General features: G+C 51.8%; 186 protein-coding genes across 186 annotated transcripts; 92 read left to right on the top strand and 94 right to left on the bottom strand.

The window, feature by feature from the left end:
• Positions 1 to 469: 469 nt before the first annotated feature.
• PG986_014471 (uncharacterized protein) lies at positions 470 to 715 on the top strand (the record flags this gene model as incomplete). Its single annotated transcript, XM_066850693.1, has 1 exon — positions 470 to 715. The coding sequence occupies one exon, from the start codon at positions 470 to 472 to the stop codon at positions 713 to 715; it is 246 nt and encodes an 81-aa protein (XP_066692931.1).
• Positions 716 to 969: 254 nt separating this feature from the next.
• PG986_014470 (uncharacterized protein) lies at positions 970 to 1233 on the top strand (the record flags this gene model as incomplete). The annotated part of the gene is made up of 1 exon (XM_066850692.1): positions 970 to 1233. One exon carries the CDS (start codon positions 970 to 972, stop codon positions 1231 to 1233), a length of 264 nt encoding a protein of 87 aa, XP_066692930.1.
• Positions 1234 to 1439: 206 nt separating this feature from the next.
• PG986_014469 (uncharacterized protein) lies at positions 1440 to 1878 on the top strand (the record flags this gene model as incomplete). The annotated part of the gene is made up of 2 exons (XM_066850691.1): positions 1440 to 1522; positions 1572 to 1878. The coding sequence occupies 2 exons, from the start codon at positions 1440 to 1442 to the stop codon at positions 1876 to 1878; spliced, it is 390 nt and encodes a 129-aa protein (XP_066692929.1).
• Positions 1879 to 2887: 1009 nt separating this feature from the next.
• PG986_014468 (uncharacterized protein) lies at positions 2888 to 3622 on the bottom strand (the record flags this gene model as incomplete). Its single annotated transcript, XM_066850690.1, has 2 exons — positions 2888 to 3479; positions 3534 to 3622. The coding sequence occupies 2 exons, from the start codon at positions 3620 to 3622 to the stop codon at positions 2888 to 2890; spliced, it is 681 nt and encodes a 226-aa protein (XP_066692928.1).
• Positions 3623 to 5364: 1742 nt separating this feature from the next.
• On the top strand, positions 5365 to 5691 carry PG986_014467 (uncharacterized protein; the record flags this gene model as incomplete). The annotated part of the gene is made up of 1 exon (XM_066850689.1): positions 5365 to 5691. One exon carries the CDS (start codon positions 5365 to 5367, stop codon positions 5689 to 5691), a length of 327 nt encoding a protein of 108 aa, XP_066692927.1.
• Positions 5692 to 6125: 434 nt separating this feature from the next.
• Positions 6126 to 6687, bottom strand: PG986_014466 (uncharacterized protein; the record flags this gene model as incomplete). Its single annotated transcript, XM_066850688.1, has 3 exons — positions 6126 to 6209; positions 6306 to 6540; positions 6647 to 6687. 3 exons carry the CDS (start codon positions 6685 to 6687, stop codon positions 6126 to 6128), a joined length of 360 nt encoding a protein of 119 aa, XP_066692926.1.
• Positions 6688 to 11301: 4614 nt separating this feature from the next.
• On the top strand, positions 11302 to 11995 carry PG986_014465 (uncharacterized protein; the record flags this gene model as incomplete). Its single annotated transcript, XM_066850687.1, has 2 exons — positions 11302 to 11683; positions 11736 to 11995. 2 exons carry the CDS (start codon positions 11302 to 11304, stop codon positions 11993 to 11995), a joined length of 642 nt encoding a protein of 213 aa, XP_066692925.1.
• A 4713-nt stretch (positions 11996 to 16708) lies between these two features.
• On the top strand, positions 16709 to 17587 carry PG986_014464 (Ras GTPase; the record flags this gene model as incomplete). Its single annotated transcript, XM_066850686.1, has 3 exons — positions 16709 to 16795; positions 16839 to 17118; positions 17166 to 17587. 3 exons carry the CDS (start codon positions 16709 to 16711, stop codon positions 17585 to 17587), a joined length of 789 nt encoding a protein of 262 aa, XP_066692924.1.
• A 737-nt stretch (positions 17588 to 18324) lies between these two features.
• PG986_014463 (uncharacterized protein) lies at positions 18325 to 19260 on the top strand (the record flags this gene model as incomplete). The annotated part of the gene is made up of 1 exon (XM_066850685.1): positions 18325 to 19260. One exon carries the CDS (start codon positions 18325 to 18327, stop codon positions 19258 to 19260), a length of 936 nt encoding a protein of 311 aa, XP_066692923.1.
• A 710-nt stretch (positions 19261 to 19970) lies between these two features.
• PG986_014462 (nitrate assimilation regulatory protein nirA) lies at positions 19971 to 22248 on the top strand (the record flags this gene model as incomplete). The annotated part of the gene is made up of 8 exons (XM_066850684.1): positions 19971 to 19996; positions 20197 to 20370; positions 20431 to 20452; positions 20561 to 21043; positions 21096 to 21217; positions 21267 to 21388; positions 21439 to 21611; positions 21943 to 22248. 8 exons carry the CDS (start codon positions 19971 to 19973, stop codon positions 22246 to 22248), a joined length of 1428 nt encoding a protein of 475 aa, XP_066692922.1.
• Positions 22249 to 22423: 175 nt separating this feature from the next.
• PG986_014461 (uncharacterized protein) lies at positions 22424 to 23900 on the bottom strand (the record flags this gene model as incomplete). The annotated part of the gene is made up of 2 exons (XM_066850683.1): positions 22424 to 23635; positions 23751 to 23900. 2 exons carry the CDS (start codon positions 23898 to 23900, stop codon positions 22424 to 22426), a joined length of 1362 nt encoding a protein of 453 aa, XP_066692921.1.
• A 479-nt stretch (positions 23901 to 24379) lies between these two features.
• PG986_014460 (zinc protease) lies at positions 24380 to 28052 on the top strand (the record flags this gene model as incomplete). Its single annotated transcript, XM_066850682.1, has 8 exons — positions 24380 to 24469; positions 24622 to 24688; positions 24815 to 25077; positions 25145 to 25378; positions 25423 to 25989; positions 26049 to 26909; positions 26958 to 27684; positions 27745 to 28052. The coding sequence occupies 8 exons, from the start codon at positions 24380 to 24382 to the stop codon at positions 28050 to 28052; spliced, it is 3117 nt and encodes a 1038-aa protein (XP_066692920.1).
• Positions 28053 to 29860: 1808 nt separating this feature from the next.
• On the bottom strand, positions 29861 to 32011 carry PG986_014459 (uncharacterized protein; the record flags this gene model as incomplete). Its single annotated transcript, XM_066850681.1, has 2 exons — positions 29861 to 31741; positions 31793 to 32011. 2 exons carry the CDS (start codon positions 32009 to 32011, stop codon positions 29861 to 29863), a joined length of 2100 nt encoding a protein of 699 aa, XP_066692919.1.
• Positions 32012 to 34200: 2189 nt separating this feature from the next.
• PG986_014458 (SET and WW domain protein) lies at positions 34201 to 37129 on the top strand (the record flags this gene model as incomplete). Its single annotated transcript, XM_066850680.1, has 4 exons — positions 34201 to 35873; positions 35925 to 36129; positions 36180 to 36508; positions 36832 to 37129. The coding sequence occupies 4 exons, from the start codon at positions 34201 to 34203 to the stop codon at positions 37127 to 37129; spliced, it is 2505 nt and encodes an 834-aa protein (XP_066692918.1).
• An 867-nt stretch (positions 37130 to 37996) lies between these two features.
• PG986_014457 (uncharacterized protein) lies at positions 37997 to 39804 on the top strand (the record flags this gene model as incomplete). The annotated part of the gene is made up of 4 exons (XM_066850679.1): positions 37997 to 38368; positions 38422 to 38531; positions 38594 to 38966; positions 39073 to 39804. 4 exons carry the CDS (start codon positions 37997 to 37999, stop codon positions 39802 to 39804), a joined length of 1587 nt encoding a protein of 528 aa, XP_066692917.1.
• A 1184-nt stretch (positions 39805 to 40988) lies between these two features.
• PG986_014456 (uncharacterized protein) lies at positions 40989 to 42832 on the bottom strand (the record flags this gene model as incomplete). Its single annotated transcript, XM_066850678.1, has 5 exons — positions 40989 to 41135; positions 41194 to 41628; positions 41672 to 41819; positions 41983 to 42129; positions 42192 to 42832. 5 exons carry the CDS (start codon positions 42830 to 42832, stop codon positions 40989 to 40991), a joined length of 1518 nt encoding a protein of 505 aa, XP_066692916.1.
• A 1439-nt stretch (positions 42833 to 44271) lies between these two features.
• On the bottom strand, positions 44272 to 44745 carry PG986_014455 (PLP-dependent transferase; the record flags this gene model as incomplete). Its single annotated transcript, XM_066850677.1, has 1 exon — positions 44272 to 44745. One exon carries the CDS (start codon positions 44743 to 44745, stop codon positions 44272 to 44274), a length of 474 nt encoding a protein of 157 aa, XP_066692915.1.
• Positions 44746 to 44886: 141 nt separating this feature from the next.
• Positions 44887 to 45449, bottom strand: PG986_014454 (dihydroxyacetone kinase; the record flags this gene model as incomplete). Its single annotated transcript, XM_066850676.1, has 3 exons — positions 44887 to 45162; positions 45232 to 45377; positions 45419 to 45449. The coding sequence occupies 3 exons, from the start codon at positions 45447 to 45449 to the stop codon at positions 44887 to 44889; spliced, it is 453 nt and encodes a 150-aa protein (XP_066692914.1).
• A 1181-nt stretch (positions 45450 to 46630) lies between these two features.
• On the bottom strand, positions 46631 to 48026 carry PG986_014453 (uncharacterized protein; the record flags this gene model as incomplete). Its single annotated transcript, XM_066850675.1, has 5 exons — positions 46631 to 47075; positions 47129 to 47298; positions 47359 to 47426; positions 47481 to 47711; positions 47774 to 48026. 5 exons carry the CDS (start codon positions 48024 to 48026, stop codon positions 46631 to 46633), a joined length of 1167 nt encoding a protein of 388 aa, XP_066692913.1.
• Positions 48027 to 50824: 2798 nt separating this feature from the next.
• Positions 50825 to 53252, bottom strand: PG986_014452 (uncharacterized protein; the record flags this gene model as incomplete). Its single annotated transcript, XM_066850674.1, has 4 exons — positions 50825 to 50917; positions 50972 to 51680; positions 51731 to 52692; positions 53214 to 53252. 4 exons carry the CDS (start codon positions 53250 to 53252, stop codon positions 50825 to 50827), a joined length of 1803 nt encoding a protein of 600 aa, XP_066692912.1.
• Positions 53253 to 57770: 4518 nt separating this feature from the next.
• Positions 57771 to 60703, top strand: PG986_014451 (uncharacterized protein; the record flags this gene model as incomplete). Its single annotated transcript, XM_066850673.1, has 6 exons — positions 57771 to 58110; positions 58346 to 58502; positions 58570 to 58773; positions 59185 to 59306; positions 59360 to 59616; positions 59921 to 60703. 6 exons carry the CDS (start codon positions 57771 to 57773, stop codon positions 60701 to 60703), a joined length of 1863 nt encoding a protein of 620 aa, XP_066692911.1.
• A 3844-nt stretch (positions 60704 to 64547) lies between these two features.
• PG986_014450 (uncharacterized protein) lies at positions 64548 to 66646 on the top strand (the record flags this gene model as incomplete). Its single annotated transcript, XM_066850672.1, has 4 exons — positions 64548 to 64868; positions 65813 to 66001; positions 66085 to 66328; positions 66501 to 66646. The coding sequence occupies 4 exons, from the start codon at positions 64548 to 64550 to the stop codon at positions 66644 to 66646; spliced, it is 900 nt and encodes a 299-aa protein (XP_066692910.1).
• On the bottom strand, positions 66641 to 67359 carry PG986_014449 (uncharacterized protein; the record flags this gene model as incomplete). Its single annotated transcript, XM_066850671.1, has 2 exons — positions 66641 to 66859; positions 66922 to 67359. The coding sequence occupies 2 exons, from the start codon at positions 67357 to 67359 to the stop codon at positions 66641 to 66643; spliced, it is 657 nt and encodes a 218-aa protein (XP_066692909.1).
• Positions 67360 to 67646: 287 nt separating this feature from the next.
• On the top strand, positions 67647 to 69060 carry PG986_014448 (uncharacterized protein; the record flags this gene model as incomplete). Its single annotated transcript, XM_066850670.1, has 3 exons — positions 67647 to 67720; positions 67775 to 68493; positions 68894 to 69060. The coding sequence occupies 3 exons, from the start codon at positions 67647 to 67649 to the stop codon at positions 69058 to 69060; spliced, it is 960 nt and encodes a 319-aa protein (XP_066692908.1).
• A 2243-nt stretch (positions 69061 to 71303) lies between these two features.
• Positions 71304 to 72668, top strand: PG986_014447 (uncharacterized protein; the record flags this gene model as incomplete). The annotated part of the gene is made up of 2 exons (XM_066850669.1): positions 71304 to 71785; positions 71843 to 72668. 2 exons carry the CDS (start codon positions 71304 to 71306, stop codon positions 72666 to 72668), a joined length of 1308 nt encoding a protein of 435 aa, XP_066692907.1.
• Positions 72669 to 78248: 5580 nt separating this feature from the next.
• PG986_014446 (uncharacterized protein) lies at positions 78249 to 80814 on the bottom strand (the record flags this gene model as incomplete). The annotated part of the gene is made up of 6 exons (XM_066850668.1): positions 78249 to 78428; positions 78589 to 78938; positions 79081 to 79607; positions 80194 to 80305; positions 80386 to 80646; positions 80748 to 80814. The coding sequence occupies 6 exons, from the start codon at positions 80812 to 80814 to the stop codon at positions 78249 to 78251; spliced, it is 1497 nt and encodes a 498-aa protein (XP_066692906.1).
• A 1254-nt stretch (positions 80815 to 82068) lies between these two features.
• Positions 82069 to 83365, top strand: PG986_014445 (uncharacterized protein; the record flags this gene model as incomplete). The annotated part of the gene is made up of 2 exons (XM_066850667.1): positions 82069 to 83025; positions 83186 to 83365. The coding sequence occupies 2 exons, from the start codon at positions 82069 to 82071 to the stop codon at positions 83363 to 83365; spliced, it is 1137 nt and encodes a 378-aa protein (XP_066692905.1).
• A 5609-nt stretch (positions 83366 to 88974) lies between these two features.
• On the top strand, positions 88975 to 89550 carry PG986_014444 (uncharacterized protein; the record flags this gene model as incomplete). Its single annotated transcript, XM_066850666.1, has 1 exon — positions 88975 to 89550. The coding sequence occupies one exon, from the start codon at positions 88975 to 88977 to the stop codon at positions 89548 to 89550; it is 576 nt and encodes a 191-aa protein (XP_066692904.1).
• A 2108-nt stretch (positions 89551 to 91658) lies between these two features.
• On the bottom strand, positions 91659 to 93689 carry PG986_014443 (uncharacterized protein; the record flags this gene model as incomplete). Its single annotated transcript, XM_066850665.1, has 1 exon — positions 91659 to 93689. The coding sequence occupies one exon, from the start codon at positions 93687 to 93689 to the stop codon at positions 91659 to 91661; it is 2031 nt and encodes a 676-aa protein (XP_066692903.1).
• Positions 93690 to 94322: 633 nt separating this feature from the next.
• PG986_014442 (uncharacterized protein) lies at positions 94323 to 94970 on the top strand (the record flags this gene model as incomplete). Its single annotated transcript, XM_066850664.1, has 3 exons — positions 94323 to 94595; positions 94718 to 94796; positions 94873 to 94970. The coding sequence occupies 3 exons, from the start codon at positions 94323 to 94325 to the stop codon at positions 94968 to 94970; spliced, it is 450 nt and encodes a 149-aa protein (XP_066692902.1).
• Positions 94971 to 96651: 1681 nt separating this feature from the next.
• On the top strand, positions 96652 to 96831 carry PG986_014441 (uncharacterized protein; the record flags this gene model as incomplete). Its single annotated transcript, XM_066850663.1, has 1 exon — positions 96652 to 96831. One exon carries the CDS (start codon positions 96652 to 96654, stop codon positions 96829 to 96831), a length of 180 nt encoding a protein of 59 aa, XP_066692901.1.
• A 989-nt stretch (positions 96832 to 97820) lies between these two features.
• On the top strand, positions 97821 to 98532 carry PG986_014440 (uncharacterized protein; the record flags this gene model as incomplete). Its single annotated transcript, XM_066850662.1, has 3 exons — positions 97821 to 98062; positions 98108 to 98203; positions 98412 to 98532. 3 exons carry the CDS (start codon positions 97821 to 97823, stop codon positions 98530 to 98532), a joined length of 459 nt encoding a protein of 152 aa, XP_066692900.1.
• Positions 98533 to 100575: 2043 nt separating this feature from the next.
• PG986_014439 (uncharacterized protein) lies at positions 100576 to 100980 on the top strand (the record flags this gene model as incomplete). Its single annotated transcript, XM_066850661.1, has 1 exon — positions 100576 to 100980. The coding sequence occupies one exon, from the start codon at positions 100576 to 100578 to the stop codon at positions 100978 to 100980; it is 405 nt and encodes a 134-aa protein (XP_066692899.1).
• A 438-nt stretch (positions 100981 to 101418) lies between these two features.
• On the bottom strand, positions 101419 to 102230 carry PG986_014438 (uncharacterized protein; the record flags this gene model as incomplete). Its single annotated transcript, XM_066850660.1, has 4 exons — positions 101419 to 101499; positions 101551 to 101685; positions 101742 to 101891; positions 101940 to 102230. The coding sequence occupies 4 exons, from the start codon at positions 102228 to 102230 to the stop codon at positions 101419 to 101421; spliced, it is 657 nt and encodes a 218-aa protein (XP_066692898.1).
• Positions 102231 to 103475: 1245 nt separating this feature from the next.
• Positions 103476 to 104468, top strand: PG986_014437 (uncharacterized protein; the record flags this gene model as incomplete). Its single annotated transcript, XM_066850659.1, has 1 exon — positions 103476 to 104468. One exon carries the CDS (start codon positions 103476 to 103478, stop codon positions 104466 to 104468), a length of 993 nt encoding a protein of 330 aa, XP_066692897.1.
• A 1889-nt stretch (positions 104469 to 106357) lies between these two features.
• Positions 106358 to 108009, top strand: PG986_014436 (uncharacterized protein; the record flags this gene model as incomplete). The annotated part of the gene is made up of 3 exons (XM_066850658.1): positions 106358 to 107355; positions 107764 to 107781; positions 107850 to 108009. 3 exons carry the CDS (start codon positions 106358 to 106360, stop codon positions 108007 to 108009), a joined length of 1176 nt encoding a protein of 391 aa, XP_066692896.1.
• A 1484-nt stretch (positions 108010 to 109493) lies between these two features.
• On the bottom strand, positions 109494 to 109986 carry PG986_014435 (uncharacterized protein; the record flags this gene model as incomplete). The annotated part of the gene is made up of 2 exons (XM_066850657.1): positions 109494 to 109758; positions 109871 to 109986. The coding sequence occupies 2 exons, from the start codon at positions 109984 to 109986 to the stop codon at positions 109494 to 109496; spliced, it is 381 nt and encodes a 126-aa protein (XP_066692895.1).
• Positions 109987 to 111252: 1266 nt separating this feature from the next.
• On the bottom strand, positions 111253 to 111681 carry PG986_014434 (uncharacterized protein; the record flags this gene model as incomplete). Its single annotated transcript, XM_066850656.1, has 1 exon — positions 111253 to 111681. The coding sequence occupies one exon, from the start codon at positions 111679 to 111681 to the stop codon at positions 111253 to 111255; it is 429 nt and encodes a 142-aa protein (XP_066692894.1).
• A 2216-nt stretch (positions 111682 to 113897) lies between these two features.
• Positions 113898 to 114954, top strand: PG986_014433 (uncharacterized protein; the record flags this gene model as incomplete). The annotated part of the gene is made up of 4 exons (XM_066850655.1): positions 113898 to 114004; positions 114181 to 114467; positions 114528 to 114688; positions 114838 to 114954. 4 exons carry the CDS (start codon positions 113898 to 113900, stop codon positions 114952 to 114954), a joined length of 672 nt encoding a protein of 223 aa, XP_066692893.1.
• A 348-nt stretch (positions 114955 to 115302) lies between these two features.
• On the bottom strand, positions 115303 to 116301 carry PG986_014432 (uncharacterized protein; the record flags this gene model as incomplete). Its single annotated transcript, XM_066850654.1, has 2 exons — positions 115303 to 116163; positions 116218 to 116301. The coding sequence occupies 2 exons, from the start codon at positions 116299 to 116301 to the stop codon at positions 115303 to 115305; spliced, it is 945 nt and encodes a 314-aa protein (XP_066692892.1).
• A 2728-nt stretch (positions 116302 to 119029) lies between these two features.
• Positions 119030 to 121332, top strand: PG986_014431 (uncharacterized protein; the record flags this gene model as incomplete). The annotated part of the gene is made up of 2 exons (XM_066850653.1): positions 119030 to 120083; positions 120140 to 121332. The coding sequence occupies 2 exons, from the start codon at positions 119030 to 119032 to the stop codon at positions 121330 to 121332; spliced, it is 2247 nt and encodes a 748-aa protein (XP_066692891.1).
• A 372-nt stretch (positions 121333 to 121704) lies between these two features.
• PG986_014430 (uncharacterized protein) lies at positions 121705 to 121893 on the bottom strand (the record flags this gene model as incomplete). The annotated part of the gene is made up of 1 exon (XM_066850652.1): positions 121705 to 121893. The coding sequence occupies one exon, from the start codon at positions 121891 to 121893 to the stop codon at positions 121705 to 121707; it is 189 nt and encodes a 62-aa protein (XP_066692890.1).
• Positions 121894 to 122085: 192 nt separating this feature from the next.
• On the bottom strand, positions 122086 to 122494 carry PG986_014429 (uncharacterized protein; the record flags this gene model as incomplete). The annotated part of the gene is made up of 3 exons (XM_066850651.1): positions 122086 to 122126; positions 122200 to 122448; positions 122488 to 122494. 3 exons carry the CDS (start codon positions 122492 to 122494, stop codon positions 122086 to 122088), a joined length of 297 nt encoding a protein of 98 aa, XP_066692889.1.
• Positions 122495 to 123274: 780 nt separating this feature from the next.
• Positions 123275 to 123690, top strand: PG986_014428 (uncharacterized protein; the record flags this gene model as incomplete). Its single annotated transcript, XM_066850650.1, has 3 exons — positions 123275 to 123332; positions 123384 to 123515; positions 123623 to 123690. The coding sequence occupies 3 exons, from the start codon at positions 123275 to 123277 to the stop codon at positions 123688 to 123690; spliced, it is 258 nt and encodes an 85-aa protein (XP_066692888.1).
• Positions 123691 to 124222: 532 nt separating this feature from the next.
• PG986_014427 (fungal cellulose binding domain-containing protein) lies at positions 124223 to 125142 on the bottom strand (the record flags this gene model as incomplete). Its single annotated transcript, XM_066850649.1, has 3 exons — positions 124223 to 124499; positions 124550 to 124633; positions 124687 to 125142. 3 exons carry the CDS (start codon positions 125140 to 125142, stop codon positions 124413 to 124415), a joined length of 627 nt encoding a protein of 208 aa, XP_066692887.1. The 3' UTR covers positions 124223 to 124412.
• A 2089-nt stretch (positions 125143 to 127231) lies between these two features.
• On the bottom strand, positions 127232 to 127862 carry PG986_014426 (uncharacterized protein; the record flags this gene model as incomplete). Its single annotated transcript, XM_066850648.1, has 2 exons — positions 127232 to 127665; positions 127727 to 127862. The coding sequence occupies 2 exons, from the start codon at positions 127860 to 127862 to the stop codon at positions 127232 to 127234; spliced, it is 570 nt and encodes a 189-aa protein (XP_066692886.1).
• A 4130-nt stretch (positions 127863 to 131992) lies between these two features.
• PG986_014425 (uncharacterized protein) lies at positions 131993 to 132568 on the bottom strand (the record flags this gene model as incomplete). Its single annotated transcript, XM_066850647.1, has 2 exons — positions 131993 to 132102; positions 132202 to 132568. The coding sequence occupies 2 exons, from the start codon at positions 132566 to 132568 to the stop codon at positions 131993 to 131995; spliced, it is 477 nt and encodes a 158-aa protein (XP_066692885.1).
• A 285-nt stretch (positions 132569 to 132853) lies between these two features.
• PG986_014424 (uncharacterized protein) lies at positions 132854 to 133282 on the bottom strand (the record flags this gene model as incomplete). Its single annotated transcript, XM_066850646.1, has 1 exon — positions 132854 to 133282. One exon carries the CDS (start codon positions 133280 to 133282, stop codon positions 132854 to 132856), a length of 429 nt encoding a protein of 142 aa, XP_066692884.1.
• Positions 133283 to 135293: 2011 nt separating this feature from the next.
• Positions 135294 to 135548, top strand: PG986_014423 (uncharacterized protein; the record flags this gene model as incomplete). The annotated part of the gene is made up of 1 exon (XM_066850645.1): positions 135294 to 135548. The coding sequence occupies one exon, from the start codon at positions 135294 to 135296 to the stop codon at positions 135546 to 135548; it is 255 nt and encodes an 84-aa protein (XP_066692883.1).
• Positions 135549 to 136782: 1234 nt separating this feature from the next.
• Positions 136783 to 137041, top strand: PG986_014422 (uncharacterized protein; the record flags this gene model as incomplete). Its single annotated transcript, XM_066850644.1, has 2 exons — positions 136783 to 136795; positions 136845 to 137041. The coding sequence occupies 2 exons, from the start codon at positions 136783 to 136785 to the stop codon at positions 137039 to 137041; spliced, it is 210 nt and encodes a 69-aa protein (XP_066692882.1).
• Positions 137042 to 139160: 2119 nt separating this feature from the next.
• Positions 139161 to 140132, bottom strand: PG986_014421 (uncharacterized protein; the record flags this gene model as incomplete). The annotated part of the gene is made up of 1 exon (XM_066850643.1): positions 139161 to 140132. The coding sequence occupies one exon, from the start codon at positions 140130 to 140132 to the stop codon at positions 139161 to 139163; it is 972 nt and encodes a 323-aa protein (XP_066692881.1).
• A 1666-nt stretch (positions 140133 to 141798) lies between these two features.
• Positions 141799 to 142161, top strand: PG986_014420 (uncharacterized protein; the record flags this gene model as incomplete). The annotated part of the gene is made up of 2 exons (XM_066850642.1): positions 141799 to 141818; positions 141867 to 142161. 2 exons carry the CDS (start codon positions 141799 to 141801, stop codon positions 142159 to 142161), a joined length of 315 nt encoding a protein of 104 aa, XP_066692880.1.
• A 3962-nt stretch (positions 142162 to 146123) lies between these two features.
• On the top strand, positions 146124 to 147416 carry PG986_014419 (uncharacterized protein; the record flags this gene model as incomplete). Its single annotated transcript, XM_066850641.1, has 1 exon — positions 146124 to 147416. One exon carries the CDS (start codon positions 146124 to 146126, stop codon positions 147414 to 147416), a length of 1293 nt encoding a protein of 430 aa, XP_066692879.1.
• A 1362-nt stretch (positions 147417 to 148778) lies between these two features.
• On the bottom strand, positions 148779 to 150123 carry PG986_014418 (uncharacterized protein; the record flags this gene model as incomplete). Its single annotated transcript, XM_066850640.1, has 3 exons — positions 148779 to 149531; positions 149738 to 149833; positions 149879 to 150123. 3 exons carry the CDS (start codon positions 150121 to 150123, stop codon positions 149411 to 149413), a joined length of 462 nt encoding a protein of 153 aa, XP_066692878.1. The 3' UTR covers positions 148779 to 149410.
• A 2172-nt stretch (positions 150124 to 152295) lies between these two features.
• PG986_014417 (uncharacterized protein) lies at positions 152296 to 152779 on the bottom strand (the record flags this gene model as incomplete). The annotated part of the gene is made up of 2 exons (XM_066850639.1): positions 152296 to 152603; positions 152761 to 152779. The coding sequence occupies 2 exons, from the start codon at positions 152777 to 152779 to the stop codon at positions 152296 to 152298; spliced, it is 327 nt and encodes a 108-aa protein (XP_066692877.1).
• A 4324-nt stretch (positions 152780 to 157103) lies between these two features.
• On the top strand, positions 157104 to 157592 carry PG986_014416 (uncharacterized protein; the record flags this gene model as incomplete). The annotated part of the gene is made up of 1 exon (XM_066850638.1): positions 157104 to 157592. The coding sequence occupies one exon, from the start codon at positions 157104 to 157106 to the stop codon at positions 157590 to 157592; it is 489 nt and encodes a 162-aa protein (XP_066692876.1).
• A 2064-nt stretch (positions 157593 to 159656) lies between these two features.
• Positions 159657 to 162127, bottom strand: PG986_014415 (uncharacterized protein; the record flags this gene model as incomplete). Its single annotated transcript, XM_066850637.1, has 6 exons — positions 159657 to 160239; positions 160310 to 160671; positions 160727 to 161044; positions 161108 to 161442; positions 161521 to 161926; positions 161981 to 162127. 6 exons carry the CDS (start codon positions 162125 to 162127, stop codon positions 159657 to 159659), a joined length of 2151 nt encoding a protein of 716 aa, XP_066692875.1.
• Positions 162128 to 163979: 1852 nt separating this feature from the next.
• On the bottom strand, positions 163980 to 164884 carry PG986_014414 (uncharacterized protein; the record flags this gene model as incomplete). The annotated part of the gene is made up of 2 exons (XM_066850636.1): positions 163980 to 164385; positions 164448 to 164884. 2 exons carry the CDS (start codon positions 164882 to 164884, stop codon positions 163980 to 163982), a joined length of 843 nt encoding a protein of 280 aa, XP_066692874.1.
• A 324-nt stretch (positions 164885 to 165208) lies between these two features.
• PG986_014413 (tpr domain protein) lies at positions 165209 to 166719 on the top strand (the record flags this gene model as incomplete). The annotated part of the gene is made up of 2 exons (XM_066850635.1): positions 165209 to 165323; positions 165413 to 166719. The coding sequence occupies 2 exons, from the start codon at positions 165209 to 165211 to the stop codon at positions 166717 to 166719; spliced, it is 1422 nt and encodes a 473-aa protein (XP_066692873.1).
• A 5-nt stretch (positions 166720 to 166724) lies between these two features.
• On the top strand, positions 166725 to 167439 carry PG986_014412 (uncharacterized protein; the record flags this gene model as incomplete). The annotated part of the gene is given in 2 exon segments (XM_066850634.1): positions 166725 to 166749; positions 166763 to 167439. The coding sequence occupies 2 exon segments, from the start codon at positions 166725 to 166727 to the stop codon at positions 167437 to 167439; spliced, it is 702 nt and encodes a 233-aa protein (XP_066692872.1).
• Positions 167440 to 175977: 8538 nt separating this feature from the next.
• PG986_014411 (uncharacterized protein) lies at positions 175978 to 176787 on the bottom strand (the record flags this gene model as incomplete). Its single annotated transcript, XM_066850633.1, has 3 exons — positions 175978 to 176303; positions 176367 to 176544; positions 176593 to 176787. 3 exons carry the CDS (start codon positions 176785 to 176787, stop codon positions 175978 to 175980), a joined length of 699 nt encoding a protein of 232 aa, XP_066692871.1.
• Positions 176788 to 177405: 618 nt separating this feature from the next.
• On the top strand, positions 177406 to 178416 carry PG986_014410 (FAD-binding domain-containing protein; the record flags this gene model as incomplete). Its single annotated transcript, XM_066850632.1, has 2 exons — positions 177406 to 177678; positions 177727 to 178416. 2 exons carry the CDS (start codon positions 177406 to 177408, stop codon positions 178414 to 178416), a joined length of 963 nt encoding a protein of 320 aa, XP_066692870.1.
• A 1185-nt stretch (positions 178417 to 179601) lies between these two features.
• Positions 179602 to 180135, bottom strand: PG986_014409 (uncharacterized protein; the record flags this gene model as incomplete). Its single annotated transcript, XM_066850631.1, has 1 exon — positions 179602 to 180135. One exon carries the CDS (start codon positions 180133 to 180135, stop codon positions 179602 to 179604), a length of 534 nt encoding a protein of 177 aa, XP_066692869.1.
• A 3700-nt stretch (positions 180136 to 183835) lies between these two features.
• On the bottom strand, positions 183836 to 184549 carry PG986_014408 (Protein ras-2; the record flags this gene model as incomplete). Its single annotated transcript, XM_066850630.1, has 2 exons — positions 183836 to 184384; positions 184445 to 184549. 2 exons carry the CDS (start codon positions 184547 to 184549, stop codon positions 183836 to 183838), a joined length of 654 nt encoding a protein of 217 aa, XP_066692868.1.
• Positions 184550 to 185544: 995 nt separating this feature from the next.
• On the top strand, positions 185545 to 186116 carry PG986_014407 (uncharacterized protein; the record flags this gene model as incomplete). The annotated part of the gene is made up of 2 exons (XM_066850629.1): positions 185545 to 185933; positions 185984 to 186116. The coding sequence occupies 2 exons, from the start codon at positions 185545 to 185547 to the stop codon at positions 186114 to 186116; spliced, it is 522 nt and encodes a 173-aa protein (XP_066692867.1).
• A 407-nt stretch (positions 186117 to 186523) lies between these two features.
• On the bottom strand, positions 186524 to 188353 carry PG986_014406 (uncharacterized protein; the record flags this gene model as incomplete). The annotated part of the gene is made up of 2 exons (XM_066850628.1): positions 186524 to 188059; positions 188105 to 188353. The coding sequence occupies 2 exons, from the start codon at positions 188351 to 188353 to the stop codon at positions 186524 to 186526; spliced, it is 1785 nt and encodes a 594-aa protein (XP_066692866.1).
• Positions 188354 to 191974: 3621 nt separating this feature from the next.
• Positions 191975 to 192427, top strand: PG986_014405 (uncharacterized protein; the record flags this gene model as incomplete). The annotated part of the gene is made up of 1 exon (XM_066850627.1): positions 191975 to 192427. The coding sequence occupies one exon, from the start codon at positions 191975 to 191977 to the stop codon at positions 192425 to 192427; it is 453 nt and encodes a 150-aa protein (XP_066692865.1).
• A 1817-nt stretch (positions 192428 to 194244) lies between these two features.
• On the bottom strand, positions 194245 to 194883 carry PG986_014404 (C2H2 type zinc finger domain protein; the record flags this gene model as incomplete). Its single annotated transcript, XM_066850626.1, has 2 exons — positions 194245 to 194581; positions 194636 to 194883. 2 exons carry the CDS (start codon positions 194881 to 194883, stop codon positions 194245 to 194247), a joined length of 585 nt encoding a protein of 194 aa, XP_066692864.1.
• Positions 194884 to 196375: 1492 nt separating this feature from the next.
• PG986_014403 (uncharacterized protein) lies at positions 196376 to 196870 on the top strand (the record flags this gene model as incomplete). The annotated part of the gene is made up of 1 exon (XM_066850625.1): positions 196376 to 196870. One exon carries the CDS (start codon positions 196376 to 196378, stop codon positions 196868 to 196870), a length of 495 nt encoding a protein of 164 aa, XP_066692863.1.
• Positions 196871 to 198069: 1199 nt separating this feature from the next.
• Positions 198070 to 198652, bottom strand: PG986_014402 (uncharacterized protein; the record flags this gene model as incomplete). Its single annotated transcript, XM_066850624.1, has 2 exons — positions 198070 to 198229; positions 198312 to 198652. 2 exons carry the CDS (start codon positions 198650 to 198652, stop codon positions 198070 to 198072), a joined length of 501 nt encoding a protein of 166 aa, XP_066692862.1.
• A 601-nt stretch (positions 198653 to 199253) lies between these two features.
• On the top strand, positions 199254 to 199690 carry PG986_014401 (uncharacterized protein; the record flags this gene model as incomplete). Its single annotated transcript, XM_066850623.1, has 2 exons — positions 199254 to 199306; positions 199354 to 199690. 2 exons carry the CDS (start codon positions 199254 to 199256, stop codon positions 199688 to 199690), a joined length of 390 nt encoding a protein of 129 aa, XP_066692861.1.
• An 854-nt stretch (positions 199691 to 200544) lies between these two features.
• Positions 200545 to 201455, bottom strand: PG986_014400 (uncharacterized protein; the record flags this gene model as incomplete). The annotated part of the gene is made up of 2 exons (XM_066850622.1): positions 200545 to 201058; positions 201397 to 201455. The coding sequence occupies 2 exons, from the start codon at positions 201453 to 201455 to the stop codon at positions 200545 to 200547; spliced, it is 573 nt and encodes a 190-aa protein (XP_066692860.1).
• A 1555-nt stretch (positions 201456 to 203010) lies between these two features.
• PG986_014399 (uncharacterized protein) lies at positions 203011 to 203694 on the bottom strand (the record flags this gene model as incomplete). The annotated part of the gene is made up of 1 exon (XM_066850621.1): positions 203011 to 203694. One exon carries the CDS (start codon positions 203692 to 203694, stop codon positions 203011 to 203013), a length of 684 nt encoding a protein of 227 aa, XP_066692859.1.
• A 668-nt stretch (positions 203695 to 204362) lies between these two features.
• On the bottom strand, positions 204363 to 204812 carry PG986_014398 (uncharacterized protein; the record flags this gene model as incomplete). The annotated part of the gene is made up of 1 exon (XM_066850620.1): positions 204363 to 204812. One exon carries the CDS (start codon positions 204810 to 204812, stop codon positions 204363 to 204365), a length of 450 nt encoding a protein of 149 aa, XP_066692858.1.
• A 3319-nt stretch (positions 204813 to 208131) lies between these two features.
• On the bottom strand, positions 208132 to 208835 carry PG986_014397 (uncharacterized protein; the record flags this gene model as incomplete). The annotated part of the gene is made up of 3 exons (XM_066850619.1): positions 208132 to 208518; positions 208584 to 208610; positions 208764 to 208835. The coding sequence occupies 3 exons, from the start codon at positions 208833 to 208835 to the stop codon at positions 208132 to 208134; spliced, it is 486 nt and encodes a 161-aa protein (XP_066692857.1).
• A 1310-nt stretch (positions 208836 to 210145) lies between these two features.
• Positions 210146 to 211573, bottom strand: PG986_014396 (uncharacterized protein; the record flags this gene model as incomplete). The annotated part of the gene is made up of 1 exon (XM_066850618.1): positions 210146 to 211573. One exon carries the CDS (start codon positions 211571 to 211573, stop codon positions 210146 to 210148), a length of 1428 nt encoding a protein of 475 aa, XP_066692856.1.
• A 535-nt stretch (positions 211574 to 212108) lies between these two features.
• Positions 212109 to 213932, top strand: PG986_014395 (uncharacterized protein; the record flags this gene model as incomplete). The annotated part of the gene is made up of 3 exons (XM_066850617.1): positions 212109 to 212195; positions 212253 to 212270; positions 212316 to 213932. The coding sequence occupies 3 exons, from the start codon at positions 212109 to 212111 to the stop codon at positions 213930 to 213932; spliced, it is 1722 nt and encodes a 573-aa protein (XP_066692855.1).
• A 4394-nt stretch (positions 213933 to 218326) lies between these two features.
• PG986_014394 (transcription factor) lies at positions 218327 to 220189 on the bottom strand (the record flags this gene model as incomplete). The annotated part of the gene is made up of 3 exons (XM_066850616.1): positions 218327 to 219579; positions 219704 to 219961; positions 220030 to 220189. 3 exons carry the CDS (start codon positions 220187 to 220189, stop codon positions 218327 to 218329), a joined length of 1671 nt encoding a protein of 556 aa, XP_066692854.1.
• Positions 220190 to 223696: 3507 nt separating this feature from the next.
• PG986_014393 (C2H2 type zinc finger domain protein) lies at positions 223697 to 224447 on the top strand (the record flags this gene model as incomplete). The annotated part of the gene is made up of 3 exons (XM_066850615.1): positions 223697 to 223840; positions 223877 to 224253; positions 224318 to 224447. 3 exons carry the CDS (start codon positions 223697 to 223699, stop codon positions 224445 to 224447), a joined length of 651 nt encoding a protein of 216 aa, XP_066692853.1.
• A 2225-nt stretch (positions 224448 to 226672) lies between these two features.
• PG986_014392 (uncharacterized protein) lies at positions 226673 to 227754 on the bottom strand (the record flags this gene model as incomplete). The annotated part of the gene is made up of 2 exons (XM_066850614.1): positions 226673 to 227494; positions 227695 to 227754. 2 exons carry the CDS (start codon positions 227752 to 227754, stop codon positions 226673 to 226675), a joined length of 882 nt encoding a protein of 293 aa, XP_066692852.1.
• A 1914-nt stretch (positions 227755 to 229668) lies between these two features.
• PG986_014391 (uncharacterized protein) lies at positions 229669 to 229992 on the top strand (the record flags this gene model as incomplete). Its single annotated transcript, XM_066850613.1, has 1 exon — positions 229669 to 229992. One exon carries the CDS (start codon positions 229669 to 229671, stop codon positions 229990 to 229992), a length of 324 nt encoding a protein of 107 aa, XP_066692851.1.
• Positions 229993 to 230724: 732 nt separating this feature from the next.
• On the top strand, positions 230725 to 231375 carry PG986_014390 (uncharacterized protein; the record flags this gene model as incomplete). Its single annotated transcript, XM_066850612.1, has 1 exon — positions 230725 to 231375. The coding sequence occupies one exon, from the start codon at positions 230725 to 230727 to the stop codon at positions 231373 to 231375; it is 651 nt and encodes a 216-aa protein (XP_066692850.1).
• Positions 231376 to 232242: 867 nt separating this feature from the next.
• On the top strand, positions 232243 to 233260 carry PG986_014389 (uncharacterized protein; the record flags this gene model as incomplete). The annotated part of the gene is made up of 2 exons (XM_066850611.1): positions 232243 to 232926; positions 232976 to 233260. 2 exons carry the CDS (start codon positions 232243 to 232245, stop codon positions 233258 to 233260), a joined length of 969 nt encoding a protein of 322 aa, XP_066692849.1.
• A 2667-nt stretch (positions 233261 to 235927) lies between these two features.
• On the bottom strand, positions 235928 to 237034 carry PG986_014388 (uncharacterized protein; the record flags this gene model as incomplete). The annotated part of the gene is made up of 1 exon (XM_066850610.1): positions 235928 to 237034. The coding sequence occupies one exon, from the start codon at positions 237032 to 237034 to the stop codon at positions 235928 to 235930; it is 1107 nt and encodes a 368-aa protein (XP_066692848.1).
• A 6027-nt stretch (positions 237035 to 243061) lies between these two features.
• PG986_014387 (uncharacterized protein) lies at positions 243062 to 244317 on the top strand (the record flags this gene model as incomplete). Its single annotated transcript, XM_066850609.1, has 2 exons — positions 243062 to 243992; positions 244046 to 244317. The coding sequence occupies 2 exons, from the start codon at positions 243062 to 243064 to the stop codon at positions 244315 to 244317; spliced, it is 1203 nt and encodes a 400-aa protein (XP_066692847.1).
• Positions 244225 to 248645, bottom strand: PG986_014386 (uncharacterized protein; the record flags this gene model as incomplete). Its single annotated transcript, XM_066850608.1, has 10 exons — positions 244225 to 244422; positions 245635 to 246045; positions 246115 to 246239; positions 246398 to 246665; positions 246713 to 247237; positions 247300 to 247466; positions 247716 to 248374; positions 248433 to 248455; positions 248512 to 248535; positions 248598 to 248645. 10 exons carry the CDS (start codon positions 248643 to 248645, stop codon positions 244225 to 244227), a joined length of 2448 nt encoding a protein of 815 aa, XP_066692846.1.
• A 578-nt stretch (positions 248646 to 249223) lies between these two features.
• On the bottom strand, positions 249224 to 250000 carry PG986_014385 (uncharacterized protein; the record flags this gene model as incomplete). The annotated part of the gene is made up of 1 exon (XM_066850607.1): positions 249224 to 250000. The coding sequence occupies one exon, from the start codon at positions 249998 to 250000 to the stop codon at positions 249224 to 249226; it is 777 nt and encodes a 258-aa protein (XP_066692845.1).
• Positions 250001 to 252309: 2309 nt separating this feature from the next.
• Positions 252310 to 253370, bottom strand: PG986_014384 (uncharacterized protein; the record flags this gene model as incomplete). The annotated part of the gene is made up of 3 exons (XM_066850606.1): positions 252310 to 252492; positions 252545 to 252787; positions 253071 to 253370. The coding sequence occupies 3 exons, from the start codon at positions 253368 to 253370 to the stop codon at positions 252310 to 252312; spliced, it is 726 nt and encodes a 241-aa protein (XP_066692844.1).
• A 1537-nt stretch (positions 253371 to 254907) lies between these two features.
• Positions 254908 to 255546, bottom strand: PG986_014383 (uncharacterized protein; the record flags this gene model as incomplete). Its single annotated transcript, XM_066850605.1, has 1 exon — positions 254908 to 255546. The coding sequence occupies one exon, from the start codon at positions 255544 to 255546 to the stop codon at positions 254908 to 254910; it is 639 nt and encodes a 212-aa protein (XP_066692843.1).
• Positions 255547 to 256718: 1172 nt separating this feature from the next.
• PG986_014382 (uncharacterized protein) lies at positions 256719 to 259278 on the bottom strand (the record flags this gene model as incomplete). Its single annotated transcript, XM_066850604.1, has 5 exons — positions 256719 to 256819; positions 257385 to 257738; positions 257792 to 258233; positions 258528 to 258537; positions 258809 to 259278. 5 exons carry the CDS (start codon positions 259276 to 259278, stop codon positions 256719 to 256721), a joined length of 1377 nt encoding a protein of 458 aa, XP_066692842.1.
• Positions 259279 to 260943: 1665 nt separating this feature from the next.
• Positions 260944 to 262064, bottom strand: PG986_014381 (uncharacterized protein; the record flags this gene model as incomplete). The annotated part of the gene is made up of 2 exons (XM_066850603.1): positions 260944 to 261625; positions 261703 to 262064. 2 exons carry the CDS (start codon positions 262062 to 262064, stop codon positions 260944 to 260946), a joined length of 1044 nt encoding a protein of 347 aa, XP_066692841.1.
• A 1094-nt stretch (positions 262065 to 263158) lies between these two features.
• PG986_014380 (uncharacterized protein) lies at positions 263159 to 263533 on the top strand (the record flags this gene model as incomplete). Its single annotated transcript, XM_066850602.1, has 1 exon — positions 263159 to 263533. One exon carries the CDS (start codon positions 263159 to 263161, stop codon positions 263531 to 263533), a length of 375 nt encoding a protein of 124 aa, XP_066692840.1.
• A 552-nt stretch (positions 263534 to 264085) lies between these two features.
• PG986_014379 (uncharacterized protein) lies at positions 264086 to 264475 on the top strand (the record flags this gene model as incomplete). Its single annotated transcript, XM_066850601.1, has 1 exon — positions 264086 to 264475. One exon carries the CDS (start codon positions 264086 to 264088, stop codon positions 264473 to 264475), a length of 390 nt encoding a protein of 129 aa, XP_066692839.1.
• Positions 264476 to 266189: 1714 nt separating this feature from the next.
• On the bottom strand, positions 266190 to 267672 carry PG986_014378 (uncharacterized protein; the record flags this gene model as incomplete). Its single annotated transcript, XM_066850600.1, has 6 exons — positions 266190 to 266310; positions 266365 to 266397; positions 266519 to 266614; positions 266660 to 267043; positions 267274 to 267521; positions 267586 to 267672. 6 exons carry the CDS (start codon positions 267670 to 267672, stop codon positions 266190 to 266192), a joined length of 969 nt encoding a protein of 322 aa, XP_066692838.1.
• An 87-nt stretch (positions 267673 to 267759) lies between these two features.
• PG986_014377 (uncharacterized protein) lies at positions 267760 to 269321 on the top strand (the record flags this gene model as incomplete). Its single annotated transcript, XM_066850599.1, has 2 exons — positions 267760 to 267979; positions 268315 to 269321. The coding sequence occupies 2 exons, from the start codon at positions 267760 to 267762 to the stop codon at positions 269319 to 269321; spliced, it is 1227 nt and encodes a 408-aa protein (XP_066692837.1).
• Positions 269322 to 270801: 1480 nt separating this feature from the next.
• PG986_014376 (uncharacterized protein) lies at positions 270802 to 271470 on the bottom strand (the record flags this gene model as incomplete). Its single annotated transcript, XM_066850598.1, has 5 exons — positions 270802 to 270910; positions 270963 to 270983; positions 271042 to 271053; positions 271115 to 271210; positions 271265 to 271470. 5 exons carry the CDS (start codon positions 271468 to 271470, stop codon positions 270802 to 270804), a joined length of 444 nt encoding a protein of 147 aa, XP_066692836.1.
• Positions 271471 to 276107: 4637 nt separating this feature from the next.
• PG986_014375 (uncharacterized protein) lies at positions 276108 to 276422 on the bottom strand (the record flags this gene model as incomplete). Its single annotated transcript, XM_066850597.1, has 1 exon — positions 276108 to 276422. One exon carries the CDS (start codon positions 276420 to 276422, stop codon positions 276108 to 276110), a length of 315 nt encoding a protein of 104 aa, XP_066692835.1.
• Positions 276423 to 277342: 920 nt separating this feature from the next.
• PG986_014374 (uncharacterized protein) lies at positions 277343 to 278905 on the bottom strand (the record flags this gene model as incomplete). Its single annotated transcript, XM_066850596.1, has 2 exons — positions 277343 to 278140; positions 278195 to 278905. 2 exons carry the CDS (start codon positions 278903 to 278905, stop codon positions 277343 to 277345), a joined length of 1509 nt encoding a protein of 502 aa, XP_066692834.1.
• Positions 278906 to 279914: 1009 nt separating this feature from the next.
• PG986_014373 (uncharacterized protein) lies at positions 279915 to 280193 on the top strand (the record flags this gene model as incomplete). The annotated part of the gene is made up of 1 exon (XM_066850595.1): positions 279915 to 280193. The coding sequence occupies one exon, from the start codon at positions 279915 to 279917 to the stop codon at positions 280191 to 280193; it is 279 nt and encodes a 92-aa protein (XP_066692833.1).
• A 903-nt stretch (positions 280194 to 281096) lies between these two features.
• PG986_014372 (uncharacterized protein) lies at positions 281097 to 281598 on the bottom strand (the record flags this gene model as incomplete). Its single annotated transcript, XM_066850594.1, has 2 exons — positions 281097 to 281373; positions 281414 to 281598. The coding sequence occupies 2 exons, from the start codon at positions 281596 to 281598 to the stop codon at positions 281097 to 281099; spliced, it is 462 nt and encodes a 153-aa protein (XP_066692832.1).
• Positions 281599 to 282279: 681 nt separating this feature from the next.
• PG986_014371 (uncharacterized protein) lies at positions 282280 to 282875 on the bottom strand (the record flags this gene model as incomplete). Its single annotated transcript, XM_066850593.1, has 2 exons — positions 282280 to 282758; positions 282848 to 282875. 2 exons carry the CDS (start codon positions 282873 to 282875, stop codon positions 282280 to 282282), a joined length of 507 nt encoding a protein of 168 aa, XP_066692831.1.
• A 2459-nt stretch (positions 282876 to 285334) lies between these two features.
• On the top strand, positions 285335 to 285867 carry PG986_014370 (uncharacterized protein; the record flags this gene model as incomplete). Its single annotated transcript, XM_066850592.1, has 2 exons — positions 285335 to 285783; positions 285843 to 285867. 2 exons carry the CDS (start codon positions 285335 to 285337, stop codon positions 285865 to 285867), a joined length of 474 nt encoding a protein of 157 aa, XP_066692830.1.
• Positions 285868 to 288634: 2767 nt separating this feature from the next.
• PG986_014369 (uncharacterized protein) lies at positions 288635 to 289272 on the top strand (the record flags this gene model as incomplete). The annotated part of the gene is made up of 2 exons (XM_066850591.1): positions 288635 to 288907; positions 288964 to 289272. 2 exons carry the CDS (start codon positions 288635 to 288637, stop codon positions 289270 to 289272), a joined length of 582 nt encoding a protein of 193 aa, XP_066692829.1.
• Positions 289273 to 291620: 2348 nt separating this feature from the next.
• Positions 291621 to 292259, bottom strand: PG986_014368 (uncharacterized protein; the record flags this gene model as incomplete). Its single annotated transcript, XM_066850590.1, has 2 exons — positions 291621 to 292195; positions 292247 to 292259. 2 exons carry the CDS (start codon positions 292257 to 292259, stop codon positions 291621 to 291623), a joined length of 588 nt encoding a protein of 195 aa, XP_066692828.1.
• Positions 292260 to 293885: 1626 nt separating this feature from the next.
• PG986_014367 (uncharacterized protein) lies at positions 293886 to 294065 on the bottom strand (the record flags this gene model as incomplete). Its single annotated transcript, XM_066850589.1, has 1 exon — positions 293886 to 294065. One exon carries the CDS (start codon positions 294063 to 294065, stop codon positions 293886 to 293888), a length of 180 nt encoding a protein of 59 aa, XP_066692827.1.
• An 875-nt stretch (positions 294066 to 294940) lies between these two features.
• On the bottom strand, positions 294941 to 295915 carry PG986_014366 (uncharacterized protein; the record flags this gene model as incomplete). Its single annotated transcript, XM_066850588.1, has 1 exon — positions 294941 to 295915. The coding sequence occupies one exon, from the start codon at positions 295913 to 295915 to the stop codon at positions 294941 to 294943; it is 975 nt and encodes a 324-aa protein (XP_066692826.1).
• A 4961-nt stretch (positions 295916 to 300876) lies between these two features.
• Positions 300877 to 303207, top strand: PG986_014365 (uncharacterized protein; the record flags this gene model as incomplete). Its single annotated transcript, XM_066850587.1, has 3 exons — positions 300877 to 301070; positions 301126 to 302190; positions 302241 to 303207. The coding sequence occupies 3 exons, from the start codon at positions 300877 to 300879 to the stop codon at positions 303205 to 303207; spliced, it is 2226 nt and encodes a 741-aa protein (XP_066692825.1).
• A 1984-nt stretch (positions 303208 to 305191) lies between these two features.
• PG986_014364 (uncharacterized protein) lies at positions 305192 to 305551 on the top strand (the record flags this gene model as incomplete). The annotated part of the gene is made up of 1 exon (XM_066850586.1): positions 305192 to 305551. One exon carries the CDS (start codon positions 305192 to 305194, stop codon positions 305549 to 305551), a length of 360 nt encoding a protein of 119 aa, XP_066692824.1.
• A 2826-nt stretch (positions 305552 to 308377) lies between these two features.
• Positions 308378 to 308632, bottom strand: PG986_014363 (uncharacterized protein; the record flags this gene model as incomplete). Its single annotated transcript, XM_066850585.1, has 1 exon — positions 308378 to 308632. The coding sequence occupies one exon, from the start codon at positions 308630 to 308632 to the stop codon at positions 308378 to 308380; it is 255 nt and encodes an 84-aa protein (XP_066692823.1).
• Positions 308633 to 310648: 2016 nt separating this feature from the next.
• On the top strand, positions 310649 to 311077 carry PG986_014362 (uncharacterized protein; the record flags this gene model as incomplete). The annotated part of the gene is made up of 1 exon (XM_066850584.1): positions 310649 to 311077. The coding sequence occupies one exon, from the start codon at positions 310649 to 310651 to the stop codon at positions 311075 to 311077; it is 429 nt and encodes a 142-aa protein (XP_066692822.1).
• Positions 311078 to 311305: 228 nt separating this feature from the next.
• PG986_014361 (uncharacterized protein) lies at positions 311306 to 311722 on the top strand (the record flags this gene model as incomplete). Its single annotated transcript, XM_066850583.1, has 1 exon — positions 311306 to 311722. The coding sequence occupies one exon, from the start codon at positions 311306 to 311308 to the stop codon at positions 311720 to 311722; it is 417 nt and encodes a 138-aa protein (XP_066692821.1).
• Positions 311723 to 311895: 173 nt separating this feature from the next.
• On the bottom strand, positions 311896 to 312705 carry PG986_014360 (uncharacterized protein; the record flags this gene model as incomplete). Its single annotated transcript, XM_066850582.1, has 4 exons — positions 311896 to 311976; positions 312025 to 312160; positions 312198 to 312366; positions 312420 to 312705. The coding sequence occupies 4 exons, from the start codon at positions 312703 to 312705 to the stop codon at positions 311896 to 311898; spliced, it is 672 nt and encodes a 223-aa protein (XP_066692820.1).
• A 3002-nt stretch (positions 312706 to 315707) lies between these two features.
• Positions 315708 to 316329, top strand: PG986_014359 (Transcription factor; the record flags this gene model as incomplete). The annotated part of the gene is made up of 2 exons (XM_066850581.1): positions 315708 to 315846; positions 315908 to 316329. The coding sequence occupies 2 exons, from the start codon at positions 315708 to 315710 to the stop codon at positions 316327 to 316329; spliced, it is 561 nt and encodes a 186-aa protein (XP_066692819.1).
• A 2580-nt stretch (positions 316330 to 318909) lies between these two features.
• PG986_014358 (uncharacterized protein) lies at positions 318910 to 319654 on the bottom strand (the record flags this gene model as incomplete). The annotated part of the gene is made up of 3 exons (XM_066850580.1): positions 318910 to 318936; positions 319192 to 319600; positions 319650 to 319654. 3 exons carry the CDS (start codon positions 319652 to 319654, stop codon positions 318910 to 318912), a joined length of 441 nt encoding a protein of 146 aa, XP_066692818.1.
• A 1398-nt stretch (positions 319655 to 321052) lies between these two features.
• PG986_014357 (uncharacterized protein) lies at positions 321053 to 322743 on the top strand (the record flags this gene model as incomplete). The annotated part of the gene is made up of 3 exons (XM_066850579.1): positions 321053 to 321145; positions 321196 to 321290; positions 321924 to 322743. The coding sequence occupies 3 exons, from the start codon at positions 321053 to 321055 to the stop codon at positions 322741 to 322743; spliced, it is 1008 nt and encodes a 335-aa protein (XP_066692817.1).
• Positions 322744 to 325044: 2301 nt separating this feature from the next.
• PG986_014356 (uncharacterized protein) lies at positions 325045 to 325317 on the top strand (the record flags this gene model as incomplete). Its single annotated transcript, XM_066850578.1, has 1 exon — positions 325045 to 325317. The coding sequence occupies one exon, from the start codon at positions 325045 to 325047 to the stop codon at positions 325315 to 325317; it is 273 nt and encodes a 90-aa protein (XP_066692816.1).
• Positions 325318 to 326959: 1642 nt separating this feature from the next.
• Positions 326960 to 328303, top strand: PG986_014355 (uncharacterized protein; the record flags this gene model as incomplete). The annotated part of the gene is made up of 1 exon (XM_066850577.1): positions 326960 to 328303. One exon carries the CDS (start codon positions 326960 to 326962, stop codon positions 328301 to 328303), a length of 1344 nt encoding a protein of 447 aa, XP_066692815.1.
• Positions 328304 to 330629: 2326 nt separating this feature from the next.
• On the top strand, positions 330630 to 333814 carry PG986_014354 (uncharacterized protein; the record flags this gene model as incomplete). Its single annotated transcript, XM_066850576.1, has 3 exons — positions 330630 to 331906; positions 331954 to 333654; positions 333679 to 333814. The coding sequence occupies 3 exons, from the start codon at positions 330630 to 330632 to the stop codon at positions 333812 to 333814; spliced, it is 3114 nt and encodes a 1037-aa protein (XP_066692814.1).
• Positions 333815 to 341877: 8063 nt separating this feature from the next.
• Positions 341878 to 342525, top strand: PG986_014353 (uncharacterized protein; the record flags this gene model as incomplete). The annotated part of the gene is made up of 5 exons (XM_066850575.1): positions 341878 to 342047; positions 342113 to 342208; positions 342268 to 342279; positions 342332 to 342352; positions 342402 to 342525. 5 exons carry the CDS (start codon positions 341878 to 341880, stop codon positions 342523 to 342525), a joined length of 423 nt encoding a protein of 140 aa, XP_066692813.1.
• A 2322-nt stretch (positions 342526 to 344847) lies between these two features.
• Positions 344848 to 347371, bottom strand: PG986_014352 (uncharacterized protein; the record flags this gene model as incomplete). The annotated part of the gene is made up of 4 exons (XM_066850574.1): positions 347289 to 347371; positions 346678 to 347232; positions 345329 to 346587; positions 344848 to 345274 (listed from the first exon to the last, which is right to left on the bottom strand). The coding sequence occupies exons 1-4, from the start codon at positions 347361 to 347363 to the stop codon at positions 344848 to 344850; spliced, it is 2316 nt and encodes a 771-aa protein (XP_066692812.1). The 5' UTR covers positions 347364 to 347371.
• A 2975-nt stretch (positions 347372 to 350346) lies between these two features.
• PG986_014351 (patatin family protein) lies at positions 350347 to 353160 on the top strand (the record flags this gene model as incomplete). The annotated part of the gene is made up of 7 exons (XM_066850573.1): positions 350347 to 351025; positions 351072 to 351524; positions 351594 to 351632; positions 351687 to 352037; positions 352084 to 352138; positions 352184 to 352210; positions 352260 to 353160. The coding sequence occupies 7 exons, from the start codon at positions 350347 to 350349 to the stop codon at positions 353158 to 353160; spliced, it is 2505 nt and encodes an 834-aa protein (XP_066692811.1).
• Positions 353161 to 357011: 3851 nt separating this feature from the next.
• On the top strand, positions 357012 to 357558 carry PG986_014350 (uncharacterized protein; the record flags this gene model as incomplete). Its single annotated transcript, XM_066850572.1, has 2 exons — positions 357012 to 357103; positions 357156 to 357558. The coding sequence occupies 2 exons, from the start codon at positions 357012 to 357014 to the stop codon at positions 357556 to 357558; spliced, it is 495 nt and encodes a 164-aa protein (XP_066692810.1).
• A 154-nt stretch (positions 357559 to 357712) lies between these two features.
• Positions 357713 to 359119, bottom strand: PG986_014349 (glycoside hydrolase family 18 protein; the record flags this gene model as incomplete). Its single annotated transcript, XM_066850571.1, has 4 exons — positions 357713 to 358701; positions 358755 to 358804; positions 358849 to 358947; positions 359001 to 359119. The coding sequence occupies 4 exons, from the start codon at positions 359117 to 359119 to the stop codon at positions 357713 to 357715; spliced, it is 1257 nt and encodes a 418-aa protein (XP_066692809.1).
• Positions 359120 to 362872: 3753 nt separating this feature from the next.
• Positions 362873 to 363412, top strand: PG986_014348 (uncharacterized protein; the record flags this gene model as incomplete). The annotated part of the gene is made up of 1 exon (XM_066850570.1): positions 362873 to 363412. One exon carries the CDS (start codon positions 362873 to 362875, stop codon positions 363410 to 363412), a length of 540 nt encoding a protein of 179 aa, XP_066692808.1.
• A 968-nt stretch (positions 363413 to 364380) lies between these two features.
• PG986_014347 (uncharacterized protein) lies at positions 364381 to 365763 on the bottom strand (the record flags this gene model as incomplete). Its single annotated transcript, XM_066850569.1, has 4 exons — positions 364381 to 364604; positions 364670 to 364727; positions 365083 to 365424; positions 365491 to 365763. 4 exons carry the CDS (start codon positions 365761 to 365763, stop codon positions 364381 to 364383), a joined length of 897 nt encoding a protein of 298 aa, XP_066692807.1.
• A 713-nt stretch (positions 365764 to 366476) lies between these two features.
• Positions 366477 to 367640, top strand: PG986_014346 (uncharacterized protein; the record flags this gene model as incomplete). Its single annotated transcript, XM_066850568.1, has 1 exon — positions 366477 to 367640. The coding sequence occupies one exon, from the start codon at positions 366477 to 366479 to the stop codon at positions 367638 to 367640; it is 1164 nt and encodes a 387-aa protein (XP_066692806.1).
• Positions 367641 to 368639: 999 nt separating this feature from the next.
• Positions 368640 to 369241, bottom strand: PG986_014345 (uncharacterized protein; the record flags this gene model as incomplete). The annotated part of the gene is made up of 2 exons (XM_066850567.1): positions 368640 to 368848; positions 368908 to 369241. The coding sequence occupies 2 exons, from the start codon at positions 369239 to 369241 to the stop codon at positions 368640 to 368642; spliced, it is 543 nt and encodes a 180-aa protein (XP_066692805.1).
• Positions 369242 to 371092: 1851 nt separating this feature from the next.
• Positions 371093 to 372256, top strand: PG986_014344 (uncharacterized protein; the record flags this gene model as incomplete). The annotated part of the gene is made up of 1 exon (XM_066850566.1): positions 371093 to 372256. The coding sequence occupies one exon, from the start codon at positions 371093 to 371095 to the stop codon at positions 372254 to 372256; it is 1164 nt and encodes a 387-aa protein (XP_066692804.1).
• Positions 372257 to 372285: 29 nt separating this feature from the next.
• On the bottom strand, positions 372286 to 373413 carry PG986_014343 (uncharacterized protein; the record flags this gene model as incomplete). Its single annotated transcript, XM_066850565.1, has 1 exon — positions 372286 to 373413. The coding sequence occupies one exon, from the start codon at positions 373411 to 373413 to the stop codon at positions 372286 to 372288; it is 1128 nt and encodes a 375-aa protein (XP_066692803.1).
• A 1002-nt stretch (positions 373414 to 374415) lies between these two features.
• Positions 374416 to 374814, bottom strand: PG986_014342 (uncharacterized protein; the record flags this gene model as incomplete). The annotated part of the gene is made up of 1 exon (XM_066850564.1): positions 374416 to 374814. One exon carries the CDS (start codon positions 374812 to 374814, stop codon positions 374416 to 374418), a length of 399 nt encoding a protein of 132 aa, XP_066692802.1.
• Positions 374815 to 375510: 696 nt separating this feature from the next.
• Positions 375511 to 376445, top strand: PG986_014341 (C2H2 finger domain-containing protein; the record flags this gene model as incomplete). The annotated part of the gene is made up of 2 exons (XM_066850563.1): positions 375511 to 376230; positions 376290 to 376445. 2 exons carry the CDS (start codon positions 375511 to 375513, stop codon positions 376443 to 376445), a joined length of 876 nt encoding a protein of 291 aa, XP_066692801.1.
• A 1351-nt stretch (positions 376446 to 377796) lies between these two features.
• On the top strand, positions 377797 to 378378 carry PG986_014340 (uncharacterized protein; the record flags this gene model as incomplete). Its single annotated transcript, XM_066850562.1, has 2 exons — positions 377797 to 378003; positions 378055 to 378378. The coding sequence occupies 2 exons, from the start codon at positions 377797 to 377799 to the stop codon at positions 378376 to 378378; spliced, it is 531 nt and encodes a 176-aa protein (XP_066692800.1).
• An 8294-nt stretch (positions 378379 to 386672) lies between these two features.
• On the bottom strand, positions 386673 to 387865 carry PG986_014339 (uncharacterized protein; the record flags this gene model as incomplete). The annotated part of the gene is made up of 5 exons (XM_066850561.1): positions 386673 to 386697; positions 386902 to 387275; positions 387332 to 387485; positions 387560 to 387741; positions 387839 to 387865. 5 exons carry the CDS (start codon positions 387863 to 387865, stop codon positions 386673 to 386675), a joined length of 762 nt encoding a protein of 253 aa, XP_066692799.1.
• A 1314-nt stretch (positions 387866 to 389179) lies between these two features.
• On the bottom strand, positions 389180 to 389719 carry PG986_014338 (uncharacterized protein; the record flags this gene model as incomplete). The annotated part of the gene is made up of 2 exons (XM_066850560.1): positions 389180 to 389411; positions 389589 to 389719. 2 exons carry the CDS (start codon positions 389717 to 389719, stop codon positions 389180 to 389182), a joined length of 363 nt encoding a protein of 120 aa, XP_066692798.1.
• A 2064-nt stretch (positions 389720 to 391783) lies between these two features.
• PG986_014337 (uncharacterized protein) lies at positions 391784 to 401560 on the bottom strand (the record flags this gene model as incomplete). Its single annotated transcript, XM_066850559.1, has 5 exons — positions 391784 to 392276; positions 392335 to 393019; positions 393155 to 398860; positions 398917 to 401040; positions 401278 to 401560. The coding sequence occupies 5 exons, from the start codon at positions 401558 to 401560 to the stop codon at positions 391784 to 391786; spliced, it is 9291 nt and encodes a 3096-aa protein (XP_066692797.1).
• Positions 401561 to 403202: 1642 nt separating this feature from the next.
• On the top strand, positions 403203 to 405193 carry PG986_014336 (uncharacterized protein; the record flags this gene model as incomplete). Its single annotated transcript, XM_066850558.1, has 2 exons — positions 403203 to 403234; positions 403663 to 405193. 2 exons carry the CDS (start codon positions 403203 to 403205, stop codon positions 405191 to 405193), a joined length of 1563 nt encoding a protein of 520 aa, XP_066692796.1.
• Positions 405194 to 407851: 2658 nt separating this feature from the next.
• Positions 407852 to 408495, top strand: PG986_014335 (uncharacterized protein; the record flags this gene model as incomplete). The annotated part of the gene is made up of 3 exons (XM_066850557.1): positions 407852 to 407873; positions 407928 to 408257; positions 408328 to 408495. The coding sequence occupies 3 exons, from the start codon at positions 407852 to 407854 to the stop codon at positions 408456 to 408458; spliced, it is 483 nt and encodes a 160-aa protein (XP_066692795.1). The 3' UTR covers positions 408459 to 408495.
• Positions 408496 to 412382: 3887 nt separating this feature from the next.
• Positions 412383 to 413311, bottom strand: PG986_014334 (uncharacterized protein; the record flags this gene model as incomplete). Its single annotated transcript, XM_066850556.1, has 2 exons — positions 412383 to 412988; positions 413069 to 413311. 2 exons carry the CDS (start codon positions 413309 to 413311, stop codon positions 412383 to 412385), a joined length of 849 nt encoding a protein of 282 aa, XP_066692794.1.
• A 1866-nt stretch (positions 413312 to 415177) lies between these two features.
• Positions 415178 to 415603, top strand: PG986_014333 (uncharacterized protein; the record flags this gene model as incomplete). Its single annotated transcript, XM_066850555.1, has 1 exon — positions 415178 to 415603. The coding sequence occupies one exon, from the start codon at positions 415178 to 415180 to the stop codon at positions 415601 to 415603; it is 426 nt and encodes a 141-aa protein (XP_066692793.1).
• Positions 415604 to 416191: 588 nt separating this feature from the next.
• PG986_014332 (phosphatidic acid phosphatase type 2/haloperoxidase) lies at positions 416192 to 416470 on the bottom strand (the record flags this gene model as incomplete). The annotated part of the gene is made up of 1 exon (XM_066850554.1): positions 416192 to 416470. The coding sequence occupies one exon, from the start codon at positions 416468 to 416470 to the stop codon at positions 416192 to 416194; it is 279 nt and encodes a 92-aa protein (XP_066692792.1).
• A 165-nt stretch (positions 416471 to 416635) lies between these two features.
• PG986_014331 (uncharacterized protein) lies at positions 416636 to 417503 on the top strand (the record flags this gene model as incomplete). Its single annotated transcript, XM_066850553.1, has 3 exons — positions 416636 to 416666; positions 416743 to 416967; positions 417187 to 417503. 3 exons carry the CDS (start codon positions 416636 to 416638, stop codon positions 417501 to 417503), a joined length of 573 nt encoding a protein of 190 aa, XP_066692791.1.
• A 3268-nt stretch (positions 417504 to 420771) lies between these two features.
• PG986_014330 (uncharacterized protein) lies at positions 420772 to 423185 on the bottom strand (the record flags this gene model as incomplete). The annotated part of the gene is made up of 5 exons (XM_066850552.1): positions 420772 to 421351; positions 421423 to 421773; positions 421838 to 422160; positions 422224 to 422461; positions 422566 to 423185. 5 exons carry the CDS (start codon positions 423183 to 423185, stop codon positions 420772 to 420774), a joined length of 2112 nt encoding a protein of 703 aa, XP_066692790.1.
• A 1620-nt stretch (positions 423186 to 424805) lies between these two features.
• PG986_014329 (uncharacterized protein) lies at positions 424806 to 427074 on the top strand (the record flags this gene model as incomplete). Its single annotated transcript, XM_066850551.1, is given in 6 exon segments — positions 424806 to 424851; positions 424881 to 425202; positions 425280 to 425616; positions 425670 to 425992; positions 426046 to 426414; positions 426426 to 427074. The coding sequence occupies 6 exon segments, from the start codon at positions 424806 to 424808 to the stop codon at positions 427072 to 427074; spliced, it is 2046 nt and encodes a 681-aa protein (XP_066692789.1).
• A 101-nt stretch (positions 427075 to 427175) lies between these two features.
• On the top strand, positions 427176 to 428581 carry PG986_014328 (uncharacterized protein; the record flags this gene model as incomplete). Its single annotated transcript, XM_066850550.1, is given in 4 exon segments — positions 427176 to 427184; positions 427318 to 427640; positions 427652 to 428444; positions 428492 to 428581. The coding sequence occupies 4 exon segments, from the start codon at positions 427176 to 427178 to the stop codon at positions 428579 to 428581; spliced, it is 1215 nt and encodes a 404-aa protein (XP_066692788.1).
• Positions 428582 to 428798: 217 nt separating this feature from the next.
• PG986_014327 (uncharacterized protein) lies at positions 428799 to 430657 on the top strand (the record flags this gene model as incomplete). The annotated part of the gene is made up of 4 exons (XM_066850549.1): positions 428799 to 429073; positions 429998 to 430405; positions 430463 to 430483; positions 430537 to 430657. The coding sequence occupies 4 exons, from the start codon at positions 428799 to 428801 to the stop codon at positions 430655 to 430657; spliced, it is 825 nt and encodes a 274-aa protein (XP_066692787.1).
• An 880-nt stretch (positions 430658 to 431537) lies between these two features.
• PG986_014326 (uncharacterized protein) lies at positions 431538 to 432032 on the bottom strand (the record flags this gene model as incomplete). Its single annotated transcript, XM_066850548.1, has 1 exon — positions 431538 to 432032. One exon carries the CDS (start codon positions 432030 to 432032, stop codon positions 431538 to 431540), a length of 495 nt encoding a protein of 164 aa, XP_066692786.1.
• A 1175-nt stretch (positions 432033 to 433207) lies between these two features.
• PG986_014325 (uncharacterized protein) lies at positions 433208 to 433798 on the top strand (the record flags this gene model as incomplete). Its single annotated transcript, XM_066850547.1, has 1 exon — positions 433208 to 433798. One exon carries the CDS (start codon positions 433208 to 433210, stop codon positions 433796 to 433798), a length of 591 nt encoding a protein of 196 aa, XP_066692785.1.
• Positions 433799 to 435404: 1606 nt separating this feature from the next.
• PG986_014324 (uncharacterized protein) lies at positions 435405 to 435779 on the bottom strand (the record flags this gene model as incomplete). The annotated part of the gene is made up of 1 exon (XM_066850546.1): positions 435405 to 435779. The coding sequence occupies one exon, from the start codon at positions 435777 to 435779 to the stop codon at positions 435405 to 435407; it is 375 nt and encodes a 124-aa protein (XP_066692784.1).
• A 7759-nt stretch (positions 435780 to 443538) lies between these two features.
• PG986_014323 (uncharacterized protein) lies at positions 443539 to 444589 on the top strand (the record flags this gene model as incomplete). The annotated part of the gene is made up of 4 exons (XM_066850545.1): positions 443539 to 443727; positions 443796 to 444111; positions 444162 to 444319; positions 444431 to 444589. 4 exons carry the CDS (start codon positions 443539 to 443541, stop codon positions 444587 to 444589), a joined length of 822 nt encoding a protein of 273 aa, XP_066692783.1.
• A 1165-nt stretch (positions 444590 to 445754) lies between these two features.
• On the bottom strand, positions 445755 to 446485 carry PG986_014322 (uncharacterized protein; the record flags this gene model as incomplete). The annotated part of the gene is made up of 3 exons (XM_066850544.1): positions 445755 to 445918; positions 446077 to 446349; positions 446401 to 446485. 3 exons carry the CDS (start codon positions 446483 to 446485, stop codon positions 445755 to 445757), a joined length of 522 nt encoding a protein of 173 aa, XP_066692782.1.
• A 2763-nt stretch (positions 446486 to 449248) lies between these two features.
• PG986_014321 (uncharacterized protein) lies at positions 449249 to 449759 on the top strand (the record flags this gene model as incomplete). The annotated part of the gene is made up of 2 exons (XM_066850543.1): positions 449249 to 449253; positions 449303 to 449759. 2 exons carry the CDS (start codon positions 449249 to 449251, stop codon positions 449757 to 449759), a joined length of 462 nt encoding a protein of 153 aa, XP_066692781.1.
• Positions 449760 to 450213: 454 nt separating this feature from the next.
• Positions 450214 to 450660, bottom strand: PG986_014320 (uncharacterized protein; the record flags this gene model as incomplete). The annotated part of the gene is made up of 1 exon (XM_066850542.1): positions 450214 to 450660. One exon carries the CDS (start codon positions 450658 to 450660, stop codon positions 450214 to 450216), a length of 447 nt encoding a protein of 148 aa, XP_066692780.1.
• A 96-nt stretch (positions 450661 to 450756) lies between these two features.
• On the top strand, positions 450757 to 452177 carry PG986_014319 (uncharacterized protein; the record flags this gene model as incomplete). The annotated part of the gene is made up of 6 exons (XM_066850541.1): positions 450757 to 450880; positions 450938 to 451092; positions 451166 to 451264; positions 451344 to 451700; positions 451820 to 451936; positions 452001 to 452177. The coding sequence occupies 6 exons, from the start codon at positions 450757 to 450759 to the stop codon at positions 452175 to 452177; spliced, it is 1029 nt and encodes a 342-aa protein (XP_066692779.1).
• A 651-nt stretch (positions 452178 to 452828) lies between these two features.
• On the top strand, positions 452829 to 453520 carry PG986_014318 (uncharacterized protein; the record flags this gene model as incomplete). The annotated part of the gene is made up of 2 exons (XM_066850540.1): positions 452829 to 453152; positions 453203 to 453520. 2 exons carry the CDS (start codon positions 452829 to 452831, stop codon positions 453518 to 453520), a joined length of 642 nt encoding a protein of 213 aa, XP_066692778.1.
• Positions 453521 to 453842: 322 nt separating this feature from the next.
• Positions 453843 to 454549, top strand: PG986_014317 (uncharacterized protein; the record flags this gene model as incomplete). Its single annotated transcript, XM_066850539.1, has 2 exons — positions 453843 to 454034; positions 454097 to 454549. 2 exons carry the CDS (start codon positions 453843 to 453845, stop codon positions 454547 to 454549), a joined length of 645 nt encoding a protein of 214 aa, XP_066692777.1.
• Positions 454550 to 455611: 1062 nt separating this feature from the next.
• On the bottom strand, positions 455612 to 456836 carry PG986_014316 (Telomerase-binding protein EST1A; the record flags this gene model as incomplete). The annotated part of the gene is made up of 4 exons (XM_066850538.1): positions 455612 to 455785; positions 456153 to 456238; positions 456445 to 456590; positions 456646 to 456836. The coding sequence occupies 4 exons, from the start codon at positions 456834 to 456836 to the stop codon at positions 455612 to 455614; spliced, it is 597 nt and encodes a 198-aa protein (XP_066692776.1).
• Positions 456837 to 460862: 4026 nt separating this feature from the next.
• PG986_014315 (uncharacterized protein) lies at positions 460863 to 462836 on the top strand (the record flags this gene model as incomplete). The annotated part of the gene is made up of 2 exons (XM_066850537.1): positions 460863 to 462431; positions 462468 to 462836. The coding sequence occupies 2 exons, from the start codon at positions 460863 to 460865 to the stop codon at positions 462834 to 462836; spliced, it is 1938 nt and encodes a 645-aa protein (XP_066692775.1).
• A 59-nt stretch (positions 462837 to 462895) lies between these two features.
• PG986_014314 (uncharacterized protein) lies at positions 462896 to 463776 on the top strand (the record flags this gene model as incomplete). The annotated part of the gene is made up of 2 exons (XM_066850536.1): positions 462896 to 463231; positions 463354 to 463776. 2 exons carry the CDS (start codon positions 462896 to 462898, stop codon positions 463774 to 463776), a joined length of 759 nt encoding a protein of 252 aa, XP_066692774.1.
• A 1012-nt stretch (positions 463777 to 464788) lies between these two features.
• On the bottom strand, positions 464789 to 465013 carry PG986_014313 (uncharacterized protein; the record flags this gene model as incomplete). Its single annotated transcript, XM_066850535.1, has 1 exon — positions 464789 to 465013. One exon carries the CDS (start codon positions 465011 to 465013, stop codon positions 464789 to 464791), a length of 225 nt encoding a protein of 74 aa, XP_066692773.1.
• A 1488-nt stretch (positions 465014 to 466501) lies between these two features.
• PG986_014312 (uncharacterized protein) lies at positions 466502 to 467080 on the bottom strand (the record flags this gene model as incomplete). Its single annotated transcript, XM_066850534.1, has 1 exon — positions 466502 to 467080. One exon carries the CDS (start codon positions 467078 to 467080, stop codon positions 466502 to 466504), a length of 579 nt encoding a protein of 192 aa, XP_066692772.1.
• Positions 467081 to 469700: 2620 nt separating this feature from the next.
• PG986_014311 (uncharacterized protein) lies at positions 469701 to 470225 on the bottom strand (the record flags this gene model as incomplete). Its single annotated transcript, XM_066850533.1, has 1 exon — positions 469701 to 470225. The coding sequence occupies one exon, from the start codon at positions 470223 to 470225 to the stop codon at positions 469701 to 469703; it is 525 nt and encodes a 174-aa protein (XP_066692771.1).
• A 102-nt stretch (positions 470226 to 470327) lies between these two features.
• PG986_014310 (aspartic peptidase domain-containing protein) lies at positions 470328 to 470837 on the top strand (the record flags this gene model as incomplete). Its single annotated transcript, XM_066850532.1, has 1 exon — positions 470328 to 470837. The coding sequence occupies one exon, from the start codon at positions 470328 to 470330 to the stop codon at positions 470835 to 470837; it is 510 nt and encodes a 169-aa protein (XP_066692770.1).
• Positions 470838 to 472010: 1173 nt separating this feature from the next.
• On the bottom strand, positions 472011 to 473078 carry PG986_014309 (uncharacterized protein; the record flags this gene model as incomplete). Its single annotated transcript, XM_066850531.1, has 1 exon — positions 472011 to 473078. The coding sequence occupies one exon, from the start codon at positions 473076 to 473078 to the stop codon at positions 472011 to 472013; it is 1068 nt and encodes a 355-aa protein (XP_066692769.1).
• A 4049-nt stretch (positions 473079 to 477127) lies between these two features.
• On the top strand, positions 477128 to 478153 carry PG986_014308 (uncharacterized protein; the record flags this gene model as incomplete). The annotated part of the gene is made up of 4 exons (XM_066850530.1): positions 477128 to 477157; positions 477185 to 477316; positions 477477 to 477818; positions 477965 to 478153. 4 exons carry the CDS (start codon positions 477128 to 477130, stop codon positions 478151 to 478153), a joined length of 693 nt encoding a protein of 230 aa, XP_066692768.1.
• A 360-nt stretch (positions 478154 to 478513) lies between these two features.
• On the bottom strand, positions 478514 to 479593 carry PG986_014307 (BTB/POZ domain protein; the record flags this gene model as incomplete). The annotated part of the gene is made up of 4 exons (XM_066850529.1): positions 478514 to 479088; positions 479140 to 479292; positions 479353 to 479463; positions 479539 to 479593. 4 exons carry the CDS (start codon positions 479591 to 479593, stop codon positions 478514 to 478516), a joined length of 894 nt encoding a protein of 297 aa, XP_066692767.1.
• Positions 479594 to 480116: 523 nt separating this feature from the next.
• Positions 480117 to 480488, top strand: PG986_014306 (uncharacterized protein; the record flags this gene model as incomplete). The annotated part of the gene is made up of 1 exon (XM_066850528.1): positions 480117 to 480488. One exon carries the CDS (start codon positions 480117 to 480119, stop codon positions 480486 to 480488), a length of 372 nt encoding a protein of 123 aa, XP_066692766.1.
• A 331-nt stretch (positions 480489 to 480819) lies between these two features.
• PG986_014305 (F-box domain-containing protein) lies at positions 480820 to 481493 on the top strand (the record flags this gene model as incomplete). The annotated part of the gene is made up of 3 exons (XM_066850527.1): positions 480820 to 480910; positions 480997 to 481279; positions 481318 to 481493. The coding sequence occupies exons 1-3, from the start codon at positions 480866 to 480868 to the stop codon at positions 481491 to 481493; spliced, it is 504 nt and encodes a 167-aa protein (XP_066692765.1). The 5' UTR covers positions 480820 to 480865.
• A 328-nt stretch (positions 481494 to 481821) lies between these two features.
• On the bottom strand, positions 481822 to 482292 carry PG986_014304 (uncharacterized protein; the record flags this gene model as incomplete). The annotated part of the gene is made up of 1 exon (XM_066850526.1): positions 481822 to 482292. The coding sequence occupies one exon, from the start codon at positions 482290 to 482292 to the stop codon at positions 481822 to 481824; it is 471 nt and encodes a 156-aa protein (XP_066692764.1).
• A 778-nt stretch (positions 482293 to 483070) lies between these two features.
• Positions 483071 to 483349, bottom strand: PG986_014303 (uncharacterized protein; the record flags this gene model as incomplete). The annotated part of the gene is made up of 1 exon (XM_066850525.1): positions 483071 to 483349. One exon carries the CDS (start codon positions 483347 to 483349, stop codon positions 483071 to 483073), a length of 279 nt encoding a protein of 92 aa, XP_066692763.1.
• Positions 483350 to 484991: 1642 nt separating this feature from the next.
• Positions 484992 to 485969, top strand: PG986_014302 (uncharacterized protein; the record flags this gene model as incomplete). Its single annotated transcript, XM_066850524.1, has 1 exon — positions 484992 to 485969. The coding sequence occupies one exon, from the start codon at positions 484992 to 484994 to the stop codon at positions 485967 to 485969; it is 978 nt and encodes a 325-aa protein (XP_066692762.1).
• Positions 485970 to 487880: 1911 nt separating this feature from the next.
• On the top strand, positions 487881 to 490041 carry PG986_014301 (uncharacterized protein; the record flags this gene model as incomplete). Its single annotated transcript, XM_066850523.1, has 7 exons — positions 487881 to 488026; positions 488146 to 488245; positions 488298 to 488388; positions 488442 to 488620; positions 488671 to 488765; positions 489409 to 489893; positions 489938 to 490041. 7 exons carry the CDS (start codon positions 487881 to 487883, stop codon positions 490039 to 490041), a joined length of 1200 nt encoding a protein of 399 aa, XP_066692761.1.
• A 2315-nt stretch (positions 490042 to 492356) lies between these two features.
• Positions 492357 to 493023, bottom strand: PG986_014300 (uncharacterized protein; the record flags this gene model as incomplete). The annotated part of the gene is made up of 4 exons (XM_066850522.1): positions 492357 to 492465; positions 492597 to 492608; positions 492668 to 492763; positions 492818 to 493023. The coding sequence occupies 4 exons, from the start codon at positions 493021 to 493023 to the stop codon at positions 492357 to 492359; spliced, it is 423 nt and encodes a 140-aa protein (XP_066692760.1).
• A 4570-nt stretch (positions 493024 to 497593) lies between these two features.
• Positions 497594 to 497848, bottom strand: PG986_014299 (uncharacterized protein; the record flags this gene model as incomplete). The annotated part of the gene is made up of 1 exon (XM_066850521.1): positions 497594 to 497848. One exon carries the CDS (start codon positions 497846 to 497848, stop codon positions 497594 to 497596), a length of 255 nt encoding a protein of 84 aa, XP_066692759.1.
• A 122-nt stretch (positions 497849 to 497970) lies between these two features.
• PG986_014298 (uncharacterized protein) lies at positions 497971 to 498345 on the bottom strand (the record flags this gene model as incomplete). Its single annotated transcript, XM_066850520.1, has 1 exon — positions 497971 to 498345. One exon carries the CDS (start codon positions 498343 to 498345, stop codon positions 497971 to 497973), a length of 375 nt encoding a protein of 124 aa, XP_066692758.1.
• A 947-nt stretch (positions 498346 to 499292) lies between these two features.
• On the bottom strand, positions 499293 to 499739 carry PG986_014297 (uncharacterized protein; the record flags this gene model as incomplete). The annotated part of the gene is made up of 1 exon (XM_066850519.1): positions 499293 to 499739. The coding sequence occupies one exon, from the start codon at positions 499737 to 499739 to the stop codon at positions 499293 to 499295; it is 447 nt and encodes a 148-aa protein (XP_066692757.1).
• Positions 499740 to 502201: 2462 nt separating this feature from the next.
• Positions 502202 to 503488, bottom strand: PG986_014296 (uncharacterized protein; the record flags this gene model as incomplete). The annotated part of the gene is made up of 2 exons (XM_066850518.1): positions 502202 to 503053; positions 503099 to 503488. 2 exons carry the CDS (start codon positions 503486 to 503488, stop codon positions 502202 to 502204), a joined length of 1242 nt encoding a protein of 413 aa, XP_066692756.1.
• Positions 503489 to 506301: 2813 nt separating this feature from the next.
• PG986_014295 (uncharacterized protein) lies at positions 506302 to 507278 on the top strand (the record flags this gene model as incomplete). Its single annotated transcript, XM_066850517.1, has 2 exons — positions 506302 to 506319; positions 506406 to 507278. 2 exons carry the CDS (start codon positions 506302 to 506304, stop codon positions 507276 to 507278), a joined length of 891 nt encoding a protein of 296 aa, XP_066692755.1.
• Positions 507279 to 507451: 173 nt separating this feature from the next.
• PG986_014294 (uncharacterized protein) lies at positions 507452 to 508024 on the bottom strand (the record flags this gene model as incomplete). The annotated part of the gene is made up of 3 exons (XM_066850516.1): positions 507452 to 507562; positions 507675 to 507850; positions 507901 to 508024. 3 exons carry the CDS (start codon positions 508022 to 508024, stop codon positions 507452 to 507454), a joined length of 411 nt encoding a protein of 136 aa, XP_066692754.1.
• Positions 508025 to 510288: 2264 nt separating this feature from the next.
• On the bottom strand, positions 510289 to 511251 carry PG986_014293 (uncharacterized protein; the record flags this gene model as incomplete). The annotated part of the gene is made up of 3 exons (XM_066850515.1): positions 510289 to 510902; positions 510967 to 510996; positions 511056 to 511251. The coding sequence occupies 3 exons, from the start codon at positions 511249 to 511251 to the stop codon at positions 510289 to 510291; spliced, it is 840 nt and encodes a 279-aa protein (XP_066692753.1).
• A 3116-nt stretch (positions 511252 to 514367) lies between these two features.
• On the top strand, positions 514368 to 515914 carry PG986_014292 (uncharacterized protein; the record flags this gene model as incomplete). The annotated part of the gene is made up of 5 exons (XM_066850514.1): positions 514368 to 514754; positions 514827 to 514974; positions 515155 to 515519; positions 515560 to 515728; positions 515797 to 515914. 5 exons carry the CDS (start codon positions 514368 to 514370, stop codon positions 515844 to 515846), a joined length of 1119 nt encoding a protein of 372 aa, XP_066692752.1. The 3' UTR covers positions 515847 to 515914.
• A 294-nt stretch (positions 515915 to 516208) lies between these two features.
• Positions 516209 to 518455, bottom strand: PG986_014291 (uncharacterized protein; the record flags this gene model as incomplete). The annotated part of the gene is made up of 3 exons (XM_066850513.1): positions 516209 to 517100; positions 517966 to 518389; positions 518452 to 518455. 3 exons carry the CDS (start codon positions 518453 to 518455, stop codon positions 516209 to 516211), a joined length of 1320 nt encoding a protein of 439 aa, XP_066692751.1.
• Positions 518456 to 523723: 5268 nt separating this feature from the next.
• On the bottom strand, positions 523724 to 524116 carry PG986_014290 (uncharacterized protein; the record flags this gene model as incomplete). Its single annotated transcript, XM_066850512.1, has 1 exon — positions 523724 to 524116. One exon carries the CDS (start codon positions 524114 to 524116, stop codon positions 523724 to 523726), a length of 393 nt encoding a protein of 130 aa, XP_066692750.1.
• Positions 524117 to 524144: 28 nt separating this feature from the next.
• PG986_014289 (uncharacterized protein) lies at positions 524145 to 524945 on the top strand (the record flags this gene model as incomplete). Its single annotated transcript, XM_066850511.1, has 1 exon — positions 524145 to 524945. One exon carries the CDS (start codon positions 524145 to 524147, stop codon positions 524943 to 524945), a length of 801 nt encoding a protein of 266 aa, XP_066692749.1.
• A 20-nt stretch (positions 524946 to 524965) lies between these two features.
• On the bottom strand, positions 524966 to 525631 carry PG986_014288 (uncharacterized protein; the record flags this gene model as incomplete). Its single annotated transcript, XM_066850510.1, has 2 exons — positions 524966 to 525273; positions 525337 to 525631. The coding sequence occupies 2 exons, from the start codon at positions 525629 to 525631 to the stop codon at positions 524966 to 524968; spliced, it is 603 nt and encodes a 200-aa protein (XP_066692748.1).
• A 4441-nt stretch (positions 525632 to 530072) lies between these two features.
• On the bottom strand, positions 530073 to 530996 carry PG986_014287 (uncharacterized protein; the record flags this gene model as incomplete). The annotated part of the gene is made up of 1 exon (XM_066850509.1): positions 530073 to 530996. The coding sequence occupies one exon, from the start codon at positions 530994 to 530996 to the stop codon at positions 530073 to 530075; it is 924 nt and encodes a 307-aa protein (XP_066692747.1).
• A 1331-nt stretch (positions 530997 to 532327) lies between these two features.
• On the top strand, positions 532328 to 532695 carry PG986_014286 (acyl-CoA thioesterase II; the record flags this gene model as incomplete). The annotated part of the gene is made up of 2 exons (XM_066850508.1): positions 532328 to 532461; positions 532503 to 532695. The coding sequence occupies 2 exons, from the start codon at positions 532328 to 532330 to the stop codon at positions 532693 to 532695; spliced, it is 327 nt and encodes a 108-aa protein (XP_066692746.1).
• Between the last annotated feature and the right edge of the window lie 4506 nt (positions 532696 to 537201).

The following is a 537201-nucleotide window of genomic DNA, read 5'->3' as shown; positions in this document are numbered from 1 at the left end:
GCGACACGGTATTCCACACCCCAGGGGTATCCTGTGCATCCAGGTTATGTTTACGGTGTCAGGAACATTTGGCCACAATTTTTCGCTAGGTTTGGAGCAGACCCCATTGGCAACCCGGGTACTTCGATTCAAGGTATCCCTAGGCATGATCCGACTGCAGGCGGCTTGATAAGTCGGGGCGGTTATGAAGATATGGGTGACTACTATTTACCTATAAATTAGTCTTTTGGTTTCAACATCTCTCAAATACGGATACAAAATCGGTTATACTTGGGCCGCTCGGCCTTGATAAAGGCGCGTTATTCCTAAAACGGGGTGTGGTTAAATAAATCCAGCGCGGCGTTAGATTTATACGACATCGACGCAAACGCAATAGTTATCTTCTTGGCGTAGGAGTTAATCCATAGAGCCTTGAGCTGAATACTATCGCTGCTGGGCCACGCTTGTGTTCCAGTCTTGCGTTGTAATGATGGCGGATGTGGTCAAGAGCGCCTTTGAGGATCCCCTCAACACCAAGCGCACGCTTTCCCTCATATCGACCGACGGCAGCCCCGACAAGAATGGCCCGACCATGGAAAGTACGACCGAGAACGCCATCATGGCGCTCCACAACGCGGGTCTGGATCCGCGCCGCTACATTGGCGTCTCGTACATCATCATTACCAATGAGTTACGCACGATGTGCGATTACCTCAAGATCGAGGGCCGCACATAACAGATCAGAATACGCCTGCTTCCCCGGACTACCGAAGCGATGCAGTGTCGCCGCAGCCGCAGCTCTACTACCAAGCGCCAAACGTTATGTTCGGTCAACTCAATGCGATCCCCGACAACGCGCATTACGCTCAGCTGATCAGCAAGGTCAAAGAAAACGCAAAGTGTGCGATCTCACGTCAATCAGCGACGATTATTGACCCAATGGAGCAAAGCACAGTACAGAATATCTTAACTAGTCCTACGAGGGTAAACATGGAAAGTCTGCACGCCACGCTGGCGTCGCCAGAATTCCGCCCAGAGCGGATTGTGAACTTGCTGGGCTACCAAGCGGCCCTCTACGGTGCCCTTGCCTACTTCGCGCACACGAGACAGAACTACGATGGGGCAGGTGGCATGGAAGTCGAAGGGGAGCGTCTTATCGACCTTCTCTTGTTCGCCACGCTCGTCTACCCCCGCTTGACGCATCTCGCCGACCTCTTGGACCATCCAGCTGATCACAATCCAGCTGATCCTTGAGTTCGCATGGTGGGTGGATGGGTGGGGCAGGGCTGCCGGTTGCACGCCCCGCGTGTATCCCTGCAGCCTCTGATCAGGTCTTTGCGCCGCAGGTTCGGCCGCATAGAGCTGGCATCCCGTGAATTGGGGCCCTGTTTCCGTTGGTCGGTTTGGCGCGTTGGTTCTTCTTTTTGCCGTTAGGCGAGCATCAAGGGATGGATGCCGGTATGGATCCGGACGGTGGGCCTCATGACACACTGGTCAAGTTTATGCTGGCCTTTACCAAGTCCTACCTCGGCGAAAAGGTTGCGTTCGTCACTTCCTACCCCTTTCGATGGTGTTTGCTAACACTCGACTAGAAATACCTACCCACTCCCTGAGACTTTAGGGGCCGCCTCGTTATTCTTGAACACCCATGTCTTCCTCCTGGGCATCGTGTTCCGCCATCGTGCGTTTCGAGCCCCGAGCCTCACCTCACCACACGACTTGAAAGCGCTGAACATCCATCCCGGCGAGACGGAGTTGCTGCTGCCGCTCAGGGAGGAGCTGGATGATGTCTACCTTTTCCGTCGAGTTGTGCAGACGTTGATTGGGCACGTCATATCCGACAACGAACACATCACCTATGGCATGATAGCAGTACATCGATATGAGGGGCGGCACTAATGGATGAGTACCCAGGCCATTGCTGCTAACCACAACGACGAGGCCGGTGGAATGACCTCAGCGTTGTGTGAAGTGCACTTTTTGATGTTGGCGTCTGCTGGTGGTCGCTTGTCCCTGCGTTGTCCGTGATCTACCAATCATTCTACGTCGACTCCCTTCTCAATCAATTGTAACACAAAAGCTTGCCGCAGTGGGTTTGCATAGAAATTGATCCTTCGGCACCTCTTGCAACCAATCTGCCTAGCTATCCCGTTGCCCTGGATCGGCGCCCTTAACATTCTATTTCCTTGGCCAACGAACGCACGTAATTGCAGCACTGAACACACGAATTCCAAGTCCCCGATACCCTGTGATCCTTGAACATTTCACAGCACGCGTCAAGAGCCTGTGCTGATTTCTTATTCTTCTTCTTCTTCCTCCTATCCTCAGAGCTAGGCGACGGAATCCCATCGAACCACTGTTCACCAGACGTCTTATCGCACGGCGGAGAGCGTTCGGATGGTATATTGAGTGCTAAAGTGCTGTCTAAAGGAAAGAAAGAAAGGACAAAAGAGAAAGGTGCTACCGTGCTAATAAATACACAAATGAAATGTCTTGCGTAGCGCGCTAGGCGCGTCAAGGGGCGACCCCCTGTCTCCATCCTCCTGCGACACGTCTGAACCTCACACTCGAGACAGACATCCGGTTGAACTTCAGAAAAAGTTTCAGATGTGGGCGTGTCGCTTGTTGTTTTTGAATCTTGATCCGAGATATCAACCCATGCTGGCTCCGCACATGGCTCAGGGGGACACTCTGTCTCCGCCCATGGCTTAGGGGGATATACTACCTCAGCAGCAAATGATTCTTCGAGAACAGGCGAGGATGCTGGTTCCTCCAAGTTTCCGCCCAACTCCTCATCGTGCGGGTGCTCTATGGTATTACACGCCTCAGAGCCTGCCATCCCCTCGGACTCGTCTGTTGTGATAGAATCAGCCTCAAAAATGCCAATACCTCCCTTCATGCCTGTGAACTACACACCTTGCTCGTCGCATTCCTCCCTACCGTCTTCGAGTTGCAGCTTCACCATGGTCTCGAAGAGGATTTCGACGATTGACTTTGGCTGCCCATTATCGTCTAGAGTGTTGGTTAAGGCTTCCATGGCTACGCGGTCTGCGAACAGAGCCTTCATCCGCGATCTCAAGTAGCCACTTAGAAACATGTCGGTGATCCCATTTGGGTATGCCGTGTTCAATACAGCCAGGACCTTTGACATGGTTATGCTATCACCAAGTCGCCGGATCTCTTTCTCCGCCTGCTCGGCGAGAGAAGGCAAGTTGTACATCTGAGCAACGGAATAGGCTTGGACACAATGTGTAAACTCTGCGATCTGCATTTCGTGCATAGTGGATCCTTGCGGCTTTAGGCATTGGTACACGTCCGTGAAGAGAAAGTGGATGAGAATATGGCCAACGTCCACAGATATATGTTCGAAACGGCGCTCACTGACGTAAAGCCCCGAAGTAGGGGGGAGATTGGGGCACTTGTTCAATAGTGCCTTCGGCACCTTGAATGCTTCACAGGTTTTACCGAAGTACACGTTAACATGATGAGTCGCATATGGCCTTCGTTCTCTTTAGTATTATGGAATGAAAATGGACGTCACGGATAGGACTTACGAGAATGTTGGTCGAGAATCAGCGTCGACTGCTGGAAGAGATTCGGGTGGAGCTGTTCCTTTGGCGGCCTTTTTGTATCTTCTGGCCATGTTTGTCGATCTAATTCCAGAATTGATTGAGATGGAAAGAGGAGATGAAGACTTTTGCAACACAACAGCTCACGTTCGGGGGCCCAAGGTATTTATTCTTACTCTGCTCAACCCACCGAAGGCTGGTATCCTGGCAGCATGTAGGGGTGTACTGTGACGGTCGTTGTGAGTATCACCCAAGGCGCTAGCATGAGCTTCTGCATAAGCACACAGATTCGCCAGGTTGTGTCGGTCAGTTCCAATGACAAAAGACTTCGTTTTCTCGGCCGTCTTGACACAATTATGCCAGGTTTCCTCCATTCACGTTTGCGGTCCCTTATCTAAGATTCAGCATTAAGATTGCGGGAAGTCGCGATCCACTCGAGCAGGTACGTCTGAAAGGGTGCACCATAGTATCCTCAACGAAAGTCGCCCAACAGAACTCAAAGAGGTATCGAATTGAGACAACTGTGAACAGCAAAAGGAGATTGCATGGGTTTGGACATGCTACATGCTGGCCAAGAAAAAACCAATATACTTCGGAATGAATCATAGCGCTGTAACTGTGCCTTGAGGAACGAAAGGCACTTCTTTTGACGGCCTCAGCCCAGAAATGGTCTAAAGAGGAAGGTAAGCTACCCCGCCATTGAATCGTTTCAAAAGGGAAAAGAAGCTTGGATGGATGGATGGATGGATAGTCAATTTATCGTCCGACCCGAGGCCCTGGCCTCATGCAGACGTTGTTTTCTATGCTAGCTCGATACAGTGTCATGGCGCGAGAGACGCACGGCGTACGTATATCGTACGTCTCCAGTTTGATGACTCCCGATCCCGAGTCCGGCGTCCTCGTCCGTCGTATTCGTCATAGACTCGACCCTCGTCGCTTGGTCGCTTGGCTGTGTGTAAAAATGAGTGTATGGCTCGTGAAATTCTATAGCGCTGATATGCGAACATCCATCTTGATCCTTCCTGCCTTCGGTCGAGTCCGGAGATGGTGATGTAGCTGTAGTGTGTGCTCGGTAAAACTTCGGAAAATTCGCCATGTAGTGTGAAGTGAAAATTTTGCTTCGAACGGCGGTAGACGCGACGTCCACCGCGAGCGAGTGTTGACGTCGCGTCTCTTTCGATGATGATGAAGCTGGTGGTGATGGTGTGGTTCGTGTCGTGATGTGATGTGATGTGATGTGATGTGAGTTCTGGCTCTTGTTCTAGATTTAAAGGCGTCGGGAGGTTCGTCGGCGAGCCCTCCCGCTGGCTCGTTGCCGTTCGGTAGGTAGGTTGGTTGGTTGGTACGTGTGTCTCAAGAGACGGGCTGTATGTAGTGATACGCTTGGTCGTTGTCGGAACGGTCGTCGACGTCGGCGGAGGGTATCGGAAAGGATGAGGGGACCGCCGGCGCTGTCGGTGAGGGCTTACCCAAGGCTCTCGTCGATACTAACGCGCGCTGTACCAAAACGCCGCCGGTCGGCCGGAAAAGTCATGAACCCCTCGGACCATTGCCTGCTCCTAGCCGCCTGCCGACAAGGCGTTTCTAGGCCACACCGACGTAGAGGTGGCAGGTTGGATTTGCGTGGCCCCCACTCAGGGCCATCGAGCAGGCTCTAGGTGACACTATAGAAGACACCGTGCCCACAGCAGGCGCCACTATACGACACCTACCAGGTTTTACAGGGGAGTGTAAAGCTAAATGTATAGAGACCAGGAGGCTCCGGGGGATCTGGCAACGCACTCTAGCCCCGAAAGACTGGGAAGCATACCGAAAGATGCAGAACCAGAAGAGTGCAGCAGTACAGAAAGCACTGACGGAAGCCTGGCAGGAGAAGGTGACCAAGGCCTGCACCGAAGGGCCTAAGGGCCTATGGAACCTAGTTAAGATGACGAGGGCTAGGGGCCAAGGGGCAGCAAAACAGAACGTCACACCCACGATCAACGAGCACAGCACCTTCGACGGGAAGGTGGCAGCTCTCAGCAAATCCTTCTTTCCAGCACCACCAGAAACACCTAACGCCCCTAGCCCGAAGTTAACTTTCAGCACTAAAATCCCCTGCCCCCCGCTCACTAAAGACGAAGTACGGGAGGCAGGTGGGTGACAAAAAAAAAGCACTGCCAAACTAAGTGCGAGGTTCAGAGTAATACACTGCCCCTTAAATATTTTATATAAAATAAAAGAAAAATAGAATAATAGTATTTACGGATTAAAGAGTAGTATACATATTTTTTACTAGTTCTTTTCTCGATATATAGCGCTGTAAAGGGGCCGTGAAAATAGGACTATATAATACTTAAAAAGTACATACTACAGTAAGCTGCGTTCGCAGTGCTCTTTTTTTGTCACCCACCTGACAGGATATACCCTTCCAGCAGTAAGGAGCTCTGCTGAGATCGCGTCAACAGGGTCCTGCTCGTAGAAAAACCCCGTTGTTAACTCGCCCAACCTTACCCCTTTCTTATAGAGTATGTGGAAAGGTTGTCGGTAGCCAGGGCTGGAGCGGCTGTCGTCGGGTTGCCTAATACGAGAATGCTCTTAGAAGCAGGGCTGGCCGCCTCGCAATGCCATCTGTGATGGTGGTTGGTGTGCCGCCGAGACGGGGCTCGCCATCGAGTTATCCTATATATACGCACATGATAATGAATATCCGCTGCGTCGCCACGCCAATACCGTCCTGGACCCCTCTATGTTTAGGAAGAGCTTTGGGAGCCTCACGTAGCCTGGAGCCAAATAAAGATCTTCAGACCCTGTCAACTCGCCAAGCAGCTCGGGTGCGTGAGAAACAGTCGGTAGGACGAGCCATGCCTTTTCCAATTGCTTTTGCAGCATGTCGAGGTCGCTGCGCTTCTGAGCAAGCCAAGCTTGAAACTCGTCCGGGTCCCGGGGGATCTCCAGGGCCAGTATGTCGACCAACTTGTCCCGAATCACTGCGAAAGGCGGGCTGGTCAGTCTGTAGGATAAATAGAAGGGACACCTTGGAAATAACACTTTCGTCGGTACAAGCTCACGAGGGAACGAAAAGGTTGCCTTACGATTTGTTGTAGAAGACATAGTACCTTCCGCGGTTGCAATACGACCATAAGCCACTGGTGCCCATGGTGAAGAGCGATTAGGTTTCGAGTGCACTGTTGGGATTTATTTGCTCGGCGACGTCAACACAGCATCAAATATCAACACCTAGGTGCGTGATGTTACGTTATGGCGTGCTTATTAGGCTGCGCTACTCGCGTGGTTTCGCGTCTTCATATGAGGGACTTAGCGCTATCGCAACCTCGCTTGGGCTCTCCCTGAACTATCAATCCGAATCCTTGTATTATGCGGTGTGATATGTCCTAGTTGCCTGAGAGGATGATCTGCCTTGTTAGTTGGCTCGTCTCTTTTCCAGTAGTCTAACAAAATATCAGCCGGGCTGTGTCTTGCTTTCCCAACTTCATGTGGAGTACCAGTCATAAACCTCATTATCGAGCGTCCTTCCTGTAGCTGCCCTGTAGAAGAACACCAATACTTTTGAATACAGCAGGGGTCATGGACCGGTGAAGCCGTATCTGTGCAGGGCGTGATTGATGTGGCCTCTTTGATTCATGAGCTTTCACCGAACAAGCCCAAACCACAGGGGTTGTTTAGTTTCTCGTGGCCTGACAGTTGCATATTTTTCTTTTGACGCCTGCTTTGTACGCCGTGCCGCCAAAACGTCGTGGATGGTCAGTATCGGTGAGTTTCCTCCATGCGTGTATGCTAATGGATTTTCTCATGCAGTGGCACTTTTTAGGGCACCAGACGACCTACAAAAACTTTCTTAATCTTGCATGGACCTAGAACAAGGTTAACATTTCGACGTGCTGTTCTTTCATAACAATTACCTGACATGATAGTAACAGAGTGCAGAAGCCATGACCGGGTGAATGTCTTACTCAGTACCCTCTACTTCCAACGTTCATTATTGATCACCATGCGCCGCAGTACCTCGATCAACCTTGGTCGTTTAAAAAGGCCCTTTATACAACCACACGACTAACTCTGTCTCAGGTATCAACTTTTGTGACATGTCTTGCAGAGAAGTTGGTCATTGGCAGTGCTAGACCGCCCAATCGTTCAGAGTCCAGGGTGAAGGGACGAGCACATGCAAGGAGCAAGCTATCAAGCAACTGGGCTACATTCGAATTCCCTTGCTCATAGCCATGAAATGCGATTGCTTTAGCGCTAGACCTGCATGCCCGACCTGTACTTCTTTTCCGGTCGGCAATGGAGGATTCCAAACAACCTACACCTTCACTATTTAGCATTTGTGGAATTCCTGTCTGCTGTTTGAAGAACAATTCTCAATACTTCGCGCTTCGTCAAAATGAGAGACATTTTAGAACATTGTCGGTTGTATCCTTTTTTAATCTATGGGCTTTTTACTTGCATTATTCAAACTACTGCTCTCGTCCTCATCGATCGGGGCCAGCTCATTCAGGATGGCCATTCCAAGCGGCACGGGTTCTTGGTTTTCACCTTCTGCTTTAGCATAGTGGTTACTACACTAGGATCGCTGGACACAGTCTACTTTATAGTCCGGAAAAAGTCCATACTCTACGACGGCCTAGAAGAAAAATTCCCGTTCCTACGATTTAGCCTTCTTGGTATCCGTCTTTCTCTTCTGATCCCTCAATCTTTCCAACTCCTTTGTTTTATTCTTCTAGGCGGAGCAGCCTACGTTATAGGGACAGATGCAAAGGGCTACTGGTTAGCACGACTAATTCAAATATGGGACTCTGTGTCTGTTTGCGCGTATTTTGCAATCTTTTGGTGGAATGGGCTGCGCTCCTTTGATAGATTCGACTCCACAAACGACTCTGAGTCCGAATCGGATGCGAACGACCGCGGAAGCAACTAGGTAGCCCCTAAGCCGTGGCTTCATTGTGCTGGTTGCCCAAGGAGGCTGGCTTAGTATGTGGTCTCAGCGGAGAGCTGGTCGAAATCGCCCATGGGTGCCTGTCCCTTGAACATCTGGTGCAGACATCCACTGTCTCGCTTATACCAACCTGCGCACCATTCAGGATCTCAACCACCACCTATGGGAAACTCATCAGCAGACCTCAAGAAGGGCTGGGAACTGGATTATAGCTGCCCCAATGTGCTCTCGCATCGTGGCGCGGACAGAGACGGCCTGTGGCACCCTGTCACCGGTCAGCTCACACACCTCATCAGTGACCAGCTGCGCGACAACCTATACCGGGATTGCTTAGCACACTGGATGGGTGGAATGAGAAGTCAGAGATAGGCGTCTTGTTTAAACTCGAACTTACACCATATGGTTACACCTTCGTCGGCAAGGGAACACTGTCAGATGGTTTCGAGCGCCTACAGCACGAGTGTCACATATACACAAGGCTGGCGACGCTCGAGGGCCGGGTGGTGCTTATGCACCTGGATAGGGGCTATCCTGCTGCGCGGGATGAGAGTGGTTCACATGATGCTCAGAGGGTCTGAATGCATACCTGCTAGTTTATCTATAACTAGTTCATCTATATCCGTCACCAACATCGCCATATGAAAATTTATACAGTATATGTTGGGAGATATCTCTCGGCACTTCTCTGCAACTCTACTAGATTCCAGTTGTATTTATATTCTTCTATAGCTACGCTACCAACTTCTGACTAAATCTATAAGGACCTAATCTGCAACGAGGCTTCGGGTGTAGAAGGCCAAGGAACTGAGACGATACACTCCTTCACCACACTCAACACAAGGCTATTCCCAAAACTCCGTTAGGGCTTGATTTCGCAACACTAACTTTCGATCGTCAGACTTGTGCTGTTCCTATCTGTACTTCGTTGCGGAAGAGCCCTAGGGAGCCAGCGAAGGACAAGGAACCTCTACTGAGCTCGGCATCACACCCTCGAATCAGAAAGATCAGAAGAAACCTCCGACCATCTACTGGTAGGGAATATGGGGCTGTTTTATCCTCAATGCAATGCGGATTGGATATGGAGCGACTAAAGACACTGACCGACGGACTATTAGGTAAGGTGGGCGGTCCGACGGTATTTACCAAGAACATCGTAGTCCCCTCGAAACGACGGCGCGCAGCTTCGTTACCGCCAGACGTGCCGCAGTCCAACGCGTCCAAACGGCACCAGCCCGCCCATGTAGTCGGGCGCACTAAAAGCCAACTTATCGCATGGCTACAGCCATGGCGAGCGTCCTGTGTGCGACCGGAAATGTGCCAAAACGCATCTTGCTCAGGCCATACTCGAGGCACGCCAAAGAGCTCGCGAAAATCCCTACAGCCGCGGTTCTCATACTGCTAAAGTCCTACTTCCGATTCTGCAAAGCTGCAAGCAGCCAAATACGGACGAGAAGGACGGGGCAGTTGAACTTCGTCCCTTGACTGGCACTGAAGCAAAGGCTCTCCTCGACGTTTTGGGCAGAAACCTCTGGCACGCAACAAGTTTATACGGTTGGGTACCGACATGGAGCTTGCGTGTCTCGGTCTTCGTGAAAGGGAACAAGCTAGCAACAAGACGCTGCGCGGCGCAAGCGATCTGCGTTTGGGTCGAGACGCTGTCAAACAACGTATTGAGGTCAGCGAAGTTTGGCTGCTCGTCCGGTGTCGGGGTCGTGGGCAGGTTCGCGGAGGCCTTAGTTGCGTCGACTTGCGTCGACGTACATTTTGCAAAGCGGCAATGCAGTGACCGTAGATGTTGCTGGGTCCAGAAGGAAGGTCGAACGAACAGCCTTGTGTCTCGCCGTAGAATAGTCTGGAGGGATGCGGCTGCTGGTTCTGCGGCAGTTGCTGTGGACATGGCTAATGCACTCGTCCAGACAGGCATCAGCATTGGCCGCTCGGCAGCATTTCCGAAGCGCGCAACAGGCAGCTAGGGCGAGACAACCGGTCTTCGAACCGCAGGCCCGAAGAAACGGAGCGTGCACTTGTGCTCGATGAGTTCCAAGAGGGGATGGTGCAGGTGGGTTAACCAGTTGATGCGTCGGCGACTTTGGCAGACGGAGGGGGCGGGAACAAGCGCTGTAGCTGGCTCGTGCGTTGCAGCACGTGACGCTCACCACAGGGCTGTGTAGTGCACCAGAGGGCAACGCCCGCACCTGCCTCTGTCTGATTGCACCTCGCTGCGGCGTCGTATCTTCCGTGTACCAGGCCCAGCGCGCATCGAGACGCGCATCATGAGACGCGCGCACGTGCTGTCGACGCCACCTAGCCGCGCTTCCGATCACGAAGACACCCAGCCAACGCCCGCGACAGACGCCGAGGCGATGCGACACGAGGAAGGACGTGGCTCCGCGGCGCAGACGACGCTACCCCGAAGGATGGGTTAACGGAAACAAACGGTTCTTGTCCCGCGGCAATAAAGCGGGGTTTCCTTGCTTCCTTGCTTCCTTGCTTCCTTGCTTCCTTGCTTCCTTGCTTCCTTCCTGCCTTGCTTCCTTCCTGCCTTGCTTCCTTCCTGCCTTGCTTCCTTCCTGCCTTGCTTCCTTCCTGCCTTGCTTCCTTCCTGCCTTGCTTCCTTCCTGCCTTGCTTCCTTCCTGCCTTGCTTCCTTCCTGCCTTGCTTCCTTCCTGCCTTGCTTCCTTCCTGCCTTGCTTCCTTCCTGCCTTCCTGCCTTCCTGCCTTCCTGCCTTCCTAGCTATTTACCTTCCTCTATTTCGTCCCCCTTCATCTCCCATTGTACACCGTTTGTCTCCCAACTATTCTCTCTTTATTGGACACATGGCAGCTTCTTCTGATTCCCATTTGGTGTCCAAGTCCATCAACGACATAGCGGAAGAACTAAACAACCTTGGAGGTGAGCTCACCGCCTCTCAACAAGCTTCATTTGATAATATCATTGCACTTTTTAAGGAGGAAGAGAACGGCTTCTTGCGATACTCGGGTTCCGTCAAGAGCAGGCGCAAGGCAGCATGCAACCTGGTTCGGATGATTCTGGATCAATTCGGCGTGGAGATTTCCTCTCTTTGCATCGTCGCTCTATCAGTGACCCGCCTGGCGAGCATCAATGCAACATCTTTTCAAGTCGAACTGCAGAAATCGTATAGGAACAACCAACTTCCCGAGGACTTCTGCACTCTTGTAAAGGAAAAGCTTGAAGCACGTAAGGTTTTGATCCACCCTTGTGCGGAGAGCAAAACTCATTTCTACTCCAGGCATACTAAGTGCGGTCGGCAAACGAAAGAACAGCGCCGTGGAACAAGGGAGGCCTAATAAGCGACGAGCAATCGGTGGGCTTATTAGAAACGACGAACATCGGAGTAATGAACAGGGACAAGGTACGTTTCCTTACATTGGATCGGTGCCTATTGGTATTCACATCTCCAACTTAGATACGGCCGCCACTACTGATGACGATAGCGACGATGGTGGATTTGTTCAAGCAGATGGTAACACCCCATTCCAGGATAAGTAGTCTGCGCTAACCAAACCCAGGTTCATTCCAAGGCCAGGTGTACTCATTGATGCCGCTAGATGTCATTCGTACGGTGGTCTTGAGCAAGAAGTTCGAATTCCTTTTAACCATGCCCAACCATCAGGGAACACAGCCGTTTATCATGGTACCGTGTCCCCAGGAATTGGCCAGGACATTTCTAGCCAAGCGAGATAAAATCATGTAGTGTCAGGTTTACGGACCGCCCCAACCCGATGTTTTCCAAAGCACATGAACCGCCACCCTTTCTGCCACATTATGATAATGAAACCCTTTGATTCTAACCCAATCATGCCCATCTCTTGATCGTTGTGGTCGTATATCCGTAGATGGCCGCATGGTTTACGTCTGTCGAAGACGACTGCAACGACGGTGCTCGACGTTTGCACATTGTCAAGATCGTCGTAATCGTTCCATTCAATACGGCAATCCTTGCGCTTTTTTCAGTTTATGATGTTGCATTCCGTGCGTCAGCCCTTACCGTGTTCTGGCATTTCTCAAGTAGTTGTTGGTCTGACGTATCGTCGGCGACGATTTTGTTCATTTTCTGCGATCGCGAATCTAAAGTCTTGGCTGTGTGGTTGTCGCAATTCAATGGATGAAAATTTAAGTTGTCGGCCTGAAATCGATGTTGATGTTAGTCGGACATCCTTTTAGCCCTCAAAACTTCGACATGAGTACCACTATATGAGACTTCTGTTCGCGCCTGACTGGTATGGATGCCTAAGACTGATGGTTGTTGAGGATCGAAATTGTGTGAAGTTGGTGGATTGAGGGGTATACAGTGGGGGGTTGAGAAAGCTTAAGCAAGGAAGCAAGGAAGGAAGCAAGGAAGGAAGCAAGGAAGGAAGGAAGGAAGGAAGGAAGGAAGGAAGGAAGGAAGGAAGGAAGGCAGGAAGGCAGGAAGGAAGGCAGGAAGGAAGGAAGGAAGGAAGGAAGGAAGGAAGGAAGGAAGGGAGGTAAATCTGATTATCCCGATGTAGTATGAGCGCCAATTGCACAAATAAAAGCGGGGTAGCTTTTTCAACCAATTATGCAGCGTGTACACCACTTGGGACACTAGCACGTAGCTAGTGCTGTGGCCGACCCGTATGCGAACACTTAGACCTGTGATGCCGAGTACCGACCTGGTCGCCGCAGGGGTTGCAGTAGTCTAATGTATTTCCGTATTTGGTGTGTACTCTATGCCTAATCCACGGTTACGTCAAACCCCCGACCGACAGAGGCCCCTGGACTCAATCAGTGGTTGAGATAGTGATTTCCAGCCGAGTTTCCTCTCTGATGAGCATTCACACCGGTCCGACTTGACCCCAGATCGTAGCACTTCCACTTCGCCTATACGCAAGGCATTGTGTTATCGTTAGCCTGTGTCGACAAGGATCATTGATCCAGAGGCATCTTTAAATCGACGTTGAGTGGCTGGAACGAAGCAATAAACGAGGCTTAAAGATTATATAGAGTATCTGAGACTAATGACCAGGTCGGTCGACCTTGAAAGCAACCTTCTTGATATAGGCAGCACAGAATAGACCGGACAAGCTCCCTGGATAATTCCCCGGTCAAGGCATCTCTGGCTAGGTGGCAATAAGAATTCTTACCTTACCGGAAAATAAACAGAACACATGGAGTATAGCCTACCGTCATCGTGGTTGCTCGAGGATACTCCGACTGCGAGCCCAGCTGTGTGCTCCCCGAGCATCCTCGCATACGGCTGGTTCTAATTCTGTGCAGTATGCTATCAAGCTAGGTTCCGGCTAATGCACAGACCTATCGACTGGCCCCTGACTGTGATGCTGACCCTGCCTCCTATTCCTGGCCTGTCTCTGCCAGCTCCAGCTAGGGGGACGGCATGTAACAACCGTCAGTGGATGACCTTGTTGACCGAAGCCATCCAGTGATACCCAGCCGAATTCTCTCTGAGCCGTGTTCAACCCGTCCAGCATGACCCCTGATCGTAGCGCTGCCACTTCACGCGTCTACATGCTATCATGGCATTGTTAGTCTGCGTCGACAGTGATCTCTGATCCAAAGACACCGTCAGATCGTCACTGCGTGCTGGACCGGTCTAAGACACAAGTATCGTGGGTCGTGTAGTGTTGTGTGCCAGTGACCGAACTTGGAGCCAACCGCAAGATATGAGTATGTATCCACAATCCACTCAAGTGTTACCTATCCGACCTATCCTGCAGGAGGTCGTTTCCAGAACAGACCGGACAAGGTGCTCTGGCAAGTCTCTTGGTCAAGACGTCTCCGGCCAGGTTGTAATGTGAATACCCACCTTGCCATGTCAAGAAAGCAAAAGGCACCCGGGTTCTGGCAACCCTTAGCTTGGATAACCACCCAGTGAGAATCCAAACCTGACCCCTCACCTGGGGAAGTCGAGGCCCCTGACCATGACAGGCCCCTTTATGCGGCCTCTGCTCGAGGCATCCATTATAGGGGTACTTGCTCCGAGCCGTACCACGACCGGCCATTTTTTGCCATTGTGTTTGTTCGAGGATGTTCTGGCCACGATCCCAAACACATATAGCAAGCTCCCCAGGGGTCCTCGGATGCATTTAGATCTAACTCTCCACAGGAGGCTAAAGATCTGCTCGTTCTGGTTCCAGCTCCTCCAAGACAGACCTATTAACTGGCCCTGACCGTGACGTTGCTCCCGCCACTGTTACTGGTCTGTCTTTGCCAGCTCTCGGGGTACAGTATGCAGGAGCAGGTATTAGCTGACCTTTTCTTTTACCGAGGCTATGCCAGTGATATCCAGTTGAGGTGTGCTGAACCGCATTATGACCCCTGATTGTAGTGCTGCTACTTTCCTATATGCAAGCCATTTGGCATCGTTAGCCGTATGTCCTTTCCGTCTATCGGAATTGTTCGAGGATGCTCCAGTCACGATCCGGATGTGTACCTCGTGTTCCCCGAGGATCCTCGCATACAGTTGATCCCAACTACTGGCTCACGCAGGTCGAATAAACAAATCAGTACTGTGCTCTTCACGATATGCTGTCGGGCTGCTCGCTTGCCATCCTGGGTTCCCTGAGATATAGCAACTGAGTTCAATTACATTAGACCGTATATAGATCAAACATTTCCAACCTCTTGACAAGTGTGAGAATGCTGCTCTACCTATCAGTATCAGGGGAACATCTGAATCTATACCCGAAGTGTAACAGCCCTCAGCTTGCATGACCATGCAATTGAAATCCAAACCCTCATGCTCTCAGCCGTAACCTGACCACGTCCTCTTCGGCTATCGTGGGTGGGAGAGGATACTTCAACTGTAATCCTGAATGGGTATATTATGCTCCCCGATGATCCTCGGATGCAGTTGACTCCGATTCTCCGCAATATACTGTTGAGTTGCTCGATCCTGATTCTAATGTAAGACAGACCTGTAGCCCTGACCGTGTTGTTTGCTCCCGTTACTGTGACTGGTTTGGCTCTCGGGGGATAGTATACAGGAGCAGGTATTGACTGGCTTTTCTTTTTACTAAGGCCACCCCAGTGATATCTAGTCGAGATATGCTGAACCGAATTATGACCCTTGACTGTAGCGCTGCCCCTTTCCAATAATATCGTGCAAGAAACGTAGTACGCATGGAGGCGAGCGATACTTAGAAGTGACTTGCAAATACATATGCAGGTCGGTCGAGTTGGTCATGGTCTCCAATACATGCGACCTTAGAGTACTTCTTTCCAGCCATGCCGCGTCGATCGAGTATATTTTGGCTGGATATCGCGGGAACGGCTTCAGATCAGCCACTGATTGTTGTTGTACATGCCCCCGAGCCGAGCTGATAAAGACGGTCCAGTTACAGCGGATAGGGGTCGTAGGACCTTTAAGGAGGTATATTGCCAGCGCATATAGCCATTGGAAAGACTCACCAACCGCCAACATGTGTATCTCAACAATTTTGGACTGGCCTTACAAAAACCAGCCCTTTGGATCAATCCAGTCGGTTGGATCTACTCGGGATCAGCTCGTACGTGGCCTACCCACTTGGTCATTATGATCTAACCGCGCCAGGTCTCGATTCGGTATCTATATTGGACACTCTTGCATAATGTAGAGTGGGAGGCCAAGCTCGGGTGAACAACCCAGATGGGGAAAGGAGAGCGTAATGGCAGCTGGATGATCATTTGGGACCCCTGTACTTGGACATACACTTGGAACACCCTCAGGACGATAGCGGCAAGCCCTCTCATTTGTGATATTTATTTAGGTACCTCTATGTAGCTTGTAAGGGCTAAAATGGAACCATGCTGCCGTCCCAGTCCTCGCTTCTGGCTCTGTCACATTCGTTTAGTGATATCCGTCGTGGTGATCCTATATCCACACTTCCCCCTTGACCCCCCAGCCTAGCGGCGCATAATGTCCTTGTCCCGGATGGCCCGCGGTGGTGTTGACACCATTGTGTTGATGTGTAGGCCGGATCTCCACCTCAAACTTGCCCTCGTATTATGCACTACCGGGGTTGATTGGAGTTCAGATACCTGATCAATGCCACTCACGGTGGGGTTCCTGAGCAATCTTGTTCGGTCTCGGCGGGCCACTCAGTCGATATCATCTCCGAGGGATGGGTAGGAAGACTGGGCCCCAGATCACGACTGCTTTGCGACACGCGTGTAGCCTCGATATAAGTCCCGGGTCTTCCTGCACAGCTATGTGTTCTGCAGACTCATGCCACCCTATCAGCCATGGATTCGCATTCTGTTGACCGCCTGATCTTCTGGGTGACTTACCACACCTTTCGCGGTCCTGCTGCCTCGGCTATTTTGTTCTTCGTAAGTGATCCAACTGTTCTCTTGACATTACTTACTATTGCAGATCTGCGCCCTCTCTTTTGCTGTCCTGCTCCATGTTGGGAGACGCCGTATCCGGTATAGCTTCCCTCAAGTCGATCTTGAGAAGGGATATATCATCTGCAGCTCAGCAGAATACTTGCCGAGGAGCGAGCCCGTCTTATCTGAGAAGACTGCCCTCCCCTGCTGCCGGAACGAAGGCAGACATAACACCCCCCTGATATCTCTTTGGTTCTGCTGGGCGATTCATGCGTCGGAAAGTCGACACTCTTGGCGTGGTATGAGAACCGCGAACCGGAGTGGACGTACGATCCAACTATTGAGGACATATATCACTTCACACTGGCCGGAGACGTCACTCTCGAAATCAAGGACACAGCTGGCATCGACTCGTACCATACCTTACGAGATGAAGCTATTCGGAATGGAAATTGCTTCATGTTGGTATTCGACGTGAGGAAAAAAGCCAGCTTCGACTACCTGGAGCCAATAGCAGCGAACATAAGAAGCCGACACGGGGACAAGTGGCCAATATTGTTTGTGGGCAACTGGGCCAGCGAGAATGATTATAGAACAGTCACGAAGGAGAAAGGAAAGGAACTGGCGCAAAAGTTTGGTGGCGAGTACATGGAATTGTCTGAGTCTGACGACGTGGGTGTCGTCTTCTCCGCTGCCCTCCCCCAACGAAACAAAGGCCTAAGAGCCCTCTTTAGAATGTGTATTGCTAGTATCGCGTCGCTCTGGTTCGGGCAGGTGCCCCGCCGCAGTTCATAATTATCAAATCTGAGGATTATTCTCTTTTGTCAAGGAGCCTATCTTGTACTATCGTCAGGAGCCTCTCGTGACCCCTGTTCTTGCGCAGTGGGCCCCTGTCGACCTACCGATTCCCCGGTCGTGCGTGCCCCACACAGTTCCCTCTTGGATCTGGCAGGTACCTGTCCTCTTAGGGGCCGAGTGGGTCGATGCACCCCACGCTACGTCCCGGGTGTGTGCGGAGTGCCGCATTAGCGTCGATTCTCGACCTCCTACCTTGGCGAATCAGCCAGGGGACGACTGCGATATCCGACCGCTCCTAGGAGAGCTCGGCCGCGCCCCCTGGTTCGTTCTTCCCGGCGACAGATGACCAATGGCCGAAGTCGCTTGCTGCGTGGCTACTTATACAAGCCGGCCGCTCTTCAGGCAACCACGGCCTCTTCCCCATGCAGCACCCTCTGGTTGCCTGACTCTCACATCTCGCGTATCAGATCGATCTCGTCCCTGCCCGTCATGTGCGACTACACTCAGGTAGGACAGAAGCCTTGCTGGATGATCTGGAGCTGATCATTTGCAGGTCGAGTATTCATGTGGCCATTTCCGCTTTCGCGTGCAGCGTTGGTGCTCTCACTATGAGCGCACTCACCGCGTGTGCCCACCCAACATCACCACCGGAGAGCTGAGGTGAGTGGCTGATCCGCGGCTTCTCGCCTTCCCAGGTCTCCATCACCACCCTCCATCTTCGTAGCCAGGAATCAATGAAGCAACTCGCTCTCGGCGCGATCCCCGAACCCCAAGCTGCTCCAGCATATCGCCCGGTCCAGCTTAAGAAACAACCCGCCAAGTTTGCCCTCGGTGGCTCTTCGGGTGACGATTCTTCTCCGCAGAGCTTGATGCAACACAAGCCTCTCGCTCCCCAAGGAAAGCCCAAGATGTTCCAGCCCGGTGCATCATCTGGATCTGCTGAGGATCCGAGTTCATCTTTGAAGAGCGCCATGCACTTTTCTCGTCCCAACACTCTGCTTAATGCTCAGAAGAAACAGGCCTCGTTCAGCAACCAGGTCAGCATGCGCACTATTCAAACTCATTCTAGCAACGAGCAGTCGGACAGCAACATCGACGAGAGCGCAATCGACGACGACGAAGACGATTCGGAATGGGAGGACTCTGTCGAGGAGGGTGGCAAGGAGAGCATGGATGACCCGGTCATTTTCGAGCGCGTCCCTACCAAACCCAACCTGACTTCTCATCGGTCCAACCTCAGCTTGATGTTTGCTGATGGTCAAGACCACCTCCGTGGCGGTTCGGGCGCCGCCATTGCCTCGCAATTAACTTCGGCTCTGAGGCCTATCAAGGAGATCTTCCGCAGCACTGCCCAGCCTATCATGACCAATGCCAATGCCACTCAACACCAACCGGCACTGTCGCCCCGAACTACGAGATGCAACATGTTGCATCATGAGTTGACAGAGTCGCTCCGTCGGCAGCTGCTCTGGGAGCGTCAGCAGAAGACATCTACTGCCGACGCTGTACTCAAGAGGCGGCACACATCGCATGATGTGGCCAATCTGAAGCAATATCCCGAGGAGCCCTTTGTGAAGGCCGGGGAGACCAAGGAAGAACCCAACGCGACCAGCTGGAACCAGTACTTGGAGCGCGATGCCGTTGGCGGGTACCACGCTCAGGGATGGTGATCGTCCTACACGCAGCCAGACTTGACGGCCCTGTATTTACTGCATTGCGAAGCGGGTGATTTCTAAGAGGCGGTTGACAGCATGACGCACGGCATTTTGTCAGTGCGGGTGTACGTTGCAGCGTTATATATCTCTGACTCATAGCGAAAGAACCCATATGTCCCTAAATAGAATAGGGCAAACAATGGCTTCCCTTTGCCGCGACTTCCCCATAACGTACGCCATGAATGAGTGCTTCAAATGGCGCCCAATCTCTGTAACCACTAGTGATACAAAGACGTGAATAGGGGCTTCTCTTTCCTTATTTTGCAGCTTCCACGACGATCGGGGCTTTAGAGGAGTGTGGCAAAGCGGCCAGCATTCAACCTAGAATACTCATAGGTACCGGATCAAGTGATGTGTAACGATGCATTATTACGCAGGAATGGTCATAATTTACATAAAAGCTGCAAAATAAGTAAACAAGGGCGACTTCCTCCTGCTATGCAATTGTTCCACATCAATACTAAACACAGCCCGCACCCTGTTCTCCATTTCCTTTTTTACAGTCGGGTTACGGCTCCACAAACCCACTGGCAATCTCTGATCTGCTGAACCGGCTACTGATTAGCAGTAGGTAGCACGAGATACGCGAGACTCCCTAGCTGACAACTCTTACATATACACCGGTAAGTCGCCTAGGATCTTCGGTAGTGGCGAATACAAGGACCATGTGTCTTACACAAAGCTCAGCCCTGTAAGACATGTAGTACACAAAACAGTACTCGTCTTCACCTCCTTCGATTTCAGATGATACTCCAGTGCTTTTACCTCCCCAAACCTCTAGAATCCAACACATGTCGTCTGGGATGGCAATTGTACTTTTCATTTTTCTTTCCTCTTCCTCCTTACCACGACATATCGGGAAGGTTCTGCCCTCGCTACGCAATTCACAAGACAATACTCTAGCGGCCTACGTATCTTTGACCCTGTCTCTTCTGACTATACCATTCGATGGAATTCACTCCGATACGACCGGCCCTCAAAGGGGTCTCTCGAGACAAGAAACAAGGCCCCAAGGAGTGCCCCGTTCTCCAAGCCTGTTCCGCTTGCCAGACGAGTAAAACCAAGGTCAGAAAACCCATTACAACCGTCATACTTATATTACTGCATAAACTGAGTTACTTCTAGTGTTCTAGAGACCGACCGAGTTGTAAGCGGTGCCAAAAAAAAGGAACAGGAGTGTACATACGAAGCCGATAAGAAAAAGGAAAAAGCGGGGCGTCTTAAAATATTAACGGCATTTACAAACCAATTAAAGGATCTACCCCTAGAGCAGGCAGATCAACTTCTACAAAGGTGGCGAAGTAGCGACGGCCGGATCGGATCGCTCCCCAATCTACTCCACGTTCAGACAGAATCGGAGAGCATTCCTGCATCTGTTTCTCGACCTCAGTTCTTGCCTCCGCTTGAACTTACAGCCAGCCTCGTGAATGCGTTCTTCAGTGGCAGCGACAAGCTATTCCACGTTTTCAGCGAGGAACAAATTGCACAATATAGCCGCATTTGCTACGATGGAGACAGCCCGAAGGACGAGGGTGACGTCTGCTGCTTGTTGGCCGTAGCTGCTGTTGGCGCTCATTACGGACACGAGGTTATCGACACGCTCTCGCAACCCTGGCGGACATTCTACGATCTCGCCCGTGGTCATTTCAAAGCGGTCCAAGGCACTCGGCCCGTAGATGCCATCAAAGTCTCTGCGATGCTCTGCCTGGTAACACAGAGGAAGCTGTTGGATATGCTGGTAAGTCGGCATCTTTCAAGGGGATGATCCAAGTTAGTTAACTAACTGCAAGTTGCGTCCTGAACATCCCACAGAAAAGGGACTTGAATTATACGGGAAGACACCACTAGACCCTGGAAGGCCCGAGTGGGTTGAACTTCGCAGGACAAAGCGTGCATTGGTATCTATGTTGAGGTAATGAGCAGCTGGTTCGACATTGGGACCACGAGCTAACAGCATGTAGTTGGTTATCTACATGGTTTAGCGACGAATGGGGAACAACACTATGGAAGCGGCTTAGTGGATGGATGATCGACACACAGAACACGGAACTCGAGTATAACACGTCCACAAATGTCGAAGAAAGTAAGTTGCGCTCCAAGACTGGTGAATTGGCTAATATAAACACCTCACAGGCGTTCAGAATGAAATGCTCCAGGTTTCCCTGCTTAATGCGCAAACAGGGCAAAAACTTAGATCATCAGAAGAGCTCACAGCACACTCTCTGCAAAGCAGCAAGAATAAGCTACAGACGTGGTATGATGCACTGCCTTTGGGGATGGGTCTTGGTGCTATCTTCACACACGATGTAAGCACTGGGCGTTCTATATGGCGCGCTCACCTGTTACATCTCGGTAGCATGATGTTGTGCTACCGTCACATAGCTGCACAGACCACTCAAAGCTCTCCGGAGCAAGAGAGTTCGTTACACAACCTTAGACAGGATGCTGTAGATGCCGCAGTGGCTTCTGCCAGAATATTCCGTCTGCTTCTGGATAGAGAAGAAGTGCCTAAGCGCTGTTGGTTAAGCAGGTACAAGTCACCCCTTTTCATGTTTGATCCAGTTGGCGCTACTAATAAATTATTGAAGCTCTCACGCCGCAGTGTCATGCGCAATCCTATTACACCATTGTACTCAGGAACTTGCCAATGGAACCGATGCACCGGAAGACGCGAAGATGGGTGCCACACACTGCCTCGGAGTTCTCGAGTCCTGCAGTCAGCTCGACCCGGTAGCGGCCCAAGCATACACCCAACTGTTTTCGGCCTCGCGCATCCTTGACATATTACGAACGAAAAGCAACCTGACGGGGTTTCCAGCGGCGGAGGCGCTGCGCAAATCGATCAGTGCTGCTATGCTCAATATGCTGGAGAGTCCCAATGCGCCCGCCCCAGATTATTCTAGAGATTTGATTGATTTTCTCTGCTCGGTATACGAGGTGTAAGTCAAAACACCGCTTGCAGAAAATAGACAAAGCGAAAGAACCCATGGGCCGCGTCTGCCACAAACAATAGTATTCAGAATCCATGTCGTCAAGCTCTTCGTCGTCATCTTCGTCCTTGCCGCCGTTGCCCTCCTCGGTGCCACTAGCAAGGCCGAGAAGCTCCTTGTCCATGTCGTCAAGATCGTCGGCATCTTCCCGCTCTCTCGCTCCCTTCGGCGTACTCGCTATTCATATTCGGCGTGTCGCCATTGTGTGCGCGCTGAACTCTGAAAGGGCGCACGGCACCAGGGGCCTTCCAACGTGAAAGGAGTCGGCCTAAGCGTCGGAAGACAGAGACGTGAGACACGAACACCTCACCGAAGTCATCCGCCTCCGATTTCAACTGACAAAGGCCACCGAAACCCCGGCCGCGGTAGGGTACGTCTTCGTCCGTAGCGTATTTGAACTCCTCATCGCTGTCGACAAAGGGATCCGCCATGGCATTGAGGCAGTGTATGGCGCGGATGATGGCGCCCTCCTGTCGCCGGGCTTTGCGAGCCTTGTATTGGGCCTTGCGTAATCCTCGATCCAGGATATACTCGACACGTCGGTTTCGGTTGTGCTCCACGGTAAGCTGAAGGGCGGTAGGCGGCCGCGGCTTACGTCGCATTACCTTATCGAGTGCTGTAGATCCGGGACCGGCAGGAGAGGAAGCATCCAGACGACTTAGTGCCCCAGGCCGCGAAGTTGAGGGTCTGATGCGCGGCAGTATCGCAGCGGAAGGACCGTCGTCACCCAGTAGCTTGCCTCTGGATACAGCGTGTTTGCTTGGCTGGTGGTCCTGGGCATACTGAGCATCGGCGGCAATGATCTTAGCTCGATGAGCCTGTTTCTCGCGGCCAAAGTCGATCTCGGTTTGGGGGTCGATGTTTTCCTGGTATTCCTCCTCGGGCGTCATATGGACCAACTGAGGTACCCATTGATTTGACAGACCCGAGTTGTACACAACGCCAGCTCCAAACGGGTTCTCGTCGCATCCTTCTTCTGTGAAATCCGATTCGAGGTAGAATTCCATGAGCCACAGAAAAGCGTTGGCGCGAGAGGCACTGGCGAAATTGGTCTTCATAATCAAGTCATGGAATTCGCCGTCATTCGGAAAGTGTAGTTCAGCAATACGTCGTGCCTGTCGACAGATGAGAAAGACCAACTTGACAGGGTTTGTTCGTGGGATATTGAGTTTCTGGAAGTCTTCCAGATCCTGAGTCTCGGTTTTATCTTCGATAGCATTTTGGAGGATGGCTTTTAGGACACGAGAATCTTTCACTTGCTTGTGTGCCCTGGCGTCCAAGTAGGCTTGGAGAGGGAACAGCATGGTAGGTACGAGACTGCGCTTGCATCTCAGGGAAGACTAGTTGTAGCAAGGGGTTAGTATGAAATGCCGACAGTAGGGGAAAGGTAGACAACGAGGGTAGCTTACAGTTCAACATGGTATCCATACGACCAATATTGACCAACAGACAGACCATAGCCGTGCTCTTCGCGACCTCCCGATCATTTAGCTGGTCACGAAGGACTTTGCTCATACTACTGCTCCTGGCTATGGTGTCGATATACAAGTCGGCAAAGGTCTGCTTCCCTGTCTGGGCGTGGTCATAGCTGTTGGTGAAGACCATTTGTTTGTTGTCGAGGATGGCGCGGAGGAAATTGTATTGGATGTCTTTGCGCTAAAGCGGCTCGCCATCCTCCTTCTTCAGGGATCGGATCTTGCCAATTGAGCCGGCAGAACAATGATGAATGGATTTCATGGTGGTTGAACATCGGGAAAACTGCCGCTCTTCAGTGGTTTTTGAAATTATGCCAGTGATCCAGTTGAACGAGGCCGATAATGAAATGGCACAACGGGTCGCAAGCTGCTGTGGTAGAACGTATTTATGTAAAGCGGAAACGATGACGAAAAGAGGTGATCGAAGAAGAGTGGTGACAGATCATCGAGGGATACTCGCAAGTACGAAAAGGCTTTTCCTTGGGTACCCTTCTTGTGTGTTGTCAAATTGAAATCAGCAGCCAACCAACCAACGCAGACAACTAAAAGCTGATGGCGGGTTCGGTTTCGAGGCCCCTGAAATCCAACTCAGGGCGAGGGTAGCAGGGCATGTACCCCCGCCGTGGCATAAGAGAGTTTGGGGCCCGCAAGGCCTTAGCGAGGTTGCTAGACCCATGGGTCCAGACCGGTGTGCTACCTGTACGCCCTAGGAACCACATTCCCAACCGTCCTAGGGTAAAGAGGGGGCGGCCGCATGAACATAACCTGCATCGGAAGTGTTATTTCCTAGCAAGCAAGGAAGTCCTACTTTCCAGTCCTGCTAGCAACTGTTCCTCCTTATTTGATTGCAGGCCACACCCATTATCAGGCTTCGTTCATCTTTCGATTTCGAGAACCTTTCCAGATTAAAGACCTCCGGTGAGTTGTCACAACCACTCCCGTAACCTCTTCCTACCTTCCCATTTCCCCGTTACATCGTTGAGGGTTTTACTTGTGTATCGGTAACCTTGGTTCAGCATTATGGCGCCCTCTATACCTTCCCAGGCCTCTATACCTTCCCAGGATGCGGTTGTGCAGGATGTTCCGATCCGGGACAGGAACAGCAACCTGTAGACCGGATTACAGACCAGCTGGAGAAACCGTCGCTCGATGATCGCAGTTATCGCGTGGTTCGTCTGGCTAATCAGCTGGAATGCCTCTTGGTTCATGACCCGGAGACGGACAAGGCAAGCGCAGCCTTGGACGTTAATGTGGGCAATTTCAGCGATGAGGAGGACATGCCAGGCATGGCTCACGCCGTGGAACACGTAAGTCTCATTTTTCTTTCTTTCTGTCAAGATGTCATCATCAACGATTGCTAACTGAGTTGCTTAGCTCTTGTTCATGGGAACGAAGAAGTACCCCGTAGAAAATGCATACAACCAGTATCTCTCGGCGCATTCAGGCCACTCCAACGCCTATACTGGTGCAACTTCCACAAACTACTTTTTCGAGGTAGGCGCGAAGCCTAGTGAGGGTGATGAAGCATCCGAGTCTCCTTTGTACGGTGCTCTGGACCGGTTTGCCCAATTTTCATTGAGCCACTGTTCCTCTCATCCACTTTGGACCGTGAGCTGCAAGCCGTTGATTCGGAGAACAAGAAGAACCTGCAGAGTGACCAATGGCGGTTGCATCAACTCGAGAAGAGTCTGTCAAACCCGAAGCACCCGTATTGCCACTTCTCCACTGGAAACTTCGAGGTCCTCAAGACAGAGCCCGAGGCACGCGATATCGACGTGCGCGCCAAGTTTATGGAGTTCCATGGAAAGCATTACTCGGCAAACAGAATGAAGTTGTGTGTGCTCGGCCGTGAACCTCTTGACGTTCTGGAACGCTGGTCAGCCGAACTTTTCTCCGATGTGCCCAACAAGAACCTACCCCAAAACCGGTGGGAAGACGACGTGCCATTCGGGAAGGACCAGCTGAAGTGGCAATGCTTTGCCAAACCTGTTATGGACTTACGGGAGCTTAACCTATTCTTCCCATTCATGGACGAGGAGAAGCTTTACAAATCACAGCCAAGTCGGTACATCAGTCACTTGATTGGACACGAGGGACCTGGCAGCGTTTTCTCCTACATCAAATCGAAAGGTTGGGCCAGCTCATTGAGCGCTTATCTGGTTCCTATCTGCCCCGGCACGCCAGGTGTGTTTGAATGCCAGGTCGGACTCACTAAAGATGTAAGTGCCCCTCCCCCTGACATCATTCAATTGGCCCCTAAGCTGACTCTGAAATACAGGGCTTAATGAACTACAAGGAGATTGTCAAGGTTTTCTTCCAGTACGTTGCTCTGCTTCGAGAAACGCCACCGCAGGAATGGATTTTCGAGGAGCAGAAGGGTATGGCCGACGTGGACTTCAAGTTCAAGCAGAAGACACCAGCCAGCCGTTTCACGAGCAAGATTGCCGCCGTCATGCAGAAGCCATTGCCGAGAGAGTGGTTGCTCAGTGGGCAGAGCCGACTCCGGATGTTTAACGCGGACCTCATTGCAAAGGGGCTGGACTGTCTTCGGCCGGACAATTTCAGAATGACTTTGGTCTCCAGGGACTACCCCGGCGATTGGGATCAGAAGGAGAAGTGGTACGGAACCGAGTACAAGGCCGAAAAGATCCCCAAAGAGTTCCTCGTGGAGATTGCAGAGGCCGCCGGTGCTGATGCCCAAGCGCGTCTGCCTCAACTCCACCTGCCGCACAAGAACCAGTTTATCCCGACCAAACTGGAAGTTGAGAAGAAGGAAGTCAAAGAACCGACTTTGATACCGCGCTTACTACGGAACGACAATGTGGCTAGAACATGGTTTAAGAAAGACGACACTTTCTGGGTACCGAAGGCAAACCTCGTAGTTAGCTGCAAGAACCCCATCATCTTTGCCACCGCGGAAAACTCGGTCAAGGCGGAACTGTACACCGAGCTCGTACGGGATGCCCTGGAAGAGTATTCCTATGACGCGGACCTGGCAGGCTTGCAATACAATGTCACTCTGGACTCTCGGGGCATGTTTGTTGAGGTGTCAGGCTACAATGATAAACTCCCAGTCTTGCTAGAGCAGGTCCTGATTACTATGCGCGATCTGGAGATCCGTGATGAGCGCTTCGATATCGTGAAGGAACGTCTGTCCCGCGGGTACAAGAACTAGGAGCTTCAGCAGCCATTCACGCAGATTGGGGATTACGTTTCATGGCTCACCTCCGAGCACGACTACGTTGTTGACCAACTCGAGGCGGAGCTTCCCGGCATCACCGTTGAAGCGACCAGGGCTTTCCACAAACAACTCATCTCCCAAATGCACATTGAAGCCTACGTGCACGGCAACTTGTATAAGGAGGATGCCTTGAAGCTGACCACGATGATCGAGAACACGCTGAAGCCCCGTGTGCTACCCAAGGACCAGCTACCGATTCTGCGATCTCTGCTGTTTCCCGCCGGTGCCAACTACCTTTACAAGAAGACGCTCAAGGATCCCGCGAACGTCAACCACTGCATTGAATACTACCTCCACATCGGCAATAGGGGTGACCGCATGGTGCGAGCGAAGACGCAGCTGCTTGACCAGATTATTCGCGAACCTGCTTTCGACCAGCTGCGCACCAAGGAGCAGCTTGGCTATGTTGTTTTTAGCGGTCTGCGAGGCTGCTCAACAAAATATGGTTTCCGGTTCATTATCCAGAGCGAGAGAACTTCTGAGTACTTGGAGTCGCGTATCGATTCATTCCTGAATGCCCAAGCTACCGCGTTGAACGACATGAGCGATTCCGAGTTTGAGAGCCACAAGAGAGCCGTGGTAGTCAAGCGGCTCGAGAAAGTGAAGAATCTCGACCAGGAGACTGGGCGACACTGGGCCCAAATCGCCAACGAGTACTATGATTTTGAGGCCGGTATGTATCTCATTCCCTGATACCAATAGTGTGGACTTGATAACTGATACCCCAGTCTAGCGCAAGAAGATGCAACTCATGTGAAGCGGCTTACGAAACCCGACATGATCGATTTCTACTCAAGCCATATTCTCCCGTCTGCGCCTACTAGGGCCAAGTTGGTGGTGTATCTGGTGGCCCAAGCGAAAAGCACCAAGACTCAGGAGGCCGCCACTCCCGATAAGGAACCCGAGGTCGTACCCAACAACGGGACCGTTCTCTATCTGATTGAAGACGTCAGAGAGTACAAGTCTCAACTTGTTGCCAGCTCCGGGGCACGTCCGATACGGGAGCTTTGCGAGTTTGAGGATTCTGATCCCAAACTGTAAGCTCTGTCTCGGGGAACTATAGTTATGGCCATTCGTACCGGCCGCAGATTGGCGATTTTGAGGTTTAGGGACCGTTTTGTGTAGTGGGTTCGCCACAGTATACGAATTGTGAAATTGATATTACACTTAATTTGCTTTATGACGGACACTATGAGTAGTCTTCCTTTTGTGTATATTATTTTCGCTCGTTGGTTAGGCTAGCATTGGAACAACTGCACGGTAACTACGAGGTCTGCGTAACTATGGAGGGCCTTTTGATATTCTCGCCTCTCTTTGACCATAGTCACATCGTATTTAAGACGTCCGCATGAATGTCGCATCGCGAACAGTAGCCATTTCATTGTACATGTTCGGAGGTTTGTTGGGACCGACCAACTACAGACGCCAACCTGCTGGCCATGGTAATTAGTATGTGGCTGATGGGCGTGTCTGCGGAAGCAAGAGACACAGTTCCGGGCTAACCCCTTGCAAGCTCGCATTTCTCAGCAAGCACTGTAACCATAGGCAACCCTCCCCCTTCTTTTCGCCGTTCAGCTGCCTACGGCACAACACCCGGTGCCCGTCGACGAATCCCTCCCACGTCACGCTCGCTACTACGACTGTCGTTATCCGAGCCCGAATCGACAGGTCGCACGCCATCTAGCGAGTCCACATCACTCCTGAATCCCTGGTCCATACGCAAAAGCACGAAGAGAATTTCCGTCCAAGCCGGCCATGCTTGACGACTCGCTGGATGTTTCCTTCGGCAGTTTCTGTAATGCTCGATTTTCAGGCCTCCCTGGTCTAGACCCGATGCCATGACGTATCCGAACCACACCATCGACGCCCATTGCTTTTGCTTGGCTTCCATCTCCGACTAGAAGAGGCAATGGGCAGGAGACAAGTCACCCAATCCACCTAGCAGAGGGTTACTTTAAAGTAAAATCAGCCGTTCGTCGTCAGCGGGACAAGGATCTCGCACCAAACGTTGGGAGTCGTCACATAAAGCTTGGATACACGTACATACGGAGCTGCGATGATAGCACACGGCCCACCAGATAACATCGCCGTTTCACTCCAAATGGAGACCTGACCCGTACCAGAGGCTCTATAAAGGCGTGCAGACCTCCTAGGCGTCCATTCCACTCTCTTCTGGCACGCCATCCCCACCTTCCCCGATCAAACGCAGTTCTCGAGCTTCAAACACCATGGCGGTCGCCAACAATTGCGCCCACTCTTTCAAGATGATCAAGTCCGACAGCACGCTGATCCAATGGACCTGCAACCTGTGTCATTCAGGTCCCTCTTGGTGGATTTTCGAGTGCCGGTATTGCAAGGTTCACGCCTGCCGGGCCTGCGTCCACAATATCTAGCCAACGGAGCTCTGGTAAGTGACGAAAAACTATGTGGACGCTCAACGGATAGCTGACCGCGGCCCAGACACCTACCTCCAAGATAGTCAAGGCATATGGAGAGGCTGGGTTCATGAGCGAAAGGTGGCGATCCGAAGTTTATTTCCAATGCTATGTGCCGATTATTATCTCGTGTATGCAGTCCCGTAATATATTGTCTTTGGGTGATATTCTTTGCAGACTTCCTTTGCTCGTCAGCGTCGCGCTTCCATGATGAGATGCATAACCCCCCTCACCACCCATACTTCACCATACCATATCCCCACGTCGTGATAAAACTGATCCTCCTAGACATACTTCCCACTGGCCCCTGCTTCGAGAATAGACGTATCAGCCAGTGATGCTTCGCTTGAAGCTCCACTCCGCCAAAACACGGGAGTGTCTCCAACTCCCGATCCTAACACCACACGAGTCGACTTAGACATACTGCCCGATGAGGTACGGGTACATGGCTCCTTCAATCCTGGCCCATGCGCTGGGCCCTTCAGTGCAATAAAACGTATCAGGCAGTGAAGCTTCGCTTGGGGCTCCGGCATGTAAGGAGTACATGTCGACGGCTCCTGATGGATTTCCTCGACTGCTACTACATCCGCATGTCCCAATGTAATCCTGGCTGCGTATAGCTTTCCCATGGTATCCAGAAGCGAATAGAGCTTGGCCATATGCTGCCTCCCGCATTCCTGCACATTCATTTGCACTGCCCCCTGAATTTTCGTGTGCTTCGGATAAAGCCACCAGAGAGAGGCCCCCGCTCCATGTACTCGGTAGCTTCGCTGCTGGATCGAACGACATCCAAACAAGGACCTTAAGGGAGTTGCTGGCTCCCCCAGTGGCGTAGATAATCGATCGCTCGTCATTAACCGCCTCGATATTCCCTTGATGATCCTTGGGGTTCATAATGCGAGATATCCGTTCCAAGGCTGGATCAGAACAGGGGTTCTCAGGCTCTTCTGGCCACATGATGACACGGTTGTACACCTTCTCTTCCTCTCCATTTCCCTTAGCCTCCTGGGCGCTCGAGCTTGTCGACATTGCCGGAAGCTCTAGACATTTCATTGCCATCTTTTTGCCAGCCCGTATACGTAGTCGCTGCGTGCATGCCACTGATGGCAAAGGGTCGTCCACCAGATCAAGGAATGTCCCACAAGAATAGAAGTAAGAACGGAGGTGAGTTTTACTTAGGCCGAATATTGTACCATCATCCCCAACGTGGACACCGCGTGGCGGGCGTAGAGTCGGGCGCATGTAGTTCGGGTTGCTGCTCGACTCGAGCAGTCTTGTCAAGGGGTCGTCAGGAAGATTGTTTTCAACGTTGTTTTCTACTTCCTCCTCGGCTGGCCCTTCGCATTCGTCTCGAAAAACAACGTTGGTTGTATAGTAACTTCGTCGATTTCCAAACTGTCCGGTCAGCCATTCCTTGCGGGACTCTACGATTCTCACTTGTCCTGTGGTTTCGTCCTTCTCGAGCTTCATAAAGCCCCATCGATCGTCTATAGGGCCCTCGTCATGTTGCCTTCGCCAGCTATCCCGTTGCTTCATAATTTGTGTTTTTTCAGGGTCCGGCTCGTCGAGGCGAAAACGAAAGCAGTAGTAGCAAGAGGTCCAGTCAATCTCCTCTACTTCAAAGGCTGTTTGGTTCGACAGTCCATATAGATATCCGTCGATAATTTCAAAACAGACTGTGGAATCGATCTCGTAACCGACAACATTGGCTAGATGAATCTTTCTTCTCGACAGATGGCGCTCGGTGAGGTCGAAGAAACGAAGGACCCATTTTCGAAAACCATCAGGCCCATATTCGGAATGGGTACCATAGCAGAGATAAGATTTGCTGTTTCGGACGAACAATCTTACTGTAGACTCGAGAAGAATTGCACCGACTAGTTCTTGTGTTTCTGTGTTGAGAATCAAGAGCCAGTTTTCCGGATCCGGGAGGGCGAAGGAGAAGAGGCAGCTTGTGAATCCTTCGGCACTATGGATGACGTGAAATGTGTATTCGTGGCAATTTTTGGACTGTGGGACAGCTTCGGTTGTCAGTCTGGGGATGTCGACTACAGTTTCTCGGCCGGACGGGTTGCGTAGATCCAAAATTCTAAGCCATCTTTGTGCCCCATCCTCGTACACGTAACACAACTTGCCGCTTGAGTACAGATATGAGTCGGCAAGCCCGACCATAGCCACGATATAGGGGCGAGCTTCTGCTATCGCCCGTCGTCTTTTAACCAATCGTCTCAGCGCTCTTGCGTAGCGGCCGTCACGCACTGCTTGCTGCGCCTCCAAAGAGCAAGGTGCTTTTTCCTAGATAAGATCAGTAAGCTGCACCCGATTGTTCCGACCGAACGAGCTTACACAAACGACGACCTTACAGAAGCTGTTTTCCGTGATGAGGTACTGGAAATGCCGGCAGCAGAGGGACAAGTCGAAAACCTCTTCAATGGTGAGGCTCATGGCGATGTTGGCCATCATCTCGTAGGGCAGCTTTTTCAGCCCTGAAGAAGGTGGCCAGACCATCAAGACATTGCTTCTCGACGAATCTGCGTCCGCACCCGAAGTGGCAAGCCGCTTCATCGTGCTGGAAGAGACCAAACCCACGCACCGATCCAAGCTTTTATCGTGGATTCATATAGCTACAGTGAGCTAAACGCGGTCCACGGCCAAGTAGTCGGGGCGATCGTGAGCCGCAAGGAGCAGATTGGACCGAGGCGCACTCCACGCCTGCCTCCTAGGAAGTCGCCGAGATGTCGCCAACCAAACTCGACTGTGCAACTGCTGTTTGCGCCCCGAAGGTGATGTTTCGAGTTGCCAGGTGGATGGAGGAGGAAGCCGAGAGGACAGGAACAAAAAAGGTTGCCGGCCCAAACTCCCCGGCAAGTTACAGCCTTGTCGTGGCGTCGACCCTTTCAGTGGAGCCGGTCATGCTATTCTCTGGGGTTCTCCGCGGACTGATAACAGTCGGTACAGGCGCTGTGGGTCGGGTACACCACACCCACAGGGGTTGCGAGTAGCGTCAGAACTTGGGCAGGGATAGGCCTAGGGCACTCTGCTGTTAGCGGCTAGGCGAAAGTAGCCAATCCGCTTACATCGTTTGCTCTTGCACCCCACATTGCACACGGGGTTTTATGCGCAGTCTCGCTAGCATAGCACGAAATGCAATGAGCCAAGTTTGGATTCACTGGTGCTGGAGCGTCCTCTCGTCCGGCTTGCAGAGAAGACACGGTCGCCGCGAGAGCTGGGCATGCCTCACGAGTGCACTGGGACGAAATACAGTCAGCGCCAGGCTGGCGCCAGGGATGTGTGCGGGGCTGCTCAACGCAGGACAACCCAACCCATGCAGCCAACAGTCAGGGCAGAGGCCCCTCGCGAACACTGCCCACCGCTCTCGGGCGACTGTCACGCAGTGCCATCGCCATAATCTGCCTCCAGAACCAATCGCTTCCAGGCAGGCTCAGCGGAGAGGCCTTGACACCCAGGAATCGCGCCTTGTCAGGATGGCGCCACGGTGACTAGGGTAAGGGGCAATCGCTATCTGCGCAAATGGAATGAATACCTGATGCGGCTGCCGAGAAGGATCGCAAAGTGGATCGCAAAATATCTTTATTAGTCCGGCTAACGAGGCATCTGTCGCTCAGTTGTCCAGTCCTGGCAGGCTTCCGGTCCAAGTCGCACATAGTTGCTCATTGGAGGGAAGTCGGTGAGCGCCTGGCGCCCCTGTTCGTCTACTTGAGGTCTCCCAAGCCTATACCATGAACGTCTCCGTCACTGCGTATCTTTTGATCATGCTCATTCTATTCGTCTTGCTCACAAGTTAATATCTAGCTTCTTAGCTGGAACCATCTCCTTCACCCTCTAGTCCGTGTTGTCCTCGCCTTCCACATTGTCTTTGCCTCCTCATTTGCCGTTTTCTATTTCCTTGCCCTATTCTGTGTCGGACATGAGCCCCCACAACACGATGCCTACTAGACTCAAAACGAAAAAGACCCCAAAGATGAGTTTAAGAGTCAACCACAATGCATCCCAAATCTCTCGGATGTCGCCTTTGGTCTCCGCAGAAGCCCATACGTACAGGGCGAGAAGCACTAAAAGCGCAAACAAGCCACAGAAACGACGCAGACCTGGTAGCAGATTGCGAATTAGAGCCAATTTACCAGAGGGTAATACCCCATTGTCAACCGGGATCTCACTTTGGGGTTCCATCGATTCCTTTAGTTTACGGTAAGAGACGTACTTGCTAGTGAAAAGTCAGGGGGGACTTACTAGAGTAATACCTATCGTAACGGGATGGTGGTGGTTTAGGGAATTTAGGTAAGGAATTTCAGTTTTAGATGGGATAGAAGGAATGAAAGAAGGACTATGAACGACAAGAGAGGAGCTTTATTTATTGAATTTCATTCCATTGGACTTACGCGCCCGGCAACAGCAGTGGCCGTTATTGGCTGGTTGGTGCCATCGCCATCCTGTACCTTGCTCTGCATATCGATGTCTGGCGTATCCACTCCCTCGCGGTGGCCACCCAGGCTTCGTGCCGTCGATGACCAAGAGTCGGGCAACCAGTATCGTCCATGCCTGCTATCCGCAGCCTAGGGCTGATGCGGCTAAATTGAGCTAGCACTGTCTCTAGTCCCTGTTCCTGCGCCCAGCACCGTCCCTTTCGTCAACAAAGTGTTTTTCATTTTCTCACAATAGCACCGCATTGCTACTGAACAGGACGCCAGGACACTCGCTAATGTATTGCAATTACATTACCATTGCCAGAAATCATGAGGGAGAAGTTCATGGATTGGTGCGAGGGCGTCCCTAAAAAAGCCAGGTTTCGATGGATGGAGCCAAAGAAGCCCCTCAGCACGTCTTCTGAGGAGGCATGTACCTGCAAGGCACCAGATGATGAGCTTTGCAGCGAGGGCTCGGGTTGCCTCAATCGCGCCATGGAGACGTATTGCACCCACCACGCCTGCAAGAACCAAAAGCCCAACGATTGTTCCGACATTTCGATACACGATTTTGGTCCCAAAGGCTGGGGGCTCGAGTCAACACGAACGCTCCCGTGCGGCACTTTCGTATGCGAATACCTTGGTGAAACCCTGAACGAGGCCACCGTTCAGCAACAAGGCGAAAACAACTATGTCTTGCGAGTCGACGACACTTTTATTGACGCACACCGGAAGGGCAATCAGGCCCGGTTCTTGAACCACTCCTGCGATCCCAATTGTGATTTGCTGAAAAGGAACAATGGGGGTCGACCTTGTGCTGTCATCATCACAAATAGAGAAATACTTCCAAATCATGAACTCACTATCAACTACGGCTGGACTTCAGGCGTCGAATGCCTCTGCGGAGCTCCAAACTGTACAAAAGTCATCGGAAGATCGCAAAAGGAGCGAAACCAGGACAGACAAACCCGAAACAACGACCCCCCGCTCCGATATGGCCGTAAACGGCATATTTTGCCATCGCCCGATGAAAATTCCAGCAAAAGGCCAAGGCAGGCTCAATGGAATGCGACTCCCCTAGAGCCCGCGGCAGCCGCTTCTTTAACTGACGGTGACAATGGAGGCAGCAGACACTACCATCAGTCAGGGACGCGACGGCCTGAATCAAGATGTGAAGATCAGACCACTCTGCACGAATTGCCATCATCGTCTGGCTCAAATAGACCAGATGGTGGCTTGCCCTCAACAGACGTGTTTCGCGACCAATGTTCCGAGATACTGAATCTATTGGATTTCAACTTGTCGGAACTCCAGAAGCGCTGTGATAAGCGACAAGGGTTTCATGAAAGTGGCATGACTTCAAAGACTACCAATGAACCTGCCCCAATCCCCCAGCTTAAAGAGCTTCCCGCCAATCTCGATGACCTCATCCTCATGACTTCACGCACCACCGCACTCAACCTTGGTCCAGTTTCCTTCACCAGCGAGAAAACTCCTTCTCCTCCCTTGCGCGAGGTATCTGGGGTCGAAGGGCCTGAGTTGGTCCCTGATAACCGGGAGAGCGATGCTCGAAGCTCAGTCTCGTCCGGTGAATTGATAAACGAACCGGCCGGTGTACTAGCAGCAGAGACTATGATCCGCCTAGTTATCAACCTTCTCAAAGAGATAAATCAGGAGAGGTCCTCGCTGGGCGATATTGGAGCCGAGTATGATGAAATCCTAGTTTCCCTCAAGCGGGAGGCCCTCGATTGGCCTGTGGCCAGGTGGGCTTTGTTACTTCAGACAGGTCACGCGTCCTTTAGATTACAGTCAATTCTGCGGATGATCGCATGGGTGGGCGCCTCAAAATCGAACGTTTCCAAGGAGATGAAGGAGAAGAGTAAACCCAATATGAGCAACGTAGCGGATCGAACTATAGTAAAATGGTTGCGCAAAGGGAAGGTTTGGCTTGGTCACGTCAATAAACTAGGCGTTGGCTTCCTGCTATTAATGGAGGCGGCGAGGTATGACCACCAACATGGCCAGCATCATATACATGCTAACGGATTACACAGGAAATGCAATCAACCCATAAAGGAATATGCACTGGGCATCGCGAAACGAAAGTCCAAGATTCTGGTGTGCCTCGAGGCACAGATCCACCGCATTGTGGAAAATCATGGGCCTGATGTTCTGATGTTTCTACGGTCGCTAGAGGAACATTCGGTTCTAGAAAAGAAACGCCTAGACAATTTGAAGAGGGAGTACGAAGAAGGAGAGGTGAGTGAGCTCTCTTGAGCTGCAATACGACAAGGCTAACTCTTTGATAGAATATGACGTCGCCGAGTCAGAATGGCTCTAAACCTCAAAAACGACTGCCTCAAGCGCGACTGTTTCTATGCAACTCCGATGGTTGCACCAAAAGTTTCAACCGTAACACTGACCTACAACGACACATACAGAATGCTCATTACAAAGTGGAAACTCCCATACTTTGCGACTATCCGAAATGCAAGTATCCCATATCTCGAAAGGACCATTATAGAGAACATTTGCGCGAGTACCATAGAGAAGATCTAGTTCCTAAGAAGAAGAAGGCAGACAAAATATGGTGGGATGAATGGTGGAGAGAACGAAAGTACGGAAATGAGTGGTTTAGGTGCGACTATTGCCTTAAATGTCAAAAAGTGGCCAATGGTTGGATCTGCCTTGAATGCGAGCGCCAGTGTGACAAGGAGAGACAGGAACATCGAGCGAGGGCCATCAAATACTCGACTCATGCGACATCAATAAGCTTATTTGGAGGGAGCTGAGAGGTTTGCACTAGTTTCGGTATTGGGAACTGGCGTCTGGAACTGGCGTCACTAAGGTTTACTTCATTCTTTCGATGACTAGTCACGACGCATTGCGGGGACGTCAAGCAAACAAAAGAATGATACGAAACATCGATAAACTATTGTCTTTGACGTTTTATTATAACAGGGCCGCTCAAGGAGCCCTACAAGGCTTCGGCATGTACAAGCTGCTGCTGGCTGTTGGGGCGAGAGACAGAAACGGCCAGACAGGCTCAGCGATGGATGGGGGTCTGCTCAACCGATGCAACCAGCAGCCATGGCGGAGGCTCCTTGCAAGCGCTCCTTTCTGCTATCGGGCAACTATTATGCACTGTTATCCCCGTGAGTTCCCTACACTTTCTGGGCCCTGGTATGCATGGCCACAAGGCCGTGCACCGCGACCGGCTCCCCGAACTAAGCGCTTCCAAGTAGCCCGAATGCATTAGAAGCTAGGTTCCACGCTTTGGTGACGGAGAAACATAAAGAAACAATCAGGCTGGCTCCAGAAATGCGCACGGGGCTGCTCGATGCAGGACAGCTCAATCCATGTACCCAACGGCCAGGACATGACGACAGCAAAATCTACTACTGGCGGTGAGAAAACAACAAATAACCTAGGCTTTAGTACCAGCGCGCGTGGAGGGCGGCGAGCCTCAAGATAGTAAGGTTTCGCGAGTCTCCTGATGTCTCATTAAGCTTCGTTGTTGAGGACTCAATGGGAGGTCCTTTCTCACAGTCAATAGTGGTGTGGTTCTACCCCCTTTCATGGCCGTTGAGGGATCCGGATGCATATTGCCGGTCGTGTAGCACTGCCATGTCCCGCTCACCTCGTGAGGTGCAACATGGCCACTACAGGTATCAGCATACACAAGACGCGACTGGGACGGGTCGGCACAATAATCAGGCTGACAGGGTCGCCTGCAGGCAGGGGCAGGGCACTCTGTATACCATGCAAAGTGTCAAAGCCCATGCTCGTTGAGATCATTACCCACTGCTGTCGGGCGGTTTTCCTCATTGTATGGGCGTATGTTATCTATGCCGTCAACCAATCGCTTGCGGAATGTCTCAATGAGGTCACCGGTGCCAGGACCCGCGCTTCAGTTCTCATTGGCCCGGGGCCGTGATAGCAACAGCTCCCAGCAGTCGAAATGCACACCGAAGGAAGCACACCGCGAAATCCACGATGAACTACATAATAACATGCGAGCCTTCCTCCAAGGCTCGCCGGATGAAGTCAGGAAAGTCAACTTACATACTTTCCTTAAAGACCTGACTGACTTCAAGCGACCTACTTCACATATGTTGATTCGAATATGGACTCTGGACCGCCTGAGGCCAAGCGGCCTCGTCTTACAGCTGTAGATTCGGCAAATTGGCAGACACTTCCTCCTTTGCCAGCGCCAATCCTGACACCATATCACCAGTGCGCCAGAGACCCGCTCGTGAAACATCACCGAAGCCCCCCGAGCTTCAACAACCGCACGAAAGCCCCGCAATATCCTCCGTTGCCTGCCATATGTCAACCTAAAAATTACCTGACTGCTCCCCCAACGCCTGTCCAGCTTTCTGGCCGCTATGCTCCTCAGCCCCACATGTATGGGCCACATGCCCCGAGTCCTGAGGTGCCATATCCTGCCCCGGTTGCCATCGCGACAGCCAAGAGAAAGGCACCACGCGCTTCACAAGTAGGTATCACGCCGGACCTCCTTATGCACCCCACTGCTGACTCCCGGTGTAGGCTTGTGACAGTTGCCGACAGCTAAAAGCTAAATGCGACGAGTTGAAGCCGTGCAAAAACTGCAAGGAGAAGGGCATTCAATGCAATTACCGAGAGACTCCTGCCAAACAGTAAGTACCCGGCCCGGCGCGTGCTGTCATCGTTGTTGTTGTTGTTATTAACAGCAAGATAGGCCTGATAAAGTGAGCGCGGACATATTGGAGATAATACAAAGTCTCAAGACGCAAATGACTTCACTCGATGATCGCATGATACGAATGGACAAACGGGTGGAGAGCAATTTGAAGCGAATGGACAACAAACTCGACAGGGCTTTGACCAATGCAGGCTCACTCGAGAACGTCAAGATGGAATCGGTCGAGGACAACGACGACTTGGCGCAATCTCCTGCAGATCTCGACACATCTCAAGACGAGCATGATGGCGAGGAGGAGATTCAATCTGACAGAGAAACGAACGGAGAGCCAGCAATGACCAAGGAAGCCGCCGATCAGGTCTTCCAGCAAGCTAACGAGATCGAAATAGAACAGGAACCAGAACCACCTGTTGGTCCGGGAAAGCCATCGATGCCTGCCAATCACACGACCCTTGCCGGCCTGCTTTTAGAATGGCCGTCGATTGCTAGATTGGTAGAATCCACCCAACAAACAGAAAAGATCCAACACGTCAACGAGTTCCCGATACGACAAGAGCAAAAGCGAGGAACCTCACTATAACGACCTTATGACCGATGTGAACGACATGGACGGACAAGGCTCTGATGCCCCCACGCCACCGCCAGGCGAGAATTGGGGACAGTTTGCACCCTTGAACGACCCGAGCCTCAGCTTATACAAGGGTGGCCCTTTGAACGTTGATGGCACTCCAGACTTTGACCATTCAAAGCTTAGAAAGTATGTTCAGAGCTTCAAGGACAACATCCTCTGCATGCACCCAACCATTGTCCCGAAGGAGCTAGATGTCCTCGTCGCAATGTTTCTGTATAGTCTACCCCGGGACAAGGAGAAGCAAGCTACCAGCGCACCACCTTCGGCGGAATTCGTAGGAGCCAGCAGCGCACCCAGCGCCACCATGCCAGAGTCGGGTACAAAACGGAAACGCTCCCCTGCAGTTGAGGATGCAAATCAACCGGTGTCACTTCAGAAAGCGAATCTCCCTTTCCGGGGTATTCACAGCGCTCTTGTGCTCTCTGTACTTGCACTCGAAAAGATCTGCCTTCACAAGGGCAAGCTTCCGGACTTGGTTAACGAGCACGACAATGCCAACAAGCAGTCCCCATCTGTACGGAATGGAGTCCCCGTCTCGCCCTTGCAAAGATCCCAGGGTTCGCCACCTGGAGCACCGCCTCATCCTCCTCAGCTATCCGGTCGTCCATCTCCATAAGAAAACGAGAGGGTTCTTGGCAGTCGCCGTTCGTCCCTTCAGGGTGGTACCTCAATGCCAAAGGGCACACATACCCTGAAGCGCAACCTTGACGTTTTCCTGGACTCGAATACTTCGCGTTGGTCACTGATATTGTAGGAAGCCATATCGGAGGAGCTTAGTCTTACGAAGAAAGAGTTAGATCCCGATCCGAACTCGAGCTTCTTGGGCATGGCATGCACCGGGCCACAATAGATGCCGCCACCCCATCCGGTTCAATGAGCCTGGTCCGAACCAGATGGTATTACCTGTTACCCGACCGCCCGGCGTAAGTTGGAAACTGCAGGCTATGGGGCAAGTTTGACAGCAAGCCTTCCATGAGCCTTCAGAGTTTGGAAAGTTGCTACTACCCTACCTCAAGCTCCCCGCTAGCTGGAGGCGGCTGAGTTCACCGGCCCCTGGTCTACCAGGCTTTTCACTTCCCCCCCACACAAACACAAACTGTTGAATGGGCTTTCGTACGTACGTACAGTTGGTTCACTCGGTGCTTTCGCTGGGGTTTTCAGTTGTTCATGTCTATCTCTCCTGCTAGCTACGAGGGGCATCGTATGCCCCTCTTCATGAAACAGAAAGGTGGTTCGTGCGCGTAGGCACGTGGCACCCCTTTTGGAGCAACATGGACAGCCTCAGTTCCGGCTGTTCCAACACAAACATCACACCAGCTGCAGCCTACCACCTTGAATGGATCATTTGGGGCACTGGGGACGTGCCTTCACAGCGGGTCCTTTCGTCGCTATATAAAGCTCGTTGTCTTAATTTTAATTTGAGCTAACGACCTTGCCTGCCTAGGGAGATGTGTGTGCATCACGAAGTGCTTGAATGATTTTCTTGACTAGGTATCCTGTCGTCAGGTTGGATATGAGTGGATTACCAGAGCCAGAAGCTGCAACTATGTATGGTGTGGGTTCATCAGATTGATTACTGGTCCAATAATAGAATGGGTCGTCCTTTGCACTGTTTCGTGCGGCGCTCTGTAGGCGAACCGGGATCACACCTCGTAACCCAACAGGAGGTGAGGGAGGCAGCAACATAAGGAGGGAGTCTGTGGTGAAATGAGGGAAAAGGCAACAGGGTTGGAAAAGAAAAAGGGGAGAAAGAAAGCTACTTTAAGTAAACGAGCTACAAACATTCACCGATTCCAGCAACTACCAGTGCGCCGCGCGTGCAATGAACTTTACCCCAACGCGGCGCAGGTCGTGCAGCAGGACGTACTTTTCGCCGACGGAATCGTGCACCTGGTCGACAACGTGCTGAACCCGCTGGCCTAGGCGCAAGCGACGTCCGACCCCAGCCTGGACATGCAGGCACAAGCATTCCGAACCGACAAGTTGACGCTATTTCCCGATTTACTGCTACCGCCGCTGCTGTGATGATATTTTGAAGACGCCAGTCTTCCCTTGAGAGCCCACAGCGAGTCCGCCTTCCGGAGCAGCGGGCGAGAACTCGCTGGACTGGTAGTGGTAGTGGTTGGCCCCGACTATCCGGCGAGAACGACAACGTGGAACGGGAAAAGATGGCGAAGCCGCCGGAGGGAAAGGAGTGGCGCTTGTTTCTGGCGGGGATGGCAGTGGCGGTGGCGGCGGCAGGGGGTGCGTTGTCCTGAAACTGGTTGCGTTCCTGCAGCTTCTCGCGCGTGTTCTGGGCCCGACGAGGCAAGGGTTGTCGTGTCTTCGACGCCATAATTGTACGTTGCATGCACGTCCGCAAGACACCGCTGTCGACAGGCAGTTGGACGGCGTAGCAGCCGTTGCACTGGTGGACCTTGGTGGGGGACGCGGCGCTGGTCTGTGTTGATGGAGTGGGTGGCGGTGTGTATGTGGGCTAGCACAAAGGACGTCGCAGGCTCGGCGTCGCAGTTCATGGCGATGGTGAACATGGCGCCGAGCTTGGCGGCCGCGACGAGCAGACCCGAAATCTCGGGGCGGGCCGCCGCAATGCCGTCGGGATTGAACAGGTACGGCGGCGAGATGATCTGGCTGTCGGTGTGGTTGACAAGATGCTCCTGGAAGAGCTACTCTCTTCCCTTTCTTCTTCTCTTCGTCTGTCTCTTTTGGTGGATTTCAGATACCGCTCGACGCTGTTTTCTCCCTCTTCACCGGGTGTCTCCGACGATTGATATTATTCCTTTCCTCCTCGTACTTTTCGATCGCCTTCTCGTGGTAGTGTGTCCGCGTCATAGGGCGGTTAGGTTCCGTATGTAACCTCAGATGCTGCCGCCAGTTGTCCTGTCGGTTGAACGTCTTGCGACAGAACTCGCACGTCACTTCAACCCTCAAGCCGTGCTTCCTATAGGATACATTGCTAGTGAGAAGGAGGTGAATAGCGTTTTGGATAGAAGAGATGCCTACGTATTCTGATGGCGCCGCAGGTGCTCGCGTCGCTTGAACCCCGTTTGCTTCTCGCATCCGGGGAAGTCGCACACGTGCATCGCCTTAGGGAACTTAGACACGGGGATCTGCTGTACGTTGCTACGCAAGAGGGATGAGGGTGCGTTGGCCTGGGAGGAGGCTATGCGGATATCCATAGCCGAGAGCGGAGGTATTCTGTAGAAGTTGCAGTCCAGAGTGTGGTTCTCTGTCATCTGTGGTGTCCACGGACGGTAATTGAACGTATATGAGGGTGTGAATTCCAAGGGAGACGACAGTGCCATAGGAGGCGATCCCGCGGTCATGGAGTCATGCAGTGGGTGGGGCTGTTGTAACGTATGAGGGCTGTAGGACTCGAATGCGGTGGCGGATGGCGGGATGGAGGTCCCCATGAAGTCGGAGTCGATCATCTGACATTGGAGGTGAAGCGTGCGCATTGGCGTTAAGAGCATGTTGTTTTCGGGGGACATTGAAGGGGCATATTCAGGCTTGACGTCGACGGGATATCCACCAAGTTCAGTGGTTGGAGGCAGTACCTCTTGAGGACTATGATACAGGTACTGTGTTAATGCCTGCGGATCGATAGACTCGAGCGGGAGGCTGGACGATGATAAGGATGACATTTCGCCAGGAGAATTGGTATAATATATTTTCGGCACCGACGGCGCGATGATCTCTGAGATCGAACGGGGGAGACCTGTGGAAAGATGGAAGGAAGCAGACGGGTTCGTGGCCTACTTATATACACCAGATCACCAGATGGGGCTATGCTACATAAGGGCAACGTCCCATTCGCTGCCGATTACATACATCGTCCGCTCCACTGATGAGGAACTTTTATGGACACCTTGTCTGAGCAATACCACGGCATTTTACAAGGAAGTGCTACAAGTAGGTTCGAGTTGGATCCTTGCTCGTTCATAGTAACCACACTTCAGTCCGTACCAAGTAGCTCGGCACTAGAACATCAGGCAAGGTAACGAAGCGCGAAAAGGGGCTGCGTGCCAATGCCGTTACCACCATCCTCTTTGGGCAGCAGCTGAGGAGTGTCTGCCTCGTAGACACCTGTAACCTAGTTCCACGAATAGCTGGTGCCTGTTGGTCATCCAAACTATCCCGCCTCCAGTGTTAGTATGCCCTGCCGCTCTTCATATCCCTGCCAGGTACCCAACGGCGCTTCCGCGTTGATCATTTCCAACCAAGACCCAACGGTAATTCTTGAAAATTTCCAATTCCCCACCTCACTCGTTTTTCAGCATACATAGATCCTATAAAAATGCCACTATGTGCTACCAATGGTCCCATCTTAAGAATCCCGCCATTTTATATTCTTCAAAATTAGCAACGTCGCCAGGAGTAGGCTTCAGATAAGAACTTCCACTCATACTCAGTTGTTTCAAAATTGCCAAAATACCCTTTACATCAGTAAATACCTCTCACCGGCGACTTTATTTTTGACTTCGATCGCTCAGTGGTGACATCCTACAGGACCTAAGCGGATGGTTGTACAAGTCGGGCTCTCTTTCGAACCTGCTTCAGTACTTCTCGTTACGCGTACTCCCGCTCTAGAGCCCGGCATATATTCACCACATTCATCACACTCAACCACCATGGATATAAGTACCGTTGCAGGTCAATACCACTCGAGGTCCCGCGCAGTTCCTACACTTGGCCTCATTCTATTTATCCTTCGGCTACTAATATGAACTCCAAATACATGGCGTAACTTAGGATGGGGAACTGTATCAGAGCTGCCGCCAAACACTTTCACCCTTCCTGCTACGGCCATGGAAAAAGGGGCTTCATTCCTAGGTGCCGGACAACTCCCATCCAGGCTAATAAACAAAGAGATTAAAGCCTATCCTCAACTACCTACCCATTTAATATTATATCGTATAAAATACGAAATGATTCAAGCTTTCTGGATGCCTCCGTTGAGTATTAGCAGGAAATACTGTGCTGCGCCCACTCCCTGTGATCGCCTGCAAAGATACTCCGTGGTGTCTAGGTAGCCGACGTGCCTTCCCTTTTGAGCTAATTAGAAATTACTTCCCTGCTTATATCATTGTGGTCGTAGACGAGCGACAACTAAACCCTCGAGTGTATGAAACCGAGGTGTCTCAACCGGGTCGCCATGACCTTGATTCTGCCTTCTTCGCCTGCTGGCGTTGTCGAAGAAGCCATCTGCCGCATATATCAGCTGACTGGCTTGGGCGGCCATGGCTTCGATCACCTCTTGATTGCCATGTCCAAGCTGAGGCATGTTACAGCCGCCCCACCACCAGGCGTCCAGGATCTGGCGGCGATCTGATAAGCGGATATAGTCCCCTTGGCCCCTAATAGCAAAGGGCTGGTAGTCTCCGCCGGCAGATGCGCGCGAGCTGGGGGCACAGTGCTCAAAATAATAAAAGGATGCGTACATGTCGCTGATCATGGACAAGGTGACGGAGCTGCTAGCGGTGGACAGATCGTTGAGGGTGCGGACGGCGATCAGAGTCGGGAAGTGTGTGTCTCCCGTTCTAGGTGGCTCATGCATATCCACCACTCGGCCCTTGAGCATCAACAACCCCCCAAGCACAGTGAGTAACTGGTTAGATTAGAAGAGCTCGCCGGGCACAATGGCGTGGAAACGTGATGCAAATTTTCTGAAGGCACATCCAGTTGGATAAGCTTGCACCTAAACAGCACGCTCTCTTTCGACTATTCCGCCATTATATTCATGGCCTCGGCGAAGAGCAGCAGTGTGTCCATGACGGTGCAGCCCCCAACCTTGACCGGCGTGTAGCGCGCGAGGTGATGCAGCGCGAATGCCGAGGCAGCGAGCCCACAGCTCGGGCACGCCCTCGGAGCCCAGGGCCAGGTCCGTAATCTGCTCGACAACGGTGCGCAGCGCCTGGAGGAAGACGCCCAGGATACCGCCAAACGTACCGCCCATCTTAACCTCAATGATTTCCTGGAGCTATTGCAGCACCTCGATGACGGATCCGGTCGCCGCGATGAGGCCACTGGTGTTGGTCCGCACGTCGAGGAAATCCTCGGTCTGGTCGACCGAGCAGGGGCATTTGCGCGCTGCGGCGGTAACGTTGATGTTTGGGAGGACTTTATGATCATCGGCCGCCTCGCCATGGCTTAGTTCATGCAGATCGCACTCACGACATCTGATCCAAACTAAATCAATCACTTAGTAAGTAAGCAAAACCGTGGTAGACATTTGAAAATTATCATTGGTGTTGACTTCATGGCTGATCGGGATCACAACTCCGTTTCCCATCCCCCCCCTACACACCTTTTCTCACTAGTTACTGTTCAATTCCAACTCCAACCCGGATAACTCCAAATCTCAAACCAACCGCGTCAGCTCAACCACCTAAGCCGGACAAAGAACCCGCCTCTCGATAGCGAATCGATGGGCAACACCATGCTCTTCTTGGACAAGCTGACGCTATTTCCCGATTTACTGCTCCCGCCGGTGCTGTGATGATGTTTCGAAGACACCGCTCTTCTCTCGAGAGCCCGCAGCGAGTCCGCCTTGCGCAGCAGCGGACGCCTCGGTAATTTACTGTCCCTGTTGTTATTTTTGGAATGCGACTCTTCTGCTGGGAATAATGCTTGTTGCTCTCTTCATCCTCCTGGGCACAGTCGTCGCGACGGTCCGCTCCGGTCGCATGTTTGCCAACCGCGCGTCTTCGACAGCCAATCGTGCGTCTTGCAAACGAAACCGGGCAGCTGGGGGGCTGAAAGCAGGAAGAGATGCTTGCCCGCAGAGCACATTACCTCTGTCAGGCCTTCCTGCGTGCCAATGGACAAAAACGTCATATCTGACTGCAGTATCTCCGGCAGTTAAACTGCACACGATCCTTCAAAAGTTGAGGATCTACACCTTTACCCTGGAACGTTTTGTCTAGCGCCAAATTCCCTTGTACGGTATTTTGCCCGTCTCCGATACCCAGCTGTCAACGTAAGAGATACCTGCGATACAAGCTGCTGTGGTACCTGTAAAAACTTGGTCTGAAGGCTAAAATAATCTCCAACCGAGAAACGGTCAAGGGTACGAGTGTGTGCCCATTTTTGTGGGTGGAGACAAAGCGAAGAATCAGGTGGATTTCGGCATCAATCAGGCACCACGGAGATAGTGGTGGACGAAACCATATTCTTTTATGTGCGTCGCGACTTGTTACTATCGCCCTCGAATCCATAACGCTATTAGGAAACGTCTCCAGTAGTAGCAAGGGTGGAGTACCGTATCAACAATCTCTCCTGATAACCCAGGTGGTTTTATTCCAGCTTAAGAATACCGAATACCCAGCCAACAAAACTGTAAACAAATGAATGTCAATGAGCCATTGACTTACGAAAAACAGTACGAACCTACCCGTCCACCTAGATACCTGCCCTAGGCTAGACATAGCCGAAATGAGCGACTAGTTGGTGTATTTGCGGAGTGGGAACGCATCGCCTGGCATCGGCTCGAGGTGCCATGCCTTGGCAGCGCTGCTCTCAAAAGCATCATGCCAATCGCTTCTTAGTTCCTCTGGGATTTCCCAACCGAGAGCTGAGCTGCGGAGTCTCATGCGAACCAAGTGTCGTTTCTCTCGTCCCGTTTGGCCGTTGACGAAGCTCTCGCGTCGATGCAACACTGCCATGTTGTTGATGAAGTGCATGTCGCCTGCTTGCGTGGTGATTTCAAGCTGCGTAGCTCGTGCAATAGCCTCGATGGCATCAAGTGCTCCACGCTGTCGGTCGTTCACTTGCGGCAAGCTAGAAGGCCGAGGGTGGGTGGCATTCCCAAGCAAGGGAGTGCGGCCAAAGTTCATAATAAGCTTGGAGTTTTGGTAGAATATGACCGGCCGGCATTGGAATCTGGGGCTATGAAGAAGTTAGTCGAGATCCAACAGTTTAGCGACTCGATCAGTCCATACATGGCAAAGGGCCAGTCTGATTTGGCCAGAGTCCGGATCATATCTGGGCGGTAAGCTGCAAGGACGTTGTAAACGTGGTATGCGGATGAAATGATGCATCTGCCACCCGAGGCCGGAGTGCTTCTCGTCAGCCAGCCAACGCAGTCACCGGCTTCTTCATTGTGGAAACTCTGTAGGGGGACATGTCAGCTTCGGCGCCTATAAAATTGGCACTTGTTCCGGTTGCTTACGATAGATGAGGTCGAATGGCGGTGATGCCCAAGCATTTCCGCCGAAGAGTTGTCGGCAATGATGTGAACTACTATCATGTCAGCAGCGTGTGGGTGATTTCCAGAATGTCAGGGGACTTCACCTAACATGTTGCCCTTGTGGTCTTGACGGCCGCGCTGATCGACAATATGCGCTTGTATTCCAAGCCACACCATGGTGAGTTCCTCGACCGAAAAGTCACCGGGCTTGATTCCCCTGATGACAGAGAATCCCTTGCCATGGTGCAGTTCCTGGCCAATCCCGGCAAGCTTGGGCGCCAGAGTGGGAAGGGGGAAGTTCTCAACGTTGACCAGGTCGCCGTCGAGTTCCAGGGCTAAGAAAGGTATTAGTATCTCGTCTCTATGATCTGTGGACGGGCATGCGATGCCGACTCACCCTTGAAGTGTTCCAGCGTGGACTTGATCTCGGCAACATCTCCTTCAGTCATATGGCAGACGTAGGATTCTTCGTCCTTGAAATCAGATCCCTTCCAAGCAAGTCTGCTGTCCAAGGTGGAAGGGTAACCAGAGGGCAAGCCCAGAGGCTCTTCAGACAAGGCACATCCACCATGTCCACACGCGGCGGGCAGCTGTGCGTCCCGAATTGGCTGAGGAACAGCGATAGGGCCGTTGGCGAGGTGGTACTCCATGGCTTCGTTCACGTCAAGAACGACAAGATAACGATTTGTTAAGGACCGTGTACCTCCGTTGCTTGGGGCTAAGACAAGGCCAAGTCGATGATGTCTCGAAGGGTTGAGAGGATGAAGTATCAAGCGACGCTGGATCTATGTCAAAAGTGTGAACTCAATGAAGACCAACGATGCTGGGTATCTGGTGATGGGAGAAACTTGCAAAACGTAGACGACCAAGAACGGACTAAGTCAGAGGGACGAAGCAGACTCTTTAAACATGGGAAAGAGAACGAGAAAATTATGCAGGTCACATAAACAAGCAAAGCAGCAAAAGGCAGAATAGCGGTATACTCGCTCGAATGCATGACGAGATTGTCTCCTCACCGGCGATCCGCCTGCCGTGACCGAAATAGCCAGGGCAACGACGTAGTGCTCTTGCCGTATGATTGTTCGGCTATGGGTCGCAAAAATGCAGAAACGTTGCAATCTTGAGATGGTATGAGCTATCATGCCCATGCTGATCGGTACATATTGCTAACCTTGCCACGACTGTTGTTCGTGCCAATATTATAAAAGTGCTGTCGTATTGCATATGTGGCGTCACTTTCTCAGCGCCTAGATCACAGTGTGACAATGACCGAGGCCAAATAGATCGTGAAGCCTCCGCAAGGACCTGCGTAAGCCCCAAGGTTGTGATTAGTGCAGTGTTGGTGTCGGAAACATAGTGCAGGCCCAACCCAGCTCGCATTTTTGTGCAACCCAGGGCATGGAGTCTAGTGGCTTCCTGACCTATCGGAATGCCCTCAGTCTCCCCGGAACACGACAACGGCATTATTTTGCTTCTTGCCCCCACATGGAAATACCCGTAAGAATATTTTCATGACGTTTAGCTAGCTGTAGCCGGCTTGGGTACATGGTGACAAACATGGATTGGCCAATCGGAACGGTATCTAGTTGCGTCGGAGCAAGCAAGAGACGATTTTCCGAGATACCGGCAAGTGGTAGGCCCTTTCAAGGTCGGACGCGTTTTATGCTTCCAATGGCATTAGCACAAGGCGGCTAGAGCTTCTAGATTGACGATTCCTTGGCTGGGGCGTGATGCTACGGCATCTGGCAATCGGCTAAGTTGGGAAGGCGTAGGCAGAATAATAGAATATTCTTCGTGGAAGAGACAACATTGTCCTGACGACGTTTCTTATGCTGCTTTCGTTGAGGCATCTAATAGGAAACATGCCGCTCCATCTTCTACTGCTACACCAGAGGCCTGTAATTAGAAAGCTGACCTTGCCGTGGGAGGTCTTTCGCTTGCCCAATTCTGCAGTCCCTTACCTTTCTACATGCATAGCGTCCTCAGTACGTCACACAAGGCCTGCGCAAAGGTTACGCTTCAGCACTCGCGTCTGGGCAAGCACTGCCCTGTCACATCATAGTTTACATCTGTGGGCATGTCCCTGTCCGCAAGACTGATGGTACCGCGGTCAACCCAGAGCATTCTCCCGACGCCCTGCCTTACTAGGTGATCATCTACTCCTAGACACTAACTTCTGGTGGACCATGAACCAGACGCGGTCGCTGTACACGCCGGCCTTCAGTATGGTGGACTAGGAGACCCAGGGGAAGCAGTTCCCAAAGCTCCTCCTAAACATAGAGGGGGCCCAGGACGGTATCGGCGTGGCGACACAGCGCATATTCATTATCATGTGCGTATATCTAGGATCATGGCGAGCCCCGTCTCGGCGCCACACCAACCACCATCACAGATGGCATTGCGAGGCGGCCAGCCCTGCTGCTAAGAGCATTCTCGTATTAGGCAACCCGACGACAGCCGCTCCAGCCCTGGCTACCGACAACCTTTCCACATACTCTACAAGAAAGGGGTAAGGCTGGGCGAGTTAACAACGGCGTTTTTCTACGAGCAGGACCCTGTTGACGCGATCTCGGCAGAGCTCCTTACTGCAGGAAGGGTATATCCTGTACTAGGCGCAAGGGGCCTCCGGGTGGCGGTCGACAGCGTGCCAACCAATGCAAAGTGTAGTAGGGACAGGGGTCTGAGCTTAGGGGCAGACGTCACGTCCGTACGAGGGGCTGGAAATCAGAAAATAAACCGCTCTTTCAGATAACTCTACATACTTTGTCAACAACAGAATGTATGAGTTTTCTAACATTATATGCATATGCTTTCGTCCATGACCTCAGGCATAGGCCTATGATCTGCCGAGGACGGACAATTGCGTGTCTAGGACAAGAATGTTCGGGAATTCTTGGTAGCAGAGCTTTTGGGTAGCTAAATAAATGATTGACAACACGATGTCTTCAGCCGCCTCATCCCTCGTCAGATCACCCAATGTCTTTGTAGCTACTTGATCCAACCTACCTGGATTGCATTGCTCGACAACTTCCCAGCTCCCCAATAACCACGTGCCAAGTTGTGTCTGATGAGTAGGGTACTATGCCGGTGCCTGACGCTGACGAAATGGCCGCCGAAAACATCCTCCGCCACTATTTCCGCAGCTTCTGACAGGCCGGCCGTTCGCGTTTTCGCGTCGAATGGACAACTTGGGGTTGCCTTCATGGCTGCTCCGGCCGATAGGCTGCGAGCCTACTAGCTCTGGTTGCCGTGTTGCTGCGCTTCGGTAGCGGGCGAGCTCTGCAGCAGTGCACTGCATGATAAGGGTGTGAATCATTAGCACAAGCTGAAAGCAGCTCGACATGGCGTCGTACTATACGCCTCGGGACTTTTGGTAGCCCAGAATACCGAATAGAGACGTGCCGTGTTGGTGCACGCACAGGCAAGGTGTGTCAGCGTAATCATTGGCTCAATGGCGGATAATAGGCTGCCTCGTCATAAACCGGCTGAATTCGTCAACATCCGGCATATTCTCATCGTCTTTCTCGGCCTCGCTCATGGCCTTGTTGCCAGCTGAAGACAGAGCAAGTGTGGAAGCTCAGGATAAGGTGTTAACCTCGGAAATGTTGGCCATTTCGGTGTCGACACTAATGATGTCAATCTCCTGTTCGAATCGAGGAGGGACGGAGAACCGGTGAAGGTTCTCGTCGTAGAGAAGCCATTCACCATGTCGCGCAATGGAGACGCCCAGCCATAGGACCCTTTCTTTTCGCTCATCAGTCATAGAGGCGACCTCGAAGTATTTCTCATCGTCGTCGATCTTGTCGTTCGAGAACCAATCCGACGGGAAGTACTTGTCAGCCCACAGTAGGCCTCTTAGTGCGAAATCCTCCGGTAGTGGTCTGGGTGATTGTTTGTTCGGTCGTGGGAAATCACTGCTCTGAATTCTTTCGTAGTCGCGGTACGAAAGGAGAAGCGAGTTCAGCAGCATCGATAACAGTTTCCAAGGAAACGTCGCCTCGAGGAGACTCGTCGCCTTGGGGTAGGAAATCAGGTAGCGGTGAAATACAAGTATGGTATGAAGGTAGGGCAAAATGTTGGGGTCGGAAAATCTGGAAAACACCTTGGTGTATGTCCCTTCGGCTAGATAGCGTGCTTTCTCCAGTGCCTTCGCATTATGGTCATCGTTCGGATCGGGGATTGCCCTGGCTTTGTAGTCCACTTCTTTCTCCTTCGGCTTCTTGGGGCGGATGGTCTGGTAGATAAAACTACCCTCCTTGCCCCAGGCCAACAAGGCACAGCAGTTGGAAATTCCAATGCAGTAGCTACTCAGTATCAGCCATTGTACTGTACTCAAAGTTTGTGTATCACCTACCCGCTTTCCATCCATCTCCGAGTCGTTCGGCTGATGTGTTTGTCCAGGTTGCTGAGAAAGTCTATCACCGCTGTCATATATTCGCTGTTGGTGTCCCCTTTGAATAGTAGACCATGAGCCTTGACAAAGGCAAAGTCGATAGGCAGCAGACGTGAGCGCTGACTATCAGAACCCAGTAACGGTTCGAAAAGAGTCATGATAGATTCCCAGGCCGATCCGAAGGGGTCTGGAGCGGAAAGAGACTTCGAATAGTAAAACAACTGTTGGAGCGCATTCGGGCGTGCGAGAATGGCGAGGTGGTGATATAATCGACCAGTCCCTGGAACAACATCGGAGGCTTTGAAGTACCAACGTCGTGACACGGAAATCCAGACTTCTCGGTCACGTAAATCATCGTCTTCGATCGCCATCCTGTACCGACCAAGATCGCCCAGGCATTCCATCCATGTCGCCTCGAAGGCAGGAACCGTCTCGTAGAGAAGGGCCGTCATAGAGTAGGCGAGGTAGATGAAGGTCAACATGTGTTCCAGGGAGACGGGTAAACGAAGCCTCAGTAGCTCAAGGAAAGCGTGAATCCCGTGCTTCCACATTCTGCCGGGCATGTAGTACTTGGCACCAAGTTGTCGTAACGAAAGGCTGGCAATTGGATGTTGAGAGGCCAGGAAGAAGTCGTGATGCTCATGGAGCAATGTTCGATGCAGAGCTATGAGCGCTTGCCACTGTTCGTCGTTCAGCTTGGCATCAGTCTGCTTTTTCTGTGCCTCGTCCACTTCGATACACTTCTTTTCCACCTCAAATAATCCAGCATAGATACCCTTCACTTCGGCCACCAGCTGGAGGTGGTCGATAGGACGGGTCTTGAGCTGTGGGACGTAAGCCTTCTCGTTAGAAACATCCGCCTTCTCGTCAGAAACATCCAAGTCGTTTGGGTAAGGCGCAGGCAGCGCTTGGGATTCACATAACTTCCCGACTTGCGTGGTTCAGTTCAAGTCCGCAGCGGGATCTGCGAGTTCTTCTTTGAGAAATTCCCTCGTCTCAGAGAGCTCATATTGATTCTCTTTGCTCCCAGGTAAGCTTCCGATCGAGCCTCGGATGGACTCGTGGTCGAACATTGGGTTTGATAGCTGATAGTGGCAAAAGAGCACTAAGTAAAGGCAGATAATGATGATAAGATGTCGAGTGATCAATGTCATTTGACGAGCGAGCTGGTGGACCGTCGTAATGTAGTGCTTTTCCGTGCGCTGTGAAGCTTCCCGGGGTTGGTGTATCGAAGATCAAGACAGGAGGACTAACTTTCTGGTGGAAGGGAGAAGGAAGATCTTTGAGGAGGTGGGATGCGGTTCTTGCAGTCGATGTGGTTCGCCTCCCCGAGGCGGCTGGGCTAAGTAGGCAACCACAAGGCAAATGCAAGGGCCAGAGATTGTTTGCAGGGCCGCCAAGAGCATTCCCTGCGGTTTGTGCTAGCGCTGATCCGCAGTCGCACTGCGATGACATTCTTCACGATGACCATCGAGCCGTACATGCTTGCACACTGACATGGCGCGCTATAACACCTGCGGACGTGTAATCTGGCTGGGTAGACAACCGAAAGCAAAACGAAATCGGGAGCGAGCCAGCAGCTTGCGACAGCATCGGGCCCCGCCACGATCCGTGCTTTGCTGTTGGCCCTTCTCCAGCCACAACGTGGCCGGAAATGCGCCCCAGAGACGTGCAATAGGCAAAACGGTCCATACCGTCTGGACAAGTCCCGCCCCTCGATTCGGTCAGGCCCCACGGCGGAGCGAAGTACCCAACACAGCATCGTGTTCGGTGTGCACGCGCAAATACCTGGACAGGGCTGACAGACCCAAGCTCGGCCCATGGAGCCGCTTTGGGCCGGCATCCTTGGCTGGATCCAGCCCCCATCGTCCCGTGTTCCTGCGCCAGATGCACGTCTATACCACGCAGTTGGGCGACCGAGGCGCTGATGTGAGGCATCAGGCTCCACACAGCCGTTCGTATGGCGAACAGGCAACTACACCCACGCAATTCCGCATATATCTCCACGCCTAGATTCTCTAGGTGCGCATTTTCACGTCGCTAGTCCGTGATTATAATCAAAAGCTTTCCCTCGCTCTCGGTGACAAATGCATAGGCTAGCCTTGCCTTAACGTCTATCGTCAGATGCGAAGCAGAGTGCACTATTTTAGTATGTAATTTGGAAGGCAGATTGGAGAGAGTGAGTAGGCTGTATAACATGCAGTACTAATTCGCCTAAAATAATTAGGATCACTAGATACATGCCTTTGCCGCCGCCATAATAAACCACCACGACTGTAGAAGCGCACGCCCCCCACACAATTCCCAATTGAACGGCTACCCAATAGGTGACCAATTCATACCAAGGGCGCACGTCAGCTTGTCGTGCCATGACATAGACATAGTCATCTGTATTATTCGAATTCCAAAGAGCAACATTCAGTCCAGCATTCTGTAGAAGATGATCAGGAATCTGGCTTATACTGTTCCTCTGGAGGTTGATGTCATTTGCACGCCAGGGATCCAGGTTATGCTCCTTAAAGCAAATACCGAGCCCTTGAGCAATCACTGTATCTAGTTAGTATATTTCTGCTTCCGAGAAGCGTTTATTTACCTTTGATTTCGTTCTCCCATTTTGCTTTTGGCCAAAGCATACAGACAAAGGTTGCTCCTAAGCTTGTAGTAGTGATCATGGAACCCACGGGGAACACCCTGTCAAAGTCCGCCTTTCACGCCATCTAGGGATGAAGGAAAGCTCTGTTAGGAAGTGTTGAGCTAAAAATCGAAGGGTGCTGTGTGAAGAGTGAGATTTGGAACAGGCAGAGAGCGTGTGAGTTTAGACAGTGGGTAGTGGTTTGTTTGTATGGTTATATCCATGTATGTAGCTGTAGGTCCAGTACACTGAGGTTCTCTACGGCAGGCCCTTGTGAAAGCTTCTGCACGTGTATTTGCCTTGTATCTATCTTGTACACCTCTGGACAATGGGTAGCCTCGAGGCCCTGGTCTTTGAAGATCCTCCGGCAGAGGAACAAGGCAAATCCCTTTTCCCTGCACTGTACGGTCGTACGCATGATGTTGGCCCCTTCGGCATGACAACGCATCCCTTGCTTACAAAGGGCCATGCGATCGGCCGCAAGAGTCGTCAGCATCCTTTGGAGGTGGAAACAAGTCCGCTGGGATTCCAAATGCACAGCACCAGACCGGGAAAGTCAACACCCTCCTCCCATACCGTTGGCCTGTGGCATGATGACTTGGCTAATGCCACCTTCCAGGCTGTAATTACATGGGATCTTATTCACTTGTACCCACATTCCATCTAAGGAAGAAAAGAAGATGGAATCACGATCGGCAGCCCCGAGACCGTAAGGGGTAGTGGTCCACCGACGCTGTGCCCCCTACAGCCATTCGTACGCCTCGCCTAGAGAGAATCGGTGGGTGAGGCCGCATCAAACAGGGTCGGATTTCAGCGCGGGCAAGCATCGCCAGTATCTTACTGGAACACATTGAAAAGGCCAAGTGCGTTAGCCAGGTTGGAAACCAAAAGCGTCCGGGTTGGATTTAGAGACGTTGGTCAACCCTACGGCGAATCGAATCCGGTCTCGTCACGCTCAGGGGTCTTGACAAAAGTTCCCGAGGAAGGATATGCTCAACTGCCTGCTCACTGATGTACCAAAGACCCTTTCCAGAATAATAGTCTCCAAGACGCATCACCATGCGCTACTGCAACCTCGCTAAGTCTCTCCGGTACGTTATTGGTTCAAGAAACAGGTCACACTGCATAGCAGCGTTTGTCTGGCGCTTGTAGAAAACATGTATATTTTTTTAATTAGTACGTGACACTGTCCTGAGACCGCTGGGAGGAAAAGGGAGACCCCCGGGTCTATTAAGCGGCACCGGAGGTAGATTGATTCTACATATGTCCCTTTGTTACCCCCGCTCACCGGGCAGCAGTTCTCCTTGTTATAACGTGTATCATATCATATGCACCTCCATCCATGTCTGGCTTAAATCGACAAAGGTTAGGTTGCCAGGTCGAGTCCAGGCTTGACAGGGACGTGCGGGTCTCATTCCCAAGAGGATCTGACCAAGGCCATATTAATCCGAAAATGTATAAGAAAGAGAATCCTATATATGACGTGGCATATTCGTAGCGGTCGTCTCTCCCCATCACATGCCCAGGGCTCCGTTCGAAGTCAGTTACGTAACGTGAAATAACCCCTAATGTCCTTCTAGAGAATTGGTGCCATCCGCCTCTGGCCCGACCCGTAGCTCGAACCATGATCTCCTTCCGGACGAATACCATCCATAATTACGTGATATCGAGGACGAACAAACTATAGATACAGAACTCGCAGCAGTAGCCTGTTAGTAATGAGAAGAGGTAGTTGGCCATTTTTGTCTCACTAGAGGACGAGATGCACATACCAGCGCTTATCATGGAGCGCCCAGGTGCGCAGGGCCTTCTGTGTCAGCCAAAAGGTGCCAAGGGAGTGCTCACTCGTCAACACCAATTGGACAGCGCAGATGGGGCCATTAAGGGAGCGTTTGCCGGTGGAATATTCATGCGTGGTGATATCATATTCAACTCTGTATTTGCGACGGCACTGGTATTCCAGCTGCGTGAAAGCCTCTTTCCACTTATCCTGCGAGCTGGACAAACAATAGACACACATGGTCCGTTTATGCTGCGGCGGCGATTCCATGAAGATTATTTGCTATGCAACAACTATCGTGCGTTGAAGAGGGGCAAGCTAACACTGCTTATGGGAAATTCTGCGTCGACCAGAGCATTATAATATACGTACTCAGGCCAGAGAAGCCACGGGTGCAGGGCCTACACTCATCTAGGTACTGCTGCTTGGGCTGAGCTTGCGCCATCCATGTCATGAAGGAAGCTGCTATGGACCGTCTGTAGGGCCTGCAGAAAGCCCGGGGAGATGACTATGGTCTAGCCGTAGTTAGGAAATTAGCAAGAGCACATTTGTTTCTTGATCACTAGCGACGCGAAGCTCTTCCTTGACGTTCCTGGAGCGCGGAGATCTCGCCTCCTGTCTGAGTCGCCTTTTCTCGAGTTCCCCAGGCGCGTACTCGGGCGATACATTGCTGCACAGCACTGACCGCGTGATCCGACCATCCACTGCCCCTGAAGAACGGTGCCTAGAGCTGGTGTGAACTAAAGCCACGGTGGGTTTCGAGCAGCATCGCTTAGGCAACAAGACGCAGCGCGGGAGGCTTTGCTCCTACCCTGAACCATATTAGTGCTCAAAATGTTCCCTCCTGGTGGTATGATACGGCCTAGACTACACATAACAGGGCCGATGCAGCAACGCTCATCCCATGCTGACGGTTGCTGGTACCACCCCTTAGACATGTAATCTCGTATTTTGATGAGGTGTTGGTTCATTCTACACATATGCTTGTTGTTATGAAAAGTTGCCTGTCCGCTTCACGTTTGGCCGACCGCGCGTGGAAAGAGAAGGTACTCCGGATTACCGATGGGCTACTTCCTGCAGCGAGCAGAGATGAGACTCGATCACTACTGAAGATGCGGAATCAGCTACAGCACACGACCGTGGCACGCTTGTACGAAAGTTCATGCGACACTAAATTGGCCATTGCAGCTACGCTGAACGAAGTACAGGGTGCTTCGCTAGCGAAGTGACCCTAAGTGTCTCGAGGCCGGGCTCCTGGCTTCTGCGCGTAACATGCTACCAAGGCACAACCCAGGCCCGTTTGGGAGGCTCTCGGCATTTGAGACGGCCGAGAAACAAGAAATCGTGCTTCTGGAGGGTAATATATGCCGTATAGAAGGCCGGTTCGCCGCTGCCTTACCACTCTTGACCAGCTGCATGCACCAACCTCTTCACCGCTTTGGCAGAGGAAGCAGAGGGCCAAACAAAGAGCAGGACGCTTAATTTTGATAGCATCGCGATCGCCATTCCTATCTTAGAGCACGTAGCCGGCGATCTAGACCCGGCCTCTGCTGCAGGGCAACGCGCCCTTGTGGTCTCCAAGCGCCATCATGCATCGCCAGGTTATACGACCACGGTTATTCGCATACTCTGCGGACGAATTGGAGACGTCCCGGCGTGATCCTGCACACGCCTCCTTGCTGAAGGCCAAGGCCAGACATTCTTTTGCGGCCGCAGGCCACCAATACTACTTCCCTTCCTTCCGAACCATCTGGCCTGACATTGTCGGTGATTGGCTTGAAGCGTCGGATAGCCAGCACAGCAGAGCAGAGCAGAGGGTACTGATGAAGCGACACTGGCGCGCACGTAGCAAAGACGACGTTCCAACCTCACCTCGCTTAGAAAGGTCTTCCAATACCAAATGGAATCCTTCGTTCGAAAGGGGTCAACGTATGTTCTAGTCCCTGCTCCGGTTGACCAACATCGGAAGGGTTGCCCGAGTGGCTCCCATGGTGGGGGATAGGGCATAAAACAGGTTCCAACGCCGCGTTGGTCTGTCCGCCATCATGGGGCTTGTCGGTCGTGTAGACCTCGTCGGGCTTTGAATGCAAGGGGCTGCTTTATGTGAGGGGTAGGGGGCTGAGCAAGTTCAGGCCCCTGTTCAAACTGACCACCATCACGAGAGTTGGGAATACCAGTCTCCTCTCCAACGATAACGAGGAAAACCAGAATGGCATGAAGTCGGTAAACGGCCTTCACGCACGGCCACTGCTGTGCAATGGACCACCGAGGATCCTCGATCTCGGTTGCGGCACGGGTATCTGGGGTATTGACATGGTTGAGTATGGGCATAACATCTCCCCCACCTTTCAACGATTGCGCGTTTAGCTAATACTATCCAGTCTATAGTTGCAAAGGTATGGAGCATCACTTTCCTGCTTTCATTGTGGCAATAGTATTATCGGCGCGTCGGTTTCTGCTTCGAACAGGCTGCGTCCACATCTCCGTTTCCAACGATCCGGGATCCTGGACAGACTGTGGGCCAACACTAATGCACCCCGATGGCTCTGAGTGGAGCGGCGGAACTAGAGCAGGCATCGACTGCTCCATAGAGTAACACAAGCTCCCCATTTTTTTGTTATCAAAGCCATATAATATACATCCGGTGTCAGTTCTAGTTTTACAGTATTTCCTTTCGCAAGGTGATGTAACTGGAAGAGCCAAGAGATCGTAGACCGAAGAGCAGTAGTAACGCCGATGGCGATCAGTGAACTACATGACTTCGGGCTCTGCGCTATGCGAGTCTAGAAAAATGGTACACCGCCTCTGTCGCTGCTCCCAGGAAGTCCTAGGTGGCGAGGCGAAACACCGATCCCAGAACAAGAAGCTACGGGTTCCTCCCAGGCCACTTTCCAGCTCACTGGCGATTCTAGTGTCCATCTAGCGGTTGAAGTGATGAGCCGCTATAGCAGTGTTGTATCTTGATGTCTGACCTCCTCCGCGGCCTTATCCTAAAATACCCAGTACTCCCGTTCCTGATCCACCTCTCCGCTGCACTTTTGGTCGCTTCCCAAATGGCGATGATGGCGCCCAAACACCTCCAACCATTCGTCACTCTTCTCCTGGTCCACCAGCTGTGCATCAGGGTCTGCGGGGGAAATAAAGGAGTAGACGACAGCGTCGAGGCTGTTCAATGTAGTCGAGCCGGCCCATTCCCAACTTTCCGAGCCCTGTGATCGGGTGAAAGAGCAGCAGTATCCTCCGAGGAAGATGCTGATATTTGTCATCCGTACTCAGCACGATTGTGGTCTGGAAATCAACCAGACACGCGGTGTCGCAGCCAAAGATCCTCATCACGTACTGTGTGGTCCGAATCGGACTCCGGCGGATCCCTTCTTGCCTGTCCCTCACGCACTTCATTACTGGATCGGCGTTTCCGTTGGCGCAAGACGTACGGTGAGCGGCGCGGTGAGCGATCGACCTTTTCGTAGGTCGTCGGGACATAGCAAGACGCGTTGTCTGACGATGCCGATCGCTCATTTTCTGGAATAGAACGTAGTGTTGTTTCGAAATCCTCAGCCCAGGTCCTAAGGCTATCCATAGCGCTCCGGCGCTCCTCTTGCCCGTGCTGCTGACGTTCGCCAGGCGCGCCGAGAGCCATCAGCGTAAACGCCAAGTATTGGCCGACAGCCGAGCAGGTGTTGGCATTGTTCGGATGAGCCAATACCTCTAGACCAGGTTCCGCCAAATGATAATACAGAGTCTGGGGCTCGGCCCAATCGACTTTGAGAAACACGATCGCCTCGCCAGTCGTAAGCAGGCCATACTCAAGACCACTTTCTACCATGTAGTGATATGTCTGTGTGACGGCCGCCGACACCAGCCGCCGCCTACTGGTCGCAATGCAAGTCTGGGGATTCTCCCGTCCGATCCGGTCTGCCGGGATACCCAGCAAGCACCTGGAATTCGCGACCCAATCCGCCTTCCTCTGAAGGCGTTGCCTAGCGACTTCATAGCTATCCAATACCAAGAAACTGGACATGTAACTCTTCCCCAGAATACTCCACACAAATCCAAAGATTCTACGGTGTGGATCTACGGCAATTCGTCGCCCTCGCAGGATGATCGCCTCCTCTCTATACACCGCGTCTGGAATGAAGCCGGGACGGGAGGGGACGGAAGGGGTGTGCTTTTAGCTTCGCGGCCCTTTGACGATGGTAGATGTTATCAGATTAACAACGGAGAGATCTCGGTGTCACGCCAGAAAGCCTATCCTAAGGCCCCCGTAGGCCCCCAGGGGGTGGATCTGTGGTGCCAGAATGATTTGCGACTTCCTACCAATATTCGAGAGACGTATACGCTCTACTGGGTTTGGGAATGGCCGACTATTCCCACGGACACGGTCCCACGGGGACGCACAGAGATCTACACGAGTTGCATGGATATTCAGATTCTCTCGGGACTGCAAGATGAGAGAGTCTCCTACATGAAAGGCCAGGACCTAAATTATGCCGGCGTGGAGGAGCAGATGCGTATCAGTTGAAGGCTACTTGTGAGCATTCCATAGTATCAGTAGTAGGGTTCTTTACAGGCTTGGAGCAGGCTCCTATTTCAAGATCGTTTGCCTGGGGTACTCCCCTGCACATATTGCCCAATTGCCCGATCTACCGATGCAATACCCCTTGACGGCCTTTGAACAGTAGGCAAACTCGCAAACATGTTGACAACCAATCTCTAAGTTCCCCTATGTCGGAAAAACCACCCCTGACTCATCCTTTCACCAGCGCCAATAAGAGCACTCCACCATAGCCATGAGCAGTGTCTCTCTATTTGTCCTCTCTTAGTTTGCACAAGAGATCCTGGAACTCCTGGTCATCCCAAAACCCGCAACGGTATTTTCCGTAGTCGAGAACACGCTGTCGCACCTCCCGGGTTTAGCCCCCCTTCCCGATTAGGCATCGCGCGGTCGGCCACCCCTGTCAGCTCGACCTCATACTTTCCGTAAAGTCCCCTAGATGTATTCTTGACTTTTTTCCTCTCTTTCTTTCTCGCAAGATTGACCACGAGAATTATCATGCCTGTCGATGGCTGCAGGAACCTCTGACTACATTGTTCATTATTACCTGCGTTTTGGTTCAATCGAGCCCTACTAGCAGCGGCAACCACCAGGCGCAAGTTTCTGCCAGTTCCAGACAAAACGAACCTAGCCTGTCTCTTCCGCCGACCCTTTTCGCCAGTGGCTCCCCTATGTCTAAGCCCCCGGGCTTGGAGAACATGTCTTTCACCAGTACACTCCCACCCAAGGCAGGCTACGCGATTACTCCCGAAGTACTGTCATCAGGGTCAGAATCGGAATCTCTTTCCGCTGTCAAGCCTCTTGACGCCCTGGCTCCCTTGCACCTGAAGGGCTCGAGAGAGTATTGGGCAAACCTACCTTGGATGAAGGCGGCTGCGGAGCGTCGGAAGGCGCGGGCGAGCATCCCTCATCTTTCTCAAGATGATATGGGTGGTCATCTAAACCATCCCACTGAAACTCTCTCCAATACCGCCAATCGTCCCCAGGCGACATCGGGAGGGATGTCGAGTTCGTCCAAAGTCTCTGATCAGAGCACGATCGACCCTCCCTCGAACCACCAGCCAGAGCTTAGTGGCAACACTATCCCTGGAAACATGGCGGTTACGAGCACGAAACGCAAGATCAGGGAGACAGACGAGTCACCTGAATCCAGCAACGGAAACCCTCTTATTGGCGCAAGTAATGACCATCCCCGTTCCCCAGACCAAACGGCGACGGCAGATAGACCGCCTGTTCCTAAACGTCAGCGCAGGGGCAACCAGTCTCGGCGACCAAGTCCACCAATGAGCCAGCCCCCTCATCGCGACAACCCCGTTAGAAGCCTAACAGTTGAGACGTTGCCAGTGTCTCATCGAGCTTCCTCAACCACCATCTCTCATCTTAGCCTTGCGTCCTATGAGGAAAGAGTGATCTCAGACGGTGTGATAAAATGTGTCATGGAGGGCGGGGAGCCAACATTTCAGGTACAGTTCACGCTAGACAAGCGCCAGGGCACAGCGTATTGTTCCCAACATGCTTCCAATGCCAAGCCCCAAGATCGGCTGCATGCTCAAACCAGGAGACTACGGGAGCTACACCACGTTTACCCGACAAGATCAATGAAGGTATGCATCACTCCCATCCTAGAATTGCTTGTGAGCGCTGACTGACTTCGAGAAGCTGAATCCGATGACACTGGTGAGGTTGATCATCTTATCGCAAGGTGGAGCTCCGGCCGTCGTACCGCCTTCCTCCTCAAGTGGACAGATGGGACCCGCGATTGGATCCCTCGAGGTGATATTGACAAAGAAATGGTTCGCGAGTTCGAAGAAGGTTATGATGGCATCTATGAGGGGGTGGAGATCTTGGGAATCCGTGGGAAAGGGGTAAAGAAGCAGTACAAGCTGCATAGGGAGGGTCGTCCATCCAAGGAAGATGGATGGGTCGCAGTGAAGTTGATCAGCGAACGGCTACTGCATGAATTTGAGGAGAAGCAGTCTGGAAAGGCGAAGGAGCTAATATCTGGACCTTGACTGCTTGGAACAGCATCTGGAGTTTTATTGTACTGTACACGGGGCATTCCATAAACGTCTCCTTATCTATTGATGCTCTGTTGGTATCTTGTATCGCAGTGGATTGCATGCTATTGTCCTTCTAATCCAGGACTAAATTTCTCCGTTTATAGATACGGGCGGCAAAGATTTGTGCTTATCCTTTTTATGCAAAATGTGTTATTCTTACAGGACAGGACAGCACAGCATAGTTACATACCGTGTCTTGGCGTTCTCTGCTTCTCGTTGAGAGTCGGGCTTGGCAAGAGGAGGGGATCTACTACCATTCCAAGTCTGTCGCCAGGAATCGTGATCCAGCAACCGTGATCCAGGATCCTTTTCAATGCTCCTCAGCTAACTTAATACAGTGGATACTACAGGTGAGCGCGCAAATCAATATACAGTATATACAGTACTTACAGTACTGTATGTATGTACATATGCTAAAGTTGCTATTTTTATATGGCAGTCACCGTATCTCGGTATTCTTTGCTATCCGTTGTTAAGAGCCGGGCTTTATAAGTGTGGTGTCGTTGTTACCTTTCCAAGGTGGCTACCGCGATTCAGGAACCGCGACCCCGGAACCATGTTCCAGGAACAGGTATCCAGGAGCCGTTATCCAGTGACCGTAATCCAGGAACCCTGATCTAGGAACCGTTTCAATGTTCCTCAGCTTCCTTGATACTGAAAGCTCCGTCACTACTGTCGGCTGAAACGCTGTTCATGCAGAAGCCCCGGTATAAGCTCGGCACTGGCCACAAAGCTTCTTGTTAGGTGTACTTCTGCCTAACGATACGCTTAAGGGGCCGCTGCCCTAGGGCGACGCCAGTTAAGTTCTCTATTACCAAATCCAGTCTTTTCGCACAGTTACTACCATCTGGTAAGCCAGGACGTCCACCAAGAAGGTGGAGCTTAAGAGTAGCTTACGAGGCGGGTGATGCAATTACTGCGCGGGCTGGTATTAAAGGCAGTTAAACGGCTGGTAGTAAGGCGTTCGAGGGGAGCGCGGAGCAGTGCTCCTTACCAACCTGGACTGTAGCGATTCGAGGAAGATAAAGATGAGCCTTGGTTTAACGGGAATAGAATCCTGGAATATAATAATTGATAGAGTGAGGGCCCATTTGTCCAGCTCAGGGTCGCTGAATCAAGACTAAACGATCCGGTCGCGAGGGTTGCTGGCGTATTAGTGAGTGCTGTCAGATGTGGTGTATTAAGTGATTATTGTTGTGTCTCTGCTCTCTCCTCCCGTCTGTCTTGATCAGAGATATGCCCTCCTTCTTTATGCCTGCCACGTCCATGTTCGGACATCCGGTTGTAAGGTTCCTCTGTTCCGGACACATGCTTCTGGATGGCTTAATCCATATGCTTAACCATCCTTTACATCTGACATGATGCGGTACAAGACCCCGCTTAAGGGGCTGGCTCGGAACATCCTTATTCAAAACCTCCGATGTACTCGCACCTTTCCATCTGACAATACGTAGCGGAGGTCGAGTCGTATGGAAAGTTCAGATGCAGCAACCGTCCTTGTAATACCAAGATGTACACCGCGGGGTAGAGTGGGGTATGTAAGCATTGTGAACAATAGCACAGGGAGTAACCTAACTAAGCAGGCAGGCGCTAAATTACCCGACTCGCCGACCCCGCTTATAGCATAGCTAAAATAATTATTATTCTTGGTGACCAAGTCGCCGACCCTGTGATTTCATCTTCATCCTCGCCGATACTCACAAAGCTCGTCGTCGCCCGTTCTGTGCACCACCAGCAAGGCTAATCACAGCATGGCACCGACAGGACCTTTCAAGCCGCAAGGCCAACTGCCAGATGCAGGTCACTATGAATCACTTCACGAACCGCATCAGCCGCACCACCCCCACCACCACGAGCCGCAGGTCAAGCCGCAACACCAGCAGCCCAAGGGCCAGTCCAAGCCCGGTGGGCTTCACGATGCCGACAATTCTGCCACTCCCGAATTGCACCTTACGTGTCAAGGTCTCCCACCGAACGCCTACCATGTTGCCCAGTTCCTCTCCGACTACCACGCGCAGTCCAGCCAAGAAGAGTTCAAGGTCTTTACCCTCCACCCGGCCGACTTCAACGCCGTGGAAGCCCACGATTAACACATTGACGGGAACGGAAACCTATACGTCACCCAAAATATCATGCTGCCTCGTGACTGATGATGATGATGATGGTCAATTTATCGTCCGACCCGAGGCCTGGGCCTCATGCAGACGTTGTGGCTATGCTAGCTCTGCCTCGTGACTATATCGACAAGGTAGACAGACATGTGGGCTCTTGGTCTCATCCGTAAGCAGCTGTGAGCAATCGCAGTTCTAGAGTTTTGTTGTCCGGTTTTTACTGCTTTCTTGCTCTCTTGCCTATTTTGTTGGAAGGCGAATCAATTGGGTAAGATTATTAGGAATCCGGTTGACGCGCCCATTAGTCGGCGCACACGGAAACCGACTCACCAACCCATCCAGGTGCCAAAACGAGCAAATAAGGCTACCCTTGTGGCTACCCTTATGGCTACCCGGATAGCTGTAAAAGATGGAATATTTATTGGGAGATTGAAACGATCACAGTAGACAGAGAGAATAGCTAAGCAAGTAATGAAGCATCGCAATTCCAAGGACCTAAACCGTGCGACTTCTTACATATTTAACTCATCTGGTACGGCTTATACATAAGCTTGAGAAATAGACGTCGATTCCATCGAATAAAATCACTGCAAGATTCTCTAATGGCCTCACTTAAAGGTAATATAAACCTTGTATATGTTTCTAGTTATTTCTGCGAACAACGAGACTCCAAGCCCACCATCTCCAACGACGCCGACGAACATCACAATCGACTTGCGAAACGCCGCCCACTCACTTCGGCTTTACCTCCTCCAACACCTATACCAATACTGCAAGTGGTTAGCGACGCCACCCTGCCACCCTGCCACCCACTCGCGAATTTGCACCCGACCGCGCCCAGAATATCCTACGTTACAACCGACTCTACGAAAGCATGCTCCATCATGGATAACCCGGCCCTATAGGACACCGACCGCGTCGTGCTGGAGCTCTGCTCGATTGAAGGATTGCCCGACGGCATCGATGAGAAGATTCACAAAGGAAAAATCACAGGAAGCTTCCTCGTCAATAACACCACGAACGAGGACACGAGAAGAATACTCTACGATACACTGGGCATCGGCGACGTCGAGGATTCCTTTACCAGAAGATTAGTGATCTGCAAGCCCGTAGCGCAAAGGCAGCCGAGCGCCCAAGTCCGAAGCGACAGGCGGACTTTGACCGTTCCGACAACAAGCGCTCGAAGATCGAGTTACCCATCTACTCCGCCAGTGCCTTCAGCCAGCCCACAGGCAGCTCCGAGGAGCCTTCCCGCGCAGAACCCCAAGTCGGCAACAATGGCGACGACGAAGACGGGGCCGACCACCGTGGTGCGCACAATAGCCAAACCGTCTCACCTCCTACGGCCACCACCGAGGTCGACTCTTATCGACGTATATTTGGGCCGACTCGACGCCATCGCTTAGATCGCTCCTCACTTGGTCAGTCAAGCGTGCGCGCCTCCTCCTACAACATGACTAACATTTCTTCAGCCTCCAGTGTTACCTCTGCCCTGTGCACTCCACAAATATGGCGGATGTCATTGACCTGACGCAAGATGGTGCCAATAGCCTCCATGTGCCCAGATATCTGCCTCTGCTGACCCCTTCCCAGACGACGAGAATTTCGAAGACTCCGCCGGAGACCCTGCTGAGGAACGCGAGGTCGAAGAAGAGGACACCCAAGACGCGGCCGACAAGGACCTCCCCAACTACACCGACTTCACCGTCGCCCGCAACGGCTGGTGCGAGAAGTTATAGGCTGGCACCTGTGAGCTCTTCGGCTGCGACAATCTCGCCACCAAGGTCAATATCGCCGGCATCCAGACGTCGCTGGACCACTACCAGACCATGGGCGCATTCATCCTGCTGACGCAACAGGCACGCGAAGGGATTGCCGGAGGGCTGTTGGCAGACGACATGGGAATGGGCAAGACTTTGCAGATGCTCGCCCTCATGGTGATCCGTGGACACCTGGTTCAGATGCGGGACCATGTACAACGAGACCGGGACCGTCACCCCCCGCGTTCAAGCACCAGAAGCCAGGCGACAAGTGTCCTCGGAAGGACATGCATGGCGGGTTGTAGTGCCCCTGTGAAAAGGACGACTGAGCGCGCAGAATCGCAGCGACGACACGCCGCTGGCCGACGATCGTCTTTATGCCACGCGACCTTATCAACAACTGGGTTGCCGAAATCAAGAAACACATCGATATCGGCCCTGCCAGTCCGGCCAATGACTTCAAATTGATAGTGAACCACGATAAGTGGTCTGGCCAGGCCAAAGATCCGGCGAACCAACGCTTCTTCTACGAGGAAGAAGATCTCGAAGGGGTCGACCGCAACGAGAAAGGCCTCCTCCCCGAGTATGTAGGCGGCGAACGAACATGCTTCCTCGCGAGCGCCAGCATCCAGGGCCATGGGCGCCTCCCCGAGAACCTGCCCGCGGGCCTGATTGTGATGGACGAGGCCCATCGATACTTAGGCTCCGGCAGCCCCACCGCGCCCTTCACATTCCTGGAGAACATGCGGAAGAAGTGTGACGGGCCGGTCTTCCTCTTCCTAGTTTCGGGATCGCTCCAGGCCACGGGCCCGGACGCCTGGTTCCGGGCTGCAGACCACTTCACCGCCAGGGAACACGATTAGGAACACTACAGCGAGACCGTGAGTGACTAGCAGGCATTCAGATCCGCCGAGAAGTCCCTCCTCCGCCGGCTGCACTGGACGGACAAGACCGAGATCCGAGAGCAGCTCGCTCCCAAATGGCAAGAACACTGCGCCCTACGAGACTGAGCCAATACAGATCGGACTGGAAGGGCGTGCTGCCTACTAGGGAGTCCGTGGAGATGGAGCTCCTCCACGGCTGAGCGCGGGCCAATGCTAAGGGCAGCGAGTGCTACTCGGTCATCGCACGCTCGGCGACGTTCCCGACCATCGCCAGGCTTTGGTTCACAGGGGGCCTCACCACCGACCAGCTGATGGCGCCCACCGTCAACGAGCTCGCCAGCAAGGTGACCATGGAACTCACTTTGGCCAACTACGACCGCCACGCCGCGCTCGAGCTGCTCGAGGACAGCCCGTTCTGGGAGCACCGCCGCCTCCTGCGCGCTGAATCGCCCAAGTACCACCGCCTGCACGGCCGCATTAAGGAGATGATGGCCCTCGAGGAACCAGAGCACCTGATCATTTTCGCCCTATACCCCGTGACTTGCCTAGTTACCCTGCTGATTCTCCTGCGAGACTTCCCCTGGCTCCGCATCACATTCATGCACGCGTACATGCCGTACCAGGGCAGACATGGCAAGGACGGCTACTCGCGTCAGGCCACGCTGGACGCGCTGGAGTCGCGCGAGCATCCGCAGGTGGTCCTCATGACGTACCATCTTGGCTCGGTCGGCTTTAACTTGCAGGAGGCCAACTGGCTCACCATGCTCGAGGAGCCGAACACACACGCCCACGCGGCACAGGCCCCGGCCAGAGTGCACCGCAAGGGCCAGCGCCGCGCGACACACATCGAGGCCTTCTGGGACGAGGTGAACTTGGCCAGAAATACCTGGTACGGAAGAACACCAACCGCGACGCCATGGATCAGGGACTGGATTGGTCCATGTACGAGACCGACGGCCAGCAGGAGGCCGATTGACGGCATAGGAGGATTTGGATGTTGGTCGACGACTTGATTATTGCTTGGACGAGGCCAATCTGTAAAGCGTGATATTTAGCTAGAACTATTCTGGAGGTGTCATTCCCGCCGTATATGCTGCTTGTCCGATTTGGTCTGAATAATATGTAAAGAGCGATTCGCCAGAATTATCTGGACACCGCGAGGTTGAGTGCTGACAGCCTCGTTCTCTCGAAGTCCTGGATGTAGCGATTCAAGAGGGTAATATCCTGGCCTACACAGCACTGAGCACAATATCAAGACTCGACGCCCATATTTTCTGCTATACTAGAAAACACCACCCGTGACCTTCCACACCGAATAGCTACTCTATCTAACTCCTCCCAGACCGGAATATAGCTAGCCCTGCACGTCCCGTACCTATATACCAAGTACTTTCTGAGCAGGACCGCCAGCTCGCCACAGCTCGGAATATGGGGATAACGAGCGAAAGACATCCCTGCGGAGGCGTCAGCTTCCAGGATTTCCACTTCGTGGTCGGTCTGATCGCCTAGGAAGGCCGTTAAGGTTTGCAGGCCCACGAATTGAGCTATGGAAAAGCGGTATAGGAGGCTGTACCATCCGGACTCCAGAACGCCTAGGTGCCGAACAAACTCGACGTGGAGACCCACTAAATGTGTGGCGTTGAGGCCATCGATCTGCGTCTGATAAGAGCCAACTGAGTGTATCATGACGATATCCCGGTTGTAGTCAATATAGACTGGCTGTGCTGTAGGCAATTTGTGGTATGTCCGTCGGCAAACAAGGCGGGACCGTGAACATACGTGCAGCAGGGAGGGGACCAGTTGGCTAGAGGTGCACCACCGCCACGCGTTGCCATTGGTTGCGACTGTCCATAAGATCCGCGTGGCTGGCAAGGCCAAACGCCAGATCTCATCCTCTAACTCAGGCGGCAAACCGCAGACGTTAAACATTATGCGGTTTCCCGCTACTACAGGGTCCCACGGCGTTTTGCAAATACGCTACCGTATGGATACGCCCTGCTGTTCTCACTCCTGCTATGTATAGCATTCAAGGGATACCGGCTGACCAGTCCTGTGTTTCGATCATGAGTACAGTACATCTTCCGTATGATACATACATACATACTGTACAATGAAGCACCTTGACAGGGCTGAAGCGTTCAAATCATCGTCGATGCACAGTAGCTGAACATGGTCGTCCACTTACAGCCGTTGTGGGAACCTCCAAGTCATCTTGGTACTTACCTAGTCGCAGTGGTACTTGTAAACGCCAGAAATGCATCCTTTCAGCGCTTTGGTGGGATGCTGACAGGTACCCATGACTCCCTAGGATGCACTGTGGGGCGCCTGCGCCGTGCGTAAGCAATGTGGGAGAAGTACCGGTCATCACTAAGCATGACTTTCGTAGGGCTGGCTGCATATTGAGCGCTGACATGTACCGCTATCGCTAAGCCCTGTACTCCAGCTGACTTGGAGAACAGTGGATCAGTGGATTAGAAGGGCAGCTTTTGATGCCGCTTACCCCTAATTGAAGACAGAGTGGATCCAGCGACGCAAATTTCCTACAGTACGTTTTGCTAGGAATCCATACTTAGCTCTGATTGTACGGGGCCAGTCCAATAGAGCGTCAGCGTGAATGCCAAAAGTACAATTTGGGAGTATCATGTACATATGTATGTAGACGAGATGGATACAGTATATATTTACAGTAAGCATACTACACTGTGATTCTAGGTCGATGAGTGCTATATAAAGTAGGCTTAAAAGGTGAAATGCAGTACACGGATAATACTGATATGTCTTACGACTATAAAAAGTGCATAGACTTTTAACCCTCTGTGTTCGACAGTATATTCCCAATTCACGATCCATCTTAAAAAATCCCCCAGCCAGCAATAAAGATGGACCGGCTTTCTAATATCCCAAAAGACCTCCATGGGTTAATCACGGATCATCCCAGCCCAATATCGCGAATGTCCCTATCGAAATTTTTTCGTGCAAATAGGCAAGAGCTTTCTATTACCTCTGTTCGCAAAGCAAACACTGTCCTCTGGGCAAAGTTATTCAAAGACGAATCTTGGATTCAGAGTGTAATGGATATGACCTATCCTGACGGCCCTTTCCAGCCAATCCCCATTCTGGTTGGCCCGAACTTGGACAAGGTGCTCTTTGGGACAGAGACCGACCACGAGTTACACCTCATTGTCAATGATTGGGGCGGTGATGTCCGGTCTGAGCGTAAGCATGCGCGACGAACGCTTGACAAGTCAACCCGCTTTCAGCGGCCGGTACACGTTTCCATTTGGGCAGTAGACGGACAACTAGTTGCCCAGTCCTTTCGTGGCATTCCGACGTACCAGTTTGGGACGCCACAGGGATGGGTGACAACTAGGTGTCCTAGAACAGATGACGAGGCTCGACTTCAGGCGGCTTCGCTGCCGCGCAGAGCTGTCGTGCTGTCTTCTGATTACCCATCTCGTTTGCGGGTGCCGTAGTTGATTCGCTTGAGTGGAGCACTCGAGGTGTCTCGTCTCGGCTTTCTTATCCCGGTATCCCCGTTGCCGTCCGCGGTAGGGAAGGGGAGGGAGGTACTCCTACTGGGATTGACAAGAGTGATAGGCGGAAAAAATGGTCCGAACAATTGGTTGCTAGGCTACAGGATAAAGATAAAAAGCACAGCAAGTTAAATTCAATGTCATCTTTTCCAATCCAACTTCCACCTCGTCCCTCGTCTTCCCAGAGTCCTACAATCGCTCGATAAAACGGTCGCCCAAATGGTCAGGACACGAAAACGCTCCCGCCTGCAGGAAACTGCACCCTCAACAGCTGCCAGAAAGGAATTCAGCCACCTTGCGTCCCTTCCACTTGAGATTTGGAAAATGGTCCTCGAAAACATCGACCACCAGCCGACCATCAATGCCCTTAGCCTGACCAACTCGGCTGTCAACGCTATTGTGATACCGCACTTGTATCGTCGCATTGTCATCACCCGATCACATGACCCAATCTCCAAGCGATTTGAGTGTCTTCTCACCACTGGCCAAAAGAAGCAGCTCAGGAAAAAGGAAAACGACGAGGGCCAGCAGGAGCGCTGTCCCAATGAGCTCAATCAGACAACCAAACCTATCGTCGCTACTCATGTACGACAGCTCATAATAAACGACGACCCGTATAAGGATACAGAGGTCCGGTGTATTGAGAAAATATTGAACAATCTGAATCAACTCAAGATCATCGACACATCCATCCTGACCGTGTGAGTATGGCGACGCTCTGAGCTTCAGCCGCCGTCTGCAGCTAATGTTCTCTGTAGAGATATGGCGAAATTTATTGCGTCTTTGAAACACCTTCAAGCTCTCCGCGTGACGACCGCCTGCGGCGAAGCAGTTCTGGAGCCAATTCGTCAGGTAAAAGGTATAAAGCACCTAAGATTCGCATGCGGCACGAACAGGCATCATCCAAATATCGATGTCGCCCAGTCCTTAATCGAAAATTCGGCGTCAACACTACGCAGCCTCACCGGCGTCATGTTCTTCCCTTTCAAAGTTGAGTCAGGATCAACGAAAGCTCAATATCCCCTGATCATGTTAAAAACCCTCCATATTTTGAAGCTTCCGTTGGACAGGGAGAATACTGAGCGCATGCTCAAATTCGTCGACTTCGTCAAGCTAGAAGACCTTCTTTGGGATGACAATCATAATGATCCCGTTCTTCTTTATGAACGGCTCGCTGTTCTGTTTGGGACAGCGTCTCCCCCAAGCCTACGCTCCCTCCGCCTTACCATAAGAATCAACTTTGAGGTCGGATATCGTTTCATCGCATCCTTCAATACCTTGAGAACGCTTTCAGTGGCGAACAACTGTATCGGCCCGAGTGACATTATGCTGGAATCCATATTGAAACACAAGGGGCTCCGGATTTTGGAATTGCGCAGTGAATGTTGCGTTCCACCATGTCTCTCAGCTCGGGAGATATGCGTCATTGTCGATGGACTACCCGAGCTACGCGAGTTGGCATTTGTGCCCAAGGAAGAAGAAATGGCGAGTGCCCCCACATTGATAGAAATGGAGAAACTGCTGACTCAAAGACGACTTCCCAGGCTGAGATCAGTCGGGAGCTGGTTCGGGCGAGACATCTGACGTCCGTCACTTGCTTTAGCGATAGGAAACGCTGGCTGCCATTCGGACGGCCAGTTCAAGTTCTCGAGAGGATTATATGTGCCTTTCTAGATGATACTTCTCGATCCGGCGGGAGGTTTACCTGGGAAGACTATTACCGCCTGAAAGAGGTTTCAGTGGCTTATAGAACCTGGGAAATTGCTTCCACATTTAATGAAACCACGAAGAAGCAGCAGCAGAAGTTGGAGGGCAGACTACCGGGTCGGGAAGTCCTGTTCAGAGAAGTTGCATGCTGTGCACCTCAAAGCGACCTCTCGTGGGCAAGTGAAGTAGCTAGGGACTTGGCCCGCAGCTAAAGATAGAGAAAGAGGTTGGCTGACGTTAGTAGCTCATCCAAATTATGCTGAATATCTGACGGTTTTCGACTGTCGACACGATTTGGTGGTATGACGCAAGGTTGGAGCTGAAACACACTGCTATAGTCTAGATCTAATTTCAGCTAGCACTAACAGTAGGTGCCAGAAAAGAAAAGGAGGTTACGCGCTGAGTGAGACTGGACTGGACTGGATGTATTATCGCCATATTGGGACAGCGTCCCGCCTCTTATGGGATATCTGGCGTGCGAGAGTCTATCTACATCTATACATACAGACATGTACGCGATATCCCGCATATCGAGCCTAGTGGCAGTCTTTGGCCAACCCGTCTCCGTGACTCCTCCGTGCGAGTTCGTCCCCGGTTCTTCCCTCTTCTTGCTGGTGATTACTTCATGGAAGGCGCCCTCTGCGGCCTTTAGGTGGTGGACATATATCCTCGTAGTATTTCGTCAGCCTTACGAAGAGCTAAAACTGTTCCGGGCTGTATTAGCCGTTGCCAATACTCTTGTGGGGTCCTCGGTTCAGGATCAAACTTGGGCTATATGGCCTGGAATCGTTTCGTCTTCCGGCAGTGTACTAGGTGTTCCGGCGTTCGCCGCATTCGGCAGGCGCATGGATCGTTCTGTGGGTGTTGAACCCTTCTGTGATACCAATCGAAGTCTCCATGCCCCGAACGGAGCGCGAGGTTATGAAGTGTAGTGTTTGCCTAGGCAGGTCCAGCTCCTCAGAGGCCCCCAGAGTTGCTTCTGTGAACTCGAGCTCCCGGTAGCGTTTGCACCCCTGAAGGGCGTCTTCCCACCACTGCGCGAACTGTCGTTGGATCATTCTCTTTCGCTGTAACCCTACTCCAGCGTAGGTAGCCGGGGCGGTAGGGCTTGCTGGGAGCGCTGCGCCTTGTTTGGCGAGCCTGTCGGCCTCCTCACTGGACTGGACTGGATGTATTATCGCCGTATTGGGACAGTGTCCCACCTCCCGAGGGGCATCTGGCGTGCGAGAGTCTACCTACATATACACGAGATATCCCGCATATCGAGCCTACTGGCAATCCCTTGGTCAAACCGTCTCCGTGACTCCTCCGTGCGAGTTCGTTCTCGGCGCTCGTCCCGTTTTAGTAGCTACTGCTTCATGTAAAGTGTCTCCTATTACTTATCGGGGGTGGGCATGCGTCTTCATAATATTTTGTTAATGTTACGAAGAGCTGAAACGCTTCCGGACTGTGTATTAGCCGCTGCCAGTATTCTTGTGGGGTTTTCGGGTCGGGGTCGAACTTCGGCCATCGAGCCTGGTGTCGTCTCGTTTTCCGACAGTGTACTAAGTGTTCTGGCGTTCGTAGCATTCGGCACGCGCATCGGTCGTTCTGTAGGTGCCGGAACTTCTTGTGATACCAGTCAAAGTCTCCATGTCCTGATCGGAGCGCGAGGAGGCTGTGGAGTGTCCGTCTAGGGAGGTCCAGCTCCTTTGGCGCCTTGAGCGTGGCTTCGGTGAATTCGAGTTCCCGGTAGCGCTTGCAGCCTTGGGAGGCCTCGTCCCACCACTTCGTAAACTGTTCCTGGATGGTCGTCCTTCGGTACCTCCCTACGCCCGCGTACGTGGCCTGGGCAGAGCGGCTTGGTGGAAGCGCCGCCCCTTCTTTCGCGAGCCTGTCGGCCTCCTCGTTCCCTTGGATCCCCTCGTGGCCCGGCACCCAGCGAACGCGGACGTCGGCTATGGTTGCTAGCTCCTGGAAGGCGAGGAAGGCCTCTTGCGAGCTCTCTGGCGCATTCCCCGTGAGACTCTGAATGACCGACGTATTATCGAGGCAGACGTGGATTGTCGTGCCTGGGTCCGTTCGATAGGCTCGGAGTAGACCCTGCCATGCCCCGACAGCCTCTCCGTCAAAGACCTCCGCCAGCCCTAGTCGGCCCTTTCCCTGAGCTACTTTCCGTCCTTTCCTGTACAGGGCGAAACCCCAGCCCACTGACTCATCAGGTCCTTTCGACCCATCCGAGAAAACGATGAGGTGGGTGTCGGGAAGCGTTGACTGCCACGCTGCGAACTCCTTCGCCGCTGTCTTCTTGTCTTTCTGCGGCTCCTGCTTCAGCGCATATCTTTTCGGAAGGTACTGCGGCCTCGGGAAGCTGGGCAGGAGTCTGGCCGCTCTCTGGAGCCTGGTCCGCGCGGGCTGTAGAGAGCCGTAGCCGCGGCCCGGTGGATAGGGCCGCAGCGCCGTCCGCGCGGTCAGCATGTGGTCCTTGTCCGTCGACTGGAGCCGCTGTCCGAAGCGATAATACGCTGTCTCTAGTGCAATTCGTGCCGTTGGGACACCCGCATCTCTGTATAGTGTGGCTATTGGTGTCGTCTTCCATACAGGCAACACAGCCCGGATCGCCTCCCGCAGGACCCTGTCTATTTCATCCATGTGCGCCTCTTGGCGGGTCGACACCTCCAAGCCCAGCTGCCGGCTCGCTGTTCGCCGGGCCTTCGTCCGCCCCTCGTACCACGCCTCAGCCCCGTACGTGAGGATGGGGAGGACGCAGGTGAATATGGTCTTCCGGAGAGCTCTTGGTGGGGGGCCTCGCTGGGTAGTTGCTAGGCTCCGAAGGTGCTGGACGACGATCCGTGCTTGTGCCGCCCTCTTCTTCACGTGTTCCGTAAACCGAAGCTTCGAGTCAAACCAGACGCCGAGCCATCGTACGGGCTGGTCCGCGGCGTGCACAGTAAGCCCATGACCCCGTGCCGTGACGCTAGGGAGATTCCCCGGGTTCTTTGCGCGTGTGAAGTGGAGGAGCTCGCTCTTCTCCGGGTCGATCGTGACTTTGTTTTCTTTGCCCCAGTCCAGGACGTCGTTCAGGTCGGTCTCTAGCTGTCGTGCGTTATCTCGGAGGGACTTGCTTGCTCGGTAGAAGCAGATATCGTCCGCGTATCCAAACCGGTGTCTTGTGTCCTCGAGCAGAATGTCGGCAATGTAGAGAAGAAAGAGAACGGGGGAGGCGGGGGATCCTTGCGGCAGGCCGCATTGGATCGTCTGTGGTGCTGTTGTGACGTCCTCGAGTCGGATTCGCGCTTGCCTTTCTTCCATAAAGGAGCCCACAAACTTCACCAGCTGGGTGGCCCAGCCCTGCTGTCTCATCCGGAGCATAAGCCGTTTCTTGAGGGTTGCGTCGAATGCGCCCTTCACGTCCACGGTAAGAATCGAGGCCGTGCCCCTGTTCTCTAGGGAATGCTCGATCTCATGTGTCAAGCAGGCGAGGAGGTCCGAGGCAGCTCGTGTTGGCAGGGCGCCCGCCTGTTGTGGGCTGACCACCTTGTATACGAGCGTGATGTTTGCTATCCTTCTCGCGACGAGCCTCTCGAGGCCTTTCCCGAGGCAGGAGAGAAGGGCGATCGGTCGCCAGGAGCGAGGGTTCGAGAGGTCTTTCTTGTTCGGCTTCCGCAGCATCACAACCTCGGCTGTGCGGAACGGACGTGGGTGGTGTCCTATCCTCAGGCAGGCCTGGAAGAGAGATCGTACCGGTTCTTCGATGGCATACCAGCACGCTTTCAGTAGCCGCACCGAGATGCCGTCGGCTCCTGGGGAGGTGCTCTTGACCGCGATCGTGGCAGCTGTGAGTTCTTCTCTGGAGATGTAGGTATCCCAGGGGAGGACGCGCCGTGGTACCGTTGGGATCTCTAGAGGGTCGTCCTCGAGGTCTTCGGCGTCCGTGAATCGCTCCAGCAGAGTCTTGCGCAGGGCGTGCGCCTTCTCTTCCGTGTCCTCAATCGTCCTGCCGTCGATGACAAGAGGAGGCGCTTGCAGGGCGGGCTGTAGCCTGTGCCATCGAACCACCTCGTACAGGTCTTTGTCAGACTGGATCGAGTCGATTCGCTGTCGCCAGTATTCCCGCTTCTCCTTCCGGACTACCGCGAGGAAGCGTTTTCGTTCTTCTAGGTGCCTCCAGTCCCCTTGGTGGTGTCGTCTTGCTCGTCGGAACGCATCCCGGGCTTCCCGGCAGGCGTCAGTCCACCACGGCGCGTCGTGACCATCTTTCGCTGGCTGTCTCCCGACCGCTTCCAGTGCTCTTCGTAAGAGGCTCAGGATCTCCGTTGTCTGTTGGTCTAACTGGTCCGTCGTCGGTATCGGCGGGAGTGGCGTGAGGCTTTGCACACCCAGTTCGACCGTGCCGGCAAAGGCTGTGAGTTTATGTTCTGGTACCGAGTACCGAAACTGCGTTCCTGATGTGTGGTCGGGCCGAGGGATCAAGATTCGGATTGTTTCGTGGTCTGCTCCTGTCTGAAGTCTCGGGTCCACTTCCGCCGCGGCGAAGGGAATGTTCGAGAAGGCTAAGTCGATGGTCCGTCCCGCTGCGTGTGTCGGGATCCCAATCTCCCCGATGTAGCTGAGTCCGTTATCACCAGCCCAGTCGTGGATCTCGATGCCCCCGTTTCGGGTTTGGGGCACGTCTGGGTCCCAGGCGCTGCACCAGGCGTTAAAGTCCCCTGCGACTACGCAGTGGGGTGGTGGTCGTAGGTCTAAAAGGAGTCGTGTCGCCCGGCTTAGCGGTTCATGTGGGGGTTTGTATACGTTTATGAAGGTCCAGTGGTCGACCTCGAGCCATAGGAGGTCTCTGGTCTTCCATGGTCGCTTTTGTCTCGTTTTGAGTCTGCTGTCTTTCCTAACATAAGTCATTACTCGGGGTTGGGAGGTGATGCCGTCCCAATTGTCCACCGGGACGTAAGCATTGTAGCCCGGGTGCGAGTTGAATCTGTTCCGGCCGTCGTTCGTGACGGATGGTTCCTGTACGAGGATCACGTCTATGTGGTCCTCCCAGCATTGTTGTAGTAAGGTCGTGTGTGCTGGCGGCGATTTGCCAACGTTGGCCTGCGCCACCTGCAAGACTTGCCGTCCTGGCCTGCTGCACGTCGAGGATCTCCGGTGGTTTGTTCTATTCATGGTCCATATCAGCTATGTGATCGTCCACGCTGTAGTTGATACGTGGGATGTTCCGTCGGCTGCGCTTTGGTCTGCTCTCGTGGGTGGGCTGAGGCAGTCTTTCTACGGCTTCCATGGGCGCGTGAGTCGGGTCCTCTGTGGCCATTTCGGCGTTGTTCCTGCCGGCAGTTGGCGTATCTGATCTCGGGCTGGTGTCCTTTTGTGTGGTGCCGCTCTGGTTTGTTCCTTGGGGTTGGGCTGCCTTGTAGAGCAGGCTTCCCGTCTGGCGGATCTTGGCCAGCTCACTTCGCGTTAGGCGTACTAGCTTGCCGTGTTTCACGACCGGCTTTGCTGGGCAGTTGTCGTGACTAGCTGGGGCCGGCCCATAGCAGTTCGCACACCGTGGGCGGTCCTGGCACGGTTGCGGGTGGTCATGGCCCGCTGGGAGCCGGGTGCTACAGTTTTCGCACCTATCTGTTCGCGTGCAGACTCGGCTCGGGTGGTATCCTTGGCATCCTGGGTTATGTCTGCTAGGTGGCGTCCGCTTCTCTATCAGCCGGGCGGGCCCGCTCGCGCCGAAGAGCCGAAACGGACGGACTTTCTGCAAGAACGAGACGATGCACGACCTCTTGTTCGTTCCCGGGGCCGGCTCCTGGCGTGCCCAGCGCACGCTTACTGGTTCGACACCGGTTTGCGCAATAACTTCATCTCGTAGGAGGGTGTCGGTCTCGAATGTCTCGCCGAAGATGTTCGAGAGCCGCGTCGGGCAACCCGGGACCACGTAGTTCACCCACGTGATTGGGACCTCGACCGCGTCCGCTCGTAGGCTTCGCGCCAGTTCCTCTTTCCCTCGGAGGAGTTTCTCCCTCGCTTCCTTGTCTCTCGGGCGGACTGCAACGCCCGTGGCCGTATGGTAGACATCTGGGATGTCCACAAGGGATAGGTTTAGAGTCTTGCATACGGCTTGTCGTAAGGCGAAGTTGTGCTGGCTGTGTGCCCAGCCTCGATGTTCCTCGGGGATCCTGGCTAGGACTCGGAGGTCCTCTCTTTGTTTCGTTTGTTGGGTTTGCTGGGTTTGTTTGTTTGTGTTGTCTTGAGGTGGGTGGCTCTGGTCTGCTCGGGCGACGTCAGCCCAGCTGCGCGTGGGGGGCCCTAAGAGGCTCCGCACGGGCTGGGCCGTTCTCCTGTAGGTGTTCGTTCGAGTGGGGGCTAATGCTGTCCCCGGTCTTGGCCTGTAAGAACGCCGTAAAGCCTTTCGTAATTTCTGCAGCTAGCTCCTTGTCTTCCTCGCGGCAGTCTTCAATAATGGTGTCCAAGGCGTGGGCGATCTTAGCAAGCACCGATCGTCGGGTGTTATGTCGTCTGTCCATATCGCTCAGGATCGGTGTCAGTGTGTCCGAGGCTGGGCGGTGTGCTTGAGCCATGGTTCGTAGCGCGGCTTCCTCCGTCGTCGAAGCTTCTCGAGCGTCGTCGACCTTCCTCCGGTTTCGCAGTGGGCCGTTCGCAGGGGCCTCGTTCTGTCCTGTTCGTTTCCTCTTATGCGTATAAGTAGGAGACGGTTCTTCGAGGTGGCCGGGAGGGTTGTTTCCCGTCATCACCTCATCGGCGGTGTCCTCACGGGAAGGTGAGGCCATCACGATGATGGTCCCAGAGTCCATTTGGCCTCTGGGCTGGCGTTGAGGCGCCGGTTGAGGGCTGTTAAGGAAATAGCAGTAGATAGCAGGCTGGCACTAACAGTAGATGCCAAGAAAGAAAGAAAAGAAAGGAAGGTGCGCTGAGGGAGACGGTGCTGGGCCGCGAGCATCCCGACACGCTCGGCAGCATGAACAACCTGACGAAGGTACTCAGAAACATGGGACGGCATAGTGGGGTAGACGAAGGCATTTCACAGACACCGGTTGAGGGGATTCAAACGCGATAGGCTGGCTGAGAATTGTATTATGCCTTCTTCTCTAGATTGAGCAGTATCTAGGGTCTGTCTAGTATCAGGCAATCTCGTCATAGCGAAATTGACATTACATCAAAGAACAAGCTAGATTTCCCATCAAAGCCATGCTAACACCTTAGGAGGGCTAGCCAGTGAATGGTCACTCTGAGCTCCATGGTTACAGCCTGGCCGTTTAATGATTGTTCGTGTTGCGTGCTATGCTTTCTCTACGGCGCCTCTCCATCTGCCAATGATACGCGTCCTGCAGCCGCGTGATGGCGTAGGCTCAAGCACGTGTGCCCTACATGCGTTCCGAATTGCATATGCCGGACAAGAAGGCCATGAGGTGCTTACTATATCCGAACGCTCGGTCGGATCACAGGTGTAGCCAGTACGCTGCCCTCAGCCATGCGACGGGCAACGATTCGGCGCACGTACCGTTGTCGACTGAAGTCGCCCGTAACCCCTACCTACCATGAAGCGTGGCGGACACCCGTCAGGTCCTTGTCTCTTGCCGCGGTGGAGTGTCCTAAGCGCATATTATACTGCCGGACCAGCTGCGAAGCGATTCGTAGTCGAGTATTATCTGCTGGTCGTATGCCATCGAGTGGCACAGGTCTAGTCGGGGGCGCTGCTCATCGCACACAGGCGACTCTAGATTCGGCGTCGTGCGACGGCCGTGACCAAGGCGACGGCGACGGCGACAGCGAGGAGCATCGTTGCTGCGTCGGTCATCGTACTGCGGAGGATTCGGACTAGGCTGGTGGAAGGCGGGAATCAAAGCATGAAAGCGGTGGGACTGAGGGTCTGTACGGATGAAGGCTTGCCAATAGCTACGGCAGCCGCTGTAGAGCCGAGGAGCGGGCGGAGCTGGGATCACGACGAGCGGCGACGGCAGAAGCACTTACCAGAGGTCAACGAAAAGGTACCCCACCCGGGAAGCCTTTCTAGCGCCACGCGAAAAGCGAAGGGCATGCTGGAGTAACAAAGGTACTTTCTGCACAGTGGGAACCGATACAACAGCTCGAGATCAGCTGTGTGTTGATCGAATGGATGCGCCACGGCTCACAGATAGAAGGCTGGGCGAGCTGAACGTCGCGACGGACGCGTCGCCTAGCGTGCTCAACAGGGGTGACGGCTTTGTCGGGTGGATGCTTTCCCTTCGCCTCGACCACCCTGCCTTTCACTGGGTCCGGTCGCCCTAATTCTTACCCCAGACCGCCTGAGCTGCTGGAAATCCAAGCAGCGGCACGCCTCGCCCCTTTGGCATATGTGTGGCCGATGGCACGCGCTGTCGCAACACAAACTAGCCACAGAAATCTGATTGCAAGACAGACCTGAGCCACGTATTCATTATAAAGTGTAGCTAAATGTAGAGTGAGTTAAGGCTTTTGTATTAAAGTAATTCATGTATCCGAGTTATTCGCGCTATCCAGGCTAGGCCTTCACAATCAGGTCTGCGGGAGGATCCATCCCGAAACAGTGGCTGTCGCTTCTGTGCTCACTATACAGCCTTACGAATTGTTTGATAGTATTCATGTCAGCGGAGACACGCGAATCTCGGTCCTATTTCTAGTAGATGACCCTCGTCATGCTCAGTTGTGACGGCCATACACGTTGCTTAGGGGCCTTACACCTGACCGCCAGCCGCCTACCGGCTGACTGGCACAACAGCCCCTAGGAAGAGCCCAAGGGAAGACTAAATGGAATACTGTAGACTACCTCTGCCTTTCCCTCCTCATCTTTGCTGTCCTCGCCAACAGAAGCACCTGCCATAGTTGAGGCCTTGTCCCAACTCGCATTGATGCTCGCCGTGAGAAGTGACACGGTTCGAATGAGAATTTGTTATGTTGCTCAATGTAGTGTTCATTTCGCTTTCGCGATCATTGCCAGCTCCTGTGCACGACTGGGAGTTGCGCAATATATTAGTTTCAATAACTAACACATATTTAGAATCCGTCGATAAGTGTGCTTGCTAATTGGGTTTATCTCCCTAGCTACGCATTTCCATGTCCCTGAGTACTGCTGCCAGGTTGTTCACACTCTTCAATGTCTCAGGATGCTCGCGGCCCAGCACCGTCTCCCTCAGCGCACCTTCCTTTCTTTTCTTTCTTTCTTGGCATCTACTGTTAGTGCCAGCCTGCTATCTACTGCTATTTCCTTAACAGCCCTCAACCGGCGCCTCAACGCCAGCCCAGAGGCCAAATGGACTCTGGGACCATCATCGTGATGGCCTCACCTTCCCGTGAGGACACCGCCGATGAGGTGATGACGGGAAACAACCCTCCCGGCCACCTCGAAGAACCGTCTCCTACTTATACGCATAAGAGGAAACGAACAGGACAGAACGAGGCCCCTGCGAACGGCCCACTGCGAAACCGGAGGAAGGTCGACGACGCTCGAGAAGCTTCGACGACGGAGGAAGCCGCGCTACGAACCATGGCTCAAGCACACCGCCCAGCCTCGGACACACTGACACCGATCCTGAGCGATATGGACAGACGACATAACACCCGACGATCGGTGCTTGCTAAGATCGCCCACGCCTTGGACACCATTATTGAAGACTGCCGCGAGGAAGACAAGGAGCTAGCTGCAGAAATTACGAAAGGCTTTACGGCGTTCTTACAGGCCAAGACCGGGGACAGCATTAGCCCCCACTCGAACGAACACCTACAGGAGAACGGCCCAGCCCGTGCGGAGCCTCTTAGGGCCCCCACGCGCAGCTGGGCTGACGTCGCCCGAGCAGACCAGAGCCACCCACCTCAAGACAACACAAACAAACAAACCCAGCAAACCCAACAAACGAAACAAAGAGAGGACCTCCGAGTCCTAGCCAGGATCCCCGAGGAACATCGAGGCTGGGCACACAGCCAGCACAACTTCGCCTTACGACAAGCCGTATGCAAGACTCTAAACCTATCCCTTGTGGACATCCCAGATGTCTACCATACGGCCACGGGCGTTGCAGTCCGCCCGAGAGACAAGGAAGCGAGGGAGAAACTCCTCCGAGGGAAAGAGGAACTGGCGCGAAGCCTACGAGCGGACGCGGTCGAGGTCCCAATCACGTGGGTGAACTACGTGGTCCCGGGTTGCCCGACGCGGCTCTCGAACATCTTCGGCGAGACATTCGAGACCGACACCCTCCTACGAGATGAAGTTATTGCGCAAACCGGTGTCGAACCAGTAAGCGTGCGCTGGGCACGCCAGGAGCCGGCCCCGGGAACGAACAAGAGGTCGTGCATCGTCTCGTTCTTGCAGAAAGTCCGTCCGTTTCGGCTCTTCGGCGCGAGCGGGCCCGCCCGGCTGATAGAGAAGCGGACGCCACCTAGCAGACATAACCCAGGATGCCAAGGATACCACCCGAGCCGAGTCTGCACGCGAACAGATAGGTGCGAAAACTGTAGCACCCGGCTCCCAGCGGGCCATGACCACCCGCAACCGTGCCAGGACCGCCCACGGTGTGCGAACTGCTATGGGCCGGCCCCAGCTAGTCACGACAACTGCCCAGCAAAGCCGGTCGTGAAACACGGCAAGCTAGTACGCCTAACGCGAAGTGAGCTGGCCAAGATCCGCCAGACGGGAAGCCTGCTCTACAAGGCAGCCCAACCCCAAGGAACAAACCAGAGCGGCACCACACAAAAGGACACCAGCCCGAGATCAGATACGCCAACTGCCGGCAGGAACAACGCCGAAATGGCCACAGAGGACCCGACTCACGCGCCCATGGAAGCCGTAGAAAGACTGCCTCAGCCCACCCACGAGAGCAGACCAAAGCGCAGCCGACGGAACATCCCACGTATCAACTACAGCGTGGACGATCACATAGCTGATATGGACCATGAATAGAACAAACCACCGGAGATCCTCGACGTGCAGCAGGCCAGGACGGCAAGTCTTGCAGGTGGCGCAGGCCAACGTTGGCAAATCGCCGCCAGCACACACGACCTTACTACAACAATGCTGGGAGGACCACATAGACGTGATCCTCGTACAGGAACCATCCGTCACGAACGACGGCCGGAACAGATTCAACTCGCACCCGGGCTACAATGCTTACGTCCCGGTGGACAATTGGGACGGCATCACCTCCCAACCCCGAGTAATGACTTATGTTAGGAAAGACAGCAGACTCAAAACGAGACAAAAGCGACCATGGAAGACCAGAGACCTCCTATGGCTCGAGGTCGACCACTGGACCTTCATAAACGTATACAAACCCCCCACATGAACCGCTAAGCCGGGCGACACGACTCCTTTTAGACCTACGACCACCACCCCACTGCGTAGTCGCAGGGGACTTTAACGCCTGGTGCAGCGCCTGGGACCCAGACGTGCCCCAAACCCGAAACGGGGGCATCGAGATCCACGACTGGGCTGGTGATAACGGACTCAGCTACATCGGGGAGATTGGGATCCCGACACACGCAGCGGGACGGACCATCGACTTAGCCTTCTCGAACATTCCCTTCGCCGCGGCGGAAGTGGACCCGAGACTTCAGACAGGAGCAGACCACGAAACAATCCGAATCTTGATCCCTCGGCCCGACCACACATCAGGAACGCAGTTTCGGTACTCGGTACCAGAACATAAACTCACAGCCTTTGCCGGCACGGTCGAACTGGGTGTGCAAAGCCTCACGCCACTCCCGCCGATACCGACGACGGACCAGTTAGACCAACAGACAACGGAGATCCTGAGCCTCTTACGAAGAGCACTGGAAGCGGTCGGGAGACAGCCAGCGAAAGATGGTCACGACGCGCCGTGGTGGACTGACGCCTGCCGGGAAGCCCGGGATGCGTTCCGACGAGCAAGACGACACCACCAAGGGGACTGGAGGCACCTAGAAGAACGAAAACGCTTCCTCGCGGTAGTCCGGAAGGAGAAGCGGGAATACTGGCGACAGCGAATCGACTCGATCCAGTCTGACAAAGACCTGTACGAGGTGGTTCGATGGCACAGGCTACAGCCCGCCCTGCAAGCGCCTCCTCTTGTCATCGACGGCAGGACGATTGAGGACACGGAAGAGAAGGCGCACGCCCTGCGCAAGACTCTGCTGGAGCGATTCACGGACGCCGAAGACCTCGAGGACGACCCTCTAGAGATCCCAACGGTACCACGGCGCGTCCTCCCCTGGGATACCTACATCTCCAGAGAAGAACTCACAGCTGCCACGATCGCGGTCAAGAGCACCTCCCCAGGAGCCGACGGCATCTCGGTGCGGCTACTGAAAGCGTGCTGGTATGCCATCGAAGAACCGGTACGATCTCTCTTCCAGGCCTGCCTGAGGATAGGACACCACCCACGTCCGTTCCGCACAGCCGAGGTTGTGATGCTGCGGAAGCCGAACAAGAAAGACCTCTCGAACCCTCGCTCCTGGCGACCGATCGCCCTTCTCTCCTGCCTCGGGAAAGGCCTCGAGAGGCTCGTCGCGAGAAGGATAGCAAACATCACGCTCGTATACAAGGTGGTCAGCCCACAACAGGCGGGCGCCCTGCCAACACGAGCTGCCTCGGACCTCCTCGCCTGCTTGACACATGAGATCGAGCATTCCCTAGAGAACAGGGGCACGGCCTCGATTCTTACCGTGGACGTGAAGGGCGCATTCGACGCAACCCTCAAGAAACGGCTTATGCTCCGGATGAGACAGCAGGGCTGGGCCACCCAGCTGGTGAAGTTTGTGGGCTCCTTTATGGAAGAAAGGCAAGCGCGAATCCGACTCGAGGACGTCACAACAGCACCACAGACGATCCAATGCGGCCTGCCGCAAGGATCCCCCGCCTCCCCCGTTCTCTTTCTTCTCTACATTGCCGACATTCTGCTCGAGGACACAAGACACCGGTTTGGATACGCGGACGATATCTGCTTCTACCGAGCAAGCAAGTCCCTCCGAGATAACGCACGACAGCTAGAGACCGACCTGAACGACGTCCTGGACTGGGGCAAAGAAAACAAAGTCACGATCGACCCGGAGAAGAGCGAGCTCCTCCACTTCACACGCGCAAAGAACCCGGGGAATCTCCCTAGCGTCACGGCACGGGGTCATGGGCTTACTGTGCACGCCGCGGACCAGCCCGTACGATGGCTCGGCGTCTGGTTTGACTCGAAGCTTCGGTTTACGGAACACGTGAAGAAGAGGGCGGCACAAGCACGGATCGTCGTCCAGCACCTTCGGAGCCTAGCAACTACCCAGCGAGGCCCCCCACCAAGAGCTCTCCGGAAGACCATATTCACCTGCGTCCTCCCCATCCTCACGTACGGGGCTGAGGCGTGGTACGAGGGGCGGACGAAGGCCCGGCGAACAGCGAGCCGGCAGCTGGGCTTGGAGGTGTCGACCCGCCAAGAGGCGCACATGGATGAAATAGACAGGGTCCTGCGGGAGGCGATCCGGGCTGTGTTGCCTGTATGGAAGACGACACCAATAGCCACACTATACAGAGATGCGGGTGTCCCAACGGCACGAATTGCACTAGAGACAGCGTATTATCGCTTCGGACAGCGGCTCCAGTCGACGGACAAGGACCACATGCTGACCGCGCGGACGGCGCTGCGGCCCTATCCACCGGGCCGCGGCTACGGCTCTCTACAGCCCGCGCGGACCAGGCTCCAGAGAGCGGCCAGACTCCTGCCCAGCTTCCCGAGGCCGCAGTACCTTCCGAAAAGATATGCGCTGAAGCAGGAGCCGCAGAAAGACAAGAAGACAGCGGCGAAGGAGTTCGCAGCGTGGCAGTCAACGCTTCCCGACACCCACCTCATCGTTTTCTCGGATGGGTCGAAAGGACCTGATGAGTCAGTGGGCTGGGGTTTCGCCCTGTACAGGAAAGGACGGAAAGTAGCTCAGGGAAAGGGCCGACTAGGGCTGGCGGAGGTCTTTGACGGAGAGGCTGTCGGGGCATGGCAGGGTCTACTCCGAGCCTATCGAACGGACCCAGGCACGACAATCCACGTCTGCCTCGATAATACGTCGGTCATTCAGAGTCTCACGGGGAATGCGCCAGAGAGCTCGCAAGAGGCCTTCCTCGCCTTCCAGGAGCTAGCAACCATAGCCGACGTCCGCGTTCGCTGGGTGCCGGGCCACGAGGGGATCCAAGGGAACGAGGAGGCCGACAGGCTCGCGAAAGAAGGGGCGGCGCTTCCACCAAGCCGCTCTGCCCAGGCCACGTACGCGGGCGTAGGGAGGTACCGAAGGACGACCATCCAGGAACAGTTTACGAAGTGGTGGGACGAGGCCTCCCAAGGCTGCAAGCGCTACCGGGAACTCGAATTCACCGAAGCCACGCTCAAGGCGCCAAAGGAGCTGGACCTCCCTAGACGGACACTCCACAGCCTCCTCGCGCTCCGATCAGGACATGGAGACTTTGACTGGTATCACAAGAAGTTCCGGCACCTACAGAACGACCGATGCGCGTGCCGAATGCTACGAACGCCAGAACACTTAGTACACTGTCGGAAAACGAGACGACACCAGGCTCGATGGCCGAAGTTCGACCCCGACCCGAAAACCCCACAAGAATACTGGCAGCGGCTAATACACAGTCCGGAAGCGTTTCAGCTCTTCGTAACATTAACAAAATATTATGAAGACGCATGCCCACCCCCGATAAGTAATAGGAGACACTTTACATGAAGCAGTAGCTACTAAAACGGGACGAGCGCCGAGAACGAACTCGCACGGAGGAGTCACGGAGACGGTTTGACCAAGGGATTGCCAGTAGGCTCGATATGCGGGATATCTCGTGTATATGTAGGTAGACTCTCGCACGCCAGATGCCCCTCGGGAGGTGGGACACTGTCCCAATACGGCGATAATACATCCAGTCCAGTCCAGTCTCCCTCAGCGCCAGTGTCTCCCGATGCATCTCCTCCGCCTCCGAGTATTTGCCCAGCAGATAATAGCCTTCCGCAACACTATGCTGTAGAGGTAGTAGATTCTTGTTCTCTGTACATTGGTCCTTGAACTCCAGAATCGCCTGCGCATGGGGCAAGTAAGTACTCCACAGCTTTCGATTCGCATGCGTCGGCCAAGGAAGCCTCCGTGCTAGTGTAGCCACCGTCTTAGTGATCCGTTCGCTTTCCTTCCCTTGTTCTCGGACCCAGTTGCGTACGACTAGGCGAACGAGGCGATGAATATCGAATCTGGCCGCCACGCCGTCCAAGACATCTTCTGTTGCGTCCTCCGGGGGAACGTCTGGCGCTTTCCGCTGCAAGAATGCGTATGCTTCGAGTGTCGTTGCCCAGACTGTTGGCGTGGCTTCCTCGGTGTGAGAGCCTCTGCTTTGTTCCTCGTCACGAGCAGGATCTTGCGGTACCGAAGCTTCGGCAACGAACGTAGGGTGTCGGCTATGGCGGCTAGCTCTCCCGTGTACGGGTTCTGCTCTGTTCTTTCACTGAGTGTAATGGCGCGGGCCAAGTGCAGGCAGTCCCCTCGAACCGAATTCCATATTTCGATGGCTGCTCCAAAGCCCACTAGCCCGTTCCTGGCTGAGCTGCTCACTGCAATGCGCACTGCCCAGTCTGTACGCTCGACGCTAGATTCCGCTTCCGACTCATCCGCGATCGTCATCCGGCTCTCCCACGGGGCTAGTGCAAACGGTTCGATGGCTTCCAGCTCTTCCATCGGTATGTCTTTGAGCAGATCCGCTACTTGATAGAATGGTGACCGGTGGTATCTCCGGAACTTCCGTATGCGCACCGTCCTGCTGCGAAGGGGGTTGGTCATTGGGAGGGTGTGGATGTCCGTCCACATTTTGATCGCCCTCCGCCAAAACCGGTCTTGGACCGCGGCAATGTGGGCCTCTGCTTCCGCTACGCTCGTAGCCACCGTCATGAATGTTCCCACGATCGCCTGAGCCCCTATCCTTTGGATGCGGTGGACGGGTCCCGCTGCCCTGTACCTGCATTCGTGCATCCAGACTTTCGACGCGTAGTCCACCACCGGCGCCACCGTAGACGTGAAAAGCCGTCGCGCCGTGGCAGGGGAGAGCCCCTTGAGCCGTCTCAGCTCCAGGACGGCCTCCAGCCCTTTTGCCTTGAAACACTATGAAGAGTTGGAGAGCAAAATACATCATATTGAGGTCAAAGACTTCAAATTTGGCCTGCACCTGTTTCCAGATCAAAGCGTTTCCCACTTCCACATGCATATCGTTGCAGTAACCAAGAGAATGCGCAAATACAGCACATCGCACCATGACCCAAAGACAAAGGATGCGCTGGAGGTACGGGATATGATAAGGAATGGCAAATTTCAAGTTCCGACGCACGATACGGCTATAACCGTGACAGAGGCCGCAGACTGTACGGCAGAAATCACCATCTGCGAGTGTAGTGACGGGTGTATGGTCATTACCCGCAATGGCAGATTTGAGAAGCCTGGCACTCTTGACCGTTGCAAGGAAGAATACAGCGAGCGTCGCCTGTGGTTCGTCAGATTGGCGAATACTACGGTCAAAATGGTCTCAGTCTTTGTACAAGATGTCATGGGCCAAGAGGTGCTCGAGATGCTGAAGGAAGATCACTCAGACAAGGCAAGACCCTACGATTACACCCAATTGGTGGCGTTCCAAGCTGCCGAGCTACTTGTCCGCATCAGGGCAGTAGCAGCCCAGCCAGGGCCAGAGTGTTGGAAGACAGACCTAGAATCGACGCTGCTTGAGTTTGCCCGCATACAGGTGACTGGGGCAATCTACGAGGCGGAGTGGCACATTATTTGAAGTTGTGTTGCATCCTGCTGTTGTATCAACATCTGTTCTGGCCGTGGTATTAGTCCTTATGCCGTGTTACGTTTTCGCCTGTGGTTTGGTGGAAGTCTTTGCTGGGACACATTTTTCAAGAGTCAAAGGTGGAATTCGAAGAATTCAGTCGTCATCGTTCTCCCCTCAGGCTCAAATCTAATCTTGAACCCTTACTAACACCTTCCTGTCGGAAATTGTGTTTGGTAATTGCTGTTGCTCCTTTCATTTAAGATTTGTGATAGTGGATACAACTCTGTTTCAATTTATGCTTCATATGCAGATAGCTATATATCGACAGTTCTGATTGCGCGGTCATAGAGCTTGGCATTCTCAGCATGGCGCTTGGCGTGAGTACCACTCCCAGAGCACATTCGCTCTGTTCTGCCCACGTCATCCCCTTCGTTGTGTATCCATGCTTCCCAATATAATTTGTGAGAGCTGGTTGTTTGCTTGCCATGGGCTCCACTAGCCATGGCCATGTCAAAGTTTCCTCCTGAAGTAATTGTATAGCTGTGTTCCCATTCTACTACAGTAAACTGCGCAGGCAACCAGTCATCTCTTGATCCTCCTACACCTTAAAACGCATGTATTGTTGTTCTATGGGGCACCCGGTTTGCATCTGAGCGCAGAAGAGGTCATCGTCCGTGTCGCGTAGCCGCCATTCGAGCAAAGACAATATCTCGACTTCTATCAAGTTAACACTACGAGCGAGGGCCTAGACAACGGCAATTGCCGACACGAGACACAACTGAAAGCCACACCGCCGTCTACACTGGAACGAATTAGTTCAACCAGCCCACGATAGCTTAATTTCTCCTTCTCTTCTCCTCCCTAGACTACAATCTTAGTCCATAGAGTCAATGCAACCGGCCTCCGCGCTCGGAACCTGATGACCCCCTCCTTCTTGGAAGTACACGTCTGCGTTGCATTCTTTAGTCCAAGTCGACGCCATACTCGTGGAAAAGACACAGCCATGCGTCCGGTGGATGGAGGACGGCGGAGATTCACATGAATCGGCAAATTTAGCAGTCTTTGGGTCTGTCAATACCACGGCAGTAACCGAACCTGTGTCGGATGACCCTCACTTAGCAAAGCGGTCTTTAATTCGTCGGCAGCTTCACGAAAGATCGATTGAATCACTCCCACAGCTGAGAGATGCGGATGATCTAAAATATAGGTCTCGTGGTACCCCAAGTGATACCAGCATCAAATACAATAACGTACCCGAAGTGGCCATTTTCGTAGCTGCTGCGGTAGACGTTCGCTGGGGCTGTTGCCGCTTGGAGCTCGGCCTGCAATGGAACGGGATGCCCCAACATGGCACAGCCGCTTTGCTCTGTGGCTGACGAAAGCAGCCACCCCTTAACCCGCTTCTTTTAACCTTACACATCCACACACTCATAGCACATGAGTTGAACATTAGCTTCATGCAGTGGTCACAGTCGCAATCAGTCGCCAATGTAGGTCGTGAACCTTCGTTTCGATATTCTACCAACCATTCTATGGCAGGTTTGCAGTAGATCATACGGTTCCACCACATACTATGTAAGCAGATCCCCAGCCTCCAATTATTCAGGCTCCTGTACGTAAAACATGCCTCGCTTTGGCTCGCGCTTCTTGGATGTTGGGGGATACCTCTCCGCATTTCTACGAGTCTATAAACTCCAGATGTATCTAGGCTCTTCTATGGCTACGTCCTCCACTCCTATCCGGTCTACAAAGACCTTGCCTGTTGTCGGGCTTCGGAGTGGAGGGCCAAGGCATTTGACAATACACTCTTTCACCCCCCACTAACAAGTAAGAGAACGAGTGATCGAGAAATGGCAGATGTGTATGATCAACGCGATGTCCTCGTACAGTGAGGCTAGAACTTAGACAGTAAACAAAGATCAAGCTGGAAAACCAGCTCCTATGAAGCCGTCGGTTTGTTAAAATATACGGCTAGTTTCGAAGCCTACTAGAGCGACATTCCTCCAGCTGCGAGATTGTATTTCCTCATCGGATCCCAAACGCGAAGGCCAGACCGTTCTGTATCGGTCGTAGCTTATGTCACATGGGGACAGGGATTAGATTGCGACTTCCACGTATCACCACCCTTCCATCTCATCCACTTCTACAAGCCTCCCCAGTATGATACTCTGTACGAGCGACTCGTTTGTGAGTGTCCTGATTCCCTGTAGTGGGTCGTTTTTTGTGCTCGGTCTGCTCTGTTCAGCACTGGTGACCTGGCCTGTGATGTAGACGAAGTCGAACGCCTGAGTGCTGCCTTCCATGATTGCCTTGGTCTCTTTAACACTGCTTGTGTCGACTATAGTAGCCCCTAACATCTGCAGTAGAACGAAATATGGCATATGCTCTCTCTCACTGCACTTTTCAAGAACAGCAAGGATGAGCATGTCCCGCAGAAACGCTGGCCTCTCTCCCAAGGTTTTCAGAAGCGTTTTGCTACTAGCTTCGTAGATAGGTACGTTACGAGAACGAATTGCGCCACCGAGTACTCTGCTGGAGCCAGCACAAAGCATGTATGAGGTCCAGTCTATGACCTTTCCTCTAGCAATGCATGTGGAGATCCACTTGGCAGATAGACAAGGCAGTCCTAATGCTAGGGCCTGCAAATACTTGGCCTTGCGAGAGTGGCTGTCGGCTATCAATGCCGTAAAGCCAGCAGCTTGAAAATCAGGCTTCAAGGCTAGGCTCCTTGCCCCAGTGGATGAAAATGGCTTCTGTGGGAAGCCAAGACAGGCAGGCTCAAACAATTCGTCGAAACCAGATACAAGTATCTTTCCACTCGCTCGTCGGATGAGGGACTCGGTGAACTCCTTCCTGGCTTCGTCCTGAGAGTTGAAGGATAGAGCAAAAACCATGCCTTTGAAGAGGTCCGAAGGGGCAGAGGCACCTCCGAGAGGTCTTTTGGTAGATTGGGCCGACCTCAAACTGCGCGTTCGCTCGTCGGTCAACTCACGGGAAGATGTAGAGCTACGCTGTGTCCTTATACCAGTAGTCTTTCCCGTACCGTCACCCGCAGGCAGCAGGTCGTTCCCCAAATTTGCCATCGGGTCTTGATCCTCTATTTGTTGTTGTTTCCTATGCCTTAATGAGGCTCTTATTGACCCGTCGGTCGGGCTTTGTCGTCTGGGTGCCGGCGACGCGCGAGTCGGAGCTGTCCCATAGATCCTCGCGTTGCTCCCGCTACTATCCTCCGTGCTAGGGAGTGCGATCGGAGTTGCTGTTGGTGGATCTGTATGCCTGGAAGGATTGTGGGCATCGGTTCGGAGCGTCTGATTCTCACCCGCTAATCCGTCATTGGTGTTCCCACTTTCGCTCTTGCTCAGGCTATCCTGAACAATTTCAGACGCCCATCTCCTCTTGTCATTGACCATAGAGTTGGCATAGGCTTGTTCTTGGAGCTTACTCGCATAATTTTGTATCTTGGCCTTTGCACGATTGGCCGGAGCCTTAGTAGACTCTTGGCCTCTGGCAGTGGGCCGAGGAAGAATGATGCGTCGCAATGATGCAGCGGCTTGTTGTTGTCTGCGCTTTGCTAGACGACGATACCGGAAGGTGTTTATCCAATCTGAGTCTGAATCCGAGTTCTGGGCTACATTCTCTACAACGCTTGCCCGGGGATCATGAGCAGCTTCGGCAGAGTGTATGCTTCGTGAGTGGCAACGCTTGGTAACTGGCTTTGGCGACAGTCGCAAACTTTCAGACCCGCAGTTTGATTGCATCCGTGTCATAGGAAGCATAGGATCTTCGTGGCTATTCTCCAAAGCAAGTCGTGTCTCGATAGCTTCGTCCACTTCGCCTGAGGAGGTACCAAACCCAACATGCAACTGGAATGGTTCTAGGTTGAAGCTAACAGCTCCTGTCTCGCCTTGACTGAAACTTCGCTCCTCGAGCTCGATACTGGTGTCAGAGGCTTGCGACTCGTATTGCTTAAGGATGTCTTTCGCTGGAGATCCTTTCGAAAGTTTCTCCAACTGCGCAATCAGTCGTTTAGTCTTTTCTTCATCAACCCCGTTAACCACACTCTTGGGGATGGGCAATACAAAGCTTACTCCATAGGTTTTGTGATATTGACGAAATATTGGTTGGCTGTCCTGTGTTTCTAGCTCCATATTGGCTGTGCTCAAGTTCATTATTACCGAACGCGCGTAGGAGTGTGACCAGTACACTCAGCCCGGAATGAGTGACAAAAGGTTCGAGCTGCCGTATTTATATTGGACCGGCTCTACGGACCACGCTGGCGGCTAGCTAGGAATAGGCCTGCATTGTGGACTGGGCATGGTGCTGGGGAAGCAAATTAATACATGGATACATTGATAGATAAGAAACTGTTTCTGCCTTGCTGCGGCCGTGGCGATTCCGGCAGATTCAACCGCATCAGGCCGGCATAACGAATGGTTGGTGCTTCCCTGCTGATCATCCTATACCTATTCCCGCCCTAAGGTGTATGCTTCCATATACGGTCCCTGGAACGTGAGTACATACGCTTTCTTTCTCTTCAGCGCCAAAACTCGTAGTTCAGTGTTCTCTATAACTCTTGGAAGTCTCCCATTTACCGCTTCTGGATGGCCTCGCCTTCGCCAATTTTGGAAGCCAATTTTGTACTGCATGTGCACTACGGACACCTGGCTAATCGTCATACACATACCCGCGCTATATCAGAGCCATTGGTAGGTAAGAAAGATGACTCGTAAGGGCCTCTCTTAGCTTAGTAAGAGGCTCAGCGCACTATAATACTCTCCATCATGCTGTTCTTTTCTCTATTAGTTCTCCAGCTTTCTCATTTCTTCCACCACCACTATGAGATACAATTCCCGACCCCAGCCTCGATCTTCGCGGAGCTCCGCGACAATGTCCTCTGGCTGAAGAAAGAGCTGGCCGTCGCGGACACTATACTAAGCACTCTGCAGGCCACTGGTCCGCGTGCGGTCAGATTGGAATGCGTCGCCTACATTTACCAATACGTTAGAGAATTGGCAGATACAGTCGAATGGTTGGCTAACAAAGTTAAGAGTCTGGTAAGAATATATGGGGATGGTGCATCGTTCGCTCTTGCACGCGCTTTCCTGCCTTCCTGTTGCATGTGGTTTTTATTACCAATTGATGTCTTTACTAACTGAATGTTTACATTCCTTAATAGCATAAAGCAGTACTCAAAGCCGGAATCGTCTACATTGGTCGTCTACTTATCACCGCACTCCACCTTGGACTAACTGGATGTTCTTGCTAAGTGGATACAGTACTGTATGATGAGGGTACTGGTCCACGAAGAGAGTATTACATACAAATGAACAGCTGCACGCAAGTCGCCCAACGGAAAGACTGAAACAGCCTTTTCGTTGCTGCTTCTGAGTCGCCCATTGGGAGGCGGAGCCCCGACTACCTTCGTCTAGACTGCGGGCTCGGTAGTATTGATGCTGGCCCAGAGCATTTGACGCTGGCGGCCCTGGAATATGCTGCAGCACAGACTACCGAAGATACGTAGCAGCCAGTCGGCTCTAGAGCTTCTCAGTGTTCTTTAGGTAAAATCACGATCCTGTCGCCGAGCACAAGCTGGCCGATGTGCTCAGGCAAGCCAGCCAAGCGATGGTAGTCGCCGGAGTTGGTGGGAAAGGCCGCGGCGAAACGTACAGGGAACTTTGTCTTGCTGTTCTCTTCGGTTACGCCCAAATGCTTACTAGTTTCCCATAGATGTTTCTTGGGATGATGCTGCGGGAGTAGCCCATGGCGGAAATAACACCCGTGTTATTGTAGGGTCTTTGTTGTCGTCTGCACACACATCCTTCTTCTTTGTGGCGTTGCAAGGGGCTGAGACATCCTGTGCTCGTGAGTGAAGACACAGGCCGTCGTACAAGTCTCGGAGGCGACTCGCTAGATAACGTTTTCGTAATCGAAGGAGCTATTTCCCTCTGGTTCAGAGTAAGCTTTTCAATCGCACCATCGCATAGCCGTTAATATGTGCCCGTGGTAAGCAGAGGGTGGAGAGTATATCAAGAGCTTCTGAAGATTAATTTCTACATAAATGAAAGATGCGAGCTTCCAAGGCCCCATATGTATTGTACTGTTCTATAGTACCATGGCCTAAAAAGACCTCACTTGCTCTCATGTTTCAGGAATAGAAGGCCAGGTCCCTTGGATTCTAAACTTTACGAACAATAACGTATTAAAGGCTGCCTGCCTTTCGCGCCAGCGATTTTGAAGCAAGTAAAATCCCGCACAAATCTTGGAGCGACTCGCTGATTAATGTCTTCGTCATCGAGGGAGCATTATTCCTTTGGTTATCAATGACCGGTTCGGATTCGCAATCGGACAATTGCACATCCTTTGATGTGTTTCCGTAGTAAGACGAGGGTTAAGAGAGTCCATCAAGAGCTTCTAAAGATCAAGTTTTACATATTGGAATGTTTAAGCTTGACGTAACTAGAGCAGTGGAGAGAAAGACTGGACCTTATGTATTAGGCGACTGTACTGATACTTTCGCCTTTCAGTCAGAAGTATTGTGGAAATTTTAAATTCCGTCACCACTGAACCCGTGGAATTACGACGAGTAGAAGGCGAGACACATCTCTTCTGTAAAATTTGGCGCCGGTAGCTGGTAGAGATATGGTTCACCACATTCCTCTGCAGCCAAGTAAAGCGGGCCAAGGGGGTGGCTATGCACTTGAGCCACAATGCAAAAGTATGGCTGTGTTGGTAGGAAATGCCTAGACCAGCCGTGTCTGACGGCACCCGACGACTGACTTTGGCGGTAGCTTATCGTATGCTTATTAAACACATTTCAATAACGCACAACTCACGCGTCCTACCACCGTACCGTACCAATGGTGCCTTTTGCGTCTTCATTTTGCTTTTCAACCAATTCATGATCCACTCCATAGAGCCAGTGACCTTTCGCCCTATACCACCTGCTGAACCAGATCGGTCGCACTGCGCCCCAATCCTATATGACTTCGCTTACGACGTACTCTACTTCTCGATTTCGGGATGAGGCCCTCCAGCGTCAATGAAACGCCTGTGCACGTTCGACTCTGTAGAAATTATGAGGCCCAAATAATGCATTCAGAGACGGGCTCGATGCCCGCACGACAGTCGAGCCCCACCGCTCCCCTGATCATTTGCCAGACGCGCTTCGCCACGGCACAAGTCGTACCCACCACGCCAAACCCGCCTCCCAAAGAAAGCGTCGGCGCCTCAACGCCTGGAAAGTCGGACGAGAAGACGATCCGTGTGGCTACTGATGATTCGGACGAGTGAAGCCCCCATGGGGATGGCGACAAGGCCAGTCCTGCTCTAGATCCTACAGAACAGGGGAGAACGACCGCGACGGCTAGCAGCGCCGGGGGAGACAAGATGGGTGTTGATTCTGACACGGAGAAGTAATGATTCGAGACGAGCAAGTGATGAGGTTATTTATGATGCAGCAATTAGCAAGGGACAGATGTGCCCCGTCAAGATCGGAAATGGACGGGACGCTCTATGTATGGAGGAAGGCGGGAATGAAGAAGGAAGACCTCCTTGGCATTATTCGTCTGCTTTATTGTTATCATCGTCGTTGCTGTTGATAGAATGAGAAGCGAGCGAGCGAGCGACCAAGGGGGAGAAGGCAGAAGATAGTAAGTTCACGCGTGAGGGCGGAAGCGGTGCTGGAGCAGTTCGGGGGTGGGGAGCAGCCAATCCAGAACTTGATCCTAGCCCCGGCCGACCTCGTTCTGTTGATCTGGCTCTCGAATGGAGGACCGTAGGACGCCGAATTGCCCTGAGCCAGAATCCACACCAAAACACGGTGGTACGTCCCACACGTAGAGTCCGGACTGACGGCAGCTGCAGATGAGCTGCTTGCTCACGAATAGGCCAAAGATCCGAAATCACATGCTGTCGGCCGCTTTCGGTGCAGGCTCACTTCGACCCTCCGCCACGTCTGCTCCGAGTCGGATGCTGCTAATCGGCTCTTGCCCTCACAAGTCGTACTTCGTCCAGAACTTAGCCTCTGCCCATAAGTGTGGCTATGGATCAGTACTTCCAACTGGAAAGCCTAACTCCGCGCCTGACAGCCTAGCCACCAAACTGTGCTGGGCTCGCATCCATGCTTGCTGCTTCATTACAGCACCGCACGAGTTGGGCCACAGAAATACCAGTTTTGGGGTCAAGGCTCAGTGAGTTGCATATTCCATTATCCTTCGTCCACCTTGCTCTCCTTCACTTGTAACTTCCTCTATTCATCCGTCACTTCCATCCACGCCGACATGCTCCCTTCGCAGCGATACGGTGCGCAGCGTCCGCGCCAGCCACGGCAGGGCCGACCATCAGCAGGCCACGCCACCACCGCGCACGCATCTGCACCCGCACCTGCGTCTGCGCCCAAGACTGTTGCTCCTTCTGCAACGCAGCTCCAGCTTCCGAGCCAACAACCACTGTCCTTTCCAGACGTTCCTAACTTCTTCGACCAAGAAGGCCTCGAGTCGAGCCCTTTCAGCTCTCCGCTACCGTAGGTCCCTCCACATCCAGTCCGCGCGTTGTACTGAAAACGAAGAACGTCGGGCGACACCCAAGAACTGCTGCACAAGGTGAATGAGCTGCTGGAAAAGTTCAACGCCGTTCAGTCCGAGCTGGCCCACCACAACGAAAAGTAAGTCTACCTTCGCCCTCGTACGGCATAGCTCTTCTACTCACGCACGCCCACATCTCGCCAGATTCACGACTTTGTAGGGCTTCACCGCCGTCGCAACGAGGTATACGTCTGACCACAGGTGCCCGAACAGCACACAGAAAGTCGAACAGCTGCAAGTCACCGTGTGTTCAGTCCGGCGCAGACCATCAACTGACATCGAGTACAGGTTCCTGCAACAGACTCAGCGGGTCACGGGTTGGTTGTCGCAGGTGAAAGCCCTGTTTGAGCGATTCGTCTCCGTGGCCGACGCCAATCCCTTGGGCGACACCTTTTTCGATGAGGTATAAGGCTTGAGACAGGGAGTATTGGGGCGAATTGGGCCATTCGCAAACACTACGACACCTTGGCGCAGAACCGTGTTGCCTCCTGGCATTGTATGTCGACTGCTGGTGCTCCACTCCTCTGCCAATGCGCTGGCCTTTTGTTGTCTCGTTGACTCGGGTCTCTATGAATCACGTAGTGGTGCTCGGCTGTCGGGTGGCACTCGTCGGTGGGATGCGTCTATCGCGCGATGCACGCAGGTCGGTCGTGGCAATGTCTATCACGCTGGTCTCGTAAGGACTGGGTAGCCCCGTTGGCCTCAAGGAGTCACTCTGTGCCGGCGTGCTTCGGGCTCGATGGTCATTCGAAGCAGTGAATAAGGACCGTGGCCGCTATGCTATCGTCTCTTAATTGTCGTCATGCTGCCTTGCTCAAGTCGCGAGCTTGTCCCCGCTCCTGTTGTGCTCGCCGCCATGCTGTGTCGGATTTCGACTCATGTTGTCGGTCGTCGGTCGTCGGCGTATGCGGCGCGTTGCCAGCGCGATAGAAGAATTGTCTTTTTCTTGCGTCCTAAATTACGTCGTTATGCCAGATGAGTTGATTATGGCATTTATTGCTGTTTCGAGCACTGACTGCAATTGAACTGGAAGCCCGCCCTACGTAGCATAGCCACCTTCTCCCGTGGCTGACACCAGCCACCCCCTTAACCCGCTTCTTCTATCGTCCAATATCCATGCTCTTTTGGCGCGTGAGCCGAATAGCTTCCATGCAATGGTCACAATCGCAACAATCCTTCAATCCAGTAGTAAACTTTCATTTTCGATCTTCTACCAACAATTCTACGGCAGGTCCTACGGTTTCTTCCCATACTATGTAGAGCGTCTCCGTACTAGGCTAGCACTGGTAGCTTGTCGAGATCTCCAAGTGCTGCAGTGGTCATGCATATCTCTGTCGTTTGTCCTCTCCATACAAGGCCTGGCTCGCCTCTCGCTTGCCAGGAATTCCCTCGCGGCTTTCCATCACGGCCGACTCCGCCAACACCATCAGTGGGCTGATCCGGGGAACAACGGGAATCGACTGCCATGCGTGCACCGACGAGCATCTGTGGGCTGAAATGGTACCGTCGTAGGGTGACAATTCATATGTTGCCGGCAGTGGCGCAACCCGGCCTGCAACAGTCGTCTTCTTTCCGAGGGCGTTGATGAGCTCTTGTTGCGTATGTATTGCATGGGATTGCAGTGCATACATGGCAACGCAAACGTCCGCTTGGAAAGTCTCGGAAGTACGATCACATTGGCCATTAGATCTAATCGTAGCGCGGGCGCTCTACACTCTACAAACGCCTAACGCTGTATTCCATGGCGTGGTAGCGGAAAATCGGAACCGCTGGTCGGTAGATGGGCCGGACGAGAGCTTGCTCTGGGTGTACGAACGAGACGGCTCTGTAGTCGTATGGCAGGAAGATCAGCAGCGGCCCACCATCAGCGAGGGCCGATCGGATCATGACATGGGTGCGGTGATAGGCCACTACGACAGCAGAAGTGGATCTCTCTACTACTCTATAAAGTAGGTCGGCTACGAATGTCCAACCTGGGAGTCGGAGCAGGATCTAGACCAATACTCTGTTTTCCTATACCAGTACTGGACTTCTTTCCCACATCAAAACTTGGTCAATTGAACGGCTTGTGTGTCTGGGCCAGGAATGACATCCAGAGGCGGAAGCACTACCGCACTAAACAAAAGTGAGACCAAGCTGCAGGCAGTTTGACCATAAGCTGTTCGTAGGACACCATAGAGAGTCAGCTAAGACATCTATATGGCCAAAGGCGCCATACCCTATTTTGCAAAGGAGCCTCTATTGTCTCCCTTGTGTCTCCCCACTCCGCCTTCGGTGGCTTGCCCCTCTCCGCCGAGGGCCGCAAGCCACGTTCTTATAGATTTGCCCAAGGAGGCTGGCAGGCCGGATCGTAATGGAACAGCTGCCTCAGCCTTCGACGACGTAGCTCGCAACGCGTGCTTCACCGTCGCGCACGTGCACTCAAGCTTTGTTTCACTGTCAATTGACCGCCATGCAGCACGTCATTGCCGCCTGGACTGCACTGTCGGCCGCTACTTCGCCCATGCGTAGCCAGGCGGATCGCAGCGGTCGCGAGGCCGCGGCCCTGGGCCACTTTGCTTGGGAAATCAAGCACTTCCAGTACCAAGCGATGTATCCCCTCTCGATGCCGTTGCACCAGGACACAAGGGGAAATGTCAGCTTCCACCTGTCGAATCCAGCCTTGGCCTACGAATCGCAGTGTAGTGCATCGAGTAGCCAGCCGTTCGGCCATTTCCATGGTGCCACGCCCCTTGCGTGCTCTGAGGAACCAGAGGCCACAACCACCCAGACTATTTTCGAGTTCAAGAGCCTCCGTGGTACGCTCAACATCGAGCAAACATGGGTCTGTAGCGACGAAGACCCCCAGTGGCCGTAAGTAACCCTCAGGGATCCCTGAAGCGTTATGCTCACTTTGGCGCAGTACTCGCTTTCATGCGTATGGCTCTATCAACTTGACCATGGACTGCACGGAAAAGGTAACCAAGCCCGATTGGACCTGGGTGAATTGTATTCGAGCTACGAAACTAGGTGCACGTCCGTGGCCGTACTCTGCCAGCCGTATAAAATGACGGCTGTAGCTTAGATAGCGCGATTCTTTTCGATATGAGAGTTCTGCGATAAACGCTCGGAATTAGAATTATGGCCCGGCGGCTGGAATATGAGAAACAGGGTAGATTGATGCACAGGCCCAAGGCCATGGTGCCCTGTCCTAAGCAGCGTCTCTCAACCCGTCACCGAGGACCAGATGGTCGCCAACACCTTGCTATAACCCATACGGATCAGGTCAATGTAATCGAGTCCCTAGCTTGCCAGGTCATTCATCGCTGTCATTCGGATACCAGATTGCCCAAATCGCAGCCAGAAGGTCTTCTACAGCATAGCCCACCGAGGTAACCTAGCCCGTCAGAGTAGTCCCCTAGAGATTCACAGAAGATGGGCCACTTACCAGTAACATGTAGAGCCTACGTACAGGAACCAGGCGCCATGAAGTGGCATACGTCATGCCCAGAGCACCGGCTGCAGCCATCAGCGACACAGCAAACAACTCCACGAGGACAAAGCCTTTCGCCCCATGCTTTTGCTGAGAACCATCGCCCATTCACATGCCATCCATACGCTCAACGCGGCGGCAGCTACCAGAAAGATGGTGCTTCCGCGACGGGGATGGGGGCCTGCGATGATGACGCCCCCCATGAAGGAGCCCAGAGTCATCGGCAAACCTACAGCGAGCCGAAGCAGATAGAAAGGTCCACAGGACGACGGCCAGACACTGCTCATCCAGAGGCACTAGAAGCGTCAGCATCGATGTTTCTCTCTACCATTCGGCTCAGGTACCTGACTCGTCATGCTGACTGCTACGATAGAACCAAGCAGATACACGGTCCAGATGGTGGTGTCGACGGCAACGGTAAGCGTAGCAAAAAGGAGCACGACCGTGAGGGACAGGACGATCTGGCCGACCGAAAGCAGCAACAGTTCGAGGCGGAACTTCACACGGAGCAGCTGGCAGGCCTTCAGCGGTTGCGTTGCTCGTCTCTGTGTGGACAGGACGCCGAACGCGCGGAGAAGCGTGGCCAGTACACTCAGGCCGGAGGGCACGAAGCGCAGGTCGTAGAGAAGGCTCATCGCGGCTGCGAGCTGTTTGCAGCTGGGTAGTGTTGGAGAGGTGGGGAGGCAGAAGGGTGTAGCAGAACCGATGAGAGCTTCGGGGTGTCGTACTTGTATTGGACCAGACTTCCGAAGATCCTGACCGCTCTAGGTCGAGGCACGCGCTGGGGGCGGGCGATGGTGCCTGGAAGCACACTGATAGATGGGAAATCGCATCTGCATTGCTGCAGTCGGCCGTGGCGATTCTGCCCAGTTCCATCCGACGAATCCGGCATGACGAACGACTGCTATTTTCCTGCCAGTGATCCTTTAAGCCGTCGGGAAGCCAACCTGGTACTGGGCGTGCACTGCGCCATACCTGCCCATGCGTCACACACCTACCACACTATGCCAGAATCATCTTAAGTGCTCTAAACATACACGACGTGTAAGGCTTCGATGTGTTTGGGATGTTTGGGATGTTCGGTTAGATCTTATTAGGAGTCACGCCACGTCTCGTCTGTTGCTTCCCGCATTGAGTACGTATCTTGGCTTCTCGACCGACAATCCCACAGCGAGACTCCTCGTGGGGAAAGAGATGATCCCGACTTCTTCCGTGTTGCTGGGCATGAAAGTGCTTTCTAGGTCCTGCTGCGGTAGTAGCGTAGAAGAGGAATGCTACCTACGCACCGCCAGTACGTCATAACTTCATACGACAGCGCTGGGAGTTGGCCGTGTCCGAGCACGGCGCCACCAACGCTGCCACATTCTCCGAGCCAACGCGTGTTCAAGACAGTCGTCTCCTCTTTCGGATGACCGAGGCATGAATGGTAGATAGCAGCCTCAGACGCTTTATATCGCCTTGTATTTCGGCCTCATAAGAGTTGAACGGCACTGATCTGGCCACCCACAGCAGTATTCATATAGATCAGAGGCTGACAATACCTAGTCATGCTACGCCATACATTGAACGACACAAGATATCGAGGGAGGCCTCCATGGGAGAAAGACGATGGATGGTTGCAACCAGAAGCAGGCTTCCAAGTCGACCAACAGGAAACTGCCTCACAGTCGGATGTGAATTCCCGCAATCCTCGGCAGCACTCGATGATCGACCTGCCCGGCATATCCAGACACCATATAAATCCGTCCACCCTTCATCAGATAGAATCCTTCTTTCCTTTCTTTCTTTCTTCACTTTCTCCACCACAAGACCCCACGACGATAAGCACCGCCGAGAACATCACCATTAACACTGCTGATGACGCACACGCCCTACCCACCATGACATTGCCTCAGACAAACGATCAAGCGTATCGGCTAGAGGCAGGCCAATATGCCTCCTGCTTCGACTTCTCCTATCCTGGTCTGTCACTCGAGCTTGAATGGCTAGACTGTGGGAGTATCAATTCTACTCTCCTCCCGTGGACAGAGGATCAGGCAGCGGACTTTTCCTACAGCGAGGCCGTTTCCCCTAAAACACCATTACCATCTGAATGCCTGGATGGAAGCAATTTTGGGGGCTCGATATTGGGCGAAATACTACACATCTTGGAACAACATCCCGCAGAATGTGGCGACAAGTGGCGGAAGGTTTGGGATGAGCTCGTGAAGGTTGGGTGTGAGCATGATGGAACGGCGAATGACGGTACAGCACAAGCTCGTTCCCTTAGCCCTGCATCACCATACAGCCCATCGGGCGGAGCCGGCCCGGTGAAAAGCCATCTCCCCGCGCAGGATGGCCCCGAGGATTCAGCCGCCCCCGAAGCATCCCTTCCGCGAGAGCAACGCGCATGGTCCCCCGCAGATCCTGCTGTACCAATGCCAATGGAGGAGGCCGCCTCAGAACTACCTGAAGCGGGACTTTCAAGAATCCCATGTCGAAAGCGGAAGACAAAGCAAACCGATAGCCTAAGGCCATGCAAACGTGCAAAAGGCTGTCCGGCTGGATCTAGACAACGTGTCCGCCTCGTCGAGGTCATCTCCAGGATTAAGCCGGAAGACCAACACGTCCACTGGGATCGACGACGTGTATTATGGTGTGAAAAGGATGGGCAGGAAACATGGAGCAGGGAGGATCTTTCGACCTATGTGCTGGCAGGCCTGCCTTTCCTGTCGGTGGTTGTGAGGCCAGGCGGCTATGGGTACCCCGTAACGCTTATGTGGAACGAAAAGTCGGAGAGGTTCAGCGGGTATAATGCCATGACCCGCAAATGGGTGCGTATAACATGTGAAGAAATGGCTGGGATGTTGGAGAACCCAGCGGTCGGGGTGTGATTTAGAATAAGGAGTGAGCTGAGTACTGGCCTGCGGGGTGTGCGCTGGCAGGAGATGGAACCCGTTGTCTAGACGAAGGCCAAAGTATGAAGCACAGAAAGTAACAGTAAGGTAAAATAAAATGTGTGACAAGTCCTCGAGGTTCTTCCACGATGACTTTTCAAATATCCGCCATTGGTGTATCCATTGTATCTCGCTTTCGTATCTCTTCAGTTGATCTGCTCCGCCGCCGAACTTGGCGACGCTGCCTGCTGTAACACTAGTGTTTCCAAAATCCCCACCGATTTCTGAACCTGGGAAAGTGCTTTATGTAGAGTGGCAAGTAGCTTGTAAAGATGTCCAATGTCGGAGGGCGACCGCTTCGAGAGTGGGGGGGGACCTCGACGTGCTGGACTGACCCTCTCCATCAGTTGAGGGACTGTGCTGCTCGGACAGAGCCAAATTACTCTCGTCCGAGGCCGAGTTAGAAATGATGAAGTCCTTGAGGCTGCCTGGGCTGTCTAGGAAATCACTAGAGCCACGGCTGCTGGTTTCTACATTTAGTCAGCTAGCGAAAGCCTTCGTACATGTGTAGCCTTAACTCGTGTGGGACTGTTACGATGCTGTCCTATGGGCTTACGAGAACAAAGGCGACGAGTTCGACAAGAGTAGGATGATCATCTACGGGGCGTCGGCAGGTGGCACCCTCGCCTTGTGTCTCGAGGTTCTCAACAGTGATCAACAAAGTGGGTTGACCCCAGCATCACTGTTCCTGGAGGCCCCCATGGTAGACCCGGCCTGTGACTCGCCTTCGATGCGAGAGCTTCCCGCGAATGGACCTTTCCTTGGAAGTGCCAGTCTTAAGCTTTCGTGGAAGGAATACGCCGAGCGTTGCATTCTAAGTTTGCGGCACAGCCCCACGTAGCACAGCCGCTGTAGCCTGTGGCTGAGAGCAGCCACCCCCTTAACCCGCTTCTTCCACCTCCCTCCAACATCCATACCTTTTTGGCACATGAGCCGAGGGACAAAGCATTCCATGCAGTCGTTGCTTCAGCCGTTGATTCCTTCGGTGCACCTATTGTGACAAGTGCCAATTTTCCTTCCAAGGGTTGGAGCTTCATTTTCTGTATGCTACCAATCAAGACCGTGCGGTTTCTGTCACGTACTCTGTATACTGTCTTCTTCTTCTTCCATGCTGGCTCTTCGAGATTTGTACGTGCTGCAGGTTTGCGATCTGCCCTGCCAGTTTGATATATCTTATTCTGTATCGCCTGGGCCCTTCTTTCTATCAGCTTGAGATTCGCGATTGGTAGGTCGAGGTATGTACTTCGAGGTCTTGGCTTATAGGTAGTACGATGCTTTTATTGTTTATTTATATCATGGCCCGCCTCGTATTTCAAATCTGCTCCAAATAGATGCCAACTCCCACTGTTCCCGTGAATCTGACCCACTGTCACCGTTCTCCCCCGACTACAACATTCAATCTTTTGTTCGACACAACCCGGAAAGTTGCTCTCGCGCGGTTGTGGTCCACTGCTGCTTCCCTTGCTGCCGTTTCATTCCGTTCTTGCTTCGTCCAATATTGAGCAGATACAATGCAAAGGGTAGCCCCTCTGATAGCAGAGAAAATCCGCAACCGACCCGCAAGCCGCCTGAGCGACGCCCCCGCCGTACATGATGGTGTAGTACGGAATGGCGTTACTAGCACCGAAGTTTTCGAAGGATGAATTAGGTTTTTCATTCAAAAGAGTGGCGGAATCTGGGTTAAAAGGCCCATAGCCCCTCGTGCTGGAAGCTTTTCTACCATCGTCTATTTCTTTTACATTCCCCGTGCTTGCCAAAACCAGAGGGCCCTCCGTCTATCCCCTCTATACTCTACTACCAGCCCCAATGCTTCTCAGCCCATCAATATGGCCGAAGCCAGCAAGCCACGGTTGCCACCGCACAACAATCTCGCTCACAAGATTGCGCATTGGCTCGACAAGCACCAGGTGAAGAAGACATGTATTGGCCGTTGCCAGTCGGGCGAGCCCTGCCGCAATCCTCTAAGCACGGAAAAGCTCATGTCGGCATCGACATCCCTTCAACGACTCTCCTTCATGGCACCCAGCAGCCCAGAGGCCAGTCCTGTTTTCAAAGAGGCTGTCCAAAATCTGCTGTGCTGGCGCCATGGATGCCAAGCTCAAAACTTCCTATCTGGATGGGAACCCCAACGACAGAAAACCACAGGATCTTTCCATGTCGGCATGATACCACTCCACAGCTCGAAGGGGCATGGCTCATCTCTCTCTCTCGCTCCGGCGAAACAAGTAGAGGGGATGTTGGCATATGGGACTGCAACATCCGCAAAGGTGAATCTAGCGGTGACCAAGTCGCGGCCACTTGTAGAGGCGAAGCCAAGGACGCTCACCGTAAATGCTGGTAAGGGCTCGCTGCTGGCGCGGCATGATCAGCCATCTGGGCCTCCTGTGGTAATGACGAGATCGGGTGCGACAGGACCAGAGACGCGTCATCAGAAACAGGTCGCCCGATCCCCTATCATACCTGGCCCCAGACCAGTGGATGCGACGTTGACTTGTGCGATTTGCGCCAATGACGTCCCAAGAGCCTCCATCCCATCCACCATCACTGGCAAGTGCCGCCACGTGAACCAGACTTGCCGTGCGTGTATCGCTTCTTGGATAGCATCACGGCTGGAGAACAGTGGCCACGACGGCCTTACGTGCCCGGAATGTAGAGAGGGATTGAGTGAAAGCGACATCAAGGCATTTGCGGCCCACGGGGTATACGAGAGATATGAAGACCAGGTTCTCCGTTCCGCTCTTTCCAAGGATCCCGAGTTCCATTGGTGCGTCGCGCCCGGATGCCGCTCTGGACAGCTGCATGCTGGTTCCGACCCAATATTCCGGTGCGTCCAATGTGGAACTCGATCCTGCCTTAAGCACAGCGTCTTGTGGCACGATGGTATGACATGTGCGGAATATGATAGTAGTGCACGCTCGAGCCGAAGAGCGATGGAGGAGGCGGCCAGTGTGGAGAAAGTCAAACAGACGAGCAGGCCGTGTCCTGGACGAGGATGCGGTTGGCGTATTGAGAAGACGGGCGGGGGCGATCATATGACGTGTCACAAATGCAAGACCGAGTTTTGCTGGCGGTGCTTTGCCGATTACAAATCGATCAGGAAAGACGGTAATATAGCACACCAGTCGAGTTGCGACTATTATCCAACCAATCTTTGATGGCGATAATAGTCTACTCACACGGCGAAGAAGAACGGCTTTTGAGCGGGTGCTTAGACTTAAACAGTTTCCTGTAGGAATACATCGAATAGCTGGTACGTCATCTATTTGCATAGAACAGCAAGACCATGCCACTTTACAAACCTCTGTGACCAATCATCAGCCATCGACGACTAGCCTTCACATCCTGGACAAGCCACTCGAACACTACAACACGATATCCCCTTGTGGGTCGTGATGCACCAGCGGCCTCCATATCAACGGTGGGCGACTCCGAGGACGGCTCGGCCCGTCCTCGGTATCCACTACCCGACTTTCCCTAAGGAAGAAGGGTCCAGAAACCATTGGCCGCGAACGAGAGGCATGGTGGTTTGGTGCGCCCAGGTGTGGACAAATCATCTGACCTCCGTGTCTTCTCGTATCTTTGCAGTGCCCGGAGTATCTTCTTTCGTCTCGTTCGTTTTGCTCTGGTTATAATACGTGGAGTCCAAATTATTGGCCGTGTCAAATATGGACATATGGCCGGAAACCCGAACCCGGCTTGGCGGAGAACCCCCCGATTGTGGAGCAACCGATCTGCAAAAGCCCCATCCATCTGACGTCTCTCCTTTCTCACTTGCTCATTGACTATGTAGGCGGGAACAGTAATATGTATCTGCTACTTACAATCGCTGCTTATGACAATTTCCGCTTGTACACCACACGACTACCTTTTACAGTCTCGTTGTATTTGTCGCCGCTATTGTGTATTGACGCTAGGTGGTCTACCAGGGTTACTCTCACTATGAAGTGATCGCGCCGGGTCAAGAAGCATAGCGATGTATTCAGTAGGTCCGCCACTCATGATGACGCCTTCAGCTATCAGAGCGTAATTTTAGTGCCGAGAGCCATGTTCGGGCAGATAACCCCTGGTTCTGGTGACTAGCCACTTCGGCTTGTCCGTATTGTTGTAACTAGGACCTGACAAAGCAAGAACTCCTCTCGAACATACCCATCAACTTCAGCTGGTGTGAATAATCGAGAGACCTGTAGTACTCCTGTGCCCTTAGGTACAAATGGCTGAACTCCATAGCCGTGTCCTCGTGATGTATGTCTTCGCCCTCAAACTGACAAAGTAGTGCTTCGAACTTTGTTAGACGTCGGAGATGCCTTGTAAAAGGTCAACCGGTATACAACCATGATCAGGCAAGTAACCCACTGTGGTGTGACATTCCGGATGATTGGTTTCTGCGCTGAAATGAAAGTAGAGCAGTCCTTTGATACTGCAGCAGGAGCGTTGCGAGGTGAGAAGCTGTTGGTGTTCAATTTATTGTACATGTGGGTAGAAAGTAGAAAGAACGAAAGAAAAAAAAAGAACCAAGCTTTGTCTAGGAGGGAAGCACTGGTTTATATATTCTCGCGAATTTGTCGGAATCTCTGGAATTGGAACTTGGCGTTATATACAAGCTCGCTTCTTCGTACTTGGCTTAACTACGATGGGGGTGGCATGGTATCACTCGCTAGTCCACAGCATTGAATTTGTGCGAGTCAGAGCGAGATGAACCACTGCGGTCTTAGTTGTCTTTGCCCGCGCCGAGGCTATGTCTTTACTAACGATGAGTATGCTTGGAGTGCGAAGGATGGCTCTGGTATATCGTATGTGTACCATGGCCGTGACGTAGCTTAATGTGGCGTGTTGTGCTGGACCCAGAAGACATCATTGTTTCATGTCCTTCGGACTAGTATAAATCAGCTGACGCCAAAGCAGCTTTGGATGTTCTGCCTTAGAAGCTCCCTTATTTCCATTGTCCTGCTAGGCCAACGGCACTCAGTCCCCCTGGGAGAAAGCTCGCATCGCCGCGCTGATCGAGCCCTCTTCGAGCAACATGGACAGCAACGAGCAGATCGCCATAACTGCGACCATTTTCTCATTTTTCATCGCCGTGAGCTTATACAGGCTCGTGTCATTCATCGTACTCGGGCAGTATCCCACAGTCTTGCGGTCCCAGGTTTCAAGGCGCGGAAAGTTCTTGGCCGTAGTGATCATGGTCCAATGTGTCCTGTCGATGGGTGTTCCGACACTCTTTCTTGTCCTCTACATGGTGTACAGTCGGCTCTGGGGGATCTACCTGCTGACTTCCATTGTTATTTGCACAATGTTACAAGAGGTAATACCCAGGCAGGAGTACATGAGCCATGACTGACCACTGCCAGGTGCTATACGCCATCAAATCTTCTGCTACGGGAATACCTGCCTTCTTCCCCAAGATCCTGCTGCCCTTGTTCTTGGCCACTTCACTGTGCCATATCGTAGGGGCCATCTTGGGCAGCTGGTATCCACTCGAGGGCCGTGTGCTGTCGACTTCAGGGGCACTCCTCTACCGATTCTGGTTGGTCCGGGAATGGGCCGGGCTTCTTCGTGGCACTATTCAGGAATCATTCCGACATCCGATCATGTGGCATCTCCTTATCCGCGTGGCCGCGTTTGGGGTTTGCGTATTGGGGTACCAGTCAAGTTCAAGATGGGCCCAGCTCCATGTACATTCTTCCAGCAATCCCCTTCACGAATCTACACACTGACGGATTAGATCCTCTCAGGCACGTACACCGCCACTGAACTCCTTGCTTGCATGAGCCCGTTGGTAGGCAAACTAGTCCGTATGGGGACGCAAGATCTTGAGTTCATAGAACTTCAGTGAAGGAGAGCCGCTCTCGGCCTTTAGACAACATCATGGCTTCATGATTTGCATGGCAATAAGAAGTCAGGCATGCAGAATGGGAGACGGTTTTGGGTGAGCGTAGTCCGAACGAGGATAAGAATCTACACTAGGACTAATTCCAACTACTTCTTCCAAAGAAGCTACTTCGATACGAAAAATGAAATTTATCCAGTAACGCCCAGTCTTTCTGATAAGTAGTGAATGGCGCATGGCACCAGAGCTAGTAAAGAGCCGATTGAATTATCCGAGAGGCGACGCTGATCGCGCTTCATCCTGTGTGCTGGACGGAGTGAACGGCTTGTTTTGTGCCGACTCCTAAGGTCAGCCTCCGCGAGCATGTCACCCCTGAAGTCTTCCATGTCTGAGCAGGCTTTTTCCTCTTTTCCACTTCCCCCCACCTCGCGCGCTTCTTTCCATTGCCTGCGGTATGCATCCGTGAAGAGTTTCCTTGTATATCTATCGTACGCTTGTGTTGCATTTTTGCAGTCCACTGGCTCACATGCGTCTTCGAAGACGCCTCAGGACGTCCGTGACCTGCTTAGAAGCCTTACGTAGACGGGCTTCCTCTCGTCGTTAGGCTGCGCCCTTCACTGACTGTTGCCTTTTCAAGGGCTGGCTGCGGCGCTTGATCTTCCCCTTCTCTTCGTTGTACCTCAAAACTGCCCCAAAGTGGAAGTTTGTCCGCGCCAAGGGGCGGTTAGGCTCCGTGTGAAGCCTCAGGTGCTCCCTCCAATTGTCTCTTCGGTTGAACTTCTTCTCGCAGAAGTCACACTTCACCTCTGGACCGAGACCGTGTTTCCTACAGTAGGCTGTTAGTAAGGGATATTTGGAAGGGACGAGAAGTGGGCTAGATAAAACACACGTTCTCTAGTGTCTCTGGAGGTGCTCGCGTCTCTTGAAAGCCGTCTTGTTCTTGCATCCGGCGAAGTCGCACATATGGGCTGCGTTCGGGATCTTGCACACGGGGATGGAAGCGCCATCCGTGTAGGCTACCTCCTTCGCATTACTTCGCGTTGACGCACCCGCCCCCATACTTCTGTAGCTATGCATGTTCGATGGCGAGGTTGTACCGGAAACGTCCAAGGAGTGGCCCTCTACCACTTCCGGCTGTGACGAGAGCTCACAGGCCCCATTGGCCACCGTGAATGATAGCACAGGAATAGGAGGCGATTGCGTCGCGGAATCAAGCGAAGGGTATGGATGCAAATGAATGGGATCTGTTACTTCGAAAAAGTCGACTGAGTGTATAGGGCCTCCAAATACGTGGGTAAAGTCGAGGTCCTGATCGCAAATCATTGAGGAAGTATGTCCAGAATTCGAACCAATAGGGCAATATCCACGGAGGTCTCCTGGACAGAAGACATCGCAGCTCATGGGTGTAAGCCCCGGGACGGCCTCCACCTCTTCCATGGCCCCGGAAAGTCAACTTGAATCAAGGGTCGATCTACTAGACAGGGGATGTTACGGGGCACGGGAAAGCGCATTCGAGGAATGTTTCGCGAAAGGAGCACACGAACGCCGCTGGTCTTGGTCGTTATGCCATCAGTAAGCCAGCAACAATGCTTTGGAGGTCGCTAAGTTGACTGCGTTAGACCGGGCTTGTCTAGTGATGCTCGAGGTCAGCCCTTCTGCCACAGGGCCTTCAAAGATGAAGTAGTGGCTTACGTCTGAGCAAGGTCCTTTTGATGAGCAGATGGATTGTGATTATAGGAAGCGCAGCTGACTCTGTCCAGTATCTGGGGTCGTAGCTAGGAGTGGCCGAGTGCTTCCGGTGCTGGTAGCGTTAGAAGTGCGTTTTCGCGGCCTTCATCACAGCCTCTGAAGGGTATAAGATGTCCTCCTATGTCCACTTATCTCGCCATAGCTAGCGCCATACTGCATATACGGCCCATATGGATGGTGACACTTGCCGTCGTCTTCGTAGCAGGTTTTGGTTGGCACCACTGGGACGAGTTCTGGTCCCATGACTGGGCTTCGCCGACGACACACATTCCACCGCTCTCATGTTTATGTAGGCCTTAGGACGCTGCTGAAGTGCTTCTGTAGCTCTGTGGTGTGGGCTAGTCGGGTGCTGACGACAGGCAGCCGAAACGCATCTGGCGGCTCCCTCAGGTACTCCAGTAGTAGCATGCGCTCATTGTACTCCAAATCTTCAATGCTGCTCTTATGGTTCGTATCGACCGGTATGATAAGGCGACAACAGCTCAGTTATTTGCATCTATTTCTGGCCACGCTACCTGAAGCGACTTCCGGTCCCATTGGCTTGGTACCGCAAGGTACAGTTGCCAGAAAGGGACGGTGCAGTACTGACGGTTGACTTCTATGCAGTTCATCTTACGGAGGTAGACTTTGGAGCAGGAAACGCTTCTTCGTAGCCGGTGCGACGGTATCCTGTTTGGTTTGCGGACATCATGCTGTGTGTACCCTTCGGACGTAGAGCACAGTAAACTTGTCAAGCTGCGATAGGGCAGATGTAGGCCTCAGGATGTGAAGCTGCTGATGGCGCCACTGGTCCAAACGAGCAAAACCAACGAACAGCAGCAAACTCGGAGCGAATGGGGACACAACAGGGCGCCGACCCTGCCGCGTCCTATTACTGGTCGTGGCGCACTGGCTGCTCACACAAGGCACTTTGGGGTCCCTCCAATTCCCACCATGTAAGTAGTATGCAGAAACGAAACTGGGAGGCCAAATAACCACTTTGGTCCCCGCGGTCGTAGCCTTCAATTGTATCCTTTTCGAAGTGCACCAATTCCAGATGAGACCAGAACCCTCCAGTGGCATAGTGTCCTCTCTTTCTAAAGCATCAACTCGAAGGTTCACGGGCTGTTTTCGGTCCGGAGTTCAGTTAGTCCTTACTGTCGCGCAAGTAATGCTGAGGGAATGGACGTCAGACAGCTTGTACTGCAGCACATACCTGTTCTGGTGCACAGCCAGAGCCGGATGTTCCCACCGCTTCGCTTGTACCATTCCTGCGTCACATCTAAGTCTGAATCATCCCGCAGGGTAATTTCTTTTGCTGCATCCACCCAGAGCTCTTGAGGGCTGTTTGTAGTCCTGGCTTCCATAGTTGCTTGCAGACTGTCGGCCCTACCGTTGAAGTGCAGAGTCGGAAGAGTAGCAATGGCGCACTAGCGCGGCTAGCGGGCCAGGTCTAGAACACACCATCATTAGCGCGGAGCCGATTTGGAACCCCGCGCCATTAGGGCCAACACCTAATCTCCCTGCTACGCGAGAACTTCTCTTCAAGACACCGAAGAGAAGCTCGGCCTGAAATCTGGTTGGAATCCTTTCCGCCAACATGGGTCCTCGAACCGGATCAGCAGCTGCCTGGTGAGGTTCACTCAACTCGAGCTCATCATGTCATCACCATTTCACACCCGTAAGTTGGCAGCTTGCTACAGTATATCTACCGTTCCGCGAGACGCTTTGGTAGCACCATGGCCACGCAGAAAGATGCTCCAAGAGGACCCAGCAAGCTGCCGAACCTTTTGGCTAGCTAGACCTCCCGCATGACCCACGCCAAGAGGCAGAAAGACAAGGTGCGCAAAAGCGGCTTGTCGCTGCAGAACAAGACGCGGGACCTCGGCCGCTACTGCAACGTCTTCAGCGCGCTTGCGTACTAGAACCCGACGCACGAGCGGTGGGACACGGCGATGCACGTCCCGCGCGGGCAGCGGGTGCCGGACTTGAACAGGATTGTCTGTCCCCATCTTCTTGTTACCGTTCCGTCGAGTGTATGCAGCCCCGTTGCTGACAGCCGCAGTTTCGTTAATCAGCCGCCGGCCGTGCGAGACCGAGCCACGGTCGAGCGACACGATCGCGCCGCTATGTCGAAGCAGTCGATTTCGAAGACCAGCCGGACGCTGGCGACGACGCGAATGCCGATGTCGAGGTGGATAGCGACGCGGATGCCGAGTACGAAAGGGACCCAGAGTATATGGCAGCAGCTCCTGTTGCCGCGGCGGGGCCTCTGTCTGTCTACGACGTCATCCCCGACGAGGATGGTGGGACTGTCATTCCCAACAGTCCCATGAGACAGAAGGGTCCAAGGCAGCTGCCTTCGCCGCGAAGGCCGCGTGGTAAGCATGATTCTCGTCTATTGGCTACATAGTCGACTGACCGTTGCGCTCATCATACAGCAGGTACTCCAGGTTCCCAACCGACAGTAGAGCGGCAGCCCGCCCGTACCGAGCCCAGCTCCACGACGAACACTGCACCAACCGCCGCGACGAATGCAGGCCGACCAGCACCTACAAGATACCTCGACCACGGCGCGATGGATACGTCGCTGCAGAGAGCTGTACGCTGGAATAGCCGGGTGGCGGCCAGGAGACCTTTGGCGCCGATCATGTCGAGTCCACCACCACAATATCCTCCCAGGCTGGGGGAATCGCTGCAAAGCCATCTCCAGCCCGTCAAGGGGGATCTATGCAAACTACGACGAGACAGGCGCCAGACTACTACAAGGACTACAGGCGCAAGTTGCAGCGGGGCACCCTGGCAAAAAAGATGGTGGGGCTGCTGGAGGACCTTCGGACGAGTCTCAGCGGTATGCCGTTCGGGTGAAGACGCGGATGTTGATGCGGAAGATATCACAAGCGGCAGCTTGTCTATGTTATGTTGAACCGGACTTCAGCTCCAGTCCATTAGCCAATACTCTACACCCTACTGTCGTACCTTCTGCTCCCGTGACTCTATGCTGCTAGCCTCTACGGCAATTCTATTGTGGGGAAATTATGCGTGAGAGGCATCCCCGAAGGCAGGCTCCGTCCAGATAGCGTCCTTAGTATCCACACTGACTCCAAGTTTACTAGTAGGTTCTCCATCATGGCCTTGAGATGGATCTAGACGCAGTGTGTGGGCTGGATTCATTCGATTGTTTCAGTCCTAATCTCCGCACCGACCCCAGCATTCTTACAGCAAGATGTAATCCAAGCTCCCCTTTGCCTGACGTTGTGTCCAGCATGCATCCATGGATGCCTCGTGCTGCCCCCGATCCTTGGCTGGATTCATGGCCGGCCCTTGGGAAAAGCATAGAGCAGGCGACGCGATCTGAGCAGGATATCTAGCGGCGGGGCTCCAACACCGAAGCTGAGAACACTGAGAGCCTTCTGCAGCGGCGCCTCTTGCATCCGTTTCCTGTGTCAGCATCACTGAGCGTATATTTGGCACCTCTGCTGAGGGATGACCAGCGTCCCCGTCTTGGTCATGCAGCATTTCCATTTCCTGCTGCCAGCCGACGTCCTCTCCATGACTCGAGCCAGACATCTCGAATTCAGCATTTGCGAAAAAGCCTGCATTGCTGTCGCATATATCTTGCTCCCCGTCAAGGGGCTGGTAGTGTCCGGGCTCCAGCGGCGTGGGCTGCGAGCTGCCTGGCGTTGCTACCGTGCCATTTCCTATCGCTGCGTCTGCGCCTTCCAAGTCACTGGCGACACCATCCAGCCCGCTACCAGCCCGCGTGCTACCAGCCAGCGCGTCGTACCTCGAAGGGTCATAAGCCACAGCAGACCCTGTCACCAATTCTCTCGGCGATCCTTGGCCAGCTTGATCGCCCGACGACAGGCAGCCCGTCAAACCTGACATCGGCTGTGGGCTTAGATGGCCTGTTCCAGCACTGTGCCGCCTCTGGGATCGCAGCGGTCGGCCTGTCGAGCCTTGCCCCGTATCTCTGGCACGGCTGAAATTGGAAGACCGCTTCTGCACTGGCCGCGACGTCCGAAAGACCCGGGCCCGTTGTGTTACGCGAGCCTGCCGGCCGCGCAGGCTCCGAATCTAGTATGCTCGTCAGTCGGGGGAGAACACACAGCAAGGAGCGGGCGCACTCACCACTTGGCCGAGATCAGGGATTTTCTGGCCTTCGGGAACGTACATGGCCACGTCCATCTGGCCATGGACAATGGTCCAGTACATTGTCAAGCTGAATACATTGCACATCTCCCCGAGCGCCAGCACCTCTAGGAAACAAATCGCAAGAAGTCGGCCATCATGGCGCATTCGTTAGGAAGTAGAAGGAGCCTACAAACATCGGAGCCAGAGCCAGTCTCCGCCATTCCGTCCAGCCAGCCATTTGTCACCTGCCGTAACTACGCCAGAACAGCCGAGCAACCTGTTAGGAGTTATGCGACGTCTTCGTCGGGCGCTGCCAGTAGGCCAAAGCCGACCGCCGGTTGGTATTGGGAGCAATTGCGTGGGTGGGCCCAAATGCTAAATTGGAACTCTTCTGTGGCTCGCAGAGTCTCCTGCGTTGGTCCTGTTGCATGAATAGCCGGAACTTGCAAGGAAAACGCACCCCTGACTTTATCGCGTGCTCGCATCGACAGCACCTTACATCGTGATCCCGCGACATGGGCTACTACGACTCGCAGCGTCGAGAAAGGTTAGCCACATGTGTTGTTGTATCCTCGCTGATGCATGACACTTGCGTTCCCTGGTTGGATGGGTGATCGATTGGCCATCCCGTCAGGGGCGCACCGAAAATGTATACGGTTGTGGTAGTCGGAATACGTCCGTGACGATGACAAGAATAACCTTGATGTGGAAGAGGAGACTTTGATCGGTATGTGATGAGAAATAGTCATAGACGCGTCTAATTCATGCAGCCAATTCGTGAATCAACTCGGCGGTCATCTCGATGGAGGGCGGCACAAGCACTGACATCCGTGCCTCCGTCATCTTACCTGTCTATCAACAAACAACACGTTGAAGTTTGCCAGGTCCAAGTGGATCATCTATGGTGGTGCCGGGAGGATCGTCTTCCTGTTTGTGCACACTCTCGACCGCCACCCGGAGGCCTCTCGCGTCTAGTACAGGATATACCTTCCCTGCAAGAAAGAGCCCTGATGAGATCTTGTCAACAGGGTTCTGCTCGCGGAGTGAACTGAATGACTTCAGGTTCGAGCACGTGGCATTGGTGCACCCTTAACGACCTGTTCCACAGAGCGAAGCGGCGGTGGGTAATTCTTGATTCAAATGGGTGCTAGGGAGTGGAGTTTCTGGGTGCCGGCTCTCGAGCCGGATTGCCCAAATCGCGACCAAGCTATCTTCTAGTCCATAGCCAACAGAGATGACCTAATTTGTCAGATCATTCATTTTCATATGGGATAGAGCACCACTCACCAGTGGCGTGTAGAGTCTAAGTACAGGAAGAAGACGCCAATCTTTGACACACGTAATACCCATAGCACCGGCTACGACCATCAACGAAAGAAGAAACGCCTCCATGAAGACGCAGCCCTTCGTTCGGTTTTTTTTTTCTGAGAATAAACCATCCATTCACACGCTACCCATAATTTAAATGCGGCCGCAGACACAAACATGACGGTGCTTCCGGGGTAGGCATAGACATCTGCGATGATGATGCCCCCCAAAAAAGGAACCCAGGGCTATCGGCTGCAGCAAAGCCAAGTTTGCGAAGTATCTGATTTGAAGGGAATAGCCTCCGACGCCCATCAGTCATTGTGTCAATGCTTGCGCGAGGGCGCGGCAGCTACCTCACAGGACCTTTGTCGGCAGTTAGAAGCGGCATTCGCGGCGCTTCAACATGCCTCTATAGGATAAGACTAGCAGTCCCCCCTCTATCTTCATACGGCTATTTGTGATGTGTTCCGAGCCGAGATCGAGCGAAGGTGCGAAAAGCAAGACCAGTTCGCTGCTAGGTGGAATGCCAGCCCTTTCCCCTCCCTGCTCCTGACGGCCAGCCGCGCACTTCTCCTTCTTCCTGGGAGCCTGCGAGACCAGGCTAACGATATCGTATACGCCATCGAACACCTCCTAGCTAGGCTGAGCGTCTTTGGATTAGGTCCGACCGCGCCTCAAGTAATGAGCTCTGGAAGGCGGATCTAAGAATTAGTCACCATATTCCTGGGCAGGCGTCGTCCAAAGGTGGACGGAGTGCGGAAACGCGATTATGGGAGCAAGAGGGAGGAGATGGCTCTTCGTTTGTGTAGTGGTTTGCCTAGACGGTACATGTCGGTCAATGCTTACTAGCGACGGAACGTGGTGAGGTTATTCAATTTAGTCCGCAATATCTACTCTGCCTTCCACTGCATCTCGTTTCGAACCTCATATTCTGCAGGGTCCAAGTGGAATATTCAACGGACTTGAGCCTACTACGAGAATCTTAAACCTAAGCAAAGAGCAGAAAAGGACCCCCGTTTCGGCTGTCATTGTGTTCATGTAGAAATAGGTTCGTATGGCCAGGGCTGTGCGTATCGATGGTTGGCAGAGGGACGAGACCTTCACCCGCGCTATATTCCGCGATAGAAGGAGAAGCAACTCCCTTGTATTGCCAGCGTTTGATGACAGGCACCGTCATTGGCGTAGAGCAGGTTCGCAGTCTCGCGCCAATGGCGTCGATGCATGATGGTCGAAATTATTGGTCTCCCGGGTAGATTATTGGTCTACCAGGTAAAGCGTGCCGGGGGGTGATGGTACTTTCACGCCACTGATCAACAGCTTGGGAAGAGAGATCGAACGACTAGAGCTGCGGGGCTAAGCTCCCGGGAACAACATAAAGTGGGCCACTCAGCCTTAAAACTGTATCAGCAAATGATCCAACACTGTCCCTTTTACATACTATCGCTGTTCAACCATGGTGACCATGGTGACCAAGGAAGCCTATGGATGAATGAATATCATTATGGAAAACGACACATTATTGAAACGTTTGAAGGAGCTAGAGCGTCGCGCCGAAGAAGCAGACCAACGCGCCGAAGAAGCAGAGCAGCAACGCCAGCTGGAGCGACAACGCGCCGAAGAAGCAGAAAAGGTTAACCGCCTAACGACCCTCTCCGAATATCTCGAAGCCTGCCACGAGTTTGTCTACGCAAAATTCCAGGTCGAGCCAGATAAAAGTCTTACATCGAAGGGTCCAACCACGAACCCCCAAAACAAATATTGCCCGACGCGCCTCATCCCTTGGTCAGACTTCATCGACCAGCAAAGGACGGTGTTCGGCGACCTTTATTCACTATGCCCGACCGAAACTAGAGCTTTCGAGAGTCTGGCGTTTTTGCACGGGCTTGGAGAAAGGATAGCACGAAAACGGATTGCCAACGAAAAAGATCTCGAATACTTTCAGCACATCAGTGTGGAGGATCCCGTACGATCGATTGTCGAGCATCTCGTATCTGTCGCCGAGGTCAGGGCGGCTTTTGCTCTGGGGGATGGTATCGTGTTTGAGAACCACCCGAATGCTATTAGCGACATCTCCGAAGAGGTCGTTGACCGCCTTGCCACACCACAACGGCCACGCACCCCCGACCAACCTCGATTCGAACGCCTTCGACTCCGGCCCGATCAAATTTGCATTTACAGGCAGGAGGGCGAGACTTCGACACAGCGCACAATGCTGTACATCAACGAGTACAAGGCGCCTCACAAGATCACTCCCCAGCATCTCCGCGTAGGGCTTCGCTCGATGGATATATACAAAGAGGTCGTAAATCGGGCCACGATCCCAACCGCAGCGGACCCCGAGGCTCTGTTCCAATACCATTCGGAACGGCTCGTCGCGGCTGCCATAACGCAGACGTTCCACTACATGATTGAAGGTGGATTGGAGTACGGCCTGGTCACCACGGAGGAGGCGATTGCTTTTTTGAAAGTGGACTGGTCCGACCCTACGACCCTACTGTACCATCTCGCCGAACCGCGGGCGGAGGTGGTCGCGCACCCGCGTGATGCGCGTTATTGTAGGCGGTCAGCCAGATGCTTGCTTTCAGTCTGCTAGCGCTGGACTACTCCCAAGGTAGACGATATCATCACCAGGACGAGCGCGAAGCGGTCATGTCCAGTCTAAACACCTGGTCAGAAGATGTCGAGACCCTACTCAAGTCGATACCAGTCGATCAGCGGAAGGCACCATCGAGCTCGCCCGCCTATGAGCCTGACCCATACAGCGATGTTGACCGATCGCCATGTATTTCGCGGAAGAGGAAACCAAGGAAACCGCTCGGGAATGTGACGAGGATTGGTGTGTCAGCGCATTCGCCGGAGTCATCCGACGATGAGAGCACGAGGCGAATGCAGGAGACACCCACGCCACTTGAGCCGACGCGCAGCGGACGGATTCAAGCGGCGCAGCGGGCCTTGCCCAATCACACGCGGAAAGACGGTCAAGACGCCTACCGCAGTCGCCAGCAAAACGATGGATACTGTACGGAGGAATGTCTGCGCGGTTTGACACTACAGACGAAGACGCGGCTTGATGAAAAGTGCCCCAATGTTGCTGCTCATCGACACGATGGGGATGGTCTCCACCACCGCATTAGCCATGCCAGATTTGTGACACTGCTCCGCGACCAACTCAAGCGCACTCTTGACGACGGGATCGAGAGCCTCAACAAGGGAGGTGCTCGTGGGGTCCTCTTCAAGGTGACTCTTCTTGCATATGGATACACCTTTATTGGCAAGGGCACGGTGCCGGCATTCATCGAGGATCTCGAACACGAAGCAAAGGTCTACCAAGCCCTGCAGCCATTGCAGGGTAGAGTTACGCCGATCTTTCTCGGGGCAATCGACCTACGTACAATATCACGCACTTACTACTACGACTTCCGCGTCCGAGTTCAATACATGATGTTTCTCTCTTGGGGTGGTAATAGCTTGGACTCGGTGCGCACTGCAGGCGACGATGGCGATCTAAGCCGTCAATTAATCCACGCAGTCCGTGCCCTGCACACTTGTGGGGTTGCACACAAGGATCTCCGGTCGCCTAATGTGCTGATCAATCAAGAGACTGGACAGATTAGGATATGCGATTTCGAGAGGGCCGTTTTGATGGAGCGTCCTCGGCTCCCTCTTGGGTCGGTGGTGCCAAATAAGAGAAGGCTCCCGACGAGAAACAGCGGGGTTGGAAAGATGGGTCGTGAGTTGCCTTATAAACGGCAGATGCGCGAGGATTTGAACGCAATCAACACGATATGCTTGCGACAGGTATAAGTACGAAGATATCACAAACGGCAGCTCTGTCTGGTTATCTTGCAGCATAATTTCAGGTTCAATTCATTGGCAAACGCTCTAAACGCTAACTGCTATCCCTTCTGCTCCCGTGACTCCCTGGTCCTAGTCTCCACGAGGGTTCTGGTGTGAAGAATCAGTGTGCGACGTACAGCCCATTTCCTATTCAAGTCGAGATGACTTGGAGAACATCGCTAGGATGGATAGTAAGGAATACATTCCCACGGATTCCTCCAGGTAGCTGTCCTCGGTATCTACAGACTCGAAGTTAATTAGTTCGCTTTCTGTACTTCAATACAAGCATAGACAGAGCTGCCGCTTGTGATACCTTCCGTATCAACATGTGCCACGTCTTCACCCGAACTGCATAGCGCTGAGACTCATTCGAAGATCCTCCAGCATGCCCACCATCTTCTTCGCCAAGGTGTCCCGCTGCCATTTGCGCCTGTAGTCCTTGTAGTAGTCTGGCACGCGCCCCAGCGAATTTTGCACAGATCCTCTTGGACGGCCTGCTTGGGACAGCTTTACGCCGTTTCCCACCATTTTGGGAGGGCACTGCCGTGGTTGAGTCGACATGATCGGCGCCAAGGATCTTCTGGCCGCCACCCGGCTATTCCAACGTACCGCTCTCTGCAGCGACGCATCCATTGCGCCGTGGTCGGGGTATCTTGTGGGTGCTGGCCTGGCGCCTGCATTCGTCGCCGCGGTTGGTGCAGTGTTCGTCGTGGAGCTAGGCTAGGTACGGGCGGGCTGCCGCTCCACCGTCGATTGGGAACCTGGAGTGCCTGCTGTATGATGAGCGTCAACGGTCAGTCGACTATGTAGTCAATAGACAAGAATCATGCTTACCTCGCGGCCTTCGCGGCAAAGGCAGCTGCCTCGGACCCTTCTGTCTCATGTGACTGTTGGGAATGACAGTCCCGCCATCTTCGTCGGGAATGACGTCGTAGACAGACAGAGGCTCCGCCGCGGCAGCGGGAACTGCTGCAACATACTCGGGATCGGTTTCGTACTCGGCATCCGCGTCGCTGTCTATGCCAGCAACGGCATTCGCGTCATCGCTGGCGTTGTACGACCGTGTGCATTGTACAATATATGCTGTAAGCACAGTGAATCAGCATCAAGAGAGCAAGTGACTTGTCATGTGAGTGTGCTGGTGCCTGTATGATTTCCACCCTCCACGGGTCTGCTGCTGTTCGCCAATATGGAGTGGCGGCGTCATCAACACCTCTATCCATTCTGGGGTCTATATCTAGCCTATTGTAACATATGGATCTTATCGTCCTGTACGCCATAAACGCGCGATCATACAGCCCGGTGTCCATAATCCGACTGCAGTTGTGAACATGATGCATGTGAATCGGCTACAAAAAAGCGCCTCCTCCTCGAGGAATCGCTAGCTTCGCAACATGGCCTACTAGCAGCTGATACCTCTGAAGAACCAGCGCCTGTGTAGTGTTATCGTCCGTCCCGGTTCTGCTGTTATGAACGACGGATCAGCAACTCTCCACATCTTGAGGTCTATATCTACGCTACTGTAGCTTATGCATCTTACAATCCTGTATCTATGCGAAGGGCACCCGGTGCAAATGTAGGATCCGCCTCTTCTGAAACAGGGTTACAGTCCCGAGTGAATCACCGCTTCATGTTCTTGATGCTTACAGTATCAATCTTTCTACAATGTAAGCGGCTAAAAAGCGAAAAGAGCAAGAAGCTGAACGATTGATGACACTGCGCTTTCATTTTGGCCGTACATACAGTTCGGCTTCAGTATATGTCTAGTAAAATAATGATTGTAGTATAGTAGAACTTCAAGGCTTCCATCACTCCACCTTTCCTTACTACCTGAGCTTTTTTTACTCATCCGAAACATCTTTGCAAACGAATATATATAGACAGCATATCGAGAAGGACAGCCACGGTAATGTCAGCTCACTGCAACACATTCCTTGATGATTCGGAAGCGGAAGACGACGACATAGGTAAGTCGATGGCTAAGCAAAATATGGCGTTTCATTAACTAATTGAAGTAGGAACCAACAGTGATTTATCTAGTGATGTGCCAGACAGCCCAGGCAGTCTCAAGGACTTCATCGATGACTCGGCCTCGAACGAGAGCAGTTTCGCTATATCAGAGCAGCCCAGCCCCTCAACTGATGACGAGGGTGAGTCCAGCACGCCGAGATCCCCTCCAGAGGAACGATCGTCCTCCGATGTTGGACATCTCTACAGGCTACTTGCAAATCTACATAAAGCACTTGTCCTGCTTCAGAAATCGATGGGGGTCGTGGAAGAGCTAGTATTACAGCAGACAGCGTCGCCAAGCTTGGCGGAGGATAAGAGCAGGTAAAGCATGCGAAGCGCATTTTGGGCCATGCAGATCTAGATATTCCCTTTACACAGACACATCCTGGGTTTTCGTTATTTCTAGGAGAGCGAGATACTATAGATTTATCAATGGAGCAGCTTAGCTTGTCGAGAGCAGTGGTCATGCGCATCTCTGTCTTTGTGCCTCGTAGAGATATGGAACCCCCTCCCCGCTGATTTCGTATGCATCTACCCACACTGGCTCCCAAGTGGCGTCAAACTTGATGGCATTCTCGAACACGGTGGGATTGGAAATGGTGGTAGGTAGGTGGCGTTCCTTGCTGCGAGCGCAACAGAGTCTATTGATTTTGTTGAATCCGGTATCGATAGACTGAGAAGTCGAAATAGTCGTATTGATGGTTGACATGGTGCGTAGTAGCTAGAGAAACTAGAGTAAAGGTATGATTTGAGGTTGTTTGTATGCAGGGAAGCTGTTGAATAGAATAGAGCAAACGGCAGTAAGAGATCACTGGGAGATAACAGGAGTAGAGTAGGTATTTATAGTGTGCTACTCCCCTAACACCCCTGTAATTGTTATGCTAACAAGACAGCGTCAAGACACAAAGCTTCCTTCCACGCCTTCCATTCGAGTTTAACGCCAAAACCTCACCCACGATGACCGGTATGCGAAACGAAAAGCTTCATTCCCCTGCCTTACGAGAAATTGCGTCGAATCTTTCTTGCTGAAGAACCTATCAACATTGTATGGGTAGAGGACCTGGATTCGTGTAGTTTGTAGGTACCGGCCACCACAAGTTCACATGGATACCGGGGTCATTCTCCTGCAAGCACGTTAGGTATCACGATATGCTACCAATTTTCTTCTGCTTACTGAATAGGCACCAGGAAGATGGACTCCAGGGAACTCCCTAGTGCCCGACCCAGACACAGACAGCTGAGCGCATGCTTGGAAGAACTGTCTCATTGTTATAAGCAGAGGCCACCGCAAGATAAAGACAATGTTCTTACTTGTGCACCGCCAATATTATAGGCGCCATGTAGACCGAGGTGCTCTACTCGAAGCAAGTAGTCTCCAGCGACTATACACTGGGGGATTCGGACAGACAGTTCGGTTCGTCCCTCCGACGGCCACGTCAGCTGTGAGATACCAAAGTCTGGCTGTTCCTGAGCAATCTTGAACCAGACGTCGCCGTCGCCGTCGAACGTCTTTGCCGTATGCGCTTTTGGAGCTTTGGCCATGTAGAATGCCACTGGGCCGGGGTGTTGAATGCTTGGGCTGACCCGAAACCCCACTGTCTCCCCAGATATGACCTGGCGAATTCCGGCGCTATAAGGGGGACTCCCCAGTTCGTCGCATCGGATCTGTGCTGCGGAGGCATTCATGACCGGGCTTTGGCTCTCGTAGTTCGAGGTTTGACGGACATAGCTGTGTACAAATGAGTCTTTGGTGGCAGGGGCACGCATAGGAAAGGGACTCACGCCCAGTCTTCCATCACTTCACCATCATGTATCAGGTTAGGGAATATGTCTTCCAACCATATCAGTCACCCATCGCCTGGCAGCCGTGCTCTCGATTACTTACAGTGGGCGTGTACCAGGCCAAGCAAATGCGTAATCAGAATAACATGCTTCATTCTGCTCTCTTCCTCGTTGAATCCACGGTAGTCTCCGGGTTTCTCCTTAGTGAGCAGCTAGTATGTCTAATATTTAAGTTAGTATGACAAGGTTCTGGGCAGAGCCACCGTAGAAGACATCGGCCGGCTGCCTTAGCAATCCTATATTGGCCAGTAGCGAGGCTGCGGCCACTTAGTTGAGGCGAAAGCGTGCCTGCGCAAGTCCTAATGCTGAGAGGAATCAAAACCCAATGCAGGACCCGATCCGTCCCCTAGTCAGGATCCTTTCTGCTGACCTGGCTCTCGTACAACCAGGATGTAAGGTTGGAGCCAGTTGCGGAACTGATGGCTGTCTCAGATGGGCTACGCTTTTGGTAGGAGGCCGCAAGCAGCGAATTGGTTGCCGCTGAGCGTGAAGGTAGTTAAGATGCGATATTTCCTAGTCAATGAGCCAGAAGCAATACTCGGAGCCCATGCTCAAACAGGTACCCGCAAAGACAAGCGTCAAGCGAAGCCAATAAGGTCTTCCGTACATGCAGTTCAGCGCTGGATTGTGATGAGCAAGGGTTTTCTCCAAATTGTGGTCACCAAAACGTACTCTTTAATAGATACTGACAGAGATATACGAAACTCGGCATTCGGTGGCTGTACTCACCAGTAATCGAGCTCTAGAATATAGCTGGAAGCGTTTCCCCTTGGTGTCCGCATGCGATACATCCAGTACACAAAGCTATGCAACCAGTCTTTTCAGCTATCGTCGGTCTCCGTGTACAACATCCAGATGGCGCGCGTCTCTAAATGCCTTCTTCAGGCCTCATACTTCCTTTATTGCCTAGGCTGCCTTACTGAGATGCTCATGCTTCTTGCCATTCTGTTGGTCATCCCGGGGGCAACCGCTTACTTTGCATGGTTTACACAGAACAGACTTCGGCCAGTTTTTGAGACAAACGACGCCTACCGTCATGTAGACGAATCCCTCGCACACCTTGCTTTTATCACAGTTTACTTTACCATCGTCATCTGGGGGATGGTTCCATTCCTGAGCCTCGAGTCACGGTTAACTGGACGAGCTAAAGAACGCATCTCACGTATCGTGAAACTGCTTACAGTGATTTGGGCAGCATCCTCTATTCGAACCATCTTTTTGGCCTGGAACTGGTCTCTTCAGCTGGATGCGGCCGGGTACACCCACCTCTCTGGTGCATGCCAAGTGATGGCAATTTGTCTAGGTATCGTCCTTTGTGCAGGCTTGGTATGTCTCGGCCATCCACCTCATCTAGTCGATTCCCAGAGCTCCCTAACCATAGAGCAGGTACTTGCTGATGCGATGGGAATGATAGATATCATGGGTGGTGTAGCTGGCATATGGGCTTAGATGGGCATCTAGTCTTTCAAAACAATGAGCAGGTACAGAATATGTTGTCCCTCGTCCGAAGAGCCGCCTTTGTACAAGCTAAGGCTGGGCCCTTTTAAGGGCCCTTGTCGATCTATGTCGTTCACATTGGTTGTAAGGTTGTTGAATGCCGTGGAGATGTAAATCAGGAAGCTGGGTTTCCCTAAGGAATTTACGTCGTTACTATATGAAACATGCTTCGTCCCAACAAACCTCCCATTCCACTCTATTCTTGTTGGGAGATACCTCTCCTCCCTTCTCTGCAAGTCTACCAGACTCCAGATGTATCTAGATTATTCTATAGACACTCTGTCCACTTCTGACTAGGTCTATAAAGACCTAGCCTGCAACCAGGCTTCAGTGGTGGAAGGCCAAGGCATTTAGACAATACACTCCTTCACCCCTCTCACAATTCTTAGTTCTGACACTAGACTTCATAGCCTCCATCCTTGCCCCTGAAAAGAACTAACGGGCTCCAGTAGGATAAGGGACTTCCATACCCTACATGTAGTCGTAGTTCACAGACGGATAAAAGGCTTCCTCCGGGTTAGCTCTCCTCATTGATAGCGTCGATGAAGTGCGTAATAGACGAAAGTGTGCACGGCACCGTTGTGGCCGTGTAGGCCTCGGCCGTGGTGGGGCGGGCGTAGAGTACGTTTATGCCGTGAGGCGACAGAGGCGACATCATCATCTCATCCGAGAGAGGATGAAGGTTAGAGTATGCCCTATACGGAGGTGTGTGTGACCCCTTAAGAATATCACGTGAAGGTGGAAACAGCCGCTCATGATCGATATACATAGCTGGTATACACTGCGATTCAGGCTGGGGTGCGTTGAAAGAGGCTACATTGGAATCTGATTTCATACTCAGTGTCTTGTTTTCCTTCCTGGGTGCCTCTGCTTGATTCTTGGCACCCACAGGGGTGCTATTAGTATCGGATCCCATCTCAAAGCCTTCTAAGCCTCTCTTGAGCTTCTTTCCTGTAGAAGTTAGTAGGCCCGGCTGAAGGGGGTACTCATACACATGATCAATGTTACGCACTGTAATTGCGCTGAGTAATACGATTTCTACCCGTCTGCGCTCGGCAAGGTCTGAAATCTTGGACCAATCCTCTACTGGTCTGCTCGAGGGAGAGAAAGCAATGCTTCTGTGGAGCTGAATACTGGTTGGGTGTCATGATAGTCCCATATTCTAGATATTAGGGTTGATATGAGGTCTGAGCCTCGGTATCGCAATGGCCTCTCTGTTCACTTCTGCGAGAAGCCCATGGCGGCAGCCTACCAGGACGGACGTAGGCGAATTTACGAAAGAAGATACAAGTAATGGAAGTGAATTATTTGAGGGTAATACTGGAGGCTACGAACGCTCATAATTTATATGATGTGGCACGTAGCTTGAAGCAACCTAAAGCGGAACAAATAAATTACCACGTAAAGGCCCAGCGTCTGTTCCTTCTGAGTTTGCCAGACGCGAGCTCACCTATATAAATGAATGGCTTCTCCGCTAGATGCCGCCCAACTCTACCTTGTTTGCAACATAAATAAAGAACTAGCACTCCAAAAGAATTGGTTCCAGGACATCTCAGGCGCGATAAGATATAATGGGTCAGGTTATTTTCACTCTGGATTGCACGGGCAGTAGAGTGAAGCGGACAGTTGTAGGCTGAGTGAACAAGATACAAGGTACGTTGATACTTCCTTTATGTCAGAGTTCGAGTACAAGGGTTGCCAAACACCTATATAAAGGACACAGACAGCAGATAATCCTTTTTGCTGAGAATGCTGAACTACACGAGAACCACCACATATACTATGGACCTTCCTACCTCGCAGCGTGTTGCCATGGGCATCACACTTGCTTTGAGTCTTATGACTGTCCCTTTTATGGTATGTCGCATCTGGAAGTTGAATTTCCGGCTTTCTACGGCCTCTGATTCCTACTGTTCTCGGTACAAGCTTCCGTTCTCATTTCTCGCTGGAATACAAATTATGGTGGCAGCATCATCGCAGGTTATCTTCACAATTCTCTCATGGTCGTCCGGAATTGGGTGGACCTTGCCGTTTGCCGGTTCAGTCGTACTATCAAGTATCTTAAAAGAGGTGAGTTACATATCACATTTTGTATCGCTTCGACTCACGAATGCAGAGTATCTGGGCCATTGGCTCGGCACAGCGAGGACTGCCCAATTTCAAACCATTTCTGTTAGGAGCTATACTGGCCTTTGTGATCCCACTGCTCATCATTGGAAGTGCACTTGTCGGAAAGATTCAGCCTTGGGACAGGGTAATGGTTGGGGCTTCTGTCCTTCTCTTTCGTTTCTGGATGATTTGGGAGTGGATTCGAATCAACTCGTTGACTGAAAGGAACAAGTTGATAATACGAATTAACCTGGCAATTCACATTTTGGCAGCCCTGGCGAGCATAATATGCATGATTCCATGGCCATTACTGAACGCACTTATAGTAAGTCAACTCTGAATTATCCTAAAAGCTACTCTGACAAGCAAAGGCGTTAGCTTTAACGCACGCTATTCGAGGCTTCCTAGAAACTATACTCAATAATGGAGGTCTTAAAATTATTATTAAACTTGGGGAGAGTTCAGGTTCGATACAAGTGAGACTCAGAAGCTGGAACTTATTGAGTTGACGGGCATGATTCGGCAGGCTACGTAGAACAAGTTGCTTATGTATACAAATCCTATACACATTTTACAGAATGTACTCGCCCGCTCATCGGATGGTTCACTGATCTCCAATGTCTCTACGTGGAAACGCAGTTTTACAACAACCATTTGCCGCCATCGCCTATCTACCAGCTATCAACATAGGCCGCCTAAATCAATGAGCAGGAGTGTCACCCAGTCAAGCCCCTGTATAGCTTTGAGCAGAATTTCGAGAATGACGAGCTTCAGAAGCATTAGCGGGATGTGGATGAGCTTGCAGAATCGATCCAGGGTCAGATCCAACACAATCTCTACGAATAACCGAATGAGAATCTGGGTGCAAGCTGCAAATTATTGGGAAACGCAACGCAGCCGCCGCAAACCTCGCCGGTCCGCATGAATCCATCAACGGGAACGCAAAACTGGGATATACTATCGTGTACGACGATCGAAACGAATGGAAAAGGGGAGAATGGAAACACACAAATAACTTGGTAGTCACCTCAAATACTATTGCTGTCCGAGGGTGCACACACTATATTAGATGCACTCTGGTTTGAATATCACGTTATTCGACCCCGGCTTCCGTCAATTGACCCCAATACTTGTAGGTGATTTGGCGTTGGTGCTCGGTTAGAGTTGAAGGGAACATTGTTGTGTGATTAGGTGGCGAGCGCAACACTTACACTTGCAGGCCTTGGGCATGGGCCGAAGTAATGGAAAAATTGTGTGATTGGATGCTGGATACGGAACACCGCACCTGCAACTTGATCATCTCCAAATGGACAAGTAGACTGTGACCCAAGGATGTGTGATAGACTGTCCCGGGACCGATGTGACCTGCTGGTCCGGATAATCAAGTTAACGGAAGCACTGAACGAAGACGTGGTGTTCGACGCGCTAGGATGCGCGGCAAAGGGTTTGCGCTCGTATCCATGGGCATGAATGTGACTCTCCTGAAGTATCGACGATTCCTCTCAACTTGGTAACGCTATCTGCTATAGCGCGCGTTCTTCCAACATCACCACTGATTCCAGTCCATTCCGCCCTACTATTAGTTCGACGCCAATGAGATTAGCGCCAATCGCGAATAGGTGACGATCGTGGAGTGTATCAGTACAGCCGGCCGATCTTTACCACTGTTAATCGTCTTCAAGGGGGCCTCAGCCCAGCACCAATTGTTTCCCGACGAAGAAGCTGAGGTAAACTACCCCTATAAGGTTTGGACTCTCCGTGAAAACACAGCCCTTCGCCCGGTGCTTTTTCTGGGAATATACCATCCATTCGCACGCCACCCATAACCGAAACGCGGCTGCGGACACGAGCATGAAGGTGCTTCCGTGGTAGGCATGGACTTGCCAGAAGCCTAGAGGGCCACTAGCAGAAAAGCGCCAGTCGTTCGTCATGGCGGCCTAGTCGGATCGAACTGGGTAGAGTCGCCATGACCGATTGCAGCAAGGCAGATGCGATTTCCCACCTATCAATGTGCTTCCAAGCACCATGGCTAATCCATAGCGCATGCATCAACCTAACTGGTCGTCAGGATCTTAAGTCTGGTCCAATATAAGTACGGCAGCCCGAATCTCTTATCCATTCTTTTACTTCCTTCCTGTACCGCCTCTTCAAGAACTGGCCAGCTATAAACAGCTGCCAGGCTACGATGAGCCTACTCTACGACCTGCGCTTTGTTCCTGCCGGACTGAGTGTGCTGGCCACGGTGCTCCATGCGTTCTGTGTACTTTATAACTATCGACGAGTAGCACAGCCGCTGAAGGCTTGCCAGCTGCTCCGTGTAAGGTTCCGCCTTGAGCTTTTATTACTTTCAGTCAGCCAGATCGTTCTGTCATTCGCGGTCGTGGTTGTGTTCGCTACGCTCACAGTCTTTGTCGAAACCAACATTTCGACGGTATATCTGCTTGGTTCCATCGTAGCAGTAAGCATGATAAGTCAGGTACATTGGCCGACGGGTAGAGAATACGATCGATGCTGACGTTTCTAGTGCCTCTGGATGAGCAGGATGTGGCCATCAGTACATGGGTCATTACACTTGCTCCGGCTCGCTGTGGGTTTGCCGATAGCCCTGGGTTCCTTTTTGGGGGGCATCATCATCGCAGATGTCTATGCCTACCACGGAAGCACCGTCATGCTTGTGTCCGCAGCCGCATTTCGGTTATGGGTAGCGTGTGAATGGATGATTTATTCTCAGAAAAAAAACCGGACGAAGGGCTGCGTCTTCATGGAGGCGTTTCTTCTTTCGTTGATGGTCGTAGCCGGTGCTATGGGTATCACGTGTGTCAAAGATTGGCGTCTTCTTCCTGTACTTAGACTCTACATGCTACTGGTGAGTGGTGCTCTATCCCATGTGAAAATGGATAATCTGACAAATTAGGTCGTCTCTGTTGGCTATGGACTAGAAGACCTCTTGGTCGCGACTTGGACAATCCGGTATCAGAATGGCAGTGATGAATAATCGGACAATCTGGGACCTAATTGATCCCTGGTCCCCGGTGACGGACTGAGATACTCTATTGGGAGAGCAGCCATGGAGCTTTGGAAGTTCATCAAGATACTCTGTTCCCATGACCCAGTTCTCGAGTCGTAGTTTCCGAGCCTCTACTGCTGCATTCTAAATATATAACGCTACTTAAGCAACAGCCGTCATTTGATATGGCCTGAGGAGCACGGCCACAGATGTACACTTGGTCTCCCGGCTAGAATCGAGCTCATCCATCTTCCAATCGTTGGTAACTTTATCTGTACAGTCCAATGTCAAGTTGGTAGCACCGTAAGCGTGGAATCGTACACTGTGCCAACGTAAGAATAGAGCTTCATCGATATTCGAAGGTCACTTACGGCCACTGGGGGTCTTCATCTCTGCAGACCCACGTTTGGTGAGCGTACGACTGAGACTGTTGAAGTCGAAGGTCGTCTGCGTGGTAGTACCCTCTGTTCCATCGGCGCACTTATAGGGAATGGTACCATAGAAGCCGCCAAACGGCTGGCTATCCGATGCGCTACATTGAGATGCGTGCAACAACACGGGATTCGACAGGTCGAAGCTGAGATGTCCCCGTGCATTCAACACCTGGTGGTAGAAGTTCCTGATCTCCCAAGAATAGTTGCCGAGGGTCGCAGCCTGGCAGCCTGTCGCATTCGTCCGGCTGCGCATTGGCGCAGCAGCTGCCGATAGTGTAGTCAAGACGGCGATGGCGTGCTGCATGGTGGTCAAGTGACCGGGTCAAGCAAAGTTTGGGCGAATGTCCACAGCTGAACACATCTTGAGAATCACGTCGCGGAGGGCTAAGGCTACCGCTCCCTAAATATCCAGCCAGCCAGCCGCGTTTACGCGAATCAATATCAGAAGATCATACATTTGATTGGCTAGATGTGCGGGTACATTGGTGTCCTTAGGACACCTTATGGACCAAAGCTGGTTGCAGCTAGAAGTGCTTCCGTCTCTGAGTACTCCATCCCCCTATCCTAGACAAAAATCTGCTCAATCGAATCAGTTTTGATGCTGCAAAGTAGTCCAGTACTGGTCCAGGAAAGCAGCATACTGGTCTAGATCCTGCTCCGACTCCCAAGTTGGGCATTCGTACCCGATCCACTTTACAGAGTAGTATAGGACTCCACTTCTGGTGTCATAGTGCCCTATCACCGCATCCATATTATGATCTGATTGGCCCTCCCTGATTGCGGGCCGCTGCTGGCCCTCCAGCCATACGGCCACAGAACCATCTCGTTCGCATACCCAGAGCAAGTCCACGTTCGGCCCGTCCTCCAGCAAACGCTCCTTGTTCTCGGCTACCACGCCATGGAATACAGCATTAGGCGTTTGTAGAGTGTAGAGAACCTGCACTACGACTAGATTCAATGACCAATGTGTTCGGATCCCCAAGCCTTTCAAAGCTGATGCAAGATCTTGCGTTGCCATGTTTTATGCTTCCTTTTGTCATATATAATCTATCCTGACGAAAAGCTGCGATGTGCGACCATAGTTCTGTACGGTACGTACTAGTGGAAAGCTTGCGTAGAACCGTGTCTGGAAGGCGCTTTTATGTGGATTCCGCTCCCCTATTCCGGTTATGGCGTAACAGCACCAGCTGGGTAGCGACATTATTGACGACGTAGGCCTGAATAGGCTTTTGCCGTGTACACTATAACTATCCGATTCGGGTCACAGTAGGCACATCTAGCACTAAAAGTCGACCTAGGTAAAAGTTGGCTCCTGTCTCAAAATTGCCAAAAAGCGCCATAGTATAGTTGCAGTTTCCCAACTCATATAGATGGGCATCTCGTCAGATCTGCGTCCTTAGGCTTAGGTGAGTGAGGAAAGTCGCAGTGTAAGAATCATGGCAACTGGGTTGGATCCCTTATGTCAATCAGGTACCAAACGAGCCATGAATACGACCGCGCTTGCACGACTAAGCCTAGACGCTATAACCGAAGACATGACGTCCATTTTAGCACGTACTACCCACGACCTCCTCTCCCACGTAACATCGCCGGATGCAGTTGGCATTCATCAAGCCTCCAGGTGTTGCCGAAGATGGACGGGAGGCGTCTCCGATAGTTCAGTGGATAGTGAGACATTATTGCTTCAACGTTTCATTTCCCATCTGGTGAAGACCTCTAACACCAATCCGCTAACATTGCTGGCTACCTTGGAGTATTTACACCGCTTGAAAGGCAAGCTCAGGTTGGCGACACGGAAATTCAAATGTACAACGTACCGTATCTTCCTAGCTGCGCTGATAGTAGCGAATAAGTATCTATACGATTGGTCGCCGAAGAACAAGAAGTGGGCCAGATACAGTCGTTGGTCTTGTGGAACGGTCCGCTTCCGGTTCACTCTCCCGGATGCCAACTTGATGGAGGCCGAGATGTTGTCCTTGCTCGAATGGCGGCTAGTCGTCACTGCAGATGACTTCTTCCGCGTTCAGATGACATCCTTGAGCCCAGGTGAGAACAAACTACCAGATTCGGTACATCAGTGTTCACAGCTGGGCTGATATTCATAGCTAGTGGCATAACTGAAACACGAGAAAGAATGATGGACCCAGTAGAACTGCGAGTACGCCGATACTCGGCTTGGAACAGAAGGAATCAAGACCAATATGAGGCTGAGGTGAGCGTGCCTCAAGAGCATAATCTAGCATCATCCTCTTTGACTGTGTTCAATAGAATGACTCTCTTCTATTTGACTAGCCTGGCTTGCACCCAGTCATGCCATTTCTCCTGTGTGTCTGTATAATTTATACGAAGCGGCCTCCCTCAGGTAGCCCACGCCCAAGTCCCTGCGCCCATGCATGTGGACTAAGGGGACACTATCTTCCATGGCTGACTTCTGTCCTGGAGAGCCGAATGAAGCCGCTATTGGGACCACAAACACACACACGTAGCGTGATCTGGCACGATCATATTGAGTTGGTGAGTTTTATCCGGCGCAAATGCCTGCTCGATTGATAGACAGCTCTTAAAGATCGATTCGACGAGCAATTATGGGTACACGACGGGAGATAAAGTTTAGCCGTAGAGCCCCAATGGGAGCGGCGAGGCTTGAGAAACAAAATAGGAGGCGATCCGGCTCGAGAAACCGAACGGCTACGGTACTGTAGCAACTCTTATTCAATGGTACCCCTTCGTAGTATCCTCGGTTCTGAGCTGGCTCTGGCGGCAGGCGTTCAAAACAGGCGCTTTTCAACTGTCTCCAACCTGACAGGACGAAGCTGCACCGTATATAGGATGCATTGCAGCTCTCATCGAAATCATGTATTTTACGGCTACAACTATTCGAGACTGTAGAGATTGACCCCATTTCGTTCACTGCCTCCAGAGAGATGGTAGAAAGACCCCATAAACATCAGTCACAGAAGCCTCCATACTCCCCGACCCTAGTCGACATTGAGATCCACAGACTTGGGGGCATGACAACGGCTTTCGACATGCACCCCGACCACCTGCAGAGCTTGAAGACACCTACGACCGAACGTGACCGCTTGGTGGAGCTATCGCGAGAAAACGGGAGACTACGGCAAGAGGCGTTGTACTTCCGAGGGCTGAGCAGAGAGGTCACTCCGCTGCTAGCCGTACTGCGGTATCATATCGACGGGCTGTCAACGACTGTGCGGAAATGCAATGAGAAGATCGAAAAGGCCAATGCGCAGTGGGAGGCAGAGGATAGTGGCAGAGTGCAATGACGAGTGGAGTACTACATGGACGTCGTACAACAACGTTAGGTAGGCTCGGGTTTGGCTTTCAGGGTCTAGTAGAATGGGTTCAACGATGTCTAGTGCAGTATTTTCTGAATAGACTGTGGCCATGGTTTGGGGCTTACCAAGAAATAAGGCGAGTTACGAAAGAGGAGTATCTCCTCAGGTCAATGGCCTTTTCTTGTAATATACTATCGCGGCAGTGGCGACGCATTCGTGGGCATCATTCGTCGCCTCACGTGATGGGTATTTTATCGATTCCTCTAGATCGACGTCACGGCCTTTATATCAGATCTTTCTTCCTCCAAAACTCCAAACGCACAACAAGTGTCTATGGCGAGCTGTCGTTCTCCTGATGGGGCGGAAGCGGCCATGTCCGCCACAGCAACCTCTTTTGAATAGCCTTCATCAAGGCTCGCCATCCATCCATCCATCCATCCATCCATCGGAAGGCTTCAATGGATGGGCGGATTAGTAATAAAGCTATACATAAGTGGATGTACATGCACTGAGCCATTTTGCCAGTGGATGTACACGTGGGTGGGTATAGCATGTAGGAAGTCAACAGTCATCCTCGAGTGGTGAGGATATCGTTCTTGCTATCCAAACCAACAAGCTAACGGATTACGGACCTCGCCATCGCTGATCTCTCGACAGATCGTGGGATATGATGAAAGCGAACCGCAAAGACGCAGCATCAGACACTGTTGATCATGTATTTTAGTCTAAAAAGTATGTAGGGGTTCAAGGTATATACCGAACGGTGTAACCCGATCCAAGCATAGTACGGAACAGCGAACGAAGTGGGAAGCGGTTTGGTGTCATGAAGAGAAGGCTCATCGTTGGTAAAACTATACGCTTGGCGCGGGTGAAGACATCTAATACTACAGTGGTTCGTCTCGCTCTGGCTCTCACAAATGGATGGCTGTGAACTAGCGAGTGATATCATGCCACGCCCCATCGTAGTCAAGCCAAGTACGAAGAAGCGAGCTCGTATATAACTCCAAGCTCCAACCCTAGGGATCCGAGAGTTCGCGAGAATATATAAGCCAGTGATTCCTTCCTGGACAAATCTTGATTCATTTTTTCCTTTCATTTTTTCATGTTTTTAGCCAGGCGCACAATAAATTGAACACGAACAGCTTTTCAACTCACAACGCCACTGCTGCAGTGTCAATGAACTGGTCTATTTTCGTGTCAGTCCAGAAACCAATCATCCGAAATGTCATCCCATAGTGCGTTACTTGCCTGACCATGGGTGCATAGTAGTTGACTTTTTACAAGGCATCTCCGACGTCCTAACAAAGTTCGAAGCACTACTATGCCAGTTTGAGGAGGAAGACATACAGCACGAGGACACGGCTATGGAGTTCAGCGATTTGTACCTAATGGCACAGGAGTACTACAGCTTTCTCGATTATCCACACCAGCTGAATTTGATGGATATGTTCGTGAGGAGTTCTTGCTTTATCAGGTTCTAGTTACAACGCCACGGGCAAGCCGAAGTGGCTAGTCACCAGAACCAGGGGTTGTCTGCTCGAACGTGGCTCTGGACACTGGGTTACACTCTGGATAGCTAAAGGCGCCACAGCGGGTGGCGGTTCTACTGAACACATCGCCATGCTTCTGGCCCCGGAGCGATCACTCCATCTTGGGAGTCACCATGAAAACCTACCTAGCACCAATACAAGCGGAAATTGTCATAAGCAGCGGTTGTAAGCAGCAGATACTTGTTACTGATCCCACAGCCCCTTTGAAAACAGAACTGGCCAACGGGTTGCTGGGTGCCATGGAGCAGAGTTGATTGAGGGATGTTGATGCCGACATCAGCTTTTCCTTGCTTAGAGGGTTGCGGCAGGGCTTGCCGGACTGGCAACAGCCGATGCATGTATTCTTGCCCTGGCGCTTGTCCAACCAAAGCGCCATCTTGTGAGCGAGGTTGTTGTGCGATGGGAACTGTGGCCTGCTGGTGTCGGTCATGTTGCTGTGACGGATAAGCATTAAGGATGGCATTGGAGTATAGACAGTACAAACAGGAGGGCCCTCTGGTTTTGGCAAGCACGTGGAATGCAGAAGAAACAGAATGGTAGAAGAGAAGCTTCCAGTACGAGGGGCTATGGGGCCTTTTAAACCAGATTTCGCCACCCCTCTGGATGAATCACCCAAGCCAGGCAGCCTGGGCCTCGGCAGCTGAGGTACTGCTTCATCGCCTTAGGGTGGTTCGGCCTTTATCGGCAGCATTGCAGATGAGTTCAAATACGTCATGAAGAAGTCGGCACCCTACCGCGTCCGTGGGCCGCGACAATAACGGCCACAGTCACAATACGTCAACCTTCAATACAGGCAGTAGATCTTCGTTTTAAATAGTCTACCAACAATTCTACGGCAGGTCGTACGGTTTCTCCCCATACTCCGTAACACGTCCCGTGCTAGCTTGTTGAGAGCAGTGGTCATGCGCATCTCTATCTTTCTCCTCTCCATACAGGGTCTGGCCCGCCTCTCGTTTGCCATTAATTCCCTATGGTTGTTATCACACCTTAGCGGTCATGACTTGGTGCTTCGCATAGTGGGTTGGTGAAGACTTGTGGTCGTGACTAAAGGCACACCGTCCTGTGGCTCAGCCCTCCCAGGCACGCCCCCTTATTTGAGGATACCGTAGGCCACGTTCTGATATGTATGCTCCGCTCGCCTCGATGTAGCTTCAGCTACTAGTAGTTCCCAGCGTATGCCACTATAAACCCCAGAAAAAACCCGAAGGCAAATGCCGAAAGAAGCCAGTCCACTGGATCGTTACCCTTGGTTTCTCCCGGCGCCGGTTCCTTGTTACCGATTTTGAATTCAAGCTCGTTGACAAACTCGCTGGCATCCTGGATTCTGTAAATCCATTCCTCCAAGTATTTGCAGTCGCAGTCGCAGTCGCAGTTGCAGTCAGGTAGGCTTCTGAGTATATATTGGAGGTTTTTGGCGCATCCCTTGAGACCATAGGCTAAATTGTAACATTGAGTGACTAGATCCATCAATTCTGGGTGCTCCGAGATGTTGAAGTGATGATTTTGTGTAGGCATAGCTAGAGTGAATGGTAAAAGAGTTCAGATAAAACCTTTTGTCACAATGGAAGGACACGGAGAAATTCAGGACTGGAGAGAACTAGCCAGATAGCTGGAATTTATACCCGCGAGGCTTTGTTTCCACGGGATGTGGAGGGCAAAGAGGCGAGCCCCTGTAAGTTCAGCTTCTAGGGCTCCTCGAACAATCTGTAAGGGAGGCCGCCGCCTGAAAACGTCTTATGGTAGGAACCATCGACCAACGGCAATGATCCTCCCGAGGCTGGCTGACGACGTGGCCATTAAACGGACTCCTGGTTACGTCATTGGCGACATCATCTATACACACCCCCTAAAGGCCTCCTACCACAATAAACAACCGAAATCTTGGAAACCAAACCAAACCTGGAACCCGACCAGCACTGCCTCTCGTCTCGTATGTACAGATTTGAGCCTCAACCTGTTCCACATATTATCCGCCATGTACCAGCCGCAGCTCTCCGTCACCATTGCCCAGTAATAGCGCATCTGATCGGCCATGATGGGGAATGATAACCTAATCATCGTCTAGCGTAATGATCTCGATAGGCGCTCTGCATGACACAATCTTGGTAACTGACTGAGGTCGTGCTGGCCGCGGCACCTGCACTGGCCTTATATCAACCCCACTTCCCTCGCCGGCTTCTTCCATATCTGAATCGATGATCGGTTTCCAAGAACCGTCAGCAGAGACAGTAATATCTTTGGCAGTAAGCTGCCTTTGCACGGCCAATATCGCTCTGACCCCCGAGAGGAAACCATCAATGCGAAGTACTTGAGGCCGAGCATCTTCGCCGCAGATGGGGCATTTCCATTTATCTGTTAACGAAGATTCTTTAGGGCAGGCACCACAATTCGCTCCTTTGGTCCCGCAAACACACCAATTCTTGATTGGGCGAATATTTAGCCACGTCTCGAGATCAAAACAGTCCAGGTGCTCGCAACTTATACCCCGAACAGGTACGTCAAATATACGAGAACTAAAGGGATCAGTGATTCTAATGACCAGATCACTAGAGAGCATAGTGATATCGCCGTCAAGTGCGCCGCAAGGTGCGCCCCCTAGACGCGTCTTGATGATGTTCAAAGTCTGCTCGGCTGGCGTCTTGTGTATGACGCTGAAGTTATTCAACGCGAGAACAGAACTATGGCTGAGTGTCTCCACCACCTCGATAGCAATGAACTTTTTGGTTAACGGGATCAACGTGTTCGGTGGGACCAACACTTTGAGTTCGTTGCGACCGGGAACGACATAGTGGTCGACTTCAACTGGCTGATCATGGCGGTAGTGTTGCTCGTCCCCGATCCTTAGGATATGGCCATTTAATTGTATGTAAGTATGATCAGGCCAGACGGTGTCCCACTTTACCCATTGCCCCTCGGGTATCGATTCCACATCGTGTCGGCAAAAAACGCATCGTAGCCGGACACGCACTGACCCGTTTGAGAATATATTGATAGGCAAGGACGGACGAGCGTTGCCATACATGACGGTATTCCTTGATAATTTCGCATACTCCTGGTCAGAAAGGCCAAAGTGGAAGGTGTACAAGTCGGGATGAGGCGGGACGGCTGAGGGGCTCAGCGCCAAGTATTTGACGTATTTGTAGTATCTCTCCTGACTCGGGGGGGCTTCAAAGTACCATTCAGCATGCGCTTGAGGCTTCTAATACCAGCCTGATGTAATGTATTTGCTAAACAATTTCGATCGTTAGGGTCGTGTGTCCAATTAGGCAAAGTGACCGGTGGGTCATGAGTAATCGTAAATGGTTCACTTCCTGCACTGGTACGGCTATCTCCATGGAGTTGTGAATCACCTAAAACGCTCGAAGGTCTGGTGGTGGGAGCCTGTTGGTTTAAAAGCTAATGGCAAGCGGTTGCTGCCCAGGTTGCTGCTGTTGTGGTGGAAGATACTGTTGGGGAGTTTGTCTTTGCACTTGCTGGTAGTGTTGCCGGTGATGCTGTTGCGGGGGACTTTGGTATTTCGTGTGTTGCTGTGCCACTTGTAGTAGTTCGTCATCTTTACAAGAATGGTTGCTAGCGCCTGGGGGCATGTTCCCAGCAACTGTGTTTGTTGGTATTGCCCTAGCTGGAATGCTCATCTGTGGAAGTTGTACAGAAATCCCCACACGGTTCTGAACGCTTGGTAATGCGCGGCGGCCAGATTGACCCTGCAAATTCTGATGAGACTGGCCTGTCGCGGTTTGGGGATTAACGGGGGAGACATGCTCATGCAATGCCTGGACTGACACAGAGGCAAGACTTCGACGCTGAGAAAGTTTTGCGTGGGTATCTTGGACATGATTATGGGACGAATGTCTCATCACTGGGGCTTGTTGATGACATAGAGGCAGCAAAAGCACATGTTGCTGCTGAAAGACTTGCACCTGTGACGCGTGACTGAAATGTCCTTGGGCCATATTAAGTGAGAGATTTGTGGGGGGTTGTTGACCATCTCCTAATACATTCTGGATGGGTGCCATATTCGACTGTACCCGAAATCGCGGTGAGGTGGTTGGTAGAGCCAGGTAAATTGGTTGTTCCGAAGTTGGAGTGTTACCGCCATGTATGCTCGACCCAGGTTGGGCCGTTGCCAGTATAGGCCATGGTACAGCCTGTAGAGTACTATGAACTGCGGCTGCGCGGTTGAAAGACTCATGGTATGTTGGAGGCCGTGCGTGCGATGGCCACAAATTGTTGAGCTGTTGCTGCTGCTGAAAGGCATGTGGCCGAAGATCAGGAGCAAAAGTGGGCGGCGATATGTATTCGCCATCATTGTTAGGCACCTGCGTTCCCGCAGCAAGTGCTTTGTATTTCTGGATTATAAGTTGAGACATTGGCTCTTTGTGAGATTCTCGGTTCGTTCTCGAATGGAAATAGCCATTGGCCTGAAGGTGCTGCGCCTGGTCCTCTTTGAACAACTCATCCATTTGCGTGCCAACCGGTCCATCGGCAATGCCACATGTTCGCCTGGAAGCTTTAAATGCGATAGGCTGGAGAACCGTTGAGTGCAGTTGGAATGTGCTAAGCATCTCATCAAACAGCAGCAGGTACCCTAGTTTCTTGTGTTCGTCGATGATGGCCATCCAGAATTGCCCGAGACGAACCAAGAAGTCCAATACAGCTCTTACGACGCGGCTGTACTCAGGGAAAGAATGGCGCAATACGTCGAGAGGTCCAGGGAACTGCACAAGCCAATTCAACTGTGCTGAACAGATTACAGAATTACTCCTGAGAATTGTGCTCAGTTGTCCGAACGCGCTATCGATCAAAGAAGGGTCGTGTGCGCCTGGAACGTAGAGCTTGTGGGTTTCGCGTGGTCTGGACGACCAAAGACAGAATATTTGATGGAGAACGACGAAGAAAACATCAGCATCTTCACACGCCTTCCTCAGAAGTTCGAATCGTGGTCTTTCTACACTCGGCTCCAGAGCTTCGACCCCGCCACTCTCCCGTATCCGCGCTTCGAGGACTGGGAGAGCCTGGTCTCGCAGAAGGGTCCACATTATAGTAGCTAACTATATCTTTGGTTTTGCAGGGGTGACGAGGATTCTCTCATCCATTGGAAAGACTGGAGGGTCGTAGTGAATCTGATATGCTTCCACAGGGCCAGAGTGGAGATACAATCTCCATCAGGCTTGAGCATATAATGTGCTTGAGTGGATTTCATGTCAGTGGGCTTGGACCTGCCAGCGACTCGTTGCTGCTTGTTGCACCGTGGTGGGAGGATGGCTCGCGAATGGTCCATTTGTCGCGGTTAGAGTCGACATGCGCAGCATGTTAGGTCTTCGCAGCAGCGGAGGAGCCGCAGCTATGTGGAAATGTAACGCGTCGTGCTCAACGTTCGGGCCCGGTACGCAGGGACGATCGAGGGTGCAACGTAGCGGCGGGATGGTATTAGGCCCACGAGAACAGAGGACGTCGGCGGATCACTGTGGTAGGGTACTGTATGGAACCTGAGCTTCTCTCACGGGTTAGTACACTAACGTAGCCAAAGAATCGTCCGCTAGCTCTCGAATATGATCCTGTGCAGAGCTGTTTTGGGTGCTAAGCCACAACAGTTGCTTACCGTTGGTCGTACATACGTGTAGAAAATGACTGCAGCAATTGACAGACTAACGGGAAAGCCGCAGGACAGTCAAGAGGAGCAGCAGCATCTCCTTCGTCCAGTTTCTGTCTTGCAGCTCTATAGTGTACCGCTGTGTATGTACGAGGGAAATGCAACTTGGCACATTCGACGCCTTAGAAGTTGGTCCTAGTTGGTGCGGGGTCGCGAACTGGCTCCTCGTTAATAATGGCGTGTTCAAGGGACGCTAGTCGCACTAGTGCGCCATTGCTACTTCCGACTCTGCACCCCAATAGTACGCCAACAGTGCTGGCAACGATGGAAGCCAGGACCGGAAACAGCCCAGGAGAGTATTCGAATCTCGACGGAAGGCAGCAGAAAGAGAGCAGCCGCTGGATGACACTGGCTCCGAGATGACCTGCCCCTCTGCGCCGGAACGGTACAAACGGAGCGGTGGGAGCATCAGGCTCTGGGTCCATTTGAAATCGGCGCACTTCGGGAAGGTTCAATAAGAGACTACGGTCCCGCGGGGCCAGAATGGTAGTTTTGGCCTCCAGTATCCTTTCTGCAACTACTCGGTGGGAATTGGAGAGACCCGAGGTGCCTCGTGTGAGCCAGCAAGTGCGCCACGACCAACAACGGGACGCGGCAGTATCCAGCACGGTTCTGTCCCCATTCGCTCTTCATCTGCTGCAGCGTTGGCTTTGCTCCTTTGGACCGGCGGCGCCATCAGCAGCTCTGCATCCTGAGGTCTACATCTGCCCTACCGCTGCTTAATCAGTCTAGACTGTACATTAGAAAAGATGCACAGCATACTGTCCTTGATCCGAATATAGAGCTTGGTGAGATGCCTACAACCGGCTACGACGAAGTACAGTACTTCCTGCTCACGCAATAGGCTGCTTCCTAAGTTGAGCTGCGTCTAAGTCACGTCCGTACTAGATCGGTCTCTGATTGACAACTGTACCTTGAGGTACGAGGCCACCAGAGCAGGAAGTCGCTTTAGGTAGCATGATCAGAAACAGATACAGAGGCCTGATGTACGATACTGGTAGGTACGAACCAGGAGAGCTGCATTGAGGCTTTCGGGTACAAGGAGCGCATGCTACTATTTGAGTACCTGGGAGAACAACCAGATGCGTTTCGGCTGCCTGTCGTGAACGGGACCGGGCTAGCCCAAAGCAACGAGCCACAGAAGCACATCGGCAGCTACGAGAGGCCCATACGCATTGGAAGCGGTGGAATTGGGTCGTCGGCGAAGTCCAGCCGTGGGGTCAGAAGTTGTGCTAGCCGTGCCAGCCAAAATCTACCACCCACATGGTGGATACTGTCTCTCGAGGAGGCCGTAGTAAAGAAATTAACGAGTGTGGACGACCAGGCAACACCGCGAAAGCGCACTTCTACCGCCCCCAGCACTGGAAGCATTCGGTACTCTGGCATGGGCCAGGCCCGTTTTCAGACGTCCGCTGGCAACCAGCATGTCAATGGTCGCCGGCAAGCGGTACAAGCGCTGCGAGAGCCGCTCCTTCAGCACATACTGCAATACGGTAGGCGTCCACGTTGCGTATGTACGGGACCACAACTACGCCGGCATGGAATGTGACGCAACACGGTTAGACCGGCTTCCAAGAAGCACTTCCTAGTCGAGAAATCGGTAGCTTCGCAAATGACCAACCCTTCAATGGCAGGTTGGGTACTGTACTGTATTGCGCTTGTCACTTCTGGAGACTGGGCCTCGAGGTACGAAGCCTGGAATATTGTGGTAGCTTTCGGTAGCACGGTCAGGAAAGGATGCAAAACGGGTGTGTTTTACCCAGAGATACAGGAAAGTACGAACCAGAATAGTAGCACGAGAAATTCGGCGTACAGTGACCCGTGCTACTTCAGGGCTACATACGACTACGGCCAGATGCATTTCGGCTGCCCTCGGACGCTGGCAGTATGTCGTAAGGACTAACTAGCCGAACGAGAAAAAAGAAATCGTTGCCAAATCATGCGACCTTCGGCTCCTGTTCAGCTTTGGTCCTGTTACATGAAGAACCGCGTACCATAGTAGTCACTGGCCTTGCGCCCTTAGATCGAATCCTCCGCGTAGTATTCCAGGTCATCCCCACTGTAGGCGTCTTGGAGGTCCAAACGCCGATAGAGCGCTGGCAATGCTATCGCTGATGCAGGTACGTTTACTCTGTGACGGACGTTCCGTTGTGGCCGAGAAATGGCGACCGTGCGCCTCGAGGTTGTAGGGATCGCGGCCGGATACTGTTGGGGGATTCGACGCAGTCGGCGTTGAGCGCATCATGCGACGGCGGTCATATTTCGTTGACTAGTAATGTGGCGGTGGAGTAGCCTAATGATGGAATACGAGTGAGGGGGTATCAGAGATGAGAAGATGGATGAGAAAAGGGGAAAGAGAGAGAGCGATAAGAACTTGGTGCGGAAACTAAACGCAGACGTCTTCTACACCTCACAAGGGGCAGTTGGTTGCAGCAAGAAAATACCCATCGCCAAACCCTCTTCATTATCATCCTTGTCTAATCAGATATTATATTAATTTTATAGGTGTTGTCGGAGTCCTGGTTATTCTCCTTCTCGTAGGTTTCGGGTTCCATAATTAGAAGTGAGCCTGACGTTGTCATTGATGAGATTCACGTTGTATGATTCACGTTGTACTAGTGACAGCTTGAAATTGCCATGGACAATGAAATCAGTATATATCTTTGCAAGAAAACTCGAAAGTAGTTGATGCAGGGCCAAAGACGATGGTGAGTCGGATGCTCTCATTCTCCATGCCCAGAGCGTGATGCTGGATGCTTCTGATAATATCGGCTGCTTGGGACTTCCAGTCACCACACAGCTGCTGTCTGACTCACGAGAAACAATGAGATTGTGGGGTTGATTTTTATTTGAACTGCAGGTGGGGCACCTGGCGTCCTTTAATTGAAGTCACCCAGTCACGTGGTCACGTGTATGGAGAAAAGGGCACAGACAGATAATCATCACACCCTTCCATAGTCAACCTTCCCGTCCATTCCACTTAACCACCCCAACCCCCACACGTTCTCGCATCATCGTTTGCATCAATATCAACATCTCAACTCCATTACTGGCGCGTCATATTGCTCTACGCCGCCCGCCGCACGCCGCACGCCACTCGCCTCTCTCCCGCCATCTCGAGAATAGACGGCCCGTCACCCGCGGCCCCGGTCATTCTACTGACCCATACCCCATTCGGGGCAGGCTCAGGATCGGGCAACCCGCGGAACTTATCTGTCTATTCTTGAGAACGGTCGCGAGAGACCGAGTGCCAGCGCGAGAACAACAACATTCGGTAAGTAACGTAATTCCACTACTACCCAACTACTCCCAGGTTTAGGTCGTTCGGTTGCCCTCGCTTGAAACAAGACGAAATCAATCATGGCGGCCAGCGACAGCACCCGCTTCACCTCTCAAGTCCTTGCCGTCATCTCCAGTCGCCCCCACCGCGACCGTTATGATATCCTCCAAAAGAACCCGGAGCAGACGATCCATCAGCTCGTCACCATGGACGCAAGCTACGATCCAGCCGCCTCGATTCTCTTTCGCTTCACCGCACCTGTTTCCGACGAGGTCCTCTACGTCCAGATCTTGCCCGATCACGTCGAGTCTTTGACACGTACCCCCTGCGACGATCCTCGCTCTACCCCAGAACTCGATGCCGTACGGAAGCAGCTCGGCACCCTTCGCCTTCTGAGCCTCCATTTCCAACTAGGAGAGCCCAGCCAATTCATCACGCCGATGAGCTTTGAGGCGGATCTATCCGATACCAATTCCGATACCGAGTCGCTCCATACCTACCGTTCCATGGCGGCGCTGGCCTCTGCCTTGGACTTCTCGGTATATATGCGCCATAACGCCTTGACCAAATTAAAATTCACCGTCTTCCACGATGCCATTCACGAGCCTCGAAATGCCACCCAGGTTGCTGCGCTGGAGTGGAGGGCAGACCCTTCTCGTCTGTACAATGGCCGGGGCGGTGTGATAAAGAGGCAAGGCGTCGAAGGCTCAGCTTCCAGCACGGCCTCGTATGCTTCGACCATTGCTACCGACAGTCCGCCCGGCTACGATCGCCTTCTGGACCATGACCATGGCCCTGACGATGACGAATCTGCTCGACTTCCGGCCTACCACCAAGTGCACCAGCCTATGGACTCTCGGGCCGAGGACTACGGCAAGCGAGCCCGTTCGAGCAGCGGAGGCACAGACTCTAGACCTTGGAAGAAAGATAAAATACCACGGCCATTCGGTCCGGACTCATCACCTTCCAGACCTCAAGATACGCTCCAACGACAAATCCAGGAGCTCGGGGTCATGGTCGAGAATCGCATCAGCTGCCTCCTCGCTCCTTACGAAACCCGCATAGGACAACTTGAAGCCGCCGTTCGAGATCTCCAAGAACAGAACAGCTCCTTGAGAGAACAGCTCGAGCAGCACAAGGTCGACTCGGGTCGCCGCCTCAAGCTCGTGCAGGAGGGTCAAGACAGGTTCGAGGAGCGCCAGGGGGTTTCGAAGACAAGCAGGCGGAGCTGGAAAATCGACAGGAAAGCGTGGAAGAGACGGCCGAGCTGGTCGACGTTCGCCTGGATCGGCTCGAGGGGGTGCTGGACGAAGAGGACTGGAAGGAGGCACTCGTGGAGGAGGTACGATACGAAGCGGTGGAGCAGGTTGTAAGTGAAAGCGTGGACCGAATACGAGAGTCCTTACGAAATGCCTGACTAGACCAACACCACCTCCACCGGAAATTGGGTTTTTATGTGTGATGACAGCGTGATTGTTTCCCTGATTTCTGCATTGTGTACGTGTGAGCTCGCCCATCTTATTCATCATCCGGGCGTGGTATCCTTTCGGATTATGGGCAACTTAGGTATGCTTCAAGAGAGGTAGATGTTCCCTCGGCGTCTCAGGCTAGGCCAGCCCGCAACATATCTATGCTAAAGAGGAACGTGGAAGTCTTGCGCAGTGACTCGTAGAAACAGGACTATGAAAGCAGCCGCGTTGATGGCGCATTATGTATGATTGATGAGGTTGGGGTTCGCCACCGCAGATGATTGCAACTCCTCGGTCACCCAAGTTCACCCCTGGGCAAAGAAGATGCAGTACACCAACATACACGAGTTTCAAAATCTTCTTGTTCCGGGAAAAGCTGCGCAAGCGCTATGCAACAGCGCGTAGGCGCCACAAACTTTCTACAACACCCGAGCCAACTCCTGATATGCCAAAGAGGTTCACGGAGACACTGGCAGGCAGGAACCCAGCAACTGAAGATACACAGGTCTCTACCATGATCCCGTTATGAAGAAACGGTTAGATAGGGGAGCCCATTCGCTCACGGGTCTTTAGCCCCTTCAAGGGCTTGACGCGCTGCGCTTGAAGATCGAGTCGGTTATCATCCTTCTTGGGCCGCCGACTACCTGAGGTATCCGTATCCAACGAAAAGAGGGCGGGTGAGTATACAGTAGGAAGGTCAGATCAGCATCAATTGTCCCCCCCAAACGTCTCTCCGAGCTAGTGCCCAAGGCCACCAGCACCTCTCGCAGCAAATGGAGCCCAGGAGGAGCCAGAGGTCGAGTAGCGACTGGAAGACGCTTGGTGTCTGACACTCGAGGGATGTGGCAGACGATCAATAGACGAAGAGTCTAAGTTACGGCTTTGCGGACCAATCCATCCATCGGCCATGCTCCTGGTAGCCCTAGCCGAATCGGTTAGGGACTCCAGTAGGTCCTGCGCGCTTTCATGGAAGCTCGACATACGTCCCCCCTGCAGCATTGGAACGTGGCGTCGAAGATAGCCCGGAATCTATAGAATATCGAAAAGGAAAGTGTACTACCTAGATTGAAAGATTGTTGTGATTGTGACCATTGCATGGAAACTATTCGGCTCACGTGCCAAAAGAGCATGAATATTGGACGGTGGAAGAAGCGGGTTAAGGGGGTGGCTGGTGTCAGCCACAGGAGAAGGCGGCTGTGCCACTGGGGCCAGGCTTCCAGTTCAATTGCAGTCACAGCTCGAAACAGCAACAAATGCCATGATCGACTTATCCGACATAACAACGTGATTGAAGGGCACGAAAAAGACGATTATCCGTATCACGCTGGCAATGCGCCGCATAACATACGCCGACGACCGACGACCGACAATATGAGTCGAAATCCGACACAGCATGGCGGCGAGCACAACAGGAGCCCGAACAAGCTGGCGACTTGAGCATGACAGCATGACGACAGTTACTACCAAGAATACCGGTTGAGGTGACCGTCACTTCTGTGTTGCAAGAGAGACGACAACATAGCGACACGGTTGTTATTCACTGTTTCGAATGCTCAAAGAACCCCGAAGCACGCCGGCACACAATGACTCCTTAGGCCAGCGAGACCCAGTCCCCACGGGACCAGCGTGATAGCATTGCCGGACCGACCTGCATGCATCGTGCGATAGACGCATCCCACCGACGATTCTCCAACCCACAGCCGAGCAGCGTTGCATGATCCATAGCGAAAAGAGTCGACGAGGCTACAAAAGGCCAGTGCATTGGCAGAGGCAGAGGAATGGAGCACCGGCGGTCAGCGCATACTATGCGGGAGGAGGCAACGCGATTCCGCGCCATGGGCCGTCGTGTCTGCGAATGGCCTAACCCACTCCGACATCCAATATCCTCTTGCGAAGCCTTACACCTGATCGAAAAAGGTATCGCCCAAGGGATCGGCGTCGGCCACGGGGACGAATCGCTCAAACAGGGCTTTCACCTGCGACAACCAGCCCGTGAGCCTTTGCGTTTGCTGCAAGAACCTGTACCCGATGTCAGTGGACGACCTGCGCCGGAATGAAACATGGCGACTTACAGCTGTTCGACCTTTTGTGTGCTGTCCGGGCACTGTGGTCAGATAAGCGCATCGTTGCGACGGCGGTGGAGACCTACAAAGTCGTGAACCTGGCGAGATGTGGGCGTGTGTGAGTAGGAGAGCCATGCCGTACGAGGGCGAAGGTAGACTTACTTTTCGTTGTGGTGGGCCAGCTGAGACTGAACGGCGTTGACCTTGTCCAGCAGCTCACCCACCTTGTCCAGCAGTTCTTGGGTGTCGCCCGACGTTCTTCCTTTTCAGTACAACGCGCGGACTGGATGTGGGGGGACCTACGGTGACGGGGAGCTGAAAGGGCCTGGGTCGAGGTCTTGTTGGTCATCAAAGAAGTTGGGAACGTCTGGAAAGGACAGTGGTTGTTGGTTTGGAGGCTCGAGCTGCGTTGCAGAAGGAGCGACGGTCTTGGGCGCAGACGCAGGTGCGGGTGCAGTCGCAGGCGCAGTGGCGGCGTGGCCTGCTGATGGTCGGCCCTGCCGTGGCTGGCGCGGACGCTGCATACCGTGTCGCTGTGAAGGGAACATGCCGGTAGATGGAAGCGCCGGTGAATACAGGAAGTTACAGGTGGATGAGAGCAAGGCGACGAAAGATAATGGAATCTGCAACTCACTGATGGAGCCTCGACCCCATAAGTGGTATTTATGTGGCCAAATTCGTGCGGTGCTGTAATGAAGCAGCAAGCATGGATGCGAGCCCAGCACAGTTTGGTGGCTAGGCATCACTTACACTTATGGACATAGGCGAAGTTCTGGACGAAGAACGACCTATGAAGCATGGCCATGCGAGGGTCGAGTTGGCAGCATCCGACTCAGCGCAGACATGGCGGGGACCAAAGTGAGCTTGCACCTATGAGATTTCGGATCTCTGACCTATTCGTGAGCAAGCGGCTCATCTGCAGCTGCCGTCAGTCCGGACTCTACGTGTGGGACGTACCACCGTTTTCTGACGTAGATTCTGGCTCAAAGCATTCTGCATCCTACGGCCCTCTAATCGAGAGCCAGATCAGCAGAACGAGATCGACCGGGGCTGGGATTCGGTTCTGGATTAGCACTGCTTTCCACTGAAAGGCTCCAGCACCGCTTCCGCCTCTGCGCGTGAACAGCCCTTTCGGTGCTGGTTCTGGCTCGCCCATCTAGACGCTGGATGGTTTCGGCGCACCACTGACTGCCCCGTCCCTGAGCCAGCCTAGATGCCTGCAGATTGGTCGACATTGTGACCAAGGACCGCGAGAGGATGTTCAAGACCTTGAAGGAGTGGAATACTACTTTGCTGGACTTCACTAGCCACCACAGCCTCATTTTGTTTTCACCTTGCGCCACCCCCTTACATCTGACCTACCCCTATCACCCCTCGGGATAGCTGGCGTACAGGCCTTTGCAACGACGTATTCATGTGGTCGGGGTATCTTATACGAATTCACCGGGTACTCATAAGAATCGTAGAGTTGGTGACTCTGCGGCTGGTGCTGTACTATCGGTTTCATATTCGGCATCCACGTCGCTACTAGGACACCTCACCAAGTATATATACCGCACCTCGGGAACGTCTTTGTGGCTTCAATTAGTCATTATTATTATGATCCATAGATGGCGATATTACACGGCTTAGCACAAAGTTCTTTTGCATCACACAAACTACATTAGATAGTAACCTTGAAAGAATACAAGACCATGTTGAATCCTTATTGATCGCCTCATTGCATAACCCAAGTTTATGCGGGGAGGGGGGCATAAACGTTCATATTTTCACAAAACCGTCTCGATAAGAACAATCTTGTTGGCGTCAAAGCCCCCCTTCGCGGCAACTCGGGCAACGAACTCATCCAGTGACCTCTTCGATAGATACACTGCTCGGTGAAGGTCCCTCTGGTTAGCAGACGATGCGTCATGCCAAGCCACGTAGAAGCAAGCAACATGCTTAACTTGTCGCTCGGGGGTGCCTTGTAAGTCAGCTCCACCCCTAAGGCCTCGATCCAACCGCTAAAATTTTCAGATTCGTCCACTTTGCCAACCTTGGTAGGCTGGTTGGTGCAGGACCACCGAGGGCAGAAGTCTGTGACTGGATCGACATGGAGCTAGGCGAGAGAGAGGGCCAAAGCCCAGTGTTCAATTGATGGTCATAATGTTATCGGCCGTGTCCGCGTGTCTTTCAAATCCCGGACCTCTTCGCCCGCTAGCCTTACCAGCGGCATGACAATGGTTGGCGATGACGACACCAATTGCCAACAAGTGTATATTTTTCGCTTTCCTGACCAGTTGAATGTCTTCATTTGATACCTCCGGAAAACGCTACTGTGCTATAGCCGACATAGCTGTTCTCTTTGATATCTCACCCACTCGAGTGGCAAAGAGGAAATTGCGTACGAGGCGGTCTCCGCATCATAATGTGCCTCCCTCGCCACTTCCTGCGCACTGCCCTTCGTATCGGCATGCTCAGTCCTCGTGACGTCCTCGTGTTAGACCACACCATGACCTGCACATGAGCTTCTAATATAGCTGTACATGTAGAATGTTATATGCTGTTAAACCAAAGAAAGTCAATCTCCTCATGTTTTACTACGTTCCAACCAAGAGCAAAGTTTTGTATCGCCTTACAATTCGACCCGGCAACAAGGTGGAAAATGAAGTTGCGGCAGAAGTAATACAGCATAAGTAGGAAGATGGATGGAAAGAAGAAAAAAGGCTTCGTTTTTGAACTCATCCTACTCTTGCGGCGGCAGTTGCGATATAAGAGTTGATCGGCTGGAAGTTGCACGTCCCATGGCGGAGGATCTCGTGTTTCAGCGATAGGGCTTCGGCGCGTAGTGACACCGCTGATTCCATGAGGATGGCGTTCTGGATGTGCAGTATGCGACGGCGCTCTCCGAGCACGTTCTCCTTGTCCTTCTTCTTCCTCCGGCACTTGCTGGCGGCGATGCGGTTCTTCTCACGGCTGATGTCGGTGGAGCCCCCCGAAGAGCCAGACCGACCTTTGTCCTGCTGAGTCTTCTTGCTGGCAGAGTGAGCTGTTGACGACGGTCTCCGTGTTGGTGAGGGTGCTACAGGCTCGAGTGTCTCACCGATCCTGGATTCTGAGGTCTATAGGGAAGGGAAGGTGAGGAGACAGCAGGTCAGCCACGGCATCCATATGCCTGGTTATCCAGCATAGGATAGAGAACTTACGGAAGAGAAGGACTTCCATGACTGGGAGTGCCCGATATCCTCCAATTTGATGACAGTGTCTTGTTTCTCCGTAGACAAGTTGAAGAATTGCTGGGATTTAGGTTGGCAGGAAGATGTGATGCAGGCGTTTAGTGAAAAGTCGCAACTAGTGCCCATTGGGCTTTGTGGAAGCTGGGAGGTCAGGTGGCCCGACGTTCGCTGACAAAAGTCCATGGTCATCAGCACTGTGTGGGTATGTTGGCGTGTGAGTCGGCCTCTCGTGTCGTAAATTATGGAAATTGGTATAAGTTAATGATTGGGATTCTGAGGGTTGAACGGGAATGACTGTACTAGTTAACGAAAATGTTCGGGACTGGGAAGAAGGATTGATGTCATGTAGGTTTTCAAGCATTTATGTATTAATGGATAAGTATCGAGCAGCATCTACTACTACAGAAGTTTGTACACAAAGTAGGTGGGCAAACTTGAAAGCAGGCCTGCCTGGCTTCTTGAGGCTTGCCTACCTACCCACCGTACCCGAATCCTTTGACAATAACAATACCTTCTGAGCTTCGAGCAAACCCCGAGGAAACAAGGCATGGGTGTAGATGCCGTTGGTGGGGTTTTCCAATATGCAGTACATCTTGTATGGAAGTATCGAGTTCTGCGCTAGTCCCACTTACCCCAATGGCACGTGCTAGAATCTGCTTGAGATACTTTCCACTTACTTGCAGCACCTTTTGCTAGCTTCTGATTGGTAGTTGTCTGGCGTCCGCCGGCCCTCTCCGCCCCTCTTAAACCTCTGAATGGACGGGAGCCAGCCTATACCATTAGGTCGCCTTTGGGAGATCCTAGTCTTACTGGCGGGAGTTATACTAAATCTGACCTAAGGCGTGATTGGCTCGGTATGGCAGATCGTTGATCTCCTCTACTAGGTGCAACTCGGAATAAGTGACACAGCAAGGATTCTACACGTCCATCACGGATTGCCTACAGCCAACCATCAGCCGAACACAGTCACATACACACATACACAGTCATGGGAAATCTATCTGGACCGCACCTGCATATTGTAAACTTGCTTGTACTGAAGTGCATGCTTTCAAACATCCCATGCATGGTCTCGCTGATCTGATGGTCTAACAATCATTAAAGATCTTGGCTGGAGATGGCATTATATGTGCCTCAGTGGATGCTGTTCACAAAGCAGGGTATTGAGACCATCGGCTCGAAGGTGTTCTAGACTCTACTCGGCTTATGATTGGTCGACATACACCGGAGATTGACCGGAAACGCACTAAGGAAGCTTCACACATGCCATACTGCCAGAAGTCACCACTTTCTAGGATGAGCCTCTGTACCCTTTGGCCGACTGAAAAAGGGACTCAATCATCTGACGTCACTACCGCTCAAATGTCGATTTGCACCCTACAGGGCCATCCTCATTGACCTACCTCCCTTGATGTACTTAGAGGTTGCCCCCTGGGAGTCCGTTGGTCGGTTGGTATCGTTTCAATCTGCAAAAAGGCCTCAAGCCTTATTTCTCTATGGATTCCATCGGACATTCCATTTGAAAAATACAAGACTCGGAATACCACGGTAAAATGCGCTGAAACTATACGCCTGTATGCGCACGTGGTGGTAGCAGAGACTCCGGTAGAGAGGCATTCGGACAGATATATTTCGCTATTCTCAACGGGGCGACCTGCAGATTGCTCCATGTCTGCTTTTTGACCTCTCATTGGCTAGGAAGCCAGGCGGCCATTTTTGTTCAAAAGGCAGCTGGGGAACCATAGAGGCCATATGGAGACGCTCCGGGATCAACAGGACTATAATTCGCCATACTAGCAAATCCACACCACGCGTCAAACATCGAAAGGCGTCTTTAATAAGCCATACGATGGTAATAAAAGGCCATAACGCCTTCAAATCTGCGAAAGAACCCCACATCTACACGTAATGTCCCTTCCTTACATGCGAGCAAATGCACCTCCATTATGGGTATTCAATAATCTACCATGCATATTGACACATTTCTTTCCGGGGATACGCAGTCATGCGCTTGTACGTACAGGGTGCAGAACGCGGAAGTGATGGCAACATTCCCCGGAGAAAAGAGGCGTGCCGCTGTTTCTGCAGGGTTTAGTAGTACCCTGTTGCCGTACTTTTTACCTCCCCCAGATTGTATATTGTTTCGCTATATTGGGTTCCGCGAGCTTGTTTGGCAGATTCAGGCAGCTCAACCGAGCCGCCAGCTTAGATCAGCTTGGGGTCGGCCCCGAGAGGATTTGGTCACAACTGCAGGGTCTTACATGCAATGACGAGACATCGTTTTTTCTTCGCCTCGGCATCTCCTTCAAGTCGGTTGGGTGGGCGGTACAGAGCGGTGATTATTTCTTTTAGAGTCAAATGGCATATGAGTAAGCAGGATTCAACAACCCAGGCCTGGACGTCCTTGACTCAAACGAAGAAAACAACACTGCATCGTATCATGTTCTATGCGGCTACGCGCTTCTCCCACAGGTTGACACTACAACAACGTGGAGAAGTCGGTTATTTACCAGTAGCTGGAAAATCCATTGGCCCATGAACTGGTTGATTTTTTTGTTTGAGCTTCCTAAGTTGTATCCGAACATAACAGTATGAACTTAATGTAATGACCCGATGCGCGACTAATCCGGAATCCTCTGGCGATTTTGCGCCTTTCCTGGACCCTCGCGAGTTGTTTCTGCCCCCCTATAGAGGGTTTTGAATCAAGGGAAAGCGCGACACAGTGTCATTCGCCGTAATTCAGGAGCCCTTCCATTGCGTATCTTTCTCGGGCCGCGCCTCTTGCGTTGAGCTTACCCCATGGCCCAGCGGTGGCATTAGCCCAGAATTATCAAGCGTGGCCGCATGATGCACCTACGGATATATTGGGGAACCCAGAGCCACGCAAGCGCGAGGTTCAACTATATATTATGATGTTAGGGTGCCATTAGGAATATTGTACAGTGATTAAGGGGTCAGCGCCAAGATTGGTGGTAGACCTGACTCTGGGGTGTCTATGTGTTGTCAAGTTTTGGTATCATCCCTTTCTCATTGCCTTTTATATTATATGGATAAAAATTATGAATTTCTGGTTGCCCCCCCCCCAGCTAAATATTCCTGTCGCCTAGGCATGGGACTCGGTAGTAGAAACGCAGCAGTTGATCGCTTAGTCATGAAGGGCTACGGTCAGCCTCATGCATTCCATACCCACCCAAATTCTCAAATGAGCCGCATAGCTTGGCTAGCAGAGCGGTGGATAGTCGGATGCGCTTAGACATAATGGCCAGGACCCGCCTTTGGAGCCCGTAGGAAGGCAGGGACGGCGGCGCATTGCATCCGAGATGGCAGAGGCGGGATCGACGGGTCGTCGATGTTAACCTCCCGGCGCGCAGCAACCATGCCTGCCGCCCATCCAATGGGTTCGGGATTCGAAGTGTACAAAGGAAAATTTCCTTCTTTTCCCAATCGACATGAGTGATTCTAGCAGAAAGACATGTCATTATCGGGACAGCTACCACTATCAGTGGTTGGTATCTAAGCTTAGCCCTGATGAGAGCTTAGTCCTCTAAGATCGCCTTAACGTGCGGGAGAGCCTCCGGGTAATTCTGTGGTGCATGAAAGAAACATACTTAAGAATCCCGAAACTGTAAGGACGATTTTGTGGCAAGTCGCAAATGATCAGACGAGAGGGCAATTCCTGGGGGTGTTCCAGGCCGAGGCAGCCGTTATTCATGTACTGTGCTGTGTACATCCGGTCGTATCTGTTCTATCTTCTTTCTTTCTATTGTTCCTCGTTCTCCTAGGGAAGCATGTTGCCGGGTGGGGAGCCTCTGTTTCGGGGCTAGCCCGTACGAGCACTAACCAAGGATCCGGAACTACTCCGGCACTATGGGTCGAATTGGGTTGCATCCTTTCACTGTGCCTGTCGTCAAATTAAATTGACCTATCGCATATGTTCCGGGATTCGTCCAAAGAAAAACAACATCGCAACCCAAGGCTGCTCAAAAGCCTGCAGCCCCTCCCATCCAATTACAATGACGGGGCCTGCCGTGATACTTGCCTCCTTGTATTGGGCCTACATTGTGTACTAACATACAACTGTACATATATATCCACATGTGCTGCACGCAGCAATCATATCCCAGCCGCAATGTCAACTCTAATCCTCAATGTTATAACCCCCAAAGAACACGAATTGGAGCACATCGCAAGTGGTTTGGTTGTCTGCCTGTCCCAAGTTAGCATCGCCCATCAATAAATACCTTGTCCTCTACCACAATCTACCACCGTCCACCACCAGTCGTACCGACTCCGTTTTTTCCTTCTTGTTTTGTATGGCTTCATCGAGTTTTCGTCGCCTCCTGCCCAGAGTCCAGGTTAGCATAGGCTCTAACGAGGCTGCCGAGCCTGCCGAACCTATCAAGAAGAGGAAACTTGTACCCCTCGCCTGTGCCCGCTGCCGCTCCCATAAGACAAAATGCGACGGTCACCGTCCCTCCTGCGGCTCGTGCCGGGGTCGTACCATTGAGTGCGTCTATGACGACGACCCAAACACCACCCCGATCACGAACCTCCGGGGACAGTATCACCACCTAGCCGAGCAGCATCAGAGATTCCACGAGCTGTTTGAGATGCTGCGCAGCCGACCTGAGGACGAAGCCTTGGTGATCTTGCATCGCCTACGGTCCAGCGGAAACGTCCAATCCACTCTCCACCACGTCAAGGAAGGCTACCTGCTGGCCGATACGCGCATGGTGGATGGCCAAGGCCCCGAGGCCAACGACGACGTCCCCTTGCCACCCTGTCCCAAGAACCGCGAGTAGGTCATGCTCGGCCTCGATCATTCGAACGCCTATTCCTTCCTGCCGCCCCTGGGGAGATCCAATCTGCCCTCGGCTACAAGATGAGGAATATAACCAACGCCAACTCGGACGAAGACGACTGGGCAACGGCCGAGGAGGTTGAAAACGCAAAGTCGAAAATCTAGGCACATGGATCGCACTCGTGCACTTCGCAGTCTGTATCATCTATATCATATGCCTCACAAGTTTCAATGAATTGAAAGAGCCAACGTACTTCTTATCTCTGTGCGACGAACAAATAGGTGAGAGACTTGACTTGACCAATGATGCCATGGAAGAGCGACGTAAATGACCAGCAAAGATAGTGGGAAACAGAGTCGCACATATCTTGCTCCCCGTCAAGTGGCTGGCAGTGTCCGGGTGCCAGCGGCGTGGCCTGCGAACTGCCTGGCATTGTTACCATACCATTCCTATCGCTACGCCTGTAGCTTCTAATCTATTGTGTCGCCGCCGGCAGGAACACAAGGAGTGATAGCTGTTTCCATTTTTCTGTCACCTTCTGGTGGATCTGGCTCTTCAGCCAGCTGAGGGAAACGAACTGGTCTTGCCGACTCTTGGCCACTAATGGCAGCAGTTCCTACATCTAACCCCATACCGGGTGTGCACTGCACCATGTTTGGCCCGGCGTCATACGCATACACACGCTACTAGACCAGATGCTGGGATCATCAGATAAACGCTAAGGGGCTAACGTGATGACGTCTACTACGCACACAGTCAAGCAAAAAGCCTACCCCGCACAAAGCTACTACTAGCCCACACGTCTCCATTTCTGTAGAGATCAACTACTTGAACCTGGATTCATTTGCAACATGAATCGAAAGATGTCCCCAAAGTCTACCGATTTTGATAGTTTGCGATGTTGGTTAGTCGAAATCCATTCCTTTATGTCATCTCCCTCTTCTCTATTTCTCGAGTCTAATGACGAGTTTCTGCGACAGTCCGGTCGACAAAAATCGATCAATAGGCTGTGATTATGTCTCGAGCAGCGATGGGAGAGTATGTGGTGTCTGGAGGGATGAAAGTGACTCCGCTGCTGAAATCATTGAGCTTCTGATCACGGAGTCGGAAACCCGAGCCTTACAAATTCTACGATTTATGAGGAAGGGTGGCAGCCCAACGACGATCTTACGGAGGGTGAAAAGACGACACAGGTACCAAATAGCGATGGAGTCCCGTTCTTTCAATGAAGCCTAGACGGGCCAGCGATCAGCAGAACCATCGCCAATTTGCTGAGAAAGTTGTATTCTAGTGCGCCCTAGCCTGCTGTTCCTTCGAGTACTAGGGTTTCCGGGATTAGTATCAGCCCAGCAGAGGCGTATGCTGCATTTGAGGGATTCGGATCACAAGATACGCAGCATAGAATGAAATTATGCTTGGAAGACAGTGAACCTCTATCATGGTGGAAATATCTAATCACTCCATTTCTTCGATAAGACACAATCTTCCGGATGATTTGTCTGGTTGCACATCGAGTTGATTAGAGCCTGCTTGCTACTCTTTGCTACGCTTGCGGGCTAGTAATGGAGAGCTATCACTACCAGCAACAGCTTAGGCTGGTAAAGGTATAACTGGAAGCCGAATCCTACTAAGTTCTTTTGAGACCAGCGCTAACGCGTCGCGGAAAGCTCCACCAGCGAAGACCTAGCAGATGTAAGCGTAGAATCCCCACCTGCTTCATCTGCGGGCAGAAAAGATTTAAAAATAGACAGCGTTATGCGTGGAGGTCTTAGCCTCTGGAAAGACTTGAGATAGGCCAGTATTATGAAACATGTCCGAGCTGCCAGTGATTCTTCGCCAGAAGTATAGAGTGCACCTATTCATAAGATGGAAATGCTCAGACCCAAAACTCTCGGCTGCTCAGCAATGAGTGTCTCATGGACAATGCGTGGCGGGTCTGCAGAAGACACTGACGCTGTTCTCTGTCGCTGGATTCAGTTCGTCGATTGCCCAGAAAAGTCGTCTATCGAGGTCCCAGAGGAAGTGGTGGTGGGCCTGGTTAGGCGTCTTAGATCCGGTGAGGCGTTACTCAATGCCCTCGCTACCGGAGTGGATGAATTCTTGGAAAAGTGCCGTATCCTCGAAGTCGCCGGCTAGCTTCTCCATCGCTGCCGCCTGCGGATCAGTTTGAGCCAGTTCAAGATCGCCCATGAAAGTGGCTCGGATATCTTCATGAACGTGCCCAAGCCCTCGCTCTTGAAGATGCCCAAGGATATTTCGTGCCTCTTCACTCTTGATGTTTTTCTTTCGCAGCGTCATCGTTAGCAACCCACGAGCAATGATTACCGCAACTCGGAAAGGTCGGCACAGCCTTTCGTAGCCGTAAATACACAAGAGGAGGTGCTCATGCCATTGCGGATCGTCCGTGTCTTGCAGTACCGCATTCGCCACATACATAAGTGCGGTATGCCAGAGCATAGTGCAGGTCGACGACTCATATTTGGAGCGGAAATGGATGATGAGTTGTTTCAGTTGATTGACTGATGCGGTATATGCGGCGCTAGCAGTGCTGTCGGGGGCAGAAAACGTTCTTAATCGCAATTTCTCGGGGCGTTGCCTGTCCACAAGGGGCCGGAAGATATCAAGAATGACTGAATGAATCCACATACTAGAGGTATCAATATCCATTGTACTTATGTGGAAGAATGAAGAACTGAACAAGGGACGTAGAGACCTACTAGAAGATGATCACATGATGCTGGTTATTGTCAGCCCAGATAAGTTGAGGGGGTAAGTTCTCCGCCCATGCAAGGATCTCTCGATATTTCTTCTCGGCGAAATCCAGCTTCAACTGCTTGCGAATGGTGGAGTCTCGGCTCTCGTGATATGCCAGTGGTACTTCATGTACAATAAGCCAGAATTCGCAAACTTTAGTGAATATGACCCCCATGAAGGAACGTAGCTTAACCTGTTCGTTACCTACTGCTCCACCAATCCTCAACTCTTGGTTTTCCTCAGTACCACCATCTCTAGGGATTGGCAGGATAGGGGGTGTTTTGGAATCACAATACCCGGCTTCTTGTAGAAAAGTGACATCAAACTAGATGGTCAGTTTCGCTTCCCGTTAGTGAGTAAGATTCTATTTGCTCTTACACTGTCCAATTGAAGACTCCCCAAGCTATGAAAGAGCTAGCATCTCGTAGACTCTCTGGGATGTTCTGAACAAGTCGGTTTGCGGTAGTGTCGTCGACACCAAACAGTCCTAGTCGAATTCCCATCTGGACTGCAGCAGCGAGGAAATGTAGAACTTTATGGCCTTTCCCCCGACCCATGAAAGCGAGGCTCAAGAGTTGTGCACTTACCACGTTGAGCGGTAAATCATGCTCTTTTTCTTCCTCCCATAGACGTTCTGCCTCATCGCCAAGTTTATCGGTATACCAATCGACATCTTCGTCAATCGCAGTATACATTTGCTGGTGTAGAAGTTAGCAGGTCAAATACTAATCGCCGCCAGATCGATTGTTCGTCGTGCTTACGCATCCCCAGTAGAGTAAAGCGTTGACCATTAAGGAGGAACAGAAAGTGTTTCGATAGCGGACCAAGTCAGAAATGAAGAGATCCGGGTCGAATGTACCCAGTAGCGGATGGTCAGTCTCAATGTATAGAGAGATTATCTTTGCAGCATGTTCGCTAGGGATTGGGACTTTGGTCCAAGATCCTATATCCAACGAACGTATGCGTTCATCGCAGAACTTTCCTCGTTTTGGAAGCTGTTGTATAGGCGCTTGGGCTCGAATGGATGCTGCAGCCGAGTCGAAATCAACATACATGGCTCCCATTGTACCTTCGTGGGAAAGTAGAGGCTTCCTAGCTGTCACTGTCCGTCTTGTTGGTCGAAATAGCGTTAAACAGAGCGTACACAGCGAAGGGAATTAGCAGATGCACCTACGGCTTTTCAGGAACTTGCGTAGGTGCAAGTGTAAAGGACGAAGTAGATTTCTTCCTTCCAATTCGTATACCGATACCCATAGCAGTGGAGGATACAATACCGCGTTTTTGGCCATTAACTCCAGCTCGAGTCTAGGTAGATCGGGCGTCGGCCTTGTATGCCTTGAGCCCTGCAAAGATCTATGCCGTTCGTCGTCGTCGATGCCGCTTTTCAAAATAGTTAAGACACTGGTCGAATCTCCGGTTGTTCGGAAAAGCCTCAAGATGTAGATCGCTCGTTCTTCGGGGACAGACTGAAGTAGCTCCAAAACTTCTGCATCGTCCTCCTGTATCCTTTTTCGTTCAACGTAGACGCAGTCTACCGATCGTTTAGAGCATGGCCCACACACAGGCCGAACTCCATCGCACTAGTAGAATACCAGTCAGCCGGGGACATAGAGTAAACAACATGACAATTTTACCCGAGTTTTCTTCGCCCTGCATCGATTACAAGCTGATTGGGTTCCGATGCGCTTCCTTTTAGGCAACTCTTCAATGGTCTCCGAGGGCGCGTCGATCTCCGCTGGGCGCTTGGTTGCCGGAAGGATTGGTGCATACCTTCTTTCCATCGTAACAATGACGATATGCTGTGGGCTCTATGGTAGAGTCAAATGCCTAGAATGTGTAGTGTCCTAGTAGCGTGGTGTACTAAGAAGACTGGTCGATGGAACTGGAACCCCGCATGACGTCATAGGTTTCGCATTTCTCCAATCTGGGGTTTGGTGCGACCACATGGCGGCGAGTCTTCGTGTGATCGGACTCCACCCTGATAATCTCTTAGATCTTTTCAAGTCTATATATCCTTTGCCCTTTTCATCTCCGCCGTGATTCATAATGGCCAAATCATAGTTCCTCGATCTCAATACCAGCATGCCGAAAATGACCTTGTGCACTACGCTCTCTACCGCCCACTGCCTGCACACACCAGTCTAGGAATGTCATGAAGTTGGGCTCCAGCGCATCCGCAAACTCTTGCCAGTGACGCTTAATGAATCGCTTCAGCTCGGCGAAGTACTCTTCAATTGGGTTGAGGTCGGGTGAGTACGGTGGGAGGTACAGTAAGACAACGCCGGCTTCGTCGCACATCTGCTCAATTCTGTCGGATCGGTGGAACCGAGCATTGTCCATGACCAGAACAGATTTGGGCTCGGGCCACCGGCCACAATGTAGCAATAGCTCCTCCAGGAAGCTCTCGAATACGTCGCCATCGGTGGAACCTTGGAATATACGGGAATACAGGATGCCGTCCTGCGCATACGCCGGCAGGATCTGGTAGCGACGGCCGCGATGAAACCTCGCTATCTGTACCGGCGTTACGCCTAGCGGCGACCAGCCGGTCCGGCGGAACCCTACGCGCTTATCGCAGCCCGACTCGTCTATAAACACTAACTGATAGGAACGGAAAGCCGACAGCTTATGGAGGTAGAGGTCCCGCAAGTCGGCGTTTCGCTCTTTTGCGATGCGCCGCGCCGTCTTATTCGACCACCGGATCGAGGCTAATGCTCTACTGATGCTATGTGTAGTGACCAGAACTTCGAACTCGTCCCAGAGAAAGACGACCATCTCGTCCTGGTACATGCACGGCTTCTCGAGGAGCCGATCACAAAGTGCAGTTAGAATGGGAGGGGTGATACTACGCGGTCGTCCAGCGCTGTTCGGTGGTGCTCTGGCCGACCCGAAACACCGCATGTTCGCACGAACCCGTCGGACCGCGCGGGTGCTGCACTCTGCGGCCTCGGCTCTCTGCTTGTCTCTTAGTGTTGTGTCAGGGAGCATGGCTTCAATCAGTTCGATTTGTGATTACGCGAGTCTTGGTGCCATGTTATTAGGTGCGACTTGCCGTTGTCGATACTATGGAAAACTCGTGGAACGGCCTGCACCAACTTGCACATGGGAGTCCATTAGACCCTGACAGAAACGCAGGCTCCATGCTAGCAAGAGTCACCTACAAAAGGCGCCAGAAACTGCGTCGAAGGCCATGGTGTCGATTGCTTTGTCCCTGGGCTTCGTCTCAAGGGATAGCAGCTTGTCTTCGATGCTGCAAGGCCCAGCCGATTTATTGCGCAATATCCCTGTACACGGTACTCTTGGTAGGACCCTTGACAGCGTCTTTTTCAGAGCCATCAGCTAAGAAAGCACTCACGCTATTGGACGACGGACGGGCTCGTCCTGTCAACCCCACCATTCCTTATGTTTGCTCTGGAATTCCAGAGAATGAGTCGACCTTGCGTTCAGTTGCTGCTGACGCTGCACCTTTATCCCTTGAACAGATGCTATAGTTCGGGGTCTACAGGATTCCCACATTGATCGTCCCTGAGTTCTCGTCATTTCTCCCAGATTGTTGTGCTACAATTGCTATCTACATTCTTCTGATGGCGGCTGTGCTCAGAGTTGGTGCGGCTCCCACACCCTGTCGTCCCGTTATCCAAACATGCGAGCAAAAGAAGCCGCATCCATTTGCCCTTGGAGTCCCCTGCTGTTGTTCTGCGCCGACAGCTTTCCGAAGGACTGGTCCACCCCTTTTTGAGCTTCGCCCACGATCCCTTGCATGGCAAGAGACTGATCTATCTGCATGTCCCCAAAGCTCTGGCCGGTCTCCGCTGCTTGAGCGGCTTTCAAACTGGCTTCGCAGGCTTTTTGCAGTATCGCGAACCGCTCGAGGCGGGCTTGTTCGTCACCACCTATGGCGTTTGGCACAGCGGTATCTCCTTCTGGAGCGGTGGACTTCTTCAATAGCTCTGTAGACAAGGTGGATAGAGCTTGTTCTTGGGCTTGGAAGCGTGCGCTCAATCGTTGGACGTCGTCCGAGGTGTTATGAGAAACGATCCTATAGGCAACGAACGTTGTTAGTATGTACGGTCTAGTTATACTTGAACATCTAAAGCATACAATATAATCGTCTCTATAACTAGAGAGATCGTCCTTTGACAACCACTTATTTGATTATTGAATTGGATGATCTGTGATTCGTGCAGGTTCACGAGGAGCCTATCACGGTTACTGAGCCTGGCATCGGTCGAGTGGCGCGTGTACTTCGTCATTGTCGTGTTGAATTTGTCGCATAGCTCTTGGGTAGAAGTTAACGTCTGATCAAGGTTAATCGACCGCAGAACAAAACCGAACCGGGCTTGCATGTCTGGGCTTGTTGTCAATGTTCCTGTCAGGGTATCCAATGAGTTTTGTGTCCCTGCGACAAGAGCCTTCGAGTTGGCGATAGTCTGCGGGGCTTCGACCAAGCTATCGATCAGCTTGTAAACGGCTTTGGCACTCTGCGTCGCAAGGCCAGCAACGGCAATCACACTCGCCGTGACGCTTAATGGATCCATGGCGTTCAACGATCGTACAGGATATAGTGGTAAGCGCGGACGTGGAGATTATTTTTGTATCCTGAGCGTAGAAACTAATATTCAGCCGCAAAATCTATTCACATTCTGATTCGCTGGTATAAGGGACACGTGATTCCTCCCGCGCAGGATCAGTGTCGGCAGAAGGCTGTCGAGAATCAACAATGGCAATTGAAACTATTCCAGCTTTAAAAGCGCTCCGCGGTGGACTTGAAATACTCTACAACAATCGCGACCGCTGGCGAAATTCCCACAGCTAAGCCTAGTTTATACTGGCCCACTCATTAGGCACCTACTTGGTTCACCATGTCGGAAGCCGTGCGGGCGCGACCGGCAGTAAGCCAGCAGTTCGGCAGCGCTATGGTGAGTGACGGCAGCCGCTTATTTCAGGGTATCGTTCAAAGGGACCTTCATCTGAACCGTAAGTCGGCAAATCCCACAGAAAACCCAGTAGGTTGCCGCTACGAGCGACCCTCATCCAGGCGACGCTAACGCTAGGTTCAAACCCAGAACACCCAGAACGCCCTGAAACCCCACCCAAGCCGACGGCCGTCATTCCTTTCAACCGCGACACAGACTTCATCCAACGCGACACAATCCTCGACCAGCTCCACCGCGTATGCAGCGAGCCGGCTTCGCGAACGGCACTCGTCGGCTTGGGCGGTGTCGGCAAGTCGCAGATCGCCATCGAGTACACCTACCGAGTCCGAGACCGATCGCCCGAGACGTGGGTTTTTTGGATCCACGCGAGCAGCGCAGCCCGTTACGAGCAGAGCTTCCGAGACATTGCAGACCACCTCAAGCTACCCGGACGAAGGAGCCCTCAAACGAACATCTTCCAACTTCTATACGTTTGGCTACGCGGCGAGAAGAGTGGGAAATGGGTGCTTATACTCGACAACGTCGATGAAGCCGGTTTTCTACTGCATAACCCCGCTAGTAATGGCGACGGGCAACAGCATCGTTCAGACGGCCGGAGTCAGCCGCTCGTCTCATATCTTCCTACTTGCCAACATGGATCCATTCTGATCACAACCAGAAGCAGAGATGTGGCGTCCAAACTGGCCGAATCACGTAATACCATCACGGTCGATCCCATGAATCAGGCGGAGGCAATAACGCTGGCGAAGGAAAAGCTAGGAAAGCCAGACAGGCAGGGAGACATTGAGGCTATTGAGTCCCTTGTGTATACGCTCGAATACATGCCGCTAGCAATCGTCCAAGCGACAGCCTACATTTCGCAGAGAGCTCCGCGTTGTTCAGTGCGGCAATACCTCGAGAAATTCACACAGAGCGACCGGAAGAGAGCGAGTCTTCTCGATTACGAAGCCGGGCAATTACGGCGAGATGGGGAAGCCAAAAATTCAATCATCATCACACGGCAAATCTCCTTCGACCACATCCGTCAAACTAGACCATCGGCAGCCAACCTACTTTCGCTTATGAGCTTTTGCGATCGTCAAGGTATCCCTGAGAGTCTCCTGCGGGCCTCAGATGAGAAGGAAGGCACTACTAATAGACCAGCCCAATACCGACGGAGCCCTGCTTTAGACGATTTGGGCAACGACCAAGAATCAAGCGATGAAGACGTCGAATCGGATTCCAGCATAGATGATGAGTTCGAAACGGATGTCTCGAGTTTGCGCGATTACTCGTTTATCTCTGCAGTGGAGGACGGAAAGACGTTTGAAATGCACAGCTTGGTTCAGCTCGCTACGAAACGATGGCTTGAAGCCGAGGGACAACAGGAAAAGTGGAAATCTGAGTTTATCCATCGTCTTGACGTCCAGCTCCCTACTGGAGCATATGAGAACTAGGCAACATGCCGGGCGCTTCTTCCACACACCGTATCGGCGGCAGCGCAGCGGCCAAAGGATGAAGCGTCTTCAAAAGGACTGGCTTCGATCCTTTATAAAGCTGCATGGTATCTTTGGCCCATGGGGCGAGGGCATGAAGCGCAGAAGATGGCCGAGGATGCGAAGAAGCTCAGAGTTAAGATATTTGGGCGGGCGCAAGAAGAAAGTCAGTACGCTATAGAGATGTTAGGCCTTGCACATAACCTACAGGGTCATTGGGAGGCAGCGGAGAAGCTGTTTGTGGAAGTGATGGAGACGAGCAAGCAGAAACTCGGGCCGGATCATCCAGACACGCTGACCAGCATGGCCAACCTGGCGTCGACGTACAGGAACCAAGGCCGATGGGAGGCAGCGGGGAAGCTGGAGGTGGAAGTGATGGAGACGAGCAAGCAGAAACTCGGGCCGGATCATCCTTCCACGCTGACCAGCATGAATAATCTGGCCTATACGTTGGTGGCTCAAGGTCGACAATCGGTCGCTCTCGAATTGATGCGGGAATGCGTCCGGATTAGACGAGATGTTTTAGGTGCTCGCCATCCGCACTATTTATCTTCCCTGGAAACATTACGAGCTTGGGAGCTGGAGCATACAGATACAGTTACTACTGCACAGCGCAACCCACGCTCTCGGGCTAGGTTTAAAGAGAAGATAAGGCGCATTACTGCTCGGCTGAAGATGTAGTGCTATGGCTCTGGGCCAGCAGCCACCTGTGACTGTCCTGCTGCTCTATATGAGATTAGCTAGCAAGCTAGAACAGCTGTAGATGGTGTGCAACATCACCAACGCATCTCTAGCATTTGGCCCGAACAGTAATTTATGTGACAATGTCGTTACATACGATGAGGGCTGGATCACGCGCTTCAAACATAGCGCTGCTTACATTAATGCATTGAGTAGTACGTACCAGCGCTGACGAGCGATTACAGTACGTACTGTAGAGCTAGGAAAGCGACTTATGGCTCCAGGCCTTAGCCGTCATAAGTTTATATATAGGATTATGCAGTAAGACATGATCCATGTACACATGTATAAAAAAGCATAAGTAGATTTGGAATAAGCTCAGTACTTATGAGGATGGGCGGGTACATCAAGTCAGCCTTACCCCCCCTGTCAAATGGGTCCAAAATGAAAACTATAAGAGAGTGGAAAGAGGACGCTGGTTTCGCTAGTGACTGTACCGTTCTGGGTACCGTTCTGACCGTTCTGTGAATTGGGGGAACCTTTATTTTATCTTTGTTCAATTATTTGTTATTCCATTACTGAGAGGGGAGTTGGATGAAAAGGCGGCGGGCGTCCAACGCGACAATGGAGGACCGTGCAGAGATGGAGATCGTGGTAGACGCGCCAAACTCTATCGCGACGTCGGTCAAAAGAGCGAAGCGGGCGAAGCCCAACGCCAAAGCACGAGAGGCGCTACTGTCGAATGAAGGCGACAATGGAGCAGAGACAAGCTCGAGCAACAATGGAGTCATCGGACCGGAGATGCTGCAGCGCATCTACGAGCTCGTGGCCAGCTCCCAGAACGAGATCCACGATTCCCGCACCGAGATCCGAGACCTGAAAGAGATCATCAACAACCAGCAGGCAATCATCCAGCAGCTTACCGCCGAGCTTCATAATGTCACCCAGCAATTGGAAGAACTCAAGAACGGCGCGCCCCTCGCCGGCAGCGCCCAGACGAGCCCTCAGGCCTCTTACGCGCAAGTCGCACGCACGCCTCCGACGAGCCAGCCGAGCAACGTACGCACGCTTACCTCGATGAACACGACACCCTCCACATTCACCGATACCTTGTACTGCACCGTCGACACATCCCGAATGGAGGACGACAAACGGGCGGCTGTGACCGCCGGAACGGTTCGAGCCGCCATCGAGAAGGAGATGCGAGCGACGGGAGAACAGAAGGACTGGCGATGCCGCGCCGTGACCATGGATCCCAGGAAGCCCCAACGCATCAAGATCGTCTGCCGAGATGAGACCGAGCACCGACTAGTCAAGCAAGCCGCCGAGAAGACGAACGCGCCAGGAGCTCGCGTCCTGCGAGACGAACTATACCCGATCAAGGTGGACAGCGTCAGGCGCACAGCAGTCCTCAACGAAAACGACGAGATCCGAGATGGAGCGGCCGAGGCATTCGGGCAAGAGAACGAGACGACAGTCGCCAAGGTGGCATGGCTGAGCCGGAAGGACAACGGGAAGGCATACGGATCCATGGTTGTCTACCTGGCGAAGGCGGCCGAGGCGCGGAAGTTCCTCGAGGAGGGTTTCTTTTACGCCGGGGGCGAGTCGGGCTACACGAGGGTATTCGAGCGACGAGAGCGGCCGGAACAGTGTTACAACTGCCAGCAGGTGGGACACAAGGCATTCCAGTGCAAAAATGCCAAGGCCTGCGGACGATGCGCAAAGCAGGGACACAGCCACCATGGCTGCGAAGCAACCGTTCTGAAGTGCGTCCCATGTGGAGGACCACACGAGTCGTTTAGCCGACACTGTCCGAAGCTGTACCCATCGAACCATGACTAAACCGTTCCGTATTGTTCAAAACAACGTGAGGAAACAAGGACCCGTACACGACAGTCTCCTCAACGATGAAGAAGCACAGCATGCGACAGTGATCTCGATCCAAGAGCCGCACGCGAGGATGGTTCAAGGGAAGCTTCTGATGACACCGATGGGACACCATAGGTGGGTCAAGATGGTTCCATCAGTTCGGAGAGAAGGGAGGTGGCCGATCCGGAGCATGCTCTGGGTCAGCAAGGAGGTGGAAGCGGGACAGGTCCCGGTTGAGTCCCCAGACATCACCGCGGCAGTCGTGCGGCTGCCGGAACATGCGGTCTTGGTGGCGTCCGTTTACGTCCCTGTGGAGGATCCCCCGGCGCTCCAAGAAGCGTGCAGAAAGCTGCGCACCGCTATCGAAGTAGTGAGAAGGAGGACGGGAACAGCAGTAGAGGTGGTTATCACAGGGGACTTCAACCGGCACGACCAGCTCTGGGGAGGAGAGGATGTGCGACTGGAAAAGCAAGGAGAGGCGGATCCGATTATTCATTTCATGGCCGAATTCGGCCTTAGCAGTCTGCTCCCGCGGGGCACGAAAACGTGGAGTGGCGGAGCCTATAGCACGACCATCGACCTTGTCCTAGCATCGGAAGAGATGAATGATTCTTTAGTCAAGTGCAGGGCGCTCGACACGGAACATGGGTCTGACCACCGGACCATCGAGACGGTCTTTGAGACGGCCACACCCGCCCCAAGGGGCCAAGAACGGCTTCTCTTCAAGAACGCCCCATGGAAGGACATCAACACCCGGATCGCAGCGGCACTGGCTACGACGCCCACGGGCGGTACGGTTCAAGAGCAGACGGACCGGCTCATGGACGTCGTCCTAGAAGCAGTGCACGCGCTGACTCCTAAAGCCAAGCCATCGCCGTACGCGAAACGGTGGTGGACGACAGACCTAACGCAACTCCGACGCATCTACACATACTGGAGAAACCGAGCCAGGACCGAGAGGAGGGCAGGTTGTGCCAGGAATGGCCTAGAATCGACGGCGAAGGCAGCTGCAAAGCAGTACCACGAGGCCATCCGACAGCAAAAGAAGAAGCACTGGAACGAGTTTCTCGCCGACAACGACAACATCTGGAAGGCGGCAAAGTATCTCAAAGCGGGCGACGACACGGCGTTCGGAAAAGTCCCCCAGCTCGTTCGTGCGGACGGGACGAGCACCTCCAACCATACGGAGCAGGCGGAAGAACTGCTTACCAAGTTCTTTCCCCCGCTTCCGAACGAGATTGCCGACGAAGGGGACCGCCCGCAGAGGGCGCCCATCGAGATGCGCGCGATCACGATGGAAGAGATAGAGCGGCAGCTGTTCGCAGCCAAGTCCTGGAAAGCACCCGGGGAGGACGGCCTGCCGGTAGCTGTCTGGAAGGAAGTGTGGCTGGTGGTCAAGCAACGGGTTCTCATGCTGTTCCGTACGTCGTTGGAGGAAGGGGAGCTACCAACCCAATGGCGCCATGCGAAGATCATACCGCTCAAAAAGCCGGGTAAAGAAGACTATACTATAGCGAAAGCCTGGCGGCCGATCTCGCTACTGTCCACACTCGGAAAGGTGATGGAGTCCGTCATTGCGGAAAGAATCTCCCATTTAGTCGAGACGTTCGGGCTCCTTCCAACCAACCATTTTGGGGCGCGGAAACGACGGTCGGCTGAGCAAGCACTTATGCTCCTGCAAGAACAAGTCTACGCTGCCTGGCGAGGTCGCAGGGTTCTCAGTCTCGTGAGCTTCGACGTCAAGGGGGCGTATAACGGGGTATTCGACGTCAGGCTGCTCCAGAGAATGAAAGCGCGAGGAATACCAGATCAGCTGCTCCGCTGGATCAAGGCTTTCTGCTCAGGTCGTACGGCGACGATTCTGGTGAACGGGCACACGTCCGAAAGCCGGAGCCTACCACAGGCGGGCCTGCCCCAAGGGTCGCCCCTGTCTCCGATCCTGTTCCTCTTCTTCAATGCGGATCTGGTACAGCGGCGGATCGACTGCTACGGGGGCGCCATCGCTTTTGTCGACGATTTCACCGCTTGGGTTACCGGCCCAACAGCGCAGAGCAACCGCGAAGGGATAGAATCCATTATTCAGGACGCCCTCGCATGGGAAAGGAGGAGCGGTGCGACGTTCGAAGCGGACAAGACAGCCATCATTCACTTTGCCCGTAAGCCGTACAAAGCCGATCCGACACCCTTCACCATCAAAGGACAGGAGGTGCGGCCCAGAGAGCACGTCAAGATCCTCGGGGTCATCATCGACACGAAGCTCAAGTACAAGGAACACATCGCCGAAGCCGCGGCCAAAGGACTGGAGGCCGTCCTCGAGCTGCGACGGCTCAAGGGGCTCACCCCGGCCACGGCGCGACAGCTTTTCACGTCGACCGTGGCGCCGGTGGTGGACTACGCGTCGAACGTCTGGATGCACGAGTGCAGGTACTGGACAGCGGGACCGGTCCAGCGCGTCCAAAGGATCGGGGCGCAGGCGATCGTGGGCACCTTCATGACGGTGGCGACAAGTGTAGCAGAAGCAGAAGCCCACATTGCCGCAGCCCAAGACCGGTTTTGGCGGAGAGCCATCAGAATGTGGACGGACATCCACACCCTCCCAGCGACCAACCCCCTTCGCAGCAGCACGGCGCGAATACGGAAGTTCCGGAGATACCATCGGTCGCCATTCTACCAAGTCGCGGAGCTGCTCAAAGACATACCGATGGAAGAGCTGGAAACCATCGAACCGTTCGCACTAGCCCCGTGGGAGAGGCGGACAAGGACGATCGCGGATGAGTCGGACGCGAAAGCTAAGATCGAACGTGCCGACTGGGCCGTGCGCATGGCGGTCAGCAGCTCGGCCAGGAACGGGCTGGTAGGCTTTGGAGCAGCCATCGAAATACGGAGATCGATTCGAGGGGACCGCCTGCACTTGACCCGCGCCGTGACACTCGGTGCAAGAACAGAGCAGAACCCGTACACGGGAGAGCTAGCCGCCCTAGCAGACACCCTACATTCATTGCCCAAGCTCCAGTACCGCAACATCCTGCTTGTGACGAGGAACAAAGCAGCGGCCCTCACACTGGGAAAGCCTCGTCAACAGTCTGGGCAACGACACATCCGTCAAGCCTATCAGGCTATTTCGAGCCTGCGTAGGGAAGGAAACCGCATCACCGTCGCCTGGCTACCGACGCGTGAAATGGACGAACTCATGGATCGGGCGAAGAAGGAAGCGAAGACCACAACACGGCCGGGTGCCGAACCAGGGACCAAGATGCCGGGGGCGAAGTCAACAACACTGAACATAGCGTGGGCCCAACGGAGCGCTCCAACCAACCTGCCGGAACGCGTCGGGCAACACTCCAAGCGCGTCGACACAGCTCTTCCAGGAAAACACACGAAGCAGTTGTACGACCGACTCTCGTGGAAAGAAGCCAGTGTACTTGCCCAGCTCCGAACAGGGAAAGCGAGGTTGAACGAATACCTGTATCAGATCAAAGCGACACCGACCGACCAGTGCGACTGTGGATGCGCGAGAGAGACGGTGGAGCACTTCATCTTCCGGTGCAGCAGATGGGCAGCATATCGAACAGAGATGCTACAGTGTACAGACACCCACAGAAGCAACTTGTCCTTTTACTTGGGCGGAAAGTCACCTTCAGACGGCAGGTTCTGGTCTCCCGACATGGAGGCCGTCCGAGCAACAATACGATTTGCGATGGCCACAGGCCGACTGGATGCATACCCATCAACCCATAGGGGTACACCCTAGGGCCATCTACTAACCTATTTTGCCACTGCTAACTGACCCGTGCCTCAGACTGCAGGCGCCGCTTCAGCTGCCGAGGATAGGATGCTGGACACTTGGAGAAGGGCCTTCAAGCTGGCCTGCCAGGAAATGCTACTAACACGGGATCCCGAACAGGAACGTGCTGACGGTAATGAAGTGACCAACTGAAAATGGAGCATGCATGGGCTTTGGGTGACAAGGAAGCGATTCAAGAATGTACCGTAAATCAGCGTTAGTTGCCCTTTTGGCTCCGCCGCCCGGGCGTTAATAAACTGTGTGTGTGTGTGTATCAAGGATCGGCACTGTTTCTCAATCTATCCTCAATATGTATATTCGTATCGCAGGAGTAATCCGTTCTGATATATAAGACTTATCACCGGAGCCGGGGCTCAGAGGTTACGTCCCCAATACAGGCACTGAGTTGTGTGCACCACTGTGATTCACACTATAATTCCAACTCCAACTATTGCGATGTTCCTTACTGATATGTTTCTTCGAATCATTGGCTCTTCAGCCGTGCTCTTCTTCCCACTCTTGGCATCCCGCCAGGCACTCCATACAGCAGATCCAGCGCAACTGTCTCGATGGCTTCAATACTGGTGTATGCTCTCATGCATACTTCTAATTGAGTCATGCCTCATTCCAGTCTTAGCTTGCATACCGTTCTACTCAGCCACACGATTCCTCTTCTTGTTGTATCTGGTCAGCACACAGTCTCGAGCTGGTCGACAGCTACACGAGACCATTATACGCCTTTTCACGGCGAACCAAGGACAAGTCGATAACCTGGCGGACGGTTTCAAGAGCGTACTGGAAGGCATAGGAATGAGCCTTCTTAGGAAGGTGATCAGCTGGCTGATCACTCTGCGTGGTGTGCGCCGCCCGAATGGGTCACGTTAGTGCCAAGACGGTGTTCGAGGTACTTTTGCGACAGACGCAAACGGGACCATTACAACATGAGAAAGGGTTTAAATCAGGTAGCCCCAGTTTTGCGACAGTGTATTTTGGAGTTGCCGCGGGACATTTCCAAATAGATTACCCCTTTGGGCAATCATGAAAATAGACGCACATTATTAACTCAAGACAAAGTGCTGACCACGCCTTGATCACAAACTCATGCAATCATAACGAGTTTCCCTGAAGCCACATCAAACTGATAAGTGATGGAATTAAGAAGCCAAACCATATAGAACGTTGTCACTGCAAAGAATCATGCAAACTGGTGGAAAAGATCGACCTCAAAATACTGTAACTAAAGCACGAGTCTGAAAACCCTGAGGGCCAAATGCCTCAACCGGATCTGTTGGCGGCAATCACCTTTTGCTGTTAATGGCAGATTGGATAGCCATAAGCCAACGTAATTAGTAGGATTAGAATTGGCTTCTCAAGTGCCGCGGTCTCCAAGATAGCTAAATCTGGTAATTGGGATGCCAGGGTCGCGCACTCTACAAAACGTAGAGGAAACCCCAGTGTGTCTAGCTGTACTGTACTGTACTAACGCCGCCAATAGGGCATTGTATTACGTCCGCAAACGGAAACTTGCACATACAGTACCGTAATAGGTATGAGAGATCAATAATAGGTGGGTCAGGGCCCAAAACAGAGCCTGCACTTGGATGCTCCCTATCGGGAAGATGTATTTACAGTACTAGCCGGGATTAGGACAGTGTTAGCGGGCCTATACCGGAGTTCTTTTATCATCCGTCGTTTTCGGAACCTCTCATGGCCAGTATAGGCAGAGAACGGGGCTGGGATCTTTGTTTCCGCTAAATCTGCATCTTGATGCATGGCCCACAGTGTATTCTCCATTATAGGAACGGAAGTGCATATGCACAGGATTATACATAAGTCCAAAAGGACATCTGAGCTTTGGCGTGGTCAAAAGTAGATGTGCCAACCTATACAGCTCTCCATAATTCCCTCGAGAACGGATAACGGAACTGGATTTAGAACAGAAATTGGGAAGGTGCGGTATGATATATAGAGGACGACTCCGCGCATAATGCTCGATTGTGCGTAATTTGGCAGGCTGCAAATAGATTCATTCGACACTATGGTGTTTGTTTCGTACAGAAGGTTGATGGACCTATGGAGAAGTACGGTAAACCCACACGCCTGTCCAACAATGGCTACCCTTACAGGAAATGCATCGTCCGCTTATGATGAGCATATTCGAGCCACTTCGTTTGAACATGGTAGGGTAAGCCGGAGCCGAACGTGCGAAGGCAGAATGGCTGATCCCACTGAGTAGAAACAGGCGGAAAACGACGGCTCGATAATAACACGCAACACCACGCTGCGAAACCTGCTCGGTGCCAGGCATCACATATATCCATACAACCTCTGTCTTGCGAGGCTCGTCGTGTCCTACCGCGTACAAGGGAGACAGTTAGTAAAAACCGCATGATACCAAGGAGACGTAGTGAGAGTAACAACACAAGTGGAGTGGTGTACACCAAGTCTGGAAGACGAGTACGTCCGACTTGGAAAGTGTTAGAAGGAAACGCTGGAAGGCCATCCAGGAGTTTGAGGCGCAACAGATAGGATGGATCTTCAGCCAAAGGATGCGTGATAGAAATGCAACAGCCAATAGTAACGTGACTAGAGGTAGTGAGGTCTTTGCGCCATCTAGAAACCCATAATACTGTCCCAAAACCACCCAGAACGTTATGGGAAGGCTTCGTTGGTCTATGTTGGGATTTATCACTCTGAACTTTCTGCAAGCCTATCTGGGTTAAGATGTATTTATAGCTATAATTTCACTTCTGGATTACTCTATAATACCCTCGACTGTTGTTAAGTAGGGCGACATCCCTTAGGTAGTATACCCCTTCACCTTCCGGTATTTCAGACATATATATATAGGTCGGGCGTCGCGTTAAGACAAGATACTACATTTGTCACTCTGTAAGCTCTTCAAGCATTCTGAAGACTTTGAGTGCCAGAGAGCTCCTCTCTTCCTTGAAGTGCTTAGGCCGTTTGGTAACTCTGAGAGCTGGGTAGACATATCTCTCTGCGCCACCCCAAAATGAATCTCCCGATACTGCTGTATCGTCACTGTTCAACAGTTGTGTGCCAAATGGATTGTTGCGAGAATCCGCCGCATCAGTCGAACAAGTCGGGATAGCAGTATCTGCTGAGCCCGGACTATAATGTGGCTCTGGCCGTCCCAGTAAAGCAGCTGTAGTTGCTTCGATTTCGGAATTGGTAATGGACTCTGCTATTTCTTTTGGAATTATCAATAATGTCTGTCCTTTCTGATATCTTTGTCTCTGACTGCATGACATACCAACATGATTGTCCAGTAATTCCTGGCTCTCCTGATCGACCAGTTGGGCAGGGATTGCTCTCATTTGATTTCTATCAGAGAGATTCCTATCAGCGCGTCGATGACGACGTGATTTATTTATGCGTGTTGAAAGGGTTCGTGCACTCGGGGCGTGCGCTGTGGTATCTAAATCGCGGAACTAGACCAGTCAATACAAAGCAACAGACGGTACAGGAGAGATACTTACAAGCTGATTGAGGTCCGGTACTACCTGACCGTCTGGCAAATACATAACGGCCTCTAAAGCTTTGTGTGTTGGGTTCCAATAAATAACCGCGCTCAAGATGTCGCAATGTTTGCCTAGTTCTATTACTTTGCTTCTGAGAGACGCGCCCCGCTTTCGGGCTTTGTCCTTTTGCTTCTTGTTGTGTGTTGCGTTCATTGTCGGCTTCTATGCATATTAGGATGTTTTCCGGTCTTTACGAGTTGGAGGAGCGACGGTTTCTGGAGGCGAGCACCGGTTAATGAAGGTTTCTCATTGTGCCTAGTTGCGAGAAGAACTTACCGTACTGGCTCCATTGTTGAATTGAACACATTTCATGGACATATTGGACGTAGCATGCCATAGTTGCCGAAAATAGCCTCAAAGGTCCAGTACCTCCCAATGGGAGCGTTGGAAGCGGCAATTTCAGCCTCTCCACTCCTTGCAGACCTTAACTGTCATATCCCATACTGCTGTGTATCCAGCACTCTACATACCGTACAATATGTCCAACCCTCTTCAGCTCGAGCAAAGCGTCTCGTTTTATTACTGCAGTTCCAACAGACGGGTTTCTAGCCTTGTTATTACAACACCGAGAATATGGTAGAACCTGTGTTAGTCTTTGCCATATTGTGGTGTAGTTCGCTTTCTATCTTACTCGTCTTCAGGACACTTGTTCGGTTCAAGCGGGCATTAAGACGTGGTCACCTGTGCATCACGAAGTGGTTAGCTTATAGCTATCTCTGGAAAAGCCATCAGTATATCGATTCCGCCACAGTAGCACGTGTGGCATTGACCATGACGTACATCGGCCTCAATATCTTCTGCTTGACCTTCCGGGTTGCCTCACTGCCAGCTGCGGCATTACGGGCTGGTGATTTGGCTCTGTTGAACCAATTTCCCCTAATACTCCATTTCGCGCCAATCCTTTTTGCTGATTACCGAATTCTGGTCTTACGCATTCACAGCGCAGCTGGATTCATGTGTTTGAGCCACATATTATTACACGTTGTATCATTTATCGCGGGGCGAGGTGATTTCAACTTTAACGAACACCTATATGCATATTCTGTAAGACGCACCTCCATTTTCTTTTGGTAAATACTGAAACTAGCATAGGCTGCTGTCTCAGCATGTTTCGTAGTCCTGCTTTCTTTACCTTCGCTGCGTAGGGTAGCTTACGAGCTTTTCCTCTGGATCCATCGGCTTTTGGCGACTGTCTTTATTGTCGGGGTTTGTTTCCATCTGCTCAACTCGGGAAAGTTGCGATTCAGATATTTCATTGCCTATCTAGGGCTACTGACTGCTTCGGTGCTGATCCGCCTTTCCATGGCTGTGTACCGGAACATGAAATGGTGCGAGCCATGCACCCGCGCTATCATTAGTGATGCTCATGGCTTCGTTCATATAACCCTCAGTCTGCCACGGCCGTGCGAGATTGATGCTGGTCAATACGTGCTTCTTTATGTTCCCCGCGTGAGCCTTCTATCCTTCGCTCAGTCGCATCCATTTGTTGTAGCCTCGTGGGCTGAGGTCGGCCAAAACTCGATAGAACTCATCATCCAGCCACGACGTGGTTTCACTGGAAAGCTTCTGCGCCACTGCAGGGGCCAAGGCGGTCAGAGCGTACAAAGGCGAGCATTTATCACCGGTCCTCATGGCACTAACGCTGCAGTCAATGACTATAGAACTGTTCTCCTGGTTGCAAGTGGTCCTGGCGTCATTGCCATGCTACCGTACCTGAAAAAGTCATCCACGGCTACTACTACAGGAAAGGATGTACTCGGCGAGTTCACCTCATATGGATGATCCAACAAATAGGTACGCTCAATTCGCTTGTGCGAAATCGCAGCACTGACTTTCCCAAGAGCTGGTAGCAGCAGCACAACCTTTCCTGAACGAGTTTCTGGACGACGACACCCTCGGGGAAAGTTACGTGAGTTTTGCCAGAACGCCTAGCTAAAGTCCAAAGACTGATTGGTAGATTCTATCCATATCGATATACCATGAGAATGGGATGATGGAGGTGCCTTGGGGTCACCGCGCCACTCTTTTCCGAGGGTCGCCAGATTTCGAACATCTCCTCAGACAAGAGTTTGAGGGGCATTTTACTCAATTCAGGGAAGGAAACAATCTTACACGATCCGAGAGGGTCTTGTCAGAATTCAAACAAGAAACGGGAAATGTGCTTATTTTAGGTAAGGATAACAATACGCTCATGCGTCTGATAGCTGATTTTGGGATAGTTTCGGGCATCCGAAAGCTCAGAGATGATTTAAGACATGCCACCAGGCCGTATGTCGAACATGGTATCAGGATACAAGAGTTAGAATATCAACCAGAGTGAACCATCATGGGGAGCTATGACGCCGTGGGATGTGAGCAACTGTCGGGTCTACTTTAAGGACGACTAGATATAAAGCAGTAGAAGGCACGTTGGTCTTCTGCTAAATTGAGCATTCTAAACTGGACAACTTGCTATCTGGTAATTGTATGGCACACTGACTTGCGCTAGGCGAATGAGATCTTTCAATGTTTCCTTCGGGCGTTGTCTGGCGAGGAATTGTTGCTACATCAGTTAGTTTTTGTAGATAGAATTTCGATGAACGCTATTACCTGCAGTAACTCCGTACTGGATTTCGCATCTTTCAAAGCTAAATAAAAGCCACTCGCCTCACAGTTCACTGACCAACGTGCATTGCTGGCATGGTGAGATTGACTGGTTGTGGTCTTATACATCAGTCTGCTCGTGATAGTTCTGGTCAGTTGCGCATTTCGCAAGGTTCCATCAGATACCGATATTCCTTGGGTAGGTTTATGAAGTCCTACGCGAAGTTAGGTACAAGTCAACAACTTAGAAGATCTTAGCGTACCGATCTTCAAGCCTCCGGCATTGCTCAACATAACCAAACTGCAATCAAGATTTATGAAGAAATGCTGCCGCTCCAGGAATGAAAGCCCGCCCAGGACCTGCCATCAGTCAGTTAAGCCCACTTAGACACACCAAACAAGGATCTGTACCATGCTTAGAATCACACTCAGTTGGTCAACATCAGGATACGCCGGACATCGAATTATACCTTCTAGAGTAACTGCCGTTTCTTCCAGTACAATGTAAAGGATCTCACCCGCAGAGAAAGCTTCTTGGGCCTCGGCTAGGCTTTTGTGGCGAAGGTTCCGATACCAGTGAAGCACTTCAACTATTCGAGAAGCTGGAAACTCCTGGATATGGGCGCTAGTAAATGGCGGCTGCTTTCTAACGCCATATGTGATGAGACCACCGAGCTCCATTTTGAATGACATCTTGTAGTGGTGCAGTGGGGATTCGTATTTCAAGATCAGAGATTCGTCTTGCTTTTTAGGTGTAGCCATTTTTACAGCTCGTAAGCGACGGCTCGGGCGAACCTTTCGCTTAATAACCCTTGCATTTTTGCCAGTGCCTTGCGGCGCTTTCGAAAGACCAAGTTCTTGTGGTGTCAAATCCGTAATTTGAGTATGGCGCTTGTACGAATCGTCCAGGGGTTCCATGGCAGCAGTGAACAAGCCGTAATATTGGTGTGCGTGATTCAGTCCTCTCACACAGTATTTATGACATCAACAATTCTGGCACTCGTCCTGATGCACGACGCAGAAGGGTTAGAGGCCACAGAAAACGGAGATTTCTTCGTGCCCCAGCCCAAAGATCTGTATTTAAGCAGGACAGTAGCAACTAGGTAGTGCGGGGTATCTGTACAGCGTGTAACGGTCGCTTTTGGAGTACAACCGGTGTTGCGACAGAATTTGGCCACTGTTTGCTGTACAGATACTCCGCACAACCTCATTGGCAAGAACCCTTAATTGAAATCCGGACACTGGACCTGGATTTGACAGTAATACAGACACACACACAACTTATCAACGCCCGGGCGGCGAAGCCAAAGGGCAACTGACGCTAATCTGAATTGCTTCCTTATCACTTAAAGCCCTGCGTGCCCCATTTTTAGTTGGTCACCATTACCGTCAGCACGTTCCTGTTCGGGATGCCGTGTTGGTAGTATTTCCTGGCAGGCCAGCTTGAAGGCCCTTCTTCAAGTGTCCAGCATCCTATCCTCGGCAGCTGAAGCGGCGCATGCAGTCTGAGGCACGGCCAACAACACAGTACTGTACAGTAACTCAATACAGTAGTAGTAGCTTCAGGTCGTTCGCTATGGGTATTGGAGAAAGAAAGTCAGCCATGACAAGTTTGAGCTGGGCGAGCGTCGTCAGGGGAGTTGCTGATCTGGTTCCAGAACCCATGTTGGCAAGATGGATCTCGGGCCCAGATTCTGCTCGGTGTGTCTTGAGAAGTCCTTGCGCAGTTCAGGAGGAGTGGGCAGTTGGTCCTAAAATGACGCGAGCTTGCGAACCGGTTCTACGCTAATAACGGTGGGTTCTAGACCTGGCCCGCTGGTTGTCATTGCTACTCTTCCAACTCTGCACTCAAACAGTAGGCCAACAGGTCTGCAGGCTGTGAGCGCGTGAGGATCTTCGAGCTCTCGGCGGATTCAGCGAAAGGAGAATACCCTGCTGGATGATTAGCTCTGAGGCCACCAGCGATCTAGTCGGAACGGTACAAGCGGAGCGGGGCAACATCAGGCTCTGGTCCTGCGCACCAGAACAGGTATGGGCTGCATCACAAGCTGTCCGTCTGGCATCCATTCCGTCTCTCAATGCCACTTGCGTGACCGTTCCCATTTTGCTTCACAGTAAGGGCTAACATTATTCAGGCTTGGAACAGCCTAAGCAGCAAAAAGGCAGTACCATGTAATATTACTGGATAATTCTGGTTTCGTTGCGAATAGGTCAAAAATGGTATAATTGGAGATTACGAACAAGGCCTCTTTTGTCATGGTTCTGAATCATCGCAACCCCTAGTGCTCTCGTTTGTCGCGCCTTAGCCAGTTGCATGCCAGTCCTGAACTGGGTTGCTAGCTTGGAATGATTCCATTGAAGGATACCATCATATCGTTTCAAGTCCTGTCCTAGGCGTGGTCTGATTTTATTGAAGTCTACCTTACGACAACAAGCATGAAAAACGAGTATTACCTAATTTGACTCAATTGCGCACAGAGTAACAAGCCATCTTACCACGGCCAACAACAGCAAAGGAATCGAGACGAGGGCATCATTCGGTTGGATGTCCGCACGCCACAACAGGGTCCATAACAACTGGACCGAACCCTCATATCGTTAACACATCATTCCCTAGGCCGGCCGCAGAAGAGAGGTAGCAGATCATGGCACCCAACGCTTCCACAGAGGCTCTGCATTTTGATTTTTCGGCAGCACGCGGTGCCACCGAAATAGTATGTATGCTTTCCGGGCATCGGGTTACTTCAAAGCTAACGGCTATCCTGCCAGATTGGTCCAGACAATGGTCCTAGAGAAGAGCACGGTGATGTACCTGATTTAGGCCCACTCCATCCCTCCCACCACTTCAACCTCCGCGGCGCTAGGTCAGATCATGATGAAGATGAAATTGGAGGGTATATGCAGTATGTATCAGGTGTTGGCTTCAGACACCGCTCAGTCTACCAGTCTCCAGACAGGCAAGGCCCCCGCGCTCCAGAAACTGCTAGGCCGGACAGCAGCAGGCATGCCATAAGAAGGTCTCCGGAGCTATTAGGCGCCATCAACAGGGTAGGCGTGATCCGTCGGAACGGTCCCCTGCCCATCCTTGGAGGGCCGGAGAGGGTGTAGCAGATCCGCAAGTCTGCACAGCCAGATGTCAGTCGGGACACTCCGGGGCGAGCAGCTTCACCATAATCAGTGGCAGCCGTCGAACATACCGACCTGGTGCCAATGCTGGCCCGTCAGATGACCCTTTTCAATCGTACGATACCTCCTCACGCTGCAATCCTGGGTATTAGGGTTACTTTGGTGTCTCACGTCAACCTGTGCTGATAGATGTCACAGGGCCTTTGGAGATATATTCAGACACGCGCCGTCTGTTCCCCCCGGTCCCCAACCTTCTAATCACATGCTTGCGTACCCAAGAAGGACTTGACGGTCTGGGCTTCCCGGGTGGTATTAGCTATTAGCAGTCCAGGCAATGTTGGAATGGAGCTCTCTGCTATTCTACACCATCTGCTTTTGACCAACCCGAATGCTGTCCATGGTGATGCAGTCCACTCCCTGGAGGCCTTGGTTCGTATCATCACAAGTCTTATGGAGGCTTATCCCCCGTCGAACGCCGCGCCTCCTGCGTCCCATGAGACGATATCCAGGCTACCCAGGAAAAAGCTGGAGGAGGGGATGCTGGGACCTGAAGCCAAAGGGGAGTGTATGGTCTGCATGGATGATGTAGGCCTGGGAGATCAAGTCGCCGTGTTACCGTGTAAGTATTGGTTCCATGACGGGTGTGTAGTGTTGTGGCTCAAGGAGCACAACACCTGCCCGATTTGCAGAGCCTCGATCGAGGGGGAACAGGCAGGCCAGTCTCAGAGAAACGAGGCAGCATCGGGTTTGGAGGCAGGGCGATCTTTGACGCCGCATTCAAGTGCGAGACCGCGTAGGCTGAACTTACGTCAAAGCCAGTGGGACCTACTGGAGTCCCTAGGCGACTTGCTTCGGATTGCCCGGGGCAGTTATGATGAACGAAGTGGTTCGCAATGGCATAGCTTTATCTTTTCGTCTATGGACCTGCCTTTGCCACGGCCCTCAAGAGCCAGAGACCCTTCGCTTCCAAGTCGCCCGGCTTCCGGACCCCTAAGGGCTCCATTCGCTGACAAAGATAGTGGTGGTCCTCTGTACTGGATCAGAAACACGTTTGGTAGGAGCAATCGTTCCTGATCCGACGTCACTACGGCATATCCGCCCTCTCTTAGCTGTGTAGATGCTTAGGAAAAGCGGACTTACGCAGCTACCCGCTAGTTGATGACGAGCGACGTGCGCCTTACTTCAGGTAGCGATGTCCTAGGCCAGGCGCATGAGTATGGGGCGGCGAGGGTGACACATCGAGCATGCGGCATGTGAGACCGGCCGGCGGCGGACCGGACATACACGTTCATCGTACAAGTTTTATACCGGATACATAAAAAGCTAGCCGTTTTAGCCGCCGAAAAAGGAAGAAGGATAGGAGACGCATCAGCCGTGGGGGTCGTGAAGATACTCGTAACAATTACCATGCATTTAGTTAACTTAAAATTTACGAGTCATTGAAGTGTACATGAACGGGCGCTAACAAAAAACAAGTCCCAAGCCACATCGATTAGTGGACGCAGCAGTAGCGGCAAAGGATGCTTCGAAATTGAACCCAAACACGCTGATCCTGGTCGTCCGCGAAGAGGTCATCAACCTCTTTGGCACATCTTTGCTGCTCTGCAAGAGCCACTGTACGCCCCCGCCGAAGTATTCTCACGGCATCATAAAATGCCGCCTCGACGTTTATATCGTATTTTGCCGAAGTCTCGACAAATCCGCAGCCCAGCTCGAGCGCAAGAGCATGGCCCTCTTGGGTCGAGACCACTCGCTCCGATTCGATATCACACTTGTTCCCAATAAGCAGTATGGGGCCGAGGTGATGTGAATCTAGTGATTCCTTCGTCTGTCGAATATTCGCGTAGAGATCTCGTACGTTCGAGAAAGACGATCTGGAAGTAATGCTATATACCAGAAAGAAGCTTTGGCCGTGTTGTATCCATTGGTCACGCAATACGCAATAGTCTTTCTGGCCAGCAGGGTCTAGGACTTGGACTGCGCATGCCCGTCCATCGACAACGACTTGTTTCTCGTATGAATCTTCGATAGTGGGATCATACTGCAGGGCAGTAAAATATTGGTTAGTATGGGATACAGGTGGGATTCGGGAGCAACTTACCGTTGGGACAAAGTGGTGTATGTAGAACTGGATTGCAAGCGCGGTTTTCCCGACACCTTCTTCTCCTAATAACACCAGCCTATGGAGTGGTACCGCGGAAGACATCGCGAAACCGTAGCTTAGCAAACGATGAGAGTCGGCAGCGACGAAATTGTTACGAATCACGGTATAGATAGGACACCGTACGTGCATCGGTCTTGACGTGTGCCATTGTTGGTCATCGTCCACTTGCAGATTGATACTCATCCGTCCACCGAGTCTAAATCCCAACCGCTCCCCTTGTACCATTTTCGACGGAGAGAGCCGATTCATACGGAGCCAGAATCATCCAGCATAACTTTATTACTGCAGCATCTATCCGGAGCTTGAAGATTCGCACGTCCTTGTCGGTCCCGGCTTCCGCCGCTTCTCGACTAGGAAGTGCTTCTTCTAGCCGGTAAATCATCAAGTTTAACTTCTACATCCTGGGCGAGGGGAGCAATTTGTTGAAAAAGTTCTGGTTCGCGCGATTATAAAGCCTAGAATCCCCTGCCATCCGTTTGTAATGTTTCCGACCTAGAATCTCTTTCTGCTGCATCCCTCCAGAGCTCGAATATTTTCACGCTCTGTTTCTGGTCCTGGCCCTGTCGACCTCCACTGTACGGATGCAGAGCTAGAAGAGTAGCTATGGCGACTAGCGCGACCGGTAGCCTGCCAGAACGCCCCAACAAGCGCGCAGAGCCGATTTGCGACCCCGCGCCATTAGGGCCAGCTCCCCAACTTTATCTGTACCGCACAAGACTTCGTCTCAGAAGGCTCTGAAGAAGCTGGGCCAAGAATCTTGCTTGCCAAAATGGATTCCAGAACCAGATCAGCAACTGACCTGACAAGGACCTCTTCACTCGACTCGAGCTCATATCATTCATGTTTCATCTCGTCATCGAAGCTATTGTAGCTTCATCAACGCCCTCAGGAAGACGCTCCGAAAAGTGTCAAGCAAATTACGCGAGTTGTTTAAATGGCTAAACCTCCGCCATGGCCCATAGCAAGAGGCAAGAGGCAAGGTTCGCAAGGGCGGCTGATTGCTGCCGATCAACACAGAGGGCGCGGCGGGTTCTGCGATGTCTTCAGCGCGCTTGCGTGCTGAAACCCGACGCACGAGCGAATGGAAACGGCGATGCACATCCCGCGCGGGCAGCAGGTGCCGGACCCTGAACAGAATTGTCTATGCCCAGTCTGAGTTACATACGTTCCGTCGAGTTTCCCAACTCCATTGCCGACAGGTTCCGTCAATCAGTCGCCTGCCACGCGAGACCGAGCCACGGCCAAGCAACACGATCGCGCCACCAAGACAAAGTCGTCGATTTCGAGCCCAGCCGAAAGTCAACGATGCCAATGCCGTTGAGGAAGTAGATGGCGACACGGAGGACGAGTACGATACCGGTCTAGAGTATATTGCAGCAGCTCTCACTGGGTCCGAGGCAGCTGCCTCCACCACAAACGCCGCAAGGTGAGTACAGCTTCTCGACTAGTGACCACGTGACGCTAATCATAACGCAGGCGCCCGAGCTCCCCGACAGAGAGTGGAGCGGCAGCCTGCACGCACCGAGCCCAGCTCTACGACGAACGCTGGAAGACCTTTAGGCACGTCTCAGCGGTATCCATTTCAGTTGAAGACGGAGGCACATGTTGATACGTGAAAACCCACAAGCGCTAGCTCTACTGGTATGTAGATCGCTTCTGGTGGACCATGTTTAAGGAACTGCATTAGACTCTGGCATATCAGAGGCGCATCAGCCAGGCAAGTCTGCAGCATCGAATATGTGTGGCGTCCAAGCTACTTTAGCACAACCTTTGTTGCGTCGCGTGCGTGCTGATATGCGAAGCGCTCAATGGTAGGTTAAAAGCATCCTTAAATGACAGTAGATATTGAGAGCCTCCTGGAGAGTTGGGCTGGCAGACGCATTGCCCTGAGGAAGTATTTCTGCAACGTATGCCACAAGACGGTGTCATGCATGGTTTACCGGACGAATGTTCGTTTAGTGAATCAGCAACTGAGCAGATTTGGTTCGCATTCTTTTATTCGGCTGGAGTTCCCGTCTAATTCTCGTCACTACGTAACAGCTCCGAGACCGCCCTCCTCAGCTCATCGTCAATCCTTACATTATGAATATCCATTAACAGTACGACGTTCCGGCCACTCGACCTGGCCGCATTGTAGCACTCTGCCGCCAATATCGGTACTAGTAAGATTGAATATGGGAGCGCGCCAGACTCTATGTAAGTCTTTGCTGTTTTTTCAACCTCGGATTGAGCGTTCGGCCCTAAAGGGACTTGAGATGCGACCCTCCACTGTGACTCGTAGTATGTTAGAAAGAGGACATGACGCCTGGCAAGGCCCAAGATCTCTCCTTTTGAAATGCGTTCCTCTCTGTATGCGATCTCTTGTTGCACCTCAGGAACCGGTACTTCTTGTGCTGGTGGTGGATCGCCTGTCATATCTGGTAATCCGGGCGTTAAAGTTGCCGACCTCGTGGGACTTATGGGCCGGATCAAGTCCATTGCTCCCTCAGACAAAGCCATGCTGTCCCAATCAGACCCCTCCTCGACGCTGGGATATAGTTCACCTCTGTCAGTGACCCAAAACGCGCGGAAAACGCATCTGCGTACGAAAAACGAAGTAATTTCGCCATTCTGAGTCATGTACTGAGCCGGGGCCTCTCCATACATGTTTTCGAGGTAAAGTAGTTTCCGATCAATCATGTGATGTTCCAGCTTTGGATATCCACATCGACGCTTAAAAGTCGTGGCCGTTGGGCATGCCAATCTTGAGGCAGACTGCCGCTTCTGGTGTGACGTAGTTGTAGCCTCTAGGATTTTGTCCGACTCCTTCAAGACGGAATTGATAAAATCCCAGCATCTATTACGATCCGGCTTTAGCACCTCAACCATAACAGCTCGCAGTCTCTGTGCGCCATTCGACTTTAGAAGTAGTGCTTCAATCTTCTTGTTCCTTACACCTAAACGGTGTGCTAATTTCGCGAACCTCAATAAGGTACCTTCTTTGGCTTTCTCACGGCCGGCCTTTGCCAGGAGGCCCTGCTTCTTCTGCAATGGCAGAGGCAAGCGTGAGTAGTCTCTCATGCAACAGAGCCAAAGCTGTTTTTCCACGAAACCAAACTGTTGCTCAGGCGGATATTCTTTCAAAGCGAAAATGCCTTGTCCTGTCTCGATCTCGCACTGCCAAGGTCTTCCATTAGGCTGCGGAAAATTAGCGCGTAGGGAAGCTTTGATGGGAAGACACTGTTTGGGCTCTTCGATGATGGAGCGCATGCTCTCTGCGCAGGACTCCAAGTACTTCAGGTCTTCGAACAGAGTTAAAAAAGATGGAATCAGATAATCGATCTCAAGTAGGTCGCCCCAGATACTTCCCCGTTCGCGAAGGTCAAATTTGGAAAAGGCTTCCCCAGACTCCATCTCATACCGCAACAAGTCTGCATCGGCCTTTGAGTATTTTGGGCACCTGAGCTGCAGCTTGCGAACGGTCGCTGTGTCGACTTTTTGTAGCTTAGTGGCATCGTGATGCAGAATCCGTGACCATGTATGGTAGATGTGATCGAGATAATTATTGATCTCCTAGACAGCTGTTAGAAATGATTTGTAATTCTTGGCGACACTTACCTCCGGGCATTTTGAAAACAGCGTTAGCAATTTATGTAGAGTGCTCAATCTCATGTCTATCCAAAGTCCGGTTATGATGAGGAGTCGGTCGAACTTTTCCCTCAAAGATTCGAAACGCTCGATCTGGCAAAATTTTGTCAAATACTTGCGCTTATGCGGTGATAATTTTGACATCCAGAGAATTTCAAGGTCGGCATTTGCGTCCATCTGAAATCGTCTGATATTCCGATAAAAGTCCCCATCGTTCATTGTGTTCCAAGGTGTGCTGTCCATGATCACTAACGTCAATGTAAAACGAGACGTAGGGGTCTACTTTGAATTATATACGCATTCGCTGATTAGGGCTGTATTGCTTCTGTATCCTTAGTTGCTCCTAGGGTGGTAGTTGCTCCTGGGATATGTTAGTTGCTCCTAGGACTGTAGTTGCTCCTAGGACTGTAGTTGCTCCTAGGGTGGTATTTGCTCCTAGGACTGTAGTTGCTCCTAGGACTGTAGTTGCTCCTAGGACTGTAGTTGCTCCTAGGACTGTAGTTGCTCCTAGGACTGTAGTTGCTCCTAGGGTGGTATTTGCTCCTAGGACTGTAGTTGCTCCTGGGATATGTGTTAGTTGCTCCTAGGACTGTAGTTGCTCCTAGGATACTGTAGTCTATGATGCCCTAGCACGGACAGTAGTAGCGCTAGTGCGCCGTTGCTACTCTTTCTATACGGGAAACAGTGCGTGAGGATCTTCGAGCTTTCGATAGATGCAGCAAAAAGAGAATACGCTGCTGGATGATTCAAGCTCTGGGGTAGGTAGCCTTCTACGTCGGAATGGTACAAGTGGAGCGGTGGGAACATCAGGCTCCTGCGCACCAGAACAGGTATGGGACATATCACAAGCTATCCATCAGGCGTTCATTCCCGTCTCAGTGCCACTTGAGCGACGATTCCGGTTCTGCACCACAGTAAGGGCCAACATAATTAAGGACCGCAAACAGCCCGTGAGCCTCTTCGAGCTGATGCAGCAAAAAGAGAGTACAGTATGCCACTGAGTCTTCTTACGTCGATAAGAGTACAATTGGATACTTCGGTCGGACCAGAATGGTTGTTTCGGCTTTGCGGCGCCCGCTCGCTAGCTTTGCTCATTGGGAGCCAATACAGCCTAGAGAGCAAAATGCAGGAGCAAAGTTACTCGTATAATGCATCCCTAGGATGAACAGGTCAAGGCAGAAAATCCCCGCGAGACGTTTCGATTGTGAACGCGCAAGGTACTGTAACCTCCTATGTCCATTTTACACGCTATAGTTACCGCCATACTGCACATACGACCCATGCGACTGGTATGTAACATTTGCCGTCTTCTTCCGCCGTAGGTTATGACCGGCGCAATTCCTGATCTTGTGTCTGCATTCCTCCGACGACACGCAATACGCCGCCTCCAATATGTATGTCATCCGTATGTATCCACCTGCCAATTAGAGACTCTCGATTAGGAAGTACTGATCCATCACTTACACTTCTAGCAGAGGCGAAGTTCTGGACGAAACACAATTTGCAACATGCGTGTGAGGGCCAAGTTGGCAGCATCTAACTCAGCAGACGTGGCTTTGGCCTACGCGTGAGCAAGCGGCTCATCTGCGGCTGCCGTCAATTCTGGACTCTGCGTGTGGGAAGTACCACGTGTTCTAGCATAGATTCTGACTAAGAGGCATTCTCAATCCTACGGTCCCCCGTTCGAGAGGCAGATCAGCAGAACGAGGTCAACCGGGCTAAGATCCGATTCTGGATTACCAACCCTGAATTGTTCCAGCAGCGCTTCCGCCCTCGCGCGTGAACAACCCTTTCGGCGCTGCTTCTCAGCCCCCCATTGAGACGCTGGATGATTCCGGCGCGCCACTGACTCTCCCGGTCCTAAGCCATTTAGATGCCTGCAGAATTTCATAAGCGATATTTTGACCAAGGACCAGAACGAGCGCGTGAGAATGTTCAAGACATTGAAGGAGGGCACCCGAGTATCTCAATGCGTTATCCAAGGTTTTATTCCCTCTCGAAAGATAGGGTTGTCCAAGCCCGAATCGTGACTTTATGATTATTAGGAAAAAGGGACCATTACAATATCATTACGGCCGGGTGGGCAATATCTCCGCATTTCTCTGCGAGCTTATAGTATTGTACAGTACGTACAGACTTCAGACCCATGTATCTACATTCTACCATAGCCACGATGTCCGCTTCTGAGCTTCTGACTCGGTCTATAAAAGTCCACCCGTTATCAAGTTCCAGGTTACCAAGTTTCATCAGTGGGATGCCAAGGTGCTTAGGCAACAATCTCCTCTACACCACTCCTATGACCGAGTTCTGTCCCCAAGATTCCAATGCAGCTAACACAGGGGCCATAACTAGAGTCATGCCGCGTACAGTAACAAGTGCCGATATCGCAAAGTAGATATAGTGCGCCCTTTCAGCATGATGGGTACATGGTAACGAATGAATCCATTCCGCGTTCCTATCAAGTTGCCAAGTTGGCATAGTCAATTAGCGCACTGTGGCTAGTAAGCATAGCCAACCCCTTGGTCCGCCGCTACCCGTCCAATACGCATACCTTTCCTTGCACACTCTAGGGTGAAAATATATTTCTAGATATACTGTAGATATGAATCACATATTCCAGCGCCAGAAGATGGAGCCATCTCCCATTCTTCCTGCTTAAGATAGCCTATAATGGCGTCCGCTTGCATTGGTGCATCACTACAGACCAACTCTTCAACAAATGTTGGTGACCGAGCCAAAGCGCACACGACGTTGACGCGGAAGTGCTGGGCGGGATGCTATCTCGGCATTGTGTCTTGCGACTGCTAGGTTTCGAAGCAGTTGTTCCTCGATTTCTTCCTGAGTGGTGTCCGCCTTCTTTGTCCCACCATACAATTGCATATTTTGGTGGCAGCCATCATAACGTGAGCGGGAATGAACAGCTCGAGATTCATTTCTTCTCTTCCTGGCTAGATAGTCGTATTTACCTCCAATATCTACGAGGACATACCGAATCGAGCTATGTCGATGGTGCGGGTACATCCTGCGGCTGCGATGTTCCCGCGAGTGTTCTCGTCTGGGCCGGCGCGAGTTCGGATTTCTTGGCATGGACTTGTAATAGCTTCTTTTTGCGTATCTCTTGTCTGCGGTAATGTGCGGTCTAAGCACGAGGCAGCTTGAGAAGTTCCCCATCGATTCTGTGCTGGTTGGTGCTGTGCCTAAAAGTCTTACGAAACCTGTGAGCCGACGGCCTTTACATAGATTTATCGACGATCAACGAAAGACCACAGGAAGTGGCTACTCCAGCTCCTCCATGAACGGATCCGGAGGCCAGTATGAGCGGGAATGGGCCTGCAGGTAAGAGAGGACCATCTCTGGATGCTTGGCGAATCCTGTGTACGATGTCCTCGAGCGACTGCTAACTTTAGCAGGCGAAGTCACAAGGGCCGGAATGAGGTCCGCTAGCCAAGCTGAGAGAATTGCCTATACTGGCAGCCGATGCGGCAGAAAGCGAATATGTTGCTGGACGGCTGGCTTAAGATCATGATATAGACTGTGATAATGGTCCTTTTTGGAGCATGCCAGTAGTTATGGAACATGTGTACACAGGGCGACACTACAAGCCTAATTAGCAAGACTTTGAGTTTCGTTTCCACTTGGATCCAACTACGGTAAAGTACTGTATAGCATAAACGGCCGGAAGAGGCTTTCGTTCTGGTCATATTAATACACACACCCATACACAAACACAAGCCCTGCTCATGCATAAGGAAACAGTAAAAATAAAACAGAGTCATGGCATCTAGTCAGGTCACTCAACAAACGGCACACCTGGTGCCGTTTGGTGTGTTCAGTGCAGCTATGCGCGAGTTTGCAGTCCACCTCTACAATGGCCAAGTTCAGGTCCAAATGCTAGGCGCGGAGAATGTCCAGCTGCAAATCAAGGTAGCGGCGCTTTTAGAGCAAATCAGTGAGATGCAGGCATCTCGCGATCTCCAGGAGCAGGTGTTGACAACCCAGGCGGATCTCATCAGTGCTCTCGAGAGTGAACAGCGTGGCTATAATCCGCTTCTCCAATCACCCACAGTCTACCTGCCCCTGCCGCCATCGCCAATACTTGAGTCGAACCGGTCGACACCGGCATGCATGACCGAGCCTACCGTGTGCGATGTGGCTGTGGGTGACGTGTCGACTTTGGCCCAATATGGCGAGGAGCCGACCGGCCCCGAGACGGCGAAGCGGCCAGCAAACGACGACGCCACTGGGACGGCGAAGCGAAGAGTCCCGGTGGAAAACTGGCCCTTACCTGGGTAGCTTCAGTGTCGGGAGAGACATGTGGGCGAGGCACGACTGACCGAATCCCAAACCGGAAGTGCACGCCGCCCCTTCTAGATGGCTTGGATGATGGGAATCCAATGGTTGCCCTTTTCACGATGGCTCTACCTAGTCGTCCAACAATTGGAATGAAGTACGTACATGTGACGGCATGGGCGGCGACGTTGTTTCCAGCCTTGGCCTTGTGTAGGGATTTATCAGGTTACATAGTCATCCTGTTTGTTGTATACCGTAATATAGATACACCTACTTCACGGAATAGTGACGCGGCATACCCACGCCTCAGCCGTAGACTACATACCATTCGACGCCTAGCGCATGCCATCGCCCATAAGAAGTAAACTGAACTCGTGATATTTGAGATTGTGTATACCACGTAATCGGAAGCTTCTCAATCGCCATCCACCTGTCCACCTGTCTCCTGATCTGCGCATTCGCTTTCCTCTATTTGCCACAGCGACAGACCGGGCCTCGCAGAGACTCATGCTATAGTTTGCGGCGAGGTCTGGAAAAACACAGTTGGCTGCCACGAATCTGCTCGTTACAAAGCAAGACACCTTAACCAACAGTGCTGTATGAAGCCTATAGAGGCTGAGTTCAGAGGATGTCTCCCAGTAATGCGTTAGGATATGTTTCGAGGCCTCCCTTAGCAACAGAACTTCAGGGGGATTGTCATCCTTGGCCAACTGTTCTCCTTGAAGTGGAATTTGCACGGGCTTTTCTCTTTCCACTTCGTCACCCTTCCAAGTCTCCCGGCAACTAAAGCCACACGGGTATAAAGTCCAGGTGCCCGGCCTCTACACTCCTGGATTTTCTCGTCCTTCCCTTCGTCAGCAAAGCCTTTACCCTAATCCTGTTATCATTCCTTCCGGCCATGCCTGCACAAAATCGTCCTTTCAATTTTATGGAGCACAGAGAGCTTGGTGAGCAGCTCGCACATTGCTATAATCTAGCCTATGAGTTCGAGGAGTCCGCCAAAATGGTCCAAAAATAACTCAGTGACCTGCTTAGCTGCGACTGCAGTTGTGACTGCGACTGCGAACTGCTATTTGTGGGGACGTCCTCCGCGGACTTGAACCCAGATACCTTGAAATTCGACTGCCTTCCGTACTCCCAGGGGTGTCGGCAAGTCCATGATTGGACGGCGAGGCGGCATACCCTGCCTACTCAGAACCCCTAATCTCTTCTGCTAACACACTCCTATCCAACGCTCACGTTCCCACAAGCCATCTCCACGTCGCCGGGTTTGGTTCCTTTGGCAATGGCTCGTGTGTGACAAGGGCAGTAAGGGCTTGGTTCTGATTCAACTAATAATTGACTATGGCACTTCTAGGGGCTCTGGTCTTCTGTCTTTCCTCTCCATCCGGGAGGGTGATTCGTCAAGCTTATATACACCTAGTCTGACATCCTTCGGACGTCTTTTATCTCCTTAGCCGCCATACCCTTCAGGAATGTTGTTATCCGTTGGGTCGATATGCATGCCTTCGTTGGCATGCGTGTGGCATCGTGATACTCTTTACAACATCTACAACAGCACGTATTAGGCAGGTTGCTCCCCACTGAAGACCATTCGTGATTGCGGGATTTTGATTCTGGTTTTGCTTGTACATCTGTGTTTATCCCCGTTCCCCCATTCAAATCCGACTCCACCCACAGAGTAGATAACAGTAAATCGCAAAACGGCAAGCTTCCCGCAGCCAAGGTATGTGTTACAGACTATAAAGCAAGGCGATGTTGTACACACCGGGTGGCACTCGGTATGTGTCTCGGTCGCGCAAGTCTGAAGCCAACGACGGCTACTCTGAGGCGTCCAGATCCTGTTGGTTCGCGCAACCTCCGCCAACGCAGTTCTTGGGGCCTCTGTCACCACAACCGCGGGCACAAGCCTCCGACTTGGTCACTCGCTTGGACAAGTCACCTTCCGCCAGCTGTTGTGTTGTCAATGGAAGTTTCCGGGGCTTGATTTTGCTCCTCTCTTCCTTGTACTTCAAGACCGCCCCAAAATGAAAGTTCGTCCGCGCAGCGGGGCGGTTAGGCTCCGTGTGGAGCCTCAGGTGCTGCATCCAATTGTCTTTCCGGTTAAATTTCCTACCACAGAAGTCGCACTCCGCCTCTGGTCCAAGGCCATGTTTCCTACAGTAGGCTGTTAGCAGTGGGCATTACGGGAGAGGGCGGACGAAGTCGTACGTGTTCTGGTATCTCTGAAGGTGCTCGCGCCTCTTGTAAGCCGTCCTATTCTTACATCCCGGAAAGCTACACACGTGAACTGATTTCGGGATTTTGGCTACGGAGATTTGGGCGTCATCCATGTAGCCTACCTCCTTCACGTTGCTTCGTAGGTCAGAAGCCGGCGAATCGGCCTTCATATCTCTGTGGAAACGCATGGACGATGGAGCGGCTATACCGTGAGCGTCCATGGCGTGGCTGTCGGCCATTCCTGGCCGTAGTGAAAATCGCTCATAGCCTTGGGCGACCACCCTGGGTGATAGCGTTCGAATAAGAGACAGCTGTGCCACGGGATCAAGTAACGGGTATTGTTGCCAATCATAGGGGCCTCTAGGCTCGAGAAGGGCGGCGGGCTGGTGTACAGGGCCTCCAAATACATGGGTGAAGTCGAAATCGTTGTCGCAAACCATTGGAGAAGAATATTCAGATTTCACATCAACAGGAAAGTATCCGTTGAGGTTTTCTGAACAAAACACATCATAGGTCATGGGTGCGGAACCCGTGATGGTGTCCAACTCTTTCATGGCTCTTGGTGATCAACTTGAATTGGGAGTAGATCCGCTGAATGGCGGTTTTTACAGGCCACGGTAGAGCGTGTTCGAGGAACTCCTCGCGGAAGAAGCACAAGAACGCCGTCGACTTTCATCAGTATGCCGTTCAGCAAGCCAACAATAACGATTCGGTGGTTGCTAAGTTGACTGCGTTGGACCAGGGTTGCCCAGCACCGCTCGAGTTCAGGTCATCTGCCTCAGGGCCTTACACAAGGGATGAAGTCATGACTCGTTTGAGAAAGGTTGGACAAATGATGATATAGTTATAGGGGCGCAGCTCTTAGCTACAAAGTAGCATTTTAGGTCTGTACCTCCAATCTTGCTCCTCTGGATCGTACCTACCCGTAACCCTACAATGAAGCATACTTTTTGCGTCTATTTCTGACCGTGCTAGCTGAAGCTACTCTGGCTCTATTGACTTTGTACTGTACAGTACCTCAAGATACATTCATAAAACAGAGACTGGCGTGGTAGTTGGCAGTGCCAACTATGTAAGGCCGTTCTGTGTCGCTAATATTATCTGCGGATAGCAGAATGCTTCTTTGTAGCGGTTTAAAGCATCTTAATCCTACTACGTCCACTTTGCGAGTGTCATTTGCTGGCTAACAGAAATGTCAGATGCACAGGCTACGATATGGTAGATGCGGATCTCAGGAGGCAGAGTTGCTGATCCGCCGCTCCAAATAACGAAAGTCAGCGAACAGCGGCGGATTTAAAGCCAGATGGGGACTCCACCAGGCGCCGGTACTGTTTTACTTGAGTCGCCCGCCTCCTTCGACTCCCACCGAGAGCGACAAATGTAGACGCCGAACATATGGCTTCTGCGGCACAGTCCATGCCTGCTTATCCTGGTACACGCAAACACACCCCCGACAGCACAGCCGAAGCAAAAGGACGACATCGACCGCTTCCGTGCTTATGGGACTGCATCACAACTGGCTGTCGGTAGTGCGGTCGCCGCAGAATGCGACCGTGTGATAGCAGCCGTACAACTGGTGCGTGGCAGACACGTGACGCAGGTGAGTCATCTATTGAAGATATTTCCATCCAAACCCGCCATCATCCCTTTCCAGTTCGCAGCAGCCGTTTACAGACTCTTACCACCTGATCTCCGTTCTACCTTCAAAGCCGCGAAACAATATATGCCACAATGATGGATAACCACACCCTCTCCCTTCTCTCTACAGCCCCTTTCGGTGTCTCCATAACTTCGGCACACGATGCAAAGACACGACGTCAGGTCTGCGCATGCGCCATGGAGTTGAGCGAAGAGATCCGTATGCTTCATGCCATTGTCGCAGAGCTTTCGGCGCGCCTTACGAACATGCAGACGACGTATGCACTGCAATCCCATGCAATACATACGCAACAAGAGCTCATCAACACCCTGGGAAAGAAGACGACTATTGCAGGCCGGGTTGCGCCACTGTCGCCAACATATGAATTGCCACCCTACGACGGTACCATTTCAGCCCACAGATGCTCGTTGGTGCACGCATGGCAGTCGACTCCCGTTGTTCCCCGGATCAGTCCGTTGATGGTGTTGGCAGAGTCGGCCGTGATGGACAGTCGCGAGGGACACAATGGCAAGCGAGAGGCGAGCCAGGCCTTGTATGGAGAGGACAAACGGCAGAGATATGCATGACCACTGCAGCACTTGGAGATCTCGACAAGCTACCAGTGCTATTCCAAGCACCATGGCTAATCCATAGCGCATGCATCAACCTAACTGGCCGTCAGGATCTTAAGTCTGGTCTAATATAAGTACGGCAGCCCGAATCTCTTATCCATTCTTTTACTTCCTTCCTGTACCGCCTCTTCAAAAACTGGCCAGCTATAAACAGCTCCCAGGCTACGATGAGCCTACTCTACGACCTGCGCTTTGTTCCTGCCGGACTGAGTGTGCTGGCCACGCTGCTCCATGCGTTCGGTGTGCTTTATAACCATCGACGAGTAGCACAGCCGCTGAAGGCTTGCCAGCTGCTCTGTGTAAAGTTCCGCCTCGAGCTTCTATTTCTTTCAGTCAGCCAGATCGTTCTGTCATTCGCGGTCGTGGTTGTGTTCGCTACGCTCACAGTCTTTGTCGAAACCAACATTTGGACGGTATATCTGCTTGGTTCCATCGTAGCAGTAAGCATGATAAGTCAGGTACATTGGCCGACGGGTAGAGTTTACCATCGATGCTGACGTCTCTATTGCTTCCGGATGAGCAGGATGTGGCCATCAGTGCATGGATCATTACATCTGCTCCGGCTAGCTGTGGGTTTGCCGATAGCCATGACTTCTTCCTTTTTGGGGGCGTCATCATCGCAGGTGTCCATGCCTACCACGGAAGCACCGTCATGCTCGTATCCGCAGCCATATTTCGGTTATGGGTAGCGTGTGAATGGATGGTGTACTCTCAGAAAAAGCACCGGACGAAGGGCTGCGTCTTCATGGAGGCGTTTCTTCTTTCGATAATGGTCCTAGCCGGTGCTATAGGTATATCGTGTGCCAAAGACTGGCGTCTTCTTCCTGTACTTAGGCTTTACATGCTACTGGTGAGTGGTGTTCTATCCCATATGAAAATGAATAATCTGACAAATTAGGTCATCTCTGTTGGCTATGGACTAGAAGACCTTTTGATCGCGATTTGGGCAATCCGGTATCAGAATGGCAGCGATGAATAATCGGACAATCTGGGACCTAATTGATCCCTGGTCCCCGGTGACGGACTGAGATACTCTATTGGGAGAGCAGCCATGGAGCTTTGGAAGTTCATCAAGATACTCTGTTCCCCAGACCCAGTTATCGAGTCGTAGTTTTCGAGCCTCTACTGCTGCATTCTAAAATATATAACGCTACTTAAGCAACAGCCGTCATTTGATATGGCCTAAAGAGCACGGCCACAGATGTGCACTTGGTCTCCCGGCTAGAACCGAGCTTATCCATCTTCCAATCGTTGGTGACTTTATCTGTACAGTCCAATGTCAAGTTGATAGAACCGTAAGCATGGAATCGTACACTGTGCCAACGTAAGAATGGAGCTTCATCGATATTCGAAGGTCACTTACGGCCACTGGGGGTCCTAATCTCTGCAGACCCACGTTTGGTTTATATTGAGCGTACGACTGAGACTGTTGAAGTCGAAGGTCGTCTGCGTGGTAGTACCCTCTGTTCCATCGGCGCACTTATAGGGAATGGTACCATAGAAGCCGCTGAACGGCTGGCTATCCGATGCACTACATTGCGATGCGTGCAACAACACGGGATTCGACAGGTCGAAGCTGAGATGTCCCCGTGTATTCAACACCTGGTGGTAGAAGTTCCTGATCTCCCAAGAATAGTTGCCGAGGGTCGCAGCCTGGCAGCCTATCGCATTCGTCCCGCTGCGCATTGGCAAAGCAGCTGCCGATAGTGTAGTCAAGACGGCGGTGGCGTGCTGCATGGTGGTCAAGTGACCGGGTCAAGCAAAGTTTGGGCGGATGTCCGCAGCTGAAGCACATCTTGAGAATCACGTCGCGGAGGGCTAAGGCTACTGCTCCCTAAATATACAGCCAGCCAGCCGCTTTTACGCGAATCAATATCAGAAGATCATAATCATACATTTGATCGGCTAGATGTGCGGGTACCTTGGTGTCCTTAGAACACTTCATGGACCAAAGCTGGTTGCAGCTCGGAGTGCTTCCGCCTCAGAGTACTCCATCCCCCTACCCCAGACACAAAGCCGCTCAATCGAATCGGTTTTGATGCTGCAAAGTAGCCCAGTAGTGGTCCAGGAAAGCAGCATACTGGTCTAGATCCTGCTCCGACTCCCAGGTTGGGCATTCGTACCCAATCCACTTTACAGAGTAGTATAGGACCCCACTTCTGGTATCATAGTGCCCTATCACCGCATCCATATTATGATCTGATTTGCCCTCCCTGATTGCGGGCCGCTGCTGGCCCTCCAGCCAAACAGCCACAGAACCATCTCGTTCGCACACCCAGAGCAAGTCCATATCCGGCCCGTCCCCCAGCAAGCGGTCTTTGTTCTCGGCTAACACGCCATGGAATACAACATTAGGCGCATCAACTTCAGAAGCGGAATCCAACCAATCCAGTACAAGGTGAGGGTTGCCTTGATAGCTGCAACAAGCCAAAGGCAAGGTCCGACCTGGTGAGTTGCTTTGGAGACCCACCCTCCGCAGATAGCCCCCACCAGCGTGAGGACGTACGCGATGGCCCGACGGTTGCGCTTGCCGTTCTTACTCAGCCCGACCAGGAGCTGCTCGTCGCTCACCAGGTCACACATCAGGGTCGTGATGACGACTGTCGGAACCTCGCTGACTCCCAAGCCGTGGCTGTTGACGATTTAGCTCGCGGCCTGGAAGCTAAGCAGCGCGACGGCCGCGAGTTCGGTGAGGTTGACCCTGTTGGGATCGCCCCGAGACGGATACGTGCCGTAGAAACGAGAGCAGAGCCCCCCTTCCACGCATGGTGGTGAAAAGAACGCTAGTTGTGAGAGGGAGCCCCATGAGCTGCCTCCGTAGCTGCATTCGCTGCCTGCTGAAGTGCCGACAGTAGAGTAGGAGATGCGTTGTCGTCTGGCTCGTTCTTCCGCAATACCTACAGATGTCTACGTACGTTTTCCCTATGAGCTTTAGGTACGTTGCTATGTGTCCAATACCTGTGCGTAGTTGGATGTACGCGGACGTGACGCTCCGAGGGAATCCAGAGTAGTCGAAGGGCTTCATCGCAAACTTCGGCGGCTTTCTAGCCAGCAATCGGTACTGCGTCCCCAGGCCGTGAACACGCCGGCCGCGGTCTTCATTCTGCTCCTCGAGGTCCCACAGCTGCTTCCATTTTTCTTTCACCTTTAGGTGGATCTGGCTCTTGAGCTTGTCGCTCAATCACAAGAACAATGTGCCGAGGAACTCCATCCAGAGAGCCTGGCTTCCCAAAGACACCGTGACCAAAGAATCAGACGAGACCAGTACACCAAGAACACCACTTCGCCGAGGAGAGACCACCGAGACTACGACACTAAGAACAAGCGATAGCATTGCCTTTTCCAAAAGATCAAAACAGCAGATTTTCAAGTTCGACATTCCTGTCCATCTGAAAGCGTCTGATATTCTGATAAAATTCTCCACATAGCTGAACTTATATCATGGCGGAACGAATGAGAATGAATTTTGTTTTACAGAACGTCAAGCCAGTTACAGCAAGCCAGATACCGGTTGGGCAAAAAGCCCCGTATTTTTAGTTTAACCAGTCCGGGTTTTTCGAGACCGACGAAGCGAGCCCTTGGTTTTCTTCAAATTGCGTATGATTTTTGCCATGGCAACAAAATGGACTCTAGCTCAAGGTGTCGAAATCGGTAGGGTTATTATAGTGTTGAAGGTATTGCTGCATCGCAGAACGGTGCTCGTACCACCGATCACTGAGAGCCTGCTTGGCGATTCTAGTAGCCTCCAAAGCATAATCGGTCTGTTCTGGCCCCAAGGGCAGCTTGCGACTGTGGCTCAAGGGCCGTGAAGAACGGCTGTGATCCATTTTCCGGCTCTTGACCGGGTCAGCGGTTGAGTCCCTTACAGAAGAGGACGAGCCAATGTGGGAGTTGGCTGACGCCCCGTGGTCGCTGTGGATACGTCTCATGTGATCTCTTAAGTTCCACTTTCGGGAGAATCCGTTCTTAGGCAGGGCACGGTCACAGCCTTCGTAAGGGCAAGCATAGGGCTTGTCTCCATGACCATGCATGGCGTGGGCTTCCCGCTCATGTCGAAGGAGACAAGCAGTCGAGGAGAAGCGGGCGTTTTCGCACGACTCAATCTTGCATCGATACGGCTTCAGGTGTGAGTCGACGAATTTGCTGGAATTTTGGTTAGAGGCGAATCGGAAGAAGCAAAAACCCAGGAAAACCTACTCATAATCACACTTCAACCTCACTGGCTGATGTTTGCATGAAGAGTGGTGCTCCCAAGGGCAATGGAAAAGCCCATCCAGCTGGGGCACGGCTTCTTTGTATGACTGATAATCCTGGGCATCAGATTTAGTATGCTCCGGGGAACGGTGGATAGAAGCTCGAAAAGTGGGGGCGTTATCTGGGAGGCTGTAAACCAGAGCGTTATCGCTAGTTGAGTGTTTGCTGTGGGGGCCTACAATTAGATCGCTGTGCAAGTGTTTCGAGTCACTAGCAACCCAACATACCTGGGTGGTTGCTCACTGGGAACAGGTGTGAAATCAATAGTCTGTAACAATGCCTCCATAGGGTCATTGTTGCACGACTCTCTGTATAGATATCATGGCATGAAGCTATGGTTCATTTAGGAACTGGAACCCTCCCCCACAGGGCATGGGTCCTTATCGTCCACCGCGTGCCCTTTGTTTGCATACAGGAGTATAAGATGCAAAGGCTACTGTAGGACGGAAAACTGCCGATCCGCCGTTCAAAATGATCAAAGCGAGCGAGGCAGCAGAAGCGGACGGGAACACCAGGCGCCAGTTTTATAGGAGAACTGGCCTGGGGGACGCGAAACGTACGTCTTGTCCGGTACGGCCTATGTCCACTTCTTCTCGTTGTCGCAAGTGCACCCAGGGCCATGAACTGCTTCCACCGTTTAGTGACGTCCCGTTCCTGGAGCTCCACATGATAACCCTGTTCTTCACCAGGAGGCTGATCCCTTATTCGGACGCCGGAAATCCACCTCATCCGCTTTACGCAGTCACACAAGCCGCGGCGAAAGTGGGCTCTTTGTAGCTCAGATAGGTGCCTTTGTCTGCTTTCTTGGCGAAGGCATCCGATACTGTGCACACCGATTCAGCTGATTGTCGTTAAAGTTGAGGCCACAGGGAGGTGTGGCATTGAACATGGCCGGTGCCAAAAGTGTCCGTGAGAAGCCATCGTGTCACGGAAAGCGCAGATATGGAAAAGTTAAAGGGTCGGGACGAACATAACAGCACGAACGCAACTAAAGACAGAGGATGAGGTGTGCCAATACAAATATACGTAACAGTTATTTGGTAGCTGCTGATAGAGCAGAATATTCCTTTTACTACCCCCTACTAGAAGCATGTCTCCTACTAAAGGAAAACGAACGTCCCAAGAGCGCGTGGAAAACGTACCGAGAAACATCCTGGGCCCGGACGGACTGTCACCGCGTAGGAAGAGGGATAGAAGCAGCGAGAACATAGCGAAAGGATGGAAAACGTGTGTGAGAAAGAGCCAAAAATTTTAGCGACAACACGGAGCAGAGGTATACGTCTACATCAAAGTACCCCGCAGGCGCAAGCAGTATCTCTTCGTATCTCACAGGGACATGTTACCCTTAACATTAGGCGAAGTTGTACGAATTCCTCCGGCCCTCCATTACGCGCCAAACTTGTTGACCCCCTTTAATAACGTAGGAAAAGCAGTATCCACCGCCTACTGTAGTTGTGGGAAGCGCGGTGGATGGACCCAGGTCGAGGAATGTCCCACAAGAATAGAATTAAGAACGGAGGTGAGTTTTACTTAGGCCGAATATCGTACCACCATCCCCAACGTGGACACCGCGAGGCGGTCGTAGTGTCGGGCGCATGTAGTTCGGGTTGCTGCTCGACTCGAGCAGCCTTGTCAAGGGGTCGTCGGGGAGATTGTTTTCAATGTTGTTTTCTACTTCCTCGTCGGCTGACCTCTTCCATTCGTCTCGAAAAACAACGTTGGTTGTATAATAACTTCGTCGGTTTCCAAACTGTCCGGTCAACCATTCCTTGTGGGATTCTACGATTCTCACTTGCCCTGTTGTTTGTCCTTCTCGAGCTTCAAAAAGCCCCATCGATCGTCTATAGGGCCTCATCGTGTTGCCTTCGCCAGCTATCCCGTTTCGTCATAATCTGTGTTTTTTCAGGGTCTGGTTCGTCGAGGCGAAAACGAAAGCAGTAGTAGCAAGATGTCCAGTCAATCTCTTCTACTTCGAAGGCTGTTTGGTACGACAGTCCATGGAGATATCCGTCAATAATCTCAAAACAGACAGTGGAATCGATCTCGTAACCGACAACGTTGGATAGATGAATTTTACTTCCCGACAGATGGCGCTGAGTGAGATCGAAGAAGCGAAGGACCCATTTTCGAAAACCATCAGGCCCATACTCGGAATGGGTACCATAGTAGAGATAAGATTTGCTGTTTCGGACAAATAATCTTGCTGTAGACTCGAGAAGAATTACCCTGATTAGCTCTTGTGTTTCTGTGTTGAGAATCAAGAGCCAGTCTTCCGGATCCAGTAGGGCGAAGGAGAAGAGGCAGCTTGTAATTCTTTCGGCACTATGAATGACGTGAAACGTGTATTTGAGGCAATTTTCGGAGTGCGGGACAGCTTCGGCTGTAAGTTTGGGGATGTCAACTACAGTTTCTCGGCCGGACGGGTTGTGTAGATCCAAAATTCTCAGCCATCTTTGTACCTTATCCTCGAATACATAACACAACTTGCCGCCTAAGTACAGATATGAGTCGGCAAGCCCGACCATCGCCACGAGATAGGGGCGAGCTTCTGCTGTCGCCCGTCGTCTTTTGACCAACCGTCTCAGCGCTCTTGCGTAGCGGCCGTCACGCACTGCATCTAACCGGGAAATTGTGCAGTTGACAAATTTCGCTAACATAGGTTTGCAGACCATCGGGACTCTCTAGTTTCTTACGCTTGCCGTCGCTGACTAGCCTATGAGGCCCCTGGTTCTAAATACTAGAGCCTGCATATAATATTTGCTAGCTGCAGAGCAAGAGACGGCTTTACGACTTGAAGTGGCGGTATGGCATGATAGGCATGTGTTAACTGGACGTGTTGCACGAATCACAAATCCCCGAAGTGCTCAGGTCTTCCACACCTTGAACCGTAAAGGAACAATTGGTTCATCAACCGATTCGGATTCTTAATTAGACTAGTGCATATCCTTTGATGTGTGTCCGTGATAAAAAGAGAGTGAAGGGAGTGCATTAAAAGCTGCAAGCTTTTATAGTTCCGGATATACCAAAGAGTTTATGATACCATAGCCTATGAAAACCTCACTTCTTTTATACTTCAGGAATAGAAGTCCAGGGCCCTTGGATCATGAATTCTCCTATTTAACGAACAATGTCTGAGTGAAGACTGCCGGCTGTTTGCCCACCAACGGGCTCATGCAATCAAGGAACACTCAACTCATCCAGATAAGGGCCAGTTTTCCACCGGGCTTCTTCGTTTCGCCGTTCCAGCCGCATCATCGTTTGCTGGCCGCTTCGCCGTCTCGGGGTTGGTTGGCTCCTCGCCGTATTGTGCCAAGACTGACACATTTCCCATAGCCACATCGCACACGGTAGTCTCTGTCATGCATACCGGTGTCGATAGGTTGGACTCGAGTATTGGCGATAGTGGCTGGGGCAGGTAGTCTGTAGGTGACTGAAGCGGGCTATAACCGCGCTGTTCTCTCTCTAGAGCACTGATGAGATCGGTCTGGGTTTCCAACACTTGCTCCTGAAGATCACGAGATGCCTGCATCTCAGCTCTTTGCTTCAAAAGCTCCGCTAACTTGATCTGCAGCTGAACATTCTCCGCGGCTAGCCTTTGGGCCTGAGCCTGGCCATTATGGAGGTGGACTGCGAACTCGTGCATGGCTGCACTGAGAACTCCTAACGGCGCCCATTGTGTCGCTTCTCGAGTGGTCTGACTTGATGCCATCATTATATTTTTTAGATCTTGGTTCCCGGCTTATCGATGAGCTAGGTTAATGTATATAAATATATATGGGCATGACGAAGGCCAATTCCCGCCGTTAGTATTGTACTAGCTAGATCCAATTATCCTTTATTTTAATAGCATTAACGACGTAGGCATAACCCCAAACCATGAATGCTCTAAGACAACAATACGATTGTACCAGAGGCTGTATCGTGATCTCCCACGTGTTTCTATTGATTTCGTTATCGGTGGCACTCATGCTCCGTTATGGCTCTCTCAGATTACATACCCATCTGCCCGCTTATAAAGAAACACTTTAGGGTTCCTTTCCCATGTCTATTCTAGTTCCCCTGCTCATAAGAGCCAGAATTCCCAACTGTTACGCTTTTACCGTTCCGGCGTAAACGGCCGATTCACACCGGAAAAGGAACTATCCAGTATTTTGTTCTGCTGCATCCGATAAGAGCTCGCAGATGCTCAAGGCTCGCTTCGTTAGATGCGAAATTGGCAACAACATTAGATGAAGGGAGCGCCTCAGGTGAAGCGCAAAGATGCCAAACTATTGCGAGACCTAGTCTGAAGCTGGTCGAATCTGGCCCGAGTCAGAATATCTGTGGCTACCACAGGAGTACTTTCTTTCCACGTGGTCAACTGAATTGGTCCTGTAATGGTCCTATGGTGTGCCGTCTCACGCGAATACCTACCTAGAGCGGTTAATGGTGTAATAGTAAAAGACCCTTAAATATTACCTTGTTGTTTGTTTATATACATAGATATCGTTGGCTCAAAACTTCATTCGGATATGTATACGCAAACCGGTTAGCACAGGATCGATGGGGGTTGTATCAAGCCGCCTTGGGATGAGTCCTCGCTTTACAATAGACGAGAAATACGCAGTTAGCAACTGTTACAAGTCCATGCCAAGAACTCGGAGCTCTAGTCGACCCAAGCGAAAACATTACTCGGAACGTCGGATCCGCAGAATGTACCCGTACCATCGACGCAGTTCTGTTCGTTATGTTCTTGTAGATATCCCACCTAGGAATGAGAGACAAGCACCTCGAGATGTTTGTTCTCGCTCACGTAATCATGCCTGCCCGAAATACGTACAACTGTATGATGGAGCGGACAGCAAAGAACTCACTCGGCAAGACATAGAGGAACAGCTGCATCGAAACTTGGCAGTTGCGCGACATAATGCCGAGATAGCATCCCGGCCAACACCCGAACGTCAACGACATGTGCATATCGGGTCGGTTACCAATGTTTGTTGAAGATTTGGCTATGGTTATGCACCAACCCAGCGGATGTGATTGCGATGTTATTTTGGGGGACAGGAACATAGAGAGTCGTTTTGTACGGCATCTTGCACTTAGCATACGGAAAAGAAATATACAGTCTTGCATACAGTAAAGGTCGTATAAATGCATGTCTAATAAGATGGTTCATTGAATTGCTAGTCTATTTTTGTGAAACGGGCGCCCTCTGATTTGTGAAATGGTAGTAATACTTGGATGCATGAAACTGCTTTCGAAAAGAATCGTGGCCTCCTCCATGGGTGCTGATGAGGCAACCAGAATTGCAGTTGAGTAGTCTACAGGGCTTTAATGGAAAAGTGCACAAATTATACATGCTCTAACGGCGGCATACCATACGGTTTGTGCATCTCCCTCAAGATCCTTCTCTAAAGATTGGATCCTCGTCTATACGCTTAATTGGTCCTAGTACCTTTGCCGGTTCGCCTAGGACTTATCTATGCCTCTATGCGAAAGCTAACGAACCGGAAAATCCTCATTCCCATCTTTCGGGACATACTGCCACCTTTCTACATGAGATTGCAGCGGCCGAGTCTCAGCTTCTGCGGGTGCCCATCGACCGGGAGTTAAGACACGAGGCACTTCACTGGGTCCGGTGGCTTTGTTGATTGAGTTACTATTCAGTCCTTGTACTTGAACGTCGCCTCTCCACAATGGGTGTACGTTGTCGGACGGCCACTGAACTGGCATTACAGATTGTACGTTTTGCGCTTTTGTCTGAGGTGTATCGATGGATTGCTCTACATTGCACGCGTTTGTATCGGTTTGACGCTTGGCGTTCTTCAGAATAACAGAGACCAGAATTGCGCCCGTTAACAGAACTAAGGTAGCGACTCCAACAAGGAGACCTATCAACAACCCAATTATGATGTTATCATTGGGTCCGCTAGACGGGACCGTCAAAGGGTAGTAAGGTAGATCTAGTGGAGCCGATTGGTTTCCCATGGTGTAATTTATAAACCCATCTGCAGTGACTGAACTTCAAATGTCGCAAACACACATGTAGAATGGCGAAAATATATATATCAATATATTAGTACACGTCCCCTTTTGGCCAAGCTCCCACTGCTCCGCTTGTACCGTTCCGGCGCAGAGGGACGGTGTCACTTAGGAGTCAGTGCCATCTAGCAACAGCTCTCTTTCTGCTGCATTCTGTCGAGGTCTCGAATGTTCTCGTGGGCGGTTTCCGGTCCTGGCTTCTATAGTTGCCCGCACCTGTTGGCCTACTGTTGGCTCTAATGGCGGGGGTCGGGAACCAGCTCCACGCTGCTTTCTAGGGGAGAGCTGGCCCGCTACTGTAGCTAGTGCGCCATTGCTTCTCTCCTGACTCTGTACTCCCACTGTCCAATCTTCCTGCTGCAAGTTCAAGAACTTACATATCGGCTACAAATGTACAGTAAAATCCAGGTTCAGCGTCCACGATGGATATGTGAGAAATAACCGTCTAAAGGACAGTACTGTGGGGCTTCCTACACAGTGCATTTTAGTGAGTTATAGGTACATACCCGTCAGCGTCCCACCAAAGCGTTGGAAGGATGCATTCATGGCGTTTACACGTACCGCTACGAGCAGGTAAGTACCAACATGACTTGAAGGTTCCAACAACGGCCGTAACTGGACGACCATGTAATTGAACTAGAAGCCCGCCCCCCACGTAGCACAGCCGCTTCGTGGCTAATGATACCAACCACCCCCTTAACCCGCTTCTTCCACCTCTATCTAATATTCATACTCTTTTGGCAAGTGGGCCGCGACAATAACGGTCACAATCACAATAGGTCAACCTTCAATACAGGCAGTAACCCTTCATTTTCAATAGTCCATCAAATTATATACGAACCGGTCGTACCTTGCCCACTCAAGACGCCCCATCGCTTTCTACCCGCAGTAATATGCCCTTACTCCTATCTTGACGGTAATCCCACTGCATCCGCCGCTCAGACATCTTGTACGTGGAACAAAAGAAAAAGCTTCGAGGCTTGTACTGTTTCTTCATTATATGTGGTGCCAACAACAGTATAGGCGAGAACGCCGGTAAACACTTCGATTTGTGTGATAGTCCTCTCGCCCAGTGCTCCCTTATGCGAGATCAGGAACCAGGCGCAACCACGGCCGTTCGGGCTACCCATGATGGAGTCGAACCCTTCCTCTCCCTGCGCGAAGGACAGAAGACCGGTGTTCCACTTGCCGATCGTTGGGGATGGGCCAAACTTGTTGATTACGGCCTGGTTCACTATCTCCACCGTCTCCTTGTTCGTAATCCAAGACCGGATAAAGTAGTTCAGGTTGCGTACATGGCCCGATTTTGTGGCGCATGCATCCGTCTGTGGATTTGATTAATAATGAGGATGATGCCGACGATGTTGGCGTGGCCGATACAAAAACTTACCCATTGTGCGAAGGCAACATCGCTCCACTATTGTCATGAAATATCAGCATTGGGTACAAGTAGTCGTTGAGAAGAATAGGGAAGGGATTACCCTTTGAAAGTGCGTCAGTTTCTTGTTCGTGGTCTGTAAGGCACTCGTCACCTCGTTCCAGTCATTGGTGCCGAACAGATCCTTCATACAGTACTGGACTGGACTGTCTTGGATTTGTCGGCAATGAAGATGCCCTTGGTAACATCAATAGAAGAGTACATTTGTGCTCCTGACACCTATTCTCGTCGGTCTCTGCTCAAACGGGGACGATATTCCACCACCCCATTGGTTTGTAGGGTCTGGCTTGCCAACCGCAGACGCGCAGGGCTCCGAAGAAAAAAGCTCGCATAGATGAGTGAGGCTATCAATACCAGGTGGAACACGAAGGCACTCAACCGGCGAAGCGGTACAAAGCGGCCGTACCGTATGTGAAGTCGGTAAAACAGTCTCAAGTAATGGGTGGCTTGTCGATTCGCGTAAGAATGAACGACCGGCACACAAGCCCATACGAGGTTTCAATTCGTTATAATGGTGTAAACTATTCCCAAGACCTTCTCCTGGGTGCATAGTTCGGTAGCAGAATTGGCCAGTGATGACAACATGGTCATTCAAATGCCAGCTGGGGAGGTCTCGTTTGTCTCCAATTCGATGATTAACCGTGGCCCTGTTTCACATAGGCCAATCTGGATCCCGCACAAGGAGCAATAGTCGTCTGGAAAGCCGATACTAAACAGTATATCAACCTACTTAAGTATACAGGAACCACCATTGGCCCCGAGAGTTTCATAAAAGATCCCACACAATGCTTGCATGTAGAACTAACGGTGCCACACCCAGATCCTGCTCGGTGTTTGAGCCGCTGTTGTACTACTGCAACTTTGGAAGAAACATAGATTCTCCATCTGGACTGCAGAACTGGCTTACGAACACATCAACGCTATATCTGCCCATATACAATACTAAAGAGAGGTTTTCTGGGTTCTTCACGCTTGTCATACTCCAAATATATCTCTTCTGAACCTCTGGAGATGGTGCAAGTGTAGCGACTAGAGTTCCGGAGTAACCGCCTCACAAAGCGGCCCTCGTGCTCGAGATGGCCGATGGGGAGGCAGACGGCGACTGAGTACATTTCCACTGGAGTTTCGTAGGAGAGACGAGAAGGCTAACGCTACCAGACCCTTACGAGCAAGCGATGTAGAACGATGCCCATTGTTCAAATGAGGGGGGGCACGCATGTTCTAATTATGGGCTAGCATAACTACACTGCTACATTCCACTATTAGCTGAAGCGTCTGCTTATGTGGCATGGAGGTCTACTTGGTAGTAATATAGGGCATTACATGGTTCAAATGTCCATAAGAAAAAGCACAAGTACATCGTTAGACTCGGGATAAAAACCAAGGCAGCCTGGCTTGACATAAAGGTGCCATGGGTTGCCTCCCAATTGTTATTGTATATGGCCAAGAACAGCCTTCGCCTTTGTTGCTTGAGAACGAATCCTAGACTTTCTACTACACTTTACCCCAGCCTACTAGCGAAGCAACCCGCCCGGATAAGGATCACCGAGTGCGGCCTTGACAGCGACTACCTCTTCAGTAGATAGCAAGCTCTCCCAAGTAAAGTAGCGACACTCCTCGTCCAGGTGAATACTACTTGCTCCGTTTACGAGACCAAGCAGGTGCATCCTCTTCCTATCCCAAATGGCAAAGCCCAGCCGGCGAAAGGAATCAAATCGTACACCAGAAAGTGGCGAATTGTGAAACCTGGCTTTGGGCCACGCGCAGTGAGCCTCCATGTGCAACTGGGACGTGGAAGTAAGCTTCAGCCATAGTTGGACGCCTGGCGCTTCTTCAAAGAGACAACTTGGTGTCTGGCCCCAGCGTCGAGCTTCTGACCTCTCCGGCTTATGCTGCTTGTATAGCTCTCGCAAACGTAGCCTTCCCGGTTCCTTTCTCGTATCCCGCCCCAGAGCTTGGCCTCCGAGCAGCCACTCCACACGCTCCGGAAGCGGAGTGGCAAGTGTTTCAGACATCGCCTCCGCTGGTGGGCGGGGCAGCTGATGGTATTGCCGCGCTATGTTTCCCAGACGAACGGTAGATTCCTTTTCGTTGGTTCGTAAGCTTTGGAGAAATTCTTTGACTGAAAGTACTTCCTCGAATGCGCCTCTCTCAGACGGTACGGCAAGGTTGCTCGGTTCAATGAAATCTTCTGGTGCTATCTTTAGAAACATATGCATATCTTCGGAAGGCCAGCGACTACTAGTAGCCTGCTGAAGGTCTCCAATGAGCTGCAGGAGCCAAAGTGCCCGCTTGACACGCATCTCTTCCACCCAGCTTGGCGGGCCAGCATCGGATTTCTTCATTGGGTTTCCCACGAACGATCTTTTCCAAGCGGGTAGCCATTGAACCTCTTCGGGGCCGCAGCCAAATGTGTACATGGCGTCGGGACAATACTGCGGCCGGAATTGAGGGCCACGCACGCGAGCGAGGTAAGAGGCCAGACAGGCATGAGTAAGACTGTTTATGTGACTATGAGTGCTGAGGACCGAGAGCAAGACCGCAGGATCGAAAACGACTTCGAGGTCCGTGATGGATCCTATCGTGGTTGATGGTCGCCGGGAATAGAATTTAGGAACCAGAAAGCCGTAGCGAAATTCATCGAGAGTATGGAACGGTAAGCCTAGTGTGCGTACAAATACTACGGCACGAACCAATTCTCGGACTGAATGGGCCAAGAGGCCATCGCAGTTGGGACCGTCCATTGCCGCCTCAAAGAGCGCTGGGGCTTGCGTCTGGAACAGTCTCCGTGACCGAGGGCTGGCATTGATGAGGTTGTGGAGTGTTCCATGGTTCGGCATGTAAAAGAGAATGCACAGAAGGACTTCGGCGGCCAGAGTCTCGAAGGCAGGAGGATTCCCATCACTGCATTCCATTCTCCTGTGCGCACAGTTGCCCTGCATCTTGCGTGGCGTTGGGTGGCCCGAGAAGAATTACCAGTCCTCATCAAGCGTGAATGAGAATAGCCGGGCTTATTAAATGCAAGGGGCTTTGTCCAGCTACCGGGCACCCACCGGGCTGTGACGGATGCAATCGTGGCTCTGAGAACTATTAATTGAGAACTGGTCCTTCTTCGCCCCGGGCACCCAGAATCATCCGCAACGCGACTGCGGCGCCGAACTGCTTCATGGCCTACCACTTGTGCCGCCTCGAGTGATGATAGGAGGAAAGAGGCTTTTGAAACAATTGAGAAGCCCCTGGATAGCTTATGGCAGGGTATTAGCTACAGAGATGGCAAGTACATGATGTTGGAGGTACAAGTACATTAGGACGCGAATCCCGATGATTCATCTTCTCCTACTGGCTGAATTCGCCATTCCGTACATGCCCTCTGCCGACTTGTCGAAGTGCTACCATTAACCGCTGCAAATCGGTCATGAAAGTAAATCATATACGGTGTTCGGCTGGATTCGCCTTCAATCAATAATAGGTATCGCCATGATATGCTTCTTCCTCGTTCTCGGCATCTCCCATGCTATCGCTATCTATGCAGTACACTCACCATCGGGTCAACCGGATAAGGATGTAAGCTTGCCGCATTTCCACCGTACGCGCCATTGTATTACGCTGACGCACCGCCAGGGCTATAGTGATGACATGGTATGCCCGGTGTCCTCGACCACCTCACTCTTGACATCCTTACAGGCTCCAGCATCAACAACCGTATCTCTGAGCCGAAGTTCCACTTTCATTGGCTCCTCTGACCAAGTTACTAGCGAAGGCGCTATTATCAGCATCGACCCATTCATCTGGCGCTCACCCATTCCGACCATTGCTTGCCAGCCGCCTTGCACCCTCGTACTACCGCCCTGGACTATGGAGGCTCCGATTACAATCAGTCTTCCCCCTGCGATTGAAACGATTGACGAGACTTGGGAAACAACCGCGGATGGCTTAACAGGGTACGGGAGGTCGACCCTCCGGGTCACCATCACGCTTCCCCCGCTTACTACTTCTGTAATTGATCTGTCGAATATCATTCTCTCCTCCTGGGCACCCTCATTGGCGAACATCACAAACAGCATTACCCTGCCGCCGGTGACGCTGACGGAATCTTCCCACGGGATTGTTTGGACGTACCGTCCAGCGCCTTACCACATTACGCGACCTTCTCCGCCACTTGGGAACGGTCCCACCCAAGTCTACATCAAGCCTGGTCCACCGGGGCCACCCTGTCTCGTCGGCTGTGGCAAAGTTTGTGTGGTCAACTGCACTGGGGGTGCACGACGCGGTGGTGGTGGTGGCCTGCCATGCCTCGGCGTTGGTTGTGGCAGCAGAAGCCCCAAAAACTGCGTTGGCGGAGGTTGCGCGAGCCAACAGGACCCGAACGGCTCAGAGAAGTCGTCCTTGGCTTCAAAGACGTGCGCGACCGAGAAACATACCGAGTGCCACCCGGTGTGTACAACCGCGCCTTGCTCTACAGTCTGTAACACCTACCTTGGCTGCGACTGTACCACGTCCATCGTGACGGACTGGTGGGTCTCCTGCGCGGCGACTTCCTGCACTACCACGTCCTCCGCGTTGATCACGGGCTGTTTCCTCACAGCGGCGGCGACAACAATTGGCTCGTACTGCCCCAAGACACCGGTGGACGACCCGAATGAAGGATCAGGAAACGAGGACGAAGGACTTCCCAGGCTAGGTTCCGTCACTACAGTCACTTTCCCCGCTGGTGCCTTAGTAGGGACCCGCTCGATCACGGTTAATAACAGTTGTGTCATGTTTGGCGGCACTGCCTACCCGGTGCCCCCCTTCACGCGGGCTACGATAACGTCGCTCGGAAGCCAGAGAGCCACGCTTGTACCGCGACATGTTGGGCAGAGCATGGCTGTGACTGTCAATTGGTTAAGTATTTCTAGCGAGACAGAAACGCCCCTGGTCACCACGATTGGAAGCAATGGCAAACCAGCAGGTACCCTAACGACTACGGCAACGACCACCAGCATACCCAAGCCACCCGAAACGCCCACAACGACGCAGCCTGCCCCACCTCCAAAGCCGCAGCCAACGAAGGCAGCACCGCCTCCGTTCCCCTCCCGATTTGTGTACATCGAATACTGGCTCATGGCGCTGCAGACAGGAGAGGAGATGAAATCTTGGGTTGTTTACACCACCAAGGGCGGAGGCCTCGATGTGTGCAATGAGGCCAATGTCGCTGAGTTCCACACAGACCAGGGTGACCGCACAAAAGGCCATCCGAGTGGTAGCTTCACGTTTCAAGCCTTTGGGATCGATGGATGCAGCTGCATGGCGGTCAATTGACAGTCGAACAAAGCTTGAGTGCATGTGCGGGGCCGGTGCAGCACACGTTTCGTGCCACGTCGTCGAGGGCGGAGGCTGCTGTTCTATTACGCTCCGGCCAGCCAGCCTCCATTACGCGAATCTACCCGAACGTGGCTTACGGCCCTCAGCCGAGTGGCATGTCGATTCCCAGATCAACACCCAATTCTGTGAGAAACGCCTCGTCGTCTTGGCTTAGGTACAGGTAGCCGTGGCACTTGACGGCCAGGGTTTCCCTGAGGCCTTCTTTGCTACGAGCTTCGTGAATGCGGCCATACGCACGGCATTCAGCAAAGAATGGATCGGTGTAGCATAAGATTTCCTCTAGTGATATTATCTCGCAGCAGGGGCCCCCAATAATATGCATCAGAGTTCGGATCGTAGAATTTGAACTATATACAAAGCTTAAGGTTAGTGCATGAATGCCTCATATGACCGCTGTATTACTTACAACTTTCAATGCATAGACCCGGGATTCTATCGTGACTTCAAAAACGGCGCTCTGGGTAGACGACGAATCACCACGATCTTCATCCAGTCGTCTTCCCCAAGCTATCGAGGTATTCTCGCATTCGAAAGCATGTAGCTTGGGGCCCTCACAGCGTGGTAGCGGGCTGTTGATGACCTTGCGGTTGTTCGTCTTGCTTATTGCGGATTATAGAGTCGGAAATCAGCATTCCCAGAGGTTGATAATTCAGACTTCTGTAAATCGAGGACTGAGTCGCCCTATTAACTGCAGTTCGGCTAGGATTCCGCATCCTTCCCAGAATCATGCAGCACGATGTTGTATCAATATTGAATGAGAGCGGGGTTCAAGCCAACCACTGCGTGCATGGTATGCAAGCCCATGCAGAACGAAACCCGGGATCAATTAAGCCTACTAGAGGGCCATTATGCAGGGGCGGTCAACGGTCTACAGATGTACAAGCAAAACCAGAATCAAAATCCCGCAATCACGAATGGTCTTCAATGGGGAGCAACCTGCCTAATACGTGCTGTTGTAGATGCTGTAAAGAGTATCACGAGCCATTGCCAAAGGAACCAAACCCGGCGACGTGGAGATGGCTTGCGGGAACGTGAGCGTTGCATAGGAGTGTGCTAGCAGAAGAGATTAGGGGTTCTGAGTAGGCAGGGTACGCCGCCTCGCCGTCTAATCATGGACTTGCCGACACGCCTGGGAGTACGGAAGGCAGTCGAATCCTAAGGTATTTGGGTCTAAGTCTGCGGAGGACGTCCCCACAAATAGCAGTTCGCAGTCGCAGCTAAGCAGGTCACTGAGTTTTTTTTGGACCATTTTGGCGAACTCCTCGAACAATCCCCCTCAAGCTCTGTTGCTAAGGGAGGCCTCGAAACATATAGCAAGTTGAGCGATGAAATTTCTAGATTTATACTCTCCTGGTTGTAATGGAGTAAGCCCTCTTCAGGGCTAGGTTTGCCATAATGTCTGTCATAGCTAGGTACTGTAGCTGCATACGGACAATAAACTTGATTCAAAAATAATCCAAGGGCATAGTAATCGATTTATGGATGTACATGGGAAAGAGACGCAAAGGCAGAAACTGGCCCTGTACCCTCAAAAGCGGGTCTAAAACGGGAACTATCAAAGAGTGGAGAGAGGACGCAGGTTTCGCTAGCGAGTATTTTGGCGTGCAGCATCGGTTCTAGAGCCGACACTAGACCCAGGGTGGCTATATAAACCCTTAATACCCAGCAGTCCTCGTATCTATTATTCACTGTACATACACACCTAATCGTACCCTCTATGATGAATGATTCTACGGGACTTCCGGGGCTAGCTCAGCAGCGTCGTATTTCAAAGAATATTGACAATCTCATGGACAAAGTCTTTGCAACAAACAAATGGAGGCTTGAAATGGAGAAATTAGGCCTCACCATCCTTTTTTACGGCATAGATATCCTGAAGCTGAACTCTAACGCACCCATCTGCGAGTCCAATGACCCCGCGTATATTGCCATAGGCCTAGCAGCTAAAAGAGATCCATGTCTTTGGCCAAGCCAGTTTAGTGACGGGTACCCCCTACTCCGGCTGTTTTTTCAATGCTTAAGACCTTGGGGATGGTCAGCAGAAGGCAGACATTGTATCGTGATTCCAGACTCAAACATCGAACTTAACATTGGCGAATATGCGCTTGGCGGCACGACCGGAGCTACCCCAGCAGATTCAAGATTGTTAAAAAGTACCGAGCAGGTTGGTCTAACTGAGAGTGCGATGTGCTGTGGAGCTCCCGACGCAGATGGTACATTCGGCTGCGTAAACGCCGGGGGTCAATTTTTATTTTTTTACCACACTCTGGGGAGTAGCCGCGATGAGGATGTTCTACATGGCCCGAGATGATTGTACATGTCAGATGGAAAACAATTTGAAAGAAGTAATTGGTTTCGCTGGACCGAGCGGGGAGTACGGGGAGATCAAAGACATAAGATGTTTGCCCCTGCTTCAACACAAGACTATGCGCGAAAACATGCCGCCAGAAACACTTTCGCATGTTTCTACCGCGATTGGAGAGGCTATGGCCAATAGCCTAAGGCCAGTACATTGCCATGTACCTTCTGAGATGCAACAACTAATAACCGAAAGTCTCGACCCGGCTACACTGGTCCCGGCAGCCAAGGCCGGTTTGGCGTTGAACCCCCGTACATTTCGGCACGCGCAGCACCTCAACTTCTGGAAGATACTTCTGCAAGCCCAATATAGTGCGATGAGAAGCCTTACCCACGATAAAGGGGACATATTTGCAATGGGTATAGGCGTCGAATATCTGTACAACGGGCTCTTTGGAATATCGATTACTGCGCCATCCCCGTTGCCTATCATCCTCTCATGGACTTCCGAAGCAGGGATACAAATGAATCCGCGCAGATTTAACTTTAATTGCGAAGCTACAATCCTAAATCCGCTGATTCGTCTACATGCCGCCCCTCCAGGCCAGGATGGGAGGATTGTTGTCAGAGATCTCGGGCATTACATCAAGAAAACAGATGCAGGGGCCCTTGCCATTCCACTATTGTATTTCGGGGATACAGAATGGAAATTGCATACGGCCGAGGTCCAATCCGAGTCTGTTGGTGACCAATACTGTTTCAAGGCCAAAGACAAACAATTCATCCTAACTTCAATTGGAAGCTCAGAAATACCCTAGCATTTGTAAGAGAAGTACTGATGACTGATTGTCAATATTCTCAGTATGCTTGTTTCCTACACAGGTCCTTTTGGAGAATTGTTTAGATTTGAGATACCATGGACTTTCTCTTTGCTGTATGGCGTTTTGTACGAGGCGCCCAATGATTTCTTCTCTGGGCGTAACGTACGTCACCACGTAATTGCCCACCCCCCCTTGTAATTGACGGACCTTGGTGCCGTCCGGGCCTTCGCAGCCCTTGGCGAGGTCGCTGTTAGCGGCGGTGATCTGCGCGGCGTCTAGAAATGCAGGTAACAGGACATAGTACAGGCTACTTTAACAACAATATATGTACCGAGGATGGTAGAGTTACACAATTTGGTTTAAATTCATGTTTAATATGGAATGTGGGTTAACTCGACTACATCAAGTTCCTCTGCTTCCTACGGCCTCGGATACACTGTTAGCAGAAAAGAAGAGTATGTCAAATAGTTGAAGGTGCATTACAATCATATTGGAGGTCGCTCAGGCCTTAAATAATACTAAGAAGTGGGTGCGGGTCGGGCATACTAGCTATCTAATTTCATTTATGTTGAAAGTTCTTCTAAATTTGGAAACGAGGATAGGATTTTGTGCCGCTATATATTAGGAGCCCACAAGTATAACATTCATCATTCCCAATCTCCACGCCTGAGCTCCTCCAATTGACGAGCTGCCTGCTTTCTTGGCACAGTGCTCTGAAAGTATCGGCGCCTATGTTGGACAGCTTGTTGGAGGGGCTGGATAGCCCAAGAGGATATGAGAATGCTCGTAGCCTGCTACAGTCCATCCCCCCATCGACGATATGTCATCCACATCCATCGGGACAGTCATGGTAGACCAGTTGAGGCTTGTTCCCTGACCATCAAGCAACGGCGTGGCCCACGTTGGTGCTCCCAGACCCTGCAGGGACTCCGCAGTCAAGACTGCTGTCGCTGCCGGGCAAATGTTGCCCAGAGAGGTGCGCGAAGACATACTGAGATCCGACAGGAATATTTCGGTAGGCTCTGTTGCCACGTCGCCCGTATATCCATCATATTCATAGCTGCTATGCGGCTTTAGGCTGTTAGTGCTCTCGGTTATGGCATTGCCGAAGCTCGAATCGAGGCATGCTGTAGGCAAGGGCACAGCCAGGCAATTTGGAATACCACCTAGCATGTTCAAGTAGACCGGGTGTGTATTCTGTTCTTGTAGCTGCTATGGAAGGGCGAGATTCGTAAGGCCATATAGGCTGCCAGAATTCCCAGGCATGGTGGCTTCGAGGTGGTGCTGATTGGCCGCATTCGGCGTTGTGGTGATAGGGATGTTTGGGCTGCTGGGAAGATAGGTCCGTTGCTGGTGATCTTGTGACATTGGATCCAGCTTTGACAAGAATCGCCAGGCTCTGCCAGCCGTCGCCCTAGTTCGCTTTTTGGACTGCTTGCCTCTAACCATATCCGTTTTTTTACAGACATCAGAAAAGGTCCAGAGCACTACGCATCGGCGTCTCCAGGCAGGTTTGCCCGAACCCTCGTCGGGTGCCGACATGATTTCTTGATACATAGCAATTTGTTGTAGCATATCGGACTGCGTAGGCAGATTTTCGCCTTTGCTGTCACGCTCTCGTTTGGTTCGCTCCGCCCCGTCGTATTCAGCAAGCCGGAAGAAGGTGTTGGCCCAACTCACAGCCGGGAAGTCGACCGTGATCATGTCGCAAGAGCCGCCATGTGGTGAAGGACGACATGTGGCTCTGTAGTCCCATATGAGAGGCTCCGATGAGTCGAGGTACAACTCTCGAGGCTTAACGACATACGTCGAGCAGCGCCACATATGATGAGCAAGCTCCGGCCGGTTGATGTGGAACTCGACACACCCATCCAGATGGGTACCTGCTGGGAACCGACCTGTCCCATGCATGCCCAAAACAACGTCCATGTGGATGACATCGCAAGGCCCCATAACTCTGCGTGCCGTACTCGTGTGTGAGAAGTGCGTGTCGTTGAGAGCCGACGTAAGCCTCCTGTTCAGCTCAGGGAATTGTTGGCCCCACTTGGCCGAGATACCATGCACGGAATTGAATTCCGTTTGGGTAAGAGATTCGGTATATTCATGAAGCAAGTAGGTACGTGCTTCTTCTCGATCGCCATGCTGTAAATCATTGAGGAAATCCTTATTACTGTTCTTTCTCAGATGCGGAAAATCGCCTTGGGCTTCTAACCGCGTCCCATCAGGAGCATAGGCATCGGCTTGCAAACACGTCCCATCTTCAGTGAAGGCTTTTCCGCAGTCCTCGCTCAAGGTGAGTTCGGGGTGGAATGTGTAGATATGGCATCTTTTTGGTTGTAGAAAGACTTCATTGTCGGCCGCGAGAAGACCCGCAAAGTAAGCGTAGTTTGGACGTTCCTCTGGCAGACGTCCTTCCATCAACGCAGCAAGGACGGGGCTTTTCTGAAACGACTTGGTCTGCCCCCCTCGTCTACGTTTCCGTTCTTACCATCCACCTCGTTCTTTCGTGGGAAGAAAAAATGTACTGTCAGTCACAATTAGCTCTAGGGAGGGGAACGACAGTTTGTACTACTTATAGGGGATACTGACAGAGGGGCAGTGGTTTTAAGAGTTCTTTCAAAACTTGAATGTGGCTTGAGATTTGCTTCCTCGTTCGGTACTTTTGGTGAGCCGGGCGCCCAGGGCGCTTCTCACGATCCTTACCCACGGGGATTTCCTCTCCAGGACCGGGTGGGTCAAGGATCCAGTGGTATATCCACAAGTATTCGCTTATTAGCATATTTCGCCCATACAAGTTCTTCTTCGACTTGTACTTCTGCTTGTCCATTATCGGCACTAGGAGGAGTGCTTGTGTCCGAATTAGTGTTCGCCTCTATATATTTTCCAGTCGGGAGGCATTAGCTGACTAGTCTTACCGTCAAGGAATGCCCCTTCATGTTCCAGGGGCCATCTCGGCTCTGTGCCTTCCCTTTCCTTCTTAGCTACCATGGTATGATAGTCATGAAAGTATTTCGAGGCGCAGAGAGGATTCTGGCTGCCTCCTAAGTGACCGGTCGGAGTGCCTCGTGGTAACATCTCGACGGAGCGAAAGCCTAACTTTCAAGATATTTCCTTTCAGGGGAATCGAATGTGTTAATTTGTTCTGGATTGGACAGACAGTCAGTAGTACCTCATGGTGCGTCCAATACCAAAGCCGGTCCGACGTTGGATGTCTGTGAAGTAGCCCAGGAAAGAATTTGATAGTTGTACTGCCCTGAGTCGTAGAATTTCCACAGATGAGAGGGTTGATCAAGGTAGTCGCTACTAGTGAGTATTTTTGAAGAGTGTCCTTGATAGTCGGCCCACAAGACAACGGAGCGCTGTTGAACATTCCAGAATCCGAATATGCACCTTGAGTTGGGCTATGACCTCTGAGCATCAGAGTGAAATATTTATGTAGGATAAAATGGCAGTGGCAGTGCCGTTACTAATATCCATTGTAATGGTTACGATTGCATACATCGCATCTGGCTCGCGAGAGTTGGTAGCACTAATAGGGGGTGTATAAAAGCTTAGTGCAGAAGAGCAGTAATAGCTTTCTTGAGTTATTAATGGTGCATATCTCCACTGTAACGCGCCGTTATTGGCGCAGAGCCCTTTCTCCATCTCGCATAGCCGAGGAACAAAGCTCCAATCTCCCCCCCAGAGCAGTCTCGCTATATGCTGTAACATAATTGTGGTACCGGACCCACGATTTTTGCTTAATCCTGGCTTCCAGAATCACTTTTATAACCGATCTAGGTGTACTTGCTCTGTACTACCTTGCAGCTACACAATATGTTCTGATTTGGTGGGAGGCATCTAATGCGACCTCTCATCTGTTTCTATGCTTGGGGGCCAACGGGCCAAAGGAATAGTAAGAGAATAATATAAACCATTTACATGTACACATTTCTGATAGTGCTACTTGCAATGTTTGCGACGCTTTTGGTTTTGCATCTCAAGGTACAGTCGTCAAAATGATACCTGTGCAATACACGACGATGCAACCTGGCGAACCTAGACTTTTCTCAATTGGGGAGAATCATCTTGCTCCAGGTTTATAATCAGTTCATGGATGCCGTATTATGCAGGCTATTGCCCTCCTCGGCCAAACGTGTACAGACAGTCCAATCGGCCCTTAAGGTCTTCATCCGGTCCGAACATGCTTCGGTTGGAGTGATAAGAACGGCGGGAGATAACCAGTATCGCCCGCATGGAATGATGCGCACCTGACTAGACGCTAGCGCCAGTATGAAGCCATCTAATATGGAAACATCCTTGCGCACTTCCATGCCAGGGTTGAGCACTACAGAGGTGATTCATCACTTATGATGGGGTCAAGAATGTGACAGCAGTCCATGCTAATGGGGCAGCGAGCATTCAAGGAATACCGAAATGAAACCTGAGGAAAATTCATTCACTGTCTGACGCTAAATGGAGACAGCGCTCCAGGATTCGCAGGGTTTTGGCACATGGGTCCTGTCTTTAGTGACCCAAACAATCGGGACACATTCCTCACTTCGGAATGCCGAGCTACCACCATCACCGACGCTACATACATCGAGCTACACCTTCACCCAGCCCCCGTTTGCAAGAAACCCTGGGGACGCCGATGCTGGGCCTGGCAGGCCCCCTTAGCTAAGGAAGCCAAGGGCATTATATCGCATTGCCGGTGGATTAGTAGGCCATATCGGTGGTAAGCCATAGCAACCTGGTGGCTAGGTAACTAACCAACCAGTGGGCGGTCATGGTTCATTGCTCCAAGGGCAAGCTGGAACGCTGCCACGCCGAGCCTAGCCGGCACAATGATGGCATCATGAACGCGAAGTTGCGTTCCACGTAGTCGGAACCCAATCAGCAGCCGTGAAGCTCCACTAGACCAACCAACCAACAGCAGTGCCCGGTCAGTGAGTGTTCTCTGTGGAGAAACACCTAATCTCATGGCGCACCAGATCAAGTCCATCCAAGCAGCTGGCCTTCTCTTGCGACTATGCCTAACCAAGGCAATATAAGCGCCGCATGGACATGCACTGTTGCCAACTGCTGACATCCCTACTGCATGACATGGAGTTCATCTGATCGGCGGACACCAAGCAACAAGGCCTAACCCTTGTTTGGAATACCAGTTCAAGCGAATGCGGACCAAAAATACCACACATTTCGATGTGCTCAGAGATGCCGGATTATGGGTGAAGACGCAGGTAAGAGAGAAAAAGAAAGAAAGAGAGACCCATTGCGAACTTCTGCATTGCGCCTACATCTCGACAAGCCCCGATGCACCGCGCCTGGCATCAGCACAGTCCTATCCTTGATTTCGCGAACCAACTTCCCAGCCCTTCCCAAAAGGAGCGCAATGTCTGCTAGCGCGGCATAAGCGCTAACACACCATCGAGAATCACACCATATCGGCTAAGGTATGTGTATGCCACATCGCCTAAAATAGTCCGTGGTAGGTGGATTAGGTCTCGAGAACGTTATTTAGGTATAGGGCTGAGTAATGTTGTTTGCGAATGAGCATTGACGGCCAGTTCTGTCCTAGCAAACCACCCTGGCGAAGACCGGATAGGAGATGATGGTAGGGGATAGGCGACGATACTACCGATTGTTATACGTCCTATCCTTGACTTTCGCAGGCCATCTTCCCCATACATGCGCAATATCTACTAGCTCGTTATAAGCGTCGACAAACTAAGCGTAGACAAACTCATCAAATATACATCCAGCGAGCTGCACATGAATAGGGATACAGGAAACGACGCGACGCTGAACCCCGGCGAAATCCAAGCCAAGGTAGGCTGCCTTACTTCCCTGTTAGTAGCGACCCAGGTTGTCGGGACACTCACTTCAGAATCCCAACCAACAGGAAATCTCTCGTTGAGTCGGATATCGACCACCTGGATCTCAATTTCACGCCCCGGCTAGATTCGGTATGCCAGCATTCCAACGTACACATCGTCGGAACCAGGATTAAGAACTTGGATCGATGCGTGCCTTACTTGTTGGTTGGATAACCCGGGCCGAGCAACTGGCGTCGCCCGCGTGGGATGATGCGCACCTGACCGTACTCAATGTGGGAGCATTCGACATGGGTACAGTATTCCTGTGCATTCCCAAGGTTCCCGGAGAGGCCAATAGATCGCAGAAATCCCTCGCTTGAGGCTCCAGAATGTGACCGTGGCGCGTATTGGCGACGAATGCAGGGCCTCGCTACCTTGCACGATAAAAATAAATACAGAGTAGGAATTTGCTGATTATCAGCATTCCCTTTTGGAAACCAAAACCTCCAACTAGTCAGCCAAAAAAGTGCTACGGGCCGATCTGCTTCACACGACCGTAGCGTCTGAAGTTCCGCACTGCTCCCCTTATGCCGTTTTGCATTATCGGATCTTGATGGCTAAACCGCCAACAAGCGTTATGATACTATTTAACGTCGAAAATAGAACGTGTATTACTGGACTAACTAACAACTCGCGTATACAATTATCTAGCAGATCGACTCATAACCAGTATTGGTTGCCTAGGGCCATGGAATGATTTGAGGCCGCCATATGTCTCACACCCATGAGCTACGATGTGATACCTCCAACCTCAGATCTTAATGGGTACGATCCTGCGGATGTCGCACTTGAAGGTGCTTATCCAACCACCCGCGACGTGAATCTCGACTTCGCCAATGTATTCGGATGCCCTACTCACCCAGTAGACGTCCCTTTCTAACATACAAACCCTCATGTTTCGCAGCAATGCCCGTTCTCTGATTTCATAACACAGTCACCTCCTGTGTCAACGCATTCACATGTATCGATGAACCAGGGCTATGAGAAAATCATCTCGTCTTTAGAAATGGAAAACCACTCCATGGACTTTTACAGCATAGACGAGCAGTTGACCATACCAGCCACTGTTCTACGAACAAATGCTAAGGAGATAGCCGATATACAGCAGATTCAAGGAAGGGAGACGCCTATTCAACAGGTGCCTATTCAAAATGAGGATATCAATAGCGAGCAGACCCGGGTGTCCAAGGTCCCGAAAGCAGTTCATGCGTGTGATTTTCCTGGCTGCGAGAAGCAAACGGCTTTCAAGAGACGCGAGCACCTCCGACGGCACCAGAGTTCGTATGTCTTTGCAAGATTCTTTCCAATCAATTAATACTTCCTTATCACTGACAACCTACTATAGGAAGCACGGCCTAGGGGAAAAGTTGGGGTGTGAATTCTGTGATAAGAAATTCAATCGCAGGGATAACTGGAGACAGCACCTGAGACTCCATATGGAGTCGAATGGGAAGCGGACGAAATTCTTCGCCTAGGCAGTTTTGAAGTACCAGAAAGAGAGGAAGGCTATAAAGCCCCGGAGACCACCATTGAAAAAGCAATAGTCATTGCTAAAGGGCGGAATATAGAGGGCGGAGAAACAAGACCAACTAGGAACAGTGCCAGTGATCACTATCACACCTTCTATCTCAGACTTCCTTTTGCTTATCTTGATTGCGGCGCTGAAGGCTTTGGGTTCCCCCTCTTCCTACCGAATGCGGTGCAATTTCCAATGGTGTGTCAGCGCTTATGCCGCGCTAGCAGATATTGCGCTTATTTGGGGAAGATTTGGGAAGTTGGTTCGCGAAATCAAGGATAGGAAGTGCAACGATCAGTAGGTCGCTGGTGGCGCCCAGCCTTGTCCAGGGTGCTTTACCAGGGTACGGCAGATGTGCTCTAGGAGTGCCGTCGAGACGCGGTGCGTCGGGACTTTTCGAGACGTAGGCGCGTGGCAGAAGTTCAATTGGTTATTTGCCCACTTACCTGTGTCTCTGCCTGTGATTCGGCACCTCTGAGAGATCGAGACGTGTAGCCTTGGCCCTTCATTCGTTCTGCACTGGTGTTCCAAGGGCTAGACCTTGCTTGCTTGCCCCTTGGACGATGGATCCACCTTGCATGCATCACCAGGGCGTGCCAGTCACATACCTGAACTATGAGCGGGGAAGCCCTCCGCACCCTTGGCGTTCATTGGGACCCTTGGAAACGCGCACGGACGTCCCCACCTTGCAGCTTCCACACTGGGTGTAGGATCAGATCAGGTGAGCAAAATTCCATGCGGCAGGGAAGGTCAGCAGCTGGCAAGGTTATTGGGGAAGACGCCGTGCAACAGGTGTAGTCCAATTCGATGCCCACCCGGTTACTTGTTTCGCAAGATTTGGGGGAAACAAAAATGCTGGGCGAGTTACTGTATAACGAGGCAAAGAATGGCCACCGCACAATATCCATGTGATGCTCATCAAGCTAGTGGTTAGATGGACTTTACTCCTACGCGGCAAGTGGCCTACGTTGTAGATATTCTGCGAAGTTACAGCCCAGCTAGGAGATTAGGTGTTTTTCTGCAGATAATCTCACGGATCGGTGGTTAAAACTCGTTGCTTGACCCGAACGTTAAATCATAACCGCCCACCTGGCTTTTGGCCGCCAGCCATCACGCAGGACCGCTACTCAAGAGAAAACTGCCATAAAAATGGTGAAAGCCTAACCGATTCTATCTACCGGGTGATCCTCCCTTGTTCTGTACTTAGAGATAGAATACATAGTTTAGCCAGGCATGTCCTCCTTCCCCAGGGAGGCTTGGAGTGACAAGCAAACAAACAAACAAACAAACAAACAAACAAACACAGGACCGCTACTTAAATTATGTCGCCGGAATGAGTTCAAGCATGCTCAGCATGCCGAATCCGTAAGGCAATAACGTCCTTGGAACATGGGTTTGCTCGATTTGGAGAACGGCCGCAGAGGTCTAGCGTCCTGTTCTCTCCCGACCGTAGGCAACCAACCAACAGCAGAGGCGGCATGGTTCATTGCGCCAAGCGTCAGCTGGAATGCTGCCACGCTGAGTCTAGCCGGAACAATAGTGGCATTCTGCTGAACGCGAAATTGCGATCCATGTGGTCGGAACCCAATCAGCAGCCGTCACGACCATGCCTGCGTCCAGTGACGGTCAATCATCGTGCTGCGGGGTATGGCACTGCACTGGAAGAGAAAGCCAACGAAGAGACTTTAAGCATCACCTCCTCGTGCTCGATTGTTCATCGTCCGGGCTGTCGTTGTTGTTATTTCGTCACAATGTTGGAGGCAAGAGAATGGAAGTCGCATTAGAGTTAACTGGACTACTCGGGCCGACTTCTGCTCTGACCGACCCATCTGGGTGTGGAGCGACTGGTCTTACTGCAGGGCTATCGTATGGTTCCCGACAAGTCTCATCAGCGAGCAATGGCCGGGGTAAATGGAGCACACTGAAGCCCCATCGTACCCCATCGCCACTAGTCAATCAATGCAGGCGATCGGATACTCTAGGAAACAAATCGCAAGAAGTTCGGCCATCATGGTGCGTTCGGTAGGAAGTAGAAGGAGCCTACGAACATCGGAGCCAGTCTCCGCCATTCTCGGAGCCAGTCCCCGCCATTCCGTCCAGCCAGCCATTTGTCCACTTGCCGTAACTACGCTAAGACAGCCGAGCAAAACGTTAGGAGTTATGCGACGTCTTCGTCGGGCGCTGCTAGTAGGCCAAAGCCGAGCGTCGGTTCGGTATGGGTAACAATTGCGTGAGCGAACAAGAGATGGAAAGCCTATGCCTTGATGCGGCTCTGACCGACTGGTCGGACGGGCTCTGTCGTCTGGGTGCCTGCGGAGTGCCAGGAGAAGCTGTCCCAGAGATTCGCTCTTTGCTCTTGCTACTACCCTCAGTGCTAAGTAGTGAGACCGGAGTTGCCGTCTGTGAGTCTGTATAGCTGTAAGGGTTTTGCGCATCGGTTTCCAGCGTTCGACCTTCGCCAGCTGATGGGTCAGGAGTGTTCCAATCTTCGCTCTTGCTCAGGCTGCCCTGAACAACTCCAAATACCCCTTTCCCGTTGTCGTTGACACTGATTTTGGCATAGGTTTGCTTTTGACGCTTACTCCTACAATTTTGTATTTTGGCCTTTGCACGATCTGCCAGCAGTGCCTTCGTATACTTTTGGCTTTTGGCAGTGGACCGAGGAAATGTGATGCGTCGCAACGATGCAGCGGCTCGCTCCTGTCTGCGCTTTGCTAGACGACGGTATCGGAAGGCGTTTACCGAATCTGAGTCTAAATCCGAGTCGTGGCCCACATTCTCTACGAGGCTTGCTTGGGGATCATGATCAACTTCTAGAGAGTATGAGCTCCCTGAGTGGCGAGGATTGGTAGCTGGCTCTAGCGAGACTCGCAACCTTTCAGACCAACAGTTTGGTTGTGTTTGCAACGTAGGAAGCATAGGATCGTCGCGCGGATTCTCAAAAACAGATCCTGTTTCGATAGATTCGTCCACATCGTCCGAGGAGGTACGAACCCCATCATGCACCTGGAATGGTTCCAGGTTGAATTTAACAGCTCCTGTGTCGTCTTGGCTGAAACTTCCGTCATTGGGCTCAATACTGATATGGGAGGTTTGTGACTTGTACTGCTTTCTGATAATTTTCGATGGAAATCCTGTCAAAACTGCCCCCACCAATTATAAAGTTAGTTAACTTCACTCGAGAAGGCAGGGCAAAGCTTAATTACTCCATAGGTTTCGTGATATTGGTCGAAAATTGGTTGACTGCCCTGTGTTCCTAGCTCCATGTTGGCCATGCTTTTTGCTTTGTTGTCATTGAACGCGGGAGAAACGTGGTCGGGAAAGATTGACGAGAGCTTCGAGATGCTATATTTATATTAGACAGACATAAGGAAAGCGCCGACTGCTAGCTAGGCTTGGGCACGCATTATGGATTGACCATAGTGCCTGGGAAGCAAGGTGGTATATGGATACACTGATAGGTAGGAAATCGTATCTGCCTGGCTGTAGTGGGCAGTGGCGACTATGGCGAATCTAATCAGACCAGGCCGGCATAACGAATGCTTGGTGCGCGGTGAGGTCAGAGACCAATAAATAGCTGCGTCCGCCGGATCTTTCCCAAATTCTTATCAAAATTCGGGGTTAGTGGAATGCCAGCTTCTTACGGATTGATGTCGCCTAGAATTGGACAAGTCAAGTATCGGGTTGGATGCGCCGCAGCGAGTAAATACGAAGATTTTCTAACGTACAACGCAATATCTAGCTACTAAACTTCCATCACCCAATCCTCTACTATGCACCATTCCTGTGCGGTTGAGGGGAGGAGAGCGTCCACCAAGTGCTTTCAAATTTAGGCATACGTAAGTTGTCCATTTTGAAAAGGAGGTTAAACCGACCCAGCCAACAGTCCTCCACATGCGTCACTTTGATATCGCGAAGCCGGGGGGCCTCGTCAAATAAGTAAACCAAGTTCGTCGAGCGGTCGTTCCTGACGTAATTGGAGTGCTTGTCAACATTGACGATAAAGAGGTCCGATGGCGGAGCTATCCATAGCACTACGCGAACGTTGTGAAATGACATGACCTTTTTATGTTTCAGGTTGGGATTCAGGAAGAGGCTGTGCCCCTCTCCATACCAAGTCAAGATAAGGTGTATCGGGGACGATTCGTCTGCTGGGGTGCTTAGAGCTGAACAATCGAGCCGCGGAAGATTGTAGCCAATCAGCATAGCATTTCCCTGTCCTTGAAAGGCTTGCTTTAATGTAAACAACTCTTCATGCTCCAGAACAGCGGAGAAATAGTCCATTGCACTGTTGGTGTTGAATCTTCTTATAGCTCGTGATGCTAATGCTGATATAGCTCGAGGTTTTATAGTCATCAGATTCAACCAAAGTAGATCCGAAAATGGCCGGCCCTCCTACGCTGCGGCCATTTGAGCGTCATGTATCGTACATCAGGCCTTTGCATCTGTTTCTGACCATGCCCCCTAAGGCGACTTCCTGCCCTGGTGGCCTCGTACCTTATGTACACTCGTCAACACGAGACCGGTGTAGTACAGTATGGACGCGATTTAGACGCAGCTCAACTTGCGAAGCGGCATTCTTTCTGACTACAGAGTCCAGACTGGCTAAGCTGCGGTGGAGCAGATGTAGGCCTCAGGATGCAGAGCTGCTGATGGCGCCGCCGGTCCAAAGGAGCAAAGCCAGCGAACAGTAGCGTCGATATTGTTGTGTTCCGTTGTTGGCCGTGGCGCACTTGCAAGTAAGCTGCCATGTTTCCTATTCCTGTTCGTAGTTGGATATACGCGGACGTGATACTCCAAGGGAATACAGAATAGTCGAAGGGCTTCATCGCAAACTTCGGTGGTTTTCTGGTCAGCAGTCGGTACTTCTTCCCCAAGTCGCGAGCACCCCGGCCATGGTCAGGGAGCGATCCAATTTGTGGACGTGCTCTTTACTCTTTCCCAGTACTGTAAGAAGCTGTGCACGCCTGAGATACTGTAGCCAGAGCGTGGCGCAACTCCATGCCATTGTAACCGCCAAGGTAGATTAGCGGCGACCACACTCTCCAGTAAAGAAGACCAATATACGCCAGCTTGGCAGCTATTTCTTCTATTCCGCTTTTCTCGCGGGCTTCTTGGGTTAAGGTACCTTCTATATTGCTGGCCATATGAGCGTTTGGCCCGCCCCGTTGTCTATGGATATGGCGATCTACAACTGCGGGAAAGAGATCAAGGCCGCCAAGGGGTTTGAACATACTGACACGTTCTTGAAGCTCCGCGATGAGGCGGATCCAGAAGTGCGATTCGACGTCTTGGAAGAGCTACGAATGAGGCTGGTAGAGATGTTGGCCAAGCTTTTCCTCAACTTGACGAAGCGCCTCTATAGGCGCATTCGTGAAGCGAAAGATCTCGACTGCGAAAGAGTCCCTCATCAGCTTTCTTTCGCTAGATCAGGAACATCCAGCAAGGATGCCGTGGGGCGCCGTGGAATAGCGACGTCGATTGACAAGCTGTTTTTCATTTAATTATATAGATATATAACTCCAGATCTCGCCCGGTCGGTCCGCACGTTTGAACGCCAAACGAGAAGGTCTAATTCTTGAGCCTTCCCTAGTAGTCAGGTGGCGTAGCATCACTTTCATTCCGAGGCAGAACTGCCCTTACTACCCATTTACGACTTCAGGCTTACAGTACTGGTACTGTACATACTAATAGCTCCATGCAGATGTTGAATACTACAGGTTAGAAGCCCGATCCATAAGGAAACTAGAGTGCAGTGGCGTACTCTCTTTTTGCTGCATCGAGGTTGGGCCCCAATTGTAAGGAGGCAGACTCGGCTACAGATCCTTAGATGACATCTTGCTATCAGAACCAATTCAGCAGCATTATTGGACGCTTAAAGGTGTATCTTTGCCAAGGATTCTGAAATGTATTCCAGTCCTAGATCAGCAGTTTCCGGAGCACAATTCCTCCCACCGCCCCCTCATGAACGCCCCTAGCTGGTGTGAGAAGAAGCTCAAGGACACAGAAATGACGTGCAGTTCCGTAAGCGCTTCCTCGTTTTCAGTATTTACTGTATGTACGTATGTTGCAGGACCCAGCGTTTCTCTGCATTAAGAGTACATGTATATAAGCTGCACATTGCATCATTGCCAACCGTGACACTGTACTAATGAAATCTAATGTGAGTCGATTGTGTTCTACTTGGCACATACAGTATTCCATATTCTAAGCTGGTTTAGATGATAGAGCTGGCCATGGCGATGTGTTCGACGCCAGACACAATACCCAGTCAATTTACTACACTTGGCTTCTCCGCATCACTGCCTTCCACAACCCAGGCTATCGATTGGCCTTCTTCAGGATCAAACACTCTGCTGGGTACGCCCTCGTCCTCGATCGCTAGTACAGTTACAGTATACGCAGAAGGAGCCAAAAAAGACACTACTTTGACGTCCGTCGTTGTTATAACTACAACAGCCAAGCCTCCACCGGCCCCAACGAACGGCGTTTTCATAATCTTCATTACCTCTGAAGCGACGAGTTTAGTAAAAGTTAAGAAGAACCCGACCTGGGCTATGTTTGAACAGAAACCCGCCGACCACTATGACGACATATGTGCTTGGTCCGCAGCAGCGACTGTTGCTGCATCGGAAGAGATTGGTTCCAGTGATGTTCCGTGGCCGCCTGACTTGGAAGCCGGTAAATCGAAGATATGGGGCCACTCTGGGTGCAAGTACTACGGCGTGAGGGACGGCGCAGGAAGTTTCTCATGCGACGGTGTGAAAAAGGTTCAATGTGCAGTGGATTCGAATGTCCTTGATCCCAAAGCGACAAAAGCCCTTCGCTGTGTTTACCCACTGATCGAAATAATGCTGGTACCGAAGGTCAGGTGTTTCATACGGTAGGATATATCCGATATCTATCCAACCGTCTACTGAGCCATTCGATAGACGACATCATGGGAGAACTTAATCAAGACAATGAGCGTTAGAGTTGCCCTGTTCAGGTATAATTACTTCGCAGCCAGTTTATTACACCGTCGACCATCCTATGAATCATTTGCAGTCCTTAGCAACATGGCCAAGGCGCTTGGGAAGCAAATTGACACAATGATACATTGATCGGGAAGTCATACCTGCCTTGCTATAGTCGACCGTGGCGACTTCGGCAGATCCAACCACAGCAAGCCGGCATTACGACTGGCTGGTGCTTTCTTGCCAGTCATCCTCTAACTACCGTCGCCCCATGGGAGGCCCCCTGTAACATCAGTATGTAGGTGGGGTGAAGGAGTGTTTGCTAAAATGCCTTGCCCTTCCTCTCCTGCAATCTAATACCAGGCGAGGTCTTTATACGCTACGTTGTGTAAGTATAGAATAATTTAGATCTATCTGGAGCCTGGTAGTTTTAGAGAGAAGTGTGGAGAGATATCTCCCAATAGTATACGCGCTTTCTTTGTTATCAGCGCCAAAACTCGTAGTTCAGTGTTCTCTATGACTCTTGGAAGTCTCCCAGTTACCGCCTCTGGATAGCCTCGCCTTTGCCAATTTTGGAAGCCAATTTTGTACCGCATGTGCACTACAGATACCTGGCTAAGCGTCATACACATACCCGCGCCACATCAAAGCCATTGCTAGGTAAGAAAAGTGGCTCGCGAGGGGTGACTCGTAAGGGCCCCCTTAGCTTAGTAAGAGGTCCAGAGCACTATAAATACTCTCCTTCATGCTGTTTTTCTCTGTTAGTTCTCCAGCTTTCTCATTTCTTCCACCGCCACTATGAGGTATCAGTCCCGACTACAGCATCAACCCCGACCCCAGTCTCGATCCAGAATATGGGATCCTGACACAATACTCGAGTTAAAGCATCCGAAGAAAGGTGTGCACAGTTGCACAGGCTATACTAAATCTCGTGGAAACCCTAGATGCATGAATTCCGTGGGGTCCTTCAAGCACGGTTTCGACATCCTCTGCACCCTCGCCAATACCAAGCCAGCCGCTGCATCGTCGCGCAGCTTAAAGACGGCAGCTATTCACACGCTATGTCACCTACACCAGGGACAAATAGATGGCACGGTACACCGTTGGAAGTTAGCCTTGGAGAAGATAGACGTAGATCAGTCCCAAGGCAGAACAAATAAAACCTCCAAACAATATTGGAGCTGTTATTCTACACCAGACAACGGGAAATGGAGGTCTGAAGACAAGGCGGAACGGAAGTGTCCCGGAAATTACACACCTGACAATCAACATCTTCGAGAGAAGGTGCAACAAGAGGAAGAGCAACGAAAGGCGGCGGAGGAGGAAAGACGAAAAGTGGCGGAGGAAATACAGAAAGCGCGGGAGAGCGCTCGTGAGAGACTTCGTCTCGCCCAGGTGGAAAGGGAGCAGAAATCAGCTGCAGAATGGACAGAAGCCTTGAGTGAATATCGCATGCGCTGGGCTGATATCAAATCCAGCCAGGTTCGTCTATCCAATCGCAATCTTACGCGCTCTCTAATGAAACTCGTAGGAAATGACGGGGAGAACTATTCCTTGGCCGGTCAAATCCGGCCTGTTGCGAGATGTGAATAGAGACAACGTTTCTGAATTTATTAGGAAAGCAATGAGCAGCGAAGATACGGCTGAGAAGAAGTTCATACTGATCAATGCAGAGACTAAGAAGTGGCACACTGATAAGGTTATGCAGCACTTTGGAAGGGACATTGTCGAAGGGGAAGTGCATGAGGAGCTGGCTACTGTTGCGAAGGTAACGGTTGAGTTGAGGCAGGAGGTGTCCCGTCAAAGACAGCGCTAGACGGACACTTACCTAGATACAGGCGAGCTTCGGGCTGCCGTACTTATATTAGACCAGACTTAAAAAGTGAGCAATCATCCACGAGCTGTTTTGGATCCCGCATTGTATAGAAACCGAAAGCCCATGGTGGATCCAACGCAATACGTGTTACTACTGCTCTTCCATTTGCAGACCATTGCATGGAAACTATTCGGCTCACGTGCCAAAAGAGCATGAATATTGGACAATGGAAGAAGCGGGTTAAGGGGGTGGCTGGTGTCAGCCATGGGAGAAAGTGGCTGTGCTACCTGGGGCGGGCTTCCAGTTCAATTGCAGTCAGTGCTCGAAACAGCAACAGATGCTATGATCAACGTCGTTTCCGACATAACGATATATTTTAGTAGGCACGAAAAAGGGGATTCTTCGTATCGCGCTGGCAATGCGCCGCACAACGTACGCCGACGACCGACAACATGAGTCAAAATCCGAATGCGGTAGCGCCGATGCGAAAGAATACTTACATGTCATGTCTTCCTTTTACTTTTCCTTGGTTTGCCTATTGTTTGTTTTTCAGATTAGATGTATCAGTGGTACATGTGGGAGGTAAGGTATCACAAGCGGCAACTAATTAATCACCAGAGCATCAGATCCTCGCTAAACATGTTCTTTTTTATCTTTTTGTTGCACAGAGTACATATACCACTATATTACACGTATATAGAGGAGTTCTACTTTTGCGTGCGACGCTTTTTTAGTCTCGGTGTTTCCAAAACCATCTGCCAAGGTTGTCACCGCTTACGAAGACAACCGTAACAACCTCGCCATTTTCGGGCCACATCATAAAACCTGCTGTAAAATGGTCGATAGGATACCGAAAATGAAGGTTTCATGCCTGTATTGATGGTTGATTATTGCGACTGTGACTGCATGGAATCTATTATTCTTCAACTCAGCCAAAAGGAGGCATGCTCCGAGCCAATGAGCCTGGGTGCAATCCACGCGCTTTCTCGGGTGCAGTGGGTTTACTGGCATGTCCGCATCGTTGGTTCCAATAGCGTCCCGCTGCAGGTGTTCTTATACCTTTGTGAGAAGCGGCGACTGCAGGCATTCAACGGGGCGGCTCCTGAAAGTGACTATGAGCATCTGATCGGCACCCTGCTGAACGACGGGCGTGTAGCGAATGGGGAGAGCCCTTCTACGCTAATTGTCGCACGATAGAGAGAGCTGCTGAGAGCAGGTGAACAGATGTATTTAGCTCACCAAAGTAGATAAAGTGCTAAGGAAGGAAAAGAGGAAAAAAGGACAAATGAGAATACCGTTGAGGTGCTAAATATATACATAAGAGACCCCTGTCAGTTTGCCTAGTGTGCTAGCGCCCACATTCCAGCGCGACATTAATCCTGGCTCGTCTTTGCCCGACGTTGTATCCCGTTCATATGTGCTGTTAGCATTTGGTTAACTGGAAATATGCGACTGGATGATTCTGGTTCCATTCAGGATCAGCGTACCACGTCTGACACGGTACAGTTGGAAACTACGGTTGGGCGGACTAGAATGGTTGTTTCGGCCTCCCAGTGTCGCTTTCTGCCCACTACTCCGTGGGAATTGGGGCACCCGAAAGCGCCTCGTGTGAACCAGCAAGTGCGCCACGACTGGGAATGCGACATAACAGTATCAGAGGTTGTTCGTGTCCCCGTTTGCCCCAAGTCTGCTGCTGTTTGTCATTTGAAGCAGCGATGCCTACATCCTACGGACCACATCTACCAGAGACAGGCTACAACCATGAAGAGGTATAGCGGTTAAGAGGGATGGTGACGGTCAATAACAATGATCCATGTTGCTGGCACAGGTTGTACTTCTCCAATCAGGTACGGAAGCTATCCATGTAGGAACTCCTTGAGAACCGGGCAGAGTTACCTGTGTTGTGCCGAGCTTGAGTTTGTCAGCCCTGCCCCTGAAACCTAGCGACATTTTCTTTTTCCCATTCTGTGTAGCCTTCGTATACACTCTGGTATCAAGCTTCACATGCTGGAACCTGGAGTGGGCGGGGCAGGACTTCGAGAAGATTAACAAGATGGCCCTGGAGTGGACCTGGCCCAGAGCTGTCCTTGTATAGGGTTATATTAGCACTGTATTGCTGTTTGGTATATATTCCATTGATCATGATCATGGTGTCAATATGCAGTAAATATATTGTAGCGCTATACTCATGGAAGAATATTCTGATACTGAAAATATTCCGTTTCTGGAGCGGTAGCCTATCTAGGGCCTTCCACTACGGCACACATTCGGAATACGGACCTGATAGGTTTCGAAAATGGGTGCTTCGATTCTTCGACCTTACAAAGCGCCATCTGTCGAGAATAAAAATGCACCTGTCCAATCTCGTCAGTTACGAAATCGGCTCGGCAATAGGACTGGAAGTAGCTTCAGGTAGCGTATCTTTATCACGAACTTAAGTGCAATGGATTTGAAGACGAGATAGGAACTTTGATTTCGCGGTAGCTTATGACTAAAACAACTCAACTGGGAAAATAAAGAAATATACAAAAATCCAATCTTCGAAGGAGAAATGAGAATATTGATAACAAAGGAGATATCAAGGCCTGCTTGACATAAAAAGCACCGTGTAGTAGCCCATGCACCCGAATCGCAAATCTACCCAAGAACAGATAGCGTTTCTCAATTCTACAGCTTGGCCATGTTTCCGTGTACTATATCGGCCTCCGGATTGGGGGACGGAGACCTATCGAGACTGCGCCGTTCCTTTTTCACCCACTCGCCATAGCGGATCTCGCAGAACTTGGCCCCTATGATAATGGCGGCATCTGCTATTCCAATGGTCTGGGCTTTTGGAACTAAAACGGACTCGCCAATCACGAGGTCTTTACTTAATGTCGTTCTCGCGTTACCCAGTATGCGTCGGACCGTAGACCTCGTTTCCCAGCTCCGCACGAACCCCGTTTCGGTCTCCAACTTGACTCTGATAAGAGTGAAAGGGCTTCTCTTAGTTCCGGCATTCTTCCCATTCGCGATTGGCCAGTTATCAGGATTCAATAGTTGGATTGGGCAATCATGGTTGTTGGGATAAATCCAGGCTACACCTTGAATAGTGAGAGGGGTACCTTTCTTCACAACCCACTCTCCGTCTACTTTTTCTTCGCCTGGTCTGTAGTTTCTTAGGTTCATTTTCTTGTCTTGGGTGATAGTCGTAGGAAATTGGTTTTGTGGCATCACACGGTATCTTGCCGCATTCGGTGGTCCGTCCCGCAGGATAATTTGCTTCTGTCCCATGCCGCCTGTTGTCCAGCCAACAGCCTCCAGTCCGCTATCATCGACGTAGCTGTTACCTACACCAAGCTGGGCAAGGACGTCAGCTAAGTCGGCTACATCCTCAGGGTCTTCATGTGATGGTGGCTTTGAGTCATCATTGTCAGTAACGACAATGTTCGGTTTGGTTCCAGGCTGTACAGGCTCGCCATTGCCTGAGTTCAATGGTGTGGTTTCCGATAAGCCCCTTGCCGGCTCTGTAGGGTTTTGAAGGAAAAGGCTATCTTCCTCCGTCTTTATGTCCTCGATTTCGTTGTTTTCCTCTTCAACTCCCTCCATTTCATCTAGCTCTGCCTCTGCGGCAGATTTTTCAGCTTTCTTCTCCGGAGTGGAAGAATCCATATGAGCTATTCGTGCTTGAAGGGCCTTTCTTCCCGCTTCATTGGCACCCCTTGGGGGGTTCTTCCTAATGCCAGCTCCTGTAGCAGAAAGTGGCTTCGCAGTTTGGTTCTTCGGGCCTGCCATTGTATATTAGCTCTTGGTTGGGGAGTAGATGTGTGAATGACAGAAAACGAAAGGTTAGAGATCTGGTTGACCCACCATATTTATATTCATTGTAGTAGCGCAAAGGTGCCAGTATCAGTCCAGCTGTTGAAAGTAAAGATGAGGTTTTGGATGTCGCAATTATTCGGCTGCTCAGTGGGTGGCAAAGCAGGACAGGTGTCAACTAGAATCCGCATTAGACGTTTTGAATGGTGCTGATCCCGACTCTTGTCATAATTGGCGCTTCATTATACAATGTAAATCCAGGCTTAGCGTCTGTATCCAATCTAGTGTCATTGGAATGCAGTACAACGCGTAACAGGCTTTTTCGGAGTACAGCCGGTGTTGGGGCAGAATTTGGCCTTTGTTCACTGTACAGATACCCCGTACTACTTCGTTGCCAAGAATCTCAGATTGAAATACGGACGCTGAACCTGGTTTCACAGTACTGTAGCTTTGGAGAAATCGACGTCTCTCGAAGTGAATGTCGCGCACCGGAACGGGCCATCATCCAAGCTGGCAGTTCGGTGCTGGGGAAGTGGCAGTGCCCATCCAGAACTTGATCCTAGCTCCGATCACCTCATAATACTCTCAATTGCTGACGAGTGCTCAGAAAGCAGCATGCGCTTGCTGTACCCTAATCTTCAATGTGGCCCTTCTGGCCCGTACCCTCTTATCTGACCACATGCTTCCTCGATTTCTGACCGATCCTACTTAAAGCTATCTTGACATGCTCGCTTTCGTACCTCAAGGTACAGTCGTCGAAAGCGATAGTGCAGAAACTGGCCTTACCGCTGAGCACCAGAACAAGCGACTTTGCATTGCAACTAAGCTGGTATAAATAACTCCAGCCACCACCGCGCAGAGCTTACGATAGGGTAAGGCTGTAACATAATCTCGCAATGTATGACATTGATTCTGATATTGGTTATTATGATTCTCTTAACTTAGATGAAAGAATCCTCGCAATGATAGCATACCGCTGGGGCCAGGCCAATCCTCAAAAAAAGCACAATTATTCCGTCTCCCCTATTCTTCTCGCAAGCTATATGTTTCTTTAGATCCCGAAATCCTCGCTCCGCTTCTAGTGAACTTAAATGGTTCATATCGAGACGAAGCTATAAAACTCATAGACAGTGAACTGCTAAGCAGGGCATTGGAAGGCGCAGAGGCAGATCCTAATATACACCTTCTGCATATATTCGATTCGGCCCAGCGTTTAGAAACCGTAATCTCCGCCCTTATCGAGACGAATGATATGGGCCGAAAGTCTCTTTTCGAGAAGCTCAAAAGTAAAGACCGAGTTCTAGAGATCATCGCAAACAGCCAAGCCAAGAAACCGATAGAAGCGTACCAGAAGTATTTTGCAGCCCCTCAATTTCTACCTACTCTTCCAGAATAGGCACGCCAGTGTTGTCGATGTGACAAGAAATATGAGGCCTGGAAACATCTAGAAGTACGTGATTGCCCTAGGCACACTGTACACATAGGCTGCGTTGGGTACTGCGTTTGTAATGATGAGGGAAGCGTTGACAAGACAAACTCCGCGGCTCCTTCAACCAGATCGTCCGAAGTTGTACCGCCGTTTGACATGGCGCAACAACTTTCAGCTGTGCAGGACCTGTTGAGGAGTCGAGGAATCGACCCTCCTGCCATGGCTCAATAGACCTTTGCGTTGGACGTCTAATTTCATAGTCTTTACCAATTTTCTCTTTCCTTTGTTTCTTATTCTTTTCCTTCTAAATAGGTAGTTGAAGCAATGTTACGCACTCGACCCCATAATTGACCCTACCTGTAATTGACATCCTTATAGTTAATGCTGTTGATGTTACTGTGAAACACCAGTTCCTCTAATACTCGATGTCCATTACTGTAATCGAGAAAGCGCTGTCGCACCTTCCAGGTTTAGCCCCCTTCCCGATTAGGCATCGCGCGGTCATATACCCCTGTCTCCACCTAAATGCATATATAAGACTGCCTTCCCGCAAAGTCTCCTCGATGTATACTTGACTTCTTTCTCCTCTTTCTTTGCCACAAGATTGACCATGACGCTCATTATGCCTGTCCATGGCTACAGGCCCGACCTAACATTTTCCATCCCATCTGCGTTCCGGCTCAATCGAACTCTACTGTCAGCACTGCCTACTTTCCACACTACACACCAATCTTCATATAAGTCACGCTGAAAATAATATTCACTTCATCACTACTCTGAGTCTTTTCTAGAGATCAGCTACCAGCAAACCCTTCGCAGCCATGGAGGCTTCCTTCGTCTCCCAAGGGCTGCTCCCATTCTGATAGCGTTCGCCTACTCGAAGCCATGTTGGCATCGCTGCCGCGCTGTTGCCTTCATTTCGGATGTACGACGTTCCGGGATTGTCTCTTCCAATCATTCACACATGATGGCGAGACCACGTCAACACTTAAGCCACATTGTCAGCTTTCGTTCCAGATGAGGAAGGTCCCATTCTCGCCTCATCTCCAGAGGACCAACCAACTGCCTTGGCTTCGGATGAAGGGCGCTCCGTCTTGAGCTCTACCAACCAGTCATCAGATGTCGGTGGGCTGTATGTGGTACCGCAGCTGGCCTGCGGTCAATTCGGTTCTATTAATTTCTCCGAGTGTATTCACCGAGAGGGATTGGCCGAAACTGAGAGTGGCACATATGACTGACGTCTCTAGTATGTGCTTTGCCAGCTCATTGGTCGCCATACTGCACTCCCAGTCACCGAAGTCAACGCCCGGATGCGTCAGGTGTGGCACAAATTACACGAAGTCTTAGCAGGCCAAAAAGTTCAGGGTCGCAACGGAAAATGGTCAGTAAGAATTGGGGGAAGACTCCTAAGAATGTGATGCGCCGATTGTTCTGTGTATAAATATCTACTGGTCGAGCCAAATCCCCCTTTCCGCAGAATGTCTCTGGCATATCAAACTTCGAGTTTGAGATCCCTTCTACAATTCACTTAAATAGCTACAATCACACTATATTCTTTCACGGGAGGCCATGTCACATCTCCCAACCCCCAGTGTGCCGCTGCCTAAGCCCAGTGTAACTCCCCACGGAGAAAAGCTGAGCGGCGATGGTGCTCACATGGCTAGTAGTAGCAGGGCAGATCTCGTGCCCACCTCCGTTGTGGGATTTCCGATGAAGCCGAAAGCATCATCTGGCAGCGGAAAAGGAGCCCACTTCCAAGATCCGATCTCGCTTATTGAAGATGACGAATTTCGAAACCCTACGACGATTCCGCCCTGGAGATAGCGGCAACAACCATCAGACAGAAGTGCCTGCCAGCTTCAGACAAACCGCGACTCTAAGTCTTCCGCCTGCCATTTTCACCTCTGGTCAGCCTGTCGCCAGGCCCCAAGGTCCGGAGAGCGTTTCTTTCATTGGTAGGCCCCCAACCAAATTAGACCACCCGATTACCTCCGAAATACGGCCACTAGGGGCAGAATCGAGGTCCCTCTCTGCTGTCAAGACCCCTAAGCCCGTGAATTCCTCATTCCTCGGGATGACGAGGGAAGACTTTGGAAATTTACCTTGGATGAAGGCGGCTGCGCAGCGCCGTAAGGCGCGGGAAGCGTCGGTACAGAGCATTCCTCGTCTATTTCAAAACAAGGACAGCCAGCCCCTGGAGGGTCTTACCATTGTCACCAGTGGCGCTCAGTTGATAAACAGAGGGATGCCGAGTTCTTCTAGAGTCCCTGATGGAAGCACGATTGGTTCTGCCTCGAAGACCCAATCAGATTCTGCCAGCAACACCGACTCGCGAGGCTCGGTGATTGTCGGCACGAAACGCAAAGGCCGGGAGGAACTATCTGCATCGAACGACGGCAACCTCCTTGGTCCTCATGACAGCACAAGTGATGATCAAGCGAGTTCCCGAGACCAGGCAGTGGCGGCAGAAGCACTGCCCGCTCGCAAGCGTCAGAGGAGGTCCGACCAGGCTCAACGACCAAGTTCACCAATGAGTCAGCCCCCTCACCGCGACAGGCCCATTGAACGATCAGCTGAGGCGTTGCCGGCATCCCATCCGGCATCTTCGAATATCGTCTCTCCCTTCAGCGCTGCGTCTTATGAGGAAATACTGATCTCCAACGGTATCCTGAAATGCGTAATAGTGAACGGACAGCAAACATATCAGATCCAGTTCACTACGGACAAGCCCCAGGGTGCAGTGCATTGTCCCCAACATGTTCCCAATCATGAGGCTCCAGTTAGGCAGCATCGCCAGACCAGGAGGTCGCAAAAGCTACAACACTCGCCTGGCAAGACTAATAAAGGTATGCATCAGTCCCATGAAATATCTCCTCGGGAATACCAACTGACTTCGAGAAGCTGAATCCGCTGTTATTGGTGAGGTTGATCATCTGATCGCACGCTGGCGCTCGGGCCGTCGCGCCGTGTTCCTCCTCAAGTGGACAGACGGCACCCGCGATTGGGTCCTCCGTGCGGACATCAATGAAAGAATGGTCCGTGAATTTGAGGCAGGCTATGATGGCATACACAGCATGCCATTGCACCACGGGTGAATCAGGCACTCAGCAGATGCTCGGCCGGGAGATCGTCATTGCGGAGCAGATGGACCTACATCTGGTCTGGACGAGCGGCCACATATACATCAAACCTCTCCCCATCAACCAATCGCGCACCCGTAGACCGCGACAATTCGCATCGAGAATCCAGTCATGTCACGGTACCGGACTTATCTATGCCCAGTGCGGGTATCTTAGAGCAGAGAACCATTCAAACCCTGGGCGAGCAGCTGGTCCTTCTTGTACTCGCGTTTAGACTCCTTCTTTGACGAGTTCGCGGAAGTGCATTGCACTTGCGTCTCGAGACTTATATTGCAAGACCATAGCTTCCTAATTAACATCCAACGCCACCTTGAACGACTTAGCATATGATCGGCGTCTATAGCGTTGATCTTCCCGATAATCGCAATATGGTTTAGGGTACCGGTGGCAACAGAAAGTGGGACACGATGCATTCTTGCATGGACTGTCAGGATGGGCCTAGGTAGTTTGTCTTGTTTGCTTTACGGGTTTTAGTCTTAGGTTGTTAGGTGTGGTACTAATCATCTGTATTAGTAGTGGTGGGGATCATGAGAATGTAGTTCGTTTTTGCTCAACTCTTTCGATTCCAATTTCATACTTAAAGTCAGTTCTCTCCATTCCGGTAGTAAAAGACACCACTTTAAGTACTCGTTTAAGGTTACCTAGCTTCGACGTTACACCAAACTGATTCGTGTGGCTTATCGCTTATCTAGATCTTATCGGTTAGACCCGACTTATGGATTGCATTCTCGCTTCGCTTATTAGCCTTAGGCAGCAAGACGCTATGGCCACGCCCAGCCCCCATCCAGCCAGCTCGAGAACCCCTTCAGATTCTCTTTCTCTTTCTCTTTCCAATTCTCTTTGACGCTCCACTCCTTCTTTCCGTTCCCTCCTTCCCCGGACTTGGTTTTTTGATCCACGAGACCCTTAGTCGACATCCATCATTATCATCGTCGCTAGCGCCTGCAGCCGCCCACGTTTTTGTCATTGTCGACTGAACCACCCATTCCCGCCCCGCAACGTCGCATGCCTAACTCGTCGGTTGTTCTTGAGGCTCAATGTGGCCTGTTATTTCCGACTGAGGCCGCTGTCGACCCTGACTTCTACCCTTGGCGTACGCCTCCAGGAAGGACCAGGGCCTCGGTGTTTGGAGTACGCGTTGCATTCAGTTTTCAAGGACGCCGCACGACGGAACCGCTGGCTCTGTTCGAAGCTTAGTGTGGCCTGTTATTTCCGACTGAGGCCGCCGTCGACCCTGACTTCTACCCTTGGTGTACGCCCCAAGGAAGAACCAGGGCCTCAGTGTTTGGAGTACACGCTACACTTGGTTCTCGGAGTGGGCTCGGTGGCCAAACCGTGACGGCGACGGACTCCCGAGTCAAGGCTGCTCCGGTACAAAGCCTGGGCGGGTGGGATCTCTCTTGTCTAACCTTGAGGGGGGCAGAGTTTTTATCCATGCTATGCTCTTCCTTGCCCTTTCCGGCTCCTCTGCTAACGTTTTCCCCCGCCCAGGTTTCTTTCGAAAGTTCGGCCGATTCCATGGCGTTGCCACAGTCTTTGGAGCCACCGCCTCTTCGGGAGGCCGAGGCAAGCGACAACCCGCCCAACCTGGCCGACCCTTCCGACGAAGCGATTCACAATCAAGAAACCTTCGTGGAAAAAGCTGCGGTGAAAGTCTCATGGGCTGTTTCTACATCCACTCCGATTTCCACTTCTCCATTCATTTCCACAAGCCCATCTCCGTCTACTTCTACCCACAATACCACGTCCTCGCAGGATGCTACTCTGCACCTTCGATATGAGCCAGGTAGGTCCGAAGCCTACTTAGCTCTTCGTTTTCCTAGAATTGTTCTCCAGGAGAAAAACAAAAACCGATCCCACGCCTTTTTCGTTTTCTTTGCACCCGAGGATATAATCAGCCTCTTGTTTTGTGACAGTGGCAACTCGTACCACCTGGACGTCCGACTGGGCCAACCCCCTGGTCTTGTTGGCCCTGACTGCTCATGGATGGGCAGGGAGGGGTCTGAAGTCGACTTGGAGCGAATCCGGACCCTGGGCCTCGAGGTGACTGCATGTACTATCTCAGTGCTACCCAAGGACGCCAAAAAGGCGCAGCTTGAGCTTTTTTGCGCGGCGGTTTCAAAAGGGTTAAGCTCGATTAAGCGTTACTACAACATACAAAGTCTATATGGCGGCAAGGGCGGCCGTCGGTGTGGACCTTCTCATGCATCATGCCCACCTGAGTACTCGCAAGTGCTGGACGCAGGTGCAGATGGCAGCCAAGGGGGCAAGGCGGGGGCGACGGCTCTCGACGGTCCACCAGTATACCGCGCGCCAGCCGTGGCCGGCAGCAGCCAAAACACGGAAGAGGCAGCCGGCAAGCCATGTGAGTTCGCTATTCGCGTATTATTATTGCTCTTGTACTCACTCCTGCTGCAGTCAGTCGTCCGCCCAAGCGGTTTCGGCTCAGCGACACCACAGCTGCAGTGGGGGCAGCAGCTTCTTGTCGTAAGTGCGGCGATGTAGCACAATTTGTGACTCAAAAGTTGGATGATATCATGTCGCAATTATCGCATCTGACCGAGACCGTGCAACGTCTGACCGAGCGCATGGACAGCTTAGAATCGAGCATCGCAGCAAAGGCGCAGGCGGCGGATTGGAAGGGTGAATTCGTTGAGAAGGACGATCTGGTGGAAACCGTCGCGGCCTAAGTGGAGTCGGAAATGGACGGCGTTAGTGGCCACTTGGAGGAGAAGCTCAAGGAGCACCTCGTAGAGTACGTCGAGAACGAGTTCGAGGAGAAGGAGGCGGAGATCCTGGAAGCCGTGGTAGATAAGATACGTTCCGCTAGAGTACGATTGGATATGTAGTACATAAATACACTATGCCCTTAGGCTGCTGCTTCTTAAGAAGCAGTTTCCTCGATGCTGGAAACCTTCCAGGCAGCTGGATCGAAGGCAGATGCATCCAATTCCATCATCTCGCTATCTTCCTTGCCTCTGCCTCCGCTGTGCCTCCGCCTGACCCTGATGCACACGAGTCGTCTTCCCCGAACTCAACGTCCGGGTCACTGTCCTCCTATATCTCTTGGAAGACATGTCAGTCAGCGTAGAGCGCCAGGTCCACCGCCGGTAGCTAGTGTGTTTCTCCTGCTTGCGCCGGATGAAGTGCCATGGACTGGGCGCATGTTAGGCGCAAGTAGCTTTCACCCCGGGCAGCCGTGACAGGTGAATCGCCTGCCCACAATCGCCACGCTGCAGTAGCTGCACCACGCGGAACATTCCATGCAAGCGTGATGGTCCACCGCTTCGCCAGCCGCGACTGATTGTAACAGCTCACCACGACGGGGATGGGAGCTTCGTCGACCCACGGGAGAGCTGGCTCCCGGCTCTATTGACACCACACAGTGATGATGAAGACTATCAGACTGTAATGAGCATCTCTATCGTGCTACCATGTGCCCGCCTAGGCCCACATGAGACCAATAAACTAAACTAAACGTCCCAGTGAAAAATACGGCTGCCTAAAGAAGCCGAGCACCCCATTCACACGGTCGGGGGCTCGGAATAGCTACATAGCTTTGACCAGTCATCGTGTCATAGTTATCCAAATTCATGGTTGGACCGAGAATCAGAGTGCCGAAAGCAACAGACATGATAAGCACAAAACTCGAAATCGTTAGTCGGGGGTGATTGTGTGGTTGGACGACCGAAAGAAGCTGCGCGTCGTGATGTTCACAATGACAGAACCGGACGAGGCTGGGAAATACGTTTCCTAGCTAGCCCGTGCGGCGCAGCACATGGCCCGCCCCACTATATGCACTGGCACTAATTCTACGCTGCAATTTTACATCGGTCTTGTAAATATTGGCTTAAACTAAGTACTAAGCGCGTCATTTTCTTAATCTGACAATGCTATCAAGGATGTGAGAGACTTGCTAATCGCGGAGTAGATTTTACGAAGCCAAGCAGTCATCTCGCCACCACACTCCTTCCTCCGTCCTCCGACAACCTCGCCCTAATCCTCACCTTGAGACACGCCCGATCCAGTGTCGAACCCTGCTCACAATCGTCGCCCTTGCTGCCGATGCTCACTGCTGCGCTTGGGGCAAAGATAAGCGCTTCGCCCGTCTTCAGACCGACAATCTCCCCGAACAACTCCTCACGGTTCGAAAGCGTCTGGTCAAGAGACGGTCTGTCGCGACAGCGAGTTGTTACTTGGTTTTGAACCGGAAGTGCCACATGCGCTTGGAGGGCGCGCAACCACGCTGGCGAAGTGAATCGATGAATGATAGTGACCGAGCACAGATCCAGCAGAGCCGACGAGATTGTCGGCTCTTGAGTCGCTACAACAATACGCGCCCCAACGTGCCTCTGCAGTCGTACTGTCGAAAGTAATGTGCTAGTCAGCGCTTGCGACTCGGCGGAAGAAGTCATATACTACATGATATTAGCGTTTGCTATCTTGCATAGTACTTTACTGTTGGTTGAACGGCATCGCAAGCTGACCTTGTGTGCCTCGTCCAGCGCAATGACACGGCCGCAAGGCGAGTCTTGTTCGAGGAAGATCGCCAAGCAGGTGTTGAAGAGCGAGCATGCTGCTTTTGGAGTAATACAGGGACAGGAGAGATCAACTATGGTTAATAGTCCGGGCTGTTTTTCGATCAGTCGCAAACGCGTGTCTAATGTAGCGGTCGCTTACCTCGTGCTTTCAGTCCGTCCCGCATGTTTGGCTGCTGCTCTTTTCTCTCTTGTTCTTCGACGTCTGCGAAGGCATGAAGCTCTCAAGCACTGAGTCTTTGTTGGAGAGGTCCCAGCTGGGCAGGTGTCAATTCGGATGACAAAAGCTCGGCTTTGAATAACTCGTATTTGAATCGTTCGCCGGTCTGCTGCTGGAGCATGCGCATCTCTCTCAGTACCCTATAGGCTACGTGGATGTAAAGGGGAACTGTGCCGTCCTCCTGGTTGACTGCTATGAGATCGAGCATGCGCTTGGTGTTTAGATTGCGACTGTCTATCTGCAGCGCTTCTACGTGGACACCCAGATGCTGGTACGTTCTCTGTTCGAGTGTCAGTGGCCATCCGTTCAATATTCTGGCTCACGAACCGTAATGGTGGTTAAGTTAGTAGGCGAGCATAGCACACGGACTCGAATACCGGACATTGATGCTAGGTAAGCAGCTTCGCACGGACTGCCAGCATCATCGGACACGAACGTATTATAATGGAAGACAAGCGCCGTGAGCGGACGAGGCAGAGTGGCCGCATCCGATGCTATCAGATAGTTCTTCAGTAGATATGATAAGGTATGGCTCTTTCCCGAGCCCTGTGAACCGCAGATGAAAGTGCTGGAAGGAACGGTCAATATCCGACGCGATAAAAAGGCGGACGCTGTGACAGTTAATCCTCGGCGTACTAGTTTGGCTAGTCGGTTTAGTCGATTGTGGAACGGAGCGCCAGGGGAAGTGCCCGGAAGACGGAGCAGTACGAGAATCGCAAGGCTGTCGAAGATACAAATTTCCAGCCATGCAGAAGCAGTAATGAACACGTCGTTTGGTTTCCACAGACCATCAACAATGCTTGTGGACTTTACGGCGTTCTCCATGCCTTGAGTAACGGGGAAGGTCGAAGCCTACTGGGTAAGTCCTCTACTTTTCAATTCGATTTGTATCTTGAAACTAACTATGTGCAGACCCCAGTTCCTGGCTTGCGAATCTTCTTGATATTTCTTCTCAGATGTCGCCCAATGAACGTTCCCTGGTGGTCGAGAACTCGAAGCCACTCGAGGAAGCCTATGCTGCAATTGCCACTCAAGGAACCTCTTTCCAGCCACTCAATGCCGAGGATGAGGTGGATTTCCACTATATCTGTTTAGTCAGATCGCAGAGTAATGGCCACTTGTATGAGTTAGATGGAGACCGCAATGGCCCAATAGATAGGGGTGATGTCCTTCGTCCGGAGGATGATTTACTTGGAGAGGGTGCCTTAGCGGTAGTCAGGGAATATTTTAGGGATGATCAAGATGGCATTGGCTTCAGTCTCATGGCTCTGGTGGTCAAACATGATGTTATCTAGCCCTTTTTACTGTCTATTCGACGCGTTAGTCTCACAGCCCTGTAGGAAACTGATAAGTTCTGCGTCGGTCGTACTCCTACTCGCGAGCTCGGAGGCCACTTCTCCGTCCTTTGTAAGTGCACACCAATCTAGCGACGCGTCATTCGCAAGAGTCTTGACACCTCTGCTAGATCCCCAGGACGCCGCAATGTGTAGAGGCGTCCATCCTTCCGCATCTTGGGTGTTGATATTAGCTCCGGCACTCAGGAGGGCTGCAGAAATGTTGATGTATGCAGTTTCGCTTGTCCCAGTTGCGGGGCCTGCGAAGGCCAGATGAAGCAAACTTGTTTCGGCACGCAGACCTACACTCTGATTCAGATCCGCCCCGAAGCCGATTAGTGTCTCCACACAATGCAACAGGCCGTACTCCACTGCCCAGGCTAGGGGGCTCCGGCCAGAGGCATCTTGTTTGTCGATCCATTGTGACACATCTTGCCCTGTAAAAGGAAGCAAAAAGTCTTTCAATGAAAACAGGCCTTGCAAAAGCATTATCTTGTGAGTATCGGTCAATTGGCGAGTATTGTGATACGCTTCCAGCAGATGCTGAGGTTGTTGACCAAACACTCGGCCAATATCGCTTAAAACGTTGGCAAACTGGAGCCTTCCATTGACAGACTCGGCAAGTAAAGCATCGATGATTGTAAAGACAGGGAGACTGCGAATACATTTAGCGATACAAAGCGAGAAATAAGATGCAGACTTTCAAGACCTACCTGGCCTTCTCATCTAACCAATCCTGATTTACACCGGCATTAAGTAATGCCTCACACATTGCTATGGCACGTTTCATACCACAATTTCGCCAGCAGTAATATGCTGCGTACTATCATATTTGATGGTTGTTAGTGTGGCATTGCTAGGCAGTAATTGTTACTCACATAGAGTAGTCCAAGACCATAAGGATCAACGGCATCGATGGATGCCATATTGTCTCGCCAAAGTCTTCTCGTCAAATCTACATCGCCTCGCTGTACAGAGACAAAAATTGGAGAATCGTATGGCGTAATTATCGGGACTCGATAGAACACCTGCTCTGAATCCATGCAGAACACGAAGTTTGGTGGATTTGATTGCTCTGTCGAAGCAATGCCGACGATATCTCTAGCTGGCCGAGCTATATCATCACATGACACCGAGAACCCCGACACGAGTTCATCTGCTTGTTCAGCGTTGGTATGAATCTTTCTCTGTAAATAGGTTCTTCGAAAATCGTTCGCAGAATTGGTGCTAAACAGATTTGTGTTCAATGCCCCACAAATCGTATCAAAGCTGCGGCATGATTAGTGCGACACCTTTGATGTGGAAACCTATACTCACTCCCATATATGATCAAAGTTCAGCCAAACAAGCAAGGGAACGTGAAATGGTAGTGAGGCTTGCCACTCGCTGCCAGGATGTGTTGTAGGTATTGTCTTCCGGAATGCTTCTCTTACTCCAGACTTGTTAACAAGAGGTTCAAACGCTGTTATAGAAGCCCCGCCTTGAAAAGCACATATTAGCAGGTTTATTGGAACCAGAGGAACATGACGTTACCGTGGAGGAATATCTCGAAAACTCGATGGTTAAGCTCCGGATACAGTTCATCCATCTGCTGAATAGTGTACAAGGCCGTGCGTCGATAACGCCCAAGAGTTTTTGTAGATGATGTGCTTGCAAGACACAACCTCATGGCGTCGTCCACCATGCCGCTGGGGTGCTTAGTTTCGATCGCAACGCAGCAGGCTGCAACGAATATAAGTTTACCGAATGTCGACATCTTTCTTAGGCGGTGCACCTCATGCGTGATTATTCCCAGTCGCTGGGCGTATTGAACTAGAGAGCCTTGTACTCCATTTGCTTGCGAACATTTGTCCATGGCCCAGGTCGGACCAGCAAGCATCAGCTCGTCGAATGCCCGAAAAAGGCCGTCAGGAGTCGCCAGATCGAGAGACTGTCGTTTCTCTTTCCACTCCTCTTCAGTGCGTGGGATTTCTCTGAGGAAACTCTTAACTCGGTCGGGCAAAGCTACTGCGGCTGAATTGTTTGTATTAACGGATATTCGCCCGGGGTTCCAAGCGATTCTATCCAGTTCAGGTAATGTTGGAGGTTCCAGAAGCTTGTCATTCGATGACTTCTGCCCAGGTTTCGTTTGGGGGAAGGGTAGGGCAACTGATCCATGCTGTTGTGATTTGCTTGACGCATGAACATAGCTTCGAAAATATGTGATGTGAGATTCCAAATACTCGATATACTCGGAATCAGTACCTTCAAAATTATCGATGCGATGGGCTCTTCGGGCCATGTCTGATGAAGCTCACTGAAACTGACCAAAGAAATACAGAGAACTTTCAAGCGCACTGCCCTGTTTGAAATACAAGGGTAAAAATTACATACAGCACAAGTGGCTTGTGATAGGGCACGTGTGATAAGACACGAGTGATGTAACGTTGCATGTATCTACGGCCGTCAACGCCGCCTTTCGTCCCTTGCCCAATAAATTCCTTATCTCGTCGACTTTTCCGACAAACTTTATTGCTCGTAACGCGTATATCCTGTCCAATGTTAGGAAGAACAGGTTTTCGTTCGTGTACAGATGCGTACATATATCGTTATCCATTAATAAGGCCGCAAAACTACGAAGGTCGAATTAAAATGTAGACTGCTCGAGAGTGCATTAAACTAAGCCAGAAACGGTGAGTTCGCAATGCGAACTTGACGAACTAGGCACTGGTTTTTAACGGGCCGTTCGGATCTTGATTCAGCCTAGGGGAAGCTGGCCGTCCTGCCTTTGAGCCAATTTTAGTTCATAGCATCATCCATGACTTTGATTGGATTGCGTTACTTCGTGACCAAGGCAGCACAGAGAAGGAGATTCGGCGAGTGATAGTAAAAGGCGGCTTCACATGTATGCGGATACGCTTGTACTGGACTTTCGCAGCTCACATTGTTCGATGACAACATACAGGTCTATCTTTACAGCTGCGCCATCCATCCACATCTGTTTAACATGATCGTCAACTCTCTTCAACCTGCATATGCCAAACATGGCTGGCCTATATCCCCTCCTCCTAGCTAGAGCAGCATGTTTGGCCGCGTACAATGTGACTCAACCGCTGAGACCCATCCATTACTACATCAATATCTTCGAGCTGACCATCGAAATAAGAGAGATGTAGTTATGCCATCAGTATAGGCATATGAAATCATGCACCAGTTCAGGAAAATGTATATAAGAAGTTCTTCATCCCCGATATTATTTCAGCTTCGTTTTTATTGCTTATCGTTCCAGTCAATCATCGATACCAGACAATTTGAAGGGGAACTGACCAGATACTTTTTGGTTGATTCTTGACACGAACATCTCTCAAAATTATTGATTTTGTTACCACTGTCTTGTCACGATGCCAGAAGCAAACACCAAGGTCAAGAGGGACTGGATCTGCTGCAATTGTAAGTCAGATAACAGTAAATCGATTTCTTTTGAACAAAGTGCTTATATAAACTATCAGGTGAACAAAATTCGGGGACGACAACTAAAAACGATCCTCAACGAACAACTTGCTCCGTGTGCGGACACTCCAAATGCGGTTCCTGCAAATAAGCTACTCTGAATCGATGAGGGAAACACTCTTCAACGGCGATTCAGTCGCTGCGTAGACCACCGTGTCGGGTTACGAAGTTTGTGCTAGGTGTGGTGCTGGAGTAAACTCATCATGGTCTCGACACAGTATAGGAGGTCTAGGTGATGGACCAGGAATTTCAGTCTTTACCTACAAATAATCAGCTGGGAGAAGAATCATCACAGTCACTACATAGTATACAAGGTCCAAGTGGTGAACCAGAAATGCCAGTCTTTACCTGGAAATAAATAAGTACTTGAAGATAAAAACGAGAGTGTGTAATGAGTCAGTGTATGTGCTGTGGAAGCGAGAGAAATGAACCGTCTGCGGTCGAGTGCCGATTTGTCGTTGATCTCTGCCTACAGCATTTCACCATGGGAGATGCATCCCAGCAATCCACCTTGCCGAGGGGACATTCGCAAAGATTTTCTCTAGATTCGCTGACCCCAACATCTTACCCTTCATCCATTCAAGCTTGGCGGTAGCGGCTTCACAAACACCCGATCGTGGATCCAGACACTATTAAAAAAGAATTGTGCTGGCAAGGCTGGAATAAATTTGTAATATTCGAAAGGCGACCCCACCTCCCTACTACTCTCTGCACTGCCTTGTACCTTGCCAAGCTGCGTAAGTCCGCTTTTCCTGAGCATCTACACAGCTGTGTAACTGTGATGTGACGCGACCTAGTTGCCCGAACCAGCTATGCGAGTTACTGGGCATATCCATACCTCTGCGAAGAGAAGGCGGAAATGCCGTAGTGACGTCGGATCAGGAACGATTGTTCCTACCAAACGTGTTTCTGATCCAGTGCAGAGGACCACCGCCATCTCTATCAGGAAATGGAGCCCTGAGTGGTCCGAAAGTCGAGCGGCGACTTGGAGGCGAAGGGCCTCTGACTCTTGAGGGCTGTGGCAAAGACGGATCCATAGACGGAGAGGTCAAGCTATGCCTTTGCGAACCACTTCGTTCATCGGAACCGTCTCCGGCAGCCCTAACCGAGTCGATTAGGGGCTCCAGCAGGTCCTACGGGCTTTGACGCAGGTTCGACCGATGCCGTCCCGCAGCTTGAACGCGGCGTCGGGGATAGCCCTGCCTCCAAACCTGGTGCTGCCTCGGTCCTCTGAGACTGGCCTGCCCACCCCCCTCGACCGACGCTCTGCAGATCGGGTAGGTGCTGTGCTCCTTAAGCCACAATTCAACACATTCATCATGGAACCAATGCTTACTCGCAGGGCGCCGCCGCCACTGTCAATGCCATGTCCAAGATCACGGGTGCCGGCTTCGACGCCGTCAAGGGCGTCTTCCTGATCGGCGACTCCATGCACAAGGCCGGCCTCGCCTGCAACGTCGACGTCAACGGCAGCACCACGACCAAGAGCGTCAACGGCCTGTCCGTCTTCTTCGGCAGCATCCCCGAGAACTGGGTCGCCAAGACCCTGGATGTGTGCGCTTTTGTGAGTACCCAGTTCCTTTAATTCATATCATGCTCCCTATTCATCTTTCCCCATTCCACCTTCTCTGCCAAGGGAACCGAAGACTAACCATGTCCCAACACTATTGCAGGGCGATGGTGTCTGCGACACTACCCACGGCACTGGCATCAACGCGCAGCATCTCAGCTACCCCTATAGCACTGCCGCCCAGAAACTTGGCGTTGACTTCGCCAAGAAGCAGCTGGGCGCCTAAGGCTGAAACTAGAGCGGCTTGTTAGCAACTTCCTCCTGCAATTGGGTGTGTCGCTCTCCGACATACGACATCGCCGAGGAGGGGAAGGAGGCTACACGGAAGGGGTGCAGCTCCAATAGGTGCTAACGATTTTGCTTCGGGGCATTGATGCACTTGCAGCTTCTTCTCATGTATAGCAATTCGACTGTTCTTTGGCACCTGTACCGTGTGCGTCCATTCCAAGGCCCACCATCCAGGGCAGATGTGTTCCACCCTAGCCTGCCCGTCGCGGCCACCGCCATGGAGTTGTGGTGACGCAGGCCGTTCTCCTTCCATGTGTTTCTGCTGACCGTTAGACATGCCTCCAGAGTGGTTTTCGGTTGGCATGATTCTCTGCGCGATAAAACAAAAGCCAATAAGAACTGATTCGACGGCAAGGAACAGGTTAAAGGAGCACTGTACCCGAACAAGCGCCGGGGCCTCGTACACTTTATGAAGCTTTCGCTAGCACGATCAGTTCCAGCTTAAAGTTTGACGAAGCTACTACCGCTAGAATGGGCATAATAGAAGTAGTAGTAGCCGCGCAACTTTGCTGTAGTTTACGGTAGTACATAACACAATTACATCAGCTGATGTATATGTGAGGGGCCGGGCGGCGGCCAAATATGGAATGTGTCAGTGAAAAGGCTCGTTACTGTATGTACGTACCTGTGGGCAATACTTGATGCTTGTCCCCGCTCCTGTTGTGCTCGCTGCCATTGAGTGTCGGATTTTGACTCATGTTGTCGGCCGTCGGTCATCGGCGTATGTTATGCAGCGCATTGCCAGCGTGATACGGATAATCGTCTTTTTCGTGCCCTTCAATCACGTCGTTATGTCGGATAAAAAGTTAATCATGGCATTTGTTGCTGTTACAAACTCTGACTGCAATTGAACTAGAAGCCTGGTCCCACGTGGCACAGCCGCGTTTTCCTGTGGCTGACACCAGCCACCCCCTTAACTCCCTTCTTCCACCGTCCATTGTTCATATTCTTTTGGCACGTGAGCCGAATAGCTTCCATGCAATGGTTACAATCGCAACAATCCTTCGTTTTCGATATTCTACCAACAATTTTGCGGCCAGTTGTATACTGTTTTTCCCATACTATGTAGTACGTCTCTGTTCGAGATCTCCAAGTGCTGCAGTATGGTTATGTGCACCTCTGCCGTTTGCCTTCTCTATCCAAGGCCTGGATCACCTCTCGTTCCCCTGAATTCTTTCGCGACTTTCCATAACGGTGGGCTCCGCCAACGCCATCATCAAAAGGTGGCGCAGCTCAACCTGCCGCCGTCGTCTGCTTCCGAGGGTGATTATGAGCTCATGTTTTTCGCAGAGGGGTCTTCTGGGCACCCTCGGGTCTTCATTGGTCCCAGTGTAGCCAACTAGCTTCAACACCTGCCATTGTATACCCCCCTCCGGCGGGTCAGTAACCTGCTCACTTCCTATCCCGAAACCACAACCCCGACATTTGGGTCCTCTAACATCCTAGCCATCTCACCACAAGTTATACGCACCCATTGTCGATTCATGGCATTATACCCGCTGAACCTCTGCGTCTTCTCGTCCCATACAAGCGGCACAGGGAACCCATAACCACCCGGCCGCACAATCAACGACAAGAAAGGCAAACCTGCCAACACATAGGGCGAAAGGTCCTCACTGCTCCACGATTCTTGCCCAAGGCCATCACCCCACAATGCACATCGTCGCTTCCAACAGAAGTGTTGGGCAACTGGCGTAATCCTAGAGACGATCTCGACGAGGCGCACAGGCACTTTATGCCAGCTAGAGCCAGTCGGACGGCCTCTTGCACGCTTGCATGGCCTTAATTCATCTGCTTGCCTTGCCTTCCGTTTCCGGCAAGGGGTACCTGAAACTTCCGCCTCAGCTACCTGCGAGACGCCCTCTTCCATCGACATTGATATAGTAGGATCCGGGTGGGACCATATGTAGTGCTCTTGCGGAAGCAATGCTGCGGGGGGGGATTGAATCCTCCAGGTCGTCCTGCGCTGGAACAGAACCATTCACCTGGCCGACTCCGCCTAAGGATTGGCTGCGTGATCGTGCAGAGCTGAGGGAACGAGTTTGTGCTGCATCGTATTTCGTCGTTCCATCATGCTCAAGCCCAACCTCCAAGAGCTCATCCCAAGCCCTCCGCCACTTGTCGTCATATTCTGCAGGAATTTGTTCCAAGAAGCATAGCATGTCGTCCAATATAGGGTTCTCAAAATTTCTTCCATCGAAGCATTCAGATGATAATGGTGTTATAGGGGCAACGGCCGTGCTGGAGAAAAAATATGCTGCCTGATCCTCTGTCCACGGCGGGAGAATAGAAAGGATACCCTCACGGCCTAGCCGTTCAAGCTCGAGTGATAGACCATGATAGGAGAACTCGAAGCGTGAGGAATAATAATCTTCCTCTAGTTGATGAGCTGGGTCGTTGGTCCGCGGCAATGCCATGATGGGTAGGTCGTGTGTTTCATGAACAGTTTCGATGGGGATGTTTTCGGCGGTGCACATCATTGTGGAGGTCTTGTGGTTGAGGAAAGTGAAGAAAGAAAAAGAAAGAGTGATTCTATCTGATTAAGGATGTACGGGTTTATATAGTACCTGGTCGTGCCGGGCTGGTCGATCATAGAGTGCTGCAGAGGACTGCGGGAATTCACATCTGACGGTGAAGTCGTTTTCTGCTGGCCGACTTGACAGCCTGTTTCTGGTTGCACACCATCATACTTCTCGTATGGAGGCCTCCCTCGATATCGTGTGTCGCTCAATGGATGATGCGGCTACGATGCTACACCGTCAGCGCCGGTGTTTTTAGGCCTCCAGGGCTATTCCATACCAGGCCGCCTGGGCAGGGAATCGCACAGAATATAAATACCCAAAGCCACCGCAGTTCTTCATTTATTCTCGTGGAACCTCCACTCCCGATGGTAGTAGAGCAAGCAGGCACTCGTCCACTTGTGCAAAAGGGGCAAGATTGGCACGACGGAGACAAGGATGATTCACTTCCTCACCAAGATCATGCGTTATTTTATGGCGATCAGGAAACATTATCTCTCTCTGACGATAGGCTCGCTGGGAAATGGGTAACGGAGGCAACCCAGAACCAATGCCATAAAAATGACAATAACAGTGGCAACGGTATGAAGCTCGAAACTCTTTCTATCCATCGAGCAGGGGCGAGCTTTGGATTCTATGAGTACGAGAAGCTCACTGATGAGCGCGTGGGCAAAAAAGGCACGCTGGAAACGGTCAAGGTTCACTGAAGACCTTCGAGTGTCTCGCTACAAGACCTCCATACATTTTTACAGCAGTGCTTGCTGACCATGGCTTTGCTTTAAAGCACGAATCTCTCGAATAGATCACGACTTGTCAATATGCAGCGAGGTGCATATGACACAACTGGTGTGCCTAAACCTCCCCCACGGCCGAAGCCATCATGAGAGTCTCGAGCCTGTCTCTACTGGAGGGAATCGTCTTCAACAAATGAGATGTCGTCTTTGCATCCCGCCAATAGTGTCGAGAGGCGAGCCTAGCCTTGTATAAAGAGGAAAAACGACCAAGGTGCGTATGGTAATGCTTTTGTGATGTAAAACTGCATGCAGAACCGCAAGGGAAAAAGATTTCGGCAAGATGGCACTGAGAAATCTACAAAGTACGGGAAAGAAAGCTTTTGACTGTTGTGACTGTGGCTATGGTATGGAAGCTATTGCTGTTCGGCTCAGGTGCGAAGATGGAGGAGGCTTCAGGAGCGCGGAAGGTGGAGTGACTAGAGGTGAGAAGATAGGGGACACTATTAAGTCATTCAAGATGTCAGAGCAAGATCCCCCATGGAAACTGCCCCCTTCCTAGTCAAGAGAGGACATAAGCCTTCCACCTTGTGATAGATACTGGATAGAGTAAGATCGCCTTGGTATGTACAGAGGGAGCTATATGATGGAACAAACTCAATACTTCCGTCTAAGCGAATATTGTAACTAAGCCCTACTCCGTGATCTTTATTGGCCCCCTATCCACTTATCGATACTGGTTGTATAATCCTCTCATGACGCATTGAAGCTATCGTTCATGTACTCAAGCCCCATTATATTGACCAAAAGTGGGCCAGCCGCATGGGATCTGAGACACGTCACCAGTAAGTATCAACCCGCTCTCCATGCTCGGCGTTGCCAGTGGCGAGAGCTCTTCCCCTAAATACAAGCTGGATCCTTCTAATGGGAATTTAGGCATGAAAGATGGGATAGAAGGGTCAGAATCAAAGACATTTGGCACAAATGTTTCTGGTAGGGCTTCCGTATACGATCCGGTAACGTATGTAGAACACGGCGAAGAGATTAATTGAGGCGGCCCCGACATACAACGATCTTTACCAAATAGTCTTTCCGGAGTGGGGAAGTTTGAATATGGACCATTGGTTCCGTGAGGAATTATTCTCAGCAAATTCGCCTTCTCATGAGGAATGGTTTGCTGCGAGTCGACACCTTGGAATTGGATCACAGGGTACCTATCCAGACATTTCCCGATGGCTTTCTGTATGTGGTACTTGACGAGGTCCCGCAATTCTTCCGTTTCCGGATTGTACTTGGAGCACAAGGAGTCTTGGAGACTACTAGATAAGTGTTCTGCAAACGAGTCCCACCAGCTACTAGGGGATTCACAGTCCAGAGTTGGGGCTGCGACTGATCGCGGCATCAGATCGACGTCAAGGTTATCTGGAAATGATCTTAGCAGCCGGTACTTAACGCCACCTCGAGTTTAAACTCACACGATGTATCAGGTCGACCACGATGAGGAAACATGATATCCCATATCTCAAACCATTTCTCTTCCGCATTCTGACATGAGCTTCTCTTCCGGCTTTTCAGCATGCTCATGGTATCCTGGCCGATTCCCTGGACCACTGGATCCCTGGACCGATTATCCTTCCGCTGGCATGGTATGGCTTGCCTCCTATGCACCACAAGGTCCTTGTCCTGCTTAAAAGTCTCCAGGCAGCGATCGCACGACGTTTGATAGTGGAATCGATAGAGATGTTCTTTGAGACGGGGTATTTCCATCCATCCCCTGCTGGCACAAATACTATTCGGGGCATATCGTTCCTTGTATGCCGCCCACAGTGGACATGCAAAGGGATGTCGAGAGGGAGCCTCCGATCGAGTTTTCTTTTGGGCTCGAGGGCAGTCGATGTTATCCTTGGGAACACGGCGCTTCATAATGTGTTCCAGCAACTGACGGCTAGACCTGGATCTCTAATATCATCAGAGATATTGGGACAAAAGGATGTAATGCAACATAACAAATCCAAGGTAACTAGTTGTGTATATCAAAAGTATGACCATGAACCATTAGATTAGTGAAGGAAAAGTTGTATAAATATTGTTTATTTCACCCTGATCCAGCCTCGTCAGCAAAAGAAAAACAGAAGAGGGCAATGCTGGGCGATGATTGTGGCGGAGTAAGTTAGGCATACATTCATGCTGACGCGCCAGATCGGTACGTACCGGATAGGTCCTAGATTACGGCAAGTGCACAGTACGTCCGAAGAAAGGAAAATAAACGTATTAGGAGACTACCTGAAAAACATTTGCCACAGAACTCTCCTCTACTAGTCCACTGAACCATGGCCATGTTTCTCATCCTAATGCGCCAGGTCTACTCCTATCTGTTGAGTCAAAGGTATGCCCAGCCATCCACCGAACGTTTTCCTTTATAGAGGCAAAAGTTCCATTCTAGAGCCTCCTTCGAATGCGTGTTGCGACACAGAGGTAGGTCGACAGCATACCGTTCTTCCCATGGTAGCTCGTGTTCCACCTCCAATTCCTTATAATGCCCCTTCCCTTGATTGTAATATAATACTGCGGTCTTCAGTGCATTTGCTTCATATCGGAACAGCTTGTCAAGGCTAGTAACCATGGTAGCATCGTCTCTTTTGAAAGACTCCCAGATGTTCAAAGTGATGTTCGATTCTTTGGGAGAATATAAACCGAGCTTCTCGTCAAACCGTTCCGCAGGCCGAAGACTTTTTATCAGCTCCTCAGAAACTAGATCGCCGGTACATTCCATGGAAACCAGCGCGAGTTCGTTTGGACCATGAACCCCGTTGAGCCTATCAGTAAGGCCGAAGCCCAAAAAGATCGGATTTGCACCTAGATCAACAGCCTTGCTAAACCAGTCGCGGTTGTCAAAGGTCTCCTGCAACACTTGATTCAATAACTTTTGGTCGGGAGTGATGACAGTGGTTGAGCCAGACATGGTGGAGGAATGCAAAGAGGAATGGAAATCATGTTTTAGTACATACTGTATCGACCTGGAGGATGGGTCCTATATACACATTTCCCGTTTTAAGTCCTAGAAAGGAGCTGCTCTAAGTCCCGATTGTGTTCCTGTTGATTTACTATAGGGTGATTACGGGGTTCGGATAAGCATTGGCTGTTTGCTGATGACTACAGCACTTGAAGAAGGGCCTTGAAGCTGGCTTGCTAGGCAACACTACTAACGCACGGGAGGAAGCCGCTCCTGGGATCCATTACCACCGTCGCCAGTGTGACACACGAGAACTACAATGGGGTCCCTTATTAGCTGTGTGAGAATACCTTCTATCGTGATCTAAAACGCACTAAGGGGCCAAGAAGCTGAACTAAACTTGGGCGCCCAGTAAGCCATTAAACTCCTTTGTTGGTCTACTCCAGTTAGTACTGCGAAGTGACTAATACTAGCTTGTTCTGTTGTTGAGCCTGATCTGAAGACCGTCGCATATAGTCCGAGCCAGGAATGCCTGCAATCGCATCACTAGTAGACTCGCGTCGCAAAGAATGTCTGTCCACTAGTTCGAGCTCTGCCGTAACTATGATCGAATGCCGAGAGCTCAAATGAGCGCCCACCGACCTCCATCCACCACGCGAACGCCTGTGACTTTTCAATGAGTACTACTCCGGATCTCCTGAAGTACTTTACTACTGTAATGCACTTCGTTGTTGAAGCGGAACTATCAGCTTCTTGCCTACCAAGAACAGAAGATGAAGAAGCGAATGGAAAATCCTGAGTATGTACGATCGCATAGGGGCAGATAATGGCTGATATGCAGTTCTAAGCTCAGTCCACCGCGGCTCAACCAAGTGTTCGCGTGTACACGAAAGGACTGCTCTCATGTCCGGCAAAGGTCCAGCAAACTAGCTCTCTGCGATACTACTTCTTAGTATGCAGAGTAGTGCAGATCTCTGTTGTTGCTGGCCCTTATTTACTACAAGTAATGCCGTTCCTCTCGAGCTCGCTGATACACCCTCACACAGCTTGCATAAACTGACGCAAGCATGAATCGCCACGTCACGCACACATAATGACTGATCAGGAGTTTGTCGCAACGACGGCACCGACTTGCAGGTTTAGGGTCGGCATGCGTCAAGTCAGTAGTAAACCAGAAGAGGATTCAACGGATTGGGGGTGAGAGCAGGCATTCACCCTTGATTCAGATCCATGGGCTCCTTCCCCTCCCGGTATCATTAAGGTAGCTATGTAATATGAGGATCCTGTCATTCTCCCAGCGTTCAGTCCATGGCCTGCTCTAAGATCCCATATTAATGAAGAGCCCCCTCGAAACTCGTAGCTTGAATTCTGGCATTTATCTCGTCAAGGACAGTCGACCACAGCCGGCAGGCCAACAGCCCGGCGGTGCCTGAACGTATGCTTGTGGATAATGAACCATGGCATGTTGTAGCATCGGCTTCCAGCAAGCTGAGATAGTGGGATGGGGTTGACCAATGTACAATTTCGGCGTCTGACAGCTTATTGTAGAGCGTTTTTAACACTGGGATAACTCCGCCAGGTACCACATGCGAACTACTGAGGCGAGCTGCAGTTTGATAAGGCTCGATCGCTTCGGCCTGGTGTCCTTGCAGTTGAGCGTTGCGTAACCCTTGGTCACGCCCTTGAGCTTGCCGAACAAGATCCCCACGTGAGACTTTTGAATCGAGGCCACGTAAGCATATGGGGTTCGATGGTGCTGAATTCCGATTCCACCAGGCCTTGGCTGAGCATCATCTCGGCCATGTCGACGTTCATGTTTTGTATGTATTGCTGTGACATATCCATCGAGGCTGGTCGCGCCATGTTCCACGACGGGTACGAAGTCGGTCCTGTAGGTGATTGCACGAAGTCGTTGTAGGATGTGAAGCTTTGTGGCGAAAACGTTTGGACGTTGTTGCGCCCGCTCATCAACACTTTGCGGTAGTCTTGCTCGAAATCGGAGTGATCGAACTCGGAAGAGCTGGCCCGGTCGGTGCTATTGCCTGCTGAGCCTGCCTCGAATTTAACCTCCACCGATGCTTGCGATTCCCTCTCCTTCTGTTGGACTTCGAGCTCGGCAGCTAATTTGGCCAGGCCTGCTTCGTCCTCAGGGAAGACTGAGTGAGGAGGCAAGTCCGCATCGGCGTTGGGACGAATGCACCCCAGTTTTGCCGCAATGTCGTGAATAACAGGCTGACCTCTGTCATTGAACTCAGGCTCGCCCAAATCCCATTGCTGGCTACTCCGGACCATGGCGTAAAGTTTGTGCACAGTTGCAATCAGAGCGAATTGAGTATTCTCTAATACCTCGGCATATCTGATGCGAATTCGTTAGTTATTAATTCCATCTTCGGCAGCTCCAACGCTATTGCGTTTATTGAGTTCAATACTCACCCCCTGGGTAGCTGTTTGTATTCCATCTTCTTGCGTGTTCCAGCTGTGCATACTAGGCCGTCGTCCTTACACCTCTTACAAGGGAACTCGCCGTCGCACTTGGTCTTCTTCATCCTACAGCGTTCGCAGGCCTTCCAGACCCGCTTGTGTCGGTCCATCCCGGAGCCGCTATGCGGCGATAAGGGCGAGTGCTCATGGACTGGGGATTGGGTGGCGGCGTGGATATTTGAACGTTTCGCATTGCGGTGTGCCGGCTTAGTGACCTTGGTAGTGTGCCTTCTAGCACTACTAGAGCCGGAAGAGCTAGCGGAGTTCTTTAAACAAATCTTCTCCATTGCTGGAACTGGCATTTCTTTTCCCATTGGCGATCCTGATTTGATGGACTTAAATCGTCAAAGTCTTGACGAAGGCGTGTATGTGCGCAAGCGCGTCCTAAGTCGGTTCTGAAATATGAGGCGGTGAAGTCCCAAACTAGAAGCGGGACAGACAAAAGGAGTATAAATAAACGAAGAGGAGAGGCCCAACTACTGCCACTGCATATTCTAGTTGGCTCGTCGATCGTCCTTTGGGGTAAGGTGGGCTGCAGGATTTCGCGAGCGAGAGCAGGGATCCATGCCAGTCGGCTCAGGAACGGGACAGTCAGTGGCGCGCCGAAACCATCCAGCATCTAAATCGGCGAGCCAGAAGCAGCACCGAAAGGGCTGTTAACGCGCGGGGGCGGATTCGGTGCTGGAGCCGTTCAGGTGCGGGGTCACTGTGTGCCGGCGTGCTTGCTTTGGGTTCGATGGTCATTCGAAACAGTGAACAACAACCGTGGTGGCTGTGCTGTCGTCTCTCTTGCAACACAGAAGTGACGGTCACCTCAACTGGTATTCTTGGTAGTGACTGTCGTCATGCTGCCGTGCTCAAGTCGCGAGCTTGTCCCCGCCCCCATTGTGCTCGCTACCATGCTGTGCCGGATTGCAGCTCGTATTATCGGTCGTCGGTCGTCGACTTACGTTATGTCGCTTGCGACGCGATACTGTAGCTACACATACTGCACGTACGGTCCATTCGAGTGGTAACACTTGCCGTCGTCTTCGTAGCAGGTTCTGGTTGGCACCATTGGTACGAATCCTGATCCCATGACTAGACTTCGCCGACAATACGCATTCCACCGCTCTCATGCGTATGTAGCCCTTATGATACTGCTGAAACGCTTCTGTGGCTCTGTGGTGTGGGCTAGTTGGGTCCTGTTGACCCCATTGTAGCTCTCATGTGTCACACTGGCGACGGTGGTAGTGGATCCCTGGAGCGGCTTCCTATGTAGCAACTAGCGTCAATTAACTCTACGGGATATGTACTGTAGGGTCATTTGCTTTTGTTTCTATGCTATGGATAGGCGGCACATTGCCACTGTTTATCCATCCAATACTACTTATTATGTACCTCATACTATTCTTCATTGTACGACACGATGATTTCCGCAACTGATAACATCAACAAGGCCGTGGATTTCGACACCGGTTTTCCAGTGTCCTTCGCCTTCCGCACCACGTCCTTGAGGCATCCAGAAGCTAATACGGCACCTGGTGTGTCCATAACTGCCGAAGATATCAATCCCATCAGAACTCGACAGCAGCCATACAAGCCTCTGCTCCGCAAAGCCAAGCAAACCATTGGTCGTGCCATGGTCGCCTTCGAAGCGCCAGTACCTCAGAAGGATTCGAATTTCACAGTGACACCTGCGACGAAGGACACTGATCTTGGCAAGAGGAAGAATTCGCGAAGGTTTTGGGAGAAGTGGCTCCCTGGAGGGCTCTTCAACTCTGGACCAGGTGGGATGGAGTAATCAGAGGCGGAATCACTGCAGCACGCGAAATTGGATCGAGCTGCAAGTAGTTTTGCGTGCACTGTGAGAGAAGTTCGACTACGAAAGCAGAGCTGACCTCGAATATATGCTGCTTTGATTACTGTAGAAGGCACTGGTGAATTAGATTAACTCGGGGCCTCTCTGGGATCCCAGATTGTTCGAAATAGAGACATGAATACTAATGGGAGTAGCTACAAAGTAACAGCACAGCAGTAGCTTCTTGTCTCGTGGCCTCGGCTCTGATTTAGGTGTAGAGAGAATGCGATGGAAAAGGATGGCACACACGTCTATTGGTATTGTAATTACATATAGCCTCATATCGTACCGACGAAGGATTCAGGAGGGCTGTGTACAGTATTACGAACCGCAGACAACTATTGTATAATCAAAGAAATATCATGGCCATACTGAATAACCTTTAGCCTACACATTTTTGAGTAATTGATCTCCTTTCATTTTCTCCTCACCTTCCTCTACCAACCAGCAAACATCGTAACCCTGTTCTTCGCAACTTCCAGGACGGCAAAGACGATGGGAGACCAGCTGCTTCCCAGCACTGTGCCCGCTGCACAATCCACAGGTCCCGAAAGAAGACGCCAGACGAATCGCGATGCAGCTAGGGCTACTCGTGCACGACAGGCAGAAAATATTTCACAGATGAAGGCGACAATAGAGGTACTGCGTGATGAGATGCGGAAGATGAGAGCTGAAATCAGCGATCTGACGCTGCTCATTATCAAGACCCCTAATCCGCATTTCGCTGGTTCGGGGTCGATTGATCCTGCTTTCCTTGAGTCTGCAGGTTTTCCAAACACGTACAATATGGGCGACCTATCCGACCTCTGTCCGCCATGGGCCCGTACGATGAATTCTTCACTTTTCGGAGATGGCGCGGAGTGTAGTGTACGATGGCCTGAGTAGATCATCAGCGATAGAGCGAACTCTGCGGACAGTAATGCTGTGGCCTCTATGAAACAGTCGGTTGACACGCCATCTTTGCTGCCCGACAGCAGTGTCGAGAGGCTGGCCTAGCCTTGTATGGAGATGACAAACGGTGGAGGTGCGCATGGCAATGCTTCCGTGTTGTAAAGTTGCATGCAACACTGCAGTAGATGGAGATTTCGGCAAGTTGGCTCTGAGATATCCTACAAAGTACGGGAAAGAAACACTCTTACCACCTGATCTCCGTTCTACCTTCAAAGCCGCGAAACAATATTTGCCACAATGATGGATGACCATGCCCTCTCCCTTCTCCCCACAGCCCCTTTCGGTGTCTCCATAACTTCGGCACACGATGCAAAGACGCGACGTCAGGTCTGTTCATGCGCCATGGAGTTGAGCGAATAGATCCGTATGCTTCGTGCCATTGTGGCAGAGCTTTTGGTGTGCCTTACCAATATGCAGACGGCGTATGCACTGCAATCCCACGTAGTACATACGCAACAAGAGCTCATCAATGCCCTCGGAACGAAGACGACTGTTGCAGGCCGGGTTGCGCCACTGCCGTCAACATATGAATTGTCACCCTACGACGGTACCATTTCAGCCCACAGATGCTCGTCGGTGCACGCACAGCCGTCGATTCTCGTTGTTCCCCGGATCAGTCCGCTGATGGTGTTGGCGGAGTCGGCCGTGATGGACAGTTGCGAGAGAAGTAATGACAAACGAGAGGCGAGCCATGCCTTGTATGGAGAGGACAAACGGCAGAGATATGCACCACTGCAGCATTTGGAGATCCCGACAAGCTAGCAGTGCTAGCCTAGTACGGAGACGCTCTACATAGTATGGGGAGAAACCTTAGGACCTGCCGTAAATATATTGGTAGAAGATCGAAAATGAAAGTTTACTACTGGATTGAAGGATTGTTGCGATTGTGACCATTGCATGGAAGCTATTCGGCTCACGCGCCAAAAGAGCATGAATATTGGACGATAGAAGAAGCGGGTTAAGGGGGTGGCTGGTGTCAGCCACGGGAGAAGGTGGCTGTGCTACGTGGGGCGGGCTTCCAGTTCAATTGCAGTCAGAGCTCGTAACATCAACAAATGCCACGATCAACTTCTTATCCGACATAACGACATAATATAGTAGACACGAAAAGGGCGATTCTTCTATCGCGCTGGCATGGCGCCGCATAACGTACGCCGACTACCGACTACCGACGACATGAGTCGAAACCCGACACAGCATGGCGGCGAGCATTACAGGAGCGGGGACAAGCTCGCGACTTGAGCAAGGCAGCATGCACGACAATTAAGAGACGATAGCATAGCGGCCACGGTTGTTATTCACTGCTTCGAATGACCATCGAGCCCGAAGCACGCCGGCGCACAGTGACTCCCCATGGCCAACGGGGCTACCCAGTCCTTACGAGACCAGCGTGATAGACATTGCCACGACCGACCTGCATGCATCGCGCGATAGACGCATCCCACCGACGAGTGCCACCCGACAGCCGAGCACCACTACGTGATTCATAGAGACCCGAGTCAACGAGACAACAAAAGGCCAGCGCATTGGCAGAGGAGTGGAGCACCAGCAGTCGGCACACAATGCCAGGAGGCCACACGGTTCCGCGCCAAGGTGTCATCGTGTTTGCGAATGGCCCAATTCGCCCCAACACTCCCTGTCTCAAGCCTTATACCTGATCGAAAAAGGTGTCGTCCAAGGGATTGGCGTCGGCCACGGAGACGAATCGCTCAAACAGGGCTTTCACCCGCGACAACCAACCCGTGACCCGCTGAGTCTGTTGCAGGAACCTGTACTCGATGTCAGTTGATGGTCTGCGCCGGATTGAACACACGGTGACTTACAGCTGTTCGACTTTCTGTGTGCTTTTCGGGCACCTGTGGTCAGACGTATACCTCGTTGCGACGGCGGTGGAGACCTACAAAGTCGTGAATCTGGCGAGATGTGGGCGTGCGTGAGTAGAAGAGCTATGCCGTACGAGGGCGAAGGTAGACTTACTTTTCGTTGTGGTGGGCCAGCTCGGACTGAACGGCGTTGAACTTTTCCAGCAGCTCATTCACCTTGTCCAGCAGTTCTCGGGTATCGCCCGACATTCTTCCTTTTCAGTACAACGCGCGGACTGGATGTGGGGGGACCTACGGTGACGGGGAGCTGAAAGGGCCTGGGTCGAGGTCTTGTTGGTCATCAAAGAAGTTGGGAACGTCTGGAAAGGACAGTGGTTGTTGGTTTGGAGGCTGGAGCTGCGTGGCAGAAGGAGCGATGGTCTTTGGCGCAGACGCAGTTGCGGGTGCAGTCGCGGGCGCAGTGGTGGCGTGGCCTGCTGATGGTCGGCCCTGCCGTGGCTGGCGCGGACGCTGCATACCGTGTCGCTGTGAAGGGAACATGCCGGTAGATGGAAGCGCCGGTGAATACTGGAAGTTACAGGCGGATGAGAGCAAGGTGACGAAAGATAATGGAATCTGCAACTCACTGACAGAGCCTCGACCCCATAAGTGGTATTTATGTGGCCAAATTCGTGCGGTGCTGTAATGAAGCAGCAAACATAGATGCTAACCCAGCATGATTTACACGGAATTGGGATTTCCAGTTGGAAGTACTGATCCATAACTTACACTTATGGGCAGAGGCGAAGTTCTGGACGAATTACGACTTGTCGAGCATAGCCATGCGTGGGAGAGCCGAGTGGGCAGCATCCGACTCAGAGCAGACGTGGTGGAAGACCGAATTGAGCCTGCACCGGATCTTTGGCCTACTCGTGAGCAAGCAGCTCATCTGCAGCTGCCGTCAGTTCCGGACTACGTGTGGGGCGATCGAAAGCCAGATCAGCAGAATAAGGTTGACCAGGACTAGGATCCGGTTCTGGATTAGCACTGCCCTTGAACTGCTCCAGCACCGCTTCCGCTCCTGCGCGTGAACATCTCTTTCGATGCTGCTTCTGGCCCGCCCATTTAGACGCTGGATGGTTTCGGCGCGCCACTGACAGTCCCGTTCCTGAGCCAGTCTAGGGGCTGGTTAGGCGACATTGTGACCAAGGGCCGGAAACAGCGCGTGGGAAAGCTCAAGACCTTGAAGGAGGGGCGACGCAGACAGTTCTGGGGTGCTCCATTCTGGCGAATCCATTCTGGCGTACGTCCATCCTGTTGCACGTCCATTCTGGGCTCGCCAATACGACTTTTCGGCCTGCTCAAACCCAGCCGCAGTTGACCCCAGATGCAAGCGGGTACATATTAAACTGACGAATGAGCACGAGCGGTTTGGCCGGCGACACGTCCACCGCATTACGCCTTGACAAGTACGTGTTGCCAAACCACATGGAGGGTCTGTACAGTCGATGCTACAGCACGAGAGGGAGTGGTCGCATAGGCGCAGAACCAAGGCGCAGGAGTAGGAAAGCTACAAGCAGCAGCGACGATCTGCCATTCAAGAAGTACGAGAGAAAGTGCGTGGAGTGCTATGTATGTACGTAAGTATTCGCCAATATATTGTGTTCATCTATTCTATTCGCGTCTCTGCATTGGCTCTGCTCGCGGGGTTGGGACTGCCCGATCCGCGCCAACAGGTTCGTAGCCAGCACCACGTACAGGCGCAGAGGCCGGCTTCGCTGGCCGCACTGCCACTAGCAGATGCAGGGAAAAACCTCGGTACATGAGATGCTCGAATGTAGGAGGAAAACCCGGGTGGCCAAGGCGGGCAGGAGATGACTCGAACTGCGGACGCCAGAGCCAGCCCGATACCACTCCGCAGGAGATGACTCGACCGCGTGAGGGAGACCGAGCAAAAAGACCATCAACCAGCCCGACAGGAATCAGTTCAAGCTTCTGGACAACACAAGCGGGAGTCAGTTCAAGCTCTCGGACAACACAAGCGGGAGTCAGTTCAAGCTCCTGATCGACACGAGCGGGAGTCAGTTCAAGCTCTTGGACAACACAGGCGGGAGTCAGACAAGCTGCAAGCAGGAGTCTGTTCAAGCCGCAAGGCGCCAAGAGGAGTCTGTTCAAGCCGCAAGGCCTCCAGGAGGAGTCTGTTCAAGCCGCAAGGCCTCCAGGGGGAGTCTGTTCAAGCTGCAAGGGTGGCCGGCGCTCCGGGCGGAGGCGCGAAGAAGGAAGAGAAAAACTACTGGCAATGGTGGGAGGCAGGCCGCCCTTATATAGTCGCAGCGCGCCGCCAAGACCCACGGGTCGGTGGCCCCTGTCCGTCACGAGCTACTATCCATGGGCTGGCTTTGGACCGGTTCTGGTGCTGCTTGTCGGGGGTCGGCTGGTCAAAGGAGGGCCAGCCCCCATGCGGCACAAACGGCGCCCTCTTGATTACCCGGGTGGTCAGGTTCGACCGTTGCAATGCGGGCGGCCGTTGGGACTCTTTCTCGCCTCCCCTTGACCGCATTTGGGCGTGGGTAGCCAAAGCTGCCCTTTCGCCGGCTTCCGGTCCAGGATCTATTCCTGCATCTATGCCCCTCTTCGCCTCCTGGGCCATGTTTGTCCCTCCCTCTCTTTTTCCTCTTTTTCTCCCTTGCTTCCCTCTCTCTCCCTTTCTCGCTCCGCTCGCCCCCCTCTCGCCCATTCCTTCGCCCTTGCCCATTCCTTCGCCCTCTCTCGTTCCCTCGTCTCTCTCGTCTCTCTCGTCCCCTCGTCCCCTCGCCCTCTCTCGTCCCCTCGCCCTCTCTCGTCCCTCTCTTGTTCCCTCTCGTTCCCTCTCTCTCACTCTCCTTCCACTTCCCCTCGTTCCGCCTCTCTCTTCTCCCATCCTTCGCTTCCCATCTCTTGCTGCCACTACGCTTACCTACCTTACGCTCATTGTCTGATACCCCCTCACTCGTCTTCCATAAGTAGACTGCTCCACCGTCACATTGCCAGTCAACGAATATGCCCGCCGTCGCACGATGCGCTCAACGTCGACTGCGTAACTCGAATCTCCCAACAGTATCCGGCTGCAATCCCTACAACCTCGAGGCGCGACCGCCACCATTTCGAGGCCACAACGGAACGGCCGTCACATAGTAAACGTACCTGGTCGTGCATGGCCAGGAAGCACCCTATCGGCGTTTGTACCTCTAAGACGCAGGCAGTGGGGATTGCCTATGATACTACGCGGAGGATTCGATCTGAGGGCGCAAGGCCAGCGACTACCATTTAGCATTTGGCCCACCCACGCAATTGCTCCCAATACCAACCGGCGGTCGGCTTTGGCCTACTGGCAGCGCCCGACGAAGACGTCGCATAACTCCTATCAGTTTGCTCGGCTGTTCTGGCGTAGTTACGGCAAGTGGACAAATGGCTGGCTGGACGGAATGGCGGGGACTGGCTCCGAGAATGGCGGAGACTGGCTCCGATGTTCGTAGGCTCCTTCTACTTCCCAACGAATGCACCATGGCCGACTTCTTGCGATTTGTTTCCTAGAGTATCCGATCGCCTGCATTGATTGACTAGTGGCGATGGGTACAATGGGGCTTCTGTGTGCTCCATTTACCCCGGCCATTGCTCGCTAGTGAGACTTGTCGCGACCCATACGAGAGCCCTGCAGTAAGACCAGTCGCTCCACACCCAAATGGGTCGGTCAGAGTAGAAGCCGGCCCAGAGTAGTCCAGGTAACTCTAATGCGACTTCCATTCTCTTGCCTCCAACATTGTGACGAAATAACAACAATGACAGCCCGGACGATGAACAATCGAGTACGGGGTGGTGACGCTCGAAGTCTCTTCGTTGGTTTTCTCTTCCAGTGCAGTGCCATACCCCGCAGCACGATGATTGAGCGTCACTGGACGCAGGCATGACCGTGATGGCCGCTGATTGGGTTCCGACTACACGGACCGCAATTTCGCGTTCAGCAGAATGCCACTATTGTCCCGGCTAGGCTCGGCGTGGCAGCATTCCAGCTGACGCTTGGCGCAATGAACCATGCGCCTCTGCTGTTGATTGGTTACCTACGGTCGGGAGAGAATAAGACTCGGCACGAGTCACGCAAAGGAGGCAACCGGAATGCCGCCAGTGTGCTATGTATGGCCTACCCACCGCTTGCTTACCGATGCGGCCTAATAACTGCAGGCTTTCTCCCAGCGCAGCCAATGTCGGAGCACTCGGACCAGACAAGTGACGCAGATCCCCGTTCGCAAGATGCAATCAAGATAGGAAACGAACTGGGCCAACAAAGAGCCAGGCTCGTCATTCTGAATGTGCATAATATACAGATTCTAAACTACCATCCCTAAGCCCCTTCCACACGATCTCGTTCCTGGCAGGCCAAATGGTAACACCGTATGAACCTAGTCCTACTATACTTTATTGTTACACCCCGCCTACGAAGTCGTGTGCGTCGCCCGGTACCATGGCATCCAGGATCATCCTCTTCATTTGCGACAGGCAGCCCATGAACTTGCGTGTCTGCTGTTGGACGCTAGATGCCGGTCAGACTTCCGTTTCCCTAGGCCTACGCACTCGCGACTTACAGTTCCTGGTATGTTTTCTTGCTGCCAGAAGACGAACGTCAGACCCGTTCACCAATATCACCATGGCCAGAAAACTTACAAGTGTTCTATCCTAGTTGGCTGTCAGTCGTTGTCGCTGCTTCTTGTAAAACCGTGAGTCCAGGTCCACTTACTCTCCGGTATGACTCCTGATCTTTGACAGGATCTCATTTAACTTTTGGTTCAACATGTCGAGTTTGTATTCTAGCGCCTCCAGCTGGCCCGCCGTTCTGGACCAATGTTAATGTCCTTGATTGGCTCAAAACGGGGCACGAAGAGCTCACGCCGCCGGAAAACTCGATTGGAGTATGCCTTGGTTTGGGTGGAAACCCGCATGTGGTGGAACGTGAGTTGGAGGGAAGGTGTGACCTGGCGTAGTGGTATGTACCGCGGCTCCCCAGAGTGGCAGTAGCTCATACTGATCCGACATTTCGTACTGAGAAGAGAACATGTCGCTCGCTCGAGTGGAATTGCTGGGTGCGGGTGACATGATCGCGGTGAGCATTGATTCTTAGAATTGCGTAGATTTTGGTCGTACGTAGCGGTTCGTTGACCACTTATGTGGACTTCTAGACCTATAAGTACTGTGACCACAGGTGCATAGAAGGGGGCCGACACTACCTTTGTTGCACGTCGCTCGATCCTCTTGAGAGCACTCTGAGCGTGCTGTAGCCAGTGCAAGACACAGAGCAACTGCTAAACTACATACCACCTCTACGGCTGTCCCACAAGCCGAACGACCCATGCTCCAAGGACATGTTTCCCTACCGATTCGGCATGCCGAGCATGCTTGCACTCATTCCAGTCATGCCATTTTCTGTAACGGTGCTGCGTGATGACTGTTGGCTGACGGCCAGTTGGGAGGTGACGGGCCGAACACCTGTGTCAAGAAACGAGCTATACGACGTTAAGCGCAGTTCTACCTGAGCCGCCTACCAATAGCAGTGCCATGTCATGCCAAACCAGGCGCCATACCTAATCTCCAAGCTGAGTTCTCCGCATAAAATCTTCAACGTAGACGAGTTTACGCCTGCGCGAGACAAGGTGAGCACCACACGAAAATGGTGCAGTGGCCATGCTCTGTCCCATCCTAGCTCGTTTAGCATCTTTGCCTTCACCAACTACCTCTTGAGGCGCAACAAGGTGGCATTGTACTGGCCAACACCTGCTGCACAGCGACTTGCCTGGATACTGTCGCTAATCGCCAGCTGCTGACCTGCCGCATGGAATTTTGCTCACCTGATCGGATCCTACACCCAATGTGGGAGCTACAATGTGGAGACGTTCATGCGCATTCAGGTGTTCCAATGAACGCCAAGGATGCGGAGGGCTTCCCCGCTCCTGGTTCAGGTATGTGACTGGCACGCCCTGGTGACGCATGCAAGGCGGATCCAGCGTCCAAGGGACACCTAAGCAAGGCCTAGCCCTTGGAACACCAGTACAAGCGAATGCAGAACAAGAAGACTACACCTCTGGATCTCTCAGAGGCGCCGAATCACGGGCAAAGATACAGGTAAGGGCAAAATATCCAACTGAACTGCTGCAACCCGGCTACGTCTCGAAAAGTCCCGACGCACCGCGTCTCGTCAGCACTCCTAGAGCACATCTGCCGTATCAGTAAGGCACCCTGATAAACACCCTGGGCAAGACCGGATACGAGCCCGCTATGAAGGCCCGACATCACCAGCGACCTACTGATTGTTGTACATCTTGTCCTTGATTTTGCGAAACAACTTCCCAAAATCTTCCCAAATAAGCGCAATCTCTGCTAGCGCAGCATAAGCGCTGACACACTATTGGAAATCGCACCACATTCGGTAGAAGAGGGGTAACCCAAACCCCTCGAACACGCCTTCATTCGGACCGAGCTGGAGCTGGATCGCCGCTCACCCTTGGCCAGCAGTTCGCCATAGCCATCCTCGTCAAGCCGCCCGGCGAGCGCTGGCAATCGGCGCGAGGTTCCGTGCCAGGATGAGGACTGGGAACGCGCAGGCCTGTGAAAAGCAGGTTGGAAGAGTTGCGACAGACATGTCCACCATGGGCCACCACTTCGTCACACTGAAATCGGTTCGATAATGTAGTCCTTTCGATATGACCTTGCTCCATGACCCGTGTCACAACTTTCAGCCATCGGATGGAGTGGATTGACCACGCCGCTGCATCTCGTCTCGGTGATGCACGTTACTGCCCGATTGTCGGTGATTGTCGGGGATTGTCGGTTGCTCGGGCATTCCGAAGGGAGGAATGTGTCCCGACAGATTGGGTCACTAGAGAAAGGGAGGCAAGGGAGGCAAGGGAGGCAAGTGGTCATTATAACAGCAGGACAGGTCCAACAAAATGGGCAGAGCATGGCGCTAATTCGAGATCAGCTGGTGCTAACCCCACCCAAGGGGCCAATGGGTGTTCGGCCTGTGCCGGCCAAGCAGTCGAGCTGTGTAGGTCGTAACTGCTTTGGGCATCGTGCCAGTGCGCGGACCGCCTTTTGATTGTCTGTCACCCAATAGACATTGGATTTTGCTCATGCTGCGCCTGTATGTCATGTCGACTTTTTTTTTCAGCTTTCGTGTTTACCATGCTCAAGTTGATTGACTGCCACTGTCAGAGGGCCATCACTCGAAGTCGTCCGGAGCGGTCTATCTGAATGACCCTGGCGGAGGTTAGACTTGGGAGACGACAGCTGTCTCTGTAGTCTCTGTAGTCTCTGTAGTCTCTGTAGTCTCTGTAGTTTTTGTAGTCTCTGTAGTCTCCTCGTAGTTGTGACCGAGCCACCATGAGCAAAAACGCAAGCCGCTTCGAGATGACTGTACAGTACCGTGCCCGACCTGTGCTTCTCACTGCTTCGCACCATCCCAGCGTCGGGGTCGTCCCTACCTGCCATTCCAGGAATAGCGGGCCTTCCTGGAAGTCAGTGTCTACCGTGGCAGCTAGAAGCGACCTATGTCGCGAAGAGCCTGAGGGTTGAATCCGCCCACTCGGCCAGACAAGCTGAACGGGAGCCGACAGTCGCAAGAGTTTGACAAAGGATTTTTCTGGTGTAAGCTAGTTCAGTCCTTACGACATACCCAGCGTTCGAGGGCAGCCGAAATGCATCTGGCCGTACTCGTACGCAGTCCCGGAGTAGCTCGGGGGTCACTGTACGCCGAATCCCCCGTGCTGCTGTTCTGGTTCGTACTTCCCCGTATCTCTGGGCAAAGCACACTCGTTTTGCACCGTTTCCTGATGATGCTACCGAAAGCTACTCCGATATTCCAGGCTTCGTACCTCGAGGTCCAGTAACCAGAAGTGACCAGCGCAATACAGTACAGTATCCAACCTGCCATTTATGGGTTGATCATCTTGCGAAGCTACCGATTTCTCAATTAGGAAGTGCTTCTTGGCAGCCGGTCTCACCATGTTGCGTCAAATTCCATGCCGGCGTGGCTATGGTCCCGTATGGGCCCCTCGTAGTTGCCGAAGTGCTTCTATGACTCTGCGGTTTGGGCTAGTTCGGTCCGTTCACGAGAGGTAGCAGAAACGCATCTGGTTGTTCTCCCAGGTACTCAAATAGTAGCATGTGCTCCTTGTACCCGAAGCCTCACTGCAGCTCTTCTGGTTCGTACCTACCAGTATCATAGCTCAGCTATCTGCACCTGTTTTTGGCCATGCTACCCGAAGCGACTTCCGGTCCTATTGGGTTCGTACCTCAAGGTACAGTCGTCAAAAGAGACCGGTGCAGTACTGACGGTGTGACTTACGTGCAGTTCATCTTGCGAAGCTAGACTCTCGATCAGGAAATGCCTTTTCGTAGTCGGTCGAAAGTTATCTCTCCAGCTCTGCGTCGTTAAGCGGCGGTAGGGCAGATGTCGACCTCAGGATGCAGAGCTGCTGGTGGCGCCGCCGGTCCAAATGAGCAAAGCCAGCGAACAGCAGCGCCGATATTGTTGTGCTCCGTTGTTGGCCGTGTCGCACTTGCTGGCTCACACGAGGCACTTTCAGGTCCCTCCAATTCCCACCGAGTAGTATGCAGAAATGGTACTGAGAGGCCCAACTACCATTCTGCTCCGCCCGATCGGATTATTCAATTGTACCATTATCGACGTGGTGCGCCGATTCGAATGGAGCGCGAATCATCCGGTAACATACAATACTGTCTTTTGCTGCGTAAGCTCGAAGAGTCTCACGGGCTGGTTTCAGTCCTGAGTTTGGTTGGCCTGATGGTGATGCAGAATCGGAACCGTCCTCAAGTGGCACTGAGAGACGGAATGGACGCCGGACAGACAGTTTGTGATGCATTCCATACCTGCCTTGGTGAGGACAGAGTCTGATGTTCCACCGCTCCGCTTGTACCGTTCCGATAGAGGTCGGTCGCCTCGGAGCCTGAATCATCCAGCAGCGTATTCTCCTTTCGCTGCATCCGCCGAGAGCTCGAAGATCCTCGCGCGCTGTTTCCGGCCCTGGCTTCACAACTTGCAGACCAGTTGGCCCTACTTTTGGAGTGCAGCGTCGAAAGAGTAGCAACGGCGCACTAGCGGGCCAGGTCTAGAACCCACCGTTCTTAGCGTAGAGCCGGTTCGCGAGCCTGCGTCTTTTGAGAACCAACTGCCCAATCCTCCTGAACTGCGCAACTTCTCCTCAAGACGCGTCGAAGAGAAGCTGGCCCGGGATCCCTCTCGTCAACATGGGCTCGGAACCGGATCAGCAGCTGCATTGGCGACGTTCGCCCAACTCGAGCTCATCGTGCCATCCCCATTTGACACCCGCAAGCCAAGCGTGACTATAGTATATCTACCGTTACGCGGGACGCTATTGAAGCTCCATGGACACCAGGAATATGCTCCAAGAGTCCAGCAAGTTACCCGAACCGTATTAGTAGCTAGGCCTCCGTCATGGTCCATACCAAGTCGCAGAAAGACAAGGTTCGCAAGAGCGGCTTGTCGCTGCAGAACAAGACAAAAGACCTCGGGCGGTTCTGCGACGTCTTCAGCGCGCTTGCGTACTGGAACCCGACGCACGAGCGGATGGAGACGGCGATGCACGTCCCACGCGGGCAGCGCGTGCCGGACCTCAACAGGATTGTCCGTCCCCAGTCCCACTTACCGTTCCATCGAGTGTATTCAGCTCTGTTACTAACAGCCGCAGTTTCGAGGATCAGCCGCGTGCCATGCGAGACCAAGCCACGGCCGAGCGACGCGATCGAGCGGCCAAGTCGAAGCCATCCATTTCGAGGCCCAGGCGGATGCCAGCGACGACGCAAATGCCGTTGCTGGCATAGATAGCGACGCGGATGCCGAGTACGAAACCGACCCCGAGTATGTTGCAGCAGTTCCCGCTGCCGCGGCGGAGCCTCTGTCTGTCTACGACGTCATCCCCGACGAGGATGGCGGGACTGTCATTCCCAACAGTCCCATGAGACAGAAGGGTCCGAGGCAGCTGCCTTCGCCGCGAAGGCCGCGAGGTAAGCATGATTCTCGTCTATTGACTACATAGTCGACTGGCCGTTGACGCTCATCATACAGCAGGCACTCCAGGTTCCCAACCGACAGTGGAGCGGCAGTCCGCCCGTACCGAGCCCAGCTCCACGACGAACACTGCACCAGCCGCGGCGACGAATGCAGGTGCTTGGCCAGCACCCACAAGATACGCCGACCACGGTGCGATGGATGCGTCGCTGCAGAGAGCTGTGCGTTTGGACAGCCGGGTGCCAGCTAGAAGACCCTTGGCGCCGATTATGTCGACTCAACCACGGCAGTGCCCTCCCAGAATGGTGGGAAATGGTGTACAGCTGTCACAGGCAGGCCGTCCAAGAGGGTCTATGCAGAATGCGGCGAGGCGCTCGCCAGACTACTACAAGGACGACAGACGCAAATTGCAGCGGGACACCTTGGCAAAGAAGATGGTGGGAATGCTGGAGGACCTTCAAACGAGTCTCAGCGGTATGCAGTTCGGGTGAAGACGTGGCACTTGTTAATGCGTCAAATATCACACGGCAACTCTGTGTATGCTTATGTTGAAGCATGTTTTCAGCTCTAGTTCAGTACAGTAACCAACAATCTAACGCTACTGTCGTCCCTTCTGCGCTCCCGTGATCCCTTGGTCATAGCCTCCACGGTGATCCTGGTGGGAAGAGATTGCACACGACGTACGGCCGGCACACATCCCATTCAACTCGGAGTGAGTTAAGAATATCCTTGTAGCAGATGATAAGAAAAGTGTTCCCAAGTATCCTCCAGATAGCTGTCCTTAGTGTCTACTGACTTGAAGTTAATTACTTTGTTTTCTGGGGTAGTTCTTCCTATCACGTTTTGGCGATGGATCTAGATGCGAGGTATGAGCTGGATTCATCGATCGTTCTAGCCCTAATTTCAACACCGACCCCAACATTCCTACATTAAGATGTACTCGAGGCTCGTCTTTTCATGACTCCGTCCCCATGCATCCATGGAGGCCTCGTGCGGCCCCCAGCCCTTGGCTAAACTCATGGCCGGCCCTTGGGAAAAGCTCAAAGCAAGAGACGCTGTCTGAGCAGGATATCCAGCGGAGGGGCTCCCACATCGAGGCTGAGAGCCCCGAGGTCCTTCTATAGCGGGGCCGCCTGCATCCGTTCTTTGTGCCAAGATCGTCGGGGGCATATTCAGCATCTCTGCTGAGGAATCCCCAGCGTCCCCGTCTTGGCCATGCAGCCCCTCCATTTCCTGGTGCAAGCCGATGGCATGCCCATTGCCCAAGCTAGATGCATCGGATTCAGGATTTGGGGAGGACCCTGCACTCATGTCGCTTATGTCGCTTATACCCTCCTCCCCGCCGCCTGGCTGGCACCGACCGGCTTCCAGTGTTGTGGGCTGCGAAGCACCTGCCGTTGCTACCATGCCAGTTCCTATCGCTGCGCCTGCAACCTCGAAGCCATTGGCGTCACCAGCCACCGCATCACACATTGGAGAGTCGAGACGCTCATTGCACCCCATCGACAATTCTGTCGCCGATCCTTGGGCAACTCCATTGCTGGGCGGATGAGTGGTCTGCGCTCCCTGTTGCGTCTGGCACCGGAGCGGTCGACCTGCCGAGCCTTGCCTCGTATTTCCGGCCTGGTTTACTTTGAAAGATGGCTTCCGCACTGGCCTCGACACGTGGAAGACTCGAGCCCGTTGGGTTACACGAGCCTGGCGGCCGCGCAAGCTCCGGATCTAGTATGCTCGTTAGGCGGGGAATGGACATACAGCAAGGAGCAGGCCACCTACCACTTGGCCGAGATCGGGGATTTTCTGGCCTCCGGGGACATACATAGCCACTTCCATCCGGCCACGGACAATATTCCAGTACATTGTCACGCTGAACACATTGCACATCTCTCCAAGCGCAAGCGCCTTTCGCTGTAGCGATTCCCCCGGCTTTCGTATTTTATCTTTCTCCCGCTTGTCGTGCGTGTAGCATCCGCTCGGCGCGATTTGCGACGCCAACTTGGCGTTTGGCGGCAACTCCACCTGCAGCGGCTCCGTCCCTGGTGCAGCCTCCGTCACTCCCTCCGTCACGTCCCCCGGCACTGCGTGAGACCCTAGCTGTCGTGGAGATGGCGGTCGGGGTCGAGGTTCCGATGGCGGCTGTGGCAGGCACGTCTCGACTCCCTCCATCCGCGCAGTCGTTGCGGACGCGAGCTCTTCCAGCAGCCGTTCCTTAGCCATGCACAGCTCCTGCATCATCTCGTTCTTCATGTTTCGCAGCTCATCACGGCTACGGCTCTTCTCCCACTGGTATACCCGCAAGTCTTCTTGAAAGCCCTCGAGCTTTTGCATCAATATCGCGCTGATTTCCTCGGTTGCGTCGAGAATGTGTCGGGCTTCATCATTTTGCGGAAGGCGTGGCCGTGGCGCCCGAGGCTCGGGACTGACGCACACCTCTTCGTCGCTAGCATCGTATTCGTAACAGCTGTCGGCTATGCCGTATATTGCCATGGATCGCATCTACTTGTTTTCTGAATGGCGATTTCGGGTGTGTAGAGCGAGGGTGATGAGTCTGATTGCCTTGAACCGGACGAGGCCCTGCGTTTGGGCTTTATAATCGGCGTGAAGTATACGCAGCGTAGGGCATTGCCGGCGTGCGTGCCAGCTCATAATCGACCTCTGAAACCATTGGAGCCGCTTTGCGCGCTCGGCAGCGCAATTATCATGCTTCGTAACTGGACGCTCGTACTGCATCTCTGTCTGGGTTGCGTAGGCATACAGTAATCAGGGATGCTTGGAGAAGGTGGAGGTCGAGGCAGTTTGGACTCTGGGAATCTGTTGTGGGGTTGGTTGGCGGCCGTCGCCTCAGCGTTAGCTTAGGAGGCGCTGGGTCGAAATCGGCTCCCTTCATTCAATACCTATTAGCGGCTGTTGTGATCCTGGAGAGGTCGAAGTGGTCGGTTCCTCTTGTTCTTTTAGCGTTGGAATTTTGAACTTGTATTCTTCCGATTCTCGTAGGAAGCCCTCGTCAGGGCACCGCTTGCTTTAAGGTCTTTCGTAGCAATATATTACGTAGCTACACATGGACAAATAAGTGCATACAAATTCCTTTGGATCTTTGGACACAGAAACAGAGGAGCAGCTATTGCGGCTCGGTGCCGAGTAGGCCAGGAGTTCTCTAACTGCGTTTGATGGCTTTGTCTTGCGCTAGTTTGCGCCTAAGCGTATGCGCGGAAACCGAGTCACCGTGGTGAAAGGCAAACACCACTCTCCTTCTCGTCATCACCACTTCCTTTGGCACCTGCCCTGCCTTAATCAACCAACCGGCCATTGCACATATTATTATTGGCCGTTTATGTCACGGCGTAAAAGGTTACTTCTTAGGTTTGCTTCTTGATGTGTTCTGGTAATTGACCGTGTTCGTCTTAAGAAACTGAAGGGTCTTTCTTCCGCACTCTCAACGATCATCCTTGACAGCGAGGATTTGCCGATCAACCCCGCAGCTTTACTACGATCCCCAATGTCTGATCCGGAGATTGCACAGCTCCGACGCGAAATCGAAGAGCTCACGCGCGCGAGAGAGGCGGCAGAGGCACGAGAGAAGCAAGAGCGACGCGAGAAGGAACAAGAGCGAAGCGAGAAGGAACAAGAGCGATACAAGAGGGAGGCGGCAGAGGCACGAGAGGAACAAGAGCGACGCGAGACGGGATGGTTGTCGCAGGTGAAAGCCCTGTTTGAGCGATTCGTCCCCGTGGCCGACGCCGATCCCTTGGACGACACCTTTTTCGATCAGGTGTAAGGCTTCGCAAGAGGATATTGGATATCGGAGTGGGTTAGGCCATTCGCAAACACGGTGACACCTTGGCGCGGAACCGTGTTGCCTCCTGGCATTATGTGCCGACCGCTAGTGCTCCACTCCTCTGCCAATGCGCTGGCCTTTTGTTGTCTCGTTGACTCGGGTCTCTATGAATCACGTAGTGGTGCTCGGAAGTCGGGTGGGAAATCGTCGGCGGGATGCGTCTATCGCGCGATGAATGCAGGTCGGTCGTGGCAATGTGTATCACGCTGGTCTCGTGGGGACTGGGTAGCCCCGTTGGCCTCAAGGAGTCACTCTGTGCCGGCGTGCTTCGGGCTCGATGGTCATTCGAAACAGTGAATGAGAACCGTGGCCGCTATGCTATCGTCTCTTAATTGTCGTCATGCTGCCTTGCTCAAGTCGCGAGCTTGTCCCCGCTTCTGTTGTGCTCGCCGCCATGCTGTGTGGGATTTCGACTCATGTTGTCGGTCGTCGGTCGTTGGTCGTCGGTCTTCGGCGTACGTTATGCGGCGCGTTGCCAGCGCGATAGAAGAATTGTCTTTTTCTTGCGTCCTAAATTACGTCGTTATGCCAGATAAGTTGATTATGGCATTTATTGCTGTTTCGAGCACTGACTGCAATTAAACTGGAAGCTCGCCCCACCTAGCATAGCCACCTTCTCCCGTGGCTGACACCAGCCACCTCCTTAACCCGCTTCTTCTATCGTCCAATATTCATGCTCTTTTGGCGCGTGAGCCGAATAACTTCCATGTAATGGTCACAATCGCAACAATCCTTCAATCCAGTAGTAAACTTTCATTTTCGATCTTCTACCAATATATTTACGGCAGGTCCTAAGGTTTCTCCCCATACTATGTAGAGCGTCTCCGTACTAGGCTAGCACTGCTAGCTTGTCGGGATCTCCAAATGCTGCAGTGGTGCATATCTCTGCCGTTTGTCCTCTCCATACAAGGCATGGCTCGCCTCTCGTTTGTCATTACTTCTCTCGCAACTGTCCATCACGGCCGACTCCGCCAACACCATCAGTGGGCTGATCGGGGGAGCGACGGGCTTGACTGCCGTGCGGGCTGAACGGGCATCGTCGAACGATGGCGATTCAGCCCTCGCTGTCAGTGGCGCAGCTCGACCTACGGACGTGGTCTCCTTTCCAAGGGCGAATAAGCTCTTGTTGTGTGTGTAGCACCTGGGACTGTAGTGCATACATTGTCTGCATCTTGACAAGGCTTGTTGACAACTCTGAGACAATGGAGTGAAGCATACTATTCTCATCACTCAAGTTGACGGCGCATGCGCAGAACTGTCGTCGTGTCTTTGCATCCTGGGTCGAAGCCGTGAAGACGCCGAAGGGGGCTGCGGAAAAAAGGGAAATGTCATGGCCGTCAATCATTGTGACAAGTGTTGTGTCGGTTGGAGCTAGGCTGATATCAGGTGGACAGTGTTGAGCCAGATGGCTATTGTTCGCTGTTTACTAGAAAATGTGAAATGGCGGGTTTTGGTAGGAAGACCTTTCGTTGATGAGTGTCCTATGTCACGCGTCATGAGCCAGTTGTAAGGCCTGCACAGGGCGTGTTCGTATTCTGAGGCGATCGGCTACCAACTACTAATTGTGGCTCGGACCGTAAGAGCGAATGAAGCGTCACTCATTGACCGGGCAGTTAATGTGTTCATCTTGCTTCAGTGCCACTGTCGGTCGTTGCACCACGACAAGCGCCGGTACTACCGCTGGGGGCAGCATTGGACGACATGGGGAAGAGCCATTTTACATCACGGTGAAAGTAGTCCCTAGTAAGCTTCCGAAATGCTTCTGTGGCTCTGTGGTTTGGGCTACTCTGGCCATGGACATGAACAGCTGCTGATATTGTTACGCCCTATTCTCGGCCGGCGCACTTGCTGGCTCATACGGAGGCACTTTCGGGCCTCTAATTTGGGCAGTTGGCCCTAATGGAGCGGGGTCGCGAACCAGCTCCACGCTGCCTTCTAGGGGAGACCCGGCCCGCTAGTCACGCTAGTGCGCGATTGCTACACTTCTGACTCTGCACTCCCACAGTAGGCCAACAGGTGCGAGCAACTACCGGAAACAGCCTGTGAGAGTATTCGAGCTGATGCAGCAGAAGGCAGTACTGTCGCAGGTAGTGTTCCGGTTTGACAGGGCGTCGATGATCTGGGCATATAGTCTGGGCGTCACTTGACGATCGAGCCGAAGAAACGGCGTTGTGCCTTTGGCGATATCCTGGATCAGCCATCTGTTCAACTCTTTCCCCACCTTGTCGTCCAGGATGTGGGCGATAGGGAAGCCACCGTCGCGAGCGACGAGGTTGAGACTGTTCTTAAACTTCTTCTGGAGATCAGGTAAGTGATCCTCGATGAGTTGTAGCAGATTCTCCACCACCTGCCATCGCTGAGGGTGCCCGTCTAGAGCCTCCCGTTCCAGAATCGAATAGCGGAAATGGTTTTGATGGTCCGGGCTTTTGCTCAGGAATCCGGGGTGTTGGATGATGAGCACAGTATTGAGATGGGCTTGGAGGATTTGGTCAATGGCTTTGGAAGCTTTCAGAAGTTGTTGCCGAGCATGGGCTCTCTGGTTTGAACTACAAGGTTTATCTACCTTATCCCATAGTATGGAGTTCCTTCCTTACGTTGGCTTGGATTCGCGATGGATAGCATTAGGTATATCTTCCGAGGTACTGGCTCGTAAGTTTCCTAGTCTGGTTTTGTAACAGTTTTGTGTATGAGGGGCGAAGGAATGTATTATCTAAAATGCCTTGTCCTTCCACTCCTGAAGCCTGGTTGCAGGCTAGGTTTTTATAGACCTAGTCAGAAGTGGACAGAGTGTCTATAGAAGAATCTAGATACATATGGAGTCTGGTAGACTTGCAGAGAAGTGAGGAGAGGTATCTCCCAATCGAATCTAACCGGTCGACACCGGCGTGCATGCCCGAGCCTACCGTGTGCGATGTGGCTGTGGGAGATGTGTCGGCCTTGGCTCAATATGGCGAGGAACTAACCAGTCCCGAGACGGAGAAGCGGCCACCAAACGATAACGTAACTGGGACGGCGAAATGAAGAACCCCGGTGGAAAACTGGCCTTTACCTGGGTAGCTTTAGTGTCAGGACAGGCGTGTTGACGAGGCACGATTGACCAAATTCTAAACCGGAAAGTGCACACTGCCCTGCCTAGATGGCTTGGATGCCGAGAGTTCAATGGGTGTCTCCGTCAGATTGCGGTACCAGCTTAAACTATATCGGAAGCGCAAATGGCACTAGTCATATCATGGGTTGGAAAGCCAAAGCCATATTTGGAGTGCGAAAGGGGGAGTGCGAGAGAGACCGATTGCTAGAACGACAATACTATAGCTTTCGCTATTGGCCGGCTTCGGTTCCTGCTCCCGCTGGCAGGTTTGGCAAAAATCCCCTGTTTCATACACCAATAGTGAAGTGCAAGAACTCACATGCATACAAAACGCTCTACAAATTGCCCGATCGTGGAACGCTCCCTGACCATGGTCGGGGTGCTCGCGGCTTGGGGAAGCAGTACCGACTGCTGACCAGAAAACCACCGAAGTTTGCGATGAAGCCCTTCGACTATTCTGTATTCCCTTGGAGTATCACGTCCGCGTATATCCAACTACGAACAGGCATAGGAAACATGGCAGCTTACTTGCAAGTGCGCCACGGCCAACAACGGAACACAACAATATCGACGCTACTGTTCGCTGGCTTTGCTCCTTTGGACCGGCGGCGCCATCAGCAGCTCTGCATCCTGAGGCCTACATCTGCTCCACCGCAGCTTAGCCAGTCTGGACTCTGTAGTCAGAAAGAATGCCGCTTCGCAAGTTGAGCTGCGTCTAAATCGCGTCCATACTGTACTACACCGGTCTCGTGTTGACGAGTGTACATAAGGTACGAGGCCACCAGGGCAGGAAGTCGCCTTAGGGGGGCATGGTCAGAAACAGATGCAAAAGCCTGATGTACGATACATGACGCTCAAATGGCCGCAGCGTAGGAGGGACGGTCATTTTCGGATCTACTTTGGTTGAATGTGATGACTATAAAACCTCGGGCTATATCATCAGCATTAGCATTACGAGCTATAAGAAGATTCAACACCAACAGTACAACAGCAACATATGCTATGGCTGATAACACAATAGACTATTTCTCCGCTCTTCTGGAGCCTGGATATTTGTTTACATTAAAGCAAGCCTTTCAAGGACAGGGAAATGCTATGCTGATTGGCTACGATCTTCCCCGGCTCGATTGTACAGCTCTAAGCACCCCAGCAGACGAATCGTCCCCGATACACCTTATCTTGACTTGGTACGGAGAGGGGCACAGCCTCTTCCTGAATCCCAACCTGGAATATAAGAAGGTCATGTCATTTCGCAACGTTCGCGTAGTGCTATGGATAGCTCCGCCATCCGACCTCTTTATCGTCAATGTTGACAAGTACTCCAATTACGTCAGGAACGACCGCTCGACAAACTTGGTTTACTTATTTGACGAGGCGCCCGGGCTTCGCGATATCAAAGTGACGCATGTGGAGGATTGTTGGCTGGGTCGGTTTAACCTCCTTTTCAAAGTGGACAACTTACGTATGCCTAAATTGGAAAGCACTTGGTGGACGCTCTCATCCCCTCAACCGCACAGGAACGGCGCATAATAGAGGATTGGATGATATAAGTTTAGCAGCTAGATATTGCGTTGTACAGAGTCCGCGTTTGTTGAGGCGTGTGTAGATTCGAGGGACCACCGTGGCCATGAACTGTTGTCTTGTAACTCCTCTAAGGAAGAAGCCAATATCCAACTTTTCTTCAAGCCACGTCACAATTAAGGCCGCCCTAATTCGTGTTAGGTGGCGTCAAAATCGGATGTATCCACACACACGTTCGATAATTAATAACACACCTTAGGACGTGCGTAGCCTTATAAATATCCACGAGTAGCACAATTCCGTGATTCCGGGCTCTCCCACCATAACCTGCGACTCTATCATCTAGGACAGCATGCCTTTTTCTCAACATTAGTCTCTTGCGATTCGGCCTCGAGCTGCCTCGAGCGAGGGGCGAGAAGTCAGTGAGCAGGACGCCGAAGAAGAATATTCGCACGATACGACCGGCGCCATCATGTCGTTCTTCGACTACACGTCCGAGTTCTACGGCGGGGGCTACGAACTGTCCTACCCCTCCCCGGGCGGCTGGGAGGGCTTCAATCGCGACAACCTCTGCGTGCTCCAGGAGCACAGCCAGTTCAACAATGGCCTCACTGACAGAGCTTTGGACCTTATTCGCCGCGACATGCCCTACTTTCTGAGTGACGATCCCGAGTTCATTTATCGTACGCAGCCGCCCTACCATCACCAATCCTTCTACAAACCCGGCCTGAAACCCCCGGAGACGGAGCAAGACAAGAAGAATGCGGAGGAGAACAAGGTTGTGTCGCTAGAAACCTATGACCAACACGGTTGCTGTCTGGAAGACATTTTCGATTCGACCAACAAGAACTGCAATTTCCATGGCAATATTTTGGTCTACGACGAAGAGGATGATATCGATGTAATTAAAGAGATGAACAAGTATTTGTTCCCTGAAGGCATTCCTGGCGAAGAATGCCAGACCGACTCCGTCTCAACAGACCCGGATCCTTCCAAGAAACCTAGAAGGGCCGGCATAATAATGACGGATATCCCACAACATACCACGGCAGGCTCGGAAATGAAAGTGCAAATACAACATGTGAAGTGTTCACAGTCGTCATGCCCACCACCAGTTGCCGGAAGGGTTGTGCGTTGTGCCAATTTTCAGGGGGACAACAATAGGCCGAGGCGGAGTCCGCGCATAGCTCAATTAAACAAGAGCGGGCCAGTAGCAAGTTCAGACAGTGGACTAGCAATTCTCTTGATCTAAAACGAGAAACTCATCAATAGCTTTACATAGATTGTTAATACTATCGGCTGCAGTTGTCTTGTATTGGTTCCAGAATTGCTCCACCTTGGTCTGCTTCCTCGTATCCCTTCTTCCCAGGCTAATGACCCAGAAGTGGTCCCGCTGATTCTACCTCAGTTCATGTTGACGTGAGGCATCGCCCTTCCATTATTTTCCCCGGAGACCCAAACACCTTATTCTCGCCAGTTTCCAGTTTCCAGTTTCCAGAGTCCACAATGCCACAATGCACCATAACTCGTTCGCCATTCACACACATACACACCCTGGCCTGGTTCAGCACGGAAATCGTGCTATATGCACGAGCATCTGGGAACTTCTTGAACCCCCTATCCAGCAGGAAATCCACATTGATGGAATCGCCAGTGCCATCCCAAAAAGACGCAATGACTTTACAAAGCTTGGATGTTGGTACAGTGCAGATCGAGAGATCCAGGCGATCATCCAGTGTTGTTAGTAATGGGTAGGGATTGCGGTCTTTCAGTCATTTATTGGGAAAAGGCTGTGCAACTGCCCGATGAGCCGCTGCTAAAGCAACCATGCTGAGTAATAGAACTGCCTTCATAAGGAGCCAACTTTTACCTCGATCGACTTTTAGTGCTAGATGTGCCTACTGTGACCCAAATCGGATATAGTGTACACGGCAAAAGTCTATTCGGGGCTACGTCGTCAATAATGCCGTTACCCAGCTGGTGCTGTTACGCCATAACGGGAATAGGGGAGTGGAATCCACATAAAAGCGCCATCCAGACACGCTTTTACACAAGCTTCCCACTAGTACATACCGTACAGAATTATAGTCGCACATCGCAGCTTATCGTCAGAATAGATTATATATCACGAAAGGAAGCATAAGTTGGATTGGTTTGGTTGTTGCCACCCTTGACCATTACCACCAGCTTCGCAAATAGCCGTTAACGTTGGCGAGCTTCGCGCCCCCTTCGAACAAAGAGGTAATAAAGAACGAAGAAACACAGCTGTATGATGAGTAGAATTGCGAACGCCTCACAGTTCCTCGCAAGGTAATCCTCCCCGCTACCAGCAAGCCAATGCCACCAATCCCAGCAGTACTTTGCCGTGAAGCCGGCCAAAATGGCGATGGAGACGGTATAGATAGCCTCTATAATCAAGCATACAACAGTAATATTGGCAAGAGTTTTGCTATTTCTCTCCGTGTGGAAATAGAGCACGCCGTAGGATGCCAAAACCTGCAAGCCAGAAAGAATTGCGCCCATACAGCAGAGTGCCACCACGAGCCGGGTATGTTCGGCATCAGTGGGCATGTTGTGACTCTCAAAGAAAGAGCGAAGGGGTATATTCGTGAACCATGCAAAATACGAATATGTGGCGATGTTGATACCCCCCTATGATGAACATCAGGGAAAATGCCGTTGAAACTATGAGGACGTGCAAAGTACCCATTGCGTAAATAGCTTAAGGATGGAAGATGGAAAGTGGCAAGGAGAGTGAGAGGTCGTTCAAGTATCCGACAGTTAGGTCAGGCGTGTACAATATTGATAGCGGATGCAAGATGCCAGTAATTATACGAGTGATATGATCAAAGGAGGTATGTCATGACGAACACTGCGAGTGGCTGACGACCTTTGAGGCCGAGAGAGTCTCTCCCTTTTATACACGACGAAGGCTCGCGCAGTACCAGTCTATGGTTTCTGCCTTGCTTCGCCCCTTTATACAAATCTAAAGTCCAACCATTCTTGGCCCAGGGGCAATGGTGTCACACTCAAACTCATCCGTAAGGTGGCTGTTTCCTCAGGTCTATTCACCGGTGTAGTAGATTTGTCGCTTCAAGTTCTGGCGTTCTGGACTGTGTATAGCGTGCATCCCAACCCAGAAGCCAGGAACTGTCTGCCACCCCTCGGAACACTCTATCTCTGAACACGAGCAGCTTCTTGCCCGCCTTGAAACATGGAGCGTGCCAAATTTGGCCCGATCATGAGTGCTTATTAATGGAGCCGTTCTGTAACGGAATTGGGTTGGTGTCAGAAACGATTCGAGCGCAAGCCGGAACAGGATATGCGCCTTGAATTGTGTTGCGCCAGAAGGTTATCAGGGCCTGCTCCCACTACCGCGACGGAACAGTCGTACTGAGCTAGTTCTGGTGTTTTCAATGAGCTGAGCAAGAGCCAGGCCCGATGAATAGACTGTCCATATGCCTATCTACACCATATCAGATATCGTTTTGTTGTCATTACATAGATATCATGTCTTATTGCCCACCATGCAGTGCACCATGAATCTCTAGTCCATTGAGCATGGAACACCCAGACTACATAAGCAATAACCAGTAGATATGTATATCTCAGGTATCCCCTCCACATCTATTCTCTGAAATATATACTAAATCACCGTAGCGCACAAGTCCGCATGGATATAACGCAATCCTTTATGGCACGCCGTTCACAGAACTCAACAATACCCACGGGGAGACATAGCCCATTATTCTCCCAAGATACTAGCTCAACTATGTCGGAGACGCAGGAAACCGACCTCCGGCTTCCCGAGGAATGGGAGGCGCTGGAAATCCTGGACGAGAAAGTCATTGGCGAGAAGTCGTACTACTTGATCAGCTGGAAACCCACTCTCGTGCCTGAAACGGAAGTAGGCACAACGCTGCTTCAAAAGTGGCGGGATGAGATGGACAATTTGGTTCTTCCCAACCGTGATTCTGTCTTGGAAAGCCATGTGGTGTTGAAACGGTGTGATCAGTGGCTGGGCACTATTATCGGAGAAGAAGTGGTGGACGGTGCGACTCACTATAGGGTCCAATGGGAGCCGACCTTCGAACCTGATAGCAATCTGGTGGAGATGGCGGAGCTGCTCCAGGAGTGGAGGCTGAAGTTTCGAACGCGGAGTGGACGATTGTACACGGAAAGGAGCAGGGTGGGGACCCGCAGGAAGTCCTGTCGTGGTCGAAGCCCAAAGCGACGGAACGAGAACAGCACCCTGGAGTAGACGTCTTCAGCGACAGAGCGGACTTTGGGGACAGTGATGCTGCGGACTCTATGAAGCAGTCGCTTGACATGTCGTCTTTGCCGCCCGACAGCAGCGTCAAGAGGCTAGCCCAGGCTTGTATGGCTGTGCCGCGTGTCAACACCATTTGATAACTTGCACAAGAATGCTAGAAATACCAGCCCAGATCTGAACAACAAAGTACCAAATGCTATTTCCCTGCTCCCACACTAAATAACCATGACTCGTTCCAAGCCACAGTCTGCCATAGCCTCGACCAAGCTGGCTTCATAAGGAGCCAGTCGAGATCGGCACCAGATGAATGGGTATGGAGGACTCTAAAGTGGCAGTCCTCGGCACAAAGTGCTGTATGAACATCGAGCCTGCAGTCAGGCAAGTAGTCATCAGGTCGTACGTGCCACATGTTATTGATGTGATCTGCAGGATTAGCCCAGTCCTCTAAACATCAGCTACATACATACCATAAGCTCTTCAGTCGTACCCTGGCCCGAATAGCCTAGCATGTTGGCGCCAAAGGCGAGAACTCGAAGCACGTTGTGGGCAGCTATATACGACCGGCGCTGTGACATATCCTGGGCTACCCGAAGCCACTCCCAGACTAGCCAAAGTCGAAATAAAGTCGTCGCTATTCGACGCAGAGTCCCACTCCAGGATACTAAGAACACTTCAGAGACAACACCAACTGAGAAGCACAAGCAGGCTCCCAGGGAAATGCAAGCGAGAGGCAGAGGTGCGAATGGCCGTTGTCCGGGGCTCCATGTCCCTCCTGCGAGGAGAGACTTCTGCCTGTTAGGAAGCCATAACTAGAATATGTCGGGACAAAACCTACCTCCCGGAGCATACTCCATAGTGAGAGTGTCATCAACAAGTAACCAAAGCAGGAAGCATATCCTTGCCAGGATAGGGCCAAAAGGGCCGTCGACGCGGATGTTCCAACAATTGTTATGAAAATAAAGTAGGTCATGAATGTATACCGGTAACGTACATTGAGCGTCGGTGTAGAGACTTCATCTCGTGAAGTATTCTGAACAGCATAGCAGTTCCAGAGTGTAGTCAGGACTTCGATGAATAGCGCTCCGCTGGCGATGGCAAGTCTAGAATTGTTTGGCTCCATGAGAAGTTGGTATCAGTACTACAGAGAAGGGACGGTAACGAGCGAGCGTGATATAGGTAAAGGTTAGAACGCTGTACGATGCAGGCCAGAAACATGGGGCAACATGGTCTTTATATCTATCAGTAGCCATCGAAACATCATTGGGTCTTCTCGCCCCGTATTATTGACCATTCAATGAATTCGCCGACACCCAGCAGCGTCATCCCAGTGAGCAGGACACTCAGTAATTATAGTCTGAATGAAATATCTTTGTTCATCCAACATCCTCGACTGCTCGCAAGGATAGCTGGCTGTTAGCGATCCAATTATCAGGCGTTGAAAGTGGCTGCAATCAAACCCCTTGATCAGCCTGTTGGCCACGACTTGGTCTTTAGGATCTGCTAGGCCAAGGTTCATAAAGCCGGCTATATTTCCATGTTTCATTTTGCTGCCTCGTTTGTTCGAAGGCTTCGGTCTCTTGTTAGACATATCCCAATGGCCATGCTCTCCCAGTGATGTTTCTCGCAGTTCTGCATAGAACAGATCATGACGGATTTAGTTCGCAAGAGGTTTTACTGGCCCTACGACACCGCGGATTTCCTGTACATGCTATACTCCGGACAGCTGCCGCTAATGATTGTAAGAGATCGCAGCATGTCATACGAACCTGGCGACTGACATCTCACAGCATCCCTTCTTCCACAAATCAAAGTTCTCTGCTTGCTTGTAGGGCGTTGTTCGCAGGGCTGCGCGTGAAGCGCTGGTGAGGTTGGAATGTATTCGGTACCGTTGGTGACAGTTCTGTCGCCGTCGATAACAGGGCTGTCACCATCGACGACTATTCTCCTGAGGACGATTCTTCGTCCAATATTTGTATTGTAAGTACCGCCTTCATTGCACCATGCAGCTACAGTCTTCTGGTACATAACTAAAGCAGAAGTATACGTAGACTATCAACGTGAACGTGGATAGTGGAGGGCGTGGGAGGTCCCGTTGCCCTTCTCTCACAAGCACTGGCGCCAATGGTCTGATAATGAGCACAATAGCGACGAGTGCTGCGTATGTATATCTCAAGCATTTAGGCCATGAAAACGATTGCTAACTTAATTATATTAGAACAGACAGATGTAACAGACACTTATAAGGTATTCGCTCGAGGCCTTCGTTATTACTTCATAATATATCAATCGTCTCTTAAGGGGGAGATAGTATTGATCCACAAGGCTGAAACGGATGGCATAAAAGGAGGCAGTGCTGAGATGGCAAAAATGGCATTCTCTAGGGTTCCCCCCATACCTATCCTAAGTATCTACACTGACTTGAAATAATTACTTCATTTACTGTGATAGCTCCCTCCTATCATGACCGCCCAATTTTGGAGCACACTTAGTGCGCCCTTCTAGGGCGACCCCGTCTGCCAATATATATTTCTCCGCCACCCTTGCGCTCCCAGTACTTTTCCAACAATTTCGGGCAGATCTTTTTCAACTTCGCTTCCGGCTCTAGTGACGTGGTACTAGACGCCGCGGGGTAACCGACCCATTGGACTTCAAGTTGAAAACCGGTTCCTTTCTTTTCGTGATGCAAAATCTTGAAGACGTGATACGTCTCGGGCAATGGGTCCTTTCCCTCGTAGAACAGGGTTTTGTTTCGTCCGCCTATGGCTCTCCAGTAATCGTACAAAGTCTCGGCGGCGCCTTGTTGGATTTCGTGCTCGGGCTCGAAGGATGCTTCCTCCTTTGACTGACCTACCCATTTGACCAAAAACTCAATGCTACCATCAGTCACCTGACGATACTCCAACAGCTTCTCAACCTCTATCTCGGTGTCCTCGGCGGAATTGGAAGCGTTATTTTGGTCTCCCGCGTTTTCAGTCATTCGCTTGGTGTTATTGTCGACGGGTCTCCCCAATGTAGCAGAATCCGGCGTGGTAAGCGTGTTACCGTTACTTTGGAGTAGCTCTAGGCGAAACAGTTAGGGAGCACTCTACAGACGCAAGGGTGGCAACGGACCGGTACTGCCCATATTGGCGACGAGTACCTTGGAGACGTCGCATATCTCCTTTGTGTATTGTTGAGCCGGGGTCTCAGGTCGGGTTTCGGATGGTTTGGGCGGAGTAGAAGTATGCTCGACAGCTCTCCTGCCTATCGACCGGCTGTGACGCGCTAGTAAAAGGGTGGTCAACTTTATTCACAAACTAGACGATTAGCAGGATGGTGACTTACTGGCCTTAGCAGCCGGAGGACGCGCTTCGAAACCAGGCGCCGATGCTTCCGTGGAGTGTCGCGAACGAACGCGCCGCTGTCTTGCGGGCGATAATAGCCCGGTTGGCTCTCCTCAACCATCCTGGCACAGAAGGCGAACGCAGGCGGCCATACAACAGAACAATCTTGGCATTTACAGAGGCACGAAAAAACGAGTCTTAGTTACATTTTAATGTAGGAATGCTAGACTGGGTTGCATGTTGAAGTTAAGACTGAGGAGATTAAATGTAATTAGCTCACATCTTGGACCTAGGCCCGTCGCGAGGTCATAATAGTAGGGAATTATTCCAGCAAACCTCGAGTCAGTGTAGAACTAACGATAGCTATCTGGTGGGATCCTTGGGATTGTCTTCGTTACCATCCACCGCATGTTCTCCAGTCATCCCGACTTGAATAGGAAGTGGGCTGTATGTCTCACACTATTTCTTCACACCAGGATCACTGTGGAGTCTAGGACCAGGGAGTCACAGGAGCAGAAGGTACAACAGTAGTGTTAGTGTATTTGCTATTACGTTGGAACTGGAATATGCTTCGAGATAAGCATAAACAGAGCTGCCGCTTGTGAAATCTTACTACCAACATGTGCGACGTCTTCACGCAAACTGGATACCGCTGAGACTCGTCCTCCAGCATTCCCACTACCTTTATTGCCAGGATACCCCGCTGCAACTTGCGCCTGTAGATGTGCACCTTGCCGTATTCTGCAAAAATTCCTTTGGCGGCCCTGTAACAGCTTTGTGCCGCTTCCCCCGATCTGGGAAGGTAATGTCGTGGCTGTGCCAACATGATTCGCGCCAAGGGCCTTCTAGTCGCCACATCCATTGCGCCTGTGGTTGGGGTATCTTGTGTGTGCTGGCCGGGCATCCGCATTTGTCGCGGCGGTCGGCGTAGCGTTCGTCGTGGAGCTGGGCTCTGTACGGATGGGCTGCCGCTCCACTGTCGGTTGGGAACCTGGAGGGCCTGCTTTATGATGAGCATTACACAGTCAGTCGGCTATGCAGTCAATAGACAAGAACCATGCTTACCTTACGACCTTTGCGGTGAAGGCAGCTGCCTCGGGCCCGCCTGCCTTGTGTGGCTATTGGGAATGACAGTCCCGCCGGCCTCGTCGGGGATAATGCCGTAGACAGATAGAGGCTCCGCCGCGCTAGCGAGAGCTGCTGCAATATACTCGGGACGGGTTTGTATTCGGCATCCGCGTCGTCGCTGGCGTCTGGCGCGGCCTCGAAATCGATGGCTCCGACTTGGCCGCTCGATCGTGTCGCTCCGCCGTGGCTTGGTCTCGCATGGCAAGCAACCAATTGACGAAACTGCTGATGTCAACAACGGAGTTGGATATACTCGACGTAATGATATGTAACTGGGAGACGGGGACAGACGATTTTGTTCATGTGCGGCACCCGCTGCTCGCGTGGGAGGTGCCTCGCCGTTTCGATCCGCTCGTGCGTCGGGTTCCAGTACGCAAGCGTGCTGAAGACGTCGCAGTACCGCCGAGGTCCCGCGTCTTGTTCTGCAGCGGCAAGTCGCTCTTGCGAACCTTTTCTTTCTGCCTCTTGGTGTGGGCCATGACGGAGGTCTAGCTACTCAACAACTCTGGCAACTTGCTGGACCTTCTTGGGATATATTCCTGGAGTGTCCATTGAGCTGTAATAGCGTCTCGCGTAAAGGTAGATATAGCAAGTTGGTTGGCTTGAGGGCTGAAATCTTGATGACGTGATGAGCTCGAGTTGGGTGAAAGTTGCCAGGGCAGCTGCTGATCTGGTTCCAGGACCCATGTTGGCATTGGTAACTTCTTCTCTTTGGCGAGGATAAGTTCTTGCGCAGCAGGAAGATGGGCAGTTGGCCCAAATGGCGCGGGGTCGCGAACGCCTCTTGCAACACAGAATTGACAGTCACCTCAACTAGTATTCTTAGTAGCAATTGTTGTCATGCTGCCATGACCAATTCGGGAGCTTGTCCCCGCTCCTGTTGTGCTCGCTTCCGTGCGTGTCGGATTTCGACTCATATCGTCGGTCGTCAGGCGTACGCTGTGCATGTCGGCGGCGCGTTTCCGAAGAATCGCCCTTTACCCGGCTGCTCAGTTATGATGGACAAGAAGTGAGCCATAGCATGTGTCGCTGTTTCGAGTCTGCTTGCAACTGAACTAGTGGCCCGCCCCACGTAACACAGACGCTTTCTCCTGTGGCTGACGAGACCAGCCACCCCCTTTTCCCACTTCTTCCACCTCCCTCCAACGTTCATATGCTTTTGGCTGAGTTGAATAATAGCTTCCATGCAGCGGTTGCAAAAATTTGATTTGTCTGTTTGTTGTTGTTTTTCTTTTTTTCGTATCGGGGAGCGAACGCAGCTCAGACAGCCGAGGCCGCGAAGAAAGAGACGACTTGACTGTCCGGAATATTCCCCCCGACCCTTCCTCTTGGAGCTGCACCTGCCCCTCTCTATCTAAACAACGGAACATGCACCTGGTTGGGATCGAGCAAAACGGAAAGCGGATACAATTCCATCGAAATGGATGTATGCTGCAATCATTACAGCCACATGGAAAATCTGGTGACTTGCGCCGCAGATGTCGAAAAGCCGAGGTGCCCATCTCTCAGGAATCCTAGCCGCGTAGATGGCAGCGCCCACGAGATTTGACGTCGCCATCCAGCCCATCCAAACCAACGACATGCGCGATTTTTGCACAGCCCAGCCGTAAACCAGAAGTCCGTGCACGACGAAAATAATAGAGCTCAGTCCAAAGCCAGCGTAGAAACAAGCCCGCCAGCTGCGGAACTTTGGCGAAGCAAAGTGCGGATCAAGCGTAAGAATAGCACAAGTCAGCGCGGTACCACTGGTAGAGAACCAATAAAGCAAGCGCAGGCTTTCGTTACAGAAGAATCCATAGTAGATAGTTGGGATTCCAGCTCCCCACATCAATATGAGAATCCCTAGATAGTCGAGCTTATTGCAGAACGACGTTAGGGGATGGCTGTGGTTCCATAGGATATGGAAGGTTGCAGAAAAAAGAAAGCAAACCGCCACTCCCAGACAGTACGTATACACAACGACCAAGTCGACTACCTGCCTATTGGCCTGGAATTCGTAAACGACTTGGTGAAAATATACAGACAGCGCAATGAAAACGGCTGCACCGATAAGGTGCGAATAAGCGTTGACTGTCTGGTTATGGAGGTAGAAGAGGCTTGTGAGTGACCTCCAAACAGAGCCGGAAGTGGGCCTGTAGCCCGATAGAATGTATTCGTTGTCTTGTTGCCACGAAGGAATCTTGTGGAAGAACAGCAGCCGGGACGGCGTGTACCATGGCTGAGATCCCTCACTATTGCTGTTGGTGGGATCTCCGATGGGAGATACCGATTGCTCTGATCCGAGAGATCGGGATCGTGAGCGTGAGTGGGGGTATGGGCGGCGATACATTGAATCTATAAGCTACAGTAAAGAAACGATAGAGAAGTCGTACAGCCGGCGTTGGGAGCCTTTGTCCGCTGTACGAATGCCCCATTCTACCTCATTGGCAAGAATCCTAGATTGAAATCCGGACGCTGGACCTAGATTTTACAGTTATTATAACATATTTTTCGTTATTGGTCACTAGCGTAGAGCCGGTTCGCGAGGCCGCGTCATTTTAGAACAAACTGCCCAATCCTCCTAAACTGCGCAAGAACAACAGCAGCATTTGGGCATCATTCCGTATTAGAGGCCATATACGGCACATCAGGAGCGGCGAATATCGGTCACTGTCGGTTATGGCGCCACATAGCCCCCGTACTGCATCTTCGTCGCCCTGCCGCGCGATGACGACGAAAATATCTTGTGGTAATAAACAGTGATCCATTGTCAGCTTCGTGTGGACTGGCGAGTGATAAAGGAAGATTGCCTGTAAAATTCAAGTGGGAAGATGTCCCAACAACACGGGACAGACTAGAAGAGACAGTGCTCTACTTATACTCGGCGGGTGCCTACGTGGCTTAGACAACAGAGTCCTGCAGCGCAGGGGATGATGCAGGCCTCATACTCGAGCCAGATTAGTATACGCATATCATGAGGCCTTTATTAAGGATAGAGGAGGTCGTCTACCCTCGGTGAAAATATACAGCCGGGAAAGGGGCCTTGCCAATCACAGCCTTTCGCCCGAAGATAATATGATTACGCCGTTGGACGAGACCTCAGCAGCAATACGACGGGATTCTAGTGCGATGTCAAAAGCCGAATGCCAAGTCCGAGAGCTCTTAGTGAATCAAATTTCTACAGAGACATTGGCTTATTTCCGCTTTTTGGTCCCTCCCCAACTTCTGCCTGAAGCGGAGGACCACATCGTGTTCTATCCGAGAGACGGTAGCTTGGACCTGCTTATACATTGGCGGCCTTTAAGCAGGAGCGTTTAATTCGGTGGCTTCGTAAGAGAATCTAAGTTTGAGAGGCTTGGTTCGATTGACCCAACGGTTCTAGAATGAAGATGGTCATGCGATGGCAACGTTGCCACTGATAGATTTAGGAGCCTTAGGCAGTGTCGGCAGGCGCTATCGCAAATCGTATTGTTACTCGGACGGCCTCCATGTCGGGAGACCAGAACTTGCCGTCGGAAGTTGACTTTCTGCCCAAGTAAAAGGACAATTTGCTCCTGTCGGTGTCTGTACACTGTAGCATCTGTGTTCGGTATGTTGTCCATTTGCTACACCGGAAGCGGAAGTGCTCCACCGTTCTACTGCATACTATATGGAGCCGGTGGCATAGAAGAAGGTATATCTTCGCATGGGGGATTGGACGCCGAGTCAGATGCAACGTTACGGGTGGGAACCTTCATGACGGTGGCGACAAGTGTCGCGGAAGCAGAAGCTCACATTGCCGCAGCGCAAGACCGGTTTTGGCGGCGGGCGATCAGAATGTGGACGGACATCCACACCCTTCCAGCGACAAACCCCCTTCGCAGCAGCACAGCGCGAATACGGAAGTTCCGGAGATACCATCGGTCACCATTCTACCAAGTAGCGGACCTACTCAAAGACATACCGATGGAAGAGTTGGAAACCATCGAACCGTTCGCACTAGCCCCGTGGGAGAGCCGAACAAGGACGATCGCGGACGAGTCGGACGCGGAATCTGAGGTCGAGCGTACCGACTGGGCCGTGCGCATTGCGGTCAGCAGCTCGGCCAGGAACGGTCTGGTAGGCTTTGGAGCAGCTATCGAAATACAGAGATCGATTCGAGGGGACCGCCTGCACTTGGCCCGCGCCGTGCCACTCGGTGCAAGAACCGAGCAGAACCCGTACACGGGAGAGCTAGCCGCTATAGCAGACACGCTGCGTTCGCTGCCGCAGTTACGGTACCGCAACATCCTCCTTGAGACGAGGAACAAGGCAGCGGCCCTCACGCTAAAGAAACCACGCCAACAGTCTGGGCAACGACACATCCGTCAAGCCTACCAGGCCATTTCGAGCCTGCGGAGGGAAGGAAACAACGTAACGATCGCCTGGCTGCCGACATTCGAGGAAGACAGACTTATGGACCGGGCGAAAAAGGAAGCGAAGACCACGACAAGGCTGGGTACCGAACCAGGGACCAAAATGCCGGGGGCGAAGTCAACAACACTGAGCCTCGCGTGGGCCAAACGGAGTGCTTTGACCAAGCTGCCAGAAGGTGTCGGGAACCACTCCAAGCGCGTCGACACAGCTCTTCCAGGAAAACATACAAGGCAGCTGTACAACGGACTTTCGTGGAAAGAAGCCAGCGTTCTTGCCCAGCTCCGAACAGGGAAAGCTAGGTTGAATGAATACCTCTACCAGATTAACGCGACACCGACAGACCAGTGCGAATGCGGACGAGCGAGAGAAACGGTGGAGCACTTCCTCTTCCGATGCAGCAGATGGACAGCATATCGAACAGAGATGCTACAGTGCACAGACACCCACAGAAGCAACTTGTCCTTTTATTTGGGCGGAAAGTCACCCTCAGACAATGAATTCTGGGCCCCAGACATGGAGGCCGTACGAGCGACGATACGATTTGCCATGGCGACAGGTCGGCTGGATAGGAACCAGTCTTCTCACTAACGCGACCACTACTAACAACCCGTGCCTCAGACTGCAGGCGCCGCTCCAGCTGCCGAGGATAGGATGCTGGACACTTGGAGAAAGGCCTTCAAGCTAGCTCGCTAAGGAACGCTACTAACGCACGGGACCCTATCTAGGAAAGTACTGACGGAAATGGAGTGACATGAGCCGAAAATGGAGTGTGTAGGGGCTTTGGGTGACAAGGAAACAACTTAAGAATGTACTATAGATTAGCGATAGTTGCCCTTTCGGCTTCGCCGCCCGGGCGTTAATAAATTGTGTGTGTGTGTGTACTACACCGGTCTCGTGTTGACGACTGTACCTTGAGGTACGAGGCCACCAGGGCAGGAAGTCGCTTTAGGTAGCATGGTCCGAAACAGATGCAAATGCCTGACGTACGATATTGGTAAGTACGAACCAGAAGAGCTACATTGAGGCTTTCGGGTACAAGGAGCCCATGCTACTATTTGGGTACCTGGGAGAACAACCGGATGCGTTTCGGCTGCCTGTCGTGAACACCGCCCATGTTATCTGTCATTTCCATCGTATCGGCAAGTATGTCACGAGCTTGGCCCGGGTGAAGGCCTCGGCATCCCTCAGCCAACCATCCATACGCAAAAGCCAAGACGCCCTGACCATCACGAAGCTATCTTCACACTCCGTACCGGCTCGTCCGGTATGATTATTCGCCTCCTATACTGAGGAGAAGAGACTGTAAAGTTGTGGGGTCCGACTCGGGTATGGAATCGAGGAACTCAATAAAAAAATGGTGGTCCATGACTCGTGGTGGCTGACTCTCTGGGAGTTTTGGCCGACGAGTCACGCCGTCGATGGATACCGTAGGCGATACTGGCTCGCGCGTTAGGGCTTGTTCTGTCGGATCGAGGAACTCCGGGCCCTCCGGCGAAAGCATAGCGCTATGTAATGCGAGTCTATCACTCAATAAGGGAAATTCCAACTCAGAAAAGGCAGGTTGAGAAACTGTTACGATGCTAAGCTTTTGGCCAGGGGTTAGAGCGTTATCTAATTCTACTGGAGTTTAGAACGAGCTGACCAAGCGCTGAGCCCAATATGTAAACTGTCCATGCCGAAGACCTTCTAGGACTTAAGGGCCTACCGCAGTAAACGTAAACATGTTAATAATTGAGGGTGTATGATTGCAACTTGGGCCATGAGTGTTGTGAAAGCCAGTAATTTGGAAAGAAAAGGGTGGCGGATTAGGTGCCGGATGGTGCTTGCTGACCATATCGGTTAGTCGAATGAGATCTATCTTGGGAACGACTTCTAACTTGTTCTAGAACAGCATATTGGTGTGAAAATTGATCCGTCCGAAGTTCGCTTGATCACCTCCGAAAAGGATGCATACGGCTGGCAGCGGCTACCGGAGGTCGAGCCTCTCTTTGCGAAACATCTAAGCGATCATTCAGTGGGAGCATATAGAAGAATATGTGAAGGTGTCGGATGCACGTTTGAAGCTGTCGTTTCACCACATCACAATAGTGAGGAAGTCCGCAGCATTAGAGTAAGAGAACCGGACATTCCTATGTTTAGAACAGGATATAATCAGCTAATACGTCACAGAAGACCCCGGGTGATAGCACTTTCACATCACGAATTAACAACATGGCAGGAGAGATCGATCGGCTAGAGTTAGGGTTGCGGGGCTGCAATGAGTCACTCCAAGTCGAGCGACATGCTCGTGAGAAGGTTGAGAATGAACTGGTGAATATGGGAAAGGACTATGAAAACCAACGAGTGAAGCTGGATGAAGCAATCTCAATATCGGTACAGCTAGAGCTCGTGAATGCGAGGTATGAAGAAAAGGTACTAAGCATTAGAAAGGCCCTAGAAGAATAACAATACATTGCAAATAAGATGGCGTAACAGCACCGAGTGGGTAGCAGCATTATTGACGGATTCGAGGGCCCTCAGCCTGCGCAAGGCGTCTCGTAGCTTTTGCAAACTTCGTTGCGGTTACGGCCTTTTATTACCAGTATGACCTGTACATGTACCTATTTGTAACACTAGGTACTCTCTATTGGTCCGCCTCCCGCCTCCCTCCCACTCTCCCAAGCGCTGTAGGCAACACCGCACTAGTGCGTTTGCCTCGTGGATGCCTATTTAGCCAAGTCGCCCCAGGGGAGGCGAACCATATCGACTGCAAGAGCCGCATCCAACTCCTTAAAAATCTTCCTTCTCGCCCTGCTCCGACCAGAGAATTCACTCCTTCCGTGTTTACAATCATAAACCATCCTGCGGAAACGTCACAGCGCTACCGTGGTCAACTCTTGGAGCTTCTATTATCTACCCAATTTTACCCAAGCCAATATGGCTGATCAAGAGGAGTTCCACAAGAAGGCCAAATTATGTTGCCATGTTTCTGGGTGCGATCAAAGAATTAAGCCCAAGAAGAAACAAGTTGAAAACCACATTTTGAAGCACGATCCTGGGCCTGTAGCAAATGTTAATGTCTCCGAGGTATTGCGGGAATGGAGGGAGCTACCCTCACCGTCTTCCGAACCGTGCGATCCCCACTGCCTAATTCAACGCCGGCATCTACTGACATGTTACTAACAGCCAGCCATCCCTTCCTCCTGGGCTTCCCCGCTCAAGTGCCGCGAGAACTAGAAACGATACTAACTTCAAGGGGGTGACGCGGGTTGGGAGGTTATGGAACCCAAATGACCCAGATTCCAGTCCATCACGCAAACGTGGAGAAAGGGAATCAGAAACAGGCGGCCTGGAGGTTTCTGACGAGGATGAGAAATACATCCCACAACTCAAGACCCGTCCCATAGACCACCTTCAGTTGGTCGCTGAAGTGAAGGGGATCTATGCTGGTCTGGTCATGGCGGAATCCAAGTGTATCGAAGTGGACAAGGCGCAAAAGGACCAGAATGATGCGAAGCTGAACGACGAGCAGTGGCAGGCTCTTATCGCTTTGCACCGCACCTTACTTCATGAGCACCATGATTTCTTTTTGGCCTCTCAGCACCCGACAGCGAGCTCATCGTTACGAAGACTTGGGGCCAAATATTATATGCCAGGGAGGATGTGGAAGCACGGAATCCATACCTTTCTTGACGTGCTGAGACATCATCTACCCAACTCTCTAGAGCACATGTTGACATTCATCTATCTCGCCTACTCCATGATGGCACTGTTGTATGAAACGGCGCCTGCCTTTGAAGCGACATGGATGGAATGCCTGGGCGACCTGGGTCGGTACAGGATGGCGATCGAAGATGATGATTTACGAGACCGAGAGGTCTGGACTTCCGTATCACGACGTTGGTACTCGAAAGCCTCCGATGTCGTTTCAGGGACTGGTCGGTTATATCATCACCTCGCCATTCTGGCACGCCCGAATGCACTCCAGCAGCTGTTTTACTATTCAAAGGCCCTCTCCGCTTCGGAGCCCTTTGAATCGGCCTGGGAATCGATCATGACTTTGTTTGATCCGTTGCTTGGCTCTGGTAGTCAACGCTCGCGTCTCCTACCTATCGACTTCGCTTTTGTTGAGGCTCAGGGTATTATGTTCAGCGGCAAACGTAGCGATGAATACCAAACTTCAGTGACAGAGTTCCTCGGCAACCTTGATAACCACATTAGCAGAACTACTCGAAACTGGATGAAAAGCGGGTAAGTTATTCACGCACTTCGGATGCCGTGCAATAATTGACAGTGAACAGTTACTACATTGGAATCTCCAATTGCTGCGCCTTGTTATGTTGGGGCAAGGAGAGTAGCAGTTCCATCTACGAGACCATCCGAGCCAGAAGAAAATCAGGCTCCCGCAAGGAAGATGACGAGCAATACAAGAACAGGGAGATCCCCGACCCCAACCACCCTGGCAACGCAAAGGCCCTGGAACAAGCTCGTTGTCTTGCCGAAGGGACGTACAACAAAGTTTTCTCTAGATTTGCCGACCCTAATATTTTGCCTTACCTACATACCATACTCGTATTCCATCGCTATCTGATTCTTTTCCCATCAGCTATGAATCTGCTCGAGACAACGTTCCCTTGGAAACTGGTATCAGCGCTTCTTAATTCTTTTTTGCATTCGTACCACGAATATGAGAGAATTCAAAGTGAGGAGTTCCCGAGGCCGGTCAAACAATCACCCAGACCACTCCCAGAAGACTTCGCCCTCCGGGGTTTAGTTTGGGCCGACAAGTACTTCCCGCCCGATTGGTTCTCCAATAACAAGATTGACGATGACGAGAAGTATTTCGAAGTCGCCTCTATGACGGATGAGCGAAAGGAGAGGGTTCTTTGGCTCGGCATTTCTATTGCGCGGCATGGCAAGTGGCTGCTTTATGACGACAAATCTCACCAGTATTCTGTCCCTTCTCGATTCGAACAGGATATCAATATCATGAGTGTTAATACCGAAATGGACATGGTCTCCGAGCTCAACCTGTCACGAGCGTCCACGCTTGTCCCATATTTAGCCGGCAACAAGGCAATGGGCAAAGCCGAGAAAGGCGATAAAGATATACCAGATATCGAAGATTCCAGCCGATATAGCGAGACATCCCATCTTTGCACCAGGCCATCACATTACGCTAAGAATTTTGCGGGGTGGTGTGGGTGTTGGTGTGGACGTCGAAATAAACATCCTCCGTGCACGAGAGCTCCGAAACCTCGACAATAGCTAGAGGAAGACTGAAACTTGGTTCCGTAAGAAAATTTCAAAGTAGCCATTCTATGAAAGGGGCGAAGAATGGGTGCTGGGTGGATGAAAAGCTATGATGGGGAATGTGTTCTGACCACCAATTTGGGAGTCCGATCAACAAACATCTCTTTTTGCAACAAAGACTACAGAGACTGCAGCATGAATATTGGACGGTGGAAGAAGCGGGTTAAGGGGGTGGCTGGTGTTAGCCACGGGAGAAGGTGGCTGTGCTACGTGGGGCCGAGCTTCCAGTTCAATTGCAGTCAGAGCTCGTAACAGCAACAAATGCCATGATCAACTTATCCGACATAACGACGTAATTTAGGAGGCACGAAAAAGACAATTCTTCTATCGCGCTGGCAACGCGCCGCATAACGTACGCCGAAGACCGACGACCAACGACCGACGACCGACAACATGAGTCGAAATCCCACACAGCATGGCGGCGAGCACAACAGAAGCGGGGACAAGCTCGCGACTTGAGCAAGGCAGCATGACGACAATTAAGAGACGATAGCATAGCGGCCACGGTTCTTATTCACTGTTTCGAATGACCATCGAGCCCGAAGCACGCCGGCACAGAGTGACTCCTTGAGGCCAACGGGGCTACCCAGTCCCCACGAGACCAGCGTGATAGGCATTGCCACGACCGACCTGCATGCATCGCATGCACGCATCCCGCCGACGATTCTCACCCGACTTTCGAGCACCATCTCAGCGTCGGTGTCGTCTCTACCTGCCATGCCAGGAATAGCGGGGCCTCCTCGAAGTCAGTGTCTACCGTGGCAGCTAGAAGCGACCTAGCATGTCGCGAAGAGCCTGAGGGTTGAATCCGCCCACTCGGCCAGCAAAGCTGAACGGGAGCCGACAGTCGTATAGGTTTGACAAAGGCTTTTTTCTTGTTTAAGCTAGTTCAGGCCTTACGACATACCCAGCGTTCGAGGGCTGCCGAAATGCATCTGGCCGTACTCGTATGTAGTCCCGGAGTAGCTCGGGGTCACTGTACGCCGAATCTCCCGTGCTGCTGTCCTGGTTCGTACTCTTCCGTATCTCTGGGTAAATCACACTCCTTTTGCATCATTTGAGCGAATTGTGGTGCCTGCCCTAAAGAATCTTCGTTAACAGATAAATGGAAATGCCCCATCTGCGGCGAAGATGCTCGGCCTCAAGTACTTCGCATTGATGGTTTCCTCTCGGAGGTCAGAGCGATATTGGCCATGCAAAGGCAGCTTACTGCCAAAGATATTACTGTCTCTGCTGATGGTTCTTGGAAACCGATCATCGATTCAGATATGGAAGAAGGCGGCGAGGGAAGTGGGGTTGATATAAGGCCAGTGCAGGTGCCGCGGCCAGCACGACCTCAGTCAGTTACCAAGATTGTGTCATGCAGAGCGCCTATCGAGATCATTACGCTAGACGATGATTAGGTTATCATTCCACATCATGGCCGATCAGATGCGCCATTACTGGGCAATGGTGACGGAGAGCTGCGGCTGGTTTATGGCGAATAATATGTGGAACAGGTTGAGGCTCAAATCTGTACATACGAGACGAGAGGCAGTGCTGGTCGGGTTCCAGGTTTGGTTTAGTTTCCAAGATTTCGGTTGTTTATTGTGGTAGGGGGCCTTTAGGGGGGGGTGTATAGATGATGTCGCCAATGACGTAACCAGGAGTCCGTTTCATGGCCACGTCGTCAGTCAGCCTCGGGAGGATCATTGCCGTTGGTCAACGGTTCCTACCATAAGACGTTTCCAGGCGGCGGCCTCCCTTACAGATTGCTCGAGGAGCCCTAGAAGCTGAACTTACAGGGGCTCGCCTCTTTGCCCTCCACATCCCGTGAAAACAAAGCCTCGCGGGTATAAATTCCAGCTATCTGGCTAGTTCTCTCCAGTCCTGAATTTCCCTGTGCCCTTCCATTGTGACAAAAGCTTTTATCTGAACTCTATTACCATTCACTCTAGCTATGCCTACACAAAATCATCACTTCAACATCTCGGATCACCCAGAATTGATGGATCTAGTCACTCAATGTTACAATTTAGCCTATGGTCTCAAGGGACGCGCCAAAAACCTCCAATATATACTCAGAAGCCTACCTGACTGCAACTGCGACTGCGACTGCGACTGCAAATACTTGGAGGAGGAATGGATTTACAGAATCCAGGATGCCGGCGAATCTGTCAGCGAGCTTGAATTTGAAATCGGCAACAAGGAACCTGCGCCGGTAGAAACCAAGGGTAACGATCCAGTGGACTGGCTTCTTTCGGCATTTGCCTTCGGTTTCTTTCTGGGTGTTATAGTGGTATACGCTGGGAACTACTAGTAGCTGAAGCTACATCGAGGCGTAGATGGCACGCTAGCACTAGCATCGGTGGCCCTGGCGAAGTAGCCGCCGATGTGCAACCAAGGCGGGAATGACATTCTGTATGGTGGTCAAGAGGCAGAGCCAGGTAAAGCTTGAGCGGATGTCTGCGGCTGGGTGAAGCACACTTGCGAATCACGACGAGCTGAGCATACATATCAGAACGTGGCCTACGGTATCCTCAAATAAGGGGGCGTGCCTGGGAGGGCTGAGCCACAGGACGGTGTGCCTTTAGTCACGACCACGAGTCTTCACCAACCCACTATGCGAAGCACCAAGTCATGACCGCTAAGGTGTGATAACAACCATAGGGAATTAATGGCAAACGAGAGGTGGGCCAGACCATGTATGGAGAGGACAAAGACAGAGATGCGCATGACCACTGCTCTCGACAAGCTAGCACGGGACGTGGTACGGAGTATGGGGAGAAACCGTACGACCTGCCGTAGAATTGTTGGTAGACTATTTAAAACGAAGATTTACTGCCTGTATTGAAAGTTGACCTATTGTGACTGTGGCCGTTATTGTCGCGGCCCACGGACGCGGTAAGGTGCCGACTTCATGACGTATCTGAACTCATCTGCAATGCTGTCGATAAAGGCCGAACCACCCTAAGGCGATGAAGCAGTACCGTCAGCTGCCGAGACCCAGGCTGCCTGGCTTGGATGATTCATCCAGAGGGGTGGCGAAATCTGGTTTAAAAGGCCCCATAGCCCCTTGTACTGGAAGCCTTTCTACCATCATTCTAATTCTGCATTCTACGTGCTTGCCAAACCCAGAGGGCCCTCCTGTTTGTACTGTCTATACTCCAATGCCATCCTTAATGCTTATCCGTCACAGCAACATGACCGACACAAGCAGGCCGCAATTCGCATCGCACAACAACCTCGCTCACAAGGTGGCGCTTTGGTTGGACAAGCGCCAGGGCAAGAATACATGCATCGGCTGTTGCCAGTCCGGCAAACCCTGCCGCAACCCTCTAAGCAAGCAAAAGCTGATGTCGGCATCAACATCCCTCAATCGACTCTGCTCCATGGCACCCAGCAACCCGTTGGCCAGTTCTGTTTTCAAAGGGGCTGTTCAAAATCTGCTATGCTGGCGACATGGAGACCAAGCTCAAAACTTCCTATCTGAATGGGAGATATAATGGCAGGAAACCGCAGGATCCTTAAATATTGGCAAGGCAACACTCCACAGCTCCAAGCGACATGGCTCATCTCTCGCTCCCGCAAAACATGCGAATGAGATGCTGAGATCCGCTGCTAACAACCTCCGCGTATGACAATTGCCGCTTGTATTGGTGCTAGGTAGGTTTTCATGGTGACTCCCAAGATGGAGTCATCGCTCCGGGGCCAGAAGCATGGCGATATGTTCAGTAGGACCGCCACCCGCTGTGGCGCCTTTAGCTATCCAGAGCGTAACCCAGTGTCCAGAGCTACGTTCGAGCAGACAACCCCTGGTTCTGATGACTAGCCACTTCGGCTTGCCCGTAGCGTTGTAGCTAGAACCTGATAAAGCAACAACTCCTCACGAACATATCCATCAAATTCAGCTGTTGTGGATAATCGAGAGAGCTGTAGTACTCCTGTGCCATTAGGTACAAATCGCTGAACTCCATAGCCGTGTCCTCGTGCTGTATGTCTTCCTCCTCAAGCTGGCATAGTAGTGCTTCGAACTTTGTTAGGACGTCGGAGATGCCTTGTAAAAAGTCAACTACTATACACCCATGTTCAGGCAAGTAACGCACTATGGGATGGCATTTCGGAGGATTATTGGTTTCTGGGCTGACTCGAAAATAGACCAGTTCCTTGCACTGCAGCAGTGGCGTTGTGAGTTGCAAACCTGTTCGTGTTCAATTTACTGTGCGCGTGGCTAAAAAGATGAAAGAAGAACGAAAGAAAAAATAATAATCAAGATTTGTCCAGGAAGGAATCACTGGCTTATATACTCTCGCGGACTCCCATATCTCTGGGGTTGGAGCTTGGGGTTGTATACGAGCTCGCTTCTTCATACTTGGCTTGACTACGATGGGGCGTGGCATGATATCACTCGCTAGTTCACAGCCATCCATTTGTGGGAGTCTGAGCGAGACGAACGACTGCAGTATTAGATGTCTTCACCCGCGCCAAGGGTATAATTTTACTAACGATGAGCCTTCTCTTCAGGTCACCAAACCGCTTTTGAACGATATCCTCGCCTCTCGAGGATGATTATTGACTTCCTTACATGCTATACACACCCATGTGTACATCCACTGGCAAAATGGCTCAGTGCATGTACACCCACTTATGTATAGCTTTATTACTAATCCACTCATCCATTTAAGCTTTCCGGTGGATGGATGGATGGATGGATGGATGGCGTGCCTTGATGAAGGCTATTCAAAAGAGGTTGCTGTGCCGGACATGGCCGCTCCGGCCTCCCAGGAGAACGATAGCTCTCTATAGACACTTGCTGTGCGTTTGGAGATTTGGAGCAAGAAATATCTGATATAAGGGCCGTGACGTCGGTCTAGAGAAACTGATAAAATACCCATCACGTGAGGCGACGAATGATGCCCACGAATGCGTCGCCACTGCCGCGATAGTACATTACAAGAAAAGGCCATCGACCTGAGATACTTCTCTTTCGTAACTCGCCTTATTCCTTAGTAGGCTCCAAGCCATGGCCACAATCTATTCATAAAATACTGCACTAGGCATCATTGAACCCATTCTACTAGACCCTGAAAGTCAAACCCGAGCCTACCTAACGTTGTTGTACGACGTCCATGTAGTGCTTCACTCGTCATTCCACTCTGCTACTCTCCTCTGCCTCCCACTGCGCATTGGCCTTTTCGATCTTCTCGTTGCATTTCCGCACAGTCGTTGACAGCCCGTCGATATGATACCGCAGTACGGCTAGCAGCGGAGTGACCTCTCTGCTCAGCCCTCGGAAGTACAATGCCTCTTGCCGTAGTCTCCCGTTTTCTCGTGATAGCTCCACCAAGCGGTCATGTTCGGTGGTAGGTGTCTTCAAGCTCTGCAGGTGGTCGGGGTGCATGTCAAAAGCCGTTGTCATGCCTCCAAGTCTGTGGATCTCAATGTCGACTAGGGTCGGGGAGTATGGAGGCTTCTGTGACTGATGTTTATGGGGTCTTTCTACCATATCTCTGGAGGCAGTGAACGAAATGGAATCAATCTCTACAGTCTCGAATTGTAGCAGTAAAATAATGATTTCGATGAGAGCTGCAATGCATCCTATATACGGTGCAGCTTCGTTCTGTCAGGTTGGAGACAGTTGAAAAGCGCCTGTTTTGAACGCCTGCCGCCAGAGCCACCTCAGAACCGAGGATAATACTAAGGGGCACCTTTGAATAAGTGTTGTTACCGTAGCCGTTCGGTTTCTCGAGCCGGATCGCCTCCTATTTTGTTTCTCAAGCCTCTCCGCTCCCATTGGGGCCCTACGGCTAAACTTTATCTCCCGTCGTGTACCCGTAATTGCTCGTCGAATCGATCTTCAAGGGTTTTATATCAATCGAGCAGGCGTTTGCGCCGAATAAAACACACCAACTCAATATGATTGTGCCAGATCACGCTACGTGTGTCTGTTTGTGGCCCCAATAGCGGCTTCATTCGGCTCTCCAGGACAGAAGTCAGCCATGGAAGGTGATGTTCCCTTAGTCCACATGCATGGGCGCAGGGACCTGGGCGTATGCTACCTGAGGGAGGCCGCTTCGTATAGATCTTCGGGTATCAAATTATACAGACACACAGGAGAAATGCCATGACTGGGTGCAAGCCAGGCTAGTCACACATAAGAGAGTCATTCTATTGAATACAGTCCAAGAGGATGCTAGATTATGGTATTGAGGCACGCTCACCTCAGCCTCGTATTGGTCTTGGTTCCTTCTGTTCTCAAGCCGAGTATCGGCGTACTCGCAGTTCTACTGGGTCCATCATTCCTTCTCGTGTTTCAGCTATGCCACTAGCTATGGCTATCAGCCCAGCTGTGAACACTGATGTACCGAATCTGGTAGTTTGTTTTCACCTGGGCTCAAGGATGTCATCTGAACGCGGAAGAAGTCATCTTCAGTGACGACTAGCCGCCATTCGAGCAAGGACAACATCTCGGCCTCCATCAAGTTGACATCCGGTAGAGTGAACCGGAAGCGGACCGTTCCACAAGACCAACGACTGTATCTGGCCCACTTCTTGTTCTTCGGCGACCAATCGTATAGATACTTATTCGCTACTATCAGCGCAGCTAGGAAGATACGGTACGTTGTACAATTGAATTTGCGTGTCGCCAACCTGAGCTTGCCTTTCAAGCGGTGTAAATACTCCAAGGTCGCCAGCAATGTTAGCGGATTGGTGTTGGAGGTCTTCACCAGATGGGAAATGAAACGTTGAAGCAATAATGTCTCACGATCCACTGAACTATCGGAGACGCCTCCCGTCCATCTTCGGCAACAACTGGAGGCTTGATGAATGCCAACTGCATCCGGCGATGTTACGTGGGAGAGGAGGTCGTGGGTAGTACGTGCTAAAATGGACGTCATGTCTTCGGTTATAGCGTCTAGGCTTAGTCGTGCAAGCGCGGTCGTAGTCATGGCTCGTTTGGTACCTGATTGACATGAGGGATCCAACCCAGTTGCCATGATTCTTACACTGCGACTTTCCTCACTCACCTAAGCCCTAAGGACGCAGATCTGACGAGATGCCCATCTATACGAGTTGGAAAACTGCAACTATACTATGGCGCTTTTTGGCAATTTTGAGACAGGAGCCAACTTTTACCTAGGTCGACTTTTAGTGCTAGATGCGCCTACTGTGACCCGAATCGGATAGTTATAGTGTACACGGCAAAAGCCTATTCAGGGCTACGTCGTCAATAATGTCGCTACCCAGCTGGTGCTGTTACGCCATAACCGGAATAAGGGAGCGGAATCTACATAAAAGCGCCTTCCAGACACGGTTCTACACAAGCTTCCCACTAGTACATACCGTACAGATCTATGGTTGCACATCGCAGCTTTTCGTCAGGATAGATTATATATGACGAAAGGAAGCATAAGACATGGCAACGCAAGATCTTACATCAGCTTTGAAAGGCTTGGGGATCCGAACACATTGGTCATTGAATCTAGTCGTAGTGCAGGTTCTCTACACTCTACAAACGCCTAATGCTGTATTCTATGGCGTGTTAGCCGAGAACAAGGAGCGTTTGCTGGAGGACGGGCCGAACGTGGACTTGCTCTGGGTATGCGAACGAGATGGTTCTGTGGCCGTATGGCTGGAGGGCCAGCAGCGGCCCGCAATCAGGGAGGGTAAACCAGATCATAATATGGATGCGGTGATAGGGCACTATGACACCAGAAGTGGAGTCCTATACTACTCTGTAAAGTGGATTGGGTACGAATGCCCAACTTGGGAGTCGGAGCAGGATCTAGACCAGTATGCTGCTTTCCTGGACCACTACTGGGCTACTTTCCAGCAGCGAAACTGATTCGATTGAGCGGTTTTTTGTCTGGAATAGGGGGATGGAGTACTCAGAGGCGGAAGCACTTCTAGCTGCAACCAGCTTTGGTCCATAAAGTGTTCTAAGGACACCAAGGTACCCGCACATCTAGCCGATCAAATGTATGATCTTCTGATATTGATTCGCGTAAAACCGGCTGGCTGGCTGGGTATTTAGGGAGCGGTAGCCTTAGCCCTCCGCGACGTGATTCTCAAGATGTGCTTCAGCTGCGGACATCCGCCCAAACTTTGCTTGACCCGGTCACTTGACCACCATGCAGCACGCCATCGCCGTCTTGACTACACTATCGGCAGCTGCTTCGCTAATGCGCAGCCGGACGAATACGACAGGCTGCCAGGCTGCGACCCTCGGCAACTATTCTTGGGAGATCAGGAACTTCTACCACCAGGTGTTGAATACACGGGGACATCTCAGCTTCGACAGGTTGAAGCTCCATTCTTATGTTGGCACAGTGTACGATTCCACGCTTACGGTTCTATCAACTTGACATTGGACTGTACAGATAAAGTTACCAACGATTGGAAGATGGATGAGCTCGATTCTAGCCGGGAGACCAAGTGCACATCTGTGGCCGTGCTCCTCAGGCCATATCAAATGACGGCTGTTGCTTAAGTAGCGTTATATATTTAGAATGCAGCAGTAGAGGCTCGGAAACTACAACTCGAGACTGGGTCATGGGAACAGAGTATCTTGATGAACTTCCAAAGCTCCATGGCTGCTCTCCCAATAGAGTATCTCAGTCCGTCACCGGGGACCAGGGATCAATTAGGTCCCAGATTGTCCGATTATTCATCGCTGCCATTCTGATACCGGATTGCCCAAATCGCGACCAAAAGGTCTTCTAGTCCATAGCCAACAGAGATGACCTAATTTGTCAGATTATTCATTTTCATATGGGATAGAGCACCACTCACCAGTAGCATGTAGAGTCCAAGTACAGTAAGAAGACGCCAATCTTTGACACACATAATACCCATAGCACCGGCTACGACCATCAACGAAAGAAGAAACGCCTCCATGAAGACGCAGCCCTTCGTCCGGTGTTTTTTTCTGAGAATAAATCATCCATTCACACGCTACCCATAACCGAAATGCGGCTGCGGACACAAGCATGACGGTGCTTCCGTGGTAGGCATAGACATCTGCGATGATGATGCCCCCAAAAAGGAACCCAGGGCTATCGACAAACCCACAGCGAGCCGGAGCAAGTGTAATGACCCATGTACTGATGGCCACATCCTGCTCATCCAGAGGCACTAGAAACGTCAGCATCGATGGTATTCTCTACCCGTCGGCCAATGTACCTGACTTATCATGCTTACTGCTACGATGGAACCAAGCAGATATACCGTCCAAATGTTGGCTTCGACAAAGACTGTGAGCGTAGCGAACACAACCACGACCGCGAATGACAGAACGATCTGGCTGACTGAAAGTAATAAAAGCTCAAGGCGGAACTTCACACGGAGCAGCTGGCAAGCCTTCAGCGGCTGTGCTACTCGTCGATGGTTATAAAGTACACCGAACGCATGGAGCAGCGTGGCCAGCACACTCAGTCCGGCAGGAACAAAGCGCAGGTCGTAGAGTAGGCTCATCGTAGCCTGGGAGCTGTTTATAGCTGGCCAGTTCTTGAAGAGGCGGTACAGGATGGAAGTAAAAGAATGGATAGGAGATTCAGGCTGCCGTACTTATATTGGACTAAAATTAAGATCCTGACTGCCAGTTAGGTTGACGCATACACTATGGATTAGCCATGGTGCTTAGAAGCACATTGATAGGTGGGAAATCGCATCTGCCTTGCTGCAATCGGTCATGGCGACTCTACCCAGTTCGATCCGACTAGGCCGCCATGACGAACGACTGGCGCTTTTCTGCTAGTGGCCCTCTAGGCTTCTAGGAAGTCCATGCCTACCGCGGAAGCACCTTCATGCTCGTGTCCGCAGCCGCGTTTCGGTTATGGGTGGCGTGCGAATGGATGGTATATTCCCAGAAAAAGCACCGGGCGAAGGGCTGTGTTTTCACGGAGAGTCCAAACCTTATAGGGGTAGTTTACCTCAGCTTCTTCGTCGGGAAACAATTGGTGCTGGGCTGAGGCCCCCTTGAAGACGATTAACAGTGGTAAAGATCGGCCGGCTGTACTGATACACTCCACGATCGTCACCCATTCGCGATTGGCGCTATTATTGCGTGCTAAGGTCCTGCAGCTGGTCAGTTCGATCACTAGAGTCAATCTCATCGACGTTGAACTAATAGTAGGGCGGAATGGACTGGAATCAGTGGTGATGTTGGAAGAACGCGTGCTATAGCAGATAGCGTTACCAAGTTGGGAGGAATCGTCAACACCTCAGGAGAGTCACATTCATGCCCATGGATACGAGCGCAAGCCCTTTGCCGCGTATCCTAGCGCGTCGAACACCACGTCTTCGTTCAGTGCTTCCGTTACCTTGATTATCCGAACCAGCGGGCCACATCGGTCCAGGGACAGTCTATGACACATCCTTGGGTCACAGTCTGCTTGTCCATTTGGAGATGATCAAGTTGTAGGTGCGGTGTTCCGTATCCAGCATCCAATCACACAATTTTTCCATTACTTCGGCCCATGCCCAAGGCCTGCAAGTGTAAGTGTTGCGCTCGCCACCTAATCACACAACAATGTTCCCTTCAACTCTAACCGAGCACCAACGCCAAACTACCTACAAGTATTAGGGTCAACTGACGGAAGCCGGGGTCGAATAACGTGATATTCAAACCAGAGTGCATTTAATATAGTGTGTGCACCCTCTGACAGCAATAGTATTTGAGGTGACTACCAAGTTATTTGTGTGTTTCTATTCTCCCCTTTTCCATTCGTTTCGATCGTCGTACACGATAGTATATCCCAGTTTTGCGTTCCCGTTGACGGATTCGTGCGGACCGGCGAGGTTTGCGGCGGCTGCGTCGCGTTTCCCAATAATTTGCAGCTTGCACCCAGATTCTCATTCGGTTATTCGTAGAGATTGTGTTGGATCTGACCCTGAATCGATTCTGCAAGCTCATCCACATCCCGCTAATGCTTCTGAAGCTCGTCATTCTCGAAATCCTGCTCAAAGCTATACAGGGGCTTGACTGGGTGACACTCCTGCTCATTGATTTAGGCGGCCTATGTTGATAGCTGGTAGATAGGCGATGGCGGCAAATGGTTGTTGTAAGACTGCGTTGTCACGTAGAGACATTGGAGATCAGTGAACCATCCGATGAGCGGGCGAGTACATTCTGTAAAATGTGTATAGGATTTGTATACATAAGCAACCTGTTCTACGTAGCCTGCCGAATCATGCCCGTCAACTCAATAAGTTCCAGCTTCTGAGTCTCACTTGTATCGAACCTGAACTCTCCCCAAGTTTAATAATAATGTTAAGACCTCCATTATTGAGTATAGTTTCTAGGAAGTCACGAATAGCGTGCGTTAAAGCTAACGCCTTTGCTTGTCAGAGTAGCTTTTAGGATAATTCAGAGTTGACTTACTATAAGTGCGTTCAGTAATGGCCATGGAATCATGCATATTATGCTCGCCAGGGCTGCCAAAATGTGAATTGCCAGGTTAATTCGTATTATCAACTTGTTCCTTTCAGTCAACGAGTTGATTCGAATCCACTCCCAAATCATCCAGAAACGAAAGAGAAGGACAGAAGCCCCAACCATTACCCTGTCCCAAGGCTGAATCTTTCCGACAAGTGCACTTCCAATGATGAGCACTGGGATCACAAAGGCCAGTATAGCTCCTAACAAAAATGGTTTGAAATTGGGCAGTCCTCGCTGTGCCGAGCCAATGGCCCAGATACTCTGCATTCGTGAGTCGAAGCGATACAAAATGTGATATGTAACTCACCTCTTTTAAGATACTTGATAGTACGACTGAACCGGCAAACGGCAAGGCCCACCCAATTCCGGACGACCATGAGAGAATTGTGAAGATAACCTGCGATGATGCTGCCACCATAATTTGTATTCCAGCGAGAAATGAGAACGGAAGCTTGTACCGAGAACAGTAGGAATCAGAGGCCGTAGAAAGCCGGAAATTCAACTTCCAGATGCGATATACCATAAAAGGGACAGTCATAAGACTCAAAGCAAGTGTGATGCCCATGGCAACACGCTGCGAGGTAGGAAGGTCCATAGTATATGTGGTGGTTCTCGTGTAGTTCAGCATTCTCAGCAAAAAGGATTATCTGCTGTCTGTGTCCTTTATATAGGTGTTTGGCAACCCTTGTACTCGAACTCTGACATAAAGGAAGTATCAACGTACTTTGTATCTTGTTCACTCAGCCTACAACTGTCCGCTTTCACTTTGACTGCCCGTGCAATCCAGAGTGAAACTAACCTGATCCATTATATCTTATCGCGCCTGAGATGTCCTGGAACCAATTATTTTCGAGTGCTAGTTGTTTATTTATGCTGCAAACAAGGTAGAGTTGAGCTGCATCTAGCGGGGAAGCCATTCATTTATATAGTTGAGCTCGCGTCTGGCAAACTCAGAAGGAACAGGCGCCGGGCCTTTACGTGGTAACTCACTCGTTCAGGTTTAGGTTGCTTCAAGTACCCAGAATTTGGGACTGTCATGGAATTTAGTGAGTATTCGAATCGATGCAGCAGCATTGCTTTCTCTTCCTCGAGCAGACCAGAAGAGGATTGGACCAAGATTTCAGACCTTACCGAGCGCAGGCGGATACAAAATCGTATTGCCCAGCGCAATTACAGTGCGTAACGTCGATCATGTGTATGAGTAGCCCTTTCAGCCGGGCCTACTAACTTCTACAGGAGAGAAGCTCAAGAGAGGCTTAGAAGGACTTGAGAAGAGATCCGATACTAATAGCACCCCTGTGGGTGCCGAGAACCAAGCACAGGCGCCCAGGAAGGAAACCAAGACACTGAGTATGAAATCAGATTCCAATGTAGCCTCTTTCAACGCACCCAAGCCTGAATCGCAGTGTGTACCACTTATGTATATCGATCATGAGCGGCTGTTTCCACCTTCATGTTATACTCTTCAGAGGTCACACACACCGCCGCATACGGCCTACCCTAACCTTCATCCTCTCTTGGACGACATGAAGTTGTCGCCTCTGTTGCCTCACGGGACAGATACCCTACGCCCGCCCCAGCACGGCCGAGGCCTACATGGCCACAACGGTGCCGTGCACACTTCCATCTATTACGCACTTCATCGACACCATCAATGAGGAGAGCTAACCCGGAGGAAGCTTTTTATCCGTCTGTGAACTACGACTACATGTAGGGTATGGAAGTCCCTTATCCTACTGGAGCCCGTTAGTTCTTTTCTGGAGCAAGGATGGAGGCTATAAAGTCTAGTATCAGAACTAAGAATTGTGAGAGGGGTGAAGGAGTGTATTGTCTAAATGCCTTGGCCTTCCACCACTGAAGCCTGGTTGCAGGCTAGGTCTTTATAGACCTAGTCAGAAGTGGATAGAGTGTCTACAGAATAATCTAGATACATCTGGAGTCTGGTAGACTTGCAGAGAAGGGAGGAGAGGTATCTCCCAGCAAGAATAGAGTGGAATGGGAGGTTTGGTGGGACAAAGCATGTTTCATATAGTAACGACGTAAATCTCTTAGGGAAACCCATCTTCCTAGTTTACATCTCCACGGCATTCAACAACCTTACAACTAATGTGAACGATATAGATTGATAAGGGCCCTTAAATGGACTTAGCCTTAGCTTGTACACAGGCGGCTCTTCGGACGAGGGACAACATATTCTGTACCTGCTCACTGCTTTGAAAGGCTAGATGCCCATCTAAGCCCATATGCCAGCTACACCACCCATGATATCTATCATTCCCATCGTATCAGCAAGTACCTGCTCTATGGTTAGGGGGCTCTGAGAATCGACTAGATGAGGTGAATGGCCGAGACATACCAAGCCTGCACAAAGGACGATACCTAGACAAATTGCCATCACTTGGCAAATACCAGCGAGGTGGACGTACCCGGACGCATCCAGTTGATGAGACCAGTTCCAGGCCAAGAAGATGGTTCGAATAGAGGATGCTGCCCAAATCACTGTAAGCAGATTCACGATACGTGAGATGCGTTCTTTAGCTCGTCCAGTTAACCGTGGCTCGAGGCTCAGGAATGGAACCATCCCCCAGATGACGATGGTAAAGTAAACTGTGATAAAAGCAAGGTGTGCAAGGGATTCGTCTACATGACGGTAGGCGTCGTTTGTCTCAAAAACTGGCCGAAGTCTGTTCTGTGTAAACCAAGCAAAGTAAGCGGTTGCCCCCGGGATGACCAACAGAATGGCAAGAAGCATGAGCATCTCAGTAAGGCAGCCTAGGCAATATAGAAAGTATGAGGCCTGAAGAAGACATTTAGAGACGGGCGCCATCTGGATGTTGTACACGGAGGCCGACGATAGCTGAAAAGGCTGATTGCATAGCTTTGTGTACTGGATGTATCGCATGCGGAAACCCGGGGGAAACGCTTCCAGCTATATTCTAGAGCTCGATTACTGGTGAGTACAGCCACCGAATGCCGAGTTTCGTATATCTCTGTCAGTATCTATTACAGAGTACGTTTTGGTAACCACGCTTTTGGAGAAAACCCTTGCTCATCACAATCCAGCGCTGAACTGCATATACGGAAGCCCTTATTAGCGGCGCTTGACGCTTACCTTTGCCGCTATCTGTTTGCGCATGGGGCCCCAAGTACTGCTTCTGGCTCATTGTGTAGGAAATATCGCATCCAAACCACCTTCACGCTCAGATAGGGAGTTCCATTCATCATGGTATAAACTAGGAACCTCGAAACGGAATAGTAAATAATCTGACCCGGCTTAGCTACACACAAAGCAGACCGTACCTTTTTTCTTCCGAGTCTCGCCCGTCATCTTGCTTGATATATCTGCAATATCACCGTTGAAGTGACCCCCCTATTCCTTTCTCATACAAACCGAGTCAAACGAAGGCAATGTTCGCTGAATCATTTTTTGACCGCATCAGCTGCCTTGTAAGCTATCCCATAGCTTTTGGTTATTCGCCCGTGCTAGGACAAGCAGAAGTGGATGGAGCGATACACTGTTCTCCCGACTCAGATGGCGGCGGCGTGTTTGGTACATCCTTTACAGTTACAAGTTCCTCAAGTGACTTTGTAAGCCTCTTGGCAAGCCAAGATGTTGTGTCCAGATCCGAATCGTCAGAATGGCAACGCAGAGCAGTGGATATGGCGCCACTGCCATCCGCCGCAGGCTTGTCTGGATGGTGTGTAGATGGGGTACAAGACCCTTCGGAAGAGGCAGAAGCAGCAAACTCGAGTAGACTCTGCCCCTTTTTACAAAGAACACAGAGAGGTGGCCGGATGTTTCCAGTGCAGTTGGCGGTAGAAATGCGCTTTCGCGGTCGTGCTAGTCATCAACGTGAAGCCCTTTGCTACGGCCTACTCCAGATTGGATAGTTGGTCAACATGTGAGATGTCATCGGTGCCGGCTTGCCACGCGTAGCGACCGCCACACAGCTCATACGGCCCATACGACTGGTGCAAGTTGCCCGAACCGTATTAGGTAGCTAAGCCTCCGCCATGACCCCTATTGAACCTTCTAGCAACCACGAGACAATACGTGCTAGAACAGAAGCACGAGTATAAGTAGGTAGACATTCTCACAATAGTCAAGGGAGATCTTTCTCTCTTTAGAGAATTCTTCTTGTCAATAAATATAATAGACGTTAGAGTGTAGCACTCAGTCTGGACCCTTACAGAAGACTTCGGTTGCTTCAAGCCAGAGCAGCGAATCGTGTGGCGGACTACTCAGTGAGTCGAAGAAGGTGAAACTAAAGTGCCATAGTCCGCAATTTAGCGACGGTATGCTAAACTCTAGTTATCAGGACGTCCAATAGTGGATGGAGGAAGATCGGGAAGATAAGCTAGATTGGCCATCTTGCCACGGCACATTCGTAGTACGAAGACTTCATATCTGCCTTTACCGGACACGGTTTACACGCCGAACAGTTGCTCTAGTAGATGATGAGATTACTAAGCTATTTCGGCCTTTCTGCCCTCTTTTTTATTCGTTTCGATCGTCGTACGCCGTTGCATGTCCCAGTTTTGAGTTCTCGTTGACGGATTCGTGCGGACCGGCGGAGTTTGTGACGGCTGCGTGGCGATTCCCCACGATGTGCAACTCTGTTCCCTTTCCGACTCTGCTCGGATTCTTCGTTGAGGCCGCCCTGGACCTGACTCTGGATCCATTTTCCAAGCTCATCCGCATCCCACTCATCCTTTCTGACTTTAGCAACCTGCTTATCTTGTTCGAAGCCCTGCAGAGGCTTGTTTGCGTAACGCTCGGGCTCGTTTATTTCGGTGGACCATGTTGGTAGGTCTTTATACCGCGTTGAGCTGGCGACAGAAGTCGGGGTGCCAGACTCGACCAGTTCCTGGCGACCCTCCATATGCTCGGATGGGTTGGACAGCTTGTCGGAGGCGGCCTGCTGAGAACTATGGACTCGTAAGACAAGAAACCTGTGAACAATATCAAATGGCTCACTTCATATCGTTCAATGATCTGGGCACTCGAAATGCTGGGAGAATCGTTGGCAACCGATACTTGTGATTGATTATGAGAAACGTTGTTGTCATGTGTGGATAGTAGAAATAAATATGGGGAGAATGGCACGAAAGGGAACATTCACTCGTCTTCCCAGGGAGCCGTTTTATACCAGATTTAGAAGCAGATTGGCACCAAAATCTTGCAAAGGCAGAATGTTAGGGCTCAGGGCTCTTTGTTTGGCCATGCAAGACCCTTTGTGACTGGCGCGCTCTTGCAACAGGTACCCTAGTGACCAATGACAGCGTAGCTGTGCCTCCTTGCAGATCATAAATCAACATAGTTCGGCTATAAAAGAGGCTTCAATGCTTGAGGCCACTAGGAAACACCCATAAGTGCCTAAGGGATGCCCATGAGCAGAATAGGGGTTCTCACCCCTGCGAAATGTGGGAGAACCTCGATTAATCTACACCGAGATATTAACGGTGGCAATACCTCTATATTCAACAATTGCCTTCGACACAGCTATGGTGATACAGCCTACAATATCGACTGGCATGAGCTGGGTTGGCAGGCGTAGGTATATACTGGTCTCGCAGCTTACCGCGCGTACTGCAACTGAGTGGCCTGCAGGGGGAAGCATACTGGTTGCGTAGCCTCGAAAGCCATTTCGGCTCAGATTACCTTCAAGGAATAAACCACCTTCAACGCAGTCTCGAGAGCGTCCAGCAGATCTTCGACACCCAGAAATTACTGATCGAAACCACAGACACAAGCATGAAAAAGAGCATCGAAAAGTTGCTACATATCTTAGTTGTCTTATTCATTACTGTCTGAACCCATGGATCCAGCTCCTACATCAAGTTCTGCTATTCAGTGCCATGTGTCAGCTGTTAGAGCAATCCTCCACTCCTGCCTAAGTTTATCAGACTCCATATGGCCTATATGCTGCGGGGCCTGTGACATTCTCGCTATATATGCTCTAGCATTACTCACTGTGTTACGTCAGCTAACTCAGTCGAAGAAATTTGGTAAGCAACTTAAATTGGTTGTCCATCTTGTCCTTCCGGCTTCGGGTGCTCCGTGATGCCTCTGGATCAGAGCAACAGGCACATAATGATGGGCGTACTTGTGATAAAGGCTCAAGCTCCGGTGTAGGAAGTCTTCCTATTTCAGGCGCTCTCGGCAGAACCTGGATAGCCGGCGTGTCGAGCCTTTCGCAGATGATAGCCTCAATACTTTCTTGTATCTCAGGACCTCGTATATCGTAATCGCCTGGGGTTGCTAGGGTGTGGTGATCTAATGATGGAACAATAGCACTCGACCTGAGTGGAAGACTATCGACAGACCTCAGTCGCCGACGAGAAATGCATCGGTTTATGGTCTCGTATGTAGAACAGATCATGGCGGGTTTAGTTCGCAAGGGGTTTTACTGGTGCTACGACGCTGCTGATTTCCTGGACATGCTATACTCCGGACAGCTTCCGCCCATGGTTGTAAGAGATCGCCGCATGCCATACAAATCTGGCCGACTGACGTATCACAGCATCCCTTCTTCCACAAGTCAAAGTCTTCTGCTTGCTTGCAGGGTGTTGTTCGCACGGCTGCGCGCGAAGCACTGGTGAGATTGGAGTGTATTCGGTACGAAGGAGACAGGCATGGCCTTCGCATCGGTGTGCCAGTCAAGAGAGGTGCCGGAGGTGGAAGAGGGAATGAACCATCAATGCTGGACTCATTGCACAATGATGGGACTGAATTTCTGCACGCAAACGCCGCCAGGCTGACTGATCTGTGTGGGTAAATGCGGTCCTGGCAGCCATGTATCGCGAGAGCCTGTTTAGCTGCGGAAGGCTATATGGTGATTGCTTACGGCATAACCATAGGTGACGTCGTTGAGCTGGAGTTGAATGCCTAGTGTAGCCCAGATAGGGTAATTGTACACAGTGGCAAGAGAGTAGGCCTCAATGATGAGAGCGCTAATGGCTACCGTAAGCTAGACACGAGCTCATGTATATAAATGACTGGCTTCTTCGCTAGATGCTCCTCCACTCTACCTCGTTTACAATATAAACAAACTCCTAGCACTCCGTACGCTCCCGTCATACATCATCTCTTCAATGACGGTAACTGTGGCAGTTCAGCGTGGTCACGCTGAAAGGCGTCTACCACACCAACCACGTCTGTAGTAATTCTCTCCATTTACTACCCCGTTTTGAAGAGCCTGATGGGTGCGCTCGACACCAATTCACTCGTATCTTTATGCCAAACTTGCAGGGGACTGCGATCCCAAGTGCAATCCTGTGTATGGAACATCAACACTAAACTGATGCCCTTCGTTCACGACCCTCAGGCCTTCCGCAGTATCCTCGGTGCAAGCGAGGCCTTGATCTATGGCGACTTTGCTACCGAGTTCTTCTCTCGGACGACGTCGAAAACATTGGCCATTATGGCAAAGGCTACTAAGGCGGATCCGGTCCAGGCGTACCTTCAAACGCAAGGATACCTACTGGTTGGGGAAGAACGGGTCCGGTTAGGGTCGGTTACACGGTTACGACGTGGCGAGTTGTTCATCATATTGAGGAAAACACGACTCATACCCATCCAAGCTATTCTCAGTCGCACGCCGACCACGCAGGCGATGAACTTCATCGCCTGGAACAAAGCTTACTCGGTGTTCCCCAAGACGACCTTTCTCGACCACGAGGTGCTTCCTTTGAAAGGGGCGGGCAAGGATGTCCGAGCCGAAATCGCAAGGTGTGGTGAATCTGGCTGGTGTTTAGGGGTGAATGCAAGCCCGCACCAGGAACTAAGCCGGAGCCATCGACGAATTGGAGACTCCAGGACCTGGAAAATGAACCTGGACACACTATGCGTCACCCAGCCAGGAACACCGACTGCGGTTCTGGAATATTCCAGTTTCGGCATCCAACAACCAACGGTTTCGCTCGAGGCGACGTGGTACCAGCTGGAAGAGGGTTTGAAGTATTCTATCAGTGTGAAGCCTCTCACCTCACAAGTGCTGAAATACCGCTACACATGCTCGCGACAGGAGCCCCCGAGCGTCTTCGCCAAATACTCAAGCGTCATACGTTAGCTCAAATGCTATACTTGATACCGAAAACGAAGTTCGAATCAATAACGAGGGGGCTTCCGCCGCTGACTTCGATTTGGATGGCTTAAAATTCGACCATCCTCCTGGTTGGAGCTATAAGGATCATGTACTCCCAGGCTTGTGGGCAAGTTTAGGATTGGACGGCGACAGTAGCCATGGCAGGCTATAAATATCCATTGAATTCTATACGAAGCCGTCGTACCTCGTCTACCCAGGGAACCCAATCGCTCCCATCTGCATTTGCTGTTCCGTAAGATGCTTGGTTGGGGCTGCCCCATTGGGACATACCTTGAACTCCTGCCTTCCTCGACTAAAACCCGCGATCAACAGTTTCTGGTGCTGCGTCCTTGCCTTGGTCCGGCCCATCCACCTCACTCCCAACAACTACCGTAGGTGGCGGATACTGCTTTTCCTAGGTTATTTACTTAGTGTTTAGTGGAAGTCAACATATTCGGTGGCCACGTGAGTCGCGGAGAGGGGGAGGGGTGCTTACAACGTCGCTTAGTGTTAACGGTGACATACCCCTGTGAGATACGAAGAGATACTGTTTGCGCCTACGGGGCACTTTGATATAGATGTAAACCTCTGCTCCGTATCGACGCTGAAGCTTTCGACTGCTTTTCACCCATGTCTTCCAGTTTTTCGCTATGTTTTCGTTGCTTCTATCCCTTTTTTTAAGCGGTGGCGGCATATCAGGGCCCGGGTTGTTCCCTGAGAGCTTTTCCATGCGCCCTTGAACAAGTTCTTTGCCGTGTGTAGCAGCCATGCTAGTGATAGAAGGAAGGCAAAAAGAACATATTATTGGCGGCGAACAATTCGTTCTTATCTTGAACTAGAACACCTTTGTTCTCACTATTTTGTAACCTTTGTCTTGTTGTGTCCTAGACTAGCGAACAAGACGAACGTGATAGGTAGGTAGAGGGCTTCGAGACTGCATCTAGATCCATAGAAAGTTCAAATAAAGGGCTTTTGCTGCCGAGGTTATTCGTGATCAAGCTACATTGCACTTCACTATTGGTGTATGAAACAAGGGATTATTTGCCAAATCTGCCGGCGGGAGCAGGAACCGAAGCCGGCCAATAGCGAAAGCTATAGTATTGTCGTTCTAGCAATCGGTCTCTCTCGCACTCCCCCCTTTCGCACTCCAAATACGGCTTTGGCTTTCCAACCCATGATATGACTAGTGCCATTTGCGCTTCCGATATAGTTTAAGCTGGTACCACAATCTGATGGAGACACCCATTGAACTCTCGTCATCCAAGCCATCTAGACGGGGCGGCACTTCCGGTTTGGGATTCGGTCAGTCGTGCCTCGTCAGCACGCCTCTTCCAACTCTAAAGCTACTCAGGCAAGGGCCAGTTTCCCATCAGGGCTCTTCGTTCCACCGCCCCAGTTACGTCATCGTTTGGTGGCCGCTTCTCTGTCTCGGGCCTGGTTGATTCCTCGCCATATTGGGCCAAGGCCGACACATTTCCCACATCCACATCACACAAGGTAGGCTCGGTCATGCACGCCGGTGTCGACCGGTTGGACTCGAGTATTGGCGATAGTGGCTGGGGCAGGTAGTCTGTAGCTGATCGGAGGGATAGGACTAACTTCGGGCTTGTACTAGGCGGAAATAGTAGCTTGGGGAATAAAATAGGATAAGGCAATTAGTAACCAAAACTACACTGATTGGATAAGTCTTCGACAGGATCAATCAAAGCGACCCATAAGCTCCTGAGTCGATCGTAACGAGGGGTCTTTAGCTGAACCATCAAGCCTTCATTGACTGTACATCTCACCCAGTCCTACTGTCCGCAACCTAGAGCTGGTAGATTGGACAGCAGTTAATCATGTAAAAGCCGAGAAGGCTTCACAAGCAGAATGTGTTCCGAGGCCTAAGCTCGAAAAAAGCAACATTCATTCTCAGCAGTATCCAGGTTGAGTGAAGAATGAACAGGCAGCGAATTCATTCAGGCATTTACACCGAGTCTAAGGGGGTGGCTAAGCATACTAGCCACATGGACAAAAGCGGCTGTGCCACTGACCAGATACCTTCCGTATCAACATGTGCCACGTCTTCACCCGAACTGCATAGCGCTGAGACTCGTCCGAAGGTCCTCCAGCATTCCCACCATCTTCCTTGCCAAGGTGTCCCGCTGCAGCTTGCGTCTGTCGTCCTTGTAGTAGTCTGGCATGCGCCTCGCCGCATTCTGCACAGACCCTCTTGGACGGCCTGTCTGTGACAGCTGTACACCGTTTCCCACCATTCTGGAAGGGCACTGCCGTGGTTGAGTCGACATGATCGGCGCCAAGGGCTTTCTAGCCGCCACCCGGCTGTTCCAACGTACAGCCTGCGCCGAAAGCGGCCGACAGTATGTGATTTCGGATCTTTGGCCTATTCGTGAGCAAGCGGCTCATCTGCAGCTGCCGTCAGTCCGGACTCTACGCGTGGGACGTACCACCGTGTTCGGCGTGGATTCTGACTCAGAGGCATTCCATCCTATGGTCCTCAGTCGAGAGCCAGATCAGCAGAACGAGATCGACCGGGGCTGGGATCCGGTTCTGGATTAGCACTGCTTCCCACACCTGAACGGCTCCAGCACCGCTTCCGCCCCCGCGCGTGAACAGCCCTTTCGGTGCTAGTTCTGGGTCGCCGATTTAGACGCTGGATGGTTCCGACGCGCCACTGACAGTCCCTCTCCTGAGCCAGTCTAGATGCCTGCAGACTGGGCGACATTGTAACCAAGGACCGGGAAAAGCGCGTGAGGATGTTCAAGACCTTGAAGGAGGGCGGAAGCAGCATGATCTCGCATCCTCGTGGCCAGTCCTAGGGTGTCCATTCGAGTGAATGTCCATTCTGGTTAGATGTCAATTCTGGTACAGTATGCGTCAATACGACTCTTCGGCCTGCCCAGGACCAACTGCAGTTGTCTCGACCCCAGATGAACACAGGCAGATATTCACTTGCGAACGAGCTCGAGCGATTTTGGCGGCGGCATGGGTCCGCCACAGGGGTACGTGACTGCTGCTTTGCAGAGCCTTCATGGCATCTCCAGGGTACAGAAGGAAGCTATACGGATCTGACATGAAAGCGGCTCAGGGAAAAGGCCTACATGACTCACTAGGGGCGACCCAGAAAAAGCGTCCTCAGATGAGCTGCTGATGTATCACGTGAAACATCAAGTATTGCCCACAGGTACGTACATACAGTAACGAGCCTTTTCACTGACACATTCCATATTTGGCCGCCGCCCGGCCCTCACATACACATCAGCTGATGTAATTGTGTTATGTACAGTCGTTAGCGAAACCTGCGTCCTCTCTACGCTCTCTTATAGTTGTTATTTTGGGCCCACTCTACAGGGGTATATGCTGACTCCATGTACCCCTCTCTTCTCACAAGTACAGAGCCAATTCTGGCTTTGCTTATCCCTCTCCTTGTGCATACATAGACCGATCACAATACTCTGGAGACACTTTATGCTCGATAAGAGCTCGAGCCAGAAGCTGCTGACATCGCTTATGCTCGCTCTCCTCGGCACTGCAATCGTTCCTGCAAGCGTCTGCAAGCAGAGCTTTTGTTACATAACCGGTCAGCGTCGTCTTCGGCGCACATTCCACTCCCTATTATTACAATATAAGCAAGTTCCCATGTCGAGATCACTCACATCTTTCATTCCTTCGGTCTCGTGTATTTTCCTTCTGGAACGTACTCACCAACCCCAAAATGCAGAATCCCGATAACACGATCGAGCATCCCATACAAGGTTTTTTTATAACTATAGCGCATACGAGGTGCATCCGGCATCTGCCAAAACTGTAGTTTTCGCACCTCTTTAAAATGTCCCAGATCTTGTTGAGGCATGCTCAGTCGGGTATGTATGACGACTGCTGTCTTTCGGCATCGCCTTCGAATCCTTACTTAATGCTCTATTGCAACTATTATAAAGTTAACGACATGAATCTACCTTGTCTCGGTACGATCCGTTAAGGCCGATCCAGCCCACTGCAATGGTGGACAGCGCCTATAATATGGGGCATTCGGTTTCCCAAGCTAGCAGCCCACCGACACCTGCCGGATTCAAAGCAGAGGTGCCAAGCAGCGCTAAGGCCCCCTTGACTGTTCGTCCACAAGTGGCTGCTACAGCACTCTCAAAGCTTCTTTTGCTTCCTTGCCAAGACACCTGCCGTCGAAGCAGCTTGCCGAGCAACCATGTTTCCCATTGACTCGCAGAGCTCTTATGGCCAAAATGATGACTGGTTATCGTCGCAATTAGTCGACTCGCGAATGCCAGCCTATTTTGACACCCAAAGCCCAGCACCCGATTCACCTGGCATGATTCAGACCCAAACCAGCGACCGATCGAGGCGGAGTGCGACACCTTCTCAGCAAGGAACCCTTACATTCGCGCCACCCAACGGGAATAGAGATACATCCAACCGACGAAACCGATCCAATCACATCCGATATGATGTCGAATGGAAGGTTACTCTTAATCGTAGAAGCAAAGCCGAAGACACGGAGCAAGATGTCACACTTTCGCCGCGGGAATTCTGGGAGTCCAGCCTGCGACGAAAGCTCGAGAATGTGGCCGAGAAGAAGTTCCCAGCCAATAGATCCTTCCAAGTGGAAGACACTAAGATAGTCGTGTCCGTGACTGGCAAGCGAAAACTGAAAAAACGTTACGACGGGCTGGACATTGACTGGGCTGTCCTGGAGGAGCAGCTTCGAAGTTGGAGCTATCTGCTTGCGCGTCGGAAACAGCTTTGCATTAACATTACTTTCAACTATGTAGAAACCACGCCCGCGTCATGTCCATCACAGCGACAGACGACGCGATCGACGACGCACCGTACCGGGTCGGCGACGGACTTGATGTTTCAAGAGCTCGATGGGCACGTGGATTCTACTGGTGAACCTCTTCCCTGGCGTCGTGTGCGCAGCCTGATGCGATGCCCGGGGCCTCCCTGCCTCATGGGCCCATACTGCTGGCGGGACAGTGAAACAAAGAAGAGATACAAGTTAAGGACGCCCCATCTTTTACGTCTTAGTGAGCATATCCGAGCGGGCCATTCGCTGGAGACACATGACGATGTGCCGCAAGATGTGCGTGACATGCTCTACCTCGAGGACCAGCAGAAGATGGAACGCCAAAGTAAGCCTACGCAAGGCCAATACCCGCCCATCACCATCACGAATGTGATTCCTGGGACAACGGTGGGTGGCTCAGCTTCGAGTGGGAGCTCACATGCCTCCTCGCTGGCCGAGCTGGGGTCGGCCAAACCGCGCACCAACCTCAATATGCCTGGTCTCCTCGACGATGCAGTCCAAGAGTACTGCAACTGGCTTGGTTCAAGGGTGGCGCGAGTGGATCTCAAGCTGGAGTATCAGAAGATCTGTGATATCACCTTAAAGGAAGGCCTTGATCTTGAGTTGGTATACGAAGCCCAAGATGCCACATTGTACGAACAGAAAGGCATCAAGATGGGTGCTGCGCGACGTTTCGTACGTGACATTCCAGAATGGGCCAGGTTGGTTCGCGCAGAAGATGATTGAGGAGAGCAGGATATGGCTGGCTGGCGAAAAACGTAATAATTTCCTAGATCTCTTAAGTCTATATATATATCTTTTATCCTTTCGAACTCCGCTATAACAAAGGACGCTTACATCACAGCTCCTCAATCTCAATACCGGCATGCCGAAAATGACCCTGTGCACTACGCTCTCTACCACCCACTGCCTGGACACACCAGTCTAGAAATGTCATGAAGTTGGGCTCCGGCGCTTCCGCAAATTCTTGCCAGTGACGTTTGATGAATCGCTTCAGCTCGGCGAAGTACTCTTCAATGGGGTTGAGGTCGGGTGAGTACGGCGGGAGGTATAATAAGACCACGCTAGCTTCGTCGCACATCCGCGCAATTCTATCGGATCGGTGGAATCGAGCATTGTCCATAATTAGAACCGACTTAGGCTCGGGCCACCGGCCACAATGTAGTAATAGCTCCTCAAGGAAGCTCTCGAATACATCGCCATCGGTAGAGCCTTGGAATATACGGGAATACATAATACCGTCCTGCGCATAGGCCGGCAGGATCTGGTAGCGACGGCCGCGATGGAACCTCGCTATCTGTACCGGAGTTACACCTAGCGGCGACCAGCCGGTCCGGCGAAACCCTACGCGCTTGTCGCAGCCCGACTCATCTATAAACACTAACTGATAGGAACGGAAAGCCGACAGCTTATGGAGGTAGAGGTCCCGCAAGTCGGCGTTGCGCTCTTTTGCGATGCGTCGTGCCGTCTTATTCGACCACCGGATCGAGGCTAATGCTTTACTAATGCTATGTGTAGTGACTAGAACCTCGAACTCGTCCTAGAGAAAGACGACCATCTCGTTTTGGTACATGCACGGCTTTTCGACAAATCGATCACAAAGTGCAGTTAACATGGGAGGGGTGATACTACGCGGTCGTCCAGTGCTGTTCGGTGGTGCTCTGGCCGACCCGAAACATCGCATGTTCGCACGAACCCGTCGGACCGCGCGTGTGCTGCAATCTACGGCCTCTGCTCTCTGTTTGTCGCTCAGTGATCTGTCAGGAAGCATAGCTTCAATCAGTTCGATTTGTGATTGCGCGAGTCTTGGTGCCATATTACCAGGTGCAACTTGCCACTGTCTATACTATTGGAACCTCGTGGAACGGCCTACACCAACTTGCACACGGGGGGTCCATTAGGCCCTGACAAAAACGGAAGCTCCATGCTAGCAAAAGTCACCTACAAAAGGCGCCAGAAACGGCGTCGAGGGCCATGGTGTCGATTGCTTTGTCCCTGGGCTTCGTCTCTAGGGATAGCAGCTTGTCTTCGATGCAGCAAGGTCCAGCCGATTTATTGCGCAATATCCCTGTATACGGTGCTCTTGGCAGGACCCTGACAGCGTCTTTTCAGAGTCATCAGCTAAGAAAGCGCTCACGCTATTGGACGGCGGACGGGCTCGTCCTGTCAACCCCACCATTTCTCATGTTTGTTCTAAAATTCCAAAGAAAGCAGGCAACTTGCACATTCCTCCCTTGAACAGATGCTATGGTTCGGGGTCTACAGGATTCCCACATTGATCGTCCCTGAGTTCTCGTCATTTCTCCCAGATTGTTGGGATACATTTTCCATCCCTACAACTACATTCTTCTGATGGCGGCTGTGTTCCCTGTCGTCCCGTTATCCAAAAATGCGAGCGAAAGAAGCCGCATGCATTTGCCTTTGGAATGCCTTGCTGTTGTTTTGCGCCAACAGCTTTCCGAATGACTGGTCTACCCCGTTATGAGCTTCGCCCACAATCCCCTGCATGGCAAAAGGCTGATCTATCTGCAAATCACCAAAGGTCTGGCCGGTTCGCCCTGCTTGAGTGGCTTTCAGAGTGGCTTCGTAGGCGTTTTGCAGGGTCGCAAGGCATACAAGCGCCTTCTGGGGCTGTTCTCTGCATCATATCTGCATCTCTCATGCCCGAGCCAATTCGTCTGTCTCGGATTGGCCTCATGCCTTTTCTCAGCAACCACTTGTCACTGCTAAAATCCAATTCCCGCATGCGCTGCCAATCGGGTTGCGTTCAATGCATGCACCTTTCCACGCAACGAGCAGTGGTCCTGCACACAGCCACCAGGACGTGTCGATTGTGTGCACCTTGCCGTGGCAATGCTGGCTTAGCCACCTAACAGCATCCTACCAATGCCCCTCTATTGTGCAACCAAGTAGGGAAGATTCTAGACAGAGTTCCTGTGGGAAAAATGTAAACTATTCAAGCCGGTGAACAACTTGATCCTCTGAACATTTAACCCCCTTCGATTCCACTTCGACCCCTTCATAGTCCCACTTCGCAAGTGCTATCGCAACCATGGCCGACCCACTATCGGTAGCGGGGAGCGCGGTCGGGATCATCTCCCTCGGCATTCAAGTGACGCAATCGCTTTTCGACTACTACACCGCCTTAAGATCCCAATACTCCGACGCAGCCCACACTGCGAAAAGACTCGACAGTCTTGCAGAGCTCCTCGAAAGCTTGCATCATCATTGCGAAAATCGCAAATTCCGGGCCGACGAAGCGGATTCTGTTCGAAGGATTGAATCGCTGATCCAAGAGTGCCAGGAATTCGTACAGGAGCTCCAGGGCGAGGCGGACAAGTTCAAAGAGACTCTAGCGACCAACATCCAGTCCGCAGTCAAAATAACAGCCCGCCGTGTGGCATACCCATTCCGGAAGAGCACATTGGAAAAGCTAGACGAAGACATTGGCGAAATTACCGACCGCCTCCAGCTAGCCCTACAGATATTGCAGCAGGAGGTCATCCACCGTGTTCAGGATGATGTCCAAGACACCCAGGCACTTCTGGAGCTCGTCAGGTCCTCGCAACTTTCTTCCGAGCTCCAGAGTTGGCTCAAGGCTCCCGAAGCCACCATTAACTTCAACGAGGCCTGCAAAAAAAAGCATCCGCGTACTGGGCTCTGGCTCGTCGACGGCGAATCCTTCCATGCTTGGCTTTGTAGTCCACGGTCTTTCTTATGGCTGAGAGGCTTCGCCGGGTGCGGCAAGTCTGTGCTGTGCTCCACTGCTATTCAGTACACCTTTCGGCACCGCAGGTCGAATCCAAGAATAGGCATTGCCTTTTTCTTCTTTACATTCAACGATAAGAGCAAGCAAGACGCCTCTGCTTTGCTACGAGCCCTCATTATACAGCTATCGGCACAGCTAGGAAATCACAACGACCTGTCCCGCCTACACGGCAGCTATCGCTATGCCAGTCCGCCAGATGAAGCTCTCTTGGGTTGTCTCCATCAGCTCGTACGAGGGTTCCAAGACGTCTACGTGCTAATAGATGCGCTAGATGAAAGCCCGCGGAATCAGCATCGAGAGGCGATGCTTCAGGTTATAAGAGACATACGCGCGTGGAAAGAACCTGGCCTCCACTTCTTAGTCACAAGCCGCGACGAGTTCGATATCCAGGACGGATTAGGAGCAAAGCTGGAAGAGACCATTGAGATGAAGAATGCCGAAGTGGACCAGGATATAGCCGCTTTTGTTGCTCAGCACCTCCGAGAGAACAGGCGCTTACGGAAATGGCAGCGATATTATGACCGAATCGAGAAGGCACTGGCAGATCGAGCTAATGGAGTGTTAGTACCCTTGCGATGCTCGTATACTTTTACTAACAAGCCCTTAGTTTCCGCTGGGTGGAATGCCAATTTACAGCACTGGCAGCTTGCGCGGCAAACCAGGATCTTTTAAACCAACTACTCCAATCCCTGCCACGATCGCTGGACGAAACCTATGCCCGGATGCTAAAGAATATCGAGCCCGAAATGCGCGAATATGCTCGACAAATGTTGAGCGTTTTGTGCTGTGCTATGAGACCCCTCACGGACTTGGAGCTGATCGATGCCCTTGCGGTCGAGCTTGGTGACAACCCTAGGTTCAATGTGGAACGTAAGTTCCAAGATCTTACCGATCTTCAACTTATCTGTCCAGGGTTCATAGAGATTGATATGGATCTCGATAAACGGGAAAAGACTGTCCGCATCGCCCACTTCTCCGTACAGGAATACCTTGAGGACGAACGGATCCTGGAGAGTCAAGACGTTTCTCTATTTCATGTTCGAAAACAGGACGCCCATATTGATATGGCGACAGTTTGTTTGACCTTGCTACTTGAGCCTCAGGGCAAAGAAGTGCAAGACACCGCTTCTATCGAGAAAACCTACCCCCTGGTCAAATATGCTGCTCGTTACTGGCCTCAACATATTGCAAGCAGGACCTTACGAAGCAGAACGGAAAGGAAAATCTCACAACTATTCCAAGATCCAGATGGCAGTTTTAGCGCTTGGGTGCATATCTGGAATGTTGACAACTGGCAGGGGAGGTTACAAAGCAGGGAAGCGCCGAGCCCAATCTATTACGCTGCTCTCTTAGGACTGACGAAGATTCTTGGCGAGCTGCTCAACGACGGCTGCTCGACAACACAGGTTCCGGTATCGACGACCACGCCATTAGGAGATATGAATGGCCAAAATAGACGGGTTGAAATGTTGCTGCAGGCGGTATCGTCTCTTGCTGCTTTCTTCGGGCTGACCAAAATTTTCAGTTGGCTTCTTCATACAATACATATAACAGCAAGATCACCGCCATTAACAATTACACCAAACGCATTTGTGAATTTTGGAGGTGGGCGGTTTGAGACGGAAACCCAAGGAGCGTCTGAAGGTCATAAGGAAGTTGCAAAAGTTCTACCCAAGGAGCGCAGCGACGTGAACGCGCAAGGCGGACACTTCGGCAATGCTCTCCAGGCTGCTTCATCGGAAGGATACGAGAAGATTGTTCAGATGCTGCTCGACAAAGGAGCCGAGGTGAACGCGCAAGGCGGAGAGTACGGTAATGCTCTCCAGGCTGCTTCATCGGAAGGACACGAGAAGATTGTTCAGATGCTGCTCGACAAAGGAGCCGAGGTGAACGCGCAAGGCGGAGAGTACGACAATGCTCTCCAGGCTGCTTCATCGGAAGGACACGAGAAGATTGTTCAGATGCTGCTCGACAAAGGAGCCGACGTGAACGCGCAAGGCGGAAAGTACGGCAATGCTCTCCAGGCTGCTTCATCGGAAAGACACGAGAAGATTGTTCAGATGCTGCTCGACAAAGGAGCCGACGTGAACGCGCAAGGCGGAGAGTACGGCAATGCTCTCCAGGCTGCTTTATCGGAAGGACACGAGAAGATTATTCAGATACTGCTCGACAAAGGAGCCGAGGTGAACGCGCAAGGCGGACGGTACGGCAATGCTCTCCAGGCTGTTTCATCTAGAGGGCACGAGAAGATTGTTCAGATGCTCCTCAAGTATGGTGCAGACCCAGATTTCGCAGTCAAGGACGGATTGTGACCGCTTCACTAGGCTTCTAGGGATGGCAAACTAGGTATAGCCAAATTATTGGCCCAGTGCAGTGCCTCCGTTGATACCCCAACCGACGATGGCGAGACACCGATGCATTTAGCGGCAACGAACGGGCACGCCCAAATCGTCGACCTGCTTTTGTAGAGTAGTGCCAATCACAGTGCTATGAACAGTTCCAGTCTCACTCCTCTTAACCAAGCCAACTTTTACGATCATCCCGTTATTGAGTCGTTACTTCTCACTGCTGGTGCGGCCTCGTCTCCAGATGTTCTCGGCTTACAGGCCTTGTTTGGCAGCAGTGTTCATGATGGCGAATGATCAGAGCTAACAAGATGAACCATGTATGTACATTAAACTGGTTAGTAATTGAGTCTTACTCCAACTTATCAATCATTAGTCCAGAACCTGTTGTCCTATGGTGACTTTTTTCTTTAAGTTTCTGCTTGCCAGTCACCGACACAATCACAATTATCCGGGTATCTTCCACTTAAAGGATCTGTTGGCTGAGAGCTTCTTCTTGACGACATTCTCCAGTTTTCGCCGCAGGCTGGATTCCCAAAGTTCCTGCGGCGAAAGTGTGACATTTTGCTCCGTGTCTTCGGCTTTGCTTCTACGACTAAGAATAACCTTCCATTCGACGTTATATCGGATGTGATTGGATCCGCTTCGTTAGGTGGATATATTTCTTATCCCATCGTTAGACGGCGCGAATCTGAGGGTTCCTTGCTGAGAAAGCGTCGCACTCCGCGTTGATCGGTCGCTAATTTAGGTCTGGATCACGCTGGGTAAATCGGGTAATGGGCTTTGGGTGTCAAAAAAGTCTTGCACTTGCGAATCGGCTAATTGTGATGATAACCAGTCATCATTTTGGCCATCAGAAGTGCTCTGTGAGTCTACGGGAAGCATGGTTGATCGACAGCCTGCTTCGACCGTAGAGGTGTTAAGGAAGGGAAAGAAGCAAAGGAACTTAAGGAGTCATTTTGTCGAGGAATCTATGTATCTTTGAAAGAGCCCTGTAGCAGCCACTTGTGCCGACCAGTCAAGGGGCCTTAGCGCTGCTTGGCACCTCCGCTTGGCACCTCTGCTTTAAATCCGACAGAGGTCGGCAGCCTGCTAGCTTAGAAATGAAGAGCCCCGTATTATAGACGCTATCCACCGTTGCAGTGACTAGATCGGCCTCGACGGATCGCACCGAGCCAAGTATATTCAAGTCGTTCACATTATAATGCTTTCAATAGAGCATTCAGTAAGGGTTTAAAGGCAATGCCAAAAGACAGCAGTCGTCAAACATGCCGCAGTAGCCTCGCTCAACTAGATCCAGGCCATGCTAAAGAGGCGTAAGAACTCCAGTCTAGGCAGAGAATAACTGCTGTGTGCACCTCGTTTGCGCTACAGTAATAGGAGAGACCTGTACGGGATGATCGGTCGTATTCTGCATCTTGTCGCTGGTGAGTATGGTCCAGAGGAAAAACCCATGAGATCGAACGAATGGAAGGTGAAAGTGATTTCGATAAGGGACCTCGCTCCTATTGTAACAACAGGGAGTGAAATGCGCGCCGAAGACGACGCTGACCGGATTCGTATCCAACGCTCTGTTTGCGGACGCTAACAAGGACGCATTGGCAAGGAGAATATAAAATGTCAGTAGCTTCTGGCACTTAGTTTCGTTATGCATAAAGTAATACAAGGGTACTGTCATCGAGTTATGTATACATAAGGGCAGGATAAGCAAAGCCAGAAATAGCTCTGTACATGTGAGAATGAACAGGTACATGGTGTCAGCAACTACCCCTGCAAAGTGGAGCCAGAATGGCAACTAACAAAGAGTGTAGAGAGGACGCTGGTTTCGCTAGCGACTGTATGTACGAGAAATTCGTAACAGATTCGGGTAAAGGAGAGAGGCTGTGAACCTTTATTTTATTCTAATTCAATTGATCATTATTCCATTGCTGAGAGGGGAGGTGGATGAAGAGGCGGCGAACGTCCGACGCGACAATGGAGGACCGTGCGGAGATGGAGATCGTGGTGGACGCGCCAAACTCTATCGCGACGTCGGTCAAACGATCGAAGCGGGCAAAGCCCAGCGCCAAAGCACGAGAGGCTCTACTCTCGAATGAAAGCGACAATGGACCGGAGACAGGCTCGAGAAGCGGCGTGTCCATCGACCCGGAGGTGCTGCAGCGCATCTACGAGCTCGTGGCCAACTCCCAAAACGAGATCCGGGACTCCCGTAACGAGGTCCGAGACTCCCGTAACGAGATCCGAGACCTGAAGGAGATCATCAACAACCAGCAGGCAATCATCCAGCAGCTCACCGCCGAGCTTCAAAATGTCACCCAGCAGTTGGAAGAACTCAGGAACAGCGCGGCCCTCGCCGGCAGCGCCCAAACGAGCCCGCAGGCCTCCTACGCGCAGGTCGCACGCACGCCCCCGACGAGCCAGCCGAGCAACGTACGCACGCTTACCTCGATGAACACGACGCCTTCCACGTTTACCGACACCTTGTACTGCACCATCGACACATCCCGGATAGAGGACGAGAAACGAGCCAGTGTGACCGCCGGAACGGTTCGAGCCGCCATCGAGAAGGAGATGCGAGCGACGGGAGAACAGAAGGACTGGCGATGCCGCGCCGTGACCATGGATCCCAGGAAGCCCCAACGCATCAAGATCGTCTGCCGAGATGAGACCGAGCACCGACTAGTCAAGCAAGCCGCCGAGAAGACGAACGCGCCAGGAGCTCGCGTCCTGCGAGACGAACTATACCCGATCAAGGTGGACAGCGTCAGGCGCACAGCAGTCCTCAACGAAAACGACGAGATCCGAGATGGAGCGGCCGAGGCATTCGGGCAAGAGAACGAGACGACAGTCGCCAAGGTGGCATGGCTGAGCCGGAAGGACAACGGGAAGGCATACGGATCCATGGTTGTCTACCTGGCGAAGGCGGCCGAGGCGCGGAAGTTCCTCGAGGAGGGTTTCTTTTACGCCGGGGGCGAGTCGGGCTACACGAGGGTATTCGAGCGACGAGAGCGGCCGGAACAGTGTTACAACTGCCAGCAGGTGGGACACAAGGCATTCCAGTGCAAAAATGCCAAGGCCTGCGGACGATGCGCAAAGCAGGGACACAGCCACCATGGCTGCGAAGCAACCGTTCTGAAGTGCGTCCCATGTGGAGGACCACACGAGTCGTTTAGCCGACACTGTCCGAAGCTGTACCCATCGAACCATGACTAAACCGTTCCGTATTGTTCAAAACAACGTGAGGAAACAAGGACCCGTACACGACAGTCTCCTCAACGATGAAGAAGCACAGCATGCGACAGTGATCTCGATCCAAGAGCCGCACGCGAGGATGGTTCAAGGGAAGCTTCTGATGACACCGATGGGACACCATAGGTGGGTCAAGATGGTTCCATCAGTTCGGAGAGAAGGGAGGTGGCCGATCCGGAGCATGCTCTGGGTCAGCAAGGAGGTGGAAGCGGGACAGGTCCCGGTTGAGTCCCCAGACATCACCGCGGCAGTCGTGCGGCTGCCGGAACATGCGGTCTTGGTGGCGTCCGTTTACGTCCCTGTGGAGGATCCCCCGGCGCTCCAAGAAGCGTGCAGAAAGCTGCGCACCGCTATCGAAGTAGTGAGAAGGAGGACGGGAACAGCAGTAGAGGTGGTTATCACAGGGGACTTCAACCGGCACGACCAGCTCTGGGGAGGAGAGGATGTGCGACTGGAAAAGCAAGGAGAGGCGGATCCGATTATTTATTTCATGGCCGAATTCGGCCTTAGCAGTCTGCTCCCGCGGGGCACGAAAACGTGGAGTGGCGGAGCCTATAGCACGACCATCGACCTTGTCCTAGCATCGGAAGAGATGAATGATTCTTTAGTCAAGTGCAGGGCGCTCGACACGGAACATGGGTCTGACCACCGGACCATCGAGACGGTCTTTGAGACGGCCACACCCGCCCCAAGGGGCCAAGAACGGCTTCTCTTCAAGAACGCCCCATGGAAGGACATCAACACCCGGATCGCAGCGGCACTGGCTACGACGCCCACGGGCGGTACGGTTCAAGAGCAGACGGACCGGCTCATGGACGTCGTCCTAGAAGCAGTGCACGCGCTGACTCCTAAAGCCAAGCCATCGCCGTACGCGAAACGGTGGTGGACGACAGACCTAACGCAACTCCGACGCATCTACACATACTGGAGAAACCGAGCCAGGACCGAGAGGAGGGCAGGTTGTGCCAGGAATGGCCTAGAATCGACGGCGAAGGCAGCTGCAAAGCAGTACCACGAGGCCATCCGACAGCAAAAGAAGAAGCACTGGAACGAGTTTCTCGCCGACAACGACAACATCTGGAAGGCGGCAAAGTATCTCAAAGCGGGCGACGACACGGCGTTCGGAAAAGTCCCCCAGCTCGTTCGTGCGGACGGGACGAGCACCTCCAACCATACGGAGCAGGCGGAAGAACTGCTTACCAAGTTCTTTCCCCCGCTTCCGAACGAGATTGCCGACGAAGGGGACCGCCCGCAGAGGGCGCCCATCGAGATGCGCGCGATCACGATGGAAGAGATAGAGCGGCAGCTGTTCGCAGCCAAGTCCTGGAAAGCACCCGGGGAGGACGGCCTGCCGGTAGCTGTCTGGAAGGAAGTGTGGCTGGTGGTCAAGCAACGGGTTCTCATGCTGTTCCGTACGTCGTTGGAGGAAGGGGAGCTACCAACCCAATGGCGCCATGCGAAGATCATACCGCTCAAAAAGCCGGGTAAAGAAGACTATACTATAGCGAAAGCCTGGCGGCCGATCTCGCTACTGTCCACACTCGGAAAGGTGATGGAGTCCGTCATTGCGGAAAGAATCTCCCATTTAGTCGAGACGTTCGGGCTCCTTCCAACCAACCATTTTGGGGCGCGGAAACGACGGTCGGCTGAGCAAGCACTTATGCTCCTGCAAGAACAAGTCTACGCTGCCTGGCGAGGTCGCAGGGTTCTCAGTCTCGTGAGCTTCGACGTCAAGGGGGCGTATAACGGGGTATTCGACGTCAGACTGCTCCAGAGAATGAAAGCGCGAGGAATACCAGAGCAGTTTCTCCGCTGGATCCGCGCCTTCTGCTCCGGTCGTACGGCGACGATTCTGGTGAACGGACACACGTCCGAAAGCCGTAGCCTGCCACAGGCGGGCCTGCCCCAAGGGTCGCCCCTGTCTCCGATCCTGTTCCTCTTCTTCAATGCGGATCTGGTGCAGCGGCGGATCGACTGCTACGGGGGCGCGATCGCCTTTGTCGACGATTTCACAGCGTGGGTCACAGGCCCTACGGCGGAAAGCAACCGCGAAGGAATAGAAGCCATCATTACCGACGCCCTCGCATGGGAAAGAAGGAGCGGTGCGACGTTCGAAGCGGATAAGACAGCCATCATTCACTTTGCCCGTAAGCCGTACAAGGCCGACCTGACGCCCTTCAGCATCAAAGGGAGAGAGGTGCGGCCCAAAGAGCACGTCAAGATCCTCGGGGTCGTCATGGACATGAAGCTCAAGTACAAGGAACACATCGCCGAAGCCGCAGCGAAAGGACTGGAGGCTGTCCTCGAGCTGCGACGGCTCAAGGGGCTCACCCCGGCCACGGCGCGACAGCTTTTCACGTCAACCGTGGCGCCGGTGGTGGACTACGCGTCGAACGTCTGGATGCACGAGTGCAGGTACTGGACAGCGGGACCGGTCCAGCGCGTCCAAAGGATCGGGGCGCAGGCGATCGTGGGAACCTTCATGTCGGTGGCGACAAGCGTCGCCGAGGCAGAAGCCCACATTGCCGCAGCCCAAGACCGGTTTTGGCGGAGAGCCATCAGAATGTGGACGGACATCCACACCCTCCCAGCGACCAACCCGCTTCGCAGCAGCACGGCGCGAATACGGAAGTTCCGGAGATACCACCGATCGCCATTCTACCAAGTAGCGGACATGCTGAAAGACATACCGATGGAAGAGCTAGAAACCATCGAACCATTCGCACTAGCCCCGTGGGAGAGCCGAACAAGGACGATCGCGGACGAGTCGGACGCGGAATTTAGTGTCGAGCGTACAGACTGGGCGGTGCGCATTGCGGTGAGCAGCTCAGCCAGGAACGGGCGAGTGGGCTTTGGTGCAGCCATCGAAATACAGAATTCGATTCGAGGGGACTGCCTGCACTTGGCCCGCGCCGTGACACTCGGTGCAAGAACCGAGCAGAACCCGTACACGGGAGAGCTAGCCGCTATAGCAGACACGCTGCGTTCGCTGCCGCAGTTACGGTACCGCAACATCCTCCTTGAGACGAGGAACAAGGCAGCGGCCCTCACGCTAAAGAAACCACGTCAACAGTCTGGGCAACGACACATCCGTCAAGCTTAGCAGGCCATTTCGGGCCTGCGGAGGGAAGGAAATAACGTAACGATCGCCTGGCTGCCGACATTCGAGGAAGACAAGCTTATGGACCGGGCGAAAAAGGAAGCGAAGACCACGACAAGGCTGGGTACCGAACCAGGGACCAAAATGCCGGGGGCGAAGTCAACAAGACTGAGCCTCGCGTGGGCCAAACGGAGTGCTTTGACCAAGCTGCCAGAAGGTGTCGGGAAACACTCCAAGCGCGTCGACACAGCTCTTCCAGGAAAACATACGAGGCAGCTGTACGACCGACTTTCGTGGAAAGAAGCCAGTGTTCTGGCCCAGCTCCGGACAGGGAAAGCGAGGTTGAACGAATACCTATATCAGATCAAAGCGGCACCGACCGACCAGTGCGAATGTGGACAAGCGAGAGAGACGGTAGAGCACTTCCTCTTCCGATGCAGCAGATGGACAGCATATCGAACAGAGATGCTACGGTGTACAGACACCCACAGAAGCAACTTGTCCTTTTATTTGGGCGGAAAGTCACCATCGGACGGCAGGTTCTGGTCTCCCAACATGGAGGCCGTTCGAGCAACGATACGATTTGCGATGGCCACGGGCCGACTGGACGCATACCCATCAACCCATTGGGGTACACCCTAGGGTCATCTACTAACCTATTTTGCCACTGCTAACTGTCCCGTGCCTCAGACTGCAGGCGCCGCTTCAGCTGCCGAGGATAGGATGCTGGACACTTGGAGAAGGGCCTTCAAGCTGGCCTGCCAGGAAACACTACTAACACACGGGATCCCGAACAGGAACGTGCTGACGGAAATGAATTGACCAACTGAAAATGGAGCATGCATGGGCTCTAGGTGACAAGGAAGCGATTCAAGAATGTACCGTAGCTTAGCGTTAGTTGCCCTTTCGGCTTCGCCGCCCGGGCGTTAATAAATTGTGTGTGTGTGTGTGTATGTATCTATAGTTCTCTCTAACGTTTGAGGGCGTCTTCACCTTCCCGCCACAGCATATCGGGACTTGATTTTTCACTGCCAGTCAAGTACAGGCTCAGCTCCCCTTCCGGCTCATTCTGCTGTATCCACCTCCAACATGCTTGGTACCGGCTGAAGAGCGTCATTCGTATGGTTCATAATATACTCTTGTGTTGGGGAACCAGACCCCGGCGTAGCCGGTTGGGGTAGATATGCATCAGCTGGTTTGAGGAAGGGGCTAGGACAGATCTGTTCGCTTTCCAAAGCCCGGATAAGCTCTGTCTGGCTCTGCACCGTCTGCTCTTGAAGATTGTAAACCGCCTGCATCTTTTCAATTTCCTTTACGAGTTCCGCTACTCTCATCTGCATTTGAGCCCTGTTTGCGTATAGTCTCTGGATATGGGCTTGACTATTCTGAAGTTGCAACGCGAACTCTTGGACTGCCGCGCTTAAAACGCTTAAAGGCAACATCAGTGTTGATATAGGAGAGGATCGAGTGCAATCCATGATATCTTGGCTAAAGGTTGATGGTCCAAACTTGTTGAGTGATGTGTTGTAGAGCAGGGGTTGTATTATGGGTTACAGAGCCTATTTATCTGAACCATGGCATGAAAGCTGCTTTAGCCTCCCCATCTCATACCTCCAAAGTATGTACGATGTTTATCCAATATCTGCTCTGTCTGTCGAAAGACACCCTAGGACGTATTCTTCGCATCCATAGCAAGCTCCAGTACTGGTACGAAAGAGTTTCAGCTATTTACTGATCTTCCAAGGCAAGGAGCCAGCGATGCCTGACACATGAGAGTGACCTACAAATAAGGCCTTGTTTCCAGCAAAATACCATCATTCTTACCACACTACCCACCATGTTTCAAGCCAGGCACAAGGCTCGGCAACCGATAGCGCCTGTTGTTCGGAGATCTCGCCAGGTGCGAGTGCCTCCTGTGCAACGTAACCTTACCTTCCAAGCTGCAGCAAACTTCCAGCCAATCCCCACTGTACAGACACGTCCACAAAGTGACTTCCATTTACCAGAGTAAGTCAACACGGTCTGCATATCTACCACAGCCAGGCTTGTTACTAATTGCCACATACTCTTAGTACATCCGACCATTCCAAAGCTCTCGCCGATGCTATATTCCAACTATCATCCGACCTTGACGAACAGTCTATCCAAGTTAAACAGCTTGGTCAAAGGTAACGTTCGCTCACGCTATGCAATACCTTCCTTTTCCTCTTACTAATCATCCCTTCAGTATTGACGCACTGTACGTAGCTTGTGCCTATTTTCTTGTGGCTAGGACTGACTCTCTACCACAGCAAGCAGGTAGTCGACAATGGGTAGGCAGTTCAAAGGACTTACGGAAACATATACTGAACCGCTTCATAGATTTGAAAATATCAACAAAAAGCTGGACGATTGGTTGACGAAGCTAGATGATGTCATCGAGCAGGACTCTGTGGGCAAAAGTGCAGCTGACTTGCTTGAAGAAGAGTTCTTGAGTTTACAATAGGCACATGGAGTGTCCTTTCGAAGCTTTCTAGTAGTAATAATTCAAGTGATTATACCTTCATATTGGAAGAAGCATGTGCATAGACTGGATGTTGCTCGTCACGTTCTAAATTCAAACTGGAAGTTCACGTAAATATTGTCCCATGTCTTAATATTTAGGTATTTTATCAAGTGCGTGTGTTGTCACACAATGAAATATTTATGCGCAGACAATATGAAGGACACGAAGCTTTTAGCTTCTTATTGTTTCCAGCTAGCATTGCATATATGCTAAGCTATGAATTCCTGCCACTCGTTGCTTTAGTTTAACGTTAGAGAGAAGGTAGTGATTTTGAATTGAAATCACGTTGAGCTTCCAATCCCGATTCACTCCTGGTAGCCATAAAACGGTCCTGCGTTTATATTGTCCATTGTTTACTCTCTGCCTGCAGTATCATATAGTTTGACAATAAGTAATAATGGACCTGATAGTTATATGTTGTATGCACTGTACTGTGTCGTGGGTGTACATATATAGCATGCACATTGATTACTGTACTGTGAAAAGTGAAAACCCGTTCAGTATCCACATTTTAATCTTAGATTCTTGACCACGAGAATTTGGCCTTTGTTCGCTGTACAGATACCCCGCTCTACCTCATTGGCAAGAATCCTTGATTTGGATTCGGACGCTGGATCTTGATTTAACAGCACAAGAAACGTATATATGTACGGGAAATTAGAAATTGTCGATATCTAGCCAGCTTCATTTATGTTACATACTGTATTAGTAGCGATGCAGAGATTTGCTGATGACACCGGTTAAGAAGATAGGAACGGACGCTGGACGTACAGCTAGTGGTGCAGCCCATACCTGTCCAAGGCCATAAAGTCTGATATCCCCTCAGCTCCGCTTGTACCGTTTCGGCGTTGACGGCCGAATCATATTGGATTCAGAATAATCAGGCGATGTTATTCTCTTCTTGCTGCATCCGTGGAGAGCCATCTAGATTTTCATGGGCTGAGTTCGGCCCTGGCTTCCATAGTTGTCGTGTAGAGACAGAAGAGTAGCTATGGAGCACGAGCGCCACTAGCGGGCCAGGTCCCTTAGAGAGTCGGTTCGCGACCCCGCGTTGTTAGGACCAAAGGCGCCGGTTCTGTCGTACTTTACTTATGACCATGCCATACTGATCATCGTCTAATGCTACTGTGACATGCTTAAGTCTTCCTTGCGCCACTACAGCAAATGCTGATAGAAATTGATGCTTGGTAGCATCAAATGTTGAGAAGGCGATTTCCTAATGATCCAAGGCTCACTCTGGATGCTCCATCTACAACGAAATGTTCGTTTCTAGGGGGAGGGGCGAAGTGTTCTTTGTGTCGCATCGACCCAAGTAACTGAATATTCACAAAGACACAGCGGCGTAGTCGAGGAAGAGCCCTTGTACATTTTTGGCTGGGAGTCACAATAGCTGGTCGCACTTCCAGAGCTCGTAAGACTTCCGCGGCTCTAGAGGAGCGAACCAAATGCAGGCACAAATCCGTTGTATACAGGTTGCACACGTGGGTCGACTTGGGATTAGGACTCAAGGGCGCGCTGGAATTAGATGAGACATCGGCGCCTCTTATAGCCAAACGTCGAGTCCTAATACAGCCAATTAGGCGTCGGTTTCCTCTTGGAAGAGCAGTAAGCGGATGTTACATCCGGCCGTAAGAGGCCGTGGCTGCATATGCTAGTTACCGTATAACTGGATTAGGCCATTTGCGCAGCTTTTTAGGGTGATGCATTTGGTTGCAGGTGGTGCCACTTATTAACGTACATGACCAAATGGGGATGGTAGTTGGATTGTACATAGGTCTATCAGCAACAACAAATCGATGGCATGAGAACCCGGTGTACACTTGTAGTGTGTGCGTTAAGGCCAGCAAGTGATTTTTGTCTGGAATCGATTACTCAACTGTCTCAAATCACATTGTGACCTACGCAATGACAACCCTTTATTCATACCAACGCCAACACCCCAAAAGCTTGCCTAATAGCACAAATCACCTTTGTTCCGTCTGCTACCCCCCGTGGCTGTAGTCTTAGCTAGAACCACACTACCAGCTTTCATATGTCAAAGAATCAAATGGGATATAAAAGGCAGCATTGAATAGATAAATAGTGGCAAGGATGCTATCTCTGAGGGAAATCACGAAAGAGACCTTCCAGTACTACGTGTTGGCGAACTAGACTGGCTACGAAGCGGGTGTACTGCTGAACTATGTTCATATACCGATGAATCAACATTATCGTGGTCATACCTGGACCAATTGCAGCTCCAACATGTTGTTCACGTTGCTGCTATTTTCTCTGTTGGGGGATGCCACCCAGGCCAGTATCCAAGCGGCTCCCCTGCGCATCCCTCAGTATGCCCCGCGCCCGGGTGCTTACCATTGGAACAATCAACTTGCTGTAAAGAGCGGGGTGTCCAAACCGAACATCCACACTTTCGTCGTTTCGTTTCTCCATCACTGCATCATCGCTTACCTTTTTACCCCTCTTACTATAGAAACACTGATCATCGTCGAAAGTCTTGATGCAGAAGTATTTGAATCCTCCCAGGATGGCAAAAAGCGGTGCCATGAGGATTATCTGGACATACGACTCCCTCCTAGCGACCACAAATATTGTTGCCACGACGTTGCTAAGCAAAGTTGCGGCAAGGACACGGTTGACGATGAATCCCCAGAAACCACCGCCGGATTCGTGTTTTGTCACAAATACGTACCTGAAACCGAACGTAAGCGCTGAACACGCTAACAGTAAACAATACCAAACTTACATCAGCAGATACTTTTTCAGGTAGCTGTCCGTAGTAAAGTAAAAGGCGGTTACCGGAAGCACCAATGGCTGGAATGGTGCAAATACCAACGCAATGGTAACATAAAAAAGGAAATTATTATAATGGGATGCGTAATCGAAAGGAGGCGGCGCCGTGAGTTCGAGCAATTCCCGCGGTGTTAGATTCAAAATCCTGCGCGACAACCAGTCTCTTCCTAGTTTGACAAGCTGTGAGACGTCCAGCGCCGCACCGAGATTACGCTGCAACAAGTAGTTGAGCCAAAAGGGTGACACATCGCAAAAAGCTCCCATGAGGTTTTCGAATGGCTGGTTATCCTTAATAGCTGCCCACAGATTCTGATTCGACTGGGCTCGGATGACCGCAGCGGCATACTTCCAAGCGGCCGAAAAGAACGAGAAGACAATAAGGTTATTAAAGATGAAGAAGACATAGAGCTTGCGAGCCACACCTCTCTCGCGTTCCGTTTTGGAGAGATTGCCAGCATAGATGGAGAGACGCCGGAAGATGGTCGGCAGGAGTAAGTAGAACAGCGTCGTAACCAAGGGCGCGAGGATACCTTGTATTGCACCCCATGTTCGTGGATGGCGTTCGAGCTCGGCCTGAAAGGTGGGCCATATGGCACCAAGTTTCGATAAGTCGGCTAGGAAGACGGCAATAAGAGCATTAGGGACCGTCCAAACGGCGACCAGAGCAGATACCGCGATGTGACCCATAAAGACTCGCCGGCGTCGAGTTTCCTTGGGCAACGAGAGGTTCTTCCAGATCACATGGTACGGTCCGGGAGCAAGCTGGATTTTGCTCCCATGAGGATGCTGCTTCCTCGCAGCATACGCGAGCTCGTGAGCCTGCTCCATATTTGGACATGTGGCAAAGCCGTACGGAAGCACTTCCTTATCCACTATCGCGTTTCTGGTTTCGTGGATTTTGACTGATAGTCTGTGGGTACGCGAAACTAAGTACTCAATAGCATCAACTTTGGAACCTGGGGCGAATGATGTGTCATCGCCTTCCCGAGCCTTGCAAATAGGACGTTTTGCTGGCAGCCTTTTCGGGTGTCCTGAGTACTTTGAGAGTACTACTTCTAGTTCCCGAACGGCTCCCTCGTACGTTGTAATGAGCTCGGGGAGTTCTTTGAGACTATGTGCAATGGTACCAGATAGATCCCTTGATGTAGAAAACGGACGGACAAGTTCGACGATGCCTGCATCGGTGCGATATCGGTCTGGAATGTCAGTCACCTGACCAAAGATTAGTATTGGAACACCTCTAGGTCTCCGAGGAGCGACGCATTCTTTGTCGAAGGGGGGATATAGCGAGATATTGCATACCATGAGCGTTCGAGAAAACGCCTTGTTTTGGTACTCAGAGCTCTCGAAATACTCGCACCTGATACGTGCTACGATCCTAGAGCTTTTCCACAAGAAATAGCAAATAACAATGTCGAAGGCATGCGAGGTGGCGACATATGCCCAACATGCCCTCCCGCCGACAGAATAGGGGGCGAATTTCATGAACGTATTGGAACCATCAGACGAACGGTTCTTGCTGTTCTCGACGATGTTAAGCGGGATATATACACCACAGCCAATGATAGATAGGAAAATCGTGATGTTGCGGCACATTGTGGTGAAGTGTAGAAAGACAGTTGCATCCTGGCCAATCTTTTCGACAAGCGTCTGATCCCTAGTCTTGACCACAGGTTGGACCCAGCCAAACACACCATTTGAAACTGCTGGAGGAACACGCTTTCCATCCGAGATATGCTTCAGTCGAGGTGCATAGATTGTTTTATTGCGAGGTCGTAGAAGACAGAAGAGCACGGCGCAAAGCACTGCGCCACTTATGGAATAACCGAAGGACGACCAGAACGCTTTAGTCGTTAACTGTCACAGGCGGTAAAGTTAGGAATAATATCTTTTTTCGGAGATAGTATATCTACCTGTGTATTAAATGGACTCTGGATGTACTGAAGGAAGTCCTCGGGGTCGTTGTTGCGGGGCTGTAGCGTGAACATGGTGTGAGATGATTTAAGAGCTGTATACGTTTGACCAAGTGAACGGCACCGTATCAAGTGATATGACGCGGGAGTCGAGACCGGCTGGCTAGGATTTAGGCTTAATATGTAAAAGGCTCTATTTATTACTGAAAGTACCTCTCCAGCTCGTTGGATTGAAATGTGAGATCGCAAAGGTTTCAGTTGAGTCCAGAAGCATCCAAATGACGCGGTGCGTTGAGTTATTCAAGCTACCGGTCTGCTGCTGTTCCAGCCATCCATAAGGCCTAGCGACGAAGGTAATACGACCCCTGACTATTGGTCAAAACGTGCACTGCTGTAGGAGGTACAGTATGGTATTTATCGGCAATGCGAAAAGCTGCGGTTATACCGTAGCTCAAATTTTGTTTCTTCGACTAAACTCATCCTTCTGTTGAGCAATTCCAATGTCGTATTAGACCCCCATACTGTAAAAACCAGGTTCAGCTTCCGGATTCCAATCTAGGATTCTTGTCAATGAGGCAGGGCGGGGTACCAGTACAACGGATAAAGGCCAAATTCTGTCCCAACACTGGCTATACTCCGACTTGACAAAGCCGAATTCAGCTGAATATGGCTTATAGCGAATGATTATCCGTTACGCATTAGGGTCGCAAGTGTATATCGAGAAGTTCCAAACAACGTTCAACCTAGTACTATGAAACCCAGGTTAAGCGTGCGCATTTCAATCTAAGATTCTTGATAACGAGCTAATGCGGGGTATCTGCACAGCGCATAACAGCCGTTTCTGAGGTACAGCTAGTGGCGGGACAGGATTTAGCCTTTGCGCGCTGTACAACCCCGCTCTACCTCAATGACAATAATCCTTGAGTGGAATCCGGACGCTGGACGTGGGATTTGACAGTACTGTGAAAATAAGGTTTTGCGTCCGTATTTCAATCCGAGATTCTTGGCAAGGTAGTGCGAGGTGACTGTACTGCGCGTAACGGGTGTTTTTGGAGTACAGCCGGTGTTGGGACTGACTTTGACCTTTGTCAGCTGTATAGATGACCAAATTATATCCTATCATGTAGTCCACGCTTTACCGGACAGCGACAGCATTTACGGACACTGCTCATAAGCCACTCTCTCACGGGAGCCATTTTTCACGATCACTGGTGAATAGGACATACTCTAGCTCTTCACAAAATCTGTGGGAAGGAGCTTTACTTTGTTGGCTGTCAATCTCACAAGCTGTGGGCTAAAAGTTACCAGGTTGCTAGACTTGTGCTCTTCACCTTTCCAAATCAGTACACATCAGAGTTATAACTATACTGTTAAAAAGTGTCTGCTACATCTAGATACTAGCTGAACAAGAGTAACTCTTAAATCCCACGCGCTTCATATGTATATGTGACCTTTCAGCTTATCGTGGGACAGCTTTTCTAGCATTGACTCATTTCCGGTTCGCAGCTTCTTGATTCTAATGACCTGACTAACAATAACGATCATTACCCCTGCCACCTCGGCTTCTGCTGGAGACAAGGCCAGCTTCATATTACCGTGCAGTTCACCACCCATTTCTGACGTTCTTTCTCCATTCGTATCTCACCCTCTTGGAAGATCCGAGTGAGATACAAATATGCGTCATTAATCTCCTTCATGATTCTATAGATATATTTCCAGACATAACGTAGATGTGCAACTTCCCGCTGGAGCTTTTTGTTTTCTTCTGTCAGCAAGGATATTTCGCGTTCCTCCTGTACTGATGTTTGTAAAGATAGACGAAATAACGTTCCTTCCAGACTGAAAGCGCCATCCTCGGAGTAAACACTAGACGCTCTTCTCGGCGGCGTGCACATGGTAGGATAGCGACTTAACTAAACCGTGAGCGAGATGTTGCGATCACATGTGAACCCGTCAGGGAAACGCTCAAAGAAATTGTAAACAGAGCAGAGCGAGAACGACGGCTAGTGATGCCGCGCGAGTTCGCGAACAGGTGCTAGTGAAGACCGGGATTGTTTTTGGTGTGGAGAGTGATAAGCGTAAGAGGTATTTCGGTACGAGCTGCCAGCTGCAGGCCCGATAACTGGCTGTGAAGGGTATAAGGCTGTGTTGGTGCTCCAGTTGCTAATCGGCTGGACTACCTGAGACGTTGGCCGTAGAGGCCCGGCAGCGCAGGCAGTATAATCTGTTGGATATGGCAAATGGGCGTTTGTGCCTTCATAGGTTCTTCCCAGTGACACGTTAATGGACATGAAGGCACTAGCAGTGTGACGTGTGGCTTCCAACGATGTATACAACAGATGGGTGCTAACGCGACAAAAGAGCAAACAGAACTTTGGTAAGGGCAAACGAAGGTTAAATAGCAAACAAGGTGTTTGGGATTGACCGTATTTGACGTAGAAGCACGTGCGGCCACTTGAGACGATTAGAAATCGGTTTGAGAGCTCGAAAAAGACCTATCCAAAAGTACATCGCGGAAGACCATTACTAGACAAACAGCTCTATTTTTTCTTAAGCAATCTAATACGGTATAATGTCCAAAAAGGGAATAACCCTAGTCAGAAATGGATCTGGCGGTCATACTTCCTCATGCGCAAAAGACGGCTCCAAAAGATAACGTATATAAGTTGCCATGAATCCTTAATACTGATGATGAGTGTGATACAAACACGACAACATGCGGCAGTGCAACCATTCTCACTGGCTTCAGCTATCACGAAACAATGAGGGCGCAAACCTGGAGCTGTCAGATAGACTCGAGAGATTACATAATCAACAAACTGCAAGCCATCGTTTTCCCGGGTTTGCCATTTTATTGGGCAACCGACATAAATCATTAGCGCTGAGAAGCCTCGGAATAAATCCCCCTAGTTCTAGCAAGAAAAGGGCATCTGGGGACATCCATCTATTTTCTACTCCTGGCACCGTAACCCATCCTCTGCTAGTAGCTGATGGGGACCTCTTCTCTCGTGGGAAGTTCAACAAGGCTTACGGAAATCCAAGGTGCCATGAGAATAGTATGTACCAAGTACAGTCGTCTCTCGGCTTCGAGAGCATGGAAAATGCCGTTACTCGGCTATACAACCAGTTGCTTCTTCCCTTTTCCGACCTAGTCTGTCTTTTTGTCGACGATCTCGGAGGTATGGCGAAGGTTACCGAGCACCTTCGAAGTTGGCTACACCCGGACCAGCAATCAGCCTTGACCGGAATTCAACCATGGCTTCTTCTCGTCGTAAGCAAAGACCTAGAGGTAAACGAACAACTGATGCTACGTGAACTTGTTCGGACGCAAAATGGAGTCAACCCCCGCTTCCGTGGATACCAGGTTTTCAACATTGCAGAGAGCGTGCGCCAAACAAGAGCGACCAAGGAATGCCAGAATAGGCCATGGAATAGACTCCAAGCCAAGATTTGGTCTCTGTCGAGTATTTCACGTCGGAGACGTGAGGGTTTGCTGTTCTCGGTCCCGCACTTCTCAAGTTTTATTCATTCTGCTGTCGACCGCTTTGTAGATCCAGGTAAACGTCCACTCGAGGTTGTTGAGGCATCACGTTTAAAGATGCCCGTTGCAGCAGACCTTGAAACGCATCTCATTACCTTTTTGAAAAGTATGCGAAGTACTGAGACCGTGACGGCGTTGGGGATCCCTATTATAACGTCAAGTTTTATATTGGACCACTACCCACCTGGCATGCATCGTAAGTGTCAGACATCTGCGAGGTAACAGCCGCTAATAATCTCCAGATTTCAACCCTCGAACTGTCTTCATCACGTTATACCGACGTACAAGTGAACGAATTTATGATGAATGGCCACAACATGAGACTAGTTTCCCGTTGCCTGCTTCCTTCTTAAGCATGTTGGAGAACAATTTCCTTGAACAATACAGACGTTTCCGACGTGTCAAGGCTGCTGCCGAGCTTCACAGGAACAATCTGTGCCAATTTCGCAAAGAGTATTCTGGTTTGTTCTCAGACGTCACTTGTTTCAGCTGCGTTAGACGTCCTCCTCAGTTCAGCCTCCCTTGTGGCCACATGATCTGTGAGAACTGTGTGAGGGTCTTTGGTCAAGACACAAAACGCCCGTGGGGGTTTTGCCTGAAAGCCTGCATACTTTGCGGTAAGAGCGTAGGAGATATTGAAATCGGCATGAGGCCTGACACCGCGAGCCTCCGTGTTTTGAGCATTGACGGCGGTGGTACGAGGGGTATAGCCCCTCTTGTATTCATTGAAACTCTACAAGAGTGCATTGGGCTACCTTGTCCAGTCCAGTGCCACTTCGACCTTATCTATGGGACCAGCTCTGGTAAGTTTGGTTGGAGGCTTCGCTGCTTCTTCATACTAATATACGGCTGTGTAGGTGCAATAACGGCTGCAGCATTGTGGATAAATGGGTGGTCTCCCAGTGAATGCATCGCGAGCTTCGAAAATCTTGCCAAAGTTGCCTTTCAACCACGATGGTGGTGGCAACGTTTACCTATCCTGTTGCCCATTTTCAAGCTCTTGGCTACCCTGGTACTAGACAGCCAGTATTCGAGCAAACCGCTAGAGGCCGTGCTGCTCCAGGTGTTCGGTGAGAAGAGTATACAGGCTTGTTCTCCAGCTACTGAACTTGGAGCCAAAGTCGGAATCACAGTAACTACGACGCAGGATGCAAGTGCATGTATCTTCACTACTTATAACGGTGTTGGACAGCGACGAGCAGATTCCGGTATGTGAAAAGTCGCCTTGGGTGCAATGATTCTAACCTAAAGCAGAGTACCATGTGTTCAAGCCTCAAAGCAGTAGTGGCAAGATTCCGTTGTGGGAAATGTAAGTTGATGTCGCTCTGCGAGGCTATCGCTAATCAAATCGTAGTATACGCTGTAGTACCGCAGCACCTTAGTAAGTACTGTAGGATCGCACAGTCGATTATATACTGACGCATGTTAAGCTATTTCAAGCCGAGGCGTATCGATGGCCTGGGCACATTTCAAGACGGTGGGCTTGCATTCAACAACCCCGCTGCGATAGCTGTTCAAGAAGCCTTTGCATCCGGGGCTGAACCTAGTATCATCGTATCGCTCGGGACAGGCGCGGCGAAGACACGCAGCCCCGTACTTGGGGATTCGCGTCGGCTTCTGCAAGATTCATTTCCGATGCGTATTTTTCGTGCATTTTGGCAAGGCAGTAGTTCCCATCGGGCCTGGCAACAGCTGCTCCGCCACACCAAGCCTGATAGCCAAAGTAACCTTTTCCGGTTTGATATTGAGTTTGAAGCCCCAGTGCCCGCTCTCGACGATGTGGCAGGGATGCAAAATGTGGCCAAGCTCGCCCGGGACGAAATCCTTCATTCGCCATCCCTAGAACCATTGATAAACCGTATTAAGGCGGAGCTGTTTCTCTTCGAGCTCAGTCCAGATGCCCATTTCCGATTTCACAATGGGGTCTATCTCTGTGCGGGCAGGATTCTGTGCCGTTTACAGCCGAAAACACCGGAATATAACGCATTTATGTGCCAGCTTGCTCAATCTTCGGCCTCACTTCACGTAGCCCATCAGCGTATCATCGAGGGAGTTTGGGGGAGCCCGACTTTGAACACACAAGAGCAATTCCACCAGGAAGTCAGCTTCCAGATTAAAAGCCGCGACCGGCCTTTCTCCATATCCCTGGCTGTTGGTGACTATCAGAGTCATATTAGCGGATCACCTTTCACTCTGGAAGGTCTTGCTGAACATCAGAAACTTAACGCCGTCTTCGGGACTGCTGACCACAGGAAAAGGCCTGTAGAAGAAGGAGAAGAAGCCCAGAAGGCTAGCCCAAATCCTTCGAAAAGGCGTAGGACGTGTTATTGAATTGAAATACTGCATATTTCAATTGGCTAAGGGTTGTCCTGCGTGGCAATAGATCGCAAATCCTACAAGACCTTTGTAATGCAAAGCTGTTTACTTCGTACTCCAAGCATAATAATAATTCTCTTGCAACGCAGCTAGAGCTTCCAAGAAGCATCCGGTGTTTACCTTTGCATGCTCACGCTCCAAGGTTGGTTAGATTTTGATATAGGTAGCCTCCCTCAGGTAAGCGTTTCCAAGTGTATGCCTCCTTTTCGGTGGTGATCAAAAGAAGTTTGGGTGGATTAATCTGCCACCGATGTGCTAGGCTGAAAAAGTTAGTGATCAATGCCTAATAGGAATTTTACGTGAAGAACTGATGTGATTAGCGAGCATCGCCTTGCACTTAACCTGGCAACCTTGTCTTTCCCAGTTGCTGACTTTGGTAGCCTTTATGGGTTAATGTGCGATGGCGACCTGTATTTTACATGACTCACTTCTTGGCATGTTCACGGCTATGACCACTTAAATATAAAGACCATCTTATATATGTGTTCGTGCCCTTTCCTTTTTTCGAGTGGTGGATGCATTTTGCACTTTCGCTCCGGGCGGTAGGTTATACGGACGTAACTTCAATTTCTTCTCATATCGGTCATATTTCGCGGAAGAGACTTTCGTAGTGCTATGTACTTCAACGGCTCTACTTAGATAATATTCTATGGTACCGTATTTGTGTCGAGACATAAACCGGCGCCGGGTGTTCATAGTTCAAGTGACTAATGTGAAGAAAACGCTGTACCAGAACTGAACTTGCATAACCTGAAAACAGCAGCGACAACTCGATGAGCCCAGATAAAACCCCCCTGAGCCTAAAAGGTGTTTTTCGCCCTTTTGAGTTCAAATTCCAGAGCCTACCCTACTAGACTTGATTATTACGATAAATTGAGGTACTGTTCTAGCCAGACTGTTCAGCATACGGAACAAGTTTTACAGCAAAGTCCTTTAAGACCCAGAACTTGCGTTTAAAAGTTAAATGGCGCCATATCAAGATCCATTTTCTCCAGATTTCATATTGGACTGAATTCTTGCGTGGTGTTGAAGTTCACCAAGGATCAGCAAAGCCAAAACAGGACGTCGTAGTTTACATACGGCCGCATGGCGTGAATTATAAGTATACCATTCGCTTCCGCCTTGTTCGACGTCCAAAAGATTGGAAAGCATCCTTGGGCTGTTGGGAGACTTACTTCACTAAACAGCCTGATAGCACATAGCACTGGCTCCCGTGGCATCAATGTCAGTATGGTGCATACTGATCAGGGTGTGATCGGAAGGTGCTGGTTGAAAGGTGAGATATGAGGAGAATATAACTGTAGTGTTTTTCTTCGAGCCCACCTTCCCAGGCCACCTTTCCACTACACCCTTCAAAGGGCTAAATCACAATCACAGAACTCCCGAATGAACTGCTCGGTTCCATCTTGGACAAAGCATCCCCCCGAGATGGCATCAGACTCGCTACTACTTGTCGCATGATGTGCGAAAGAATCTTACCTCGGTTTTATATACAGGACGCTGTCAGCTGTCCTCAGAACAGTGTACCGTTTTACTTCAATTCAGTTGTTGGTACGGCATGCAGAAGACCTACGAGATGTCCATAGCTGCGGTTCGAAGTACTGGACGGAACGCGCCACAGGTATTAAACCAGTTATTCGATAACAGCAAACTGCAGTTGTTCGTCTCCCGAGCATGTCCTGCGCGAAGTCACCTTCTGTGCTCGACGGTGCCCTACTATCATCTCAAGAATGATCGTTATACTCTAATGCATATCTGCGCTTTCCGTGCCAATACTCATATTGCTGGGCTCCTGATAGAAGAGGATCGTGTTGATGTGGACTCCCTAGATGGGCTGGGAAGGACTCCAATACATTACGCAGTCAATGACGCTGTTGTAAGTTCCTCCTCGACTTAGCAATATAAGTCGAAGTGACTCCTTTGGTTTGATCTTCGCTTATTCGAATCCATTTCTAACACGCCTTTAGGCCAGCAACCTAATCCAACTGGGAGCCGATATCAATGGCAATATAAAATATAATGGAATCGGGCCCCTCGTAAATTTGATATGCGATGCTGATGCGTTATATCAGCCGGCGGCAAGTCTTCGAGTTGCGTCGCCAAATGACCGATTGTGCCGGGAGGTCTGGCCACGGCTTATTATTCCAGACCTCTTTTCTACAATACAATACCTGATTGATGAAGGGGCTGCTGTGTCTTCGCCACTCAAGGATCCACAAATTTGTCCTCTTGCTTTTGCCATTCGCTTTGGCCATATCAAGATTGTGGAGGCGCTTTTAGACGCCGGGGCCGACCCAAACCCAACACGAACGGTACACGGAACTACCGAAACCTACCTTCTGCTGACAGAGGCAATCAATAGCAATAGGCCCGAGGTAGCACGGCGCTTGTTGAAAGCCGGCGCACGGGTGGATGCGTCACCTGGCGGCACTCAGATCCCCCCATCCTCGCAATAGCCACCGCATGGTTTTTGAACAACGCAAGCCGCGAATCAAACTGGGAAGATGTCCTCGACCAAATCTGTGCAGCCTCTGGGGACATCAACCATCGGATGGAAGGACATAGTGCAATCTGGTGGGCCATCAAAGAAGGAAGATTTGCCGTCGCCCGTGTACTAGCACGAAACGGTGCATCATGGGAAGGCAGGGGTTTATACTTGAATGCAACTGTGCTTAGTAAGTTGGTGGACGGGTTTAGCAGGTCCTGATGGATAAAACACAGGCATGGAAGCCAATATTCCAGGGTACTGAATGGTGACAAGGTGTTTCAAAAATTCAAATTTGCACTCCAACTTGGTTCCATTGTGGATGGCGAAATTAACAATGCTATTAATTAACAATTTTCTGTTTAACTTTACTTGATCGTTGAAGAATATCGATTACGTGCGAAGCTGCGATCGTCAGATACGGAGCTGGGTCAAACGACTTGGGTAGGATGCAACTAAGACCACCGACTACACTGGTTTGGAAGACAGTATAAAATTTATTAACGAAGCGGTACACAGTATTATTGTCTTGTAATCGATGTTGTTGTTCAATTTGGTACCTCACTCGCTCGATGGCAAAGTATAAATTATGTACGAGCTGGTGTTCGCATGGTCGTATGCTTCCCTCAGCACTTCCCGTGCTTTATAATACAACACATTGGAGGTGGAAACCGCGGATCAGCGTTAGCACAAACCAACTAATAATCTTCCAAAACATCTACTCGCCACAAAGAAACATGGGTTACCTCAATCCACTAAAAGTTGCTGGTAACAACTGCGGTCAGCCCTCGACAAGGGTAGTCTAAAAGTTGAAACGAATATTCAATATAAAAAGGTCCCTCCCTCGCGGGTCCCGTTACCATTTTCTTTATCTTTATTCTATTTTCTTCCAGGTCTCGCAACACTCCATGATGAGCTTTCAATTCCAGCCGCCCAGCGGCCCAGAGACCTATAAAATGGCAAAAGCTAAAAAAGAAGCATTTAAGACCGCCTTCGCTGGGTTGGGGAATAGAATCCCAACGAATCCACAGGCTACATATCCTCATAATTCCCCTGACGCTCTTTTTTATAGACCAAAAGGTACGACTCTTCTTAGATACTTGTGCAACCTGCTAATGTGCCTTCTCTATGTCAGCCGAACTTCCACTGGCCAAAATAATTCCTCATACGTCTAAGCTATCATCGAGTCAAGACACAAGACGCCACCACGTGATCGGCACAGATCTCGACAGAAGTTCAGCTTATCCTCCTGTTGCAATTTGTACACACACTACGAAACCCCCCACTTGCAAAGCCTAGTTTCCCTACTTTTGGTAACACTATGGCCGGCACAGTTGAAGAAGGCGGCCCAACCGTACACGGTTTGTATGAGATGGTCAACGTCCAAAACGACAAGGAAACTGCTGCTTGGCGGTGCGAACACTTCAACTGGATATAGACCTTCGCGGGATGCAAAGCACGGAAGCTCTATGCCTACGATCACTACCTACCAATGGAAGGATAAGGCCGAGTCCCCCAAAAGGAAACCTCCACAACTACCTCGACCTGGACCGAGGCCCGCAAAACGAAAAAGGCATATGCCGGCCACACCTCAGGAAGCTAACATTTTCGGCGTAAAGCTACGACCGCAACCTGAGAGGTTCCCTCCCAATGCTAACGGCGGAACCTACGATGTAGAGTTGTTAGTATCTCACCGCATTATTGGCGACTCCGGTGACGAATACACTGAATACCTAGTTATGTGGGCAGGCGACTGGCCTCTCGAACAGAAATACACCTGGGAGCCGGAAGAGAACATCGACGCTGTAAATTTAGTGAGAAGCTACTGGAGGGAGTGGTGTAAACGGCTCACGGCCCGAGAATTGTAACACTTTTATGCTAGCGGTTTTATTTTGAAGGGGTCTCTTGATGGGATAATACCTTGATTATTATCCAACACAGTTTAACTTTCATTTTTGAAGGGTCATACATCTTTGGGTTTGGTATGTAGCAGTTTACCACGTGTATCTTGGCTCCTCCCGATCAGGGCATGCCAGCAGCAATATTTGCATATGTACTGTCCGGATACTGCAGATTGTTCTGGCTCTGTCTAAGCGCACCGAGTGACAAATAGCTTGTTCGGATGAGGCTCTCAGCGTCGTTCCGGTCCCCACTAGCCTCCCAAAACATGGCTCCTCCTAAATCTTTGGACCTCAAGTAGTCTATCTTCGCCTTGACCATAACAGGCGTGTCGTAAGATATCAGCTGCTGGCTGTTATTGTCGTATTTGTACGTGGCCCCAGCAATGATATCTTCTTGTGCGTCTAGGTGAAAACGGGGCAATGCTTTATAATCCCAAACTCCGTCCTCCCAAGACCCTTTACCGATGCCGGAATAAGGTTTCCCAAGGCCAGACGTGTTTTCAAATGCACGTCCGAATAAGGGCATACCCAGAATGATCTTATACCTCGGGACGCCGACAGCAAGGTAACCAGTAATCGCTGCATCCGTGGAGAAGGGGGTAGACCCCGGGTTCCCTGAGTTGGGATAAAGGTTTGCCTGGTGCGCACTCAACGGGGAGAAAGAGCCCGCGTAATCATAAGCCATGAGGTTGAACGCATCCACTATCTGAGCCATGTCGAACAGCGGCAGCTTGGAGTACTTGTCAGGACCGGCCGGCATCGCAGCTGTTAGGCGGAAATGGTATCCCGGCACGGACCGGGCGGCGTAGTCGTCCAGTTCGGCTCTTACTGCCTTCAACAATGCTAGAAAGTCTGCCGCCTCGCTGGCGTTCGCAGGATATTCCCAGTCAATGTCAATCCCATCAAAGCCCCAATCCTTCATCAGTGATACTGAAGATTTAGCAAACTGAATGCGCTTCGGCTCTGTCGATACAGCTGAGGCGAACCGCCCGTTCAGACTATATGTCCACCCTCCAATTGATAGATTAACTTTGGCATTCCGGTGGGCCTTTTTAAGGAGAAAAAGCTGTTTAACGCAACCGTAGGCATGGCTTGCAGAGGCCGGCGTCGCTTGGGAGCTCAGTATATTCCTTAAGAGGCAGCCAGGTACCATATGAGCTTACAAGCATCGGACAAGTTTATCTGGGTGTCCGCCCAGGGATCGGAAGAGAACCTGAAGCGCATTAGAGAGAGTGAGTTAGAATGTACCTTACTTACACTGTCCCGTCGTCTTGAAAGTTTGCGAATGCATAGTATATGTTTGTCACAACATCGGCGGGCAACTGCTGAGGACGATAATTCCTTGCATAGATACCCCTTTTCCCGCATCCGTTAGCGGGAAAACTCTGAATGAGAAGTTTAGTACCAACCAGTTCGCAAAATAGGCAGAATTTTCGTAGCCGTCTACTCGTTTGTCCAAAGGAGAAAGGCAAAGTGAAGTGCGCAGAAGTGAGCACGCCAGCAAGTGCTTGAGTAGGTTTGCTAACATCTTGAAAATCTTACGATGATAAACAAATCGACGTGAATGGCACAATGGGAAAGTGTAGCATTCAGCCAGATTTACAGGGTACAATGTTTTATACAATACGGACGGTTAAGGAAAAGAATGTAAGGCAGAAATAGATTGAACGATGGCAACCAAGGTCCATGAATGGAAGCATATATGGAATGGCAGGAACTGCTCTTTTGGCCCCGACCAACAAGAGCAACATTTGCTTCAGTCGCGGTCAAGAGAATTAAGAACCTGCCCACAAAGAGAGTTAGTATATTATATACTTCTTCCAAAACGGGAGTATTACAATGCGTCAAACATACAGGTCCAGCATTCTGAGTGTTGGAATGGTTTGGCGCCCTGATTGACTGCATTTCTCAATTAGGCTCCCAAAGCTCTGCTTAGTTGCCTGACAACCTTGTACATATCATCCTGTAGTTTCGGCTCTCAGTAGAGGCAAAGGCTTGGTTGCCAGATGAGAACGAGCGGTACGCGTCTAGTTCCGTACGTCCTCAGGATAAACGAGCAAAAGTGTCTATCGTCCAGAATCAGCCTGCCATGGAGATATTTAAGGGACGCCAATGCGTACATAACCTCCCAACCCAAAGGTTGTTTGGGGCCTAGTCAAAATGATATTGATCATCCCCATTTTGACAACTCTCCTCGCTGGTGTCTTAAGTTTGGACGTGTCCCCTGGTGACACTGTCAGATTCGAGCTCCAGATTGGAACGCTCACAGCCATTGGCTCTCTCGTATTCGAGCTCGATTACTGCTCCCACACAGCAAGCTCGTTGCAGCAGACGTACACAGCCATTGAGCAAAGCAATAAGAGTCCCTTGAATCCTCCGTCAGCCAACGTTGACACCGGCGAACCAAGCAAGACTCAACGTCTCACGAGAACTGTGATACAAACCGTGTTGGTCACCGTCACAAAATCTGCTACCAGGCCAGCTACAGCCCCATCCTCAACAACTAGTTCGCGCGGGGCTGTGAGCGCCAATTGTACAAGTAGCTCAAATAGAACAGTCCGCACTGTGATTGATACCATTGGTACGCTGACCGGCCTTATGCCAACGAACAGCTCACTCGGTAATGTTTCTTTTTTTCACTCGCCAACTCCCACGGCGGGACTCACTGCCACTTCAGATGGATATACACTAAGCCAGCGAGCCTGGTACTATTTTACGATGCTGGTAATTGCAAGCAGTTTTCTATATATTTAAGTAGTGAAAACACAGCATCCGTACCGTGAAGGGTAGAGGGAATGAGTGCCGGCACCCTCTCGGTAGGTAGGTCGTTAGACCTTACCAGAACGCGGCCTGTCAACTAATACAGTTCATGACGAATCAATACTTCTGTGGCTCTCGAAATGAAGGAAAAAGGAGTTTGTTGTATTCATTACTCATGTGTATGTGTATTTCTATTGGAAGTCTACATCAAATCGACGCTCTTATCTCCGTGAAGTGCCTTGGTAGCTCCTTAGCGCAGTGCCAAAAGATTCAAGTCACCCTGTGCGCTTCCCCTCACAATCACTGGTTCTGTACTTTCTGAAGACTTGACTCTGGCAAGGTGGTGTGAGTCGACAACCAACTCGAAGATTGCCAGACAAGAGAGCCGGATCTAGGGCCTAGCACTTTCGTTTGGACTTGGTTGGCGTGCGTCCATGATACCAACTCTCTTAGCTTATCAGATGTTGGGTGGCTGCACGTGGCAACGGGAAATAAAAGCGCTAACGATCGACAGTGAGATGTAGCCTTCGATGTATTTGAGATTGTTCAGAGCCACTATGGTAGAGGCTAGAAACACCGTCACGAAGACTGCCTGCGGCCGCATTGGCGCCATGCAGCATTACCCTCCTTATTCCTAGTCATAAATGATGGTCGATGCATTGTATGCCAACACGGTGGTGAGGGCCACCAATCATCTCAAATCCCGCTCTTACGTCGTTACATATTTCACATCTCTGACGCGCTGTCGGCTGCCGCTGATGGTGGTGGAGGAGTTGGCACAGGACAGGGAGGACGGCTGCGCTTAGAAACGTTCACAAGCAGTCAACGGCTGCGGCTTGGAGTTCCGAGGTTTGGGGCTTTCCTGGCTCACTTGACTGGCTAGGTTGATTGGCGGATACGTAAATGAATGAAAGGACAGGTTGATTTCAATGATGCGACATTGTGTGATCAATCAAACCCATAAGGCCGAGGGGCATGCGGTGACATGAGCACAATGGGAGATGAGAATGGAAGAATGGAAGATGTGTATTGTATCAAGGTGGTGGTGGAACGTGAAAACGACATTGAGTAAAGACCTGGGCTCGATAGATCCCGTCTCCCAATTCAGAGGCCGATGTAGTACACGGAAACATGATAAAGCTGTAGAATTGAAAAGCACTATCTGTTCCTCAGTTGGTTTGCGATCCACCTCTAAAGGCTTTGGCCGCGATTTTATGTCAAGCTAATCTCCATATCTCCCTTGTCATCGATATTCTCGTGTTTCGTTCGGGGGCCCGTCACGGAAGTCAGACGTAGGTACGAGCCAGAAGAGCTGCATTGAGGCTTTCGGGTACAAGGAGCGCATGCTACTATTTGAGAATCTGGGAGAACAACCAGATGCGTTTCTGCTACCTCTCGTGAACGGACCGAACTAGCCCAAAGCAAAGAGCCACAGAAGCATTTTGGCAGCTGCTAAAGGACTACATACACATTGGGAGCGGCGGAATGCGTGTCGTCGACGAAGTCCAGACATCGATCAGCATTCGTGCCAGCTGTGCCAGCCAAAACCTACCACAAAGAAGACGGCAAGAGTCACCACTCGTGTGGCTCGTATGAGCAGTATGGCGGTAGCTATGGCGCCGCAAGCGGATTGCGAGAACGTCTCAGACGTCCATAGTGTACATACCGTACTCTCAAGGAAGCCGTAGTAAAGAATTTGATGAGCGTCACCATGACGACCGCGAAAGCGCACTGGAAGCATTCGGTACCCTGGCTATGGGTTAGGTCCGTTTTCAGACGTCCGCTGGCAACCAGCATGCCAATGGGCGCCGGCAACCGGTACAATCGCTGCGAGAACCGCTCCTTCAGCACATACTGCAATACGGTAGATCTGCTACGGTGCGTGTACGGGACCATTAGTACGCCTTAGTACGCCGGCATGGAATTTGACGCAACGTGGTTAGACCGGCTGCCAAGAAGCACTTCCTAATCGAGAAATCGGTAGCTTCGCAAGGTGACCAACCCCTAAATGGCAGGTTGGGTACTGTACTGTATTCCGCTGGTCACTTCTGGAGACTGGGCCTCGAGATACGAAGCCTGGAATATCGGGGTAGCTTTCGGTAGCATGGTCAGGTAGGAATTGTTCATCCGACTCTTTTAGAAGCCAAGATGAAAACAGTGCATGAGGGTCTTCGAGGTCTCGGCGGATGCAGCAGGAAGAGAATTCGCTACTGGACTCTTGTAGTTCCGTTATGGACCGGGCCTCTACGTAAAGTACTCAGCATGCGCATAGAGCTGAGCCTGGAGTCTTAAAGCAGCGCTTACTGAGTGGCAAGGGCAATTTTGCCTCTAGACGAAAGTGATGCTAGACCAGCTGATTACTAGGAAAATTTAGAATTAAGACTTCCACCACAGTGTTCAAACGTGCAGACCGATCGGGCGAGATGTGGAGTTACATTTCTCTATATAAACAAATACAGCGAGCCAATCGATATCAACAGCAAGCTTTACAGATCGAAACGTCTTACTTATCTAAAGCAAAATGCGTCTGGCTACTAGCACCATCTACTTACTTGGGCTTGCAGCTGCCAAGGACCTGAAAAGGCAGGCAAACAACAAAAACGTCAGTGTTGAATATGGCAGCTTCCGAAACGCGGCAGATATATGCGACGACACTAGCTGGGACGACGAGACGATCACCGAGAAGTCTCCTACCATTTCCGACTGTGAGCAGTTAAGACTTGATATGGAGAATGATCGCCGAACACGTAACATGATGTTCCGGGTGAAGAAGGGAGGATTCAACCAGTCGAACCTTCGCGTCGTAGGCGTCACGAGCTATGGGAGTTGCACTTTTGCTTTTTCCCCCAATCCAGGGTCGCATATCAATTGGGACTTTTCCAAGTTCAGTGTGGGGGCTGGTGACGTTGCCGGTATCCTCAATACTACGATCCATGAGCACAACCACAATGGTCGTACTAGCACTTCTGGGGTTATGAGATGCCATGACAAATCCAAAGGTCATGGTGATTCTGATATTTTTTGGAAGATCTATAACCCTGAGGCTGAGAGGCACGATTAATAGAGGCGTTCGAGAACCGTTGGAGATGCCCCTCCACGCCTTTACAAGTCTATCAGACTTCAGATGTATCTAGAATATTTTGTCCACGCCTGGATATGCTACGTTCATTATCTATTCCTGGGCTCAGGAGCCGAAGGAAGCGACTCACTGAATACACTCCTTCAACTATGTCTACCAACAAGAGCTATGTCTAAATACCAGTTATTATCTGTGAGCATTTGGTACTGTAAGCGTGGTAAGGTCTGAGATGGCTGAGGTTCAAAGCTACGATCTTCGGATCTTCTATTTCTCATGCTTTATATACAGGCCTTTAGTACTGGAAGCATACCGATTCATTCTCTGCACATCAGGTTCTAGGCCGCAGCATCTAAATACGCTATAGAAGGAAGGGTTTAGACATCATCTACACACAGCCTCTACTGTATAAGCTTCGCACAGCATCGGTCATCAAGGTGCCTCGCTTTTTAACGACGAGATTATTGGCAGCCATATGCCTGGGCAGTAGCACAACCACTTGTGGCTGACGTGCTCAGCCACCCCCTAAACCGGTTCTTCCTCGAATATGGCGTAGCTTTCTTTTATAACTAGAAGCAATTGTCTTTATGCTGTCATGACGTCCATAAGCAGGATTATTTACTAATGATGGACGAGTCCCCACCGCGAAACGAACGGCGGCAGAGAAACAACCTGCACATGCAACTGACGACTGTGGAGGCGCGTCTGGAGAAGACTATTCACAGGTGAGTTATCGAAAGATCAAATAGAAAACTAGCCGAATAGGCCATGATCCAAATGCAGAACTTGCTGACATACCCTAGAAGGGCTACGAAGTAGCACTTCCTACTCACGAAATATCCTACTTCCTAAGTTGAGCTGCGTGTAAGTCGTAACTTGATTCAAAAAAAGGATAGGAGAAACCCTCACTCCCGATCCGCCTGCTGTACGCACCTGCCTAAGGCAAGGCACTACTAGATCAGCATGACGTTGCGTGACGTGAAATAAATAATCTTGACGCCGAACTTGTGCCGGATGACCGCAACGATGGGGTCTCCCTCGACGGCAACGACAGGCATCTCATCGATGGACTGACGGCTCGCGAAGCGAATGGCCGGGCTCGAGAAGGTCACCAAGCCGGACTCTGCATCTGGAGGAGCCATAGTAGAAGGCGAATCTGGACTAACGCCGGTTAGTCCTACGAGTAAGGCACGCCATACGCATGACTATTATAAACGAGCGGTCGCATGATACTAAACGCACCCGCGGCTACGTTTCTCGCTATGGACGTCCCAGCAAGCAGCTTAGGAACGTTGGCATACTAACTTATCATACCAGCAAAAGGTATTTAAGCACCGTTACGACAGACGTGGGGTAAGCTAAGGGTTGAGCAGCAAGCCACCGGTCCCAGTTTACAGTTTTAGTGGCACAGTTCATGTTGTTTATATCATGATTAGTAATACGACAGTATCACTGCCTCTTGGGCACCGCTTTCCGATCATCCCGTTACCGGAGACCAGGGATCAACTAGGTCCCAAATTGCCAGATCATTCATCGCTGCCATTCTGATACCGGATTGTCCAAATCGCGACCAAGAGGTCTTCTAGTCCATAGCCAACAGAGATGGCCTAATTTGTCAGATTATTCATTTTCATATGGGATAGAGCACCACTCACCAGTAGCATGTAGAGTCTAAGTACAGGAAGAAGACGCCAACCTTTGACACACGTCATACCCATAGTACCGGCTAGGACCATCAACGAAAGAAGAAATGCTTCCATGAAGACGCAGCCCTTCGTCCGGTGTTTTTTCTGAGAATACACCATCCATTCACACGCTACCCATAACCGAAATGCGGCTGCGGACACAAACATGACGGTGCTTCCGTGGTAGGCATAGACATCTGCGATGATGATGCCCCCAAAAAAGGAACCCAGGGCTATCGGCAAACCCACAGCGAGCCGGAGCAAGTGTAATGACCCATGTACTGATGGCCACATCCTGCTCATCCAGAGGCACTAGAAACGTCAGCATCGATGCTTTTCTGTACCATTCGGCCAATGTACCTGATTTATCATGCTTACTGCTACGACAGAACCAAGCAGGTATATCGTCCAACTGTTGATTTCGACCAAGACTGTGAGCGTAGCAAACACGACCACGACCGCGAGTGACAGAATGATCTGGCTAGCTGAGAGAAATAGAAGCTCTAGGCGAAACTTCACACGGAGCAACTGGCAAGCCTTCAGCGGCTGTGCTACTCGTCGGTGCTTATGAAGTACATCGAACGCATGGAGCAGCGTGGCCAGTACACTCAGTCCGGCAGGAACGAAGCGCAAGTCGTAGAGAAGAGTCATTGCGGCCCAAGAGCTGTTTGCAGCTAGCCAGTACTTGAGGAAGTGAAAGGTAGGGAGGAAGTAGAATGATTGACGAGAGCTTCGAGCTATCGTACTTGTATTAGACCAGATTAAGAAAATCCTGACCGCCCTAGGGTGAGGCACGCTCTATGGGTTGGCTATGGTGTCTGGAAGCACATTGATAGGTGGGAAATCGTATTTGCCTTGCTGCAGTCGGCAGTGGCGATACTGCCCAGTTCAATCAGATCAGGCCGGCTTCACGAAAGACTGGTGCTTTCATGTCAGTCATCCTCTACGCTTTTGAGAAGTCGACTTGGTACCGAATGTGCACTACGCCATACCTGGCCAGGCATGCCACACGCCACGCTATATCAGAGTCGTCTGGAGTGCTCCAAACCTATACTACGTGTAAGGCTTCGATGTTTCTGGGATGTTCGGTTACATCTTATTAGGAGTCAGCCCTGGACGAGCGAGTTATCACCAACGCTGCCACTCTCTATCGGCCAAAGCGTGTTTAGGGTAATCGTCCCCTCTTTCGGATGACCGAGGCGTACATGATACATAGCCACGGAAATACGAGTAAATAGGAGAGAGTAAGCTATAAAGGAGGCAACGTCCCACCAGCTTGGCCAGTGTTCCTCTTTCTCCTCTCATTTATGCTGTCCACAAACACAACATTACTTCCGACAGTGATTTCAGCAATCGATTCCCAGATGGACGACAAACCAACCAACGGCATGAACTCTACGCCAGAATTGAACACCATGGCCTTGGCGGACTCGGAGATGGGCCTCGTGTACTATGGTCTTCTCAACCCACATAGTTGTGTCAATTCTGTTAACATGCTCGGGTTGGGGCACACTCAGTCAGGCACCTACAGCAGCGAAGAATATAGCCTATTTTCACTCGTGAGGCCTATGGTTCCAGCGTCCCAGACGCTTCTCTCTGACTTTCAACTGAGCGAGACATTCGCCGAGATGCCGCAAGCAGCGAACGATCGAAATTTGGATGCTTGTCCCCCTCTGCCGTCAATTCAGAGCAATCCGCCTTTCTATCAAGCTTCACTACCAACGCCGTCTCTGAGAGGCCTATGTGAACAGCCACAGAATCACTCCTCGCCTATTGATTTGGAGATGAAGCAAGATCGTGCTTCGGGAGCATCACAGCGTCATAAAGCTTGCGGAATCGCCCAGACACAGCAGCAGCCGCCGCCGCAGGGGGAACTGTCGGGCACAATGCCTCTAAAGAATATTGTGTTCGAGTCCAAAGAGCCCGGGCAACCCGATTTGTCTACCTTTCCTTTTCGGCAAACTGACAAGCTTGGGAGGAACCAGAGTTCTATGTGTCTCGACTTTCAGCTATCTACCCTTTTAGGTCCAACTTTCCCGTACCCCAGTTTGGTTAGCAGCAGTGGGTTGGATGCCGTTTCGACCGTGCCAAAGAGGTTGTCGAAAAGTAGTGCAAATGGAGGGATGCCGCTACTCCAGAGGCGTAATCGCAGGTCAACCCACTGGGCAACCACTCAGAACAACACTAGTAGGACTGGCGCATCCCGCAAGGAGGCAAACGGTCCTTTCAATAGCCAGGCTGCGCCCTATAGTTGCGAGAAGGTCAATCCGGGTACTGGGAAGCCCTGCAAGACTACGTTCTCACGCCCCTACGATCTCACTCGCCATGAGAATAGCATCCATACGCACAAGAAAAGGATTCGGTGCGACCTTTGCATAGAGGAGAAGACCTTTAGCCGCGCCGACGCCCTTACGAGACACTACCGTGTCTGCCACCCTGACACCGAATTCACGATCAAGCGCCGAAGACGTAAGACTTGTGCTTCCCAGACCGTAGGAACGGGGGATAAGCATGTTGATAGGAGTTAAAGTGATGTGGTTGGAGAATGGTTTGAACAGTGACTTTGAAGCGCTAACATAGCTGCGGGAACATCTAATAAAAACCTCAAAACAGTCCACTGAGCCATGCCGTTTGGCGCCCGCATCTATGCTTCATATATATGAAAATATTATTTGGACAAGATACCCCGGACGGAATTGGGTTCTATTTGTGCGAGTGACTCGGTGTACTCGTGGAGCAGGAAGGTCCGAGGCTCGCCGCGGTCACCGCAGTGTGCTCCACGTTGGACAAAGTTGCTTCTGTTTTTTCGCAGATGCGGGAAATCGCCTTGGGCCTCCATCCGGGTGCCATCGGGGGCATAGGCAGCGGCATTCAAACATGCCTCATCCACAGTGAAGGCTTTCGCGCAATCCTCGCTCAAGGTGAGTGCGGAATGGGATGTATAGATATGGCATGTTCTTGGCCTTAGAAAGGCTTCATCGTCGGCTTCGAGAAGACGAGCAAAGTAAGCGTAATTCGGTCCCTTCCTCTGTTAGACGTCCCTCCACTAGTGCAGCAAGGACGGGGTTATTCGGGAATGAGTCGGTCTGGCCCTCTTCGTTCCTCTTTCGTGGGAAGAAGAAAAGTACTATTACTAGCCGTCAGCTACGCGTGGGAAATGGAAGTCGATTGACTTTCTGGTCATACTGACAGAAAGACAGTTTCTTAAAGACTTCCTTCAACACTTGGAGATGGCTAGAGATTTGCTTTCTTGCTCGGTAGTTTGGGTGAGCCGGATGCCCAGGTCGCTTCTCACGATCTTGGAATTCGGTTGACATCTAAAATTCTGGCTTAGACAAAGAATACCAGCATCCCGGCCAGCACTTGCACATCAGCGCCGCATATATTGTGGTTCGGTCACCAATATTTGTTGAAGAATGGGCTTGTGGTTATGGACCAATTCTAGCGAACGTCATTATGATGTATCTTAAGTAAAAGGAATATGGAAAAACAGCTCAATTCTCTTGTCGTTGAATAAAAAACAATGTTCAGTCCACCATCTGGTCTGTTTCGCCTTCCTGGGATTCTTGTTGAGTGACCCCATGATTCCTAACGTAAGCTCCTGGGTGAGACAAATGACTCGCCCCTGTGGGGTTTCCTTTCGTGATGGAACGCTTCAGAAAATGCCTCTTGAGGATATCACTCCGTGAAAAAGTATCGCGACACAATACACACATGTAAGGGCGGTCGCCGGTGTCTGTCGCTGTGGTCAGCAGCTTCGTTCCGTTGACATAAAGGTGGTAGGCTTGTACTTACGGCGCAACAGATGGCGCTTAAGATGTTTCGCGTGAATGTAAGTTTTAGTACAGTGTGGGCATGGGAACTTTCCATATGCATCCTTCTGCGGGACGACAGTGGCCACGGATATCGTAGCACTCGAAGAAACTGCAGACTGAGGCACAGTGGGAAAAATACCATAACGACGTGATTTGGCCATATTTATGGGTTGTTCATCTTCCTGACAGGCAGACTGGTTCCCGGGTATTAGCGAGCTCTGAGTATCAGGAGAAAATATGCCACCTTCGGGTGTATTGCTTCTATCTGGCACAGGGCTCAAGATATCAGAACGTAAAGCAGGGGCTGGATCCATGGGTTGTGGGTGGAACTTAAACATAGATGTTCGAGGCGGCTCGTTCAAAGTAGCTCCATGCGCTTGATGAGGTAGATCGAAACCATTCGCCATTTGAGGATAAGCTTGAGGCGGACTACCTTGGCGAAGCGGGTGAGGGGTGTACAGACACCCACAGAAGCAACTTGGCCTTTTATTTGGGCGGAAAGTCACCATCGGACGGCAGGTTCTGGTCTCCCAACATGGAGGCCGTTCGAGCAACGATACGATTTGCGATGACCACGGGCCGACTGGACGCATACCCATCAACCCATAGGGGTACACCCTAGGGTCATCTACTAACCTATTTTGCCACTGCTGACTGTCCCGTGCCTCAGACTGCAGGCGCCGCTTTAGCTGCCGAGGATAGGATGCTGGACACTTGGAGAAGGGCCTTCAAGCTGGCCTGCCAGGAAATGCTACTAACACGGGATCCCAAACAGGAACGTGCTGACGGTAATGGAGTGACCAACTGAAAATGGAGCATGCATGGGCTTTGGGTGACAAGGAAGCGATTCAAGAATGTACCGTAGATTAGCGCTAGTTGCCCTTTCGGCTTCGCCGCCCGGGCGTTAATAAACTATGTGTGTGTGTGTGTGTGTACCGAAGTTTCGGTAACGAACGAAGGGTATCGGCTATGGCGGCTAGCTCTCCCGTGTACGGTTCTCCATTGCGTTACTGTAGGTTAGTTTAAACAGAGAGTTCAACGAGACACAACCAATCACGCGTCTGACAGAACAACCGCGTTGTACAGTCACTAGCGAAACCTACGTCCTCTTTCCACTCTTTGATGGTTTCTGTTTTAGACCCTTTTTGCAGGGGTAGCTGTTGACACCATGTACCCCGCCATGCTCGCAAGTACAAAGCCAATTTCTGCTTTTGCTTATCCTTACCTTGTGCATCCATGAATCAAGTAACATGCTCTTGCATTAGTTTATGCTCTACGAAACCTAGAGCCAGAAGCTGTCAGACGCGTGACTGGTTGTGTCTAGTTGAACTCTCTGTCTGTGGTACAACGCGGTTGTCCCAGTACATATTTCCCTTAGTGGGCCCTGGTCGGATCATCGGCCTCCAAGGTACCGATGCCTTCCATCTAACAGAAGCCGCTGACAGCTTATGTTCTCCTTGGCAATGCAATCGTTCCTCTCAGCGTCTGCAAACAGAGCAAACAGAGCTTTTGATACAAATCCGGTCAGCGTCGTCTTCAGCGCGCATTTCACTCCCTTTCATTACAATATGAACGTGTTCCCTTCTCGAGATCACTCACACCTTTCATTCGTTCGGTCTTATGGATTTTTTTTCCTCTGGACCATACTCACCAGCGACAAGATGCGGAATACCGATAACACGGCTGACCATCCCGTACAGGTCTCCTACTACTGTAGCGCAAACGAGGTGCGCCCAGCAGTTACTCTGCCGAAACTGTAGTTTTCGTACCTCTCCAGGATGGCCCGGGACTAGTTGAGCCATGCTCACTCCGGCCTGTTTGATGGACTGCTGTCTCTTGGCATCGCCTTCGAATCCTTACCCAATGCTTCATTGAAACCATTATAAAGTTCTGCTTGGCTCGGTACGATCCGTCGAGGCCGATCCAGCCCACTGAAACGGTGGATAGCGTCTATAATATGGGGCTCTCGGTTTCCCAAGCTAGCAGCCCGCCGACACCTGTCGGATTCAAAGCAGAGGTGCCAAGCAGCGCTAAGGTCCCTTGACTGTTCGGCAGGAGTGGCTGCTATAGCATTCCTCAAAGCTGGGTTACCGACCAAATGTCTCCGCTGGTTCTTTTGCTTCCCTCCCAACACCTCTGCGGTCCAAGCAGCCTGCCGAGCAACCATGTTTCCCACCGACTCGCAGAGCATTTATCGCCAAGATGACGACTGGTTATCCTCGCAATTACCTGATTCGCAAATGCAAGACTATTTTGATAGCCAAAGTCCAGCACCCGACTCGCTTAGCGTGATTCAGACCCAAACCAGCGACCGATCGAGTCAGAGTGCGACGCCTTCTCAGCAAGAAAGCCTCACATTCGCGCCAGCCAACGGGAATGGAGATACATCCAACCGACGAAGCCGATCGAATCACATCCGATATGACGTCGAATGGAAAATTACTCTCAATCGTAGAAGCAAAGCCGAAGGCACGGAGCAAGATGTCAGACTTGCGCCGCGTGAATTCTGGGAATCCAGTCTGCGGCGAAAGCTCGAGAAGGTAGCCGAGAAGAAGTTCCCAGCCAATAGATCCTTCCAAGTGGAAGACACCAAGATGATCGTGTCCGTGACTGGCAAGCGAAAACTGAAGAAACGCTACGATGGGCTGAACATTGACTGGGCTGTCCTGGCGAAGCAGCTTCGAAGTTGGAGCCATCTGCTTGCGCGTCGGAAACAGCTTTGTATTAATATCGTTTTCAACTATGTAGAAACGACACCCGCGCCACGTCTATCACAGCGACAGACGAGGCGATCGACGACTCCCCGTACCGGGTCGGCGACGGACTTGATGCTTCAAGAGCTCGACGGGCACGTGGATTCTTCAGGTGAACCTCTTCCCTGGCGTCACGTACGTAGTCTGATGATGCCCGGGGCCTCCCTGCCTCTTGGGTCGCACGCGCGGTTCTCTTCTAAAGGATCTGGGCCAACTCTCGGGATGGGTTCTGCTAATCCTCTGATTTCGACTATCCTATATTTTACAGCAGCGCATTTCAATATCCACCTGGAAAAACTCACTCACCCTTCTCCTGAAGCTAGCACAGTCCTCGCAAATCTCGTTACTGCACAGTATGACGACCCGTTTCAAGGAGATAGGTGGTTCATGTCTGCTCAGCTCCACCAGACTCTGATGGACCTTCTGCCTCTCCAAGAACCCGCGCTTCTCCTCCTCTTTGGCCCTCATTACAGCCACATAAGGATTCAACTCGAGGCGTACCAATTTTCCATCGATGGCATCAATCTCTTGCTTCAGTCTCTGCACCTCTCGCTCGTCGTAAGAATCGCCAAGTAATCGGTCATCTGCGTTGAAGAGCTGACGACTCAGTTCTCTTTTCTGCTCTTCCAGATTACGCACATTGGCCAGGTTATAGACGAGCGTTCCGCCTCCTTTAGAGAGGCTTCCACTTCCAGGATAGAGTCTTCTAATGTCTGGTCGGGGTTTCTGTCTTGAGGCATAAATATATGCTTGTCTATGAAGTAGGCGATCAGCTTCTTCTCTGCATGGGAAGCATGAAACCGGCCTGGCGTGCCCTGGTCCCAACTTGTATCCGGCGCATCTTGCAGCATATGGCCAACTGTGGATGCGATGCCGTAGACTTTGTCGACCCAGGATGGCTCGTTCTCGTAGTTCGGGGGCAGCGCATCGACACCCCAGCCACTGGTTGCTGATATACGAGCGAACTGTTCCCCTCTGTCGAGAATGGCAGCAGTTTTGCTGATACGGGGCACGGAGTACCTTTGAATGGGCCCATGAAGCGTTATAGCCCTCTCGGCTTCCGATTTTGTGAACCAGTGATCATTCCGATAACTCGAGAGTGGTACTGTGTATGCATAACTCATCTGGGTGTTCGAATCACCAAGTAAAATGATGATATGTCGCCTGTCCCTATCGCGTTCGGGAAGTCTGTCTGCAGCCGCACGGGGAGAACGACGATATCGCTCTTCGACATTTGCGCTACGTGGCTGGGCCAAATCCATCGCACAACGACCCTGCTTGTCTCGGAGGCATTTGTCGGCGTTGGCCTTGAGCAACGCTTCCACACTCTTTACTCGCCCCCAGAGCGCCGCCTCCATGAGCGCACTTCGTCCATCATTATTGGCCGCATTTACATGTGCTCCTGACTGTAGAAGGAGCGACACCATCTCGTGGTTTTCTTCAGCGGCCGCCATGATCAGAGTAGTGCTTCCATCCTCGTCTTTCCCGTGCAGGAATAGTTCCGCGTCGGCCGAATTTTTGATGTAACGGCTGATTGTACCCAAGTTTCCAAGAATACATTCTGATAAAGCGAATAAGATCGTCTTCTGCTCAAATGTGTTGCCGTTCAAAAGGTTGATAGTACTGACTTCCTTGGAATCCTTGTGGAGACTCAAAACCGGCTTATGATTTGGTTCGATGGGCGAGATGTTCATCGCAGAGTGAAACAGATCGGACAATTCGCGCTCCTCCATTTCTTCCCTCTGGCCTACTAGTGAACTAATAACATTCACGAAACAGACCTTTATCTTATCAATCTCATAGCCAACAAGGCTGCTGTTTTCATCGATAGGAAACATAAACTCATATTGGCCACCGGGAAAGCAATCCGAAGCACGTCTACCCGAAAGCGAGACGCCATGCCGATGCATCTTCGTGCAGTACGGGCACTGAACATGGACGTTCCATGAGTCCCATCGAAGCACTTCGACCTTCGGACATGGGAATGGCTCATTCGACATTCTGTACTTGCTGTGGAATGAATAACTCTGCACATAAAAAGTTAGGACAAAAAAGAGCAACAATCTCACACAGACAGTGTTCCTAAAGAGACGCGGTGCCTTGCTTAATATCTATGCATTTGCTACCCCGCACTTATAAGTCTACCCTATACAGCCACTTCTGCTGCTTTCGGTAACGTGCCATTGATGTCAAGTTGATGTCCAATTGATGTCGAAGTGACGGATGGCCAGGGGACATACATTGGAGTCTATTTCATGACATAAAGTAGATTTGTATTATCAAACCTTAGCCTCCCTGAAATTGACCTATTTTGTTTGTGGGATGAAAAGACGCAATAGTATAAAGGCTTAGGTCTCACCACAATGTACATAGTGGTAGACCCCACAGGCGCGGCCACAAATAGAAATGAATCGCCTGGAGGGGCAGGGAGAACGGCCATGATTTTGGCAGTCCTAATCCCCCGCATGTTATGACATCACAAAAGGCAAGTACAGCCATTGCGCTCAAGTATTGCAAATAAGGTGGCTTTTAGATAACATCGAGTCAGAGGCAGCTGCCTTCGAATGATTTACACACCACCTATTTGCAGGTTTCCTATCTCCTTTGGCTTGTGGAAAACGGAGCACCCCACCAAAGAAGTTACCAAAGAAGCTACCAGAGCTACCCCGCCAAAGACACCCCAAAAAGACAATCGTTATCCAGAACAGCCAGCCCAACACCTCCCCACGAGACCTTCACTCGAAAAAAGCTCGCTTCTCGCCCTGTTGCTGCGGAAGAGAAGGTCCTCCGTCCTCGTCATTCTTTTCCTTTACCTTAGACGAGGTGAGTAGGTGGGAGTCGTCAATATCGCCAGAGATCACCTGACTATCGTCGACCATTTCGCGGTTCATATGAGCGAGGAAGCGCTCCTGTTCGGCCAAAAAGGCCTTGAGCTTGATAGTAGCGATGTGGCGCTGGTGGCTGTTGGCCTCGCGTAGGAGGCGGAGCTGGCCGCGCACGCGCTCCTCAAGCATCTCGAGCCGGTACTCGCAGAACTGGTTGTACAGTTCCGGCAATTTCGAGATGGGGCGTACTGTTGTCAGGACGGTGTCGTCCCGTACGACCGGGTTGCGGGGGCGGAACGACGTCACCATACTGATGCGTTCCGCCGTGCCCAAGGCTCGCAGCGCCTGGTGCTCAATGTATCGGCCTTGGAGGACTACAGCACAGCCCTGTTTGTGATGTTAGTATATGCGTCTCTTGAGGCTTTGCCATATGCATGGATCTTGATGTGATTGGATTGAAGGCAAACGGCGCCCTGATGAGGGCTTCCTACGAGAATTGGAAGAATACAAATTCAAAATTCCAACGCTAAAAGAACAAGAGGAACCGACCACTTCGACCTCTCCAGGATCACAACAGCCGCTAATAGGTATTGAATGAAGGGAGCCGATTTCGACCTAGCGCCTCCTAAGCTAACGCTGAGGCGACGGCTGCCAACCAACCCTACAACAGATTCCCAGAGTCCAAACTGCCTCGACCTCCACCTTCTCCAAAGCATCCCTGATTATGCCTACGCAACCCAGACAGAGATGCAGTACGAGCGTCCAGTTTTGAAGTTTGGCAACTGCGCTGCCGAGCGCGCAAAGCGGCTCCAATGGTTTCAGAGGTCGATTATGAGCTGGCACGCACGCCGGCAATGCCCTACGCTGCGTATACTTCACGCCGATTATAAAGCCCAAACGCAGGGCCTCGTCCGGTTCAAGGCAATCAGACTCATCACCCTCGCTCTACACACCCGAAATCGCCATTCAGAAAACAAGTAGATGCGATCCATGGCAATCTACGACATGATCGACAGCTGTTACGAATACGATGCTAGCGAAGAAGAGGTGTGCGTCAGTCCCGAGCCTCGGGCGCCACGGCCACGCCTTCCGCAACATGATGAAGCTCGACACGTTCTCGACGCAACCGAGGAAATTAGCGCGATACTGATGCAAAAGCTCGGGGGCTTTCAAAAAGACTTGCGGTTATACCAGTGGGAGAAGAGCCGTAGCCGTGATGAGCTGCGAAACATGAAGAACGAGATGATGCAGGAGCTGTGCATGGCCAAGGAACAGATGCTGGAAGAGCTCGCGTCCGCAACGATGGCGCGGATGGAGGGAGTCAAGACGTGCCTGCCACGGCCGCCATCGGAACCTCGACCGCGACCGCCATCTCCACGACAGCCAGGGTCTCACGCAGTGCCGGGGAAAGTGACGGAAGAGGTGACGGAGGATGTGATGGAGGATGTAACGGAGGCTGCACCAGAGACGGAGCCGCTGCAGGTGGAGTTGCCGCCAAACGCCAAGTTGGCGTCTCAAATCGCGCCGAGCAGACGCTACATGCACGACAAGCGGGAGAAAGACAAAACACGGAAGTCTGGGGAATCCCTACAGCGAAAGGTGCTGGCGCTTGGAGAGATGTGCAACGTGTTCAGCTTAACAATGTACTGGAATATTGTCCATGCCCGGATGGAAATGGCCATGTACGTTCCCGGCGGTCAGAAAATCCCCGATCTCGACCAGGTGGTAAGTGTATTCGCTCCTTGGGGCATAACCCGCGCTGACTGAGCATACTAGGTTCAGAGCCTGCGCGGCCGCCAAGCTCGCGTGACACAACGGGCTCGAGTCTTCCGCACGTCGAGGCCAGTGCAGAAGTCGTCTTTCAAATCAAGCCATGCCAGAAATACGGGGCAAGGCTCGGCAGGTCTACTGCTGCGATCCCAGAGGCGGCACAGTGCTGAAACAGGCCATCCAAGCCCGCAACCCATGGCAGGTTTGACGGATTGCGCGCCGTCGACGCAGGACAATATTGGTGGATCCTCTGCCGTGCAACGGGGAGCGCAGACCACTCATCCGCCCCGCGATGGAGTTTGCCGAAGGATCGGCGGCAGAATTGTCGATGGGATGCAATGAGCGTCTCGACTCTCCAATGTACGATGCGGTGGCTGGTGACGCCAATGGCTTCGAAGTTGCAGGCGCAGCGATAGGAACTGGCATGGTAGCAATGGCCGGTGCCTCGCAGCCCACAACACTGGAAGCCGGTCGGTGTCAGCCAGGCGGCGGGAGGGAGGGTATAAGCGACATAAGCGACATGAGTGCAGAGTCCCCAAATCCTGAATCCGATACGTCTAGCTTGAGCAATGGGGATACCATCGGCTCGCACCAGGAAATGGAGCGGTTGCATGACCAAGACGGGCACGCTGGGGATTCCTCAAGAGAGATGCCAAATATGCCCCTGACGGCCCTAGCACAGGAAACGGATGCAGGCGGCGCCGCTGCAGAAGGACCTCGAGGCCCTCAGCCTCGATGTGGGAGTCCTTTCGTCGGTGATCCTGCCCGGGCAGCGTCTCTTGCTCGAAACTCCGTCCAAAGGCTGACCGTTGAACCAGGCAAGGGCCAAGGGCCGCACGAGGTCTCCATGGGTGTATGGGGGATACAAAGTCGGGCAAAGACGAGACTGGATTACATCTTAACGTAGAATGCTAGCGTCAGTTTGAGGTTAGGACTGAAACGATTGAATGAACCTAGCTCACACCTTGCATCTAGATCCATCGCAACAACATGATAGGACAACACGGAAAAACAAAGTAATTGGCTTCGAGTCAGTGTAGATATTAAGGACAGCTATCGAGGGATCCTCGGGAATGCCTTTCTTGCCATCTACCGGAAGGATGTCCTTGAATGGGAGTCGGCTGTACGTCGTATACTATTTCCTCACAGCAGAATGACTGTGGAGACTAGTAGTAGGGAGTCACGAGAGCAGAAGGGATGATATAGTGGGCTCGTTAATGGATGGAGCGGGAACTACGCTTCGAGATAAGCGAAGACAGCTGCTGCTCGCGATATCTACCGTATCACCATGTGCCACGTCTTTACCCGAACTGCATAGCGCTGAGACTCGTCCGAAGGTCCTCCAGCATTCCCACCATCTTCCTTGCCAAGGTGTCCCGCTGCAGCTTGCGTCTGTCGTCCTTGTAGTAGTCTGGCATGCGCCTCGCCGCATTCTGCACAGACCCTCTTGGACGGCCTGTCTGTGACAGCTGTACACCGTTTCCCACCATTCTGGAAGGGCACTGCCGTGGTTGAGTCGACATGATCGGCGCCAAGGGCTTTCTAGCCGCCACCCGGCTGTTCCAACGTACAGCTCTCTGCAGCGACGCATCCATCGCGCCGTGGTCGGGGTATCTTGTGGGTGCTGGCCGGGCGCCTGCAGTCGTCGCCGCGGTTGGTGCAGTGTTTGTCGTGGAGCTGGGCTCGGTACGGGCGGGCTGCCGCTCCACCGTCGGTTGGGAACCTGGAGTGCGTGCTGTATGATGAGCGTCAATGGTCAGTCGACTATGTAGTCAATAGACGAGAATCATGCTTACCTTGCGGTCTTCGCGGCGAAGGCAGCTGCCTCGGACCCTTCCGTCTCATGGGAGTGTTGGGAATGACAGTCCCGCCATCCTCGTCGGGGATGACGTCGTAGACAGACAGAGGGTCCACTGCGGCAGCGGGAACTGCTGCAACATACTCGGGGTCGGTTTCGTACTCGGCATCCGCGTCGCTGTCTATGCCAGCAACGGCATTCGCGTCGTCGCTGGCGTCCGCCTGGGCCTCGAAATGGATGGCTTCGACTTGGCCGCTCGGTCGTGCCGCTCGGCCGTGGCTCGGCCTCGCATGGCACGCGGCTGATCGTCGAAACTGCGGCTGTTAGTAACAGAGCTGGATACACTCGATGGAACGGTAAGTGGGACTGGGGACGGACAATCCTGTTGAGGTCCGGCACGCGCTGCCCGCGTGGGACGTGCATCGCCGTCTCCATCCGCTCGTGCGTCGGGTTCCAGTACGCAAGCGCGCTGAAGACGTCGCAGAACCGCCCGAGGTCTTTTGTCTTGTTCTGCAGCGACAAGCCGCTCTTGCGAACCTTGTCTTTCTGCGACTTGGTATGGACCATGACGGAGGCCTAGCTAATAATACGGTTCGGGTAACTTGCTGGACTCTCTTGGAGCATATTCCTGGTGTCCATAGAGCTTCAATAGCGTCCCGCGTAACGGTAGATATACTGTAGTCACGCTTGGCTTACGGGTGTCAAATGGAGATGTCATGATGAGCTCGAGTTGGGCGAACGTCGCCAATGCAGCTGCTGATCCGGTTCCGAGCCCATGTTGGCGAGAGGGATCCCGGGCCAGCTTCTCTTCGACGCGTCTCGAGGAGAAGTTCTTGCGCAGTTCAGGAGGATTGGGCAGTTGGTTCTCAAATGACACGGGCTCGCGAACCGGCTCTACGCTAAGAACGGTGGGTTCTAGACCTGGCCCGCTGCCTGCGCTAGTGCGCTAGTGCGCCATTGCTACTCTTCCGGCTCTGCACTCCCACAGTAGGGCCAACATGTCTGCAGGCAACTATGAAGCCAGGACCGGAAACAGCGCGCGAGGATCTTCGAGCTCTCGACGGATGCGGCGATAGAGAATACGCTGCTGAATGATTCAGGCTCCGAGGCGACCGACCTCTATCGGAACGGTACAAGCGGAGCGGTGGAAACATCAGACTCTGTCCTGCGCACCAGAACATGAGCTGCATCACAAACTGTCCGTCCGGCGTCCATTCCTGTCTCTGAGTGCCACTTGAGGACCGTTCCGATTCTGCATCACCATCAGGCCAACAAAACTCAGGAGCGAAAATAGCCCGTGAGACTCTTCGAGCTTAAGCAGCAAAAGACAGTACTGTACTGTATGTTACTGGATGATTCCGGCTTCATTCGGAATCGGCGTACCACGTCGATAAGGGTACAATTGGATACTACCGGCGGCGCCATCAGCAGCATGGCATCCTGAGGTCGACATCTGCCCTACCGCCGCTTAACAACGCAGAGCTGGAGAGATAACTTTGAACCGACTACTAAAAAGCATTTACTAATCGAGAGTCTAGCTTCGCAAGATGAACTACAGATAAGTCACACCGTCAGTACTGCACCGGTCTCTTTTGACGACTGTACCTTGACGTACGAACCCAATAGGACCGGAAGTCGCTTCAGGTAGCATGGCCAGAAACAGGTGCAGATAGCTGAGCTATGATACTGGTAGGTACGAGCCAGGAGAGCTGCATTGAGGCTTTCGGGTACAAGGAGCGCAGGCTACTATTTTGAGTACCTGGGAGAACAACCAGATGCGTTTCTGCTACCTCTCGTGAACGGACCGAACTAGCCCAAACCGCAGAGTCATAGAAGCACTTCGGCAACTACGAGGGGCCCATACGGGACTATAACCACGCCGGATGGAATTGGACGCAACATGATTAGACCGGCTACCAAGAAGCACTTCCTAATCGAGAAATCAGTAGCTTCGCAAGATGATCAACCCATAAATGGCAGGTTGGATACTGTACTGTATCGCGCTGGTCACTTCTGGTTACTGGACCTCGAGGTACGAAGCCTGGAATATCAAAGTAGCTTTCGGTAGCATCATCAGGAAATGACGCAAAACGAGTTTGTTTTAGCCAGAGGTACGGGAAAGTACGAAGCAGAACAGCAGCACGGGGGATTCGGCGTACAGTGACCCGTGCTACTCCGGAACTACATACGGGTACGGCTATATGCATTTCGGCTGCCCTCGAACGCTGGGTATGTCGTAAGGACTGAACTAGCCCAAGCAAGAGGAAAAGACCTTTGCCAAATCCATGCGACTGTCGGCTCCCGTTCAGCTTTTCTGGCCAAACGGATACGAATTCAACCTTGGGCCAGCGGATGGGGATTCAACCTCAGGCTCTGCGCGACATGCTAGGTCGCTTCTAGCTGCCACGGTAAACATAGACTTCCAGGAGGCCCCGCTATTCATGGCATGGCAGGTAGAGACGACCCCGACGCTGAGATGGTGCGAAGCAGTGAGTAGCACAAGTCAGGCACGGTACAGTCATCTTGAAGCGGCTTGCGTTTTTGCTCGTGGTGGCTCGGTCGCTACAGAGACTACAGAGACTACAGGCTACAGAGACAGCTATCTTCTCTCAAGTCTGACCCCGCCAAGGTCATTAGACTCGGATAGACCGTTCCGGACGACTTCGAGTGTGACTGCCCTCTGACAGTGGCAGTCAATCAACTTGATTATGGTAAACACGAAAGCAGGAAAAAAGGTCGACATGTCATCCAGGCGCATCATTAGCAAAATCCAATGTCTATTGGGTGACATGACAATCAAAAGCGGTCCGCGCACTGGCACGATGCCCGAAGCAGCTACGACCTAAACAGCTCGACTGCTGGCGGGCACAGGCCGAACACCCATTGGCCCGTCGGGTGGGGCTAGCACCAGCTGACCTCGACTTAGCGCCATGCTCCGCCCATTTTGTTGGACCTTTCCTGCTGTTATAAAGACCACTTGCCCCCCTTGCATCCCTTTCTTTGGCGACCCAATCTGTCGGGACACATTCCTCCCTTTGGAATGCCCGAGCAACCGACAATCACCGAAATTCGAGCAGTAACAACATGCATCACCGAAACGAGATGCAGCGGCATGGTCAATCCACTCCATCCGATGGCTGAAAGTTGTGACACGGGTCATGGAGCGAGGTCATATCGAAAGGACTACATTATCGAAACGATTTCAGTGTGACGAAGTGGTGGCCCATGGTGGACACGTCTGTCGCAACTCTTCCAACCTGCTTTCACAGGCCTGCGCGCTCCCAGTCCTCATCCTGGTACGGAACCTCGCGCCGATTGCCAGCGCTAGCAAGGCGGACGGACGAGGGTTGCTGTTGCGAGCTGCTGGCCAAGGGTGAGCGGCGATCCAGCTCCTGCTCGGTCCGAATGAAGGCGTGTTTGAGGGGGTTGGGTTGCCCCTCTTCCTACCGAATGTGGTGCGATTTCCAATGGTGTGTCAGCGCTTGTGCTGCGCTAGCAGAGATTGCGCTTATTTGGGGAAGATTTTGGGAAGTTGGTTCGCAAAATCAAGGACAAGATGTACAACAATCAGTAGGTCGCTGGTGATGTTGGGCCTTCATAGCGGGCTCATATCCGGTCTTGCCCAGGGCGCTTTACCAGGGTGCTTTACCAATACGGCAGATGTGCTTTAGGAGTGCTGACGAGACGCGGTGCGTCGGGACTTTTCGTGACGTAGGCGCGTTGCAGAAGTTCAATTGTATATTTTGCCCACTTACCTGTGTCTTTGCCCGTGATTCGGCACCTCTGAGAGATCGAGAGATGTAGTCATCTTGTTCTGCATTCGCTTGTACTTGTGTTCCAAGGGCTAGGCCTTGCTTAGGTGTCCCTTGGACGCTGGATCCGCCTTGCATGCGTCACCAGGGCGTGCCAGTCACATACCTGAACTAGGAGCGGGGAAGCCCTCCGCATCCTTGGCGTTCATTGGAACATTCGAATGCGCATGAACGTCTCCACATTGTAGCTCCCACATTGGGTGTAGGATCCGATCAGGTGAGCAAAATCCGATGCGGCAGGTCGGCAGCTGGCGATTGGCGATAGTATCCAGGCAAGATGCTGTGCAGCAGGTGTTGGCCAGTACAATGCCACCTTGTTGCGCCTCAAGAGGTAGTTGGTGAAGGCAAAGATGCTAAACGAGCTAGGACGGGACAGAGCATGGCCACTGCACCATTTTCGTGTGGTGCTCACCTTGTCTCGCGCGGGCGTAAACTCGTCTACGTTGAAGATTTTATGCGGAGAACTCAGCTTGGAGATTCGGTATGACGCCTGGTTTGGCATGACATGGCACTGCTATTGGTAGGCGGCTCAGGTAGAACTGCGCTTAACGTCTTATAGCTCGTTTTTTGACACAGATGTTCCCCGTCAGCCAACAGTCATCATGCAGCATCGTTACAGAAAATGGCATGACTGGAATGAGTGCAAGCATGCTCGGCATGCCGAACCGGTAGGGAAACACGTCCTGGGAGCATGGGTCGTTCGGCTTGTGGGACAGCCGCAGAGGTGGTATGTAGTTTAGCAGTTGCTCTGTGTCTTGCATCTGGCTACAGCACGCTCAGGCTCTTTGTTGGCCCAGTTCGTTTCCTATCTTGATTGCATCTTGCGAACGGGGTATCTGCGTCCCTTGCCTGGTCCGAGTGCCCCGAGATTGGCTGCGCTGGGAGAAAGCCTGCAGTTATTAGGCCGCATCGGTAGGCAAGCGCTGGGTAGGCCATAGCAACCTGCGGCATTCCGGTTGTTTCCTTTGCGGGACTCGTGCCGAGTCTTATTCTCTCCCGACCGTAGGTAACCAACCAACAGCAGAGGCGCATGGTTCATTGCGCCAAGCGTAAGCTGGAATGCTGCCACGCCGAGCCTAGCCGGATAGTGGCATTCTGCTGAACGCGAAATTGCGGTCCGTGTAGTCGGAACCCAATCAGCCGCCATCACGGTCATGTCTGCATCCGGGGACGGTCAATCGTCGCTGCTGCGGGGTATGGCACTGCACGGGAAGAGAAAACCAACGAAGAGACTTCGAGCGTCACCGCCCCGTACTCGATTGTTCATCGTCCGGGCTGTCATTGTTGTTATTTCGTCACAATGTTGGAGGCAAGAGAATGGAAGTCGCATTAGAGTTACCTGGACTCCTCGGGCCGGCTTCTGCTCTGACCGACCCATTTGGGTGTGGAGCGACTGGTCTTACTGCAGGGCTCTCGTATGGGTCGCGACAAGTCTCACTAGCGAGCAATGGCCGGGGTAAATGGAGCACACAGAAGCCCCATCGTACTTATAGCCACTAGTCAATCAATGCAGGCGCTCGGATACTCTAGGAAACAAATCGCAAGAAGTCGGCCATGGTGCATTCGTTAGGAGTTATGCGACGTCTTCGTCGGGCGCTGCCAGTAGGCCAAAGCCGGCCGCCGCTTGGTATTGGGAGCAATTGCGTGGGTGGGCCAAATGCTAAATTGGAACTCTTCCGTGGCTCGCAGAGTCTCCTGCGTTGGTCCTGTTGCATGGATAGCCGGACCATGGTAGTCGCTGGCCTTGCGCCCTCAGATCGAATCCTCCGCGTAGTATTATAGGCAATCCCCACTGCCTGTGTCTTGGAGGTCCAAACGCCGATAGGGTGCTTCCTGGCCATGCATGACCAGGTACGTTTCCTATGTGACGGTCGTTCCGTTGTGGCCTCCGTTGTGGCCTCGAAATGGCGGCGGTCGCGCCTCGAGGTTGTAGGGATTGCGACCGGATACTGTTGGGGAATTCGAGTCACGAAGTCGGCGTTGAGCGCATCGTGCGACGGCGGGCATATTCGTTGGCTGGCAATGTGACGGTGGAGCAGTCTAATGATGGAATACGAGTGAGGGGGTATCAGACAATGAGCGTAAAGTAGGTAAGCGTAGTGGCAGCAAGAGGAGATGGGAAGCGAAGGAGGGGAAAAGAGAGAGGCGGAACGAGGGGAACTGGAAGGAGAGTGAGAGGGAGAGAACGAGAGGGAGAGAACGAGAGGGAGCAAGAGAGGGAGCAAGAGAGGGAACAAGAGAGGGGACGAGAGAGGGCGGGAGGGCGAGGGGACGAGGGAACGAGAGAGACGAAGGAACGAGAGAGGGCGAAGGAATGGGCGAGAGGGGGGCGAGCGGAGCGAGAAAGGGAGCGAGAGGGAAGCAAGGGAGAAAGAGGAAAAAGAGAGAGAGGGACAAACATGGCCCAGGAGGCGAAGAGGGGTTGGTTTCTAAATTCACCTTTAATGACTGTTCTATGAAACGTCAGCAGGATCGTAGATTTCACTCATTGTCGATACCGATCAGTCCACCAACACAACTGGTTTTCCATCGAGCCTGCCTCCAACAACGCCGTCGAAGCTTTTGTTGCAATGTGGAACACATGGTTCCGATGTTATTTGGCGATAAACTCTTGTCGCCTCCTTCATGGCTGTGTATGCTGCTGACTCATTGATAGAGATTGTATCACGTACAATGTCATAGAGGTATACATTTCCTCAATCTGAGGTTAGGAACGATTAGATACCAGCAGCGAATCAATTTCCGATCGCAACTGCTATCCTTATGTACTTCTAAATGGTTGTGGGTCTACAAGACCGGCCTCTCGATCTGCAGGGTGGTGACGCCTCACTGATCGGATCGTCCCGAACTCATCGTGCTCTTAAGTCTTTACGTCACCCAATCTATTGGCACGCGATTGAGGATTACTGTTTGGCTAGCGGCAGGAACGGCTGCTGTAATAACTTCTATTTATCATTCGAACCTTTCGGAGAATATATTGACCACAATGCTCTGGCTGATAAGTACTTCGCAAAACAGGCGGGGCATAGTAGCTCTTGGTGGAGGTAGCATTCACTCACCCAAAAGGGCACCTTTGGCCAGTTGCACTCACTGACGGCGACAGGAGTACTGTTTTCAAGATCACTTTCCACGACAGATATCATTGAATCACACTCTTGCCTAGGCGCCGATCATGAGAAGCAATCGGATGATGTACAAACGCACCATGTATTGACGCCAAAAAGGATGACTTGCCGGTTTCTCGTACCGAGGCAATGAAACACTCTAACATACCTAGTAGGAGCCTGACCGGAAGTACCTCGTTGCAATCAATCATCACGTTGCATATAGACTAGCTCCCGTCCATCTGGAGAGCGCAACTTGCAGCGAAACGGAGAAGCAAGGCTACGCACAAACTAGTACCCAGTATCTGCAGTGGGGGAACTATTGTGAACTCTTAGTGCAGAGCTTTGAACCCTTATTTGCTACTGCACTATGACTAGAGGCTGGCAGATCTTATGCTAGCGTTATCAGGTCGCTATCGTCATAGGCAACTTGTTCAGATAACGCTGTGCGAATCTCGCTCAGTTCGTCACTAGCAAGATCTAAGATTCGAAAACTGGTCACGTAGTCTCGGCGTCATTCACTTGCTCGTGCAGTTGACAGCGGATCCAAGCCACTGCGAATCAATACCGGAAGCTGTTAGCAGAGAGAGCCTCTGAAAGCTGACTTCAAGAGACCATTTATTTCGAACACTGAATCCTCCCATAGCATCTTGTACGCGGGGCAATTGCTAGCCAAAGGAGTTAACCGTCTCAAGCTAGCCAGGTTGTGTGCAGCCATTAGCAGCACTAGAATCGGTTCCCGTTACGCCGATTGCTAAACACTGCTGATCATTCCGCAAACCCCATCACCTTAAGACAAAAGCGTAGCACTAATATGGGCGTCCTAGAAGAATTAAATTCACTATGATCATAATTATTTCTGGGTATATATTGGTGGCGTTGATCATAGTCTCTCTTTGCCTTGCGATTGTGTTCTCGCACACGATGATTGACCGTCACTGGAGGTAGGCATGGCCGTAACGGCTGCTGATTGGGGGTCCGATTACATGGACCGCAATTTCGCGACCAGCGTCAGGATGCCACTATTGTTCTGGCTATGCTTGGCGTGGCAGCAGCAGCATTCCAGCTTACCCTTGGCGCAATGGACCATGGCGCCTCTGCTGTTGGTTGGTTGGTTACCTATGGTCGGGAGATGACGTAGATCATGCTATGGGTATAACGTGTGCCAAAGCCTGGCGTCTTCTTCTGTACCTAGGCTCTACATGCTACTGCTGAGTGGTGGTCTGTCCGGTTTGAAAATAAATACTCTGACAAATTAGGTCATCTCCGTTGGCTATGGGCTAGAAGACCTGTTGGCCGCGATTTGGGCGATCCGGTATCAGAACGACAGCGATGAATGATCTGAAAATCTGGGACCTAGTTAATCCCTGGTCTCCGGTAACGAGCTGAGATATGCTATTTGGAGCATAGTCATGACACTTTGGGCTAGTTCATCAAGATACCCGGTTCCCATGCCTCAGATATCGATCGTAGTTTTTGAGCCTCTGCTGCGGCAACTACATTCTGAAATATATAATGCAACATATGTGCAATTGGTCTCGTGGCTCGAATCGAGCTCATCCAGCTGCTAATCGTTGTTGATACCCTTATCAGTACAGTCCAGTGTCAAGCTGACAGAACCATAAGCATGGAATCTGACACTGCCAAAATGAGAATGGAGCTTCATAGATATTCAAAGGTCACTTACGGCCACTGAGGGTCTTCATCGCTGCAGGCCCACAGCAGTAGCCACGAAGCCAAGCCAGTTCTCAAGCATTACGACCGGCGAACAATTGTGAACAGTATTATAGGAATTTCAAGAGAATTTGGCAAATTGGTGATGCGCCATCGAAGCAACCCTTGCACCGTATGCTTGCAATCCATAGGTCTGTATTTGTTCAAGATAAATGAATGGATTGAGTGAGAAACGTACTTCTTGCCACCGGCCTTCTTATTGTCCTGCACAGTAATGGCACCAACAACACTACCCAAAACAAGACCGTCGAGGACCTTGTTCAGACCCAGTCCGCCGAGCACAACATTCACCGACCCATCGAGACCACGGGCGTTCAGCAGCTTGCCGAACAGTCCCAAGACACCAGAGAGCAACAAACCTACAGCCGCGATGATCTGGAAGCAATGTTGCGCTAGGCCCGAAAGCGAGTTGAGCTCCTTCTTGGCGTACTGTATATCCTCGAGCTTGCGCTTAGCGATCTCGAGGGCTTTGGTGACGGTGCCCATGAATTTCTCCAGGAGGCCCGCGAGGTCGCATATCTCGGCGTTGACCTGGTGGGCGGCGACCCGGACCTAGGTATTGCGGCCTCGGGGGTCTCGGGGGTCTCGTCCTGGGTGCGGTCGTCGACGGTGCCCTCGGGCGCCAGATCGGCCTGATGCAGGACGGCATTGTCCTCGCCGAGCAGCACGCCCTTCTCGTCGATGGCCTTGATCTCCTTGCCGAATGAGTCCTGGCTCTCGGCCAGCTTGCCGGGGATGTTGCCATTCTGGTCCTTGACTTGGCTATCGTTGGACACAGTGGAGGGCCTTCGAATATGTCGACGGCCTTGACCGTGATGAAGGGCGAACTTAGGGACCTCGATGGGGCCTTCTCGCCAAGCTCTTCGGCTTGGTCTTCAGCACCCTCGACAGTCTCGTCGGCATCACCCGCGGTCTCGTCGCCGCCGGCTCCAGTAGCACCCTCGGCAATGCCACCTGCGGTATCGATGGTACCCTGGACGGTGCTAGCAACCTTGCCTCTGGCGTCCTTGGTGCCTGGCTGCACACCCGCGTTATTCGGTCAAGCATGCCAGTGATATTGCTTTATAATCTAACCTGGTCGTTACTGTACCGGGCCGAGTACTCGTTCAACCAACTTCATTTTCGGGTGCAGGGCTGCCCATCATGGTAAAAGGGGCACCTAGTCACCGCCTGAACGGTCCGTGTTAGCATGGCTTTCCATAAGGCTAGTCACTGTGGCCAGTCTTCACCGAGTGACTCGTCACTTGCCTTCTCCTGATTAGTTTGCCTATTGAAACAAGGTAGCTATTGGTGCAGGAGTGTTCAACCCTCAACATTTTAGATGTCCATATGCAGGTGAATATTTAAGGCAAGGATGTTCCCGAGGTTGTCCCACTTCAAGAGTATCTTCTTAGAGTGCACTATTGATTTCAAGAAGGGAATCTACGTATAGCCACTCTTCGATTCTAAACAAAGCCAATCAAGTCAAGACCCTGCGGCACGATGGCGAATCAGCTTTGGACGTGTTGCAACGTAAGTCGGCCTCAGGCAGAAGGAAAGGAAACACTGAAAAACGGCGTAGTGTAACGAAAAAAACCAACCCATCACCCGTTTGCGAACACGACAATTGCAAGGATCAGAAGAGGAACGGTCATGAACATTATCGGTGCAAAGGCTGTAGCCCACCAGATCATGTGCTTGCGTAAAAGCCTTGATCAAGGCAGTAGGGGAAGCATCTGCCATCATTGAATGATAACAAAAGATAGCCTTCACGCAGGGAGAAGCAGGGATATGCACACATATTAATGAACGCCGGGCGTTCGTTCGTTGTTCGTTGTTCTATTTAACTTGAAGGGAGTGGCTTTGTCGCTCCACCCTGAGTCGCGGGAGCAGGAGGATAACAGTAACGTGGAGAATGTAAGCATAGACAAGCTGCCGCTTGTGATATATTGCGCATCAACATGTACCACGTCTTCACCCGAACGCCATACCGCTAAGACTCGTCCGGAGGTCCTCCAGCAATACCACCATATTCTTGGCCAGTGTGCCCCGCTGCAACTTGTGCTGCTAGTCCTTGTAGTAATCTGGCGCGCGTCTCATCGTATGTTGCGTAGATTCGCCTCGACGGCCCGGGGACGACTTTGCAGCGTCCGCCCCCAGTCTGGGAGGGCATTGTCGTGGTTGAATCGACATGATCGGCGTCAAGGGCCTTTTGGCCGCTACCTGGCTAATCCAGCGTACATCTCTCTGCAGCGACGCATCCATCGCGCCGTGGTCGGGGCATCTTGTGGGTGCTGGTCGGTCTGCATTCGTCGCGGCGGTCGGCGTGGCATTCGTTGTCGGACTGGACCCGGTGCGGGCGGGCTGCCACTCCACTGGCGATCGGCAACCTCGGGCATCTGCAGCATGTTTAGCGCCACGCAACCAGTAAGGGCAATCATGCTTACCTTGCGCCGCTTGCGGTGAAGGCAGCTGCCTCACGCCCACCTGTCTCCTGGGCTGTGGAGAATAACAGTCCCGCCATCCTCATCGGGAATGATGTCGTAGACAGACAGAGGCTCCGCCGCGGCAGCTGGAACTGCTACAATACACTCGGGGTCGCTTTCGTACTCGGCATCCGCGTCAACATCCATGTCGCCATCCGCATTCGCATCGTCGTTGGCGCCCAAATGGGCCTCGAAATTGACGGCTTTGACTTGGCGGCTCGATCTTGTCGCTCAGCCGGGGCTTGGTCTCGCATGAGAGGTGACGGATCGACGAAACTGCTGCTGTCAGATGTGTCGGATAAATTCGATGGAATAGTAGCTGGAAGATATGTAGCGACATACAATGCTGTTCATGTCCGCTTCCCGCTGCCCGCGCGGAACGTGCATCGCCGTTTCTCACCGCTCGTGCGTCGGGTTCCAGTACACGAGCGCGCTGAAGACATCGCAGTACCGCCCGAGGTCTTGTGTCTTGTTCTGCAGCGACAAGCCGCTCTTGCGAATCTTGTCTTTCTGCGCCTTGGTGTGGGCCATGTCGGAGGCCTAGCTGCCTAATTCGGTTCGGGCAACTTGCTGGACACTCCTAGGGTATATTCCTGGAGTGTCCATTGAGCTACAATAGTGTCCCGCGTAACGGTAGATATAGCAAGTGCTGGTTTGCGGGTGCGAAATGTTGATGACATGATGAGCTCGAGTTGGGCGAACGTCGTCAGGGGAGCTGCTGATCCGATTCCGAACCCATGGTTGGTGAGATGAATCTCGGGTCAGCTTCTCTTCGGCGTGTCTTGAAAAGTTCTTGCGCAGTTTAGGAGGATTGGGGCAGTTGGTCCTAAAATGACGCGGGGTCGCGAACCAGCTCTACGCTAATAACGGTGGGTTCTAGACCTGGCCAGCTGGTTGCGCTAGTGCGCTATTGCTACTCTTTCGACGCTACACTCCAACAGTCGGGCCAACAGGTCTGCAGGCAACTATGAAGCCAGGACCGGAAACAGCACGCGAGGATCTTCGAGTTCTCCACTGATGCTGCGAGAGGAGGATACGCTGCTGATTGATTCAGGCTCCGAGACGACCGATCTCTATCGGAACGGTACAAGCGGAGCGGTGGGAACATCATGCTTTGTCCTGCGCACCAGGACCGGTATGATATGCATCCATTCCCGTCTCTTGGTTCCGATTCTGCATCGCAATCAACAAAACTCAGAACCGAAAACAGCCCGTAAGACTCCTCGAGCTTAAGCAGCAAAAAGACAGTACTGCATGTTATTGGATGATTCTGGTTCCATTCGGAATCGGCGCACTGCGAAAAGGGTACAATGAGCGACTATGGTCGTGCGAACCAGAACGGTAGTTTGGCCTCCCACTATCATTTCTGACCCCAAGGTGTCTCTTGTGAGCCAGGAAGTGCGCCATGATCAGCAATGGACGCGACAGAACCCGCGCCCAGTTGTGTCACCATTCGCTTCAAGTATGCTGCTGTTCGCTGGCTTTGCTCATTTGGACCGGCGGCGCCATCAGCAGCTCTGCATCTGAGGTCAACACCTGCCCTACCGCAGCTTCACCAATCTAGTATCTGTACGCCAGAAAGGCACATCAGAAAGAATGCACAGATGATGCCCGTGATCCAAATGCAGAGCTTGCTGAGATGGCCTAAAACGGCTACGGAGTAGCACTTCCTACTCACGAAATATCCTACTTCGCAAGTTGAGCTGCGTGTAAGTCGCGCCGTATAGCACTGGTCTCTTTCTGCCAACTGTACCTTGAGGTAAGAAGCCAATAGGACCGGAAGTAGCTTCAGGTAGCATGGTCAGAAACAGGTGTACATAACTGAGTTGTTTCCTTGGGATACTAGTAGGTACGAACCAGAAGGGCTGCATTGAGGCTTCAGGGTACACTGAGCACATGTTACTATTTGGATACCCGGAGAACAATCAGATGCGTTTCGGCTGCCTGTCGTGGACGGGACAGAACTAGCCCAAAGCAAAGGGCCACAAAAGCACTTCGGCAGCTACGAGGGGCCCATACACATTGGGAGCGGTGGAATGCGAGCCGTCGGCGAAGTCCAGCGATAGGGTGGCACAGCTCACTGTCGCGCCCACCGTAGTATTGTACGTCAGTTACAAGAGGTAAGCCAGCTTCCCTGACGAGCGTACAACTACCGGGCCTCTGGGGGGTGCGGGCCTAATGAGACATGGTGTGCGAAGCGAGCCCTTAGTCACGGATTGAGATCTGCCAATGCCTGCCTAACGGATTGCGGTAGAAGTACAGCTATACACGCCAAAGGCTTCTACAAACTAACAGGGTGGCTTGGGGCAGCTGAACTAGCTAAAACATCCATCGTCTATTAATCCATAATCACATAAAGGCAACTGCGATTTTAACAGAGCATTTTCATCTATGGAAACAAAAAGAGTAGACTGTTGATAGCGTGGTGCGTTCTGTGCCGCATATGAACCTTGACTCCAGCAGCATCTGAGCGACGCAGGCCAACGCATTTTGATCCAAGAAATATGCTGAGCATATCTCATAATTTCAAACGCAATTACCGCAATCAAGCGTACGACCAGCTCATGAGAATGCGGAAGCGCCGCCGCAATAGAACTATACCGAAGACGAGAAATCATCCTCTACCAGGATCTCACCCGTCAACATCCGTCCGATATGCGTGCGACTGATATCTTGGCGGTCGCGTCGCACATTCGCCATAATGAATTGAAGAAAAGCATTGGGGCTTCGAGTAAACTGGCATAGAGGATACCGGGCGCACTTGCCGACAAAGCCATCCACTGCTACTGCGGTGGTTCCATCGTTACCGGTGCACGACAGGCCCAGATATGCGCACAACTCCTGGTACTCCCGCAGGTCCTGAAAGTAGAGCTGCCCGGAGAAAAGGTTTAGTTGCTGAATCACTGTGTAGGGGACACTCCAGCTGGTGGGAAGCGCAGGGGTCGTGTACAGTTTGAGATCTTGCAGGCAAGGGAACGACAGATTGGTGCGAGGGGCGTATACATGCAACCTGACGTGGGGGCTGTCCTTGATGATAGGTAGAAGCAGGTTGGCCTCGAAAGGGCTGAGGACGATCAAGTAGACCCCCCTTGGCAACTCCTTAGTAGTCAGAATCCACTGCACCGGTCTTTTGAAAGGCGTCTGACTTGGATGTCTCCGCAGGGCTCAATGTTCGGGCGAAATCGCTGGTGACTAAGAGGTTGCCGTGAAATTCGCCGAGGTTCACCAATGAAGCGGCGCTGCAGTTTTTGAAAGCGGTAAAAGCCGACGCGAATGCGCCGCCCGAGAGGTTCGGCGAGCCAGTGCTGACCAGCCTGCGTAAATCGAGATGCAGCTGGTGTTTCGCTGGGTTGAGAGGCTGGGGGTGCTGAACCTGGCGTTCTTGCTCGATCTCGGGAGCGAGCTCGCGCTCTTGTTCTTCCTGCAATATCGCAGAGCCAAATGTTTCGATACCGAACTGCTCGCACTTCGTTCGAATCAAATCGATTTGCTTCTGTCGCCCTGCGAGTGTTGGATGAGTGGAGTGGCTAGCAAGGAGGGCCTGGCTTGGAGTACAAGACCTCGGGCCGTATCGTTCTTTCAAGCTTATGGCTTCGTCCTCGAAGTAGTCTGCGACATCACCACTACAAAGGTCCCTACCACCGGTTTTGGTCATTTCCGCCCAAATGGCCTCCTGACGCTGGTGTCGCAGGCCCTGTGTCGCCCAGAGTGGTATGCTCTTATAGGTATCGGACCACGTTTCGGAGATTGACCATAGTAGGACGTCCAAGACAGTGATAGGCCGCCCATCTCCGCCCGCAGTTCTACTCAACCTGATCTGCTCTTGGATCTCTGGGAACGAAGAAGGTGATTGATTGGCCCTTTCCCAGTTTCCTCATTCTCATACAGGCTGCAAAGTATAATTAGCCAAGAGCTACTGCAAATCCGGAAAGAGGTCCTCCTAGGCGTGTATCTGATTAAGCTTACCTTGTACGAGCCGGTCCTTCGTGAGCTTAGGTCCTAGTGTCGTGCAGGCCCGATAGTGGTCTGGCAATTTCAAGTCGATGCCGCGGGTATGTGCTTCGTCGAGATAGACCAGACAGGATTCTGTGTTATCCACAAATGAAGATGTAAGGAAAGGCTCCGCGAAACCAGTCCGATCTATAACCATGATTTCATCGTCTTCATTCACAAAAATCACGGCCTGCTTCTTCTCCAAGCTTCCCGTGCTCAGCTCAAGCCATCTCAGGGCAAATTGGCGATTGTCCATATCTATGATCAATGCACCCACGTCGAGTACGACATCTATCGGCGGCTGAGCGCTAACCATACTTCTGAGTAGTAGATCCCCATCGATACTGGGACCTAGCTCCACCACAAGGTTCTCAGACCGTAGTATGTAGTCTAAAACCTTTGCATTCGTGTGCAGTTGACTCGGTAGGTCAATATGCGGTATGTCCGTAGGGAGCACATACTTGGAATCGCATGTGCCACTAAAACCAGTCACGGCTTGGGCCCTGGGCTTGGCCAGGTCCCAGCCTGATGCAGAGAGCTTTTGAGGAAACTCAACCATTTCATGAGGAAATACCACTTTCCCAAGATAGAAATCGATGACGGATTTGGTGTACCGTAGAGCTGGGAACAGTTGGCGGGTACTTTGACTCCAGTCCTTCAAGTTCACGGCGGAAAACTGTCGATACGATGAAGGAAGTTTGGGTGTCCTGTCCACCCACTCTCCGTATACCGTCGACTTTTGATCCAGACGTTCAAGCTGCTGGAAAGCTGTGAGCATCTCTTCGTCTGATAACCCTTGGTAGTAGTATGAAAGCTGCGTCAAAATGATAACCACATCGGGGTGGCTGAACTCAGACCGAGGTGCTGGCGAATCTTTCGCGCGATAGGGCACAGCCAGTTGCGTGGGGGGTGCGCGCTCCGCCCGACCGTAATTGACTCGCCAACGCTTCTGGCCAAAGACGAAGGCAAGGACACCGCAGGAGAACAAGCCTCTAAGAAGCAACAGGATGTCTGCCGTCGTGTCGCAGAAGAAGCCGCCCTTGTCTTCTTCAACAAATCCGACCTGGTCTCCGGTCAAGTCTGGTTCGGTAATGTACTCATATACCCGTTGCCGTGTCTCTGGGTTTTGATGAGCAATGGGAAATCTATACAGTCCCTTGTCGCATATATAACGAGCAACAGACTTTAACAGCAAGCTCCCGGGGCCGTCATTCAGAAATCTGAGCCTTGAGAAGTGACATGAGCCTTTGGAATGCAGCTCGAAGCCCTCGGGATGTCCCTTAGCAAAGTCAGGGGCGAGTCTCCAGATCATTTCAAGAACCTGCTGTATAACAATCCACCGGTCGGGGCTCATCTCCACGGGACGTTGAAGTCCGATTGTATAGATCAACTCAAACTTGACGCTGAAGTTCTCGTCGCTCTCATCGATGATATCTCGCGAATGAGTCTCTAGATACTTCTGGGATTGTATCAATCCCCGACCAATCCCAAGGTTTGTCGAGTTCGGCAAAAAGGCCGGGGAACCGACATATTCGAGCCCCATGAGCTTGAAAGATAGCAACTGTTCGGGCTGCACTAGGAGTATTCCACCGGACTGTTTGCAAGCCTCAATATGGTTCTGGATTTGCTGGAGTTTCTCCGAGTCCATCACGAAAGAGCGAGAAAATGGAAGGAAGAAGACGCGACGATCCAGGAGGCCGCCTATCTTCGTCACCAGCATGTGCCGCATTTGCTTTGATTGGGGCTTCGCGACAATGACGCGTACCAGCCGATTCCCGTTAGCAAGGTAGGCCGCGACAATTTGTACGATGACCGAGGACTTTCCCTCGCCCATATTGAGCTGCATCACCCGATTTTCGGAGCATCCGCGCATCGAGGAAGCCACCTCCTCTTGGACATCCCGGATGATGAGACCACTCTCGACCTCCAAAAGCAATGACTCGGGATACTCGCGGAGCTTCCAAGCGTGGCCTACGTTTTCGACTTCCTTCACGAACTCGATAGGGTTGTCTATCGCGCTCAACAACCTCCCAGCGCGCTGATAGTGGCTTATCGAGAGTGCGTATTGTTCGATGCAGGTTTTCCAGGCCTCGGGGATCGATGACCAATTGTGCCTGTTCAGCTGCTGCACAATGAAGATTGGGCTGAGCCTGGGAAGGCAATGGGCTGAACCCGGGAATTCAGCGATGAAAGTGCCGCGGAGATGACTATATATCGAGCGCTGCATCTCATTGACCTGGGCCGCGCAAGCGCGGACGTGTTCGCGGAGCTTCGCCTCGAGCTCTGGGCGATCATGGACGAGTTTGGCATTGCTCTCTGCAGTACACGCAGCTAGATAGCTGGAAAAGCTCGTCTCGAGCTCATGTACGTAGTCTGTTTCGTAACGCCGCATCGCTCGAGACCGTAATGCAGCCACCAACGCATCGACAGACTTGTTGACCCCCATGGTATCGTCATGAGCATCGGATCCCTGCCCTATCTTCTGGCGAAACAAATCTTGGAACTGCTCTGCCTCTTTACACGAAAATGAGGGGGCTGCTTGTTGGAAAAGCTCGTCGCTCGTCAAGAACGGCCGCTCAAGGTTGGTCTTAGGTAAGGGTGGCAATGTAGCAGGCATCTGAAGAGAGGGGTCCGAAACCGAGTTCAGAGGCAGACCAGCAGTAACATCGATGACCTCCAACAAATATGAATCCAAAAGCCCGTTTATTTTCCATGAGCGAAATCGCTCTTGAATACACTGCATGATAGATGGAACGCGGAAGTAACAGGAGTACTCGCCCCAATCCGGGCCAACGGGTTTTCCGGTTAAGGATTGTTTGCTGATTATTTCTTCGAACTGATGAGCCAGACGATCCACCTTCGACTGCCATGCTCTCTGTCGACGATCTTTCAGATCATGGAACTTTTCGCGGCGGTAGGCGGGCAGAGCTGATTCAGGGGTTGAATAGAAACCCGTCTTGTGGCTCTCAATCATCTGCCGAATGACTTTTGTTTTATAAACACGACCGTGGTGGAGTTCAAACTGATAGTATTCTGGATGCTGACGACCGCGTACAGATGATGCGCACACAAAGGCTAGCAGTAACTGTACAACATCAAACCGAGCCTCATTTGCATACACCAACGCGGCAAAGAACGCCATGAGGTCGTAACGCGACTCTGCAATCGGGACAGTGGTCAGATAGTTCTGGATCGCAACCCAGTGCTCTCCGATGGTACTCGAAGGTTCATCCAGCCAATGAATGGTGAAACGGCCAACCGGTAATAAGGAACTCGTTGCATGGCTCGTCAGTTCATTCCCGAATATAGCATAGAGTGTATTCAAGAGGTCTCTGGCGCTTGCGATCTTGGACACCAGGGCATGTTGGCCAAACAGGAGGTTCCTTGTGATCTGGCATACTCTTTCCTCTAGTTGCTTAGACGATAGCAACTCTGCGACATCACGTCGACGATACACCAGGTCATCCGATCTGCGAAACCTTTCAGCCCCAAAACCGTCCACGCGATAGCAAGCCGATCGAATAAGGGCACGTTGGCACAGCTGAGGATGAGACCCTTTTAGCAAATCGATAGGTTGTGCAGTCTCCGGGAAGAACAGCTCGGCATACTGCCCTTCGCGCAAGATTGTTTCAACAGTCATAGTGAATTCATCGTGTTGACTCAAAGACCCGAGTTTGTCTGACCAGGTAATCTGTTGCATCTCATGCAAGTGCGAGGGGTATAGACTCCTCACTGGACTCAACTTCGCAATGTTGGAGAGTAGTTGAATGTCCTCTGCCTGCAGGCGGTGGAAAGAGAGGATAGCAGCAGATTTCAGAATCCTCAAAGCCTCTTCCGTGCCCGTGCGGCCAATCAAGGGGTCTGGCAAACAGTGGGCTGTCACCGCATGCAGATAGCAGATCATGAGCTTACTCTGCAAAGAGCCATTGTCGATAAGACGCCCCAGGACGCTGTCGATCTCGTAACAATGGTATTTGCGACGTACCATGGGCCGAGGCAGTGCATACCGAGCCAAAGGACTGGTTGTGGGGAATCGGATAGTTGTTGCAGGATGATCGGACTTGTCCCTACCAAAATCCAATGTACCATGCGGAATAATAACTATCCTTCTCTTGTTCAGTGTATCGTTCTGCGGCCGAAGGACAAGTTTGTTTCTCAAGCCAATAAGTGCGGAAAATGACTGATCGCTATCGATGCACATTCCAGGATGCTTCTTCGACTGGACCAAGTAGCCCTGAGACGGCAGCGTAAATGAGAGATTCAGGCGCCACAGGTCAATCCGTAATATCGCAATAGACCGAATAAGGGTGCTAATGATATATTCTGCGTCTTCCAGCGGACTGAATAGCTGGGCAATCTTCTCTGCGGTACAACTGGTAGGTTCGATGACAGACATGTCGCCATTGACCAGCGACGTTCGGCCCCCAGGGTGTACCTGGGTTCTCCACAACCCGCTCCGTGAAATCCATGGCTTTTTGATGTCACGCAGCTCCAGCTCCCCTGTCCGGGTGTTGCGCCAGTGACTGTACGGAACAATTAAGCCTTCTGGTAAATCTGCTTGCAAATGCCAGGGTGGCACAAATTCCCATGTGCCGCCATCTTTACAAGCGCGAATGATCAATTCCCCACTGGTCATACCAAAATGCACCAGCCAGCCGTTCTGCTTGCGACCAGCCGTGTACTCCAGACCCGGTTCATCAGAAGGCGCAATCTCCAGAATCTGGCTACCAAACAGCTGGGCGTACGCAGGGTGACGATCGTATTCCGCCGGCAGCCGGGACAAAGGCCGGCCATTGACCAGTAATCGGCCTTGAAGGATGTCCATACTGACCACCAGCTTCCTCTGCGCCTTTGAAACAGAAGATATTGAGGTCATAACATGGCGACGCAGTGGCTGCAGGCTCTCCCAAGCATTACCTGGCTTGTAATTCTCCCAGAATGCCAATACAGCTCGATCAAGGCAGCTTCGATCGTTTGCGATGTAGTCATGAATAGTCGCTTCGTATCGGTAGCAAAGCTTTCGCCATGCCTGGAGCGAAACCAAGGCCAACGGTGACAAGGGGCACGAGTTTGTGGGATGATGATCGTGAATCAGGATCGATGCTTCAAGGAACTCGGTCACCGACTGATTATCGTTGAGCACCCGGGCTGTATGTCGTACATCGGCATTGAACGTGCTGCTACTGACAAGGGCCATAGCCAAGATACGATTATGGAGATCTTTTCTCTCGACCTCCGAATCAGAATCGGCTCGCTTCATTAATAGCTTCCCCGCCCAGTTGCGTGCGACTGACCTGACTTGGCGAGTGAAGTCGCAACAAGCCGACCAGACTATCTTGCTGTTTGCGAGGGACATCACTCTGTTGCAGAGACTCGTGAGAGTGAACAGAGCAATGTCACATTCCCAGTTTTCCTTGAAACGTAGGAGGGTAGCTTCAAGACCGCCAAGAAGCTTGCGAGCAAAGTCCTCATCTTGGACAATAGCATGTGAATCGCGTAGGTGGGATTCTGGCTTGTCATGACACGGTCCACTCTCCCCAATCGCTTGCAAAATGACCAGAGCGGTCTCGATGTTGTTGAAATCGACCGGGGGCGCGTAGAGTTGTACCAATATATTCAGCCATTGGAGGCGCGCTCCCGAACGTACATGTCCGATTGCTCTGAATTCGCCCAGGTCCACTGCGAGAAACCTTATTAACCACATACGGAAAGGCAGGTTTGGCCTGCATACTTACAGTCTGGAGGGCATGTCGATTGTCTAGCAATGACTTCGTTGGATGTGTGAGAGTACCCACGAATCCAGTCTGGCAAAGGGAGCTTTGACCCAACTGCGAAGGAACAATTTGAGGGAATCTTCGAACCCCCGATTATCTCCGATACTGGTGAATCATGGTTGGTATCGTGATATGAATATCGGCACCCATGTTTCTTGCATATCGTCGCCGCTGACGCTTCCGAGACCAATTGATCGCGATAGTGGGAAAGAACGAAAGGTTTGCTTGACGACCTAAGGCCCAATCGTCCCGACTCTTCTTCCCCGATTACTGTGGTGAGGTCAGCGTAGTCACAAGGCGAATAAAGTCTGTCAGATCGGCCCAAAATCTGGCGACTATCTCGAAGCAAGTCGATCAGCAGAGTCATGGTCACCCGACGCCAATCGCTGATGACGGCAGGGACTCGTAATTCAAAGACAACGCCGCGGGCTTCGAGCTCATCATCCGGAAGCGGCCATTCATGAACCATGATACTCAATGTATCCATCTGACTTTGTAAAGAACATTTCTCGCAAGAGAAACGACATTGCATCTCCCAGCCATGGTAGTCGCTTTCTACCTCTTGGTCGTGCTCTAAGTTCTGATATGAAACTTGCAGAGCCTGATACTTGGCCAACTTTTGCTCAAGTTCCTGCATCTTATCGCTTCGCTTCTTCTGGGACAGTGAGACAATCTCCTGGTGCAACTGCTGGTGAATGCAAGAGTTGTCATAGTATCGGACGGCCAACGAGTTGGCCAAGCCGAACCCCTCGAAGGCAGACGGATAGCCCTGTTTTGTTCGCGCCTCCCTCTCCCTCAGATAAGATTCGACATTCCGAAGTCGTAACATTTGCGACTGACGAGGTAGGACCAATATCTCCAAGAACCCCTCAGGAAACCCAATACTGTAATCAACGAGCAGCGGCTCTTGCTTGATAGCGGCTTGGTCGCAGGCGACCCATAGCTCCATAACACAGAGCCACATGATAGACAGATTATGAGGGTTGCCTTCATACTGCGTCTCAGCCTTCTTAAGGTAGCCATTGAGGAGTTTGATAAGCTTATGGCAGGTGTTGCTCTCGGTGACGTGGGGGGATAGCCATTGTGGAAGCTCATCGCAAATCCATTGCTCTATGTTGGCCAAAACAAAGACCAACGTTTCACCGCGACCAGTGTCTATGGTTGGCACATCATCGCGGCGGAACCGAGCATAGTCAAATCCAGCATTGAGGGCTTGCGGGATGTCCAGGTTAACCTGCGGGTTCGCCGTGATATCCACAAAATGCCACAGGCCCGTGAGCTTGAGGAATGTGTCATTCTTGAAGTCCAGATTCTTCAGTGCCTCAAGCTGCAGTGACGGTTTGTCTTTGTCTTGGACCACTTCCCATTTGTGCTCAAGGCGTGTTGTTGCGTTGGTGAGCACATCTGAAGCGTAGCCCAACCACCCTGGAGGGTACGACGTGTTCTTGGGTATGCGAGAAAACTTATACATGCGCCTGTTGAATTTGGTGATCATACAAAACAACAACTCGTCGGCAATGTGGAACTTCGTTGCTTTGTCAATCAGTGTGATGACTAGAAAGATCATGAAATCCTTGTAGAGCTGGCATGAGGGCAGTCTAACTCTCTGTCTGCTGAAAGAGAGTTGAAGAGTGACGCGGAGAAGTAGCCAAGTAGCCGAGCGGTGCCACGGAACTTTTGCATTTGCCCAAAGAACTTCTTCTCTGCTATTCTTCACGAACTGAAGCGCCTCAGCCTGCTTCCCAAGACCTCGCAGAAACCCAACAACAGGGCCGATCATACGAGGGATGATCGTGTCTCGCTTTTCATCACCCCTCTTTGTAGACTGCGGTCGACAGCTCGAATGAGTCTTAGCATCCAATTCGCTGAGCATGTCGGCCAGAGCTGTTTGGAACTGTGGTACTTGACATTGGGAACGATCAAGCTCCATGCAGCAAGCAGGAAAGGCTCGTTGGAGTCGTCCAGTACAGGCAGTAACCTGCTTGTTCTCGGCAAGTAGCTCAAATGGCTCGAACCGAATAACATTGTCACACCGGTGAATGAATAAGCCCAAATTTTGGGCTCTCAGCTCCAAGGCTAGACAACCTAAAAGGATGATACGATTAGCAGGCTTTCATCAAAAGCGCGCAATCTTGATCCGTCAGAATATCTCAGAGTATTGCAATGAAGAGCTGAAATGCCTACACCGCAATCGCAGCATGCGGAGATAGATGATAATATAATGATGATATGGTCAATTCTACGGAAGTGAAACATCATGGACACATACAAGGAGACAACAAATTGACCTTGCCGAATTGTGAAAAGGATATATCTACTCACCTCCGTCTGCCAGATCGTGTATGACCTTGCCAACGCCACATCGATCGAGTCTTTTACCGGGTCGCGTGGACGAAAGACAGCATACCATGTCCAAGGCGGACTGGAAAACAGCCGAGTCCTCCGGAGACACGTACTGCTTGAAATGCTCCATGGCATCAAGGACGGCCCCCGTCAGAGCTTGATCCGACGAAGTTCTGAAGTCATCCTGCTGAGGGAGTCGAGGCGGCAAGAAGACATGATGAATGACGTACAGGAAATCTTCGTTCTCCTGCGAGGCCGACATGCTGCAAAAGTTGCGCTTCTGAAACGGGTGTTTGAGTGGTACGAACCTGGTGTACTGGATGCTAAAGCGCTGATGAAGAAAGAGAGATGAGGGTCAGGGAAGACTGGGAAAGACGAAAGTAGCTATTCGGCGTTGCAGAGAGTTGCCGAGGATCCAGGTGCTCTTTCATCAGAGGCACTGGGTAGATTACGTAGTGGATGAAGCGTTTTCAGCGACCACTAACAAACGGAATGGCTTGACCGCCCGCATCGGCCAACCTATTCGCATGAAGGAGGGCCTCCTACATATGATCGAGTTTCATCTTCTTGCGTACAGAGTTTAATTCGCCCATCAAGAGAGGGTGGCTGTAGTGAGAGCGCTGATCAGTATGCTGCCTGCCACGGCCCAGGCCGACTCGCAGACTCTACAGCAATGCTAGACATGGCGCGGCATTCCGATGAGAGCAAATTGATATGGCAGGATTTCTGGTTCGCTGGGCAATTGAATCAATCCTGAGACCTGCCGACATGGCGACATAGAGGTGTGGTCCCATTACCAGGTTTATGAGGTCGGTTCGCCGCATTGCTTCGAGTCTTGTGACGAGACACTTCGTATGGGCAAAACAACCCCTCAGGGTGAAGTCGTCAATGAAACTAACAGAAGGTGATATTGGTCCCTTAGGCAACCTGTCTGCATTGGAGTTAGCCAACGATTTCCGTTATAGACGATTCGGACCGGTCTAACAGGTCGTATATCAGGCAGAGCTCAAGTCCGTAAGTCGCATTTATGGCTGGCATTCTCATTGAAAAAGTGAAAGGTGGGATATCCGTCATCTGCTGGCGGGTTGTGCTTTCGACCACTTCCAGGTGCGTATACCCTGCCGTGGTTACCACGCATCTAAACTGCTTCGGGGCGCTCATGTTTGTAGTCCTCTACGCTCCCGAAAAGATAGAGAAGAAAATAGGCAGGGTTCAATCTACTAAATCCCCAAATGATGCAGTTGTAGCTGGCCACTTTCTGGCCTTGATGATTACACTTCATAGGTGAACAAGTTCTTTCTTTTAGAAAGATTATTCAGTCAACACACTCTCTGGGGTATATTTGACGGTGGAGATAAGCATTGACAGGTGTAGGTTATGACTTCAGGCCTACGTGGTGGGGTTAGACCGAACCCCCGCCAACCCACTAGTCACTACAGCAAAGGAGGGCCTGCCAACTAAGTCCTTGAGTTCCTCTTGCCAATCATCTACATAGTTTGACGCAACTGGAGTATAATATAGCTGAAGTCAGATACTCTCACCACCAGAAGGCCCCTGTTGTACCTTCCTACATTGCCCCGCTATTCAGCTGTGATATAATAGTCTTGGACGCCGATCCCGATGGCCTATCCACCCCTTGTAACTGTTGGTGCATCCTTCCTGATATGGCTTGCAGTTCTTTTCTGGTCGCTGGATGCATTTTATATCCAATGGACCTCGGTCGAGTCTTTCGCATCCAGGGCCCGATCCGTTTCGAGCAGGCATTATGCTGGTTGTTAGGTAGTTGTGCGTTTTCTCACTGGCTGAGCGTCACGCAGCATCTGGAGGTTACAGCACAAGACCTATCTGTAACTCACCTTTCACCAACACCCGATTCTTTTATTGGTGGACATATTCAAGTAAACATGATACACCAGGTCGCGTCTATCGACCAACAGTAAATACTGACAGCGCGAATGCATTCCGGTTGCTGCCTAGTATGCGTGAATCCCTGCACCGTTTTCGTGGCATGGTGAGGGAGAGAATAATGTGCCATAGAGGTAAATAGGCCCTTTTCCTCTCATTCTTACTATTATCTGTTCCTGAGTTCTGCTGCCTCCTGGTATGCGTTGGTTACTCCTTCGCGTTCTTCTTCTTCTCCCTTCTTGGCTCTAACCTATTTTTTCTCCTTTCCAGGCGACTGAACACTCAATATCTTCTTATCTTGGATGACAGAGCCATTGACAGAACTCAATTGCGGGAAACAATCGTAAGGCGGTTGAGGGCGCAACTCAGCGATGAGCTGTATGATTTGAACTCGGCGTTGGGCAATCCGCAACAGTTCAGACAATGGGTGCACGAAAATGCACCTTATGCGGAAAGCAGATGCGACGGTGGCATCCCGTTCTTGGGTGGTCTCCCGGAAGACCCCCAGCACGTTCTGAATTTTCTCGTTGATGGCGGATTTGATCCGCTCAAGCAAAAATTCATCCAGGTTTTGGTTTTTGAATTGCTGAAACAAAAGTACAGCAAGCTATCAACGAAATTGAACATCCGGATCCGCCAGTCTACCAATGTGTTCATGGTCGTCGATTTCGAAAGGGTTTTGAAGCCGGGAGAAGTCCATCTTTGCTTCTCTTCCAAGTTTGACGACGGCGTAGGCGAAGTAACTGACTTGGACGGAATGGGCGTCTTAGTTAGTCGCTGCCCCGCGCATTTGCCAAGTGATATTCAGAAGGTTACAGCTGTGTTCAAGAAGGAGCTTCGTCATCTCAGAGATGCCGTCGTGTTCCCAACCACTGGGAGCGAACCACTGGCAAATACTCTTTCTGGTGGCGACTACGACGGTGACAAGGCTTGGGTATGCTGGGATGCCGAAATTGTGAAAACTTTTCGAAACTCGGCGGTACCACGGAAACCTGATTTTGATTCGTATCTCACAAAAGACCAAACGAAGGTTGATGATTTACTGCAACAATACGGAGAGGAACACTACATCGATGCATTGGTTGAGAAGGCAATCTATTTCAGCCTCAAGAAAAGTTATCTTGGTATTTGTACGAACTTCAAGGAGACATTTTGTGCGAAGCGGAATTCTATCAACGATGAGGCTGCCCACTCCCTGGGCTGGCTCCTAAGCGAGCTAGCTGATGAGGCCAAGCAAGGCTTGGAATTGACTGACGAAAATTGGTCTTCATACATCAAGGAGATCAAAGAAAAACGCTACTCGCCCGTATTTGAAACGGATAACAGCCTGGTATCGCAGGAAAACATGCCATACATTATCGATTATCTTAAGGCAGCCTCGAGATCAGAAGTTCGCAACGGCTTGAAAGCAATCTACAACTCCATGGCCACAGCCAGGTTGGATGGCCAAGGTTTGGCCACCGTTTACGATGCCGATCTTGCCAATTACTGGGACGTGTTCGAGACTTGGGTGAAGGATAGCTTTGGAATGCCATCAGATGAGTTCTCATGGCTCACCGAGGTTCTAGATAGCCTAAGGCGCGACCTACAGGCCTGCGCAGACGAATGGCGAACGGTCATGGGACCTCAAAAGAAGGGCTCGTACCAACAAAACGTCCAACAAGTGCACATGAGGTGGGGTGCTATTCAACCGATCTCAGAAGCACATGGTGCTTTAACCAACCGCCTCATCCACTTATTCGGACAATCAGGCATCGCGCCGCCCGAGCTTCAACAATGGGAACTGCTAAAGGCTAGCATGGTAGTCAAACTGTTTGCTGCGAGAATGTCACCTCGGTTTGTGTGGCAAATAGCAGGCTGCCAGCTGCAGTTCATCAAGGCGATGAAAAGCCCCCAAGGTACAACCCCCCAACTTGTCAACGCTCACATCCTAGCTATGTTGAGGCCAAATATCAAGTCTATACGCCGCGCAAGGACCAAGGATGGCTGAAGGAAAGCAAGGGGTTGGTGGGTTCTAAGTGCGCACTACCTGTTTCATCGTATAATACACCGATGGCGTTCGGATGATTTGGACATATATATCTCGATGTGCGTGAAGGTAGTTTCCTCAGTGCTTCAAGCGCTTCCTATAACTGGGAGATTCAGGCTGCGAAGGCGAACACCGATCAATCCAGCAATTCGCATTGCGCTTCAGGCCTATTCGATTTTCATGTTAGCCCGTTGCCCGAATAGTTGCGGACTACTTAATATGTTGCAGAGGCTCGAACTCCGGAATTGGTTCACTTCGGCATAATAGCTACCAGTGGAACGGTGACTCCACCTACTCAAGCTACCGAAGCACTACCAGCCCTATTAGTGGCGGCGCTAATGACCCTAATTGAAACTCAGTTAGGGGAGCATTTCGTTCGTAGCGTATGTCCTTTAGAACGATTTCCCGCTGTACCTAGCTGGGCAATCCAGCTGCTAACAACCTCTACCTTTTTGTCCTTTACCACGCATCGCGCCACGAGACAGCCGCCCAAAGCAAAGACTGGCGTTTGGATTACCAGGTATGCCTTCCCATGCCTCACTCTAGCCCTGCTCGCTAATATGACCTCTACACTAGCCTTAAGTTTGTACAGCAATCACGACCAAGGCTATCAGAGATGCACTGCCCACTTATTAGAATCGCATATGTTGCTGAAATCGATGCTGCCTTCGCCCCTCCCAATCCGACCCGACATTAACACGATCCCCCCGTTCCCCCATTGCTATTGTCGATTCCGATAAAGGGAAATATATTAAGAGGAGGCTATTAAGCAGGCCCTTGAGGCGGTCTGGTAAAGCGTCTGGGGCTCCCGGCCTGCTCGAATACTTATGAGGGCTGCCTCCGGAACAAATCTGCTAGTCCGCCTAGTACGAGCACTAGACGGAACAGGTTTGGGAAGCACGAGTGCGCGGATGGTTGCTCGGCACAGCCGTCCAGCACAAACACATAGATTAGGTGGACTGCATCTGTTTCCGAATTCCCAAGATTCGCAAATCGAAAGTTACAGTGGGGGCTATCTTACAAGTCAGCGTAGTGGAGCGATCCAGTTAAAGGCCTGGCCTACAGCGGTAGCAGCAAGGACCAAATGCAAAGCTCTAGGTCGTCTCGTCCATTTCCTCGTCTTCATCACTCACAAAAGACCAATGCTGCCTCAAATGGTTCCGCGATTATTTGCTCCAGTACAGCGAAACCCAACTGTAATTCGCATATTCGGTGTATCTTTTTGTTTACTGAAAGCATCTCTGAGCAAAAGCCACAATAGCTATCCATTGCCCTGACCCTTCTACCTTTGGCACTCTGCTGCCCGCTGACTAAATACAGAGGCCCTTCAGTGCTGTGTGCTGGCTGGCTATCATTATGTAGCTCGACTCGAGGCACTGGAGCCTGCCTGCGACTGGGATATTTGACAGCCACTACTGAACTGAACTGGGTGGACCCGGTGTCAGCTTTCATTGAGTCAATGGCAAACAGCTGCTGCCCGCAGGATACAGCGGCTGTGTTACGTGGGGCCGTGCTTAGCGTAACTTCTCCGATACGGTTTCCTGAATGTACCCACGACACACTGCATAGCGTACACCACGACCGACAACATAAGCCCAAATCCGAGACGGCGTGGCGGCGACCACGGCAGCTGCGGGCACAAGCCCCGATGCGGAGACGACAGTATGAAGACCAATTGCTACCAAACAATACAAGTTCAGGCGACCGTCGCTTCCGCATAGCAAGCGACGACAGAATGGCGACGACGGTTGTTATTTAACTCTCGAATGAGCAACGAATCCCAGCATGCAGACGCAGACTCCTCATGGCCAACAAGCTAGCAGACCTACGAGACCAGCTAGACAGACATTGCCACGACCGCCCTGCGCATCGTCGCACGATAGACGCATCCATTGACGATTGCCGTCCGACAGCCGAGCAGCAGCATAGGATTCAAAAGAGCGAATTGGTGAGGCTACAAAAGACCAGTGCATGGCAGAGGCAGAGGAGCACCGGCGGTCGGCACGTGCGGGGCCACGGGTGCCAACGCGCCAAAGGGCCGTCCTATCAGCGAATGGCCCAATCCACTCCGTCACTCCCTGTCGCAAGCCTTATATCTGATCGCAAAACGTGTCTCCCAAAGGGATCGACGTCGGCCACGGCGACGAGTCGCTCAAAGAGTGCTTTCACCTGCGACAACCGGCCGGGAGCCTTTGGGCACGCTGCAGGAACCTGGTCTCGATATCAGTTGGACGATCTGCGCTCGGCTGAACGCACGGCGACTTACAGCTGTTCGACCTTCTGTGTGCTGTCCGGACGCCTGGGATTAGGGACGCATGGTTGCGATGGGGTGGAGGACCTACAACGTCGTGAATCTGGTGAGCTATAAGGGTGTGTGAGTCGGAGACCTCTGCCGTACGAGGGTGGGGGTGGACTCACTCTTGGTTATGGTGGCTCAGCTCGGACAGGATGCCGTCGACCTTGTGCAGCACTTCATCCACCTTGCGCAGTAGTTCTTGGGTGTCGCCCGATGTTCTTCGTTTTCAGTACAACACATGGACTGGAGATGGAGGGACCTACGGCGGTGGGGAGCTGAAGGGGTCCAGTTCGAGGCCTTGATCGTCGTCGAAGAAGTTGGGGATGTCGGGGAAGGACAGCGGAGGTTGGTTTTGAGGCTGGAGATGCGTGGCAGAAGGCGCGACGGTCTTGGGTGCAGGCGCAGGCGCCGGTGCCGGTGCCGGTGCGGTGGTGGGTGCAGCGGTGGTGGGCGCAGCGGTGGCGTGGCCTGCTGATACCTGTTATGAGACCTGTCTTAAATCATCCTTTTTGTTTAGAGTCTATTTGAGGAATATCCACAAAGACAAGCACGGCAGCGATTCCGGGATCTACGACCACGAAGGAAGGTTCTCGCCTCAGCACTTCCATTCTACCTTCGTCAAGTACGCCGAGGGCCGCGACTACTTAACTGCCTGGGATATCTGGAAAATGTTGAAAGGCCAGCGCGTTATTATGGATCCAATCGGCTGGTTCGGGGCGTTCTTTGAATGTAAGATAAACTCTTAACACCCGGTCAAAGTTCGTTATTGACTCGCCTCATCCTACTTTTCTCTCCTTAGGGTTTGCCACCTACTTGATGCTATGGCCGGAAGATGGGAAGATCTGGAAAGAGGACATGAGACGAGTATACGATGGAAGTATTTTCCACATCATGGCGCAGCGTCGGGCGCAGAAAAGCAAAGCCACTTGAGAGAGTAGTTGCATTTTAAGGGTAAACCTCTGTCGGTCAACTATTATGAAAGTGTCACAGCCCATTTCCTAACGAGTGCATGCTGTGCTTACATGCTAGCTTACAGATTCCAGCGGGTTGATTGTCTTCTTTTCAGCCATTGAAATGGCTGTTTTTTCCTCTCTACAGGCACAGATCGGCTTAGCAATGGTGACTTACGATCATACTGTCAAATTTCTAGTACCAGTTGCCGTACGATAGAATAAGCGAGCAGAGAGGTTTGAACGGTTGGGGGCTATGGACGGCTAGGTATTGCGGTAGATGGAGTATGATGGACTTGATGTGTGGTGTTGTCGGAAGTTATACTGGTCATGTATTCTAGATGTAACTGAACGTGCACTACCATGCCTACAACGGGGTTTATGGCACCCATACATACAGAGCGACTCGGTTATGTGGACACATATCTTACTTTTTATTTGATAGTGTTATTGAGTATTGCCGTTCTACATTCGCATTCCATAGTATCCATATCCCCATCGACTCTCGACTTACCAATCTTGGCAAACATGGAATTCGACCAGCAAATGTTAAAGCCTCCTGGCTTATGAGCTTCCACAAAGCCCCGTTGGCGCTAGTTGCGAGACACTAATAGACATATGCTTCATAGATCCCTCTCAACACGAATCTCATCAATCCTTCGACTTGCCTACTGAACAACAAGATACTGCCATCAAGTTAGAGGATATCGCGCAACCCCAACTGAGGGAGGCTTTCTCTTCCGTAAGACTCCGTATTCCATACTAGGTATTCCAATAATCAACCGTCGCGGTAAACCTGTTCTTCTTCAGGCTTCGGAGTCGCGCAATAGTGACATCCTTGAGCCCGTAGTGCCCACGCCAACGTCAAACCCGTCTAGGAAACGGTCTGTCAAGAAGCCTAGGCGGGACAGAGTCCGGTCAGGCTCCTCCGAGTGCCCCACCAATGTCAAGAGAGAGAAGAATTGCATCGCTGCCAGCAAATGCCGGAGAAAGAAGAAGGATGAGGCACAAATCCTCGAAGAGAAGTGTCGAGCATTACAGGCGCAGGAAAGCATATTCATGGATTCGGCGGCATTGTTACGGGCTGAAATTTTGTCGCTAAAGCACGAGATCCTCCGCCATGGAACGTGCAACTTCCAATCGATCAACATTTACATCGCAACTGCTGCCGCGCGTGTAGGATGGCTTCGACATCATTTATTCCACTCATCTTGCAATGTTTCATGAACTTTGTCGCCCCACTCGTAACTGTCATTAGTTCGAGTAGTAATATGAAAATCACCTTTGCTTCTGGTTGCGCTGAGATAGTGACGACTCAGATTTGCTTGAAATCATATGCATCGTTTCCATACGGCGGGATTGGTTCTCTTAGGTATTTGCATTTTGGAATTAGATGATAAGTCGCCTTGTATTGAGATGGAAGGATCAGTATCGCATTTACTGAATTGGGGGAAGAGTCGTTCAGGTGATTGCAGCATATTGGGTGCCAGAGACGGGACAAAGCGTCTTCAGCTTGTACGAGATTAGCTCAAACAGTTCGACAAAGCGCCCCTATTGAGGCCCGAGCTATGATTAGGGTATCTTGAAACAAGTATGTTGCTTAGAGTTACTCGAGGTACAATTGAACTAATTGACTTTGGGCGGGCGAATGCGAATGCAAGCAGGATATGAGTAGTTAACTATCCACCAAGGGTTCAAGATGCAGCGGGCGGGTGTGCCACGGAGGGGTAGCTAAATCGTGGGGCAATGTCGAAGCCCAGCTGGGGCAACATCCCACCACATAGCTAACTTTATCTACTAGGCATACGCGGGATTCGGTTTCGCTTCTTATAATATAAGTATGCAGGCTAGCATACTGCGAAAACACGACCAATAATGTATGAATAAGTACGAGGTCAAGGTTGAGTCGCCGGCTCCCTATTTCCCTCATCTCTGTAGTCGCGTCATGGACTATAATGGTGGAGGATGGAGTATATTAGGATAGGTACATCACAGGGTGTCCGTGTGCGAGAACGGCGACGGGTTGGCCGAATCGGTCATTACGCACTGGGCCAAGCTAAGGAGGCACCCGGGTCTTTTATCGGCCACAGCCAGCATCACGAGAACAGGAGGTGCTAGGCGAGGCATCGGGGCTGACTACCGGAGCGGAGTGATCGGAAGACAATGACGGTGAAGTCTACACATCCTCTCGAGGGGCAGTCGTATCTTGGATACTGGCGTCCTGGCTCGTGTGGGGAAGGTTGGTGCGCACTCATTGTACTACCACCAGGGAGCTTTGGTACGATTGGGACTGCATGGCAGTCTTATCGAGACTGATTTAATAAAACTTATACCTGCATGCTACGAGCGCCAGAATGCTACTGTTCTCCAATGGGCCAAGGGATATCGCGATGGGGGACGTCTCGCCTCAAAGCGCCAGTTTCCGGTTATGTGGTTTCTTGACGAGCAAACCTCCCTTTTCGCGAGGGTATGATGGTACCAACCCCAGCTTGGTATAACTGGCTGCTAGCTTCGAACCTTCAGCCATTCAACGCTATTTACGAAACAGATGGGAGTAAGCTAGCTCGCGGCTATAACACTGCACTCGAATATGCCAAACAACTTGAGAAAACTAAGATGGCAGGGCATCGACGTAACGTCGAATGCAATGACTGTCTAGCGACTACCAGTGGTCTGTATCTATCCCTGGTCTAAGCAGTATGCTCTGCTGTTACTGACGCCGCGTTCAGTGGGTAGGATTGACCCCGGCACAGAGCTGTACGAGCGTTTCCGGAATCGCTACCGACGAAAAGCAGGAAACAGAACACCTTGAAGCGGTTGATAAAGGCACTAGCACAAATCGAGGCCTTGCCAATGCATCAGATATGGACAAGGAAGCCTCCCGAGACGGCAGTGAAAACGAAGGCGTGGACCAGACCTGGTTGCCGACAAGTCCATGACAGTCCAATCCAGTATGAAGGACCTGTTTGGCACCAACGACTGGCAAGAGGTGGAGAGTGCCTTGGAGGCACTAATAAGAAATCGACACTTTCAGATGATACCAATCCCCTACCCTCCTAATGTCTACTTGTTCACAAAGTTGATATTCTACGATGTATAACATGATGTCCATCTCCGGATGCAGAGCTTGGTGAGATACCCTTGAACTGGCTACGAAGGCAGAACGTGAGGTGTTTTGGCACTCCATAGTGGGGTCAAAGCTCTGTGAGAAAGTGTAGGTGCGGGCCAGAAGAGACATGAACCCTATCTTAGCTGCGTGCCGGGGAACCATCCCACTAGGAGCGGCCTCGGACCTTGATCGGCCCCTGCACTTCCTTTTGTCGAAGCCTTTCTTATTGCACAGCTGACAGAGAACGATCCCAGTTGCATTCCGAATCCGCGTGACGATAGCTTTCATGAGCTATGTAGCTGAGGCAACGATAGGCTGCATTTGTTATGTTGCTTCTTTGATATTGCATAGTAAGATGGAAGAAAGCGCCGGTCAAACAAATTTAGTCATATTACCTATCTCGGTTGTTAGTAGATGTTTCGTCTGTACTGAGTAGAGTTGAAAACCAAACGCGTGCTCTGTTCTCATCAGGTACCCAAAGGAAAGCCTGCCTTGGCTTCACAATCTGCCGTTGGCCAGGAATGTTCGTGGATGTCCGTCTTCGGTATTGAATTAAGAGGTTTGCTACGCCAAAACATAAATGAATGGCCCAGTTAGAATAACTAAATGACACCTCGCAGGCCCTGTTGGATTCTCACTTAATAGATTTGGTGCTCTAAACCTGAAGTGTGCCTAACTCTAAGGCATTAAAACTCACCACACTTATGTCTAGGTACGGGTAAGGATGGCGGCTGGATGTAACCTCCCTTGTTCATTCATCCAGCCAAATATCGATCTCTATCATCTACCCTGATCTCATGACTCTCCCACCCATCCATGGAGCGTGTCGTCAACCATCATCCGCTGCTGTTGTGCGACCTTCTGTAGATACATCCCCATCTGTGCCAGCTCCTTCCTAGCGGTGGACATATCCTTCGCCATCGTCCTGTCCACGATTTGTCCTTCTTCCGGCGGTGATGTCGCTGTCGCTTTCGTTGTCGCTATGGCTGCGGCTTCTGCTGCGGCTGCCGTCGCCGCCGCTTTGATCTCGACTAGTCCGCGTTCGTGTAGTTGCTTCTGGTATTTGTGATACTGCTTCTTCTTTTGTTGCGCGGTCAGGATCGCACTCCGCCAGTTCTCCGGATGGTGATGCACATTCTGTCGCGGTGCACCCCATTCCGAGGCATGAGCAGTGGAAGAAGAGAAAGCTGATGCTGGTGACGGCTGTGACGTGGCGGCGGCTTGACTCGAGCCCATAACCTCTAGCACCCCTCCCGCAGGTTGTGGGTTGAATGGCGGGTCGGTGGGGTTGTGTCGCGTCTCGGGCAAGGGCGGCGGCGGGTTTATCGTCACGCCGTATGGTTCGTATCCCGCCATCGGGGTGCCCACCGCGGTCGCTGTAGGCACGATTGGTGGTACAGCCTGGAGATGATTATGGTAGAGTTGCCAACCATTGTCAAGCTTGCTCGGAGGGATTAGCTTCTTCCTGTAATAGGGCAGACCTGCTTTTCGCAGACTAACGGGGGTGCATATACTGCTGAAGGATTGCTTTGGAGGGCCGGGTCTTGGGGCATGTATGGTATGCCCCCATTAGCAGAGAGTATCATGTCATTGAGTATGATCTGCTGTTCGAGCTCGCGTATAATAGGGTCCGTGACACCACAGCTTCCCGAGTAAAGAGTTGGACCATCCCTTAATAGATTCGGCGAAGAGTTTATTCTGGACGTGGTATTCGAGTAGTCCATGATTGGTTTCAGGAAAGTGTTTGCAGTACCGCTACTCGATGTGAAGCTGGCAATAATAGTAGTCGGACTGATCAGTATAGAGGTGTCTCTGAAATCCCACAACTCAACCTGGAGCCAAACGTCCAGCACAGTTATCTAATTCAATTTGGCATAGCAACCAAGAGTCAATCTCTGACCATTCAGTTAGCAATCATGCACAAGTGACGTCAGTCGCTTAAAAAAGCTGCGTCAGGTTACGCTTTCTTGATCCGGAGGGACCCCGAACACTTGCTGTAGGGTGGCCGTATATGGCATTCATGCAGGACAATTCAATATCGCAAATCGTGAGGGGTGCATGTCCGTTCCTCATTGGGAAAAATATAACACACCCAATTTAGAAGGGCTTTGGGACGACTCCTGGGAGACTGATTGGGTGGGAGGGAGAGGCGCGCCACTACATACGTGGATCGGTAGATTGAAATTGACCGAAGTAATCATTGCATTGAAGGCATTGGCGTCTGGTCAGCCACAGGGAAAGCGGCTGTACTAGGTGGTCGTGCTTCTTGTTCCACTGCAGGCAGAGCTTGAAACAACAACAGCCAGCCGAATGGGACCGACTTTCCTTCAGAGGTAATGATGTGGACTGCGAATATGGCATCTTACTTTCGAGTCAGCCCTCGGATACTCTCTCAGCAAATGGTTGGTAGGGCACCAGATCAGAACTTTATGGATCACATGTCTACGCCTGTACAAATGTCCGATATAACTCCTAGGACGTGGACCAGCGTGACGCGAGACATAGTTCTAAAACAACACTTGCTCGCACTATACTTTTGCTGGGAGTATCCGACATTTGCAACGATACACAAGGAGTACTTCCTTGCCGACTTCCTGGGCGGAAAGCAAAGATACTGCTCCGCGAGACTGGTCAATGCTCTGCTTGCCCTCGGGTGCCTGTTTTCCTCCCAATCCAGTACTGACAGGAAATTGGAAATGCATGTTCTGAGCGACCAATTTTTCAAACAGTCAATCAAGCTCGCCACCCGGGAAAGCACTCCATACACCCTGACCAATATACAAGCCTTGGGGATACTAGCTCTACGAGAAGTCAGGTGCGGGAGAAACACGGAGAGCCGGTACTACGCTGGAAAAAGTATGCGATTGGTTGTTGAGATGGGTTTGAACAAGGTCAGTAATAGCAGTGATGAATGAGGGCCACCTAGCCGTTGCGACCACCACTTTTTGGGGGTCGTTTGCCTTGGATAATACATGGACGTTGGTAACGGGCCTAGTGCCAACAACGTCACGTGCGCCTCTACTTCCCCAGGCCGCCAATACATCCCGATATAGAGGCGTCACCATGGACACCGTACCCCAACGAAGGTAAATCGCACAACATATGCTGAGATTTGTGATGCATGTATTAAACTGCGTAAATAGATGATCTTACGCTTGCAGATCCTCAACAACACCCTTATAAGCAGGCTTCAAATACACAATCTGTATTTAGGTGCTTCTGCGAGATCAGCCAGATGGGCCATGATGCTGCGTATCTTCTACAGACACCTAATCACCCAGTCACGGGCGACATGATCCTGCACACCTACAACCAATACCTTGACTGGTATAGCAATATTCCAGAAGCACTCCCCCTAGGCACCAATTTTACGCCATCGGTCTTTCTTGTCCACATTTACTATCACTGTGCAATCTTGCTTCTTTTCGCCCATTCATCAGATTGCGTATTGATGGCTCACCCGTCATACCACACGATGTCTGTACTGAGGCCGCGGACGCGATCCGAAACCTGATACGGTCGTATGCCCAGCTCTACGACCTTGGGCGGGCGCCGTCGTTCTTGCCATATCTCACCCTGACTCAGCCACTATGCGTCTTACGGCGGCTACCGTGGAAAATGAAAGTTGGCCTGGGCCGGCCCCGTCGACCACACTCACTGATGATGTCCAGCGTGTCATAGCGACGTTGCCGCTGGATCTCAAGGATCTGGCCAGCACGGTTGGAAACGTGACCTCTCATGGCGGAAAGTCGCGGTCCGAACTCGCCCCGGACGTCACCAACACCCTCCGCCAGGGCATTAGCGACCTGACGGACATGGTGCGGTACAACCACTCCGCCAAGGAGGCGCTGGACACGCTCCAGCATCTCTACGTGCTATGGACTGACGGCGGCGCCCTCTCGGAAGCGCAGCAGCAACAGGCTCAGAGCCTTTTTCCCTTCTCGTTCCACGTGCAGGGGCAGCTCCGGGTCGCCTCTGGGCTGTCACTGCAAGAGGCTGGGTTTACCATGTTTTGAGAGACGACAGTGCAACAATTAAGGCATCTGCGGTGACGAGATAATCTACTCGTTCTACATTCGGGGAAACATGCCTTCTCGTTTATGTCTCTTATGTTTCCTGCTTCAAATCGTGGATTGAGGCTTGCCTTTGTCAACCAAGCATGCGCAAATGGGGAGAATGCAAATCATCGCAGGGTTACAGGCAGATACAGCGGGTTCAACCCCTAAAACCAGCAGTCCCGCAACCCTAACCCCACCCCCGGACCCCTAGCTTTTAGTGGTCTAAGTCGCTCTCATAGCGAGTGAACAATTCATGATCCATACTCTACGATGTCGTCACACTCATACACCATGGGAGCGGAAAAAGTCAAATTGTTGTCACAATCTCCCGATATCCCCTAGGAAATACATACCCTCAAGATTATGCAAACATCTGATTCCATTGGGCTTCGTCGTGATCTTCATCTATATGTCGTACCGATTCTCCTCTCGTTGGCGAATTTGGTTTGCAATCATCGCCTGAGCGTATCATATCCGACAGCGTAGGCACTTTGAAGTACGCCAAGGGCGTCTCAGAACGGGCCTTGCGAAAAGCGCACAGGGCAGTTAAACCATGTCATCGCCATGGCGGGCAGGGCCGTGGCCGTCGACGGGCTTGCGCAACATACCGGAGGCGTGGGTGTCGTTGATATTGGCATCGCTGGTGGCGGCGGTACCGTTGCCGCCGAGCTGCTTCTCACTGCCGACAGATCTGCTGCTGCCCCAGCCCGCCATGCGAGTAAACATGGCATGGGCGAGCTCGATGCCGCCAGTGTGGAAATAGGTGATGCCGCAGTTCAGGGGGATGTGGATGAAGTGGAAGTCCCAGATGGCGGAGTAGATCATGCGGTAGGAGAAGACGAAGACGGTTCACTAGTTTAGGGCAGGGGTACTATCAGTGTGGGAAAATTGTTATCCATAGATACTTTGGAGAAGCTAGCAAATGTTTGTTGGACAGCCTTTGACCCGAGACATCAGGGCAGTCTTGTCTGGAGCTTTTCCTTGTCAAACATGTTGCAATCTGCGGCCTTTAGTGGAGGGGGTACGCACATTATCCAGCATCATATGGACGCAGTGGTGCCGGTATGGAGGTCTGACCTTCGACTCGACGACGGTAGGGTCGATCCACCTGTTCACGAGCTCGATTCTGGAGGAACTGGCCAAGTCGGGAGACGTCGACCCGCACGCGGTTCACCCGGTGCTTGCTGCGGAAGAGATGAAACGTTGCGGCGACACGTTCCCGTTCATCCACAAGGTCCTGCACCAGCTGTTCACCAAGGCGCGCTCCGACAGCACGCAGCTGCCGACCGACCTCGTCGGGATGATGACGTGGACAAGCAGAGGTACGTTGTCTACCGTGCGAGAGGGGGATGGTGCAATATAATCGAGTTCGGTGTCGTACTCGGCGTCCACGTCGCTATCCATATTGGCAACGGCATTCGTATCGTTACGGGCGTCTAGCGGGGCTTTAAAACTGATCGCTTCGACTCGGCTGCTCGTCGTGTTACTCGGCCATGGTTCGGTCTCGCATGGCAGGCGACTGGTTGAACTGTGGCTGTTAGCAACAGAGCCGGAGAGACTCAACGGAATAGTAGCCGGGGATAGGGACGGACCTCTTGAGGTCCGGTACCCGTTTCCCGCGCGGGACGTGTATCGCCGTGTCCTACCGCTTGTGCATTGGGCTCCAGTACGCAAGCGCGCTGAAGACGTCGCAGTACCGCCCGAGCTCGTGTGGTTTGTTCTGCAGCGACAAGCAGCGCTTGCGAACCTCGTCTTTCTGCCTCTCGGTGCAAGCCGGCGGCTTACGGGCTGGAATGGTGATGACTTGATGAGCTCGAGTCTGGCGAACATCGCAGGGCAGCTGCTGATCCGGTTCTGAAACCCATTTTGGCGAGGAGGATTGTGGGCCAGCTTCTCTTTGGCGTGTCTTGACAAGGGTAAGTTCTTGCGCGGTCCAGCGAGGTTGGGGAGCTGGACCTAATGGCGCGGGGTCGCAAAGCAGCTCTACGCCCTGGCCCGCTAGTCGCGCTAGTGGTCTGGATGCGTCTGTGCTCTTAGACAGCTGCAAATGGCTGAAATCACTTCGGCCAGGCGTTAGAGGAGAACGCTATTTAGAGGTTTGGCCATTGCACGCCATGGCTCTGTAACCTTTTGTGATTCGCCCATAAGCTTTCAATCCAATTCCACCCGACGTACAGCATGTACAGAATTACAGTCATGGGTCTTAGCACCTTGACGTACTTCAGAAATCTGCTACAGGTAACAGTATTTGATGGTATGGTATATTCCAACTACGAATTGCACAGCCGGCGGCAAGCTATCATTAGACCCTCCCCTACTGCATATTGAATGGGAAGCCTACTTACTCACTCGTCCGGGTGCTTCCATTGAAGCAGCCCAAGTCATCCTTCGCTTTGTCCCACAAGCGAGGATGGATTCAAGGCCACTGACCATAGCTTACTCGTCTATTCTCTTAATCGGGATTTAAGCGCAGAATTGTCCGTTGAAAATGGGGTACCACTCCATTTTCTTTAAGGGTCACACTGTGAGATCACCTTCGTTGTTCCGCCGCTCCACCAACAGACAATATTGGTACTGCGTTGCCGAGACGCGCTTTAAGTGGCAAGGTCTCTCAAGTTACTCACAAAGACTACACTCCCATAGCCACAAGCCCAGCAGGCTCAGTCAGCACATCACACTGTCATACCTCAATAGATAAGAATAAGGTACGAAAAACAAAATTGCAGAAAAGCATATGAACCAGAAATCGCCTACCTTGAGTTGTGCCCCTCAGAACTAGTATAAGCGGCAGTACTATAACATTTTACGTCAGCCGACGCTATTGCCGTCCGAATTCCTGTCGGTTCAAGACAAAATCCAAGCTAAACTCTCTCCCGTTCGCAGGCGCTTTACGATATTCAAGGCTTCTTCTTCGGAAGTGGACATCAAGAGCTGTACCACCTTGGCGGCATCTTGGCTAGCCTTGATCAATTGGTTAAGGCATGGGTCGTTCTTTGGTAGAGCTGCATCGTACTGGCAATATCAGAGTCAGCGACAGGGTATGGCTTCTAGAAGCTATTCATACATACGTGGGTCTCTCTGTGTCTACACTCATCGCAGGCGATTGTGGTCCCTCGGGCGTTGCTGCTGTGCGTTCTGTGGTCATTGCGGGCTCTGGTAGAGAACGTGGAAGGAAGCTGAGTCCGCGTCCGTAGCTGAAGGCGCCCGTGCTTCTCTTGAGGTTCCCATCGTGAAGGCATACTGGATGAATTAATCAGTTAATTCCTCAGTAAGTAATGTTCGACCGAATGTGGAAGGCGTCGTCGTATGTGCACAGCTCCGCATGCGTCGTCTCAGAAATAACAATCTAGTTTATGCCTGGGGTACGGTGGGGTTTGCGGAAAGATCGGCAGAAAATACGATATCGACCGCCGCTGCTCGCGGCAGTGTTGCTCATCCAATCGGCGTAACGGGAACCGATTCTAGTGCTGCTGTGTGGCTGCACACAAGCTGGCTAGCTTGCTACGGCTAACTCCTTTGGCTAGCAATTGTCCCGCGTACAAGGTCTTATGGGAGGACCCTAATTTTGAAATAAATGGTTTCTTGGAGTCCAGTTTTCAGAGGCTCTCTCTGCTAACTGGCAAGTCTGGCAATGCATGTACTGGCTTCTGTTGGCATACCACCGAGCCATCTGAGACAAAGACCAAACCGCCAACTGCCCCGATGCAAATGGTGGTATCTAGAGAGTGTAAGAGAGGCTGACTATGCTCACAGCTTCTGGTACTGAAGCGTAGTGGCTTGCATTCGCTGTCGACTGCACCAGCAAGTGAATGACGCCGAGAATACGTGGTCAGTTTTCGAATCCCAGATCTCGATAATGACGAGCTGAGCGAGATTCGCACAGTATTATCTAAACAAGTTGCCCCATCACGACAGCAACCCGACAACGCTAGCATAAGATCTGACAGCCTCTTTAGTCGTAATGCAGTAGCAAATAGGGTTTCCAACACCAAGAGTTCACTTGTTCAAACAGCGATGTAATAGTCCCCCTGCAGTCACTGGGTGCTCGTCTTAGGTGCGTAGCCTTGCTTTTCCGCTGCTGCAAAATGGGCTCTCCCGATGGGACGGGAGCTAAGTGTATATACAATGGGGTGCCTCCTGTCAGGCTCCTACTTCTAGGTATATTAGAGTGTTTCATTGGCTCGGTATGAGCCACCGGCAAGTTCTCGTTTTTGGCGTCAATACATGGTGCGTTTGTGCATCACCCGATTGCTTTTCCTAGGGGCTACCTGAGGTATTCAGCCCACGAAACATTTGTTTGGCTACGTTCTGAATGGGCTGACGAGCGGACCTACTGCTCGTATCTTCAGGTGATAGTGTTGTTATCTTACCCCACCCCCTCCAATATTAGCCTTCTATCTGAAATCACAAGGGCACTGCTTTGGGCGACCAACGCGATGTGACGTTCAGCGAAGAAAATCGCCGCCTACATGTACACGGAGGGGCAGTTCATTCTTGAGATGGACCGGCTGTTAGGTAACGCTCACTAATACCGTGCGGGACCTGGTAGCGTGCAGTGGCTGCTGACAAAGGCTTAGTATTATCGGGGCCAAGGCCAGAGTAGGAATGAGCGATATCTCTAGCGGAAAGTGATCTTGAATACAGTATGCCTGTCGCTGTCAGTGCAACTGGCCGAGGTGCCCTTTTGGGTGAGTGAATGCTGCCTTCAGCAAGAGCTATTTTGCCCCGCCTGTTCTGCGAAGTGCTTAAGCCTGATTAGCCAACTAAACTTCCACCTGTATATCTGCGAAACAAGGGTAGACAAGACTGGCATTCATTCATCGTGACGACATGTAAGAGCGTCCACAACAGCCGTGATCATCACCCACTGAGGCGCCCCATTAGAGTGGGAAATTGGGAAGACCATTGACGTCCTTCATGTGTTCTGTGTTGAGATATTGTACGAAACCTAACGTGAACTGCGAATGGTCCGTACTTGTAGTCCATTATGGGAAGTACTTCGACGGGTCCGCGCATTCTGGGGAGACTCGTCATTGCGGGGTTATCATTCATATTATGCTGTACTACCCCGAGACTGTGAGGGCGTTCCACAAGCTTGCACCCCGCTGTTACTAGGCCACTTCAAGCTACACGTGTCTCCCTTTCTCCTTAGCGCTCCCATCGCTATCCTGGTTCCCCAACCGCAAATTATATGTCGCATCAACCAAATCCTCTCTATCTCCGCCGCCCTGGCCACTGATACCCATGCGGAAGACGATAGGATAGTGCTGGGGGAAGACCTCGAGACGATTGTGGCCCGAGAGGCGGGCTTCGAGGTCGTCGAACATAGTGTCGAGGTCGGCAGGCAGCTGCGTGCCGTCGGACCGAGCCTTAGAGAGAAGCTGGTGCAATACCTTGTGCGTGAACGGGAAAGACTCGCCGCAGCGCTTCATCTCCTCGGCCGCCAGCACCAGGTAAAAGCGCGCGTGGCCATCCACGTCCGACGCCTTGGCCAGCTCTTCGAGAAGCGACGACGTGAAAACGTGTACCGACCCCACCGTCGCTGAGCTGAACGGTGGGCCATCGTACCGGTACCGCTGCGTATACACGAGACGGCGCATCTGCGACATGGACGCTTGTGTTACCGTCTTGGCCTCGGCCTGCCGTGGGAAGTCGAAGCTGGCGAATGGGCGGAAGAGCTGCACCATGATGGCATGGAAGAATTGACTACCAACCCAAAAGTCAGTGACCGAACAAACAAACAGGGGACCGGTACAAGTAGGATCGTGCTTCCATACTGTAGATCAAGCGTCGACGGTAGACTTTCGGGGCTTTGGACGAGCTCGGGCGGTAATCGTTCAGACCAACTGAGCAGTTGTGCTTGGGTCGACTTGCACTTGTCATAACTGGCATCGACATCTTTGAGGTCGACATGGTTGCGCGGTAGTTTTGATGCCTCCCACAAAATAGCCCATAGTTCCGAGAAGGCTAGGAAAGCCAGGTCTCGGTGTATGTGCTGTGTTGGACGAGAGAATGGGAATGAGTTCCAAACGACCTCGCAGAAGTCATAACTCTCCGAGTCATAGAGAACAGGATGATATGGCGGGTTCGGCAGTCGAAGATCCCTGCGGCGGAAGAATGACTGTACACTAAGTCGGCTAAGCATCAGTATGATTTACTAAGCAGGTCCAGATCGGCACAGCGAGTTCATACGATTGCCAGTTGTACAACCCCCATGCCACGATCGCCTCGCCCCGGATCATGCGTCGAGTAACGTCGTCACAGAGAGGTGGTGCACGTGGCAGCATTCGGAATAGACCCAGGTCAATCCCAATTCTGATCGACTCGTCCGAGAACTCCGTGCCAGTCTTTTCGTCGCCGTTGCCATAACACCACATGCTCAAGAGCGTCGCTGTGGTAGCTGACAAAAGGTGCGGTTGCTGCTGTGAATTCGATTGCCATAAATGGCAGGCTTCCTCATAAAACCTGTGTCCAAGATGCTGGCATAGTTCCTTGTCTATAGCGGAATAATTTAGCTACCATATTGGTTAGCTTGAATTTGCATTCAATGATGGATGCGTAGGGTAGGGCGAAGATACCGTAGCTGCAGCCAGGACCGCGTTTACGAATACGGGCGAGCAATATTCCGTCTTGGAATTGGATATTTGATCAATAAAAAACTCCTCATCAAACAACCTCATGGTGGCGTGGTCCCATGACAGGTACAGTGAAATGAGGTTCTGAACGATGATGTCGTTGCTTGTCACAGTCGTCCAGTCAGCTGCTTTGACATGAAGTAGCCGTTCATCATCCAGTTCGCGCGCGCGATCCAAATGCCTAGGCCCGTAAGTCAGTCGACAAAGTCCTACTCGGGTCCACCCGGCTAGGACAAGCAGTCCGCGAAAAGAAAGTAGAAACCGCGCACTGGAAGGGCGAATCACCTTGCATTCTCAACCTCTTTCTCCGTCACCCAGTCTGCTGTTTTTGGATCCGCCTCGGGGATCATCCTCATCTGAAAGCCGAGCGACGACTTCAGCTCCTCCAGCGGTGGGAGGAAAGGATAGGCGTTCGGATGGTCGATGCCGAGCATGAACTCCTCCCTATTCTTGGGACAAGGTGGAAGGGGGATTTCATCGGCATCAGACCCAGCCATGTGTGTGGCGGTTACCAGATAGCCTTCTGTTATGTACTGCAAAGTCGACTGGATATTACCGCTGGATCGGAAATGCCGTAGGATAACAAGAGCTTCCTCCTCAGGCCGACTGCGCAGCATCTCGAATAACTCGTGGAAGCTCTGGTGCTGCTCTGCTAAACAATGATACTGCCGCCTGAGATTGGCAGCCGTGGTCGTATTCGGGTCATCGTTATACGTGCATTCGACATTGCGCGCCCGACACATGCCACATGACGGACGGTTGCCATCGCATTTCGTCTTGTGTGAGCGGCATCTCGCACAGGCAATTGGAGCCAGCTTGCGCTTCTTGGCGAGCTGAACGGGCTCACTGGGCGCTTTGCCTTCCTCAACTTTGGGCAAAAGTCGGCGGGGTGACTGCGAGGACATGGAAGTCAAGGTGTTGGTGATGGGGTTTGGTTATTGTACGTTAGTGGCGGATAGGATATCTAGCCACACGGCACTACCGTAACTTCTCAAGAAACTAATGCAGATGAAAGACACTATGGACGGACCGGCTCGTCTTTGGATTCGATGCTAAGGACAAGGCACAAGAAGAGGGGACGTCAAGCAAAGGATTGTCTTGACAATAGTCTTTCTCGCGGCAACCGTCTTGGAGTTTGAGCCAACAGATACGTTAAACGGGGGCAACGTAACGTGCAATCACGTAGTACGGCGGTCATGGTTCTGTCATCGTTTGGTGGGGGTACTCGTCCATGCACATTGTTCGGGTATGGGCAACTGGGTGCACAGCACTGTCAGAATACATGGAGAAGAGCCTCAAGGATCTGTACAGACAGGGTTTACCGTAGGCGACGCTAAACTTAAGCAAGAAAGTATGCGCCGATGCAGGCACTGAGACAGGATGAGAAAATGCTGATGACAGCACCGGAATGGCCTGAATGCGTGCGAGATTGATCCCTAAACCAAACGGGGCTGCCATACCTGCGCAATGCTGTCCATACAGAAACAGAGTTGATTCTCAGATTCATTTCTCGTTAGATTGTTCTCCGCCAAGCACAGGTCCGCTCAGAGCCTCACATTCATAACTGGCATGCAAAATAGAGACCGGAAGCACTATTGACTTGATACTAGATATGGTTGTAGTCGCATGGCTTGACTTTGCAGTGGGTAGCGTACGAAGAAAGGCAAAAAGCATTCGAGCGAGTTCACAACGATTAGGGTCCGGGCTTCCCTCTTCACCAGTAGCTCTAGCAGAAATGGGAATGCGGCACCTCGAGCATAGCTGGGGGCGCATCGTAACGACAGTTGCGTAATTGAAGACCATGAATGGCCTTGTAGAGAGGATTTTGTAGTTGTTACCGAAAGAAAGCATTTGCTGGCTACGGACACAGCAGTGTCACTTCATCCCTGCGTTCCCGTGCTTTAACAGTCGCATTTTGGCAGATTGACTTGATTGTACCTTCGCAAGTGTGAGCACATATGTTGAATCACTCTTCCATGTGCACCTTGGACGCGTATGCGGTAGAATTTTGTTTCGCATTGAAACTGCCCCCAAATCTAATTTGAGACTCAGATCAGCCTTGCCGTCACGTCTCTAAAGGGAGCAACTGCAAGCGGGGTTGACTGAAATGAACCACATTCGCCAATCGTTCGGATTATCATCCGAACCACAACAACGCCCGTTCAAGAATTACTTCTTTGCCTTGGTCCTGGCCCGGTATTGACAATTTGCTCCCAGCGTGAAACAGCTAGTTCTAACACACGTAAAGCCAATCATGAAATTCACGAGTGCTTGCTTGCAGCGATAGAATGGGCGACATTCTAGACAGCATGGGGCGAAGGTACGTTCCGCTTCTGCCCGCCTTGGGAACCCGCGACGAGGGAGAACAATCCTCTGCCTCCGGCGCCCAAGCAGAGGCAAGCAAGCGCAAGCGTATCGGCACACAAATAGCCTGCAACTTCTGCCGAATCAAAAAGATCAAGGCTAGTCCCGCGTGGAAATGATGCACTTCTTTTGGAACTGATGCTGACGTCTGCCCCAGTGTGATGGTCGACGGCCGATTTGTGGCCCTTGCCGAAAACGAGCCGCCGAGTGTGTCTATAGCGCCAGGGAGAGTCTAGGTCAAGAAGCAAGTGAAATATTGGACTTACTCAAGTGGCTACCAGAACAGCGAGCCTTCGATGCATTGAGAGTCCTGCGAGCCAACAAGGGCGATTGCATCGCGGCATTGCCTCTGATCAAAGGCACTCTCGGAGAGCAACCGATGTTCGGACCTATGCAGCCGAACGAAATACCAGTCCAATCGCCTCTGGATATCCACTTGATGACACGACACCCTATAGCATACCCTATGCTATCGCCGATCGCCACGGAAAACTTGAAAAAGGACAGCCTACTTCGACTAGGAGAATCAGTTCACCCTAGATTGTCCTCTTGCCAACAGTAAGTGCACTACTACTTCCAGATCCTCGACACACTGTTCATTGGAGAGACTGTCTGAACGATCCTTGCGCTCCAAGCCCACTTGTAACTCTGGACGCGATATTCCTGGAGAGTCGGTTCGGAAATGACGCCGACTCAGCTGTGAACCGTTATCGTGCCTATGGGACTCAAGAGGATTCTCTGGTAGTATCTCGTAGATACTGCGATGAACGACTTTCCTCTTTGCGTATCTCATCTTGGACTACTGTCCAGATCAATGACGAGCTCGCCGCGCGGATCATATCATTATACTTGGAGGTGGATCATCCGCTATTAGGAACGTTCGACCCAGACCTGTTCGTGGCAGACTTGATTAGCGTCGAGAGAAGACACTGCTCGTCTCTGCTGGTGAATGCACTATTGTACTGGGGTTGCGTATGTATCCGGGTACCGACCTCGATGGACAGCATTACTGACTACGAAGACAGCAAATGTATAGCGCCATCGACCAAACAGTAACCAAGCTCGCACAGAGTTTCTGTGTTGAGGCAGAGAAGCTGTGGCCAGAGACGAAGCATGCTGGTACATGTTTGAACATGGCAGGAGCTCAGCTTCTGAGTCTTGCCTATATGGGCCACGGCAAAGACCATCATTGCTTGGAATACTTAGCAGAAGCCGTGCACATGGGAACACGGCTGGAGCTTTTTGTTAATATAAACAATAATGAAAAGAACCGCCAGCGTAGGTCGCTGTCCACGCAAAACCTGAGCGCTGCCTCCTTTGCAGCATGGGGGGTGTTCAACTGGAGCATGTAAGTGAGGGCCATTTACAAATAGCAAGGTGCATGGCTAACCACGACAAAAGATTGACTGCCACGTTCTATCGACAGCAATGCCTTGTCTATCCCCAGATTCCGCCATGGGTACCGATCCCTGGAGACACCGGGAGCGACTGGGCCGAACCCTCGACTGAGTGCTTATCAGCTAGTGAGACTTCGGTGCCGAAACTGCGATGTACTTCTTCGTACATGGGAACGACATTCCCCTACCTCTGCCAATTCTGGAAGATCGTCCATGGGCTCGCACTCAGGATCGACAACAAGAACAGCTCTTCTGAACTTCTCAGCCTTGAATTCGCAGAAATGAAGTTTCGAGAGCTGCTCGCGTGGGTGCAAAACCTGCCTGCAGCGCAGATTCGAAGGGAGGGAAGCCCGCATCATGTGGTAATATTTCAGTATGTCATAGCCCTTCACTATCCATTCGCGAAGAGTTGGTAGGCTGTGAAAGGGAAGCTAATGAATCTAGCATGTGGCTCCATGCTGCGATTCTTGATATGTTCAGGCCCTTCGTTAGCGATCCGACAATGAGGCATGCCAGCTTGAAGACTTTCTCGGCACCACGGAGCGTACCGGACAGAGTGTATCACGCCTCGGTGGAACAGCTGAAGCACCTCATCATTGGTTATCGAGCCGCCTATGAATCGTCAGCTTGCACGTTTTTGTGGCATACAGCCTTGGCTTACGTTGCCAACGCTGTGCTCGCCTCCAACGATCAGGACTGGAAGATGATTTTCCTCGTGTGCATCTATAGCTATGAAAGCCTGGCTCGTCCCTACCGCGTGTCTGAAGCTATCGGCACCAGTTTGCTGACCATGGCATTGCGTGATCATCGCATTAGTACTGATGAAGCTCGAAGCCTCCGCCAACAGTTGAAAAATCGAAAGCCAAAACAGTTGGAAGATGTAGGACCTATCCGAGCCACATTCATGGGAGACCTGCAGCAGGCAATGTCTGATCCCGGGGGTGCCAAGGTGGAGAGCCTAGCGAACAATTTCGAGGATATGGCTTTATTTCGAGAATTTCTGAACGATGAGGAGCCTAATGATATGTCCTGAAAGTTGTATAGGGCGTAAGGGCTAGGATCAATGGCGATGATGACTGTTTGCCCACTAGAGAGGCCGTACAGGCTGAGCTCGATTAGTCAGTGAACGAAGGGATGCATAGGGTATGGGTTGAGAACCTAAAATCTGCGTGTCAAAAGGTGTTGTCAGTGTTTTTGTTTGTAACGAAAGCTCCAGATTAGGAGATAAAGCGGCTTTGCCCGGCTACAAGCACAAGAGTAAAACTTTAGCGCAAAGTGCGACTTGTCAAGTCAAGGCACCATCGACCGGCAGCGACCGGCGCTGTCGCCGTCCAGATTCCGGGGCGACTCGCCGACGACTAGCTTCAGCAGCCACGACGTGGCGCAGACTAACAAGTCGGAGCTGCTGCGGCACTGCGTGCCCTCGAGCAAGGTCAAGATCCCCGAGCGCGAGGCCGCCGACCGCTACCTCGAGGCCTCCAAGCATATGCGCCCCAACTTCGTGCTCTTTCACCGGTCGACGTTCCAGCACGTCTATGAGGAGCTCTGGCGGGCGGCAACGGCGACGGCGACGGCGACGACGACGGAGCTCGGCAGGGGGTGGAACAGAGCGCTGGCGCGGACTCGGACGCGAAACAGACATACATCTCGGTCGGCTGGCTCGGCTGCCTGTGCATGAGCTTCATCTTCGGGTGCCGGTCGCTGCCGCCGACCAACCAGACGCTCGACATCCAACGGCGGTACTACGCCGAGATGATGGAGCTGCCGCAGCTGCCGGTGACGCTGAGCCTGCCCAACGTTTGCGCGCTCATGCTGCTTTCGCTGTACTCGAACAACACCAACAACCGGACCGCCGCCTGGCCGTACCACGGCGCCGCCTGCCGGCTCGCCGCCGCTCTGGGTATGTACCGGCAGGACGTTTCGGGGTCGTTCCACCCCATTACGCGCGAGCTGCGCAAGCGCGTCTGGTGGACGCTCTATAGCTACGAGCAAAACCTGTGCTGCTCCCTGGGCAGGCCGAGCGCCATCGACGACCAAGAGGTCAATGTCGACTACCCGGACGAGCACGTTTACGCTTGCGACCCCGGACAGCCCATGGGGATTGCGGGGCAGTTGGCCAAGCTCTGGCACCTCGTCGGCTGCATCCGGCGGGATGTCTACAACCCGGTCCACTGCCCCGCCACCCGCTATCACCAGGCTGTACAGTACCTGCAACGTCTAATAGACTGGCGCGAGGCACTTCCCCCAGACCTGCAGCCGACACCCTACCCGGCCCCACCGGACCACCGCCAGCAGCACGAGGAAGAGCACCGGAAGTCGTGGCGCTCCGTCATGAGCCTGCACATCGTATACCAGTGCGCGTTGGGCCTGCTATCAAAACGGTCCCTGTTGCGCGAGGTTGAGGTTACCCATCAGGGGGCGCCACGGCCGACAGCTACGTCGTCACGCAGCTGAGCCGAGTCTGCCTCACGTCGGCGATGCGCGCCGTGGGTCTCTTCGTCAAGCTCTGGCACGGCGACGCCTTCAACACCATCTGCTGATTCGACGTCTACTGGGCCGACCTGACGAGCATAGTCCTGACGCTGCGGCTGGCGTCGCTGGACACTACGATGCCGCCGCCGCACTCGCCGTTCCACCGCCAACAACAACATCGTCATCATCAGCGGAACATCTCGACGTCAACCGCTGCAACATTGGACAAGCATTCACAGCAGGGCGCTAGCTCACCCGTCGCCGCCGAGGGATCGGCACAGCAATATGGAAATTCCAGCTGTTGCTGACGCACCAGCAGCAGGAGACACAGCAGTCGGCGGCAACAAAATCGCGGACGGACCGGGGCGGATACTGGAGAGCTTGCTGCACCAGCACCAACAGGTCGAGGCGCACAGCGTGGTGGAGCTGGCCGACGCGGTGCGGCGGCTGCACGGCATCCTCAGGGCAGTCGACATGAGCGAGACCAACGCACACTTCGCTAAGATCGCCAACGACTTCGCCAAGGCCTTGGAGCTCGTCGACGGCCGGCCCACTGCCTCGTGGGAGTATTGGGAATGACAGTCCTGCTGTCCTCGTCGGAAATGATGTCACACAAACACAGTATCGCTACCCGCCATGCCAGAAGGAAATGCGCAATATACTCATCGGTTTCGTACTCGCCATCCGCGTCGCTATCTACCTCGACACGGGCGAAGCCTGATTCGGCATATCAAAAAAGGTCACCCCCATCAATTGCCACGACGATATGCCTGATTTCCTTCGTATCCAGCTCTATGCCAAAGAGCAGCAAGATATAGAGCGCAAGCAGAAGCGGAAGCGTGATGCCTCTCCCTGAAATCTTCCATCTATCCAGATTACCAATATCTTGCCTGGCCAGTCAAATGAACAAGCCTTAGAGGAGCATCAAGTCGCCTGTTCTAGTCCTATTACTATCTGCGGTTCAAGAGACCGAGCGGTCAAGAGATATTGCGAATGGCAGTGTACGAAGGTGGACGATATAGTATTGAAGTTCGAGTTCCGGAAGGCTCAAGATTTGACTCTAGCCGAAGGTTTCGACCTTGAGCAGTTGCACGAGGATCAGGATTGCCAGTTCCTGCTAGACAAGGGTGTGAAGCTTGGTATCGCCAGACGCTTCGTTCGCGATGTTAAAAGCTGGGCTAGTCTGTCAAGTGATGAGTAATGAATGATGGGCGATGAGTGATGAGTGGCATAATAGATTCTATTTGCGTCTATTACATTTTAAGCTCCTATGGTTCTTCAATAGATAGTCCTGCATGCCGAAAATGTTCCTCTGCACTTGACCGTCTTGATCCTACGACGTCTGTTGTGTGGTTGAGGCTCTTTTAGTTGGTTATATGCTCCATTGCCCTTCATCCGTCGTGCTCCCTTCCCCCTGTAGCTTCCTCTATTCACCGTCACTTCCATCTACCGGCATGTTCCCTTCACAGCGACACGGTATGCAGCGTCCGCGCCAGCCACGGCAGGGCCAACCATCAGCAGGCCACGCCACCACCGCACACGCATCTGCACCCGCACCTGCGTCTGCGCCCAAGACTGTTGCTCCTTCTGCAACGCAGCTCCAGCCTCAGAGCCAACAACCACTGTCCTTTCCAGACGTTCCTAACTTCTTCGACCAAGAAGGCCACGAGTCGAGCCCTTTCAGCTCTCCGCTACCGTAGGTCCCTCCACATCCAGTCGGCGCGTTGTACTGAAAACGAAGAACGTCGGGCGACACCCAAGAACTGCTGGACAAGGTCAACGCCGTCCAGTCTCAGCTGGCCCACCACAACGAAAAGTAAGTCTATCCCCGCCCTCGTACAGCAGAGTTCTCCTACTCACGCACGCCCACGTCTTGCCAGGTTCACGACTCTGTAGGTCTCCACCGCCGTCGCAACGAGGTATACATCTGACAACAGGTGCCCGAACAGCACACAGAAGGTCGAACAGCTGTAAGTCGCCATGTTTCATTCCGGCGCAGGTCGTCAACTGACATCAGGTACAGGTTCTTGCAGCAAACGCAAAGGCTCACGGGCTGGTTGTCGCAAGTGAAAGCCCTGTTTGAGCGATTCGTCCCCGTGACCGACGCCGATCCCTTGGGCGACACCTTTTTCGATCAGGTGTAAGGCTTCGCAAGAGGATATTGGATGTCGGAGTGGGTTAGGCCATTCGCAGACACGACGGCCCATGGCGCCGAATCGCGTTGCCTCCCCTGGCATAGTATGCGCTGACCGCCGGTGCTCCATTCCTCTGCCTCTGCCAATGCACTGGCCTTTTGTAGCCTCGTCGACTCTTTTCGCTATGGATCATGCAATCCTGCTCGGCTGTGGGTTGGAGCATCGTCGGTGGGATGCGTCTATCGCACGATGCATGCAGGTCGGTCTGGCAATGTCTATCACGCTGGTCCCGTGGGGACTGGGTCTCGCTGGCCTAAGGAGTCATTGTGTGCCGGCGTGCTTCGGGGTTCTTTGAGCATTCGAAACAGTGAATAACAACCGTGTCGCTAACCGTGTCGCTATGCTGTCGTCTCTCTTGCAACACATAAGCGGCGGTCACCTCAACGGGTATCCTTGGTAACAGTTGTCATGAGCTTGTCCCCGCTCCAGTTGTGCTTGCTGCCATGCTGTATCTGATGGCGGTCATGTTGTCAATCACCAAGCGTATGCTACACGCGTCATTTCCTAGCCAAAGCATGTGCCGCTCTGCCTGTAATGGAACTAGAAGCCCGGCCCCACGTAGCACAGCCACTTTCTCCTGGGGCTGACCTAGGAGCCACCCCCTTAACTCGCTTCTTCCACCGTCTAGCATTCATGCCCTTTTGGCACCTGAGCTAAATAGCTTCTGGTCACAATCGTGAAGATCAACCGTCAATGCAGGTAGTATAATTTTATTTTCGATAGTCTACCGACAATTCTACGGCAAGTCCTACGGTTTCTCCCCATACCAATGTAGAACGTCCGTGCTAGGCTAGCACTGGTAGCTTGTCGAGATCTCCAAGTGCAGTGGTCATGCATATCTCTGCCGTTTTTCCTCTCCATACAAGGCCTGGCTCGCCTCTCGCTTGCCATTACTTCCCTCGCGACTGTCCATGACGGCCGACTCTGCCAACACCATCAACGGACTGATCCGGGGAACAACGGGAGTCGACTGCCATGCGTGCACCAACGAGCATCTGTGGGCTGAAATGGTACCGTCGTAGGGTGCCAATTCATATGTTGGCGGCAGTGCCGCAACCCGGCCTGCAACAGTCGTCTTCTTTCCGAGGGCGTTGATGAGCTCTTGTTGCGTATGTATTGCATGGGATTGCAGTGCATACGTCGTCTGCATGTTCGTAAGGCGCGCCGAAAGCTCTGCGACAATGGCATGAAGTATACGGATCTCTTCGCTCAACTCCATGGCGCATGCGCAGACCTGACGTCGTCTCTTTGCATCGTGTGCCGAAGTTATGGAGACACCGAAAGGGCCTGTAGAGAGAAGGGAGAGGGTGTGGTCATCCATCATTGTGGCGTATATTGTTTCGCGGCTTTAAAAGTAGAACGGAGATCAGGTGGTAAAAGTCTGTGAACGGCTACTGCGAACTGGAAAGGGACGATGGCGGGTTTGGATGGAAATATCTTTGATAGATGACTCACCTGCGTCACGTGTCTGCCACGCACCAGTTGTACGGCTGCTATCACACGGTCGCATTCTGCGGCGACCGCACTACCGACAGCCAGTTGTGATGCAGTCCCATAAGCACGGAAGCGGTCGATGTCGTCCTTTTTCTTCGGCGGTGCTGTCGGGGGTGTGTTTGCGTGTACCAGGATAAGCAGGCATGGACTGTGCCGCAGAAGCCATATGTTCGGCGTCTACTTTTGTCGCTCTCGGTGGGAGTCGAAGAAGGCGGGCGACTAAAGTAAAACAGTACCGGCGCCTGGTGGAATCCCCATCTGGCTTCAAATCCGCCGCTGTTCGCTGGCTTTCGTTATTTGGAGCGGCGGATCAGCAACTCTGCCTCCTGAGATCCGCATCTACCATATCGTAGCCTGTGCATCTGACAGTTCTGTTAGCCAGCAAATGACACTCGCAAAGTGGACGTAGTAGGATTAAGATGCTTTAAACCGCTACAAAGAAGCATTCTGCTATCCGCAGATAATATTAGCGACACAGAACGGCCTTACATAGTTGGCACTACCAAGTACCACACCAGTCTGTTTTATGAATGTATCTTGAGGTACTGTACAGTACAAAGTCAATAGAGCCAGAGTAGCTTCAGCTAGCACGGTCAGGAATAGACGCAAAAAGTATGCTTCATTGTAGGGTTACGGGTAGGTACGATCCAGAGGAGCAAGATTGGAGGTACAGACCTAAAATGCTACTTTGTAGCTAAGAGCTGCGCCCCTATAACTATATCATCATTTGTCCAACCTTTCTCAAACGAGTCATGACTTCATCCCTTGTGTAAGGCCCTGAGGCAGATGACCTGAACTCGCGCGGCGCTGGGCAACCCTGGTCCAACGTAGTTAACTTAGCAACCACCGAATCGTTTTTCTTGGCTTGCTGAACGGCATACTGATGAAAGTCGACGGCGTTCTTGTGCTTCTTCCGCGAGGAGTTCCTCGAACACGCTCTACCGTGGCCTGTAAAAACCGCCATTCAGTGGATCGACTCCCAATTCAAGTTGATCACCAAGAGCCATGGAAGAGTTGGACACCATCACGGGTTCCGCACCCATGACCTATGATGTGTTTTGTTCAGAAAACCTCAACGGATACTTTCCTGTTGATGTGAAATCTGAATATTCTTCTCCAATGGTTTGCGACAACGATTTCGACTTCACCCATGTATTTGGAGGCCCTGTACACCAGCCCGCCGCCCTTCTCGAGCCTAGAGGCCCCTATGATTGGCAGCAATACCCGTCACCTGATCCCGTGGCACAGCTGTCTCTTATTCGAACGCTATCGCCAAGAGTGGTCGCCCAGGGCTATGAGCGACTTTCACTACGGCCAGGAATGGTCGACAGCCACGCCATGGACGTTCACGGTATAGCCGATGCATCGTCCATGCGTGTCCACAGAGATATGAAGGCGGATTCGCCGGCTTCTGACCTACGAAGCAACGCGAAGGAGGTAGGCTACATGGATGAGGCCCAAATCTCCGTAGCCAAAATCCCGAAATCAGTTCACGTGTGTAGCTTTCCGGGATGTAAGAATAGGACGGCTTACAAGAGGCGTGAGCACCTTCAGAGACACCAGAACACGTACGACTTCGTCTGCCCTCTCCGGTAATGCCCGCTGCTGACAGCCTAGTGTAGGAAAGATGGCCTTGGATCAGAGGCGGAGTGCGACTTCTGTAGTAGGAAATTTAACCGGAAAGACAATTGGATGCAGCACCTGAGGCTCCACACGGAGCCTAACCGCCCCGCGGCGCGGACGAACTTTCATTTTGGGGCGGTCTTGAAGTACAAGGAAGAGAGGAGCAAAATCAAGCCCCGGAAACTTCCATTGGCAAAGCAACAGCTGGCGAAAGGTAGAATTTGACAGCGAAAAAGAAAGAGCTCAGCTAGGAGCGGCATGACTTGTCCAAGCGAGTGACCAAGTCGGAGGCTTGTGCCCGCGGTTGTGGTAACAGAGGCCCCAAGAACTGCGTTGGAGGGGGTTGCGCGAACCAACGGGATCTGGACGCCTCAGAGCAGTTGTCGTTGGCTTCAGACGTGCGGACCGAGACACATACTGAGTGCCACCCGGTGTGTACAACATCGCCTTGCTTTACAGTCTGTAACACATACCTTGGCTGCGGGAAGCTTGCCGTTTTGCAATTTACTGTTATCTACTATGTGGGTGGAGCCGGATTTGAATGGGGGAATGGGGGATAAACACAGATGTACAAGCAAAACCAGATTCAAAATCCTGCAATCACGAATGGTCTTCAATGGGGAGCAACCTGCCTAATACGTGCTGTTGTAGATGTTGTAAAGAGTATCACGAGCCATTGCCAAAGGAACCAAACCCGGCGACGTGGAGATGGCTTGCGGGAACGTGAGCGTTGGATAGGAGTGTGCTAGCAGAAGAGATTAGGGGTTCTGAGTAGGCAGGGTACGCCGCCTCGCCGTCTAATCATGGACTTGCCGACACGCCTGGGAGTACGGAAGGCAGTCGAATTCTAAGGTATTTGGGTCTAAGCCTGCGGAGGACGTCCCCACAAATAGCAGTTCGCAGTCGCAGCTAAGCAGGTCACTGAGTTTTTTTGGACCATTTTGGCGAACTCCTCGAACAATCCCCCTGAAGCTCTGTTGCTAAGGGAGGCCTCGAAACATATCCTAACGCATTACTGGGAGACATCCTCTGAACTCAGCCTCGATAGGCTTCGTACAGCACTGTTGGTTAAGGTGTCTTGCTTTGTAACGAACAGATTCGTGGCAGCCAACTGTGTTTTTCCAGACCTCGCCGCAAACTATAGCATGAGTCTCTGCGAGGCCCAGTCTGTCGCTGTGGCAAATAGAGGAAAGCGAATGCGCAGATCAGGAGACAGGTGGACAGGTGGATGGCGATTGAGAAGCTTCCGATTACGTGGTATACACAATCTCAAACGGCTGCGGCGTGGGTATACCGCGTCACTATTCCGTGAAGTAGGTGTATCTATATTACGGTATACAACAAACAGGATGACTCTGTAACCTGATAAATCCCTACACAAGGCCAAGGCCGGAAACAACGTCGCCGCCCATGCCGTCACATGTACTTCATTCCAATTGTTGGACGACTAGGTAGAGCCATCGTGAAAGGGCAACCATTGGATTCCCATCATCCAAGCCATCTAGAAGGGGCGGCGTGCACTTCCGGTTTGGGATTCGGTCAGTCGTGCCTCGTCCACATGCCTCTCCCGACACACAAGCTACCCTGGTAAGGGCCAGTTTTCCACCGGGACTCTTCGCTTCGCCGTCCCAGTGGCGTCGTCGTTTGCTGGCCGCTTCGCCGTCTCGGGACAGGTTGGGTCCTCGCCATATTGGGCCAAGACCGACACATCTCCCACAGCCACATCGCACACAGTAGGCTCGGCCATGCATGCCGGTGTCGACCCGTTCGACTTAAGTATTGGCGATAGAGGTTGGGGTAGGTAGACAGTAGGTGACTGGAGAAGCGGACTATAGCCGGGCTGTTCACTCTCGAGAGCACTGATGAGATCCGCCTGGGTTGTCAACACCTGCTTCTGGAGATCGCGAGATGCCTGCATCTCACTGATTTGCTCCAAAAGCGCCGCTACCTTCATTTGCAGCTGGACATTCTCCGCGCCTAGCTTTTGGACCTGAAATTGGCCTGGGACCTTCCTGCTTAGTCTACTGCTGCTAACTCGTTAGACTGTTGCTACGAGGGTGGCCCCATTCCTCCATCCACTTTCTGATTTCAGGTCTTCCCCGCACCGCAATCGCATCCTGGCCCTCACTCCAGACTCACTCTCGCTCTCACTCTGGAGCCTGCCTGACCCCCCGCTGTGACGCTCCCCCAACAATCCCCACGATCTGCCCCCTTGTCGGCCCTTGTCCCCCCATGGTGCATGGCCATCGTGGTCTGCTGCTGTGGCCTGACTTTTTGGGTCTCATGGTCACCAGCAAACGTCAGCGGGAAATCCCTCCGTTCTTGAGTTCTTCCAATTGCTGGGTGACATTATGAAGCTCGGCGGTAAGCTGCTGGATGATTGCCTGCTGGTTGTTGATGATCTCTTTCAGGTCTCGGATCTCGGTGCGGGAATCGTGGATCTCGTTCTGGGAGCTGGCCACGAGCTCGTAGATGCGCTGCAGCATCTCCGGTCCGATGACTCCATTGTTGCTCGAGCTTGTCTCTGCTCCATTGTCGCCTTCATTCGACAGTAGCGCCTCTCGTGCTTTGGCGTTGGGCTTCGCCCGCTTCGCTCTTTTGACCGACGTCGCGATAGAGTTTGGCGCGTCTACCACGATCTCCATCTCTGCACGGTCCTCCATTGTCGCGTTGGACGCCCGCCGCCTTTTCATCCAACTCCCCTCTCAGTAATGGAATAACAAATAATTGAACAAAGATAAAATAAAGGTTCCCCCAATTGGAGTTACAGTCCCTGTCCCTTATCTCCTGCGATACACACACACACACAATTTATTAACGCCCGGGCGGCGAAGCCGAAAGGGCAACTAACGCTAAGCTACGGTACATTCTTGAATCGCTTCCTTGTCACCTAGAGCCCATGCATGCTCCATTTTCAGTTGGTCAATTCATTTCCGTCAGCACGTTCCTGTTCGGGATCCCGTGTGTTAGTAGTGTTTCCTGGCAGGCCAGCTTGAAGGCCCTTCTCCAAGTGTCCAGCATCCTATCCTCGGCAGCTGAAGCGGCGCCTGCAGTCTGAGGCACGGGACAGTTAGCAGTGGCAAAATAGGTTAGTAGATGACCCTAGGGTGTACCCCAATGGGTTGATGGGTATGCGTCCAGTCGGCCCGTGGCCATCGCAAATCGTATCGTTGCTCGAACGGCCTCCATGTTGGGAGACCAGAACCTGCCGTCCGATGGTGACTTTCCGCCCAAATAAAAGGACAAGTTGCTTCTGTGGGTGTCTGTACACCGTAGCATCTCTGTTCGATATGCTGTCCATCTGCTGCATCGGAAGAGGAAGTGCTCTACCGTCTCTCTCGCTTGTCCACATTCGCACTGGTCGGTCGGTGCCGCTTTGATCTGATATAGGTATTCGTTCAACCTCGCTTTCCCTGTCCGGAGCTGGGCCAGAACACTGGCTTCTTTCCACGAAAGTCGGTCGTACAGCTGCCTCGTATGTTTTCCTGGAAGAGCTGTGTCGACGCGCTTGGAGTGTTTCCCGACACCTTCTGGCAGCTTGGTCAAAGCACTCCGTTTGGCCCACGCGAGGCTCAGTCTTGTTGACTTCGCCCCCGGCATTTTGGTCCCTGGTTCGGTACCCAGCCTTGTCGTGGTCTTCGCTTCCTTTTTCGCCCGGTCCATAAGCTTGTCTTCCTCGAATGTCGGCAGCCAGGCGATCGTTACGTTATTTCCTTCCCTCCGCAGGCCCGAAATGGCCTGCTAAGCTTGACGGATGTGTCGTTGCCCAGACTGTTGACGTGGTTTCTTTAGCGTGAGGGCCGCTGCCTTGTTCCTCGTCTCAAGGAGGATGTTGCGGTACCGTAACTGCGGCAGCGAACGCAGCGTGTCTGCTATAGCGGCTAGCTCTCCCGTGTACGGGTTCTGCTCGGTTCTTGCACCGAGTGTCACGGCGCGGGCCAAGTGCAGGCAGTCCCCTCGAATCGAATTCTGTATTTCGATGGCTGCACCAAAGCCCACTCGCCCGTTCCTGGCTGAGCTGCTCACCGCAATGCGCACCGCCCAGTCTGTACGCTCGACACTAAATTCCGCGTCCGACTCGTCCGCGATCGTCCTTGTTCGGCTCTCCCACGGGGCTAGTGCGAATGGTTCGATGGTTTCTAGCTCTTCCATCGGTATGTCTTTCAGCATGTCCGCTACTTGGTAGAATGGCGATCGGTGGTATCTCCGGAACTTCCGTATTCGCGCCGTGCTGCTGCGAAGCGGGTTGGTCGCTGGGAGGGTGTGGATGTCCGTCCACATTCTGATGGCTCTCCGCCAAAACCGGTCTTGGGCTGCGGCAATGTGGGCTTCTGCCTCGGCGACGCTTGTCGCCACCGACATGAAGGTTCCCACGATCGCCTGCGCCCCGATCCTTTGGACGCGCTGGACCGGTCCCGCTGTCCAGTACCTGCACTCGTGCATCCAGACGTTCGACGCGTAGTCCACCACCGGCGCCACGGTTGACGTGAAAAGCTGTCGCGCCGTGGCCGGGGTGAGCCCCCTTGAGCCGTCGCAGCTCCAGGACAGCCTCCAGTCCTTTCGCTGCGGCTTCGGCGATGTGTTCCTTGTACTTGAGCTTCATGTCCATGACGACCCCGAGGATCTTGACGTGCTCTTTGGGCCGCACCTCTCTCCCTTTGATGCTGAAGGGCGTCAGGTCGGCCTTGTACGGCTTACGGGCAAAGTGAATGATGGCTGTCTTATCCGCTTCGAACGTCGCACCGCTCCTTCTTTCCCATGCGAGGGCGTCGGTAATGATGGCTTCTATTCCTTCGCGGTTGCTTTCCGCCGTAGGGCCTGTGACCCACGCTGTGAAATCGTCGACAAAGGCGATCGCGCCCCCGTAGCAGTCGATCCGCCGCTGCACCAGATCCGCATTGAAGAAGAGGAACAGGATCGGAGACAGGGGCGACCCTTGGGGCAGGCCCGCCTGTGGCAGGCTACGGCTTTCGGACGTGTGTCCGTTCACCAGAATCGTCGCCGTACGACCGGAGCAGAAGGCGCGGATCCAGCGGAGAAACTGCTCTGGTATTCCTCGCGCTTTCATTCTCTGGAGCAGTCTGACGTCGAATACCCCGTTATACGCCCCTTTGACGTCGAAGCTCACGAGACTGAGAACCCTGCGACCTCGCCAGGCAGCGTAGACTTGTTCTTGCAGGAGCATAAGTGCTTGCTCAGCCGACCGTCGTTTCCGCGCCCCAAAATGGTTGGTTGGAAGGAGCCCGAACGTCTCGACTAAATGGGAGATCCTCTCTGCAATGACTGATTCCATCACCTTGCCAAGTGTGGACAATAGCGAGATCGGCCTCCAGGCTTTCGCGATCGTGTAGTCTTCTTTGCCGGGCTTTCGGAGAGGGATAATCTTTGCGTGGCGCCATTGGGCTGGTAGCTCTCCTTCCTCGAGTGACGTACGGAACAGCGTGAGAATCCGGTGCTTGACCACCGGCCACACTTCTTTCCAGACAGCCACCGGGAGGCCGTCCTCTCCGGGTGCTTTCCAGGACTTGGCCGCGAACAGCTGCCGTTCGATCTCTTCCATCGTAATGGCGCGCATCTCGATGGGCGCCCTCTGCGGGCGGTCCCCTTCGTCGGCAATCTCGTCCGGGAGCGGGGGAAGAACTTGGTAAGCAACTCCTCCGCCTGTTCTGCATGGTTGGCTGTGCTCGTCCCGTCCGCACGAGCGAGCTGGGGGACTTTCCCGAACGCCGTGTCGTCGCCCGCTTTGAGATACTTTGCTGCCTTCCAGATGTTGTCGTTGTCGGCGAGAAAGTCGTTCCAGTGCTTCTTCTTTTGCTGTCGGATGGCCTCGTGGTACTGTTTGGCGGCACCCTTGGCCGTCGCTTCCAGGTCATGCCTGGCGCCGCCTGCTCTCCTCTCGGCCCGGGCTCGGTTTCTCCAGTATGTGTAGATGCGCCGGAGTTGTGTTAGGTCCGTCGTCCACCATCGCTTCGCGTGCGGCGATGGCTTGGCTTTGGGAGTTAGTGCGTGCACTGCTTCCAGGACGACGTCCATCAGCCGATCCGTCTGTTCTTGGACCGTACCGCACGTGGGCGTCGTAACCAATGCTACTGCGATCCGGGCGTTGATGTCCTTCCACGGGGCGTTCTTAAAGAGAAGTCGTTCTTGACCCGCAGACACTGGTGTGGTCGTCTCGAAGACCGTCTCGATGGTCCTGTGGTCCGACCCATGCTCCGTGTCGAGCACCTTGCACTTGACTAGAGAATCTTTCATCGCTTCCGATGCTAGGACGAGGTCGATGGTCGTGCTGTAGGCTCCGCCACTCCACGTTTTCGTGCCCCGCGGGAGCAGACTGCTAAGGCCGAGTTCGGCCATGAAATGAATAATCGGATCCGCCTCTCCTTGCTTTTCTAGTCGCACCTCCTCTCCGCCCCAGAGCTGGTCATGTCGGTTGAAGTCCCCCGTGATAACCAACTCTACGGCTGTCCCCGTCCTCCTTCTCACTACCTCGATAGCCGTGCGCAGCTTTCTGCACGCCTCTTGAAGCGCCGGGGGGTCCTCCACAGGGACGTATACAGACGTCACCAAGACCGCCTGTTCCGGCAGCCGCACGACTGCCGCGGTGATGTCTGGCGACTCCACCGGGACCTGTTCCGCTTCCACTTCCTTGCTGACCCAGAGCATGCTCCGGATCGGCCACCTCCCGTCTCTCCGAACTGATGGGATCATCTTAACCCACCTATGGTGTCCCATTGGTGTCGTCAGAAGCTTCCCTTGAACCATCCTCGCGTGCGGCTCTTGAATCGAGATCACTGTCGCGTGCTGCCCTTCTTCATCGTTGAGGAGACTGTCGTGTACGGGTCCTTGCTTCCTCACGTTGTTCTGGATGATGCGGAACGGTTTAGTCATGGTTCGATGGGTACAGCTTCGGACAGTGTCGGCTAAACGACTCGTGTGGTCCTCCGCACGGGACGCACTTCAAAACGGTAGCTTCGCAGCCATGGTGGCTGTGGCCCTGCTTCGCGCATCGTCCGCAGGTCTGGGCATTCTTGCACTGGAATGCCTTGTGTCCCACCTGCTGGCAGTTGTAGCACTGCTCCGGCCGCTCCCGTCGCTCGAAGACCCTCGTGTAGCCCGACTCGCCTCCGGCGTAGAAGAAGCCCTCCTTGAGGAACTTCCGCGCCTCGGCCGCCTTCGTCAGGTAGACAACCACGGAGCCGTATGCCTTCCCGTTGTCCTTCCGGCTCAGCCATGCCACCTTGGCGACTGTCGTCTCGTTCTCTTGTCCGAATGCCTCGGCGGCTCCGTCTCGTATGTTGTCGTTCTCGTCCAGGACCGCGGTGCGCCTGACGCTGTCGACCTTGATCGGGTATAGTTCGTCTCGCAGGACGCGAGCTCCAGACACGCTCGTCTTCTCGGCGGCTTGCTTGACTAGTCGGTGCTCGCTCTCATCTCGGCAGACGATCTTGATACGCTGGGGCTTCCTAGGGTCCATGGTTACGGCGCGGCATCGCCAGTCCTTCTGTTCTCCCGTCGCTCGCATCTCCTTCTCGATGGCGGCTCGAACCGTTCCGGCGGTCACACTGGCTCGTTTCTCGTCCTCTATCCGGGATGTGTCGATGGTGCAGTACAAGGTGTCGGTAAACGTGGAAGGCGTCGTGTTCATCGAGGTAAGCGTGCGTACGTTGCTCGGCTGGCTCGTCGGGGGCGTGCGTGCGACCTGCGCGTAGGAGGCCTGCGGGCTCGTTTGGGCGCTGCCGGCGAGGGCCGCGCTGTTCCTGAGTTCTTCCAACTGCTGGGTGACATTTTGAAGCTCGGCGGTGAGCTGCTGGATGATTGCCTGCTGGTTGTTGATGATCTCCTTCAGGTCTCGGATCTCGTTACGGGAGTCTCGGACCTCGTTACGGGAGTCCCGGATCTCGTTTTGGGAGTTGGCCACGAGCTCGTAGATGCGCTGCAGCACCTCCGGGTCGATGGACACGCCGCTTCTCGAGCCTGTCTCCGGTCCATTGTCGCTTTCATTCGAGAGTAGAGCCTCTCGTGCTTTGGCGCTGGGCTTTGCCCGCTTCGATCGTTTGACCGACGTCGCGATAGAGTTTGGCGCGTCTACCACGATCTCCATCTCTGCACGGTCCTCCATTGTCGCGTCGGACGTTCGCCGCCTCTTCATCCACCTCCCCTCTCAGCAATGGAATAATGATCAATTGAATTAGAATAAAATAAAGGTTCACAGCCTCTCTCCTTTTCCAGAACGGTACAGTCACTAGCGAAACCAGCGTCCTCTTTCCACTCTCTTTACTACTTACAGTACAGTGGTCGTTTCCTAATGCGGCGTGGGCGCGCTTACCTCACATTTCGCTATCTTGGCCCCAAAGGACGCGGGGAAAAGCGGCTCGTCGACGTCGGGTTGTCCGTATCGCAAAAAGTGTGCCGCGGCGGAGTAAGGGGTGCATGAGGACTGTGAGAGTTGGGGGGCTGTAGAGGAGCCTACAGGTTCTACGGCTACCAGAGCATGTGTCGTTGGTTCTATGGGTGTTGACACCAGCCGGCGGAGTCTAGCTGTCACGTTCCTAGTCAAGCTTGATATAGGCCATACAGTCTTCTTCATAATTTCTCGGCTACAGGCGGTGGTAAGCCGGTTAAAAGCGAGCTATTGGACGCGCTCCGAATATTCCTACTCGAAAGACATAAGGGGAGCTGCGGATGAGGGTTGTCTGCAACGTGAATTGCGGGAAGTTAGATGTAGATTGACGACCTTGGAAGCAGTGCATGGAGCGGGGCCCTCAACCAAGTAGGTCTGGTGGCTTTGGTGGGCCCAGATGTACGCATATTAGTTAATCGGTCGCTAGGCGTCCGTTCGCCCTTAGCATACACAGCGCGACAAGACCCTGGGAACGCCAATGGTTCGTGCGGCGGTATAACCAAGAAAGAGTCTTAGCCAGCGTCCAGTGGCTCGTATCAAGCCGTAAGCCGGGAGTTTCTACTGCATCAGCTCGAAGAGTCTCACGAGCTGTTTCCGGTGACTTCTGTGCCCTTACTGTGATGCAGAATCGGAACCGTCGCTCAAGTGGCACTAAGAGACGGGAAGGAACGCCGGACGGACAGCTTGTGGTGCAGCCCGTGCCTGTTCTGGTGCGCAGGACCAGAGCCTGATGTTCCCTCGCTCCGCTTGTACCGTTCCGGCGTAGAGGCCGTTTGCTTTGGACCTGAATCATCCAGCAGCGTATTCTCTTTTCGCTGCATCCGTTGAGAGATCGAAGATCCTCGCGCGCTGTTTCCGGCCCTGGCTTCATAGCCTGCAGACATGTTAGTCCTACTGTTGGAGTGCAGCGTCAGAAGAGTAGCAATGGCGCACTAGCGCACTAGCGCAACCAGCGGGCCAGGCCTAGAACCCACCGTTATTAGCGTAGAGCTGGTTCGCGACCTCGCGACATTCTAGGACCAACTGCGCAATCCTCCTGAACTGCGCAAGAACTTCTCCTCAAGACACACCGAAGAGAAGCTGGCTCGAGATTCCTCTCGCCAACATGGGTTCGGAATCGGATCAGCAGCCCCCCTAGCGACGCTCGCCCAACTCGAGCTCATCATGTCATCAACGTTTCGCACCCGCAAACCAGCACTTGCTATATCTACCGTTACGCGGGACGCTACTGTAGCTCAATGGACACTCCAGTAATATGCCCCAAGGGGTCCAACAAGTTGCCCGAACCGTATTAGGTAGCTAGGCCTTCGTCATGGCCCACACCAAGGCGCAGAAAGACAAGGTTCGCAAGAGCGGCTTGTCGCTGCAGAACAAGACACGGGAGCTCGGACGGTACTGCGACGTCTTAAGCGTGCTTGCGTACTGGAACCCAACGCACGAGCGGATGGAGACGTCGATGCACGTCCCACGCGGGCAGCGCGTGCCGGACCTCAACAGGATTGTCCGTCCCCATATCCCGGTTACATTCCGTTCCGTCGAGCTTTCCAGCTCCTTGGCTGACAACAGCAGTTTCGACAATCAGCCGCGTGCCATGCGAGACCGAGCCACGGCCGAGCGACGCGATCGAGCGGCCAAGTCGAAGCGATCCATTTCGAGGCCCAGGCGGACGCCAGCGACGACGCGAATGCCGTTGCTGGCATAGGCAGCGACGCGGATGCCGAGTACGAAAGCGACCCCGAGTATATTGCAACAGTTCCCGCTGCCGTAGCTGAGCCTCTGTCTGTCTACGACGTCATCCCCGACGAGGAGGGCGGGACTGTCATTCCCAACAGTCTCACGAGACAGGTGGGTCCGAGACAGCTGCCTCCACCACGAACGCCGCAAGGTGAGTACGGCTTCTCGGCTAGTGACCGCGTGACGCTAATCATTAAGCAGGCCGCCGAGCTCACCGACAGACAGTGGCGCAACCCGTCCGCACCGAGCCCAACCCCACGACGAACACTGCACCAACCGCCGCGACGAATGCAGGTGCCCGGCCAGCACCCACAAGATACGCCGACCACGGCGCGATGGATGCGTCGCTGCAGAGAGCTGTACGTTGGAACAGCCGGGAGCCGGCTAGAAGGCCCTTGGCGCCGATTATGACGGCACAACCACGACAATGCCCTCCCATAATGGTGAGAAATAATACAAAGCTGTCACAGATCGTCCGCCAAGGAAGGGATGTGCAGAATGTGGCGAGGCGCGCACCAGACTATCCTAATGACTACAGACGCAAGCTGCAGCGGGGCACCCTGGCGAAGAAGATGGTGGGAATGCTGGAGGACCTACGGACGAGTCTCAGCGGTATCCAGTTTGCCTAAAGAAGTAGCACTTGTACAGTTGTCGGAATAGGTCTTCATCCTGCCATGACTAAATCGAGAGCTTATCCCTGCAACTGCTGTGCTCGCTTCTTCCATGCTGTCGGAGCTTCGGCTCATGGTATCGGTCGTCAAGCGGTGCCGGCGCGTTAGGAAGAATCGTCCTTTTTGTGGCAGTTTCATTTATCGGATACTTAGAACTTAGCCATTACATTTGTTCTCTGCCTACAATTGAACGAGAAGCCAAGCGACTATAGACTACAGAGACTGACTACAGAGAAAGTTGTCGTCTAACCTCCGCCAAGGTCATTAGACTCAGATAGACCGTTCCGGATGACTTCGAGTGTGACGGCCCTCTGACAGTGGCAGTCAATCAACCTGATCATGGGTAAACACGAAAGCAGGGGAAAAGTCGATTTGTTGTCCAGGCGGTTTGGAGCTCTGCCTGCAATTGAACTCGACTCCGAGGACGGCTCGGCCCCGTCCTCGGTATCCACTCCAGGGGTAGATAAATTATCTGGGCTCCGTGTCTTCTCGTATCCTTGCAGTGCCCGGAGTATCTTCCTGGGCCTCTTTCGTTTTGCTCTGGTTATAATAGGGGGAGTGCAAATTATTGACCATGTCAAAGGTGGATATACGGTCGGAAACCCGAACCCGGTTTGGCGGAGATCCCCCCGATTGTGGAGCAACTGATCTGCAAAAGCCCCATCTATTTGACGTCCTTCCTTTCTCACTTCCTCATTGACTATTTGGGCGGGATCAGTAAGATGTATCTGCTGCTTACAACCGCTGCTTATGAAAATTTCCGCTTGTATTGGTGCTAGGTAGGCTACCATGGTGGCTCCCAAGATGAAGTGATCGCTCCGGCGCCAGAAGCATGGCGATGTGTTCGTGCCATTCAAGCAACTCTCGAAAAGGACCGGAGCGTCCATCACCGATCCAATGAAGCCCACAAATGTCGGCCTAATTGGTGGTCCGACGTCCACTGCGGTTTTCTTGGGTGATGAAATTCTCCCAATCCGGACAGCTTGCTCTGGTTGGTGCCTGGAGGGATTCTCTTCTCCTTCACCGTTGCCACAGTCATGCAGCAAGAGAGCCTTCTGATGGGGCTCGCTGACAATACCCCGACAATCGTCTAGTGTCAGATCGGTGGTAGGAGCGACTGGAGCTAAAGGTTCGCAAGCAAGCCTACCCAGCGATCGAGCGACTTGAGCAGGCTGTTGGTCATTTGGGACGGTAGCGTGAGACGCGAGCGGGCTCTGGGCACAGGCTGAGACGTGGGTAATGCCACTAGCAGGTAGGGGATAAGATTCGCAAAGTGGTACTGACAGCCTAGAAGAAGGATTTCCATGGACCGTTCCGGGCGATGGTGGCACGGGATAACAGCTCTCCGAGCCATCAAATGAGCAAGGAAAAGGATCAACATTCCATCGCACCAACGATGTCTTATCAGTAAATATTTGACTCGAGTCGGCTCGGTTTCCACTCACCGCTTCCAAAAGACAGCGCCAACGCTTCGACCTGATTCCTTTGGTCGATACTATCCGGGACGCCGTCCAGCCTCGGATCGGTGCTATTGCCGCCTACTGGCTGCTGTGATGGATCCTTCCACGATTTCACATCCAAGGACTCAACGGCTGAAGCAGCCATATCCGGTGACTTGTTCGAATCATCCTTATGCACAAGTCTTTTGTGACGTTTCAATAAATCCAATCGCGCAAATGAATCTTTGCAACCGCAAACAAAGGGCTTTTCCTTCGTATCTGCAGGTCGATTAGCACACTACAGACAAGTGGGAAATTGGGATAACTGACGAGTCCTCTCATGTCGTATCTTGTGCTCAGAACGTCCGAAAAGACGGGAGCAGTAGTTGCGTTCGTATTTTCTCTGATCCTTCATGTTGAAGAAGTCAGGTGGCAGCATGAAGTGAGGTATCGAACAGGCGAAAGGGGTATTGGCCCCTCATGGGTAAATATGGGGGTGTCGGGGACAAACAAGGCACAACGTCGAGTTCGCGCCAGCGCTTGTAGAGAGTGATAAATTAATTGCGCCTAGAGGAAGCGAGATGAGCACTCATGCCAGGTGATACGACTTGTCCTTCGGGTAAAGATTACCATGGATAATCAGCTGTGCAACTGGCGCTGTGGCCGTTTTGGGTGACAACCACTGACTAGGGTTCCGCACACATCGAGGCATTCAATCATCCCGGGGGGGGGTACGTCTCAACATACGCCAGTAATGACCGAAAAGAACCAAAGAGTTCCTGGTAAGGCTCGAGAATCGACAAAGAGGGTCCGCGTGGCATATGTTGCAGACGCAGCGCATTTTCCCCAATGCTTCAAATGATGAAGGATAGCAATAGATATTCAAGAGACCTGTAGAAAAGCACTACGGTGGTCGGAAGCTACATGGTCCTATATACATTCTGTTCCCATCCCGGGTGATGCAACCAAGCTGGCTTGTTCCAGCTTCTCCACTCTGTGTAAGACCTGTTTTCCCTGAGAAGCTGAGAGACTTAGCGTGTGTAATAAATTCCGGCACAAGACATGACTTAATCGGTTCGTCATTATCCACTGGGTGCTCTTAAACCGTGAGCTCGCGACTCACCACGCATATTTTGCGCATGGCCTGTCCGTATCCTACCGTATATGCATCAACGCGGATTCTGTACCGCCCAGGACAAGAGATAGCGAGATTGAGGAAGCAAGCACGGCCGGCATTGGGGAATGTGACAGATTCACATGTCCGCGACAACCTCGCCTGGGTGATCCGGTCGCCACCGGCATGCATGACCGAGCCTACCGTGTGCGATGTGGCTGACGTGTCGATTTTGGCCCAATATGACGAGGAGCCAACCAGTCCCGAGACGGCGAAGCGGCCAGCAAACGATGACGCAACAGGGACGGCAAAACGAAGAGCCCCTGTGGAAAATTGGCCCTTACCTGGGTAGCTTCAGTGGCGGGAGAGGCGTGCGAATGAGGCACGACTGACCAAATCCGAAACCAAAAGTGCATGCCGCCCTTTTGGATGGCTTTGGAGGCTGAGAATCCAATGGCTGCCCTTTTCACGATGACTCTACCTAGTCGTCCAGCAATGGGAATGAAGTACATGTCACGGTATGGACGGCGATGGTGTTTTCAGCTTTGGCCTCATGTAGGGTTTTATCAGGTTGCAGAGCCATCCTGTTTGTTGTATACCGTAATATAGATCCACCTACTTCACGGAATGGCGACGCGGCATACACACGCCTCCACCACAGACTACATGCCATTTGACGCCTACCGTATGTCATCGCCGATAAGAAGTAGCCTAAACTCATTATGATTGAGAATGTGTATACCACGTAATCGGAGGCTTCTCAATCGCCATCCACTTGTCCACCTGTCTCCTGATCTGCGCATTCGCTTTCCTCTATTTGCCACAGCGTCAGACTGGGCCTTGAAGAGACTCACGCTATAGGTAGCGGCGAGTCCTGGAAAAGCACAGTTGGCTGCCACGAATTTCTTCGTTACAAAGCAAGGAACCTTGACCGACAGTGCTGTATGAAGTTTATAGAGGCTGTGGCTAGATGATGTCTCCCAATAACGTAGCTAGGAGTACGCTTTGCGACCCCGTGGCCAAAAAACCTCAGGAGGTTATCATCCTTGGTCAACTGTTCCTCCTACAAGGCATTACACGCGGCGGCCTCCCTCGTACATGACTGGAGGGGCCCTTGAAGTGGAATTTGCAGGGGCTCGTCTCTTCCGACTTCGTCGCCCTTCCATGTCAACTGGCAAGTAAGGCCTCGCGGGTATAAAGTCCAGCTATGTGTCCGGTCTCCCCCTCCTGGACTTTCTTGTGTCCTTCTCTTCGTCAGCAAAGCCTTTACCATCATCCTGTAAGTAGCAGGATATGCCGGTAGCTAAGCTTCGGCAGCGAGTGCAGCATCTCTGCGATAGCAGCCATCTCTCCCGTATACGGGTTCTGCTCCTCCCTTAAGCCAAGAGTAACGGCACGGGTCTCGAGCATGGGGCTCGCTCTCGTCGATACCCTCACTTCGACGGCGCCTGCATATCCGACTAGACCGTTCTTGACAGAGTTGCTTACGGCTATGCGTACTGCCCAGTCGATACGCTCGACCTTAGATTTCACTTCCGACTCCTCTGTAACCGTCTTGATCTAGCTCTCCCACGGTGCTAGTGCGAACGGCTCAATGGTTTCCAGGTCTTCCATAGGCGTGTCCTTTAAAAGGTCTGCTACCTGGTCGAACGGCAATCGGTGGTATCTCCTAAACTTCCGTATTCGTGATGTGCTGCTGCGAAGGGGGTTGGTCGTTGGGAGCGTGTGGATTTCCGTCCATATTCTGATCGCTCTCCGCCAAAACCGGTCGGTCGCTAGGTACCTGTTGCAAGAGCTCACCAGGGACAAAGGGGCTTGCATGGCCAAAAAATGCGCCCTGAGCCCTAACAGTCTGTTGCCTTCGCATGGTTTCGGTGCCAATCTGCTTCTCAATCTGGTATAAAACGGCTCTCTGCGCAGATGAGAGAATGTCCCCTTTCGTCCCATTCTCCCCACCTTTATTTCTACTGTCCATACATAGCAACAAAGTTTCCCATAATCGCTCACAAGTATCGGTTGCCAACGACTCTCGCAGCACATTGGGCGCCCAGATCATTGAACGATATGAAGTGAGCCTTTTAATACCGTCCATAGGTTTCTTGTCTAACGAGTCCATAGTTCTCAGCAGGCCGCCTCCTGCAAGCTGCCCAACCCACCCGAGCATATGGAGGGTTGCCAGGAACTTGCCGAGTCTGGCACCCCGCCTTCTGTCGCCAGCTCAACGCGGTATAAGGACCTACCAACATGGCCCACCGAAATAAACGAGCCCGAGCGTTACGCAACCCATCCTCTGCAGAGCTTCGAACAAGATGTCCAGGTTGCTAAACTCCGAAAGAATGAGCAGGACGCGGATGTGCTTGCAAACTGGATCCAGAGTCAGGCCCAGGACGGCCTCTACGAAGAATCCGAGCAGATTCGGAAAGGGAACAGAGCTGCACATCGTGGGGAATCGCCACGCAGCCGCCACAAACTCCGCCGGTCCGCACGAATCCATCAACGGCAACTTAAAACTGGGATATGCAACGGCGTACGACGATCGGAACGAATAAAGAAGAGGGTAGAAAGACCGAAGTAGCTTGGGTAATCTCTTCAACTACTAGAGTCACCATTTGGCGTGTAGACCGTGCCCGCTAAAGGTAGATATGGAGTCTTCGTACTACGAATGTGCCGTGACAAGATGGTCAATCTGGCTTATCTTCCCGATCTTCCTCCATTTACTATTGAACGTCTGACAACCGGAGTCCAGCATACCATCGCTACATTGCGGAATATGCGTTTTCCTTTCACCTTCTGCGACTCGCTGTAAGGTAGATGTGGATCTTAGGAGGCAGAGTTGCTGATCCGTCGCTCAAAATAACGAAACCTTGCGAACAGCGGCGAACTTCAAGCCAGATGGGGACACCAATAGGCGCCGGTACTGTTCTTACTTTAGTCGCCACCTCCTTTGACTCCCACAGAGGGCGACCAAGTAGACGCCGAACGTACGGCTACCTCCGCGCATAGCTCAATTAAACAAGAGCGGGCCGGTATCAAGTTGAGACAGTCAACTTTCGGGGAGGCGTGTACGCCCTTGATTGCATTGCACTGGAGTTTGGCGTTGATCCGGTCCCGAATCTGGACGGGGTCGAATCGAAGAAGTGCTTGGTCTTTGTCTTTGAGAAGAACAAGGGTGTGCTCCTTTCGGTCGTTTGCTTTCTGTTGTCCAGGTGCAGAGGCGTGCTGGGGTTTGGGTGTGACTTCTCTATGGGCGTGATGACCTCCAGGATCTGCATGTAGGGATCGGAAACGAGGTCGAGCCTGGGGTTTACTTCAAAGGGAAAGGACTTTCGGATGTACGTCATGACCCCGGGGCGAGTCTTTATGCTGGGGAGATCTGCGGACTCTTGTGGTACGAGCGGTCGGAACGACGGGTGGGAGATACAGCTGTACAAGCCGCTTCCCTGAGGACCCTTGTCTTGGAAGAGATAGGGTTCCATTGGGTCAGTTGCTGATATCCTCCGGGAAAGCCAGGCGGTTTGATCAACGGCCATTTCTCCTCTAAGTATGGGTATCGATGGGTCATAATCATCGCGATGGGGATCCTGAACTGCTTCTTGTTCGTGGTGGTTTTCGCACCCAATCGGGGCGTGCTGCTCGCGGGCCAGATCCTCTGTGGTCTCTGCTGGGGTGTCTTTGCCACGCTGGCGCCTTCCTATGGTAAGTTTATATCCGTGACGGAAGTTGCATGAAATCTACTTACAATTCCTTCTTTAGCCTCCGAGGTCTGCCCCACCAACCTCCGAGGCTACTTGACGACGTATGTCAACCTTTGCTGGGCCACTGGGCAGCTCATCGCCTCCGGGGTCTTAAACGGATGCCTTGACATCCATGGTGAGATGGGATACAAGATCCCTTTTGCCATCCAATGGGTAAGTAGCATGACCAAGAAAAGTTCGGCTACGTTCGACTTGGGATCGGAAACTTGGACTGACATTGGACTAGCTTTGGCCTACGCCGCTCATGGTTCTCGCCTTCCTGGCACCCGAGTCGCCCTGGTACCTTGTCAGGAGGGAGCGCCTCAAAGACGCGCGAAAGTCCATCGTGCGGCTCAGCGGCAGCAAATCGGACGAGCAGAATCAGCGCCCAACTAGCCATGATGCTGCACACGAACAAGGTGTAGGCCGAGGTTACCAAGGGCATGACCTACCTCAACTGCTTCCGCGGGACCGACCTCCGGCGGACCGAGATCGTCTGTGTGACGCTCATGGGCCAGATCCTGTCGGGCAGCAGCTTCGCCTATACCCCCACATTTTTCTTCAAGAGTGCGGGAATGGACGTCAGGAACTCTTTCAATCTGGGCCTCGGCGCGACGGGTATGGCATTTGTGGGGACCGTCGTGTTGTGGTGGCTGCTCTCATACTTTGGGCGTCGTACTATCTACGTCACGGGTGCAGGCATCCTCAGCGCCATTTTGTACATCATCGGCATTTTGGATGTGTCCGTGGGTGAGAAGGCGCTGTGGCCAATGGGGGTTTTTGTCTGTTCTGGTTGTTCACCTATTCTTTGACCATTAGCCCGCTTGCTGTAAGTACTTTCAGGATGCCCACTAGGGTTTCCCCATTCACACAGAGGAAGATGCGACTAACATACTTGCAGTACAGTATCATTTCCGAGACATCATCGATTCGTCTTCGGCCTTTGTCTGTGGTCTTGGCGCGGTGTTCATACCAGCTCATCAACATCGTGTCCCAGGTGTTGAACCCTTACATGGTGGTAAGTAGCGCATCTTTCTTGGGGGTTCTCTTCGCAACATACTGACATTATCACCAATGAACAGAGCCCTGTGGAATGGAACTGGAGGGGCATGTGTGGCTTCTTCTGGGGATCCACGGCCTTCCTCGACATCTTGTTCACGAACAAGGTATCAGCGCGAGAGTTCGCTGGGACGCACGTGGATGCTTATGCAGCGGCGCATCATACCGATGTGCACTACGATGAGGCCAAGAAGGGCTAATTGATGTACCTCTCGCCGGGAATGGGAAGTAGTTCACATTTCTCGTATTCAGCAGATTTAACGGGAACCGTCTCGAACAATGATTAAATATACTTCGCTTTTCGTGTTGTGTTATGAAATGACTTGATTTGTATGTTTCATCCTTCCAAGTTTTGGGCCGTTACTTCGCTTCGGGCCGACCAAACCAACACATCGCTGGACTCGTGCAGAGCAAGCATGAAGATTATGCGGCTTTTAGTTTCGCGGTCGACCTTGAAATCTTAGCGAGAAGTTTGTGGAAGAAGACTGATCGCATACAACTGTTTGCTGCAAAGCGAATGCTCCTGTCGATTTAAACGGCAATTGAACAGGCTGGAAATTGTAGGCATCCATGCAGGAATAGGAATTACTAAATGGAGCTGGTACCGCCCCGTCCAGCTAGGCATCGGCATCAAAAGTTGAGGGTGTTGAGAGTAAAAGAATATGATCGAACGTACCTTGAGCCTCATTTCGATCACCGTCTGTAATTAATAAGCAAGATTCCCTCTTAACGAATGTCTTGTCATTAACCTGCCGCATCGCCACTCAGCACATAAGAAGCAACACGAGCATCACACAACATATCCTGACACATGCAAAAACCTAAACCTTAACCAACGTCCCCCTTGCATCATGCAGGACCTCCGCATCGAAGACACAGTTATGCAAGACCAACCACCACGTCAAACCTTCTGCAACAAGGACATTCCCATCCCACTGCAGGTTGGCGAACGTCGTTTCACCACCTGGAAGAGCACCTTGACGCAGATCATCTTCTTTGCTGGTATGCTTTCGGGTCGCTGGGAGAACTACACCGACGGTGTCCTTTTCATGGATGCCGATGGTACGGTCTTCAAAAACATTCTTCGCTATCTACGAATGGGGCACTTTCCATTATACTTTGACTTTACCGCCCAGTCCTTTGACTACGCCAAGTATCAAACGCTCCTGGGAGAGGTTAGTATTTCGGCATCCCGCGGCTGGAGGAGTGGATTCAGACACAACAGTTTCGAGGTGCATTGGAGGTCACACGCGAGACGAAAAGGTTTGACGATATCACGCCGCTGAAACGTTACCTCGAGGAGTTGAGTAAGGCAGACGATCTGGTAATTACCAGTGGATGGGGTACCCAGAAGATTCACCTCTGCCCCCGCGGTTGGGAGCAGCATCGTGATCGGCTGGATTCTGTTGGGAGGAGTGTGAGGAATATTTGGCTGGGAAGCCTCTGGCCTACGAGGAGAAACCATGGTTCAAGTGCGTGCTTATCAAGACTGATTACGCCTGAGATCCGACATGGTGTTCGGGAGAAGACGAGGCCGCTATGAATGAAACAAAAAGCTGAATGTGATCTATGATGTAGTAGCTGCTGGACTGTGATATGCGCATCTATTAACAGTTCATCACATTGTACCGATGGATTAACACTACTGAACTGGCAAATATTGTACACATGTATTGGTTAATAAAGTGAATTGAGTGTCAATTTCTCCAAGTTTCGGTCATGGTTGCACCAAGGTCTGCGGTTTATCCGTGCCGGCGTATTAGTCAGCGATGCAAGAGGCCCGCTGTTTGTTACAGCGATATTCGTTTCCATTGCCTGTGGCTGTTTGATACTTCCCTCTTCATGTATCATCTAACTTTCGCAACATGGCCGCATTACACCAACAAGACGTCCCTGCACAAGATGGGCCCGCAAACAAGGTCGATACCGACATTATTCGACTCCAAGTCGGCGAGTGTCAATTCACCACCACTTTGAACACATTGACCGCCGAGAGCACCTTCTTCGCCTTGATGTTTTCGGGCGACTGGAACAATCCCAAAACTGAAGACGGTGCCGTCTTCATCGACTCAGACGGCCAAATCTTTCGACACATCTTGACTTATCTACGAAGCGGCAGATTTCCCTATTCTACGATGCCGGTAATCATGAGTTCGATTTTGCCCAGTACCAGGCGCTGCTAGGGGAAGCCAAGTTCTTTGGCATCCCGCGGCTACAGCAGTGGATTGAACAGCATCGGTACCGCGACGCGATTGAGGTCCAGCACAACCGGCAGGTCTTCAGCAGCGAGTATGCTTTCGATAGTTGCAGTTTATCAGGGTCGACCGGGACCGCAGGATCTCTAACACATCACTCCTACTCCAGGGGCATGAGGAAGGTCTACATCTGCCCCCGCGAGATAGATTGTCATCGTGGGCGTCCTGATGCCTGCGGTCATTATTGCCACGCGGAACAAGTCGGTAAACCAATGGTCTTTGAGGAGGAACCTTATTTCAAGGGCGTTGTGGTGACGACGTCGTATATCTGGAAGCCGGATGTTTGCTTGGGTGAAGACTTTACCCCTGATCATTGATGGTTCGAATGGTCCTCGAACTCTGAATGAAAGCACGGATTTTATTTGATAATGAAGAATTGATGCCACAAATAATGCAACGTCGCATACGGAGATCTTCCGCGTACATTCGTGCCTTTTCTCCGACCCGCAGAAGTGTGGCTGGACAGCCCAAGACACTAGCTCAATTAGTTAAGAGGACAACATCTGCATTGAGGGAGTGAGTAAATCATTGTATGAAACTTTAAAACAACCAGAAAGCTCCCAGTCGAAATGATTGGTCAAGATGAGGAGGAAATTGTGGTTGTTCACCCGTGAAAACTTGGCCCTTACCATTCACGCACGAGACGAGGCCGGAGCCTCCGTCGCCATGGTCGGCACCTTTGTCTTGAAGACTGCATTAATCTCATCGCCATCCTAGATGCGGGTCCCGCTCACGACTGCCGTCACCCCGCACAGGGTCGTTCAATACCGGAAGGAGTCTGGAGAACCGAGTCAGTCCGGCCCACATTCGTATGGGGCCGCCAGGGTGACACCCGGCTTTGATAAGATCCAGTCATCCGGGCGCATAATCATAAGGGGACTGCCAGGGTAGCAGGGCGCTTGGAATATAATTAGCAACACGGACCGAGTCAGGCCGGCGTGTCTTAATACGGGGCCGTCTAAGGGACGGGCCGCTCTGATAAGACCAGAAATGGGTTTCACAATTAACACGTGGATGGATAACAACGTTCGATGCTACGATAGGACGGTAACCGTAAATTCCGCCGTGTTGTGGATGAATTCCAACTTTGATAGATGTCAAGAATTTAAGGTGAGCCGACTTATGCTTCCAGTTCTGTTTTATGCTTTGATTTAGGTTTGACCAACAGTTCGTGGCATGGTAAATGCATATGATTATTACCGAGTAGAGACGGTACAGATATGTTCTTTTTGGATGCCCTTACTGAGTGGAGCAATTCCGCCCAGCAGCCGCGACAACAACCAGGATACGCAGTGAGTAACCATCTGACTGACCCAATGGCAAATTGAAGTCGAGTAATGGAAGCAGATTCAAGTCCTGGACCTCTAACGACTTTGAATCTACTTGATAGTGCTAGGAATGTCGACGAAAGCGGATTCGGTGTCGGATTGGTTCCTGAATAGTGCCATGAAGAAGCCCGGCCCATTCCCGAACCAACCAGAATCGGTAGAGGAGCGCCCCTGAGGTCGATAGCACGCGGCCCTCGAGCGGATACCAGCTGCCCAAGATGGCCCCTACGATATGGCATAGTGAAGTGGCCAAGAACAAGGGCAGCATGATATTGGGGAAGAAGGCAGGTACCCCGAAGCGGATGATTTGATTGCGTATAGCACCTGACGGTGGTCAGTCATTGCTCATGTACCCCTGCCTTGGTATTACCTCTTGTAACATCGTGCAGATAACAATGAATACCAGCAGATAGATCCCCCAGAGCCCTTTGTACATCATGTAGAGGACAAGAAAGACTGTTGAAACACCCATCGATAGGACACATTGGACTATGATCACTACGACCAAGAGCATTCCGCATCCTAAAACATGGGACCGCAAGACTGTGGGATACTGCTCGAGTATGAAAGACACGAGCCTGTAGAAGCTTACGGCGATGAAAAGCGAAAAAATGGTCGCCTTTATGGCGATCTGCTCGTTGCTTTCCATGTTGCTCGAAGAGGGCTCGATCATCGTGGCTACGAGGCTTTAGTTTCCACGGGTTCTGTAAGGGCGAAGAGACAAGCCCCTGTAAGGAGGCCGCCGCTTGGAAACGTCTTACGGTAAGAACAATTGACCAAGGGCAATGATCCTCCCGAGATTCGGCTGACGAGGAGGCCATGAAACGTACTCCTGGTTGCGTGATTGGCGCACATCATCTATACACAGCCTAAAGGCCTCTTACGGCATTGTTGGTCAAAGGGTCTCGTTCCATAATAGCAAGCGTGTTCCTGGCTTTCTTTCGGCCCTTTGGGTCGAATAGTTTGATAAATGAAACTATCCTGGCCCAACGACAGTAGGTCGCAGCAGTTGGAAATGGCAATACAACACCTAGTCACGGTCAGTTCTGGGAATATACTAGGAGCGTTCACTTGACTTGACTGACCCGAAGTTCATCCATCTTTGAGTTGTCCTACTAATGTGGTTATCAAGCTCGCCGATAAACTCGGCTACTGTTATATCGTATTCGCTGCCGGTGCCGGTCTCTCCGGCGAACAGCAGTCCATGTGCCTTAACAAAAGCGAAGTCGATAGGTAGGAGACGTGGGTGTCGACTATCAGGATTAAATAGAGTCATGATAGATTCCCTGGCTGAGTCAAATGGCTCCGAAGCGGAAAGGGCCTTTAAATAGCAAAACAACTGCTCGAGCGCGTTCGGGCGTGCCAGAATAGCGAGGTGATGATATAACCGACCAGTCCCTAGAATAATATCGGAGGCCTTCGAGTACCAACGTCCATAATATTAAGATGGAGATTTACTATTGCATACATAAAATCTTAAGATTAGCCACAAGCCCGGCCTTTATACTTAATACATCTAAAGGTCCATTAGTACACTTAGTACTGATCTAGTATTTCTTGAAAAGCCTCTGACCACGAAGCCAAGCTCCAATTTGAAAGCTCGTTGTAAGCCATTTCCAATAGATTTACCTGAAATCCAAAACAGGCACTAAGGCGATATGCCATGATGCGAAACACCTCTTACGACATACCCAGCGTTCGAGGGCAGCCGAAATGCATCTGGCTGTACTCGTATGTAGTCCCGTAGTAGCTCGGGGTCACTGTACGCCGAATCCCCCATGCTGCTGTTCTGGTTCGTACTTTCCCGTATCTCTGGGTAAAGTATATCCGCTTTGCGTCTTTTCCTGACCATGCTACCGAAAACTACTCCGATATTCCAGGCTTCGTATCAAGATATCGAAGCAAAGACCCATATGAGATACGTGTTATGCCGTTTTAGGCTGTTTTATTTCACGCTAGTCTTTAGGCTGCTCTAGGCAGCAGCTAGCTGACGGGCGGGAACGTTTGTTGACAGTAGCCAAGCTAGAGAGAACAGGGTTCAGGAGCAGGAAGAGTAGTGATTTTCAGGGTGCACTTTCGGACGGTAATTTATAAAGCCAATATCCTGAAAAAGAGAGAGACGGTCGATGTACCCGAACTGCTGGGCCTTTTTTGCCCGGCGGCATGCCAGGTCCCAAGTCCTGTTGTGCCACCATGTGACTAAGAGGTAAAGGGCCATACCACCTTGGGCAGCCTCGTCTCGATCGTTCTAGAAAGCCTGAGCCCAATAGGCGTGCCCCCGTTTTTACCCTTTAGCCTTTGCAGTCACCTTTTCGTGGAATTCGGCGTGAGACGTGTTCGTAGACCTAGTTATTGGGCGTAATTGCCAATCTGGAACTCCCACCGAGAAAGTCAAGAGTGGTCGTTCGAATGCGAAAATGAGGCTCTGCTTCGAGTTCCATCATCACGAGAAGGGCATAGACCTTTCTGCGCCCCTTTGTGCCCGTAACATCATAGTAGTTCACATGGTATCTATTTGTAGGAACTGGCAGGAGGACCTGGGCCTCTGGTCGAAGGAACGCTGGGCGGATACGACTTATGGGCACCCAAAATAACAAAGTGGAAAATCCTTGTGCCCTACAATGGAAAACATGCGGCTCTGCTGAATTTTCCACGGTCAGAGGACTCTGCTGGAAGACTATAAGACTGTATGATGCCGTTGCCTTTGAGAGGTCTTCATCTCGCAGAACACAGAACGATCAGATTTAGAGACTCCGCACAAAATCATCGCCAGTTTAAGATCGCTCAGTAAGAAACTCACATACATACATAGCCTGGGCAAGATGCCTGTAAGTAATCCTCAGTGTTTTAGACAACCCCCACATTGGACGGAAGGAGCTACGTGGCTAACATTCTCGGGATGGACAGACGCAAAAATACTACGAGAGAAGGGAGACCTCACGGACGAGCCTTCCCCCCGTGCAAACCGCAACTTTAGCCCCGACCGAGTCTATCTCAAGAAAACAGAAGAGCATCGTGGCGGCCGACGCAGGGAGCCAGCGTGCCACGGAGACTACCGCAGTCACCGCCATTCGCACAAGTCCCCGGATGACGGGGGGTTTCCTTCGTGCATTGGCTTTGGGGGTAACCAAGGGGTGTGATAACCTCGGCCGCCTATATTGGTATTCAAAAAGCCGTCGACATCATCTTTGACCAGCGCCGACGTTGATGGGGGCTCGGATAAAGGGCACAGGGGGAAGGGAGAGAGGCGCGGAGATAGGCTGAAGCAAGGGAGCTTGGCATTTACACACTACGCTATCCATTTCGTTCCACTTTGTTTCGTTCGTTCTGTTCTATTTCATTTGTTTGGGTAGTGTCACGGGCTATGGCCTGGGTGAAGGCCTTGGCGTCCCTCGAACCATCACGAAGCTATTTCTACACGACCACAATCGCAGCCCGAAACGGGTCCCTTTTCCTTTCTTTCTTTCTTTAGGTTTAGAATACTAGTATGTAGTGGGATCAAATCCGTTGAATAAACCGCTTGAACCATGCTTGTCATACGTTACGTCCCACATGTGCCACTGGTATATCTAATCTGAAAAACAAACAATAGGCAAACCAAGGACAAGGAAAAGGAAGACATGGCATGCCAAGTATTCTTTCGCATCCGCGTCACCGCATTCCATGGCAAGCCTGCCTCTCCTGTCAGTCTCATATCTCAAGCCCATCTAATAAGCCGAGATCACCCGCTGACCTAGAATGTTGCGACCATGGCTGCCGGGTTCTAGGCTAGTCCGCTTCCTCCTCACTCTCATCAACCAGCCCAAAGGCACGCTTGATATCTACGAGAGATGGCATCGTCAGGGGGTCTTGGTCGTTCGTTACCAAAGGTTCCTTGCCGTACTTTTCGTCCACCCGCGCCGGTATCCTTGCCACCAACGACATTGACGATATGGTGCTATCAACAGCCGAATCAGTGGAAAATAGTGCGATTGGGCAGATGACGGAGGATATACAGGCTGATTTGATTAATAAACGATACCCCCGACTCTGATGCCGACATCAACGAATTCGGCGAAGACGAGAGACGGAAGTGGGAAGTGGGAGAGCGAACACAGGGTCGGGGCTACAGAACAAGGCGAGAGATTTGATGTTTGATTAGGCCCGCGAGGTCGCCGCAGCTAAGAAGTAAACGATAGAGAATATACCAATCTGCTTCAAAACTCTATTCAAATCAGAGTCTACACTACCGAGTTGCTAGGAACTGTAAGTGATTCGGTATGGCCGGCACATGTGCCTGCGCATCATCGACTCTAACAGAAAACCATTGAAGCCGCTTTGAGCGCTGGCAGCGCAATTGTCAAGCTTCGTAAGGCGCACGTACTGGTACAGATTGGGGACTGCTCGTTTAGATGAAGGCTAGTATCTTCTTGCATGGGTTCTCATCTCGCTTCCTCAGATATTGGATACATCACTATGTGAAAGTGCTCGAGTTTGTGTCTTGTTTGTCAAATTACCCCTTGTTGGACCAGAAGACTCAGTACTGGCAGGCCCAGAGAGTGGGAATCGATGTGCATACGTGGGCGGCGGGATTGGGTAGGTCGGCCTGAGCAGCACGTGAAAGAAACGCCCGGTCTCATCTGAGGTTACACCTCATTCGTGGCAAAGTCAACTTGCAGGCAATTACGACACGTCATCTCGCTATGTACCAAAATGCCAGGTTCGGTATCGCAATTTTGAGAGGCATTGAATGGATGAGAGTTGATTTTGGGAAAACTCGTCTACGTGCAGGAACCTTCCCGCAGCCTGGATATCGGATAAATCGAGCAAGCGGTGCGTGCTGCATATCGAAACAACAACAAGCCAGGAGGCGAACTGCAGCTGCAGGGCGTCAGGCCCAAACCGAGGCTGAGATTGCTGACTCAAGGTAGATACAAGGCTTTCTTTGAAGGCACCATTCCCTTCATCACCCGTCCTTAGCTATCTTTTTACCTCCGTTTCAAGGACTGCACACCATGCGGAACACAACCTACACCGCGTCGCAGTAGGCCATGCTACCTAAGCTTTCACACAATTTCCTTCATTTCGATTCTAGAGTCTCGTCGCCTTCGTAAATCACAGTGAGGTACGCAGACGCAGTCTTCGATCCAGCCTTCGCACCACATTGAACCCAATTCCTCTCCGCCCCCAGCATATAAGCAACCTTTCGACTAAGCTTGCTCACGTGTACACGGGCCCTTCATGCTTTCGGGTCTGAGCTGAGTGGTTCTCTTGTAAAGGCCCTGTGCAGACGTTACACAGAACAGGCAGCAACGCCGATACCATGGCGGCACCAAGCCGTGGTGAGCCAAGTTATGCTCGTCGCGCTCTTGGTACAACCCACGCTCCTGGCGCTTCTGGCGTGGATTTCCATGGCGAAGACCTTTGGGGTGAGGCCAGCAACAGTGACTATGTTCGGAAGCGTACGTACAGTACTTACCTCGACCACAACGAACAGGCTGTCATCCCAGACTCGAAGTCGCAACGAACTATACCCAATGGCGTCGAGGAGTCCACAATGGATGATATTTTTGGGCTTTTAGACAACGAGCAGCCAGGGATGCTTGGATTCTGGGGCACTGACGACGGCAGTGCCATTGACCTTACCGATGAGCAGCCTATTCACGCGAGTAGTGCTGGGACTTTTTACCCCAGGGATCTTGCCCATGCTGCAGTTCAGCGGCAGTGGCTTGGGTCAACCTTTCCCTATCCATGCCCATTGCCCGAGAACAACGCTCATTTTCAGCGACACCCTGGAGCCATCGAGGACGGTGCTGTGAGCCCTCTTGAGAACAGAGCTATTAACTCCAACTATCACCCCGGCTCCCCCATGGCTGAGATCATATGGCGTACGAGTAACTACAACTACGCCGCCGGCACCGACGAAGATGGCAATGACCTAGACGGTCGCATCATCTTCCCATCTGCTTATAGTGCAGAGGACTCGGAGCAAGTGAAGGCACTTCTGGCAAACATTTCGACTGAAACAGCCACTGCCGACAGTAACCAATGTGACAGTACTCCTCCCGCACTGAAAGAGCCCCTATACAAGCATCAACAGATTGCTCTGAAATGGATGAAAGGCATGGAAGCCGATGAGCACAAGCGCGGCGGCATACTTGCTGATGACATGGGTCTCGGTAAGACAATATCAACACTCGCGCTTATTGTTTGGGATCTTGATCCTTCAAGCCGCCGTTCATCGGGTTTCTCGGTCACCAACGTCGTCGTTGCGCCAGTGTCGCTCATTCGTCAGTGGGAGAAGGAAATTGCTAATAAGCTCAAGTACGCATATTCCCTTTCGGTCCACAACTACCATAGAAAGAAGTTGTCCTATAACGAGTTGCGCAAATTCGATGTGGTGTTGACATCCTATGGCAAGCTGGGCACAGAGTGTAGAGCATTGGAGGCCTTCACCCAGGAAAGGGTCGCGAACGAAGAACCGGTCGACAGGAACATTCTGGCAGAGAAGTTCCCTTTCATCTGCGCCAAAGAACCATTTGGGCGTCTCATTCTAGACGAATCGCAGATGATCAAGAACAAATCAACTCAAATGCACCAAGCCGTCTGTCGCATTCCAGCCAAGTACAGATGGTGTCTCTCAGGCACCCCTATGATGAACAATGTGGGTGAGATGGGCTCTCTCATCCATTTCCTGCGGATCAAGCCCTACAGTGATCCGACGCAATTCAAGCGGAAGTTCAGTGCATTGTACCCCAAGAACAACAGCCGCGAAAACCTGCAGAATGTCATGAAGAGTCTTCAGGTCCTACTGCGCGCCATCATGCTGCGGCGTACCAAGACCTCAACCATTGACGGTGCTCCCACCATCACACTGCCGGAGAAGACGGAAGTCACTGATTATGTCTTCTTCATAGAAGATAAGTAGAAGTACTATAATGATCTAGCAAATCAATCTCGAGTCGAGTTCAGCAGATTCCTACGAGCGGGCACTGTGGGCAAGCACTATCACCAGGTTTTGGTGAAATTGCTGCGTCTGCGCCAGGCTTGTTGCCATCCATACTTACACATTACCGACCTGGACTTCACTAATAGTGAGGTTTCAGAAAACGAGATGGCCACCCTGGCGAAGGACATCCAGTCCAAGCAGGTTGATGCTCTCAGAGAAGCCGAGGAGCCATTAGAGTGCCCTATATGCTACGAACTCATCTTCAACCCTTCGATCCTTGTTCCGTGCGGCCATTACGCTTGCCACGAATGCCTGCAGCTACACATGACCACGCCGACCAAGAGATGAACCAACTTGGCAATGAACGGGCCAAACCGACGTGTTTTATCTGCCGAGGTGAGCTGAACATGAAGAAAACCGTCACCCATGAGGTTTTCAAACCCATATTCAAGGCCGATAGCAATAGCGCTCAGACACAGGGGGTCTCGGACGAGGATTCGGATGACGTAGACGACATAGATGAGCGTGGTAACCTGAAAGACTTTATCGTGGATGATGACGATGAAGAATATGAGCCCGATGCCAAAGACAAAGAAAAGGGCAAGGGCAAGAAGGAAAAGAGCAAGAAGGAGGGCAAAAGAAGGAGAAGAAGGAAGAGGACATTCAGCCGCACATGCTTGCCAAATTACGCAAGAACGTCCCAAACAACAAGCAGACGCACCGGCGATATCTTCGTTATCTGCGTAACATCTGGTTGCCGTCGGCCAAGATCACCAAGTGCATCGAGGTCATTACGGACATTCAGGAATCAGGCGAGAAGACGATCGTCTTCTCGCAGTGGACGCTCCTTCTCGACCTTCTCTAGGTCCCTCTGCAGCATGACCTTCATCTTGAATACTGCCGTTACGACGGAGGGATGCCGGCCAAACAGCGTGACGAAGAAATCCATGATTTTACCGAGAACCCCGATACCAAGGTCATGCTCACTTCGCTGAAAGCCGGGAATGCAGGGCTAAACCTGATCTGCGCGACTCGGGTCATCATTCTGGACCCCTTCTGGAACCCCTTTATCGAGAAGCAGGCGGTCGACCGTACCTACCGTATTGGTCAGAGAAAGCCGGTGGAAGTGCATCGCATCCTTATTAAGGGCACTGTAGAGGACCGGATCATGACCCTGCAGGAGCAGAAGCGGGAGCTGGTGGAAGGAGCGATGGACGAAGAGGTATCCCAGAATCTTTCTCGTCTCGATCAAAACGCCCTGGCCTACCTCTTTAGCGTAAGCACCTAAGCCAGTGAGCAGCCAAGCAGAGGCACAGAAAGCTAGCATGATTGCTGAGCTTACCGGCCAATAGCGGCTCGGCAGTGGCCAATATTCCAGATAAGCCGGGAAGAAGAAGTCCAAGACAGAAACCTGGGGCATCGAGACGGGACACCTTCCCCCATATACCATGCAAAACCTAGCAAATCTCAGAGTCCATCAGGGACAACGAATCGCAGCTAGAGAACTCTATATGAAAGCCTACGGCGGACTCGAACTACTTCTTGGCCCACAAAATCTCAACGTTCAACGCCTTCGTGATGCTATATTGCATTTAGAGAGATCGGATGGCAAATCAAGCAATTCCTCCTGTACTTTCGAAACACTAGCATGCTAATTTCCAGGAACAGATCCAATCCTGCCGCCTACGTACAAACACGACAAGCATAAAAGGCGCCGCCTGGAATAAGGCGATGTATTGGAAGGTGTGAGCAACCAATCTGATGTGGCAGCACGCTACATCATGTTTCAGTGCGAGATGAAGGCACATTAAGGTTAAGGAAGGCCTATGTGCCCCATGTAAGGAGCACATGTCTGAAGAGGGATGAGTTGGCGTGCGCTCCGACACCAAGGACCCGTATATATGATATGAGATAGACCCGATAGACAGATGCGAAATCCAAGGCTTTGAACCCCCGCCTCTCAGGACCTGGTTTGTTAGACAGCAAAGGATAAAAATCTGTCGATTGCTAGATAAATTGTGATGACTAATTAAGTGAGCCTCGGCACGAGCAGTAGCGAGGAATTCGCTATAGGCAAATAACGAAGATAGGTGGAAATGAGAGTGGAGAGCGTTAATTTTGATAAAATACGTTCAAGGCTTCAGGAGTAAAACCACTGTATGTTCGGCAGCAGCATCGTTAGTGACCCCAAGTCCATGCGGGGATGGGGTAAAAGAACGCAGAATGCCCCTCGAAAATTCACTCTCTTCCCCAAGCTTGACGTTCAAACCAAAGACAGACACCCTTAGCAATAGCCTTATCTACACAATCAAGTTTTCGACAGGATGGCAACCATTGCTCGAAATGACCTGCACGGAGATGGCGCAGTTGCGGCTATCAAGACCTGTGAAATCGGTGACAACACCGGCCATCACCGGATCGTCTCGTACTGTCTTGGTGGACTGCGAAGACGAGCTTGACGGCCGATTTCTTGCCGTTTGCTTCCAGAGGTGTCCGAGCGCCTGCATGGACTGACTGGTGGCCATGGGTACGGGGCTTCTGTATGCTCCATTTACCCCGGCCATGGCTTGCTAGTGAGACTTGTCGCGACCCATAAGATAGGTTCAGAGCAGCCCGAATCTGGAATTGGTTGCCTCATTTGTTCTTACTGCATATGCCGTGAGAGAACGTGGGGTTGGTTGCATAACGTCGTAGCATGGAGACCCGCTGCCGGCCTCTGATTAGTCGAGCGTTCCGTGCCAACATGAATTGCTGTGCCATCATCCAAGGAGTGGTTGCTCCTCTCCCACCGGACGACTGAGGTTTTACCAAAGCGGATGAAACCGTGTTGTTCTGGTCGAGCTGGCGTCGTAAGTCGTCGATTCCTTCATGGAAGCTGTCCTTAGACTGGCGTAACGGGGCTTCATAGGCGCAATTGGCTACCCGCGCTCACTGCATCTGGCGCAAGGATGTCTCCGTCGTATTAAAGTAGTAAGCAACAGAACGCAACAGACGACCTTCGAACAAAGAAAAGGGTATCTTGGCGCGCTTGTTCAGTCCAAAGCTTAAAAGTTACGAGGCCTGAACCATGACTTTCTAGGCACGGCTTTTGAGAGGACAGTAGCTAGGTAGGGATGAGACAGACAATTCTAATCAGGCTGGGCACCGCTACTACTGGAACGTAGTTAGGACGTGGCTCCAGAACCCATTGTGGTCAGAAGTCAGAAGGATTTCTGGCCCAGCTTTTGTCGCTGCCCCAGGAGGTTGAGGCGGGGTTGGTTCTCAATGGCGCGGGGTCGCGAAGCGGCTCTAGGGACCTGACCCATTACACTAGTAGCGCTAGTGCGCCAAAGGTAGTGTTCTAGTGCATTTTACAGCAGTAGAGACGAACAGAACTCAGAACCGGTGCTAAGTCGCAATGTGGCCGATTGAATTCTGCCGACACATAAACGGGCCCAGAAGCATGGAGTCAGTAGCACGTCGGAACCGTCCAGTGTCTAATTAGCTTCGCCAGAAGCAGCGCCTAGCGGTCAAGGGCTGTTCACGCGGGAGTGGAAGCGGTAGTGGGACAGTTCGGGTGTGAGGGGATTTGGCGGCGGCTATAGATAAACCGCTTCTCATGAGAAGCGCCAAAAATCCGAAATGATATACTGCTGGCCGCATTCGATGCAAGCCCTTATATCTCCTCCGCGCAATATCCGCTCTCAGTCAGATATTGTCAATTCGACTCTTCCACCGCATGGCTATTACCATAAAATCCAGGTTAGCTTCCGTTATTCAATCTAATGAGGTAGAGTAGGGTGCCAAACAGGGTCCCAACACCATGTATGGGCATAGCAATTGGCCATTGTACGCTCCAGGGCCCTTGGTTCCGTCTCTAGCTTGCAGCTCTTTAATGACTTAGTACAGATGTTCAGGTGTATAATACATAACTCATCTCTAGTTGACCTGCATTGAGGTGGGAAAGGCTTGCTACAAGCAGCCTAGGTCCAGCTAGGACGAGCTAGCGATAGTCTTTTGCCTGCTAAATTTATTTAAGGTTGTTTTGAGCTTCCTGAGGCACACTCGATCCCCAGCTCGTACGGGCACAGGCTGTACGAGAAGTGCGAGCAGTCCATGGCGCCGGCCCGGCGCACGCTTTTGTCGAACACATTCTGACCGAGGTGCCCAAACCCGGCCGGCTGGCAGTCGCTCACGAGGTCATCGAGCGCCTCCATCCCCTCCGCGTCGTCATCGGCGATGGGGAACCATGCCTTGGCCTGCCGGGTGTCAGGGCGGTCCCAGCGGATCGTGATGGAGACGGGCTTAGGCTCGCGGGTCGACGCGGTAGCCGTGGCTGCTTCCTTGCCATGCACTGTCTTACGCTTCTTGCTCGCCTGGGCGTCTTTGTCGACGCGGGATGGTGGCGCTGCGCTTTCGCCCGGTGAACGAAGGGCGGCCAGCTCAGCCAGGGAGATGGCGCCGCCGCAGGTAAAGGTCGAGTTGCTCCCCGACGACAAGAAGTCGGTCAGGACCTGGGAAAGGTCGGTAGTGGGCTGGTCGCTGCCCGTGCCATTTTGTTTCTTGGGGGCTTTCGCCTCTGGCCTACCCGACCTCTTCCTCTGGGGAGCCATCGTGATGTTCTATCGATGATGTAAGAGTATCAAAAGAGGTTACATCCAGCAATGAAGTAACTAGGAAGGAGAGATCGGGAGGGAGATGGATCCATATATATATCTCAAAGTTTGGCCGCCACCTTTCCTTTCCTGGTCAAGATGTGACACTCTTTCAGTTTGTCTCCCCTCCCAATGCGACCTGACCCCTATAGATTTTCGCGTTCCTCGCCACCGCGTAGCCGGGATAATAGACGACACCCCTGTTCGTTTGGTCGCAAGAGCAGCATCCAATAGCCTGTCGTCTAAACTCGTGGAACGGGATTTTAAGAACCGCGTATATGTCAGGGGCGGGAAACGGGTTTCAGCCAGGATAGAAACACCGCATCCCTGGTTGTTTACTTTTAACCAGAGTATCCTCCAATACGCTGTTGTATTGATTCGCGGAACGCCCTGTTCCATGGTAAGACAGCAGCCGAAGCAACGTAGGGTGCAGCAAAGGCCCATAAACCGGGGGTGGTCTAGGCAATACTCCTGCACTAATAGCTACCTTTTTCTGTATATATGCTGATCGGAAAAAGGCAAGTGACGAGCCACTCAGTGAAGACTGGCCACAGAGACTAGCCTCATACAAAATCATGCTAAATGGACCGTTCAGGCGGTGACCAGGTGCTCCTTCTTACCAGGATGAGGCAGCCCTGCATACGAAAACGAAATTGGTCGCACGAGTACTCGGCCTGGTACAGTAATGACCAGGTTAGGTTATAAAGCAAGACCCCTGGCATGCTTGAGCAGACAACGCGTGTGTGCCGACCCGTACTGGCAGTCTTTGAGGCTTCACTGGCTCTGCGAATGTGATAAACGACATGAAGTGATCACAGTGTACAGCATCAACGCATGTTGTGTTTTAGTAGATGTATGACCACGACGTAGCAGCGTTTGAAGCAGCCGCTCAAACGCGCTCCAGCTACACGATGCAGAAGAAAAGCATGGATCGCAACGGAGTGAGCCATGTAGAAAAGGCTCGCTGCATGCCCGGATTGCTTCCCATTGGCTCGCAAGCGATAAGAGCAGGGCACCAGGTCAATATCGTGACGATGCAGACGATACACGCATCTCCTGTTTCATTGCCGCACTTTGGCCATTTCGTCAATTCAAATGAGGCCACGTCATCGAAGACGCCATTGCCCACAGGCAGAAGTCGGCCGCGCAGCTACTCCGTGCGCAATGCGTATGCGACATAGCTGTTGAGGCAAAATAGAAATGGAAGCGCTAGGACGAGTTGCACCAATACTCTCGACCGCGTCCTGTTTCAACGAGATGGAGGTCGATGTTGACAACGACCGGAATTCCGTTTCCCCGTCGCCAAACTATATCTCAACTCTGAGCACCAGACCCGCAACTCCGCTCAAATCCCCTCGAAGTACTAGCGTCTCGGCGCCCGAACGCGCAACTCAGCCTTCGAGACCTGCACAGCCAGGCAATAGAGTCAGTAAATGAACCATTACCACTCGCCCGTCCACCGGCCGAGAAACCAGCAACAACCATCTCAAGGCGACCACGGCACCAATGGAAAGGTATGACCTACGACGGCTCCCAGTGGAATCGTATCAGTTGCTCGTTGATTAAAGCGTAGGAGGTGCGGATGACACACAACCGAACTTGAGGTTCTTAGCTACTATGAACGTCATTACTGGTGACTCGGAATTGAGATCCCGATACATTTGGCGGCAGAGGGTTGTATAAATGATCAAGGCCGATCGTAGTGACCTTTCTTTATCTCAGAGCTATCACCATCGCTGCGCTAGCGGTCCACGTAAGGATACTCTACTTCCGCGATGCCGCCGCTATCTCCACCGTTTGCAGCGAAGCATTAACTAGACAAGGCCCTCGACCAGCCCTCTCATCCCACCTTAAGCTTCAGAACCGACGCAGTGTCTGGGACTTTCTTGATATAGTTATGCGCAAAGGATCCACACTCGATCGCCGATAACCGGGATCTCTGAGCTGTCGGTGGTTAAGTGAAACATACTTGCCTTGGTTAGCATGTCTTCATCGGAAAGCGTGAGCCCTTTCTTCGTCTGATTCCTCATCCAGTTCACGAATGTACGCTCCACGCCTATGTTCTCCCCATGAGCCACTGCGATTCTCCTGGGACAGCAATGTATCTTTATTTCGCAGGACCTTGGACACAGTACTAGGTCTGGGTTAGAATTGTCCAATTCTTTCTTAGTTGGCTTGTCGTCCTCGCCTTCTTTCTACGCCGAACTTAGATCTGATCTCGGTTTCTTTACTCTTTGGGTTTTCTGCAGCGTATTGGCACACCCGTCTCCTGTCGTCGTCGGACAGGATTTTTCGTGGCTTGGCGGTAGTGATAGAGTGGTTCCGGGGCCTGCTTCGTGTCCCAGCGGTGACCTATAAAGACATTGCCTATTGTCGGGCTTAGGAATGGAAGGCCAGCTATTTAGATAGCACACTCCTTCTCCCGCCAACATACTACGTATATTCAATCAAACAAAGCAATGATTTAATAGAATTTGACTACGTATCTAAGGAAGAGAGAAAGGAGAAAGGAGAAATATGGGAAAGACTAGCAAATCAGACCTGCTGTTTCCATGGTCCCCCGCGCCAACCTGACATTCTACCGGGTCATGACAGGAGCCTTGAATGTTCCAAGCACTTTATCTAACTTTGCAGTGAGTTCGTAAACCTCTTTTTGCAAATGCGACACTGCAGACTCTTCCAACTGTTTTTCTAAGAGTTTTCGATTTTCGTCTGTCCAACCTCTTTTTGTGCCAACTTTCTTCTTTCCATGCGTCTTCTTGCTAGTCCCCGTTTCGCTGTGGGGTTTCTCGAATATGATGCCTTTACCCTCGCAGATAGCAATAGCTGGGTCACCAAAACCTTTCTGATAGCATATTGCTGTACTACGGCTGGCGGCACGGAAGACATTCTTACCCTTAAATTGGAGGAGGCAATAGATTGCTGGGTACGCCTTTTCTGATCCTCCACCTTTCGACCAAGCATCCTGAATCCCGGTAATGTCCGCCTTTTCGTAATGATGGACTGTTTTGAGATACTCGTATTCCGGATGCATCTCGGGGAAGTTGATATATTCTGAATCATATGCGTCGATATCCTCGCAAAGGAGTCCATGAGGTGTCATCAGGGAGATTTTATCTTTTTTATCTGACACCGGGTTCGACTTTCTCCTCCACGCGATGAAGATCTTATCTCCAGCCTTTTTTCTGGGGTATGCACTGTAGCAATGATCCCACTTGGAATCAATCGACGTATCAAAATTGGCTGGCGGTGGCGGGGTATGCTGCAGAGATGCCCAGTCTCCGGGGATATTTCTTGTTACCAGGTACTTTTGAATCGTGGCGTGAAGGGTCTGAAGCTCTCTGGACAAGGCCTCCTTATCGTCACCAATCGCACCATCCTCACGGACGGCGACAAGGCCTTCCTGCAATACAGCTTCGCCTCGGTCGATGACAAGTCAACCATTGAGATCGACATGCCGCTGCGCTCGTACGCGCGCCAGCAGGAGCCCGAGGACGCCGAGATGGGCTGGTGCACTATGCGCATCTACCTCGGCAGCTGCATGCTCGGCGCGCCCTTCACAACTCGGGCCTTCTTCGCAGCCAACGATGACCGCGTCGAGCTCACCCTGGCCAAGGGCGGTGTGGCCGAGCGTGGCAGCAAAATCAACCACGACCAGGTTGTAGATAGGATTCCTTCAGCGTGTGCTATGAGGTTTTTAGACTATGCAATCTAATATCAGCAGTAGTAGTTATAATATGCGGGCTGCATCAATATAAGTGGTCGACACATCCTAACTTACATGAATTGTATCCAAACACGCGAAAGCCTGAATAAAACACCCATGTGTCAAAAGAAAAAGCGGGCGAATCCTCAAGTAGGTTGCGGACGGGTATGCGGTGTGTGCCATGCCGCCAACAGCACGGCTCATCGTCACTCATTATTACTTTTCTGCGTGGACACTCAATACTACATTATGCCCAGATGCAAACCTTGCTGGGGATTTAGCCTTGGACAACACATCTAACTAGATATCTAAAGGGCACGCAGCTAGGACTAATACCCGGAGGCCAAAGCCCTGCCTCTTACGGGCATACCAAGTAACATATAGAGTGCAGCTGAGTTTTCGAAATGCATGATCTATAAACCCTGTGACGACACCAGTAACAGGACTATCCGTAAATCTAGTTGAAAACAACGTCGGCCAATTACCATCGGTCGTTGGTATCTGCCATCGAGCGGACGCGGTCGCGAGCCACGACTCGCGCTCACGTAGATGCTACTACAAGTCTAGCGCTGAAATGCACGCGCGAACGAGGAGTCTCGGATGAGGTGAGCCATGGACTAAATGTACGAAGGCTTTCACTAACTAACTAATGTAGAAACCAGCAGCCGTGGCTCTAGTAATTTCCTAGACAGCCCAGGCAGCCTCAAGGAGTTCATAATTTCTAACTCGGCCTTGGACGAGAATAGCTTTGCTCTCTCCGAGCAGCCCTGTCCCTCAACTGATGGAGAGGGTCAGTCCAGTACGTTGAGGTCCCCCCCAGAGGAGCGGTCGCCCTCCGACGTTGGACGTCTCGACAGGCTACTGGCCACTCTACATAATGTACTTGCCCAGGTTCAGAAATCGGTGGGGATGTTGGAGGAATTAGTACTACAGCAGACAGCGTCGCCAAGTTTGGCAGAGAAGCAGGTCAACTGAAGAAGTACGAGAGCGAGATACAATAATTTCATTAAGGGAGCAGCTTCGAAACGTCGTTGCAGACGAACTTCGAGGGCTTATCACGCATTTCGCTTTGACTTGAGGCTACTCTGCTGTTCATACCTTAGTCTCCGTGTAGACAACGAGTTTCAACTCCTGCCGACGCACACCCCGCAGGCCAGTACTCTGCCCACTTCTTATTCTGAATCACACACCGACCTCTGGGTTTTCCAACATCCTAACCATTTCCTCACATGTTATACGCACCCATTTTCCATTCATGGCATTATACCCGCTGAACCTCTCCGACTTTTCGTCCCAAACAAGCGTTACGGCGTACCCATAACCGCCCGGCTGCACAACCAACGACAGGAAAGGCAGGCCTGCCAGCACATAGATCGAAAGGTCCTCCCTGCTCCATGTTTCCTGCCCGTTATCTTCACACCACAATGTACGTCGTCGCTTCCAACGGAAGTGTTGGGCCACTGGCGTGATATTGGAGACGACGACCTTGACGAGGCGCACGGGCAATTTGTGTTGTCTAGATCCATCCGGACAGCCTCTTGCACGTTTGCATGTCCCTGGGCTATCGGTTGGCCTTGCCCTCCGGTCTCGACATGGGGTTCTTGAAAGTCCCGCTTCAGGTAGTTCCGAGGCGGCCTCCTCCATCGGCATTGGTACAGCAGGATCTGGGGGAGACCATGCGCGTTGCTCTCGCGGAAGGGATGTTTCGACGGAGTCTGAATCCTCCGGATCGTCCTGCGCGGGAAGATAGCCCTTCACCAGGTCGGCTCCGACCAAGGATGGGATGTATGGTGATCCAGGGCTAAGGGGACGAGCTTGTGCTGTATCGTCATTCGCCGTTCCATCATGCTCAAACCCAACCTCCACGAGCTCGTCCCAGGCCTTCCACCACATGTCGCCACATTCTGCGGGATTTGGTTCCATGAAGTGTAGCATGTCGTCCAATACTGAGCCCCCTAAGTTGCTGCCATTGAGGCATTCAGATGGTAATGGTGTTTCTGGGGAAACGGCATCGCTGGAGAAGAAGTATGCTGCCTGGTCTTCTGTCCATGGGGGGAGAGTAGAACGGATACTCCCACCGTCTGGCCATTCAAGCTCGAGTGATAGACCAGGATAGGGGAATTCGAAGCAGGAGGGAGACTGATCTGCCTCTAGTCGATAGGTTCGATCGTTTGTCTGCGGCAAGGTCATGATGTATAGGGCGTCTGCTTCGTCAGCAGTGTCAATAGTGATCTTTCCAGCGGTGCACATCGTCGTGGAGGTCTTGTGGTTGAGAAAAGTGAAGAAAGGGAAGAAAAAGGGATTCTGTCTAATGAAGGGTGTACGGGTTTATATGGTATCTGGCTGTGCCGGGCACGTCGATCATCAAGTGTTGCCGAGGGCTGCGGAAATTCACATCCGACCGTGAGGCAGTTTCCTGTTGGTCGACTTGAAAGCCTGTTTGTGGTTGCAACCATCCATCGTCTCTCTCGCATGGAGGCCTCCCTCGACATCTTGTGTCGTTCAATGGATGATGTGGCATAACTAGGTACAATACGACTGCTTGAACAGACCATTAGTATCAAGCTTCATGTCTAGAACAGCACGTTCATAGACTGTGCATAATATGTAAAAGATCAGCCCTCCCAACCACGAAGAATCCCATTTCTGCGGCAAGCCAGGAGCTATATTCTTCCAGCCGTCTACGACGCACCATGAACATCAGATTACGCAATATCGCCACCGGGGCAGTTTTACTGCTTAACAGTTTGGCATCTACCCGTCGACCTTTGACACAGCGTTTTTCTGACTTGACATTAGAAGAACGCAGTCCCTACCCACTACAGCTCACGACTGATGCCCACCCGGATCTCTTGGTATGCAATGAACAAGTATCGAGTCCTTGTACAGTCATAGCGACTTTCTGGGATACCATGGGAGTCACGATTAATGTGGACTTCCCGCTGGATATGGGCTATAAGAGGTTCCCGGACGATCATGCGTATAAGGCCATTTCTCTGTCCGCTTAGTTCAAGGGGAACATGTGTCAATGGCGAACAGTGGATGGTGCATTTTGGACTCTACCAACCGGCAAAGCGGCGAATTTTGGGCCCCCAGGCCAGATTGTGGAAGGACGATGCTGGTCACCGACATGAACTGAACGTTTGACGTACTGGTGATGCCGCCCATGGTTTGCTGGCCTGCAGGTGCCCTCCGGACATGGCAAGGATACAAGAAGACATGGAGCCCAGATACTTTGTCCACACCTGGGCGCAACAAACCGCCATGCCTCTCATTCGGGGCCAATGGTTTCTGAATCATTAATTCCTGAGGAAAAGTTGGGTAGTGGATACTGAGGATATGCCGAGCCGTTCTCGGAGGCGCCCACCGTTGATATGCAGGCCGTTGGTGAATCACGGCTCACAAGGAAACTATGTGTTATAGCTTCGAGTAGCTTCTGCAGAATGGCAAAGGCTAGTCGTCGATGGTTGTTTATTGGCCACTGAGGTTTGTAAGGTGAAATGGTATTGCTGTTCAACACAAATAGATGAAGAATTTGACATTCGGTGCATGTCTACGAAGTACGGGAAACCGTTTAACCTGCTAAAGCAAGAACTCAGCATGAACATATCCATCAAATTCAGATGGTGTGGATAATCGATAGAGCTGTAGTACCCCTGTGTTATTAGGTACAAATGGCTGAACTCCATAGCCATGCCCTCGTGATGTATGTCTTCATCCTCAAACTAACATAGTAGTGCTTCGAACTTTGTTAGGACGTCGGAGATGCCTTGTAAAAAGCCTACCCCTGAAGCCTTCAATTTCTGGACAGGCCTTTTCCTCTTTTTCAGTTCCCATCCACCTCGCGCGCTCCTGTAGCGTCCAGAGCCTGTGGTATTCATCCGTAAAGGTTGTTTCATATCCATCGTACGCGTGTGTTGCATTGTTGCAGATATATGGGACAAGACTGGATAACGTCGCAAGGCACCACAGGGAGACTCCTTTTCCATATATCAGCCAGCCTCCTCCGAGTCCAGTGGCTCATATGCGTTGTTGAAGACGCTTTGGGACGACCATGTCCTGCTTAGAAGCCTTACGTAGATGAGCTTTTCCCTCTCATCGTTAGGCTGCGCCCTAACTGTTGCCTTTCAAGGGCTATCTCCGGGGCTTGATCTTCTCCTTCTCTTCATTGTACCTCAAGACTGCCCCGATATGGAAGTTTGTCCGCGCCATGCGGCGATTAGGCTCCGTGTGGAGTCTCAGGTGCTGCCTCCAATTGTCTCTCCAATTAAACTTCTTAACGCAGAAGTCACACGTCATCTCTAGCCCGAGACCATGTTTCCTACAGCAGACTATTAATAATGGATATTTGGAAGGGACAGTGAGATGGATAAATAGCAACACACGTGTTCTGGTGTCTCTTGAGGTGCTCGCGTCTCTTGAAAGCCGTCTTATTCTTGCACCCGGGCAAGTTGCACATATGGACTACTTTCGGAATTGTACACACGGGAATGGGAGTGTCATCCGTGTAGAATACCTCCTTGGCATTACTTCGCGTTGACGAAACCGCCCCCATGCCTCTGTGGCTACGCATCTTCGATGGCGAGGCTGTACTGGAAGTGTCTAAGGAGTGATTCTCTACCATTTCCGGCCGTAACGAGAGCTCACAGGCCCCGTCGGCCACTGCGGATGATAGCACTGGAACAGGAGGCGATTGTGTCGCGGAATCAAGCCAAGGTTGTAGATGCAAAGGAAGGGGATCTGTTGATTCGAAAAGGTCGACGGAGTGTGTAGGGCTTCCAAGTACGTAGGCGAAGTCGAGGCCCTGGTCGCAAATCATTGAGGAAGTATGTCCAGAACTCGGATCAACAGGACAGTATTCACAGAGGTCTCCTGGACAGAACACATCGCAGCTCATGGGTGTAAAACCCGGGACAGCCTCCACCTCTTCCATGGCCCCGGATAGTTAACTTGGACCAAGACTCGATCCACAAGACAGGGTCTGTTACGGGGCACGGGAAAGCGTGTTCGACGAAGTTTTCGCGGAAGAAGCACACGAACGCGGTCGGTATTCGTCGGTACAGTATACCATCAGTAAGCCAACAACAACGCTTTGGAGGTCGCTAAGTTGACTGCGATGGACCGGGCTTCTCCAGTGCCGCTTGGGTTCAACCCTTCTCCCACAGGGCGGGCCTTCTAAATATCAAGTAGTGGGTTACGTCTGAGCGCTATCTTTTTGGCGAGGAGATGAATGTTGTTATAGCCGGCAACCACTCAGTTGTCTGTAACTTACATGCAGTTCGCCTTGTGATAATAGACCTTCGAGCAGGTAGGGCTTCTTCGTGGCCGGTACGACGATATCTTACCAAGCTCTACATTTGGGTGCTGTGTGCACCCTTTCTGACGTACACTTCCGGGCCGCTCCAGTTACCACCGAGTAAGTGGTATACAGAAATGATACTGGGAGGCCGAAACAACCATTCTGGTCCCGCACAACCATAATCTCCCATTGTAGTTTTCTCGATGCGCCGATTTCGACTGGACCAGACTCACCAGTAACATATGGTGGTGCCTTTTGCTGCTTAAGCTCGAAGAGCATCACAGGCCATTTCCGATCCTGAGTTCTATTGGCTCGTGATGCAGAATCGGAACTGTTGCGCAAGTAGCACGAGAGATAGGATTGGACGCCGGACGAACATCTTGTGATGCAGCCCATACCTGTTCTGGTGCGCAAAACAAGAGCTTGATGCGCCCACCGCTGCGATTGTACCATTCCGCCGTCACCTCGGAGTCTGAATCATCGCGCAGCGTATTCTCTTTTGCAGCATTCGTAGAGAACTCGAAGATCCTCGCGGGCTATTTCTGGTCCCAGCCTCCATCGTTGCTTGCAGACCTGTTGGCGCTACTGTGGGAGTGCAGCGTCGGAAGAGTAGCAATGGCGCACTAGTGCGACTAGCGGGCCAGTCACCTGGAACCACCAGTTCGCGACCCCGCGCTATTAGGGCCAACACCCAATCTCCCTGCTACGCAACAACTTCTCCCCTTCAAGACACCGAAGAGAAGCTGGGCCTGAAATCTTGTTGGAGTTCTTTTCGCCAACATGGGTCCTGGAACCGGATCAGCAGCGCCCCTGGCGAGGTTTGCCCAACTTGGGCTCGTCATGTCATTCACATTCCATATCCACAAGCCGGTAGCTTGCTATCATACTATACATATCTAACGTTCCGCGAGACGCTATTGTAGCACCATGGACACGCAGAAAGATGGTCCAAGAGGACCCAGCAAACTGCCGGATCATTTTGGATAGCTAGACCTCCGGCATGGCCCATACCAAGGGGCAGAAAGACAAGGTGCGCAAGAGCGGCTTATCGCTGTAGAACAAGATACCGGACCTCGGGCGGTACTGCAACGTCTTCAGCCTGATTGCGTACTGGAACCCGACGCACAAGCGGTGGAACACGGCGATGCATGTCCCGCACGGGCAGCGGGTACCGGACCTGAACAGGATTGTCTGTCCCCATCCCCAGCTACCCCAGCTGCGTTGAGGAAATCCAACTCCATTGCTAATAGCTGTAGTCTCGTCAATCAACCGCCTGCCGTGTGAGACCGAGCCACGGTCGAGTGACATGATCGCGCCGCCATGCCGAAGCCGTCGATTTCGAGGCCCAGCCAACCGCCAGTGACGACGCGAATGCCGAGTACGAAACCGACCCCGAATATATCGCAGCAGCTCCTGTTGGCGCGGCGGAGTCTCTGTCTGTCTACGACATCATTCCCGATGAGGATGGCGGGACGGTCATTCTCCATAGTCCCCACAGTCTCAGTAGGCAGGTGGGCGTGAGGCAGCTGCGTTCACCACAAGCGGCGCAAGGCGAGCATGATTTCCCCTATTGGCTGCGTGACGCTAAACTTGCTGCAGATGCCCGAGGTTGCCGACCGACAGCGGCGCGGCAGCCCACCCGCACCGAGTCCAGCTCCACGACAAACGCTACGCCGACCGCCGCCACGAATGTAGGTGCCCGGCCAGCACCCATTAGATACCCCGACCACGGCGCGATGGATGCGTCGTTGCAGAGAATTGTACGCCTGAACACCCGAGTGCCTAGAAAGTCCTTCGCGCCGATTATGACGACACAACCACGACAATGCCCTGCTAGAATGGGGGAAACGATGTAAAGCTGTCGCAGGGAGGCCGTCCAAGAGGGTCTGTGCAAAATGCGGCGAGGCGCGTGCCAGACTACTACAAGGACTACAGGCGCAAATTGCAGCGGGCCACCTTGGCAAAGAAGATGGTGGGAATGCTGGAGGACCTACGAACGAGCCTCAGCGGTATGCAGTTCGGCTGAAGACGTAGTACATGGTGATACGGTAGATATCACGAGCAACAGCTCTGTCTATGCTTATCTCGAAGCATACTTTTTCTCGCCGTGTCTGCTGTGAACAGTGCGCGGCGTGCAGCCCACTTCAAAAGTCGGAGAACACCATGATGGTAGATGGCAAGAATGGCATTTACTAGGATCCACAGCTATCCTTAGTATCTACACTGACTCGAAATGATTACATCGTCTACTGTGAGAGCTCCCTCCTGTCATCCTCCTGTCATGACCGCCCTCGCCCCCGCCCCCAAAAAGAAAGGCATACCTATGTACTGTATGTGTGACCGATTATCTCAAATCAGTCGTCGGCACGATAATTTTGGAGACCACTCAGTGCGCCCTTCTAGGGCGTCCCCGTCTACCAATATAATTTTCTCGGCCACCCTGGCGCTCCCAGTACTGTTCCAACAATTCCGGGCAGATCTTTTTAAACTTCGCTTCCGGCTCCAGTGACGTGTTACTAGACGTCGCAGGGTAACCGACCCATTGGATTTCAAGTTGAAGTCTGGTTCCTTTCTTTTCGTGATGCAAAATCTTGAAGACGTGATACGTCTCGGGCAGTGGGTCCTTTCCCTCGTAGAACAGGGTTTTGGTTCGTCCGCCTTTGGCTCTCCAGTAATCGTACAAAGTCTCGGCGGCGCCTTGCTGGATTTCGTGCTCGGGCTCGAAGGATGCGTCCTCATTTGGCTGACCTACCCATTTGACCAAAATCTCAATGCTACCATCAGACCGCTGACGATGCTCCAACAGCTTCTCAACCTCCATCTCGGTGTCCTCGGCGGAATTGGAAGCGTTATTTTGGTCTCCCGCGTTTTCAGTCATTCGCTTGGTGTTATTGTCGACGGGTCTCCCCAACGTAGCAAAATCCGGCTTGATAAGCGTGTTACCGTTACTTTGGAGTAGCTCTAGGCGAAACAGTTAGGGAGCACTCTACAGGCGCAATGGTGTCAACGAACCGGTACTACCCATATTGGCGACGAGCACCTTGGAGACGTCGCATATCTCCTTTGTGTATTGTTGAGCCGGGGCTTCAGATCGGGTCTCGGATGGTTTGGGCGGAGTAGAAGTATGCTCGATAGCTCTCCTACCTATCGACCGGCTGTGACGCGCTAGTGAAAGGGTGGTCAACTTTGTTGATAAACTAGACGATCAGCAGGATGGCGACTTACTGACCTTAGCAGCCGGAGGACTCGCTTCGAAATCAGGCGCCGGTGCTTCAATGGAGTGTCGTGAACGAACGCGACGCTGTCTTGCGGACGATGATCGCTCGGTAGCAACATCTATTATGCGCTTTGCTAAGTATAGCGCGCGACAAATGAGTGACAAAACAAAACGCGACTTGAAGCACTACGTACCATCATCGGTATCAACATCGGAGCGTTCGGGTTTCCGCTTAGCACCACGATTCATTTGGTCTGGATGGATATTCTGTTTATTGCCGGTAGGGAATGAAGGTTTCGAGGGCAAGATGACCCTTTTCAAGCTGCTGATGATACTGGACATCATCAAAGGGCCAGTCCAGATATCTCATGTTGGGCTGGGTAACGGATTGAGTTGCTAAAGTGGGTATTGTTGGAAACGAAACAGAATAAAACGGATGTACACGGCTGTTTTGTTGGCGGGTCAGCATTTGACATGAAGCTAACGGCGTAGTGTCAGCTGTCGGCTAGGGGTAGTAGCACACCCATGTTACTCGAGGCTCTGAACGACCACCTGTAGGCCACCACTCGGGCCTAATTTCCTTGTTACTGTGCACTTCTGAACAGCGCAGCGTTACCTTTCAATTATTGACAGTCGAGGCTGCGCCATCGATTTCAGCGCTCGCGACAGCACAGCATAATGCTTGGTCTGGAGTAGACACCATACCCTACGATGGGTGTACTTTACGCCGATTATAAAACCCAGACGCAGGGTCTCGTCCGGCTCAAAGGCGATGGGTCTCATCGCCCTCGTTCTACACACCCGAAATCGCCATTCAGAAAGCGAGATGCGATCCATGGCAGTCTACGGCGTGGCCGACAGCTGTTACGAATACGATGCTAGCGAGGAAGAGGTGAGCCTCGGACGCCCACGGCCACGACTTGCGCCCCATGAGGAAGCCCGATGCGCTGTCGACGCCACAGAGGAAATAAAAGCGATCTTGATACAAAAGCTCGAGCGCTTTCAAGGAGACTTACGGCTATATAAGCCAGAGCCGAGACGAGCTAGAGAAGATGAAGAACGAGATAATGCAGGAACTGTGCATGGCCAAGGAGCGGCTGCTGGAAGAGCTCGCGTCGGCAACGACGGTGAGGATGGAGCATGATCAAGGCGGGTAGTTCAAGACAGACGGCAGGTCGGGATACAGCAACATCGAGGTAGATACCATGGAAATGGAGGGCAGATCAGGCTATAAGGGTAAATGTTGCATCGAGGAGCTGGATGGGTTCGTACGATGCCTCATCTTGATTGATAGTCTTGATGTCAATAGAGCACTGGCTTTCGCATTTCACATCTGCGACAAAAGGACGCATTTGGTTAAATTGGTTTGTTCGGGTAACATGTAATCACGTGACTACGTGTGCTACAACCACCTCATGAGTTATGTTCGTAACCTGCCTCTTCAATTGGCCTGATTCCCCCTTACACCTACCTAGGTCAGCAAACACCACTGTCCCTACGCGATGTACGCACAATGGCCTCATGTTCTCGCCCAGTGCGAAAGTGATCATGCTCCTGTCTTCTAGGGTGCGTTCAAACTCCCAAAAGCGGTAGGCTATGTCTGTACTATTACTCTATGCTCAAGTTTTTCTGCTAAGTGGATCTCCAAGTAGCTCCTCGGATCATCACAAGGGGCCCAATCTGCAGTTTTGCTGGAGCTACCAAACGAGCTGCTACTTCAAATCTTTGCGCATGCTCATCCGGTCTGCCAGCTCTTTCTATTACTCACCTGCAAACGGCTGCTTGCCGTCTCGTCAATGAAGACCATCACGATCCCATCTGCCGCTAGTCATCGTTCTGTCCCGACCCTCAATTGTTCAGCAATGCTGAGTATACTACATATCATGCGACCACTAGACTCTCGTCGGCGACCCAAAAAGTCTTGGGCGCCTTGCTGTGACTGCTATCGGTTTCGGCCCAAGAAGAATAGCTAGGGGGAAGGGTTGAGAAGCGATATCGTACGGGACCGCCTCCGAGGATTCTCGAAGGGTACAATTCTGTTGTCAAGTCGTGGACCCACAAGCAGTCGTCATCATACCAGTGTCCAGAATGCTGGTGTAGAGAGCGCATCAGAAAGTACGGGCATCTGGAGGACATTGAAACAATGTAGCTTGGAATAAGGTCAGGGGGGGTGGGTCGGGCCTTGTATTCCCTCTCCCAGTGGCTTTTCACGATACTCTTGGTGTTGGTTAGCCAGTCGAGGTGACGGTCCCAGAAGTGTTAAATTTTGCCCAACAATAGGCAGGATGGAAAGCGAGTGATGCGTAGTAGAAATAGACATCATCAAGTCGCCAGTAGCTTAGTCGAAGTTTAAGCTGGGACTGATCGTGCTGAGAACCGGTCATTGGCGTATATTAATACGACCAAGTCGCTATGGAGTCTGAGACTGGTGGCTATCGTAATTGACGGCTTGTATGAGTTTCGTCTACTCCACGGTGCTATCCCGTCGCTCTGGGCTTCGGCCCCGACCGGACTTCCTGCGATCCCCCCACCCTTCTCCTTTCCGTGTATAATCGTCCACTCCGCGTTCGGAGCTTCAGCTTCCACTCCTTGAGTAGCTCCGTCATGTCCACCAGATTGCTATCAGGCTCGAAGGTCGGCTCCCACTGGACCCTATAGTGAGTCGCACCGTCCAAAAATTCTTCTCCGATGATAGTACCCAGCCACTGATCACAACGTTGCAGCACCACATGGCTTTCCAAGACAGAATCACGGTTGGGAGCAACCAAATTGTCCATCTCGTCCCGCCACGTTTGAAGCAGCGTTGTGCTTACTTCCGTTTCAGGCACAAGAGTGGGTTTCCAGCTGATCAAATAGTACGTCTTCTCGCCGACGACTTCCTCGTCCAGGATTTCCTGAGCCTCCCATTCCTCGGGAAGCCGGAAGTTGGTTTCCCGTGTCTTTGACATAGTTGAGCTAGTATCTTGGGAGTACAATGGGTTATATCTTCCCGTAGGTATGGGCATTGGCAAGTTCAGTGAACGGCGTGCCATGGAATATTGCATAGAGCCTATGTGGGACTTGTGCGTTACTGTTCATTCTTCACTCAACCTGGATACTGCTGAGCATGAATGTTGCTTTTTTCGAGGTTAGGCCTCGGAACACATTCTGCTTGTAAAGCTTTCTCGGCTTTTACACGATGGACGGCTGTCCAATCTACCAGCTCTAGGTTGCGGACAGTAGGACAGGGTGAGATGTACAGTCAATGAAGGCTTGATGGTTCAGCTAAAGACCCATTACAGTCGACTCAAGAGCTTATGGATCGCTTTGATTGATCCTGTCGAAGACTTATCCGATCAGTGTGGGTTTGGTTACCGATTGCCTTATCCCATTTTATTCCCGAAGCTAACTGTTCTGCCCGGGACAAGCCCGAAGTTGGTCCTATCCCTCCGATCAGGTTGTATACTGAATTCCTCCTTTCAGCCGTATCGCATAAAACCGGTGGAAGCTACCAGCCTTGCCGTCCTAGATCTTGACCCCTATGCTGGCCCATAGACTCGATGATCTTGGCAGTGTATCGTGACAGTCCCATCCAATGGCTGCGAAGACAACCCGTGAAATGTCAACTATGGAGCCGTGGAAGCTCACGAAAGCCTTCATTAGCTTCGACGGCCCTCGGCCAGCGTAAACCGTCTCGAAGCTTTTCCAAAGTAGCTACGGGGATCTTCCCATCTGAGAATGTATGTGCTAAGGACTCTTGTCTTGCTCTGTCCTCGCAGAACGCGGTTTCGCGTGCTTCTTGGCCTTGATAGCAACGGCCAAACGATCGAAAGCCATCCGGCTGTCCTTTGGCGCCTGCACCGTGTGTGTCCATTCCAAGGCCCACCAACCAGGGCAGATGTGTTCCACCTTAGCCTGTCCGTCACGGCCACGGCCACGGCCATGCGGCTGTGGTGACGCGGGCCGTTGCCCTTCCATGTGCTTCTGAGCTTTAGACATGCTCTCAGAGTGGCTTTCGGTTGGCATGATCCCCTGCGCGGTGAAACAAAAAAACTAATAGTAACTGATTTCGATGGGGATGAACTGGTGAAAGGAGCACTGTACTCGAACAAGCACCGGGACCTCTCGTACACTTATGAAGTTATCGCTAGCACGAGCTGTCCCAGCTTAAGCTTTGATTCAGCTACTATCGCTAGGATGGGCACAAGAGAAGTACTTAGTAGTCGCCGCGCAACTTTCTTGTAGTGTATGGTACGTAGCAACACAACCACACCCATCCACAATGGGGCCGGGCGGCGACCAGATATGGATTTTGTCAGTGAAAAGGTTCGTTGCTGAATGTTCCTGTGAGCAAGTCTTGCTGTTTCACGCAATACACCTGCAGCTCCTCTGAGGCCAGAGATTTCTGGTAATGGCTGCGATGCTTTTTCAGGGTCGGCCCTGGTGGACCATGTGAGCTTTCTTGCCCGGGCCGCTTTCGCGTTAGATCCATAGAGCTTCTACGAGAGCCAGGTCAGCAGAAAGGGTCCCGACTAGGAACTGGATCGGGTTCTGCATTGGGCTGTTATTCCTCTCAGCATATGGACTGGCCCAGGCACGCTTCCGCCCCAAATCAGGAACTGAACCCAGCTTCGCTACTGACCCAGATAGGACTGCTAAGGCAGTCGGTCGCTGTCTTCTACAGTTGGATCTGCGCTCAAAACATTGCCATACTAGCTTATGTACATATTAGACATACTGCCTGTACACTATGGGAAGCCCAAAGACTACCGTGGATTCAACGAGGAAGAGAGCAGAATGAAGCACGTTATTCTGATTGCGCATTTGTTTGGCCTGGTACATACCCACTGTAAGTAGTCGAGAGCACGGCTGCCAGGCGATGGATGACTGATATGGATGGAAGACATATACCCGCGAGGCTTTAGTTGCCAAGTGATATGAAAGGGCGAAGAGACGAGACCCTGTAAGGGAAGCCGCCGCTTGTAATCGTCTTATGGTAGAAACAATTGACCAAGGGCAATGATCCTCCTGAGATTCGGCTGACGAGGAGGCCATGAAACGTACTCCTGGTTACATCTTTGGCGGAAATCATCTATACACAGCCGCTAAAAGCCTTTTACGGCATTGTTGGTCAAAGGGCCTCGTTCCATAATAGAAAGCGTGTAGGCACGAGTTCACTAAAGGTCGCAAGGTCGTATGTTGCGCAGCGAACCGATGCTATTCAGGGTTTCCTTCCCTCACTAGCTAGAGGCAGGCCATAGCTACCCCCTACCTGGCATGTAGAGACCTAAGACACACCTCATCTCACCTCATGTCTCGACCTCACAAGAGGCGGATCACTGATCCAGTCATCCGCAGCCAAGGCCGTCTAGCGAAGACTATCAGTCGAGTAAACGACACTGCTCTGGCCACCCGCAGCGGTATCCATTTAGACCCGAGGTTGACGATACGGTACCTAATGGAGTCTGTCCGACGTAGCTGTCAGCTGATAGAGTCGTAGATAGGAATGCAGAGAAGAGGGAGAGTCAGGCTTCTCGGCACTGCACTGCCACAGCAGTCTGAGGCAGCAAGGCCGTGGTGAGCGAGTATAAATACCTGGCGATTTCCAAGTCTCCGTCTCTGAACTTCCAACTTTTCTTCCCAGAAACCTCCCAGAAACCTCCACACGATGTCCGCAGAAACATATCCCGTAGTCAGCTTCGATGACACCGAAAATTGGCCGGCGGCGATGAACTCTCTCTCAATCAACCAGGCAATGCTAGCCGCGGACCTACGAAGCAGTTTCTGGCCGCATGACCTTCTCGAGACATTCTTACTCCCTAAACTCGATTCTTTCGAGCCTGAGGAGCTATCGGTAGCAAGTCCAGGTTATGGCGGCAATGGACGAGTATGGTTACCTCTCGACAAGTCGACAGCTGTCGATCTATCATCGCTACCGACTCTTGAAGAGTGTTCCATGGAGCTGTCGGCTTTGGATGATGTTCTTGCATTCATCGACAGCAATCCAGATCTGCTCGACAAAGCGCTTTGGTTTGACTCTGCAACCATACCCTCTGGCGAACTGAACAGCATAACGGACTCTTCGTATTCAACACCAGACACAGGAGGAGCTGCACCAATACCGAATGCGTCAACATCACCCAAATCGCAAGCAGAGTCCACTCTAGACCCTGCCACGCCAGTGACTGAGTATAAAGCCTTGCCACCGGTGTTTGGGGCAGTGACTTTCCCCCTTTGCCAGAAGCGGAAGGCAGGACAGTCCGACGATGTGATCCAGGAGAAACGCGTGAAGAGATGGCACTGTAGGAAGTCCTGGCATGGCATATATGTGCGTCTTGATTCGGCCGTCCTTGATCTGGGACATGGTAAACAGCACATCAGGTGGTGTCGCCGCAAGGGCTTGTGGACTGGTGCGCCTGGTGATTCGTGGGATGGAGAGGACTTTGGATGCTATGTACTGGCTGGTCTGCCATGCCTCTCCCTTGCGGTGCGACCAGCCGGAGAGGGATTCCCTGTTCAGATCTTTTGGGACGAGCACACACGAACGTTCAGCGGGTTTGACTATATGAGTGGAAAGGCACTCGAGATCGCAACAGACCAGATCGTCGAGATGCTAGAGAATCCGGACATAGGGGTCAAGATCTAGGACGGCAAGGCTGGTAGCTTCCACCGTTTTTAGGTGGTACGGCTGAAAGGAGGAATTCGGTATACAACCTGATCGGAGGGATAGGACCAACTTCGGGCTTGTCCCGGGCAGAACAGTTAGCTTCGGGAATAAAATGGGATAAGGCAATCGGTAACCAAACCCACACTGATCGGATAAGTCTTCGACAGGATCAATCAAAGCGATCCATAAGCTCTTGAGTCGACCGTAACGAGGGGTCTTTAGCTGAACCATCAAGCCTTCATTGACTGTACATCTCACCCAGTCCTACTGTCCGCAACCTAGAGCTGGTAGATTGGACAGCCGTCCATCGTGTAAAAGCCGAGAAAGCTTCACAAGCAGAATGCGTTCCGAGGCATAAGCTCGAAAAAAGCAACATTCATTTTTAGCAGTACCCAGGTTGAGTGAAGAATGAACAGGCAGCTAATTCATTCAGGCATTTACACCGAGCCTAAGGGGGTGGCTAAGCACACCAGCCACATGGACAAAAGTGGCTGTGTCACTGCCCAGCACCCATGTTGTTATTGAGCCTTCGTTGCCGTCCAAACGAGAGTGGCCTCCCAAGTATAAACCCTAGCGGTTTGTCGGCTTCTCTCCAGTCCTAACCTTTAGTTCCGCCGTTGTCTCCATTCCGATATTCCACATGCGGCAAGTGCGATCAGAGCGTCGAAGTTGCAGATCGCGCCACTCAGTCCGGCACGTTGGGCACGCAACTGAGCAAATACGATGCAGTCTCACGCATCTGGAGCAAAACGTGTGTCCTTCCGAAGGTTAGCCCAGTCCAACATGAGACCATTTCACTTACCACATGGCAACCTATCCGGAACCTTCATCCACTGCCAACATATCTCACAAGTCCCGAGACGGAATGTCTTGAGGGGTCTTTGTGGCCCATAGAACAGATCGTGAGAGGCCTGCGGACAATGGTACATTTGACACGCGGAGCAAAGCACCTGTCGCTCGTCAGCGCAGTTCAATGTGGGAGAACAAGACGTACACATCGGCAACGCTCCAAAACATAGCAGAACCCGGCCGTCTCAGCATGGCTCGAGATAACGGTGCGGCAGTGGCGACAGTTAAGTACGTCGACTGTGAGATCGACCACAGCAATCGCACCGTTAATCATTGGAGTCGAGCTCTGAGCCTCGGTATGTCGATGATGATACCTGGCGTAGGGGCGAGTGGCAGTGGGAACCTGGCTTGTTGAGTGTCGAACCTGTGGTGATTGACGCAATGCCCGCTCTATGCACTTCGATGAGGATAGACTACTGGGACTGAGGAGGTAGACGAAGTAGGGTGCGAAAGAAGATACAAGGGGCGGAAGCGAAGTATTTGGGGCTAATGTGAGGGACTACGGACGCTTCTGGTTTCTATGATATAGTAAGTATCGTGAAGAAACTCGCGGGAACGAGTGACTTGCCATGTGAAAGTACCAGCGCCTCTATGGCGTCCATACTTTCCGAGTCTGCTGCTGTTAGCTGGCTTTCACCCTGTTGGGTGGCGGCGCCGTCAGCAACTCTCTCTAACCCTAGAACCACATCTATCCTACCGTAGCTTATGCATCGTACCTTCATGGGCCAGAAAAGCCTACTCACAGAGCTGGGAGCAAGATTTGTTTGACCGGGCTACGAAGAAGCACTTTCCGCTAGCGTCGCAAAATCCAACTCGTTATTGACAGACTGGAGTACCGTATTGTACTATTTCGTCTCACAACGCCACTGCGATGTTTCCAGACTTCACAGAACGGTTCGTGTCGCATGTGGCCTTTACCTCAGGCGACAGTTGCAGCGCCAGCTGTATCTAAATGGCACTTAGTCCCAGCCAGCTCCCATCCGTGCAACGTATATAAGCTCCATGGTGCAAAGTCCAAAGAAATGACGCCTGACGGCAATCATGTCTCTCAAGCGCATGCCAGACTTCTGCCGTGACCGCAACCTTGTGACGGTCCGGGCAAGGCCCCCGCTCTATATCGGCCAAACTGCGCATACCCACTATCGCCACCTAGGCACCAACGGCAGCGGTTGGCTTGGAATGCACCGGTCGGGTAGCGGGCACGTCGTTCAAGTCCGACAGACCCCCAGTTCATGGTCTCGGAGCTGGGGGTCCTCTCCAAGATCAGCCATCCCAGTATCGCACAACTCCTAGGGATTTACTGCAGCGGTCGTACTACATCGGTGGTCCATGAACACTTAGATTTGGACCTCTTTGCCATCGCACCACTGCAATCCGAGGTAGAGGTTGCGACTGTTATGATGCAGGTATGTGTGCTGGGGTTGAGCGAGATTTCTAGATACTGACTGGCGGCAATAGATCGTATCCGCCATCAGGTACCTTTTGTCCCTGCCTACGGACGCCCGCGCAGCGGATGTACGTGTTGCGTCTAATGGGACGGTGAAAATAAGTAACAGACCAGTATAAACACATCGATGAGTTGATCTAATGATGGAACAATAGCCCTCGACCTGAGTGGAAGACTATCGACAGACATCAGTCGCCGACGAGAAATGCATCGGTTTATGGTCTCGTATGTAGAACAGATCATGACGGGTTTAGTTCGCAAGGGGTTTTACTGGTCCTACGACGCTGCGGATTTCCTGGACATGCTATACTCCGGACAGCTGCCGCCGATGATTGTAAGAGACCACAGCATGCCATGTGAACGTCGCCGACTGACGTCTCAAAGCATCCCTTCTTCCACAAGTCAAAGTCTTCTGCTTGCTTGCAGGGTGTTGTTCGCACAGCTGCGCGCGAAGCACTGGTAAGGTTGGAGTGTATTCGGTACGAAGGAGACAGGCATGGTCTTCGCAGAGGTGTGGCAGTCAAGAGAGGTGCCGGAGGTGGAAGAGGGAATGCAACATCACTGCTAGAGTCATCGGACAATGATGGGACTACAGTTCTGCACGCAAAGGCCCACCAGACTGCCTGATCTGTGTGGAGAGATGCGGTCCTGGCAGCGAAGTATCTCGAGGGCATGTTTAGCTGCGGAAGGCTGGATGGGGGTTGCTTGCGGTATAATCATAGGTGACGTCGTTGGGCTGGAGTTGAATGCCTAGTGTAGCTCGGATAGGGGTAATTGTACACAGTGGCGAGAGAGTAGGCCTCGATGACAAAAGTGCCAATGACGACTACCGTAAGCCAGACACGAGCTCAGGTATATAAATGACTGGACTTCTCCGCTAGATGCTACATAACTCTATCTCGTATACAACATAAAAAAAGACCCTAGCACTCCGTACGCTCCCAGTCATCTACATCATCTTCCAATGACGGTCACTGTTCAGCGTGGTCCCGCTAGATGGCGTCTACCACGCCAACCATGTCTATCCCTCATAGTAATTCTCTCCAATTATTACCCCATTTTCAAGAGCCTAATGGGTGCACTTGACACCAAGTCACTCGTATCTTTATGCCAAACTTGCAGGGGGCTGCGATCCCAAGTGCAATCCTGCGAATGGAACATCAACAATAAACTGATACCCTTCGTTGATGACCCTCAGGCCTTCCGCAGCATCCTCGGAGCAAGCGAGGCCTTGATCTACGGCGACTTTCCTACCGAGTTCTTCTCTCGGACGACGTCGAAAACATTGGCAATTATGGCAAAGGCTACTAAGGCGGATCCGGTCCAGGCGTACCTTGGAACACAAGGATACGAACTGGCTGGGGAAGAGCGAGTCCGGTTAGGGTCGGTTACACGGTTCCGGCGTGGCGAGTTGTTCATCATATTGAGGAAAACACGACTCATACCCATCCAAGCTATTCTCAGTCGCACGCCGACCACGCAAGCGATGAACTTCATCGCCTGGAACAAAGCTTACTCGGTGTTCCCCAAGACGACCTTTCTCGACCACGAGGTGCTTCCTTTGAAAGGGGCGGACAAGGATGTCCGAGCCGAAATTGCAAGGTGTGGTGAATTTGGCTGGTGTTTAGGGGTGACTGCAAGCCCGCACCAGGAACTAAGCCGGACTCATCGACGAATTGGAGACTCCAGAACCTGGAAAATGGACCTGGACACGCTACGCGTGACCCAGCCAGGAATACCAACTGCGGTTCTTGAATATTCAAGTTTTGGAATCCAACAGCCGACGGCCTCGCTTGAGACGACATGGTATCAGCTGGGGGAGAGTTTGAAGTATTCTATCAGTGTGAGGCCCCTCACCTCACAAGTTCTGAAATACCGCTACACATGTTCGCGACAGGAGCCACTCGAGCGCCTACTTCAAACGCTCAAGCGTTATACATTAGCTCAAATGTTATACTTGATGCCGAAAACCAAGTTCGAATCAATAACGTGGGGGACTTCCCCCGCAGAGTTCGATTTGGATGGCTTGAAATTCGACCATCCTCCTGGTTGGAGCTATAAGGATCATATACTCCCAGGCTTGTGGGCAAGTTTAGGATTGGACGGTGACAGTAGCCATGGCAGGCTATAAAATATCCATTGAATTATATACGACGCCGTAGTACCTTGTCCACCCAGGGACCCAAATCGTTTCCACCTGCGTTCGCTGTCCCATAACATGTTTGGTTCGGGCTGCCCCACTGGGTACATACCTTGAACTCCTGCCTTCTTAGACTAAAACACGCGATCAACAGTTTCTAGTGCTGCGTCTTTGCCTTAGTCCGGCCCGTCCACCTCACTCCCAACAACTACAGTAGGTGGTGGATACTGCTTTTCCTAAGTTATTTATTTAGTGGTGGGAGTCAACATATTCGGTGGCCATGTGAGTCGGGGGGAGGGTGCTTCTTACAACGTCGCTTAATGTTAACGGTGACATACCCCTCTGAGATACGAAGAGATACTGTTTGCGCCTGCGGGGCACTGTGATATAGATATAAATTTCTGCTCCATGTTGACGCTGAAGCCGTCGACTGCTTTTCACCCATGTTTTCCAGTTTTTCGTGATGTTCTCGTTGCTTCTGTCCCTTTTTTTACGCGGTGGCGGCACATCAGGGCCCGGATTGTTCCCTGAGAGCTTTTCCATGCGCCCTTGAACAAGTTGTTTGCCATGTGTAGGAGCCATGCTAGTGATAGAGGGAAGGCAAAAAGAACATATTATTGGCGGCGAACAATTCGTTCTTATCTTGAACTAGAACACCTTTGTTCTCACTATTTTGTGACCTTTGTCTTGTTGTGTCCTAGACTAGCCAACAAGACGAACGTGATAGGTAGGTAGAGGGCTTCAAGATTGCATCTAGATCCATAGAGAGTTCAAATAAAGGGCTTTTGCTGCCGAGGTTATTCATGATCAAGCTACATTGCACTTCACTATTGGTGTATGAAACACGGGATTATTTGCTAAATCTGCCTGCGGGAGCAGGAACCGAAGCCGGCCAATAGCGAAAGCTATACTATCGTCGTTCTAGCAATCGGTCTCTCTCGCACTCCCCCTTTCGCACTCCAAATATGGCTTTGACTTTCCAACCCATGATATGACTAGTGCCATTTGCGCTTCCGATATAGTTTAAGCTGGTACCGCAATCTGATGGAGACACCCATTGAACTCTCGTCATCCAAGCCATCTAGACGGGGCGGCACTTCCGGTTTGGGATTCGGTCACTCGTGCCTCGTCAACACGCCTCTTCCAACTCTAAAGCTACTCAGGCAAGGGCCAGTTTCCCATCAGGGCTCTTCGTTCCGCCGACCCAGTTACGTCATCGTTTGATGGCCGCTTGTCTGTCTCGGGGCTGGTTGATTCCTCGCCATATTGGGCCAAGGCCGACACATCTCCCACATCCACATCACACAAGGTAGGCTCGGTCATGCACGCCGGTGTCGACCGGTTGGACACAGTGGATTCAAATATCCTTGACCCCAAAGCGACAAAAGTCCTTCGCTGTGTTTACCCACTGATCGAAATAATGCTGGTACCGAAGGTCAGGTGTTTCATACGGTAGGATGTATACGACATGCAATTTCGCGTTCAGCAGAAGGCCACTATTGTCCCGGCTAGGCTCGGCGTGGCAGCATTCCAGCTTACGCTTGGCGCAATGAACCATGCGTCTCTGCTGTTGGTTGGTTACCTACGGTCGGGAGAGAATAGACTCGGCACGAGTCACGCAAAGGAGGCAACCGGAATGCCGCCAGTGTGCTATGGCCTACCCAACGCTTGCTTACCGATGGGGCCTAATAACTGCAGGCTTTCTCCCAGCGCAGCCGATGTCGGACCAGACAAGTGACGCAGATACCCCGTTCGCAAGATGCAATCAAGTTAGGAAACGAACTGGGCCAACAAAGAGCCAGGCCCGTCATTCTGAATGTGCATAATATACAGATTCTAAACTACCATCCCTACGCCCCTTCCACACGATCTCGTTCCTGGCAGGCCAGATGGTAACGCCGCATGAACTTAGTCCTCGTGTACTTTATTGTTACACTCCGCCTACGAAGTCGTGTGCGCCGCCCGGTGCGATAACTTCCAGGATCATCCTCTTCATTTGCGACAGGCAGCCCATGAGCCTGCGTGTCTGCTGTTGGACGCTAGATGCCGGTCAGGCTTCCGTTTCCCTAGGCCTACGCACTCGTGACTTACAGTTCCTGGTATGTTTTCTTGCGGCCAGAAGACGAACGTCAGACCCGTTCACCAATATCACCATGTCCAGAATACTTACAAGCATTCTATCCTAGTTAGCTGTCAGTCGTTGTCGCTGCTACTTAACGCCGTGAGTCCAGGTTCACTTACTCTCCAATATGACTCCTGAGCTCTGACAGGATCTCATTGAACTTTTGGTTCAACATGTCGAGTTTGTATTCTAGCTCCTTCAGCTGGCCCGCCGTTCTGGACCAATGTTAATGTCCTTGATTGGCTCAAAACGGGGCACGAAGAGCTCACGCCGCCGGAAAACTCGATTGGAGTATGCCTTGGTTTGGGTGGAAACCCGCATGTGGTGGAACATGAGTTGGAGGGAAGGTGTGACCTGGCGGAGTGGTATGTACCGCGGCTCCCCAGAGTGGCAGTAGCTCATACTGATCCGATATTTCGTACTGAGAAGAGAACATGTCGCTCGCTCGAGTGGAATTGCTGGGTGCGGGTGGCATGATCGCGGTGAGCATTGGTTCTTAGAATTGTGTAGATTTTGGTCGTACGTAGCGGTTCGTTGACCACTTATGTGGACTTCTAGACCTATAAGTACTGTGACAACAGGTGCATAGAAGGGGGCCGACACTACCTATGTTGCACGTCACTCGATCCTTCTGAGAGCACTCTGAGCGTGCTGTAGCCAGTGCAAGACACAGAGCAACTGCTAAACTACATACCACCTCTACGGCTGTCCCACAAGCCGAACGACCCATGCTCCAAGGACGTGTTTCCCTACCGATTCGGCATGCCGAGCATGCTTGCACTCATTCCAGTCATGCCATTTTCTGTAACGGTGCTACGTGATGACTGTTGGCTGACGGCTAGTTGGGAGGTGACGGGCCGAACATCTGTGTCAAGAAACGAGCTATACGACGTTAAGCGCAGTTCTACCTGAGCCGCCTACCAATAGCAGTGCCATGTCATGCCAAACCAGGCGCCATACCTAATCTCCAAGCTGAGTTCTCCGCATAATATCTTGAACGTAGACGAGTTTACGCCCGCGCGAGACATGAGCACCACACGAAAATGGTGCAGTGGCCATGCTCTGTCCCGTCCTAGCTCGTTTAGCATCTTTGCCTTCACCAACTACCTCTTGAGGCGCAACAAGGTGGCATTGTACTGGCCAACACCTGCTGCACAGCGTCTTGCCTGGATACTATCGCCAATCGCCAGCTGCCGACCTGCCGCATCGAATTTTGCTCACCTGATCGGATCCTACACCCAATGTGGGAGCTACAATGTGGAGACGTTCATGCGCATTCGTGTGTTCCAATGAACGCCAAGGATGCGGAGAGCTTCCCCGCTCCTAGTTCAGGTATGTGACTGGCACGCCCTGGTGACGCATGCAAGGCGGATCCAGCGTCCAAGGGACACCTAAGCAAGGCCTAGCCCTTGGAACACCAGTACAAGCGAATGCAGAACAAGAAGACTACACCTCTGGAGCTCTCAGAGGCGCCGAATCACGGGCAAAGATACAGGTAAGGGCAAAATATCCAACTGAACTGCTGCAACCCGGCTACGTCTCGAAAAGTCCCGACGCACCGCGTCTCGTCATCACCCCCGTGGTAAAGCACCCTGGGCAAGACCGGATACGAGCCCGCTATGAAGGCCAGACATCACCAGCGACCTACTGATTGTTGCACGTCCTATCCTTGATTTCGCGAACCAACTTCCCAAAACCTTCCCCAAATAAGCGCAATCTCTGCTAGCGCAGCACAAGCGCTGACCCACCATTGGAAATCGCACCACATTCGGTAGGAAGAGGGGGAACCCTAACCCCTCGAACACGCCTTCATTCGGACCAAGCAGGAGTTGGATCGCCGCTCATCCTTGACCAGCAGTTCGCCATAGCCATCCTCGTCAAGCCGCCCGGCGAGCGCTGGCAATCGGCGCGAGGTTCCGTGTCAGGATGAGGACTGGGAGCGCGCAGGCCTGTGAAAGCAGGTTGGAAGAGTTGCGACAGACGTGTCCACCATGGGCCACCACTTCGTCACACTGAAATCGTTTCGATAATGTAGTCCTTTCGATATGACCTCGCTCCATGACCCGTGTCACAACTTTCAGCCATCGGATGGAGTGGATTGACCATGCCGCTGCATCTCGTCTCGGTGATGCATGTTGTTACTGCTCGAATTTCGGTGATTGTCGGTTGCTCGGCATTCCGAAGGGAGGGATGTGTCCCGACAGATTGGGTCACTAGAGAAAGGAACGTAAGGGGGTGCAAGTGGTCTTTATAACAGCAGGACAGGTCCAACAAAATGGGCGGAGCATGGCGCTAGTTCGGGGTCAGCTGGTGCCCGCCCCACCCCATAGGCCAATGGGTGCTCGGCCTGTGCCTGCCAAGCAGTCGAGCTGTTTAGGTCGTAACTGCTTCGGGCATCGTGCCAGTGCGCGGACCGCCTTTTGATTGTCATGTCACCCAATAGACATTGGATTTTGCCAATGATGCACCTGGATGACATGTCGACGTTTTTCCTGCTTTCGTGTTTACCCATAGTCAAGTTGATTGACTGCCACTGTCAGGGCCGTCACACTCGAAGTCGTCTGGAGCGGTCCATCTGGATCTAACGACCTTGGCGGGGTCATACTTGGGAGACTGTAGTCTCTGTAGCGACCGAGCCACCACGAGCAAAAACGCAAGCCGCTTCAAGATTGCTGAACCGTGCCTGACTTGTGCTACTCACTGCTTCGCACCATCTCAGCGTCGGGGTCGTCTCTACCTGCCATGCCATGAATAGCGGGGCCTCCTGGAAGTCTATGTTTACCGTGGCAGCTAGAAGCGACCTAGCATGTCGCGCAGAGCCTGAGGTTGAATCCTCATCCGCTGGCCCGAGGTTGAATTCGTATCCGTTTGGCCAGAAAAGTTGAACGGGAGCCGACAGTCGCATAGATTTGGCAAAGGTCTTTTCCTCTTGCTTGGGCTAGTTCAGTCCTTACGACATACCCAGCGTTCGAGGGCAGCCGAAATGCATCTGGCTGTACTCGTATGTCGTTCTGGAGTAGTACGAGGTCACTGTACGCCGAATCTCTCGTGCTGCTGTTCTGGTCCGTACTTTCCCGTATCTCTGGGTAAAGCACACCCATTTGGCGTCGTTTCCTGACGATAGTACCGAAAGCTACTCTGATATTCCAGGCTTCGTACCTCGAGGTCCAGTAACCAGAAGTGACCAGCACGATACAGTACAGTATCCAACTTGCCATTTATGGGTTGATCATCTTGCGAAGCTACCGATTTCTCGATTAGGAAGTGCTTCTTGGCAGCCGGTCTCACCATGTTGCGTCAAATTCCATGCCGGCGTGGTTATGGTCCCGTATGGGCCCCTCGTAGTTGCCGAAGTGCTTCTATGACTCTGCGGTTTGGGCTAGACCGGTCCTGTTCACGACAGGCAGCCGAAACGCATCTGGTTCTCCCAGGTACTCAAATAGTAGCATGTGCTCATTGTACCCGAAAGCCTCAATGCAGCTCTTCTGGTTCGTACCTACCAGTATCATAGCTCAGCTATCTGCACCTGTTTCTGGCCATGCTACCTGAAGCTACTTCCAGTCCTATTGGGTTCGTACCTCAAGGTACAGTCGTCAAAAGAGGCCGGTGCAGTACTGACGGTGTGACTTATCTGCAGTTCATCTTGCGAAGCTAGACTCTCGATCAGGAAATGCTTTTTCGTAGTCGGTTCAAAGTTATCTCTCCAGCTCTGCGTCGTTAAGCGGCGCTAGGGCAGATGTCGACCTCAGGATGCAGAGCTGCTGATGGCGCCGCCGGTCCAAAGGAGCAAAGCCAGCGGACAGTAGTGCTGATATTGTTTTGTTGGCCGTGGCGCACTTGCTGGCTCACACGAGGCACTTTCAGGTCCCTCCAATTCCCAACGAGTAGTATGCAGAAATGATACTGGGAGGCCCAACTGCCATTCTGGTCCGCCCGACCGTAGTATCCAATTGTACCCTCATCGACGTGGTACGCCGATTCCGAATGAAGCCAGAATCATCCAGTAACATACAGTACTGTCTTTTTGCTGCTTAAGCTTGAAAAGTACGGGCTGGCTTCAGTCCTGAGTTTTGTTGGCCTGATTGTGATGCAGAATCGGACACGTCCTCAAGTGGCACTGAGAGACGGAATGGACGCCGGACAGGCAGCTTTTGATGCATCCTGTCCTGGTGCGCAGGACAGGGCCTGATCAGCGGCGAAGAGAGGGGAGTTTCGGAGCTTGGCATAGTACTCGTTCAGTTTCTTTCATGCGTTCATTGCCGAAAGTCGGAGATATTGTCGGGAGTCAGGCGGCAGGGCCTCGAATCGAGTATGGTGGTCTTGATGGCTCCAAAAAAAAACTTGGAGCTATGAACTTGGAGGCTTATAGAGGGAGTCGGCTGTCGGCGTTGGTCCGGAGCATACAGCGTTCTGAATTCGATATGTCTTCGGATCCCAAGATCAAAGTAAGGAAAAACCACGCGCGATACGCGTCGGGATCCTCGCAGAGGAGTCTCTGATAGTCGATTCTTCGATTAAAAAGCGTCCGGAGGTCTGGTTGTCGCCGTACGAAGTTCGAAGCCCAGTTAATACCGACGCGTCCTCCGTCGCGTAAGCTAAGCAGTCGATTCGCCATATCTTCTAGACCGCTGAGCCGAGGAGGAAACGATCGCGTATCTAGCTCAATAGTATATCGTATAATCGCATCCTCTTCGGAATTAGTTAATCTACAACAATTGGCGGAAATTTCGCGCTTTGGCTGAAGACCGAGCCGTCGGTTACGGAGGGTCGCGTAAGGGACATCGGTTCTTTTGAATCGCTTGAAGCGCTAGAATCATTTGGCTTTCTTTCCAAGTGCCGACCATATTGTGTGGTAGAGGAATTACGGGGAGAAGTAAGTCTGTGTTCAATTGGAGGGAAATGGTAAATTCGCTTGTTGAACACACTTGATGAAACCTCGAGGAAAGTGCATAGCGCAGCGCTGTCTACTCTGAGCCATGAAAGCATACACCATACACCTCTTAATCACCACTCGACCGCAGAAGCCAAGTCAATCACCCTCTCAATCACATCTTCTTACCCTTCATCTTCGTCCACATCCTCGATGCAACGTCGAATCTGTGGCCCGCCCATTCGCCAATACAGTCAAGGTCGCCAAGGCCAGATGGGTCGTCCGTGAACTGTGCCTGAACCAAGAGGGCATGACTGAAGTTGAGATCATTGGCGGCAAGGTCTTCTTGAGCAACGAATTCCTTCATTGTCAGGTTGCGAAGGACGAGACGGTCCGACGAAAGGGGGAAGGAAGCAGGAATGCCAGCCATGATTAGACTGAGGAGTCTCTTGGGCAGTTCAACATCCTCGTGTACCGGCCATTGATGATATGACTAGTGCCATTTGCGCTTCCCATATATCTTGAGCTTGTACCACAATCCGATGGAGACTGCTATCGATCCGCCGAGGGGATTCGTCCCATAAGGCATAGAATAAAACCGAAGACGCATCCTAGAAAAACCCAATCCATCGGTGAGGTAAGACGATCGTTCTGCTTGTCTTCTACTGGCGTGGGCTTTTCGTTGCCGACACGAAACTCAAGCTCGCTGATCCACTCGCTGGCATCCTGGATCTTTGCAATGTATTCCTCCACCAAGTATCTGCAGTCGCAGTCGCAAGTGCAGCCGTAGCTAGGCAGGTCACTAAGTGTTTTTTGGACCATTTCGGCGGACTTCTCGAACTCATAGGCTAGATTACAACAATGTGCGAGCTGATCACCAAGCTCTTTGTGCTCCATAAAATTGAAAGGACGATTTTGTGTAGGCATGGCCGGAAGGAATGGTAACAGGATGATGGTAAAGGCTTTGCTGACGAAGAGAAGGACACAAGAAAGTCCAGGAGGGGGAGACCGGACACATAGCTGGACTTTATACCCGCGAGGCCTTACTTGCCAGTTGACATGGAAGGGCGACGAAGTCGGAAGAGACGAGCCCCTGCAAATTCCACTTCAAGGGCCCCTCCAGTCATGTACGAGGGAGGCCGCCGCGTGTAATGCCTTGTAGGAGGGACAGTTGACCAAAGGATGATAACCTTCTGAGGCTTTTTGGATACGGGGCCGCAAAACGTACTCCTAGCTGCGTTATTGGGAGACATCATCTAGCCACAGCCTCTATAGGCTTTCTACAGCATTGTCGGTCAAGGTTCCTTGCTTTGCAACGAAGAAATTCGTGGCAGCCAACTGTGCTTTTCCAGGACTCGCCGCTACCTATAGCGTAAGTCTCTTCAAGGCCCGGTTTGTCGCTGTGAGAAATAGAGCAAAGCGAATGCGCAGATCAGGAGACAGGTGGACAAGTGGATGGCGATTGAGAAGCCTCCGATTACGTGGTATACACATTCTCAATCATAATGAGTTTAGGCTACTTCTTATGGGCGATGGCATACGGTAGGCGTCAAATGGCATGTAGTCTGTCGTTGAGGCGTGTGTATGCCGCGTCGCTATTCCGTGAAGTAGGTGGCTCTATATTACGGTATACAACAAACAGGATGGCTCTGCAACCTGATAAAACCCTACATGAGGCCAAAGATGAAAACACCATCGCCGTCCATACCGTGACATGTACTTCATTCCCATTGCTGGACGGCTAGGTAGAGTCATCGTGAAAAGGGCAGCCATTGAATTCTCAGTCTCCAAAGCCATCCAAAAGGGCGGCATGCACTTTTGATTTCGGATTTGGTCAGTCGTGTCTCATTCGCACGCCTCTTCCGCCACTAAAGCTACCCAGGTAAGGGCCAATTTTCCACAGGGGCTCTTCGTTTTTCCGTCCCTGTTGCGTCATCGTTTGCTGGCCGCTTCGCCGTCTCGGGGCTGGATGGCTCCTCGCCATATTGGGCCAAAATCGACACATCAGCCACATCGCACACGGTAGACTCGGTCATGCATGCCGGTGTCGACCGGTTCGACTCGAGTATTGGGGATAGCGGCTGGGGCAGGCAGACTGTAGGTGACTGGAGAAGCGGACTATAACCGCACTGTTCACTCTCGAGAGCACTGATGAGATCCGCCTGGGTTTTCAACACCTGCTCCTGGCGATCACGAGATGCCTGCATCTCACTAATTTGCTCCAACAGCGCTGCTACCTTGATTTGCAGCTGAACGTTCTCCGCGCCTAGTCCCTGGACCTGGACCTGGACATTGTAGAGGTGGACTGCGAACTCGTGCATAGCTGCACTGAACACACCAAACGGCACCAGGTGTGCCGTTTCTCGAGTGATCTGACTAGATGCCATGATTCTTTTTTATTTTAACTGTTACCTTGTGCATGAGCAGGGCGTATGTTTGTGTGTGGGTGTGTGTATTAATATGACCATAACGAAGGCCTTTTCCGGCCGTTTATGCTATACAGTACTTTAGCGTAGTTGGATCCAAGTGGAAGCAGAACTCAAAGTCTTGCTAATTACTGTAGGCTTGTATTGTGGCCCTGTGTACACATGTTCCATAACTACTGGGATGCTCCAAAAAGCACCATCATCAGAGACTGTATCATGATCTTAAGCCAGCCGTCCAGCAACATACTCGCTTTCTGCCGCATCGGCTGCCAGTATAGGCAATTCTCTCAGCTTGGCTAGCGGACCTCATTCCGGCCCTTGTGACTTAGCCTGCTAAAGTTAGCAGTCGCTCGAGGACATCGTACACTGGATTCGCCAAGCATCCAGAGATGGTCCTCTCTTACCTGCAGGCCCATTCCCGCTCATATTGGCCTCCGGAGCCGTTCATGGAGGAGCTGGAGTAGCCCCTTCCTGTGGTCTTTCGTTGACCGTCGATATATTTATGTAAAGGCCGTCGGCTCGCAGGTGTCTTAGAGATTCTTAGGCACAGCACCAACCAGCACAGAATCGATGGGAAACTTCTCAAGCTGCCTCGTGCTTAGACCGCGCGTTACTACAGACAAAAATACGCAGAAAGAAGCTATTACAAGTCCATGCCAACAAATCAGAACTCGCGTCGGCCCAGACGAGAACACTCGCGGGAACCCCGCACCCGCATGGTGTACCCTCACCATCGACACAGCTCGATTCTGTATGTCCTCGTAGATATTGGAGGTAAAGGCGACTATCTACTCAAAAAGAGAAGAAATGAATCTCGAGCTGTTCATTCCCGCTCACATTATGATGGCTGCCACCAAAATATGCAATTGTATGGTGGGACAAAGAAGGCGGACACCACTCGGGAAGAAATCGAGGAACAACTGCTTCGAAACCTAGCAGTCGCAAGACACAATGCCGAGATAGCATCCCGCCCAGCACTTCCGCGTCCACGTCGTGTGCACTTTGGCTCGGTCACCAACATTTTTTGAAGAGTTGGTCTGTAGTGATGCACCAATACAAGCGGACGTCATTATAGGCTATCTCAAGCAGGAAGAATGAGTGACGGCTCCATCTGCTGGCTTGGGATTATTATGTGATCTATAAGTGTAGAAGCCTACTTCCACTTTATGTAAGGAAAGGTATGCTTATTGGATAACTAGCGGCGGATAAGGGGGTGGTTATGCTCACTAGCCAGTGCACCATCATAATAGTGGTGCGACCTGGATTTCGGCGAGTTGTATCACTGAAATTCTAAACACAGTCTTGGAGCTGCCACAGGGTTGCCCGGTCTCAAGATACTTTTACCTTGCATGCCTGCCTTGTCGCCGTACGAGTAGCAGTGCACTGACCTTCTCCAACAAGTGGTTGGATCCTCCGAAGAAAGTCTTCCAATTCCCAAGCTGGGCTCTCCGCAGAATATTTACAACGGGAACAGCAGCCCAAGGCCATAGATGATGATACTATCCTGAATCCCTGAGCCTCCGACCATTCTAGGCAACCAGCAACACCCTGTATCAGCCGTAGCTCAAGTCCCATAAGAACAAAGATTAGATTGTTGCTTTCAGTTTCCGTCACCCTTCCATCTCGTCCTCTTCCACAAGCCTTCCCAGTATAATGCTCTGCATGAGTGTCTCGTCTGTGAGTATGCTGGTTCCATGCAATGGGTAATTGTAATTTATGCTCGACCTGCTTTTTTTCCGCACTGGCGCCTTGGCCTGGGGTATAGATAAAATCAAACGTATGGCCGCTGCCTTCCGTTTCTGTCATGGCCTCTTCAATACTCTTTGCACGGACTAGAGTTGCCCCTAACATCTGCAGGAGTACGAAATATGGCGTATGCTTCCTCTGTTTGCCTTTTTGGGGGACGGTAAGAATACACATGTTCCGCAGAAACGCTGGCTTTTCTCCCAAGGTTTCAGGGAAGCGTTTTGCTACTGGCTTCGTAGATAGGTATGTGGCGAGAGCATATCGCATCACCAAGTACTCTGCTGGAGCCAGCACAAAGCACATATGAAAACCAGTCCACAACCGTTCCTCTAGAAACGCAGGTCGAGATCCACTTCGCAGACAAGCAAGGCAACCCTAATGCAAGGGCCTGCATGTACTTGGCCCTGCGAGAGTGGCCGTCGGAAATCAGTGCCGTAAAACCAGCTGCATGGAAATCGGATTTTAATGCTAGACTCCTTGCTTCAGTAGACGAAGATAGCTTCTGTGGCAAACCAAAACACGCGGACTCAAATAATTCATCGAACCCAGTTACGAGTATCTTACCACTCGCTCGTTGGATAACGGACTCGGTGAATCGCTTTTCGGCTTCGTCATGAGAGCTGAAGGATAGAGCAAAGACCATGCCTTGAAAAGAGGTCTGAAGAGGCAAAGGCACCTGCACGAGGACTTTTGGTAGGTTGGGCCGACCTCAAACTGCGCGTTCGCTCGTCGGTCAACTCACGGGAAGATGTAGAGCTACGCTGTGTCCTTGTATCAGTTGCCTTTCCCGTGCCGTCACCCGCAGGCAACAGGTTGTCCTCCACCTTGGCCATCGGGTCTTGATCCTCTATTTGTTGGTGCTTCCTATGCCTTGATGCGGCTCTCATCGAGTCGACGGTTGGGATCTGACGTCTGGCTGTCGGCGACTCGCCAATAGGAGCTGTCCCATAGATCCTCGCTTTGCTCCTGCTACTATCATCCGTGCTAGGGAGTGCGACAGGAGTTCCTGTTGGTGGGTCTGTATGACTGGAAGTATTGTGGATATCGGTTTGGAGCGTCTGATCTTCGCCCGCTGATCGGCCATTAGTATTCCCACTTTCGCTCTTGCTCAGGCTGTCCTGAGCAATCCCAGACGCCCCTATCTTCTTGTCATTGACCCCAGCTTTGGCATAGGCTCGCTCTTGGAGTTTACTTCCCCAATTTTGTATGCTGGCCTTTGCGCAATTGGCCGGTGCCTTAGTAGACTTTTGGCTTCTGACAGTGGGCCGAGGAAGTCTGATGCGTCGCAATGATGCAGCGGCTTGTTGCTGTCTGCGCTTCGCTAGACGACGATACCGGAAGGTGTTTATCCAATCTGAGTCTGAATCCGAGCCCTGGGATACATTCTCTACAACGCTTGCCCGGGGATCATGAGCGGCTTCAGCAGAGTGTACGCTTCGTGAGTGGCAGCGCTTGGTAACTGGCTTTGGCGACACTCGCAAACTTTCAGACCCGCAGTTTTATTGCACCTGTGTCATAGGAAGCATAGGATCTTCGTGGTTATTCTCCAAATCAAGTCGTATCTCGATAGCTTCGTCCACTTCGCCCGAAGAAGTACGAACCCCATCATGCAAATGGAACGGTTCTAGGTTGAAGTTAACAGCTCCTGTCTCGCCTTGGCCGAAACTTCCGTCGTCAGGCTCGATTCTGGTATAAGAGGTTTGCGACTCGTATTGCTTCCTGGTGACTTTCGCTGGGGATCTTTTCGTAAGTTTCTCCAACTGCGCAATCAGTCGTTTAGTTCCTTCCTCATCAACCCCAATAATTCCAGACTTGGGGATAGGCAGTACAAAGCTTACACCATAGGCTTTGCGATATTGATGAAATATCGGTTGACTATCCTGTGTTCCCAGCTCCATGTTGGCCGTGCTCTCAAGTTCGTTATTACCGAACGCGCGTGGGAGCGTTACCAGTACACTCAACCCGGAAAGGTTGACTAAAGCTTCGAGCTGCCGTATTTATATTGGGCTAGACCTAAGGGACACGCTGACAGCTAGCTTGGTTGATGCATGTTGGTCATGATTCTGGGGAGGCAAATTGATTCATGGATACATTGATAGATAAGAAATCGTACCTGCCTTGCTGCGGCCGTGGCGACTCTGGTAGATCCAATCGCACCAGGCCAGCATAACGAATGCTGTCGATATGGTCGCAGCAATGGCACCTCTTCCATTGATGCACCTGAATGAGGTGGTTATTAAGACTGCTGCTGTCCAATAGCTGACTGCAGTTGTCTTCTTTGCATGGCTGCCACGAGTGCTCACTCGTAAGGTGTTCAGTGTCGCCAGTGCATGTGCTCTCACACCGTTGCAGCTCATGGTGGCACCATACGTGCTCCCATAGGCATGATGGATCTAGAAGGAGCTCGCAAGCCGGACATTTGCAATAATAATGATATGTATCAAGATCACCGTCGAGGTCGGAGCACCATATGTCACGGAGCGGGCATGGGCTGGGATGCTGAGTTGGTCGTTTGAGGTGATGATGGGTGTAGACGTGGTATCCAACCTTTTCTCCGCCGCATTCGTCACAAGGATTTAACCCGTGCTCGAGCTCCAAGTGGTGCCACACATCCGGTATCGGACGGCTCGAAGCCTCACAGCAGACGGGGCACGTATGAGTAATCGTATGATTCGAAAGCTCTTCTCGCGTTAGTCGCTTCCCACAGCAGTCGTAACTAACAAGATGGTGTCTCTCCAAGTAGTGCTCTTCTCGGTCTTCCGCGGTCAACTCGCAACCGCACACGGAACATCTGTTATGCTCGTCGAAATGGACGTCTACGCGGGCACTCCGTAGGACCATATGACACTGGCGGCATGTCGAGGAAAGACCCAACAGAGGGTCCTGAACTTTCCATGGGTAAATGAGCTGAGTGGAATCGAGCCCCTGGAAGCTGACGGGAAAATGTTGGAACTATCGTGCTGCTTGTAAAAGGGTTTGAAGCGTCTGATCTTCAATTAGACCAAGAAGGAAGTCTTTGGACACGTTCAAATGGGTCTGTGTGGGCCACCGAAAATCTGTCTTGGCGATTTTATCCGGATGGCGCATGAGATCGAGCTGCTTCCACCTTTTCGTAACTGAGGACGTCTGTACGGAAGACAAGATCATGGAGTGATATGCCTAATGCATTAAATGGACTGTATAAGAACTGGCTGCAATTATCTAAAAGCGACATTGCAGCCAGGATACGATACCAAAGAAGAAAAGACGAGATCAGAAGGACATGAAGGGTGGGAATGAATACTAAGCGACCGATGCACCAAGGTTACCGCTCAGGATTACCTCTATCCTTAGTGCCCGTGCACGATGGATGCCTGGATCTTCAGTAACCCAAGTGTGGGGGGCTCTATGGGTCTAGGTGGGGACCTATTAGTGGCCAACGGCGTGCGGCGGGAAACAAAGGCGATGACCACTTTCGCGACCGTGGTTCTCGTTCTATTTGTCATTCGTACTTCCAACACGACATATACATGGGAGAGCAAGAAATATTGTCTCTTTCTGGTGAGTTGATCTTCAACGAGAGTGATTTAATAGGACGTCTCTGTAACAGACGCAGATGATGTTGTCGAATAAGAGCTATGTTCTAGTCGTTCACCTCAGGAACGCATCATCAGGCAGCGCTTGTGACGTGTAAACTTCAGATCTCCACAGTCAATCAGAGTATATCTCCGGCCATGCTATGGAAAACTCGGTTGTTTCATGCGATCCATTATATGTAACGAACGCTATCCGGGGTCCAATAGAAACCAAGGTAGAACGTACAAGGGTTTATATTAGCGATACGAGAGGGTATTTAGATGTATAGTAAAAGAGATTTTGCTAATATAATGAGTAATATCCGTGACGTATGTAGTAAGTGATCGTAAGACTGGAAGGTATTTATAATAGAGTTATTAAAGCGATATGCCTTATTAATAGTTTAATATTGATGATTAGATTAATTACTGAAGTAGAGAGTATCTATATAGGATATATAGGAAACGTCCATAGTTATATATCTAATCCCTCCTTCGCTAATCCTGTTAGTTCAGTACTGCTTAGTGTTGCTTAGTGCATTCCTCCTGAGCATTCTTGAGCAACTCAATAGGCCCCCACCGAGCAGTCATTACGTCACGTGTTTCTTCTCGGGCCGGCGTTCGTTCTAGGACAATCACTGTTCTGGGATGATGCCGGCCCAGGGACAGCGCCCGTCCTGGGACGGCACTTGTCCTGGGACGGATGTGTTCCTGGAAAAGGTGATTCCTCAGGGCTGTCAGCTCATGGGCAGCTCGCGGGGTTCTCGTCATTAAGTGGGTCTGTAAGCGCTGACCCTGCGGGTAGCTCCTTGGTCACCCCGGGTTATTGTTTGGGCTGGTTCCGAGAGTGGGGCTGGCCGCCTGACTAGGTTGGGTTGTAATATAATATCGATTTAACCGTATATAGGCCGAATCAGTCGATTTACTCGATTATAATACCGGTCGACATGCTCGATTTAGCCGATTTAACTGATTTTAACGTTGTTGCTAACCCTTATATATACTAATATATGTGTGGCCTCGATTCGATCAATTAATAATAATGTTACGACCCGACCCGACCATGCGGCCAGCCCTACTTTCGGAGAAAGCCTAGAATAATAATCCGAGGATGACCAAGGCGTGTTGCTGCAAAGCCGATAGCAGGAATCTTCCAGATGTCCATGGTCTTAAAGGTACGCATGATGACTGCACCTTCCCCCATCTAATTTGATGGATAACGGCAACGCTGGATGGATTTCTAACTGCCTCTCGCGCGTAGGACGTTGCACTGGATCAAATGACATTCTCAGATTTGACTGCAGTTGTAGAGCCCAAGGTTCAGGGCACATGGAATTTGCACGAAGTTTCGCTGCCTCTGAACCTGGGCTTCTTATTTATGGCATCGTCTTTTTGTGGGCTGTGTGGAAACATCGGCCAAGCTAGCTACGCCGCCGCCAACACGTTCCTCGGCGCCTTTGTCCAATACCGGCAGCGGAACCGGCTGGCCGCCTCCGTGTTCGACGTGGGCGTCATGGCTGACGCCGGCGACGTAGCCCGGACCTCGGGGCTCCTGGACCGGCTGGAGAGGACCGGCCCGCGCCCCACGCGCCTAAGCGAGTTCCTTGACACCATCCTCCTGGCCAAACAGAGGTCTTTCGGCGAGCCGCATCCGTCACTGTCCCCAACGATACTACAGAACCACCATGCCTGGGAGAACCTTAGTCATATTGCGCAGGGTATGATCACGACAACGCCCATAAACTCTGCCGATAACAGGTTTCTATGGAGGCGCGACGCCCGGCTCGGAATTTACTACAACCTCGACCGGTCCCGCCAGGCGTCGGCGGACAGCAGTGCGTCGGGCAAGCCGAGCCTCAAGGCCTTGTTAGCGGCGGGCGAGGCGTCGGACAAGGATACGGCTGCGGTAGTCGCCGAGTACATCGCCAAGCTCATGATCAAAAACGTCAGCGAGGTGGCCCTCGACCGACCCTTAGAAAACCTCAGTATGGATTCCCTGGTGGCCATCGAGCTGAAGGGCTGGATCTGCCATGAGGCCGGCGTCGAGATTAGTGTCATCTCGATCGTGCAGTGCCCTTCTTTAATGCACACGGGGGAAGAGATTCGTCAGGCAATGGCTTGCGATGCTGCTTAAAATAACTTGCTGTCGTATTCGTGGTCAGGGAATTATAATTCGGTGTCATAAAACATACTTATCGTTTCAGGTATTATAAACGTTCGAATCTGAAGCTCCACGTCTCTGAAGAGCGGATAATACTGAGTCGCCTTCTTCAGATACCGATATTTCTCGCAGAAAAAAATCACTTGCTACTCCCCTAGTCTCAGAGTCTGTATACAGGAGCCCCATCTTGATGGCTCGTAGATATGGTCCACAATCGACCTTCCTAACGCTATATACTCTCGACTCCACTTCACATACTTGCTTCGCTATGCAGAGGCACTGTGCAGTTGTGTATTGGATGCCAGGGGTCAGCCTTCCTGTCAGGGTGTAGGTAGCATGGAGGCACCCGGGTGGTAGGTAGAGGGCAACCTTCTCTGTTGTGATGCAGAATTCCCCTCCTTCCAGCCTGTTTGCCATATGAACGAAATTGTTCATGATGTGTCGAGATTGCAAGAAAAGCCGAACATTGGCGTCTGTTGGAGGGTATAGCGCCCAAAGTTTGATACAATTCCCAAATGAAGTTGTAATATCGTGGCTGAGTGGATCTAAAAGGTGTCTCAGCAGTAAATAGGGGCGAATAGGTCTGCAGACGAACCTATATGTAGCTCTATCAACACAAACTTGGGTATGATATTGGTAGTTGTGAGTCGATCCTCATCAAAGTACAGCGGTGCGGCCAGACTTTCTGGTATTTGCATTTTAGCAAGGGAGCTGTTCATGTGGGTCGCGTAGGATGCTGTCACTGCGTCTGGCGAACTCAGCTGAGCCAGCACTCTTACGAAGGGTGCATTATCAAGAGGCCTCCGAGGATCACTGCGTTGGTAAACCTTTGTGGACTCCTTGCTGAAATCATGAAGCAGATCATTCAGATAGTCTTCGTAGGAAGGCTTGTTCTTCCAGCATTCAGCTTCAGGGATCATTGTCGGTGGAGATAACCCAAGCTCCACCCAGTGGACGGTGTCTCTGTTTGAGGCAAGCGTCGATATACCCTTCGTATGCTCGATCTCGGATCTGAAAGCAGCCGCTATGTGTGCTAGCGGACCGTTTGAGGTGTGTAGGAAGGCTTGTAACAAATTGTCAACTGATTCTCCGTTGGGCTGCGTACACCTCTTCAGCTCGGCGGCTCGATGGGTTTGAGATTTAACGTGTTTAGACCAGCTACTGCGGGAGATCGATACGTTGCATGTACTACAAAATTTCTTTTGTTGACCGCCGTGTCTATGTCGGTGCCGCGCCAAATTGCTTTTCCCTATCTGGGCATGACAAACTGGACACTCCGTGGTCTGCATTGTGAGGGTCGAAGAACATGAAGAGGGTCCGGTTTGACATGGCTGACGTCCTCGATCGCGCTCCGGATCTGTATGCAACGCAGTCGTAGATGCTTATCAATGTCCGATGGCTACGGTAATGGCAAGTACTGGAGGAGGGCACACGCGTAGAGCATATACTGGTGTCACACGAGAGCTGCTCACAACGTATTTGTGACGTTGACGGCCGGTATGGACGTTTTCACTTATCAGAGTCTAAGCAGCCGTGCTACTTCGGACTATGCGAATTTATCTGATGGAGCCTCTTGGATGCGATGCCTATTTCCTCGTATATACTGCGTAATGTCGGATGATTTGCTAATCTGTGGTGGCGGCCGACCCTACCTCTTAGTTGCGCCGAGCCCAGCAGCCGCAGGATTGCATGGAAGGCCTCTCGGCTATCAATTCTTATAGGTTGTCGGAAGGAAGATCGAGGTTAGAATTTGCCACCGGAGTCAGGTCCGGGACGGAATGTAAGGATAAAGCCATTGGAGTAGATGCATCCTCGCCGCTTTTACGTGTTGTTTGCATGCATGGCAGTCCCAATGGATTACAGCAAATAGCACGGGGCACCAATCAGCCTGCATGTCGCCCTTCCTCTCACTCCAGCGCAGCTACCCAGCCTGGTTATTCAAGCCCGCACAGCGGAGCTACAGACTCGTATGCAAGTCTCTCGGCGGCAGCGAGCTAGCAAGAATCTGCAAGGTAACTGAACGCCGGCACAGTTTGCTATCATACATACTGACTCCTTGGCCATGTGTTGGCAGCTTCGACCTTTTCTATGTATTTCATTCCCCCTCATTATTAGAGCCAATGAAATAGAATAGGGTGTCGGTTACGACTGATTCACTTTTGCCTAGTAGTCACTTGTTCATGACCTGGTGTTCAATTTATCTTGGATTATGGGTGGAAATGTACAGGACAATACCGCGAATGGCGTCATTATACACTCCGGCGGTAGATGCCTTCACGAATACATAAGCGGTTATGCCCATACAACTGTGGTGCAGCCAATATTTGTTCACTTTAACAGTAGGGTTGCTATGCTGGAGATGGCCACTGTGACAACTCAGGAGAATGGCAGCTCTCCATAGTCACTCTTCTTGCTCAGCCGGGTTGGAGCAAGAAGGTTCCGGTACAATAGGCGTGACCTCGGTTTAGAGAAATTGATGAAAACCCCATCACGTGAGATCCCATCATATGGGCACGTGATGCTTGTAGGTGGGCGCATGCCTCTGCCCTTCGTACGGGACACTACCGAGCGAGTGGGTATACGCCCTTCTTACGTTTTCTGCACTGCCGCTTTTCGGAGTTGCCGTTCGGACAGGCCCCCTAGCCTTGGATCTCATTCAATTCGCTAGGAATTCCGTCAGCGCCAGCGCAGCAGATGGCCTGTGGACTCGATTGTTCTAATTTATGAATTGTACTCTCCTTGTTGTAAATGAGTAAGCCGCCTTCAGGGTTAGATTTGTCATAATGTCTGTCGTAGCTAGATAGCTGCATACGGACAATAAATTGATTCAAAAAATGAAATAAAAATAAAAATAACGACCCTGGACGGTTCAGGTCCATATTGTAATTTGTACACTTTCCCATAGCCGACACCCCCAGCCCGTGGTATGCCGAGATGTCCCCATGGCGACGGGTCCTTCTCTTCCGGTCAGTTTCGTCCGGTTTCAATGGCGCATCAACTTCAGAAGCGGAATCCAACCAATCCAGTACAAGGTGAGGCTAGCCTTGATAGCTGCAACAAGCCAAAGGCAAGGTCCGACCTGGTGCGTTGCTTTGGAGACCCACCCTCCGCAGATGGCCCCCACCAGCGTGAGGACGTACGCGATGGCCCGACGGTTGCGCTTGCCGTTCTTGCTCAGCCCGACTAGGAGCTGCTCGTCGCTCACCAGGTCACACATCAGGGTCGTGATGACGACTGTCGGGACCTCGCTGACTCCCAAGCCGCGGCTGTTGACGATTTGGCCCGCGGCCTGGAAGCTAAGCAGCGCGACGGCCGCGAGCTCAGTGAGGTTGACCTTGTTGGGATCGCCCCGCGACGGGTACGTGCCGTCTATGGCGCCGCTTTCGATGATAGACGCCGCCACGACGACGCAGACGGTCTGGAGGAAAAACGAGGAGAGCAGAGTACGTCGGAGGCGGTGTCCGCCGATGACCCTGTGTAGCCTAGCGAAGGAGACGCAACCAATAGCGAAGCAGCCAAGGGAGCAGAGAGAACGCGCCCAACCGTACGGCTTGTTGTTCTGGCCGGATGTACCAAGTGCGATGAATATGGTGTTGCCTAGGTAGATATCAAGGTCAGACTAAAAATAACCATTTATCAAAAGTCAGTATATTGGACCTACCGGTTTGCATTGAGACGAAGGTGCCATATGCTGAAGAAATTGTTAGCGAGCCACCGTTTGACGTTCTTGGAAAACAACTGTGTTCTCACCATTGTACAGAGTTCCGTCTGTCAGGCCAGTAACGAAACACAACATCAACAAAGGAATGTAGCCTGCGCGAGTATCGACGGGGCTCGAGAAATGCGTGTATAGTTTCCCCTTGGTGGTGAGAGCTCGCTCATGTTCAGAGCCAGAGCCAGAGCCAGAGCTCGGCTGAGCCTCCTCCAGTTTCTCCGGATTCGGCATCATCTCAACGATGGTCAGCGTAGAGTCTGCTTTTCTATAGCTGTTGTTTCTCGTCTAGGCAGCAATTACTCTTTTTCAATTTTTGTTTCCATCGTAAAAAAGAGCAGAAGCGCGCCCGATGAAGAACACGTAATTCCTCGGTTGAAATGGTCCCAATTTTCTACGGACACGGGGAGCCAGACACATGTTTTCCTCTGCGCTCCTCGGCCGTTTTGGATGGATTTCCGATCGGGTTGCCGTTTTGAGAAGTCTCCGGATCTCTAGGACAAAGCAGGCGACAATGGATGCCGACTGTCTTCATGATTTGGAAACAATTTTGCTGCAGATTGGCGATCCACCTCGATGTCGGCCTCGAGCCAGACGCACCCCGGAATGAAAGCCGCAGCAATTGGTGAGTAGTCGAAATGGAGACAACTGAAAAGAATGACAGAATGGATCTATACAGTGTGCGCAAATGTAGCATTGCCAGGAATATTAGTGGTGCCGACATTAGATAACAAGGCGGCACGCACATGTTATGCATATCTAGCTAAATGTGTGTGAGCGAATTTGGGAGGTTGATTGGTCGACAAGTAACATGTCATAAAAGACGAGAGCGATTAGTCAATGCAACGCCAAAATACCAAGCCTTGGCAAGCCCTCGCACGGTCTAGGCCACCCGCTCCTACATATAATAAGCCTTGGTAATCTCCATCCTCGGGCTTGGCAATATACTGTTCAGCTCTTTATCAGTAAAGCACCGTCGCTTTAACTACCGACACCCTCGCAACAAACAAACAATTGCACTCTCGGAAGTTGAGTTTATTAAGTTATGCAGATGACCTGGCGTCGGTCAGGTATGTTAGCACAAGCAACGCAGGTATACCGATACGAGAGATGCGTATAACTTATACTTACAGTTGGACTGGGCGGACGACCTCCACAAGGATTGAATAGGCCGACTTGGCGGGTCTTGGCCGGCTTAGCATTATAGTCATAGTGGATCTATCAACGCTGAAGAAGCTCTATGCGACTCTAAGCCATGCTTGGCTAGCCTGACAGATGCGGTAGGGTTGCATACCACCCCCTCAACGAACCGTCATCAACCAGTCAAAAGTTGCTGTAAGCTGACACTAAGGTCTGTCATGTGATGAGTAAATAGCAGAAGTGCCATTTCTAATACGCGAATACGGGCTGCCTTGTTTTGATATACAACCCAGAATATCATGTTGGCGTTTCCGCTGCCTCGCTAGTAACATCGCGGAGTCTCTTGTAAGGCAAATGGCCAAGACCCCTGATGTCGACGCGACGGAGAGATAGAGAGAGTCCTGGGTGTTGAAAAGGGCCTCGTCTCGAGTCGAGGGGCGGGACTCTCGAAAGGAACAGGAACATGTGCCCTCTCTGTACAACCCTGTTTCTTTCTACATCCTTCTCGCCGATGTGGGTGTAATGCTGAAATTATTCGCTGGCTTTGGTTTAACAAGTCTATACGAAATATGCAGGCGATATCTCTGCCTTCTCCGCAGGACTTGGCTCTTTGCAGACATGAACGAACAGAGATAAGGTAAGAGATGCATGAGTCACATGGAGCCAATGTTTGAGACCTACTAATCTGGATACCTAGCCCAGCATGAATAGGGTTCGTCCGTTGTTTGTGCGACGGAACGGCCCGCTACCAATAGAAACTAGCCGCCGCTGGATGAACTGTCCCAGTAAATTCACTCGGGAACGCTTGGCGAGGTGGAGTTCTGTCTAGATGCTTCTTCTTGTCTAGACGTAATTAAATCCCAACTCTATGTCTTACGCCAAAGTATTTCTCCAGGGGGAGGTACGTGGCTGTTGCCCCTCACGGTGTATGCGAACTAAAGAAATTTGAGTGTGTGCCGTTCTTCAGACGCACTATATTCCCTCTTCCGGTCACTCTCGGTCTTGGCTCAGGGTCAAGCCCCGCCAAGCAATATTACCTGCACGGTGCCGAATATAGAACGCGTGATTTGTGCTCATATTCTTGTGCTTGAACTACATCGTAGTTCGCAGAGAATTGTGCCTTAATTGGGAGCTGATCGACATGCCGAGAGATAGCTGCATCCAGAGCAATAAAGCCAAGCTGTAAGATTCCGTTTTCCTCCTGCGCGCCAAGGCGGGAGCTGAGGACGCCTTCCAAGAACTACCATCCAGGTGCTATTGCTTACAGCGGTTAAGTTCTTATCTTGGCGAGTGATCTTGGCCCGTGTGCAAATGATTAGTCTTGGCCACTATGCAGACAAGCCTTCGCTAAGCGCCCAGGGCTGCTACAAAGGAGCTTTCGATGGCTCTTCGTAGGGGCAATATGCAGAAAGCATATTGTAGCACTATACTCAAGGAAGAATATTCTGATACTGAAGATATTCCGTTTTTAGAGCGGTAGCCCATCTAGCAGGTGCTGACTAGATAGACAGTCTTGGCAAATAAAGTCCTGACGAAACACGCATACTCCGTCTCTCTAACGTGACTGGCCGAGCACATGTAAGGGGAATCGGTGACGAAAGATATCATCCTCTGGTGAAATGCTGATCTCGTCGTCCCCATCTTGGCCGCGTTGTAACCAACAAGCAGACCCACGGGATGCAAGGAAGGCGTCGTGTGGTCATGGTTGCTTCTGCAGCGTTGAGATTGCCTGAAACCGCGTTGTCATTCGCTGCTTTAACACGCCACACCTTCCCGGCTTCCCCCTATCGCAGCAACTCCGGGGTAGTACATGACGTTCTCGGCGATGTGCGTGAACTGAACCCGTCTTCCACACCGGGCTGGTGTGTGTATGGATCGTTCATGATCCCTACGACTGTCAAGAAATGGAATATTACGAGGTGCGAGGTGATACGAATTATTCCGTCTTGGCTCCAGTCAGTGGTATGTACAGTGAGATACTCGAAAGTCTTGGTATGAGGAGGCAAGGCAGGAGATATGGCTGGCTTTGTGAAAGCCCCGAACTTGTACTCAATCGTGATCGAGTCAGATCTTGGGTATAAAGACGGCGGATGATCTGGCCAAACGAAGAAGACGGCTCCATGTATCACATCCACCACAAACTCCAACTTCTTGTTCTAAGCGCATCACTCTGTTAGCCCACATCCCCATTCCTCTCTTATACACAAGTAATGTCGCCCTCAGCTATCGAATTCGAGCCCATCTCCAGAATGGAGGCGGAAGCCGAAGTTCTGCTCAACGCTGCTGGCCCAGAGGTTGCCCTCCACCGCATGACAGAGCCTGTTAAGCCCATCTCCCTAGTCCACACAGCCGAAGGCGTAGAAGAAGAGAGCTACGCAGTCCAGCTACTACCGCAGAGCCATCTTTCTCGGGTTACCAGGTCCGAGGAGTGGCTCCAGCTCAACCATGTTATGGTCTCGGTCAACAAGCCCACTACAGGGGCCACCAAGCTCAGGAAGATGATCTTCGACACCAAGGAGCTCATTGTATGCCCCGGTGTCTACGATGGTCTCTCTGCTCACATAGCCATAGAGATTGGCTTTAACGCGATGTACATGGTAAGTGAAGCAGCTTGCAAGCCGTAGAAAGCTTGGAACATGTCCAACCACCTTACTAACTCGGCATTGTAGACGGGAGCTGGCACCACTGCTTCGCGCCTGGGTCAACCTGATCTTGCCATTGCCCAACTGCACGATATGCGTGAAAATGCGGAGATGATTGCAAACCTCGACCCCTTCGGTCCTCCGCTTATCGCGGACATGGACACTGGCTACGGTGGTATGTCGGCGACTTTCCTCCGCAGACCCCAGACCCCATACTCCATACCCCGTTTGGCCCCCTTTTCTCACCCAACCCAGAGTGGACACTCTTCTCCCCGTACAATCTTCATTTTAGAATCTACCCGTCTCCTTTCTCTACCTAACTATGGCACTCACTGACCATGGCCTTGCGAAACAGGCCCCATCATGGCTGCACGCACAGTGGAGCAGTACATCCGCGCCGGCGTCGCGGGCGCCCACCTGGAGGACCAGGTGTTGACAAAGCGGTGTGGACACCTGAGTGGCAAGAAGGTAGTGCCCCGAGAGGAGTACATATCGCGGATCCGGGCGGCGCACACGGCGCGCGTGCGCATGCAGTCGGACTTCGTGCTGATCGCACGGACAGACGCGCTGCAGCAGCAGGGGTACGACGAGTGCATCGCACGGCTGCGCGAGGCGCGTGACGAGGGAGCCGACGTAGGGTTACTTGAGGGGTTCGAGACGCACGAGCAGGCCCAGCGCGCCGTCCAGGATCTCGCCCCTTGGCCCTTGCTGCTCAACAGCGTCGAGAACGGCAAGAGCCCCCACGATTACAGTGGACGAGGCCCGCGCCATGGGCTTCCGCATCATGATCTTCAGTTTCGCTACCCTCGCTCCGGCTTATCTGGCCATCAAGGAGACGCTTCTCCGTCTCAAGACGCAAGGCATCGTGGGTACGCCCAAGAATGTGACGCCAGTTACGCTGTTCGAGGTGTGCGGGTTGAAGCACAGCAGTAAGTATTTTGTCCATGCCGACTGCATCTTGAACCGTTGACCAAGGGTTACTAAGTCCCATTTCTAGTGGCTGTTGATATAAACGCAGGAGGAGCTTCTTTCAAGGGTGGAGTGTAAGCTAAGTTGGAAGGACAGATTGGTTTGACTGAGGTGAAAGGAATAGAAGCTGGATGCTGGCAACCCTTATCTATCTTTGTTTGTGGCACGATGTTTTGTACGACAAGTCTTACATGTCGGAGGGGAAGGCATGATCCAAATTGCATGAAAAATAATCACAATTAAAACAGATACACTCAAAACTTCATTCCCAAACCCCGGGCCCGATGTGAATTTTCACAAGGGCACTTCTGCTCGACGTGCGCATCGGTCTCCGCTATCTTGTTGTCCGCGCCTACTTCTACTTCTGCGAGGAAAGTAGACGCAGAGAAACTCTCCTGCTTGCCTATGGCCTCTGCCAGGGCTGATTTTGGTGGGCCTAATTATGCTGCTGTTTGGGAAGCGGCGGGAAGAGAGTTGACGTCGGCCAAAGCTTTCAATAAAAAGCGAGGACAAGGCGCGATCGGAACGACAGGGGCTTGCGGTGGCGAAAGAAACGACGAGCCCTGCTTGAGTGATGGCTCATCTTTGTGACTGGCGGTTCGTCGACAGCTGCTGGTTTCATGGCCGTCGCAATACCACAGCCCACGCTTGGCTTTCCATATAGTGGTGAGCCATTCTTTTCTTCCTCTGCGTGCGGGCAACCTTTTTTGCTCTAGCTCTTCTTCTTGGACCCTGGTGGCCAAAGTGTCTTTCTCTTCCGCTAGGCGCAAGCATCCATTTTCCTCTTCTTCTACTTCCTTGAGGTTGAGTGTACGTGCTGAGCTCACGGGCACCACCAGATGTGCTGTACTACCGACCCGAGCAGACTCATGATACTCCCAAAGGTTCTGAGCTGTAACTTGATTCCCATCGATGACCGCTTGCTTCACGTATTGCCTCCACTGCGGTTTCAAAGTTCCTTGCTGGCCGTAGGGTGCACCCTCTTTCAGGACGCTCGCCCACCCATCCACTACCTGCTGTGCTTTCTCCTTGCTGACTTCGAACCACTCCTGATGACTCTTTCGTCCACAATAAGGTCCCCTGCACTGCCTTTCTGTACGCCACTCCTTGGCCAACTCATGATGCGTGAGTGCCTCGGCTCGTTGTGCCCATGGAACATTGTCCACGCGTAACAGCAGGTTTGGAGCGTATCCACACTTGGACCAGTCGCTGAGACGCGCTTCCACACTGCGTGCTGTCCATCCAAACTTCACGCAGCCAGGGGACGAAGGGCGGTCGAACATGTACACAGAGTCTGTCTCAAAGTGTCGCCCGACAAGGGTTTCGAGGATTCTATATGAAACGGTATCTTCGGGGCCGGGGTCTCTTACGTGCGGCGGAACACGGAGAGTGGGGACGATAACTAGACACATACGTGGGTCGTACTCGTATATAGTCCAGGAGTAGTACAGGGTCACTGTACGCCCAACCTCCCGTTGAAAATAAAAACGATTTGTTCGCTGCCAATAGGATGTTCCTTTTTGCCTTCCCTCCTTCCACCATAGCATGGCTTCAAAAAATGGTAAAAAATGTGTTAAAGACCGCATGAGCTAGTCACAAGGAACAACCAAAGCCAGGATGTGCCGCCACCACGTAAAAAAAGGGACAGGAGAAACGAGAACATTACGAAAAATTGAAAAACATGAGTGAAACGCAGTCGAAGACTTCAGCGTCAACATGGAGCAGAGATTTACGACATATCAAATTGCCCTGGCTGTATCTCTTCGTATCTCACAGGGGCATGTCACCGTTAACATTAGGCGAAGTTGTAAGAAGCCGTCCCCCCCGACTCACCTCCCCGCCAAACATTTTTACTTCCACTAAATGACTAAATGACTAAATGACTAAATGACTAAATGACTAAATGACTTAGGAAAAGCAGTATCCACCACCTACTGTAGTTGTGGGAGGTGACAGGGACTTGCGCCTCAAAGGTTATGATTGGGGATAGTTTGCATCGGAAACATGTTACCCGGACCAGCCCGGCCCTTTTATGCAGCCCAGGTATGCAGTTTGGTAGGTTTCTCACCAATCGGAACGCGCTCACGTTCCCCGGGACACGAGAACGACTCGTCGTGTTTTGTTGCCGCAGTATATGCGCGAAGTACCTATAAAGCCATAATTATGAGGCCTATTCTCCTGCAGCCGATGCACGCACAGAAGAGCAGACATTGATTTTCCCAATCGGAACGGCAGCACGAGTATCACATCTATGCACGACCGGCGACGCTCGAGGGCTTGGTCTGATGCACCTCGATAAGACCCGCCTACGTGATACCGGGGGTCATGTCGTGGGGCGGCGAGAGAACAGCGGACGCAGACATGGACGTGGCGGGGCTGGAGGCCCCAGAGGCATCGCTCGTCAGGACTGTCTGGGCTGCGGGCGTGGACCACGGCGACGAGCGCGATGCGAACCTGCTGTGGAACTCCTCCGGCCGGCCCCTCAAATATCGGCATGTTTCTGCGGTTAGGACGAAGAGGAAATATGGTGCGGATTATGTCGTCCCTCTCGAGCTTGCTATGATCGGCTGAGACAATGACAGCTTTACGATCCCGGCTGCTTAAGCCTACGGGCCTAGTGTCTAGACGTGCCATACTTAGATGATACACCTGAAAGGCCAGCATGAATCGCCATTCCACGCACGCATAGTGGTTGATCAGGAATTTGGTAATGATGGCATTGGCTTGCAGGTCTAGCTGAAAGCCCACTTGTTCCAACTTAGATCGAACAACCCAGCAGGCGCCGCCAGGAGAGGACTCGGCAGATGGAGGGCGAGTTCCCTGGCGTTCTGATAACCTCTCCTATTGTATAATAAGCGCTTCTTGGAAAGTGGCTGGGCTCGTTTTCGCCCCCACCATCTCGGAGACTGCAGTGGTCGTGTTTTCTCTGGGCCATCAGCCCTAATCCTACTTATTTTGTCATCCGATCTCAGGACCCCTGTACGTAACTCAGGAATCGGTAGCAATGTACGGAGCTGACAAGCAAAATAAATCCGTACGTAGCTAGAGTCCCTTGGTTGCGGTACAATCAGGTCCCTTTCCGCTATAAGGAAAACCATAGATTCGTGGCCTTGGTCGGGTCAGGGAAGCCGATGCGGACTCCAGGTAGTTGCATGTCAGTAATATCATAGTATCTATCATATGGGTTGTCACTACAGTAGCTGAGTGGCTTTCTATAACCTTGTACGCATATGAATGAGATAAAACGCCGGCACCCCCTTCGATGTCCGACTTCTGCCCTCACCTAGGCTAAGACTCTCGCAAAACAGTCAACATGTGGAGTACCAGAATTCTTGTCGAAATTTATCACGCATTCATATGTTGGCTCTCCCAACCGCCAGTGGTGCCTTTAATCAACCCACTGGAAGCTGGTTCGTAGATCTACTCAGCTAGTACATCAGGAACTAACCTTCCTAGGCTCAGAAAACAACGCGCTGAATTATCTTGGAGAACGGGGTAGATGGGCCAAAGTTTGACAGTCAAGCTTGGAGAAACAGCGTGTTCATATCCGAACTGGCGGCAAAGGTATGATGGAGTTGGAGGAACAATGAGGCTTTTTGTACTCGGACACGGCATATTGAACGAGGTTCTCATCGGGTTGCTGTGGCGCGCAAATTATCAGAGACTGTCAGATAACTCTCTTCCATTCCAATCGCAGGCAAAAAAGGCTTGACGGGGGCAATGGCATTGGCGGGTAAGGGCTGACGAGAAACATGGGTGGAGCCAGTGGCGTGGCCGGCTAAATAAGCGACCCGCGCCACCTTCTAAGACAATTGGCTGGCCTGTATTGTACAGCCCCACATGCAATTAAGCAGCTCTTTGCCTTTGGGTCGGTTATTCTGGGAAGGCTCGCGACTGGCTAAAAGGCGGCCGCTAATTTAGGATACCTTTCAGTGGCGCATCAGACGTTGCAGCGCTTGCAGGCACCCGCAAGCCGTCTTACCTAAACAATATAGGCTTAGATGGCGTATTTCGAGTCCAGGTCTCGCAGCAGTCGCTCCTGACGCTAGTCACTTAAGACTAAGAGCACGATGGGTCTGGAACGATACGATCAGTGAGGTCAGATCGAGAGACCTGTCATATACACCCACAGCCGTTTAAAAGTAAGTAAGCATAGCTGTTCCGATCTAAAGCTGATTTGCTGCTTGGCATCTGATTGGACTGATCGGTGCCAACCTTGAATGAATTGTACGATCCCGCAAGCGCTTTATAGAACAGTCTCTAAACGCAAAATTAGGAAATACATCAGGTAACCCCGCCATCAGCTAGCTAAGCTAACCGTCACTCTCTGATTTTAGGCAACACCACGAAGTCAGAGGCGCAGGATACGCCATAACTTAGCATAATGATATACGTATTAGTGATTTGTATTGTACGATGGTTTTCTCAGGAATTAAAATTTGTAAAGCTAGAAGGTGCTCGAATTGGATCGTGGCGGCAGGGGTCGGATTTAGGCCCGCCCTGCGAAGCTCATAATGGCGCCAGCCTACATCCGACGTTGGCCGATGAGCGATGTCTTTCCATCTATTCTTTTCCTTTCTTTTTTCCTTTCTCTCTGTACATAATGGCCAGCCTGACCCCTCACTTCGCATGTTTCTACCTCAATTTGGCATAACTCTACAAGATTTTCAAGTCGCTATATGCCTATGTCGACAAAGTCGGCCCGTTTGGAGCCCAATCTCTGTGGTTAAATTATGGTCACAATTCACCATGAGTTTGAGATCATTATTACCGAAAAATGCAGATGAAATCAAACAGGTAAAGACGCCGCCGAAGAAGAGAATACTTATGCGAACGGCATGCCGCCCATGCCGTTTGCGGAAAAGCAAGGTACGCCGTCAACTTTTAAGAATGGGAAGTAGGAGTCTAATAGAAGTCTAGTGCAATGGTCAGACACCATGCGATAGATGCTACGCGAGTGGGACAAAGTGTCTTTACATGTTCAGGCGCGACATAGCTCACAAAGGCAGGATAAGTGAGCTTGAAAGGGAAGTAAGTGGATGTGAAGAATAGGACCATCGAAGAGAGGGACAAGATGGTGGTGAAGCTTGATAAGAAAATGCAAGTATTGGTAGAGGAGAGGGAGAAGCAGATACAAGGCTTACTGGATATCATACAAGAAAAGGCGGAGCAAATTCAAAAGTTGGTGAAGAGGTGGCGAAGGACAAGTATATACAAGGACTGGTGTATAGTGACCCAATGTTTCAGGCTTGGAATCGCTTTAGCAGTCTTCAGTCTGAAAGTGAGTGGGACGATTCCCGAGCATGACCTAATTGCTGACAACAAAAGGTTGGTGCGTTCCGTTTGACTCCCCGGTCCCGACTTCATGGGTGCACGATGGGCGGTATCCCCTACCCTTGACGCCGACAACAACAAATCCGACAGTGCTAGACGGGTCATATCAGCAAAGCCATTCATCCCAAACGGCCCAGTCTAAAGACTTGACTCTTCAAGAACAGTGCATCCATTATGGTTGGGCGACGCAAGCCGTGATTTATGGGACACATTAAACCTAGCAGATTTCGAACTATTGGGTCAACCCAGCGCTTCTGTTCCTCATGTTAGATGCCCAAGCTTGCTTTCAAAAGAATCGGACTCACGACCAGTGCAACGAAATTGCAATTAGATAGCCTGCACAGGATAAATCTTCTAGTTATAATACTAATAGTAGCTTAGTAACCATGCACCTACCTAATGTGTTACCTGCCAATTGATTGGGAGGTTTTAAGCAAGATCTGTGTTCGTGATGTATTGTTGTGATGCTCGTAACGCCTGAGCCGTGCTGCAGCGGTCGATATAAGAAAAGGACATTCTGACAGTTGAGACCACGAGTATGAGATTGTAAACTATGTAAGTAGCTCAAAATCACCGCCTCGCCAGCTTGCAGAGTCCATAACGGACCATCCACTGTTTTACCATTGACGCACGTACCCCACCCGCTGAGTGGAGCGGGCGGAGAAATGGCCTTATATGCACGGACGTCCAGGAATTTTCGCAACCCTCATCCCGCGGGAAGTCTACATTAGTGGTGTCTCAGAAATTCGCTATGACTTTATAAGGCCTTGAGGATCGCGACCGGCAAGAGGCCACCCACCATGAATGCATGATGATACGGACTCATGCAAAGACGAGCCTTGAGTATATGTCAATGTTGGAATACTAGGATAGGCTTTAGAGTAAGACGGAAACGATCGAAGGTATCCAATTTACATCTTGGATCTAGGCCCATTCGTAAGGCCATAGCAGAAGGGAACTATCCGTTCTCGTCAACGTCCATCTCCATTTCGTTGAGGCAGGGTGCAATCGAGGGCATCGAAGTGGTTTCGATCACTGTAGTGGGCTGGGTCCCTGCCATTGATTGGTTCGCGACCCGCTCCACTAGAACCAATTCCCCAGCCCACGTCAAAGGCGCTGAAGAGGAGCCTGGTTAGAGATCGTCCTCGTCGTCTCACGTCTTCGGCGCTTGGTAGCGAGTTTGACGTCCGGATGATAGACTAGCACGGCAGGTGCCGATCCTGTGGCCGTATACAACATCCATAACGATGACGGCGGCACTGTCGTTCTCAACAGTCCCACAAGCAGAAGTGACAAAGGCAGCTATTTGCAGGTATCCTATCTCCTTTGACTTGGGCAAAGCGGCTACCAACGAAGCTACCAAAGCTACCCCACCAAACCGAAGAAGCTACTTCGCCGAAGAAGCCACTGCACCCCCACCAAAAGACCCTTGAAAAACTCGGCACATGGTAGCAGGAAGGCGGCAGGTGGTATAAACGTATCAGGCGGCACGGCGTCGGCCACGGGGAGGAATCGCTCAAACAGGGCTTTCAATGACTCCTAATAAGCTCAACAAGGTCCCAAAAAGCCAGATGACAAGAAATGAAGATCCCGAAAACTCTGTTAACCCTAATCATTTCACACTCAACCATACCAAAGGAGTATAAGAATTGAGCATAAGCCTCCAGGCGACATATCGGACGTGATTTAAGACAGCTGGAGAAGGGCGAGACAGGACGATGGGAAAGTGGAGGAGTGCGGAGAGTTTGGAGGAGAAAAAAGAGCTAGGGGAGAAGGTCGAACCCTACTGGCAGGAAGAAATAACGGGCGAACTACCAATCATGGCCCCAGGCTTGTTAAGACATACGACCCTCATCACAGTGGATTCCTCCTCAAGTCTCTGCGCCCCCAGTAGTCCCACCTTGCGCTGCACATCCGGCCCACGGCTAGGCTAGGCCTGACGCCTGACGTCTTTGCTAGGAGCGTCTTCTCCATCATCAGCCCATCTCTGCAGATCCAACTCAATTCATCCCGGGCGACACTCCTGGAGGGGCTTTCAGGCCCTGGACTCGTTCGAAGAGCCGACAGGTCAATACGTAATGATGAAGCAAATCCGTCGCATTGCCCCCCCCTACGCGTCTCCAGCCACTGAATCGAGTTGCACACCACCAAAGGGAAAGAAAAACACGAAACAGCCTTTTTCACTTGCGCCGGCGCGGCCGCTAGACTCGACCTCCCCTATCTACCACCTTTTGGCTTTTTGTTAGCTTGTAGTGCTCGAGACCGTTCCTCATTGCTAATCGATTCCGTCATCCGCAAGGGCTAGCCCACATACGTACCTACCTAGCTACCTACCCTCTTCCATCCCGTGGAATCCGTTTTAAGAAGAGGGACCATTGCTTAGCTTCATTGCTTCCACCAGCACAAGATCGGCCTGTCTCCTTTCGCGTGTTACGTGGTCGTGTGTATCTTAGCCTGTGATTGCCCTTGGTACTACTACTTTTACATACTATTACTGCTACTACTACGTATCCCCAATGTGTCACCCTACGGTTACAGGCTTACGAGACGAGGAATAACCAGACCGACGACACTCCCCGATCCTCCTCCATGGAGCTCCACGATAATAGCCATCTCGTAGGCTACTCCCCCCGCGAGGGATGGCCGAGCCAAAGTCGGAATTCGATCCCACCCAAGGCCACGTCCAGCTGGGACAGTACGGCCTCCCTCCGTCCATGGACACCGGACGCCCCCTCCCGAAGTTCGAAGCCCAGGACCGCCATGGCAGCGGCAGCAACATGACACCCTCGAGCGGCGCGCCAGGCGGACTCACCCACTAGCAGGCCGCGCAGCGGCGCAAACAATTGAAGGCGAAACGACGCGTCCCAGTCTACCAGCGGAAGCGCACCAAGCTCAGCTGCGACTACTGCAAGACGCGGCGCTGCAAGTGCCAGCGCCTGGACCAGGCGCCCTCGTCGTCGATGGCTGGGCAACAACGGCGACGACGAGGGCCTGACTCCCTGCAAGCTCTGCATCGAGGCGGGCATCCAGTGCGTCACGACCATGCCGCGCAAACACCGCATCTACGGCAGCGTCGAAAGCCTCGACCGGCGCTACCGGGCCATCAACGCGTTGATCCAGAACCTCCATCCCCAACTGGGCGCGGAGCCCACCGCGGAGGAGGTGATCGCCTATGGGCGGGACATGGGGCTGGAGATGCCCGGCAACTTCGACGACACGTCTAGCATCCCCGCGACCTCGCCCCAGACAATCACGAGGAAGCGGCCGCGTTCCGTGAGCGCGGCGGTGCTCCTGTCGCCCGTGTCCCCCGATACCAAAACGGCATGGTCATCAGTCCGCCACAACAGCGACGAGAGTGTGAAACTAGTGCGCGACCCGAGCGAGCGACCACAATACATCAGCCCCACCGGCAGCATGGTCTTCTTCACGCGGCTGCGGAACCTGGTGGCGACGCGGTCGGAGTCAGCCTCGTCTGCGCTGGGCGGCGACCCCCACAGCCTCGCGGAGGAGAACGACATGATCACGGACCCCACCGTGGTGTACGAGGGCTACCACGCGAACGCGCAGCCACTGTCGCCGTCCATGTTCCGGGGCGACCCGCCGACAACCAGCTTCAGCAGCCACGACGTGGCGCAGCCCAACAAGTCGGAGCTGCTGCGGCACTGCGTGCCCTCGAGCAGGGTCAAGTTCCCCGAGCGCGAGGTCGCCGACCGTTACATCGAGGTCGTCTTCCAGCACATGCACCCTAACTTCGTGCTCTTCCACCGGCCGACGTTTCAGCACGTCTACGAGGAGATCTGGCGGGCGGCGACGGCGACGACGACGGAGCCCGGTAGGGGGTGAAACAGAGCGCCGGCGCAGACTCAGACACGAACCAGACGTACCTCTCGGGCGGCTGGCTCGGCTGCCTGTACATGATCTTCATCTTCGGTTGCCGGTCGCTGCCGCCGAACAACCAGACGCTCGATTTCCAGCGGCGATACTACGCTGAGAGCATTCGGGTGGTTCTCAAACACGATACCATCCCCAAGAGCAAAAGCCGCCCTGACCTCGGCGACAGATACGAGATGCTCGACAATCGATCGTACGGGATCCTCCACACTGATGTGCTGAAAGTATTCGAGATCTTTTTCATTGGCAATCCGTTTTCGGGCTATCCTTTCTCCAAGGCCTTATAGAAACGCTAGACTCTCGAGAGCTCTAGTTTCGGTCGGGCATAGTGAATAAAGATCACCGAACACCGTCCTTTGCTGGTCGATGAAGTCTGGCCAAGGGATGAGTCGTGTTGGGCAGTATTTGTTTTGAGGGTTCGTGGTTGGACCCTTCGATGTAAGACTTTTATCTGGCTCGACTTGGAATTTTGCGTAGACAAACTCGTGGCAGGCCTCGAGGTATTCGGAGAGGTTCGTTGGGCGGTTAAGCTTTTCTGCTTCTTCGGCGCGTTGTCGCTCCAGCTGGCGTTGCTGCTCTGCTTCTTCGGCGCGACGTTCTAGCTCCTTCAAACGTTTCAATAATGCGTCATTTTCCATGTTGATGTTCATTCATCCATAGACTTCCTTGGTCACCATGGTTGAACAGCGATAGTATGGAAAAGGAAAGGTGTTGGTTCATTCGCTGATACAGTTCAAGGTTAAGTGGCCCACTTTATGTTGTTTCCGGGGAGATGATGCCCTACCATTTCGATGAGCCAAATGTTGTGAAGTTAGTTGGCTGGCAGGCCTGATTGAGAAACTAGACCCGTTGTTCGCGGTAGAAAGGTGGAGACTTACGAAGTCAGAGACAGCTCGGGCGAGGGTACTAGTAATGCGAGTGGTCAGACCAGCGAATGGTTGTGATGTCCAGAAGATAAATAGTTCTGGGCATCCACTCGGCATCGCAATCTCGGAATAGCGTTGCATTCGACCCCTCGTTCGTGTAATTGATTGAGTTGATCGGACTATGTTATCAGTGCTCAAGAGAACACTTTCGTGCCTTAAGAATGATCGACCCAATTCTGTCAATGCTCTCATAATAGATGTATCGGCATCCTTTTTATTCGTAAATGCTCACTTTGCATCTACCTGGTTTCCACCTAAAAAATGTTCTAGACAGCGCCGCAACGCACGAGCTAAGAACACTTATGTGGGGTGTTGAGGTTTAACACCCCACCATAAATAAGCTAGTGCCCGCGCGAACCAACTAAGCACCGAAAATCCCGCCTCCACAATCCCTACTGACCGACTCATCAGCTTCAGCAGCGAGATCCAACCCATTATCTAATGTGCCACCGTAATTCGGGTTCCTTCTCGGACACCGAAGCTAGCCCGGAGCCGCTCAGTTGCTCGGCCCGAACTGATGACAACTTCTCTCATTACTCGGGCACTCCTGTTTAAGAACATGCGATTAGAGCCCAGAGTCGACACGTATGAGAATACCTAAGCTAATCTGTACGCTTACTGATTCCACCTCAAAGACTCTTCGCCTCCACATTTCTCACCATGGCCTTGCCTTTTCCAGCAGACGCACCGGCCAAGTCATTGTCATTTACCTCATGGAATGACGATAAACTGACAACTATTGTCCTTCTCCACGGAGGCTTTACGTGTCATCTCGAATTTGCGCTTGTCCTTCCGTATTTCTCTGACTTCCACGTCCTTCTCCCCGACCTCCCGTTGCATTCCGCGTCCCGTTGCATTAAACCGGCCACAACCGACAAATCAGCCTGGTATGTCGCACAGCTTATTCAATCGCACGCCCACGGCGGAAAAGCGCATGTCGTTGGTGTCTCCATGGGCGGCTACGTAGGCCAATGCCTCGCGTTGGACCAGCCGGACCTTGTACTCTCGCTGTTTGTGACAGGTGCTGCTCCACTAGTTGGGAAACGATTATTCATGGCGCAATGGACAAGAGTAACCTATTATACTATGAGGCTGATGCTGCATTGGCTCCCTGGCTGGGTATACCGGTATCACGCTTCTTTGCTTGGCCTACAGCTCAGTGACGAATTGGTAGCAGCGATGAGGGACAACATCACCTGGGAGCTGGTCCAAGATATGTTCCCGTGGATCTTGTCGTTCACTTTGGATGACGTGCGGCAGTTGAAGGTACGGACTCTATCTATCGCGGGGGCGAAAGGGGACGACGTGCCTATAGCAGAGAGGACCGCCCAAGCGTTGAGGAGCAGGCGGACTAACCAGGGCGAGGTCTGGCCTGAGGATGGGTCTGAAGCAATTGTGTTAAGAGCGGCTACACATGGGTGGGATATGCAATTTCCAGAGGGTAGACTAAAGGCAAATGGAAAGTTTCATCCTGTGGAAGCTCAGTGATAACATATATACACACACAATTTATTAACGCCCGGGCGGCAAAGCCGAAAGGGCAACTGACGCTAATCTACCACTTCTTCTTTGCCCCAATCAAGCATTCGGCGAGGACTAAGCGGTTTTGAGATGGTTGAGACTACAGAAGGGCCAAAAGCACCACCGATATGCAGTAAATGCCACGCTTTAGGTCATACGAAAGTCTCTAGGGTATGCCCCTTAAGGCACACAGAGCTGAGATCGCACGTCGTAACGATGCCAGAACAATCACAAATTGTACCAGAAGCGATATCCGACTTATCAATCCTGGCCTCACCTGAGGTATCTCTGTCGCCAACATGGAGCTAGCTTGCGTTCAGCTGGTCCCAGACCCACACCACGAGCCAATGAGCGTTCGACCTGTACCCGTCAAGTGCTCGCAGCTGTTTGGACATCGTGCCAGGAGACCGCCCTCTGATTCTGCCAATGATGCGACTGGATGACATGTCGACAATCCTCCTATCCATTATACCCTAGCATGGCACGGAGTCGCATGGATTGACTGCCACCTGCGGAGGGCTGTCACACTTGAACTTGGTCGGAGTCGCCCAGCGGAACCTGATTGTCTTTGACAGGATATTTGGGACGACGGCTGTCTCTGCAGTCGTGTGGTCGACTCACGACCGTGGAGCCAGGAATAGACTGGACATGGGCACGCCAAGAGCAAACACGCAAGCCGCTTCGAGATCACTGTACCGTGCCTAGCCTGTGCTACCCACTGCTTCGTACCCTCTGAGCAGCGGTATCGTCTCTATCCTGGCAGGCCAGGACCAGTGGCAGCTGGCAGCTAGCAGCGACCCATCCACTCTGCCAGACAAGCTTAATAGGAGCCGACGGTCGCATAGGTTTGACAAAGGACTTTTCTGGTGTAAGCTAGTTCAGCCCTTACGACATACTCCCAGCGTTCGAGGGCAGCCGAAATGCACCTGGCCGTACTCGTATGTAGTCCAAGCATGTTGGCTGGATAGAAAGGGTCATATGGGATGGAAGGGTCATCGTACACGAGGCCCATCTCCAAGTCCGTGGAAAGGCATAGTGTGAATGCTATCACAAGGAAGAGATGTGCGCGATACGCAGCCCGCGGTGCCAGGCCTTGAAACGAAATTCTACTACACCTGGCGAATGAAACTTAGGAAACAATTGCCTTGCGGATGAGGCTGGAGGGTGATACCATTACCCCCGGTCCAAGAAGGGTTCGACTTTTGAGTTGTGCAAAGGGGTAAAGCAAGGAAGACACAATGGACTGGTATTACGCGGGTTTCGTCGTGTACAAAAAGGTAGAAATTCTCTCGATCAGTGTTCATTTTGACATACATTCTTTAATCATACTACTTGTATAGCCCTACCAGACCCCAAATATATCAAAAACATTGTGTCGTCGCCTGATTCGGTCTATATAAGACCTCCTCTGTTACCGGGTCTTATGAGGCAAGAACAGAAGGACTGGCACTTACCTTGGTACACTCCTCCACCGCATCCCCCTACACGAGGCTTTTCGTTGCCTTGCCGAGAGGATAGGTAAATTGAGGCCTCCTATACCTTGGTTGGTGATACCTGTCTAACAGCCATCCGCCGCGTAACAATGCTCCCCAAGCCACTCTGACATCAAGAGGAAGAGCTGCGTATGTAAGGCGTGATACTATCCCTTCGAACCAAAATCATAGTGGACATGGGCTCAACGCACCAGGGTGTTCTTTATCTCATGATCTTCAACATGCCCTCGAACCAGGACATGCAGACGGCTCATCACCTGGTCGGAGACCCGAAATAGACCCGAGTGCCCTGTTGTGAAGCGACTTGGGTTACCAATATGGCTCAAGGTCTCACTTTACTTTCGGCTCCATACTCGATAGACATCATGGCTTGGCGGCATTGGGGACACAATCCTTACCGCGAGAGAGGCGGCTACCAAGCCTGTGTCATATCGAGCTCCTGTCGTGATCATTACACTAGACGATGATTAGGCTGTCATGTCTTCAACTTCCAGAGCGAACCACTTCAGACAATAAGTGCTGGGACAGAGACTGTGATGGCCTCCTAGCTTGGCGGATGGAAGTATGAATGACAAACACGTGAACTTGTTGCTTCATATGACCCGGAAATTTGCTGGCTGTGAGACAAGTCAATCGATGGCCGAAACCCGTTCCCTTCCCCGGCGCGCCCGAACTGGCACGTCGCCACCCGAGAGCCACCCCATACCCTCAGTTTCCGCCCCGGACCTGACTACCGCCCAGAAGAAGGGCTTCTGCACCAAAGGCGAGCCGGTCTATTGCCCTGCATCTGACGGAACGGCCTGACCCCACTGTATCTGTCGTACGAGACTCCGCTATGCGCATGTTCGATAGTGGGTGTATTGACAGAAACAACCGGGCACGGTATTTCGATGCTCACAAGCTACGTCTGGTGCAACGGATTTGAAGACGAGATAGGAGCTTTGATTCCGCGGTAACTTATGACTCAAACAACTCAACTAGGAAAATAAAGAAATATACAAAAATCCAATCTTCGAAGGAGAAATGAGAATATTGATAACAAAGGAGATATCAAGGCCTGCTTGACATGAAAAGCACCGTGTAGTAGCCCATGCACCCGAATCGCAAATATCCCCAAGAACAGATAGAATTTCTCAATTCTACAGCTTAGCCATGTTTCCGTGTACTATATCGGCCTCTGGATTGGGGGACGGAGACCTATCGAGATTGCGCCGTTCCTTTTTCTCCCACTCGCCATGGCGGATCTCGCAGAACTTGGCCCCTATGATAATGGCGGCATCTGCTAGTCCAATGCTCTGGGTTTTTGGAACTAAAACGGACTCGCCAATCATGAGGTCTTTACTCAATGTCGTTTTCGCGTTACCCAGTATGCGTCGGACCGTAAACCTCGTTTCCCAGCTCCGCATGAACCCCGTTTCGGTCTCCAACTTGATTCTGATCAGAGTGAAAGGGCTTCTCTTAGTTCCGGCATTCTTCCCATTCGCGATTGGCCAGTTATTAGGATTCAATAGTTGGATTGGGAAATCATGGTTGTTGGGATAAATCCAGGCTACGCCTTGTATAGTGAGAGGGGTACCTTTCTTCACAACCCACTCTCCGTCTACTTTTTCTTCTCCTGGTCTGTAGTTTCTTAGGTTCATGTTCCTGTCTTGGGTGATTGTCGTAGGAAACTGGTTTTGTAGCATCACACGGTATCTTGCCGCATTCGGTGGTCCGTCCCGCAGGATGATTTGCTTATGTCCCATGCCGCCTGGTGTCCAGCCAACAGCCTCCAGTCCGCTGCCATCGACGTAACTGTTACCTACACCAAGCTGGGCAAGGACATCCGCTAAGTCGGCTACATCCTCAGGGTCTTTATGTGATGGTGGCTTTGAGTCATCATTGTCAGTGACGACAATGTTCGGTTTGGTTTCAGGTTTTACAGGCTCGCCATTGCCTGAGTTCGATGGTGTGGTTTCCGATAATTCCTTTGCCGGCTCTGTAGGGTTTTGAAGGAAAAGGCTATCTTCCTCCGCCTTTATGCCCTCGATTTGGTTGTTTTTCTCCTCTTCAACTCCCTCCATTGCATCTAGCTCTGCCTCTGCGGTAGCCTTTTTCAGCTTCTTTCTCCGGAGTGGAAGAATCCATATGAGCTATTCGTGTTTGGAGGGCCTTTTTTGCCGCTTCACTGGCACCCCTTGGAGGGTTCTTCCTAATGCCAGCTCCTGTAGCAGAAAGTGGATTCGCAGTTTGGTTGTTCGAGCCTACCATTGTATGGTAGTTCTTGGTTGGGGAGTGGATGTGTGAATAATAGAAAACGAGAGGTTAGAGATCTGGTTGACCCACCATATTATATTCATTGTAGTAGCGAAAAAGTGCCAGTATCAATCCAGCTGTTGAAAGTAAAGATGAGGTTTTGGATTTCTCTTTTTTCTTTTAATTTTCGGCTGCTCAGTGGGTGGTAAAGCAGGACAGGTGGCAACTAGAATCCGCATTAGACGTTTTGAATGGTGCTGATCCCGACTCTTGTCATCTTTGACGCTTCATTATACAACGTAAATCCAGGCTAAGCGTCTGTATCCAATCTAGGGTCCTTGGAATGCGATAAACGCGTAACAGGCGTTTTTGGAGTACAGCCGGTGTTGGGGCAGAATTTGGCCTTTGTTCACTGTACTGATACCCCGTACGACGACGACATCTGGGGCGTTGTGCAGCAGACTACTTCGTTGCCAAGAATATCAGATTGAAATACGGACGCTGAAGCTGGTTTCACAGTACTGTAGCTTTCGAGAAGCCGACGTCTGTCGAGGTGAATGTCGCGCGCCGGATGGGGTCATCGTCTAAGCTGGCAATTCGGTGCTGGAGTGGCAGTGCCCATCCAGGACTTGATTCTAGCTCCGATCACCTCATAATACTCTCAATCGCTGACGAGTGCCCAGAAGGCAGCATGCGCTTGCTGTACCCCGAATCTTCAATGTGGGCCTTCTGGCCCGTACCCTCTAATCTGACCACATGCTTCCTCAATTCCTGACCAACAGGAGCAGCAGTGCTTCCTTTGGCCACTCTACCCCACAGGGTAGTTCACAGCCGTCTGAAGCTGAATGCGACTGTGTATGCAAAACAAGCCAAAACCAGCACCTTGGCGATGAGCTTGCATCGTCATGTTTGCTTCGTGCAACACCTCATCCGGTGGCGAGCAGAGATAACTGCGACTCTCCGTCGCTCGGATCAGTATCAATCAGATGTTACCCTTGTTCTCGGATGAATACACGCCTCAAGGTTGCTTGCTTCGTCTCGTCTACTTTCTTGCCTAGCTATCGCCCTCTCGGCTGCCCAACTGACCATTTACAGAGAGGCCATCTGGCAACTAAGATATCAACCTTTCTGCATCGCTGAGTTGGGCGTGACACCCAATATGTCAGTGGATTGGAAGACCATCGAGCCTAGACCTGAAGGCGCCATTGCACCAGAAGTCAAGGATATACAGAAACCAAAGAGGAAACTCACCAAACTTGCCTATAATAGAGGAGACGTCTTGACTGGAACGGCGTCCGTGGTAAGAGTGGGAGGCGGCGTTGTTGACCAGACAGACACGCCGCCGTGCTCGCCTTCTGTCTCGACGGCGGGGTGCTGTTCCTGCCGCTCATGCTGCATAACAATTGGCTCAACAGCGTGACCGTATGTTTGTCGCCCGACTTCGTCCTGTGTATCATGACTTCCCAGCTCGAGTTCAGCCGCTGGCCCCTGAGAGAGCAGAAGACCACCCTCAACGTCATAACTTAATGGGGTGTTCGCATCAAGAGCAGGCATGTAGTTGAATAAAGGGATCTGCTCGAGCGGCGGATCCAGCAGAGGGTTATTTGCGACGTCACAGCTGGTTTGCTCGTAACCATAGGAAACGGACTCAGAAGCAGAAAGTATCGCATTAGGCGTAGAGCCATCTTGCCATAGGCTCAGCGCAGTAAAATCCGTAAAGGCCCCGTGATCCCAACTGGCATCGTCCGCAACGTAAGTGGTAAGTGGTATTCTCTGTGCTCCCTCATTTGACATAAATGCATCCCGTTCAGCAATAGCGCTTTGATAAACTCCACCATCGACACCATGGATGAAGTTTTCTGCATGGAAGGGATTACCAACATTATCGATCCCAGGGCTTTGGCAGGTAACATTCGCCGGAAAGTAGAAGCCGCAGAAGCTCGTAGCTGCAGGCTGGGGAGCAGCCTGGCCATTGGGACCATACAATGGAAGCTGATCCGAATTCGAGACAATCGCCTCGTGTGGCAGGGCGGTGTTGGTCATCGCGCCAGGGATCTGGTCTCCCCTTCTGTCGAGGAAAGCTGGGCGGCCACCGTCCTTGCAGTCAATTGAGCTAGATTCATCCATCTTGTTGCATGCAATGATGGGTATGTAGACAGAATCATTTTCATGGGAAGTCCTTGTGGATGAGAAACAGGCTTGGAGCGTGTGATTGGTATCCCACTGCGCCACATTAAGAGCATATTGTTTACCCCTGGAGTCTATGTAGCGTTAAGAGCCTAACGGTCACCCTAGGGTTTGTGTAGTATAAAGCACTAAAGGCGCATAACCCGTCCCCGGTGTGCGCCTAACGAAGCCTTCTCTCTGGAAATTGGGCTACCCTTGCGACTGACTTCGACTGTTTGTCTACTTCCGGCTATTGTTTCCGCGTCCCTTACCCGTACGTCTGGGGGATATACTTCGCTCGTACTTCCATTTCATACTTCTTGTTGAGGTTGAACTGGTTACGGCACTTTGAAAATGAAAAAGTACAACCACACCTCGGAACCCGACTTAGTCAGGTTTCCGTGCAAGCAATCGTAGTGTGAAACAACTCAGCCAGCGACAGGTCTCGCCTTACTTGAGACGTCCAACCTACATTACACTAAGCGGGACCATCGTTCGATTCAACATTGCCTCTTTTGAACCCAAGTATTTGAGAACTCTTCAACCTCCGAGAAACGTAATCTCGCCCTTGACTCCGGGCTTGAGCTGCTTTCTTTTCCTTGCAAATATGGTTCTGTCCTACCTGTGCTCTTGGTGTCCTGCGCGGTTTAAAAGTGAGCCCTGTTTGAAGTATCACTCTCCCATCCTTCAACTCGGAGAGAGTGAGGAGCTTACCCTAAGTACAGAAAACATGAGACCCAGCATACCAAGCCTTTCCCATGCAACGCACCTGGGTGCGGAAAGGGTTTCCGCAATACAAATGATCGTGACCGCCACAAGCGAAGTGTTCATCAGGATGCATTCTCTGGCAATGTTGACGATACGGGGCGTTCGATCGATCCACATCACCCAAAGCCGTCAAATGTATCATGCGTAGTTCATTGGCCGCCGCCGCCCAGAATGCACCCAGTGCATCAGGATCATAATTCAGCCGATATTCATCGCGGATCCAGTGACGTGCCTCGGGCAGCACCAGATGCTGTCAGTCGGCCTACGCCACCCTCTCATACGAGAAGTATCAACCTCGGGATTTATAACGTTAATCACTAACACATTACAAAACAGCTCTTTGCAAGCTTTCAGACATCGTCTAATTCTTTTGGCCTGTTTGTATGACATGGTGCTCGCATTGTACTCAATCGTTTACGCCTGAGCCGGAGCATTTGACGAAGGCACTGGACACTCGATAAGAAATTATTGATGTGTACGTCAAATGCACGCACTAGCACTACGTACCAGGACAGCAGCAGTATCATGCTTAGAAGCAGGCTAACAGGCCGCTGCCCGTGCTGTAACAATTTGACAACTCCGCTAGCCTACACTAGCATGACCATACTAGTCTATTGGCAATAACATCATGGCGTTAGCCCCAGGGTCCCGTCACTTTCAAATTCCATCTATGATGCGGTATTGAAAGAATAGATTGGCTTTCTATTTGTAGCTCCTCAGCTACCCTGTTACCAATGCGCGACTCTATGCAACTATCACTTTCCGTTGTTGACGATCACTAAGCTTACCTTATGGTGGGCGGGGTTTCAAGTTCTAGCGAGTGATGCCCTGGTTTCGATTGCTTTTGTCGTTGAAGTTGATAGGATGGCTTGTTGCCCTGTGTGCAATTGGCATGAACTAGCTGGTACACTCTTGTTGCTGCAAGGAGGAACTCTGGGGGAGTTGCGATGATCCGGAAGGCTGACAAAAAAAAAAACGAAATGCGCAAGTCGCGACAGGGAGCCCGAAAGCATCAACGTGTACGTAGTCCCTAGTACTGTAACTTGCTGAAATGCTTCTGTAGCACTTTGCTCTGGGCTAGTTCGGTCCCGTTCACGACAGGCAGCCCAAACGCATCTCGCGGCTCTCTCAGGTAGCCGAATAGTAGTATGTGTTCATTATACCCCAAATCTTCAATGCAGCTCTTCTGGTTCGTACCGACCAGTATGATAAGGCGGCAACTACAGTTATTTGCATCTATTTCTGACAACGCTACTTGAAGCTACTTCCGGTCCCATTGGCTTGGTACCGCAAGGTACAGTTGCCAGAAAGAGGCCGGTGCAGTACTGACGGCGACGTACATCTTGCGACAATAGACTTTCGAGCAGGAAGCGCTTCTTCGTAGCCGGTGCAACTGTATACTACCAAGGTCTGCATTCGGATTGCGGACATCGTGCTGTGTGTACCCTTTCGGACGTACAGGAGTGTAAAATGGTTAAGCTGCGGTAGGCAGATGTAGGCATCAGGCCGTAGAGCTGCTGATGGCGCCGTCTGTCCAAATGTGCAAAGCCAGCGAACAGCAGCAAATTCGAAGCAAATGGTGACACAACCGGGCGCCGATCTTGTCACGGCCTATTATTGGTCGTGGCGCACTTGCTGCTCACACAAGGCACTTTCGTGTGCGTCCAATCCCACCGAGTAAGTGGTATGCAGAAACGGTGCTGGGAGGCCAAACAGTCACTTTGGTCCGTACGATCGTAGCCTTCAATTATATCCTTTTCGAAGTGCGTCGATTCCAGATGAGACCAAAACCATCCAGTGGCATAGTGTACTCCCTTTCTGCTGCATCGCAGCATCAGCTCGATAGCTCACGGGCTGTTTTCGGTTTGGAGTTGAGTTGGCCTTACTGTAATGCAGAATCGGTACCGTCGCGCAAGTAGCGCTGAGGGAATGGACGCCAGACAGCTTGTACTGCAGCCCATACCTGTTCTGGTGCGCAAGCCAGAGCCGGATGTCCCCACTGCTCCGCTTGTACCATTTCGGCATCAGCTCAGAACCTGAATCATCCCGCAGCGTATTCTCTTTTCGCTGCATCCGTCTGGAGCTCTTGAGGGCTGTTTGTGGTCCTGGCTTCCAAAATTGCTTGCAGACCTGTTGGCCCTACGGTTGGAGTGCAGAGTCGGAAGAGTAGCAATGAGGCGCTAGCGACTAGCGGGCCAGGTCCCTTGAACACACCATCATTAGCGTAGGGCCCTTTCGTGACCTCGGTCAACCCTAAGACTGGCCTCCGTTATGTACTTAACGATGCATCCCATATCAACGATAGTCAGCGGTCGCGAACAAACGCGCCGCTGTCTTGTGGATGATGATCGCTCGGTTGCAATATCTATTATGCGCTTCGATAAGTATGGCGAGCGACAAATGATTGACAAAAAAACGCGACTAGAATCACAACGTACCATCATCTGTATTAACGTCGGAGGGCTCTGTTTTCCGCTTAACACCACGATTCATTTTGTCTGGACACATAATCTGGTTGTTGCCGGTAGGGAACGAGGGTCTCGAGGGCAAGATGACACTGTTCAAACTACTGGTGATACTGGACATCATCAAAGGCTCAGTTCAGATATCTAATGTTGGGCTGGGTAACGAATTGTGTTGCTGAAGTGGATACCGCTGAATCGAGAAAAGAAAAAGAATAAAGTCGATGTACACGGTTGTTTTGTTGGCGGAGCAGCACTTGACATGAAGCTAAGGCGTAGTGGCACCTAGGGGTAATGGCGCACCCATGTCTCCTTTGGTAGTAATGCATCAAGGACAGGCCCAGCTGAATTTCCCTCCTCCAACTCCTGAATCATGCTTTTGCCCACCCTATATTCCCCAAATGATCGTTTCCGTATTGATTCAAGAACACGAGCCCCCGCCTGCTATTGTCTCTCATGCTTATCGTGCAGCGCCTGCGATCCAACGCTTTTCCTTGACCTGCTCATATTACAAGCTTAGATGGATGGCTCCCGTCACAATAGATGCGAAGCGGTCGCGCAAAATGCACAGGAAATATACAACTCCCCAGGCTGGCTCACTTTGGGCCGTACTTCTTGATAATAAAGGCACCTCCCT

This window comes from Apiospora aurea, assembly GCF_038362705.1.
Source record: "Apiospora aurea strain CBS 24483 chromosome Unknown utg000010l_segment0_segment0, whole genome shotgun sequence".
NCBI classification, from domain to species: domain Eukaryota; kingdom Fungi; phylum Ascomycota; class Sordariomycetes; order Amphisphaeriales; family Apiosporaceae; genus Apiospora; species Apiospora aurea.
The sequence above is the reverse complement of the archived record's forward strand: the minus strand, read 5'-3'. Positions and strand labels throughout refer to the sequence as shown.